The sequence below is a fragment of the Pleurodeles waltl genome, chromosome 2_2, assembly GCF_031143425.1.
Source record: "Pleurodeles waltl isolate 20211129_DDA chromosome 2_2, aPleWal1.hap1.20221129, whole genome shotgun sequence".
Classification (NCBI taxonomy): Eukaryota; Metazoa; Chordata; class Amphibia; order Caudata; family Salamandridae; genus Pleurodeles; species Pleurodeles waltl.
The window spans coordinates 531,798,367-532,375,082 of record NC_090439.1 but is presented as its reverse complement, the minus strand read 5'-3'; the positions used below and the strand labels follow the sequence as shown (position 1 = coordinate 532,375,082).

General features: G+C 44.5%; 1 protein-coding gene across 2 annotated transcripts; it reads left to right on the top strand.

Moving 5' to 3' along the window:
* Positions 1–189,494: 189,494 nt before the first annotated feature.
* On the top strand, positions 189,495–420,474 carry LOC138282460 (aquaporin-4-like). Of its 2 annotated transcripts, none has more exons than XM_069220065.1 (5): positions 189,495–189,723; positions 386,821–387,235; positions 413,054–413,218; positions 417,225–417,305; positions 417,543–420,474. In XM_069220065.1, the coding sequence occupies exons 1-5, from the start codon at positions 189,692–189,694 to the stop codon at positions 417,801–417,803; spliced, it is 954 nt and encodes a 317-aa protein (XP_069076166.1). In that variant the 5' UTR covers positions 189,495–189,691; the 3' UTR covers positions 417,804–420,474. The 2 variants fall into 2 exon arrangements, with proteins under 2 accessions (XP_069076166.1, XP_069076165.1); XM_069220064.1 differs by lacking the exon at positions 189,495–189,723 and adding an exon at positions 189,754–190,125.
* The last annotated feature ends 156,242 nt before the right edge of the window (positions 420,475–576,716 follow it).

Below are 576,716 nucleotides of genomic sequence, written 5' to 3'. Positions count from 1 at the left end.
CTGTACAATGTCTATCTCCAGTTGGTCTTGATTGTCACAAATTCTCAGGATGTTGTTATTGAGCTGCCATTCTGTCAAATTTGCGAGCTAATATGTCGCCTTGAAGGTCCAGCATTAAAGGGAAAGTAGGTGGCCATTGCTATCTGAATGTGCTGTGATTGTATGCATATGGTGGTTTAAGAGAGTATTTAAATTATTTCCACCTATATGTAAGTCCAGGCTGCTGGGTACGTAATGGCTTGGTTCGGAATGACCCGCTGATGTTCATGTGCACATGTAGTCTCATTTTATGGCTTGAGGAGAAATTATGTTCCCTGGCCCTTCTGTTCCTTCGGGCCTGACTGTGATGGGCTCTCAACATTTTCTCTATCTTTTCAATGTTTCCTGCTTATGCTGTTTTGATACACAATGAGCATATTGTGCTCCATCAATGGTATTATGGCCTTTATTATTTGTCCAATTGTGGGGTGTGTTCTCTTACCAGCCTTCTAGTTTTCATAGCCTCGTATTCAAATGTGCATGTGTTGACTATTCACAACCATTTATAATTAGATTTTGCACCCCGTTTGGGGACATAAATTAAGTCCTGGAACTGGTTGGCAGAAATTGTTGGTGGAAATGTGGTGGAAAAGTTCCCCAAACAGCTCACGTTTTCTGGGGTGTAGAGCAAGCTGTTTGTAAACCTGGGAGCATATTTTCAAGATGGATCAAAAAAGTTCCTGGTGGAATAAGAACGTGTTGCCTGAATTTGTTAAGTGTTGATTCGAATAATCCGAACGCGTCCAATAAACTTTTGTGGATCACCAAAAACACTGCAGTCATGTGTTGTCAGTACAAGTGGTATAAAAATGTGCAGTTCTCTTCCGGAGATTTGTACAGCCTTCTTTTGAATTTGTACAAAGTATTTTAAAGAAATTATGCCAAGCCATAAAAGAACATAGTTGAAGCACCCTCTCACTGGGGCTGATTCACAACATCATTTATGAGTACAGGAAGTAGTATAATACGAGACTCTTATGAGCTCTTCCGAGCCTCTGTTTATCGGAGCGAAACTTCCAACTTCGTATAGTGCAAATATGTCACAGTCCTTTCTATCTGTACTAATTTGACATGAATATTGCCTGAATGCGGTCATGTTATTCTTCTTTAGATGCGTTGTTGGCCAATGCACAAAGGCATGCAAAAGTACCCAAAATTATTCGACAAGAGTACTACTTTATGTTATCCAACATGCTTTTGTGACAGTGGCGTAACAAAGGCCCCCGCGGAACAGGTGGGGAGTAGAGCTCCAGAGGGCCCCCTCAGCACAGTAACCTGGCCTGAGATCTCCTGAGAGGGTTGGGAGAGGGCTCCCTTCAAATACTTAGCAGGGGTCCACTGCTTTGTGAATAGGCCCCATGTCTGCAAGATTTCCTGAAATCATGTATTTTGTAAGATGGGCAGTCACTCCTAAATGAGAGCTTCATCTTGTCTCCCGTCTTCGATGTCAGCCAAGCTATGCGGTATTTCCAATGGTATTGAGGGTGTATTTTAGAAAGCATGAACCGTGGCTAATCGAAAAGATGACAGGCAATATAAGTCCGCAACTCGTAGCAAATATTTATGGCATACTGTCAGTGGAAAATATTTGGCAACGAGAGTTGCCTTTTGCTCTGGTGGGGCCACAGAGGTTGGTGCAGCTTGTGTAGGGTTACAGAATCGCGTTCAAAGGATGGTCAGAGTTAAGTTAACTTTTCTGGAGCTCATCCACCAATGTTGAAACATCTTGACTAATTTCCCAGGACATTCCTGGCGAAGTTATCTGAAGAACATACTTTTCAAAGCAACCCAGACTGTTATGAAGGAGAATCCTGCCTGGATTCATTTGACAAGAGCATGTCTCAACTATTTTTTTTCTTAGTCCTGGCAATGCTGGGGTGGAAAAACACGTTGCAGTTGGAGTATGTTCTCGAAGTAAGGCCGATACCCCTGTTGATGTTACCTTGGTAATCTTGTTGACAGCATTAAAATACAAACTAGGCATGGATCTACTTGTGTCATAAAATGCTTTCTCTTACCCAAGGTGGTTTGCCATGAACTGTTCAAGGGCACACATTTTTAAGGCAGACTCACACCTTACATTTTGTATAAATATAATAGCCTTGATAGATGTAAAGGAGCTTTCCACCAGAATATTAGAAGTGGCAGGAATGATATTGGCAATCTAATGGGCACTGAGTAAAAGTCACACCCAACGAGCAAAGAGCAAGCTATTTATATTTGCATGCCAATACAGTCCATGGGAGCACACAGAGGTGCGGTCACTTTTCCAAGGTCGCACACTGGTGTCAGTGGTTCCGCGAGGATTCAAGGGCTTTAACCTTTGCCGCTCAGAACAGCATTTTAATAGTTGTGCAGCACATACTGCGTGTTATACATTATCAAAATCAAAACCTGGGAATGCAAACCAAACGGGCGTAATGCTGCGGCGAATGATAACTAGATGAAATAGTAGCAGAGTTTTTAGGACTTATGGCGATGATGAGAGAACTTTGATTTGTTTTACTTGGTGCATAACAGAGCGTTGTAAAAGTATAATTTAAGATAAGTAAGGCCCATATTTATACTTTTTTATCGCCGCATATGCGTAATTTTTTGACGCAAAAGCGGCGCAAACGTACAAAATACAATTGTATTTTGTAAGTTTGCGCCGCTGTTAAAATGCGGCGCTAAAAAATATAAATATGGGCCTAAATGAGTTATGAAATCCTTTTCGATGAACTCACAGGTTCAAATTTTAACCATTTCCTTGATTTTATTGCTACTAAAGTTCAATCTTGAAGAACAGTTCTAAACAGCTGTTTATTAGGACAAAGCCTACTCTTTTCGAACTTAGAAATATAAACTTAGATATCTAAATTTGCATTAACAGAAACATTTGTTTAACATTTTTAAAAGTAGATTATCTGACAGATCAGCCAGTCGGCCAATCTTGTCAAGCTTGTCACATTTGAAATTACAACTTCAGATTGCAGATGTGTAATCATCTGTTTGGAAATTGCATGATATCATGTTTACCAGCAAAAGAGTGATTGGAGGTATCCTTGAGGAGCAGTAGGAAGGGAGATGAGTGCGGATTGTAAGGGGTACTTCTAACTAAATATTTTGTAAAATAACTGTTAGAAATTGGGTCTCTAGTTGGCAGAGGTAATCACCCTGTACAAGTAGGGACCACAATCCTAATCAGGGTAAGTAACAACACAACCTAAACTGTTCTGTGCTCATCGTCCGGTAGCTTGGCACGGAGCAGGCAGGCTAAACTTAGAAGGCAATGTGTAAAGTATTTGTCCAATAACTCGTACAGTAACACAGCGAAATAGATATTTATCTGAATAAAATAAGACCAAAATAACAAAAATCCAATAAGTAGATCCCGAGAATTGCAATTTAAAAATTTAGGTGGAAATAGCGCATAAAAGTGCAAATCGCCAACTGTGTTTATCTGGTTGTGCTGGACTGGGAAAAAGTCACAAGTTCAGGCCGATTGTGGTGGAGGGTGGGCTGGCTACAGGGACCCTCTTGGGCCCACTGAACACAGTATCTTAAATTCTGTTGCGTGGTCTGCGCGGTGTCGATTTGCGAGGCTTCACGTCATCCAGCGTTGGTTTCGAGAAGCTGTAAGGCAGGGCTTAGCGTCACTTTGCGTTGATCCTGGGGAGCTGTGTGGTGAGGCTTTGTGTGGTTTGGCATGGCTTTGCGTCGATCCTGGGGAGCTGTGCGGCGAGGTTCTGCAGGGTTTGGCACCACTGAGGATCAGTGCTGATGGGCTGGCAACTGCGCAGCAAAACTTTGCAGGGCTTCGTGCCACCCGGAGTTGAGATTGGTGAGGCTGGTAGCTGTGTGGTGAGGCTTTGCGAGGCTTCGCATTGCTTTGCAGCAGTTCTATGAACACCACAGAAGGTAAAGCCCCTTAGGGCAACTTTAAAGGCAGGGCAGACTCAGAGCTTGTAGAGTCTAGGTGCAGCTGGTTCAAGTCTTTGATGTCCCTTAGACTTGGGATCAGGAGGCAAGATCAATCCAAGCCCTTGGAGAGCACTTGTGGAGGAAGGCAGCGTCCTTCCAGGAGAGTTAAGGGCCAGCAGGCAGCAAGGCAACCAGCAGGCCAGCAGTCCATCCAGCAAAGCAGTCCAGATGAGCCCTTTGTTCAGCCAGGCAGTCAGAGTCCAGCTGTAGGTCCAGAAGTGTCTGATTTGGTGGGGGTCAGAGTCCAAGTATACATACATAAAAATGTCTTTGAAGTGGGAGAAACTTCAAAGAGTGGTTTTGAAGTGCACAAGGTCCCTTTTCAACCCAGTCCTGTATCCCAGGATCCCTGTGGAGGGATATTAGTTCTTTGTGTGGGGTCAGACCACTGGCCTTTGAAGTGTAGGTGTGAGCCCCTCCACCCTCCCTGCCCAGGGAGACCCCTTCAATGTGATGATGAATGTAGATGTTGCTGAGTGTCCTGTGATTATAGCTTTTTGGGGGAAATTCACAAGGGGAGTGTCAACCAGCACAGCCCAGATGTGGATTGGAGAAAGGTGGTAAGGCACAGAAGGCAATATCAGTCCCTTGTGTGGGGTCAGGCCCCTGGCCTTTGAAGTGTGAGAGCCCCTCCATGCTTCCTGCTCAGGGAGAGCCATTTAGTATGCAGATGAATGCAGATGTGCTAGAGTGTCCTGTGCTTATGGCTGTCTGGGTGGAATGCACAAGGGGAGCTATCAACCAGCATAGCCCTGACGTGGATTGGAGACAGGGTGTAAGGCACAGAAGGTGGTAAGTGCAGAGAAATGCCCACTTTCTAAACATGGTATTTCTAAAGTAGTAATATGTAATCCAACTTCACCAATAAGCAGGACTTTCTGTTACAATTCTGACCATGCTAAACATGACAGGGTTACTCATTTCAGATCGGAATTTACCACTTAAAAGTATATAAGAGCAGGTCTAAAATACTGGCCTATGTGAGGAGCAGGCCTCACAGTAGTGAAAAATGAATGTGTGAGTTTTCACTACCAGTACAGGTAAACACATAGGAACATGCCCTGCCTTTTACTTACAGTGCACCCTGCCCTATGGGTTACCTAGAGCCTACCTTAATGGCTCACTGTTATGTAGAAAAAGGGGAGTTTTAAGGCTTGGCAAGTAGTTTTAAATGCCAAGTTGAAATGGCAGTAAAACTGCACACCCATGCCTTGCAATGGCAATGACCTGAGACAATGACCTAAAACATGATTAGGAGACTACTTATGTGGGTGGCATAATCAATGCTGCAGACCCACTAGTAGCATTTAATTTACAGGCCCTAAGCATCTAGTGCACTTTCCTAGGGGCTTCTAGGTAAATTAAATATGCCAAACAGGTATGAGCCAATGCTACCATGTTTTAGAAAGAGAGCACATACACTTTAGCACTGGTTAGTAGTGGTAAAGTGCCCTGAGTCCTAAAGCCAACAAAAACGAGGTCCAAAACAGATGAGGAGGAAGGCAAAAAGTTTAGTGTGACCCTTCAGATAGGGCCATTTCCCACCAATAACCATTTAAAGAACTTTAAAATGTAGGCAAGTGAGTGTGTGTTTTTGTTTGCATATGTATGTAAAAATCGGAAGTGAAATCCAACAAATACCTTACCATACAGACTTAAAGCATCTGTACCCAACTCTGTACTACACAATACAATTATTAGGGGGGTGTAGCACCTAACCCCCCCGAATCTATGCCCCTGATCTTTCAGTATGTGTAGTGGTCGATCGCACTAATTCCCTTATTTGTGATGCAGGAGTCAGGCCCATATGTACTGTGTAGTAGTTAAAACACAGCCTTAGTATGAAGAAGTGAAGACTAAGTTTGCAAGATCAGATAAAACCTTTGGGATGTGTGCAACTCAGGATTCTCGAACTGCATGAATTATTGGCACCACATTAGGCACAATAGTACATCATACGTAAGAAAAATATTTTCTGTCCAATAGATGATAGGCCTCGCATTTCGAAGAACCCGTTAGGTGTAGTCCCATATCTGCCTCACAGATCTCAAAAAGAGACAAATTCAAGTTCTTCCCAGTGTCAACTATACCACAGAAAACCTTACAGTGCTGGATCACAAGATCTTAAGAAACAATTTGCACCATCTCAACAAATTGTGGCCCTAGTGACACTCAAAGGAACCCATTGCAGACTCCCCGTATTGGCATCAGTACCTCAGAAGACCTTGTAGCAGAGACGTTTGTGATCCCACCGTCCTGATGACTCCTTGAAGCGGCCTCTTCCACATCTAAGGTATCGTTATCATAAGCTCCACTTGTGTGTCCCATAATCCAGTATCAGGGGACAATATGCACTTTTATGGCTAGTCTTGGTGTTGCAGGATGATTGTGGATCCACCACTTCCTCAGTCACTTACAGCTATCAACACTAACATTGCGGACAATCGACTATGTGAGTTGTCAAAAAGGTATTGGGAAAAGTAGAGACAGAATATGCCTCTTGTGCTGCTTGATCCGCACCTTTAATTTTGCTATGTGTCCACAGTCTGGTCACATTGTATGTGCTGGTGGTCATGCATTGATTGAGAGTAAGTTCACTATAGCAGAAAAGGCAACAGGTTATACAGCAAATATTACTTCCCTGTCACTTGGTCTACATTTACACAATCCATTTTGGAATTCATTATTTGTTTAGATACCTGTGAAAGTATCTTATCCTGTATTTCTGTAACTGTAGAGTACTAGTTCTTTACAGATGTTCAATCATGCTATGAAAGTAACACGAGCAGGGTTAACTCAGGTCTTTTAAAGCTATTACAGAAATAATACTATCAAAGTGTTATGCTGCATCATTTGCCTTTACTAGTACACATTCAAAGTGAATGGTTCTGGAATTTCCTTTGCCTTCATGCAGTACATCATGCATTGCGATGAAACATGAAGAGGGTTAGAGTAATAAAACACTATTTGGTGGAAACACTTAGACTTCTTAGTGGCAGAATATGGGTGAAAGTCCAAATATAATAAGAATCAAAAAGAACAGCCATGGTGCCTAGGCAAGTGGCAACTTTGATGGAGCAAGGTGAATTTTAAATCCTGTGACACTAGGCCACATTTCAGTGATGTATCACAAGCTAAAAGTGTTCAAATGCCAAATTTGCCCCAAAAATAGGATTCAGATGTGAAACTGCAAAGTACACATAAGGCATGCAAACTAAATGCCAGGTTGACCAACTAATTTTAATTGGATCTTGATCTTTCAGCAGACAGAAGAAAGAACTGTGAAACCAGTACCAGAACAGAAACTCTGGAGCTAATGATCACAGTGCCTCATTACTGTAGAACACAATGAAGCATTGCAGAAAGGTAGGTGAGGCACTGGGATCAGTTTGTTTGGCATCCAAAGAGCAGAAGCCTGTATAGGATGTCTCACAGCAAACAGAAAGAATTAGGCTGTGTGTGGCTGTTGGGAACGGCCCTCTTTGCAGGGTCACCCCAAACATGTTGCCTTCCTCCTGCTAGTTTTTGCTGGAATTCTGCTTGTTGGCCTTAGGACTCTATGCACTTTACCACTGCTAACAGTGCTTAAATGCTTGTGCTCACTTCCCTAAAACATGGTTTGATTGGCATATACCTGATTTGCATATTTAATTTACTTGTCAGTCCCTTGTACAGAAGTCTTCCTTATACCCAAAGCCTGCAAATTAAATGCTACTAGTGGTCCTGCAGCGCTTATTGTGCCACCAACCTAGGTGCCACCTTAAAACATGTCCCAGGCCTGCCATTGCAGTCTGAATGCAGCGTGCACTGCCATGTAGACTTGGCATTTAAAACCCCTTACCAAGACTTAAGCTCCCCTTTTATTACATATAAGTCACCCCAAAGGGAGGCCCTAGGCAGTCCATAGGGTAGGGTGCTGTTTAATTAAAAGGCAAGGCATGTATATTTATGTTTTACATGTCCTAGTAGAGAAAATCTCCTCAATTTGTTTTTCACTACTATGAGGCCTACCCCTCCCATAGGATAACATTGGTGAATAATTACTACATTCAGTAATCGGTAATTCCTAAATGAGAGGAGGTAATATAGCATGTTTGGTATCTATACACTGCTAATGATAAACTGCCACTTTTCGAAAGTTAGTATTTTCCTACCCTTCACTCTCTATGTCTTCAGTCTGCCTTAGGTCACATGAAAGTGTGTAACTAACACTTAGGCCTTCATTACAACATTGGCGGGCAGCCACCGCCGCCCGCCAAGTTGTAACCGCTGTGCGGCCGCCAATGAAGCCGCACTCCCGCAGTGGCCATTACGAGATCCCTGCCGGCCCAGTGGGTATGTCGGCTGCAACACAGGAGCCAGCTCCAAATGGAGCCGGCGGTGTTGCGGCAGTGCGACGGGTGCAGTTACACCCATTGCGCTTTTCACTGTCTGCTATGCAGACAGTGAAAAGGTCCATGGGTCTGTGACAGGGGGCACCTGCACTTCCCATGCCAGAGGCATGGGCAGTGCAGGGGCCACCAAGGGTCCCGCAACTCCACTTTCCGCCAGCCTTTTCATGGCGGTTCCTACCGCCATGAAAAGGCTGGGGGGAGGGGGACTTGTAATCCCCTGGGAAGCGCTGCAAGCGGCGCTGCCCTGTGGGATTACAACCGCCGGGACCAACGTGGCGGTAAACCGCTGTTCGCCAGCCTGTTGGCAGTGCAATCTTCAGAACAGCCCTGGCGGTCTTTGACCGCCAGGGTTGTAATGAGGGCCTTAGACTTCTTAGTGGCAGAATATGGGTGAGACTTTATGAATTCACCCCGCACATTCACTCAATAGTGGGGTTAGCAGAGCCTGTAAGGCCCATCAAGTGGCAGGATGACGGGGCAGAGCTGAGCACAGTCCCACTTACACCTGAATAGGCTGTGCTCTGGCTCCTCACAATAGGATTAATGACCCTGCAATGTCAGTGCAGTCAGCTTGGATCCAGGGCATGGGAAGAAGGAAACTCCTAGAACTTCAAATGACCTTTCTGGAAACATCTCCCACCTTCTAGGAGCAGGAATCCAGGGTATAAAAATAGGGACTCAAACTCACTCTTCAGTCACCTACTGGATCTGCCGAAGGACTCTCAGAGGACTGCCTCCTACTGTGACCTGCTATGCACTCCACCAGTCTACTGCTCTACCAGAAAGGACTCTTTGAAAGGAGTCAGCTTTGAACCCTCAGAGGCCAGCCCTGCTATTGAGCCCGGCATCCTCACCTGCACCCAGGACTTCCAGAAGTGACTCCAGGGGCTAGTTTGCTGGCCTCCTGTTGTGAGCTACAGGGATATAGCAGGCTCCCACCATCTTGAACCCATACCTGGACCAGGGAGAGTGAGTCCTGAGCCCCAAAAGGGGTTGCCATACACTTCTGGATCCTTGGGTGTGTTAAAGGTGATCAGATATCCATGGTGGGCGCTTTTATTTTTTATGCGCTATTTTGAACCTTAAATTTTAAAAATTCATCTCTGGTTCTACTGATTGGATTTTTATTGTTTTGGTGTCAAATAATTTATTACATTTCACTCTATTTCTCTAACTTAGTTTGGGATGTTTATTGTATTGTGTTTTGACTTTCTTACTGTTTGTGTGATGCATAATTACTTTACACATTAGTCCTCATTTACAAGGACTGATACATAGCTGTGTTGTGGCAGCGATGTGTCAAAATATCTTGTGCTATGTCAATACTGGTTACGATGCCATGGATGCATCATACTTACAACACAAAACACCATGGCTTAAGGACTCAAGGATGCGTCAGACATTCTAACACATCAGTGGGAACTCTGCTGGAACACATCAGTCTCAAACGTGGCGCATTGCTGAAGTTGGCCTTCAACCCAACACAACTTTAGCAATGCATCAAAAATCAGAGGTAAGGCTTCAGTCCTGATTGACACAAGTAGCCTTTTGTGTGGGGACCAATGTAAAATACTGTAAAATGGTAAAATAGCACCTTGTACACTCTGGCATTGGTCCTGGATGTAATGTATGTAGTATGGCTATGTGTCATATTACAGTGGGCATAGCCTACTTATGTGCATGTAGAGACCTGAGTTTGTGTGACATAGTGAGTGACAGTGTAATGTGAATGCAAGTATATGTTGTAATGTTAAGTGGTAATACATGTGTAGGTAGGTAACCTTATGTGTCTATTTACCTGTTGTCCTTTGGAGTATGCTGGCCTGGACTTGGGGACTCATTCCTCCATGGAGAAGCGACAATCCTGACCTGTCCCTTATAGGGAGTACACGTCACATAGCCTTGCTGCAGTGGATGATTATATCACAGGTGCCATGGGCCCAGGTTGATCAAGAGGTCCTACAACATGACTGTCACATGTGCAGACTCACTACTAGTAGAGGGGATGTGAAATGCAGACATATTCCAAGGCGTAAAGTGACTTCAAATGGTCAGATTCCTGTTACAAAGCCACTGTGTCAGTTTCTACACCAGGGTTTTGGAGGCATAGGAATTCTGACACATTTCAGCTTTGCAGGACAAATTTGGAAGAAGCATCACACAATGAAAAATTGTAAATATCACGGCGTCCGATGTAAGTGAGTTTTTCTGACGGCCCACCCTCACTGCATACATTATAAACTGTGTGACGCAGTCAGATCCTGCACAGGTTTTTTTTACAATGGTCTTGAAAAACTGACATATCGGGCCAAATGCATCACCTTGTAGGGTATGGAGCTAACATTGCACCACTGGAGTTTTTAAAAAAAATATGCAATGGAGGTACAAGGTCCTTGTAAATATGCTCTATTGCTTCTAAGTTAAGCTTGACTGTTGTTTGTGCCAAATTACCCATGGTTAAGCACAAGTTAATTTAGTGGTGTTTTGGGGTTTAAGCTGCAAGGTATTGTGACTGTTACTTGACCAGGGCTCTCACCTCAGTCAGCCAACAACCTAATTTCTCACATTGGTTTTCAGCGGTGTGTATCAGGACTTGTGTTTGTGCAGTACCATACAGTGATTTGTGGCTTTGTTATTTTTAAAAAAATTTAAGTTACCCTACCTTCCCCTACAACCATAGAAATAGAGCTAGTTAACAATGACAGCCTCACTAAAGTTGAGCTGCAAAGGACGGGGGGTTTGAATGAGGGCAGGAAAGCTTCAAAAATGGACCTACAGATAGCTGTTCGATAGCTTGGTCCAAAGAGGCAACTCAAACAAAGCAGGCCTTCCTAGTTTCACAAAAGTGTCCAAAATATCCTTCAACTAAAAGGAGAATGAGTCGGAGGGGGGCCTGAGACCAAATGAGGATGAGAACCAGAACCCAGATAGAAACCCAGAGCTGCAGAGAGAACCCACCTGCCCCAAGAGGAGAATCAGGGTACCCGGGAAGGGGCAGGTAGCAGTGTATCTTCCAACGGTCTATCACAATTGGTGTTAGAGCACAGAAGAGAGGGAAGGAAGCTCAACTTGCAGCTGTCTGGACTAAAGTTGGAGAAGGAGAAAGCTGAGGCTGAGAGGGCCTTGGCTGAAATGAAACTACAGTTGGAGCATGAGATAAACATGAGTGAGCTGGATATTAAAGCCAAGTAAGTGGAGTCCAGCAATAATGGTGGCAGCAATTCAGCAGTGTCTACTGGAGAGGTGGGAGTCCGTACACCCAAAGACCTGGTGCTCGGTTATGTGGTGGGGGATGATATAAATAAATGGTTTCAACCTTTTTATCACAGTGGCTTCTAACCTGAGCCACACCCAAGTACACGGTACACAGGCATCCACAGTAAAGCATGGAAGAGGACAATGGTATCAACAAGTTTGACCCTGTTCAGGTTTGGCTAGAGCTATACATTGTCCCCCTACATCCTGTACTTTGCACAAAACACAATGTTATCCTATCCATTTAACCATGTACCATTCGCTCTGTTGGACTTGGCCCTTTTTACAGGGTCATTCCGAAATGTTTTGGCTTCACTCAACTGTTTTCTGAGCTCCCTTTTGTTGGCTTTTAGGACTCTGCACACTTTACCAGTGCTAAACGGTGCTGTCATGTTTGCAGTCTCTATTTTAAACATGATAAATTTGGCTTACTCCTGATTGCCACATTTGAATTACTAAGTCCCTAATAAAGTGGTGCTGCATGCACCCAGGGCCTGCAAATTAAATGCTCATAGTAGTACAGCAGTACTTATTGTGCCACCCACCTAAGTATCCTTTTAAGTATTTCTCCAGTGTTAGAAATGGTATCTTTGGGTGACAGTCCGGTTAACCCCTGTTCAAGCAAGGACCCTCACTCTAGTCAGGGTAAAAGAGAATCACCCTCAGCTAACCCCTGCTTACCCGCTTGGTAGCTTGGCAGAGCAGTAGGCTTAACTTCAGAGTGCTAGGTGTAAAGTATTTGTACCAACACACACAGTAACTTAATGAAAACCCTACAAAATGACACAACACCAGTTTAGAAAAATAGGAAATATTTATCTAAACAAAACAAGACCAAAACGACAAAAAACCACTATACACAAATCAAGTTATCAATAAAAATGCAAAAATAGTATTTAAGTAGTTTTAAACACACACTAACGCTGTCAGTGTGAAAAAGTACCTTGGGCGCGTCAACAATAACCTCGCACGGGCGAGTGCGCATCAAAAAAGGGCTTGCGAGGCGTTGATTCCACTCACAAGCGGGACCGTGCGTCATTTCTCCTTTCGCCGGGTCGGGCTGCATTGTTTCTTCTCTCCGCAGAAGAGCGAGGCGTCGATCCGGTCAGCACTCTCGGGTCCGGGCAGGCCTTGCGTTGTTTTTCCACACACAGCGGTACTTGAGTTGGAAATCCAGCGCACGATGATCCGAACCCCCCCCCCCCCAGCGTGGGTTGTGATCTCCCAGCCTCCGTCAGCGATGCTGGTAGTTATTTCTCCTGCTGTGTGCGTCGATTCTTCAGTCACGTTTCTGGCGAGTGTCGATTCTCAGCTGCGGAGCAGGCGGCGCGTCGTTTCTTCAGACGCGGATCAGAGTCGCATTGATCTTTATCCCGCACGGCACTCTGTGCGTGGATTTCCCTGTCTTTAGGCTGCCAGCTTCTCCTTTCAGGATCCCAGGAACTGGATGGGCACCACAGGGCAGAGTAGGAGTCTCTCCAGAGACTCCAGGTGCTGGCAGAGAGAAGTCTTTGCTGTCCTGAGACTTCAAACAACAGGAGGCAAGCTCTAAATCAAGCCCTTGGAGATTCCTTCTCAAGATGGAAGGCACACAAAGTCTTGTCTTTGCCCTCTTACTCTGGCAGAAGCAGCAACTGCAGGATAGCTTCACAAAGCACAGTCACAGGCAGGGCAGCTCTTCTTCCTCAGCTCTTCAGTTCTTCTCCAGGCAGAGGTTCCTCTTGTTTCCAGAAGTGTTTCTAAAGTCTGTGGCTTTGGGTGCCCTTCGTATACCCAATTTCTCCTTTGAAGTAGGCCTACTTCAAAGTAAAGTCTTTTTTGAATGTGAAATCCTGCCTTGCCCAGGCCAGGCCCCAGACACTCACCAGGGGGTTGGAGACTGCATTGTGTGAGGGCAGGCACAGCCCTTTCAGGTGTGAGTGACCACTCCTCCCCTCCCTCCTAGCACAGATGGCTCATCAGGATATGCAGGCTACAACCCATCTCCCTTTGTGTCACTGTCTAGTGTGAGGTGCAACCAGCCCAACTGTCAAACTGACCCAGACAGGGAATCCACAAACAGGCAGAGCCACAGAAATGGTATAAACAAGAAAATGTCCACTTTCTAAAAGTGGCATTTTTAAACACACAATCTTAAAAACAAACTTTACTAAAATATGTATTTTTAAATTGTGAGCTCAGAGACCCCAAACTTCACATGTCCATCCACTCCCAAAGGGAATCTACACTTTAATCAGATTTAAAGGTAGCCCCCATGTTAACCTATGAGAGGGACAGGACAGTGAAAAACGAAATTAGCAATATTTCACTGTCAGGATATATAAAAACATTACTATATGTCCTACCGTAACCATACACTGCACCATGCCCTTGGGGCTACCTAGGGCCTACCTTAGGGGTGTCTGACATGTAAGAAAAGGGAAGGGTTAGGCTTGGCAAGTGCATACACTTGCCAAGTCGAATTTACAGTTAAAACTGCACACACAGACACGGCAGTGGCAGGTCTGAGACACAAGTACAGAGCTACTTATGTGGGTGGCACAACCAGTGCTGCAGGCCCACTAGTAGCATTTGATTTACAGGCCCTGGCACCTCTAGTGCACTTTACTAGGAACTTACTAGTAAACCAAATATGCCAATCATGGAGAAACCAATTACATACACATTTTGTAAAGGAGCACTTGCACTTTAGCACTGGTTAGCAGTGGTAAAGTGCCCAGAGTAACAAAACAGTAAAATCAGAGTCCAGCAAACATCAACAAACTGGGGAACAGAGGCAAAAAGTTGAGGGAGACCACGTCAAGGATGACAAGTCTAACATCCGGCCTGCCATTGCAGCCTGTGGGTGCAGTATGAACTAACTTCTAGACCTGGTGAAATAAACCTATTTCCAGGCCTAAACCTTCCTATTTAATATATATGTCACCCCTGGGGTAGGCCCTAAGTGAAGGATGCATTGTATCATTGTAAACAGAGAACACTTGCTGTCAAACCGCACACAGATTCCTTGAACCGGAGGAGCTCGGTTCACCACAGTTCTGGAGCAGATGCTTAAGCTGCCCATCTTGTAACGGGTTCTAATTCAAACGTTTGCATTTGTCCAAAGTGTGTGATCCTGGACAAAGCACTATGGCCCATATCTGTGATTTTTTGGCGCTGCATTTGCATCATTTGTTGAAGCGGGAGCGGCGCAGCCTTTCAAAACACAATTATATTTTGTGGGTTTGCACCCCTTTTGTGTCGGGGAATGGCACAGGTGCGGCGCTAAAGAGGTATAAATATGGGCCTATATCCCCTACTGTCCCAAGTCCCTTATATGCAAACACTGAGAGAGCCGGAGACGAGCAGGAGTGGAGATACCACACCGACTGCATCAAGCACAGCGTAAAGTCAGCCGGACTCACAATAGACATTTGCCACCTTTTTTCTTAACATGCTTGCCTGCCCCCTGAGAAAACACAGGTCGTGCACTGCTGTAGTTGGCCACATGAAAACAAAAAAAACGAGAAGAACTAAACATGAGACATGGTAAAAGGAGAGGATCAGAGGAAGTCAGGAAGACATCACAGTTAAGCTGTACAAATAATCACATGATCGATAAAGTATTAGCAGTGGAAATAATGACTCATTCAGTTATTCAAGTATCGCTATACTATTGCATTTAATGTTTGCAATTGTACTTTCAATACTATCAATTAGACCTTCAATCTAGCGCTTCTGTTGAAATTATGTGCTTGGTAGGGTTGCAAACTTGTTGCGTAAAGCGTACTGCAGAATTCAAAATGCTAAATCTGCAACCAAAGAACTTTATGAAATTCTCAATGAATTTCAAAAACCTAAATGCATGGAAGGAAGTCATCCCACTACTCAAGATTTCACAAACAAACTGGCAACTCATTACACAACTGAGGCAGACACATTGGACTCCTATTTAAAACCAGAAGAAAACCATCAGCACCAACCCCTTTCTTAACATCTCCTCTAAGAATAAACCAACCCAGTCTCTACACTCCTTCAAACAAATATCACAAGGTAAATTTATGGTTTTGGTCAAAGAAAACAGGCCTTCTGGTTGCCCTTCTGACCCTTGTCCACCACACATCATCAAGAATATTCTTTATCTACTTCTGCTGCCACACCTGTAAGAAGAATCATTAACAACTCTTCCACCTTCAAGCTGCTTTGTATCATCCACAAAAGTATACACGGAACAGGACCACTTTTTATCAGTAACAAAATAACCAAATACATTCAACAAAGAAACCTCTACTCAGGATTAGCACCCTGCCTTAAAACACCACCATACAAGAAAACACTATACGTGGTACATCCTTCTCTGTTCAAGAAGTCAAACTATGGTATTCATTACCTCCAAATATAAGATGCACGGATAACTATCTTGTCTTCAGAAGACTACTTAAGAGTTGGTTCTTTCCTTCATAACCACTATATTCAAACAACAATGGGCTGCATATGCCTGTGATGATAAATATTTTTAATCTGACTATGTGTATATTCTAGATATATATAGTTTTTTAGGAAATATCAATTGGTACTATGTCAGAACAATAAATTATACACTACTCTTTAAACCTGTTTAACAAATGTATATTTACTCACAATTAAATATGTAGGTGGATGTGTATAGATTATGTGTGTGTATATCTATGTATATGCATGCATGTGTATGTGTGTGTATATACATATGTGTTTTTCTGTGCTTAACATGTTCATAGATCATTGCATAGCTCCTAGATAAGTTGTTATATTAGATACTTATGAATCCCTGCTCTCATTTCTCTATCACACTGATCAAATGTTTTATTATAAGCATTTCACTATTCAAAAATTGAGGAAAGAAATAAATGTTAGAAAAGTACACTCATTAACTTCAAATATTATAAATCTTGAAAGTCTGTTTATACAATATTACTTTTCTTGTATTTTTATACCTATTACTATATTCCTTGAACATATATTCCCTTACTATGTATATACATATCTATTTATTTATTACTCTAGTCCTACTGTACTAGAGAAAAATTAAATATAAATAAATAAAATAAAATTTATAAATAAAATTCTAATTATGAATAAGTGAATTAGATTTAAAAAATCTATAATGAATAGATAAATGAAATAAAAATAAAAATACTGATTAAAAAGTATATATATATCCATTAAAAAAATCTAAATAAATAATATAAATGTAGTCTCTTGTAAGCTTTACTTTGTCTACCTATCACCATATGTCATGTCTCCATCAATCTATCTTCCATCCCCACTCTGACGCATCCCAAACCTATTCTACTACTTTCATCTCCAAAATAACCCTGCCCAAGCTCTTCCTTCCTCTTCCACATCTAGCTCACCCAAACCTTACTTTACTACATGATCTCCCAAACAACCCTACTAAATTATTTCCCATTTATCTCACATTTGACTCATGCAAAACCCCTCCTGCTACCATGATCTCCCTAACCCTTTCCACAGACTCTTCCCTCGTCTATCATTCCTTTACTCATCCCAAGCTTCATCCTGTTTCTATAAACTCCCAAATAACACTTCAGGATTCTTCACTCCTCTATCCCTCCATTACTCTAGTCAATCCAACTAACAAACTCACATATCCACTGCTCAAATTAACTCATAATAATACTACAACTGTACTTATATTTCCCTATACTAATCCACCACTAATTCCTCTTGGATTCCAGAGTAGCGTGCTACTCCCTAAAAAGCACTTCAACGCCTCGTCAGGGGTAGTAAGAGCTATATAAATACTATTACAATAAAACAATAAAAAATACTTAAAAAGTTGTACATGTACTTTGAGATTTTACATCTCCTGGTAGTGAAAACATTTTAAATTCATTTTTCACCATTGCAGGGCTTACCTCTCCAATAGAATAACAGTGGGCTGCCTTTTTGCAGTTAGTAAGTGCTAACATTTAATTGGGAGCAAGTAGGAATGTTGAGCATGGTGGCTAAAGAACTGTAATTTAAAACTGTCTTTAATGGTGAAGGCAAGCCAAGAAATACTTTAATCGGTCTACATAAGACCATAAAAGTGCAAAAGAATAAAACATGCGGTAAATGAATTACCATGACATAAAGAACAACAATAAACTAATAAAAGACCTAAGAAGAAAAGTAATAACCAGTGTGATCACAAGCAAACATTCCATTATCAACCCAGTGCACTGTATATGCAAGAAATTTGGTTAGACCACATTACTCATAATTGATCAGATAATTAATAATTATTCTTCTGAAAGAACAAAAAACAAGTTAATACACATTCAGATAGGATTTCCCTTGCATTCAGCAATTCCCCTAGCCTTAATGAGGAGGCTAGGAAACATGCAACAGCATCAGATGTATGAAAATCCATTAGTAACTGTAAAAGCATAAGGGCGGGCCTCACATGTACAAAAAGCATGAGTTTCACTAATGGAAATAAGAACAGTCTACGAGGGATCTCAAAAAACCACAAAAGAAAACAAAGTAAAGAAGATCTTGTAGAAATAAATTCTCACACATTCAGGGGCCCAGCTTATTACTCTATAAAACAGGTTTTGGGTATGCCAACGTCAAAAAGTACTGATTAAATCTAAATCTAGACAAAAGAAAGAGATAGTGGGGACTAGAAGAATTAAGCAGATAATATTCAATAGTGGAACCAGTCACAAGCAAGGCGTGACTGCGAACTAGAGTTCTCTTAAGCTCAATTGCCTCCCTCTCAGTTTTTCTCCACAACAAAAACCTTTCCCGGGTCCATGGAATATCTCTCTTCATTATAGAAAGTGGCAACTCAAACAAAGCAGGCCTTCCTAGTTTCTGTCAAAGTCACCAGATCCTCGGGGTCTGTGCATGTTCCCAGCACTTCCACCACAAGTCAGCTCCAATACTCTGATTAGAATTATCACAGAGTCTAAGAGAGTCCAAGTGGGGAAAAGGGGATTAGGAAGGGAACAGCTGGGAAGGAGACCTGTAGGAAGGAAAAGGTTAAAACACACAATATCAAGATTATATCATATGAATCAGTACTAGATTATAACTCTAAGCATTGTCGTTCTGAAATCATAGATAACCTATGAATGGACTTAAACAACTAGGCTTCAAGATTACTGAACACCTGAGAGGAAATCAAGAAATGGTTAAATGCAATGTTCAGATTCAAACATTATCTTTTGCATGATAATCAATGAAAGAAAAACATTATTATATACACACTACATCACATCTAGAACTCTAGCATTTTGTTCTTTCAAAAACTGTAGGAAACATGAATAGTGCACATTGTATACTTTCACAAAGGTTGTAAATACCATACAGTAGAATGATTGTGCAACATGAATAACATAAGCTAGGCTTGAGAAATAAATCACACGTCTTGCTGGCTAGAAAACCACCTCGTAAATGCCATGAAGAGGTAGCACATTATGAATACCATGATATTAAAAACAAGAAAAGAATTGCGCTTCCTGCCAATTCAGATGTCACCAAGAAAATGCCAGAAAAAGTTAACGCACAATGAATAACATGAATTACACACGAGAATGAAATCGCGCGTCTCGCCGATTTAAATGCCACCATGTAAATGCCAGGAAATGGTAGCGCACAATGAACTGCATGAATTACACACGAGAAATTAATCGCGCGTCTCGCTGATTCGAATGCCACCATGTAAATGCCAGAAAATGGTAGCGCACAATGAACAACATGAGTTACACACAAGAAATGAATAGCGCGTTTAGCTGATTCGAATGCCACCGTGTAAATGGCAGAAAATGGTAGTGCACAATGAACAACATGAGTTACACACGAGAAATGAATCGCATGTTTTTCCGATTCGAATGTCACCATATGAATGCCTGGAAATGGTGATGAATATCAAGGGTTAAAGCACGAGGAAAGAATTGCACGTCTTGCCGATTCGAATGTTACCATATGAATGCCTGGAAATGGTAACGCACAATGAATATCAAGGGTTAAAGCACGAGGAAAGAATTGCGTGTCTTGCCGATTCGAATGTTACCATATGAATGCCTGGAAATGGTAACGCACAATGAATAACATGAATTAAACACGAGTAAGGAATCGCGCGTCTTGCCGATTCGAATGTCAGCATGTAAATGCCCAATAAACATCAAGCACACTTTCACACGCACGAGAGTCAAAAGATTTTATCACGATAAGTAAGCCCAAGAACTCAACTCCTTCGAGAACAGGTTTGGGGGCCCAGCCCGGCCTCCGTCTTACCGCCCTGATCAAGAATCACCAAGCGCAATGAAAGGGCGAGGTCTGGAAGATCCAATTAGGCCTCCGGAACAGGAGCTCAGGAAGTTGCTGCTGCTCTGCACCGGGACCTCTGAATAGTGAGCACGTGGAGCTGGGCTGGCTCCCTTTTATAGAGTTTTAGCCTAGCCCACCAACCACACCTAGGCATGCTGCAGGGAAGCTTCTAGAAGGCCCTGGAAAGGGACCACACCCTGACACAGTCTGAAAGTCTGCAGCAGTACATTACATGTGGACAATATTTATATGCATCCTGAACATAAGTCTTCAGGATGAAACTCTGTAATGCAAAAGGTTAAACAACATTATATCAGCACAATGCATAAATTATGTTAGCTGGAAATTATTTGGTTTTTGCATTCTGGTCCCCCGTAGAGCGCGCACTGCCCTGATGTTGACAGTTTCACAAAAGTGTCCTTAATATACTCCAACCATCTAGCCTGCAGAAACCATTTAAGCCATTTGAAGTTCCTTAACGTTAGTGTAGCCCCATACATTGCTGCCATAAGTAGCCACTGAGCCATATTTTGCCTGAAGAGGCTTACTGACTATTCTTGCAGAAAAGGAGAACAGGGCAACAATGTTTTTTAACAAGGCAAACTTCTTTGCTTTATCCAGGGCACCCTAGATGGTTTGACTATCAAAAGAATGCCCAATTAGGATTAAGACTAAACCCTGGGCAGCCTATTACCCTGCACATGGAATGACTTAACCTAATCTTTTTGGGGCCCAACACCATCATCTGAGATTTTCTCTAATTGGTAGAAAGATTTAAGTATTCATTTATTCCACAAAACCATCAAATAATGACTGAAGCACCAGGCCTGTCCTTGCCAACAATAAAGTGTTGTCAGCATACAATAGTGTGGAAATCTGGTCAAAACCTGTTTGCGGACAACCCACTGGTTTGTCCAACAGTCTGGCCTCAAGTTCATTCACATACAATGAAAAAACTGAAAAGGGGCCAGTATACAACCTTGCCTTACTCCACTGTTCAAGTTGAAAGAGCCAGAACAAACCTTGTCTATATTATAACGCAGTACTGCCCTCATGTCTCTATGCAGATCAGCAAGAAAGCCAATAATGGCCGAATCCTTACTCATGACCAGAAGGATCAGCCATAATTCAGACTTATTGACCTTATCAAAGGTGGAGAATAAGTCCATATAGGCAATGAATAATGCAATCTCTTTAGGGCCATGATTTATACTTTTTGGTGCAAAACTGCAGGCTAGTAGGCTACTGTAAAAAAAAATGAAGTTAGTCGGGTGGGGCTGGCGGTATGGAAGAAGGAGGTTTTGCACCAAAAAATGATGTTAGGCGGGTTAGAGTAAAAAATAAGACTCAAACCTGCCTAGAGTCATTTTCTGACGCAAAACCATCCATACCACATGACTCCTATCTTAAAAAAGACAGGAGTCATTCCCACCACCCCAATGGCCAGCACAGGGGACCAGGGTTCCCTGGACGGGACCATTCCACCTGTGCCATGTAAGGAGGCCCATTTCAGATCCCCCTATGGCACTTTAAAAAATAAAATAAAATACTTACCTGTACCTTATCAAAGGCGGAAAATAAGTCCATATCGGCAATGAATAATGACCTCTGTTTGGCTACAGTATACTTGTTGATCAGGATATAGAAATTAAGACACTGATTACATGTGCCTAAGCCTGGCTAAAAACCACACTGACAATCCGATAAAATGGGCCCATCCTCCACCCAAGTCACAGTCCTGTTGAGGATCACCCTCCCCATTACCTTCACAACCGAATCTATCAGTGAAATAGGCCTATAACAACTGGGGGGATCCCTAGAGCCCTTTTTGTAAATGGAATTATGATAATGGACTTGGACCAAGAAAGCAGCAACCCCATCCAAACAGCTACATTAAATAATCTGGTTAAAATTGGAACCTGGGATGGGGTCCCCCATCCTTGACTGTCCCTCTGGTGTGGGTGGGGGTGTCCCTGGGGCGTGGGAGGGCACCTGTGGGTTTATTCCATGGTGTTCCACCATGGAAAGAAGCCCACAGGTCCCCTAATGGCTGTCCTGACCCAGGCGTTAACAAATGGGGCAATGCAATCTTTGCACCATTTTTTGACCCCTCCTCCCTCCCATGCACGATTTTTGCACAGGAGTATAAATATGGCATTAAGGCCATAGTGGCATTTTTTGCACAGGAACGCCTACCTTGCATCTCATTAAGGCAAGGTAGGTTTCCACATCCAAAAAATGACTTTAACTCCATATATTTGGCGCTAGATGCATTTTTGATGCTAATGTGGTGCTTTGGAAGGAGGCCCACAGGTTTCTAAGGGAGCATACTTTTACTGCTTGCTCTGAGCAGGTGTTAAAAATGACTCCAAAAATGGCGCAGTGAAATCTGTTAAATTTCACTGCGCCATTTTTGCGAGTCTCCTAGCGCCTGAATGCCCCCCTTGCTTACACTTTGCCTGGGGCAGGCATAATGTGGAGGAAGGGTTTACGAATTGGCGCAGTGCATGCATTGCGTCACATTGTAAATATGGCGCAGGGAAAAAGCCACTTTAGAGCCACATTAACATAAAAAATTATACTATGGTGGTGCTAAGGTGGAGCTAGGGACTGTTAAATATGCCCCATAATCTAATGTGGAGTTTGCACCATGACCTACAAAAGTGGGAGGACATTTACCCTCTGGATTCAGGGATGACTCTGCCATAACACATTCCAGATTAAACTCAACCAGAATATTGTTTAGACAATCACCCGCCTGACTATGCTCAAGATGCAGAATATTTTCACCATGCATATAATCACATGAAGAAAAAGAGCGTGGGCAAGGGTGTATGTTGAAATCTCCCATCAAGATAAGACCGGCACTATCAACCTCATGATACTCTACATTCAATATATGAGACCTAAGCTCCAGGAGCATGACATTTACATGCCTTTCACAAATCGAATCATGGAATCAATTGATTTTTTTAAAGGCAAGCCCACGAACTAATGAAAGTGACGGGCGTGACGTGAGTGTAGTTAGAAGCCCACAGAGAGATTACAACATGGTCCGGAGCACTTGCACGCACTTGACCCTAAAAAGGACCTATTACTGTTCAGAAATAAAAAGCCGCAGTCTCCCATGTCTCTTGGAGACAAATTATAGAATATATTTTGAGATAAGGAAGCCAATCTGGGTTACATTTTTTACCACTCACCCCAGCCACATTCCAAGATGTTCAGTTAAAAACCCCAGTAGCAAGGCTATTATTCGGTAATGTGAGGTTCTTCAATGGGGTGATAGGCAGAGTTACCCGGTAACTATCCAGAGTGCCCACACTCCCATTACTGTCATCACTAAACACACTTATCCCTAAATAAGGGGTATCACGGGCTTCAGGCAACAAAACCCCAAACTCTTACAAGATGGGTAATAATCTATTAGGTAATGACACAGGCTGTCCCAGGCTCTATATAATTGTGACCAGGGGCGATAGAGTCACCCTCCCCAAAACCTCGAACAAGTTAGTCATTGTTATTGCAAACGTATTGGCCTCAGCTTGCTGCACATTAATATTCTGATGACATTTAGAACTCACATCAGGCCAAGCCAATGTTGGAACAAAAACTGGCCAGTAGATAAAGCCCAATGGTAGGGCCTGAATATGGGATGTACAGACCATCGAATAAACTAGATTTAAAACCACCAGGACAGCACCCCAATAGTCAAAACTAATTAGAACACAATACCCAGCACACTTTTTGGGGAAAGGTCTCACCAAGTCAATCCTCCTATCCATTATGACCCTGTTTACCAGGTAGTAACCTTCCAGGCCCAAACGGGACTACCAATGGGTCACTCTCTTCCTGAAGAACAGGTAATCTTCCCTGATGCCTGCTTTCAGCGCAGGGACTCCAGCGAGTACTATAACATAGGGGTTGAAGCAAGTGCAAAGGTGGAACCATTGCTTCTATTTTACATTTATGCCTCCCCTCCCATCTGAGATAAGAAGGCCTCTCAGCTGCCCTATCCTTTACCTCCCTACCGGATGCTGGCATTTCAGGTTTTTGTGTTTCAGGATGTCTGAAAGTATCAGAACTCATAACTGTATTTCCAGGGTAAACATGGATATCATGAAAGTCATTTGGGTGTGAAGGAGGACCACCATTGGCAGCAAGCTGGTTACCCACCAAAGACAGTGCCAGCTCCCTGACATCCTTTAAAATTTCCCTCCCAGACTTTACAAAAACAGGACTCATAGCTTCCATATGATGACCCCCACTGGGAAGTTAGCTTTACAAAAGAGCAGTACATTGTTGAGACTCATCTCACTTATTAAAAGTTTGCCCATACATTTTTCTATACATTTATCAACTGCCACCTCAATCAGAGATTGCAGCACAGGTGCAAGTTTGGTAAAGGTAGTACTGGGAGAATTGTCATTGAATAGCTTTTGACTACTACCCTTCATGGATGCCTGCAGTACTTGTTCATCCTTTAATTTGGGCCCTGAACAATTAGACACCATAATCACTTGCTTTCCTTTCTTGCGTTTGGATTCCGGAGGACTACAGACTGAGGGTGAATTTCCAACCTCAACCACTGCCGGTGGTTGGTGTCTCTCAGCAGTAGCAGTTGAAACAATGGCTGAATCTGTTATACTAGGGCCCTCTTCAGCTATGCAATGGTTACCATAGAGTTATTGGGGTATATAGATACAGGGCGAATGCCCAACCTCTCCTCGCAGGTATTTATTTAATTGTTAATCGCCCCAGCCACTAATTTTGAATAGGAAAGAATAGATGATCTGGAGAGGCCATTACTAATGGTTTCCTTAGTGGATTCTCTTTGATGCATGCTACCAACATCAGAAGCGGTTGTCTTCCGTTTGCCCATCTTGTAAAAAAGCATTACAGAAAATGGAACCTCAAGGGAGTAACTAAGGATGTGGTGACTCTCACAGTTGTAAACAGTAAACTCCAAACAAGTGCATTAAATTCTACTGGGAGGTGCAGAGGGATGTCTAGAGGCCACAAATTAGCTATCCAAGAGCCCAGCAAACAACATTCATTTCCAATGTGAAAAACTGGGCAAGGAAGGATACAATAGACTGAGCCTCCTACTGGTTTGCAGGGACTTGATTTCCTACTGTCCACAACCTCAGATACTACAACAGAGACTGCTGGAGTCCCCGAAAGATATTGGGTCAAATACCCACAACAATGAGGTGTAATCTGATGGACTTCCAATGCATCAAGACACTTCAGAGAAGCACCAAAACAAAGAACCAAGGGGGGTGGCCCAGCCCAGCCTCCTCCAGTCTCTTACGGGTGTAGACGGGCCAGGATCACCTATGGCCCCTCCTTCTTTTGTACAATGAAGGTTCAGACCATGAGTTCCTCAACAGGAGTCTCCTTAGGCGTCCACACCGCAGGAGGTGGTGGGCACGTATCAAGAGTGAGGCACGGGCTAGGATCACCAATGGCCCTCCTCCATTTGGACAATGGAGGCTGGGACTGCAAGTCCTTTACCAGCAGTTTTCATAGGTGAAGTCAGATTTTAAGTCTAAATTATGAAGTTATCATTTTAGTGTCCTAACCATTTTGTGCCTGCAGCCTGCATCGTGGATCACATGACTAGGCGTCGCTGGTAGTTGGTCTTTGTGTATTACTCCTAGACAGTGAGACCAAGGGGGAATCAATGTTGACAGGTTGGGCCATCTCTGATATGATGAGGGGGATGAGCTGCCACCTACCACAATCACACATTACAAAGGGGGTGATTCTGACCCCGGCGGTCTTAGACCGCCGGGGCCAGGGTCGGCGGGAGCACCGCCGACAGGCCGGCGGTGCCCCGCAGGGCATTCTGACCGCGGCGCTTTGGCCACGGTCAGTGCAGGAAAACCGGCGGTCTCCCGCCGGTTTTCCGCTGCCCCTAAGAATCCTCCAAGGCGGCACAGCTCGCTGCGCCGCCGAGGGGATTCTGACCCCCCCTACCGCCATCCTGTTCATGGCGGGAAAGCCGCCATGAACAGGATGGCGGTAGGGGGGGTCGCGGGGCCCCTGGGGGCCCCTGCCGTGCCCATGCCAATGGCATGGGCACGGCAGGGGCCCCCGTAAGAGGGCCCCGCAAAGTATTTCAGTGTCTGCCTTGCAGACACTGAAATACGCGACGGGTGCCACTGCACCCGTCGCACCTTCCCACTCCGCCGGCTCGATTACGAGCCGGCATCCTCGTGGGAAGGGAGTTTTTCCCTGGGCTGGCGGGCGGTCTTTTGGAGACCGCCCGCCAGCCCAGGGAAAAACTCATAATACCCTCCGCGGTCTTCTGACCGCGGAGCGGTATAATGGAGGGCGGAATTCTGGCGGGCGGCCTCCGCCGCCCGCCAGAATCAGAATCACCCCCAGAGTCTCTTCCTGAGGACACTCACAAAGGGTTTGACAGTAGTCTTTTGTGACCACAGACAAGCTGGGGCCAGGGCAGGGAGGGAGGAACTTCCAAACACCTCTGAGGTGGAGACGTCCAGAACTTTCCTCTACTTCAAAGTAGGTGTCAGGTATAAATAATGGACCCTCAGATCCAACTCTTCAGTACACCTTTGGACCTGTAGGAAACTCAGAACCACTACTGTCCTGCAATGCAAGAAGGACTGCTACTGTATGCCCTGCTACCTTGCTGCCTGAGTGAAGGACCGTACCTGCATCTTTAGCTCAGGGCCTCCCAGGAACTTCAAGGGCTAGTTGGCTGGCCTCGTGATCAGAGCCTCAGGGAAGAAAATGCTCCATCTATCTTGAACCCAGCACCTGAAATCTGTTTCCTGTGAGTTCTGCCCCCCATGTGGTGCCAACCCAGTCCTGTAAACTTGGAAGTGGGTCTGAAGGGGCTCTGCCACTCCAGCTGTGGTCCTGTGAAGCAGAACTGATGCAACATGATGCAACTCCTTGCTACCAGATCTGAACCTTCACAGCATGATGCATCACTGATGCTGAACATCACATTGCAGTTGAAAGTCTTCTTGGAACCATCACTACGTGATGCATCCTTGATGCAGGCCTTTACATAGCAAGCCCCTCATCAACTGCATCATCAATGACGTCGCAGCCCACAGCTCCTCAGGAACTGTCAGTGCCCAATGGTATCTTTGACACAAAACTTCACATCGCAGGCCCCTAATCAACAGCCTCCTCGACAACAATGTAGGATTCTGCATTGCAGCAACGCAGTTCTTTAGAACCGCTGCTGTGTGATGCATCCTCAACGCAGGATCTTGCAATGCCCCACAAACCAGGATTTAAGGTCCTATTTTCAGCGGGCCTACCTCGCTCCCTAAATCCTGCATGTGCGCCATTTCGGTTGGCTTGAACTTGTGAATTTATCCCAGTTTGGTGGGACCAGTTAACCACAGTGCTTCTAGGCACTATTTTTACTTAAAACTTTGAAATTGCATATCTCCTGTTCTACTGATAGGATTTTTGTTGTTTTGGTCTAAATATTTTGTTAATTTATACTCCATTTTTAAATTTGTGTGGGATTTTTCTTTTGTTGTGTTTTCACCTTATTACTGTCTGCAGTGCTGTATGAATACTTTACACATTGCCCCTAAGTTGAGCCTGACTTATTTTGTGCCATGCTCCTAGAGTGTTGAGCAAAGGTTAATTTCGTGTTTGCTTGTGTCTCACCCTGACAGAGATTGTGGTTGATGCTTGGGTTGGGTTTTACCTCCCTCAACCTGTACCCTACACCCATCATTTCATATATGAGCAATGCAACCATGCACTTCACCTACATGCATCCAGCTAAACTCACTCACTTCTCTTTAGATAAATCACGCATCAAACTCATTGAACATCACTCCACTTCTCGCTGGTAAATATTCATGTTAGATTCATGCATGGAGCAGGTAATTCAGAGCTCCTCGTCACACATAAGCTTAAAAGTGTTGTTATTAAGGACACTTTGTTAACCATAACCATTTCTCATGACATTAATGTTTTGGTCCCTTAAGATTTCAGGTTCTATCACATTGGCTAGCAGAATAAATTAAAAAGAGGTGGTGTGATTGTTCAATGAATATCATTGAACTGCACTCCACAGCATTAGCCATTCTTCTGTTCTTTCAAACACTGTTTCTTCCACTTTCCAGTGTCAGCACATTATTTATTTTCTACCTACATCTTATTGATAAACAACTCAGAAGCAACACAAGCTTCAACTATGAGATGCCACAATGCTACTCCTCTAGCTTCATGCACAATTGTCCTCCATGACTTTAACCTCTCTGTTGCTTTATTGACCAATGCCATGAAGAATGCATTTGTAAAATCTGCTAGACATTGTCATCATCCCTCAGCTCATCATTCTTCCAATCCACACCAAAGAGAAAAAAAGTTGACTTCATCTGCTGCTCCTAAGACATCTTAACTGGTCCAATCAAGCAGCATCCACCTTTATACTACACCTCTACTCACCCATCTATTGAGGACAACTGAAGTCAGCAAACTAATTGACCATGTTATGAAGAACAACCGTGCTAGCACAGAATCTGATATGTCTTGCAGCTAATTACGGCCCCACCATCTCTGTCTGTCTCTCTTTAGAACCATTTCCCTGTCCTTGGGTCACTACTGACTGGTACAAGTAGCGTCTGCATGGTTAACAATAGGTTCAGGGAAATGCGAACACTAGCCTCTCTCTTGTTCAATTCAGATTACTAGGTTAGTGATACCCTGTCTAACTGCCTAGCCCACATTATCACTCCAACCAGAGAGATAGTGCCCAGTGCTATTCAAACTAAAATTTTAGATATTGTAATCAAGTTATGATAGGGGGGTTAGTTTGGTAAGGTCTGAGAATAAGGTCTTGTAGGCAGAATTTCAAGATGAAAAAGAAATTGGTATGATGCAATGAGTGTTTAAGTTGGATTTGTACACTTATAGAATAACAACATCTATTATATCTCTAGTATCTCCTAGGATATTTTGAGGATTATTAAATGTATTTGTATTATTTCTTAGTCAGTGTCAGATGTGCTTTTTGCTTAGGCAAATTGCTTTTTCAAATGGCCAAGTTAAAGTGGCATTTCTTTTGTCTTATTTAAAAGGGAATGCTTTTGTGAGACCCCATTTGGGAGCCCATAAACAGAGAGGGGCCACAGGGCACCAGAGTGGATGATTTTGTCTGTCTTTGGTATTCTGGAGCTCTTCCTACTATGGGTCTGTAAACTGAGTTGAGTACATAACCCCTTCTGCACTTGACTTGAAGGGTTGCAAGGGTAAGCAGTTAGGGATTCTTAGGGAAGTAATGAGGGAGGCAAGATGACTCAATGTTATGCTGCCCAGATCAAAAATATTTTAATTTAGAAAAAAGGTAATGCTACACATAGGAATGAGGTTTAGTGACTTTGGTGGTCATTACAACCAATTACTTGGTTATCCACTAAACCTAGTGTTTTTTTTAATTTTCGCAGATGTAATGTATGCTATCTTGCGCTGCACAAGACTTTCAGTTTCGAGTTCAATGGCAGTAAAACATATACAATTCAAGACTTCATTAATTGTAATACCAAATATGTAGTCTATATACTAATATGTGATTGTGGGAAGATATATGTGGGGAGTACAATTAGACCCCTTAAGGAGAGGATTCAAGAGCATGTACGTGCTCTTAGCAATAATGAGCCATTAACACCTATAGTACGCCATGTTAGTAGCGAACATTCTGGAATAGAGGTCCCTAGATTTAAATATATGGGTATTAGTCATACACAGGCACATTCTAGAGGAGGTAACCGTGAGTTACAACTCAGAAGAAATGAGGCTAAATGGATACTTAGATTAAAAAGCATACGAATGGGAATGAACATTGATCACGAATTGCATTATTTTCTATGATTCCATACGGTTTCAAAAATGTATTATATTTGTCTGTGTCATGTTTTATGAATGACCAACATATGTGGCGACATTCAATGGAGTAGACTGTTGTATTTCTGAATTCATATCATATGACCTGTCTGTTATATTGCTCTCTGAACCATGTCGTTCCTATGTATATGATACCTTCTTGTAACACAGTGGGTATGACACCACTTACTAATGGACACCAAGGTATTCTGTTGAATCTCTGACTCCCTCGTAGTCATACTACAGTAAACTATTTCATTGACAAGTATGAATGGATATATTGGATAGGTTACTTGCACCTTCGAATAATTCTCATTATATCTTTCTACGACTTTACTTTGTTTGATATCAGATATACAGACAGCTATATTCACCAACTGTCTGATCATGAATATTTACCAAATGTCTCACTTGGATATCCCTTTGTTACATGGTGAGATATTCCATTATGACTCTAGGAGGCTATTTGGTAATCCTCCTGTCTCTTTGTATTGAAAATATTGGATCCATTTCTGTTTTGATCTGACTTTGTTCGCTGTGTTATTATGATATAACACAGCTGACAATATTCTAAAATGGCAATCTCAAACTAGATGCTACTACATACATGGATTAGCATCACTTTTTTTAGTCGTTTTTTAACTTCAATGAATACAATTATCGACATTCCAAGATGGCGGCCGCAAATCAAACTGATATCGTGGATGCGGACTAGCCTTACTTTTGTATTTTGGAGGTAATTTTCTTATGGGCATATCTGTTTTTTTGTCTGGAGAACGGACTCTATTATGGACACAACTTATCAATTTTTATGGTGGGTAGAAATGGTTTATTACACCTATTTCCATCATTGACCACTCGTAGTTTTTTACTCACGCTCAATGCGCGTTTTACAGCGTCGCGCTAGTGCGGGTGGTGTGTTGACCTTTTAGATTTGCGAGGGCTTCATGCCCTTCACAATTTATGTATTAGGGCAGTTTAATGCCCATTTTTACATCAATAACCCGCCTATTAGGCATCGCTTACCAATGCCGGCTGGTAACTCCAAGATGGCGGCCATCTATTGATGGCTACCATCATGTAGCCTTGCTTTACAAGAAGGAGGAGTCCTTCTTTTACTACACTTTCTCGCATATAAACGATTCTTACAGGCACTCGGCTTTTTGAAGCCGTTACTGAAGGTTCGACCGCCGGAGGACACATAACGCTTAAAGGTATTCAGAGACAGGAGCCAGGGGGATTCCTTCCAGTATTTATTTCATATTTTAAAAGCCAGTCACATTTATTTTTTGTTTTATCACTCTTAACTTCCCAGACAGTGTGGGTTATTTAGAAAATCTATTTCGTTTATTTGGACCATTTTTTTGAACCTTTCTTATTTTGGTTAGTTTCAGGCACCTTATATTGAGGTATTAGATTGACATTGGACTTCCACTGATATGTCTCATAAATGGGGATATTTAATTACAGGTTAGTGAGACTCTGGAGTAATCTGCATATAATACTTTGGTGTATTTTCTGATCAAGGGATACATATGATTCCCCTTTTTACAGATTTTTCGTGATGTTGCGATGAGCTTAGGACTTACATTATCAACTTCAAATAAAGATTAGTAAAAAAGAAATTTTCAAAGGTATACAATCCAATACATCTCTTCAGTTGTCAATATTTACACTTGGGATTGTAGTCACAAACTAAATTATTAACTATTCACAATATCCGACTTTCTGTGATATTTTTCATAAATTCTGGTTCTTTGGAATGGAATACAACAATTATGCATGAGATTACATCATTCATGGTTGTTCTTCTCACACAAGCCTGGGCTAGCACTTTCTTCATCTTTTCTTTTTCCTTCCTTTTCTTCTTTTTCTTTGGCTTATGTAAAAAAAATTGTTTCTAAATGAAGACATCTAGAAGCATGATTTCTGTTTGTTTTTTATCACATTTAATAATTGGTGATATATCTCCGTGGTATCTTGGTGCACTCTATTTTTATGATACTTATATCTTCATTACCATGTCGATATATTGTGAGATATTTTTTAAACAAAAACTCTTTATCAATATTTGGGATTTTGGCAGTACAATAGGTATAAACAAATATTTAATATTTGTCTTGTCAGCCTTGATAAAGTCCCGTTTGGGACGAAACACGTGTCGGCTGAATCTGGATGAACCGGATAACTCTTTTCTCTATTGGATGAAGACAATTCTTTCTGCTTCCATATCACCAGAGTGGATATTTTCTGTCCCTATGATCAATTTGCTGGACTTTGTATGAACTTGCTAAGGGACTAATTACTCTTCTGTTGATTTGAATATATTTTGGTCCTACTCTGGTATAAATAATTGTTTTCATGTATGGACAGGGTATTTGGTATTGAATTACATTTGTATTGTCAAATTTTGTAAACAACTATTTTTCTTTGTACATACCAAATGAAATGACTTTGATTTGTTAATTAAAATTTCTTCTTTAACTTTTTAACTATCAATTTCTGTACTGATACCACTTTTTGTAGGAATTTATATCACAGTTCTCTTACACAACTTATTGACTTATAACCATTCTATAATTGTTAACAGAGTGTCATAACTTTTTATGTGTGCTCCATTCTCATCTTCTCATAAATGTCATTACAACCATGGCGGTTGGTGTTAAAGCGGCGGTAAGACCGGCAACAGGCCGGCGTTAAAAAATTTGCAATTACGACCGTGGCGGAAACCACCAACCAAGACAGCCACTTTAACACTCCGACCGCCACGGCGGTACAAAAAAACAGTGCAGCGGACACCGCCAACAGACAGGCGGAGGACAACGTACCGCCCACAGTATCACAACAGGCCAATCCGCCACCTTTTCCGGGGCAGATTCACCGCGGATAAAAACACGGCAGAAACAGGATTCCAAAGGGAAAATGCTCACCTCTACACACCCCACGAGGAACTAGGACACCATGGAGCCGGAACTCCAAATTCTCCCTGCGATAGTCTTCCTGCTCCTCTACCAGGAGCACGAACGCCGGCGGCGAACACCACGGTGAGTACTGCACCTACGACACAGGTGAGGGGGAGGAAAAAAACAGGGACACACACACGCAACACCCCCACCCCCACCCTCACCCACTACAACACACACACTAATACATATTTATACATGATAGTTACACCCCCCACCCCCCCGGAAGAATGCAAAGACAAAAGGAAATGAGTGTAACCATAGAAATATATTAAAATCAAGTATGCAAAAATATATATATACACCATTAACAAAATATACACCAAGCATAGTAGTCCAGGTAGTGCTTCAATCAAGTCCGTGGAACACTGGGCCCACACGGTATGGGCGAGGCCCACACAAGATCCCCGACCATGACGGAGAGAACACTGCAGGGGCATCAGAGAGCAAGAAAACAGGCACCTCAGGGGAAGGGAAAGGGGGGGCACCTCAGCCGGTTGAGTGCACGACGCCAAATCCACGAGAGGGCCACATGCCCACTGTTCAATCCTGGGGAGTGCAAAGCCACAGTCTCTCAAGTCTCTACAGTGGGTGGGTTGCCCACTGTTCAATCCTGGGGAGTGCAAAGCCACAGTCTCTCAAGTCTCTACAGTGGGTGGGTTGACCACTGCCATATCCTGGGGAGTGCAAAGCCACAGTCTCACAAGTCTCTACAGTGGGTGGGTTGCCCACTGCCATATCCTGGGGAGTGCAAAGCCACAGCCTCACAAGTCTCTACAGTGGGTGGGTTGCCCACTGTTCAATACTGGGGAGTGCAAAGCCACAGTCTCTCAAGTCTCTACAGTGGGTGGGTTGCCCAGTGCCATATCCTGGGGAGTGCAAAGCCACAGTCTCTCAAGTGGATAACAGTCTCCACTGGTTCTGGAGGAGGCATTGTGCCCAGAGTGCTTCATCCTGCTAAGGAAAGAGGTAGTGGATGGATTTCTTCACTGGTTCTGGAGGGGGCATTGTGCCCAGAGTGCTTCATCCTGCTAAGGACAGAGGTAATGGATGTATCTCTCCACTGGTTCTGGAGAAGGCTTTGTGCCCAGAGTGCTTCATCCTGCTAAGGACAGAGGTAGTGGATGTATCTCTCCACTGGTTCTGGAGGGGGCTTTGTGCCCAGAGTGCTTCATCCTGCTAAGGACAGAGGTAGTGGATGTATCTCTCCACTGGTTCTGGAGGAGGCTTTGTGCCCAGAGTGCTTCATCCTGCTAAGGACAGAGGTAGTGGATGCATCTCTCCAGTGGTTCTGGAGAGGGATTTGTGCCGCGAGTGCTTCATTCTGCCCGTGACGGACTCAGTAGCATCAGTGCCCTTGGCGCTCATGGGCCAGCGGTGCTTGGAGCGGTGGTGCCCTGTTTAGCGGTGCTTGGAACGGCGGTGCCCTGTTCAGCGGTGCTTGAGACGGCGGTGCCCTGTTCAGCGGTGCTTGAGACGGCAGTGCCCTGTTCAGCGGTGCTTGAGACGGCGGTGCCCTGTTCAGCGGTGCTTGGAGCGGTGGTGCCCTGTTCAGCAGTGCTTGAGACAGCAGTGCCCTCTTCAGCGGTGCTTGAGATGGCGGTGCCCTGTTCAGCGGTGCTTGAGACAGCGGTGCCCTGTTCAGCGGTGCTTGAGACGGCGGTGCCCTGTTCAGCAGTGCTTGGAGGGGCGGTGCCCTGTTCAGCGGTGCTTGAGACGGCGGTGCCCTGCTCAGCGGTGCTTGAGACGGTGGTGCCCTGTTCAGCGGTGCTTGGAGCGGCGTTGTCCTGTTCAGCGGTGCTTGAGACGGCGGTGCCCTGTTCAGCAGTGCTTGAGACGGCGGTGCCCTGTTCAGCGGTGCTTGAGACGGCGGTGCCCTGTTCAGCGGTGCTTGAGACGGCGGTGCCCTGTTCAGCGGTGCTTGAGACGGCGGTGCCCTGTTCAGCGGTGCTTGAGACGGCGGTGCCCTGTTCAGCGGTGCTTGGAGCGGTGGTGCCCTGTTCAGCAGTGCTTGAGACAGCGGTGCCCTCTTCAGCGGTGCTTGAGATGGCGGTGCCCTGTTCAGCGGTGCTTGAGACAGCGGTGCCCTGTTCAGCGGTGCTTGAGACGGCGGTGCCCTGTTCAGCAGTGCTTGGAGCGGCGGTGCCCTGTTCAGCGGTGCTTGAGACGGCGGTGCCCTGCTCAGCGGTGCTTGAGACGGTGGTGCCCTGTTCAGCGGTGCTTGGAGCGGCGTTGCCCTGTTCAGCGGTGCTTGAGACGGCGGTGCCCTGTTCAGCAGTGCTTGAGACGGCGGTGCCCTGTTCAGCGGTGCTTGGGATTGCGGTGCCCTGTTCAGCGGTGCTTGGAGCGGCGGTGCCCTGTTCAGCGGTGCTTGAGACAGCGGTGCCCTGTTCAGCGGTGCTTGAGACGGCGGTGCCCTGTTCAGCGGTGCTTGAGACGGCGGTTCCCTGTTCAGCGGTGCTTGGAGCGGCGGGCTCCTTTGCAGTGACTCAGCTGCTGGCGGTCCTCTCTAGCCCAGCAGGGCTTGTGCTGGTGGTCCTCTCTGGCCCAGCGGGGCTTGTGCTGGCGGTCCTCTCTGGCCCAGCGGGGCTTGTGCTGGCGGTCCTCTCTAGCCCAGCGGGGCTTGTGCTGGCGGTCCTCTCTGGCTCAGCGGGGCTTGTGCTGGCGGTCCTCTCTGGCCCAGCGGGGCTTGTGCCGGCTGTCCTCTCTAGCCCAGCGGGGCTTGTGCTGGCGGTCCTCTCTGGCCCAGCGGGGCTTGTGCTGGCAGTCCTCTCTGGCCCAGCGGGGATGATGGCTGTGGCCTCCTGGGCAGCATGGATGATGGCTGTGGCCTCCTGGGCAGCGGGGATGATGGCGGTCTCCTCCGTCGTGCTGCTCTTCCCACACTTTCCTGCTTTTTTGTGGCCCTTCCCTACCTTGGAAGGTGTCGCAGCTGACTCCACACTCCCACCGGGACCCCAGGGAGCGGCTTTGGTGGCTGGACTCTTCCCCCTCTACTGCCGGGCACTGGCCAACTTCTGATGCTTCACAGGTGGGGGACTGTCTGTGCTGTGGCTCCGTACCACACTGGCTGCCCTGGTGGCGGGTGCACTCCAGATTCCGGTGACTACAGGCACCACTGGTCCCGGAGATGTTGTGGCTGAGGTGCTAGTTCGGGACCTAGGAGACGGACGGGGTGGGGGAGGTGTGGGAAAGAGGTCAAGGTTGAACAGGAAACATTTTTTGGAGACACTGGGACGGGTAGCTGGAGGGGGTTTGGGAGTGGAGGAAGAGGTTGTGGTGGTAGGAGGTGTTCGTTTGCTGACTTTGGGTGAAGGTGCATGCGCTGGAGGCTGTCATGAGGTGGATGGCTGTTGGGTGGGTGTGTGCCTGCGTTTGTGTATCTTGGGAGGTGGCGTCACAGACACACTGGGAGAAGACACAGGGGACGTGTGCATGGTAGTGGGGGTGGTGACTGCACGTGAGCGGGGTGTGTTGGTGGGTGTGCTGGTAATGGCAGTTGTGGCTGTAGATGTAGTGCATGCAGGTGTGAATGGAGACGAGACTGGGAGGGAGGAGGGAGACGAGGAGGAGGGGGACACAGTGGAGGCAGTGGATGTTGGTGTGTCTGCATGTGTGTGATGCTTGCGTGAGTGCCTGTGGGATGTCTGGTGCTTATGTTTGCCAGAGCTTCCCTTGTGTGTTGACGTTTGTGCATGCTGGTCTGAAGGTGTGCTTGGGATAGGCTGGGGTACAGGGGATTGGGTCTGGGTGGAGGAAGTTGGAGGGGGGAGGCTAGAGACGGGGACAATGGCTGCCATCAGTGCTGAGGCCAGAGTCTGAAAAGCTCGCTGAAGGGCCGCCTGACCAGAATGAATGCCCTCCAGGAATGCATTAGTTTGTTGCAACTGCCTTTCTACACCCTGGATGGCATTCAAAATGGTAGACTGCCCAACAATGAGGGACCTGAGGAGGTCAATGGCCTCCTCACTGAGGTCAGCAGGGGTGACTGGGGCAGGGCCTGAGGTGCCTGGGGCGAAGGTGATGCCCACCCTCCTGGGTGAGAGGGCACAGGTCAAAGGCTGAGGGGCTGCTGGGAGGGGGGTCCTGGTATGGGGGGTGGCAGCTGTACCTGTAGATGCAGGAGGCACAGATGTTGCCGCCACCACAAGGGAGCTCCCATCAGAGGACGAGTCCGTGTCGCTGGTGTCAGCTCCTGTCCCCGCCATGGAGCTCCCCTCGCCCTCCTTCCCACTGGTGAACTCTGAGTCTGTAGTTTCTCCCTCCAGGGCCATGTGGGATGCAGCTCCCTCCTGCTCCGGTGCCACTGCTCCTCCGCCTGATGATGCTAATGCACACAAGAACAGGGAGACCACAAAAAGGAGGGGGACGACAGAAGAAAGACATGTTGAGTGCATGCATTACCGCTACCGCTGGTGGACACGACAGACGCAGAAGCCCCCTGCACTAAGCCGCGCTCTTGGGCTCCACTGTTCAATTCCTGGGAAATGGCCTACTAGGCTATGGACGACATCTGCGCACATGGATGTGACTAGGTGTACTTGGCACTCTACAGAGGTGGGGTGGGGTGCCACATGGCCTGCCTTACGGAGGGACCTTGCCTACTAAAATCACCCTGGCCTAGGGAAACCCACAGCCCACCTCCACCACCCAGACCACTCCACTGCGTACAAAATCAGCAGGATGAGAGTGTACTCACCCCCTTGTGGCTGCTGTGATGCCCTCAAGGGCCCATCCAACTCCGGGTACGCATCGCCAGGATCCTGAACATCAGGGGGGTCATGGTGCGACGAGCACCCCTTCCACGTTGGGAGGCCATCCCCAGCTGAGCCTCGGCCGTCTTCTTGCTTCAGTGGCAAATGTCCTTCCATCTTTTCCTGCAGTGGGTGCTCCGTCTGTGGTAGACCCCCAGAGTCTGGACATCCTTGGCGATGGCACGCCAAATATCTTTTTTCTGGTGGGCGCTGACCTACATGATTTGTACAGAGGGAAGTGAAACTTATTACCAACTGCACCGTCACAGTCATTGGCCCCCATTCCTACCCGTGGCATGTGGCACATGCACTCACCGTCATTTCATGCATGCCGCACTCTTCCCCCTTCCTTCTTACATCCACCCCTCTCCACACAAGCATAGCCCATACAGCATGCTCCCAGTGTACTTACCTGTTTGTCTGGAGGACCGTAGAGTAGCATGTACTGGGGGAGGACCCCATCCACGAGTTTCTCCAACTCCTCCGATGTGAAGGCAGGGGCCCTTTCCCCAGAAACGCAAGCCATTGTCTCTTCCAGACCGAGGTCACAGCAGCACTTGCAGTGTAGGTCCTCTCCTGTCGAAGATCAGGTATCGAGTGATGGAACAGATAGAAAATGGCGGTCACGTCTGCGGCGGTGCGTACCGTCACCGCCGGCGTACATCGTCATTGGCTCCTGGGACCCATAGGGTCCAATGTTAACCAATGCAGCATTGCGCCACGGTCTTCGACCGCCTACCGCGACGGTGTACAACGCCAGCGCAGTTACCTCACATCCAATTGTCCCACTTTACACATCAGGCAGCCGCCATTTCAGGGGCCCACATGGCTTCATTTTTAACTGTGTCACACATACCTACGCCTAGACTCAACACACATACAGGCCACATTTTGGATTAGGAATCGTGTTCTGTGTAAGCTGTGGGTATGTACCTCTGAGTTGTTAGACTCTGTGCTCGCTGTTGTCCTTCATAGGCACCGTCTGCTGGGACATGTGAGGAGATGGCGGCATCCTCCGGTGTACAGACCGTTGTTGGACCTGTCGACAATGGAGGAAAGACATGTGATCATCACCTACAGGCTTGACCGTGCCACAATCCAGGAACTGTGTACCCAGCTGGAGCCAGACCTGATGTCAGCTATCCGCCATCCCACAGGAATCCCCCCTCAAGTGCAGGTGCTGTCAGTGCTCCATTTCCTTGCAAGTGGGTAATTTCAAACAACAGTGGCCATAGTATCAGGGATGTCCCAGCCTATGTTTTCCAACGTGTTGTCCAGAGTGTTGTCTGTCCTGCTGAAACACATGCGGAGCTACATTGTTTTCCCTCAGGTAGAGGATTTGCCTACAGTGAAAGGTGATTTCTATGCCCTGGGACATATCACCAACATCATAGGTGCCATTGATAGGACACATGTGGCTTTGGTCTCCCCCCACAGGAGTGAACAGGTGTACAGAAACCGGAAGAGTTATCATTCGATGAATGTACAGATGGTATGTTTGGCCGACCAGTACATCTCCCATGTGAATGCCAAGTTCCCTGGCTCAGTGCATGACGCCTACATCCTGCGTAATAGCAGCATCCCTGAGGCACCGTGTGTGGCTATTAGGTGAGCACCTAGAAGCAAGACAGTGGGAATGGTTGTCTGGGTCTGGGGATATCCCTACAGGGTAGTGTGTGTCTAACAGTTGTCCCTCGCCATTTGCAGGTGACTCTGCTTACCCCAACCTGTCATGGCTACTGACCCAGTGAGGAATCCCAGGACAAGGGCAGAGGAACTCTACAATGAGGCACATGGGTGATCTAGGAGGGTTATAGAGAGGGCCTTCAACCTCCTGAAGGTTAGGTTCCGGTGCCTCCATATACAGGTGGTTCCCTATACTACTCACCAAAGAAGATGTAGAAGATCATCGTGGCCTGCTGTATGCTTCACAACCTGGCTTTGCGACGACAGGTGCCTTTTCTGCAGGAGGATGGTCCAGATGGTGGTGTTGTTGCAGCTGTGGAGCCTGTGGACAGTGAAGACAAGGAAGCAGAAGAAGAAGACATGGACAACAGGGACTCAGTGATCCAGCAATATTTCCACTGAAACACAGGTAAGAATACAAACCTGCCTACTACATGTACTTAAACACTACTACCTCTCTACTGTCTGTCGTTTTCACTCAGTGTATGGTCACTGAGTTGTCACTTTCCCTTACAATTTCACAGATGTGGGTCCCAATGTGTGACATCTACTTTGATTCCTCATGGACTAGAGCTGTGTGACATAGGTATGTTTACATTACAAATGAAAGAGCTTTTTGCCACAGTAATTGCTAATACAGTATTGCGAAATCACAGACTGACTCCAGATTGTTTTGTGCTTTAAGGGTGTTTATTTTAGTGCTCGATATTGGAGGAGGTAGCAAAATGGTGAGGGGTGATGGCGGAGGAATGTCCATGGCAGAGTCCAGTCTATTAGTCTCACAGGTGCATTGCCCAAATGGGCTACAGGAAGTGGAGCTGGGGCAGTTTAAGGATGGAGAGGGTGATAAAGTGGGACAGTAGGATGACATTCAGGGTGGTCTCATTTCATGGCGGGGGTCTTGGCATCGTTCTCTGTCTTTGTCCTGGATCTTAGGGACTGCTTGCGGGGTGGTTCTCCCTCTGCAGGGGGTAGGTGCTGGTGTGGTGGTCCTGTGGCAGTGCCTTCTGTCCACTAGCGCTGGCAGAGGTGGTGGGCAGTTCATCGTCCAGGCTAGTGTCAGGGGCCCCTTGTAGTGCCACAGTGTCCCTCCTGGTGTTGAGTACTTCCTTCAGCACCCCTATGATGGTGTCCAGGGTGGAACTGATGGCTCTGAGTTCCTTCCTGAAGCCCAAATACTGTTCCTCCTGCAGGCGCTGGGTCTCCTGAAACTTGGCCAGTACCGTTGCCATCGTCTCCTGGGAGTGGTGGTAGGCTCCCATGATGTTGGAGAGGGCCTTGTGGAGAGTGGGTTCCCTAGGCCTGTCCGCCCCCTGTCGCACAGCAGCCCTCCCAGTTCCCCTGTGTTCCTGGGCCTCCGTCCCCTGGACCGTGTGGCCACTACCACTGCCCCCAGGTCCCTGTTGTTGTTGGGGTGGTGGGTTAGCCTGGGTTCTCTGTAGTGGTGTCCTGGGGACGGAGGTATGGGTCTGCTGGGTGGGTGCTGTGCTGGTGTTTCCAGAGGAGGGAAGCTCTGTGGTGCCCTGTGACTGGGTAAGGGGAACCGACTGTCCCGAGGTCCCCGATGGGCCGGGCTGGTCATCTAGATCCAGTTGGACAGAGATGCTGTCATCACTGTGGGCCTCTTCTGTTGGTGGTGTGGACATGTGTGGACCCTCCTGTCCGGTGACATTGGGTAGGGGGTCCTGCAGGGGTATAAAAAGATGTTTATTACATCTGTGTCTGCCATGGTGTGCAATGGGTGGGTGACCGTGTACCCCAGTGCTTGCATTCCTGTGTGGGACCTTGTGTGATGATGGTTTAGGGGGGTGTATGGGTATGTGCAGTGGCCATGCTTTAGTGATGGGTGTCCATGCTTTATTGTTGCATGCAGGGCTTGGTGTTAGGGTGTGTGGTTTGTGATGTTGGGACATTTGTGAGGAGTTAGAGTGATGGGGGTGAGGGTGGGGGTATGTGCTGGCATGCAGGTAGGGTGGAGGATGTAATAGTTAAGATGTAACTTACCAGAGTCCATTCCTCCACCTACTCCTGCGAGGCCCTCAGGATGCAGAATTGCCAAGACCTGCTCCTCCCATGTTGTTAGTTGTGGGGGAGGAGGTGGGAGTCCGCCGCCAGTCCGCTGAACCGCAAGGTGGTGTCTTGAGACCACGGAACGCACCTTCCCCCGTAGGTCGTTCCACCTCTTCCTGATGTCCTCCAGATTTCTTGGGTGCTGTCCCACTGTGTTGACCCTGTCCACTATTCTTCGCCGTAGCTCCATCTTCCTTGCAATGGGGTGTGCTGCACCTGTGCTCAGAATAGCTGTGGCTCTACCTGGACGATTTCCTCCACCATGACCCTGAGCTCCTCCTCCGAGAACCTTGGGTGTCTTTGCCGTGCCATGGGGTGGTGTAGGTGATGTGTGGGGTGGTGTGTGGGGTGATAAGTGTGCTGATATGTAGTGGTGTGTAGTGTGAGGTGCGTAGAAGTTATGTGGGTGATGGTGTTGTGTGCCTGTGGATGCTAGTATTGTTGATGGTGGTGTCTCTCTCTGCCCTTCTCTCAGTAATTGTGGTTGTAGGGGTTTGGGGGTGTGTTTTATATTGTTTTGGGTGTGTGGGAGTGGTGTGTGTATGTGTATCAGGTGTGTGTATTTCGATTTGTCCAATGTGGCTGTGTTTTGTATGTGTGTATGTATTTTGAGCGCAGCGGTGTGTACCGCCAATGGAATACGGCGGTTGAAAGACCGCCGCATGGATTCGTGGTTTGTGATAGTGTGGGCGTATTTCTGTTGGCGTGACGGTGGAGGTTTTGTTTTCGCCAGTTTATCACTGACCTTTGGTGTGGCGGACTTGTGTGGGTGTCTGAATTTTGGCGGATTCCGTGCTGTGGGTCATAATAGCTGTGGCGGATTTCCGCAGCCGCGGCGGTGTATTGGCGGTCTTCTGCACGGCGGTAAGCGGCTTTTACCGCCAATGTTGTAATGACCGCCTTTGTTCTCCAACCATTACAGGTTACAACCAGTCACAAAGCTCCCCATCAACCTGGGGAATTGGACTGGGCTGCTAATTCCCATCACCATACAGGGGGTCCAGCAATAAAGTTGTAGCTTCCACCGGTCTTTGGGGATGTGCTATTGTGGAAAAGCTCAGGAAAGTATTGACTCAGGTGTGAGTACACTATTTGGTTAAGTGGGCAATTACCAATTGGGTGGGACCACTGGGTCGATTCAAAATTGTATCTTGCTAACAAATTGTGTCTGTACTTGTTCTTAATTTGAGTTTGCAGTTTTAACAAAAATAAGTCTCTCAGTCTTTCAAACACTAGCTTGTGTTATCCAGAAGTGGCCCTGTAAAATGTGTGTAGGGGCCCCAACTAACCTATATTTCCTGCCTTTTAAGTCCTTTAAATAAAAAATTCAAATTGTGCTTTTTTACTCTGGCACGAGGGACACTGCTTTTATTCTGGGAGATGTGCTAATGCGTACGTGCCCAATGTTGCAGGCTTTCCAGAGTGCAGCCCTCTTCAGCCCTGGCTTAAGAGACCCTCTCCAATGTACATCCAAACCCGCCAGTGACAAAAGTCAGCCTCTGTCACTGAATGCAACCTGGGCGTGTTAGACTTCAGCCCTTTGCCACCCGAGGTTGCATGTCAGTCACTGAGGATTTCAATGTACCCAAACCTTGCCTAACTCATTACATGGTGAGGTAGGAGCAGCAAGCCTCGTTGACCCCACCTCTCTTGTAACAAGTTAGGAAAGGGGGTGGGGTTCACAGGAGGCTCTCTGTGATGCTGTGGGGACAGTTAAGCCCCTAGACTGTGATTGCTGCATCTGCCATCAGGACTCCGTTATGATGTACCCAGCCCAGCAGTGACTCCAAGCTCTACCTCATTGTGCAGCACGCTCAACAGACAGAAGAGGTGTTTCCCTGAGCCTGGCTTGCAGCTGAGTGTGAGAGAGCATAACAGGTCAGTGCAATGCGTGCAGCCTGCTTATACTGTATATCAGGCATAGGTAGCAATAGTAAAGTCAGTTCAATTAGTGCAAAGAGAGAGGGGGGCCATTGCATCAGCTGTAGCAGATCACTCTAGACTATGAGACTAGCATGGGAAGGGAAGGGTGACTGATGGCCATGCAACTATTAAAAGCTTGGGACTCTGACACAAAGTGCCTTGAAGATATGTGTCCAGCCACTCTTGTGCCTTCATTAATTAGATTCCAAAATAGGCCCAAAGCTCCTGAACTGCTGAGACACTCTTTCTCTCTTGCGCTCTTCAACCAAACTCCCACTTTCTCTCCTCTCTTCCTCCTCCTCCTTGTGCGCCCCTAGCCTGCAGATGAATGAAACCGCAACTAATGCACCTGCTGAAACTGATATTTATGACATTACATCATCTGATCAGCATGTTTTTCGATCTAAGCCTGAGACCTTAAGAAGAGTTTTAGGAGAGGCCAGTCCATACTTGCTAAGGTACCACATGTCGGGGAATAATAATAGTACTATGGCCACACCTCCCCTTTCTAATACATGCCACCTGGAATTTAGAAATAGAAAAGGGAAACAGCTTGAGCCCGAATGCAATATAAAAAGCAGAATGAGATGAGCTACACATTGCTGATATGGTGCAATTTAAAACCTGTGCCAGCCACAATATGGTCAAAATCCTAATTACACATAGAGAAGGAACATTTTAAGACCTGACCTAAAAGAGAAGCTCTGCTCCTGGTATTGGTAGTAAAAACACACAGATTGTCTGCATGCACCCTGCTCCTAACTTTAAAACTGTGATGCCTATAAAACTTGCCTTGCTTTTAATCTTTCGTGATACTTAAATACAGAGGCGGACACATAGGTCTGCCAACGAACCTCATGCCAGAGGCTGAGGAGATTGGACAGAGGCAAGAAGGTGTGTGTGTGGCTCAGTAAATGTGTGTGTGCTTCACAAAATATTTGTGATTCCGTGCGGGTTGCCGTAGTGCCTAAGCCCCTGCTGGAGCAGTTGTGCTCACTTCCACTGGCAAATTCATGTCTTCATTACACGCCCCACCATTTTCAAAGTATGCCAGTCTCCACTGGTGTTAACTGCCCGTGTTGAGCGCTGTTCACTGTTGCCGAGGTCGAGCTTCGCCCTTCACGGTTACATGGTAGTCTCCTCCAGTAGTGGGTGGAGTGCTTCAGCAGCAACCACTGCCTCCAGATCAAGTCAGAGTTGCAGCACAGCAGAAAGGGAGACAGCAGACATCTTTTCCTTTGAGGTGGTAGCCTTGGTCTTCAAGAAGTCCTCGGCTGCAGCAGCGATGTTGTATGGATGCACAGCTTGTCACACCATAGGCAGACAGACTTGTTAGGTTACAGCAGAGATGTCCAACATCATGCTCATGCCTAAAGTTGATATAGTAGTTTGTTACATAAACCAAGAAGAAGAGTGTGTGGTATTCTCAGCTTTGGTTGGCATTGGGCACAGCCCCAAATGCATGTCTGCTTCTTCTGGCTGTTTCATGTTCCAATAACACTGATAGGATTCTCCTCATGGACAGTCTCTCCTTCTACAGGACTTGACCAGGCAGGCAGGCACTTTGACAAGACAGGCAGGCTTCTAAGCTCTAGGCAGACCTACAGCCTTTCCAACAAGTTGCAGTCTTAAGGTGACATGCCCTCACCTATATCTCACAGAAATCAGCCCTGGTGACACAGTAGCCTTTTGAGTACTGTGCAGAGCAAATCCCTTCCTTTTTTTATATATGTTTATTGACTTTTCAGAAAGGCTGGAATAAGACATGATTCACAGAAGCACCATATACAGCATCGCATGGTAGAATTATTAAATCATTTACAAACTATAAGTAAATAGCGGATATCCGAATCACGGAGAGAGGAGAGCCCAAGAACATAGGCAAAGAAAACACAGAGGAAAGAAAGAAAAAAATAACCAAAAAACATTTCCTCAATGATACATACAACATAACATGATATCCGACAAGCATGGACACACTGGCCAGCTAAACAGGACGGGTGCTATAACAGAAGACACATACATGTCCCAGTACAGTTCAACTAAGTGGCCAGAAATATCAATCTCTCCGGAGTATTGCAAGTCTGTCAAACACCTCAGGGTTGTCCTGAGGCTCGTTGTGGGAATGTGCCCAACAATCAGCTAAGAAGTCTATGTTCCACCAGAGTCAGGTTCAGGTGGGCCGTTCGTCGTTTTTGGTCTCCACATTCAACAGAAAAATATTCCAACAGTTCCCTCCTTTGATTGGCACACCCTGTAGTTTCAGTTTCATGTAGTAATCCGCTTCAGCTCGTGTCCATATCAAAAGCAGTTTCGGCAGCCGATGCCTTCCAGTACATTGCTATTTGACGTTTAAAGAGGACAAAAGCTAAGTTGATAAATGTGTGAATGTGTTTGTTCATGTAGTAATTTCGCTTGTAATCATCACTATCTGGGTCCAAGGATGCTGGAGTGTTTCGCAGTCCCAGACCATATGACAAAAGCTTGCTCCCATAGTGGCGCAACAGGGGTATGCTGCGTTCGCCCCCAGGAACATTCAGATTATCCTGTGTGGGGAGAGATATGTTTGATGGAGGTAATTGAACTGTGTATCGGAACCACATATTACCAGACATCTCTCTTATCTGGTGCAATGCTTGGGTCCACTGTCCATCAGTCAGTGGAGCAGCCAACAATATATCCCATCACATCCGTGTTTGTATGAGCTCTTTGAATTCTGTGCATTGCATAGCCAAGTAAATGTTGGTGATGGCATCTCTGGTGTCCTCTTGTGTGAGCAGGCTGAGTAGTATTGGGGAGAAAAGAGGTTCCCCACCTGCCGCCCCGCATATGGCTAGTAGCTGTCGCTGTATCGTATAATACGTAAAATAGTGACCAACTGGGAGATCATATTCATCCCTCAGTTCTTGGCATGACATAAGGGTGCCTCGTTGTACAAAGCCCCAGGGAAGCAAAACCCACTGACTCCCAGGCGGTCATAACCACTCAGCAAGTCACTGTAGTCAAACCCAGTGTCTACCAAAGTGGGGTCAGGGAAGAGAAGGGTATCTCTCTCCCACAGTGCAGTATATAAAGGTGGGCCAACTTCATTTGCTGGCTCTCGACAACGTGCTGGGGCTTAGGTGATGCCAACCACATATATAAGAGAATTCCATTTAGCGCCTTGTAAATCTGCGCTCATTCGGGAAATCAATGGATCCAAGTCACCGCATAATACCATTCATAATTGGGTGCACCCAGACAACCCTCCGATTGCGGTTTCTGTAATATCTGCAAGGCCATCCGTCTTCTGCCCCTACCCCAAATCAGTTCTGTTAGTAGGCTATACACTTCCATAAAAAAGTCTTAGGTAGGTATAATGGAAGTGCTGTGAAGTGATATAACAACCGCAGCAGCACTAGCATCTTCGCTATTAAAACTCGTCCCGCCTGCAACAGTGGGAGGGAAGCCTAAAAAGGGAAAGCCTTAGGAATTACCCTCAAGGCCCTATGTAGATTACCTTCTTTTAAGTAATTTGGATTGTGATAAATTTGAACCCCTAAGTATTTAAAAGTGTCATGACACCACTTTAACCCCTTCGCTACCAGGCCTTTTCCCTCTCAGGTGCCAGGCCTTTTTATCGCAATTTGGGGCAGTTTGCGCTTATGCCCTCATAACTTTCTGTCCACATAAGCTACGCATGCCGAATTTTCGTCCTTTTTTTCAACATCCTAGGGATTCTAGATGTACCCAGAGTTTGTGGGTTCCCCTGAAGTAGAAGAAATTGGGCAAAATACAGCAAAAATTTCGTTTTTTTAAACAAAATGGGACAAAAGGGCTGCAGAAGAAGGCCTGCGGTTTTGTCCCTTACAATGGCATCAACAAAGGGTTTTCAGTGCTAAAATCACCATCTCCCCAGCTTTCAGGAAGGGGCAGACTTGAATCAGAATACCCAATTGTTCAACACAATTTTGGCATTTTACTGGGACATACCCCATTTTTACTATTTTTTGTGCTTTCAGCCTCCTTCCAGTTAGTGACAGAAATGGGTGTGAAACCAATGCTGGATCCCAGATAGCTAAACATTTCTGAAAAGTAGACAAAATTCTGAATTAATCAAGGGGTAAAAAATAACAGCTGAACTGTTTTACTCTGTAACTTTTTCCTGTGATGTCAGATTTTTTAAAGCAATATACTGTTATGTCTGCTGGACTCTTCTGTTTGCGGGGATATATAGGGCTTGTAGGTTCATCAAGAACCGGAGGTATCCCGAGCCAATAAATGAGATGCACCTTGCAATGGGTTTTCATTCCATAACGGGTATACAGCAATTCATTTGGTGAAATATAAAGAGTGAAAAATAGGTATCAAGAAAACCTTTGTATTTCCAAAATGGGCACAAGATAAGGTGTTGAGAAGCAGTGGTTATTTGCACATTTCTGAACTCTGGGGACCCCATACTAGCATGTGAATTACAGGCTCTCTCAAATAGACGTCTTTTTTACACACTGTCTTACATTTTGGAAGGAAAAAATATAGAGGGGCAATAACATTTGTTCTGCTATTCTGTGTTCCCCCAAGTCTCCCGATAAAAATGGTGCCTCACTTGCGTGGTTAGGCCTAGTGCCCATGACAGGAAACACAACATGGACACATCACATTTTCCCAAAGAAAACTGACGTGTTTTTGGGAAAGTGCCTAGTTGTGGATTTTGGCCTCTAGCTCAGCCGGCACCTAGGCAAACCTACCAAACCTGTGTATTTTTGAATACTAGACACCTTGGGAAATCTAAGATGGGGTGATTTGTGGGGCTCTCGTCAGGTTCTGTTACCCAGAATCCTTTGCAAACCTCAAAATGTGGCCAAAAACACAATTTTTCCTTACATTTTGGTGACAGAAAGTTCTGAAATCTGAGAGGAAACACAAATGTTCTTCCACCCAGCATTCCCCCAAGTCTCCCAATAAAAATTGTACCTCACTTGTGTTGGTAGGCCTCGCGCCCGTGACAGGAAATGCCCCAAAACACAACATGGACACATCACATTTTCCTAAAGAAAACAGAGCTGTTTTTTGCAAAATGCCAAGCTGTGGATTTTGGCTTCTAGCTCAGCCTGCCCCTAGGGAAGTAAACCAAACCTGCACATTTTTTAAAACTAGACACCTATGGGAATCCAGGATGGGGTGACTTGTGGGGCTCTTACCAGGTTCTGTCACCAAGAATCCTTTGCAAACCTTGACCAAAAAACACTTTTTCCTCACATTTCATTGACAGAAAGTTCTGGAATCTGAGAGGAGCCACAAATTTCCTTCCACCCAGCGTTCCCCTAAGTCTCCTGATAAAAATGGTACCTCACTTGTGTAGTAGGCCTAGAACCTGTGACAGAAAATGCCCCAAACACAACATGTCACATCACATTTTCCCAAAGAAAACAGAGCTGTTTTTCACAAAGTGCCTAGCTGTGGAATTTGGCTTCTAGCTCAGCTGGCACCTAAGGACACCTACCAAACCTGCACATTTTTTAAAACTAGACACCTAGGGGAATCCAGGATGGGGTGACTTGTGGGTCTCTCACCAGGTTCTGTTACCCAGAATCCTTTGCAAACCTCAAAATATGGCCCAAAAAACACTTTTTCCTCACATTTCGGTGACAGAAAGTTCTGGAATTTGAGAGGAGCCACAAATGTTCTTTTACTTCCGAAGTCGTCCGATAAAAATTGTACCTCACTTGTGTGAGTAGGCCTAGTGCCCGCGAAAGGAAATGACCCAAAACACTATGTAGACATGTCAAAATTATCAAATACTAAACTACCTGTTTTTGCAGGAGGTGGAGACCTGCTTTTTTGGTCCTGGGCTCAGCAGCCATATAGGGAAACCTACCAAACCCAAACATTTCTGAAAACTAGACACCCGAGGGAAACCAGGGAGGTGTGACTTGCACGGATCCCCCAGTGTTTTCTTACCCAGAATCCTCAGCAAACCTCAAATTTAGCTAAAAAATCACATTTGTCCCACATTTCTGTGAGGGATTACCGCACCGGTACAAATTTCCTACCACCCAACGTTCCCCTCAGTCTCCTGGTAAAAATGATAGCTCACTTGTTTAGGTGGGCCAAGTATCTGGACAGGGAAGGGCCAAAAACATGTTGAAATTGAACCAAAGCAGGTGCAAAAGGGCAGTTTTGAAAAAAAACATTTTTAGGCTGACAAGTGCAGCAGAAGTTTTATCGGTATAGATGACACAATGCTGGGTTGTATGAATTTTGTGGATTCCTGCAGATTCCGAAAAGTTTCATCACAAAAATGTGGGGAAAATGTGTGATTTTCAGCAAAGTTGGAGGTTTGCAGGGCATTATGGGTAACAAAATGGTGTGGGTGCATGTGAAGCACACCACCCTGGAATCAGCCAGATGTTTAGTTTTCAGATGTGTCTAGTTCTTGTGGAGTTTTCTACATGGCAGCGTCCCAAAGTCCAAATGGTTCAGTCCTCACCATTCCAAGTGAGACGATTTTGAGAGTTAGCCAAGCTCTCATGGCCCTCCAAAACAAGAGGGTAAAAACCCTCTTATTTTGGAGAAAAAAAATCTTCCCTGGTCTCTGGTGGGCTTTGGATGGGACTTCCAAAGATAGGCCGATCTACCCCCAAAAGGGACAGATATGGCCAACAGTAATGTACCCCCATGGGGAGCGACCCTTTCCCAAGGGGATGCCCCCCCAAACAAAAAACACACACAAATCCCGGGTGCCTAAGTGGTTTCTGTCCCCCCTGGGGCAGATCGGCATAATAGAAATAGGCCGATCTGCCCCCAAGGGGAGCAGAAATGGCCTAAAATAAATTTGCCCCCCCACCCACCAGGAGAGCGACCATTGCCTAAGGGGTCTCTCTCCTTTTGTGAAATTGATGCAAAAAAATAAAAATCCCTAGTGTCTAGTGGTTTCTGCCCCCCTTGGGGGCAGATTGGCCTAATAAAAATGGGCCCATCTGCCCCCAAGGTGGGCATCAATGGCCTAAAGAAAATGTGCCCCCCCAGGGGAGCAACCTTTGCCTTAGGGGTCGCCCCCCCACATATAAAAAAATAAATAAAATAAAAAAATCCCTGGTGTCTAGGGTTTTCTGCCCCCCCCCCGGGGGCAGATCGGCCTAATTACAATAGACCGATCTGCCCCCAAGGGGGAAATGGCCTACAACAAATTTGCCTCCCAATTGGAGCGACCCTTGCCTAAGGGACACTCGCCTCACGTGAAACTGACAAAAAATAACCTGGTGTCTAGGGGTTTCTGCTCCCAAGGGGGGCAGATTGGCCTAAGTACAATTTGCCCCCCAGGGGAGCGAACTTTGCCTAAGGGGTCGCTCCCCATATATAAAAAAATTAAGTACACATAACAAACAAAATATCCCTGGTGTCTTGGGGTTTCGATCGCCCCAATTATAATAGGTCGATCTGCCCCCAGGGGGGGGCTGAAAAGGCCTAAAAATATTTTGCCCCGCTGGGGAGTGGCCCTTGCCCAAGGAGCCGCTCCCCTCATGTGTATATAGAAATAAAAAGTAAAATTCCCTGGTGTCTAGTGGTTTCTGCCCCTTGGGGGCAGATTGGCCTAATAAAAATAGGACGATCTGCCCCCAAGGGGGCAGAAATTACCTAAAAGTAAATTTGCCCCCAAGGGAGCGACCCTTGCCTAAGGGGGCGCTCCCCACATATATATTTAAAAAAAAAGAAAGAAACAAAAACAAAATTATCCCTGGTGTCTAGCTGCAGAAATGGCTGTAAAATAATTTGCCCCACTGGGGAGGGGCCGTTGCCCAAGGGGCCGCTCCCCTTATAGATATAAAATGAACAAAAAAAAACATCCCTGGTGTCTAGTGGGCATTTCTGCTGCCCGATCGCATTACGATCGAGCAGAAGAAATGCAGAGAGAGATATCAAAGGAAAGGAAAGACCTTTCCTTTCCTTTGATGCCTCTCTCGCCCCTCCACGTGATTGGAGGAGGCCTACCCCACCGAATAGCGCTGAGGGGTAGGCCTCTGATGAGGTCAGCGCGCAATCGCATGCTGTGTCATCAGACACCATGGGGGTCTGGGGCACGGGGTAGAAGGGGAAGCAATTCCCCTTCCATCCCTGCCCAGAGGAGGAGGGTGCGAGGCCCCCAGGGGAAGCCCCAGCGCTTCCCCGAGGGCCCCTGTCTGGACATAATGATCACATCCTGGGCACCCGAGTGGTGCTCCCCAGGACATACCCGTTACCTCCAAGGCACCCAAACCAATTAAACAGCAGTCAGGGTGGAGCTCCCTTTCCAGAACAGGGACTGATGCGAGTGGGTATATACAGGATGTTTCCCAATCGACTCACAGGCCAGATAGCTCCCCAAAGTCATCCATTAGAGCCGTCAATCTTGGGCGTCACACAGGAACACCAATGCATTGTCCGCATATATGGAAATCATGTGATATTCACCATGTACCTGCACACCCCATTGTCTTGTATGGAACCTCAGCTTACTTACTAAAAGTTCCATGGCCAGAGCAAACAAAAGAGGAAACAATGGGCAGCCCTGCCTAGTGCCCCTGGGGACAGTAAAGGTGTCTGATATATTAATACCTGTGTGCACTCTCAACATCGGAGTGCCACAGAGTGTCATAATACAGCTCATGAATACAGGTCCAAATCCAATCTGCGTGAGTGTGGCTAAGAAAGTCCCACCACAGGGTATCTAAAGCCTACTCTATGTCCAAGGACACTGAACAAATTCCCTTGCCTTGACCTGGTGCTAAACTCCATTATCAGGAGCAATCGTCGGATATTAATGAATGTATTACGACCAAGAATAAAACCTGACTGATCCCTGTGCACCAGTCTATGAATCATAGGCAGTAGCCTGTTGGCCAGTATTTTCCTCTGGATTTTACAGTACAAATTCAATAGGGATAATGGTTGATATGACAGGACATCTAATGAGTTACAAGCAGGTTTAAGTGGGAACACTTTCAATGCCTCTCTAAGTGTACGGGTTAACTGACCCATCTGCCATGCCTCATTAAACACCTCTAGGAGCTTGCCCGCTAGCATGGTTCCATTTTGTTCTTAGTATTTTAATGGGAAGCCTATCACCCTGTTGTGTGGAGGCCTCTAAGTCTTCCCTGTCCATCGGCGAGAGCGTGGCCATCACCAGCCCGGCAAGATATGCACCATGTGGTCCACCGGTAGGGGAGGAGCAGCCTAATACAAATGATTGATGATATACTTTAAAAGTAGTGTTTGTGGCTGCCTGGGTATTCACAATTGTGTTGTTATGTAAACATATGGCATCTTTTGGATGTCTCTGTGCATCTTCCTTAACTAGCCACACCAGTTATCTGCCATATCGGCCTCCCTTGGCATGCATCATAGCCAACTGTCACCTGTAATTATGTCTCCCCAACCGTGTATGCAACCGCTCCACATGATCAGGTTGGCTTATTGTCTCCCTTTCCAGGGTTCTAATCTCACCCTCCAAACAAAAAAAGGTCAACAGTCAGTGCCCTTCGAGCCTCCAAGTTTCCCCCATGCAGTGTCCCCATACCACAACCTTATGTGCCTCCCACTTCAACACCCTAGATGAAACCGTCTTGTGCTAATGCGCAAAAAATATATCAATGAAATTAGCAAGGCCATCCCTATAAGGAGAGTCTAGCACAGCCTCTGGTTGGAGCCGGCATGGGGGTATCATGGCTCATTCCCAGCCCCAAGCCAGCATGAACATCAGAGGTGAGTGATCAGAGACAGTCTGTGCCAGGTATTCAAGAACCCTGATCCTCCCGCTTAATGATTCGCTGCATAAGAACAGGACTAGCCTTCTGTGAGTATCATGAATAGGTAAGTAATAAGAACATTCTCATGTCATAGAGTTGTGTAAATATCGCATAGGCGGTGTGTGTGATCCATTCCTGCAAATGACGTGTGACTCGGAGATATGCCGCACCCTGAATAACCAGGGTAGACCCATCAAGTTGGATATCAGACACACAGATGTAATCACAGCACGGCAGGACTGATAGTGTCAAAGAACGCTGGTATGCTCGGAGCGATCCATTACTTTAACGTAAGCAGACAAGGTGGTAGCATACACCTGACCCCTCCATTTAGTTTCCATCTCTGTCAGGGTGGACTGCATGATATGGGTTTCTTGTAAAATCGCTACGTATATATGGCGGCGCTTGGGATATGCTTGTATTTTACATCATTTCGGGATGGTGGGCAAACGGCAGACGTTCCACATCAGGAACTTATAGTGAGTGGGGGAAGAGGTCCGCTGGTCACCCATGTAGGTGGTGTGTGATGGAGGAAATAAGTAGTATGTACATAACAAAAATGAGATGAAATAGACAGAAATTAATCATCCCCCCTTGCAATTCAGACTAAGGGTCTCTGGCCTAAACACCCTGCAGAAACATTAACAACAATAAAGTTAAGCTAACAGTTCTTTAGCATATGCTACTACTAAATTGGTTATCCTCTGGAGGCATGGCTCCCCTATATACGCTCAGCAGTAGCTTGTCCGCCTGCCTAAAAATATGACAGTCATGCTAGACTTGTGTGTCTAACTCCGCCCAGCACATTGGGCCGATTATACCTCTAGGTGGGGCAGGACACGACCAAAAGTGCCCAGCATCACTAAAGAAGGATTCAGAATCAAATTATAGGTCATCCACCAGTCTCTGTGTTATCTCCGGTCCCCTGGTCACGATGTTTGATGATGCCTCCGAATTGACAACTACTGAGCTGGCATCATAGGAACAACCCGGATCTAGCTTCCAAATCTCTTCCTTGACCAAGAAGAAATTGGAACCAGAACAATCTGAGGGGGTTTGGTTCACACCTTTACACTCTTTTACTATATAGAGGATCTGGAGCCATTATCTAAGATTCTAGTACTGATTGAGGTAGGTCCATTCAAATGTTATTTTCTGGCTGTAGTGGAGCCACAGCCATTGTGCAAAGTGATGGCTCTCACAGCACATAGTGATAATGCTGGCTCCAAACAGGAATGTCCAGATCGTGGTCATAACGAAGTGTGAAGTCTCTGCACCTGGCTGTCAACACCCCTACTGCAGTAGCAAATCTGGACAAATAAAAGGGCAGTCCCTGAATACAAACTTCCTTATACTTAATTACAGAATCAGCTGGCTCACCCCCCTCTCCTTTACCAAATTCAGCTCAAGAAGGACTAGTCAAAAATCTTCTTCTGAAAGGACCTCACTGAGTTTCTAACTGCAGGACTATCTTCATCCTTCCTCACTTCAGTGACTGGTTCTCAAGAAACTGAAGTGCAGGAAATAAACTTCAGCTGTCTGGGGAAGCTGTATGCACACTCTAAATTGTGGCATGCTAAACTATAGTCAATCTAAAATGGATTATCTTGGTCACATGGTCTCACCAAACATGGAGTCTTGCTTCTACTCATATACTACTCATATACCATGCATATACACACTTAATACATACACAGAAAGTCACAAGTGTGAGCGGCATGCTCCGCTACGCTGGCAGAGCTAACAGAGTTTTTGGAACTCTGTGCTCTACTTGGAGTGCAGAGTTGTCCAAAACCAGCGGAGTGGAGCTAACCTGGTGTGGGCTGCAGTCCAGTTGGGCTGGACAGGACAAGCACAGACAGTCTGCGCACAAACAACAACTGAAACAGAGCTTTCACTGCCTATGGCCCAAGGCCCTCTCCTGAAGGCTTCAGATCTCGGAAGTGCAAAGCAGGGTCTGGCTGACCCTGCTTAGCGCTTCCAAGATCTGGCACATTCAGGACTCCTCAGTTCACGGAACTCTGCCTCTCCTGAATTCCTCTGAGTTTTTTTTAACTCCACTGAATTCTGATGAGTCTGACTCTGTGAACTTCACCCAGGCCTAATCAGCACTAGTGCCTAAGTGTTACTTCACACTTAAACTTTACACAAGTTGGACATGGATGATAGTCCCTTGTCATTACAAACAGTATGCTTTGTACATCCCTCCACGACAAAGACAAGGTTCTTGACCTTGAATTTACCATGTTCAGGTCTACCCTGAGTGTAGGAGCTCAATTATAATGCTAGCTAGAACACAAATAAGCAAGTATACCAGTTTCACATGTAATAGGACCCTCAGGGCAGAGCTACATAACCATATACTTTGTAGAGGGCATTCCGTCCCAACAGCCGTTAATTGGGGCATTTCATTAGTAAAATGAAGTGATCTATTGCTGTGTAATTTTTCTATTTTCTGCATGCAAATGCGGATACTATTTGATAAGAAATCATATGCTCTTTCCTTAGATAGTGAGTTTCTAACTGCAAACCAGAGTCAGCAAGCCAAAATATGTTATATCACAACATTTAATCATCTGGTATTTGAGATTTATTGGACTGAGGAGAAGAGCTCACTATTAATAAAGGTTACATTAAGGATTTGTCGGAAGAAGCCATCAAGCAGGAGTGTATCCCTGCAGTATGTTTCTCCCTGAAAGAACAGTACACAGATTCCACTAAGATATCCCACTAATATAAGGGGTTTCACAGATTAACCACATTTTAACATTTCATGGCTAGGAGGTGGATTGTGGTTTGGCATCTGGGTGGACAAAGTCCAGAGGCATGCACACACTACCACCTAGTTTTATACTTTCACTTTGTCAGGTCACTTCTGGCTCATCTTAGTTAGTGACATGATAGTTACTACGAAAATAAATTTCCCCAATGAACAGGGAATTATTGGTTCCCACTTTCTGATTCACGCACATTTATGTCTCTGCAATCTTTACAGATACTTGTGATCAAGACGTTCCTGTAGGGCCTGGGCAATAGAAGAATCAGCTATGTTTTCTGGGATAATATTGACACAGCAAATCTCAGCCTACAAAATTATTGAGACATTAGTATTGTTAACAAAACATCGGAACACTATAGTTTAATTTGAAAAAGCACAAATATTGTACACAAAAATATTGACCACAAAGATATCTGAACTAACCTATAACGAAAACAAAAATATTGGAAGCAAAAATATTGTGACTTATAACTAACCATAGACTAAGGACCCTTTTATGAGTCTGGCGGGAGTAGACTTTATGACCCAGACAGTCTAACTGCCAAACGGCTGCTTTCACTGCCAGGATCTTTGATCCAGATGGTATGATAACAGTCATGGTTGTAATCAGCCACAGGGGTGATGAAGTCAGCTCTGCTGTGCTGATTACAACCATGTTCTCCGCCAGCCTTTCCATGGTGGTTCAACCACCATGAAAAGGCTGGCAGAGAACAAGTGCTGGAGGCCGCAGGAGGACCCCTGCACTGCCCACAACATTGTCATTTGCCCCCTGTGCAACGGCATTGGACCAATGCACCACAAGTTTTCCACTGGGCTGACTGGTGGTCAGCCAAGTGGAAAACTCATAATAGGGCTGGTGGGGAGCCTGCCAGCACCGTGGTGGTCTCCTCAATGGGAGTTTGGCGGTCTGGTTTTTCGACCACCAAACTCATATTCAGCCCCTATATCAAAAATATCAAAACCAAAAATATCAATTACAAAAATATTAGGAAACCAAGTAATAAATATCAGTTTAACACACAAAAAATATACTATATAAACTGATAAACAACAAGAAAATCCCTCAATAATAAATGTAATTTATAAAAAAATATTTTACTACCCTAAAAAAGTTACATATATTAATTTCAAATATATTAACATAAAACACCTCTAATCTGCATATTACACATGTTTACATTCCACTTACATACAACACAGATTTATTTTTACAAATAAAATATTTATTTACTTTAAATAAATAAATATAACCTAAAATTAAATGTTACATCAAACACAAACATAAAAAACCTTAATTAGCATTTCCCAAACAAAATTAAAAGAATAATTAAAAATTACCTAAAGCAACCAAACATATAAAGTATAAAAATATAATGAATAAAATAGCTACACCAATTAAATAAACAATATAAAACCCACAGTAATTTAACCAAAAAACAGGTCCAAAAATGTCAAACTTTTCAAGAGGAAGAAGCTCTGCAGGACTTTTGCTACAAGAGAGAAATCTACAACATATACATTCATACATCCAATATTCCAAAGTAAGTTAACAATTATACTAAAACTGTCAACTTAATTAAATTAATCTTTAAAATTTAGGGGCCAGATTATGAGTTTGGCGGTCTTGGTACTGCTGTGGCAGTCGTGTCAGAATCACCGGCGCAGCATTGGCAGTCTGACCATCATGTTGCAATGCATGCGATCACATAGATGAAAGACTGCCGCTGTCCCGTCACCTCCTCCAGCCTCTAGCAACCAGCATTGATGGAGGTCTTATTGGGACCACCACGTTGCGTTATGGCAGTGCCAATACCAAACTCATAATCAGTCCCTAATTCTTAGATAGGGAATAGAATTACTACAAAATATTCAACATTATCCTTTTCTACAGTCCTTCAACAAAAACACCTCAAAGACTAGCAAGAAAATAAATATACTTAAAAAACGCTTTAAACGTACTGAAACAACAAAAGCTAAAATGCTAATTAACCTAAACGACCTTAAACACCAAAAATGTCATATAGGCAAAAAATAAAACTACCTTTTATCTTCCAACAGAAATAAACACCTGAAGACAAAACTTCACTCAACAAAAAATACGTTATAAAAACACAATAATGTCTGTTTAAATGTATATTAACAATAAACAATTATTAATAATTATTTTTCTATATTTACATTATTTCAAAAAATAAAGACAAAATGACAGAAGGTGCAACATTTGTAACACCACAGAAAGGGGAACGTTTACCTTGTTACATGGGATGCACATACAGCCAAGAAAATACTTCTTCTGAGCATTTTAATTGGAATATGTATGAAATAATAGTCAAATGCATCCCATGAGAAGGCAACTACCAAAGAAACTGTGGTATCAAATGTTAAAAAGCATAACCACCCACCCAACAGAATTAAAAGTACGAAGAGTATTAGAAAATGTAAGGGATGTAAGCACTAATTCCCAAGAACCAACATCACAAATACTTAATGACATACTAACCCATGTACCAGAACATTATAACAGGCCAGTTACCATCAATATCCACATTAAAGCATTTTATAGCATGAACTAAAAGAGCTACGAGAGAAACACCACCTACTCCAAAAACATTCAAAGAACTATGCATCCCGCCAGAACTAACAATAACCCACAAAAAGGAACAATTCATGCTCCATGATAATAAAAGCCATGACAAAATAATACTTATATTTCCTAAACCCCTTACAAACTGCATAGCAGACAGTGAAAATCGCGACGGGTGCAACTGCACCCGTTGCACCCCTGCAACACCGCCGGCTCCATTCGGAGCCGGCTTCTATGTTGCAGGGCCTTTCCCGCTGGGCCGGCGGGCGCTCCTTTGGCGGGCGCGCGCCGGCCCAGCGGGAAAGCCAGAATGGCCTCTGCGGTCTTTTGACCGCGGAGCGGGCAAATGGCGGTGACCGCATGGCGGGCGGCTACCGCCGCCCGCCGTGGTCAGAATGACCGCCATAATATAGTTCAACAAAACAACATAGTAAATACACGAACATAACATAATTATCAATATTAAACATATCCAACCAACAGTAAGTAAATAAAATTAACTTAAGATTTTGTTGCTGCAGATATCTCTCCAAATTCGTATACTTCCAGAAAGCACCCGACCAACAAGTTCTAAAAAACATACTAAGAAGCTCCCCAAAAAAATGTATTCCAAAAATTAGAATCCCTCAAAGCAATCCACAGTCTGTAGTATCCTCAAAAAACCTGAAAAAAAGCTCTAGGAAACCCCCCAAAAAAGGGAATCTTCTTTCAAAAAAATAGTTTATGATAAACTAGTACAGATTACCTTCCAACAAGCCTTACAAATATCCTGGAAAAATAAACCTGCAGAACAGTGATAAAACACCCTCCTGCACAAAACATTATGGGCCTGATTACGTGTTTGGCGGTTGGACCGCAAAACTACCATGGTAGCAGCCCTCAAAGGACCACCACGCCAGTATTATGAGTTATACAGGCAGGACCACCGTCTGCCAAGCAAAAAAGATAGACCACCAGCGGCATGGCAGCTTGTAACTAGGCAGTCAGACCTCCAGCACTGTCAGTGGCGTGGCCAACCACTGAGCCTATTAAAAACACACAGTCGCCATTGTGGTCTTCTCGTGGAGGTCAGCCAATGGCGGTTGAACATCCCAATCTGTGTCCACCAAAGTAACAGACAATTGCACATTGGATAAAATAAAAAAAACACAGCTGACACGCATTGGCCAAGTGAACACACCAGCAAAGCATGCTATAAAACCTACCCCTCCACTGACGACAATCATTTGCATTTCCACTGCAAGACAGACCACACATTTTGTCATCCACTTTTCGTTATATGGCAGCCCTTGTTTTTCTATCACACTTTCAACACTTTTCACACACATTGTCTATCCCCCCCATATTCACTTGTCTTGTTTAATTAGACACTGTCACCCCCTTTATTTGTCAGGTATGTCACAGTCCAAACATCCACGTTTTTCAAAGGATGAGTTGAGAGTCATGGTGGATAAAATCATTAGAGTAGTTTCACAATTGTTTGGAGCCCAAGTCCAGCATACACCTCTCAGTAGGAAAATGGAAATGTGGGACAGAATAGTCGACAGAGTGAATGCTGTAGGGACCACCCAGCCCACAAATGCGGACATCAGGAAGTGGTGCAATGACCTCAGGGGCAAGGTTTGTTTCCTGATCTCCAGGGGCCAGATACAGGCCAAGAAGACTGGTTTGGTCCTCCCACTGCCCCATTAATACTATTTCCCTGGGAAGAGAAGGTCTTGGCCATCCTGCATCCTGATGGCTTGACAGTAATACCTGAGGGATTCTGGTAAGGGAGAACACAAAAACTGTCACAAGAATCCAATGTCCTGCGTGCTCACAACTCAGCTTTTGCCACTGTCCTAGTCATGTACTTTCCAACATTGGATACCCACACTATCTGTATGACCTGCTCTGTGGCTCACGAGAGGAGCAGGTAAGCACCTCATTGGCACATTTGACTCTGTTCAACCTCATTATTTTCCTCCTCACAGGCTACGATGTACCCCTGTGTGGCAGTTGTACTGCTTGTGTGCCTGTTGTTACAGTCTTTGTGGTATCAGTGGGATGTACTTGGAGCAGGTATTGGTTACCAGTACTATATGTTGTGTTCATTCACATTGTGTTGCGCGATGGCCACATGATATATTGTCATGCATGGAAGCGATGGAAATGTGAGTGTTATGTAGGTTCTGTATGCTCAGTCTGCAGAGACCAGGGCCTATCAAATGTATTTCCCAGTATGGGGACATAGTCCACGCTGCGGGACACACATTGTGGTTATACAACTGTGGCACTGTGCCCACTCCCTGTAGACCTGCAGATCCTGTCAAGTAGTCAATATGAAGCTTTAGTTGCGACACTTGCCCTGAATGCCTCAGTCCATTGACTAGATTAGAAATTGGTACTGAGGCAAATCCCAGAACTAGTCCATATGTGCATTTTGCATCATTTCTGATGTGTGTCTTTGACTGATGACAGGTCCCATACTCACACAGCTCTGCTGTCTCCTTTGCAGAAGTCATATTTGTCCTATGCAGGCTTATTGCACAAATGACAGCCCCTAAATGCAGCCAGTGTGTAGAATCTTGGGAGGCCATAACATGTGACTCAGTAGCTTGGTTACATTGCAGAAACTGTACAATGCATACCTTTGTATTTTTGATGCGAAGTCTGTAGTTCAGACACATGTTTTCAAAGGAGTGTTCTGTGGCACAGGTACATACCACAGAAACCCACCCTGAAGTGGCAGGAGTCTGCATTTGGTAGGCCATATGTCCACACATGCACAGGGAAGACACTTTCCATACCCACCATGCCAGCACTTTTATTGTCAAGTGTAAGGTTGAAGTCTGTCCTACGGCAGTTGCCTGTTGGGACTGTATGCAGTGAGTCAATCTTTCAGAGTATAAATGTGTTGGTCCAGTCAGGGCCAACGAGTCTACCCTTCAGAAGCCATGTTGGTGTGTAGTGTTTCCTTGTGGCTCACAGCACGGTACATGTTGATGGAGCATGGGCTACCTGATGTCAGTATGCTTGCTTCATCATTGTAGGCAATGAACAGGGTAGTGGGTAAGTCTGCAGATGAATACAAAAGAGTGTGGTCATGTCCCTGTACTAAAAAATTTACATGTGTGCTTTACACATGTTGTGTTGACAAACTGACCATTTTTTGCTTGGTCTTTCTGTGTGTGGCCGAACTATTTTGGCAAAAACTTGTGATTGTAATTGCTTGATTCGTCTCAGGCATCCATACAGGTAAGCACCCATCAGAAGAATGAGATTTGGAGAGCCATCACCCAGAAGGTGCAGAACCTGGGGGTCCACAGCCAATGGAGCGGCCACTGTCACAAGAGGTGTGAGAACTTGAGACGCTAGGCCCGGAAGATCGCAGAAGTCAAGTTGGGGCTGTACTTCCATCATGGATGGGGCACACATCAGAACATGATTCCCCTAATGGCCTGCATTCTGGTAGTGCTGTCTCTTGATTGACATTTGAGAGGAGCACAGCAGCCACAAGAGGGTGAGTACAGGGCATATTCCAGGCTTTCACATAGCCAAGTTGATGTGTTAGGTTCTGACAACTCCCTCTGACAATTGGGATGGGCCATGTGTAACACACTAGATAAGAAACTGTTTGTGTAGATATGGATTGTGATGCATACTGATGTGCCTTGCCTATTAGCCCAGGGATCTTGGACACAACTGGGTACAATCCAGAAACAATTTGCTCTTCAGGGACAACACATGGCTGTGTACATTGATCAATCAAGTAATGTTTGTTGTAGTATTGCTGCAGAATTCAATGTGTGGGTCATGATCCCTCGGGGGCCATGAAGTCATGGAAAGGGGGTCTCGAATTCCCCAGTCGCACTTCTGCCTAGAACTGCCAGAACTGGAATCCAAAGCGTTTGCTCTTTGTTTTGGATTCCAGATAGTGGCATCCCAAGGGGCTCTCCGATTGCTGGACATCGGAAAAGAATACAACGTCATTGACGACTGTCCTCCAATCAGAGAGACTGCAGGAAGAATAAGGACCATAAATATGAATCTGTGGAATGCTTTGGAGTGCTTCAATATTCAGTTTTGTTGCCACTGCATTGCACTCTATCCTGCTGCCTTTTCTGGACTTTGTCATTGCTGCTGTTGTGTTTTCACCTGTCCTTTTCGTGCATCTTTGTCGTGGCTACCTCTGCACTGGGATCTCCTCTCTGTTTCCTGGTATCCAAGATAACCAAAGCTTTCCAGAACTAGTAAGTAGATTCCTCTTCCCCGTCTCCTGCCTCATCCACTTTGCCCTGGCTTTTCACCTCACAGACATACAAACAAACATACACGCATGCATTTAACTCCGAACTGCACTAATATTTTCTGAACTTGGTTAGTGTGTAACTGGATCCTCATGGAACAGTGGCTTCAGGGGCCTTCAGGGGATGGAAGCAGAAGTTGGTGGTGCTAAAGGTACGTTGTAAGAAATAATTCCACTGTGAACTTTATTTATTTTAATGTTTAAACTTTGACAGAAGCTTGTCTATAATTATTGTTTCATTCATTGGACTGTCGTTGATGGTGGGACCTAAGGGGATAGGTCGGGGGGAGGGATTAGTGTTACACCACCCTAATAAATGTTTCTTCTGAGAAATAGTTGGATGCAGGTGCTTTCAGTTGGGTATGGTGAGGTCTGTCAGATTTCACCAGGTTCTTTTACATACACAGACAAAAACAAGCACACAATCTCTCCCTTTTTCTGTTTTGAAAGACTTAAAAAATGTTGGTTATTTAAAACAAATGCACTTTTACTCGCTTGGTACACCTACCAATCTACTTTTCTCTCCCTTTCCACTGCCTCTTAAGCCCTCTTGTGATCCTTGCTTGTTGTATAATGTATTTTAACATCATGTGCCAGCGTGATTGTCAGGAAATCTGAAGCTTACACCCCGCCCAATCATACTGTTCAAGTTACTCCCCTGGGTGGGACAGTCAATAGTATTTGTCAAACTGCATTCCATTACTACTGCAGCTCTTGTGGTTGACAACTACATTGTCGGATGGACAAAAGGATAGTGGTGACTTATATGTATACCACACTCAATAGTTTTATATAGTTAGTGACCTTGAGTGTAGTCTGTAACAGATACATATAAATCCTGTGATGGGTTCCCAGTCTGTATGGAGGATGAGTGCTGGCACCCAGAGTTATTGTTGGTTTGCGGTCTGTATTAGTCATATCTTGTTTTGTATTCTCTGCTGAACTTTGTCCAAAATGATTTAAGTAACAATCAGAGCACATGCCCAGAAGCTCATGGATGTGTTTTTTTCGCCCTTGATCATTATGAGAAATTGATGTTTTGTTTGGCATAGATTGTGGACTGCCATAAGCACAATTACAAATTAAATCATTCTTCATAGACCATTGTGTTACCAGCTTCCTGTTCTGTATACCTGCTTCCTGTCAGGACAAGCTGAGTGTGCTTTAGAGGCCATTGTCTATCAGAATGGGCAGTAGTTGTCCTCCAGGGCTAGGCACACCATTTGCAGTGGATTTGGTGGAAGGTTTTTAAAGGGAGGAAGTGTAATCTGTATTTTAAACTGTAAAACAAATGCTCCCACAAACCTAGTTCTTGAAGCATACTAGACTGGGGTGATGTATAACCTCCAACAGCCTAGTATCAGTTACACACAGGCTTGGTAAGAAAAAGCGAAAGGTCCAGGTTGAGTAGTGGTGATAGGCTTTGACTGACCTGGTTATAGGCAGGGAGGGATATTGGAATTATGCAATTCTGCTGGAGCTGTGTTTTCTACATAGTTATAGATTTGTCTCAATTTCCACTTAATCCATAATCTGCTGTACAAAGGTTGGCCAAACATCTATCTGTTGTTTATTGCTGTATTTTGGCGGTAAACTGGTACTAATGACATGAAATCTTTGCCAGTGTTACCGTGCAAATTTGTTTGAAATAATGATGCAATACTATCCCAAAATATGCCACATCATGTAGCATTATTTACATTTTCGTACCACACACCTTAGTCAACCCTCCTACAAAATGTGGTCCTTCCTTGCCTCATAATTCCAGTAGTCGTGCCAATAGGGCAGAATGGCAGTGCCCAAAGGGTACAACACTCAGGTCAGTGGGTGTTTTTTTTTGGCTACTTGCTAGCCTGTTTTATGATCTGGTGGACTGTTTTTATTGTGGATTTCTGTTGACCTTTAAAAGTTTAAAACTGCATGCTTTACAAACGTGGGCCCCTTTGTTTAGATCTCATGTATGCTGCACTTGCATGCAGTAAACTTCATTGTCCACTCCATGTTATATCCCTTATAGCTCAGTGAGCTCCAGTGATAAGTGAGATGGGAGGCAACACTAATCAAAACATCTAAAGAAGACCAGTTATAGGGTACTGCCCTGAATCAGTCACAACACGGGGACTAGTGTTGGGAATAGGTTGGAAGCCACAAGAGACTCTCTGGGTGCTGAAACTTTATAGCCCATATCTCATGAACAGAATGCAGGGAAGTCTTCATGATCACTAAATGTGAACTGTGACCCACACAAGTCAGAAACCCTGGGCAGAGCTAAGCTGTCTTCAAGTAGATCTATACAGGTAGTCAAAACTCTTTAGGTCTGTCTTTTGTCTGTAAACTGAACTCTTCACTGAATGTGAATAAATCGGAATCAGAATACAAAGTTAGAATTGTTAGCCATAGGGGCTGCTACAAGTATTGGGAATCTCAGATGATGCTTCCCCCGCCCATCCCGCACTGAGGAAACAAACATCTTGGTTTGTATGGTATTTTATCTTTTTAAATATTGGAAGCATAATTGATACTGCACACATTCTCCAAGTACACCACAGGTAAATGAAACAGTCAATGCAAACTTTTGAGCAGGGTCTTTTTGAGGCCAGTGGCCACCCTCTGTTATATGTGTGAGTGGCCTCTTGGTGCATCCCTAGTTCAGTAGAGCATGGTGCGCTGCTGGCAAAGCAAAACAAAAACACATAGAGCACCCCTATGGTCTTAAAGTTCTAAATGCATTAGGAGTGATTTTGAGGCAAATAGGATGAGCCAGAAGGTCTCACAAAACGGTGGAATGCCACCAGTATCCACACATGCAAGGACTTTCATTCCTACAAGAGAAAGAGAGATGAGAAAAATAGGCTAAATGCAAGAAAGGAGATAGAATATCAGAGAAAAGACAAGTAAGTCAATAGAGGAATACATTGTATCATTGAGTAACCAAGAGTCTACCACACACCTACACCTGTCTGGCAGGGTTTCTAAGTTAGCACAACAAGACTGACTTTTGCTGGATAGCAGTGGTCTTCCTTCTGAGATCAAGTATGACATGAACAACAATCTTGTAGTCCTTCTGTCTTTTATGAAGATGGTGGCAGGAGATCAGGAGTTGGACTAGCCTCCTTAAAGAGCACGAGAGTGATCAATTTGGGCACTAACAGCAATAGGTAACATGGGTGGATGACATGCTTAGAATCCTTCTCCAAACATCTGCTATCTATGTGTGTGCACTCAAGGAAAGGGGAACGTTGATAACGGCTTACAATGCCTGCTCATACAAGGAAGCCAGGACCCACTGCAATTTCTATTTTAATCATGTGGAAGGAACCTACTGTGCTTTTCGTGTTTTAAATAAGATAAGAAGATTTTTGAAGACATTTTGAGAGCTGCAAAAAGTTTTTTTTTAAAAGATAGCTATACCACATGCAGCAGCAAGTCTGTGGTATTCATTAATATTGAACTTTTGAATTTTGTGTCATAGGTCAAACACACATTTGAAATGGATCGATCCTGCAGCAAAAAGATGGTAGGGCATAAACTAAAGGCTAAAACAGGTGGTGAGAAAATGACTGCAAAAATTAGGAAGTATGATACCTCCTACCTGGACTTTGGATTCATTTGCATCAACATAAATGGTGAAATTAGGCCGCAGTGTGTAGTTTGTGGCATGACCTTGGCTAATGAATGTCTGAAACGAAGCAAATTAAAGCGTCACTTGGAAACTACACATGGGTCACTGGCAGGAAAGAATACAGATTTATTTTCCAGAAAGATGGACAAAATCATCCACCAAAAAGACACTGTGAATAATGTGGTCTCCACGCCAACAAACGCCTTGAAAGCATCTTACCAAGTGGCCTACCACATTGCCAAAAACAATAAGCTTCTTATAGAAAAAGTGATTCTTCCAGCAATTTTTGACGTGGCCAGGATAATGCTTGGTTAAAAAGCAGCGGAGAAGTTTAAAATGGTACCCATCACAGACACAACAGTTTGCTGCCGCATCTCTGACATGTCAGAGGACATCCACAGACAACTCATAGCACACTTGAAATCGAGTTTGTCTGCTTTCCTATTATATAAAGTAACTGACTTATCTAAGAAAGCTCATTTAATTACTTATGTCTGATACAGCCACTAAACTGTAATATTGGAAGATTTATTATTCTGTAAACCAATCAGGGGACAGTCAACATCATCAGCCCTGTTTAATATTCTCAATGACTTCCTGTGCTTCAATTACTTAAAATGGGACAGCTGTGTTGGGAACTGTACTGAGGGTACTCCTTCCATGTGTGAGGCTAGGGTAGGCCTAAAAGCCAAAGTGTTGAAAGAGGTTCCTCATATTCTATGGACCCGCTGAATGATACACCAGGAAACCCTTGTAGTCTGAAACATGGATAGATGACTTGGGTATGTGTTGAGTTCTACTGAGAAAATTGTTAATTTCATAAAGGCGCACCCCACTAGAGCTCGTCTGTTTGCAATTGTATGTGCCAAAATGGCAGCTGAACATGATGGTTTGCTGTTCCATACAGTAGTCAGATGGTTATCCAGAGCGAAGGTTCTGAATCGTATTTTTGAATTGAGAAATGAAGTACAACAGTTCCTTCTGTATATGGACCCCTACAAAGCAGAACAGCTATGTAATCCCCTTTGGCTTGTGCTTTTAGCATACATTCCAGACATCTTTGATAAATGAAATTGCTTGAATTTGTCTTTACAGTGAGCTGAAAGTACATCTTTCACCATGTACAAATAAATGTCTGCCTTCAAGAAGAAGCTGGAGTTGTGGAGAAGACTAATTCAAGATGGCCTGCTTGAGGCATTCCCATGTTTAGCAGAAGCTCTTGAGGACACAGTATATGAACTTGAAAGTGCTACTGAGGTCATAAGAAATCACTTAACTTCTCTCAGGGACAGTTTAGAAAAGTACTTTCTTGAGGACACTGATCATGTCAATGACTGGGTCTTTCAACCTTTTCTAGTGGATGCAGGTTCTCATCTTCCTGTGCACCTTCAAGAATACTTAATTGAGTTCCAGAGTGACCACGTTCTCCAGATGCAGTTCAGCAAAATCTCATTGGGGGAATTTTGGCTGACAATTTCTGAAGAACATTCAGGTTTGTCAAAAATTGCAGTCAAGGCTCTTCTGTCTTTTAGCTCATCATATTAATGTGAGATTGGGTTCTCAGCATTGGGGTTATTAAAGATGAAGTACTATTCAAGACTTGAGGTGGAGCAGAATATGAGGATGGCAGAATACATCCACAAATTGACCATCTCTCTGAGAAAAAATGGTACAACTACCACTTTAGTTCAGAAATGTGTTATCATCTAAATAAGTTTTGTCAAATTATGTTTTGTTTGGGGAAAAATAAAGTACTGTTGCACATTTATGGGCACTTCTTTTGGTGGACATTTTGTTTGAACTGTCATAGCAAGTCTCTGGCTCTGAACCACAGTCACCCACAAACCTTTGATTTGCTAAACACTTTTTAATAATATTTCCTCACCGTAAAAGTGATTTGCCATGGAAATTGGGGGCATTTATGCATGTCGATGATGAGGAGCACCAAGTTCTAAAGATTTGTTGGTCCGGAGGGGCTCCTTAAACCTGAACATTTTGACAGGGGTATCAGCATCCAAAAGTTTGAAGACTACTGCTAGTGAGTGTAATATCTACGCAACTGACCACTACTCCTCAGTGTTACAGACCAAAGAAAAAGAAATGATGGGTCACTGTACTCAGCCATGTGTCTGGTCAAATAAATAAATTGGCATCTGCCTCCCAGAGGCCACTTGACTTCAGTGTGTGACGAGTGCTGGTGCCTCACTACTGTCTGTCATGTGAAGGTGGCCATCATACATGTGGAAGAGCATTCATTGTTCTTTGGGTGCAGCTACAGATCAAAATGTTCCCTTAGTAAGTGGAGAGTGCCCATTGACATGATTTATGTGCCATCACTGTTGCCAACATTCCTTGTGCATACATGTTAGACCTGACAGCCTTAGGGTAGTCACCCCTAACTTTTTGCCTGCCTCCCTCCACTTTGTGGATACTGTTTTTGCTGGTTTTTAGACTCTGCGCACTTTACCACTGCTAACCAGTGCTAAAGTGCATATGCTCTCTCTCTGTAAACATGGTAACTTTGGATCATACCTGATTGAACTATTTAATCTACTTATAAGTCCCCAGTAATGTGCACTCCAGGTGCCTAGGGCCTATAGATTAAATGCTACTAGTGGACCTGCAGCACGGATTGTGCCACCCACTTAAGTAGCCCCTTTTCCTTGTCTCAGGCCTACCATTGCTAGGCCTGTGTGGGCAGTTTCACTGCCACCTCGACTTGGCATTTAAAAGTACCTGCCAAGCATAGAGCTCCCCTTTTTCTACATATAAGTCACCCTTAATGTGTGCCCTGGGTATCCCCTAGAGCAGGGTGCTGTGTAGGTAAAAGGCAGGACATGTACCTGTGTAATTATATGTCCTGGTAGTGTAAAAAACCCTCAATTCGTTTTTGCACTGCTGTGAGACCTGCTCCCTTCATAGGCTAACATTGGGGCTGCCCTCATACACTATTGAAGTGGCAGCTGCTGATCTGAAAGGAGCAGGGAGGTCATATTTAGTATGGCCAGAATGGTAATACAAAATCCTACTGACTGGTGAAATCGGATTTAATATTACTATTCTAGAAATGCCACTTTTAGAAAGTGAGCATTTCTTTGCACTTAAATCCTTCTGTGCCTTACAATCCACGTCTGACTAGGTTTAGTTGACAGCTCCTTGTGCATTCACTCAGACACACCCCAAACACAGGGTACTCAGCCTCACTTGCATACATCTGCATTTTGAATGGGTCTTCCTGGGCTGGGAGGGTGGAGGGCCTACCCTCACACAAAGGACTGCCACACCCCCTACTGGGACCCTGGCAGACAGGATTGAACTGAAAGGGGACCTGGTGCACTTCTTAGCCACTCTTTGAAGTCTCCCCCACTTCAAAGGCACATTTGGGTATAAAACAGGGCCTCTGCCCTACCTCATCAGACACTTGCTGGAGAAGAAACCGGAACCAGAAACTACATCCTGCCAAGAAGAACTGCCTGGCTGCTCAAAGGACTCACCTGTCTGCTTTCTACAAAGGACTGCTGTCTTGCTGTTGCCCTGCTGCCTTGCTGAACTCTTGTCTGGCTGTGAAAGTGCTCTCCAAGGGCTTGGATAGAGCTTGCCTCCTGTTCCTTGAAGTCTCAGGACCAAAAAGACTTCTTCCTTTCACTTGGACGCTCCGTGCGCCGAAAATTTCGACGCACAGCTTGTTTCGCGGCTAGAAAAACGCCGCACACCGACGCTGATCGACGCGACGCCCTCGGGACGATCGAGACTTCGACGCACAACCTCGCAAGGACAAAGCCGCCCGACTTTCCCGGAGAAATTGACGCGACGCCTGCCGTGAGACCAAACTTTCGACGCACGGCCTCGCAAGGACAACGCCGCCCGACTTCCAAGGAGAAATCGACGCGACGCCTACCGTGAGATCGAAACTTCGACGCGCAGCCCCGCAGAACGACGCGCAGCCGGAAAACAAGCAGGAGAATCCACGCACAGACCCGGGACATCTGGTAATCCCCGCGATCCACAAAAAAGAGACTGTCTGCGCGCCGGAAAACGACGCCCGACTTCCCCGCGTGGAAAAGAACGACGCAAGTCTTTGTGTGCTGAGGAGAAATCGACGCACACACCCTTTTTCCACGCATCCCTTTTCCTGTGGCCCTCTGAGGAGATTTCCACCAGAAACCAGGTACTTTGTGCTTGAAAGACACTGTATTGCATTCTAAAGACTTAAGACACTTTATATCACTTTCCTGTGATAGTTCTACAATTTTCCATTGCATCTTTATTCTTTTTGACCTACAATTATCCTGATAAATATTATATATTTTTCTAAACACTGTGTGGTGTATTTTTGTGGTGTTATATGGTGGTATTGTATGACTTATTGCACAAATACTTTACACATTGCCTTCTAAGTTAAGCCTGACTGCTCGTGCCAAGCTACCAGAGGGTGGACACAGGATAATCTTGGATAGTGTGTGACTTACCCTGACTAGAGTGAGGGCTTTTGCTTGGACAGAGGGTAACCTGACTGCCAACCAAAAACCCCATTTCTAACATTGGTGATCAGCGGTGGGATAGGACTTGTATTTGTGCAGTGACATACAGTAGCTAAGTATTTCACTACCTACCCACAGTTGAAGGTCAACTTGGTTTTTATCTCTTTTTGAAAATCCGTTTTTTCCTGACAATTTTCAAAAACTAAATCCTCACTCAACATGTCTCTGACTGGGTCTCAGACAGGGGACTTTGACCTAGTCCAGTTGGATACATACACGGTCAAACAACTAAGAGGATTCTGCAGGGCATTAAGGGTACCCACCCAAGGGGCCTCCAGAAAGGAGGACTTTCAAGTGGCGCTGAGGGCCTGGGCAGAAGCCCATTTAGAGGATGATGAGGAAGAGGAGCCAGAAAATGGCCCCTCAGAAGGATTTTCACTATCTATGGATGGTGTTACCACTGCAATTGTGCACCCTTCCAGACCAGGGAGCAGTGTCTCCATGCAAAGCCTGACCGCAGAGGAAAGGAGAGAGGAAAGGGAGTTCCAATTGCAAATGGCAAAACTGAAAATTGAGGCACAACAGGAGGAGAGGAGGGCAGAAAGAGAAGCCAAACAAGCTGAGGCTGAAAGAGCAGCCAAACAGATTGAAGCTGAAAGGACAGCCAAACAGATTCAAGCAGAAGCTGAAAGGGCAGCCAAACAAGCAGAAGCTGAAAGAGCAGCCAAACAAGTGGAAGCTGAAAGAGCTTTGGCTGAAAAGAAACTATTGTTAGCTCATGAACTGAGTCTCAAGGAGCTGGAGATCAAGGCAAGACAGTCTGAATCCAGCAATAATGGTGGCAGCATACAGACAGGACCTGCTGGAGAAAAGAAGGTTCGTATACCCAAAAATGTGGTGCCCAGTTGTGTGGTGGGAGATGACATAGATAAATGGTTAGCTGCTTATGAAGTTGCACTAAGGGCTCATGAGGTTCCTGAAGGGCAATGGGGGGTAGCTATGTGGGGTTATGTGCCGCCATTGGGGAGGGACACACTTCTCACATTGGATCCACCGGATCAAAACACATACCCACTCCAGAAAGCCACTTTACTTGCCAAGTTTGGGCTGACCCCTGAGGGATACCGTCAGAGGTTCAGGGACAGCACCAAACAAACCACACAAACATGGGTAGATTTCTTTGATTTCTCTAGTAAGGCACTGAATGGATGGGTGCGGGGCAACAAAGTAGCAGATTATAAAGGTTTATATGACTTGATCCTGAGAGAGCATATGCTTAATGTTACTTATACAGATTTGCGCCAGCACCTAGTGGATAGTAAGCTGACTGATCCCAGGAAGCTTGCTGAGGAGGCGGACCTCTGGGTTAGCACCAGAGTGTCCAAAAAGGTACCTGGGGGGGACTCCCACAAGGGTGGTCAGGGTTCCCAACAGAAGAAAGAGGGGGGAGATAAACTTACAGATAAGGAACTCTCTAAAGGCCCCCAAAAGAATTCCCAGGGAGGGGGTGGCAACCCTTCCTTTTCCAAATTTGGGAAAAAGCCAGGGACATTTGACAGGTCAGGAAAATCTAGCCCCAAATGCATGGAGTGTTACCAATATGGTCACTACAAAGGCGATCCACAGTGCCCCAAGAGGGCACCGTCCACTACCGGACAGGCACCTGGGTTGACTAGTGTAGCACTCGGGGGGGAGATGGACCCAACTAGCTTTGGGGAGCAGGTAGAGATTTCCCTAGTGTCCCTGGGAGAAGGAGAGATGGTGCCCAAGGCCCACATGCCCAGAAATACTTCCAAGTACCGGCAGTGGGTCACCATTGATGGGCAGAGGGTGGAGGCTCTGCGTGACACAGGAGCCAGTATGACTACTATCAAGAGTCAGCTGGTGTCAGCAGAGCAGATAGTACCTAATGCATTCCACCAGGTCAGAGTCGCTGACAATCGCGAGAGTCACCTACCGGTGGCTCTGGTTCCCTTTGAGTGGGGGGGGGTCTCTGGTACTCTGAAAGTAGCTGTGAGTCCTGCCATGCCTGTAGATTGTCTGTTAGGCAATGACCTTGAGCACACTGCCTGGAAAGAAGTAGAGCTCAGGTCTCACCTGGAGATGTTAGGGTTACCTGAGTGGGTCTGCATGACCACACGGTCCATGGCTGACCGAGAGGGCAGTCAAGGGCATCTGGAGCCTGGAACGATGGCCCAGAGAGCTGCCAGGAGGAGGGACCAGGGGTGTGGGAAACCGGCCCCCGCTGTTCCCACAGTGGCTGACGGGGCTCCTGAGGAGGAGGCTTCCGAGCCAACTGGGGAAGACATCGCCGCCCTAGGTGACTTACCTGAGCTTGCTGGCTGGCAAGTTGAGGGTGGACCCACCAGGGAGGAATTCTGCAAGGCGCAGAAAGAATGTCCCACTCTAGAAGGTTTGAGGAAACAAGCCTCAAACCAGGCAGCCGGCGACGCCTCTGGCGATCACCACCTATATTGGGAGAATGATCTCCTCTACAGTGAGCCTAAGGTTCCGGGCTTTGGGGCAGCACGTATGCTGGTGGTCCCCCAATGTTACCGAACCTTCCTACTGGGTCTGGCTCACGACATTCCCCTGGCAGGACATTTGGGGCAGGGCAAGACCTTTAACAGGCTTGTCACCCACTTTTATTGGCCCAAAATGAGGACACACTCAGACAAATTCTGCAGATCCTGTCCTACCTGCCAGGCCAGTGGTAAAGCAGGAAAAAGGATTAAAACCCCCCTGATTCCACTTCCTGTCATTGGCACCCCCTTTGAAAGGGTGGGCATCGACATTGTTGGTCCCTTGGACCCCAAAACTGCCTTAGGCAACAGGTTCATCCTGGTTTTGGTGGACCATGCCACCCGTTACCCAGAGGCAATCCCTCTAAGGACAGTAACTGCACCGGTGGTGGCCAGAACCCTGATGGGGATATTTACCCGTGTGGGATTCCCCAAGGAAATAGTGTCTGATAGAGGCACTAACTTCATGTCTGCATACATGAAGTCTCTGTGGGATGCGTGTGGGGTAACTTACAAGTTCACCACACCCTATCACCCCCAGACGAACGGTCTTGTGGAGAGATTCAACAAGACCCTGAAAGGCATGATTGGTGGCCTTCCTGAGGCCATGAGGCGTAAGTGGGACGTCCTCTTACCATGCCTTCTCTTTGCTTACAGAGAGGTCCCCCAGAGAGGGGTAGGGTTCAGTCCCTTTGAACTTCTCTATGGGTACCCTGTCAGGGGACCCTTAAGCATTGTCCAGGAGGGATTGGAGAAAGCTCCAAAGACACCCCCTCAGGATGTGGTCAGCTATATGTTGGCCCTCCGCAACCAGATGACCCGCTTCTGGAAAGAAGCCCAAGATAACCTTGAGGCCAGTCAAGAGGTGATGAAACAATGGTATGACCAGAAGGCCACCCTGGTAGAGTTTCAACCTGGAGACAAAGTGTGGGTAATGGAGCCAGTAGAGCCCAGAGCTCTCCAGGACCGCTGGTCTGGCCCATTTGAAATAAAGGAGCGCAAAGGGGAGGCCACTTACCTAGTGGACCTCAAAACCCCTAGGAATCCCCTAAGGGTGCTCCATGTGAACCGACTAAAAGCTCATTGTGAGAGGTCGGAGATCAACATGCTTCTGGTCACAGATGAAGGAACGGAAGAGGAGAGTGAACCTCTCCCCGACCTCCTCTCTGCCCAAGAAGGTGATGGGTCAGTAAGCGGGGTCATTCTGTCTGACTCCCTGACTCTAAATCAGAAAGGAGACTGTTATGAGCTGTTGGAGCAGTTCTCCCCCCTGTTCTCCCTTACTCCTGGGCTGACCCACCTCTGTGTTCATGATATTGACACCGGTGACAGTCTCCCTGTGAAAAACAAAATTTACAGGTTGTCGGATAAGGTGAAGGCCAGCATCAAGGAGGAAGTCTCCAAGATGTTGACTCTAGGGGTCATTGAGAAATCCAGTAGTCCCTGGGCCAGCCCAGTGGTATTGGTCCCTAAGGCTACTACCCCAGGTGCGAAGCCAGAACTCCGGTTCTGTGTGGACTACCGGGGTCTCAACTCAGTCACACGGACTGATGCTCACCCCATCCCCCGAGCTGATGAGCTCGTGGACAGGCTAGGCGCTGCCAAGTTCCTGAGTACGTTTGATCTTACTTCAGGGTACTGGCAGATCGGCCTAACTGAGGGGGCCAAGGAAAGATCCGCATTTTCAACCCCGGATGGCCATTACCAGTTCCGGGTGATGCCGTTTGGGTTGAAAAATGCCCCCGCTACCTTCCAACGGTTGGTTAACGGGGTCCTAGCTGGCAAGGATGCCTTCTGTGCAGCCTACCTGGATGACATAGCTGTCTACAGTTCCAGCTGGGAGGAACACCTGCTTCACCTCAAGGAGGTGCTTCAGGCCCTGCAACAGGCAGGCCTGACCATCAAGGCCAGTAAGTGCCAGATTGGGCAGGGTTCCGTGGTGTACTTAGGACACCTAGTGGGTGGTGGCAAGGTGCAGCCACTCCAGGCCAAGATTGAAACTATCAAGGCCTGGCAACCACCCCGAACACAGACGGAGGGGAGAGCCTTTCTAGGCCTCACAGGATACTACCGCCGATTTGTCAAGGGCTATGGTACCATTGCAACACCCTTGACAGAACTCACTTCCAAGAAGCAACCTAGGTTGGTGAATTGGACAGAGGCTTGTCAGAAAGCCTTTGACGCCCTGAAGGAAGCCATGTGCACGGCCCCCGTGCTCAAGGCCCCTGACTACTCCCAGGAATTTATCGTGCAGACAGACGCTTCAGAGCATGGCATAGGGGCAGTTCTAGCACAGCTAAATGAGGAGGGCAGAGATCAACCGGTAGTCTTTATTAGCAGAAGACTATTACCACGGGAACAGAGGTGGAGTGCAATTGAAAGAGAAGCTTTTGCTGTGGTCTGGGCACTGAAGAAGCTGAGACCCTACCTGTTTGGGACTCACTTCCTAGTTCAGACAGACCACAGGCCCCTCAGATGGCTCATGCAGATGAGGGGTGAGAATCCAAAACTCTTGAGGTGGTCCATTTCCCTACAGGGGATGGACTTTACGGTGGAACATCGCCCAGGGGTTGACCACGCCAATGCTGATGGTCTCTCCAGGTACTTCCGCCTTAGCGATGAGAGCTCCCAAGAGGTCGGGTAGCTCTCCCCACTTTCAGCTGGGGGGGACACATGTTAGACCTGACAGCCTTAGGGTAGTCACCCCTAACTTTTTGCCTGCCTCCCTCCACTTTGTGGATACTGTTTTTGCTGGTTTTTAGACTCTGCGCACTTTACCACTGCTAACCAGTGCTAAAGTGCATATGCTCTCTCTCTGTAAACATGGTAACTTTGGATCATACCTGATTGAACTATTTAATCTACTTATAAGTCCCCAGTAATGTGCACTCCAGGTGCCTAGGGCCTATAGATTAAATGCTACTAGTGGACCTGCAGCACGGATTGTGCCACCCACTTAAGTAGCCCCTTTTCCTTGTCTCAGGCCTACCATTGCTAGGCCTGTGTGGGCAGTTTCACTGCCACCTCGACTTGGCATTTAAAAGTACCTGCCAAGCATAGAGCTCCCCTTTTTCTACATATAAGTCACCCTTAATGTGTGCCCTGGGTATCCCCTAGAGCAGGGTGCTGTGTAGGTAAAAGGCAGGACATGTACCTGTGTAATTATATGTCCTGGTAGTGTAAAAAACCCTCAATTCGTTTTTGCACTGCTGTGAGACCTGCTCCCTTCATAGGCTAACATTGGGGCTGCCCTCATACACTATTGAAGTGGCAGCTGCTGATCTGAAAGGAGCAGGGAGGTCATATTTAGTATGGCCAGAATGGTAATACAAAATCCTACTGACTGGTGAAGTCGGATTTAATATTACTATTCTAGAAATGGCACTTTTAGAAAGTGAGCATTTCTTTGCACTTAAATCCTTCTGTGCCTTACAATCCACGTCTGACTAGGTTTAGTTGACAGCTCCTTGTGCATTCACTCAGACACACCCCAAACACAGGGTACTCAGCCTCACTTGCATACATCTGCATTTTGAATGGGTCTTCCTGGGCTGGGAGGGTGGAGGGCCTACCCTCACACAAAGGACTGCCACACCCCCTACTGGGACCCTGGCAGACAGGATTGAACTGAAAGGGGACCTGGTGCACTTCTTAGCCACTCTTTGAAGTCTCCCCCACTTCAAAGGCACATTTGGGTATAAAACAGGGCCTCTGCCCTACCTCATCAGACACTTGCTGGAGAAGAAACCGGAACCAGAAACTACATCCTGCCAAGAAGAACTGCCTGGCTGCTCAAAGGACTCACCTGTCTGCTTTCTACAAAGGACTGCTGTCTTGCTGTTGCCCTGCTGCCTTGCTGAACTCTTGTCTGGCTGTGAAAGTGCTCTCCAAGGGCTTGGATAGAGCTTGCCTCCTGTTCCTTGAAGTCTCAGGACCAAAAAGACTTCTTCCTTTCACTTGGACGCTCCGTGCGCCGAAAATTTCGACGCACAGCTTGTTTCGCGGCTAGAAAAACGCCGCACACCGACGCTGATCGACGCGACGCCCTCGGGACGATCGAGACTTCGACGCACAACCTCGCAAGGACAAAGCCGCCCGACTTTCCCGGAGAAATCGACGCGACGCCTACCGTGAGTGCGAAACTTTGACGCACGGCCTCGCAAGGACAACGCCGCCCGACTTCCAAGGAGAAATCGTCGCGACGCCTGCCGTGAGACCAAACTTTCGACGCACGGCCTCGCAAGGACAACGCCGCCCGACTTCCAAGGAGAAATCGACGCGACGCCTACCGTGAGATCGAAACTTCGACGCGCAGCCCCGCAGAACGACGCGCAGCCGGAAAACAAGCAGGAGAATCCACGCACAGACCGGGGACATCTGGTAATCCCCGCGATCCACAAAAAAGAGACTGTCTGCGCGCCGGAAAACGACGCCCGACTTCCCCGCGTGGAAAAGAACGACGCAAGTCTTTGTGTGCTGAGGAGAAATCGACGCACACACCCTTTTTCCACGCATCCCTTTTCCTGTGGCCCTCTGAGGAGATTTCCACCAGAAACCAGGTACTTTGTGCTTGAAAGACACTGTATTGCATTCTAAAGACTTAAGACACTTTATATCACTTTCCTGTGATAGTTCTACAATTTTCCATTGCATCTTTATTCTTTTTGACCTACAATTATCCTGATAAATATTATATATTTTTCTAAACACTGTGTGGTGTATTTTTGTGGTGTTATATGGTGGTATTGTATGACTTATTGCACAAATACTTTACACATTGCCTTCTAAGTTAAGCCTGACTGCTCGTGGCAAGCTACCAGAGGGTGGGCACAGGATAATCTTGGATAGTGTGTGACTTACCCTGACTAGAGTGAGGGCTTTTGCTTGGACAGAGGGTAACCTGACTGCCAACCAAAAACCCCATTTCTAACAATACATATTAGCATGTATCACTTTCTCTTTTGACAAAATGTGTACACTGTGGTTTCATGCATGGTCTACCTGTGTTAATGGGATGATTTCTGTATTTCTCTCATATTCGTGCATGCTAACTTGTGTTTGGAATTGAGCATACGAAGTGGGGCTACATTTCAAGTGGTGCCACAGACAGGAATTTGTCACCATTGATTGTTGGCTCACACATGCCCTCACCAGTCATTGAATTTCATTTGGCATACAAATGCAATAGCTCTGATGGACATAACAGGTAGGATTAGAGTTTTTACACACAATGTGCATTTCTATGCCATTGATGTGGCATCATGTGGAAATGTGCACTTCATATGTGCAATACGGAAGGTTAGCTACCTGACTGTTGGTATGCATTATGGAGTGACTTGCAGTTAAGTTGGAATCACATATAGTTAAGGTACAACCATTTATTCACAGACATCTGGGTTTGGAGGACCAAAATGGAGACAGTGATATAGCTTCCCCTTGGGCAACATGTTGAGGGCCTTTTACAAGTACTTGCAAATCTCTGGGCCTCTCTAATATACAAAGGACTAATGGCTTCTACTGATGCAATCAGAGCCAGACAGTAGTGGTGATTTCCCTGGGGCTTCCTGATTCCTTGCGTTGTGGATTTTAGAGACATATTTCTTAGACAATTTGTGCATTTTGTCAACAGTGTAAATTTCCATGCCAGATGTATAGCATATCAGAGCAACATTAGTACTACTTCTATGACTCCATTAGGACAAATTACACATATTGAAGTGTGCATTGTTGATATGTTTCCAGTGTGACATGAGTATTCCCATGTCACCTTCTTCAGGCTACTGTACTGCCGTCAGCAAAAAGTCAGGTTTTTGGAGTATAATGTCTTATTGTGTTATTGTGTGTGTGACATATAGATGTCTGCATGGCCTTGTGTCAGATCTGTGGGAATGAACATGGTATTGGCCTACTATTGTATGACAACAGGTACCTAATGTATGCTACATGAGGCAAAGCATTAAAGGTGTTGTGGTCTCCTACTTGTTCAATGGTTACTGTGATTGCACAACTTCAGCCATGCAGTTGGAGTTGTCTGAGATCCTGATTTTCCTGTGGGCACCTGTTGACAGTTTGGATGGCATGCATGCATATGGTATGGTACATGTAGACTCTACTTTGATGTAATTTGTTGCTGGGGCCTACTTGACATCATGGTAGTGTTTGCCAATCACAGTTGTTGTTCAAGTGCAATCAGGAACATCTGAATACCCTTTTCCTCTTTGTATTTACCGCATCATCCCAGGCAAGTGAAGAAGACTGGACACAACCAAGTGGGGAAGCATCTTCTTATGGTGTCTCCAGTCATGACACCACATATATGAAGGGACCAAGTGCCCTGGAGGGGGAGGGGAGTGCCATGGAGGAGACAGGATCAACCTCATCATCATCTGATTTTACCTCCATTGGCCACTCCCCAGTGGACTTGCTCCTGTACCATCCATGTCTGCCACCCCGTTCTATTACCACTTTCCCTGTTGCTCCACACCCAGTTGACCCTTCCCACTCACACAAGAGGGCAGGCATCTAGTTTACCACAGGCACCACAGCAGCAGCCTCTGTTAGCCCTGCTGCCCTGAGTGAGGAGGCTATTGAAATCCTGAGGAATATCTATGTGGGGCAGACTGCCATTATGAATGCCAACCAGGGTTTGGTAAGCCAACTTTAGCAGACCAATTCAATTCATAGTGTCATGTCTGGCCTACAGAGGGCTCTAGCCTCCTCACTGATGGCAGCCAGACACCCCCACATTTCTCACTCACCTCACTCTTCCCAACTCAAATTCCTTATTCGTCTACCTATCCCAAGCACACAGACACATCTGCATGCACACACCTCAACACACACAAGCAGCACACATGAACACAAACACCACAAGAGATGCCAGCATGCAGGTACTCAACATTCACCTACAAGTACCACAACAGCCGCCACTTCAACAGACACCCCCACCAACTCACACACCACATCCAGCATGCCCACAGATACCACCACAACTGCCAGGGACAATTCTACTATGCCCATCATGCACCCAGACAACAGCTCACAACCCTCAGATCGCCACACCTCAGACACCATACACCCAGACACCGTCATAACACTTACAGACACATCCGCCATTTGTCAGCCATACCCGCAGACACCACCCCGGCCCACACAAACATATCCACCATACCCACAGACACCACCTCAACACACACAGACACATCCACAACATCCAGCATACCCACAGATACCACCCTAACAGATACACACACATCCACCACTCCCACATCACCCATCACTCCACCTCCCAGCCCCCAACATGCAAAAGCCCACATTCACACACACAACAGACACCACCCAAACAAAAGCATACCTCACACACCCAAGGCATCATATCCACACCCAAGATGACCACTACCACAACCTCCAAATCCTCAACCCCTTCTGATGACCCAACCTGTTTTTCCAAAGACAGTTTACTTTTCAATCTTGCCCTTTCCCCTGTTACCTCCAAACCCTCTCCCAAACCCAAGAGCGCCCCCCACATCCTAACCCATCCCTTTCGCATTCAAATATTCCCCTGTCACACCTGCCTCCATGCAAGCACCCATACCCCACCCCTCCAAAGGAAACGACCCCCTCCCAAAACTAAACGCAAACCCACCCATCCCAAATCTGACCCCACCCAACTCAGGGATGATTCCTGAGGTGACTGCCTTCTCACTTGATGCCCCTTCCTGTGGAGGTTCCCTGGCAGTGATTGCAGTCAGGTGTGGGCACAGTAATATGCATGAACTGATATGGACTGGCCAATGGCCCTTGACCTAAATCATTTAGATTGAATGAACCCAAGCTGTTGTTTTGTTGGGATTTCTCCTGCAATTGCTTTTCTACCTGTTTTTTGTTGCTGAGTAACTTCTGTTGCATGCCTACAGTTGTGTGAGTTCCACCCTGATTGCTGATCCATTTGCTGCTGTTCGCAATATCTTAGTTTGTGGGCAGTCCACGTGTCAGCCAAGACAAAAGTAGATGTTCACTGCATGGAAGTCTGGGTGGGAATCCAATTGGGGTGTCATTGCATTGTGTTATGTTTGGTATGGTAAGTATTCCATCTTGTGTTGGCCAATGTCAGCATGTATATTGTTAGACTTATCCCCCTGATAAGATTGTTAATTTCTCTAAAGTGTGGGAGCTAGAGTTTTGTTTGTCCACATGGAGGGTATTAAATTGTGCTAGCTTCCTTTACATTTGACTGAGCATGTGTTCATTTTGATTTGTGTACCTTGCAGCTACTTCATCTAGATGTATGGCTCATGCTGTTGCTGTTGTATGTGCTTTCTTAACTTGCACTTGCACATTATGTAGATAGGCATGTCACGTGGCTCTATTATTGTTTTTCCCTGAGAAACACGAAGGGCCAGTTAGTGTGCAAATGTTGTTTTAGGGGCGTGTACAAAGTGGAATGTGTCCCAGGGCAGCATCCTTCCATGAGTGCTCCTAATGACCCCATCCCTTTTGTGCAGGTATTGTTTGCATTGTGAGCTTTGAATATTTGTTTCACAAACTATTGTGTATCCCATTGACCTTCCTTTATTTTGCAATGTGGTTGATGTGTAGGTCCATTGCAGGGCTGTTTCATGGGAGGGGTATTTGTGTTACATGACACATCCGTACATATGTGTCTTCAAACTGACGACAGTCCATGGCATGTGTGCAATGTTAGGTGTCATTTGAATTATGTGTGATGGAGCTGTGGTGTTACTGTTGGGTGACACAATGTTCTGTACACTTCACTGTCCCTGTGACTTAGATGAGCATATGTGTGTTTTAGTGGAGTGTTACAGTGCAGTGTCAGTGACCTGCCCAAAGGGGGCATTTAATGGCTGTGGATGTGTCATTCTTTGTGAATGACTGTGACTGTAGACACAATGACAAGTGTACTTGGTGCCCGTAGCGTGAGCCCCATATCATGAGGATGACGGTGCTACAATCTGTTGTTTAGCTCAATGAGACAGGTAGGTGTGTGTTCTTACTATCAGTTGTGTCCACTGTGGTGTGAATTTTGGGCTCCACTGATCAGCAGCAGTGGCAGGATGTATGTGATGGGCTTCATGGTGGCACAGGACGTGATATGCTGCCTGCAAGCAAGTTGCTCCCTTTATACTCTCTGTATTCACCTGCTAGAACGTGGTGATTGGATCGCCACGGTCATGCTGTCGGTGTGCAACATCATAATGTATCCGGGGGAAACAATGGGTCCACCGGCCTGTTTGGCCTGCCTCGCCACAACAGTACTTGGCGTTGCCTGGCGATGTGGGCAGGACCGCAGTGATCTTTGCTCTATGGGACTGCCAACATCATAATATGGTGGTCCGACCACCAAGCCATCGTGGTGCACAGACCACCAAACTCGTAATGAAGCCCTACATTTCCAAATATACACATACCTTACATTATTGTACACAAAACTACTTAAAAGTACATACCCTACACATAACTGAAACTAAAAAGTACTTTAAATACAACAACATATAACATACCTGCGGAACACCACCTAGCATTCAAAAGAACAATAAATAACAAAATAAACACATTAACATCATTACACTTATAATATATGCAACTGCACTACCTTCCCCCTACTTTAAAATTACCTTAATTAAAAATAAACTTACTGTTACCAATGAAGATCAGCACCCAACCGTGACTTCTCTTAACCAACGAATGACTCAACAATAACACTAATAGACTATTAAATTTAGTTCGCTGAAAATAAAATGTACCTCTAATAAAAACAAAAATAAAAGACTATTTCCCCACAGGAATCAATGGGAAAAATATCAACATCATTATTAAAATATCTATGTACATGTTTAACCCCTTCGCTGCCAGGCCTTTCCCCCTCAGGTGCCAAGCCTTTTTTTGGCTATTTGGGGCAGTTGTTAGGCCTTCATAGCTTTTTGTCTACATAAGCTTCCCACGCCAAATTTTTTACTTTTTTAACAACATCGTAGGGATTCTAGAGGTACCCAGAGTTTGTGGGTACCCCTGGAGGAGACCAAGAAATTAGCCAAAATACAGCTAAAATTTTGTTTTTTAAAACAAAATGGGAAAAAAGGGCTGCAGAAGAAAGCTTGTGCTCTTTTTCCTGAAAATGGCATCAACAAATGGTTTATGGTGCTAAAATCGCCATCTTCCCAGTTTTCAGGAACAGGTAGACTTGAATCAGAAAACCACATTTTTCAACACAATTTTGGCATTTTACTGGGGCATACCCCATTTTTACTATTTTTCCCAGTTAGTGACAGAAATAGGTGTGAAGTCAACTCTAGATCCTGGACAGCTAAACATTTCTGAAAGGTAGACAAAATTCTGAATTCAGCAAGGGGTCATTTGTGTAGATCCTTCAAGGCTTTCCCACAGAAAGTTACAGCTAAAATAAAAAAATATTGAAATTGAGGAAAAACAAAAAAAAGAGCCATTTCTGTTCACGTTTTCTTCTATAATGTTTTCTAGCTATGGCATACTTTTGAAAGCAATATACCGTTACGTCTGCTGGACTCTTCTGGTTGCGGGGATATATAGGGCTTGTAGGTTCATCCAGAACCCTAGGTACCCAGAGCCAATAAATGAGCTGCATCTTGCAATGACTTTTCAATTTATACTGGGTATACAGTTATTCATTTTGTGAAATATAAAGAGTGAAAAATAGGTGTTAGAATTTTCATCCTTGGCGTGGTCTCCCTTAACTTTTTGCTTCTGTTTCCCAGGTTGTTGATGTGTGCTGGACTCTGATTCTGCTGTTTTTGTTACTCTGGGCACTTTACCACTGCTAACCAGTGCAAAAGTGCAAGTGTTCCTTTACAAAATGTGTATATAATTGGCTTATCCATGATTGGCATATTTGATGTATTAGTAAGTCCCTACTACAGTGCACTAGAGGTGCCCAGGGCCTGTAAATCAAATGCAGCACTGGTTGTGCCACCCACCTAAGTAGCTCTGTGATCATGTCTCAGACCTGCCACTGCAGTGTCTGTGTGGAGTTTTAAACTGTAAATTTGACCTGGTAAGGGTACCCATTTGCCAGGCCTAAACCTTCCCTTTTCTTACATATAAGGCACCCCTAAGGTAGGCCCTAGGTAGCCCCAAGGTCAGGGTGCAGTGTATGGTTAGGGTAGGACATATAGGTGGTCATTACAACCCTGGCGGACGGTGTTAAAGCGGCGGTAAGACCGCAAACAGTCTGGCGGTAAAAAATTTTGAATTATCACCGTGGCGGAAACCGCCAACAAAGACAGCCACTTTAACACTCCGACCGCCACGGCGTTACAGACAAGCAGCGCGGCGGTCACCGCCAACAGACAGGCGGAAGACAATGTACCGCCCATAGTATCACAACCCGCCAATCCGCCACCTTTTCCAGGGCAGATTCTCCGTGGATAAAAACACGGTGGAAACAGTTTATGCAATGGGAAAACGCTCACCTGAACACATCCCACGAGGAAGGAGGACTCCATGGAGCCTGAACTCCAAATCCTACCAGCCCTTCTCTTCCTACTCATCTACGAAGACCAACGCCTGCGCCGGCGACGACAACGGTGAGTACTGCACCTATGACATAGGGGTGGGGGGAGGCAAAAGTTAGGGGGACACACACGCAACACCCCCACCCCCACCCCACACTCGCATATTACAACACACACACCAAAGCATTTACAAAAATAACATCAACAACCCACAACCCCCCCGGAAGAAAGCAAAGACAAAACAAAATCAGTCCAAACCTTGTAATGTATCAATATACATGTCTCAAAAATATACAGATATATTAGCTAACCATACAAAAGTATATACATTTCGAGAAGTAGTGCAGATATGCACATATAAATGTCCGTGCACCACTAGTCCAAAAATGCATAGGCGAGGCCCACAAAAGATACCTGTCCACACACGGAGAGAACACTGCCGGGGCATCAGATAGAAATACTACAGGCACCTCAGGGGGAAGGGAAGGAGGGGCACCTCAGCCGGAGGAGTGCAAAGCCAGATCCACGACGGGGCTCCATGCCCACTGTTCCATCCTGGGGAGTGCAAAGCCACAGTCTCTCAAGTCTCTACAGTGGGTGGCTTGCCCACTGTTCCATCCTGGGGAGTGCAAAGCCACAGTCTCACAAGTCTCTACAGTGGGTGGCTTGCCCACTGTTCCATCCTGGGGAGTGCAAAGCCACAGTCTCTCAAGTCTCTACAGTTGGTGGCTTGCCCACTGTTCCTTCCTGGGGTGTGCAAAGCCACAGTTTCCAAAGTAGATAACAGCCTCCACTGGTTCAGGAGGGAGACTGGTGGCTAGACTGGATTAGTCTCCCCGTGGAAGTTCCTGTACCGTCCCTGGCCCACCCACACATGGGATAACGATGCTTGATGTGACGGACATTTAATACTTCCCCGGTGCATGCCCTGTTCAGCGGTGCTTTGCCATGGCGGTGTCTGGACTCTTCAGCGGTGCTTTGCCATGGCGGTGTCTGGACTCTTCAGCGGTGCTTTGCCATGGCGGTGTCTGGACTGTTCAGCGGTGCTTTGCCATGGCGGTGTCTGGACTGTTCAGCGGTGCTTTGCCATGCCGGTTCTGGACTGGGCATTGGTGTGTGGCATGACGTTCTCTGGACTGGGCATTGGTGTGTGGCATGACGTTCCCTCATTGCCCAGCGGGGCTGTGGCAGCCGGGCCCCTCCTGGGCACTGACTCTGGCGGTGGTCTCCTGACCAGTGACGATACTTGGGCCCTCCTGGGCAATGACTCTGGCGGTGGTCTCCTGACCAGTGACGACGGTGCTGGCGGTGCCGTCCCGACCGCCGGGAAGGATGCCGCCCTTCTCCGCCGTGCTGCTCACACTAGGCTGTGCAGACTTCCTCTGGCCCTTCCCCACCTTTGGAGGAGTCACAGCTGACTCTGCCATCCACCTGGAACCCCTGTGAGTTGTTTTGCCACCAGGAGTCTTCACAGGGTCCTGTCGGCCACTTTCCAATTTCAGAGCCTTTACAGGGGGCGGGCTGCCAGTGCCTTGGCTCCGGGTCACACTGCCAGTCCTGGTGGCCGGTGCACTCTACACACCTTGAACAGGCACCACTGGTATTGGAGGCTTTTTGGCTGAGGTGCTACGACGGGACTGATGAAGTGGAGGGGGGGCAAAAATTTCAACTTTACACAGGGACAGTTTCTGACGAACACTGGGATGGGTAGTTGGAGGGTTCTGGGAGTGGAGGAAGAGGAGGTGGTTGTAGGAGGTGTCACTTTAGGTGTTTTGGGTGCAGGTACTGGAGGCTGTCGTGAGGTGGATGGATGTTGGGTGTGTGGGTGCCCGCGTTTGTGTACTTTGGGAGGGGGCGTCACAGACACACTGGGAGAGGACACAGGGGACGTGTAAATGGTAGTGGAGGTGGTGAGTGCAGGTGACCGGGGTGTGGTGCTGGGTGTTCTGGTGCGAGTCCTGGTGCCTGTAGATGTAGTGCATGCAGGTGTGAGTGTAGACGAGACTGGGAGGGAGGAGGGAGACGACGACGAGGGGGACACAGTGGAGGCAGTGGATGTTGCTGTGTCTGCACGTGGGTGATGCTTGCGTGTGTGCCTGTGGGTTGCCTGAGCTACTTATGGGTGTAGAGGTGTGTGCATGCTGGTCTGATGGTGTGCTTGGGATAGGCTGGGGTACAGGGGATTGGGTCTGGGTGGAGGAGGTTGGAGGGGGCAGCCTAGACACAGGGACAATGGCTGCCATCAGTGCTGAGGCCAGAGATTGCAGGGTTCGCTGAAGGGTAGCCTGGCCAGAATGAATGCCCTCCAGGAATGCATTAGTGTGTTGCAACTCCCTTTCTACATCCTGGATGGCATTCACAATGGTAGACTGCCCAACAACGAGTGACCTGAGGAGGTCAATGGCCTTCTCACTGAGGGCAGCAGGGGTGACTGGGGCAGGGCTTGAGGTGCCTGGGGCGAAGGTGAGGCCCACCCTCCTGGGTGAGTGGGCACGGAGCGAACGCTGAGGGGCTGCTGGGAGGGTGAAGCTGGTAGGGGAGGTGGCGGCTGTACCTGCAGATGTGGGGCGCACAGGTGGTGCCGCCACCACAAGGAAGCTCCCATCGTCGGACGAGTCTGTGTCGCTGGTTGGTGATCCGGTGGCCGACGTAAAGCTCCCCTCACCCTCTGTCCCACTGGTGCATTCAGAGTCCGTGGTGTGGCCATCCAAGGCCATGTGGGATGCAGCTCCCTCGTGCTCCGGTGCCACTGTACCTCCGCCTGATGATGCTGATGCACAGAAGAACATGGAGAGCACAAAAAGGGGGGGGGGAGACAGAAGAAAGACAGGTTGAGTGCATGGCATACCGCGACCGTTGACGGACAATACAGACACAGCAGCCCCCTGCACTACGCCGTGCTCCTGGCCTCTACAGATGCTATTCCTGGGATCTGGCCTACATGGCTTTGGTGGATCTCTGCACACATGGATGCCACAGGGGCATCTATACCTGTACTTGGCACTCTACTGCGGCGGGGTAGGGAGCCACATGGCCTGCATTACGGAGGGGCCTAGTCTACCTATGTCTGCCTGGCCTAGGTACACCCACAGGACTCCTCCCCCACCCAGACCCCTCCACTGCGCGCCAAGTCCGCAGAATGATGTTGTACTCACCCCCTTGTGTCTGCTGTGATGCCCTCAAGCGCCCATCCAACTCAGGGTAGGCCACCGCCAGGATCCGGAACATCAGGGGGGTCATGGGGCAACGGGCACCCATCCCACGTTGGGAGGCCATCCCCAGCTGAGCCTCCGCTGTCTTCTTGCTCCAGCAGCGAATGTCCTCCCATCGTTTACGGCAGTGGGTGCCCCGTCTCTGGTGGACCCCCAGGGTCCGGACGTCCTTGGCGATGGCACGCCAGATGTCCTTCTTCTGGTGGGCGCTGACCTACATGACATGCACAAGGGAACAAGAGAAGTCATTAACAACCGCACCGTCAATGTGCGTGGCCCCCCTCCCTACCCTAGCCATGTGGCATTCACATGCATTAATGTTCCCTGAACTCTGCCCCCTTCCCTCTTCCAACCAGCCCTCTCCACCCAGGCCTAGCCCATACAACGTGCTCCCAGTGTACTTACCTGTTGGTCTGGAGGACCGTAGAGTAGCGTGTACTGGGGGAGGACCCCGTCTACCAGTTTCTCCAACTCCTGAGCAGTGAAGGCAGGGGCCCTTTCCCCAGACGCAGCAGCCATCGTCGCTTCCAGACCGAGATCACAGCAGCACTTGCAGTGTAGGTCCTCTCCTTTCGAAGATCAGGTATCTAGTGATAGAACAGATAGAAAATGGCGGTGACGCCCGCGGCGGTGCGTATCATCACCGCCGGCGCACTTCCTCATTGGCTCCTGGGACCCATAGGGTCCAATGTAAACCAATTCAGCATTGCGCCGCGGTCTACGACCGCCTACCGCGACAGTGTGCAACGCCAACGCAGTTACCCCACAATCCCATTGTCCCAGTTTAGAGGTCAGGCAGCCGCCATTTCAGGGGCCCACATGGCTCCATTTACTTCTGCGTCACACATAGCTAGGCCTACACTCAACACACATACAGGAAGGGTTTTGTGTTTGGTGTCGTCTTCTGTGTAACTGTGGGTACATACCTGGAAAAAAGTTGACTCGATCCTCGCTGTTATCCTTCCTAGGCGCCGTCAGCTGGGACAATTGAGAAGATGGCGGAATCCTCCGGTGTACCGAACGCTGGTGGACCTGTTGACAATGGAGGAGCGACATTTAATCGTGACCTACAGGTTTGACCGTGCCACTATCCAGGAACTATGTACCCAGTTGGAGCCAGACCTGATGTCACCAATCCGCCATCCGACTGGAATCCCCCCTGACGTGCAGGTGCTGTCAGTGCTCCATTTCCTTGCAAGTGGGTCTTTTCAAACAACTGTGGCCATGGCATCAGGGATGTCCCAGCCTATGTTTTCCAACGTGCTGTCCAGAGTGTTGTCTGCCCTGCTGAAACACGTAAGGAGATACATCATATTCCCTGAGGTGGAAGACTTGCCTACAGTGAAAGGTGACTTCTATGCCCTTGGACATATCCCCAACGTCATAGGTGCTATTGATGGGACCCATGTGGCTTTGGTCCCCCCCACAGGAGTGAACAGGTGTACAGGAACAGGAAGAGTTATCATTCAATGAATGTACAGATGGTCTGTTTGGCAGACCAGTACATCTCGCAGGTAAATGCCATGTTCCCTGGCTCAGTGCATGACGCCTACATCCTGCGGAATAGCAGCATCCCTGATGTGATGGGTCAACTCCAGAGGCACCGTGTGTGGCTATTAGGGGACTCTGGTTACCCCAACCTTTCCTGGCTATTGACCCCAGTGAGGAATCCCAGGACCAGGGCAGAGAAACGCTACAATGAGGCCCATGGGCGGGCTAGGAGGGTGATCGAACGCACCTTCGGCCTCCTGAAGGCCAGGTTCAGGTGCCTCCATGTGACAGGTGGTTCCCTAATCTACTCACCGAAGAAGGTGTGCCAGATCATCATCACCTGCTCGATGCTTCACAATCATGCTTTGCGACGCCAGGTGCCTTTTCTGCAGGAGGATGGTCCAGATGACGGTGTTGTGCCAGCTGTGGAGCCTGTGGACAGTGATGAGGAGGAAGCTGAGGAAGAAGACAATGACAACAGGGAGTCAGTCATACAGCAATATTTCCAGTGACACACAGGTGAGAACATTTTCTTTTTTAACATGACATTCACTGTCACACGTCTTACTCTATCCAGTGTGTAATTGAATGGGATTATTTGGTAACTGAGTTGTTCCTTTCCATTACGGTTTCACAGGTGTGGTTACCAACGTGTGTCATCTGCATGCATCCTTCAAGGACTTGTGATGTGTGACATTGGCATGTTGCCTTAACAATAGAAAAAGCATTTTGACACTGTCATTGATCATACATTTTACTGAATCATAGACTGACTCCAGAATGTTTTGTGGTTCAAGGGTGTTTATTTAAGTGCTCAAAAATGGAGGGGGGTTGTAAAATGGTGATGGGTGATGGTGGAGGAATGTCCATGGCAGAGTCCAGTCTATTAGTCTCACAGGTGCGCTGCCCATCTGGGCATAGGAAGTGGAGCTGGGGCAGTTAAAGTATGGACAGGGTAACAAAGTGGGACGGTGGGGGGACAATCAGGGTGGTGTCATTTCCTGGCGGGGGTCTTGCCATCTTGCTCTGTCCTGTTCCTGGATCTCAGGGACTGCTTGCGTGGTGGTTGTCTGTCTGCAGGGGGTGGGGTGCTGGTGTGGTGGTCCTGTGGCGGTGCCTCCTGTCCACTAGCGCCGGCAGAGGTGGTGGGCAGTTCATCGTCCATGCTAGTGTCAGGGGCCCCTTGGAGTGCCACTGTGTCCCTCAAGGTCTGCTGTATGTCCTTCAGCACCCCTACGATGGTGCCCAAGGCGGAACTGATGGTCCTGAGCTCCTCCCTGAAGCCCAAATACTGTTCCTCCTGCAGGCGCTGGGTCTCCTGAAACTTGACCAGGACCGTCGCCATCGTCTCCTGTGAGTGGTGGTATGCTCCCATGATGGAGGATAGGGCCTCGTGGAGAGTGGGTTCCCTTGGCCTGTCCGCCCCCTGTTGCACAGCAGCCCTCCCAGTTCCCCTGTGTTCCTGTGCCTCCGTCCCCTGGACCGTGTGGCCACTACCACTGCCCCCAGGTCCCTGCTGTTGTTGGGGTGTTGGGTTATCCTGGGTTCCCTGTAGTGGTGGACACACAGCTGATTGACCTGTCCTGGGTCGGGAGGTTTGGGCCCGCTGGGTGGGTGCTGTGCTGGTGTTACCAGAGGGTGGAAGGTCAGTGTTGGGCTGTGCCTGTGCAAGGGGAACCGACTGTCCCGAGGCCCACGATGGTCCGGGCTGGTCATCGGGATCCAGTAGGGCAGAGCTGGTATCGTCACTGTGGGCCTCTTCTGTGGGTGGAGTGGAGATGTCTGGACCCTCCGGTGTGGTGACGGTCCTGTACCGCCGCGGTCAGAATGCCCATGGGAGCACCGCCAGCCTGTTGGCGGTGCTCCCGTCATTTTAGCCCTGGCGGTCGTCGACCGCCAGGGTTAGAATGACCCCCTATGTGTGTTGGTACAAATACTTTACACCTAGCACTCTGAAGTTAAGCCTACTGCTCGTGCCAAGCTACCAAGGGGGTAAGCAGTGGTTAGCTGAGGGTGATTCTCTTTTACCCTGACTAGAGTGAGGGTCCTTGCTTGCACAGGGGTAACCTGACTGCCAACCAAAGACCCCATTTCTAACATTAGTGATCAGCAAATGGGATTGGACTTGTATTTGTACTTGACATACAGTAATTAAATTTACAATACTGTTTGAGTTCAGACCACTACGTGACCACATATTACTTGTCCTGTGATTTTTGCTTTTCTCTTTGGGACTTCGTTTTTGTTCTACTTCTTGCTGATCCCATTTGGGAACTTGTTTTTCTGCCTTTGGAACATTGCACTTGTTTAAATCTAAATCTTCATCAGGTCTCAATCTGGAGATGCATCAGCTGGAGTTGCCTTTGACACAGAGAAAGTGGAGAGCTATACAGTAGCTCAGTTGAAGCAATTCTGCAAGGATTTTGCCTGTCCCATAAAGAGCTCATCCAAGAAGAAGGAGCTGCAAAAGGCGCTGAGGGCCTGGATGACAGCCAAACATGCAGAAGGGCACATAGACGTTGAGCCAGAAGGGTAGGAAGGGGTGCAAGTCACTCACAATGATGTAGTGGTTGGGCCTGGCCTGTCTAGGGAGAGAGTCTCTAAGGCAGGTAGCAGTGTGTCCTCCAATGGTCTGACACCTGACGAGTTGCAGGACAGACAGGCAGAAAGAGAGTACCAATTGGAGCTGAAGAAGCTCAGTCTACAGATGGAAGAGAGAAGGATGGCCATTGAGGAAAGGAAGCTACTGCTGGCTCATGAGCTTAGCTTGAAAGAGTTAGATCATAGGAGCCAGTCCAGTAGAGATGGTGGCAGCAACAGTACAGTGCAGCCTGAAAGAAGGGTACACATCCCAAAAGACCTAGTGAAGGATTACGAGAGGGAGGATGACATATACTTGTGGTTCAAGGGGTATAAGTCTGCTCTCCATATGAATCTGGTCCCTGAAGCTCATTGGGGGGGCGGGTCTGTGGAAGCACTTTGAGGTAGATGGGAGGGATACACTGGCAGCCTTAGGGGATGCTCCGAATCTCACCTACACTATTATGAAGGATCCACTACTCACAAGATATGGTCTCACCCCTGAGCAGTATAAGGATAAGTTTAGGTCCTATAAGAAGAAGGAATCCCAAACATGGTTGGAATGTATTGATTCTTATTGCAGGTCACTGGATAGTTGGGTAAAGGGCAGTAAGGTAACTATGTATGAGGGGCTTTACAATCTGATTGCTTGGGAGCACTTGCACAGTTTATGTTTTCCATAGCTGCGCCAGCACCGGATTGACAGCAAGCTGACTGATCCCAAGAAACTTGCGCAGGACGTGGACTGCTGGGAGAGCACCAGGGTTCAAAAGAGGTATGGGGGAGACCACGCCAAGGGTGGGCAGGAGCCCTCTCAGAAGAAGGGGGTAAGGGTAAACAGGGGGAGTTCTCTAAAGGGCCTCAAACTGATTCCTAGGGTAAGAATCCCCAAAACCCCAGTGAGATTAGCTATGGTTCTCCAAAGGGAAGCCAGTGGCAGGTTGTCCCCCAAGTAAGTGCTATGCAGATACCAAAGTTGTGTGTTTTCCTGTATCACTCTCAACTAGGCCTCTAAATAGTCAAATGGACATGTTGCCTCTCCACTGTGTTGGTATCACTTTTGGTAAGATGTCATTTTCATTCCTTCATCCAAACTGCACATGATCAGTACATCTACTGAACTGCTTGAGTTCAATAGTTTAGGCAAGCTTCACACGTCATGTCAAGTACTCCAATACCATGGTACTATGGCACAATAGGCTAGCCTAAATCTTAAGAAAGTCCAATGTCTCCACTTACTGTGACACAAAACCTCTGTCGGTAGATGGCACACTTCAACCAATAGCAATGTACTCTTTTACTCAACAGGTCGAGCTTGCATAGACTCTGAGCAGACCTTGTCTACTGACCAGACTACTACTCCACCCCACATGAAGCCCTCAGTGATCACAACAGTCCTGGACTTGTGGATGGGTAAGTTTGTCCTGGCACATCTGGACTACCTGGTCATACGGCAGCAGTGAGTCACACTATGTCCACAATTACACCTCCCAGCCATGTTGCATCAACATTACAACAGTGACTGGGTAAGCCCTCATCTACTCACCCAGGAAAGTGTGACAAATCACTGTGACATGCTGCATGCTCCATAACATTGCCCTGAAGGGGAAATATCTCTTACATCCCAGAGGCGGGGGGCAACAGTGTGCCCACACCCTGTGTACTTAGCACATTTTCCACCATCTTGTGCCCCCTAGTCCTGGATCCTCAAGTCCAACCCAACACTCTTGACACGGAGGTTCCAGGACCCAGTTGGAGAGGGCACCCTGTGCCAGGGCCACATGCTTGTGGGGGTAGGGTCCTTGCGAGGAATGCTGTGGGTCAGCAGAGTGATGCCACTGGGGCCGCTAATGACCAGGATACCATCAGCCAAGTCTTGGGGGTCTATCAGGAGTCCCAAGGCATGATGGGCCAGGTAATGACTGAACTCTAGGAAATGAGGCAGCTGCAGAAGGACATGAATAGGGACATGAGTGAACAAATGGAGGCCCACAATTCCAACATGGCCTTCCTAACAGGGGTGCTGATGGACATACATACAGCACTGAGCAGGGTTTTTCCACCCCAATATTCCCCTTCCTTTGTGACAACTACATCAGGCGCAAGTACATCTGCAGCAGCCACAGGAAGGAAGGCCCTGCAAAGGCACAACCACCCACATACACCCCTGCCTCTGTAGTAGCTGATTCACCCCCTTCTCCCCCAAGCAGGGACATCTATGCAAGAATCCACCACTGCCAGCAAGAAACATCTTCCTTAATGCCCTCCTTTGTGTGGCACACACACACTCCGTGGACTGATCATTAACCACATTCCATTCCAATGGGAGGAGTACTCTGTACTTTGGACTTCAAATGGTGTGGCATCTACTCCAATGATTTCATTCACCACAACTGACTCTTTCACTTTACATTTCTGCTTATTTCTGTCACCATTTATTTTTTTATTTAATAGCATTGCCATAAATTCACCTGTCACAAACTAATTGTCTGCTATCTTAAAAGTAACATTTAGCCATGTGGATATGTCAGACTATATGAACCATACAATGAAGATCCAAGGTACTTGTGTAATCAGGAATATTTTGCATGTACACAGTGTCCAGCTCAGGATTACAACCATTCCACAAAAACAGATACATACAAGTGTCTTGTCAAAGAAGACATTTTATTACATTGTTCACCACATAGGCCCTCATTCCAACCCTGGCGGTCTCTGACCGCCAGGGCGGAGGGCAGCGGAAGCACCGCTGGCGGTGCTTCCTGGGCTATTCTGACCGCGGCGGTAAAGCCGCGGTCAGAAAAGGGGAACTGGCGGTTTCCCGCCGGTTTTCCCCTGGCCCAGGGAATCCTCCCAAGCAGCGCCGCCTTGGGGATTCCGACCCCCTTCCCGCCAGCCTGTTTCTGGCGGTTTTCACCGCCAGAACCAGGCTGGTGGGAACGGGTGTCGTGGGGCCCCTGGGGGGCCCTGCACTGCCCATGCCACTGGCATGGGCAGTGCAGGGGCCCCCTAACAGGGCCCCACAAAGATTTTCTCTGTCTGCTTAGCAGACAGTGAAAATCGCGACGGGTGCCACTGCACCGTCGCACCCCTGCAACTCCGCCGGCTCCATTCAGAGCCGGCTTCATTGTTGCAGGGGCTTCCCCGCTGGGCCGGCGGGCGCTCTTTTGGAGGGCGCCCGCCGGCCCAGCGGGAAAGTTGGAATGGCCGCCGCGGTCTTTTGACTGCGGGGCGGTCATTCGGCGGTGACCGCATGTCAGAATGACTGCCATAGGCTGTCAATATGTCTGAAAAATAGCAAATCATACCTGATTTGAATCATTCTGGGTAAATGATCAAATTTACAGGTACAGACCTCCAGACCATGGAAAGAAGGAATTTATCAGACATTGTCCTGTAGAATAGGCAAATATTAAAGTGGTTGATATCATCAGCTGGAGCCATATCGCCTACCACACAAAAGTAATGCAACCTCATATAATGCAAGACTCAGACAGATGGCAGTACAATAGATTCTGATCACAGGGACATTACAACCCAGTACTTGGGCATCTGGTGGTACAACACAAACAAATCTCAGTGATGTGTCACAGGCATTTTGGCCTGCAATGATGGGACACATCAACAGCTACATATGGGTCAGACAAAATAAGTGGTTAGCCAATGTGAAGGGAAACTAAGTTGAAATTTGCCTATAACTAGATATTTTCCGACTACATGATGACACACATGATGTCTCAGGACCACCACACAAAAAATAACAAGTCCAATGAAGTCTTCCAAACTTCCATCCTATCACTGTGCAAGCTGTCTTGGCACAGGTTTTGTACACCCAAAGTCTGTGCCCTTCAGTTCCAGGCACAATCCATGTCCTGTTCGTATGTCCGAACAGCATCATATACTTGCCAATGTCACAACTCTGAAATGCCCTCATGAAGATGTCATGGTGAAGGTGCCTGAACAAATAACAAAACAGGGAGTATAGCAATGAAACCAAACATCTGATACAAGTCACATAGCAAGCATCTGGAGAAAAAAATACATTATAAAAAATCTGACACAAACTAAGCAACATCATAAACATGTGGCTGTGTCAAATGCAACCTCATCAAACACACTTCGGCTGATTTTGCCTCAGCATCAGCTTCCTAACTATTTCTAATGATAAACTCTACATATTATCACAACTACAGTTCATTGTACAGTCAAAGCCATGACATCTTATGACATACTTACACTCATGTGAAGAAGCTGTTAATGAGATCTCCTCCCTTTTCACCACTATCATCTTAATTTGGCATTTCATGACTCTCACATTTCAGCACCGGAGGCTCCCCCGCCTCTGGGATGTAAGAGATATTTCCCCTTCAGGGCAATGTTATGGAGCATGCAGCATGTCACAGTGATTTGTCACACTTTCCTGGGTGTGTAGATGAGGGCTTTCCCAGTCCTGTCCAAACAGCGATATCAGGCCTTCAGGAGCCCAAAAACCTACTCCACTTCCCGCCCTGTTCTTCCATGGGGATCATTGAAGAAGACTTCCCCCAGGCCTAGTTGGGTTCCTGGGTGGTTTCAATAATCTAGGATGGTTTTGATATGCTGAGACTCCTGTTTAGCAATGCAACATCAGTGCCACAATGCTTCACTCACTTCATAACTGTAGCACCTGATATTGCACACACGAAATCAGGACAGATGTGACTTACCAACCAGACAGGCCCTCTCTGGTTGCAGTGGTGATATTAGCTGGGGTATGGTGCTGTTCTACAGTACAAAGGAATCATGGGCTGAACCTCGGAACCGGACACAGACGTTAGAGGTGTAGAGATCCGACAAGCAGAGAACTTGCACGTTGATAGAATGGAAGTGCTTTCTGTTGTGATAGACTTGTTCACTGGCCTTCAGTCACACCAAGGCAACACCTGTGCCATCAATGGCTCCCAGCAAATGTGGGAGGTGAGCAAAACCATAGAAGTCAGCCTTCACATTGGCTAAATCCTCACATCTGGGGAAATAGCTGTCAATGTGTTTCATCATTGCCAACAGAATGTTTCTTAACTCAACAATGAACATAGAGTGGGACATAGCACCAGATATGTCCACTGTATATTGGAAGGACCCTGTGACCAGGAAGTATAATACTGCCATGAGTTGAACAATGGGTGGTATAAATGTTGGAGTAGTGTTTTCAAGCATCAGGTCTGGCTCCAATTAACAACATAAATCCACAATTGTTTGTCTGTTCAGGTGGTACTGTTTGATGATGTGACATTCTTCCATGGGTTGAAGGTCTGACAATGGGTGGGAGACTGGAGGTTGTCGACTTCTCCTTCTCCCAGGGTACCGGTTTGTGAAATTACATGAGTTGGAGCATTAGTCACCGTGTCCACACCCAAATACATGATGTATAGCACCAAAATCAGGTGACAAAGCATTTATGACTGGAAATATATTATACTCATTACACATCATAGCTGTCAACAACACAAGGGCCAATGGTGACCCCCATGGTTGTCTGCACATGTGTCCACAAAATGGATTTTGCCAACACCCAACTATCTGCTCCTCAAATGCCCCTAGAAATGTGACAGTCTGCTCCAACCCCCAAAAACACCGACAGTGCACTTTGGTAATATGCCATCTGTGCCCAGCAAAACACTACACTGGTGACTTTGTAGTAAAACCAACACAACAAGGCTGCTTTAGAATGTTTGTGATGATCAGACACAGAAATCAGTGTTGTGACACATTCATCAGGGCCCAATACTGTATTTCCAACCACCAAAATGACAGATGCCTGACCTTCGTGGCTGCTGGTGAAAGTTGACTACACAGTGGGCGGTTTCAACTGCAGGGGACACAGTCATAGGCTAACGTTGTTTCCTGTGATAATCATTGACCATTGGCTGTGCCCGTTGGCGGTGATGCTTGCATACGTTACCTACACGTACACAGCGTTTTGCAAATTCACTCACTTGACTCCTGACACTGCTGCCATGAACACGTCCACCACATCTGCTGCTGTGTGCCACCTCTGAGAGCAATCACCCCAGGCCAAGAAGGTGAAAGGGTCTCTGTCTACTCTCCTGAGGTACTGGAGAGGCTCATTGAGGAGGTCCTTCCCCTGTATGGTCAGCTCTATGGCCCACCAAAGGAGCAGTTAAGAACCTCATAGGCATATGTGACTCTGTTCAACACCATCCTTTCCTTCCTCATAAGCTACATTGTGCCTCTGTGTGACAGTTAGACTTTTTGGGTGCTTGTTGCCACATTTTGCATGCCATGCATGGGATCCACATGATGGTGGTAGTGGAGACAAGTACTCTATGTATTTCACATTACCATTGTGTTGTGTGATGAGCCCTACATCCTCCTTGTCTTGCCTTCAGATATCTAGGTAAGGAGACATTACAGACATTCAATGACATATCTTTGGATATGATGGCTGTAAATGTCAAACAACATATGTGTGCATCTCAGCATGAGCTGTGTATGTATACTGTTTGAGTCATTTGATAATCTTGTAAGCAATGTGTATAGTGGCACAGATTATGCAGCCTTCATCTGACCTTGCCAAACTGTTGGATGAGAACCATATAAATCTCACTGTGCTCTTCAGAGTGCCACACAAGCCACAACCCACACAAAGGATAGGCACATGATTTACTGTCATGCATGGAAGTGATGGAAATGGGAGGGTAATGTAGGGTCTGTATGCTCAGCCTGCAGAGACCAGGGCCTGTCAAATATATCTTCCATGCCATTGATATAATTAATGTAGACTTGTTTAATAAAGTGTTTAGCACACATTAAATGGTGAAGGCTCATTACCTAGCTGTTGACATGCATCAGGGAATGACTTGCAGTAATGTGGGAATCATAAGTGGTTATTTCCAACCATTCCTCCAAGGGAACCCATGTTTGCATGACTAAAAAGGACAGTGTTGTGCCTTCCCTGTGAGGAACATGTTAAGGGCTTTCTACAGGTACTTGAGTATCCATGGGCCTCTACATCATTCAAATAACTATTGGCTTTTACTCATGCAATCTGAGTAGGCTATTCTCAGGAGTACGAATCAGGATAGATGATTTCCCTGGGGCTAGCTGATTCATTGTGATGTGGAAAGTTGTAAACAAATTTTACTGACATTTTGCCCAACTTGTCTCCGGTGTCCATTTCTGTGCAACATGTGTTATATATCTGAGCAACATTAGTACAACCTCTATTAATCTATTTAAGCAATGTGCATATAGTGAAGTGATCATTTTTTTTTTTGTTTTCTCCAGTGTGACATGGGTGTTTCCATTTCACCTTCTTCTGGCTACTGTACTTCTTTCAGCAGCATGGCTGGATTATTTGGCCATAATTTAATTATTATGTGGTAGTGGGTATATGAAGATTAGCTGGATGCATGACCTTGTGTGGGATTTTGAGCTTGAACTTGGCATTGCCATACTATTTTGTGTCAACAGGTTACTGAGGGATGCTACAAGAGCCAAACCAGTCAAGGTGATGAGGTCTCCTACTTGCTCCATGGGTATTGTGATTGCACAACTTTACTCATGCAATTGGAGTTGTCTGTGATTCTGAATTTCCTGTGAGCAACAGTTCACAGTTCATGTAGCATGCATGCATATGGTGTTGCAAATGTTGGAGCCACTTTGCTGGAGCTTGTGGCTGGGGTATACTGTACATTTTGTAGCAGTTGCTAACCACAGCTGTTGTTCATGAGTGATCAGACACATGTAGTGACCCTATTTGTCTTTGTAATTTCAGCACCAGCACAGGCAAGCAGTGGAGACAAGGCCAAACCAAGTGGGAAAGCAGGTGGCCATGGTGCCTCCAGTTAAGAGATATCTGACACAGAGGGACCCAGTGGCCTGGAGGGTGAGGCGACTGCCACAGAGGGCACAAGATCCACATCATCATCTTCAGATTCTTCCTCCAGATGCCACTCCCTACTTGTGGTGGACCTATCAGGACCTGCTCCTGCTTCATCCTTGTCTGCCACCATTCCTGTTGTTCCTCACCCAGTTGGCTGTACCCACTCACACAAGAGGGTGCGTGTTTCCTTCACCCAAGGTACCTCAACCCCTGCCCGTTACCCCTACTGCCATGAGTGAGGAGGTTATTGATCTCCTGAGGCGTATCTCTGTGGGTCAGACTGACATTCTGAATGCCATCCAGGTGCAAGGCAGCCAGTTCGAGCAGATGGTTGCGTACCTGGAAGGCATTCATAGTGCCATGTCTGGCCCACATAGATGTTTTCAGGCTCTGGTCTCCTCACTGATGGCAGCTTTCTACCACCTACATTCCTCCCCCACCACCTACCTCTTCCCTATCCAATTTTCCTATTATCTTACCTGTTCCAAGTACACAGACACACCCACACACATCTACCTGAACACACACAAGCAGCACATATAAACATAAGCATCACAAGACACATGGGCACACAAGCACTCAACAGTCACACACCACAATATCCACCATTCCCACAGATGCCATCCTCACCCCTACTGACCCACACACCACACCCACCATACCCACAGATACCCCCCAACACCCGCAGATCCACACACCACACCCAACATACACTCAGACACCAGTCCAACACCCACAGACCCAAACATCACAGACACAACACCCCCAGACACCACCCCAACACCCACAGATGCAGCCACCACACCCATCATACCCCTAGACACTACCCCAACACCCACAGACACAGGTACCACTCCCACATTACCTAGCTCCTCCTCCTCACAATCCCCAAGAAATGCAAATGCCCACACTCACACATGCAACATATCACCACCCAAACCCAAGCATGCCTCAGACACACACACATCAGTAGCATCAACAACAACAGCCGACACAACCAGTTTTTCAACCTCCCAACTCCTAATACCTTCTGAAGTCCCTACCCGTTTTCCCCAAGAAAGTTTACTTTTTAACCTTCCCCCCTTGTATTTCCCACCTCCCTCCTAAAACCAAAAGGTTCCCACCCACATCCCGACCCATCCCTTCCACATCTAAGTCTTCCCCTCTCGCATCTGCCCCCCTGAAACCAGCCATACCCCTCCCACCCCAAAGAAGCCCATCCCTGCAAACGTTAAGCCCACCCTTCCCAAAGTTAAGCCTACTCCTCCCAAAGTAAAGTCCACCCCTCCCAAGCCCAAAGTAACCCATCCTAAATCCAACCCCACCCCACCCAAGGATGATCCCTGAGGTGCCTGCATGCCCACTTGATGCCTCTTCCTATGGAGGTTGGCAGTAATTAGAGTGAAGCTGGTGCACAGCACTGTGCAGAGATGCTCTAATGGACTGGCCAATGGCCTTTAATTCTCATTACTCTCGAGTTAATAAACCGAAGGTGTGTTTTCTGGGTACACATTTGCCCTGCCATAACTTTTCTACTTTTTTGCTGTTCTTGCGTAATTTGTAATGTATGCCTACAGTTGTATATGCTTTATCCAAATCGCTGTTTCATTTGCTGTGGTTTGCAAGATCTGACTTTGGGGGCAGTGCTGCTGTCAACCAGGACAAGGGTAGATGTTCACTGGATGGGTATGGGTCTGGTGGACGTGTGGTTGTGGCTGGTTTCTGTCGGTTTTGTGTTTGTGTGTCATAATTTGGCTGCCAATGTCATAATGACCACCTAAATATCTATTGGCCTTTATCCCCTCTCACTGCTAAGGGTTGAGGCTGTGTCTTCCTAAAGCACCATGAAGTATCTGTCTATGAGTGCTCAACACAACATATCATTATAGTGAACTATACTGCAACTGACAAAATACTAGGCCTGAGCGAAGTTTGAGAAATTTTCACAAAGGTCAAATGCCCAAAAACATAAGTAAAATTATGTATTTAAAAAAAAATACTATTCCTTTACTTTGTGCTAGTTTAAGAGAGAATTTAATTTTTGCCTCCATTTTTGATTTAGGGATGCATTCTGCGATAATAAAAAGCATGCAGAATTGCACATCATGTTCTGCTCGCTTGCATTGTTTTCATGCTCTCGCAGTAGCATTTTGACACAAATGACATTTAATTTTAGCCAATGTGGAGTAACGAGATAACCTGGGGTACTTTGCATAACAAGTATAATGTGAAATGCAAGACAATACAGTAGATTATACCAGCGTAAACAACATTTCTCCTGGGTCTACAAAATGCTAAAAAAGATATTTCTTGTGGCTGTCAGAGCCTTTGAGTGGCAGGGTAAGTACAGCAGTAAGAATTGGCACAGTTAAGATTTCAAGTGTCCAGAATTATGAGATTATAGCAATGCTGACAACATAGTCCTGTAGATTTATGGAGACTGCCTTCTTATCGACCATCCTGAGGAAAGGTATGAGGGTGCTATGATAATGTTCGGCAAGATAGTTCAGGTAAAGGGAAGGGTTATTTTCAGCAGGGGTAGACCTATTCTGTTTGAAGGTCCTCTTAGAAGGTTCCTTGGCTAATAGAAGAGTTGATGTTGATATTGAGGTGTGGATTGAGGGTATCTCCATGGAAGACTTTCTCAAGGAAAGATGGAAGAAAGTTGTTTTCATGTGGGTAGCGTGAAAGGGCGTGAGGATAAAGGTGAGCTTAGTGAGCAAGATGAGGTTGGACGTTTGGGATTGAACAATAAAGATAAAAGTGCTGGTGTCTGTGGGTTCTGATAGTATTATGTTTTTTGGTGAAGAAGTAATTGATTGCTTTGTACTTGCTGACTGAATACAAGATTGGTGGCTCACAGAGTGCCTTAAGGCATTGCTAGACAGTCGTAAAGAGTGCCTTGCTATTAATAATTTTTGGTGATGAAGAATATGGCCTTGTGGGGATGAGGGAATTTCTTGCCTAACACAGTGCCTTAAGTTGGATGAAGTCATCAAGGGCATTAGCATGTACTCCAGGTTTGACTACTGTTTTGGTCCATTTTGGCTGTAGTAACTTTAGAAGTGCAATTTATGAATAGTTATGGGCTTATTCTTGTGTGGGTGGGCGAGAGTCTGTCCCTACCTAAATCCCTCCTTAGCCCTCTGTGATCCCTCGCTATCCCTCCCTAAGCCCCTCCTAATTAGTACTTCGTCTTTCCCTTTTTCCAGACACTTTTACTACTATGTACCTCCCACATTTTACTGCTAAGTAGTAAATTTACATGTGTATATCCCCATAAAAAAGATATGCAAGGTGGACGTAAAGGTTTGTGAATTGCATTTTATAGTAATTAAGTAGTACTACTTTATATACTACAAAATGCAGTTTGTGAATCGGGACCAGTGTGTTTACTATTAGGGGACAATAATTCATGGAACAAATACTGTAAATCTCCAGGAGTAAGTACACAAGTGGGTGTTCAGTTTTAGGACTTCAGCAGTGGAAATGTGCAACCTGTGCTGTGGGTCACACACTACATGTATGTGCACCTTCCATTCAAACAATATATTTTTATCTCCTGGTTTGGCATTATTATACCTTATTTATGAGTAGGTTCATTGTAGTAATAGTAAGGAGAGGTCCCTTATATCAACTTGTTCACTGGAGTTTGATTTTAATCAGAACACCTGTATTTTTAATTATTGATACACAGACATGCACAGAACTTGATAAAATTGCCCCAAAGAAGCTGAATAAACCACATCATTCTAAAGCTAAGCAAACCTTGATTTAATGATGATCTGAATTAGCTAAAGATAAGTATGTAAAACAAACTTGAAAATCCTGAAGTGAAAATGTTGGTCCAATTGCAAAGGACTCTTTAAGAACAACTCAAATATTAAGCTGCTATTAAAAAAGAAAGGTCTACTTCCTACGTCCTTGCAATTACTAAAGACCCATTTCCTACTGAAGGACCTTTCAATATAGTAAAATAAATCGCTTCACTGCAAAGTGAATTGTATAATATCCAACCAACTCAAGATTTAATGATCAATTGTCCTGCTCCTTTGAAGCAAAGATTGGGGTAATTAGGGCTAATTATTATTCATATATAGGGAATCTTGACTATTTACTACCTTTAAATACATGTGGAGAATGCACTCTAAACCTGTTTGACCATGCCAATGAGCATGGTACTCAAACAACTAACAACCCGAGCTGGCTTTCCTTTAGATCATTACAGGATAAAACCAATTTATTTAACTAATGCATCGATTAGTTACACTTTAACCACCGTTGATAATCCTCTCCTCAAGTTTGAAAGGGACATCAAGAACTAAAACTTGCCTAAATTGCTCTAATCCTGGAGGAAAAAAAGGAGCCAAAACTCCTACTTCTTCATATTATGTATCAATAACTCGGCATGTAGGGATACATTTGGAACTAGATATAATATGCATAGATTTGATGTGCCAAATGGATATGATAACATTTTATCAAAGTGTCAGCAGGGCAGAGGTCTGCAGCCTCGGAGGGGCCGTGAAAGTAATTTTCAAAAATAAAACGAGTAGTTGGGCCATCTATCTGACAAAGGCTGAGGAACAGTTCAATCTGGCCCCTTCCTACTCTACAGATCCTGCCATCACGAAAGCGGTATTGAAGAAAAAACTGAAAGAGCTTGGTGTGCAAGCTTCTAGAGCCAAAGATATCTTAATAGTTAGGAATATCAGTGGAGCTGATGGCTTGTACGAATCGTATGTAACCACTAAAGGCCAGCCCTATCTAAAAGAACCGCTAGGAGAGCGAGCGTTCCAGAACATCCTGCAGATGCGCCTTTTAACCTTACCTGCCTGGGAATATCAATGGAAATAGAAAACTGCACAAGGGCACGTGCATGAATGCACGCTGTGTAAATACCATACTGAATCTTGTATGCTGTTACCCTTGCTTGGCATCTGAACAACACCTCCTGTTAAAACCTCTGTTCTTGAAACATGGGGTGAGAACATGTAACGAAGCTCTAAGCCTTATTTTTACCGCAGTGGTCCCATTGGAACCAGCCCATTTTGGAAATTTCTTTCATAAGCTGTGTTTAGCCTTACGCAAGGCAAGGAGTCCAACTAGCATGGGTACCCGTGGAGGGAGGGGGGCCCTTAAAGAAATGGCTTTGACGAGATGGCTCCTGCCACCCAAGCAATCCCTTCCTGTCACCCAACGGCCCTGGATGACGAGCTGAGAAAGGCTCTTTATGCACAGCAGTTCCCTGGCTAGTGTGTATCTTGTTGCGCTGGTCCCGGGGAATGTTGGAAGCGGGCCTGGGTCAACAGGCGAACAATTAGTTGGTGCCCGCAGAAGGTTGTATGACGGGTACTTACTTGTGTAACAGCTTGTGTTTAACATCTGGGGACCCCAAGGTGGGGTGATTTTCTGGGTTTTATAGTATTTTACTGTATTTAGATAGAAAGTGATATGATTAGGCATTAGCTTTGGCATTTGAAGGGTATTTCTTGCTGTTTATTTTTATTTTTTTCACTTTTATTATTTTAATATGTTGTAATGATTTTAATTAATCAGGCAATAAAAAGATTCATTCATCCATTCATTCATTCATATTAATAACTTGTTTACCTTTCACAACCAAGATCATGGATAAAACGTGTTAATGATCAGCTCTACCCGTATTTAAAAGCAAATAATCCCCTACACCCTCATCAATCTGGTATTTGGCAAGCACAGTCTGTGAGTCTACATTAGCCTCAATATTGGACTATCTCAATTTATAACATGAGGATGATAAGCCCACTCTCCTATTTGCGCGTTTTGACAATGTCTCCTGTAACATTATCCTACGGTGCCTTTGTGGGTTTGGGAGGCTGGAGCTTGAACTGGTTTATATCTTTTCTGCAGGACAGAAAGCAGTTGGTAATTTTAGAAAACTACAAATTCCCACCAAAAAACATCAAATGTGGTGGCCCTCAATGCTCTTCCATCGGCTTCTCTTTATTTAACGTTTATGTGAAACATCTGGAAGTTGTACCATTCGTTCCTTTGGCTTTATGACCAATAGTTCTGTTGATGTTAAATAAGTGGAGGTTAATTTATTTGGGGCTCTTCATCAAACTCAGAAGCAGTCCAACAGTGCATGAAACCCAGCGCTGTTTGGATGAGGAAAATGAGCTTCAGCTGAATACTGACACAACAAAAACCGCAACATCAATATTTGATCATCATTAAGACATGTAGTCTAAGTTTTGATGGCCCAAACCCATGGGTCAAACTGTGTCACCAGTAAATAAATTACAGAACGTGGGTGTTACTTTCATTCTAAACTCAAAATGGTCACTCAGGGTTACTAAAGTCACCACTTCTTGCTTTGCCGCACTGAAGAGTCAAAGGAAACAGTACACAAGCCACAATAACATCAAAATTAGATTATGGCAACTCCTGACATGTTAGTCCTCCAAAATACCCTCTAACCAGATTTAAAATTACCAAAATACACCAGTCAGACTAATTTTGGGCCTTTTTATGAAACAACCGATGTCCAGTCACACTGCTAGTTTGCTCTGGTGGAGTCTGGTTTCAATGTGAAAGCACTGCACACCAGGCATATTATGGTTTGGGAGAAATTTCCAAAGGAAATTTGAGAACTTTTTCAACAGCTTAAGTCTCAATTTTCCGGCACCCCAAAAGTTCATAAACCTCACGTTGGAGGTAGGTCCTACTCCTTGTGCACAACTCAATGTTGAAATCTATAGCAATAATTTTATAACAAGAGCCAAACCATCTCAAGTTCGGGAACTGCTCAAGACTTAGATGTTGTGAAAATCATTTACTTTTTAGTTTCTGCTTCTCTGTTCTTCCATCATTCTGATCATACTTTTGTTCTGCGGGTGCCCTCGTTGTGCCTTGCTGTAGGAGGCTGGTCTGGCTTGTAGTGGGTATCAGAGGTACTTACACCTTGTGCCAGGTCCAGTTATCCCTTATTAGTGTAGAAGAGGTGTTTCTAGCAGCTTAGGCTGATAGAAGGAAGCTATGGCAAAGCAGCTTAGGCTGAACTAGGAGACATGTAAAGCTCCTACTATACCACTGGTGTCATGTGCACAATATCATAAGAAAACACAATACACAGAGTCACCAAAAATAAAGGCACTTTATTTTTATGACAATATGCCAAAAGTATCTCAGTGAGTACCCTCTGTATGAGGATAAGTTATATACACAAGATATATGTACACAAACCAAAATTAGGTAAGTAATAGCAAGAAAAGTAATGCAAACAGTGTAGAATTACAATAGATTGCAATAGGAGCACATAGATATAGGGGCAACACAAACCATATACTCCAAAAGTGGAATGCGAACCACGAATGGACCCCAAACCTATGTGAGCTTGTAGAGGGTCGCTGGGACTGTAAGAAAACAGTGAGGGTTAGAAAACTAGCCCACCCCAAGACCCTGAAAAGTAGGTGTAAAGTGCACCTACTACCCCAGAGAGCACAGAAGTCGTGCTAGGGGGATTCTGCAGGAAGAACAATCACCAGCAATGCAAAAACAGTGGATTTCCGGACCTGAGTACCTGTAAGACAAGGGGACCAAGTCCAATAGTCGCGACAGTGTCGAGAGTGGGCAGGAGCCCAGGAAATGCCAGCTGAGGGTGCAAGGAAGCTGCCGCCTGTTAGAAGAAGCTTGGAGTTCTGCAAGAAAGAAGAAGACTAGGAACTTCTCCTTTGGAGGATGGATGTCCCACGTCGCGATGAAGCTTGCAGAGGTGTTCCCACACAGAAAGACCGCAAACAAGCCTTGCTAGATGCAAGGGTCACAATAGAGGTTTTTGGGTGCTGCTGTGGCCCAGGAGGGACCAGGATGTCGCCACTTAGAGGAGGAGACAGAAGGGGCACCCAGCAACTCAGCGAGCTCTCACAGAAGCAGGCAGCACCCACAAAAGAACCTGAACAGGCACTTGGAAGGAAAGTGAACCGGAGTCCAGATGAAGTCACAAAAGGGAGTCCCACTATGCCGGAGGACAACTCAGAAGGTTGTGCACTGCAAGAAGGAGTGTCGGGGACCCAGGCTTGACTGTACAAAAAGAAAATCCTGGAAGAGTGCACAGGAGCCGGAACAGCTGCAAAACACATGGTACCCAGCAATGCAGTCTAGCGTGGGGAGGCAAGGACTTACCTCCACCAAACTTGGACTGGAGAGTCACTGGACTGTGGGAGTCACTTGGACAGAGTTGCTGAGTTCCAGGGACCACGCTCGTCAGGATGAGAGGGGACCCAGAGGACCAGTGTTGCAGTCTTTTGGTGCCTGCGTTAGCAGGGGGGAAGATTCAGTCGACCCAAGGGAGATTTCTTTGGAGCTTCTGGTGCAGGGTGAAGGCAGGCTACCCCCAGAGCATGCACCACCTGGAAACAGTCGAGAAAGCTGGCAGGATGAGGCGCTACAATGTTGCTAGTAGCCGTCTGGTCACTTTTTTGCGGTTTTGCAGGCATCCTGAGCAGTCAGCGGTTGATCCTTTGGTAGAAGGTGAAGAGGGAGATGCAGAGGAACTCTGGTGAGCTCTTGCATTCGTTATCTGAAGAATTCCCCAAAGCAGAGACCCTAAATAGCCAGAAAAGGAGGTTTGGCTACCAAGGAAGGAGGATTGGCTACCAAGAGAGGTAAGAGCCTATCAGAGGGAGCCTCTGACGTCACCTGCTGGCACTGGCCACTCAGAGCAGTCCAGTGTGCCCCCAACACCTCTGTTTCCAAGATGGCAGAGGTCTGGGACACACTGGAGTGGCTCTGGGCACCTCCCCTGGGAGGTGCAGGTCAGGGGAGTGGTCACTTCCCTTTCCTTTGTCCAGTTTCGCGCTAGAGCAGGGCTGGGGGATCCCTGAACCGGTGTAGACTGGCTTATGCAGAGATGGGCACCATCTGTGCCCATCAAAGCATTTCCAGAGGCTGGGGGAGGTTACTCCTCTCCAGCCTTCACACCTATTTCCAAAGGGAGAGGGTGTAACACCCTCTCTCAGAGGAAATCCTTTGTTCTGCCTTCCTGGGCCAGGGCTGCCTGGACCCCAGGAGGGCAGAAGCCTGTCTGAGGGGTTGGCAGCAGCAGCAGCTGTAGTGGAGACCCTAGAAAGGCAGTTTGGCAGTACCCGGGTACTGTGCTAGAGACCCGGGGGATCGTGGAATTGTCCCGGTATTGGGGTGACAATTCCATGATCTTAGACATGTTACATGGCCATGTTCGGAGTTACCATTGTGACTCTATACATAGTAGTAACCTATGTATAGTGCACGCGGGTAATGGTGTCCCCGCACTCACAAAGTCCGGGGAATTTGCCCTGAACGATGTGGGGGAACCGTGGCTAGTGCCAGGGTGCCCACACACTGAGTAACTTTGCACCCAACCTTCACCAGGTGAAGGCTAGACATATGGTGACTTATAAGTTACTTAAGTGCAGTGGTAAATGGCTGTGAAATAATGTGGATGTTATTTCACTCAGGCTGCACTGGCAGGCCTGTGTAAGAATTGTCAGAGCTCCCTATGGGTGGCAAAAGAAATGCTGCAGCCCATAGGGATCTCCTGGAACCCCAATACCCTGGGTACCTCAGTACCATATACAAGGGAATTATATGTGTGTACCAGTATGCCAATGTGAATTGGTAAATTTAGTCACTAGCCTGTTAGTGACAAATTTGGAAAGCAGAGAGAGCATAACCACTGAGGTTCTGGTTAGCAGAGCCTCAGTGAGACAGTTAGGCACCACACAGGGAACACATATAGGCCACAAACGTATGAGCACTGGGGTCCTGGCTAGCAGGATCCCAGTGACATATAAAAACATACTGACAACATAGGGTTTTCACTATGAGCACTGGGGCCTGGCTAGCAGGATCCCAGTAAGACAGTGAAAACACCCTGACATATACTCACAAACAGGCCAAAAGTGGGGGTAACAAGGCTAGAAAGAGGCTACTTTCCTACACTTGCAAGCTTAAATCTAATCTAATCAATTACGTTTTAGAAGATCATCAGTAAATGAACTGCACCATTCTCCTCCCATTTACACCCATCATCTGTCTTTCTCAAGAAATTACTGAATTAAGACATGCTTACTCAAGTGTTGTAATTCACAAACTTTTTCTCTTAGAGTAAGATATCTCACTGGGGAAAATACATAAGTAAATAGCATTTCTTACTGCTGGAAATACTCGGGCATGCCCCACATACCTTGGAATATGAGAGGATTACTTACGAAATATGTTCGTGAATCAGGCCTTAAAATGCTGGCGTACTTCACACCTCTACTAGTTTCAAACACAACTTCTCCTGGAAATAGCTTTGTGAATCAGGCCCTACCAACTGAAATGCATCAACCCGACAGAATTTCTATTGACAGCCAGGAACACTAAACAAACAAATCTGAGCAATTATTTCCTGCCTGTGCAGTGGGAGCTCCAACCCTCAAAGAGGCCACGAACCTTTTAAAATGGGCCCATTCAACCCAAGGCCGATGAATATCTGTGAGATATGAGAGACTCAAGGCCATATTAGGACAAGGGGGTCCAGTCATTTTGCATTACGCCACAGGCCTATACTTTTAGAAGAGAGTAGTCTCAGGTGGTCCTGCCACACTGAGGGCCTCTTTTACAAACATTTCACTGTGTCATTCTGCAACTTCACTGCTTCAAAGTCTTACAGCCTGCTCAGAGCATGCGTAAAGTTAAACCAGGGCTTTTTCCTATGGTAGTCTCCTCGCACTGCTGGAGTTGCGTCAGTTTAACATGCTACTCCAGAAATACGTGAATTTAGCACCAACAGATGCATCAGAATTTCTAACACATCTGTGAAAGCATGCACCATGGAGCTCTGTATTGTAAATACAGTGCATCCCGTGGTGTCCTTAAGGGATGTGTGGGAAGTGCAAGAAATCTGACTTCTCAATGGCGATGCGTCAGATTCTTGTAAATGAGGCCCTTAGTTCTGATTAGCAGTCATTACTGCAGAGAGGAGACAGTTTGTCTTACAGCATCTCCATTCCATAACGGTTCACATTTGTGACCAGGTCCTGTATGTACATGGCCAGCCTATGTTGAAAGTCTTAGATATTTTTAGCATGTTCAGCACTAATTCCCTGGCTTGCCAAATGTGTCAGCCATAGACGTTGTTTCGGGGTTGCACCTAGGACCTTCCATGTTACAAGTGTTACTCTGAAAATCAGTAGAGTTATGGCTGTAACACAAAACACATTTTTAGTTCAGTTAGCATGCCCCAAAAACACATGGTTAAAATACACAGAACAAATACCATTTTTCACACATATGGCAGTCCATTAACATAACAAAAACAAGTGCGTTCTTTGTGCCAGTGGATGCAGGTGGGTCCCACTGGCACTCTTTTTTGGAGACCGGGATGTATCTTTCCTCAACAGATTTTGACCTGGAGCAATAGACAACGCAAAAGGGGGAAAGAAAGAGGAAGAGGAAAACTTAAAAATAGTGACAAAGGGAGAAAGAAGGGATGAAAAAGATCTTGCACAGTGAGATAAAGAGGCAGGCTTTGCAGAAAAACCTTGGGTACCAGCACTTAATATTTTACAAATCAAGCAAGGCAAAAGTGCAGTAAACCCACTGATATAGCTGAAATGTTTTTGCGACTTTAACATCAGAATAATCATCTATACGTGACAGAATTTTCATTTTGTTGTTTAAACTTTTAACAAGTTAACTGTAAAGTGGTGCACTGGAAGCCTATGTTCTCCATTATAGCCATTGAAATGTAAGAATAAGGTTATTTCATTTGAAAATTTACTGTAACACGAACATTGACAATATTATTAATGATGAGTTCATAATTTGATTGTTACATGTTCTCTAGTAGACATAAATGAATGTGCCATTTTTAATTGCTCCATTAGCCTATGTGTGTCCTGCAAGGCCCTGTTTCCTTAAAGGTGTGGATAAAATGTTTAGTCATTCTTGTCAAAGTCACATTTCTTTCAGACTTCATTCCCATAGAATGTTAGCTTGGAAACAGATGGTCTATTGTTTTACCCATAGAGAGTCTGAGAAAGTAACCTTGAAACCAGTACATTGAGGAGCTGTGGAAATGGACGATATACAATTGTTTTAACACGAAAAGAAGATAGATGCCTTTCTCATGTTGGTAATGGGAATCTTTCCCGATCTTTCAAATGACAGTCGTGTGATGGACTACGATTGGACAATTAAACCTTCCGATTCATGTGGTGTGATGGATTTACAAATCATTGTGCACTTTGGACTTTTATTCACTGTTCGCCAGTCTTCTTTCAGACCTTATGCACATTCCATCTGAACTTTGTACTGAACTCTCCCGTTGGACTTGAGTTTTACAGACCTCTTTGCCCTTGGCCTGTACCTCCCCTAATGCTTAGATGAGAAGACTTAGATTTTATTTTTGTCAAAGGAGAAGACTCTTGACTGAGCTTCTGACATGCTGACAACTTCTATTTTTACTTACTTTTTGCCAACTTTAGTTAGCTTTACCCTGTCCCAGCAGCTCTTTTTCCAAATTAATGTTGTCCTTTATTTCCTTTTCACTTTTTGTCCCCATGTTTTGTAGCACAGTACTAAGAGATATTGGACTTTCTATTTTAAGGTATCCCCTCCTGAATTGAGAGAATCAATTGGATAACTGAGATTTATTGGAAATGCTTGGAAGACCTTGTCATCGGTTAGTCTCTGAACACCAGGTTCTGGTGCTGAAGTTTTGTATTGCCTCGATAGAGCTAATAGGGCCTGATTTAGATCTTGGTGATTTTACCTCCAATAAGCCGCAGCACTGGACACAAAAAGACTGTCAAGTTGATGGAGTTCCACCCACCGTATACAGATGTATTGCGACTGAGCAGAAGATTGCCACTACAAAGTGCACTTCCTAGCCATTGGGCTGACGGGTTCCCACTGACCATATTTAGATGTTACAGTCCTGCAAGTGGTGTACTGCTAGAGGATTTCTGATGGAGGGAGGCCGTCGCTGGCCTCAATGGACATTGGACACTGGCAGTTCCTTTGAAATAGAGGTAAGTCACACACACAACTTAGGCACAGTACCTTAGGCATATGTGTCCACCTGCACAACACTCTATGCAACACACCATATACATACCATTATCCACTGGCATTCCAATACCACTCAACACGTACATGCCACAAACACGCATTGCCATACATCCATGACACAATACACACACACACACACCATGGACACTGCACCCACACACGATACAACAACCAACACAACTGCACACTCATCTAGACAAACACAATCACACACAAGCACAACTACACACATCACAATGACAACCGCCACACAACAACAACACTCACCTGAATGCTGCACACAGCAACACAACACACAACCAAACATACACAACATCAGACCCATATGCAAGTGGCACACCAAATGGCACAAACACAACAACCACTACAGCTCCCTCCACTTCAACCAGTCAATCGCATCACACACACACATACACATTCTGACTAACATGCACAACTGGAAACGCTACACCACAGGTAACCCCTTGCAATGTGGCACATGGACACAGTTGACAAATGTGATTGTACCATTGTAGTGGTGCCAGCATTCATTTGGCAATTAATACTCACACCAAAATGAGAGGTGTGTATGTGTGCAACATGTGTCTTGTAGTAGTATGTCCACATCCATGTCTGACCCAATCGTCATGCACGCAACATATTCATGTCACAGTCATTTTAAAAAATGACTGCGACATGTATATGATGGCAGTGGTCCGGAACTCATATGCGGTGCCCACACAACGTACACAGCCAATGTGGAGTCCCTACCTTTGAGTCCGGCACGGGGGTTGTGTTTTCTCTGTGGTCCAGTGGCAGTTGCAACAGGAGGTCTTGTCTAGTCCTGTCCAGTTGAAAACAGAAGTGAAATTGGGTAAAAAGGTAAGTGTTTACCTCAACCCCCCAATCCACCAACTCAGGTGTGGAGGTCAGCCCACAACAGCTGGCTTGATAGTAAGGCACATCCAAATCTGCATGGAGATAAAGATGGCTCGAGTCCCGCCACTAGCCACTATTTTCTATGGCGCCATCAACGCAAATGGAGTTTCTTGGTGGAGACGCCAGTACTGATGCAGGCTTTTGCCTATTGGACACCAAACATATAAATCTGGTGGGCAAACTGCCAAGGCGGCAGACATATTTTCAGTTGGAAAACCAACAGCGGAACTTGTACCGCCAAGATCTAAAGTTAGGCCCTTTGTCTGTTGGATATTAGATAAGCTTTGGTTGTTCCCTAGATTTGGACATCCGATAGTAATCATGCGCCTTTATAGTTTTGTCTTGAGAAATATCTATATTAAGCTGAGTCTAAGCTTGTAATAAAACCCTTTATCTTTATTCCTGACTTGGGTTTTCCTTGTGTGACCAAAATGGTCATACTGTAAATTTATATGTTTATTTTGATTGTGCAGGATTACTTTGCCTCCATCCCTTCTGCTAGTGTGAAAAAAACCAGTGACCTCATTTAGAACACATCTCAGATGCTCCAGCACACAATACAGGGAAATTCCTTACGGTATAGCAGTTTTCAAGTTATTAACCAGCCGCATCCTATTAATTTCAGAAGACCTTTTGTTAAAGCGGACATACACCTCAGAAATTAGAGAAATAGGGCATGTATTTCATAAAGCTAGCCCGCCCTCTTTACTCATTCCTGTAGGACTACTTGGTTAAAGATTTTGAATTCTTCTACTATGCTAGTTTGATTTCTAAAGACCTCTATCAATGTGGGATCTTCTGGATGGTTTTCAGATGCTCTAACCATAAAACACATTGCCTGGTCACTCACTCTGCAGTAGTTAGTATAAATATTAATGTTTTTGAATTACATTCTAAATGAAATGTTCAACTAATGTTATGTGGTGCTGTTCTACCTTTGGCAACATGCTCTGTTCCACTCAGGTGAGTGAGCACTGCTACCTTTCTCAGTCTTTGCTGCACTTTAACTGTCATTGAAATCTACTTCATATCCTGATGACCCTGTGGCACCAAGTTTTACAAAACTTTTCTCTTGGTACCTTTAACATCACTTTGGCTTACAGTTAGAAAATAACTGCAACAGGGAATATTTTGCCACTCAGTTTGAAATGGGATGAATTTCTTCTCTTTTGGAAGAGCCATGACCTTCTATTAGTAGAAATCTTCATATTATTACTATCTTAACAGTTCATTGTAAAGTTATTGAAAATACTGTTGCTTCTAAATTGCAGTTCCACATCGAGTAACATAGGGACTGATTATGGCACTGGCGGTAGGAGGATTGCCAGCCTCGTGGTGACAATCGGACTGCCGCAACTGTGGAAATATGACTGTCACATTACAACCCTAGCAGTTGGACCTACCTAAAGATCGCCATCCCCGCCAGGAATATGGTTCCCGACGTGGTGATGGCGGTCTGAGTTGCACTCAGCCAGGACGGCACTGAACTCAGCGCCGCTTGGCTGAGTACATCTCAGCTTTCAGCAAAAAGACATGGCTGGGGCCACAGGGGCCCCTGCAATGCCCATGCTTATGGCATGGGCAGTCCAGGGGCCCCCTTGCCTAGCACCATTGGAATTCCAAGGGTCCTGGAGTGCTACGATATTGGCCTCAGCTCCTTTAAGGGAGCTGAGGCCAATGTAGTAGCACTTTTCCTGCTGGTCAGCCCGGTGGGAACTCATAATACGATGTTCTATGCTTAGAGGGGGATGCCACAGGTTTGACGGTGGTGTCGTCCCCACGGATATGGCGGTGTGCTTTTAGGACTGCCATAATCATAATGAGGCCCTTAGGCCAGATTTAAGAAGCTCTAGTGCCACATTAGCATCATTTTTTTATGCTAATGTGGTGTTAGGCTTAAAAAATCACCCACAATATTTACAAAGTGGTGCAATGCATTCATTGCGCCACTTTGTAACCCCTTGCCCCACATTATGCATGCACCAGGCATAATGTATGCTAGGGGGCATTCCCTCATTAGGGGTAGGAGCGAAATACCTGGCCCAATGAAATCCAAAAGATTTCTTTGCTCCATTTTTAGCGGCATTTTTTAACACCTGCTCTGAGCCGGGATTAGAAAGCACCACACCATTTATTAAAATGGGCCTCTATTTACTTTGCAGGACTAGTGCCAACATTTTTTATGCTGTTCCTGCAAAGTACATCAATAGCGTCAATAATGTTGATACTATTGCCCCTACCCTGCATCATGGTGCGCTGTATTTTAAATTTGTCATACACATGGTGGTGGTAGGGGGCAGTAACGGGTGCTTGAAAAGTGGCACTGCATGGGATGCAGTGTCACATTTCTTAAATCTGCCCCTTATTCTTCTGCGCTCTCCCAATTCTGAATATTGGAACTGGACAGGATACTGATGATGGAAGTATCTGCCTGATTTTGCTGCTGGATGTCTCTGCAGACAGGCGTCTATATATACATTTATTTGTGTCAATTATTTAAAATTGATAGAAGTGCACAAACAAATTGTGAAATATTAATTTATAAAAGTGTCGATCTTAAAAAAAAGCCTTAAAACATCACTTTGTAAAACAAATAATTGACTTTAAAACAGTTAATATTACAGCAATGGTAGTGGTCAGCACAATCATGTCCTTCACTCTTGAATTGCAATAAAAATCTTATTAACAAATTTCCTAAAACGAGCCAAGTGCATGGAAGCGGAGGTTGTCATACAAAATTCCAATGCGTCCTTACAGATGGAAACCCTTTTTGCCCCAAACATCGGCTTTAATAAATTGTGATGGGCAGATAAAAGCTCTGAGTAGCATAAGTGTGACATAGATACTCTTTTGTAATTGCAGAATCTGCAGGCCATGCTCCCCAATGTACCTTTCCAGTCTCAGCAAAATTTAAATATTGGGAGGACCATGAGGCATGCTCTCAAGATGGTGTCTCATTTCTTTAGTTAGAGCAGACAAAGTATAATTGTGGCTTTGCATCCTCATATAATTTGTATACAGGGGCAGCTTAAACAATAGAGTGAATAGTTAACAAGTCAGCTTCTCTGGAGCTTACTATGGCCTGCTTCCTCAAGTCCCTGCAGTTTGGAGGGTGGTCTCCTTATCTTGAGCAGTGTCATGCACACTTTGAAAGTCAGTGTGGGTGTGAAAGAGGATCCCTGCATGTACCCACATACTTTGCAAAGGCACCCTCTCATGTTGTGATATGCCCCTGCCTGCTGCATTTGATATGGTTGACTATGGGCCAATTAGTTGCTTGCATGGGTTTGAGGGTTAAAGCACTCAGCTAGTTTTCTTCTTTTCATTCATACTGCATATAGTGTATCCTGAATCAATAAGAGGTTCAAATTCCTTAGCCTGCACCACGTGCAATGCCTCCATAATCTACTTTGAACCAGTGGCAGTTTTTTTAATTCTTATGGAGCTGATGAAAGAGTTGGTGAGATATGAAGGGTTTCTATTCATAAGCATGACAACAAATTATGTCAAAGGGTGTCAAATGAAATCGATAGCCATTGCTATTTCTGACACATCTGTGAAAACATGCACCATGACGCTCTGTATTGTAAATACAGCACATCCATGGCGTCATTAGGGGATGTGCGGGAAGCGCAAGAAGTCTAAGGCATCTATGGCGATGCGTCAGACTCTTGTAAATGAGGTCCTGAATTGCCTTTCAAAGATGATAGGGTGCTGTGATACCCACCGTCCTGGATAACCTCCTCTGTAGTTGGTATATCTCCTCAGTTATTCAGCAGATGTTATGACTAGCTACAAACAAGCATTGAAAATCCAATAGGTCTTACTGTGACACCAGTTGGATTTGCCAATCCTTGTTCTTTCCTAGATGGTCACCTTACATGCCACTTCGGAGCATCACTATATAATTTGTGACAATTAAAGTTCATAAACATTGTTATGTTGTGTAATCTCTCACAAAAATGAAGTGAAAACTGCAGTTAACAACAAAATATACAATTGCTTTTTCTCAAGTCATTCCTCCTTCTCCCACAGCTAACTAACCCAAGCAGTCAACAAAGCAGTCACATATGTAACATTGATGGAGAGATTTCCTCCAAGAGGTATAAGATAGAAGTAAGCCAAGTAACAAGAGGATAATATTCAAGTAGCAGGTGGACCTCACAAGTCAGAAACAGAGTGTGATCCAAGCATCTGACAAAATTAGACATTCAGATCACTTTATTCCTTCAACTGCATTAGGTGTAGTATCAATCAATCAAAGCATTTTTAAAGCGCACTACTCACCCGTGAGGGTCTCAAGGCACTGATGGTGGGTGCTACTGCTCGAACAACCATGTCTTGAGTTGTCTCCTGAAGGTAAGTAGGTCCTGTGTCTGTCACAGGTGGGTGGAAAGAGTGTTCTACGACTTGGCAGCGAGGTGGGAGAATGATCTGCCACCGGGGGTCATTCTGTAGATGCGTGGGACGGTTCGAGGGCAAGGTGGCGGAGCAAAGCTGTTGGGTCAGGGTGTAGAAGGAGAGCCGTCTGTTAAGGTATTCTGGTCTGGTGTTGTGCAGTCCCTTGTGAGCATGGGTGAGGAGTTTAAACGTGATTCTCTTGTTGACAGGGAGCCAGTGTAGTTCTCTCAGGTGGGCTGTGATGTGGCATTGGCGGGGATACCCAGGATGAGGCGTGCAGAGGCGTTCTGTACGTGTTGCAGTCTTTTCTGAAGCTTGGCCGTGGTTTCTGTGTAGAGGGCATTGCCATAGTCCAGTTTGCTGCTTACGAGGGCTTGGGTGACCGTCCTTTTGGTTTCAGTGGAGATCCATTTGTAGATCTTCTGAAGTTTGCGGAGGGTGTTAAAGCAGGAGGAAGAGATGGTGTTGACTTGCTGGGTCATTGATAGTGATGAGTCCAGGATCAATCCAAGGTTGCGTGTGTGGTCGGTGGGTGTCGGTGCGGTTCCTAGTGTGGCAGGCCACCAGGAGTCGTCACATGCAGAGGGGGTGGAGCCGAGGATGAGGACCTCAGATTTGTCAAATTGAAATCTCCATGGTCCTACACATGTCTAAAGAATACATGGTATCCCAATTATGCCTCAAACTGCATTCTTTTCCCAATTGAGCATCAACTACAAAAGATAAAGGATTAGTAAAACATTGCCTATAAAAACCTTTGAAAATACCCTTACCTTAATTTTCAATTACCATAACACTGGGAGATGAGGAGCCTGCTTTTCAAAATGTTTTTAGAATGTTTTCCTATTACACTGGATTTCCTGTCTCTGGTCTTTTGGGGAACAGAAGCTGTAACTCCCTTGGTTGTTTACCTGAACTTTTCTCCAAACAAGGTGGTCCTTCATCTGCATCCTTCTTTCTTACTAAAGTTCCTTTCAATTTTTATTGCTCACAGGATAGTGCCTTGCAGTTTTCTCTCCCTCTGTTTCTTTGGCTGAAGGGGAACTTCTTATTTCTTTACATGTCCTTATGGCCCTCTCCATCTATTTGGCATGAACAATCTCCTTCTGTAAGGTAGATCGTTTGTTTGAGACCTATGGATTTTCTGGTCAAGGTCTTCAGCCTTCTACAGCAACTCTTACACATTGTATTTGATTGGAAATTTCAATTACTTCGTAAACAGCTGGAATTGGAAACCTTTCACTGATAGAGGGTCTTTCCGCTAGAGGATATTCACCTCCTGGACTGCCTTTAAGGGGCTTCTATGAAAGACATGCTGTGCTGCTACCTGGACATCGACCCACTCTGCCACATCCTATTACCATTTCAAGGGGTGGTTTGCCGACAGATTTTGGTTCTCAAGTTCATTCAGCTGTCGGTTCTTGAAGTTTTAATGACTAGTTTTACTCTCTGGTGCCATAGTATTTGCAGGATATTGTGTATTTGTCTGGTCCATGGCATGCCTACTGTGTTTTACTAAACTCACAATATTTGTATTGAGGCTAGAATGGCAACTGTGTAGATACTGGTGATCTTTATTTGTCTGAGTGCTAATTTTGCTCATCACAGTCTAGGACTCACTACATCTCAGGCCAGTTATATGGCCCTAATTGGTCTGAGAGAGCTTGTTACATCAAGAAGAGATTGTTAATTCCATCTGGCAGCCCATTTGCCACTAAGCCATTTAGTATAGTGCACAACAAGGGTTAACCCTGCATTCATTAGGGACCTGCTGTAAATTGTGTCTATCAAGAAACAAAGGTCCCTAAATAGAAAATATGTAGAAATATGTTAATATACCAAAGTTTTAATAACAACCATAGTACATAAAATTACATATAATAAAAAAATGTTTTACGGAGTCTTTTGGAAAGTGTCAGAGACAAAAACGTGCTTAGTGCTCAAAAATGTGACATACACATATTAATATACATCATATTAGTGCAGCAAATAAAGTTGTTTGGAGTACAACCCAATAAACATAATAGTAACTACTAAGGTCTGTAAGTTAAAGGTTTATGGAGTTTCAACCCCTTAGAAATATGTGATCATCATCAGAACTCAGGATAGACAGAGTCTGAGGATGTACTAGAAGAAATGAAGGCAAAGTAAAAAGTTGATCAGTAAAGATACAAATTGGAAGACACAAAAACATGCATAAGGTGCAAGTACAAGTCATGTTATACTCAGTGGCGTAACAAAACTTGAGGGGAGGGGCCCCCTGCAAAGTGCATGAAAGGGTCCTCCTCTGAACTCATTCAGGATCTTTCAGGCCAGGGTACTGTTGTGAGGGGGGCCACTAGAGCTCAGCCCCCTGCACCGTGGGGCTGAAGGTGCCCTTGTTACACAACTGGCTATACTCATATGGAGCTGAGGGAAACTAAAGATTGTGACTAGAATAGTAGCAGGTCGAATAAAGTGCAAAATTCTGCAGAGAGGTAAGCAAGCCCCAACTCACCGGAGCTGAAAGGGAGTCGAAGAGTAATGTTGTGGACTGTACTCCTGATTAGGGTAGGCCAAAATTGTGGACAGCTTTGGTATGGTAAAATGATAAAGAATTAAGCATAGGAAAAAGATAAGTTTATGGGAAAAAGTAGGCAGAGAATAGGTTTTGGAGCCCAGTTACCTTCAGTTTCTAACAGTGAGGGAATGGGTCGAGGGAGCGGGCTGGTAAAGAGGAGGACTGAATTCAGAGATGGACAGAATGTCCAGAAAAATCCTCAATAAGTTATTATCGGGAGCAGAGAGGCCATGATGAGTGTGACCACAACCTTGCTGGGAGCCCTCAAATCAGTAAATGGATCACCAAAACAGAGAAAAAAGCTCCCAGTGCAAGCCATGTGAATAGTAAAGTAGCTAAGACCATTTGTGTCCGCAGGTGGTAGGGGCTGCGATATAGAAATATGACTCCTTGCCTCTACAGTGGAGGTTCAGCCAGCAGCCATTTTAGGGGATTAAGGAAACCAGTAGGGAAAACAAGGGAGGTGTTCCAGGAATGAATGCAATGTAAACAATGAATAGGTTACCAACCTTCAGTCCAGGAGCCACAATTAGAAAGTGGGATGAAATTACAAAGACTTAAAAAAAAGAAAAAAATATAAAAGTAAAAAGCAGGAAGTTAAAAATAGCGCAAAGTGTGTCAATCATCCATACAGTTGAGGCAGGCATTCACAATATTACATTCAAAAATCCATTTCAGCTTCTTCTTGTTCGGAAGATGTGAGATATCTCCTCCTCTGTTGTGTAGTGAGACCACTGAGATGACTTGACAGCTAAGATCAGCTTTACAATGCTTTTTTATATGTTTAACTGGTGGAACAGAAAGAACCTTGAACCTGAGCCTACTCCTATGCTGGCAAATATGGACCCTAATATTCTGGATGGTCTAGCCAATCTAAAGAGGCTGACAGGGGCAAAAATAGTAAGGTCGCCTGCTGTCAAAACACATCAGTATTTTAATGCCTTTGGTCACAGAATTAGATACAGGACAAAAACTGGTGACACAAACAATTGTAGTCTGTGTTTTCCTTTGATTGGGTGTAGGCATGGAGATTCCACTCAGGCTCATAGGATCTCAAAATATGGCAAGTGGTCATTCTCCAAAGGAATGGAGACCAGAGTCTATGCTGACCTGGCAGGCTGGCAGGCTGCCTGTTACGGTCTAAATTACCTTCTAGGTGATTCAAGCAGGAACAAAATATTAATTTGACATCTGGTCTATGCCTAAAAGCAGGTATAGTCAAGATCCACTTAACTAACTGATATTTGCTATCGAAATTAAAATAGAAACTAATGCATTTTGCAATGTTTTTGTTGAATGGCAATCCCATCATTGCATTAGTGACCGCCTTGTTTCAATCCTATATATGCTCTTCCTAACCCTGTGTGCCACCTTATTCGAATTACTGAAATGTGCACCCTCGGTTGTTGGAAGTTGAGTTATATTTATATTTTTTAAACTTTTTTATATATTGCATAACCTGGACCCAATGGGTGGCATGGTGAGTTACAGAGGATCAATTTCTTACAAGTGATGAAATATAAAAAACAAATATACAATATATAGCCAGGTGATAAATATTGTCTCCGAAAAGAACTCGCAATGTAACTGGTTCAGGCGTTGATTGAAAAAACGATTTTCAGCAATGTTGAGCGGTATCATTCACATGAAGCGAATGTTTAATAATAGAGACAAGTCTTTTTTTAAGGCTTCATAGTAAAGTTTTGACTTAATATCTAGGGGGATGGATTTCCAAACCCAGGAATCCTTCCTCGAGGATGCCTGTTTGGGGGCGTGCTTTCGTAAATTCTGATTTTTCAAGGAGCAGACCACCTTTCCTGCTAAGGAGTACTTATGAGCCATGGTCAGTGTTTGAGCACGGTAGATAAGTACTCCTAAAAATAAAGCTTTATTATTGATGCATGCACGTTTATATGTGCTACTTGCTTAAATGGATAGCCACTTCAGTGAGATCAGAATAAGCGAAATGTAATCAAATTTTTTGGTGTCAGTGCAAACCTTGCAGCTGAACAGAGGGCTGATCTGGTATAAACTAGCTGTGTGTTTGGCAATGGATTGGATTATTACTTTGAAATCTATTTTGGAAATTAAGGCCCATATTTATACTTTTTTAGCGCCGGATTTGCGCCGCTTTTTGACGCAAAAGCGGCGCAAACTTACAAAATACAATTGTATTTTGTAAGTTTGCGCCGTTTTTTTTGCGTGAAAAAATGACGCACACGCTGCGATAAAAAAAAGTATAAATATGGGCCTAAATGTTCATTTACACAGAGGAGTCAGAGTTGCAATTGTGTGTTTTACCATGAAATTGACGTGTGCCTGAAGACTGAGGTTTTTATTTATGTGGAAACCTATTGATTTGGCAGACTCCACAATTCCCACGATGCCATTTAGTCCCATTTGTTCCGTCAGTATTTTAAAGTTGCAATCTCAGTACCGCACCCAGGCCAAAAACGTAACTGCAGCTCATATAATTATGTTTTTTTAGATTCCCTTTTAGTAATTCCCTCTTCTTGCAGGTCTCGAATCATGCTTCAGATTATAGTGCTGTATATATGCCTCCCTTTCCTTCCACACTTTTCATGATGTCACCAGTGCTTAATTTGTAAATAAAGAGGTGCCAGTGCTCAAAGCCCTTCTCTTAAACACGAGGCTGCTGTAATTAAATCTGCCAGCACTGAATAATGAGGCAGCGTAATCCTGAAGCCACCTCGGGCCTCTTCAATCCATTTACAGCCACCCCTGTCCCTTCAGCTCATCCTGCAACTTTTTATTCTCTCCCTTTATGACGCTTTTTTGTTTTTTTCTTCTTCCGTCTTTCCCATATGTGTCTTTTGCTCGCAGCAAATGCTTGAGGCAGAAGAATCAGCCCCGGCCCTCACAAATAAGTGCCAGTGCTCAGCACCGGAAACAACAAGCACAAATTAAGCACTGGATGTCACCCAGAAGGATATGGCACAAGACGTGTGCTGTTTCCACCGTTTTAAAAAGTATAAGACTACCCAGTACTTACAAATTTGGACAATTGGCTCGTAAACCTTTAAAGTAAAATAGAGTTCCTCATGGGGCCTTTATTTTTAATGTAAAAATAAAAAGCGAGGAGGAAAACAGAACAGGTAATTTATGAGTAATCAAGTAACATTGTGACAAACACACTGTGCTAGTCTTGAGGCTTCTAAATGAACAAAAAAAGAAATATTGTTGCTACTAAAACGAAAGAATTGAAGGGACATCAATGTTTACACAAACTGGTATGGTAATCACATACATATTCTTGGAAAAATACGTAAAGGTCTCACTTTCTCTCTCTAAACTCAATCTCCCCTTTCCACTTCCCCTTCTCTTTACTTTTCTGTTTCTCCTTCCTCCCTCTGCTATCACTTTCTTTGCATAATTTTTGTTTTCATTTCCTTCCTCACATCCTTTTCATTTCCTTTCTTCTTGACTCACCCTTTGCTCCCCTATACCTCCTACCCCACACAGCCTTGCTCACCTTCACTTCCTGTGGACACTAGACACAGAAGCTGGCCCCAATAAGTTACTGTAAAAATAAAATATCAAGCAGGCCTCTTTAACAAACTGTAGCCAGTCCAAGACCCCCTAGAATCCCTCACTCCCCTGGGCCCCACTGCCACTGCACCAGTTGCACCACTGATAGCTACACCCCTGGTCTGAGAAGGTGCCATCAGAGAGTGACCTGACAGAACACTGGGAATTGTGCAGTGCTTGGTTGGAGCAGACCTGAAGAGGTTTCCTCTCTTTCAGATTCAGAAGTGGGGATTTTGCACGCATGTTTAACAGAGGCAGAACAGCATGTGACCCAATGGAAAACTGAACACCAGCATCTCATTTTGGCTTAGTCTGCCAGGACAGGGAATGCGGAATCATTCTCCATCAGCTTGGTGTTGGCGTCTTGGTTCACCCCATCCTAACTAGAGTGCTCAGAGATTGCATGGCATTCTGCAGGCCATGGCTAGAAGAGAGGCAGATGGCGACACAGATTGAATCCCAGGAGCTGGGAGGTGGGAATACCTCAGGGATCACTAGCAAACAGAGAGTGAGGTAATCAAAGTCGGTAGGAACCCTCACAGCACACAAGTTGATCTATCACATACTATTACTTCAGAAAAAAACAGAATATTGCAAAAGAGACAATTACAAAAGCACACGAGATAAGGCAGAACCAAGAAGATAAGAAACAAGCCATTAGAGCAGGTAGAATATGGAGTACAGAACCGTGAAGCAATGTTTTATCTCAGGCATGTAGGTACATATTGAATTAAGAATAGTAAATCTCTTCTTACCTTCACTATATAGTTCTCAATGTCTTTGCAGGACAATGTGTTACTTGATATTCTGCCATACAGCCGAAGAGGGACAGATGGAGCATCTGGTTCTACACTGTATGATTACATTTAAGATTACAAGACCGATCTCTACCTCACCTGTAGATGTAAGTGTGAAGCAAGACTGAAATGGGAATAGACCAATTGGATATCAGAAAGAGGGACGACTGAAAAGATAAAAGACTGTAGATTCTACCCAGTTTTTTGCAACTGTGCTCTGTCACTGAGAGGGAGCATTACCTTAGGACATTCATTGTTAGATAATGCTTGATGAAGAGATGACCCTTCAATATAGCATTGATCCACGAATAGTGATTCTGCTGTCCAATACCTTTTTCAAATGCAGCAAACTCACAAGAGCAATAATTTGACACCATAGAAATGCCCTGTAGTCTGCAAGTACCTATTCTGACCCACAAAGAGATTTAAGTATATCAAAGAGACACAGGGGGTCATTCTGACCTTGGCGGTCCATGACCGCCACGGCGGAGGGCGGCGGAAGCACCGCCAACAGGCTGGCGGTGCTTCCTGAGCGATTCTGACCGCGGCGGTAAAGCCGCGGTCAGAAAAGGGGAGCCGGCGGTTTCCCGCCGGTTTCCCGCTGGCCCAGGGAATCCGCCATGGCGGCGCAGCTTGCAGCACCGCCATGGGGATTCCGAGCGCCTTCCCGCCAGCCTGTTTCTGGCGGTGTCCACCGCCGGAACCAGGATGGCGAGACCGGCTGCCGTGGGGCCCCTGGGGGCCCCTGCACTGCCCATGCCACTGGCATGGGCAGTGCAGGGGCCCCCTAACAGGGCCCCACAAAGATTTTCACTGTCTGCTGTGCAGACAGTGAAAATCGCGACGGGTGCCACTGCACCCGTCGCACCCCTTCAACTCCACCGGCTCCATTCCGAGCCGGCTTCATTGTTGAAGGGGCTGTCCCGCTGGGCCGGCCGGCGGTCTTCTGGCGGTCGCCCGCCGGCCCAGCGGGAAATCCGGAATGGCCGCCATGGTCTTTTGACCGCGGAGCGGTCTTTCGGCGGGAACCGCTTGGCGGGCTGCGACCACCGACCGCCGCGGTCAGAATGACTGCCACAGTGCCTTAATTCCTCTCAACCACAATGTCTAGCATTATTAGGCATTTACTGTTCCTTTGGACTGGCTTGTGTAGGCAGGACTGCACAAGAAGTATGACAAATGATTTGTCAGCACCAATCACATATTTCAACAGAACAATGTAAATCGGACATTTCTTAAAAAAAATCTGTGGCGAAACAATGGAGAAAATCCATCGTGGAAATAGATGCAAGTCTGTAAATGAAGGAACATAACTTGAATGAGAGTATGATTGCAACAATTGATTGTACTGTGCTGATCGGTGGTTATTTATTTATTGAAGGGGTAATGAAAACATTTGCAAGACAAACACACAGAATCAAAATACAGACGTACAAAAAGCAAAATAAAGATTTACTTTATGTTAGAAATTGGGTCTTTGGTTGACAGTCAGGTTACCCCCTGTTCAAGCAAGGTCCCTCACTCTAGTCAGGGTAAAAGAGAATCACCCTTGGCTAACCCCTGCTTACCCCCTTGGTAGCTTGGCAGAGCAGTAGGCTTAATCTCAGAGTGCTGGGTGTAAAGTATTTGTACCAACACACACAGTAACTTAATGAAAACACTACCAAATGACACAACACAGGTTTAGAAAAATAGGAAATATTTATCTAAATAAAACAAGACCAAAACGACAAAAATCCAACATTCACAAGTCAAGTTATGAATTTTTAAAGATTAAACTCAAAAATAGCGCTTAGAAACACAAAATACTTCGATGAGGTGTTAACACGGCGTCGTGACGGAGTCGTTACCAACAAGCCGACACCAGCGGCACCGGACACGGAGTCGCATAGACCCCCAAGTACTGTACCTTTGGTGAAGAGTGAGAACAAGTCGATGCGAGAAGTTGGGGTTCGCGGCATCTGTGCGAAACGTTGAATCCGCGCACTTCGAGCGGCATTGGTCACGACGTGGTGCGGCAACTTCCACGGAGTCGTGGACTTCAGCAAGGCTGCAGCGGCGCAGGGCCTACGAAGGTCGTGCGTTCCAGCGAAGGTCTCGGAGCCGGTTGCAGGCGGCGTCACTAGATTCAGCAGCGGCGTCGGTCCGATTTCCTTGGATTTCCACCAGCTTTCCTTTCAAGGGCCCAGGGACTGGATAGGGCACCACTTGTCAGAGCAGGAGTCTCTCCAGAGACTCCAGGTGCTGGCAGAAAGAAGTCTTTGTTGTCCCTGAGACTTCAAACAACAGGAGGCAATCTCTAAATCAAGCCCTTGGAGATTTCTTCACAAGATGGAAGGCACACAAAGTCCAGTCTTTTCCCTCTTATTCTGGCAGAAGCAGCAACTGCAGGATAGCTTCACAAAGCACAGTCACGGGCAGGGGAGCACTTCTCCTCAGCTCTTCATCTCTTCTCCAGGCAGAGGTTCCTCTTGATGTCCAGAAGTGATCTAAAGTCTGTGCTTTTGGGTGCCCTTCTTATTCCCAATTTCTCCTTTGAAGTAGGCCTACTTCAAAGTAAAGTCTGTTGTGAATGTGAAATCCTGCCTTGCCCAGGCCAGGCCCCAGACACTCACTATAGGGTCGGAGACTGCATTGTGTGAGGACAGGCACAGCCCTTTCAGGCGTAAGTGACCACTCCTCCCCTCCCAGCACAGATGGCTCATCAGGATATGCAGGCTACGCCCCAGCTCCCTTTGTGTCACTGTCTAGTGTGAGGTGCAACCAGCCCAACTGTCAAACTGACTCGGACAGGGAATCCACAAACAGGCAGAGTCACAGAAATGGTATAAGGAAGAAAATGCTCACTTTCTAAAAGTGGCATTTTCAAACACACAATCTTAAAATCAACTTTACTAAAAGATGTATTTTTAAATTGTGAGCTCAGAGACCCCAAACTCCACATGTCCATCCACTCCCAAATGGAATCTACACTTTAATCAGATTTAAAGGTAGCCCCCATGTGAACCTATGAGATGGACAAGCCTTGCAACAGTGAAAAACGAATTTAGCAATATTTCACTGTCAGGACATATAAAACATTACTATATGTACTACCTTAAACATACACTGCACCCTGCCTTTGGGGCTACCTAGGGCCTATCTTAGGGGTGTCTGACATGTAGGAAAAGGGAAGATTTAGGCCTGGCAAGTGGGTACACTTGCCAAGTCGAATTTACAGTTAAAACTGCACACACAGACACTGCAATGACAGGTCTGAGACATGATTACAGAGCTACTTATGTGGGTGGCACAACCAGTGCTGCAGGCCCACTAGTAGCATTTGATTTACAGTCCCTAGCACCTCTAGTGCACTTTACTAGGGCCTTACTAGTAAACCAAATATGCCAATCGTGGATAAGCCAATTACATACACATTTTGTAAAGGAGCACTTGCACTTTAGCACTGGTTAGCAGCAGTAAAGTGCCCAGAGTAACAAAAGAGCAAAATCAGAGTCCAGCACACATCAACAACCTGGGGAACAGAGGCAAAACGTTAAGGGAGACCATGCCAGGGATCAAAAGTCTAACACGTGTCCCCCCCAGCTGAAAGTAGGGAGCAACTACCCAACCTCATGGGAGTTCTCATCACTAAGACGGAAAAACCTGGACAGACCATCAGCATTGGCGTGTTCTGTACCAGGACGGTGTTCCACCATAAAGTCCATCCTCTGTAGGGAAATGGACCACCTCAACAGTTTTGGATTCTCCCCACTCATCTGCATTAACCATCTGAGGGGCCTGTGGTCGGTCTGAACTCGGAACTGAGTACCAAACAAGTAGGGTCTTAGCTTCTTCAGTGCCCACACCACAGCAAACGTTTCACGTTCTATGGCACTCACCCACGTTCCCTGGGTAGTAACCTCCTGCTAATGAAGGCTACGGGTTGATCTAGGCCCTCTTCATTGAGCTGTGAGAGTATTGCTCCAATACCATGCTCTGAGGCGTCTGTTTGCACAACAAACTCCTTGGATTAGTCAGGTGCCTTCAGCACAGGTGCTGTGCACATGGCAGCCTTTAGGGCATCAAAAGCGTTCTGGCAAGCCTCAGTCCAGATCACTTTCCTGGGTTGCTTCTTAGAAGTCAACTCAGTTAAGGGGGTAACAATGGTACCGTATCGCTTAACAAACCTCGTGTAGTATCCTGTGAGACCTGAAAAGGCTCTTACTTCAGTGTGGGTCTTGGGAGGCTCCCAAGCCAGAATCGTGTCAATCTTAGGCTGTAGGGGTGCCACCTGGCTACTCCCCACCTGGTGTCCTAAGTACACCACAGAACCCTGCCCTATTTGGCACTTGCTCACCTTAATAGTGAGGCCTGCCTTCTGCAGGGCCTCTAACACTCTCCCGAGGTGTTGCAGGTGCTCCTCCCATGTGGAACTAAACACAGCAATGTCATTAGGTAGGCGGCACTGAACTCATCCAGCCCAGCCAACACCTGGTTGACCAACCTCTGAAAGGTGGCAGGGGCATTCTTCATCCCAAATGGCATCACTTTAAATTGAAAGTGTCCATCTGGCTAAGAGAATGCTGACCTCTCCTTGGCCCCCCAGTTAAGGCAATCTGCCAGTACCCAGATGTTAAATCAAACGTACTGAGGTACTTGGCAGCTCCCAACCGGTCAATGAGCTCATCAGCTCGGGGAATGGGGTGTGCGTCAGTCTTGCTGACCGCATTGAGTCCCCAGTAGTCCACACAGAACCTGAGTTCTGGAGTGGCACCAGGTGCAGCAGCTTTGGGGACCAATGCCACTGGGCTGGCCCAAGGACTGCCGGAGTGCTCAATAACCCCTAGGGTAATCATTTTGGATACCTCATCCTTAAGGCATGCCCTGGCCCTGCCAGTCACCCTGTAAACTTTCTGTTTAATAGGTGTACTGTCCACAGTGTCAACATCATGTGTGCACAAGTGTGTGACTCCTGGGATCAGGGAAAACAGTGAGGAAAACTGCCCCAACACGTGGCAACGGTCACCTTGCTGCTCCTCAGTCAGGGAGGGGGAGAGGATCACTCCCTCCACTGACCCATCTTTTTCTCCTGCAGACAGGAGGTCAGGAAGAGGCTCACTCTCCTCCTCCACCCCATCATCTGTCACAAGGAGCATTGACAGCTCAGTCTGCTCAAAGAGTGGCTTGAGGCGGTTGACATGCAGGACCCTTAAAGGGTTCCTTGGAGACTGCAAGTCCACCAAGTAGGGGACTTTGCTCTTGCGCTCCACCACCTCAAATGACCCAGTCCACTTATCCTGGAGTGCCCCAGGCTCCACTGGCACCATCACCCACACTTTCTGCCCAGGTTGAAACTCGACCATAGTGGCATTCTGGTCATACCACCATTTCATATCCTCCTGGCTTGCTTCCAGGTTCTCCTGAGCGAGACTCCTGAAGTGGGCAATCCCGTTTCTCAAAGCCAGCATGTAACTGAATACATCCTGGGGGGTTTACTAGGAGCTTTCTCTAAATCTTCCTTAACTAGACTCAAGGGTGCCCTTACAGGATTGCCATAAATCCGCTCAAAGGGACTAAACCCATGTCCCTTTTGAGGCACCCCCATGTAGGCGAACAGAAGGCATGGCAAGAGGACGTCCCACTTCCGCCTCAAGGGCTCTGACAGGCCCATGATCATGCCTTTTAAGGTGCGGTTGAATCTCTCAACCAGACCATTACTTTAGGGGTGGCAAGGGGTGGTGAACTTGTAGGTTACCCTACACTCCTTCCACAGAGACTTCATATACATGGATATGAAGTTGGTACCCCTATCAGATACCACTTCCTTGGGGAACCCCATGCGGGTAAAAAAAAAACATCAAAGCACGACCCACCACAGGGGAAGTGATTGATCTCAATAGAATGGCTTCTGGGTACCCGGTGGCATGGTCCACCAAGACCAGGATAAAACTGTTGCCCATGGCTGTCTTGGGATCCAGAGGCCCCACAATGTCAATGCCTACCCTCTCAAAGGGAGTACTGACAACAGGCAAAGGCTGGAGCGGAGCTTTACATTTCCTCCCACTCTTCCCACTTGCCTGACAAGTCTGACAAGACCTGCAATGTGCATCTGAGTGCCTGCACATTAGGGGCCAGTAAAAGTGGGTGACAAGCCTCTCAAAGGTCTTGTCCTGCCCCAAATGTCCAGCTAAAGACACATCATGCGCCAACCCCAGTAGGAAGGCCCTGAAGCACTGGGGTACCACCAGCACACAAGCTGACCCAGGCTCAGGAATCTTAGGCTCGCTATACAGGAGGTCATCCTCCCAATAAATCAGGTGTGATCCTGGCTCCTTGCCAGCCGCCTAGTCTGCAGCCTGCTGCCGCAAACTTTCCAAAGTAGGGCATGTCTTCTGTGCTCCACATAATGCTTCCCTGGTGGGACCCCCTTCCTGCTGCCACTGCGACAGCTCAGGGACCTCCCCCAGTTCAGCCACCTGTTCCCCTGTATGCTCCGGGGCGTCACCCTCAGGCTCTCCCTCCTCCCAGACAGTGGGAACTTCTGGGGACAGTTTCCCACGCCCCCTGCCCTTCCTCTTCTTGGCGGTCCCCTGGGCCACTGTTTCAGGCTCCAAAGGCTCTGGATTACCCTGACAGGCTGCCATTGACCGGGTGGATTCGCATACCCACCTAGGCAGACCCAACATCTCCAAGTGAGAACTGTGTTCCACCTCCTTCCAAGGGGAATCCTCCAGGTCATTGCCTAGCAAACAATCAACAGGCATGGTTGGACTCACAGCTACCTTCAAGGAACCTGAGACACCTACCCATTCAAATGGACCATGCGCCACTCTGCACAGACGCTCTGAGTTGTCCACTGCAACTACTTGGTGAAGTACCCAGGGATCTATCTGCTCTTCAGACACCAGCTGACTCCTCACTGTAGTCGCACTGGCTCCTGTGTCTCTTAGAGCCTCTACCCTCTGTCCATTAATGGTCACCCACGCCTGTACTTCTTAGTGTTTTCAGGCACTAGGGTTCTCTGGGCCATCTCACTGTCCCCTAGTGAGACAAGGGTCATCTCAGCTGGTTCCCACCCACTAGAAACAATCTCCATCCCAAGCGCTATACTGGCCAAACCCTGGGACGTCGCACCAGTGGGTGCCGGTGTACTTTTGGGGCATTTAGGGTCCCCCCTGACATGACCCACCTGGTCACATGCATAGCACTTACGTGGGGGACCACCTGCCACAGGCTTCCCTTTGGAGAACCATGGCTTCTTTTCACTGGGGGGTTGAGAATCCTTACCCTGGGAATCAGTTTGGGGCCCTTTAGAGAACTCCCCCTGCTTACCCGTACCCCCCTTCTTCTGAGAGGGACCCTGCCCACCCTCGGCGTGGTCTCCCCCATACCTCTTTTGGACCCTGGTGCTCTCCCAACGGTCCACTTCCTGCTCAAGCTTCTTGGGGTCAGTCAGCTTGCTGTCAATCAGGTGCTGCCGCAGCTCTGGAAAACATAAACTGTACAAGTGCTCCCAAGCAATCACATTGTAAAGCCCCTCATATGTAGTTACCTTACTGCCTTTCACCCAACCATCCAGTGACCTGCAATAAGAATCAACACATTCCAACCATGTTTGGGATTCCTTCTTCTTGTAGGACCTAAACTTATCCTTGTACTGCTCAGGGGTAAGACCAAACCTTGTAATCAAGGCATCCTTCATGCTAGAGTAGGTGAGATTCTGAGCATCCCCTAAGGCTGTCAGTGTATCCCTTCCCTCTACCTCAAAGTGCTTCCACAGACTCGCCCCCCAATGAGCTTCAGGGACCAGATTCATGTGGAGAGCAGACTCATACCCCTTGAACCACAAGTATATGTCATCCTCCCTCTTGTAATCTTTCACAAGGTCTTTAGAAATGTGCACCCTCCTCTCAGGCTGCACTGTAGGGTTGCTGCCACCATCTCTACTGGACTGGCATCTATTATCCATCTCTCTCAAGCTAAGCTCATGAGCCATTGCTAACTTCCTCTCCTCAAGGGCTAGCCTTCTCTGCTCCAATTGGTACTCCCTTTCTGCCTGTCTGTCCTGTAACTCTTCAGGTGTCAGACCCTTGGATGGGACACTGCTACCTGCCCTGGAGACCTTCTCCTTGAACATAACAGTCCCACCCACAATACCATTGTGTACTGAACACTCTTCCTCCTCCTCCTCATCTCCCTCATACTCTGTGTGCCCTTCAGTGCTCTTGGCTGTCACCCAGGCCCTCAGCACCTTTTGCAGCTCCTCCTTCCTGGATGAGCTCTTAATGGGACAGTCAAAACCTTTACAGAACTGCTTCAACTGAGCCTTGGTATAACTCTCCAATTTCTCAAGGTCAAAGTCAGCTCCAACTGATGCATCTCCAGCTTGGGACATGATGAAGATTAAAAAACAAGTGCATAGTTCCAAAGGCAGAAAAACAAGTTCCCAAATGAAGTTCCGAAGAAAGCCAATCAAGAAATCAGCGAAAAAATGGAAGTAGAAAAAACAGTCCCATAGAGAAAAAATCAAAGATCACCAAACAAGTACTATGTGGTCACGTAGTGGTCTGAACTCAAACAGTAGTGTACACTTAATCACTGTATGTCAAGTACTAATACAAGTCCAAGTCCCAACCGCTGATCACCAATGTTAGAAGTTGGGTCTTTGGTTAACAGTCAGGTTACCCCCTGTTCAAGCAAGGACCCGCACTCTAGTTAGGGTAAAAGAGAATCACGCTCGACTAACCCCTGCTTACCCCCTTGGTAGCTTGGCAGAGCAGTAGGCTTAACTTCAGAGTGCTAGGTGTAAAGTATTTTTACCAACACACACAGTAACTTAATGAAAACACTACCAAATGACACCACACAGGTTTAGAAAAATAGGAAATATGTATCTAAACAAAACAAGACCAAAACAACAAAAATGCAACATTCACAAGTCAAGTTTGAATTTTTAAGGATTAAACTCAAAAATAGCACTTAGAAACACAAAATGCTTCAATGAGGTGTTAACATGGCATCGTGACGGAGTCGTTCCCAACAAGCCGACACCAGCGGCGCCGGACACGGAGTCGCATAGACCCCCAAGTACAGTACCTTTGGTGAAGAGTGAGAACAAGTTGATGCGCAAAGTTGGGGTTCGCGGCGTCTGTGCGAAACGTTGAATCCGCACACTTCGAGTGGCGTCAGTCACGACATGGTGCGGCGACTGCCACAGAGTTGTGGACTTCAGCGGGGCTGCAGCAGCGCCAGGCCTGCGAACGTCGTCGCGTTCCAGCGAAGATCACGGAGTCGGTTGCAGGGGCGTCACTGGATTCAGCAACAACATCAGTCCGAAGTCGCCCGAAGTCGTTTTCCTTGGATTTCCACCATCTTTCCTTTCAAGGGCCCAGGGACTGGATATGGCACCACTTGTCAAAGCAGGAGTCTCTCCAGAGACTCCAGGTGCTGGCAGAAAGAAGTCTTTGCTGTTCCTGAGACTTCAAACAACAGGAGGCAAGCTCTAAATCAAGCCCTTGGAGATTTCTTCACAAGATGGAAGGCACACAAAGTCCAGTCTTTTCCCTCTTATTCTGGCAGAAGCAGCAACTGCAGGATAGCTTCACAAAGCACAGTCACGGGCAGGGGAGCACTTCTCCTCAGCTCTTCATCTCTTCTCCAGGCAGAGGTTCCTCTTGACGTCCAGAAGTGATCTAAAGTCTGTGCTTTTGGGTGCCCTTCTTATACCCAATTTCTCCTTTGAAGTAGGCCTACTTCAAAGCAAAGTCTGTTGTGAATGTGAAATCCTGCCTTGCCCAGGCCAGGCCCCAGACACTCACTATAGGGTCGGAGACTGCATTGTGTGAGGACAGGCACATCCCTTTCAGGCGTAAGTGACCACTCCTCCCCTCCCAGCACAGATGGCTCATCAGGATATGCAGGCTACACCCCAGCTCCCTTTGTGTCACTGTCTAGTGTGAGCTGCAACCAGCCCAACTGTCAAACTGACCCGGACAGGGAATCCACAAACAGGCAGAGTCACAGAAATGGTAGAAGCAAGAAAATGCTCACTTTCTAAAAGTGGCATTTTCAAACACACAATCTTAAAATCAACTTTACTAAAAGATGTATTTTTAAATTGTGAGCTCAGAGACCCCAAACTCCACATGTCCATCCACTCCCAAAGAGAATCTACACTTTAATCAAATTTAAAGGTAGCCCCATGTGAACCTATGAGAGGGACAGGCCTTGCAAGAGTGAAAAACTAATTTAGCAATATTTCACTGTCAGGACATATAAAACACATTACTATATGTCCTACCTTAACCATACACTACACCCTGCCCTTGGGGCTACCTAGGGCCTACCTTAGGGGTGTCTGACATGTAGGAAAAGGGAAGGTTTAGGCCTGGCAAGTGGGTACACTTGCCAAGTCGAATTTACAGTAAAAACTGCACACACAGCCACTGCAATGGCAGGTCTGGGACATGATTACAGAGCTACTTATGTGGGTGGCACAACCAATGCTGCAGGCCCACTAGTAGCATTCGATTTACACTAGTGCACTTTACTAGGGACTTACTAGTAAACCAAATATGCCAATTGTGGATAAGCCAATTACATACGCATTTTGTAAAGGAGCACTTGCACTTTAGCACTGGTTAGCAGCAATAAAGTGCCCAGAGTTACAAAAAAGCAAAATCAGAGTCCAGCACACATCTACAACCTGGGGAACAGAGGCAAAAAGGTGAGGGAGAACATGCCAGGGATGAAAAGTCTAACACTTTAAAACCCTGGATTGCTAAAAAACATAGTTTAGTCTAAAAGTGCTGTGCGCATATCCAGAAAAAGAAAAATGCCATTATGACTAGACAGTACCCGTTTATAAATGTAAATTGTGTTTATCCTATTACAAAATACTTCCAATTCAGGTTGCTGTACATATTTTAGTTAAGAAAAACTAAGCGTAATATAAAATCCATGTAGGAAAGGGAATGCACCTACAGGGGCTTAGCCTTGCCAGTATGATTGTGGGGTTGGTAGTTTCAGATTTTCCGACAATCACAGTGGCACATGATGTTAAAATACATTATACAACTAGCAGGGCATACGAGAGGTGTTAAGGAGCACGGGAAAGGGAGAGGAAAGTGTATTGGTAAATGTACTAATTGGGTGAAAGCGCATTATTTAGTGAAATAATCAAAATGTGTCACTCTTTTCAGAGAGAGAATGTGTGCCTTTTTGTCTGTGAGTAAAATTTCCTGGTGAAATCTGACAGACGCCTCACCATACCCAACTGAAAGCATCTGCACTCAACTACTTATCATAAAATGTATTTGTTAAGGGGGGTGTAACACCCCCACACACACACCTGAAGCTACGCCCCAGCGCACCTGATGTAGTTAATATTGCGAAGTATGCTTCCCATGTGTTAGGCCCTACATGGTTGCGATTGTTCTTGAGAGGAATCTTCCCTCGCCCACTTTTATCCTTAACCAAGTTCCCGTATATAGAAGGTCTATGGCTTTCAAAAGCTCTCACAGGACACCCCAAGATAGTAATTTTCCTCAGAGAAGCTTTCTTGACATCTAGTTAAATTCTGCCTAGAAATCTACAAATCAAACATTCAGAAGCAAGTGCTCTATAAGCATGGAGGTAGCTATCAAGTTTGATAGGCAGAGATGCTTTCAGCTGAATCATGTTTGGTTTACGCAGATTATCCTTCTTTCATTGGGCTACACCTCAAGGTCTCTTAACAGCAAACGTACAAAATATTTGGCCTTGATGTCAATTAATGCCATCAGCCAATAGTTATTAAGTTTTGTGGGATCCCCGCCTACATGAATTGGATGGTTATCGAGCCCCTGCAGGACACTAGGAGATCTTCTGTCTGCAGAATACATCTATACAGTATTGTGCGCCTACCAGCCCACAACATAGGGTTCTTTTTCAACAAAGCCTGTTGTAGCCATATCAGGCCTGGCGCAAAATTGTTCTATGTCTTAATAATACTTTTCTGGATGTTAGCACAGTTATATATAGTTAAACAATTCATTTGTTGGTTGTGGTCAGTTGAAACTTTTGTGAGAGTGCTATGCACAGTCAGTTTCTGACTGTGGCAATGGGGGCTTTCACCCCAGCTGCCACTGAAAGCAATTGTGTAGATTTCATTATTTGTGCTGCTTTCTTTGGAGTGTGGAGGGACCCAGCTGCTGAGAAGTGAGTTTTTATGTAGCTCACTCATGTCTGCTCTCTTGTTGGCTTTGTGTGGCCCATACTTTTTTGTATTAACCATATGCCAGAATTGCACTTTGTCTTTGCTTTTGCTGGCACAGATTACCTTTGCCCAACAGTCATCATAATTTGATTTTTCAAGGATGCGAAGTTTCTTTTACAGTTTGCTCCTGTGAAGGTCGACTGCTGCTTTTAGGTCTGGGCATTGTTGGTTATTTCTTAACTGTTGCAAAAGTTTGTTCAAGGCTTTCTTGGAACGCCTCACTTCAGGAGGCAACCATTGTTTTGTTCGATCCTTCAGTGTATAGCCATTATTATGAGATTTCCTAGAGCATTTTGAAACATTGTATTCTTTAAGGTCAAGCCAACTACTTGTAGGGACCTCAAGGCTCGATTTACTCAGCCAGAAAGTTGTGCAACTGTTGAGGATGTCTGGTGATTTTTCCTAGACCTATCTTATCCTCTTTAGGTTCACAGTATGTCCATCTGACAGAGGATCTTTGACTCCTAGTAGATTGAGATACGTGCTGTACTGTGCTACCATCCTTTTTTGAGCATTTGAGTTTTTTTTTTTTACGATTACTTTATCCGGTGATCACCATAAGCTAAACTTGAAATGTTTGATAAAATCAACAATTTGTCACAAAATATAGGGCCTCATTTACACATTTCTTGCGATTCCCGCACACCAACACAGAGCTCCATGGCGCACATTTTCACAGATTAATCAGAAATTCTGACACATCTGTTTGCTCTAAACTCACGCACTGCTGGAGTGGTGTTAAATTGATGCAACTACAGCAAGGTGAGGAGTCTCCCATAGGAAAAAGCCCTGTGTCAATTTTACACCTGGTCTGAGCAGGTGGGAAAATGTTGATGTAGTGAAGTCGCAGAATGACGCAGGGAAATGTAAATTTCACTGCATCAGTTTTGCTCGGGGAACACCTACCCTGCATACCTTTTACCTGGCGCAGGTATAATGTGATGCAGAGCTTTACAAACTGGGCCCAGTTTGTCAGTTTGTAAATATGGAGCAGTGTAATGCACTGCTAGCTGCACTGCGGCATCAAAAAAATTATGCAGCGGGGGCACAAAGGGCTTATAAGTGAGGCCCATAGTATGTAAATACTAAATAGTGTTTATTCCTTTCAACACTTTTTATAACTCCAAAACGGCTGACCAAAGGTTTCCACCAGTACTTCATCTGCTTTTGATAACCATAAGTAGCTACTCTTTATGCCACTATACTTCCAACACTGATCTCTGCTAGAAGGAAGATGCACTGCTGGCTATCAAGTAAGTTATCTGGCATTCTAATATAGTTAACCTTATCTTTCTTACCTACAAAGTGCCCTGAGGAAGGAACCGGCTTCTGCACCTGAGTCGTTTGTTATTACAGAAAAGGACACTTGTGAGACCACCTCTCTACTATGGATCTCATAATGGAAGAATTTAACCAGTGCAATCACAAAGGCCATTGCCCCATTTGCATAGGGATAGACCCCTATGGAAATGAGGGGAAAATGTATCCTTGCTCCCCGCTGTATTACAGATGCAGGTGCAATGGACAAAAAGCCATCTGATTGAATGTCAAAGAGACGGTGATGCTCATGCAGTGCAAGCCCGAAGGAACTCAGTGGCACAGAGTTGTAGGGGTCCCAGGGTCCCCTGCAGGTCTGTGCTTTCATTCTATCCGGCCACCTGCGAGTGGTCCCTGCCCGAATATGTAAGTGATGCATGCAGTGAAAGACAGACGGGTCTCGGTATGGGCCCCGTGAACCCCTTTTAAATGGGCGGGTACTGTCCGGTACTGAGTACCAGCACTTTTTCATTTTGAGAGGGAGAGTACCTGCACTTCTCAAGAAAAACGCAATACTTTTAATTGGAGAGTACCGGCACTGCTCAGAAACAAGAAGGTTCTCCGGTACACTACCTGCACTCCTATTTTTCCATTTCAAGCACTGGGGTGCACCACGACACAGAGTGGGACAGTGCGCCCTCTCTGTACTACCATCTCAGGTGCATGGTATAAAGTATTTTCTTACACCTGCCCATGACAACTCTCCAGATTAATTGTGCTCGTATAAAAATTGATTAAACTTCAAAAGTAAAGGTCACTTATTTAAGAAATGTACGTTCAGATGATGGGGCAGACATAACTGGCTTTTATTCCACTGAATATCTATTAATTATATGCATATATTGATCTTGAGTGGCCTTTTTAGCATTCTACATCGATTTATTCGACTTTTGTGTAAAGTATGTGCGGTTGCCTCCTTCAAATTCAATGAATGTCATCGGACTAGCAGTTTTTTTGCTACAACTCCCCAACATGAGGTACCTTCTGCGCTTCAGATTGCCATTTACACTGGTGACATTTTGTTTTACTATTTTCCTGTGTTTTATGTATCAAATAGTTGCTGTTATTACATTAAGAAATATTCACATAAGTGTATTTTATGTGTTCTCTATGTTTGTGTCTTCATTTAAGGCTTGCAGTTTTCCTTTCGGTTGTGTTTATGTTGTTACTGTCAGTAGATCTGCTATAAGGTGGGAGCCGCTCTATTTTAAGTGCCGTTGGCAGACAGCCTATGATATTTACTTTGCGAGCGGCTGAGCAGGTGGGCTGTTCGCGCAGTTTTATTTGCATTTCAAGCTTCTAACTGTAAAGCTTGCTCGGATCTGGTAAGACTACTGGCATGGTATGTTGGTTTGTTTTTGCTAAACACTTTTTTCCTCTGCCTTTTTAAAATGAGAAATATAGTTGCAGACCGCACGAAATTCGATAGTTTTGTCTTGCATAATGCACATACATTTCACAAATATTAGACGAATTTCAAGTGAATGCGTTCCGCCCGTCATGTGTTTGATATTTCTCCAAAGGGCATTCATTGGGTACAAGATTCACGAGAAATACTGATAAAGGGACATATTTGAGTCGAAATTGTTGGTTGCAGCACATATCAGTTTTAAAGTTTCCATAAGGCACGTTTTCTTTTCTTTAGACCAGTCTATTGCAGACAAATTTATACGAAGAAGTACACAAAAAGCCGTAAAGACTAAAAGATTAATATGAAATATACAAGCTTTTGCATATGTATTAAACATATTAAAGGGGTGCACTCAATACCTGAAAGAATTAGGTAGACTAGATAAACTAAAATGTTGGTTTGGGTCCTTACCTCTAGTCCTGAGTGGTGTGCACACACCACAGAGTAGTGATTCGTAAGATTCCGAGTACCAGGCAATGAAGTTTTAAGGACAATGCGAAGTTTTATCTCAGATTTGGACTGAGCTCTAACTGTCCTTGGTGATAGCCACTCCCCAATCCCACATACACCGTACCCCAGTAATCTCCTTCCTTTCGGCCCGTAAATGGCTACTACAGCAGCACCAATACAATAAGAGATAAGATATTTAACATATTGGTTACCACAAGGACTTGAATTACCACTTATCGTGTATGAATGTGTTAACGCGTCCCTTTATGTTAATTTATTACACATCAGGACTCGTTTTAGGCCAATGAATCTTTTGACCCAGTTGAGAGACACCTTAGGACGAGATAACTAATCAATATATCAATCAATACGTCAATAATGTCATCAATATTTATCACAACAATACATTTCACTTTAGTCAAAGGCATCGATCAATTCAAGACTCTACCATGACTTTGCAGCCATGAATAACCACACCAGTTTAGTAGAATTTTATAAGTTTTATTCCCTATTAACTACAGTCTAAAAGCAGGTGCGTTAATCTCAACATCAAGAAACATAATAGCATAGTCACGATATGGCAACTTTGGTGAGATTTCATTAGAGCAAGAATCACAAACATCAAAACATAACACGGCGTGAACATAGATCAAATTCAAGAGAGTGTCAATAATGCGTCAGTTCAACAAAGCATAGTCTCGGTTGTTTGTCTATTTGCATCAGTTTAGTGAGCACCTGTCCTAACCACTGATTAGCATTACACCAATTTGGAAAACATCTATCTAAGGTCTCTGTCAAAAGTAAGCAGTTGGTACCTAGAAAGGAAAAGCAAACAGACAAATTACAAATACATTGTCATAATTACCCTCCAAAGTTTAGGTCAACATACAGGTTCAGTCTTCGTCTTCAGGACATCAGTCAAATCGCCATCAGTCAGAACTCAGCTCTGGGGCAAAAAGGACACTTTCCTCATAAGGAGGTAAAGTGTAAAATGGACAATTCTAAGGGCAAGAATGGTTTTAAGTAAACCACCAAGTCACCAAACAGAGTGACAGAGTTTCTGGATAAAATAAATAGCATTCCCTAACCCACCTAAATGACTCCCCGTGACATGGGTTTTTATCCCTTTTCCATTGTACATTCCCCCAAAATTCTATTGGTCATCTGTTATACCCCACTATCTTTAACCCTATCAGAAAATACATTAGGTAACCTAACTCTTCACCCCATATTATTTTAAAAGTCTTTGATTGGTCTTCATAATTGACGTCTTCAGAGGTGGCACATCCGGCATGATTTCATCTTTCTGTAATTCTTTGCACATCTTTTGGTCAGCAGCTCCATTGTCTTCACCGGTTTGAATGACCGTGTACATTACATTAGTCTACACTGTTTCAGTTTATTTTAACATTTATTCCATGAGCAAGCCTGAGAACGGATCTAACATGGTTACATTCGTCTTCTAATTTGAAGAAAAAGAACACACAGGGTCGTGTCCCTTTGTGAGTCAGCATACTGAAAAATAGAAAAATGCATTTAATATGAGAGCCAAGCAGCTAAGCTTCGGCTCAAGCTAACTTAAGGCCTATGAGGATTTCAGCGCAGATTCAATAATGCAAACATTAGTATAAACATATTTAAACGTAATATAAACATTTTGGTCATGGTCATCATTATTAGTCCACGTATACATTGGTGGCCACTCCCCATGGTCACAATTCAAGTGCACGTCTAAGCAAAATTACTATTATTATAGTTTCTATGCAGCATTATCACTCATTGATTCATAAACATTTCATGCTAATATAGATTATAAAAGCTACGCTCTCTCAGTCCCTCCTCTGATGACGTTCGTCATCACACAAACCTTTCCCTTTGACCTTTCACTTTAATTTTTCACTTTACGCATAATGCGCATTTCAACATCTTGTCCCTTGTGTGAACTCTCCCAAATTTCATTAAACATTTTCTCCCTTTCACTTTCTTCATGCTTCTTACTCCTCTTGGTCCATTTTCTTTTAATTTTGTCATTAATTTTGCAAGCTCCCCATAATCCTAATAGACAGGCCAGAACAATTAATAGACCCCCTAATATTTTTGCAAGTACCCCATTCCAAATGTTGCTAAACCAGCTCCCTACTCTGGCAATTCCTTTTCCTAATTTCTCCCACACTCCGGGTTCTTTCAAATCCTTCAAATCTGCACTATCTTTAGTTAGGTTAGTAAGCATACCTCTAATCCTTTTACTATTGTCTGGTATATATGAGCAACAATGACGCTCGTTGAGCATCTTGCAGACTCCGCCACTCTTTGCTAAAAGAATGTCTAAAGCAAGCCGATTTTGAAGAGTCATAGCTCTTTCCGCAGCAAGTTCAGTATCCATCCGGAGTATAGCCCCTGTACAATTTGTCAGCATGTTATCCACAATAGTAGACAACTTTTGAATCTTTATGGAGTTTAAGATAACCCCTACTGAAGGAATTATGGCTCCAAATATGTCACCAACGACAGCAGCCGCTGTCTCTCGTTTTTGTCTAGCATGTTGTAATTCAAACGTTTTAGGTATTTGTTTTAAGTCATCAATCTGGTAAATCTTTGGGAAAACTATTCCCAAATAACATGTCCCATACCATCCCTTAGGAAGACGGTAATAAGCATTAAGTCCACAGATATAATAGATCCCAGGGATCGCTGGGTCCAGTCCATTTAACATGAATGTCCATTTACTCTGAAACAAAAACACATGCCTACATTCACTCATTCCCACAAATAAAGTGTCATGTTCAGATTTCGGCCTATATATACAAAGCCTTCCTACATGTAAAGCATCTATAGCTAGTTTGTCTTGCGTCTTTATTGCAGTGTAAGCATAATCATTTGCATATGTGCGTTTCTCTAACCCTTTTTCTAATCTTTCTTTCAATGCTTTGCGCTTATCATCAGTGTGATCTAAAAAGCTTTTCTCTACAGGTGTCAATAAGCAAGTCAGATTGTTGCGGTGTGCATAAGCTGTCCCAAATGTAAGCGTTGGCTCAAAGAAACCTCTAACTAATTTTATACTATGCTCCTTAACTAGCTTGTTCAGAAACTCAATCACATGCACAAAAGAAAACACTACATCCAAATTAGAATAAAAATATTGCACATGCTCTTGATTATAGAATCTTGTTAATAGCAAGCTACAACTTATCCCGTACGTTAATGGAAGGCTATGATAGGTGACCCCTTCTTGCACTGATGAAGGAATCTTTGTGCACACATAACAGTTTTTCGCATCCATTGTTTCAACATACTCATTCAGCAAACGATAGAAAACATTAGTAAAAAGTTCCCCTTTTGAGTTAGTTCCCTCATGCAAGTGTCTTGCATCCTGCTCAAACTTTTCCCACGGTGTTAGTGTTGTAGTCTCAGATTTTGAAGCATTGTTAATCACTTTCTTATCCAACCACGGCATTCCCACAATCACACATACAATTATTATTGCACACACAATACCTAATATAAGACTCAACCAACCACACACTTTACCCTTGTTGTTACTATCTCTATTATAAGCCATGTCTGTAAAGAATCAGATAGTAGAACAATAATCAACTTGAGGATGATATAAAGAACTTTCCTTTTTTTTTTTCTTGATGCAAAAGTCTCTCTCTCCCTGCGTATACTTACAGCGTTTCACTCACTCCAGGACCCTTTTGTCAAATCAGGTTAGCAGCTTGTCATAATCGGGTTTCCAAAGTCAATTCAGGTTTTCAGTGTCACATCCTGTAATTTATAAGTCTCTTTCTTAGTTCTTCAACTTCAATATTTTAGTTCCAACACAGTCTCTTTCCCTGATTGTTTTCAGGTACCGTAGTACTGGCCTGGTACTTCTCGATCTAAACAGAATGCTAAGAATTCTTGTTGCCATTCAGATGTTGTTGCGTATGCCCATTCAGGACCTGTGTACCTTCTATTTGCGGTTTTCTTTCTTTTCAATCTGTGTTCACCTTGCAATTCTCCTTTACTTAGATCTTCTGTTCTTGTGGTATCGGTTTCTTCTGTTATTGTTTCACCTGGTACAGCCTTTTCTTTCGCAGCCTGTCTCTCTGGCCAGTTATCTCCCTTATGCGTCTTTTTCCTGCTTGTCCTTTCAGTACGCTGAACAGCACCCTCCTCTTGTGCTATGGTGTTTTCTCTTGATGGACCTGCAACTGGCTCAGGGGATGCCGGTGTACTTTGATCTCTTTCTATTATTTCCCCTTCTTCTTCTGGATCTGTAATGGGTTCAAGCTCTAACCCGTATCCGTCTGCTTCTGGGAGAACCTCTCCTTGATTTAGTTCTCCTGCTGCCTCTACTGAGATAGGCACACTGTCACCTCTCTCGAACTCGTTTACCGTTTGAGGGACCAGGCTGTTCTCAGTTGGCTCTCCTGCAGTCTCAGTTCTCTCTTGGCTATTTTCAGGCCCTGAGACTTCCCTCACTGGAACTGTTGAGTCGGAAACTTCAAGTTCCTCATCAGTTGGACATGTTACCTTCTTTGTGTGACTGGCATGTATCCAGTTTGGAACGCCTGCACATTTCACAGCAGTGGTTGTTGGCAGTATTACTTGATATGGCCCCTTCCAGCGCGGCTCCAAACATGACTTCCTCACGTGCTTCTTGACAACCACCCAGTCACCGGCTTGCAGAGTGTGACCTGGATCACTGATTGGTGGCAATGTGTTAGCTTCCACCTGGTGAGAAAAAGAGCGAACCACATCAGCCAAGCCTTTGCAGTAGTCCAACACCATATCATCAGTGATATTCACAAGAGCATTTGCAGGTACCGCGGGCAGCCTCATAGCTCTACCCATAAGGATCTTGTGGGGTGATAGTCATGTCTTCTTATCAGGGGTATTCCTCATTGACATCAGCACTAAGGGCAATACATGTGGCCATTTCATATTGGTAGCTGCGCACATCTTCACCATTCTCGATTTCAAGGTACCATTCATTTGTTCTACTAGTCCTGATGCTTCAGGGCGGTAGCTACAATGCAGCTTCTGTTCAATGTCTAATGCGGCACACAAGAGCTTAATCACCTCATTTTCGAAGTGTCTGCCCCCATCTGATTCTATAGAGACCGGAAACCCGAACCTGGGTATTAGTTCCCTAAGCAGCAGCTTTGCAACTGTGAGACTGTCATTTCTACATGTGGGGTAAGCTTCAATGCAGTGGCTGAAAACACACACAATCACCAACACGTACTTCAATCCTCCGCAAGCAGGCATTTCAATGAAATCCATTTGCATCTTGCTAAATGGACCGCCAGCTCTCCCTATGTGGCAATTTCAAGAGATAAATGAATCACATGTAACAAATCCTTAATTTGTTCACCATTTTTCACAGGCGAACCAGAAGAGGTCATGAAACCTCTCTGTGACAACAATTGGCCAAAATCATGTACAATTCCAAATCCGTATCTACGGTCAGTATAGATAGTGACTCTCAGATTTTCAGCTGCGTGCATGCCTTAGTAAGGGCAATTAATTCTGCAACTTGTGCGGAATACACTCTCTCGAGCCAGGAAGCTTCAATGATACCAGCTATGGTACATACAGCGTAACCAGCTCTCAGCATTCCAACTGAGTCTCTCAAACAGGATCCATCAACAAACATAATGCAGTCATTTTCTTTTAACTGCGTATCTTGAATATCAGGTCGGGGCTTGGTACATAATTCTGTTACCTCAAGACAATCATGCTCCACTTCCTCTTCATTATTAATCTCGGTATTCTCAACAGGAAGCAGAGTTGCCGGGTTTAATACAGTACATCACTTCAGTGAAATATTAGGTGACCCCAATATAATTGTCTCATATCTGGTAAGTCAGGCATTTGTCATGTGCTGAGCTTTGGTCCGAGTCAACAAAATTTCAACTGAATGTGGAACCATTACTGTCAAGGGATGTCCCATCACTATGCCTTCACACTGCGTGAGGCTTTGACCAACTGCTGCAACTGCACGCAAACAACCCGGTAAGGCTGCTGCAACGGGGTCCAGGGTAGCTAAAAAATATGCTACAAGGCGATTTGCACCTCCATGGACCTGTGTTAAGACAGAAAAAGAACAACCATCACGTTCATGACAAAACAGTAGAAAAGGTTTTGTGTAATCAGGCATACCCAAAGCTGGTGCCCTGCACATGCACTCTTTCAATTCCATGAATGACTCAAGCTCTTCTTTTGATAATGCTATGGTATACGGCTCATCCTTAATCTCTTTGCCTGTCAGCTTTATCAAGGGTTTTGAGATAATTGAGAAGTTGGGTATCCACTGGTGACAGTAGCCCACCATTCCCAAAAACATCCTGACATCTCTCTTTGTTGTCGGAGGGTTCATTTGCAAAATAGCTGTCACTCTTTCCTTCGATATTCTTCTGGAAACTCTCTCAATCAAGTGTCCTAAGTATTTCACCTCTTTCTGGCAGTACTGTAGCTTCTTGGGTGACACTTTATGTCCGTTCTTTCCCAAATGATTCAATAAGGCTATTGTATCATATTTACAGTCATCTTTTGTCCTGGACGCAACCAGCAACCAGCAAATCGTCAATGTACTGTACTAGAGTTGAATTGAAAGGCAGTACTAGGGATTCTAAGTCCTTTTTCAATATCTGATTGAAGATGGACGGTGATTCAGAAAACCCTTGAGGAATTCTGCACCAACTGTACACCTTGTCCAGGAATTTGAAACTGAATAAAAACTGGCTGTCCTCATGAAAAGGTATCGAAAAGAAAGCTTGTGACAGGTCTACAACGGTGAACCATTCAGCATCACACGGGACCTGAAACATAATCACTGCTCGATTGGGCAGTATGGGGCAACACTTCACCACAATCTCATTTATTTTCCTCAAGTCCTGCACAATGCGAACCTTCCCACAGGGCTTTTTCAGACCCATTATCGGTGAATTACATGGGCTGCTCAATACTTCCTTCAGGACTCCCTGTTTTACAAAGTCTGCAATTATTTGCGACACCTGAATAAGGACATCTTGTGCCATATGGTACTGCGGCACCTGGGGGAACACTGCGTTTGGCTTTACTTGTACTTTAACTGGATCTACTCCTTTTATCAGTCCCACTTTCTTTCCTGTCAAGTCCCACACTTTCTCCGTCACTGTTCCCTGTAATTCAGCCAGTAAGTCAGTCACTGTAAGCATCGGGAATAATGTTTTCAAAGGATAGTCTTCATTTGCAGTTTCTGTCTCTAACTCTGAGAACTGTCCATCATCCCCTTCATCATCACTGTTTGTCTGCACCTCAATTCCATCATTAGAACAGGTAATCGAACATTTCGTTTTGCACAGTAAGTCTCTTCACAGTAGGGATACCGGACTTGAATCACACACTACAAATGTATGCAGTCCCTGAAAGTTGCCAATCTCAACTTGCACTGGATCTGTAATTGGATTCGTCAAGTACTGGTTAGCTACTCCGACCACTCTTATGGTACGCCCCGAAAGTGGCAATTACGGAACCTCTGCACTTCTAACTGTAGAGCGCGTAGCTCCGGTATCAACCAAAAATGAAACCTTGTGACCGATTACCTTTCCCTCTACATAGGGTCCCCTCTGATCTACCTCTAGAGACGCTGCAAGCCTGCACTCTTCATTGTCTGAACTGTTAAACCGACCATTCCTCATTCATTCCATCTTCACCATGCAATGGGAATTGCTGTACTGTATTATTTTGGCTCATCGCTTGACCTGTGACCTGCTGAGGAAGCATCACCTGTTGCTGTCCTATTGGAGCCATTGGTAGTTGCATTTGCTGTCTAGGTACCATGGGAACCTGCTGTTGTACTTGCTGCATTTGCGCTGGCTGAACACGTGGCACTTGCATTTGCTGCATGGGCTGTAACCCTTGCATCTGAACCATGTTATTTTGAAAGTTCGGGGTTTGATTTCTCAACTTTGGACCTCTCATATTTTGCAATGTACCGACATTAGTGCTTTGTTGAATGACACCATCCTGCACCACATTTGGGCATTCCTGCTTCCAATGCCCCGCTCCCCCGCAGGCGTGACATGGTGACATCTTTTTCATCCCTTGTACATCATTTTGAATTACAACTGTATTCAAGTCTGGACTCCGATTCACGAAACCTCGACCTCTTGGTTGTGCCTGAAACACAACATTCCCTTGCGGTTGCTGTTGTATCATCTGCTGAATCCCATTTCCCTGCATTCCTGCCTGTGCAGCCCTTATCTGCATCACCATCACTTTCTCCTTCAGCTTTTTCCGCTTCAGCTCAATCTCATCACTACAGTATTTCGCATATTCCAACACCTCATCAATCGGCTTCCCTTGCCAACAGATCCAATGATTCTTAATCATCTGACTAACCTCTGGTCTCAGAACTTCAACAAATCTGAACACAAGATGGTTCATGTCTTTCAGCTCAATTGTCTCAGTACCACTGTAATGTTTGAATGCTTTCAACAACCTCTCATAGTAAGCATGTATTGATTCCTTAACCTCCTATGAGGTCCGGTCGATTTTCTGCCAATCAGTCACCTTCGGCAACACTTTCTGCTTCAAAAACTCAATCACTTTATGATAGTACTTCATCACCTCTTCAGAAGGTGCTCGGGTCACCTTATCCCTTGCCAGTTCTTGCGCCGGCCAGTCTACCCCTCTCTTGCACTCAAGCCATAAGTCGGGTGGAACAATGATCTCAAACAAGGTATTCAAGTCTTCCCAGAGACACTTCACAAGCTTCACAAACCTATCTGTTTGTTTGTACCACTCGATCGGTTTCTCCCTCAACCTGGGATAATCATTAGTAAAAGATAGGATGTCTCCTCTGGACCACGGTACATGAATTAGAACCCCACCAGCTGTCTCTCTCATTGGTAGCATTTTTACTGAGTCCGTATCTGATGTAGTTTTAGCTTTACTTGATCCTGGGCAGTCACCTTTCTCCTTGTCTATTTTCTTAGCCCATCTGCCTTCCCACTTTTCTAATGCTCCCCAGATTTGCACACTTTGTAATATTTCCTTTAAATGCGCTTTCATTCCGGCAGATCTCATATGCTCGAATTCTTTTGAATCAAAGTCTAACCTGTAACTTCTTTTCAAATGTTTAGTATTCTCAATATCAATATTGTATTTGTCTGCGAGGTTCGCTAATTTCTGATGTACCTTGCCTACTTCTTTAGTGATCTTAGGGCACAGATATCTCAATTCTGCTTCTGTGTATGACTCTAATCTGTTCACCCCCATTGTTCCGTCCACCAGTTCAGCAGCTTCCATGCCCAGTCTCACAAAGTTCAGGTACTCATCTTTCTCTGACCTTTCCGGTTCCACTGCAGTTACTGTAGCCTTTTGCGTAGTAAAGGTCTTCTTTAACCACTCATTCAACTGTTGTACCGTAAAACCTTTTAATGAAATGTTCCCTGCATGCATCATCGGCGACTGTGAAGCATTCGTACTTATTGTTTGTGGCATTAATACTCCTAGCCCTGCCTGTTTCATTGCTTCCAACGGTGCTTCAACTGGGCTAAGGTCTATCAAAGACCTTGGATTTTCAACCGCTTGCTCTCCTGGGGCCATTAACTGAGGGGTTCCTATGGACCCTCCTCTTATTACATCTTGGGTCATTACTCCCTGATCACATACACCAGGCTTACCTTGTGCATACAATGGTACCGGTGGACCAACAGTAATTGGCAATGATATTGCAGCTGGTGTCTGACCTGGTCCCAAACCTTGTGGAGCAGTAACTCCAAAGGTCTGATCCAGTGAAGCCGGGCAGGTATTAATGGAGGTCCTGCTGCTGGATTATATCCCGGTATCAGTTGTGGCTGCGGCTGAGGCAACAATTGCGGAGTTGACTCAATCTGCACTAACCTCGATTTTGTATATATCGGGTCTGGCGGCACTATCAGGTTTGTAGTAGTCTCTAGTACCGGGACGTCTGGGTAGATTCTCTGTATCTGTGGTGGAGGTTGCAACTGTATCTGCATGTCTGGCGCAGTGGGTACACTGACACCATTCTGTATCGAACCCGTATAACTAGTCTGTACTGTATCAGTAACTCCCTTCTCCTGCGTCTGGTTCCCAGGACCCGCGCTAGTGCTCGGGACATTGTCACTTACCGCATAAGGTGGCGGGCGATCATGTAATATCTGATTTAGGAATTCTTCATCGTCTGAATCATCTTCTTCTTGCCAAAATCTCTTAGTTTCTTTAGGCTTACTAGAGTCTTTGTCTGTTTTACATGTGGCTTTCTTCCCCTGCGTCTCATCTCCCTGTGTTATTGCTGGGAACAATTTTAATCCATCAACTATTCCTCGTCTCCACATTTTGCTCTCATTGTCCCACCTAGCTTCCGCTAAAGTCTTTTCTGCCCTTTTTATTCTTCTTTGGAATTTTTCTTGTCTCTGTTTAATAGCCATTAGATCCCAAATTGCTAAAGCCTCATACTGAGCTGGCCTCGGGGGTGGTTTCTGTACACTTAACATCCACCTTAAATTCTCTAAAATTCTCGTATTGAACGTTCCGTGTTCTGGGAACCCCAAACATCCCTCTTTTTCTGTCAATTTGTGCCACTGTTTCATCCATAAACAAGGCGCAACACCTTTTTCCTCCATAACTATGTAAGCTGGAGTTCCCTCAGGCGGTGTAGGCTCCCCTTCACTTGCCATAATGTATGCATCTCCTTTCAGAGCGCTCTTAAAAGCTTTAACAAAGTTCATCTTTGCGTCTTTTCTTTTGTTGTATTTAATCAGAAAGTGACTTTAATTCCCAGGACACTCTTCACCCACCTTTCTCAACCTATTGCCTCTCACGGACGGCAGCCAATCCGTGCGTGACCCCTCTCGACAACTGACCTATCTCAGCGCGGCACCACTGACGTCACACTCACTCACTGCAGCTGACAAAATCTTGTGGCTTGTCCTCCCCTCACTGGATTCACACCAAACCAATGCAAAAATTACTGCGAGCACCTTAACATCAACAACAACACAAATTTGCCGGTTTACTACAGGAAGGGTATCACATTCGCTTCAGAACTTTACAGAGATTTCACTTGAAGCCTCGGCCGCTACTCTTTCCTTCTCAGTTCCCGCACCCGCAAGCAGAATTCGACCCGCAAATCCTACTCTCGACTTGTCAATGGTGCGTCCTAGTGCACTTTAGAACTTGCCAAATCTCCATCGAAGGTTTCACACATACAATTTGACTCAAACTCGACTTGTCAACCATGCCCGATTGACCTATTTAAACCGCACAAATTACAACGCAAACCCAAGTGTCTCCTACACTTGTCAATATATTCTGGAGTCTTATACCACGACGGGTCCGTACATAAACAACCAACCACGTGGATAATTTTGAGCACAAAGCGCCACACTCATATGAAGTACGCCGACTTCCCTACTCTCATACTGCGGAGTACACCCACTCCTACTAAAACAACATTTACCTGGCCTAAATACACACAAACTTCATAAATCACCTGCAAAAATGCATAAGCTGAGCAAGCGCAAATCCTACACCACACATACTATGACGCCGAGAACATTCCCAACTCACTTAGGCAGGTTCCGAGATCCCAGGAAAGTCATGGTGAATTTAGAAACACATCATACCTCCAATTTGCATTATGTCAGAAAAACAATCTAAACAATGATTTTCCATCCTAGGGCCCCAAAGGGCCAAACCGTCGCTCTACTACCAGAACTGTTAACGCGTCCCTTTATGTTAATTTATTACACATCAGGACACGTTTTAGGCCAATGAATCTTTTGACCCAGTTGAGAGACACCTTAGGACGAGATAGCTAATCAATATATAAATCAATGCGTCAATAATGTCATCAATATTTATCACGACAATACATTTCACTTTAGTCAAAGGCATCAATCAATTCAAGACTCTACCATGACCTTGCAGCCATGAATAACCACACCAGTTTAGTAGAATTTTATAAGTTTTATTCCCTATTAACTACAGTCTAAAAGCAGGTGCGTTAATCTCAACATCAAGAAACATAATAGCATAGTCACGATATGGCAACTTTGGTAAGATTTCATTAGAGCAAGAATCACAAACATCAAAACATAACACGGCGTGAACATAGATCAAATTCAAGAGAGTGTCAATAATGCGTCAGTTCAACAAAGCATAGTCTTGGTCGTTTGTCTATTTGCGTCAGTTTAGTGAGCACCTGACGTAACCACTGATTAGCATTCGCATGTTGGGCTTCATGCAAACAATTTAGAACACCAATTTGGAAAACATCTATCTAAGGTCTCTGTCAAAAGTAAGCAGTTGGTACCTAGAAAGGAAAAGCAAACAGACAAATCACAATTGCATTGTCATAATTACCCTCCAAAGTTTAGGTCAGCATACAGGTTCAGTCTTCGTCTTCAGGACATCAGTCAAATCGCCATCAGTAAGAACTCAGCTCAGGGGCAAAAAGGACACTTTCCTCATAAGGAGGTAAAGTGTAAAATGGACAATTCTAAGGGCAAGAATGGTTTTAAGTAAACCACCAAGTCACCAAACAGAGTGACAGAGTTTCTGGATAAAATCAATAGCATTCCCTAACCCACCTAAATGACTCCCCGTGACATGGGATTTTATCCCTTTTCTATTGTACATTCCCCCAAAATTCTATTGGTCATCTGTTATACCCCACTATCTTTAACCTATCAGAAAATACATTAGGCAACCTAACTCTTCACCACATATTATTTTACAAGTCTTTGATTGGTCTTCATAATTGACGTCTTCAGAGGTGGCACATCCGGTATGATTTTATCTTTCTGTAATTCTTTGCACATCTTTTGGTCAGCAGCTCCATTGTCTTCACCGGTTTGAATTACCTTGTACATTACATTAATCTACACTGTTTCAGGTTATTTTAACATTTATTCCATGAGCAAGGAAAAGTATGCCTGAGAACGGATCTAACATGGTTTCATTCGTCTTCTAATTTGAAGAAAAAGAACACACAGGGTTGTGTCCCTTTGTGAGTCAGCATACTGAAAAATAGAAAAATGCATTTAATATGAGAGCCTAGCAGCTAAGCTTCTGCTCATGCTAACTTAAGGCCTATGAGGATTTCAGCGCAGATTCAATAATGCAAACATTAGTATAAACTTATTTAAACATAATATAAACATTTTGGTCATCATTATTAGTCCACATATACATTGATGGCCACTCCCTGTGGTCACAATTCAAGTGCACGTCTAAGCAAAATTACTATTATTATAGTTTCTATGCAGCATTATCACTCATTGATTCATGAACATTTCATGCTAATATAGATTATATAAGCTACGCTCTCTCATATGTATTACATTACCATATCTGGAATTATTATAGCACAATCCTAGCTAAAAGGTAGGAGTAAGTTATACTTGATCAAAGGAAAAGATACGGGCGGTCATTCTGACTTTGGCGGGCGGCGAAGGCCGCCCGCCAAAGTCCCGCCGTCAGAATACCGCTGCGCGGTCAGAAGAACGCCGCGGTAATTCTGAGTTTCCCGCTGGGCTGGCGGGCGACCGCCAGAAGGCCGCCCGCCAGCCCAGCGGGAAACCCCCTTCCATGAGGATGTCAGCTCCGAATGGAGCCGGCGGAGTGGAAGGGGTGCGACGGGTGCAGTTGCACCCGTCGCGATTTTCAGTGTCTGCTTGGCAGACACTGAAAATCTTGGTGGGGCCCTGTTAGGGGGCCCCTGCAGTGCCCATGCCATTGCCATGGGCACTGCAGGGGCCCCCAGGGGCCCCACGACACCCGTTACCGCCAGCCAGGTTCTGGCGGTCAAAACCGCCAGAACCAGGCTGGCGGTAAGGGGGTCGGAATCCCCATGGCGGCGCTGCCTGCAGCGCCGCCATGGAGGATTCCCTTGTCGGTTTCCCGTTTCTGACCGCTGCTGTACCGCCGCGGTCAGAATGCCCATGGATGCACCGCCAGCCTGTTGGCGGTGTATCCGCGGTCCCCGGCCCTGGCGGTAGGCAACCGCCAGGGTCGGAATGACCCCCACAGTCAATGAGTGACTCGAGGGCAAGCTAAATTCAAAGTGGAGGTGGACTGTTAGTTCATCATGATGTAGCATTCTTTAAAGAAGCATGTTTTCAGCTCTTCCCCAAATACAGCAGGGGTGGCGCTGTCCTAAAGTACAGGGATGTTGTTCCAGATACTGAGGGCATAGATGGTTTAAAGGGGCTAACACACTGTGTTATGTGAATTTGATGATATAAGTAATCAATATTCTGATGTAACAAGAAGACAATATGGGCAGCATGCTGCAAAACCTCCATTGATAAACTGCAGATAGTGATGGGGGTTCTGTTTTTGTGGTTATATCACATTCCCCACGGGACGTGTATTTTTTTAAACCTTGAATAATGTATTCACCATTTGAAGAAATTGCTTAAAATTTCCTCAAGTTTGATTCAACCACACTGGTTGAACGGAAAAAGTTATGTAACCGTCCATCACGTGGTTACAAAACGTATACAGGGTTCCCAAAAAGAGCAAATCCCATGCTAATTCACTTAGGGGAAAACATGTCATTCCTACAGCAAAAACTGCTAAATGGATTTTCCCAAAACTTAGGAATTGGTAAGTGCTTTATCCAACTCTGCTAAAGCTTTTTTGCAATCAGTGGCGGCTGGCTCTTATTTACAACGAGGCCCGATGTGGAAGGGGGTACAATAGTATATATTTTTTTTTTAAAGCACTTACCTCGGGACGTCTTCTCGCCGTCTCTCCTCTCCTGGCTCCAATGCGCAAAGGACCTAGGAAACTGCAAACATGACATTTTACACTGAGTTCCAGGGCGTAGCTTCGGGGGGGAGGAGGGGATAGGGGGGTGGCACCCCTCCCCCAACCCCTTATAAATGCATTTTCTTAAATTGGTGGTTACAGGTGCTTTAAATCAGGTATTCTGAGATGATTGCTCGATATCACTTAGGATTTTCACAGATACACACACAGACAAAAGCACACGCTTTCATCTCTGTTTTAAAGGTTTTGAAATTGTTTATTTGGTTTATTTTACAAAACTATTAGTTAGTAAGTACACCTAACGATCCGCACTCCCCTCCCTTTCAACTGCTCCTTAAGCCCTCCTCGTGCCCTGCATCACCCATAAAATATTTAACCAGCATGATTGTTGTAAAACTGCCCCCTTTCAAACCAGTGCTTAATTTGTAAATGAAAAGGTGCCGTGCCCAAACCCCTTCTCTTAAATACGCGGCTGCTGCAATTAAATGTGCATGGAATACTGAGGCAGCGTAATCCCGATGCCATCTCAGACCTCTTCAATCCATTTGAAACTACTCCCTTCCCCTTCACCTCACTCTTGCTGCTTTCTGCTTTCTCTCATTGTGACGCTTTTTCGTTTTTCTCTTCCTCCGTCTTTCCCAAACGTGTCTTTTGCTCGCTGCAAATGCTTGAAGCAGAAGACTAAGCACCGGCCCTCAAAAATAAGTGCCGATGCGCAGCACCGGAAAAAACAAGCACAAATTAAGCACTGCTTCAAACTTACTTGCCAAGCTACGCCCATGCTAAGTTCAAGGACCTGCCTGCAACTACAGATCCGCATCATCATTTTGTATCATGAGCATTGTGCTTATAAGGACGATTTTTAAACAGAGGGTCAACCCACAGGGCAACTGGGTGATGCACAGTGAACGTTGTGGCCACCTAGCCGGGTACAGTCCCTGCCCGATGACGTCATGTGGGAGGTCTAGCGCAGCCTATTGCGGGCAAGAGTTTTGCATATCTTACCATAACGAGGAATTTCACTTGTTTTACACTGCAGTCTTAAATTCACTTTAACAGCAGTTTAAGGGAATAAGCTAATGTACTCATACATTTACTTTCAGCAATTTGTCAAAACTGCTTTTATGGTTCAAACTAAATAAGTGCATGACAAAATATTATAGAGTAACATTCTGGTCCCATACAAGGTGTTATCTTTGAGGCTTCCGCTGCTGCGGAGCTTCTCTAGCGCATCATGCAGTAATAAACAGTAAAACCGACAACAGATGTCGCCCAGCTAGTATGGCGCATATCAAAATGTGCTAATGCACACTGTTTTAAATAAACATGGCCAATAAAACGCTTCAGCTCACATTGCCCTAAAGAGGAGCAGTAATGCATTTACTTTGCAGAGGGAGAAATACGTGCTCTTCGTGACTTAAAAAAAAAGTGTCACATTTAATCTAATTCAACATTTGCCTTGTCAGGGGTAACTAAGCAACTTCCATCTGCGGCTCACAGATACGACGAACAGACTAGACCAGTGCAATGAGTCTCGGAGGATCATCCGTAAACAGTAGCGTGCACTCAGCCTCAGGGCGGATGTATCACACCAAAACGATTGCTGCTATCCTTTTACAAGGTTCAAAGGGCCTGATTCGCAAACGAAAACACAAACAAGATCAAAAATAACCTAAGGGAGTAGATTTACAGCGTTTGCAGCAAATTCTTTAATTCACTAAAATATACCAGGAGTACTCCTTGTAGGCTGCGACAGTCAGTACTCCACACATGGGGCCAGCAAGCAAAGTGTGAGTCAGAGCGACTCGCACTTTGCGAGTCGCAATTCCGAATGTTGGATGGAGTCCCTGACAGCATCGGTGACTTGCAAGGGGGTCGCAAAGGTCCACCTCATGAATAATCATGAGGTGGGTAGCAATTTGCGACCCCCTTGCCAATGGCGGCCCTCACAGGGATGGTGGCCTGCTGCGGACAGCACAAAAAAACACAAAATGAGGTTTATGCATTGCGAAGTGCTTTTTGCACGTCGCAAACAGGGAAATTTGCTGTTTGCAACGTGCAAAAAGCTTTGTACATCTGGCCCTTAGTTCCCGAATTCTTTTGTGAATTCTAAACCAGTATTTCTACAAGAGTAAGTCTATTTCTGGCATTTCTTAATCGCGTTAAACCTGCAGGGATCAACGAGCAGGAGAGACCAGATAGAAGAGCTGCTAAAATGCTACAATATAAAGAGCCAGGTTTTAAGTTACTTGCGGAATTGTAAATATGAATTAAAACTCCTGATGTCAACTGGAACAGAATTTCATAGCCTGTTCACTGCAGCTGTCACAGCCCAATCACCCCACCTTGCTTTTTTATGGCGCGGTACAGTTACCTTATAGAGACCTGCACGTCTTAAGGGTCGGCTGGGGGTATACCACTTCAAAGCAGACTGCAAATACCTGGCCTTGAAAGATACTCGTTTCTTTATCGGTAACCAGTGAAGATGTCTCAAACCTTCCCTGACTGAAGAATGCTTGGGTAGTTCTAAAAACAGTCATACAGTCATATTTTGGATACGCAGGAGCTTATTCAAGGAAGATTGGTTGATGTTCAAATACAATGCATTGCAATAGTCAAGTCTCGATGTGATAAGGTCTAAGACTACCAGTACCCTGAGCTCTTTAGGTACAAAATGTAGAAACCTTTTAAAAATCCTGACCATCCAGAAGCAGGAAAAAACTGTTCTTTTAACTTAAGTACCAAAAGTCAGAAAATTAGTGAACAACACCCCTAGGTTCTTGGCCACAACTATTGGAGTAGGTAAAGTGCTGCACATCTCTGGCCACCAACGATCCATCAAAATAGACTTGTCCACACCAAATATTGTGATCTCAGTTTTGTCCCTATTCATTTTAAGGCAGTTCCGGCTCATCCACCTACTGACTTCCCTCATAAAGGCATGAAACCTGTCTGCCACCTCTTCTCAGTCATTCAAGATGGAAACGATGATCTGGGTATCATCTGCGTACGAAGAAACCTGGAACCCAAAAATAAAAAACATTTTTTCGAGAGGAGTGACATACAGGTTAAAGAGGGCTGGGCTGAAGGAAGACCCCTGGGAAACACCACAAGAGAACTGAAAGGGGGCTGTTCTATATTCTCCACAACTAACTCTAATAGATCTACTGCACAGAATGGACTCCGGCAACCCAAGCGCGGTATCCCTCAGTCCTGCCTGATGCAGCTGCTGCACCATCAAATGAGGAGACATGGTGTCGAAGGCAGCAGATAGATCCAACAACACCATCATAGCCACTCCCCCGATCCAATTGTCTGTGGATGGTACCCGAAGTGGCAATAAGTGCACATTTGGTGCTATGATACTTCCTGAACCCATTCTGCGAAGGGTCTAGGAATCATGGACAAGGAGGTAGTTGGTTAATTTGCTTTTCAAGGATTTTAGCAGGGGCTGGCAGCAGTGAGATTGCTAGGATCCCCCTCTGGTTTCTTGTTCGGAGGTATAACAATAGCCTTTTTCCAACCCAAAAGGAACACCTCGGACTCCAATAACTTTGCAAAGATCATCTCTAGCGCCCCGGCCATAAGGTCCAGGACCATTTGTAACACCCTCGGTGGACAGGGGTAATTCGGGGAGCCAGAAGTGATGCCAGCAAGGAGGGTCTTAATCTAGCCTGCAGGAAGAGATGGGACGTTGGTTAGAACTGGTCCACTACCTACCCCTCCGCCTGCCAGAATGCCCAAATTGGTGGACTCCTCGGTAGAAGCCGGAAAGTCTGTGAAGATTTTCAGGATTTTATCTTCCAAGAGTAAGTCAATGCACAATATTTAGAAATCTGGCCCATAGTCTACAATTAGGAATGTTTAAATGTGCCTCGGAAGGGTAAGTGCTATTTCTTCCCTGATGGGAAAATAGTTTTCATGATGGAGAATTTCCTTGTTATTCTCCAAATTTTCTTGGCATCACTTTCCTGGAATACCCACTTCCTGTCCCTAGGAGCAGCTTTTCCCAATTAATATTACACTATACTTATAAAATGTTATGTATGACTAAATAGATTTACACATTTAGGACTACAAAGAATGAACTGGTATTCTAAATTATGGCATTTGCAATCCTAAGTTGAACTTCAGTATGCAGATGGTTTTGTTTTTAGGGCTCCTACATAAGTGGTTTTGTTAACTCATGAAATACAAAAGGTCTCGGTTTTGTGCACAGATCAGTTACTTCAAGACAATCATTCTGAATATCTTCCAATTTTTCAATTTCAACATTTTCATTTGGGGGGTAAGGTTCATGGGTTAAGCAATGTACATCTTTTCAATGACACATTTGGGGATCCCAGGATGCTCGTTTCATAACGAGTCAGCCTGGCACCTGTTAAGTACTGCGTCTTCATTCGTGTAAGCAAAACTTCAATGGAGTGAGGGCCCATAATAGTCAGGGGGTGCCCCATCACAATGCCTTCACACTGTGCGAGGCTCTGTCCAACCACAGCGACTCAACGCAAACAGCCTTGTAAAGCTGCTGTAACTGGGTCCAAAGTACCTGAAAAAAAGGCTACTGGGTGGTTTACACCTCCATGGACTTGAGTCAAGACAGACAAAGAACATGCATCAAGCTCATGACAGAACAACATGAAGGGTTTTGTGTAGACAGGCATTCCCTGAGCTGGGACTTTGCACAAACTCTTTCTCAATTCAGAAAATGCTTTCATACAGACAGGGTATCACATACTTCTTTGTGAGTCATCCTCTGCAATGGTTTTGAATTGACTGAAAAGTTGGGAATCCATTGGCGACAGTAGCCTACCAGCCCCAAAAACATCCTAACATCTCTCTGTGTGGCTGCGGGACTCATCTGCAATATGGCTGTGGCTCTCTCTCTGGATATCTTCCTAATCCCCTTCTCAATCTGGTGACCCAAATATTTCACTTCTTTCTGACAGTATTGTAATTTAAGTGGGAACACTTTATTACCATTCTTTCCCAAATGGTTCAGTAAGGCAATCATGTCATACTTGCAATCTTCCCTTGTCCTGGGTGCAATCAACAAATCATCAATGTACTGTACCAATGTCGATTGGAAAGACATTTCTCCGGTCATGGTGAACAGGTAGCGCTTTCACAGATGAGTGCATAGTACAGATGATCCCTATAGTCTGCATCTAGTCAGGGACAATTGTTGTAGATGCACTGCTTTGCAGTGATTGCCTATGTGTCCCCATTAGTAACATTCAGATTCTGCTATGCAGGTTTCATCTATGCTATCCAGCCTACAGTATTAGTAACCAGGTCAAGACTAGCTTACAGGGCAATCTGGCCATGCCAGAAAATCTGGTCTGACAGGTCAGTGTATGCACTTTTCATGTGGTATTGTATGGGCCTGTATTCTATTGTAGTGAGAGGGTTTGTGGCTGTGTGCGGGTTGGTGTTGTGAATATCTTTTTATGATAACTACCAAGCAGCAGCAGGCCCTACCGTGCATGTGAATGAAGGCTGTGCATGATGTGATACTGAGTGCACATCTGCAACTTATGCAACTGGAATTTCAATATAAATTAACTTCCATTATGGCTATTGCACATACATTATCCAAAGTTTCAACTGTTTGGCTCTATTATGCCTCTACTCAAACAGGCATCTAAATGAGCCATTGAATACCTATTGACCAACCCCACCTGTCTGCAAAAAAAGGAGCCTTATTAGCTGATTGTTGATGAATGGGCAAGTGGGCAAATGAGCTTCTGTGATTTTTCTGCAGATTGCGACCTATACAGAGATAGTGATGCAGATATACCAACTACCTAGCTGGTTCTGTAATACAGCACTGTATGGGAATGCCTCACATGGTGGAGGAGTTGTTGAGCTGGGTAGACCAAGAGAGGAGCAAGTGGACCAGGTTGATCAGCCTCACTCAGTCACTAAAACGTGTTCTCTGTGTGAATTAGTCAGGCCGATGTCCATTTGAAAGAGTGCTAAGAGGTTTGCCCAATCACTGTAGGCAGACATGGTGCTATTAAAATCTCTGATCCTCCTCAGTGGAGTTGCAATTTCTGTAATCAGCTTATGCTAAATAGGGTCTTTTCTAGAGGAGATGGAAAGATGAAGGCCCAAGAGCCCTAGAAAACCAGAATCGAATCTTGTGGGCATATTTTGTAACCTCTTTTATACCCCCACATGCAGGAAAACAATATAAGGGCCTGCAGATTAGAAACAATCCATAGCCAATGGATGAAGAAAGTAGTGGTTAATTTGCATCATGACAAAAAATACTGAGTAATTCATAATGCTACAGTCATAAACATTGATGTGCCTAAGTGTACTAATACATGTACTCAGACATGAGTTTGAGTCCCACTAGCTCCACTCAAACCTTCACCCTTCTGAGTTTGACAAAATGAGTACCATTGAGTTAAATAACAATAAACATAAATTATTCAGGTACAAGACAACCCACTCACTGAGCATGGACTTTACAATACACACTTTGTTTTATGCTATAGTATAAGAAAACATGGTGCGTTTAATATATTTTCTTATCACAGGCTAATGGCCAGCTGCCTACAATAAGGCTTGACCCCTGTATCAGGGGCTCTGCACTTCCCCCCATTCCGAAATCCAGTTGACCTCATTTTACTAGTAATACAATTACAATAATGTACAATCTATATAATGGTTCCTGCATATGCAATGGTGCTGGGTGCAACACAAACATAGGTGAGATTATGTGGCAGTAGAATTTCAAACACCAGACACATCCTTTGGGAAAAATGATAGCAACTAACTCTTATGCTGGGGTCATGACCTTCTGAAAAACAATAACTAATGCAACTAAAGCAATGTGTGGTAAAGATTTGTTATTTACAGACAGCATATTTTCTACTGAAATGGCCACTAAATTTACATAGCAGTACAACATTAATAATCAAACTATATTGTGCACAAAGGATAAAGTGCAGAAAATGGGTTTAAGTGAATGTTTAATTTTTTGTGCATCACTGAGTAAAGTGTCTTGATTTGTTCTGATCCTATTAAAATCTTTGAAACAAAAACACACTTTGGAATTCCTACAAAGTGCTTAATTTTTCCTTTCCTAACTGTTCAACGGGTGGAGTTCACTTGCAGTTATTTGTATATTGTTGTATGTTGCGAAAAAAATGACATCCTTTCCTTTCGCATTTCACATAGCCAGCAAGATTCTCACATAATTCACTTTATTTTCTTTTGCTGACTGCAAAGTTAGAGGAGTTTGTAAACATCGGTCCCCATTTAAAAAAAATAAGCAGCAAGAAGCCATAGCTTCACGTTTAGTACCTGTCTTCAAAGCACAGCACATGTAACAGGCAAGGTCGGACTGACATACAGGGCAACCAGGCAATGCCCAAAGGACTGTTCTCACAGATCAGTGTGTGGGCCATTTTTAGGGTCGAGCGCAAAGCGCTCTGTCCCTGGTGTAATCTCTCTGTGAGCTTTTAACAATGCCCATCAGTTTGGTTGGTTCAAGGGCTTGCCTTTTAAAATTCGCTTGATTTAATTAGTGAAAGGCATGCATGCGTCATGCCTTTTCCGGTGTTTAGCCCGCCTCGAGTGCACCAGACAAGTACTGAAAACATAGGAGGCTCGATGTTTTCTGTCTGGTTTCTGGACTTCTTTTTCTCTTTATTTCATAGGCAGCGCAATCTCACTGGGCACTAGTCGAGTGCTTTGCATGACATCGAGCCTGTTACATGGATATTTGCCCCTTTGCCGGTTACATGGATAACTGCACTTTTGCAGGCTACATGGATAATTGCACTTTTGCCGACACTTTTCACTGCAAGCAAACTTCTGTTTCCTTTTGTGTGTCTGCTTTGCACTCATGGCAGCTGTCGGGTCACTTATGTGAAATTCTTTTACTTACCATTTTCAGTATATGTAACTCAAAAACTCTGGTTAGGAGTTTACAAGGCTAATAGCTTTAACTTGAGTAAACGCGAGGCCCATTGCATTGCAAATGCTTGTTTAGCTGTTTGTATTACTGTTTTAGGGCAAGGTGGGTTTGGTTTTACCGTTGAGTTCTCAAATATTAAAAGAAGCATTTCCTGCAGCAAACATAAATGCATGCAGTCTCTCATACCTTGCAAAATACTCAGATAGCTTGTCTTTGAAAGTTCACTTTTATTCCAATGACCAACCTATTTTTTTGTCCCAGTCCACCCTAGTGACAAGATGAATACAGAATTTAAAGTTATTTTTAGTTATTGCTTTGACTTTTGCGACCCAGAAAATATCAACTGCCACAGTTACAGAACACTGTGTTAGTGTATTTTTCTTTTTGCAAGGGAAGGTACATAGTTGTTAGCGCGTCTGACCTTATTTGGTTATTTGTCATTAGTTTATAAGGGGATGCGTTAGAGTAGTTCCCACCATAAACTCAGTTCCAGGATGTTAGAAATGGGGTCTTTGGTTGGCAGTCAGGTTACCCCCTGTCCAAGCAAGGACCCTCACTCTAGTCAGGGTAAGTCACACACAATCCAAATGATCCTGTGCCCACCCTCTGTTAGCTTGGCACTGAGCAGTCAGGTTTAACTTAGAAGGCAATGTGTAAAGTATTTGTGTAATAAATCATACAATAACACAATATAGCACCACAAAAATACACCACACAGTGTTTAGAAAAATATATAATATTTATCTGGATATTTGCAGGTCAAAACGATAAAAGATGCAATATGAAAATGTAAAGATATCACTGGAAAGTGATATAAAGTGTCTTAAGTCTTTAAAAAGAAAACAAAGTATCTTTCAAGCACAAAGTACCTGGTTTGGAGTGAAAAATCTCTGCAAAGGGCCGCAGAGGAGGAGATGCGTGGAAAATGGTGTGTGCGTCGGTTTCGCCCTTTCCCACACGGACTTGCATCATTATTTTTCACGCGAGGAAGACATTGCTTCGATTTCCGGCGCGAGGACAGGTCTCCTCTGTGGGTCGCGGGGTTTTCAGACGCCCCGGGGTCTGTGCGTGGAATCCTGGGCTTGTTGTCCGGCTGCGCGTCATTCCGGTGGGCTGTGTGTGGAATTTTCTCCCTCACAGCAGGCGCTGCCTCGATTTTCCCTCTGGAAGTCGGGCGGCGTTGTCCAGGTGGGCCGTGCGTCAAAGTTCCGGTCACACCGACGGCGCCGCGTCAATCTTTTCCTCGCGAAGTCGAGCGGAGTCTTTCCGGTCCGGCGTGCAGTGAATTTTTCACCACGGAACAAGCTGTGCGTCGAAGTTTTCGCTGCACAAGGAGTCCAGTTGCAATAGAGAAGTCTTTTTGGTCCTGAGACTCCAGGGAACAGGAGGCAAGCTCTATCCAAGCCCTTGGAGAGCACTTCTGCAGCAAAGCAAGGGAGCAGCAAGACAGCAGGGCAACAGCAAGGCAGCAGTCCTTTGTAGAAAGCAGTCAGGTGAGTCCTTTAGGCAGCCAGGCAGTTCTTCTTGTCAGGGTGCAGGTTCTGGTTCAGGTCTCTTCTCCAGGAAGTGTCTGAGGTGGTAGGGCAGAGGCCCTGTTTTATACCCAAATGTGCCTTTGAAGTGGGGGAGACTTCAAAGAGTGGCTTAGAAGTAACCCAGGTCCCCTTTCAGTTCATTCCTGTCTGCCAGGGTCCCAGTAGGGGGTGTGGCAGTCATTTGTGTGAGAGCAGGCCCTCCACCCTCCCAGCCCAGGAAGACCCATTCAAAATGCAGCTGTATGCAAGTGAGGCTGAGTACCCTGTGTTTGGGGTGTGTCTGAGTGAATGCACAAGGAGCTGTCAACTAAACCCAGCCAGACGTGGATTGTAATGCACAGAAAGATTTAAATGCAGGGAAATGCTCACTTTCTAAAAGTGGCATTTCTAAAATAGTAATATTAAATCCAACTTCACCAGTCAGCAGGATTTGGTATTACCATTCTGGCCATACTAAATATGACCTTCCTACTCCTTTCAGATCAGCAGCTACCACTTCATTACTGTATGAGGGCAACCCCAATGTTAGCCTATGAAGGGAGCAGGCCTCACAGTAGTGCAAAAACGAATTTAGGAGTTTTACACTACCAGGACATGTAAACTACACAGGTACATGTCCTGCCTTTCACCCACACAGCACCATGCTCTAGGGGTTACCTAGGGCACATATTAGAGGTGACTTATATGTGGAGAAAGGGGAGGTTTAGGCTTGGCAAGTAGTTTTAAATGCCAAGTCGAAGTGACAGTGAAAACTGCACACACAGGCCTTGCAATGGCAGGCCTGAGACAAGGTAAAGGGGCTACTAAAGTGGGTGGCACAACCAGTGCTGCAGGCCCACTAGTAGCATTTAATCTACAGGCCCTGGGCACATATAGTGCACTCTACTAGGGACTTACAAGTAAATCAAATAGTCCAATTTGGTGTGATCCAAGGTTACCATGTTTAAAGGGAGAGAGCATATGCACTTTAGCACTGGTTAGCAGTGGTAAAGTGCGCAGAGTCTAAAAGCCGGCAAAAACAGTGTCCAAAAAGTGGAGGGAGGCAGGCAAAAAGTTAGGGGTGACCACCCTAAGGCTGTCAGTTCTAACATGTGTCCCCCCAGCTGAAAGTGGGGAGAGCTACCCAACCTCCTGGGAGCTCTCATCACTATGGCGGAAGTATCTGGAGAGACCATCAGCATTGGCGTGGTCAACCCCTGGGCGATGCTCCACGGTAAAGTCCATCCCCTATAGGGAAATGGACCACCTCAAGAGTTTTGGATTCTCACCCCTCATCTGCATGAGCCATCTGAGGGGCCTGTGGTCTGTCTGAACCCGGAAGTGAGTCCCAAACAGGTATGGTCTCAGCTTCTTCAGTGCCCAGACCACAGCAAAGGCTTCTCTTTCAATAGCACTCCACCTCTGTTCCCGTGGTAATAGTCTTCTGCTAATAAAGATTAGTGGTTGGTCTAGGCCCTCCTCATTTTGCTGTGCTAGGACGGCCCCAATGCCATGCTCTGAAGCGTCTGTCTGCACGATAAATTCCTTGGAGTAGTCAGGGGCCTTGAGCACGGGCTGTGCACATGGCTTCCTCCAGGGAGTCAAAGGCTTTCTGACAAGCCTCTGTCCAAGTCACCAACCTAGGTTGCTTTTTGGATCTAAGTTCTGTCAAAGGTGTCACCATTGTTCCATAGCCCTTGACAAATCTGCGGTAATATCCGGTGAGGCCTAAGAAGGCTCTCACCTCTGTTTGGGTTCTAGGTGGTTGCCAGGCCTTGATAGTTTCAATTTTGGCCTGGAGTGGCTGCACCTTGCCACCACCCACTAGATGCCCAATCTGGCACTTACTGGTCTTGATGGTCAGGCCTGCTTGTTCCAGGGCCTGAAGCACCTCCTCGAGGTGGAGCAGGTGTTCCTCCCAGCTGTCACTGTAGACGGCAATGTCGTCCAGGTAGGCTGCGCAGAAGGCATCCGTGCCAGCTAGGATCCCGTTAACCAACCGTTGGAAGGTAGCGGGGGCATTTTTCAACCCAAATGGCATCACCCGGAATTGGTAATGGCCCTCAGGTGTGGAAAATGCTGGTCCCTCTTTAGCCCCCTCAGTCAAGGCGATCTGCCAGTACCCTGATGTGAGATCAAAGGTACTGAGGAATTTGGCAGTGCCTAGCCTGTCCACGAGCTCATCAGCTCAGGGGATGGGGTGAGCGTCAGTCCGTGTGACTGAATTGAGACCCTGGTAGTCCACACAGAACCGAAGTTCTGGCTTGGCACCAGGGGCAGCAGCCTTGGGTACCAGCACCACAGGGCTGGCCCAGGGACTGCTAGACTTCTCAATAACCCCAAGAGCCAACATCTTGGAGACTTCCTCTTTGATGTTGGCCTTCACCTTGTCTGACAACCTGTACATTTTATTCTTTACAGGGGGACTGTCTCCCGTGTCAATATCATGGACACACAAGTGTGTGCGTCCAGGGTTGAGAGAAAACAGGGAAGAGTACTGTTCCAGTAACTGGTAGCAGCCCCCTCTCTGGTCTAGGGTCAGGGAGTCAGAGAGAATGACACCCACCACTGACCCATCACCTTCCTTGGCAGCAAGGAGGTCGGGGAGAGGTTCACTTTCCTCTTCCGCCCCCTCATCTGTCACCAGACGCATGTTGACTTCAGACCTCTCAAAATGAGGCTTCAGTCGGTTGACATGGAGCACCCTTAGGGGGGCCCTAGGGGATTGGAGGTCCACTAGTTAAGTGGCCTCCCCTTTCTGCTCCTTCACTTCGAATGGGCCAGACCAGCGGTCCTGGAGAGCTCTAGGCTCTACTGGCTCCATTACCCACACTTTGTCTTCAGGTTGAAACTCTACCAGGGTGGCCTTCTGGTCATACCAGGGATTCATTACCTCTTGACTGGCCTCAAGATTACTCTTGGCCACTTTCCAGAAGCGGTTCATCTGGTTGCGGAGGGCCAGCATGTAGCTGACCACATCCTGAGGGGCTGCCTTTGGAGCTTTCTCCAACCCCTCCTTGACAATGCTTAAGGGTCCCCTGACAGGGTACCCATAGAGGAGCTTAAAGGGAGTGAACCCAACCCCCTTCTAGGGTACCTCACTGTAAGCAAAGAGAAGGAATGGTAAGAAGACCTCCCACTTACGCCTCAGGGTCTCATGGAGGCCTGCGATCATGCCTTTCAGGGTCTTGTTGAATCTCTCGACAAGACCATTAGATTGGGGGTGATAGGGTGTGGTGAACTTGTAGGTTACACCACACGCATCCCACATAGACTTCATGTATGCAGACATGAAGTTAGTGCCTCTGTCAGACACTATCTCCTTTGGGAATCCCACACGAGTAAATATCCCCATCAGAGTTCTGGTCACCGCCGGTGCAGTTACGGTCCTCAGAGGGATTGCCTCTGGGTAACGGGTGGCATGGTCCACCAAAACCTTGGGTCCAATGGACCAACAATGTCGATGCCCACCCTTTCAAAGGGGGTGCCAATGACAGGAAGTGGAATCAGGGGGGCCTTAACCCTTTTTCCTGTTTTACCACTGGCCTGGCAGGTAGGACAGGATCTACAGAACATATCTGAGTTTGTCCTCATTCTGGGACAATAGAAGTGGGTGACAAGCCTGGCAAAGGTCTTGTCTTGCCCCAAATATCCTGCCAGGGGAATGTCGTGATCCACTCCCAGTAGGAACGTCCGGTAACACTGGGGGACCACCAGCGCACGCGCTGCCCCAGTGGCCGGAACCTTAGGCTCACTGTAGAGGAGATCATTCTCCCAATATATGTGGTGATCGCCAGAGGCTTCACCTGCTGCCTGGGCTGAGGCTTGCTTCCTCATGCCCTCTAGAGTGGGACATTCTTTTTGCGCCTTGCAGAATTCCTCCCTGGTGGGCCCACCCTCAACTTGCCAGCCAGCAAGCTCAGGTAGGTCACCTAGGGTGGCAATGTCTTCCCCAGTTGGCTCAGGGGTCTCCTCCTCAGGAACCCCGTCAACCACTGAAGGAACTTCTGGGACCGGTTTCCCGCACCCCTTGCCCCTCCTCTTGGCAGTTGTCTGGGCCATTGTTCCAGGCTCCAGACGCCCTTGACTTCCCTCTCGGTCAGTCATGGACCGTGTGGTCATGCAGACCCACTCAGGCAATCCTAACATCTCCAAGTGAGACCTTAGCTCTACCTCCTTCCAGGTAGTGTGCTCAAGGTCATTGCATAACAGACAATCTACAGGCATGGCAGGACTCACAGCTACTTTTAGAGTACCAGAGACCCCCCCACACTCAAAGGGAACCAGAGCTACTGGTAGGTGGCTCTCACGATTGTCGGCAACTATGACTTGGTGGAATGTATTTGGGATGACCTGCTCTGCTGAAACCAGCTGACCCTTGACAGTAGTCATGCTGGCTCCTGTGTCACGCAGAGCCTCCACCCTTTGCCCATTGATGGTGACCCACTGCCTATACTTGGAAGTATTGGCAGGCATGTGGGTTTTTGGCACCATCTCTGCATCCCCCAGGGACACTAGGGTGACCTCTGTCTGCTCCCCAAATCTGACTGGGACCATCTCCTCCTCGAGCGCTACGCTAGCCAACCCAGGTGTCTGCCCTCCTTTGGGGGGCTGTAACCTCTTGGGACACTTGGAGTCGCCCTCAGAGTGCCCATACTTATTGCACTCTGCACAGTAGGGTACAAACCTCCCTTTCTTATGGTCAGTAAAACCTCTCTTTTGAGAATCAGACCGGGACTGGTTACCACTACTCCCTTGGGAACTATTTTGGGGGCCTTTTGAGAACTCCTTGTTTTTAAGTTTTTCTCCCTCTTCTTTCTTCTGATGGGAACCCTGACCACCTTTGTGGGTGTCTCCCCCAGATACCTTTTTGGACACTCTGGTACTAGTCCAGAGGTCCGCCTCCTCAGCAAGCTTCCTGGGATCAGTCAGCTTACTGTCTACTAGGTGCTGGCGCAACTCTGTAAAACAAATACTGAGCATATGCTCTCTCAGAATCAAATGATACAATCCTGTGTAACCATCTACTTTGCAGCCCCTCACCCATCCATTCAGTGCCTTACTGGAAAAGTCAAAGAAATCTACCCATGTTTGTGTCGATAGTTTGGTGCTGTCCCTGAACCTCTGACGGTATTTCTCAGGGGTCAGCCCAAACTTGGCAAGTAAAATGGCTTTCTGAAGTGGGTATGTGTTTTGATCTGGTCTGTCCAATGTGAGAAGTGTGTCCCTCCCCAATGGTGGCACATAACTCCACATAGCTGTACCCCATTGCCCTTCAGGAACCTCATGAGCCCTTAGTGCAACTTCATAAGCAGCTAACCATTTATCTATGTCATCTCCCATCACAAAACTGGGCACCACATTTTTGGGTATACAAACCTTCTTTTCTCCAGCAGGTCCTGTCTGTATGCTGCCACCATTACTGCTGGATTCAGACTGCTTTGCCTTGAGATCCAGCTCCTTGAGTCTCAGTTCATGAGCCAACAAAAGTTTATTTTCAGCCAAGGCTCTCTCTGCCCTTCTTTCTTCCTGTTGAGCCTCAATGTTCAGTCTTGCCATTTGCAATTGGAACTCCCTCTCTTCTCTCCTTTCCTCTGCGGTCAGGACTTGATCAGAGACACTGCTCCCTGGTCTGGAAGGGGGCACAATTGCTGTGGTAACATCACCCAGTGATGGCAAAAAATCCTCTTGGGGGGCCATCTTCTGGCTCCTCCTCCTCAGCATCCTCCTCTAAATGGCCTTCTGCCCAGGCCCTCAGCGCACCTTGAAAGTCCTCCTTTCTGGAGGCCTCTTGGGTGGGTACACTCATCTCCCTGCAGAACCCTTTTAGCCGCTGGACAGTATATGTCTCCAACAGGGCTAGGTCAAAATCTCCTGCTTGAGACCCAGCCAGAGACATGTTGAGTGAGGATTTAGGATTAGAAAATTGTCAGGAAAAACGAATTTGCAAAAAGAGAAAAAAATCAAGTTGACCTTCAACTGTGGGTAGGTAGTGAAATACTTAGCTACTGTATGTCACTGTACAAATACAAGTCCTATCCTCACCGCTGATCACCAATGTTAGAAAAGGGGTCTTTGGTTGGCAGTCAGGTTACTCCCTGTCCAAGCAAGGACCCTCATTCTAGTGAGGGTAAGTCCCACACAATCCAAATTATCCTGTGCCCACCCTCTGGTAGCTTGGCACTGAGCAGTCAGGCATAACTTAGAAGGCAATGTGTAAAGTATTTGTGAAATAAATGATACAATAACACAATATAGCACCACAAAAATACACCACACAGTGTTTAGAAAAATACATAATATTTATCTGGATATTTGCAGGTCAAAACGATAAAAGATGCAATATGAAAATGTAAAGATATCACTGGAAAGTGATATAAAGTGTCTTAAGTCTTTAAAAAGCAAACAAAGGGGGTCATTCCGACCCCGGCGGGCGGCGGAAGCCGCCCGCCTGGCGGGAACCGCCAGAAGACCGTACCGCGGTCAAATGACCGCTGCGGTCATTCTGACTTTCCCACTGGGCCAGCGGGCGACCACCAGGAGGCCGCCCGCTGGCCCAGCGGGACAGCCCCTTCAACAATGAAGCCGGCTCCGAATGGAACCGGCGGAGTTGAAGGGGTGCGACGGGTGCAGTGGCACCCGTCGCGATTTTCAGTGTCTGCTAGGCAGACACTGAAAATCTTTATGGGGCCCTGTTAGGGGGCCCCTGCACTGCCCATGCCTGTGGCATGGGCAGTGCAGGGGCCCCCAGGGGCCCCACGACACCCGTTCCCGCCATCCTGTTCCTGGCGGTTTTTACCGCGAGGACCAGGATGGCGGTAAGGGGGTTGGAATCCCCATGGCGGTGCTGCGAGCAGCACCGCCATGGAGGATTCTTTGGGGCAGGGGTAAACCGGCAGGAAACCGCCGGTTGCCCTTTTCTGACCGCGGCTTTACCGCCGCGGTCAGAATTGTGCATGAAGCACCGCCAGCCCGTTGGCGGTGCTTCCTCCGTCCCATGGACCGCCAGGGTCGGAATGAGGCCCAAAGTCTCTTTCAAGCACAAGGTACCTGGTTTGGAGTGTAAAATCTCCGCAAAGGGCCGCAGAGGAGGAGATGCGTGGAAAATGGAGTGGGCGTCGGTTTCGCCCCTTCACACACGGACCTGCGTCGTTATTTTTCACACGGGGAAGACGTTGCATCGTTTTCTGGTGCGCCGACAAGTCTCCTCTGTGGGTCGCGGGGATTTCAGACGCCCCGGGGTCTGTGCGTGAATCCTGGGCATGTTGTCTGGCTGCGCGTCGTTCCGGTGAGCTGTGTGTGAAATTTTCTCCCTCAGGGCAGGCGCTGCGTCGATTTCCCCTCTGGAAGTCGGGTGGCATTGTCCAGGCGGGCCATGCGTCGAAGTTCCAGTCACACCGCAGGCACCGCGTCGATCTTTTCCTCGCGAAGTCGAGCGGCGTCTTTCCAGTCCGGCGTGCGGTGAATTTTTCACAGTGGAACAAACTGTGCGTCAAATTTTTCACCGCACAAGGATTCCAGTTGCAAGAGAGAAGTCTTTTTGGTCCTGAGACTTCAGGGAACAGGATGCAAGCTCTATCCAAGCCCTTGGAGAGCACTTCTGCAGCAAAGCAAGGGAGCAGCAAGACAGCAGGGCAACAGCAAGGCAGCAGTCCTTTGTAGAAAGCAGTCAGGTGAGTCCTTTAGGCAGCCAGGCAGTTCTTCTTGTCAGGGTGCAGGTTCTGGTTCAGGTTTCTTCTCCAGGAAGTGTCTGAGGTGGTAGGGCAGAGGCCCTGTTTTATACCCAAATGTGCCTTTGAAGTGGGGGAGACTTCAAAGAGTGGCTTAGAAGTGCACTAGGTCCCCTTTCAGTTCAATCCTGTCTGCCAGGGTCCCAGTAGGGGGTGTGGCAGTCCTTTGTGTGAGAGGAGGCCCTCCACCCTCCCAGCCCAGGAAGACCCATTCAAAATGCAGATGTATGCAAGTGAGGCTGAGTACCCTGTGTTTGGAGTGTGTCTGAGTGAATGCACAAGGAGCTGTCAACTAAACCCAGCCAGACGTGGATTGTAAGGCACAGAAAGATTTAAGTGCAGATAAATGCTCACTTTCTAAAAGTGGCATTTCTAAAATAGTAATATTAAATCCAAATTCACCAGTCAGCAGGATTTTGTATTACCATTCTGGTCATACTAAATATGACCTTCCTACTCCTTTCAGATCAGCAGCTACCACTTCAACAATGTATGAGGGCAGCCCCAATGTTAGCCTATGAAGGGAGCAGGCCTCACAGTAGTGTAAAAACGAATTTAGGAGTTTTACACTACCAGGACATGTAAACTACACAGGTACATGTCCTGCCTTTTACCCACACAGCACCCTGCTCTAGGGGTTACCCGGGGTACACATTAGGGGTGACTTATATGCAGAAAAAGGGGAGTTTTAGGCTTGGCAAGTACTTTTAAATGCCAAGTCGAAGTGACAGTGAAAACTGCACACACAGGCCTTGCAATGGCAGGCCTGAGACAAGGTAAAGGGGCTACTAAAGTGGGTGGCACAGCAGTGCTGCAGGCCCACTAGTAGCATTTAATCTACAGGCCCTGTGCACATAGAGTGCACTCTACTAGGGACTTACAAGTAAATCAAATATTCCAATTTGGTGTGATCCAAGGTTACCATGTTTAAAGGGAGAGAGCATATGCACTTTAGCACTGGTTAGCAGTGGCAAAGTGTTCAGAGTCTAAAAGCCAGCAAAAACAGTGTCCAAAAAGTGGAAGGAGGCAGGCAAAAAAATAGGGGTGACCACCCTAAGGCTGTCAGGTCTAACACAGGACAAATCATTAGCAATATCAATCAATAACATCAATAATCTTAGGAGTCAGTAATTTCCATGCACCATGACCCCCTTGGCCATGAATAACCACACCTTTATGTAAAAGTTAGAATATTTATTTCCCTATATTAAAAATGCTAATATTACATAACTTAGGGACAGGTGTTCAAAGCTTTTCGCGATGCCCAAAACCCGATTTGCGAGTCGGTAACCTGGTTACCGACTTGCAAAATGGAACTGCGAGTCGCAATTAGGAAGGGGTGCTCCCCTTCCTAATCGCGAGTCACAGCACGATGCGGTATTGTTTTGTGACCGCGAACGCAGTCGCAAAGCAATCGCAGTTACCACCTGCGCCACACTGGTGGTAACCCATACGCAAAACGGAAGGGGTCCCCATGGGACCCCTTCCCCTTTGTGAATGGCATGAAAAACATTTTTTCAGAGCAGGCAGTGGTCCTCTGAAAAAATGAAATGAAAACGTTTCATTTTTTTTTTTTGTAATGCATCTCGTTTTCCTTTAAGGAAAACAGACTGCATTACAAAAAAAAACTGCTTTATTTAAAAGCAGTCACAGACATGGTGGTCTGCTGTCTCCAGCAGGCCACCATCCCTGTAAGTGCCGCCACTCGCAAAGGGGTCGCAAATTGCGACCCACCTCATTAATATTGATGAGGTGGGCCTTTGCAACCCCCTTGCGTGTCGCAGATGGTGTCAGGGACACCATCCTACATTCTGGATTGCGACTCAAAAATTGCGAGTCGGTCTGACTCGCAATTTGCGAGTCGCAATCCAGATTTTTACTACATCTGGCCCTTACTCTCAAAATCAAATGATAAGCATACAGACACAATACTGGTTGACCAAATCCTCTAAAGAATCTCAGTTTAATCAAAGCTTGGATCTCTACCCATTCTAAAGTTACGGAACAAATTAATACCAAGAATAACTGTGCAATAGAAATGACATACATTTAGATTCAGCAAAGAAAAGACATCAACTGTTTTTAATATTTAGCAGGCATCAATCAGTGAGAATCCTAACTAACCTTCAGATTAGAATAGCATATTTGGGCTTCGTGCAAAACAATTTAGTCAACAAAAATTTGGAAAACATCTAACTATGGCTCTATCAAATTTAGCAGTTGGTTCCTAAGGACAAAAGCAAATCTACATAGCAATCAGTAACATCGTCTTATACTTTGCCTCAGTATGCTTCAGCAAGTTATGACTGTCTTCGTCAACTGAACATCTGTTCGGTCAGCAAAGTAGGTGTCTCTTTGTGCAGTTCAGAAAGAATAAAAGCTATCCTCTCGGGACAGTTAAGAAAAAACAGGGCGAATGGCCTATCTCCTCTCCGTGAAGTCTGGCTAAATTAAATTCTCTAAAATGACTTCCCTCGTTTCTATTGGTCAGAGAATCGTATGTTTATATTTAGTCCAATGAAAGTAGAACCTCAAATCTAAGAATTTACTAAACCATTGTTCACATGTCGATTATTGGCTCCTCTTCTCCTGTTCCCGTCGTTGGGCTTATCAGAAAACAAATTTGTTTCAGCTTATACTCCAGTTAGTGCATCCATTTTTTACTCCTGGGAACACTGCCTTTACACACACTAAGTTATACAAAGTATCCTTAGCTAGAACAACATATTCTAGCAAGCAGTTCTCATGGGAAAGAATTCTAGCTACTAACATTCAATCAATGCAATGGAAAATTACAACCTAATTCTATAAGCAGCCATTTTATGATTTGTCTAAGCAATGCAACTTGACATGAGGCCGTGCAACTAGGCCCAAGACCTCGCTAAATTAAGGTCCATTATTTTTAAAGCAAACACATAATACATAACCACTAATCTGACATACTACTACATTAATCCAAACAAAAGCTCAACATTTTACATTAATAAGCTGTTAATATGTACACTTCGTGATTATTGGGGGTCACTCAAGTAGGCACATTTTCAAACTTGTGTATTAATTTTCTATGTTAACTCATTTTAAATGCAGATTTAACATTCAGAATAGATGAATATTCATTAGGAAAATTTCAGCGTTAACAATCCCTCCTCTGATGACTAAACATGTCATTACATTTACATCTGCCCACACAATTTTTTAGCTTTAGCTAAATTTTGTCATCTCTATCCCTTTTAATCTTCATTCCCTCTTTGAATTTTCCCTAAACAATTTTTCCATTTGTATCTCTTCCCTCCTACGATCATTTTTCATTTTCTGTGATCTAATCACATGATACAATTTACATATTCCCCATGCACCTATTATGCAAATCACAATAATCAATATCCCTTGAATTAATTTCAATATTATCCCTTTCCCAGTGTTGCTGAGACAATTTCCCACTGAAACAAATCCTTTGCCAACTTTCTCCCAAACACCTGGATCTTTCAGCTGTTTCAAATCAGCACTATCATTAGTCAGATTAGTAAGTAAGCTTCGGATTTATTTGCTATTATCAGGAGTATATGACCAACAATGCGTTGAATTCAGCATTTTGTAAACTCCACCATCTCTTGCTAAAAGAATGTCCAATGCAAGGCGGTTCAGAAGAGTGATAGATCTTACTACAGCCATTTCTGTATCCATTAGGATCATGGCTCCTGAAAAAATTGTCAACATGTTGTCCACAATAGTAGACAACTTTTGAATCTTTATAGAATTCAGTACAACTCCCACTGAAGGAATCATTGTTCCAAATATATCTACAACTATACTAGAAAGAGGTTCTCTCTTTTGTTTAATGTGATGTGACTCAGTTATTTTTGGTAATCTTTTCAAGTCCTCAAGTTGGAATATCTTTGAGAAAACTATTCCCAAGTAACATGTGCCATAGCATCTTCTTGGAAGACAGTAATAAGCATTTGGCCCACAGATGTAATAAATTCCAGAATCACTGGATCCTTTCCATTCAACATAAACATCCACTTACTCTGAAACAAAAACACGTCTACATTCACTCGTTCCCACAAACAGTGTCAGTACTAGATTTAAGCCTATATATACAAAGCTTTCTTACATGTTGCGCATCTAAAGCTACCCTCCCTTGTGGTTTTATTTCACTAAATGCATAATCATTTCTAAAAGTCCTTTTCACTAAGCCATTTTCTAAATTTTTCTTTAATGCCTTTCTCCTGTCATCTGTCTGATCTAAGACAGTCTTTTCTAATGGTGTAAGCAAGCATGTCAGATTATTCCTGTGCGCATATGCAGTGCCAAAAGTTAATGTAGGCTCAAAGAATCCTCTAATTAGCTCTATAGTGTTCTGCTTAGCTACCTAACTCAGGTACTTAATTATAGGGACAAACAAAAACATGGCATCAAAATTGGAATAGAAATACTGGATGTACTCCTGGTTATATAATCTTGTTAGTAACAGACTACAACTTATCCCATAAGTGAGGGGCAAACTATGATAGGTAACTCCTTCTTCAACTGATGAAGGAATCTACGAGCAAACATAACAACTTTTCACATCCATCGTCTCAACATACTCACTCAATAAGCGATAGAAAACATTAGAAGAAAGTTCTCCTTGTGCATTATCTACGTGCAAACACTTCTCATCTAACCTGAACTTCTCTATTTCTGTGAGTGTGGTAGTTGTTTCTAAAGTTGAAGTATGGTTGGCTTTACTCTTATCAAGGACAGTTATTCCCACAATCAATACCAAGCACAATATCACGTACACAATCACCAAACCAATACTCATGTATTTAAAGCACCTATTCTTCCTACCTTGCTGGCTAAGGTTACTCATGATCTGTAAGAATCATAAAGTAGAAGAGAAAAATAGGAACTATGCAGCAAAAATCAAAAACAAAATCTTCAATCTTCTTTCAGCGATTATTTACAGCTTTCAGTCTTACTTTCAGGATCCTTTTGTCAAAATCAGTAAAGTTGTCAAAATCGGTTTAGCAGCTTATCAAATCAGGTTACTTTATCAAACCAGGTTATCAAAAGCCTTTTTCTGGTTACTTTCAAAAGTCTCTTTTTCTTTATACTTTTTTGCACTTTTCTCAGTTTCTAGCGTCAACAGTTCACTTTATTGGTTTCCTTCAAGTGCCAAAATATTGACCTGGAATGTTTTGATCAAAACAAAAAGACAAAAATTCTCCTTGCCATTCTCTAGTTGATGCATACGCCCATTCAGGACCAGCGTACCTTCGACTAGCAATACTCTTTCTTTTCAGTTTTTGATCTTCATTGAACTCTCCTTCACTCAGATCTTCTCTCCTTTTTGTATCTACTTCCTCCTCAATAGTTGTCCCTGTAACTGCTTCTTTTCTCTTTGCTTGTGAGTCCGGCTACTTATCTCCTTTCACTGGACCTTTTGTCAATGCTCTTTTCAGTTTCAAACTTGTAACTTCTTCTTGCTCGGCAGGAATTTCTCTTGACGGACCTGCAAATGGTTCAGGAGGAGAGAGACCACAGTGGCTTTGATCCGCCTCAACTCCTTCCCCCTTGGGGTCTGTTGTTAGCTCTGCTTACCTCTCAAAATTGTTTACTTCTGGGAGTGCCCTCCTTTGACTAGACTCTCATGCTGCCTCAATTGAGATTCGTTTTCTTTTACCTTCCTGTAGCTCTTCTACTTCGCTCTCACAGGAGTGGCTGAACTGTTCTAATTTGCTCACATCCGATCTCACTTCTTCTTTCTACTCTTTCCGGCTCTGAGGTTTGCCTGGTCATTGTTGGTACTCTGAATCAATCCCCTTCATTGTCCAAAGGACATGACACTTTTCTTGTATGTCTTGCGCGGATCCAGTTCGGAACTCCAGCGAACTTCACAGCTGTGGTAGTAATCAGAGCTACCTGGAAAGGGCCTTTCCACCGAGGCTCCAAACACGTCTTCCTCACGTGTTTCCTCATCACAACCCTCAGGTTGTGTCCTTGATCTTGAGATGGTTGCAGTGTGGTGGCTTCCACCTGATGAGAAAAAAAGAGCGAACCACATCACCCAGACCCTCCCAGTAGTCCAACACCATTTCATCTGTTATGCTGACAAGAGCATTTGCAGGAACCGCTGACAACCTCATTGCTCTGCCCATGAGGATCTCATGCGTTGACAATCCTGTCTTCCTGTCGGGTGTCTTTCTCATTGTCTTCAGAACTAACAGTTGTGCATCGGGCCATTTCAGATTCATGGACTCACACATTTTTGCCATTCTTGATTTCAAGGTACCATTCATCTGTTCCACAAGTCCTGACGCTTCACGGCGGTAACCACAATGCAACTTATGCTCAATGTTTAAGGCTGCACATAGTATTTTAACTACTTCATTGTTGAAGTGACTTCTTCTAGCTGATTCTAAAGAGGTCGGAAACCCAAAACGTCGTATCAGTTGCCTAAGCAGTAATTTTGCTACGGTGAGGATGTCATTTCTTTGTGTAGTATAAGCTTCAATAAAAAGATGAAAAAGGCAGACAATCACCAGCACATATCTCAATCCTCCACACACAGGCATCTCAATAAAATCCATCTGAATTCTGCTTAATGGACCTCCTCCTCTTCCAATGTGGCTCAAATTCACCACTGTCCCTTTAGTCGCGTTCATTTGTTGACAAATGACGCAACAATGGCAAACTGCTGCAGCAACCTGACGAAACTTTGATTTGAACCAATTTTGCTTGAACAAACTAATCATTGCATCCCTCCCAACATGTGCTTGACCATGGTAACATCTAGCCATTTGAGCCAACAAACTGTTCGGCAGTCCTAATTGACCCTCTTCTGAAATCCACAGGTCATCCTGTCATTGTACACATTTCATTTTGACCCATGATCGTTTTTCCTCCCTATCAACATTATTTTGCAATGTTCTCAGCTCTTCCAAGGTATCTATAAAATGTAATTGATAACCTGGACATGTCTCATCTTCCCCAGGTAACAGTTCCCACTTATCCTTGAATGATATACAGTTCAATGTGCAAAACCTTGTGCCTTGATCCACATATCCATTTACCATTGATGCAAAATCTTGAGATTTCAGATGTGCACTGCATTTCACCACGGCAATCATTTCAGCCCTTTGGATAGCCTGCAACAACTCTTGAATTCTCTCACCATTTCTCACTGGTGAACCAGAAGAGTTCAGGCAACCTCTCTGAGACCACAACTGGCCAAAATCAAGCACTATTCCAAACCCATACTGGTTATCCGTATAGATGATAACTTTGAGCTGTGCAGAAACTTGGCATGCTTTTGTAAGGGCTACCAGGTCCGCTACTTGTGCAGAGTATACTCCTCAAAGCCAGGACCCTTCAAGTACCAGAAATTGTGCACATAGCATATCCTGCTCTCCTTATTCCCGTATTGTCCCTTAGACAGGAACCATCAACAAAGATAATTTGGTCATTTTCTTCCAATCACGTGTCTCTCATATCAGGTCTCGGTTTAGTGCACAGATCAGTTACTTCAAGACAATCATTCTCAATATCTTCCAATTTTTCAATTTCAACATTTTCATTTGGGGGGTAAGGTTCATGGGTTAAGCAATGTACATCTTTTCAATGACACATTTGGGGATCCCAGGATGCTCGTTTCATAACGAGTCAGCCTGGCACCTGTTAAGTACTGCGTCTTCGTTCGTGTAAGTAAAACTTCAATGAAGTGAGGGCCCATAATAGTCAGGGGATGCCCCATCACAATGCCTTCACACTGTGCGAGGCTCTGACCAACCGCAGCGACTCAACGCAAACAGCCTTGTAAAGCTGCTGAAACTTGGTCCAAAGTATCTGAATAATAGGCTACTGGGTGGTTTACACCTCCATGGACTTGAGTCAAGACAGACAAAGAACATGCATCACGCTCATGACAGAACAACATGAAGGGTTTTGTGTAGACAGGCATTCCCTGAGCTGGGACTTTGCACAAACTCTTTCTCAATTCAGAAAATGCTTTCATACAGACTTGATCTAACACTAGGGTATTGCATACTTCTTTGTGAGTCATCCTCTGCAATGGTTTCGAAATGACTGAAATGTTGGGAATCCATTGGCGACAGTATCCTACCAGCCCCAAAAACATCCTAACAATTCTCTGTGTGGGGGACTCATCTGCAATGTGGCTCTCTCTCTGGATATTTTCCTAATCCCCTTCTCAATCTGGTGACCCAAATATTTCACTTCTTTCTGACAGTATTATAATTTAAGTGGGGACACTTTATGACCATTCTTTCCCAAATGGTTCAGTAAGGCAATCGTGTCATACTTGCAATCTTCGCTTGTCCTGGATGCAATCAACAAATCATCAATGTACTGAACCAATGTCGATTGGAAAGACATTTCCAATGACTCCAGGTTCTTTTTCAAGATATGGTTGAATATGGAAGGTGATTCTGAAAACCGTTGAGGAATTCTACACCAACAGTAAACTCGATCTAAAAATGTGAAACTGAAGAGAAATTGACTTTCCTCATGAAGAGGCACAGAAAAGAAGGCTTTTGACAAGTCTGTGATGGTGAACCACTCAGGATTCACATGGAATCTGAGACAAAATTACGACTGGATTTGGCACTACAGGACAACATTCAATCACAATGTCATTTATTTTCCTCAAGTTGTGAACAATCAAAAATTTCCTACAGGGCTTTAGCAATCCCATTATTGGTGAATTACATAGGCTGTTCAACACTTCTTTCAAAACTCCTTGGTTTACAAATTCTGCAATTATGGAAGCAACCTTCTCAATAATATCCTGTGTCATGTGCTACTGGGGAATCTGGGGAAAAATTGTGTTCGGCTTTACTGGAACATTAACTGGCTCAACTCCCTTTATCACGCCAATGTCTTTCCCTGTCAAGTCCCACACTCTCTCCCTAACTGTTCCTTGCAAGTCAGAAGGAAGATCCTTTACTGTGAAAACTGGAAAGAAACTAATCAGGGGTACTCCTCATTTGTTGTTTCACCCTCTTTCTCTGAAAATGGGTCATCCTCATCATCGTTGTTCATCTGTATCTCAGTTCCATCATTTGAGGAAGTAATCGAGCATCTGGTTTTACACACCAAGGGCCAGATGTAGGTAAGTTAAAATTTGCGACTTGCAATTTGTGAGTCATACCGACTCGCAAATTGCAACTCGCAAAAGTGCATGCAGACAGGTGTCTAAGACACCTTCTGCGACTCACTATGGGGTCGCAAAGACCCACCTTATGAATATTAATGAGATGGGTCGCATTTTGCGACCCCATAGCGAGTCCATGAACTCACAGGGATGGTGGCCTGCTGGAGACAGCAGACCTCCATGTCTGTGACTGCTTTTTTTAACAAAGCAGTTTTTTAAACTTTTTGTAGCCCGTTTTCCTTAAAGGAAAACGAGTTGCAAAAAGAAAAACTTCCGAAACCATTTGGTTTCGGTTTCTTCAGAGTAGGCAGTGGTCCATAGGACCACTGCCTGCTCTGAATTTTTTTTTTTTTCGTCATTCACAAAGGGGAAGGGATCCCATGGGGACCCCTTCCCTTTTGCGAATGAGTTACCACCCACTTCAAGTGGGTGGTAACTGCGAGTTGGTTCGCGACTGCATTCGCGGTAACAAAGCAACTCAGCATGGCGATGCGGTCGCAAATAGGAAGGGAACACCCCTTCCTATTTGCGAGTCTCAGTCTCAAATTGCGAGTCGGTACCGACTCGCAATTTGAGGTTGTGCATCGCAAATGGCCTTTTGCATGTTGCAAACTGCGTTTTTCGCAGTTTGCGACGTGCAAAAGGCTTCCTACATCTGGCCCCAAGTCCTTTCCCAGTAGGGATACTGGACTTGAATCACCAACTATAAATTTGTGTAATCCTTTAAAGTTGCCAATCTTAACGTGAACTGATTCTGTGATACGGTTGGTCAAATACTGATTTGCTACTCCTACAATCTGGACTGTATTTCTTGAAAGAGGCAAATTTGGAACTTCTGCTGATCTCACTGTAGAGCGGGTGGCTCCTGTGTCAACCAAGAATTAAACTTTGTGACCCATTACTTTTCCCTTCACATATGAACCTTTCTGATCTACTTCTAAGGAAGCTGCAAGCACACATTCCTCTTCATCTGAACTCTGGCTCACCCAATCATTGTTTATTCCATTCTCACTGTGTAACGGGAATTGGTGTACTGTGTTATTACTCTGATTGAACCTTTGACCTGCGACCTGTTGAGGAAGCATCGCCTGCTGCTGATCCATTGGGGATTGAGGTATTTGGATTTGCTGTCTAGGTACCATTTGAACCTGCTGTTGCATTGGCTGTTACTGTGCCATCTGTACACGTGGCATGTGCATCTGCTGCATGGGTTGAAAGTTTTGCAATTGATTCACATTGCTTTGAAAATTTGGGTTCTGACTTCTCATTCTTGGTCCTCACATATTTTGAAACAAATTGATGTCACTTGTTTGCTGAACAACACCTTCCTGTACCATCGTCGGACACTCCTGTTTTGAATGCCCTATTCCTCCGGAAGCATGAAAAGGCAACAATCTCTTAATTCCCTGTACATCACTCTGAACCACTACAATACCCAAATCGGGACTACAGTTCCGTTTCCCATTCCTCTGTGACCTCTACCTCTTGCCTGATTTTGAAATACTACATTTCTATGCTGTTGCTGCTGTTGTGGAAAATGTCCCTGCATCCCTGTTTGTGCCGCTCTAATCTGCATCACCATCGCCTTTTCTTTCAACTTTCTCTGTTTCAACTAAATCTCATCACTACAGTACTTTGCATACTGCAATACCTCATCAATTGTCTACGCTTGCCAGCAAATCAAATGACTCTTAATCATCTGGGTAATTTCAGGTCTCAATTCTTCCACAAATCTGAACCCAAAATTCATCATGTATTTCGGCTCAATTGTTTCTGTACCACTGTAATGCTTAAACGCCTGTAACAATCTCTCATAATAACCATGTATCGATTCTTTAGCTTCCTGTGTGTCCAGTCTATTCTGTGCCACTCAATGTTTTTGTGTGAAATTCTCATTTTCAAAAATTAAATCACTTTATAATAGTATTTCATTACCTCGGGAGATGGTGCAACTGTAATCAGGTCTCTCTCTAGTTCCTTTGTCGGCCGATCTACACTACTCTTGCACACAATTAATAAATCAGCTGGAACTACTATCTCTAATAGGGTGTTCAAATCCTCCCTCAGACATTTTGCAAGTTTCACAAACCTGTTGGTTTGCTGGTACCATTCTACTGGCTTCTCTCTGAACCTGGGATAATCATTTGTAAAGGACAGAATGTCACTTCTGCTCCAAGGGACATGGACAAAATTCCCTCCCGGAATATCTCTCATTGGTAAAATGTTTACCAGATCCTTAACCTGCTGCACATTCGCAGTATGATTTGCAGCATCCCTTTTCCTTTTATCTCTCTTCTTTGCCCATCTGCCTTCCCTCTTGTCTAATGCTCCCCATGTCTGGACACTTTGAAGTAACTCCCTAAGGTGTGCCTTCATTCCTGCAGATCTCATTTGTTTGAAATCCTTTGAGTCAAAATCAAACCTGTAACTCCTTTTCAAGTGTTTTGTTTTCTCTATTTCTATGCCGTAATTTGTTGCCAAGTCTGCTAGCCTTTGATGTACCTCGCTCGGTTCTCTTGTAATCTTCGGGCACAGGTATCCCAATTCTGCTTCGGTGTAGGATTCGAGTCTGTTCACACCCATAGTTCCTTCGATAAGTTCACCCGCTTCCATTGCTAGTTTAGTATAGTTCAAGTACTCCTCTCCCCGAGCTGGGTATTCAGCTTATCTAACCATTCAGCCAATTGTTGGGCAGTCAAACCTTGCAGAAAAATTTTGTTAGGCTGGATATTTGCCAAAGGTCGTACATTTAGTTTTGGACATTGCGGTGTCAGTAACTTCAGGCTATGACTGAGGTTTGATTATGTTCCCGTATTTGGAGGAACTCCGAATGGGCTAAGGTCCAACAATGATCCTGTTCCATCAAAGGTCTGTCCCACAGGAGGGACTACTCTGGCACTCTCATTAAGTCCTCCCCTCCTTGCATTCTGACTCAGGACCCCCTGTCCATTTGTATTTTTATTTCTTTGGGCAAACAAAGGTTGACTGGACCAATGGTGACAAGTACAGATACAGCGCTTGGGCTTGGTCTAACGTTCGGGTTCTGTGAGTGCATAATTCCTGTATTCTGACTCATTAGTACGGACATAACTGTCTGTGTCCCCGTTATAGGAGTGTACTTTGGCTTAGCTTGTAACTGCACTTGAGGCAGTAAGAGTGGAGTTGGCTCTGTCTGAACCAATGTTGGTTTCGGGAAAACCTGTCCTGTTGGCACTATTAGGTTTATTGCAGTTTACACAATAGATGTGTCGGGGTAAATTCTCTGGACATTCGGTTGTGGCATCTGATTTTGAGCTGTCGATGTAGTAGACAGATTGAGACTGCTCTGCATTAGGCTCTGTCATTCTAGGACTAATCTGCACTGGACTCATCATCAGGTTTAACCGGTGTCAGTGTTGAAGGTTTTAGACTAATGCTCGGACCTCTCCCCCCTGGGCTGCATATGGTGGGGGACGATTTCTTAGTAACTGTAAAATGAACTCATCATCATCTGATTCTTCCTCAAGCGTTAAAGATCTCCGAGAGTCTTTTGATCTCCGCTCCCTACTGTTGGAAGAACTTCTGTTTGTCTTTCTGGTAGCTTTCATTTCTTCTCTCTCGCTGTCCTGTGTAATTGCAGGAAACAACTTAACTCCCTTTAAAGTCTTGGTTCTCCAAAGTTTCTGATCACTGTCCCATCCAGCTTCCACTAGTGTCTTTTATGTCTTTCTCATCCTCCTCTCAAACTTCTGTTACTGTTGCTGTCTGGCTACTAATTCTCAGATTGCTAATGCCTCAAACTGTGCTGGTCTTGGAGGAGGTTTCAAATCATACAGTACGCTCCTCAAATTCTCTAAGCTCCTCAAATTAAATTTTACATGGTCAGAGAACACTAAACTCCCATCTTTCTCTGTTACTTTGCACCATTGTTTCAGCCAAAGACATGGTGCAGCGCCCTTTTCTTTGATTACAATGTAAGCTGGTGTACCTTCGGGAGGTGCAATATTTCCTATACTTGTTGTAATATACGTATCTCCCCTTAAAGCACTCTTTAATGCTATGAAAAATGTCATTTCTGTGACCTTTAAGTTATTCTAAATCCAATCAGGAAATTACTTTCAATCCCAGAATCCCTTTTGCCGACCTTCTCAACCAATTGCGCTTCACAGTTGTCCGCCAATCTGTGCGCGACCCTTCTCACTAACCAACCTACCCCAGCACGGCACCAATGACGTCACACTCATGCGGCTGACACCGTTTTGCAGCTTGTCCTTCTAAACTAATATTTGCACTCAACTAATGCAAAATTATTGTGAGCACTAAACAAAATCGAAACCCAATTTGTCCGTTTACTACAGGTAGGGTAAAACAATCGCTTCAGAAATCTTAAGGATTTTTCACTGACGGCATTTCGCTCTAGCAGCTACTTCTTTCTCAGGTTTCCTGATTCGCAAGCAAAATCCGACCTGCAAATTTTACTCTCAACTGATCAGTGGGTCTATCCTGGTACACATAGGACTCACCAGATCTCAATTGAAAGGTTATTTCGCTCACTTTGACTCACACTCTGACTTGTTGACCACGCCTGATCGACCTATTAAACCAGACAAATTACAACAAAAACCAAGTGTCTCATACACTTTTTAATATACTCCAGAGTCTTAAACCTCGCAGGGCCCATATACCAACAACCACGTGGGCAATTTTTAAGCACAATGCGCCACACACATGTGAAGTTTGACGACTTCCCTACTCTCACTCTTCAGAGTACGCAAACTCCTTCAACAACTTAATTTTGGAGTACTCAAACTCTCTAAACCTTCACAAACATCACAACTCACCTGCAAATTGCAAAAGCTGTGCAAGGTCAAAACCTATTTCATTCACCCTGAAACTAGAATGCCGAGAACACCCTCAAACAATCATTGGCAAGCTCCAAGGTTCTGGGAAAGTAATTCTAAGTACTTAGGCATATATTTTCTCTCCACTTTGTATCATTGAATCTGAAAATCCAAACTTTCTGCAAATTATTTTCTCTTTAGGGGACTAATCTTGTACCGGGCCTTTATAATGGACTCTTAAGGAGACAAACCATCATACTGTGCTACCATCACTGTTAGTGCGTCTGACCCTATTTAGTTATTTGTCATTAGTTTAGAAGGGGACACGTTAGAGGTTCAGTGGACCTTTTGACTGCGCTTAGAGTAGTTCCCACCATAAACTCAGCTCTGGTACAAATCAATAACAATATCAATCAATAATCTTAGGAGTCAGTAATTTCCATGCACCATGACCCCCTTGGCCATGAATAACCACACCTGTCTGTATAAGTTAGAAAGTTTATTTCCCTATATTAACAATGCTAATATCACGTAACTTAGGGCCAGATGTAGGTAGGTTTCATTTTGCGAGTTGCAAATTGCGAGTACTAGCGAATCGCAATTTGCAACTCGCAAAATGAAATGCAGAAAGGTGTCTCAGACACCTTCTGCGACTCGCTATGGGGTCGCAAAGACCCACCTCATCAATATTCATGAGGTGGGTCGCAAATTGCGACCCCATAGCGAGTCCCTGCACTCACAGGGATGGTGGCCTGATGGAGACAGCAGACCTCCATGTCTGTGACTGCTTTTTTAATAAAGCAGTTTTTTTTTTTTTAATTGCTGCCCGTTTTCCTCAAAGGAAAACGAGTTGCAATTCAAAAAAATAATGAAACCATTTGGTTTCATTTTTTCAGAGTAGGCAGTGGTCCATTGGACCACTGCCTACTCTGAAAAAAATATTTTCAGCGACATTCACAAAGGGGAAGGGGTCCCATGGGGACCCCTTCCCGTTTGCGAATGAGTTACCACCCACTTCGAGTGGGTGTTAACTGCGAATTGCTTTGCGACCGCTTTCGCGGTCCCAAAGCAATTCTACATCGCGGTGCGAGTCGCAAATAGAAAGGGAAAACCCCTTCCTATTTGCGAGTCGGATTCACATTTTACGAGTCAGTACCGACTCGCAAAATGTGAATCAGCACCGCGATGGCCGTTTTGCATGTCGCAAACTGCGTTTTTTGCAGTTTGCGACATGCAAACCGGTTGCTACATCAGGCCCTTTGTCTCAAAATCAAATGATATGCATACATAAACAATACTGGTTGACCGAATCTTCTAAAGATTCTCAATTTAATCAAAGCTTGGATCTCTACACATTCTAGAGTTATGGTACAAATTAATACAAAGATTAACTGTGCAATATAAATGTCATACATTTAGATTCAGCAAAGAAAAGACATCAACTGTTCTTAATATTTAGCAGGCATCAATCAGTGAGTATCCTAACTAACCTTCAGATTAGAATAGCATGTTTGGGCTTCATGCAAAACAATTTAGTCAACACAAATGGAAAACATCTAACTATAGCTCTATCAAATGTATCACTTGGTACCTAAAGACAAAAGCAAATAGACATAGCAATCAGTAACATTGTCTTATACCTTGCCTCAGTATGGTTCAGCAAGCTACGATTGTCTTCGTCAACTGGGCATCTGTTCGGTCAGCAAAGAATCGGAATTCAGCATTAAAGTTCCAGATAGGAAATGTCTCTTCATGCAGATCAGAAAGAACAGTAGCTATCCTCTCTCGACAGTTAAGAAAAAAACAGGCGAATTGCATCGCTCCTCTCCATGCAGTCTAGCTGTATTAAATTCTCAAAAATTACTTCCCACGTTGCTACTGGTCAGAGAATCATGTGTTTACGTTTAGTGCAATGGAAGTAGAATCTCAAATCTAAGAATTTACTAAACCATTGTTCACATGTCAATGATTGGCTCCTCTTCTCCTGTTCCCGTTGTTGGATTTGTCTGGTAACAAATTTGTATCAGTTTATATTCGAGTCAGTGCATCCACTGTTAAATCCTCTGAACATTGCCTTTACACACACTAAGTTATACAAAGTATCCTTAGCTAGTACAACATATTCTAGCAAGCAGTTCTCATGGGAAAGAATTCTAGCAACTAACATTCGGTCAATGCAATGGAAAATTGCAATTCAATTCTCTAAGCAGCTATTTTATGATTTGTTTAAGCAATGCAACTTGACATGAGGCCGTGCAACTAGGCCCAAGACCTCACTAAATTAAGGTCTATTATTAATAAAGCAAATACATAACCATTACTATGACATACTACTACATTAATCCAAACAGAAGCGCCACATTTTACATTAATAGGCTGTTACACTTCGTAATTATTGGTGGTCACTCAAGTAGGCACATTTTCAAACTTGTGTATTCATTTTCTATGTAAACTCATTTTAAATGCAGATTTAACATTCAGAATACATGAATATTCATTAGTAAAGTGTCAGCGTTAACATAGTCGATTTCACTGCTGCTGTTCCCACAAACATGTCTTGCAGCACGCACAAATATGTTCACTCACCCATACCTCACAGACCATGCAAATGGCATGCATTAAACACTATAGAGTTGCTTTGATTTGAAAATATTGGCGCTTTTTTTTTTACAATTTGCAAACGGTGGTCACTTTGGTTTTGGTGCCAAGGTCAACTTTCTGTCCCTGTACGACCCTGAAGCTGTGCGGGACCTTTACCCCGTATTTGAAAAGAGAAGCAGGTGTGCTTCATAGCCTTGTCATTTAGGGCACTTCTGGTAGTAGGTTCTTGTAGCAGTAAGAAGGTGCATTCACCTGTCACAGGATCCAAAGCTGGGCAACAGGCTTCAGCTGCAATGAAACAGAATGTCCTACATGCAATCACATGAGAAGAAGAGGGGGTATCCTGAGTTCAACTATCACCTGGTGGACTGCCACATGGGTGGCACTCTTTCTGTTCCACTATTCAAAAACCCAATCAGACGCCCAGCTGTAATCTGACTCCCTGTGCCCTTGCCCGATCCACTGGCAGCTCTCTCCACAGCCCGCCAGGAAGGCATGAGTGACAGACCTGCCTCGAGAGTTTGGGGGTAAGCCTGCTCCTTTTCGCTTGCTCTGCTGGCACAGTGAGGAAGGGCACACAGTTTAGGCAAGCGAAGGTCTGCGCTCCGTGAATATGGGCTGTAGGAATGCCTTGCCGCATTCACAACTGACAGCAGGTGCCATGGAGGGATTATAGTAAATAGCGCACAGTGTCTCTGTCTCTTTCTTTCTAGAAAGCTGTCTGCTGTCCAAAGGGTTAAGTGAGGCTCGCGACCTCACTTTGCGACAGAAATTAGCAACGCACGAGGGCACGCCGCGTTAGACCAATACAATGTTTGTTTCAGAGCAGGGGCGCGCGCTTACAAGATTGCAAACACAAGCTGCCTTTAGCATGCAGCGAGTAACTGGAGGATGAGCAGCGCACCGGGGCAGCCTCCGACCCAGCCTGGGTGAGTTCATCCCCGCAACTCTTCTTTACTAAACTGATTCCTCTCATTGCCTGTGTCCATAGTTACACTTTTAAGCGGTGAACCCAATTATTATGACTGGACCAGGACATATCCTGTTACGGTTTCAGTTATGCATATTTTAGAAATAAACTTTACATATTAGAATATGTTAATCCAAAAGAAAGGCGTGTTAAGGATTGCCTATTACAGGCTAAGCCATTTGTGTGTTGTGACCAAGAGTCTGGAACCCGATCTGTCGCATCTGCTGATGTCATAGTTTATTATATTTCAAGAACCTTCTGTCATTACAGATGTGACACCCATCAGAGCAGCATATGTCTATGAAATGGGATGACATTTTTTCTTTAAAATGTTGATTTCCGTGGTAAATTGTTTTTGCAGTAGGCTGGAATTTGTTACACGAGAGATTGCACAAGAAGGCACGGTTCTGCCTTCTTGTGCAATCCTTAGTGTAACACTGTAGACTGCTAGGTACATACTTGTAGCTGGAGTGGTCTTTAGGGTTTACAAGGTTAGATGGCTGTGTTATATGAGAATTATTTTCCAATATAAACTGTGTTATTTCTCCAAAAGTATTAGTTCTTTATCATATTCCTAGTTTGTTCGCTTTATGTCTGTTTGTGATCACACCTGACTTCACTGACTTGGTCCCAGGTGACAACAGGTGATTGGTTCACACAATTAGGGAGATGGGCGTTGTTTTTCACCCTGTATTCTGTTAGAGGTGTATGATTAACTGAGTACAAAATGAATGTGACCACGTTTCAGGCAATACCAATGGTGTGAAGATGTTCCCCAGCCTCGGATTTCAGGCAGAATAAGGAAACCATTGCTTAACCCTCCTTAAGTAAGCAAACGGAATATACTTTAATTCTGGATGGATGCACAGGGAGGGGATGAAATGAGAGATGAGACAATATGATGGTGACACTAAACCTCATTGCCTGCATCAGCCATGAGAGGAAGTGGCAACCCCGTGATCGAGCCCCACTCATCTGTGAAATCAGAAAAGAGTCAAATGCCACACTGTACGTGACGTCGAAGGAATCATAACACGCAACTGGCTGAGAGGTTCAGGACTGTGCAAGACAGAACAAAGACGTTCAGAACAGACATAGGACATGGCAGGACAGAACGAAGTGGTTCAGGAAAGAAAATGTATAGCGCAGTACCGAACAGAACAGAGGTTCAGGAATGACTCAGGACAGTACAGGGCACAGCGAAGAGGTTCAGGACAGACTCAGGGCAGTACAGAAACGAGCAAGAGGTTCAGAACAGACTCAGGACAGTACTGGACACAGCGAAGAGGTTCAGGACAGACTCAGGACAGTATAGGACAGAGCGAAGAGGTTCAGGACATACTCATGACAGTATAGGACAGAGCGAAGAGGTTCAGGACATACTCAGGACAGTACAGGACAGAGCGAAGAGGTTCAGGACAGACTCAGGACAGTATAGGAGAGAGCGAAGAGGTTCAGGACAGACTCAGGACAGTACAGGACAGAGCGAAGAGGTTCGGGACAGACTCAAGACAGTATAGGACAGAGCGAAGAGGTTTAGGACAGACTCAGGACAGGACAGAGAGAACAGTTTCAGTGGCAGCCACACACGCACAGCTGCTGGCTCAGCATCAATCTTCGGCCTCCTTGTTTATTATTGCCTCGGCGTTTGATAGCACTGCCACTGCTCCAGGTCTCTTTATTATGCTCCCCGTGTCCTCATGTGGTCAGAGTCCATTCCGCAGTTCCCAGCACCCTGCTGCTGTTAGCATTTCCACTGAGACAGCTCTGCCTGAACCCCTGCCAATGCCTGGCACCAGGAGTGGCATACAAGAGAAATGAGCTGATTACAAGGGATACAAAGAAACTAACTCAAGAACAAATGCAGGAGGCAGGGAAAGCGGGTTTATTTCTGAGTATCCTGTAGGGTGCTAACACCTTTCCAATGACGTAGTATAAGCCCCTCCAGAAACAGTGCTAATGAAGACCAGTGTATAAGGGTCCGTGATGTTCAACAGCACCCTTACTTTCAATATCACAAAATATTCCAGTTTTCATTTCAACTTTATGGTATAGCTATTTATAACGTTATTAAATGGAGGTGTGGGTTGTTTACATTTCTGGACCAAAACCACGATTGTGTTAGCTGGTGTTCACATTAGAGGTCGGTCTACGGGACAACTTCACAGCCTAATCAATGCAAGAACCTTACTGAATACTTAACTAATCGAAGGACTGATTGAGGATGTCACTGTAATTGCCAGTTTTATTGTAGAGCGTGATATCAGGTAATGATTGAGACCGATTGAAGTTGCACTATACTTACCAGTGTTACTCCAGAGTGTGATACCAGATAATGATTGAACCCGGTTCTGCTTGTCACTATAATTGCCAGTGTTAATCCAGAGAATGATACACAATATTGATTAAACCCAATTGAAGTTGTCTCTAAAATTGCCACTGTTACTCCACAGGGTGATACCAGATAATTATTGAGCGCGACTGAGGTTGTCAATATAATTGCCAGTGTTATTCCAGAGAGAAATACTAGATAATGATTTAACCCGATTAAGGTTGTCACAATAATTGCCAGTGTTAAGCCAGCGATTATTACTAAATAATTATTGACATCGATTGCCGATTGAGGTTGTCACAATATTTCCCTGTGTTATTCCAGAGAGAGATACTAGATGACGATTTAGGCCGATTCAAATTGTCAGAATAATTGCCATTGTTAAACCAGATTGTGATTCCAGATAATGATTGAGCCCGATTGAGGTTTTCACTTTAACTGCCAGCATTATTCCAAGGAGTGATACCAGGTAACGACTGAGCTTGATTGAAGATTTGACTATAATTGCCAGGCTTATTCCAGAGAGTGATACCAGAAAATGATTGAGACCTAATGAGGTGGCCTTTGCATTTTCAAGTGTTAGTCATAAGAGTGATAGAACATAAGTTGTCATAAGATTGCAAGTTTCACGTTCTCCTCTCTCCTTAACCCGCTCACAATATGCTACGTCAATTCAGGCTTGAGTCCTCTTCATTCAAAGTGTCCCTCACTGGCTGAGGCAGGTGGAAGAGACACGGTTTACATTTGTCACTCAATACCTAGAAAATGGTTTAGAAACGCTTCTGTGTTTCATAGGTTGTGCTGCATATTTTTTATGGAGTATGAGAATGCCCGGTTGTCAGAATTAACCTTGCAGTTCATGGCTGGCAGGTAGGTGCATGCAGTAGAGATCTGCATGAACCTGCCTGTTTATTGGCTCTCAGAGTGCGTGGATTCCAGGATAGAAATTACAGCTGATGGTTGAAAGACCCATGCATAAGAGATCTTTATGAACGTGTCTGTCTATGGAAACTCAGAAGGCACAGAGGACAGAATCAACCTTTCAGTTGATGGGTGTTTGGCACGTGTAAATTATATCCTCATAAATTTACCTTTTATTGAGCTTCAGGATACATGGAGTCCAGAATAGAAATTACAGGTGATAGTCGATAGGCACAAGCATGAGAGATCGCCACAAGCTGGCCATCTATGGAGCTTCAGAATGCACAGAGGCCAGAATTGACTTTAAAACTGATGGTAGATAGGCACATGCATAAGAGATCTGCATAAACGTGCTCATCTACATTTGAAACTATTGTGCGTGGTTAGAGAGGTAAGAGTCTGGTGCAAAAAGATGAACGAGTGAATGCTTGTGACCGCCTTCATGAAGGGGGCTCAGCACTGAGTAGGCATTTCAGCTTATTCACAAAAGTTTAGCACACCTTAAAATTTACTTACCTATCTGTAATGGACCCCTATATTTTTATTCTTTGGCATTTTGTTAAGGTTTCCCAGCTGAGACCAAACGTCTGTATTACTCCAAGTTGCAACAAGTCACTTAGCCTAATTTTCGCTCTTCTTATAAAAGAAAAGGGGATTTTCATTATTACAAATCTATACTAAGAGGGAAAAACAAAGAAAAAAAAAAAATCAAGTGTGCAGCGGAAGCCAGTAGCTTGTTTAAGATACGTTATAATTCTGATAGCGTTTACACCAATGATCGGAGCTGTGTACATAGTAAGGACGTGCCCTTTAGACATTGAGATCAGTGCCTCGTAAGGTGTTTATTTCTGGAGAACTGCATGTACGGAGTCACTGAAATGCTGCACTCCCATTGACCCCTCCCTCTGACATTGATTGACGTGGAGTGTGATGGCGAGGAACAGCGGCCAATTTTAAGCACATTTTGATTGAAAGAAGCCCACCTGCTCTCTACTGGGCATAGGTATGAGTGGGAATCAGAGAGCTAAACGTGCAACATGCGCGCAATGTAACAGTTTGTCTCGCACCCACTGCTAAGAGGGAATCTGTGCCCAATTACTGAAGAGTAGCGGCCTGAAGTTGTGTCGTCCGAGTCATACCACTGTGGAAAGAGCATCAAAGGCGCTAATCTTCCGTCAGTGCGGATAATTATGCGTCATAATGTGCATGTGGAGGTCTAGATATACTTTGGATAGAACATCATAAGAAAGCTTCCGCTAATGCACGAGTAGTCCTTGTCACACACAACTCAGCCAAGCGTGAAATATTTCTGGTGGGACCGGAGTCGGGTTCCAACATAAAAAAAAGTATGTCAATTGACAGTCACTGCAAGAAGCCACGAGGGCTTGTTAATGATGGGCTCGTGGAAGGAACATTAATTCACTCCAGTGGGACGGAGGATGTCTCTTACCCAACAAGAGGGATAGATGGATTGGAATCTGAGTAGAACTTTAATTAATCTTTCTTGTTAACAATATAATATTGATAAAACGATCCTCTCAAAATCCTCAACAAATAGAAGGGTGCAAACAGATGCATGCATCAACCAAATTTGTTTTTCTAAAAACAAAAAAGAAGAATAAAAGAAGATTGTCAAGCAATTAACTTACCTCGATTGACTATGTCAAGCAAGTAACTTGTTTCACCTCACAAAAAGGTTTCAATTGTACTCTGCTTTTTAAAATATCGCCCACACTGAAGAAACAAAGGAAAGTGAAAAGGAAAGTGAGATACATTCCTGGTTTACAAACAAACTAGTGTAATATATTACAGAGAAAATGTTGTATTGTACAGTTCCCTAGCATTTTCTTGATTTTGATTACTGTGCAATTAGTTCATTCGCCTACTTATTGCCTGTTTCCAAATCTGTTTGTACTCCTGTGTCTGCTGATTACATCTAGGCAATCTTCATAAAGCCGTTTGCACATGTACATTCAATTTACCTGTGCAAATTACTTGATTTACAAGAGCAAGATACTCACAAACGGTGAACTTCACTCATAAATCGATTTACGTATGAATAATACTATCTTGATACAGTGCAATATAATTCACGGGTGTATCCACCAGCATGCATGCCAAGGAGAGGATGCCCTAGACAATATGGTAACATTTTGTTAATCTTGTTCACAAACCTGTCCGCCCGTTATCATTGGAAACAGTGGAGGATAAGAGTAAATCTGTCTGCATGGGAAGCAACACCCCTAAGCAATTGTGGGTGTATGGGAAGGGGTTTTCCTAGGTGGGGAATATATTCACAGTGCAGAACAAACATTAGAATAAATACAGGTGTAATGCAACTTTATTTTCATAATGCTCGGTTGTGCCCCGTGTGCAATAATGCATGCAAAACTGCCTTCGCATGCACATATTTGGAAATTCACAAAGTTTCCAGTCTATTCATGGACACCTGGTACTGTTGTTGCTTTCACATGAACACTCTAGGGACCGTTTATGAATTACTGATATAATTAATGATGAAGTTAATAGATTCACTAATTACAACATTAATTGATGAAGGAATTGGTATGATATAGTTACCTTGGCGTCGAACTGCTTCGTTTCAACTAAGCACAATTCTTGACTGCCCAGTGCTGAATGGAAAAACTTGGCTTATAGAGGAATCTCTAAAACAGTGGTTTTGCTTTAGCGTTCTCTGTTTTGAGAAACCCCATGGCTGTCCATGATTTGATGGTGAACAGGCAGGTGTCTATGGTGCATACTTCTTGTCTGTGTTAGTGATGCAGTAACAGAGTTGTGTGCAATCAGCTTCGGTTTAGTAGACTATTGTAGTCACTAGTGCTTAACAAAGAGGGAGCAGATGTAGAGTCCAAGTGGTAGGAGGGACTCTTTCTTCATTCTGCATGCTACTTCTAGAAAGCTGGTCAGAACATTAGGGGGCACACCAAGCGAGGGAGTATGCTGTTGCACCTGCTTCTTTGCCAAGGCAACATTCACAATCTTTTGGTTTACAGTGCTAAATGATTCACATAGGCCAGTAGTGCTATGAAGCAAACATTAACTTGTGAGAGCTTGAACTGTATCAACTCGTATTTTGAGCATGGGCTATGTGGATTTCGTGCTTTGAACCTGAGCCACACCACACTATTGGGAGTTCCAAGGTTTGTTTGCTGAAAAGAGAATAAGAGAAATTTATGTGTGTAATGTAAGCAATGTGTATATTCACAAATTGCAAATGTTAATTAGGGCCTCTTTGCAAGTTTGGCAGGCGGACCATTGGCCTGCCAGACCCGTGGAGAGGAGACCACCACGAAGCTGGAGGTCTTCCCCCGCCCGATTACAATATTTCCACTGGGCTGACCGGCACAAACCTCCATATTAGGAGGATTTCACCAGTCAGCCTGGTGGAAACAGTGCAGCAGCATTGGCCTCGGCTCCTCAGGGAGCCAAGGCCAATGCCATTGCACAGAGGGTGCCCCCAGCACCCTCAGAATGTGCACTGTCTGCCGTAGCAGACAGTGAGCATTCCGAGGGTGCTGGGCAGGTGCCCCTCTGTGTCCCCCAGCACTACCTTTCTGCCAGCCTTTTTGTGGTGGGGACCCTGCCATTAAAAGTCTGGCAGAAAGGGAAGTCATAAGCACTATGGTGGTGCTGAACTTAGCACTACCGTGGCTGACCACGACTTCGCCTGCTGCCAATCTGTCAGGATCTGTGATCCTGGAGGCCCAATCCCAGGGTCGTAATGTGGTGGTCATGCCACCAGGAGTGCGGTGGTCCGACCGCCACAGAGGGTTTTGTGGTCTCATTACTGCCAAATTCGTAATGAGGCCCTTAATTCTTTTACATTCTACTGCATGTGTAATGAATGTATTGCATAAAGTGCATTAACAATCTTATGGTGTCCATGCACATTGTTGACAATGTCTATTTTCCTAAAGTTATATTTGCAAAACATATACAATGGGGAATTATGCAAATCTAGGTTACGGAAAACAATATGTTTACCATTTTCTTCAAGTAAATTGTTCTTTTCTTATGTGAAAATATTTATTTCATTTTCTGCAGCCAGCTTCTAGTTAGGACAATTAGGCTCACTTAACACCATATATGTCCTTCGTCCCATAGGCTAGAGCATCCAGCCTGTGGACCACACACAAAAGAATGGACAGGTCCAAACATCATCCATAAGGCTTCCTGGACCTTCACCTTAGGAAAGCAAGCAGCACCTAACTTCATGAAGCTCCTCACATATCACACTCCACTCTCCATGTCTCAAATTGACACCTTTTAACCTCTTCCATAGCATAGTCCTCTTGGACAGAACAGGGACTTAATTGACAAATTCTCAGACTTCCTAACCAAATCATTCATCCAAAAAACTATATCATCATGCTGAGTGAATTCAACCTCCCAGACAACTCATGTGTGAAAAAACAGGAGACACCCTTATTAACCTAACTGATATACTTAATGTATTACAGCATACCATTCAATCAATATCACAAACAATCCAATGCCTGTCATCCTTACACCTAGACTGGACCGATCACCTCACCACAGCATCACCTTGTTCAGCATTCAACCAACCCATGAAAGTTAACCCAAATTAAAACAGACTTTCAGATCCTTCAAAGAATTCCCAAAGAAAGCTTGAACTCATCTCTTGCCTTGCGCCCTCCACATCTGATGTCATAATTTTTCTAGACGGATTAAAGCCATGTATAGAAAATCATATGAACACCAAGTTTCAATTAAATCAGTGCATGTGAACAGAATCATTCAGCACCCAGGTAATCCAAAGACTTCAACAAAACCTCAATCTGCAGACAGGAAATAAAACGGAAAAAAAACAAAACCCAGTTGACCTCAGGCTACTGAATTCTGGCACATAACAATCAGAAAACTCATCAGAGGAGCTAAAGTCAATTACAGTACCAACATAATCAATGAGAATGCTAACAAAAAAGTGAACACTCTTCAAAACAAAGAAGCACTGCCTAACTCTCTTACCTGACTCTCCACATACCAGTGCAATTCCACAAACCACTTTTTAAAAGAAAAAATATAGAATGTTTAACAGCAGATCAACAACATCCACCCCGATTCTCATCTGACACCTTCTGCTCAAGGCTGCAACTCACAGTGGTCATCCTCCAAGCCCTAGTCTCTGAAATACCCTTGCTAAGACCGTCAACTCCTTCTAAACCACCAATTGTGAAGATGATGTCCTACCCTCATCCTTCCTCAAATCCAACATTGGAGAAGCCTTCTCACCACTACTAAACATCACCAATGCCCTCTTGCTCAAGACATGTTTACTGAGGTTCTCAAGACAGGTCAAATCCTCTCACTCCATAAGAAACATACAGTATGCGGAGACAACCTCTACCTGCTGGCCTACCACTGGTCTACCCTTCTACGGCAAGATCACTGAATCACATCTATACACAATATTGTGATCGCATTAATGATAACAATCTGTTGTATGATTGTCAGTATGGCTACAATTCATGCTGCAGCATGGAGACCTCTACCTTACAAATCATAAACAACATCCTCTGGACCACAGATTCTGATTACCACTCTCTGCTAATAAAACTCAACCTCTTAGCTAGTTGCAACACTGTTGACATCCTTGCCCTCATTGAAATCCTGAGGTCTTAAATAGGATTCACTGCAAATGACTTTCACTGGTTTTCCTCCTTCCTTTCCAACTAATACCAGTTTAGCCACATAGGTAACTCCTTGTGGTGTGCCCACTGAATATTAAATCAACAATATCAATTGGACACCATATTGAGGACAGAGTATGGAAAGAAATATTGACAGGTAAGTCTAGATTTTCTTTACCTAACTCAACATATATGTACCTATGCTATACGTATCTTCAAGGTATTTAAATGTGGAGTTAGGAATAGTAAATCTATCCCTCCCTATAAACACTTATCTTTCAACATTTTGTCCATCCATATTCTGCCCTTGATATTAGTATGCACCAATACTGCTGGTGTTGATATGGAGTAGTAAATCCTCTAGGTTCCAAAAGTCTCTGATCACTTGCGAAGTTTCCAAGGGTTTCATCTGTCCTCTGTCGTCTTGAACCGCTACATGAAGGCGCATGGGATTCCACTCACAAATAACGATGTCAAAATTCACCGATATGCTGAGGATGCACAACTATATTTAGAAAGTCTCCTTTGCTACAGACATTCAATGCCTCAAAGACTGCTCCACCTCAATGAGACCTCCATGACAAGCACCTACATCAAGTCCACCAAACCAGCATGTCTGCTATTAGCAAGTACAACAAGCCTACACAACCATCCTCGGCAACAGAAAAGTAGCCCTGACCTGGCTCAACATGATCTTGGACAGATTCAAACCCAACTTTCACACAATGTAATCCAATGTCAAATCACTTGAATATCCCATGAAAACTGATCTTCCCTTAGGGAACACATCACCAAGAAGAACAAATTGACTTAATACCTGCTCTCTCTATTAAAGAACATGAAACTATTCATCCCAGAAAATGACTTCAGAACAGCTGTTCCAGCCCTCATCCTTGCACGTCTGGATGATGCCAGTGACCTGATTTATAGCATGTCAGACTCCACATTTCCTTCTCTTAAAAGCACATTATATGGCACAGCATTAATCATCAAAAGGCCTGGAGAAATATGACCATATTACCTCTCCTTCTGATGAAACTCCCGACTCCCCTTGCCACCTGCACCATCATCAAAACCAGCTGCATTATCTACAAAGCAAAAACGACCGGCATTCCTACCTATCTGGCTGAAAAGAGCACCATTTCCAGTGCACACCCACAGCCCGGACACCACTAGACTGAGGCAACAAATTGCAATGTAGAAAATACCAAGGCAACAGACCTTCTGATCTATGCATCCATGATGCATAACAACATCCCCATGCCCTTTCACCCTGTGTAGTGCTCCCCTGCATTTCAGCTGTTTGTGCTCTAGGGATACTATGTACAGTGTACATACTTCACTACTCTCCACAACTCCCAGCAGGTTCATTGGAGAATATATTTTGATGCTCACATAAGAGTAGTGAGTGCATGTACAATACTTTGCGAATATCCAAAAAGTTAATTCTTTGGTGTGCAAGAAATTTGTGGTTACAAATCTAGGTTTTATTTAATTTATCCACTTTATTCTGCTCTGTTCTTCTACAGCTTTAATTGCAGTGATGAGTTTGGGTCAGCTGCTCCATCTTATTTGTGTCCAAGCACAGCAGCTATGTTAAGCTTAGGCTTCTGCTTTTAGCGGATGAGCACAGAGGGCAGAAGGTATGTTTAAAGCAAGGTCCGAACAGAACCAGGGACCTGACAGGCTATCATAATTTTGAATTCAGTTTGCAGCAACTCATTTCGTTCTCTGCAACCAAAATCACCCTCCTTGCTCACACTTCTTTTTAAGTTTTGCAAAGGTTTTGCCTTTGTCCTGCCCTTATCCAGCCCTAGAAACACAAATGCCTCACAAAAGCTTTACCAGTTTGCAAAGCATGAATCTGATATTACCACTATTATTTTATATAATAAATGTAACATTAGGCTGTCAAAGTTCCACTCTGCTTGTGTGAAACATTTCCATGTTGCAGTGCCCCAATGTGTGACATTTCCCAGTTTCATGTGCGACACTTAGCGTGACACTTAGGCCTGCATTTAAGAAAAGTGGCGCTGCATCCAATGCAACACCATTTTTCTTGTGATCCTTAATGCCCCCTACTGCCACCATGTGTGTGCCATATTTAATATACAGCGCACCATGGCTCAGGGTAGGGCCAAAAGCGTTAACATTTTAGTTGGTTTTGATGTACTGTGCAGGATTAGCACCAAAATGTTGGCGCTAATTCTGCAGAGTACAGAGGGGCCCATTGAAAATATGCCCCCCTAAGCATGGCGCAGTGGAATCTCTTAGATTCCACTGCTCCATTTTGCGGTCCCCGTAATAGGGGAATGCCTCTCTTGTATACATAATGCATGTCGCAGGCATAATGTGGCACAAGGGGCTACAAAGTGGCGCAATGCATGCATTGCATCACCTTGCAAACAAGGCGCAGTGAATTTGGCCTCGTTGGGCCACATTAGCTTCTTAAAAAATTATGCTGATGTGGCCCAAGGAGGCGCTAGGCCCTATTAAATCTGGGCCTTAGAGACAAACTTTACCCTCAACACAAGAAATGTCCCCTGGAGATAAATTCAGTTCTCTGCAGCATCTCGGAGTTATTCCAGCCAACATCAAAAAATTACCTCACTGTGGACTCTCACATGATCAGAAATTCAATATTAGCTTTCTATCCCTGAAGGCCACGGGCCACCATAACCTGCCTTGTAAAATCAAGGGCACAACACACTTCCCCAAGGCCCCTTGACCTTGAATTGCTCTGGTGGATTCTCTTTGATCAACCTAAAAACTAAGGTGGCATATTCCTGTTTTGGTGACCAAACGTGACACAGTTCATTCAGTTCACATTCACCCATTGCATGTTCATACTCGTAGTCCCAAACAATGATAAAAGCAAAACTACTAGTACCAGAATGCAAATGACAAAACAGTATTCTTGCCTCACATTATACAACTTTGGTTTTCTGCCTATGCTTTTTGTGTGAAGGAGGAATATTTAGCTTTGTTCGCTTTCCTTTGTTTTGAAAATACAGATTGCATGAACAAAAGTAAGGAAACCTGATCACGTGTGCATACAGTTTGTCAGTTCTGTTCTTTTCAGCTTTCAGATTTCTCACTTATTTTTCTATACTATTTTCCACTTTCTTACTGTCGGTTCTACCTGTTGAAATCATGATCATCAGATTACAGTGACTTTCCAATACTGTAAAGTAACTTTAAGTCCAAATTATTCCACAGTATCTAATCATGTTCTTGTTGTCTATTTCTTGTCTGCTGTTTCTGACATAAGTATTTCAGAAATACATAATTTTTAGCTACCAATTGGCCCTTTTTATCGCCTGACACAGTTAGTTATTTCTGGCTTTGCCATTTGCACCACATCGCATTCTGGGAGTTGTAGTCTGACTTATGTAACCAGACTTTGAATTTAACTACCCAAAATGCAAAAGCCATGTTTATAACTGGCTGAATGTGTTATACATAGTCAACTACTTGACCGCTATTGGAATGAAAGTCACTCACTTGATATGACTAGAGCGGTCTGCTGAGCTTCTTAACTTGTTGTCAAGGTGCTTCTGCACTCTGCAGTCACCAATGGCATCCCAGTCAGATCAGCTGGTTTGCCCTCTAAGGACTGTGCCAGTGTGTTTAGTATGTGTAGCGTGCTGGCTTGGAACAGTAGTGCTGGAACAATTTTTTGAGTGGGGGTCGTGGAGATTAGCTATATGTTGCGCAAAAAATATCACCCCCACTATATCAAGACAAGTACATCGTTAAGGTATCCAGATGTGGCATTAATAGTAAATCTATTCTTCCCTATATATACTTACCTTGGTGATATGGTGATACTTGATATAGCAAATGAGATATGTTGTGGCTCGTTATTACTGACCTCAATACAGTAATATACAACACTGCTTGAGTAATATAATCTACTCACTAAAATCATAGTGACTCTGTGCAACCGATATGTGTGAATTCATCTAGATTTGGAAATCCCTTTGAAGTGTACACTGTAATAACAAGTCAGTACGTAAGGGGGAAGGTACAGATTTTTAAGGTTACACATAAAATGGTGGATCATGTATTGGGTGAATACTGGCAGGACATTGACAGATGGGGTTAAGTAGTGCTATTGTCAAAGTGCTATCACAGAAAATGTGCTAAATATTTTGAGAGAGGGATTTCAACAGAGAATTTTAAATCATATTTACCCAAAAGTATTACTTTACAGTGGACAAAGAGAGTTTGGAAGAAAGCGAAAGGGACAATTTAGTCCAAGTAATGGACAAAAGACGAACACCGAATGCACGATATTGACAGGGGCTGTAGATAAAAGGTGTGGTACTCTGAATTGACTAATCATTGATAGACTCGTAGCACTGCACTAAAGTAGGTTTACAACATAAACACACATTTTAAGTATCATAAGAGGACAATGTCCCTCTGCTATAGGCTACAGCCATAGACATTCCAAGTTCCATTTTTGATTCAAATAGAGGTTTTCCATTAGCCTGTTTTAACTATCAATTACCACAGTTAGTAGCATCACAGCAAATGAAGCAATATGTCACCCTCCCATGAAGCTATTTATATAACAGCGTAATATAACCCTGACATATAAAGACATTACATGAAATTACAAAATACAGTCTGTGATTTCAAAACATGAATTAGTCTTTGGAGGTAGCTTAACACTGTGGATACCTCAGCACCACTCAGTGTAACCCCGCCTCATCTCTTTGCAAGGCCCAGTCTAACACCGCGATCAAAAAATAATGTTCAGACTGACTCGCTTGTGGCTTGATATTGCTCAGACTCACAGGTGTTGATTAGTCCCAGACTTACCTCACTCACAGGCTTTTCAAAGAGGTAGTATAAGGGGGCTTGAGCTCTGCACTCAACTAACAAGCAACAGATACAATCATATTACTGTCCAGCCCAGTGCTTGTCTTTTCAAGAAAGAAAATACTTTAATTGTAGTTGTACTAAATACTGCATACTGCAAGAAATACACAGGTGAGTGACACTGAGTGTACTCCTTTGTAGGCTACTCACCCTGCAAACTCCTTCTTGCTACCCCCAGGTATTCCCTGTAGATTTGAGTTCCCCATCTCACTGATAATCAGAGTGGTGTGAATTAGGATCCAGCGAAGTCAGTAAATGCCCATATTTCAATTGTACTCTTTCTGTGAAGGTGTCCTACCCCTCCAAGGGTATGGAACATATAATTTAAGTCCCTCAGGCACTGTTTTGTACCTGCAAAGTTCTTGGATGCACATCAGTGGGATCCCTGAGAAGCCAACATGTCTTTTTGCATGCAGCAAAACTGGACATAGGTTGCATTTGGCAGTGCACACCCAGTGTTTCCTTCAGAGATTGAAATGTCGAGCATTGATTAAGTCGTCATGGCCTCAATTGTGGTGTTTCTTCAGTGATGTGGCATCCTTTGTGCAAGTATGGTCTGTGAGTCACGAGGTCAGCACTCAGTCAGTTGTGGTCCCAGGCAGACCAAAAGTCCATAGATCACTTTTAAGTAGTCTGCTTCCTTATGGATGTCTTTCAACCACAAGGATGCACTGGACATCGCTCCTCCTGGGCAGGCTCTCCTCCTACAGGTCTAGGCAGTCCCCATCTCTCTCCCAGCAGGAAGGCAGGCTTCTAGGCACTGCAGGGCAGCTCCACACTTCTGTAGCATAAGGTCCAGACTTCAGGTGACATCCCTTTACCTCTGGGAGACTGGTGGTCAGGCAAACTCCAGCCAAGGTTGCACAGCAGTCCTTTGAGTACTCTTCCCCCTTCGATCGTGATAAAGGACTAGGAACTGGAATAAAGTGGGATGGGTTTGATCCCGCTTTTATACTCAAAATCTTGGTAGGGGATGCTGAGCCACTGTTTCAAAATATGGAACTGCTTTGGGTGGTTCCTCTTTCAAGTGTCCTCCCCAGGCTAGTTTCAGACACAGCCTTTGTTTACAGTGATGCTTGTCACAGCAGGTAGCACTCGGGCTGTCTCTAGCCTGGAATAAGCACAACAGAGGCACAGGGAGGCATGAGGTTTCTCCAATGCCTGTCATCAGCCAAGCTAAAGGAGTAGTCAGGGAATCACTAAAAGGTAGGCTCCACCCAGAATCTTACTCACCTTACACAACACAGTTGACAGCCTTTACCCTTACTATCCACTAAAGGATAGTGTTCATGAAGACTAATCACCAACTCCTTGTTATCCAAAAAGCACATAGAATTTCTGGCATCCTTAGCTTTCTTCCTTCACTATAGTGTTTGAGTCCCCTCTCTGCAGCTACAGGAATGCAAGTAACGCACTTCATTGTCTGGGATCACAATACTCAATCATCTTCTTGTGCTAAGCCATGCAGGAGAAATTCTCTAAGCACTATACCATGACATAAACACTAGTCTACTGTCAGTTATGAGGGCACACTTGTTGAGCCTCTCCAATTCACAGGACAGGTCCAGGGCTTCTCATATTAAAGATCTACCCTTAGCCTCTGTGCAAATGCCTAGATTAGCATGTCCAAAATGAAAAGCCAGAATAACAGATATACATGCAGTTAGGCACTCAGGGCAATACCTGTATGCCATACAGGGAATATTCCCATTCCATCACTTCTAAAAAATCGTAAGCATTTATATTTCTCCACAATTGTTTTAGTACAAAATTACAAAATGTGTTCTATAGAACCATTACAGGATTATCTGGCCCACCACCTTCTACCCAGAGGAAATTACCTCAACTTTGTGTCACTCTAAACTACATTGGTATAGTAGGATCCAACTTAATTGCACATCAATTCAGGAAGAGAATGTACCATTGTATGCCAACAACACTCCTCTTACCTTTAGGAGACAGTGGTTTGCTTTTTTGCAGCATAACTCCAACTTTGCTTGGCACATCTTGGAGTATGTGGACAGTCACTGCCTTAAGTTGATCTCAAACACAATAGAGGTGAGTTTGGTTGAGGGAATATCAGACATCTGATAAAATATTTCCAGATTCCGCTGCCCTGAATGATATTGGAAATGTTGAAATTAAGTTTGACTCTGATCTTTCTCTGACCCCCCTTCACAAACTCTAGCTCTTCATTTTACTTGTTCTTTTCATAATGGTCTCATGGTGCTGTGGGAGGGGGATGGGGACAGTCCTCTGTGCTTCAGTTGAACATCCAGATCTTGAGGTAACAATGGTGACTGCCTGAGGTTGAGAGGTAAAGTGTTCCAGCTGTTTGCCACGAGGTAGGCGAAGGATCTTCCTCCATCCGAGGTCTTCCATATGCACGGTACAGTGGCTAGTGCCTGCTGAGCGGAGCAGAAAGGTCTGGCGGGAAAGTGGATGGTGATGCAGTGGTTGAGGTAGGTGGGTCCTAGGTCGTAGAGAGCCTTGTAAGTGTGGACAAGGAATTTGAAGTTGATCCTTTTCTCGACGGGAAACCAGTGGAGGTCTCTACGATGTATGGTAATGTGTTTGCGATGAGGGACATCCAGGATGAGTCTTCCGGAGGCGTTTTGGATAAGCTGTAGTTTCTTCAGATGCTTATGGGTTGTGTCAGAATAGAGGGCATTGCCATAGTCGAGTCTGCTGGTGACCAGGGCGTGGGTTACGTTTTTGAGGCAGTCTTTTGGGATCCAGTTGAATATCCTACGGAGAAGAAGTCTTAGTGTGTGAAAGCAGGAGGATGCTACTGAGTTAACTTGGCGGGTCATGGTGAGCGATGAATCCAGGATGAAGCCGAGGTTGGGTGCGTGCTTTGTTGGGGTGGGGGAGGATGCAGAGGGTAGCAGACCACCAGAAGTCACCCCAGGCTGATGTGGAGGGTCCCAGGATGAGGATCTGAGTCTTCTCAGAGTTGAGCTTGAGACAGCTCTCCTTCATCCAGTTGAGGATGGCTTCCATCCTGTTATGGAATTTCTTCTGGGCAATTGTAGGGTTTTTGGTCAGTGAGATGATCAGCTGGGTGTCATCAGCATAGGAGATAATGTTCACTCCATGGTTCCTGACAATGGATGCGAGCGGGGCCACGTAAATGTTGAAGAGTGTGGAGCTCAGGGAGGAGCCCTGTGGAACTCCACAGCTGATCTCTGTAGGTTCTGAGAGGTAGGGCAGGAGTCTGACTTTCTGTGTTCTGCCAGTCAGGAAGGAGCGTATCCACTGTAAGGCCTTTCCATGTATGCCAGCTGCGTGGAGTCTAGAGCAGAGGGTGTGATGAGAGACTGTGTCGAAAGCAGTCAATAAGTCCAGTAGGATGAGGGCTGCTGTTTGGCCATGGTCGAGGAGAGCTCGGTTGTCATCTATGGTGGTGAGGGTGGTCTCCATGCTGTGGTTTGCTTCTGAAACCAGATTGGGAGATGTCCAGGATGTTGTTATCCTCAATGTGTTTGCAGAGCTAAGCATTGATGGCCTTTTCAATTACCTTGTCTCAGAAAGGCTGCAGAGAGACTGGGCATTAGTGACTGAGGTCCAGGGGGTCAGCCGTGGGTTTTATCAGGAGTGGGCAGATCTTGGCGTGCTTCCAGTCCTCGGGGAAGGTAACCGTCTCCATGGAGCAGCTGAGGGTGTGGCGGACCTCGGTGCAATGGAGGTGTCAGCCTTGTTAAAAATGTGGTGAGGACAGGGATCGGCAGGGGCTCCAGAGTTGATGCTGCTCATGAGGGAGCGGGTCTCGTCAATGATGAGGATGGTCCAGCAGTGCAGGGTCTATGAATGTTCGGAGGGCCTGAGCTGGAGAGTTGTTGGTGGGCTCGGAGGGTCCTGGGACCGAAGCTATCATGATGTCTTTGATTTTTCAGTGGAAGAAGGTGGCTAGTCTGTCGCAAAGGTCCTGAGATGGAGAGAAGTTTGCCGCTTCTGATTGGGGTTTGGCGAACTCTTTGACTACGGCAAAGAGCTCTTTGGTGTTGTGTGCTGTGGCTCTGATACGGTCCTGCAGGGCAGCTTTCCTGGTGGATCTGATGAGGTAGTAGTGGGATTTGATCGCAGATTTGAAGGTTGTGAGGTCTTCTGGGGACTTGTTGTTTCTCCATCTTCTTTCTAGCAGTCTGCAACTATGACTGGATGTAGGAAGTTGGCTCTGTATGCACTATTTCAAAGTAAGGAATAGTATACACAGAGTCCAAGGGTTCCCCTTAGAGGTAAGATAGTGGCAAAAAGAGATAATACTAATGCTCTATTTTGTGGTAGTGTGGTCGAGCAGTAGGCTTATCAAAGGAGTAGTGCTAAGCATTTGTTGTACATACACACAGGCAATAAATGAGGAACACACACTCAGAGACAAATCCAGCCAATAGGTTTTGTTATAGAAAAATATATTTTCTTAGTTTATTTTAAGAACCACAGGTTCAAATTCTACATGTAATATCTCATTTGAAAGGTATTGCAATTAGTACTTTAGGAACTTTGAATCATTACATTAGCATGTATACTTTTTACATAAAAAACAATAAGCTGTTTTAAAAGTGGACACTGCAATTGTCACAGTTCCTGGGGGTGGTAAGTTTTTGTTAGTTTTGTCAGGTAAGTAAATCACTTACAAGTCTCAGGTTTGGGTCCAAGGTAGCCCACCGTTGGGGGTTCAGAGCAACCCCAAAGTTACCACACCAGCAGCTCAGGGCCGGTCAGGTGCAGAGGTCAAAGAGGTGCCCAAAACGCATAGGCTTCAATGGAGAGAAGGGGGTGCCCCGGTTCCGGTCTGCCAGCAGGTAAGTACCTGCGTCTTCGGAGGGCAGACCAGGGGGGTTTTGTAGGGCACCGGGGGGGACACAAGTCAGCACAAAAAGTACACCCTCAGCAGCGCGGGGGCAGCCGGGTGCAGTGTGCAAACACGCGTCGGGTTTTCAATGGTTTTCAATGAGAGACCAAGGGATCTCTTCAGCGTTGCAGGCAGGCAAGGGGGGGGCTCCTCGGGGTAGCCACCACCTGGGCAAGGGAGAGGGCCTCCTGGGGGTCACTCCTGCACAGGAGTTCCATTCCTTTAGGTGCTGGGGGCTGCGGGTGCAGGGTCTTTTCCAGCCGTCGGGAAATGGAGTTCAGGCAGTCGCGGTCAGGGGGAGCCTCGGGATTCCCTCTGCAGGCGTCGCTGTGGGGGCTCAGGGGGGACAACTTTGGTTACTCACGGTCTCGGAGTCGCCGAAGGGTCCTCCCTTTGGTGTTGGTTCTCCACCAGTCGAGTCGGGGTCGCCGGGTGCAGTGTTGCAAGTCTCACGCTTCTTGCAGGGAGTTGCAGGGGTCTTCAAGTCTGCTCCTTGAAACAAAGTTGCAGTTCTTTTGGAGCAGGGCCGCTGTCCTCGGGAGTTCCTTGTTTTGTTTGAAGCAGGGCAGTCCTCTGAGGATTCAGAGGTCGCTGGTCCTTTGGAAAGCGTCGCTGGAGCAGGGTTCTTTGGAAGGCAGGAGACAGGCCGGTAGGACTGGGGCCAAAGCAGTTGGTGTCTTCTGTTCTTCCTCTGCAGGGGTTTTTCAGCTCAGCAGTCTTCTTCTTCTTGTAGGTTTCAGGAATCTCAATTCTTAGGTTCAGGGAAGCCCTTAAATACTAAATTTAAGGGCGTGTTTAGGTCTGGAGGGTTAGTAGCCAATGGCTACTAGCCCTGAGGGTGGGTACACCCTCTTTGTGCCTCCTCCCAAGGGGAGGGGGTCACATTCCTATCCCTATTGGGGGAATCCTCCTTCTACAAGATGGAGGATTTCTAAAAGTCAGAGTCACCTCAGCTCAGGACACCTTAGGGGCTGTCCTAACTGGCCAGTGACTCCTCCTTGTTTTTCTCATTATCTCTCCTGGACTTGCCGCCAAAAGTGGGGGCTGTGTCCAGGGGGCAGGCATCTCCACTAGCTGGAGTGTCCTGGGGCATTGTAACACGAAGCTTGAGCCTTTGAAGCTCACTGCTAGGTGTTACAGTTCCTGCAGGGGGGAGGTGTGAAGCACCTCCACCCAGAGCAGGCTTTGTTTCTGTCCTCAGAGAGCACAAAGGCTCTCACCGCATGAGGTCAGACACTCGTCTCTCAGCAGCAGGCTGGCACAGACCAGTCAGTCCTGCACTGAACAATTGGGTAAAATACAGGGGGCATCTCTAAGATGCTCTCTGTGTGCATTTTTTAATAAATCCAACACTGGCATCAGTGTGGGTTTATTATTCTGAGAAGTTTGATACTAAACTTCCCAGTATTCAGTGTAGCCATTATGGAGCTGTGGAGTTCGTTTTTGACAGACTCCCAGACCATATACTCTTATGGCTACCCTGCACTTACAATGTCTAAGGTTTTGCTTAGACACTGTAGGGGCATAGTGCTCATGCACTGGTGCCCTCACCTATGGTATAGTGCACCCTGCCTTAGGGCTGTAAGGCCTACTAGAGGGGTGACTTATCTATACTGCATAGGCAGTGTGAGGTTGGCATGGCACCCTGAAGGGAGTGCCATGTCGACTTACTCGTTTTGTTCTCATCAGCACACACAAGCTGGCAAGCAGTGTGTCTGTGCTGAGTGAGGGGTCCCCAGGGTGGCATAAGATATGCTGCAGCCCTTAGAGACCTTCCCTGGCATCAGGGCCCTTGGTACCAGGGGTACCAGTTACAAGGGACTTACCTGGATGCCAGGGTGGGCCAATTGTGGAATCAAAAGTACATTTTAGGTGAAAGAACACTGGTGCTGGGGCCTGGTTAGCAGGGTCCCAGCACACTTCTCAGTCAAGTCAGCATCAGTATCAGGCAAAAAGTGGGGGGTAACTGCAACAGGGAGCCATTTCTTTACACTGGAGTCCTAGAGTATGGGGAGAACGTGCTGGCCTTCTTGAGATTGTGTTTATCTGAGGTCATTTGGAACAGTGCTAGGGTGTTGGCACATTTTGAGATCCATTGGTGGAAGATCCATGTAGAGATATTTGCATCTGTGGCGAGGGGAGGAGGTGACTTGCTGAGGGTGTTGCTGAGTTGTTCCTCAGTGATCTGGTTTGATTTCCTACGTGGGGTGCAGAGTGTGAGGGGGTGGACGGTCGATGTGGTGATGGAGAAATGAATTAATTGGTGGTCGGTCCAGTGAAGCGTGGAGGTGTTGTCGACAGTGATGATGTTGCTGGATGAGAAAATTAGGTTGAGTGTTTGTTCCGCGATGTGTGTTGGTGAGGTGACCAGTTGCTCCAGGCCCTTTGTGGTGAGGTTCTCGAGCGGGGAGGTGGTGTTCAGGTTGCTGCAGTTGTCAATGCAGTAGTTGAGGTTGCCGTGGAGAAAGTAGTTCGAGGAGGCGAGTGCGTGGGGAGATATGATGTCAACGATGGAGTCTTTGTAGGCTGGGCGGGGGCCACGTGGCCTGTAGATGAGGGTCACACAGGAGGTGGACTTAGGGGTGACATGGATCTGGCAATGGAGGTGCTCCATGAGAGGGGAGTTTTCCTTTGTGTTGGTTGTCAGGCGAAGGGTGGATTCGTGTATGAGGGCCAGACCGCTGCCACCTGGCCAAGAGGATCGGTCTTTGTGGAGCAGTTTGTAGTCACTGGGGATGGTAATGACGATGTCCAGTGCTGACGCCGTGTTTGTCCATGTTTTGGTGAGAAAGGCAATGTCTGGGCAGGTGGAATTTATCAGGTCCCAGAGCTCAACAGTGTGCTTGTGGAGGGAGCGCATGTTGAGGACGATGCAGTTGACACACTCAGGTTGGGTGTTCGATGGATGTTCACATGCATAGGCAGAGGAAAATTCTACCTTATCGTAGCGAGGATAGAAAGCATGTGGCCTTTGCATCACAAATTGTCTCTCAATTACACTGTGCCTACTTGGTGTGCCTCAGCCAAGCACCTCATACAGAGACTTGAAGCTGTCAGACCCGGTAGGTCACCTGGTCATGTAAGCTTCTATATTTTATCAGACCTATTCTATTTTCTCCTCCTTGCTGTGGTACCTTGTTAAAGAATGCATCACCTTAAAAGAGAAAAGTCCATTCGTTGTACATCACTTACTTTAATTGCCATTCTCCAGCATTTATATATAGTTGCATACATAGGTTTAGGGACCTGGGTCCAGGTTTGCATGCTATGCTGGGACAGAGGAGACCCACCAAACGCCCAATAGTCCTTCAGGGCTAACAAACTCATATTAGGAATCATGACCCATCCTAATATATTGTGTTAAATAATTCATATTAGTTGTAAAAGTATATGTGAAAAAAATAAATGAAAGGGGCGAAGCCTGCTTAGTCTCCTGTGGTGGTTTGTGTGTAGGGCCTGAACCTGCAGCCATCCCTTTCTGCGCAGCATGGACTGGCTGGCCTCTGCCATAGGACAGGCCCAGGGGCTATCCATGACTTCACTTGGCTTAAAATCATGTGCATTTGGGTTTGGCTGATTCTGATGTGTTGGCTGCACATCTTGGCTGTGGGTCAGACCCCTACACCATGTGTAGTGGCCAACCTGTGCACAAAATGTTTTGAAATCACTTCTTTAACTTTGCCCTTCTTGTTTGATTCTTTGAAACCAGAGATCCTTGCACTGAGGTTAACTTTCTAACGCAACCTTCAAAATTTCATGCAGATTTATTTCTAGGCACCAGAGCTATGAGAAAATGAACATTTCCCCTTCACAAAAACGCATGCAACTCAAAATATCAAGCGCAATCTAAACTTGATAAGTGTCTTTCAAATTTCGTTCAAATCTGTAGAACTGCCAAAAGTTATTACTAATCAGTCCCTCTGTCCCTTCCTTCGTGTTATCACTCCCTTCTCTTCATAGATCGGTATGAAACCTGCATTAGATTGGCCTAAATATCAACCTGCTATATTTCATGCAGATAATGTAAACTTCACCATAGTTATTAGCACCTGAAAACATATTTGTTCTGACCGCATCCTCCCTATTATAGATCTGCATGAAACGTGTTATACGAACAGAAAATGTGTGCATGGAATGTGGATTCATCAAAGCATACCGCAGTTATTACCAAATTAACATCTTTATGCACCCGCCGACTAAACGATGCTACCCTTTTGATGGATCTGCACCAACTTAAAAATGCAGTAATGTTATCAATAATATAATTTGAGATGAAATAACATAGTTTACGGATCATTGTGAAAAAAGGTTTCATCGTCATAATGATAGCCCCCTAACCACTTTGTAGACCTTTGCCGTTGCCAGGACAATTACTACCAAATTATACAGGAGGATTAGCTAAACTATGCACAAGAAGAGGCAAACGATGTGGTAACATTCTGAACATTTAAGTTAGAGACAGCATTTTTCTGTTGATGTATTAAAATTTTGCGGCAAATTATGTCAAGTGGCCTAAATCCATAACGATGCAGTAAACGTCTCTGTCACAGAATCGCATATTTCCACCTGACCTGACCGTTGTCTATTGTTTTATCAACAATCAGTTCAAGAAAGGTCAACGACACTTACACATTCTAATACCAATTAGTGTCCATAGTAAAACCAATCCTTCAGTGCCCCTCACAGGTAACAAGCCCTATATAGAGGCTGCAGTAAGATAGAATAAAAATACATCTTGAGTGCTCGCTGCAAAGGAAGATATTTTTTTCCACCCTTGGCAGTTCAAGCTGAGATGGTCGGTTTTATGGCTGATATTGGTGTCTCTAAGCTGCAGGATGCGCTGGAGCTCGCAGAAGCACACGTGTGTTGAATGGAGAAAGCTGGGAAAGAACCTCGTGGATGGTGATGAGGTGGCGACCTCTGGACAGGCAGGAGACCGATGTTACTCCATACCACAACAGGTGTGGGTCGCTTGTTTAGTCCCTACGTCTCTGAGATGTTTGCAAATGTAGTGATTGGTTCTGGTGAGGACGCCAGTGGAGAAACCTGCCCAGAGATATCTTTGGGCTGAGTGGAGACGGAGGCAACCCGCCTCTAAGATGCAACACTTCCTGGGAGGGAGACCCTATGGAGTGCTGTACAGATGCCCTGCTATTGGCGGTGAGAGCTGACAGGAAGGACGCGGACAACTGTCATGCTTCTCCCGGTGAATCTGTGATCCGGCTGGGAGAGGCGCTTTGTGGCCCTGTGGATGGGAGAGGAGATACTCAACTCTGCAGTGGCTGCAGGCAGAGAGCCACCTTGGGCGCCTCTGGGACAGCAAGCGGAATAAGACAACAGTGAGGATCAGCACCCTGCTCTCTGGCTGGCGCACAGCTGTGGGAGCAGCAGCCACTGTGATTATTACGCAGGCTTGCGAGTTGCTAATGCAAGAAGGGGAGCTGTGAAACTACTGTGCTACTGTGCTGGCCAAATGACTAGCTGGCCAGGGAAGTCAGAGCCCAATCTTGAACAATATGAAGTCAGGAAGAGACCTGGTAGCCTGGGTGATGGTCTGCAGGTCCTGTGAGGGGTCCTTATATTATAAGGGGCTACAGTGCCTGCAAAGAATTAGAAAATGAGAACAGCCCACAGTGATCTCCCACTGAATAAAATACCTATGAGTGCAGTTGGAAGCTGTTCTAAAAGAATGCTGCATGAACTAGCCCAGAATTGATGTGGTGCTGCAGAGGCTGGGGCACCGGGCCCAGGTGGGGTTGTACGACAGAACACCGACTTTCAAAAAACTAGTGCCTTAACAACGAGGTCGGAACACCGACCTCGTTCTTACTACTAATGATTTTACCGCAAATGCCTTAACAACGATATTTTGTTGTAAAGGCATTCCTGATAAAAGCATTACTAATAGGCACCATTCACCCTACATCCCTCACCCCACCCCCCCAACCCCACCCCAAAACTTAAAACCCCCTGACCCCCCACCCCCTCCCCAAAACCAAAAACGCCCCACCCCCCAACCCCACCCCAAAACCTAAAACCCCCTGACCCCCCACCCCCTCACCAAAACCAAAAACGCCCCACCCCCCAACCCCGCCCCAAAACCTAAAACCCCCTGACCCCCACCCCCTCCCCAAAACCAAAAACACCCCACCCCCCCAACCCCAACCCCACCCCAAAACCTAAAACACCCTGACCCCCCACCCCCTCCCCAAAACCAAAAAGGCCCCACCCCCCCAACCCCGCCCCAAAACCTAAAACCCCCTAACCCCCACCCCCTCCCCAAAACCAAAAACCTCCCACCCCCCCAACCCCACCCCAAAACCTAAAACCCCCTGACCCCCCGCCCCCTCCTCAAAACCAAAAACGCCCGTCCCCCCAACCCCACCCCAAAACCTAAAACCCCCTGACCCCCCACCCCTCCCCAAAACCAAAAACGCCCCACCCCCCAACCCCACCCCAAAACCTAAAACACCCTGACCCCCCACCCCCTCCCCAAAACCTAAACCCCCCATTTACCTTAGTCGACCACTTGTCACCTACGTCGTCCTCCTTTGCCAACTCCCTTCTTTGTACCTTAACCACGCATGTTCGTTGTTCAGAACATACGTAGTTAAGGCACAAAATAACGGAGTCGTGGTTAAAAAAAGCGTTGTTGCGCTTTCGTTAACCACGACTTTCGGAAAAAAAACTTCATAATAAAGGATGTTTCCCCCAAGTGGCACTGTTGCCCTGACGTGTCAGGCAGGGCTGGTTGTTAAAGATCTGGTTCGCCTGGAGAGGTTACCTAGATAGAGCAGAGTGGCAGTTCCGGTGTGGCCGCCTTATAGGTTGGGTTGGTCCGGGTGTCTGGGGTGAAGATCTGCAGACCGAGGAGGAAAGCATTATCATCTACCTGACAGCTGCTTGGCAATAGGGTCTGGGCCTCCTGGGTGTTGCCCGCCCACCTATGGATTGGACATACTATGCTTGTCCACAACATAAGGTGTTGATGCATTGGGACTGTATGGAGCTGGGTTCTGGTTGCAGCCCCCCACACCTGTGAGGGGCTTATTGCCACATCACAGCAGGCAACAAACAAGGTACTTGTGGACCACCTGTGAAGGGTAAACACTTCACTACTTGATCTAAATATGAACCAGCTCCCTAATTACTTGGCAAGTCTGTCACTTACGACTCTGACTAATAGGAACAGAGAGGTGCAGGGGACCCCATTGCCTAAACAAGAAATTAAGGAAGTAATAGACTCCATGAAAACCTCTAAATTCTTTGCAGGAGATGGGTTTCCAGTGGAGTTTTATGAGGCTTTCCTGGGAGGTTTAGTGGACATAATTTTAGTAGTGTTCGAAGAGGCCTTTAAAAACAGGGTACTCCCTAACACCATGAGCAAGGACCAGATAGTCATGATCCTAAAACCTGGCAAGGACCCGATGATGGCGGGACTCTATCATCCGTCACCAATGATAAATGTAGATCAGAAAATAGTCAATCACATTTTGGCAGCAAGACTATTGCCGTGCCTTCCATGCCTGTTACCAGTGAATCAATCGGGCTTTGTCCCCCTAGGAACACGTCAAGAACCATCAGACAGTTGACCCATACTCTGCATTGGCCAGGACTGACTGATGACCCATATGCATTAGCCTTTCTAGATATAGAGCAAGCATTTGATTCAGTGTGCTGGGAATGTGTATCGCAAGCACTAGAGGCAGTGGGACTGAACCACACCTACAGAATATGGGTGAAAGTGTTATACGAACATCCAAAAGCGAGGGTTTGTACTGGCTGTTATGAATCCACAGAGATCCTACTTCAGCAGGGCATCAGCCAGTGGTGTCCATTGTCACCCCTGTTGCTTGCCCTTGCAATGAAGCCCCTTGCCTGCCGTGTTCAGCAGGCCCCCTAAGGGTGGGGCAAAAGAGTGGAACATACAGAGCATGTGACCTTGCCAAACTGACCTGTCTGCTCCGATCCTCTTAAATACTCACAAATCTTCAGTTGCCTCAGAGCCATTGATCAGTGGATGACCTGAAGCCATCTCAAACTAAATACCTCCAAAACAGAAATACTCATTTGTGGTGACTGGAAAAATTATGGCCCTCTGTGCGTCTGGCCTGACAATCTCGGACCACCTCCTCAATTATCCAAGGAAGTTAAAAACCTAGGAATCACCATGGATTCCAAGTTAACTATGAATGCCCAAGTGGACAAATTAGCACGAACAAGCTTCATGACCCTGAAGACTTTACAACGCATCTTCCCCCACCTCGGATTTCCACACAAGGTGCAAGCTACTATCTCGCTTGTACTATCCAAACTGTATTATGCCAATGGCCTCTACCATGGATCATCTCTATCTGTTATGAAAAAACTACAACGTATCCAGAATTCCGCAGCCAGGCTACTATTACATGTAAAGCCGCAAGCCCACATCTCCCCTGCCTTGAGAGCACTACACTGGTTACCCGTTGCCAGAAGATGCACTTTCAAGCTGCTTTGTATCACCCACAAAGCTATACATGGAACAGGACCGCTTTTTATCAGAAACAAAATTACCAAATACATCCAACAAAGAAACCTCCGCTCAAGATTGGCACCCCGCCTTAGAACACCACCATACAAGAAAAAGACTATAGGTGGTACATCCTTCTCCGTCCAAGCAGCCAAACTATGGAATTCATTACCCCCAACTATAAGAGCCACAGATAACTTTCTTGTCTTCAGAAAACTACTCAAGAGTTGGCTCTTTCCTTCATAACCACCATATTCAAACAACTATGAACTGCATATGCCTATGTTGATAAATATTTTTTTCAGATTATGTGTATATTTCTAGTTATTTATAGTTTCTTTAGAAAATATGTATTGCTACTATGTCATAACAATAAAATACACACACACTCTTTAAACCTGTTTGACTAAGTATATTTTACACATGGTTCTAATTATGTATTGTATGTGCATATATATGTGTGTATTCATGTGTGTGTGTGTGTGTGTGTGTGTGTGTGTATATATATATATATATATATATATATATATATGTATGTATGTGTATATGTTGTTTCTGTGCTTGGCATGTTCGTGGATCATTGCATGGCTCCTGGGTGGGTTGTTATACTAGATATCTATGAATTCCTGCTCTCATCTTATCACACTTATCTACTCATCATCATATGTCATATCTCTATCAAACTATCCTCCATTCTCACTCTGACTCATCCCAAATCCCTTCTACTACTTTCATCTCCTAAATAACTTTGCCTAAGCTCTTCCCTCCGCTTCCACATCTAACTCACCAAACCTCACTCTACTACTGTGACCTCCCACACAACCCTACTAAATTCTCCCACATTTACCTCACCCTGCTACTATGCTCTCCCTAACCCTTCCACATACTCTTCCCTCCTCCACCCCCCTTTACTCATCCCAAGCCTTAGGGTTGAATAAATGAAGGATATACTCCCAATTAACACTTCTGGATTTCTTCCCTCCTCCACCCCTCCATTACTCCAGTCAATCTAACTAACAAACTCTCATATCCGCAGCTCAAATTAACTCATAATAATACTAAAACTGTACTCATTATTTCCCAATACTAATCCATCACAAATTCTTGTTGGGTTCCAGAGTAGCGTGCTACTCATCGAAAAGCGCTTCAACGCCTCGTCAGGGGTAGTAAGCGCTATATAAATACGATTACAATACAATACAATACAAATATTATGTAGCACTTTGAAGAATTTTTGGGCCTCCAGGTCAATAATGACAAGTCAGCAATGTTCAGATTAGGCTCACTGGAGGAGCTCTCATTAGATTCGCTGCCAGAGGTGGGTATCCCATGAAAATACAGACTCAGTGCAATATTAAAGTGTCCATGTTGCACGTGGGAAGCAAGCACAATATGACCGCAGTTTAGGATGGGTGATCGGTGCCTTGCGCCTAACCATAGCATTCTGGAACACACTGCACCTGTCGTTAATGGGTACGATAGCCCTAATTGAAATCTTTTTTTACCAAAATGTCTCTATGTCCCGCGGGGTGTCATGCATGAAATATGAACTTCCTTGATGAGTATCTAAAGAATTAGATAAACTCTTGCAACAATTATTGTGGGTTGGGGAAAGCTGTAGAGTCAGGCTAGCTTTCTTTAAGAGGGAGTGGGATAGGGGATGATTAGAGGTCCTTGATTTTGAACTTCACTACCTGGTCGCTCACCTCCTGCATGAGGTTCATTGGCTTGATGGAGAGGAAAATTGTGAAGGTTACTCCTTGGGGCTCCAATGATGGCAACCAGCTGGGTGAGCTTCTAATGAGAGGACGGCATGTCCCAGATACACTACCTCATGTAATCTGGCTGACTTGTTTCCTATGGGATCAGACACTACGACGGGAGATACAGCAGGCGCCGTTGTGCAAGACTTGGACTTTTGATAGTATGTCCCTTTTCCCATGTAGCCCAGACGATGTCAATTGACAAGTGGCGCGAGGAGGGCTGCATTATGTTCTCTGACCTATACCCAGGGGAATGTTCTATTACTATACAGGACACTATGGGACCGGGACAACTTTTGCAATATGTGCAAATAGGCGCCGCTGCCAGGCAGCTATGGCTGTCCTTCCCCTAGGCTCCAACACTCACACAAACATTAGTCACTATGCTAGCATTCGTTAGTGGCCATCAGCTTTGAACACACATATATCGGGCACTCCGGGCAGATAGATGTGTGATGCCGCTCTGCGTGGATGAAAAATGGCAGCGTGCTAGTGAGGAGCTGATGACACATAAGGAGTGGGGGAGAGTGCATAGAGGAGCAAAGGAAGCTTCTGTTAGAGAGTGTTTTAAACTGATGCAATACAATTATGTACACATGGGATAACTCTCACCAAAGAGGCAGCATGCCATCTACCCTCACAGGGCTTCTTAGTGTGCACGTTGTGGTGCGGAGGAAGCAGATTTCTTGCACATAGTGTGGTGGTGCCCAGTTTAAACTGTCTTTCGGACGGAGGTTTTAGTTCATATTACAGCCGTGACAGGGCGGACAGGCTCCAGACAGATGAAGCAATGCCTGCTAGTCTTACTTCCAGAAAACACTTAAAAAGTTCAGCAGGAAGTTCACGATGTTGGGAATGATAGTCGCTAAGTGACGCATTGTGGTTCAGAGGCTGGGCATTAGACTCTCACAATGCGGGTTTGGAGGAATGACTCTATAGGATGGGTGGAGCCGAGGAAGCACAATTGAGACGAACTAGGCGAGGTGACAGGTTGGCTGATGACTTGCTTGCATGGGGTTTGATGATGCAGACGTTGGTAATGGTGTTGGATGATTCCATGCAACATTAACTATAAACCCAGTATTGATGACTCAGAAAAAGAAGGTCCGACATATATTCAGACATATCGTGTAATCAAAACATATAATGAAGTGTGATTTTAGTAAAGAAAATAATGTACGAGGGAAATTGTGCCCTCGGGGTAGTTCGCCATCATTGTAAACGAGCTTTATTAATCATGAAGTATTGAAAATGTAGTAATCCGTCATAATTGCAAATGTATGCCATGATTTCTTGTTTGAAAACTGTTTTGCTTAGCTTAAATTTAGTACAGGCTTTGGCCTAGTTGCCTGGTCTCAAATTCTAACTGTGTGGTTTTTCCTTGAACTAATGAAACATATATTCTTGCTTGAAGTTGTATTTTTCCAGTAGAGCTGACTGATACACTTATCTCCAAGGTTTCGTACTAGGCCGGTTTCATCCCCTTTGATACAAGGTCAGTCTGCAGGTGCGGACAATGAAGGTACAGATAGTAAAATAATTGGCAACCCATGTTACAACTTGTGTTCCAAGGCTCCAAGGACAGTGTATGCATAAATGAGGGCTAGTAAAAGACAATTTTCATTGGACAATTTGAAGCCAACCTATGAACCCTCCAATGGAAGACCCTGCAGAATTTGGAATGTTTCTTACTTAAACCCACTGGACAAAGAGAAGTCAGCCATTTTCCTTGATGCCAGTTTGAAGCCAGATGCCAGACTCCATTTTGGATGACACCCTGATGCCCATTTCTCTATCCGAGAGAAAGAGACTTTAAGAATTCTCAACCTAGAGACTTTAACTTTGATTTGCCCCGTATTGCCCATGCAGTAAGTTTGCCCCATTCTCCTTGCCGTTGCAAGGGAGCTTGCCCTTAACTTTGCCCCCTTGAAACTTGCCCCATGCTGATCAACCGGTACCTGAAGGACGAAGACTTTTCTTGAATGCTGATTGTATTTGGTAAATATGAAAGGACAAATGTATTATGCATTGTGTTTTTCCTTTTAGGTACCAACTGCTATTTTAATAGGGTCCTAGCTAGAAGTTTTCCAAATTTGTGTTGACTAAATTCGTTTTGCATGAAGTCCCGCATGCCAATGCTAATTAGAGGTTAGTCGAGGTATTCATTCAATGTACCACGCTAAATTGAAATCTTGTTATGCTGACCAATGTTTGAAATTAGTCAAATACAGTTAGTCATATTAGTGATTTGCATTGCTATAACTGAGTGTACCATCATCCAGATTTTGCGTAGATTGTGTTTCTTCCGCCGTTATGGACAGCTTGCAATGTTCATATACATATATCATTTGGTTTTGAGACTTATATACATCGTGTTAGCTTTGTTAATATAGGGAAATAAATTCACTAACTTTTAATAAACTGGTGTGGTTATTCATGACTGAAAGGTCATGGTGCGCTGAAATACCAACTGTTATTGATTTCTGATGTGCTATATTGATCTATTAATTGAGTATTGATTACCGATTGCAATAGTTATTGAATATTGATCTGGGTGACTCAACTATTTTAGGATGAGGAGAGCCCGACTTGGTTAAAAGATTCACCGACCTCCAACGTGTCCAGATATAGGTAATTTATAAGGGCTGGACACCTTATCAGTAGATGGTAGCAGAGGACGGTTTAGCCCTTTGGGACCCCATCCGAACAATAGACAGAGTCAAGTTAGAATTTTCTTTGATAAAACAAGTTGGAGGGATGATGATGCCCTAAGTCCCCAATGACTTTCCCGGAATCTCGGAGCTTGCGAATGGAGGACATGGAGGTGTGAGAATGGTTTCGGCGGTTCTAGTGACGGTATGAGTGAAGTTAGGGTTTCGCGCTTGCACAGCTTATCGCCGCAGATTAATTGAGAAGTTTGTGAGGATTTTAGGGGGGTTAAAAGATATTAGAAGAGTGTTACTCTAAAAGTGTGAGAGTAGGGAAGTCGTCGAACTTCACGTGTGTGTAGCGCTTTGAGCAGAAAAATTGTCCACGTGGTTGTTGATGTTGAGACGGGCCCTGCGAGGTCAAGAGACTCCGGAGTATGTTGAAAAGTGTATGTGACACTTGTTTGATGTTGTGATCTGGTCAGGTTTAATAGGTTGATCGGGCGTGGTCAACAAGTCGGTATGAATGTTGCGGAGTGAAAAGAAAGTGGGAAACCGAGAAAGATGGAATAACTAGTGAAAAATCCCTAAGGTTTCTGAAGCGATTGTATTACCTTTCCTGTAGTAAACCGACAGATCTGTTTTATTCTTTTGGTTAAGTGCTCGCGTTATATTGCAGAAATTAGTTTATGAGTGAAGCCGAATGAAAAGAGGACAAGCCGCGGGACTTTGTCAGCCTCAGTGTGTGAGTGTGATGTCACTAGGAGCCGCGCTGGGATAGGTCGGTTGGTGAGAAGGGTCGCGCACGGATTGGACGCAGTCCGTGAAGCGCAATTGGAAGGGGAAAGGCAAGCGAAGAGTATTCCGGGAATTAAAGTCGCTTATTGATTACATATTTTTAGAAAAACAAAAGACGGAAAGATGAAATTTTTCAAAGCATTTAAGAGTGCCATGAGGGGAGATGTTTATATTAAAGCAAATGTAGGAGAAGAAACACCGCCTGAGGGTACACCAGCTTACATTGTCATTGAAGAAAAGGGTGTAGCACCATGTCTTTGGTTAAAACAATGGTGCAAATTAACAGAGAAACATGGAAGTGTAGAGTTCCCTATCCACGGGTCGTTTAATCTAAGAGTTTTAGAAAATCTGAGATTTGCGCTATACGACACGAAAGTACCTCCAAGACCAGCACAGTTTGAGGCACTAGCAATTTGGGAGCTAATAGCTAGAAACCAACAACAAAAGAAATTTGAGACAAGAATAAGAAAAGTAGAAAAGACACTAGCGGATGCTAGATGGGACAGCACACAAAAGGTTTGGAGATCAGACGTATTACAGGGGATTAAATTGTTTCCAGCGATTACTGATGAAGCGGAGACGGAAGGAAGGAAAGCCACCTATAAGACAAACAGGAGTCAGTCCAGAGAGAGAGAGAACAATAGAAACTCGAAAAGGGGAGACGAGTCAGATGATGAAGAGTTCATTATACAATTGCTGAATGATCGCCCACCACCATATGTGGAAAGCGAAAAAGGCTCAAGCATTAGTACTGCCCCTCCAGAACCAATACAGGGTAATGTAACACCAAATTTGAGAATATCTCAGAGGCCGAGCAGCTCCGACATGCCTTTCTCACCACAAATACCACAGATTAGGAGAATATACCCAGACGTGCCGACATTGAAACCTGCTGATAACGATCAGCCACAGGTTCAAAGGCACTGTTGTGATGAGCATAACATGGGAATGACTTCTGATTCAATGGCGCAGGGAGGACAAAACTATCAGAGACCGACATTGATTCAAGCTGAATCAACACAGTTCTCGATGCCCCAAAAGCAGACACAAGAAGTGCGAGTAATAGAAAGCCAGTTAGGTATGCCAGCAGTGATGAACCACAATGTGGGGATTAACATGCCACAGAATTCGGGGAACAGACAGAATCCAGACGCAATATCTCTACCTATCACTGTAGGTCTACCAGTACCACTGTACATACAGGCAAATTCAAGCACAAGCGACCAAGGGTTAATGATACAGAACGGGACAGGGAGAAGATGCATAGAAACCACTCCAGAGACAACTCCGATAGCGGCACTGCCAAATGGATCTGGGTCCTTGTCGGAATTTAGTCCAATTCCAATTTGTGCTCCGTCAACCGTGGTAAGGTCACATCCACCACTATTAGTACCGTTAACCTCACAGACTGAAACATTACAGAAACCGTCAGTTGCAGTTGATGTAACTTCTACACTGATGGGACTGAACGCGCAACAGTTAACACAATGGTTCAACAGCCTGAACTCCCCACAGAGTGCATCTAGCGGGAAGGGAGAAGAATACCTGAATAAAATAAGGTTGGGTATGGAGGCAGATGAACTGGTAGAGGGAACAATGGGTTTGAACAGATTAGAATCATACACAGAGGAAGAACTAAGATACATGTGCCCTAGGATTACAAGAGAAGTAAGCAGCATACATAAGAAGTTACAAGAAATTGCAGACAGAAACGAGATCGATATAAGTAAGACTAAACACCTGAGCAGAAGTTACAGGTTAGACTTTGAGATAAAAGATTTTGAACACATGAGATCCGCAGGGATGAAAACACACCTTAAAGAGATACTGCAGAGTGCACAGGTCTGGAGATGTTTAGACAAGTGGGAAAGCAGGTGGGTTAAGAAAAAGGACAAAAAGAAAGAAAATACTCCAGAGCGGAATGAGAAAAAACAACAGAATGACGATCTGATAATATGTTACCAATGAGAGAGACAGCAGGGGGAAAACTTGTACATGTACCATGGCACAGGTGCGATATTCAATCCTTTACGGATGACTTTCCCAAATTGAGAGAGAAGCCGATTGAGTGGTATCAACAAACAGATAGATTTGTGAAACTCACTAAATGTCTCTGGGAAGACCTGAATACTTTGTTTGAAATTGTGGTTCCGGCGGATTTGTGGGAAGATTGTAAAAGGGCTGTAGGTTGGCCGACGAGTGAACCAGAGAGAGACAGGGACACAGGTGCGCCATCACCCACGGTAATGAGCTTATACCATAAGGTGATCGAGCACTTGAAAACCAAGGTTGCGTCGAAAAATGTGGATTGGCAGAGGATTGACAGAACAGCCCAAGAGGTTAAAGAGTCTATACATGCGTATTATGAGAGGTTGTTGAAAGCGTTTAAAAATTACAGTGGCACGGAAACGATTGAGGCAAAGGACATGCTCCATTATGTGTTCAGGTTTGTGGAAGGGTTGAGACCCGAAATCAGCCAGATGATTAAAACGCATTTGATTTGTTGGCAGTCAAAGTCGATCGATGAAGTGTTGAATTATGCGAAATACTGCAGTGATGAGATTGAGACCAAACAGAAAAGATTGAAAGAAAAGGTGATGGTGATGCAGCTCAGGGCAGCTCAGACAGGTTTACAAGGTTTGCAAGGTTTTCAACAACAGATGCCGCAGCAGCAGCAGCCGGGAAATGCTATGTTTCAGCCGCAGATGAGAGGCAGAGGCCGAGGAGGTTTTGTGAATAATGGTCCTGATTTGAATACCGTTATGATTCCAAATGGTATACAGGCAATGAAGAAGGTGATGCCATGTCACACGTGCGGAATCGTCGGGCATTGGAAACGGGAGTGCCCAATGATGGTGCAGGAAGGTGTAGGTCAGCAAAACAATGATGTCAATGCATTCCAGACTATGAGAGGACCGAAACTGAGAGGTCCAAACCCAAATTTCCAAAACAATATGAATCAACTGCAGGGTTTACAACCCATGCAACCGCAACAGGTGCAAATGCCCCATGTGCAAATGGCACAATTGCAGCCAATGCAACAGCAGTTTCCTATGGTACCTAATCAGCAAATGCAAATACCCTTAGCACCAATGAATCAGCAGCAAGCAATGCTTCCTCAACAGGTCACGGGTCAGGGAATGAGTCAAAATGACACAGTACACCAATTCCCACTACACAGCGAGAATGGAATAAACGATGTATGGGAGAGTGAAAGTTCAGATGAGGAGGGAAATTGTGTGCTTGCAGCATCCTTGGAAGTTGATCAAAAGGGTCCGTATGTGGAGGGAAGAGTTATGGGTCATCGCGTTTCATTCTTGGTTGACACAGGAGCTACACGTTCCACTGTCAGGAGCATTGAAGTACCAAATTTGCCACTTTCAGGGAGAACAGTTCAAGTAGTGGGAGTAGCAAACAGGTACCTGACGAACCCAATCACAGATCCAGTACAAGTCAGAATTGGTAACTATCAAGGGACACATAATTTTGTGGTATGTGACTCAAGCCCGATATCACTGTTAGGGAGAGACCTATTGTGCAAATTGGGATGTTCAATTATGTGTTCGAACGATGGAATTAGAATTCAGACGAGCAGTGATGGGGAAGAAGAGGACAGTGTAGAAGGGGATGAGATGGAGACTGTCGATGAAGAGTATCCCCTGATTACCCTTTATCCGATGATCACTGAAGCAGATATTCCTGCTGAGTTACAGAAAACAGTCGGAAAAGAAGTGTGGGATATGACAGGGAAAGAGGTGGGATTGGTGAAAGGAGTGGAACCAGTGAAAGTGACTGTAAAACCCAATGTAACCTTTCCCCAGACCCCACAGTACCATATGGCACAAGACACCCTCATGAAAGTTGCCCAACTCATTGATGAGTTTGTAAAACAGGGAGTACTGAAAGAGGTGTTAAGCAGTCCATGTAATTCACCAATCATGGGACTAATAAAACCGAGTGGAAAGGTCCGAATTGTTCAGGATTTGAGGAAAATAAATGACATAATAATCAAATGTTGTCCCGTAGTACCAAATCCAGCTGTGATAATGTTTCAAGTCCCTTGTGATGCTGAGTGGTTCTCAGTCATCGACTTGTCACAAGCATTCTTTTCGGTGCCTCTTCATGAGGACAGCCAATTTCTCTTTTGTTTCAAATTCTTAGACAGAGTTTACAGTTGGTGTCGAATTCCTCAAGGGTTTTCGGAGTCACCGTCAATTTTCAATCAGATTCTAAAGAAAGATTTGGAAGCGTTGGAATTACCATTCGAGTCAACCCTAGTACAGTACATTGACGACTTACTGATTGCATCCAAGACAGAAAGTGACTGCACAGCCGACACCATTGCCCTATTGAACCATTTGGGAAGGAATGGACACAAGGTGTCTCCTTCGAAATTACAATTCTGCCAGAAGAAAGTGAAGTATTTGGGTCACCAAATAGAGAAAGGGTCACGAAGAATTATGAAGGAAAGAATAACAAGTGTACTTCAAATGAGTCCCCCAAAGACGAGGAGGGAGGTGAGGAAGTTTTTGGGAATGGTGAGCTACTGTCGCCAATGGATTCCCAACTTCTCAACTCTAGCAAAACCTTTACTGAAACTGACCCAGAAGGATGCATTGGATGAAATTGAGCTGAAAGGAGACGAGATGGATGCTTTTATTGAATTGAAAGAATGCATGTGCAGGGCTCCAGCTTTAGGTATGCCTGATTACACAAAGCCTTTCACATTGTTTTGTCATGAACGTGATGCATGTTCCTTGTCTGTCCTGACCCAAGCCCATGGTGGCGTAAACAGACCAGTAGCATATTTTTCAGCTACTTTGGATCCGGTCGCAGCAGCACTGCCAGGGTGCTTGCGTGCCGTAGCCGCAGTTGGTATCAGCCTCACTCAGAGTGAAGGAATAGTGATGGGACACTCTTTAACAGTCATGGTCCCTCACTCAGTCGAGATACTTTTGACACGTTCTCGAACACAACAAATGACTGGTGCTAGGCTCACAAGGTATGAAACAATAATTCTGGGATCACCTAACGTGCAGCTGAAACGGTGCACTACGTTGAATCCAGCAACCTTGTTTCCCAGTGAAAATGCCGAAATTGAAAACGCTGAAGACATCGAGCACGACTGTCTTCAGGTGACTGAATTTTGCACCAAACCAAGACCTGATATCAAAGATACCCGATTGGAAGAAAATGATCAAATTATTTTTGTTGATGGTTCATGTTTAAGAGATGCATTGGGTATATTGAAAGCAGGGTACGCTGTATGTACGGTAACAGGTGTTTTGGAAGCATCTTGGCTTCAAGGAGTTTACTCTGCACAGCTAGCAGAATTGGTAGCCCTTACTAGAGCTTGCCAATTCTCTGCATTAATGAAAGTTACCATTTACACTGACAGCCAGTACGGGTTTGGAATAGTGCATGATTTCGGACAATTGTGGTCACAGAGAGGCTTCATGACCTCTTCAGGATCACCAGTGAAAAATGGTGAAAGAATAAGAGAATTGTTACATGCCATCCAACTACCAGGAGAAGTAGCAGTGGTAAAATGCAGTGCACACTCGAAGGGACAAGACTATGTTTCTCTGGGAAATGGATATGCGGATCAAGTCGCAAGGTTTTGCGCATTGAACTGTATATTGCTTAGGGATGAATGGAATTTGATAAGTGAACCAGAACTCGAACCAAGCAAAATCTTTGCTCTAAAGGTGGTAGATACGATGGACAAATTGAAATCCTTACAGAATGATGTCAGTGAGGATGAGAAACTCTCGTGGACCAACTCACAATGTGTAAAGAGACTAGATGAATTATGGGTTCCAAGTGAAGGGAAATTCGTTCTTCCAAACAGCCTTTTGACACAGATAGCCAGATTTTACCATGGACAAGCTCATCTTGGGAGGGATGCCATGATTAGATTGTTTAAAACTGATTGGTTTAACCCCAAATTCCGCAAAGTTGCTGAAGCAGTTTGCCACCGTTGCGTCATTTGCCAACAAATGAACGCAGGGAAGGGAACCGTAGTAAATTTGAGCCACATAGGAAGAGCAGGGGGTCCATTCAGCAGGATGCAAATGGACTTCATTGAGATGCCTGTGCATGGAGGCTTGAAGTATGTGTTGGTGGTTGTGTGCATTTTTAGTCACTGGATCGAAGCATACCCTACACGCAGGAATGACAGTCTCACAGTTGCAAAACTACTCTTGAGAGAGCTAATACCACGTTTTGGATTCCCGATCTCTTTAGAATCAGATAGGGGAAGTCACTTCAATAACGAAGTAATAAAATTGCTTTGTGCAGCACTGAACATTGAGCAAAAGCTGCATTGTAGCTACCGCCCTGAAGCATCAGGTCTAGTGGAGCAAATGAATGGCACATTGAAATCAAGAATGGCGAAAATATGCGCATCAACAAACTTGAAATGGCCTGACGCATTGCCTTTGGTACTAATGTCAATGAGAAACACCCCTGACAGAAAGACTGGACTGTCCCCACACGAGATTCTCATGGGCAGAGCTATGAGACTTCCAGCAGTTCCTGCAAATGCGCTTTTGAATATTACAGATGATATGGTGTTAGACTACTGCAAAGGTCTAGCTGATGTGGTTCGCTCTTTCTCTCACCAGGTGGAGGCAACCACCTTGCCACCGATCCAAGGTCCAGGACACGCCCTGAAAGCAGGTGACTGGGTCGTGATAAAGAAGCACGTGAGGAAGTCGTGTTTGGAACCCCGTTGGAAAGGACCTTTTCAAGTGATTTTGACAACTACCACTGCTGTGAAGTGTGCGGGAGTTCCCAACTGGATTCACGCCAGTCACACAAAGAGGGTATTGTGTCCCACAGACGAGGAAGTTGAAGCGCTGAAGTTACCAGTACCTGATAACAAAGTGCCAAGCGCTGAGACAGAGCGAAAAAGAACTAGAAGCGAACAGGCAGAAATAGAGGAGGGAGAAATATTCTCTGAGGACGAAGCAACTGATTCACTTGGGGAAGACCAAGGAGAAGCCTCAGAAAGCGACGAAGCAGCTGAAGGTAACAAAGAGCCTGAAGCAGCTGAAAGTGACAAAGAGCCTGAAGAAAGTAACGGTGACAAAGGGCTCGAAACAGGTGAAGAAGCAGGAGAGCCTGATCAGAGGAGGGCTTTCCCAGAAGCAGACGATACAGGAAAAGAAAAGGAAAACCTGATTGACTCCCCAGAAGGAGGGGACAAGGCAGAACAGAACGAAACTGCTCAAACTCCTTCAGAAGAGATTGCATGTCCATCAAGTGGACCCAGTGCAAAAAGGAGACAAAGCATATCGCCAGTAAAATTAAGAACTAGAGAAACGTTGAACGACAGTGAAGGGTCAAGAGTGAAAGAGAAAAGAAAGAAAGTGTCTGTCGTAATACCAACACCAAGTGAAGAAAAGGACTTGGCCAAAGAGGAAAGTACCAGTGAGAAAGAATCAAAAAGAGATGCAAAATTGAAAAGAAAAAGGATACCGAGCAGGAGGTATTCCGGTCCGGAGTGGGCATACGTAGCCAATAACGATTGGTCAGACAAATTCATATCCCTCAGTCTTGAGAACGAAGAGGCAGAACTTCATTTTGGAAATAAAAACTTTATGGACTCTGTTGATTGAAGACATTGATCACCTGATTGACTTTTCAACCGGCTAAGACATTGCTAACTTGATTGACTTTGAAACCGATTTTGAGACAACGCTGCTAACCGATAAGAGACTAAGCTGCTAAAGAAAACTGTGTGAACATTGAACTCGTTCAGCTTTGTAAATACCTGCAAATACGCTTTGATAAAGTGTCTTCAACTTTCTGATTCTATACAGATCATGACGAGCTTCACTACACAGGGGCGTAAAATGAAGTGTTGTAAATACATGTGTATAGGTCTAATAACCGCATGCGTACTAATCATTGTAGCAATAGTTCTTGGAATGCATGGTAAAAATGAGAGTGAGACGAATGATGCTTCTACTTCTAAACCTATTATTGTTACTGAACTAAGAGCTCTGAAGAAGGAACTTTCATCTAACATTTTCTATCGCTTACTGAGTGAGTATGTTGAGACCATGGATGAGAAAGATTGTTAAGTGTGTACACAAATACCTACCTCAGTAGTGGAAGGGGTAACGTATCACAGCATGCCTCTTACGTATGGAATTACATGTAGTATAATAGCTTCCAGATTTTATGGTCAAACGTACATTCATTATTTTTACACTAATTATGATGTTACTTTTGCATATGTCCCCATAATAGGGCACCTAAGTAAAATAGCTAGAGATTATTATGCCAAATTAATGAGGGAATTCTTCGAACCAATGTCACCTTTTCACACAGCTCACGCACATAGAGAGAACCTTACATGCTTGCTTTCACCAGTAGAAATACATTTCTTAGATCGCACTGATGATAGGAGGAAAGAAATGAAGGAGGAATTAGAAAGGGAATTACACAAAAGGACATCTGTAGATAATTATGCTTTTGCCGCAATAAAGACACAAGGAAAAATAGCTGTAGATACATTGCACGTAGGGAAATTTTGTATATATAGAGCTGAATCATATTATGACACAGTTTTTGAGGGAACGAGTGAATGCAAACATATGTATGCATTTAAACCTAAGTGGACATTCATGCTGAATGGACAAGACCCAGTTATTCCTGGAATATATTATATTTGTGGACTCAACGCCTATTATCGTCTTCCTAAAGGATGGTATGGGAGGTGTTATTTGGGAATAGTGTTCCCAAAGATTTACCAACTAGACGACTTAAAGAAATTTCCAAGGCTGTCTGAATCACATCATGTTCAGAAAGGAGAAACAGCTTCTGGTGTGGTAGGAGATATATTTGGAGCATTGATTCCTTCAGTGGGAGTCATATTGAATTCAATCAAAATACGAAAGTTGTCTACTATTTTGGATAACATGCTGACAAAGTTTTCAGGAGCTATAATCCTGATGGATGCTGAACTTGCTGCAGAAAGAGCTATGACTCTTCAAAATCGGCTTGCCTTAGACATTCTTTTAGCAAAGGATGGCGGCGTTTGCAAAATGCTTGGTACACGTCACTGTTGTACATATATACCAGACAGCAGTGGAAAAATTAGAACGATGCTTACAAATTTAACTAAAGAAAGTGTAGATTTAAAGGAATTGAAAGAACCCGGAGTTTGGGAGAAAGTTGGAAAGGGATTTGCTTCTGTGGGAAATTGGCTCAGCAACGTTTGGAACGGATTGTTACTAAAAATAGTAAAGGGAATATTAATAATGTTAATTTGTCTATTAACCCCTTCGCTGCCAGGCCTTTTCCCCCTCCTGTGCCAGGCCTTTTTTTGCCTATTCGGGGCAGTTCGCGCTTAGGCCCTCATAACTTTTTGTCCACATAAGCTAACCAAGCCAAATTTGCGTCCTTTTTTTCCAACATCCTAGGGATTCTAAAGGTACCCAGACTTTGTGGGTTCCCCTGAAGGAGGCCAAGAAATTGGCCAAAATACAGTGAAATTTTCGTTTTTTTCAAAAAAATTGGAAAAAGTGGCTGCAGAAGGAGGCTTGTGGTTTTTCCCCTGAAAATGGCATCAACAAAGGGTTTGTGGTGCTAAACTCAGCAGCTTCCCAGCTTTCAGGAACAGGCAGACTTGAATCAGAAAACCCAATTTTTCAACACAATTGTGGCATTTTACTGGGGCATACCCCATTTGTGCAATTTTTTGTGCTTTCAGCCTCCTTCCAGTCAGTGACAGGAATGGTCATGAAACCAATGCTGGATCCCAGAAACCTAAACATTTCTGAAAAGTAGACAAAATTCTGAATTCAGCAAGGGGTCATTTGTGTAGATCCTACAAGGGTTTCCTACAGAAAATAACAGCTGAAAAAGAAACATATTGAAATTGAGGTGAAAAAAACATAAATTTTTCTCTACGTTTTACTCTGTAACTTTTCCCTGCAATGTCAGATTATCGAAAGCAATATACCGTTACGTCTGCTGGACTCCTCTGGTTGCGGGGATATATAGGGTTTGTAGGTTCATCAAGAACCCGAGGAACCCAGAGCCAATAAATGAGCTGCACCCTGCAGTGCGTTTTCATTCTATACCGGGTATACAGCAATTCATTTGCTGAAATATAAGGAGTAAAAAATTGCTATCAAGAAAACCTTTGCATTTCCAAAAAGGGCACAAGATAAGGTGTTGAGGAGCAGTGGTTATTTGCACATCTCTGAATTCCGGGGTGACCATAGTAGCACGTGAATTACAGGGAATTTCTCAAATAGATGTCTTTTTTACACACACTCCTATATTTGGAAGGAAAAAATGTAGAGAAAGACAAGGGGCAATAGTAATTGTTTTGCTAATCTATGTTCCCCCAAGTCTCCCGATAAAAATGGTACCTCACTTGTGTGGGTAGGCCTAGCGCCCGCGACAGGATATGCCCCAAAACACAACGTGGACACATCGCAGAAAACAGAGCTGTTTTTAGCAAAGTGACTACCTGTAGATTTTGGCCTCTAGCTCAGCCGCCACCTAGGGAAACCTACCAAACCTGTGCATTTCTGAAAACTAGAGACCTAGGGGAATCCAAGGAGGGGTGACTTGTGTAGCTCGGACCAGGTTCTGTTACCCAGAATCCTTTGCAAACCTCAAAATTTAGCTAAAAAAACACATGTTCCACACATTTCTGTGGCAGAAAGTTCTGGAATCTGAGAGGAGCCACAAATTTCCTTCCACCCAGCGTTCCCCCACGTCTCCCGATAAAAACGATACCTCACTTGTGTGGGTAGGCCTAGCGCCCGCGACAGGATATGCCCCAAAACACAACGTGGACATATCACAGAAAACAGAGCTGTTTTTAGCAAAGTGACTACCTGTAGATTTTGGCCTCTAGCTCAGCCGCCACCTAGGGAAACCTACCAAACCTGTACATTTCTGAAAACTAGAGACCTAGGGGAATCCAAGGAGGGGTGACTGGCGGGGCTCGGACCTGGTTCTGTTACCCAGAATCCTTTGCAAACCTCAAAAATTGGCTAAAAAAACACATGTTCCTCACATTTCTGTGGCAGAAAGTTCTGGAATCTGAGAGGAGCCACAAATTTCCTTCCACCCAGCGTTCCCCCACGTCTCCCGATAAAAATGATACCTCACTTGCGTGGGTAGGCCTAGCGCCCGCGACAGGATATGCCCCAAAACACAACGTGGACATATCACAGAAAACAGAGCTGTTTTTAGCAAAGTGACTACCTGTAGATTTTGGCCTCTAGCTCAGCCGCCACCTAGGGAAACCTACCAAACCTGTACATTTCTGAAAACTAGAGACCTAGGGGAATCCAAGGTGGGGTGACTGGCGGGGCTCGGACCTGGTTCTGTTACCCAGAATCCTTTGCAAACCTAAAAAATTGGCTAAAAAAACACATGTTCCTCACATTTCTGTGGCAGAAAGTTCTGGAATCTGAGAGGAGCCACAAATTTCCTTCCACCCAGCGTTCCCCCACGTCTCCCGATAAAAATGATACCTCACTTGCGTGGGTAGGCCTAGCGCCCGCGACAGGATATGCCCCAAAACACAACGTGGACATATCACAGAAAACAGAGCTGTTTTTAGCAAAGTGACTACCTGTAGATTTTGGCCTCTAGCTCAGCCGCCACCTAGGGAAACCTACCAAACCTGTACATTTCTGAAAACTAGAGACCTAGGGGAATCCAAGGAGGGGTGACTGGCGGGGCTCGGACCTGGTTCTGTTACCCAGAATCCTTTGCAAACCTCAAAAATTGGCTAAAAAAACACATGTTCCTCACATTTCTGTGGCAGAAAGTTCTGGAATCTGAGAGGAGCCACAAATTTCCTTCCACCCAGCGTTCCCCCACGTCTCCCGATAAAAATGATACCTCACTTGCATGGGTAGGCCTAGCGCCCGCGACAGGATATGCCCCAAAACACAACGTGGACATATCACAGAAAACAGAGCTGTTTTTAGCAAAGTGACTACCTGTAGATTTTGGCCTCTAGCTCAGCCGCCACCTAGGGAAACCTACCAAACCTGTACATTTCTGAAAACTAGAGACCATGGGGAATCCAAGGTGGGGTGACTGGCGGGGCTCGGACCTGGTTCTGTTACCCAGAATCCTTTGCAAACCTAAAAAATTGGCTAAAAAAACACATGTTCCTCACATTTCTGTTGCAGAAAGTTCTGGAATCTGAGAGGAGCCACAAATTTCCTTCCACCCAGCGTTCCCCCACGTCTCCCGATAAAAATGATACCTCACTTGCGTGGGTAGGCCTAGCGCCCGCGACAAGATATGCCCCAAAACACAACGTGGACATATCACAGAAAACAGAGCTGTTTTTAGCAAAGTGACTACCTGTAGATTTTGGCCTCTAGCTCAGCCGCCACCTAGGGAAACCTACCAAACCTGTACATTTCTGAAAACTAGAGACCTAGGGGAATCCAAGGAGGGGTGACTGGCGGGGCTCGGACCTGGTTCTGTTACCCAGAATCCTTTGCAAACCTAAAAAATTGGCTAAAAAAACACATGTTCCTCACATTTCTGTGGCAGAAAGTTCTGGAATCTGAGAGGAGCCACAAATTTCCTTCCACCCAGCGTTCCCCCACGTCTCCCGATAAAAATGATACCTCACTTGCGTGGGTAGGCCTAGCGCCCGCGACAGGATATGCCCCAAAACACAACGTGGACATATCACAGAAAACAGAGCTGTTTTTAGCAAAGTGACTACCTGTAGATTTTGGCCTCTAGCTCAGCCGCCACCTAGGGAAACCTACCAAACCTGTACATTTCTGAAAACTAGAGACCATGGGGAATCCAAGGTGGGGTGACTGGCGGGGCTCGGACCTGGTTCTGTTACCCAGAATCCTTTGCAAACCTAAAAAATTGGCTAAAAAAACACATGTTCCTCACATTTCTGTTGCAGAAAGTTCTGGAATCTGAGAGGAGCCACAAATTTCCTTCCACCCAGCGTTCCCCCACGTCTCCCGATAAAAATGATACCTCACTTGCGTGGGTAGGCCTAGCGCCCGCGACAAGATATGCCCCAAAACACAACGTGGACATATCACAGAAAACAGAGCTGTTTTTAGCAAAGTGACTACCTGTAGATTTTGGCCTCTAGCTCAGCCGCCACCTAGGGAAACCTACCAAACCTGTACATTTCTGAAAACTAGAGACCTAGGGGAATCCAAGGAGGGGTGACTGGCGGGGCTCGGACCTGGTTCTGTTACCCAGAATCCTTTGCAAACCTAAAAAATTGGCTAAAAAAACACATGTTCCTCACATTTCTGTGGCAGAAAGTTCTGGAATCTGAGAGGAGCCACAAATTTCCTTCCACCCAGCGTTCCCCCACGTCTCCCGATAAAAATGATACCTCACTTGCGTGGGTAGGCCTAGCGCCCGCGACAGGATATGCCCCAAAACACAACGTGGACATATCACAGAAAACAGAGCTGTTTTTAGCAAAGTGACTACCTGTAGATTTTGGCCTCTAGCTCAGCCGCCACCTAGGGAAACCTACCAAACCTGTACATTTCTGAAAACTAGAGACCTAGGGGAATCCAAGGAGGGGTGACTGGCGGGGCTCGGACCTGGTTCTGTTACCCAGAATCCTTTGCAAACCTAAAAAATTGGCTAAAAAAACACATGTTCCTCACATTTCTGTGGCAGAAAGTTCTGGAATCTGAGAGGAGCCACAAATTTCCTTCCACCCAGCGTTCCCCCACGTCTCCCGATAAAAATGATACCTCACTTGCGTGGGTAGGCCTAGCGCCCGCGACAGGATATGCCCCAAAACACAACGTGGACATATCACAGAAAACAGAGCTGTTTTTAGCAAAGTGACTACCTGTAGATTTTGGCCTCTAGCTCAGCCGCCACCTAGGGAAACCTACCAAACCTGTACATTTCTGAAAACTAGAGACCTAGGGGAATCCAAGGAGGGGTGACTGGCGGGGCTCGGACCTGGTTCTGTTACCCAGAATCCTTTGCAAACCTAAAAAATTGGCTAAAAAAACACATGTTCCTCACATTTCTGTGGCAGAAAGTTCTGGAATCTGAGAGGAGCCACAAATTTCCTTCCACCCAGCGTTCCCCCACGTCTCCCGATAAAAATGATACCTCACTTGCGTGGGTAGGCCTAGCGCCCGCGACAGGAAACGCCCCAAAGCGCAACGTGGACACAACCAAAATTTTTGAAGAAAACAGTGCCTACCTGTGGATTTTGGCCTGTAGCTCAGCCGGCACCTAGGGAAACCTACCAAACCTGTGCATTTCTGAAAACTAGAGACCTAGGGGAATCCAAGGAGGGGTGACTTGCGGGGCTCGGACCAGGTTTTGTTACCCAGAATCCTTTGCAAACCTCAAAATTTGGCCAAAAAAACACTTTTTCCTCTCATTTCTGTGGCAGAAAGTTCTGGAATCTGAGAGGAGCCACAAATTTCCTTCCACCCACCATTCCCCCAAGTCTCCCGATAAAAATGATACCTCACTTGTGTGGGTGGGCCAGGTGCCTGCAACAGAATAAGGCCCAAAACCTGAAGAGATAGAAGGGAGAGGTATTTTTGCAATATATCATTTTGATGTGTGCACATACGTCCGTGATGTGCCAAACACTAAAATAGTGAAAAGAAACACACTTAGGTTATGTGAAGAAGACCCCTCACCCACCAACCAAGTTGGTGGCATGCTTCATCATCGGGGTCCCACCCGAGGCACCTAGCGTGTCACAGGTGTGCTGCGACGCCTGATTACAGCGAGCAGGTTTTGTCATTTTTTACAACACATACTGGTTGGATTTGGCACGAGGGTGAGTGATGGTTCAGTGGATCAAATTTTATTAACAAGAGATTTCACAAAAATGAAATGCACTGCTAATAACTGAAAGGCAAAAAAGTGAACCAATGACTCACAGCTCGTGAGCTGTAAAGCCGCGACAAGGCACCAACCGCTTTACAGTCCATTCACACACCTTTCATACATGACACGCACAAGACCATTCACACCGCCAGCCACGGGCCCAGCACATTACAACACTCACATCGACAGACCGCGCCACTCAAGGGCCCATCACTTACATACGCCCACATGCCTGATACAAGAATCACACCAGCTGATGGGAGTGTGGACTGCCGTTTGGCTGGCACCGCCAGCCAAGCGCCACCCCACGCACACCGCCAGCCAAGCGCCACCCCACGCACACCGCAATCACTTTTTTTAATTTATAAACAACAAATAAACTACTAATTATAAAATAGGCACTAAACTACAAACACAAAACCTCAAACTAAATACACGACAGATGCCAACCGTGAAACATATGAAAATATAAAACAGACAGCTTACGCTCACGGTATTTCCCAAAAGTTTTTCCTTGTGTGGTAACTTCTAAAACAGCTGGGCACACACAGCCCAGGCTTTGAAGGGCATTCGGGGCAGTACATCCGGCTCTCCCTCCGGATTGATCTCCGGGCACATACTCTACATTTCTTTGTGGGCATGTCTTTTTTGGGAGTGGGAGGAATGTGATCTGGAAAGTGCCGATCTTTCAATCTAGCCACATCCTCCACCACTTCTACTCTAGGAACTCTTGTCGGTTCCACCACAATAAGGCTTTCTATCACCGACTCCTGAAATTTAACAAAAGTCATCCTTGACTCAGGTGAACAATCCTTGTATACAATAAAGGCATTAAAAGTTGCCAAATGAAATAAATGTAGGGCCAACTTTTTATACCACACATACGACTTACGAAGAGCAGTGTAAGGTTCCAACCTCTGATCTACTCTATCAACACCACCCATGTGCCTATTGTAGTCCAAAATGCACGCAGGTTTGCGCACTTCCGCAACCTGACCCCAAACAGCCACAGGGGAAGTACTCTCATCGTGGATGGTCGATAGCATGTACACATCCCTCCTGTCTGAAAATTTCATAGCTAACAGCTCATTATTCCGCAAGGCACTGCACTGTCCCCTCTCAAGTTTTTTACAGACAAGCTCCCTTGGATAGCCTTTGCGGTTAGAACGGATTGTGCCACAAGCAACAGTGTCCACCCTAAACAACTCCTTGAACAACTGCACTCCAGTGTAGAAATTATCTACGTACAAATGGTGACCTTTGTTAAACAGCCGTCTAGCAAGTTCCCACACAATTTTTCCGCTAACTCCAAAAGTGGCCGGACAACCAGGAGGGTCAATACTGGAATCCCTACCAGTGTAGACCCGGAAATTATAAACATATCCTGTACTGCTTTCTGACAGCAGATACAATTTAATCCCATACCGTGCCCTCTTACTAGGGATGTACTGCTTAAAAACTAAACGCCCCTTGAAAAGGACCAAAGACTCGTCCACACTTATCTCTTTGCCTGGAACATAGACCTCTGAAAACCGATCCACAAAATGATCAAGGACAGGCCTAATCTTAAAAAGGCGGTCACAATCAGGGTGATCTCGTGGCAAGGCTAAAGCATTGTCTACAAAATGCAGCATACGAAGAAGAAGCAAATACCGATTACGTGTCATAGTTGCAGGAAATATAGCAGTTGCCATCAAGGGACTAGTAGACCAATAAGAAGCCAGTGACGGCTTCCTGATCAACCCCATCAAAAAAGTCAAACCTAAAAACCTTTTCATCTCTTCCAGATATGTGGGAACCCAATGAGTAGCTCTAGACTGAGGCTTAAGTCTGGCAGCGTTGTCCCGCAAATATTGCTCTGCATACACATTTGTCTGCTCCACAATCTCTTCCAAAAATACATCGTCCATAAACAAGTGAAAGAATTGGACAGGCAGAAAGTTTTCCGTATTAACTCTACACCCTGGGAGACCAGTAAATGCAGGTAACTGTGGCTGCTCCATGTTTGGGGCAATCCAGGTGTCAGGTCTTCCAATGGGAAACCCTGCAGCCCCAGGCTGCTGCACTCTTGGCACATCAATATCCTCCTCTAACACAGGCCCTTCATCTGCACTGAGAGTAGCTTCCTCATCAGAAGAATGCTCTTGGACAGAAAACTCACTTCCAGAATCTCCTGCTTCCTCCTCTGCCTCAGATGCAGAGTCAGTGTCGTAATCATGGTCTGAAGACGACTCAAAGAGCATGCGAACAACCTGCTGAGCGGTCACTTTGCGGCTAGCCATGATCCTAACAACAAATGGATTGCCAACAACAACTAGCACTAAAATAAGTAATGAACAAAGTGTAGCTTTATCACAAAGAGTTATGTACTACAAAAAACTATACCACACAGTTGCCTGAAATAGCTACTCACCAAGCAACTACTCTGCAATCACCAATGATATCCCACTAAAAAGAAAAAAGAAAAAAGCAATTTAGACATATGACAACACAAACACCACTGTGCTCAAATCTAAGGACAATGTCAAACACACAATACTGCATTTAGTACACCACCTACAAACATGTCAACAATACTCCTTTGGAGTAAATTGCGTTCACTTACCTAAAACATGCAACTATGCAAACCACTGGACAACTACTGCCAAAACCTCAAAGATCCACAGCAAAGGAAGCAAAAGCGTTGAACTAGAAGAAAAAGAAGAAATAAATTGTTATAATCACAAATACAAATACTTTGCCAGTTGACAAACACCCCACCACCAAGAACTTAGAAGTTGTCCCTGGTACCTAAGTGGATCCTGCCCCCCTCGGGGTAGATGGGCGTAAAAGAATTGGCCAATCGGACCCCAAGGGGGGCAGAAATGGGCAACACCTCTGTGCCCCCTTTCAGGGGGCGACCCTTCCCCAAGGGGTCGCCCCCAAAAACACACACAAAAAACGATATCCCTGGTGTCTAGTGGTTTTCGCCCCCCCCTGGGGGCAGATCCGCCGAAAAAACGGCCGATCTGCCCCCAGGGGGGGGCGAAATACAAATAAAAATTGCCCCGGGGGGGGGGGCGACCCTTGCCCAAGGGGTCGCCCCCAAAAACAAACATAAAAAAATATATCCCTGGTGTCTAGTGGTTTTCGCCCCCCCCTGGGGGCAGATCCGCCGAAAAATCGGCGAATCTGCCCCCAGGGGGGGGCGAAATACAAATAAAAATTGCCCCCGGGGGGGGGGGCGACCCTTGCCCAAGGGGTCGCCCCCAAAAACACACACAAAAAACGATATCCCTGGTGTCTAGTGGTTTTCGCCCCCCCCTGGGGGCAGATCCGCCGAAAAAACGGCCGATCTGCCCCCAGGGGGGGGGCGAAATACAAATAAAAATTGCCCCCGGGGGGGGCGACCCTTGCCCAAGGGGTCGCCCCCAAAAACAAACATAAAACAATACATCCCTGGTGTCTAGTGGTTTTCGCCCCCCCCTGGGAGCAGATCCGCCGAAAAAACGGCCGATCTGCCCCCAGGGGGGGGGCGAAATCCAAATAAAAATTGCCCCCGGGGGGGGCGACCCTTGCCCAAGGGGTCGCCCCCAAATTTAGTCAAACAGAAAATCCCTGGTGGCTAGTGGAGATTCCTGCTCCACGATCGCGGGCCCTGCCCGCGATCGTGGAGCAGGAATCTTGAGAAAACAGACACAGGGGGAAAGGAAAAACCCTTTCCTTTCCCCCCATGTCTGTTTTCTCAAACCCCCCGCCCCCCAAAAACGGAGAGGACTCACCTTAGAGCTCCTGCTCCGAAGACGCGCTGGAAGCAAATGGCTTCCAGCGCGCCGGCAACACTCGATGACGTCAGCGCGCTGAGCGCGCGCTGACGTCATCGGATTGCCGTGGGGGGGGGCGGGGGTGGAAGGGGAAGGTCTTCCCCTTCCATCCCCGCCTGGGGGGGGAAGGGGGGTGCACGGGGGGCGCGCTAGCGCGCCCCCAAGTTCCCCTGTGCCATGGACGAGATGATCTCGTCCAAGGCACAGGGGAACTGTAGCCTTGGACGAGATCATCTCGTCCAAGGCACAGAACAGGTTAAGTTCTTGGGGAACATGGAAAGCTTTCAAAATGTTAAAAGCAAGGAACAAAGAAAAAGAGAAGAGAAAATAGAGAACAAAATGGTGGAAATATATAGAGAAAAATCAAAAGGGACTAAAAGAAAAAGGGAATTGACTGAAGTGCCAAATTACTATACAGAATTTTAATGGAATAAAATTTGTGGGTAGATTTGATGTGATGACATAATTAGTCATCAGAGGAGGGATTGATGACGCAGAAAAAGAAGGTCCGACATATATTCATACATATCGTGTAATCAAAACATATAATGAAGTGTGATTTTAGTAAAGAAAATAATGTACGAGGGAAATTGTGCCCTCGGGGTAGTTCGCCATCATTGTAAATGAGCTTTATTAATCATGAAGTATTGAAAATGTAGTAATCCGTCATAATTGCAAATGTATGCCATGATTTCTTGTTTGAAAACTGTTTTGCTTAGCTTAAATTTAGTACAGGTTTTGGCCTAGTTGCCTGGTCTCAAATTCTAACTGCGTGGTTTTTCCTTGAACTAATGAAACATATATTCTTGCTTGAAGTTGTATTTTTCCAGTAGAGCTGACTGATACACTTATCTCCAAGGTTTCGTACTAGGCTGGTTTCATCCCCTTTGATACAAGGTCAGTCTGCAGGTGCGGACAATGAAGGTACAGATAGTAAAATAATTGGCAACCCATGTTACAACTTGTGTTCCAATGCTCCAAGGACAGTGTATGCATAAATGAGCACTAGTAAAAGACAATTTTCATTGGACAATTTGAAGCCAACCTATGAACCCTCCAATGGAAGACCCTGCAGAATTTGGAATGTTTCTTACTTAAACCCACTGGACAAAGAGAAGTCAGCCATTTTCCTTGATGCCAGTTTGAAGCCAGATGCCAGACTCCATTTTGGACGACACCCTGATGCCCTTTTCTCTATCCGAGAGAAAGAGACTTTAAGAATTCTCACCCTAGAGACTTTAACTTTGATTTGCCCCGTCTTGCCCATGCAGTAACTTTGCCCCATTCTCCTTGCCGCTGCAAGGGAGCTTGCCCTTAACTTTGCCCCCTTGAAACTTGCCCCATGCTGATCAACCGGTACCTGAAGGACGAAGACTTTTCTTCAATGCTGATTGTATTTGGTAAATATGAAAGGACAAATGTGTTTTTCCTTTTAGGTACCAACTGCTATTTTAATAGGGTCCTAGCTAGAAGTTTTCCAAATTTGTGTTGACTAAATTCGTTTTGCATGAAGTCCCGCATGCCAATGCTAATTAGAGGTTAGTCGAGGTATTCATTCAATGTACCACGCTAAATTGAAATCTTGTTATGCTGACCAATGTATGAAATTAGTCAAATACTGTTAGTCATATTAGTGATTTGCATTGCTATAACTGAGTGTACCATCATCAAGATATTGCGTAGATTGCGTTTCTTCCGCCGTTATGGACAGCTTGCAATGTTCATATACATATATCATTTGGTTTTGAGACTTATATACATCGTGTTAGGTTTGTTAATATAGGGAAATAAATTCACTAACTTTTAATAAACTGGTGTGGTTATTCATGACTGAAAGGTCATGGTGCGCCGAAATACCAACTGTTATTGATTTCTGATGTGCTATATTGATCTATTAATTGAGTATTGATTACCGATTGCAATAGTTATTGATTATTGATCTGGGTCACTCGACTATTTTAGGATAGGAGAGCCTGACTTGGTTAAAAGATTCACCGACCTCCAACGTGTCCAGATATAGGTAATTTATAAGGGCTGGACGCGTTATCAGTATCTACAGGTTACTATGCCCGACAAATGAAGTGTCCGAAGTTACTCGGGGACACAGTCCACGAGCACCTTATAACCATCATGACAAACGTCAGGTGTTATAATAAGTGCCAAATCGTGTAACAACTCGTTTTTTAACCTATTACTCCAATTATCTAAGGAAGCAAGGGGGAGGGAAGATGTGTGGGGAGTTGTACGCGATTGTTCACTATCTTATTAACATGCTTGGGTTAAGAGCATTGTGGAGCAGCTATTATTATATATGGAAAATGATTGCTCACTTAAGCATAATGGAGGAAATTTTGCTTGTAATGGGGATGTGGAATGGGACGACATTATGTTACGTTATTGACGATACTAATGTGCCACTTTCATTCCTGTAGAATAATGGCTGTGAACCTTGAAATGCCGATAAAAAAATATTTAAAAAAAAGAAACGTTGCCATTCCGGATACCAGAATGACAGCTTCCCTTCAGTAATAGGATGCCACCCAACTCGAGAGAATATCTGGTCAGTGGTTGACAACCACAGTTGTTGTCCAAATCATTGATGCTTTTCATTACGAATCACAGTTAGGAAGGGGATGCCTCTTTCATGCCCTTTACTGAATACAATTTGTAATGAAACACAAATGGCATTTTACAAGCTGGAAAGGCTCTTTATCCCACAAAATGTCTTTGATGCTTTGCATCCTTGCTTTATGTTGCGCAAACGTTTAGTCATTTTGAAAATCATAGGAAGTGTGACTGCAAAATGTAGCAATACATTAGGCGCTTCATCCTGACACACCACAAAGTCTGCTCTGAAGGCCGGTATTTCCAAATTGGTAGAGCAACTAGTCCTTTCACGTTTCTGTCAAATTAGCAGTAAATTGGGTAAAAAACTTAGCAACAAAGGTCTGTAGCGAAATCCAATAGCTAGCCAATGGGTGATTCCTTGATTCATTATCGGTCAACTATCAGGTGCATAATTTGTGCAGTAAAGAAAGTAACACTGAAATCCAACTTCACTAAAAGACCCCTTTATAATATCAATTTATGATTAACTGCAAATTCTTAATTTTGCTTTACTATGTATTTATTTAAAAAGGCAATGCATTACTACTACTGCAGGTACCTTCAGGTGCAGGGAAGAGCGGTAACGAACAGTGCATTATAGAAGTGTCCAAACTTGAAACATCTTGCTACTTTCTTGTTTCCATTGCTTAATTATGCTATTCTGATTTCCCCCCTCATATTTTTCCTCAGTGGACTTGCATTTTACATGGGTTATCTTCTACGTTGGGAGCAAACCTGTAGATGTATGCCACAGGGCATAAGACATATGCAGGTAAATTAGGTTGAGACAAATTATATGTTTTGAAATTTAAAGGAATTGTGGATGCTGATTGCCAGCAATGTTTGGATCAGATAAGTGTAGACAACATATAAAGTTCAAACTATTCACATTAAATCATTTTGAACAACAACAATATAGAAAAGTATAAATTCCCTTATAAAGTAACATAGTAAATCAAATCCAAAAGTTATAGCAATATTCTAATGATGATTGTGGTGAGGTGGTTGTGGAGGTATTTGTTTTACAATCAATACAAATGTTGAGTGTCAAGGGCTGGGCAAACAGAAGGGAAAAAGACCGAGAAGGTCAGAAGAAAAAGAATAGGTACACAGTGATAAGGTAGATATTTATTACAAAACAGGAAGCAGGATCAGTAGGAATGGGTTTAAAGAGGATTTTCTGCTGTTCATTATTCCATGCAAGGGCTTCAAACGAGTAGTACAGGCCTTTCATTTGCCTACATTGGCAATGGCTTTCTGACAGGTCTTCCCAACACCTCTGCTGCCCCATTAAAACTATGCAAGGTATGACAACCACATTAGTAGCAGGTGTCTGAATGAGTGAGTGCAGTTGTGCATGTGTGTGAGAGAGAGGTGGATTTAGAGAGCGAGAGAGTATCTGGGAAAGACGGAGATAATTAGTTCGGAAGGCAGTTTAAGGCAATATGGCAATCAAAGTGTTGAGAGAGATGAACCACTTGATCGTAACAGAATGTAATGCTCTTCAGGACATGAGATAGAATTCTGGCAATGGAGGCTAATCCTTCCAAATTCAATACATTGAGTTCCATACTTGGTAACAGGGACATCTGGTATTTACAGCACTACGGCAGAAGCGCAACGTTTGCATAAATAAGCTTTGCCAAAGCCAATAGGTCTGTGCTTAATGTGGTAACTTATGAAATAGGATATTCGAAAATTTAAATCAAACACTTCTAAGACATGAAATGCAGTCTGCATTGAAGGCTTCCTTCTCTTCAACACAGTCGTCTTTTTGTTTCTATGTGAACTGAAGCTCATATGGCAAAGGGAACTTCTTTAAAGTCCTTTTATCATTTTTATGATAAAGAAAGTAGTGTAGGACGATATTGAAGGGACGTTTGCCGCCCAAGAGTTCACATCGAAACGACAAGAGAACTGTAATGAAGACAAGAGGGCCTTTTACCACCTCTTGTTTCTGAGTGAAACATGTACTGGTAGAAAAGGAGGCTCTCCTGTCGCTCTGTACATGTCGCTGAGAGCCATGCAGCCCAGACAGGATGTTGGGAGGGAACGGACGGACAGGTGGAAGCATTAGCAAGATAGAGATGGAATGAGAGGCAGGGTCCAGGTGAAGCACTGCCAGGGAAGAGAATGGGTGGAGAAGTGAAGCGATATTGTGGGAAAGAGTGGGAAAGATGAGTGGGAGAAGACGGCATCTAGGAGTGAGACACGTAGGAAGGAGTCAAGAAGGAGAAACAAAAAGCAACAGATGGCAGGGATTGGCAGGGAGCAAGGAGCAACATACAGGTGCTGCCTTCCAGATGCATGAAAGAGGGAGGGGCAATGAGCAGAAGCATCCAGTGAATTGGTAGAAATAAGCAGAAAAGAGGGAACAAACATTGACAAACCGAGAAAAAGCAGTAAAACAGTCCTTTGTACAGTTCAATGCAAGCTCTCAATTGGACGAAGAAAGATGCACAAAAACAGACAATAGCATTAGGTGGTAGATAAATATTTCACTTGGCTAAGTCAAGACATAATTGACCAAGTCTCAAAAAGGCTGGTCAATAATATCAGTGGGTGACGGAGGAGCATCCAACTCTCACTGCAATTATATTAGAAACAATAAACCAGTTTGACAGGTGTGCTTTGAAAACCCAAAAATAAATATACATTATTAGCATTTGTTATTTTGTGATTCTGCTTTGTTTGGTGGCAGAATTGTAAACTGTGATTCACCTGCTAAAATGTACTGTGGTGTATCCTGGCCACCCAATGGCAATTAAGAGTCATATGATGGCACTATCAAGGTGCATGATGCTATACCTCAATGTTAGACCTGTCAGTCGTAGGGTGATCTTTCCCCAAATATTTTGCCTGCTTGCCATCAATTTTGCTGAATTCTTTATTATTGACCGTAAATCTCTGTGCACTTTACCACTCCTAACCAGTGCTAAAGTGCTTATGCTGTCTCTCTAAGACCTAAAATTAAAAATAATTTATTAGCAATTGTTATTCTGTGATTTAGTTTTGTTTGGTGGCACACTTGTAAACTGTGATTCTCCTGCCAAAATGAGTTTGTGGTGTATTCTGGTCACCCAATGGCAAGTGACAGACATATGATGGCACTATCATGATGCATGATGCTATACTACCTCAATGTTAGAACTATTAGTCGTAGGGTGGTCTTTCCCAAACATTTTCCCTGCTTGCCTTCAATTTTGCTGAATTCAGTATTGTTGACCCTATGACTGTGCACTTTACCACTCCTAACCTGTGCTAAATTGCTTGTGCTGTCTCCCTAAAACATGGCTTGATTGACATATACCTCACTGGCATATTTAATTTATGAATAAGTTACTAGTAAAGGGCACTACATGTTCCAAGGCCTGTAAATTAAATGCTACTAGTGGCTTGCAGCACTAAATAGGCCACCCACTCAAGTATCACTTTAAAACATGTCCCATGCCTGCCACTAAAGCTTGAATGCACTGTTTCACTGCCATGTTGACTGGGCATTTAAAACCCCTTGTTGAGCTTGAAACTCCCCATTTATTTAATATACGTCACCCCTAAGGTAGACCCTAGGTAGCTCACATGGAAGGCTGCAGTGTAAAAAAAGGCAGGACATATACTTTTAAGTTTTATATGTACTGGTAGTGAAAAACTCTCAAATTCATTTTTAACTACTATGAGGCCTACCCCTCTCATAGGATAACATTGGAGATTCATTATTACATCTACTAAGCTTGAGACGGGGTAGATATTTAATGTTTAGTATCTATGGAACTGTAATAGCAATTCCTCTTTAATGGTAAAATCAGATTTATTGCTATAATTTTGAAAATGCCACATTCAATTTGACCCCAGTTGATGACATAGATGCCCCTGATGCTCAGGATAGAGTAGGGAGAAAGGTGTCTGCCAGATGCCTGTCCCCACAGAAGCTAGAGGACAGGAGGGGGGAGAGAAAGTTTAGGATGGGAGAGAAAAGAATGGCACGTGAGCCTAAACTTAAGGAACTGGACATCTAAGTCAAACAAGTGGAGTGCAGCAACAGTGGTGGCATCATACCTGCAGTGTCCACTGGGGAAGGGAGGCTCTGTGTACTGAAGGATATGGTGCCAAATTATGTGGTGGGAGACAACATTGATAAATGGATCTCAGCTTATGAAGTGGCTGTAAGTGTGCACTGGGTACCTGATGAGTACTGGGTGGGGGGTTTAAGCTTGTGGAGGCACATGGCAACAGTGGGGAGGGACACACTCATAACACTAGAAGAAGAGGACCACACACAGTACACTCCCAGGAAAGCCATTCTTGTCAAGACATTTGGGTTGACCCCTGAGAGGTATAGACTGAATTTCAGGGGAAGCCACACACTTCCCACACAGACCTGGGTGCATTTCCTAGACTACTCCAACAAGCCACTGAAGAGCTGGGTGAGGAGCAGCAAGGTAGAAGATTTTACAGGACTGTACAACCTAATTGTGAGGGAGCACATACTGATATTTGTTTTACAGAGCTGTGCCGGCACCTGGTTGACAGCAAGCTAACTGACCCCAGGAAGATTGCTGAGGAAGAGGACCTCTGGGTCAGCACCAAGTGTCCAAGAAGGTATCTGGCAGGGGACTCCCAAAAGGGTGGCCACAGTCCCACCAGACAAAGGAGGGGGAGATAAAAAGAATAAGTTCTTGCAAGGCCCCCAAAACAACTCTCAAGGAAAAGAGCCCCATTATCAGTCTGGCCACCAGAAAAAGAGCTTCCTGGACAAGAGTCAGAAAAAAAAAAACAAGTGCAATTGGTGTTATGAGTATAGGCATTACTAGGGTGATGCCAAGTGTCCTAAGAGGGCACAGCCTCCCAGTGGGATAAACATTATAAACAAAGAGGTATCCAGAAGGGATGAATATCAATTTAACTATCACAGTGAAAAACTCAATTATTCACTAAAGGATAATTTCTTTTCTTAACAAATTCAGCAATTAAACTATAGTGTCCACATATACCTGTGCACCCAGGGAAATATTATATACAACTACTAGAAATATACAGTATATACATATTGCACATCACAAAAGACAACAACAAAAATTCCATTAAAGCACCGTAAACACATATGATCAGCAAATTCAATCAATGACCCGCCCTCAAAAACAGAGGAGATGACAGTAATCCATGGAGCGTATCTTGTCCCAGTGGAAAGGAGCAATCACTGAGAAAAAAGTCCGATACAGTCCATAATTGCTTAACTCCTAATTCATAAATTCCAAGAGTCACTCCTCGAAGAATACAGTCGATGCGTTTCGGCCTTAACAAATCCGGCCTCCTCAGGACAATAAAAGCAGTGCCTGGATAACAGTGGAAAAATCAATACGGTACACAAAGCCGCTAATTTATCTTTCATCAGTTAATGTCAGGCGGCTGGTATCAGCGTTACCGAGCGGGAGTTCACAGAAATGACAGCTGTCATTTCTGTGAACACCCGCTCGGTAACGCGGATCTGTCCCTGATCCAGTGGGTTAATAGGGAACTCCCCTCCTGTTGCCAGTATTACCAGTGGGATGAAGACACTAGAGGTGGTGAGTGTAGTGCCGGAGGAGAAGTTTGTCCCAGTCAGTGGGGGGAAGTCAGTGAGGTTACCTTAGTATTACTGGATGACATGGTAATGGTGCCTAAAGCACATATGCCTTCCAATACTGCAAAGTATGGACAGTGGGTTACCATCAATGGGTAAGGAGTTGAAGCTCTGATGGATACAGAAGCCAGTATGACTATGGTAAGGAGTCAGTTGGTGGCCCCAGAGTAGGAGATCTTACCCAATAAATTCCCCCTGGCTGCTAACAACCCTTAGGGTCACTACTCAGTGGCCATTATCCCATTTGAGTGTGGGGGAGGTCTCAGGTCATCTGAAAGTTGCTATGAGCCCTGGCGTGCCTTTGGACTGTTTGTTTGGAAATTATCTTGAGCACAGTGCCTGGGAAGATGTGAAGCTGAAATCACAATTAGACATGTTGGGGTTGACTGAGTGGTTTGTGCAACCACCAGGTCCGTCGCCAACCAGGAATAGATTCAAAGCAGTGTGGAGCCTGGAAAATGGCCCAGACAACTGCCAAGCAAGGGAAGGGAAAGGGGCACGGGAAACCAACCCCCATATGTCTCCCAGCTGATGTGGATGGGGCTCCAGAGGAAGTCTCCCTAGAGCTCCCGAGGAGCCTCCTTTGTTGACCTGTCTGAACATACTGAATGGTAAGAAGAAGGAGGACCCACCGGGTAGGAGTTCTGTAAAGCACAGAAATAGTGCCCAACCCAGGAGGGCATGAAGCCATAGGCCAAAGCCCAGGCAGATGGTAATGCTTCAGGGAGTCACTGTATTTATTGGAAGGATGACCTCCTCTACAGTGAGCCTAAGGTATCTGTGCATGGGGCAGCAAGGGCCCTCGTGGTCCCCCAATGCTACAGGGGATGGCTCACTCAATACCCCTAGCAGGACATCTGGGCAAGGACAAGGCTTTTGCCAGGCTAATCCCCTACTTTCACTGGCCGGGATGAATGTTTCCTCAGATACTTTCTGTGGGAATTGCTTAACCTTCCAGGTCAGTGGGAAGATAGAACAGAAGCTGAAAGCTCCCTGAATATCTTACCTGTCATTGGGACTCCCTTTAAAGAGTGGGCATCGACATTGTTGGACCCATAATTCCCACGACAGCCTCTGGCAATAGGTTGGGCTGGATCTGATGGTCCTTGCTGCAAGGTACCCAAAGGCCATCACTCTGAGGACTGCAACTCTACCTGCAGTGACTAAGGCCCTAATGGGCATTTTTACCGGGAGGGGGGTCCCTAAAGTGTCTAATAGGGCACCAACTTTATGTCTGCTTACATGCAGCCAATGTGGAAGGAGTCTGGAGTTACATATTTGATTTTCACACCCTACCATTCACACACCAATGGACTTGTTAAAAGATTCAACAAGACCCTCAATGGCAAGATCAGGGGCCTACCAGAGCCCATGAGGCATAAGTGGGATGACTTCTTACGATGGCCACTATTTGCTTACAGAGCTGTGCCACTGAAGAGGGGGTTGGTTTTAGCCCCTCTGAATAGCTGCATGGGCACCCTGTAAGGGGACCTCTCAGCCTGGTTAGGGGGGCGTGGGACAAGCTCCCAAGAAACCTCCCCAGGATGTGGTTAGCTACATGCTAGCCTTCCAGAGGCAGATGACATTTTGGAAGCAAGCTTCTGAAAACGTGGAGGTAAGTCAGGAAATAGTGAAGCACTGGTATGACCAGACAGCTACTCCTGTGGAATTCCAGTCTTGATAAAAAGTGTGGGTGATGAAGCTAATGGACCCGGTGCCCTCCAAGGCTATTGGACTGAGACCTATGAGGTGGTTGAGAGAAAGGGGGAGGTCACCTACTTGGTGGACCCCAAGAACCACAAACACCCCCTAAGGATCCTCCATATCAACCACCTCAAATCCTACTTTGAGAAGTCTGAGGTCACCATGCTGTGGGTGACAGATGGTGGGGAGGAAGATGAGAGTGGACCTCTTCTTGACCTCCTTGCCTCAAAAGAGAAGTATGGGTCAGTGGACCATGTAAACCTATCCATACCATGACTTCAGAACAGTAGAGGACTGTCACCAACTGCTGGGACAGTTCTCTTCTCTGTTTTCCCTCACTCCTGGGTTACACATCTGTGTACCCATGATATTGATGCAGGAGACAGCCTCCCAGTCAAAAATAAAATATACAGGTTGTCTGACAAAGTGGGACCAGCATCAAGGAGGTCAATTCCAAAATGATGGAGCTAGGGGTAATTGAGCCCTCCAGTAGCCTCTGGTCCAGTCCTATTGTGCTGGAACCAAATGCTGCCTCACCGGGAACCATCCCAGAACATAGGCTCTGTATGGATTAGAGGGGGCTCAAATCAGTAACCAGACTAGATGCTCATCCCATAGCCCAGGCTGTTCATCTTACTGATAGGTTGGGGGCTGCCCAGTTCCTGAGTACCTTTGATCTGTTGTCAGGATACTGGCAGATCACCCTAACTGAAGAAGCCAAGGAGAGGTCAGCCGTCTCCACTCCAGAGGGCCGTTTCAAAGTGATGCCTTTTGGATTCAAAATGCCCCTGCCACATTCCAGCAGCTGCTGAACCATTTCTTGGCTGGTACGGAGGTCTTCAGTTCTGCTTACCTGGATGACATGGCTTTTTTCAGTAGCAGCTGGAAGGACCACCTGTTTCACCTGCCAGTAGTGCTTCAGGCTGGGAAATGCAGGCCTGATTATCAAGGCCAGTAAATGCCAGATAGGGCAGAGGTCCGTGGTGTGCTTGGGATACTTGGTGTCATGGGTGAGGTACAGCCCCTCCCGGCCAAGATAAAGACTATAATGCCTGGGAGCCACCCAAAACTCAAAATGTGGTGAGAGCCTTCCTATGCCTTGCAGGATATGACAGGGAATTGTTCAAAGTACATGGCACTGTTGTTGCCCCCTTATCCGTGCTGACTTCTAAGAAGCATCCAAGAAATGAGATTTGGATTGAGGCATGCCAGAAACATTTTACCTCTAAAACAGGCCATGTGCACAGCCCATGTTTTCAACCCCCCTGCCTTTTTCAGGGAATTCAATGTTCAAACTGATACCTAAGAGCATGCATAGGGGCAGTTCTTTTATAGCTTAATGACGAGACCCTAGACAAACTACTGACATTGGAACTTTTCCTTTTTAAGTCTAAGGAACTCTCTTCACCAATTCTTGGATTTTAATTGGAAGCAGATTCTGTGTGGAACGGGCTTACACCACTTAAATGTTCAAGAATTCACTGACAGGAGGTCCTGTTCCAGAGAACACTCTGCATGCTCCTTTTTGTAGAGAACTGCGAGCATATGAAAACCTGTTTTGCAACATTGCTTTTATTCACTGGCTTTTATTTTTGGACCTCTCATGAGGATTCACAAAATCAAATGTTATTAGTACAAGATAGTTCATTGTCAGAATTTGGTTTATTTCAGGCGATTTGGCAAGTATCCTAGATTCTGTTTGACATGGAAAAGACATGAAATGAGATGGAGGGCAATAAAATGTCATACCCTGGAATGACTCTGAAGACTAAAATAAAAGAAGGAATGAATGAATGTCCCCGGTTAAATTTTGATATCACCTCACTTTGTGAACACCCCAAAAACTCCAGAAGCTGATTATGTCTTGGTATAACTGAGACAGGAAGTTCTGCTAATTGTGCTCAGGTGCAGTTTGGTACTTGAAGGCATACCTTTTCTGCAGATTTGTCCATTATGCTGGTGGTCACTTAGGAGCTGTGGGGTGTGTGACAATAGTTCAACAGGAGTCTCTACTTCTTTTGTGCAGGTAGGACACCTAAAGAGGACAATCAGGAGAACCCCACTTGGCATCTCATGTATCAGATTGTGGATACTCTGAGGATTTACCAAAGAGAACACAATCTCTGCGGGCCACAAGCAAACACAGATTGGCTATCCTTCAGCAACAAGACTGCAGCTTTTAATGAGAGTCTTTGATTCCTGTGTTCTCTCTGCCAGTTCCCCTACTCTAGAGCAATGGTGTCTAGCCTTGATTACTAAGAACACCAGAAAAAAGTGAAGGCAAGGATGGCCCCAGCCCGATCATTTTGCAGTCATTATTATGACACGGGTTAGCTCCAAACAGACACACTCAGACAAGCACATGGTGAAACCAGACTTTTTTCATATCTTGCACAGCATAGTATCAGTCCAGGAATGAAAATCTCAAGTGTTAATTTCATTTTATACCCAGCAGCTTAATGTGCATACTAACTGATGTGATTCCAGTCATACATCATTCAGCTGCCCATTAAACCTTTATGGCCCAACCACTGTGATCGAATCAATGGCCTGATAGCTGGAAGAGAGTAAACTCCTGAAAGTGATTCACTTAATGAAACTTAAATCACTAAGGGCCTCATTACAACATTGGCGGGCGGCTACTGCCGCCTGCCAACCTGTAACCGCAGTGCGGCCGCCAATGCGGCCGCACTCCCCCGGTGCCCATTTGGACATCCCCGCTGGGGCGGCGGGCGGAAACCAAGTTTCCGCCCGCCGGCCCAGCGGGGATGTGGGCCGCAACATGGGAGCCGGCTCCAAATGGAGCCGGCGGTTTTGCGGCCGTGCGACGGTGGCAGTTGCACCCATCGCGCTTTTCACTGTCTGCACCGCCGAGGTCAAAATACGCCGGGAGGCACCACCAGCCTGTTGACGGTTCTCATGTCATTTTGGCCCTGGCATTGTAATACCACCAGGGTCATAATGACCACCTAAGTGTTTTGTCTATGTGGTTGAGCTGTACTTAGTTTGTACTAACCAATGTTGTTAATCTAGAGGCACTGCGAATACATTGTTGTATTATCCTTTCAAGAGACAATTATTGTTTGGTCTCTTTTAACAGGTTATTGCTTGTTTCTTGCCATGTTCAATCTGTATAGTAGTAGGGTGATCCTGTATTGAAGTTCCATATTAGAGGAGGGAAGTTTATACAATATCCCTGGATGTACACTTTGAAGACAGCTAATATTTCCACAATCCATGTCACCATTCTCCACTGAAATTACATAAAAAACAACCGAGCCCTTTGTCAGCTTCTAATTTAGTCTGTTCTCAGCACCCTCTCCTTCTCAGCACAGTCCCTAGTCAAAGACAATTTCCTGTGTCCAGTAAACGTAAAGAATTGAAAGTGCTCTATTACTCAGCAGCATTTTCCACTCAGCACGGTCCTTAGTGCATGGTAGCCATCTGAAATGTCCACAATCAAGGTCATGAGGTTCACAAACATAAGATCACAAAAAAAGGAATCTAGTGTCATTTGCTCACAGAGTGTGGCCGTATACCTGGCTCTGCAACATGACATTTCTGTACATGACTGAAATCAGTGTGCTGCTAAAGCAGGCATGTAGGATGTTGAATACATGGCCAAGTCCTACTACACATGCCTAATGCCATGCTCCGTAGACAATGGAGATGTGGAGGTTGTGTGCAAGAACAGTATACAGGCCAGCCCCTATTGCCAAATTATGCTGTAGATGACTGAATGCTGTGCATATCAAATTGGTTTGTTCTGTGTGAGGGTGAGCACAGGGTGTGGCTGAAAGCCATGCATTCAGGCCAACCCCTGCTGCCTATGGCTGAAGATCATGAGGACCAGGGGTTAGGGCCTAAATGAAGACCAGGCTCTGCAGTCAAGTTCAGTAGCTCACAGCAGAAGACCTTGTGCAGAAGGGTGTTTGTGCTTAAGTGGATATAATATATCAACTAAACATTCACTGAAAGTATCTTAGGCAACTGTCCATAATGGTTTCTTCTGCTCATGACACTTTAATGTTTGTTACAGCTAAGGCATGGTTATGAAATAAAAATGAAAATCCTCTGAAAGTGGCTTACAGTTGGTAGCTACACACATTAAAGTTTGTGTTGGTGCCATAAAAATGATAAATCTTCTCCTAAATGGAGTGTTCATGATCCCACACAACATTGTGAGAGGACATTGTAAATGATGTTTACATCACTGGTACTATTACAGATCAGCATACAATTGACATTATCAATCACATCATATGGATTCTGTATCACAACTTTGAAATATTTGATGATTATATGTTAGATCCTGTTATTTATTGATCTAAATATTCCAAGGCCATTGGCAGTCCATCTGGTAAGTTATGGTTTTTGTGGTGTGGGTGCGAAATATTTAGCTAAACATAACTGACTAATTTAAGAGGTGTACATAACTATTCAATTAGCATACTATATATATATATATGTGTGTGTGTGTATATATTTGTATAATAATATAAAAAATTCAAAGGTTAAAGTAACATTGGAGTTAGGGCTGCTAATAGATCTTAAAAATTCACAGAAAAAAGGCTAAAATACGGTGAATATATCAGTGAATTCATTAACGTTTTAAACATTTTTTACATCACTGATATCATCCACTGAGTGTGTCAGTTTGTTTTGTAGTTTACATAGTGGCGGGTAACAACCATAGTACTTCTCTACCTACTTTTGAACAGCCTGTGCCCAGCTAATGGATGTAAGTCTTTACAAAACACATGTGCTCCTAATATATAATAACTGTGTAGAGGTATTGAACACATTATAAATCTGTGCTGAAGAGTAACCCTGTGTGCAAGTGACACTTGACGATTTGTGTTCAGCATGTTCTATACAGGTTGTTTGGCTCTGCAGAAAAAGTTGCAACAGGGCAAAGATTCTACATCCTACAACTTACGAAGTTAAGCAGCCTTGCGTTATTAGACAGAGTGATCTCTGCATGCCAATTTCAACATAACACAGGGGACTGTGCACACCGGGTATTAACCTATGTCCAAGTTCTTCTTTTGCTTCAGAAGATGCGCTATCTGGACAGTTTTCACCTCAGTGTGAAGGCTGCAGGTAGTATGATCTTTAGCACCTTCACACCCTTGTTATTTTAAGTGAATTGTGTCTTTTTTGCAAAGTGTTGCATAGAGTGCACACTAATCTTAGTAGATACTTGATAATACTCTGTAGTAGTAGTGTATTTCACATGTATTTCACATGAGAGTTTTACTGTCTACAAACAGTGTGGTACAGAGTAAGCTCTCTCACACTACCCACTTTTCAGGTCATATAAACTTAATTTATCAATGTAGACTTGGTAACTGTCAGGGATTTGTTACAGATAAAAGCTGTCTATAATAGGGCATTCATTTTGGAAAAGACATTGAGTATTTTGAGGAACTTGGCTTTCTCAGAACATTTGTATACATATAGAACACTGTGTGTAATGAGGATTTCCCATTTACCTATAGTTGATTGTTAATGTGAACTAGGCTACCCGTGAAGCAAATGGTATAGGGTCAATGTTGCAGATAACACACGCTTGCTGCACCTAAGGGAGTTTTATCTGTGATGGCATTAATGATGCTTCATATTATTCTGAGCTATTTTTCAGTTACTTTCATAGCTCTAATGTCATACCAGTTTATAGAGCAATGTGTACAAAATAAGTTTGGAGGATGTCATCAGTGATGTCATTTGAGATGTTATCAGTGATATCATAAATTATGTCATAGAACAAGTTATAAGTGATTCATTATACAAGCCATAAGCAGGGCATTGCAGGGGTGCAAGTTATTGTTAGCTCTGCTAACTATAACTGGTGAATTTCTGTGATTTATTTAGTTGGAAACTTTAATGTTATCACTGACATATTTACCTAGCTATAACTTTACTTTAACCTTTCTTTTTTCAGTGAATTTTAAGGAAAGTGGTATTTTATCACCATACGTAAAGCCAAGCCCCAATGCACACGTCCTTTGGCCGTGGGTGGCAAGGGATAGGCCACAGAGACTGCATCCAGTCCTTGAAGCAAACCCCACCACAGACAGCCAACCCCATGTTGTGCATTGCCCTTCATCTCACACAGCAACCCCCTGCTCCACACTGCCTTTGGCCTTGTGCAGCAGCGTGTTGGAGATACAGCTTGGCCGGCCCCCAGGCCATGTGGCCAAACCCCCAGCCAGCTACTAGCCCTAAACAGTGCACAGCCATTGAAATGCACAGCATAGGACTGACCTTCGGACCTTGGGATGCCATCCTCTGGATCAAAACACATATATTGAGGGGAGGGAGGATTGCAGCCCCCTTCTGACCCTTAATTGAACCCAGGGACCACATCCATGGGGCCAGTTCTAATAAAAAGGAGAGGTGGCCCTTCCCTAAATCTTATTAGGCCATGGCGCCATACCAATAAAAAAAGAGAGAGGGGGATATGTTCCCCCCTTCCCAAAGCCTCATTAGGAGGAGAAAGAAAGGTGAGTGGGGTCACATGGCCCCACTCCCCAAGCCCCATTAGACCTTGGAGACCCCCTCACTCAAGGCCACATGTTTTCGAGGGGGCGTGTGCTCCCCCTCCCAAAACCTACTTAGGTGCTGGTGACTCCATCCCTCAGGATCTTAAGCATTTTAAAAGGGCTCCAGCTGCCATTTTCTTTGGATCCTACAGGAGTCCTGCATGATTGCAGCAAACTATGTAAATTTTTTTATGTTTTGGCCCCAGAGTGTCGCACTGGGTCCCCCCATAGGGCAAGGGAAGAAGTGTATCTCTACCTTACTCCCTCATATTGCTTTTCTTTTTTCACTTCAGGAAGAGGACTATTTTCTGTCAGAGTCCTCTAATGACTGCTAGCAGTGTTTTTCTCATGTTGCTGGCAGCCAATCCGAGCACTCACGGTGGTCCAAGGAGAGAAAAGATCCTTGGGCCGATGACTACGCTGAATTTTTAAACTGACTCTTCTGCAATGGCCTCTAGAGCCTCTCGCGGGTTCAACCATCCACATATACATATATTTTGGTCCCTTAATTTTGAAAAAACTATTGAACAGATTTACACCAAATTACAAAAAGTACATTCTGGGGAACAAGATCTAACTTCCTGCCAATGTGGTGTAATTCCGTTCAGCAGTTTTTGCTGTAGCCCCTTCTAAAGAAGTCTATGGAAAATGTATGGGGATTTTGCATTTTGGCATCTCCCATTTTCCTCGGCCTCCACTTGATAGCCCACCCCAAAACGTTCCATGCAAATCTAGGCACAAAAGAGCACTTTCAAAAAAAGTTTTGTAGATATTCATCACGCAGTTATTTGCAAGTTATTAGCAACACAAAAAACATTTCCTATGCGAATGCTGACCTAACTATAACTACCCAGCTGCGACCGCCACTGAGTAATACACAGATATCACACACACAAATACGTATGTAAACATGTATGTGTGTATATATATGTATATATATATATGTATATATATATATATATATATATATATATATATATAAATATCTTCACTGAAAAAAACAAAGGTTACAGAGACATTATAGTTAGGTTTTGAATTTACACATACAAAATCATGGAAATTCAGCAGTTTTATTAGTGTTCCTTCAAGTAACAATAACTCATGCCCTAAGGTAACTATAACTCGTCCTCTTGCCATGCAGTTTTTCAGCAATAATTTTATTGCAAATGTTGCAATGATAATGTCAAAGATGCCATACAAGATCTCATCAATTATATTTTATTTGGAGTAGTTATCTGTACATGGCGAAGGCGTGAGTTATAGATACTTGAAGGAACTCTAACTATAACTGCTGAATTGGTTTTGTACGAGTAAATTCAGAACCTAATTATAGCGTCCCTGTAATAAGTTTTTTTCAGGGAATTTCTAGGGTTTTGTAACATAAAGTAATTTTAATTACTATACATTATTATAACGGTTGGTTGCAAGGTCTGACATGCAGCCAGGCCTTACAGTCAAGCCCTTATAACCACCCAACACACGCCACACATGGCCTTTGGCCTTGCACAGCGTAGGTTGGCCACAGAGCGTGTCTCTGTCAGTGGATCTGTGAGTTTGTGTGTGAGTGTCTCAGTGGGTCTGAAAGTGGCTGTGTGAGTCTATGAGTGGGTCTGAGTGGGTGCATGAATGTCTGAGTGGGTATGCAAGTGGGTCCATGAGTCTCTGTGTGCATGTATGAGTGAATGAATTACTGTAGAAATGAGTCTGTGATGTTTCTTTCAATTTTTTTTATATTTGCGCATATTTCATGAATAATCCATGAAAATTCTTAAATGTTCATGAATACCAGATATGGAAATGCTAAATGCTAAATTATTTTAAACCCATAATTTGCGCCTAAAACACACCTATATCGCACCCCTGGGGTCAGGGTGCCTACACCCTGACCTCTTATGCCATTTCAATAAGCATTTTCATCCCTGGGGACTGTGTCCAGAGATTTACAAATTTGGATTTCCGTAATTTTTTTAGAAACTGCTAAAACTGATTTTCACCAAATAAGCATAAGAATAATCTCCATATTGAAAGCTAGCTTTCTTCCAAATTTGGTGTAATTCTGTCGAGTGGTTCAGGCTGTGGATGGGTCTAAAGGTCTTAAGGGAATTAACATGATAAACACAACTTTTTTGACTACCTCTTTTTCTCAGCGGCCGCTTGATGGATCACCCCGAAACCTTCTCTCTCTATACATATTATGTTATATTTTATATATGTATATATATATGTGTGTGTATATATATATATATATATATATATATATATATATATATATGGTGTGTGTGTGTGTGTATATATATATGTGTGAATTATATATATGTGCATATATATATGTATGTATATGTGTGTGTTTGTATATATGTATATATACACTGAAATAAACAAAGGTTACATGGATGTTATAGTTAAGTTCTGGATTTACTCGTACAAAACTGTAGAAATTCAGCAGTTATAGGTACCTCAGCTAACATAACTGGGTCTCCTGTAATGCACAGCTTATGATATCACATATGACATCCTTCATGACATGGTCAGTGACATCACTGATGACATCATTGATTCTAAGTTTTTTTTTAAATTCTATTTCCTAACTATAACAACCCTGTGACCTTTGTTTTTTTCAGTGAATTTTTAAGTTTTTTAAAATTCTATTTCCTAACTATAACATCACTGTAACCTTTGTTTTTTCCAATGATTTTTTTTTTTAACATATAGTATTTTTTATTACTATACGTTAATCCAACCACCACAGCACATGGCCTTTGGCAGTGCATGGCGGTGATTGGCCACAGTGCCTGAGACCAAGCCTCTATAAGCAGACTCTATAAGCAGCCAATCGTGCACGTCCTTCACCCATGTGCAGAGGAGGTTGCCTGCAAGACCTGGCCTGCAGCCAGACCCTGCAGCCAACACTCCCCAACCACCCAAACCCACGCTGTGCCCAGCCCTTTCACCATGCGCAGCAGGAGTTATCCGCAGCTTCTGTGGATGTGAGAATGTGTGGATGAGAGAATAGATGTGAGCGGATGTATCTGGGGGTGAGAGTGGCTGTCAGATTGTCAGTCTGGGTGTGAGAGTGTGCACATCAGTGTTTTAGTGGGTGCATCTGTGCGCGGGTCTCTGAGTGGCTGCATGAGGATGTCAGTTGGTCTGTGAGTGGGTGCATAAGTGTCTAATGGGTGTGTGAGAAATTGATTGAAAGAGAAGGAAAGAGAGAAAGAAAGTGAAAGAGAAAGAGATTTTTTTAGGCTTTAATATCTCATATACTTAGAATGAGATATTTTTGTTAGTTTTAACAAAACAATGTATTAAATATATTAAAAAATTTAAATATTTTAAAAAATTAAAAAAAGGAAAATGAGCCCAGCTTGAACCCCTATAGCTCTGTGTGAAGGTTTGTGACCTTGACACTGAGCTATGGGGGTCTTCTATCTATATTTTGTTTAGCATTTTGTGGGTTTTGCTGTGAAAAATGTGTATATAAAAAAGTAGGGACCGCCGGGGATCCCTTAAGGGCTCTCCCGTGTCCCCTACTTTAAAAACAAATTGTATAAAAAAATGTATATTTAATAATAAGCTCTTTACGGGGTATGTGGGACTGCGAGGGAGCCCTCAAAGGCTCCCCCCGCAGTCTCTACTTTTCTTTTTCTTTTCTTTTTTTAAACAATCCCTTAAGGGCTACCTGGCACTGGCCTTAAGGCTTCCCTGGTAGTGCCAATGCTTCAGCAAGCAGGGAGCTGCTTTGACAGCAGCTCCCTGCTTGTTAAAGCATTTCATCTCTGCCCCCTACAGGCTTGCAGGGGACATAGATGAAGGCTTTGGATTTTGAGATCAGGATCTGCTTTAAAAGTGTTTGCTGTGATTTGGCTGCAACCGCAGCACTGCAGCCAAGCGACACCAAACAGCTATGTCCCGGGGGTGGGAACCCGGGACATAGCAGGAACTGGCCCTGGGGGGGGGGTGGCAGTCCCCAGAACCATCAGAGGCTCCTCAAGGGGGGCCTCCCTCTAACTGGATCTTAGCCCCGGGGTGGTGGTCACTGGGGTGCGGGGGTCCCATAGGGACCCACTTTATTATTTTTTTTTAAATTGCCATGGGGGCGGTTGCCCCTGGGGCATGCGTGGGTCATGCATCTCCCATTCCAAATACAGTCTTGCCCAGGTGGGTGGTGGTCCCCGGGGCAGGGGGGGCCCACAGGGCCCTAGAGTTTAATTACAAGATCACCCCGGGGAGGCGGTGGTCGTCGGTGCAGCGGGGGGGCCCTGTCCCCCCCACATTTATTACAAGATCGCCCCAGGAAGGTGGAGGACCCTGTGGCAGCAGGGGGGCCACAGGGCACCCCCACAATGGGGCTGCGGGGGACCACAGGTCCTCCCTGTGTTTATTACAAGATCGCCCCAGGGAGGTGGTGGTCCCCAGGGCAGTGAGAGGGGGGCCAGGAGGCCCCCTCCCCATATTACAATAATGCCCTGGTGAACTAGCAGTCCCCAGGGCTGCCGGGGGCAACAGGCCACCGCTTAAAAAAAAAAGAGCACCAGGGAGGTTGTCGTCCCCGGGGCAGCGAGAGGGGGCCAGAAGGCCCCCCACACTGGGGCAACTTGGCCCACCCCGGGCCATTACACTAACAAAGCACGGAAGCCCGTGCTTCATTTTTTTTGTAATTTTACAAGCGGTTTCGCAGATCCACTGCATCTCCGATTGTAAAATCGACAAATAAAAATGCTTTTTAGCCCTTGGGGGATCCCTTTGGGACCCCAGCACCAGAGCTAAGGGGTCAGGGTGTTCGTACCTTGGCCCCTTTCGCTTTTTTAAAACCTTTTTTGTGGGACTCTGCTGAAGCTGAGTCTCAAGATGGCTGACAACACTTGAACAGCTTCTGTTTTTTAAGTGTTATCAGCAAATCAGATCTCAGCATGAGATTGTTAGGGGTGGCGAATCCTTCGCTCCCTAGATATACACATTGTGATTTTCTTTCATTTCTCAAAAACTACTGAATGGAATTACATCAAAGCAAAAGAAGCTCTCTTTCTGGAACAGAACCTACCTTCCTACCAAATGTGCTATAATTCCGTTCAGTAGTTTTTGTGCTATCGTTGTTCAAAATCCCTATGGAAAAATGAACGGGGAAAATGTGTTTTGGGAACCCCCTTTTTTCTGGCCCCCCCAGACAGATCACCATGAAATTTTACAGGCAGCAGCTGACTGAACTGGCAAATATTTTTGGAAAGTTTTCTGAAAATTCGTCAGGCGTCGCCAAAGATATAGGCAAGTAAAAAAACGCTTTTTGAATAGAAAAGTAATCCTATCTATAACTACCTAGTGGCGACTGCCACTAGGTAATGTGTATATATATATATATATATATATATATATATATATATATATATATATATATATATATATATATATATATATATATAAGTTCATGAGCGACGTCTTGAACCTAGTGTATAAAAAATACTTCACTGAGCTCACTAATGATATTCCATCAAGACTATAAGGCTTTGGCAAAGTAAAGGACATCTGTTTTCCCCATAAATAATAATGGCTGCTGAGGCTTGCTCGTAAATTAAACAGTGTGGCAACGGGGCTTGTCATTTATCATATCAATATGCTCTATAAATATTTTGCCTACTGAGCAGTGACTGTAGCAAACTGAACTTGACCTGGCTTTCTTCATGAGTCTGTTTGGTATTAAACTCTCGGGTATCAACTCATTTAAACTCTGCAATACAGTTTTCCGATCTGTGTTTTCTGTAAAGCCGATGTGTGTGTCAAGTTCCTTACACGTAGAAAATATGAAATGCCACAAAATCGCCCTACAGGCTCTTGTGTGACGTCTTTAACCACCTGCATAGTTACACTTAAAAACAGAAGTTAAATATTCGCCTATCTTTCACGATAACAAACGAAGCAAAACAAACTTGTCACTGAAAGATAGGCAGAATAGCTGGTAGAGATGTAAACAGCCCATTGTATTTTATTGTTCATGTGACTTTGTGGTGTGGCGCCATAAATGACCCTGGGCAGGATCCCAAAACGTATTTTTCTGGCGCTAATATGTCCTTGGTATTAAGTAAGATGGTGCTTGATGCAAACGTGCGGTTTACCACTAAATAAGAAGCACTGACAAAACCAATAGGTCTGACCTTGAGTGATTTTTCCCCAAAAAATTCTATTGCTGACTTGCCACAAAAACAGAAAAAAACACTAACATCTAAGCATGACTGCCACATATGTTCATTATACATTTTAAATTAAATACACATTCACTCATATGGCAATGTGACTGCTGATATTTATTAAATATCAAGCCTTTCAGCTGCACCTTGCATTTTATTATCATTGTTACTTGTGAAGGAGACAAGAACAATTCACCACATAAGCAAGCACTCAAATTGCAAGCACATAAGCTCCAATGTTACTTATGTTATAACTTTAAAAATAAGATGGACAATCATCATTTAAGTGGGCAACCAACATGCAGGCAAAATAAATAACTGACATTTAAACTTAATACACAAAAGAAATTAACTGAAAAGTACACTCTAAGTCAGTTTTGTCACCCAAGACAAGGGAACTATTTTTAGGTAGAAGTGAACAAAGCACACAGGCTCTGTACAGTCACTCAAAATGAAGGGAGTCAATAAGTAAAGTAGGCTGACCCTCCCCACTATCCCATGCTGGATGGATGGAAGCAAAATGTGATTGATCGTTCAAGAGCCCATTGGATGAAGCCCTCTGCATAATATCCCCTCTACAAGTGTGTGTAGTGTATATATGTATATATATATATATATATATATATATATATATATATATATATATATATATATATATATATATATATTTGTATATATATATATATATATATATATATATATATATATATAAAAATATGTATATATATATATATATATATATATATATATGTGTGTGTGTGTAAAGGTTCATATTTATTCAAGTTATATTTAAGTTTCTTCAGATAACTATAACTGCAAATATAACTACAACTGCAGAATGTCTTTGGTTTTTTCTGTGTAAACCTGAACTTATGTATAACCTTTGTTTTTAAGTGAATTTCCGTGTTTAAAAAAAAAATTTAAGTGACAGCTCCCACCAAGCAAAAGCAAACACTCAGGTTCCAAGGGGTGGGAGCTGTCAAAGTACTCCCGCCCGCTGGAAGTGGATTTTTTATCGCTTTCCCTACCCGCAGACATGTAGGTAGGGAAAAAGACGAAACTATTGTTCTTGCACACAGGGAACTGCATGTTTAGCCGCTCCCTGTGTGTAATAGCAATTCAGCTCCTACAGGAGTCGGGGAGCCGGCTGGGACCATTGGGCCTTTAGGCTACCACCACTGTCCCGTTGCACACTTGGTGCCCTGGGTAGGCTCCATAGCACCCAGGGAGACTTGGCTGATTTCGGCCCCAGGGGAGGGGGCCATGCGGCCCCCCTCCCCATTGCACACAAAGTCACTGGAGACATTTCCTCATGGTCCGTTACGTAGCAGTAGTGTAGAATACATACTGGACATTTAGACAAGAAGAAAGAAAGAACTCCACTTGGGTAGATATTTTGTGCAAACCGGGACTCTTGTTGGCTAAAAGGGCAGGTGAGGTTCCTTTGTGGCTGACTCATTCATACAGCTACTGACACACCCACACAGACACTCACATTCCCACTCACAGATGCACTCAGACACTCATTCACACATCCACCCACTCACAGACCCACTCAGAGAATCATGTACCCACTCACAGACATACTCAAACACTCATGCACCCATTCACAGACTCACTCAGACCCTCAAACACTCATTCACAGACCCACTCAGACACTCATGCATCCAATCACAGATCCACTCAGACAATCATGTACCTACTCACAGACCCACTCAGACAGTCATGCATTCACTCACAGACCTACTCAAAGAGTCAATCATCCACTCAGACATCCACTCACGGACCCGTGCACTGAGGTAACTTTATCTTGCACTCTCACCATGCACTGCTAATTACCCCACAAATTATGCCACTCATGACATCTTTGATAATATTGTCGATATTATCAATGTTATATTTGCAGTAACATTTTTGACAAAAAATCTGTGCATGGAGGGGGTGTGAGTTACAGTTTCTTTAGGGTATGAGTTATAGTTACTTTAGATAACTATAACTATAACAGGTGATTTTCTATGGTTTTGTACATTTAAAATGTGAGCCTAATTATATTGTCCCTGCACACAGTGAACTGCATGTTTAGCCGCTCCCTGTGTGTAATAGCAATTCCAGCACCCACAGGAGTCGGGGAGCCGGCTGGGACCATTGGGGCCTTTAGGCTACCACCACTGTCCCGTTGCACACTTGGTGCCCTGGGTAGGCTCCATAGCACCCAGGGAGACTTGTCTGAATCCGGCCCCAGGGGAGGGGGCCATGCGGCCCCCCTCCCCATTGCACACAAAGTCACTGGAGACATTTCCTCATACCGTTACGTAGCAGTAGTGTAGAATACATACTGGACATTTAGATAAGGAGAAAGAAAGAACTCCACTTGGGTAGATATTTTGTGCAAACCGGGACTCTTGTTGGCTAAAAGGGCAGGTGAGGTTCCTTTGTGGCTGACTCATTCATACAGCTACTGACACACCCACACAGACACTCACATTCCCACTCACAGATGCACTCAGACACTCATTCACTCATCCACCCACTCACAGACCCTCTCAGAGAATCATGCACCCACTCACAGACATTCTCAAACACTCATGCACCCATTCACAGACTCACTCAGACCCTCAAACACTCATTCACAGACCCACTCAGACACTCATGCATCCAATCACAGATCCACTCAGACAATCATGTACCTACTCACAGACTCACTCAGACAGTCATGCATTCACTCACAGACCTACTCAAAGAGTCAATCATCCACTCAGACATCCACTCACGGACCCGTGCACTGAGGTAACTTTAACTTGCACTCTCACCATGCACTGCTAATTACCCCACAAATTATGCCACTCATGACATCTTTGATAATATCGTCGATATCATCAATGTTATATTTGCAGTAACATTTTTGGCAACAAATCTGTGCATGGAGGGGGTGTGAGTTACAGTTTCTTTAGGGCATGAGTTATAGTTACATTAGATAACTATAACTATAACATGTGAATTTCTATGGTTTTGTACATTTAAAATGTGAGCCTAATTATATTGTCCCTTCAACCTATGTTTTTTTCAATGAATATATATATATACATATATAAGACACATACATACACACATATATGCACACACATACACTTATAAATATAAATATGTATATTATAGAGTGAATTTCTATGGTTTTCTTTAATGTGAATTACTGTCAATATATAAAAGTAAAGCCTGGTGGATTAGTCAATGAACGCTTCAATAAAGCATGAATAGCAGAAAAAAAAAAAATGTGTCAGTCTTTTTATGCATTTTCCTCAGGACATATAAGGCAGCCATAAAATCAAACACAAGGAGTCCCTGCATTTCCAAACTGAAGAGCAAAAGCTTCAACTTAAGGAATGCTTTCAAATAGCAATAAATTCCCCTGGGTTCATATTCTATAGACCTTAGAGAACACAGGATTATTTGTTTTATGTATTTGTGGGGGGGGGCTGCTACACTCCCCGCACCCTCACCTGCAATAATTAAAAACATGCTAGTAGTGATGAATAGAATACTTGAATTAACCTCAGCCCCTGGAAATCACTCATAGCCTAATCCCAAGCTATCATTTTTCACCCACCATGGCACCTCAGTTTGGATCCAACTAAATGCAAATCAATTATGATGATGCTTCTCATGAGAACATTCCAGCCAGAATGTCCAGCCAGGTTCTCCCTGAACTGGAATAGAACCCACCAAGGACCAGATTTGTCATCAGAAGTACTCATCAGCCAGGTATAGCTTGATTCCAGTAGTTTAGTGAGCATGGGCCCCACATCTGAGAATGCCCAACACACTTAGGGTATCCACTGCAACAACAACCAACAATGTGATGGGTGGAATACTTGAATTACTCTCAGCCATTGGCAATTGCTCAGGCTGCATCCCAATCCTTCATTATTTACCCACCAAGCAGGACTTTTCCCATTGGAATAGGGTTAAAACTGGTTTGCATAACTGGGTCCAAACTGAGGTGACATGGTGTGCAAAATAATGATGGACTGGGATGCAATCCAAGTAATTACCAGTGGCTGAGATTAGTTCAAGCATTCCATGCATTGCTTTTGTATGTTTTAGTATGTAGCCCTAAGTGGGTGGGTATGCCCAAATGTGGGTCCTGTGCATACGTTGTCACTAGAACAAAGCTGTACCTGGCTGATAAGCCTTTAACAAAGACAAAATCAGTTTTAGGATGCTTGTGTTCCACTTCAAGGTGGACCTGGCTTGGCAGTTCGGGCTGGACAGTTTCTAATTGAAGCAGGGTCAGGGCTGATTTGCGTATAGCTGGTGTACCAAATAATGATGGACTGGGATGTGGCCCAGAGTAATTACTAGTGGTTGGAATTAATGCAAGCATCCCATCCATCAGTATTTGCATACTTTAGCCTGCTCAGATTGGGACACTACCAGCAGTAAACCATATGTAAATTGGCTCATGAAGGGCATTATGGGACACTCCTTGCTAGAAGTGACTCATTAATTTTTCCACTTTTTATTTTATTTAAAAACTGTTTGTGTGTGTCCTAAACCCACTCAGGGCACCTCAGATTTAATTTTTGTTGATGGTCATGGGAGGCGCCCCAGGGCCCCACCATCCTATCAGCTCCCTGCAAGTGGCCCCATTCCACAGGAGCTGGCTATACCTTTATTATTTTCTTTTTAAAAATCTGGGGTGCCGCAGTGCCCATAAGGAGCACCCCCACCACATTTTTATTTTGGGGGCCACAGTCAGAGCCCCTGTGGCCTGCTGTTTCCCAGCAAGTGGCCACATGGGGTGCACAGGAGCTGTCAATTTTTTACATATCTGTGGTGCCCGAGTGTCCACCCAAGGCACCCCACAGCATGTTTGTCATTGGGGCCTGTGGGAAAAGCCCTAGGTCCCTTCAGTCCTGCCAGCCTCCTGCCAGCACCCACCCTGGGTATGGTGGGAGCTAGCATTCCTCCAAACCAGCTGAAGCAGCTGTACTTCCTGCTCCCACCTTGTGGAGCCAATTCTAAGTTTCTCTCCCCACAAGACCGAAGGCAGGGAGACTTTAGTGATACTACCGAGCATCAGCTTTCTGCTCCCGCCAGGTCTGAGAACATAAGACATCCCTGCTCACACAGACAGGGAAACTGCTGTGTTCTGGGGGTTGGGGTCCCATGAACATCATTCAAGAATGCCTTCCCTTTAGACTGAAGGTGCTGCCCCAGGAGATGGTGTTCCAAGGGGCCTGATAAGGGGTCAGGGAGGGGGGCTACATGCCCCTTCCTTCATTTATTTAATCAGACCTGGGGGCTGGAATCCCAAAGGCCACATGGAGGCTCAGGGAGGGGGTGCCCCACACCCACTTACCAAATTAAGAATTCAACCCTGGTTGATGGGGTCCCCGGGCTTCAAGGAGGCTGATGGAAGGGGGGTGCATTCTACCCTCCTCCATAAAATAGAGTGCATGCCCTCCAGGTCACAGCCTACATTAGGTATTTGTTTTGTGCGGGAGCCTGCACATTTTTTTAAATTGTACCTCCGATTTATGGATCCACTATTAATTTGTGGTAACATTTTTGAAGGAATCATTTTTTTCCACTTTGAGGGTCCCAGATGCCTGGTGGGGGCAGAGTATCCCAACCATACCCCTTGTATTTTTTTGTAACTTTTCATCAGGAGAGGTGTCTGAATCCCCAAAGCCTCAAATGGTGCTGCCACATATTTATTTATATAGCGGCAGCCAATCAGAACCTATCTCAAGATTTGTTAACTCCATAGATTATTTATGAATTTTAATTTTCCCACACTACTGAATGGATTTACACCAAACCATAAAAACCACACTTTCTGGACCAAGAACTACCTTTTTGCCAGATTTGAGTAATTCAGATCAGCCATTTTGGCTGTAGCTGTGTCTATTTTTACCTATTGAAAAATGAATGGGGAAAGGACATTTTGGGACCCCCCTACTTTTGTCTGCCCCTGTTTGATGGATCAGCTAAAAACTTTCCAGGAAGGAGCTGAGATCAATGAGACTTTTTAAGAATGTTTTTTGAAGATTTGTCAAATTACACTAAAATTATAAGCAAGCAAAAAATTGCTTTTCCTATGGAAGGCAATTCTAACTGTAACTACCCAGTACGATTCCAGGTGGCTTTCTCATACCTGGAAGGTACTCTATAAGATCAAATATATTATAAAGCCCAAGTGGGTAAACTGAACCAATATGACCTAATACTTGAAAATATATCAATTTTCTCCTTGGTGTCAGGATTAACCAAAGACACCTGCAAAGAGAAGAGAAGAAAATGAACCACATCCTCGAAATTGTGTCATTCTGTCATCTTAACCAATAAAAACTCTCAGAGAAAATATGTTAACAGAATGAGGTGGTCAGTTATTTACTTTAAATGACACACAAATCCTTCTCTAGTGTTAAGACCATTTCGTCCACAAGCCCCCAAACTGATAATGTATTTGCATTCAAACTGTCCTAATAAGAGATCCCTATCACCATCACATGTTTGCTAATTACTATGTTAATGTTAAAGTAAATCAGTTGCCTTCTGTGACTGTTATGTGCCACCGTATTGTGTATCCTTTAAGCAGTCCTGCAAATGGCTAGCACTAGTGTGCAGGGGAGGTTTGATGCTGGCAGAGGGTTGGGTTCATGGCCTTGCAAATAACCTAGGCCCTGAGTCCAAGGGACTGAATTAGATCTTGGCGGTCATAGTCCTGCTGCCAGATTTTCCATCAGAAAACCCCACCTTGGCGGTCCACCTGCCCGATTTAGATGTTGGCAGGACCATATGCGAAAGACTGCTCCAGTCCTACCGACTCACCAAGAATCACCAGCCACCTCAACAGTGGCACTGTGAATAGGGGCTGACGGCGGGACTCCAGACAATTTTGCGGCTTAGCAGATTTGGACGTGCCCTAAAGCCAAGCCAATTGTTTTGGTCCGACCTCCATACCTGAATTGACAGGGAAATGCGGTACAACTTCCCCCTTCCACGTTCAACTGGACATGATTGGACAAGATATTCCATTGATGCTGCCACTGGACCACGGAGAAAACACATCCTCCCCTCATCACCCATCTTAAAGGTAGGGAACCCACATTGGTTGTGTACATTATGTTATAACGGCATATCAGCTCGAGACCATTGCAGTCATAAACGTGTCACAGTATTTTTGGGAATTACTGTGACATGCATATGTCAGGTTCACATTTGTGTGGGACATGGATGGAGGCACACTGGTACACGACACATATCACACACATACACAACTGTCATTTTGGTGTCAGTATTCACTGCCAAATGAATGTTGGTTCCACAGTGATGTTACATTCACACCCGTCGACTATGTCCATGTGTGCACATTGCAAGGGGATCTGTACCACTGATGTTGGGCTTCCAGCTGTGCATGTGAGTCATTACATCTATATGTATGTATGGTTCAATTGGTTGGTTGAGGCAGAGGGAGCTGGAGTAGGTAATGTGGTTGAGTCTGTATGTTTGCCACTTGCATGTGAGTCTGATGTTGAGGTGTATGTTTGGTTGTGTGTTGTGTTGCTGTGTGCAACATTCAGGTGAGTGTTGTTGTATGGTTGTTGCTGTTGTGATGTGTGTAGTTGTTCTTGTGTGTGAGTGTGTTTGTGTACATGAGTGTTTAGTTGTGTCGGTTGTTGTGGTTGTGTTGTGTGCAGGTGCAGTGTCAATAATGTGTGTGTTTTGTTATGGATGTATGGCAATGAGTGTTTTCGGCAAGTACATGTTTTGCGGTGTTGGAATGGCAATGGATTATGATGTGTAAATGATGTGTTGTGTAGTATGTTGTGCAGGAGGACACATATGACGAAGGAACTGTGTGTGTGCATGACATACCTCTATTCCATTGCCACTGCCATTGTTCAATGTCCATTGGGTCCAGCTATGGGCTTTCTCCATCTGCAATCTGCCGCTTGTACACCACCTGCAGAACTGTAACATCTAAATAGGGTCGGAGGGTACCCACCAGCCTGAAGGGTAGGAAAAAACTCCATTGTGGAGATCTGCAGCTCAGCAGCATGACATCTAAATACGGCGGGAGGAACACCGTGAACTTAATGGTGTTTTCAGGTCCGCATCATGGCTGATTGGCAGTAAGAACACCAAGATCTAAATCCGACCCAAGTCTTCATTTGGAAAGAATGCAGGGTCTGGCCATGGGCTATGACTGAAGGGTCATGAGTAACATTATTAATGATGTAATTTTACATGTCATAAGTGATGTAATATGTGTGCTCATAAGAAGTGCTTAATGGAGACACAAGTTACAGTTAGGTCCCTAAACTGTAACTGCTTCATATCAATGGTTTTTTGTATTTGTTAAAATTAGCTTGTGTCTTATTTCAACTGCTAGGTATAAATATAACAAAGTAACTTTAGCTACTGTTTTTTACAGGAACCATCTTTCTTTCTATGTATATAAAAACCTATACAGATATATATATATATATATATATATATATATATATATATATATATATATATATATTCACTTAAAAAACCAAGGGTTACAGGGGCGTTATAGTTAGGTTCTGAATTTACATGCACCAAACCAGAGAAATTCAGCAGTTATAGTTATTTCAAGGAAGTACAACGCATGGCGTGAGGTAACAATAACTCGTGACCCCGCCATGCACATTTATTTCTTCAATAGGTTGACTTCTAATGTTTCATTGATATTTTTATTGATGTTATGAAAGTTGTCATGAGTGCTGTAATACCTTGGGTAATTAGCAGTGCATGGCTAGGGTGCAAGTTATAGTTACCTTAGGCTGCGTGTTATGGTTACTTGAAAAAAATCTATAATTGCTTAATTTTTCTGGTTTTGTGCGAGTAAATTCTGGAACCTAATTATACCATCCATGTAACTCTTGTTTTTTTAAGTGAATGTCTATGTTTTTTTAAATTCTATTTTAACTATAATGTCCGTGTAATCTTTGTTTTTAGTGCATTTCTATGTTTTCTTTTAAAATAGAGTAATTTTCATTACTATACGATAATCCAATGAAGCTGCTCATGGCCTTCAGCTATGCTCAGTGAGGGTTGGCCTTGGGGCCTGGCCTGCAACAAGTCCCTGTGGTAAACCCCCCCAACGACCTGGGAGTTGGCAGCAGGGCCTGTCACTCTAGGTGTGAGAAGAGGTGTGAGAGGGTGTCCTCTAGATGTGATAGTGGATGTGAGAGGGTCTGGGTGTGAGAGTGGGTGTGCGATGTCTACCTAGATGTGAGAGTGGGTGTGAGAGCGTCTGCCTGGGTGTGAGAGTAGGTGTGAGAGTGTCTCTGTGAGTGGGTGTGTGAGTGTCTGTGTGGTCTGTGAGTATATGTGTGAGAGTCTGAGTGGGCCTGTGGGTGGGTGGGTGAATGTCTGAGTGGGCCTGTGAGGTGGCGCATGAGTCTCTGAGTGGGTCTGTGAGTGGGTGTGTGCGTCTTTGAGTGGTGTGAGTGTCTGTGTGGACTGTGAGTATATGTGTGTGTAAGTCTGAGTGGGCCTGTGAGTGGGTGTGTGAATGTCTGAGTGGGTCTGTGAGGGGGTGCATGAGCCTCTGAGTAGGTCTGTGAGCAGGTGCATGAGTCTTTGAGTGGGTCTGTGAAAGGGTGCATGAGTCTCTAAGTGGATCTGTGAGAGGGTGCATGAGTGTGTAAGTGGATCTGTGAGTGGGTGCATGAGTACTTGAGTCAGTCTGTGAGTGGGTGTGTGAGTCTCTGAGTGGGTCTGTGAGTGGGTGAATGAGTGTCTGAGTGAGTATCTGAGTGTGTGTGAGTGTCAGTAGTTGTGTTTGCATGAAATATCTACCCATTGTGAGTTATTTCTGCCTCCTTGGTTAAATGTTCAGTATGTATTCTATGCTACAGCTGTGTAATGAAGCACAAGGAAATGTTGCCAGTGCCCTTGTGTGCACTTGGCAATATAATTGTTCCTTCTGCATCTTTCTCCAGAATTCTGTGATAAGATAAATCCTCCTATATAGAGGCCAGCAAGACTACAAAGAGGTAAATCTCCACCAAACCAGGGTTCTTCATCTTATTTCCATGAAGTAAGTACTTCTTTGTTTTGTGGAGATGTCCTCATATTCCTCGGCATCAAGAACACACCAACAAAAGTGGGAAACTGTCCATCATCCTGGCAAAAGAGGAGAAGACATATGCATACTACTAATGTAGATATTGCAGGGCCAAGCTGGTGCAGCTTCCAGGTGATTTGCACAATTGAATACACTTAGTAATTGAAAGGGAGAACTATGGGTGAGGAGGGCCATGCGGACCCATCCACTGGCCGATTTCGGCCCCGGGGACCCCATCCCCCAGGGTCACCCTTTATTCAATGGAGAAGGGGGGCCATGCAGCCTCCCTTCCGGGCCCAGTCTCAGCCCTTGGGGCCACATCTCCCTGGGGCCCGGCCTTAAAATATTTTTTTATGTGAGTGGGGCAATACAGCCCCCGCCCTGGGTCCATTTTGGCCCAGGGGACCCCATCCCCTGAGGCCCAGCCATCTGTCCTGGGTGCCCCGCTGGACACCCAGTGTGCAGTGGGACTGCCGGGGAATCTTAAAAGCCCGCGGTCTTCTGCTGAAACAGAGGAAACCTCCGCTCCCAGCAAGCGCAAGATGTTTGACAGCTCTCACTTGCTTGAACCAGATTGTTTTCTCTGACTTGGTGGGAGCTGTCAATGCTCCTGCCCAGTCAGAAGAAACAGCTATGTCCTGGGGTGGGCAACTCGGGACATAGCAGGAACTGGCCCTTTGGGTGGTGTTCCCCAGAGCCATTATTCGCTCCTCAGGGGGGCCACGTGACTCCCCCTCCAACCTTAAACTTAGCCCAGGGGTGGTAGTTGCCCCCGGGGTTGTGCCACAATGGACCCTCTTTATCATTTTATATCAGCCCTGGGAAGGTGGCATTCACTGGGACTGTGGGGGGTGGGCTGCGAAGGCCCCCACATACATTTCAGAATTATCCCCGGGATGTGGAGTCCCTGGGATGTGGGGGCTGAGTAGCCCTCCACTCCACACATGTTTCCTTCATAGCCCCAGGAAGGTGGAGGACCCTGGGGATAATAAAAGCACTAGAAGGGGGGTCTCCACTCCTTATTCAATCCCCCAATGCCCCAAGGACAAATAAAAACATTTTATATATATATATATATATTCACTGAAAAAAAAAAAAGGTTAGATGGACGTTATAGGTAGGCTCACATTTCAGGAGTACAAAACCATAGAACTTTAGCAGTTATAGTTAGAGTTATTTCAAGTAACTATAACTTGTGTCCTAAGCACTGTTTTTTCCTAAAACATTTTGCTGCAAATATGCATTATTATCATCAAGCATGTTATCAAAGATGTCATGGGTGCTGTAATTTGTGGGGTAATTAGCAGTGCATGGTGCCGGCGCAAGTTATAGTTACCTTACGGCATGAGTTATAGTTACTTGAGGTAACTGTAACAATAACTGCTGAATTTCTATTGTTTTGTACACTTGAAATGTGAGCCAAACTATAATGTCTCTATTTGTTTTTTTCAGTGAATTTCTATGGTTTTTATAAATCTATTTCCTAACTATACCATCCTTGTAACCTTTGTTTTTTCAGTGAATTTCTGTGTTTTTTTTAACATATAGTAATTGTCATTACTATACGCTAATCTAATCATCACTGGCAGCCAAGCCACAGCAAACAGCTATGTCCCGGGGAGTGGGAACCCCTGGGCATAGCAGGAGCCGGCCCTGGGCAGTTGCGGTCCTCAGGGCCATCAGAGGCTCCAAGAAGAGGGCCCCCCCTACAACCTGAAGATTGCCCCTGGGTGGTGGTCCCCAGGGCCTGGGCTCCAAAACAGACCCCTGCAATTGTTTTCCGTTTTCCCTAGTGGGTTGGTGGTCCCCAGGGCTTGCGGTTCCCACAAGGACCCCCTTTTTTTCTAAAGATTTTCCCCGGGGGTAGTGGTCCGTGGACCGTGGGGTGCCACAGGCCCCCCTCTCTCAAAATTCTGTGTAGCCCTAGGGAGTGGTAGTCCCCATGGCTAATGGGGGTGGTGGTCCCCAGGAAGCAGGGGGGAGGGGGACGTCAGCCCCCGCATATCATAATAGCCCTGGGGAGGTGGCAGTCCCAGGGAAGTGGGGGGGATCATGCAGCCCCACATAATCATTATGAGCCCCAGGGAGGTGGCGGTCTCTGGGACAGCAGGGGGGCCAGGAGGCACCCCCGCATTTCTAAAAACATACCCCAGGGACTTGGCCCACCCAGGGGCTTTATAATAAGGAAGCTCAGGAGACTGTGCTTCATTTTTTTTTCTTTTTTAATCTGCAGATCACCCCAGATCCGACCGTAACATTAAAAAAAAATGCATTTTAGCCCTGTGACCCACCACCAGAGCTAAGGGGTCAGGTTGTTCGTACCCTGGCCCCTTTTGTATTTTTTTCTATTTTTTTCTGGGACTCAGCTTCAACTGAGTCCCAAGATGCCAGACAACAATTATGTGGTTGAAGTGTTATCAGCCGATCAGACCTCTGCACGAGATCGGGAGGGGTTGCGAATCCTTTGTGACCCTATATATACAAATTTGGATTTTCTTGCATTTCTCAAAAACTACTGAACGGATTTACAACAAATAACAAAAATGACTCTTTTTGGACCAAGAGCTACCTTTCTGCCAAATCTGGTGTAATTCCGTCCAGTGGTTTTCACGATATCGCTGTTCAATTAACATTGGAAACGTTCTAAATTTTACCCCTTCTCATCGCGGCCCCTGCTTGACAGATCACCCCGGCATTTTTCAGACAGCAGCTCATGTGACTGTAGAATTTTTTGGGGGAAAAGTTTGTTAAGATTCATCAAGCAACACCAAAGATATAGGCAAGCAAAAACAGCTTTTTCTACAGAAACTAGGGCCTAACTATAACTACCTAGTGGTGACTGCCAGTAGGTAACATATATATATATACATACATATATATATATATACATATATATATATATATATACAAACACACACAAACACACACAATTTTGGCTTCTTCGGTGAGTATTAAAGAAGTTGCAAGCACTTGGGGGGCGATAGCAGTGCAGATATTTATTATTCTCGCAGAGGATTCGCCAACATGTTTCAGTGCTAAACTGAGCCTCTGTCAAGCTGTTCACAACAAAGGCGGAGGCACAATTATCTAGACTGCTATCACTCTCCGAGTGCTGCGACTTCTTTAATACTCACAGAAGAAGCCAAAATTGGTTTTAAAGCAGCGTGGCATAGTGCTGCCTATGGCACCGCCTTTGGTCTGGAGCCCACAGGTAACACGCAGTGCTGTAAATGTGTGTGTGTGTGTGTATATATATAAAACCTACTGGCAGTCGCCCAAGGTAGTTATAGTTAAGACCTAGTTTCTGTAGATAAAGTGCTTTTTACTTTATATATTTGGCGCTGGTTGATTAATTTTCACAAAGATTTCTCAAATAATTTGATGCTTACGTCAGCTGCTGTCTGGAAAGTTTCAGAGTGATCCGTCAAACGGGGGCCAAGAAAAGGGAGGGGGTTCCAAAAAGTTGCTTTTCCCATGTTAATACCAGTAGGGATTTTGAACAGGAATAGCGTCCAAACCACTGGACATAATTACACCAAATTTAGCAGAAAGGTAGCTCTTGTTCAAGAAAGCACCTTTTTTATTATTTGATATAAATCTGTTCAGTAGTTTTTGAAATATTAAAGAAAAAACAAGTTTGTATGTATAGTGACGTGAAGGCTCCCTAACCCTCCCAATCTTGTGCTGAGAGTTGATTGGCTGCCAACACCTCAACTAGGAAAAAGGTTTAAAAAAAAGAAAAGGGGCCAGGGTAGGGACACCCTGACACCTTAGCTCTGGTGCTGGCGTCCCAGAGCCCCCCCCCCCCCACCAAGAGCAAAAAACATTTTTGTTTTAAAATCAGTGGCAGAAATGGTGGATCCACCAAAAATCTTTTTTTTAAAACCATAGTGTTCCCCTGCTTGTTTAAATGCAGCTCCAGGTCCCAGGGGCTTTGAAACCTTGAATGTAGGGGGGCCACCTGGGGAGCTCCAAGTACTGCTACATCCCTGGGGCACAAAGTTTGAGTAAATATGGGGGCACGCCCACCCCCCTGCATACCAGGAACTGCCACGTCCAGGGGCTAATGTTTAAGCGAATGCTGGGGATTACTTGGCTCCCCTGCAGCCTGGGTACTGCCTCCTCTCCAGAGCAGAATGTTTGAGTTAATGAGGGGGGGCTGCCCGGCCCTCCCTCAACCCCAGGGACCACCACCCTCCGGGGCTCTCGGGACCACCACATTCCCAGGGCACAAGGTTTGAGTAAATACAGGGGGCTGCCTGCCCCCCCCACAGCCCTGGGGACCACCATCTCCCCTGGACAGAATGTTTAAGTAAATGTGGGGGGGCTACCTTGTCCCCCCCGAAGCCATGGGGACTTCCACCTCCCCGGGGCACAATGTTTGAGTAAATGTGGGGAGCTACCCTGCACCCATCACAGCCCCAGGGACCGTCACCTCCCTGGAGCTAAATTTAAATAAGATAAGGGTAAATTTTGGACCCCCCGACCCGAGGACCACCACCTCCATGAGGCTGTTTATGTTGGAGGGGGCCATGTGGCCCCCCCGCCCGAGCAGTCAAAGATGGCCCTGGGGATCACCATCTCTCAGGGCCGGCCCCTGCTGTGTCCCGGGGTGCCCACCCTCTGGACCTAGCTGTTTGCTCTGACTCGGCAGAAGCTTTGACTGCTCCCGCCAAGTAAGAGCAACACTCTGGCTCCAGGAAGTTAGAGCTGTCAAACAAATCTCACTTGCTGGAAGCAGAGGTTTCCTCTGTTTCCCTGCCTGCGGAGATGCAGGCAGGGACACAGAGGAAACAATTTCTCACACAGACAGGGAGCTGCATGTTTAGCAGCTCCCTGTCTGTGACAGCAATGCCAGTATCCGCAGGAGCTGGGGAGCCCCTGGTACTGCTGGGCCTTCAGGCTCCTCCTGCTGTCCCCAACATTGTGACTGGGTGGTAGCTAGGTGACATGGCTGGGCCCCAGAGGATGGGGCTCCCAGGGCCAAGATTGGCTTGGGGTGGGGGGGTCATGCAATCCCCCACCCCCAAAGCTAAAATTTAATGTCTACCCTAGGCCCCTGGGGATTGCGTCCCTGGGACTGAGAGTGTCCCAGGAAGGGGACAGCACAGCCCCTCTCCCCATAAAATGTAAATGTTTAGGGTGGGCCCTAGGCGAGATCACCCAAGGGAGAGGAGCATTGCACCCCACCTCCACTGAAAAAATATATATTAACGATGGGCCCTGGGGGACAAAGTTCTGAGGGCCGAAATCACCTGGCACCTCTCGGTTCCCAAAACCATTTTAGAAGGCTGGGCCTAGCAGAAAGGGGCTCTCCAGGGCAAAGATGTGCCCTCGGAGGGTGTCCATGTGGCCCTCTCCCCAAAAAAAGGACGTATATTAATGACAGACCCCAGGAGACTGGGTTCCTTGGCTCAAAATCAGCTGGGAAGGAGGGCAACATGGACCACTTCTGCAACAAAAACAAAGTTTGAGAAGGCCGGGGGATGGGGTCCGGGGTCTAAAATCACCAAGGGGTGGGGGGGCCACGCAGACCTGTGGCCGACTGTAGGAGGCTGGCCTGGCTTATAGTGGGTACCTTGTGGTACTTACACCTTGTGCCAGGTCCAGTTATCCCTTATTAGTACATTAGTAGTGTTCTAGGAGCTTAGGCTGATAGGCGTAGCTGTAGCAGAGCAGCTTAGGCTGAACTAGGAGACATGCAAAGCTCCTAATATACCACTTTTATCACATAGCACTATATCATAAGAAAACACAATACTCAGAGTTACTAAAAATAAAGGTACTTTATTTTAGTGACAATATGCCAAAAGTATCTCAGAGGATATACTCCCTTAGGAGGTAAGTAAAATACACAAAATATACACACAAACTAAAATCAGGTAAGTAAAACACTTGGAAAAGTAGTGCAAACACTGTAGAACCCAATAGAATGCAATAGGAGACAATAAGAATAGGGGCAACACAAATCATATACTCCAAAAGTGGAATGCGAACCACGAATGGACCCCAGGCATAGTGAACTGTGTAGCGGTTTGCTGGGAATGCAAGAAAACACTAAGGGGGTCATTACGACCCTGGCGGTTATGGACCGCCAGGGCCGGGGACCGCGGATGCACCGCCAACAGGCTGGCGGTGCATCCAGGCCAATTCTGACCGCAGCGGTAAAGCCGCGGTCAGAAAAGGGAAACCGGCGGTTTCCCGCCGGTTTTCCCCTGGCCTGAGGAATCCTCCATGGCGGCGCTGCAGGCAGCGCCGCCATGGGGATTCTGACCCCCTTACCGCCAGCCTGGTTCTGGCGGTTTTGACCGCCAGAACCTGGCTGGCGGTAACGGGTGTCGTGGGGCCCCTGGGGGCCCCTGCAGTGCCCATGCCAATGGCACGGGCACTGCAGGGGCCCTCTAACAGGGCCCCACCAAGATTTATGCAGACACTGAAAATCGCGACGGGTGCAACTGCACCCGTCGCACACTTTCCACTCCGCCGGCTCCATTCGGAGCCGGCATCCTCGTGGAAGGGGGTTTCCCGCTGGGCGGGCGGGCGGCCTTCTGGCGGTCGCCCGCCAGCCCAGCGGGAAAGTCAGAATGACCGCCGCGGTCTTTTGACCGCGCAGCGGTATTTTGACCGCGCAGCGGTATTCTGACGGCGGTACTTTGGCGGGCGGCCTCCACCGCCCGCCAAAGTCAGAATGACCCCCTAAGTGTGTCCAAGATACCCCACCCCAAGACCCTGAAAAGTAGGAGTAAAGTTAACCTACTTCCCCAGAAAGACAGTAAAGTCGAGATAGAGGATTCTGCAAAGGCAACAACTGACTGCAAAGCACTGAAGATGGATTCCTGGACCTGAGGACCTGCAAAGGAAAGGGACCAAGTCCAAGAGTCACGCCAGTGTCCAGGGGGGTGGGAGCCCACTAAACCGCGGATGAAGGTGCAAAATGGCTGTCTCTGGGTGGAAGAAGCCAAAGATTCTGCAACAACAGAATGTGCCAGAAACTTCGCCTTTGGTCAGAAGATGCCCCACGGTGTACTGGAAGATGCAGAGTTGTTTTCACACAGAAAGACCTCAAACAAGCCTTGCTAGCTTCAAGAGTTGCCGTTAAGGATTTTGGGTGCTGCCAGGGCCCAGGAAGGACCAGGAGGTCGCCCCTTGGAGGAGGAGACAGAGGGGGCACTCGGCAACAGAGAGAGCCCATACAGAAGCAGGTAGCATCCGCATAAGCACCTGAACAGGAATTCAGAAGATATGAGCATGGTGGTTGTCTCAGCACAACAAGAGAGGGTCCCACGAAGTCGGACGTCATTTCAGTGAGTTGGGCAATGCAGAACGGAGTGCTGGGGACCTGGGCTATGCTGTGCATGAAGGAAGTCTTGCAAAAGTGCACAGAAGCCCTAGCAGCTGCAGTTAATGCAGTAAACAGGATTACTGTCTGGTGTGGGGAGGCAAGGACTTACATCCACCAACTTTGGACAGAAGGACCACTGGACTGTCAGGGTCACTTGGATCCAGCTCCTGTGTTCCAGGGACCACGCTCGTCAAGATGAGAGGGGACCCAGAGGACCGCTGATGCAGAAGATTGATGCCTGCATTGGCAGGAGGAAGATTCTGTCGACTCACAGGAGATTTCTTCTTGGCTTCCAGTGCAGGGTGAAGGCAGACAGCCCTCAAAGCATGCACCACCAGGAAACAGTTGAGAAAGCCGGCAGGATGAGGCGCTACAATGTTGCTGGTAGTCTTCTTGCTACTTTGTTGCGGTTTTGCAGGTGTCCTGGAGCAGTCAGTGGTCGATCCTTGGCAGAAGTCGAAGAGAGAAATGCAGAGGAACTCTAGTGAGCTCTTGTATTCGTTATCTGAAGAGAAACCCACAGGAGAGACCCTAAATAGCCCTCAGAGGAGGATTGGCTACCTAACCAGGTAAGAGCCTATCCGGAGGGGTCTCTGACATCACCTGCTGGCACTGTCCACTTAGAGGTCTCCATTGTGCCCTCACACCTCTGCATTCAAGATGGCAGAGGTCTGGGGCACACTGGAGGAGCTCTGGGCAACACCCATGGGGTGGTGATGGACAGGGGAGTGGTCACTCTTCTTTCCTTTGTCCCGTTTTGCACCAGAGGAGGAGCTGGGGGATCCCTGAACCGGTGTAGACTGGTTTATGCAAGGAGGGCACCATCTGTGCCCTTCAAAGCATTTCCAGAGGCCAGGAGAGGCTACTCCTCTCAGGCCCTTACCACCTATTTCCAAAGAGAGAGGGTCTCTGAGAGGAAATCCTTTGTTCTGTCTTCCTGGGACCGGGCTGCCCAGGCCCCAGTGGGGCAGAAACCTGTGTAGTGAATCCTAGTTTGTTTTAACGGGATAACAGGAGTTAGCTTAGCCGAAGGCTTGTAAACTCATGCCCCCGTCACCTAGTGACTTTTAACCTACTTAGCTTGCTCTGTCTTAGTCCATTTAAATATTTATTTCCTTTAAAATGGCGGCCTTGTTTATAGTTAGGCCACTTGTTATGAGTTTTATTATCAGTGTCACTGCGCCAAGGCGTCAAGATCAAGCACGAAAGACAAACAAACAGTATGTGTTCACACTTAGGGATTTTCCCTCTCTATACTTTCGAGGGATTTTTGATATTAGTTGCTGTCCCAAGCATGCCTGCTATCTATTGTTTTGGAATACACCTACGTCAGGGGACCTTGTAGATCTGTATAAATACATCACACTTCAGACAGATAATCAGAGGGATTCCGACCAGAGGGCATCGCCACCATCGCTGATACCGATGCTGCAGTCGTCTTGACGCTGACCCAGTCTTCGTGTCCCTACGGAGTCTGAGATAGAGACCTCATTCCAAGGTAACGAGGGTTGGGGGCTCCTCTCATGGACATGGCTTTGGCAGATTAGGTTTAGCAAACCCAGCTCTCCTTTAGGTAGGAGGTTAGGCCTATTCTCATTAGGGTATTAGGGCATATTCCATCTCGAACATATACATATATATTTCTATCATATATTGCAAAAATGGTGGGGGTCTTTATAACCATGACTCTCTTCTTCACAATACTGTTGCTTGGTATATTCATTATCCTAATCATTGCAGTTCATGCAATTTATCGCAAATGGCAGTTATGTTAAATAAAAACTATCATAACTTCACTGCATCTGTGTTATTGCCTTTGTTTGTATGAGACATAATACATCTGTGAGAAAAGCGTAATTTCCGTTTAACCACGACAACCCTGAGATATCTTACTTTGAGTCCATGCGTAAGCGACTGCTACAAATCACCTTTTACTATTGTGTTTCTGGTGAGGTACTGCTAGTGAGCCGGTAAGGTTTGGACAACAGTTACAAATAGTTGTAGGAAGAGACTTAGGGGGTCATTCCGACTCCCGGCGGCGGCGGTAACCGCACGCCCGGCGGGAGCCGCCGAATGACCGCACTGCGGTCAAATGACCGCGTCGGTCATTGAGAGTTTCCCGCTGGGCTGGCGGGCGACCGCCAGAAGGCCGCCCGCCCGCCCAGCGGGAAACCCCCTTTCACGAGGATGCCGGCTCCGAATGGAGCCGGCGGAGTGGAAGGGGTGCGACGGGTGCAGTTGCACCCGTCGCGATTTTCAGTGTCTGCCACGCAGACACTGAAAATCTATGTGGAGCCCTGTTAGGGGGCCCCTGCAGTGCCCATGCCAATGGCATGGGCACTGCAGGGGCCCCCAGGGGCCCCACGACACCTGTTCCCGCCAGCCAGGTTCTGGCGGGAAGGGGGTCGGAATCCCCATGGCGGCGCTGCTTGCAGCGCCGCCGTGGAGGATTCCCTGGGGCAGCGGGAAACCGGCGGGACACCGCCGGTTTCCCGTTTCTGACCGCGGCTGTACCGCCGCGGTCAGAATGCCCATGGAAGCACCGCCAGCCTGTTGGCGGTGCTTCCGCAGTCGTTGGCCCTGGCGGTCCATGACCGCCAGGGTCAGAATGACCCCCTTAGTCACCTACAAACGAAAGTACTGTCATCCTGAGACCAGCAGTCTTTCTCAGAGCAAGAGTCCAAACTACGACACCTGTCTGAGGGTTGGCAGCAGCGGTAGCTGCAGAGAAAACCCCAGAGAGCAAGTTTTGCGGTACCCGGTTCAATGCTTGGGCCCCGTGGATGCATGGGATTGTCCCCCAATACCAGAATGGTATTGGGGTGACAATTCCATGATCCTAGACATGCTACATGGCCATGTTCAGAGTTACCATTGTGAAGCTACACATAGGTATTGACCTATATGTAGTTCGCGCATGTAATGGTGTTCCAGCACTCACAAAGTCCGGGGACTTTGCCCTGAACAATGTGGGGTCACCTTGGCTAGTGCCGGGGTGCCCTCACACTAAGTAACTTTGCACCTAACCTTCACTGAGTGAGGGTTAGACATAGGTGACTTAGAAGGTTACTTAAGTGCAGTGTAAAATGGCTGTGAAATAACGTGGACGTTATTTCCCTCAGGCCGCAGTGGCAGTCCTGTGTAAGAATTGTCTGAGCTCCCTATGGGTGGCAAAAGAAATGCTGCAGCCCATAGGGATCTCCTGGAACCACAATACCCTGGGCACCTAGGTACCATATACTAGGAATTGTAAGGGTGTTCCAGTGTGCCAAGCAGAATTGGTCAAATTAGTCACTATCCTGCAGTGAGAATTTTAAAAGCAGAGAGAGCATAAACACTGAGGTTCTGGTTAGCAGAGCCTCAGTGATACAGTTAGGCACCTCACAGGGAACACATACAGGGCACAAACTTCTGAGCACTGGGGTCCTGGCTAGCAGGATCCCAGTGGCACATATCAAACACAGTGACAACATAGGGTTTCCACTATGAGCACTGGGGCCCTAGCTAGCAGGATCCCAGTGAGACAGTAAAAACACCCTGATAGATACTCACAAACAGGCCAAAAGTGGAGTAACAAGGCTAGAAAGAGGCTACCTTCCTACACAACCCCCCCGAAACAAAGGACAATAAGGCTAACCTTGGCCAGTAGAGTTTTTATTGTCAAAGTGGTGATAAGTGGAGAGTAGCTCTGCAATAGATTTATTACTCCCTTTAACATCCACTATATGGTTACTTCCCTGTGGGGATGTGAACCACCCTGTTTGAAGTTTTGTAGCTTGCCAACAATGTGAAGTTATATTCTCAGAGTTCCTATTAGTATGTTTAAGTTTAGAGCAGTGGGAATTGTCCGCTGGACCTATATCAAGTGATGAGAATGCCAGACATGGATGCTGTCTCAATAAAGCCATAGCTGGGCAAAAACTTTGTCCATATGGCTGTAAGAGAGAACAGGGTTGCTGTTTCTCTTGAGTTGGAGCAGGGCAGGGATGCTGTCCTATGAGCCCCACACTAGGGCAGGGCTGGTGTCCTAAGTGTTGCGAGGCAGTGCAGGGTTCCTGCACTAAAGTTTCTCTGGGAAGGTTGGAGGGATGCTCCATGTTAACAAAAATGGTGATATTTTTCTCACCAATATTAGTTGTCCCACAGAGAGGTACTTCCACCTCAGGGAGTACAGCTGTGCTAGCTGATGGTTCCCTTGGTACAGGTGCCGTCCCAGGAGAGGCTTCTCCCACCACAGGAATGGCATCCTGAATGGCAGGGTGGGTAGGGGATTCTTTGATGCCCTTGTTACCTGTTGTTGGAGAAGGATCCTGAGTTTTCAGGCCTTTTTCTCTCCTTTGCTTTTTCATTTCAGCTGAAATGAGAGAAAGCAATTACTCAGGGACACCCAGCATGGCTGCATGGGTATTAAACTCTACCTCAGCCCAACCTGAGGCCTCTAGGTCATTACCTAAGAGACATTCTACAGGTAAGCTAGGTGATACTACCACCTGCTTAGGGCCAGTAACTCTATCCCAACTAAACTTAATTATTGCAAGGGAAGGAACTTAGGGCCAGATGTAGCAACTGACGAATTTGCGAGTTGCAAAGTGCGAGTCCATGCGACTCGCAATTTGCAACTCGCAAATTCGTATGCAGTACGGTGTCTCAGACACCGACTGCAACTCGCTATGGGGTCGCAATGACCCACCTCATGAATATTCATGAGGTGGGTCGCAAATTGCGGCCCCATAGCGAGTATAGGCACTCGCTAACATGGAGGCCTGCTGACGTCAGCAGACCTCCATGTTCGTGACCTGCTTTTAAATAAAGCAGTTTTTTTTTTTAAGTGTAGCCCGTTTTCCTTACAGGAAAACGAGCTGCACTTAAAAAAAAAACGAAACCTTTAGTTTCGGTTTTTTTTCAGGGCAGGGAGTGGTCCCTTGGACCACTCCCTGCCCTGAAAAAATATTTTTGGGTCCAGTCACAAACTGGAAAGGGTCCCATGGGGACCCCTTCCAATTTGCGAGTGGGTTACCATCCACTTGAAGTGGATGGTAACTGCGATGCCATTTGCGACCGCGTATTGCATCCCACTGCGACTCGCAAATAGGAAGGGAACACCCCTTCCTATTTGCGAGTCGGAAATGCATATTGCGAGTCGGTAACGACTCGCAATATGCATTTCTGCATAGCAAAGAGGCTTTTGCGCCTCGCAAACGGCGATTTTCGCTGTTTGCGAGGCGCAAACCCTTTGCTACATCTGGCCCTTAGTGGAGTTATGGACATCAATAATCGTGTACTGTTGTCCAATGATGTGTTGTGCAGGAGACACTAGGTTTTCAGTCACCAAAGTGATAACGCCACCTGTGTCCATGTAGGCCTGAGCCTCAACACCATTTATTGAAACCTTCTGCCTGTACTTATCCATTGTAAGGGGACAAGCAGCCAGTGTGGCAAGGCCAATGCCACCAGGTGTGACAGAAACTGTCTTGGAACTGACTACCCCAGTTTTTATGATGGACCCAAAAGTGAACCCAACTACACCCTTATTTTGACTGTTGCCAGCAGTCCCACCACTATTACCACTACTGCTAGGGGCACTCGAGTTTGATGTATTAGTGGTGGTATGCTCAGGGGGTTTACCCGGGCAGGACTTATGCCCTGGCCTATGGCCTTTATTTTTACACACATAGCACCAAGGCTTTTTAATGTGTGTGGGTTGTGAAGAAGAGGAAGAAGATTATTTATCCCCACCCCATGAAGAGTGTTTAGGATTGGAAGAAGGATCTTTAGTTTTACCTTTATCTCCATGCTTATCCTGAGATTTCTTACCTTCTTTCTTCTTGCCATCCTTGTCACCTCCTGTATGAACTTTTCTGTTCACTCTTGTTCTGACCCATTTGTCTGCCTTCTTTCCCAATTTTTGGGGAGAGGTCAGATCTGAGTCTACCAAGTACTGGTGCAACAAATCAGACACACAGTTGTTCAAAATATGCTCTCTCAGGATTAGAATATACAGGCTTTCATAGTCGGTCACCTTACTGCCATGTAACCAACCTTCCAAGGCCTTCACTGAACAGTCTACAAAGTCTGTCTAGTCTTGAGAGGACTCTTTTCTGGTGTCTCTGAACTTAATCCTGTATTGTTCAGTGGTTAAGCCAAATCCATCCAAGAGTGCATCCTTCAAAACTTTGTAATTGTTAGCATCACTTTCTCTGACAGTAAGGAGCATATCCCTACCCTTACCAGTGAAAGATAGCCACAAGATAGCAGCCCACTGCCTTTGAGGGACCAACTGTACCATTCAGGCCCTCCCAAGTGCAGCAAACCACTTGTTAATGTCATCCCCCTCCTTGTAAGGGGGGACTATCTTATGCAGGTTTCTGGAATCTTGCTCTCTAACAGGATTGCTATCAAAAACACTGCTGCTGCCACCATGGGGAACTAACCCCAACCTCTGCCTTTCCCTTTCCACATCCAGAGATTCCCTGTCTAAGGCCAGCTGAGCTTCAGCCTGGCCTCTTCCAACCTCAGCTTTCTGAGTTCCCTTTCCATTAAGTTATCCTCAGTGTGGGAGGCATGGGAATTGTGAGACACAGAGGAAATGTGGGAATTGGCAGAGAGAGACCTGTCCCTAACTGGCTGGACTCTAGTAACTTGGCCTTCAGGAGTGAAAGGTGCCATACTAGTGTGTGACCCCCTCCCACTACCAGTGTCACTAGATGGCCTGTTAGCTGACAGGTCCTTGGAAGAACCCTCCCCAGCATCCTCAGGGGACTCCTCTGAGTCTGACTGGGTACCCGCCTCCTCTACCTCCTGATCCTGGAATGGGCCAGACTGGTTCTGGTCACTTTCTAGAAGAAGGCTAAGGAGAAGATCTTTTGTAGGATTCTTACCAATTGCTAAACCTCTTTCAATGCAGAGACCCCTCAAACGTTTAAAGTTTAGATTCCCAAATGTTGCCTGGAAAACTGTGGGAGAAAGCTCTACTGCAGACATGACAGAAAAGTTTTAGCACAGAGAGAGAAAAATTGTTTTTGAAACTTTGAAAAGAACAGAAAAAAACTTTTTCAAACTTTTGACAACTTTTGAAAGTTTTCAGAAACTTTTCAGAAACGTTTTTGAAAGTTTTAGAGAAGGAAAGTTAAACTGTTTAGGTTACTGTGTATATTCTGAAGTATTTAGTATATGTTTTTCTTATGAAAAGCACCAATGACAAAGTGGTAAAGCAGTTACAAGTACGTATCCCACCGCTGCACCAACAATGTAGGAGGCTGGCCTGGCTTGTAGTGGGTACCTTGTGGTACTTACACCTTGTGCCAGGTCCAGTTATCCCTTACTAGTAAATTATTAGTGTTCTAGAAGCTTAGGCTGATAGAGGTAGCTATAGCAGAGCAGCTTAGGCTAAACTAGGAGACATGCAAAGCTCCTACTATACCACTTATATCATATAGCACTATGGCCCTCATTCCAACCCTGGCGGTCTATGACCGCCAGGGTGGAGGGCAACCGAAGCACCGCCAACAGGCTGGCGGTGCTTCCAGGGCCATTCTGACCGCGGCGGTAAAGCCGCGGTCAGAAAAGGGGAACCGGTGGTTTTCCCCTGGCCCAGGGAATCCTCCATGGCGGCGCTGCTTGCAGCGCCGCCATGGGGATTCCGACCCCCTTCCCGCCAGCCTGTTTCTGGCGGTTTACACCGCCAGAACCAGGATGGCGGGAACGGGTGTCGTGGGGCCCCTGGGGGCCCCTGCACTTCCCATGCCATTGGCATGGGCAGTGCAGGGCCCCCCTAACAGGGCCCCATTAAGATTTTCAGAAAATCACGACGGGTGCTACTGCACCCGTCGCACCCCTGCAACTCCCATTCGAAGCCGGCTTCATTGTTGAAGGGTCTTTCCCGCTGGGCCGGCGGGCGCCCTTTTGGCGGTCGCCCGCCAGCCCAGCGGGAAAGTCTAAATGACCCCCGCGGTCTTTTGACCGCGGTGCGGTCTTTCGACGGGGTTACTTTGGCGGGCGGCGGAGTTAGAATGACCCCCTATATCATAAGAAAACACAATACTCAGAGTTACTAAAAATAAAGGGACTTTATTTTAGTGACAATATGCCAAACGTATCTCAGAGGATATACTCCCTTAGGAGGTAAGTAAAATACACAAAATATACACACAAACCAAATTCAGGTAAGTAAAACAATTAGAAAAGTAGTGCAAACACTGTAGAACACAATAGAATGCAATAGGAGACAATAGGCCAAGGGCAACACAAACCATATACTCCAAAAGTGGAATGCGAACTGCGAATGGACCCCAGGCCTAGTGTAGTGTGTACAGGGTCGCTGGGAGTGTAAGAAAACACTAAGGGTGTCCAAGATATCCCACCCCAAGACCCTGAAAAGTAGGAGTAAAGTTACCCTACTACCCCAGAATGACAGTAAAGTCAAGATAGGGGATTCTTCAAAGGCAGCAACTGACTGGAAATTACTGAAGACGGATTCCTGGACCTGAGGACCGGCAAAGGAAGGGGATCACAGGATTACTGTCTGGCGTGGGGAGGCAAGGACTTAACTCCACCAAATTTGGACACAAGGACCACTGGACCATCGGAGTCACTTGGATCCAGCTCCTGTGTTCCAGGGACCACTCTCGTCAAGATGAGAGGGGACCCAGAGGACCGGTGATGCAGATGTTTGGTGCCTGCATTGGCAGGGGGAAGATTCTGTCGACTCACAGGAGATTTCTTCTTGGCTTCCAGTGCAGGGTGAAGGCAGACAGCCCTCAAAGCATGCACCACCAGCAAACAGTTGAGTAAGCTGGCAGGAAGAGGCGGTACAATGTTGCTGGTAGCCTTCTTGCTACTTTGTTGCGGTTTTGCAGGCGTCCTGGAGCAGTCAGCGGTCGATCCTTGGTAGAAGTCGAAGAGAAAAGTGTAGAGGAACTCTGGTGAGCTCTTGCATTCGTTATCTGAAGAGAAACCCACAGGAGAGACCCTAAATAGCCCTCAGAAGAGGATTGGCTACCTAACCAGGTAAGAGCCTATCAGGAGGGGTCTCGGACGTCACCTGCTGGCACTGGCCACTCAGAGGTTTCCATTGTGCCCTCACACCTTTGCATTCAAGATGGCAGAGGTCTGGGACACACTGGAGGAGCTCTGGGCACACCCCTGGGGTGGTGATGGACAGGGGAGTGGTCACTCCCCTTTCCTTTGTCCAGTTTCGCACCAGAGCAGGAGCTGGAGGATCCCTGAACCGGTGTAGACTGGTTTATTCAAGGATGGCACAATCTGTGCCCTTCAAAGCATTTACAGAGGCCAGGAGAGGCTACTCCTCTCGGGCCCTTACCACCTATTTCCAAAGGGAGAGGATGTAACACCCTCTCTCAGAGGAATTACTTTGTCCTGCCTTCCTGGGACCGGGCTGCCCAGGCCCCATGGTGGCAGAAACCTGTCTGAGGGCTGGCAGCAGCGGTAGCTGCAGAGAAAACCCCAGAGTGCTAGTTTGGCAGTACCCAGGTTCCATGCTGGAGCCCGGGGATGCATGGGAATGTCTCCCCAATACCAGAATGGTATTGGGGTGACAATTCCATGATCCTAGACATGTTACAAGGCCATGTTCGGAGTTACCATTGTGAAGCTACACATAGATATTGACCTATATGTAGTTCACGCATGTAATGGTGTCCCTGCACTCACAAAGTCCGGGGACTCTGCCCTGAACAATGTGGGGACACCTTGGCTGGTGCCAGGGTGCCCTCACACTAAGTAACTTTGCACCTAACCTTCACTAAGTGAGGGTTAGACATATAGGTGACTTATAAGTTACTTAAGTGCGGTGTAAAATGGCTGTGAAATAACGTGGACGTTATTTCACTCAGGCTGCAGTGGCAGTCCTGTGTAAGAATTGTCTGAGCTCCCTATGGGTGGCAAAAGAAATACTGCAGCCCATAGGGATCTCCTGGAACCCCAGTTCCCTGGGTACCTAGGTACCATATACTAAGGAATTGTAAGGGTGTTCCAGTGTGCCAATCAGAATTGGCAAAATTAGTCACTAGCCCGCAGTAAGAATTTTAAAAGCAGAGAGAGCATAAACACTGAGGTTCTGGTTAGCAGAGCCTCAGTGATACAGTTAGGCACCACACAGGGAACACATACATGGCACAAACCTATGAGCACTGGTGTCCTGGCGAGCACGATCCCAGTGACACATATCAAACACATTGACAACATAGGGTTTCCACTATGAGCACTGGGGCCCTGGCTAGCAGGATCCCAGTAAGACAGTAAAAACACCCTGACATATACTCACAAACAGGCCAAAAGCGTGGGTAACAAGGCTAGAAAGAGGCTACCTTCCTACACCGACTCCCACTTCGCATGGCCAAAGGCCTTGCACAGCATGGGTTTGGGTGGTTAAATGCTTTGGCCTCAGGGACTGGTTGCAGGCCAGGTCCTACAGTCAACCCCACTGTGCACGGCCGAAGACTGTGCACGGCGCATGGTTGTGTGGTTATAAGGGCCCTATAGCCAACCCCTGCTGCAAATGGCTGGGGGGTTATGGGGCTTAGCCACAGACCAGGGTCTGCAGCCAACCCCCACTGGACACAGCCGAAGAATGTGGGACGCGTGGCTTTGGGTGTTAATAGGGGTAGGCAGCAGGGCCTGACCCCAGGCCATGACCTGTGGCCAACACCTGACATGCATGACCGAAGGCCTTGCATGGCATAGGGTTAGGTAGTTATAGGGATTGGCTGCAGGGCCTGGCCGCAGCACGACCGAAGGCCATGTGTAACAGTGGTTAAATTAATGTGAAGTAATTAAAATTACTTTACGTTAAAAAAAATATAGAAATTCAGTGGAAAAACCGAAGGTTACAGGGATGTTATAGATAGGAAATAGAATTTAAAAACCCATACAAATTCACTAAAAAGAACAAAAGTTAGAGGGACATTATAGTTAGGCTCACACTTTAAACTTACAAAACCTCAGAAATTCACCTGTTATTGTTCGAGTTATCACAAGTCACTATAACTCGTGCCCTATGGTAACTATAACTCGCGCCCTCGCCATGCACTGCTAGTTACCCCACAAATTATGGCACTCATGAAATCTTTGATAACATCATTGATAATATCAATGTAACATTTGCAGTAAATTTTTAATGAAAAAACTGTGCATGACGGGGCGTGAGTTATAGTTACCTTAAGGCACAAGTTATAGCTACTTGAGATAACTCTGAGTGTAACAGGTGAATTTCTTTGCTTTTGTATGTTTAAAATTTGACCCTAACTATAATGCCCCAATATCCTTTGTTTTTTTAAGTGAGTATATATGTACACACACACATTTGTCTCAAAGGTCATACCTAGAAATGAATAGCTAGAGGCAGTAATGTCTGACATGAATGTTTTCACATATTTGTAGTGTTGCATTTTCTTGCTGGTCATATGTTGCATAGCTGTTTACGCATTGGAATTGTATGCTACATTACTGAATTGTCTTATTATTGTATTGTCCTGTGATTGTTGCATTGTGTTCTGCTTTGACATGTTTGTTGTGCTGTGCCATTTATGTTTTAAAGTGTGTTGTTATTTTGCTTTGTAAAATATATTTGTGTTAAGTTCTGTTGTTTACTTTAAAGAAAGCAATACATTCTACTACATTTCTAGCCAATATTAGCATATACCTTTACATTGTCTGTGAAAAAAGGCTACCACATTGTAAGGTGATTAAATATCAATGCTTCACCTCTTTAACTATTTAAGACACCAGTCAGTCCAAACCCAAAGATGTCTCAAATTAGCACTACTTTCAGTGTTCACTATGGCCTGTATGACTTAAAGTGAGCAATGGAAGTTCTAATTTAAGACTTGTCTTTCCCACAAGTAAAGAGCTGAAACAGCCATATTTTACCATCATGTAGAGTGGTTAATTGTTGTGTGACACCGAGCTTGAAAAGAATGTGATTCTTTTGGCTGGAAATGAAGCAGCATTTGTCACAACGCTAAGGTAGGTACAGAGCACAACAGGACACAGCTCAATTACTTAAAACAAAGCATATTGATAGCACAACAAAAACAAAATCGGGACCACAGTAAAAAAAACAGCAAAACAGAAATGGACACAAAAACCATAGTGGAAAAAATTAAAAACACAATGAAACATTGCAGCAGAAAAACAAAACAGATCAAAGAAATAACGTTTGACCACCCCCAAAAAATTGCAAGTATGTGCACAAACGTGCGTGTCAGTCATCACCTCTACAGAGCTGTTTTCGTGATAAGGTGTTTGCACCAAGACTTTATTTACCACCAAGGACCTGTGATTGAGCCTTTCAGAAATGTTTTGTGATATGTCCCTTTTTGTGCTATGGCCCAATCTCTGCAGACGAATTTCATTTTCGTTAACTACGCTGGGCGATCCCGAATTGTTGTGCTTGGAAATTAAATTACTTGTGTTTTCCACATACCAAGTGGTTCCATGCGCCCTCTCATGGTCACTGCGCGGTGCTTCGCGACGGTGTCCTGTTACCGAAGTACTCTTGTCTTGGTCCTTAATGGACTGAATACACAAGGAGCAAATGTACTCAGGTGCACTGCCCACTTGTGATTCCTCTTAGCTGAAATATGCTTCGGGAGTGAGAGGTAACTAAGCGTGCTTGTTCGTGGAGGAAATGAAGAATTGGTACTTGAAAGTTATGCTGCTAATATTCTCATTTGCTTACTGTTTTGAGTACTCTGCGGTGCAATTCTTTGAGAAGCAATTGGCTTAGCTACTGATGTGCCAGATGCGCTTTCAACTGAATCGCCTCTTTTTATTCCAGGACGCAGTCTGATCAAACGAAATTAAATACCCATTAGACTGAAGTTTGTTTTGAAATGATGCGTTGCAGAACTTACAGGGACGCTCTCTTTAACTTTGTTCAAAAAACGTTTACGTTACCTCTGAATTCATTTCCTTCGCCATAGGTGTTACTTACTCAGTGAGTCTGTCAGGAGGCCCACAACACGCACGCTTAATTTCATTAGCCCCCCTCCCTTTTCGACGTACCGAGTCACTTTATTATGCCTCTTATACAGTTAAAAAGCTGCACTCACGCCCCTGGCTCTTGCTAAATAACAAATCTCAGCTTGTAGTTGTGGCACCAATTTTATAAGCACCTATTTTGATAAATACATTTTTTTTCAGAAAAATATTTGAATAGGAGGGCGCTGCAAGTGGGCTGTGATTTCTTCAGTTTGAAGCCCCCTTTATGCTTCCTAGGAATATTGCTATTGTTAGCACCAGTCTTGTCATTGAGCCTCTCACACCTTTCTGGCTCATCTAGGACACCGCTGCTTGGTTTTGTTGTGCGCAGGCTCAGATTGTCTGCTTCACACCAGCTTCAGAAGCACCTTTAATTGCAGTCTTGGCAGGAAACTCTTAGGGATTTCGTTTAATATGGTGCCTTTGCAATGTTTCTCGAGATGTAAGTCATCTTTTAGGTTGTATTGTTTAACCAGGCGTGGCTCCTCTGTTAGGGTGGAGGAGCGTCTAGGCACCCAAATCCACCGCCAGGATAATAAATCATGTTTATTATCTTTTAATTAGTTAAACGGGCTGGGCACTGGGGATAACGAGATGAGGGGAGTGCACTGTGCACTTCCCTCACTGCGCATGTATGTTTGGCCGGTCGTCTGGTGCCGGCCAAATGTACATACACACTAGGATCTCTCCAGCCTGGCAACACAGTTGTCGGGCTGGACAGAGCATTCACAGGCTCCCAGTCTGCCTGAGAGCACCGTGGCTGGGCACTCCAGCCAATGCGACAGGATTGGCCACAGGGCAGGCTGGGAGTCTGTACCTGCCAGCAGCGACAAGAGCGGAGTGGCGTGGCGCAGGAACGGAGTAGGTAAATGATTTAAAAAAAAAATTGTTTTATTAATTTGCCTCCGCAACCACCAGCCATGCCCTCCATGCCGCCCTGCCCCCACAAAGTCCCTTGAGCCACTTCTGCGTTTGACCAGAGCTGGTACGTTTGCATGGCCTCGGCTCTCCGTGCAAATCAACACGGTTTAAAATATTCTTCAGTGGGTGGTAAGGGTACAGAGCAGCTTCAGCGCAGTGCCTGTTTCGGGTGGGATCATTTGTATTGTGGACTTGGTTTATTGTGTTTCACACATATAGCTTGATCAGGGCAAGACATTTTACGCTCACAACATGTAAATCGCTAACACCCCTCCCCCACACACACATCAAAGGCCACACCAACTCCCCTCAATCTGCATGTTATATGAAGAATCACATATAGAGGCAGATTTGTTGTGTGTGGGCAACAGGATGTGGATTGGTTTTTCATGAAACAAAGAGTTGAAAGGCAGTACCCAATTCCAAAGCGTTGTAGATATGGATCCATTCAGATGCATGACAAACTCTCAGCATTTAAAATATTCTTCAAAGTAAACACTCAAAACAGAGGCAGTCACATGATTCTACAATATACATTTACCAACGAGGTTAGGTGCATAACGCCATCATCATTTCTATAGTCTCATAGGAAGTGATGAATTGAGAGTAGCAGAATGGTACAGTTAAAAAGGAAACGCACAACATGCCATACCTGAAAAGGCATTAGTAAACAAACTAGCCAGCTAGAAAAACCGTGCCACTACTACACCAGAATCCATTCAAGGATAGAGCTGGAAGGTCTAGGACCACATACTTGTCAGCCACACCCCAGCACCCCCACCCCCGAAAGCCATGTGCCCTGTGAATTGTTCCCCCATGTAAGGGAACATCCAGTAAAATAGTAAGACATATATTGTATCCCCATTACATGACCCATTTTTCCCCCAGAACTATTTCTATAAGAGAAAGAGGCTACTGGTAAAACTTCCCTCGTTGCCCGGGCTTTTCCTGATATAGCACCAATGATTGTTTGAATGAACAATTTGTGACCTTCTTTAAATAGATGCACCCCGTCAATGTCCAGTATCTTTGTGTACCTGAGTTAAAATAAGCCATGCATAATGATACTCATAGATGAATCCTCAAATAGTTTCTATATCGAGTTATTCAGTTTCACTAATTCTTTCAGAACTGTTTGATGGTCATTCAACCATGTGGGCATGGATATGCTCTCTGTTAGAAATTGGGTCTCTGGTTGGCAGTCAGGTTATACTTTATCCAAGCAAGGACCCTCACTCTAGTCAGGGTAAAGGAGAATCACCCTCAGTTAACCCCCGCTCACCCCATTGGTAGCTTGGCACGAGCAGGCAGGCTTAACTTCAGAAGCAATGTGTAAAGTATTTGTACCAACACACACAGTAATTCAGTGAAAATACTACAAAATGACACAATACAGGTTTAGAATAATAGGGAATATTTATCTAAACAAAACAAGACCAAAACGACAAACATCCAACATACACAAGTCAAGTTATGCATTTTCAAAGAATAAGAGTCTTAATCCTTAGAAAGCAGTGAGAATGCTATTATTTCACAAAAGTACCTGGGTAGCGTCAAAATAAAGCCGCACCGGTGAGTGTTCGTCGAAAAAGGCCAGGGATGCATCGATTTCTCATTCGCAAGCGAGACCGTGCGTCTTTCCTCATCCGGTCCAGTCGGCTTGCGTCGTTTCTTATCTCCCGCAAGAAAGTGATGTGTCGATCTGGACAGGCACCTCAGGTTCGGGCAGGCTTTGAGTTGTTTTTCTGCGCCCAGCGATGTTGCGTTGAAAAGCCAGTCACACGGTATCACAAAACCATGCTGCATTGTGTTTGTGTCGTTATCAGCCTCTGTTAGCTGGTGTTGCACGTTATTTCTCCAGCAGCGTTGCATTGATCTTCCAGCCGCCATACAGGTGGAGCATTGATTTTAGCTGCGAAGCTGATGGTGCGGTGTTTATCAGCTGCGCCACGAGAGGTGCGTCAAAAATTTCCCAGCACGGCGGTCTGTGCGTGCATTTTCATTCTTTATCTGCCAGCTTCACCTTTCAAGGGCCCAAGAACTGGAAAGTGCACCACTTGGCAGGGCAGGAGTCTCAACAGAGAGTCCTGGTGCTGGCAGGGGAAGTCTTTGATGGCCCTGAGACTTCAACAGCAGGAGGCAAGATCAGTTCAAGCCCTTGGAGATTTTTCACAAGCAGGAATGCACAACAAAGTCCAGTCTTTGTCCTCTTCCACAGGCAGAAGCAGCAACTGCAGGACAGCTCCACAAAGCACAGTCACAGGCAGGGGCAGCACTCAGCTCTACAGCTTTTCTTCTTGGCAGTGGTTCCTCTTGATTCCAGAAGTGATCTAATTTTCAGGGGTTTTAGGTCCTCTTCTTATACTCCTTTCTGCCTTTGAAGTAGACCTACTTCAAAGGAAAGTCTCTCTTGTTTGTGAAATCCCGCCTTGCGCAGGCAAGGCCCCAGACACGCACCAGGGGCTTGGATACTGCATTGTGGGAGGGCAGGCACAGCCATTTCAGGTCTAAGTGACCGCTCCTCCCCTCCCTCCTATCACAGATGGCTCATCAGGATATGCAGGTTACATCCCAGCTCCCTTTATGTCACTGTCTAGAGAGAGGTGCAAACAGCCCAACTGTCAAACTGACCCAGACAGGGAATCCACATACAGGCAGAGTCATAGAATGGTTTAAGCAAGAAAAGGCCTACTTTCTAGAAGTGTCATTTTCAAACACACAATTCAAAAATAGCATCACTAAAAGATGTATTTTTAAATTGTGAGTTCAGTGACCCCAAACTCCACGTCTATCTGCTCCCAAAGGGAATCTACGTTTAAATCATATTTAAAGGCAGCCCCCAACCTATGAGAGAGATAGGCCTTGCAACAGTGAAAAATTAATTTGGCAGTATTTTCCTGTCACAACATACAAAACACATTAGTATATGTCCTACCTTAAACATACACTGTACCCTGCCCATGGGGATACCTAGGGCCTACCTTCGGGGTGTCTTACATGTAAGAAAAGGGAAGGTTTAGGCCTGGCAAGTGGGTACACTTGCCAAGTCGAATTGGCAGTTAAAACTGCACATACAGACACTGCAGTGGCAGGTCTGAGCCATGTTTACAGAGCTACTAATGTGGGTGGCACAACCTGTGCTGCAGGCCCAATAGTAGCATTTGATTTACAGTCCCTGGACACCTCTAGTGCACTGTACTTGGGACTTACCAGCAAATCAAATATGCCAATCATGGAAAGCCAATTACACATATATTTTACATAGGAACACTTGCACAAAAACTGCAAAAACAGAGTCCCGCACACATCAACAACCTGGGAAACAGAGGCAAAAAGTTAGGAGAGACCACGCCAAAGATGTCAATTCTAACACTCTCAGACAAGAACCTTGCCACTTCAGGGAGTCTCTTTCTCACTTTTGACAGCTTGGCTATAAGCAAGTCCCAGACTTCTCACCGCCCTAAAGGGGACATGTCCTTACCCTCTGTCCAAAAATCAAAGAAGTTAAAGGATGAAGTTCCCCTAGAATCCAGTGCCTGTGAAAATGTACCTTAACAGGTGCTCAACCTTGAGTTCTCCCATGCCTAACAACCAGTGATGTTTGACCCTAGTGGCCATCTAATCAGTTTCAAGACTGGATTTGTTTAACTTCTCACTTGCTGTGCGTACAAATGAATGGTCACACCAGCAAACATTCATTGACCTTTGGGTGGAGGTTGCTGAAGGAAATTGATACTGAAATAATATCAGAATTCCAGGTCCACCTCTGGGGCCGATGGGATGCAGTGAATGGAGGGGACAAGCATCAGAGTAGCAGAATGGCTAGGTAACATAGGCTAAATGGGGTCAGAAATAACATTCAGAGCAATTAGACTTTCACCTCTTAACTCCCTTTATTGCCGTCGATAGTAGACTTAACCCAGCTGCTGTGGTCGCTGCCCCATTCCTAAAAGAATGGTAAATGAAATGCACTTAAACTACTCCCAACTAGTACAGGGCTCATTTACACGCTAAACAAACTGAAAGCGCATCAAGGGCACACAATCCTGATGCACTAGACAAATATGATGCCCACCCTGTAGCCTGAGTTGTGTGTACTGCCTTACAAGGGCCCCAGGCCCCAGGACAGAAAGGAGCCACATGGGCTGCATCAAGATGCACCCATGCACTCTTACCAACTGGATCCATTTTGAATCTCTTGATTCTCAATACCAGGGTGTCAGCGACACCCAGGGATGAGTACTGATCAGACTAGGAGGCATTAATCAGTTCAGATAGTCAATGGGCAAAATAATGCAAGAGAATATGTGAGTATCAGTGTCTCATAAGCATGAAACATGTTTGGGAATATTCCCATCAGGTCAGCATTGACAGATATCTCAAGACCATAGCCATTCTAAGCTGCTCCCTCACCCTCATTACCTGAGACAAAGAACCCATCATACACATGCAATGGTGATTTAAACACTTGCTTGGCCCTTGGGCCATGTAGGTGAAATTAAGTTTGGGACAATGAGGCACCAAGCTTCCAGAAGTCCAGTAGGAATGGTGTCATCTCTTCCTCTGCTTCTTCCAACTGGGCTCTGAACTCTGTCAATTTAAAACAAGCTAGAGCATCAATCACCCCGTACTTAAACCCCAGAACATGCAACATGTGCATTGGAAATAAGGTAACTATGGGCCAGATGTATGAAGAAATGGCCTTGCAAATCGCAAATAGCGATTTTTAAGAAATCGCTAATTCCGAGTTGCAATAGGCCATGTATCATAATTGCAATTCGGAATTAGCGATTTCTTAAAAATCGCTATTTGTGGTTTGTGAGGCCCAATTACTGAATCGCAATTTGCATTTTCGCAAATTGCGATTCGGTAATTGAAAAGCGCAAATTGCGAGAAATTGCGAAAAAGCACACCTGGAGGAGCCTGATGACATCACAAGCAGGAAGTGAGTCATCCCAGGCAGTTTCAGGTGCCACACCTAAACCAGCATTCAGAGAGAGTCAGCCCAGCCACACTGAGCAAGTCTCTGGAGAAGGCAGCACAGCTGAACCAACATAGACACCTCTGTCCAGGGAAAGGAGAAGGGAGAAAGAAAGCGCAAGCTGAAATTTAGCGAGCAAGAGCTGGAGGTGCTGACAGAGGAGGTGGTCAGGAGCCATGACCGGTTATTTGGAAAAAGCTCACTCCAGGTGCCTGAGAGTGAAAAACGAAGACTCTGGGCAGAAATACAGACAAAGATCTGCGCAGTTGGAGTGGCACAGCGCTCGGTAGAAGAAATAAAGAAGAGGTGGTACAACCTGCGGTCCCATGCCAAGGAGAGGGTGGCAAGACGACTGCAGGAGGCCAGGAGCACAGGAGGCGGACCACCCACAGAGACACCCTCCACCCTGATAGAGGACCTAGTGGAGTCCACACTCCTCCCGGAAGCAGTCAGTGGGGTCACAGAGATTGACACATCCGGCACACCAAGTACCAGCAAAGGTAAGTGCAATATTGAATTGTAACCCCATATGTGTATGCACAAAAGCCCCTTAGGAATTAGCAAGTAATGTAAAACATTGTTAGAAGTAGTCCATTCCACATCTTAGAAGCAGCACAGGCCTTATGGGAGTGGTAGTCCACAACCCAGAGTTGAGAGTAGCACATACAAGTAATAGGCAGAGAGACACCCAGAAGAACACAACACCCCCAACACAGTGAAGAGAAGTACCTGTACCTTTATTACCATTGTGTGACCTTAATTGTGACAAACATAACTGACATGCTGCATATTGTCATTGCAGGTGGGCCAGGCCCAGCAGCCACAGCATGTGCCAGTTTAGGGGAGACAGACACCCATCCTGCGTCAGACTCCAATACAAGTGGGTCTCAGAACATTGCTCCACTCCGACACAGGCCTATGGCACTGCCACTGCCAGAATTGAGTCAGGACTCCGATGAGCAGCAGGAAGGCCCACAAACACCATCCCCAACTGGCAGATGCACCCAGATGCAGGAGCCCCGTTCGCAGCAGACCGCAGCACCCCACAGGGTGCCGACATATGCAGGTGCACAGGCGTATGAGGCAGGTGAGGGAACCTCCATCTTTGGTGGCCTGGAATCGGCTATTTTGCAGCAGCAGTGCCTGCAAAATAAAAAGATCACTGCATTACAAAGGCACATGCAGCAACATAATGCCAACATGGGGGGCCTACATCACCAGCTGGAGTGCCTGGATGCAAACATTGAACAGCTGCATGAGGGACAGGTCCAGGCATCGCAGGACACAAGGGAGCTCACTACTGCTGTGAGGGAACTATGTCGGGAGCTGCGCCATGACAGGGCGAGGCACCGCAGGCAGGAGCGACGCTTCATGAGCATGTTTGGGGGATTTTGTTTCTCTGTGACTAGGCTGGCTAATTCCACCTCCCTAATTTCACGTCGTGCAGCGGCTGCACCGGTTGAGGCAGCACACAGCAGCAGGGATGTGGCTCAAGGACTAGTCCAAATCACCAATGTGATTGACAATATCATGGGAAACAGGTCAGCCACACCTAGCGAGCTTGGACTGGGGAACACGGAGGACACATCCAGCCTCAGCAGCCTAGCTGTGCCCGCAATGGACACCAGACAGCGCAGTGCCAGGCACAGCACTGCCACAGAGGCAGGCAGTCGAGGTGCCAGTGAGGCAACTGGGCACTCGAGTGGAGTGCGTGGCCAAAAGAAGTGACTGAAGTGGCCACAGGGGACTGTATGTGTGTCTGTTATGAGTACACTATGAAGGAATAGTGCTTTACTGTGACCCTTTTTTAAATCACTTTTGCTGGTATTCGTTGGACTAACATTACCTGACATTAAGGTAATAAATCTCCTCACCACAGGTACATTTATCAGTGGATTTGTGTTTACATATTTACATCTGAAATGGTAGTGTGTGATGTCAGCACGCCCTTGCCTTCCCTCTGCTGCATTGGTCCTGTCTGCTGGCTGTAGGGGTGGTATGGGATCATCATCCTCATCTGACTCTGGCCCCGATATTTCCACAGGTATGCCCATGGTGGTAGCTATATTGTGCAACTATTCTACATGTTGTCTCTTGGCTGTACAGTAGTGCCCCTCCACTTTTGTGGAGGCACCGGAAGCGACTCTTCAGCAGGCCAAAGGTGCGCTCCACCACGTTGCGGGTCGCCCTGTGAGGCTGCATTGTATCTCTGTTCTGCTGGTGTTGCAGGATTGAGGTAGGGCGTCATCATGTAGGTGCGCACTGCGTAGGCACTGTCTCCTGGAAGGGACAGAGAGTATATTGAGTATCTGAGCCTTCTGACATCAGCACGCCATCAATGCGCCAGTGTACAGAGTGTCAATACCTAGTAGATATCCTTCACCAAACTCCCCAGGTAGCAGTCTTGTGTGAATGCCGCTAGGGCGAAAGATGTATGAATCACGAGTGCTCCCTGGGTACCTGGCCACGAGATCAGTTATGATATAAGAGGCATTGCATATCACCTGTATATTCATGGAATGTTGGTATTTACGGTTGTGGTACACATACTCTGTGGATGATGGTGGACAGATTGCAACATGTGTCCCATCTATGGCACCTAGGATGTGGGGGAACTGTGCTATCTGGTAGAAATCTATTTTTGTCTGCTGTATTTCCTGTGGGGTGTGGGGGAATCTGATGTACTGGTGTATCCTGCTCAGCATGGTGTTAATAAATGCATTGAAAAATCTAGATAGGGTACTCTGTGAGACCCCTCCAGCTGCTGCTATGACCCCTTGATAGCTCCCTGAGGGGAGTAGGTGGAGGGAGCATAATACCTGCACATGGGTGGGGAAGCTATGAGTCCTATGTGTTCTGCGCTGCAGTATGGGTTGTAGCTCAGCTATCAGATCAAGTATCATGGCTGAGTTCAACCTATACCTCTCAAATATTTCCTCCTCTGTCTGGTCAAAAAGTGTAATGCACACTCTGAAAATGTGCTCCTGTCTCCTCCTCCCTCTCCTCAAACCTGCCAAGATCCTCATCCTCCTCGCCATTACGTAGAGTGAAGCTATTGTGGATAAGAGTCTGAGGCCTTCTGGGCCTCTTTATGTAGGTTGCACCTGGTTATCACCTGGTTTCACTTAGTGGTATTTTGCACGTGCAAAATGCCATTCTGCGAAAAATCACAATTTGCGATTTTTTGATGCATCGAATTGCGACTTGGATTTTGCGAATCTTATTTTGTGCCTCGCAATTTCCTACTGGAAATACCGAATCGCAAAATGCGACTCGTAAAAACAGGTCACAACGCAAAAAATCGCAATTTTTTGTGATTTCTTATTTTTGGTCTGCGAATGCCTTTCATGCATCGCAGACCATGTTTTTGCATTCGCAAACGGATGAATTTTGCGATTCGCACAATTTGCAAATGCAAAAACAGTTTCATACATCTGGCCCTATGAATCAAGGCTTTTAGTAATTTCACAACAATGGTCACTTTGACCTCCTTTTATTAATCGCAGTTACAGCCAACACACACCCTGGGTGAAAGATTATCTTTCTATTTGCTAAAAGTAGCCCCAAAACCTCTACAATCTGCATTGTTATCACAATGGGAAAATGCTGTATGAATGCTATCTTTCTAGTGATAACTGTTGCCACCCACTTCCCAGGCCAATGCTGCATGCACTACCTGCTACCTGTTATCGAATATGACTCTGAGCCCCATGCTCCATGTCACATCTGTGTAGATGCCTAGGTCTTTGTTGGACTGCACTGGCTGAAGCCAAAATAAATACGCCATTGAAGTGCTTGAAGGAAATGGATCTAAATGCCTAGGCTGTCAGTACTTTCCAAGGATATGTGCAGTGCTGTGCAGCCGGGAGGCTCAACATGGTCTTTGCATTGTGTTTCGTAAAGGCTTGCTTCACTGGGATCGACATGAATGCAAAGTTATGATGCCCTACCAGCACCTGGTACAGGTGAATTATCCCCTTGTGAGTTACCAGACATGCCTCTAGAGATGCACCGAAAGCAGAGACTTTGACTCTGCTACCCTACAAACTCTAGCCACCAAGACTATTTCAATTCTAGTGAAAGCCTGATTACAGGACCCTCCATCTTTTTTCTCAGCTAGTGGTACTCCCACTGCCTAGGTGAGCATGTGGAACCCCTACATTGTCTATTTACAGATCCGCGACCTTGAAGGTCCAATAAACAGAGAGTTGTCCTTAATATGGACAATGACTTCTGAGGCTACCAGCTCCTTAACCACCCACTCCATGAAGTGAATGAAAGAGGCAAAACTAGCACAACTGAAGGAGCAGCCCATGAGCATGCATGGGTCCAGATAATATTGAGGGCCTGAATTATACTTTTTAGCTCCGCATTTGCATAATGTTTTGATGCAAAAGCAGCGCAAATTAACAAAATATAATTGAATTTTGTAAGTTTGCACCACTTTTGTGTCAAAAAATGACGCAAATGCTGCACTAAAAAAGTATAAATCAGGCCCTAACTCTCAAAAAATGAAGCACAAGTGGCAGGTATCCTATGGGTGGAGTGGGGGAAGGTGAAATGCAGATTTACGCCTAATTTTAAGTTAAGGGCTTAATTCTGATCCCTGCGTAAGCTCGTTTTAGCACGGGGATCAGAATTACCAGTTCTGTGATAATTGTCACACCCTTGCAGTCTTTCCCTTATAAATTCTAGCAGGTCAAATTAGTAGAAATTCGGGGGAGTCATATGCGGAATTTAGTATGTTCAAACTTGATTCTGCATGTTTAATCCCATTGTTCTTTAAAAACATGGAATAGAAAGGATTTACCACAAGTGGGAAATACCTCACTCTGGGGTAATGGTATATAGTATGCATGGTATATAATAACCATAGTCTGACAAACACATAATGAGGGCCTAAATGTCAGATTTTTCCATCAAGGCCAACAGTACCAGCTTTTGAATCATAGGTATAGTCTCATTTAAGAAGTTATACTGCACCCTCCATGAATCTTGCGAGAGACCCTCATTGACTGATAAACCCACTGGGAAGCAGAGATTGAGAATAGACAGAACTTGCCTTGTTCCTTCATTGGTACTAATCCTACAGTTGAATAGACAAATCCCTCTGATGGTGGGTTAGCAAAGGGGCCTCACAATCTACTCCTCCACACTTCCTTAATAATCTTTTCCATGACTATTAGTGTACCCTGCATCACAGATTGATGATTTGTTTTGGAGGGAAAGGTAGGGGAAAGGCATTAGAGAGGATGCAGAAACCATCCCTAAACCATCGTAGATGTGCTGTATGATAGTTTTTATATATTCCAAGCATATGTGCTACCTTCAGTAGCTGAATACTCCTCTGGCTTTCTGTGCATTTTGAAACATTTTATTTTGGGATGGGGTTGTAGGCTGCAAAAGGAGCACACATGTTTAAGTTTAAAGACAGCCTCTTTCTGGTCCTTTTGAGTTGTATTGCCATCAGTCAGTTTTCTCCTGCCCTGTGTGCACAAAATAAATGAGGATATTTTGGAGAAGCAATTCCCATGTTAAATTCTGTGTGATTTGTCTTTGGTCGCAGGTGACCTCAGGCATGAGTGCCTTAATTTGCCTAAATATTAAATTATATTGGAGCCATGCTGAGTCGGAAAACTCAGATGCAGCACTTTTAATCAAGGACATGTAACCAATCAATTGAAGGGGCTTAGATGAAGATTTTCTCAGTCACAATTAATGAATCGATGAAGAAGCCAACTTGTAACCAAGCTCTTTATTCATCACTTGACCTTCACCTTCTTAGTCTTGTTTTTTTCTTCTTTCCCCAGTTTCGTCTTCTCTGCCCCACGCATTAATCAGTTTAACACATCACAGAACTTAAATTCATGCATCTTTAACCTTATATCTGCTGGGTCATGTCTGCTATAGATCAAAAAGGGTCCAATATAGGAGTGCTGCTGCCAAACAGCATCGGGATAGAGCTTTGAGTTGCTGGCCCTGGGCCTTGAGCAGTGGGCTGGGCATTCAGTGAGGAGTGCAACCACACCTTGGTTCCTGAAATGCACCTGTATCCTTCCCTGTGACCCTAGCTAACACACTGGACCTGTGATGTCTGCACCCCCAATCTGTGCTGTTAAGGAGGAGTCCATTAATTCTGAAATACTACTAACTGTAAATGACAGCTGCATCAGCAGTAACAGTTTTGATGATGCATTGCAATACAGAGATTAGTTTATTGTAACTAGTATTGTTGTGATGGTAATACCCCGTGCAATGGGAACAATTGACCCACCACACCCATATTGGCATTATTAATAGAACCATTGGACCTCTGCCCCCACGGGGAGTGTTCACACTTACCAATCACCAACTCACCATTAACAGTAGGTGGAGCTAGAGGCAGAGGTGCTGTCCTAGTCCTAACTCCCCAGAGGCTCTAGAATAGAATCCCTGTCATGTGCTGGTACTTCTCATGCCCTCTTGGGTAAGATCTTAAGTGGCTGTGGTTCTGTCTTTCCTCCTGGTCCCTCAAACAACTGCTGTAGCGCCCATGAAATACAGGTGGTGCAATATTTATGAAATGTTGGCACAGAGCAGCGCAGCAAGTAATCTCGCTGTGCTGCCCTGCATCAAAAAAGAAGGGTGGGAATGCGCTGTATCTATGTCATACGGCGCATTCCTTTTTGGCTGCCTAGTGCCAATATAGGCACTCTTGCACCATGGTGCAAGGGTGTCGGCAGGATTGCTTTTGTGCAGGAATGGGTACCTTACTGCACAAAAACAATCCCAGGAGGCCTTTCCTATTTCTATGTGTGCTGCAGAATGTAGCACACATAAAAATGGGGAGGAAGGAAGATATTTCTCCTCGTTGCACCTTCCCTGGGTTGGCGTAAGGTTTAGGGGCATCCCCAGTTAACAGGCTCTTGTAAATCTAGGCATGTGTCAAAGTCCATGGGTGTACTGTGGAAAAACCCACCGCAAAGCCCATGGAATGCCTCCCTGGCGCAGAGTAAGGCATGCAGCGACTTGCGCTACCTTGTCTTACTTCGTGTCTATGAGGCCATTTAAAGCCATGCAAAGTAGCTTTGCGTGTTCTCATAGATATGGTTAAGAAGGTTTTGCCACTGCTGCATCACTAAAAATGAGGCAACAGCGCACAAGCCTCTCTTAAATATGCCCCGGGGTCTTTACTGCTTCCCAGAGCTCCTTGAAAGAGTGCAACTCTGCTTGCGTGGATGGCCCACTCATGGCTTCTCATGCATCACAATAAGAAGTAGAAGAGCAGAATTACAGAATGCTTAAGCCAGTTATAAAGAGCTCCCTTATCACCATCTGAACTTCCTTCACAGATCTTGAGTTAGCTATGGGACGCTAAAAATACTCTCTCCCTACAAGCTTCAAACTCATACCTTTGTTTTGCATGCATCACCCTTAGGTTGCATTGCACTGACACATGTATTCCATGACCCATTACTAGTGGGCTGACTTTCCTGACATACACATCAGGGATGAAAGTTTACTGAAAAAAAACATAACCACTGAGAGACAGCAGTGATGTTCTTTGCCCTTTGCTTGCTCCTACCCAAGCACTACCTAGTTAAACCCCTTGTCCTGTTCACAAAAGAAAAACTCAGCATAACTTAACCAAGACATGCAGAGTACTAAATTACTAAAACAGAAAGAGAAAACAGATGTTAGGTGGAACAGTGCTGATGGCATATTGCACCAACACACACCTCAGATGCACATGGCTTACACAATTCCCCATATCTCGCTGCATCAGTCATAAGCCAGAGCCAACATCAAACATACCTAATGTAAAAGATTGGAGTACTAATTAAGCAATAGCCATAATCCTTGTTAGAGTGAACCAATATTGCCACTAAATTAATGTGAGCGCAACCCCAGATAGATGTATCAAAGCACAGACAGGCTTAACTTATAGACAATGTGTAAAGTTTATGCAGTACAAAACAGTAATAAAGTCGAAACACAACACAAGAAAAAATCCAAACCAATTAAGATAAATAGACTACATTTTAAATAATAAAATGAGACAAAAATGGCAAAAACACAATTAGGTAAGCCAGAGTTCTGATTTTTTTAAACTTTAAAAACTAGTGCCTAAAAGCTGTAACCGCCAACCACGGTTAGCTGACCACTGTGACCAGGTCATGGGTGAGATTTTAGGCCGACCGGTGATGTGGCCAGGTTCGCTACAGAAACCATTTTTGACCAGATCTGAATCTTCACCTTCAGACTGAGAGTCTGAATTAGAGTTTGGCGGACAGGTTACTCAGTCACAAACGTGATGGATATCCCAACCATAGCATGATTGCCATAGGATTTAATGGTATCATAATACAGCAGATGGGATATCCATCACGTTTGTGACAGAGTAACCCCATCCGCCAAACTCTAAATCAGGCCCTTAGTTCCTCTTTTACACAGGCCCTTAGTTTCAGAACTCCAAGTCTAAAAGATATCAGTTGGATGAGGTCCTGGTGAAGCAATTGGCAAGAAAGCTCTAAGAAGTAGAAATTTTGAGTTTTTAGTCCAGAGATGGCCCTCACTGGTTGGATGCTTTTGGCATCTTCGCCCAATGAAGATTTCTACATTCAGACTTTTTTAGAGCTCGAATTCCCCCAGTGGGGCAAGGATGCAGGCTGTTGCCAAAAAGGCCTCCATGAGCCAGATACCTTCTCCACAAGGCATAGCTTCCTGGGATTTGATACTGCAGAAAAGCTCTGAGTTAAGGAAACCTGAATCTTCAGCTCAGCATCAATCCACTTTCAGCAGATCAGCTTCACAAGATGTCTCGGTCCTCTGGAGGTCTTCAAAGCCGCAACGCTTCTCAGTCCTATGTTTCTCAAGATGGTAGGAGGAGTACACTTTGACACAGCCTACGGTTCCAGAACTTCAGTAACAACACTTGGGGGTCAAGACTCACTCTGGCAGAATTCACCAGCAGGGTCGAGGACAGGTCCAGTTGGATCAGGTCAGCTAGGCAGGGACAGGAAAGGCTTTATGTAGCTTGTTGTGTCACTGTAGTTTGAACAGGAGTTCATCATTATGACCATTGGTGTCCACTTTTTTACTTGGGTTCACTCTTCTAGATTCTTCTCAAGACTCTGACAGCATGTTCAGTCCTCTTTCAATCATCCACAGGTCCAGTGGTGTTCTGAGGGGTTCACCAATAAGATCATGTCCAAAATATTTAGGACCAAAATATTGAAAAGGTAAGCAGAAATAGGTAAATATGAATTTACTATTCTTACTACCACATCTATGTACCTTCAAGATATTTATATTGGCAAGGTACATATATGTTGAGTTAGGTATGGCAAAACTTTGCCTACACATAGAAACTTAGCTTCGGAATATGTTGGTCCTCAATATTTTGGAAATACTTCTCAGAAGCAGTTATCTGACTGTTAGATTTACCAAAATAACAAATGGAACCAGACTTATCAATGGAAAAGAACGTGTACAGCTCTGTTACATGTAATGTGTTGAAGCTGCCTTTCTATTCAAACACCCAGAAGTACTGATATCATTGGTATCATTACTTCTGGGATTAGGAAGCACGACCTGTTACAACATGGCCATTTGAAAGTATGAAAGAATAAAGGAATTAGTTTTTCCACACTGATTCCGCCTTGTTATTTGTTATTTTCAGGCTGTTTTTCCAACACACATTTTGCCTGTATGAGCTGGTAAATACACTGTTTACATGTGAATTTTGTAATTTCCAAAGCGGTTGGCAGCTCCAATTAACTTGCATCAGGAGTAACTGCCCTCTTGTAATCCTATCCTATTATAGTGCTCAAACGTCTTTTTCGTATGTAAAGGAATTATTGAATTCAAACTATTTAAAAAAAAAACAGCAAGCAAGCTTTGGTAGCACAATTCGCTGACTAAACTCTGTGAACAAAATATGCTTCTTGCATTTTTCTTAAAGACAGATAATAGTTATATGTGTTAACTGTGAGGGATAGCTATGAATACCAGCAAACTTGGTGTCTATTTAACATCCTCTGGACCGCCAACAAAGTTTACTTGCTGTTTTAGAAATAAACATTATGACAGTAGGAAAATCAAGCCTCTGTGAAACATCTTCCTTACCTGAAAAGATTTTGCATACCATGATCATTACTTGCCACTCCAGGCAAATATCTTGGTTTGCCAGGTTATAGGGCAGGCAATAATTTATTACATTGGCTCCTAAGCAGAATTACAGACCAGGCTGGGCAGAGGAGTGGGCAACAACATAATATTGACCTAATTTAGAGGTTCACAGATGGGATAGCCTGTCAGAACATGATGGATATGCTGTCCACCATATTACATGTGCCATAGGCTTTAATGCACTTTTAACATAGCCGACAGAGCACCTGCCTTGTTTGTGACTGAGTATTTGTCTGCCAAACTCTAAATTAGTCCCAAAGTCTCTGGGAGTAGTTGACCAAGTGAAGTTACTCAGTCATTCATTGTACACTACCTTCTATGCTTTTTGATTGATAGTACCACGCACTTGTGTGTTTGCAGTAGTCTCAAACATGAAAAGAGGGTACTGAGGTACAGAGTGCAGGTTGCACTGTAAATAATGAAAAATTGTAATATTATCCAGTCATTTTCTTAGAAAAAGAGTGAGCTGTTTGGTGGTTAGATGTACAAACCTACTTTACTGTCACAAATACTCCAATTTGGAGTTTGTGACTGCAAAATAGCCTTTTCCTATGTATTGATCACATTTTAGGAGTTGGTAAATGTTTATCCACTCCTAAAATGGGACCATATATCTACTTGCAATTTTGACAGGATATGTTGCAGGCATCCCTTTGAAATACCAGTTGTCAAGAGATGTAGCACTGTTTTGCAACCAAAACCCAGTTACAAAATGTTGAAAAGTTACTTTTTCCTTAAGTTGGGGAGGTAATTGAAATGCAAAGGAAAGGCATCCCATTACCTTTGTGAATGTTAAAAAAGAAAAAAACTTTGATGAGGTGTAGACAGTGGTCCTTTTAGAAAAAACTGCTGATTTTTTTTTTTTTACAAGAAAGCTCACTTTACCTAAAGTTAAGAATAAACAAGTGTTCTACGAGGATTTACATTTTTTAAAAGAACAGAAGTTTACAAAGTCATTGGTTTTGGAAGGTATAAGAGAATGCATCAAGCATTTGCAATATCAACGTCACATGTACACCAGAAGATACAAGTGTTTCAATTTTGTATTTTGTAGCATAAATTTAAAGAGACTGATCATATGAACAAAATATGCTCCTAATGATGCTGCAGTGAGAAGGGAACATAAGTGAGCCATAACACATAAATGAAAGAAATACAAAGATAAACAAGCATTTGCGTTATGCATAAAAGGCTGATACCCAATAATTTAAAGATTGAAACAATCAGGCACACTATTAGAAACATTTGAGTTTGAGTATCCAGCAATAAATGGTCTGGGTAGGCCCATATGCAGTCTATGTTTTGACCCCTGGGTAGACAAGTCATCTGGAGTCCTCATCAGGACACATATATGGTAGTCACCTATCCCAATAAATCTGGGGCAAGTTCAAAATAAAGACAATCCTAAAAGTCTTCATTTCTGGTCCAAAGGCTGGCTGACCAGCCACTGCATACTCATATAGCTCATCCTTGGCAAAAAAACGTTTCGCACCAGTGATAAGAAGCTGTTATGCTTATGGGCCTACCCAGACCATTTATTGCTGGATACACAAACTCAAATGTTTCTAACATTGTGTTTGTCTTTGTACTTCCTTCATTCATTTGTTATGGCTCACTGATTTTCACTTCTCACAGCATGGTCACTTGGGGCACCTTTTGTTTATATGATCAGTCTCTTGAAACTTAATTACAATAATAATAAGTATAATAATAATAAGCATAATAATAATACTTTTATTGCAGAGTTAATTATAACCATAACAATCTCAATAAGAATGAACAATAAGTTAAAAGATAAAAGTGACAGTCGAATCTCATTAGTCAATCTCATATAAATCAAAAATGACACTAGAACGTGTAATTAAAGCAATCAATCATTTAAAAGGTAGCTTTGATTCCTGTGTACTTCCAATCAGTTTACTCTGTACTATGTTTCTGAATTTACTGAGACAATAGGCATGTCTGTGGAGTTAAAGCATTCCTTTACTGCAGAGGTGCAAGATCTAATCCTTAGTCGAGGGAAGGCTTGAAGCTATAAAACTTTAAATTCTGTTTGGATACTGTAACAGCAGCAAGCATAGGCCAACCTTTCTATACAATGGGAAAATATTCTGCAGCCCACTGATGATCTTTGATTTTTCCAGTTTTGGAATAACTCATTGATGTCTAATCGATCAAGGCAAAGGCTGACGTCAGATTTTTTAAAATTTAATTGAGAACCTTTCTGCCAGATAAGACGGGAGCTAGTTTTTATTGGGGGTAATAATATTTCTTGATACTTTAGCAGGTGGCATGTTTTTTCATCTATTTCGAATGAAAGTGGCCAGATATGCTTTTTAGAATTTCTTTAAACTGTTTCCACAGATGGTCAGCTGTCCAGGCTTCTTACAAATTTATTGAGATGTAGTTGAAGCTTGGTAGAATGGTCAGATTTACTTATTCAGTCCACATTTACAAGATTAAGCCATAAAACTGATTTTAAGGAGCCAGGCTTTGCTATTTTAATCTTATGCCAGAATCTTATTACAGGTGATTCTTGGAAGAGTTGCTATTTAGCAAGCAAGTTTCCAGATGCAATTGTGCTTTAGATGTAGAAGGTGGAAGGGAAAAATGTGCCTGAGTTTAATACATTGGGTCCTATTAAGCCAAGAAATTTGTGATGCTTGAAATATTTCCCAGCCGTAATGTAAAGCAGGAATTAATTTCAATTTGATTGCATCAAACAGAGGCTTAAACAATAACCCTGCCAAGTTGTTGGACAGCCTCATCATAGCAAACATTAGTAACTTAGGGCCAGATAGTACTAACATTAGGAATACCAATTTTTTCCAATTGTGATTCTGTTAGAAATGGGGCTTTTGGTTGGCAGTCAGGTTACTCCATGTCCAAGCAAGGACCTTCACTCTAGTCAGGACAAAGGAGAATCACACTCAGTTAGCCCCCGCTAATCCCCTTGGTAGCTTGGCACGAGCAGGCCGGCTTAACTTCAGAGACCAGGTGTAAAGTATTTGTACCAACACACACAGTAACTCAGTGAAAACACCACAAAATGACACAACACAGGTTTAGAAAAACAGATAATATTTATGTAAACAAAACAAGACCAAAAGGACAAAAATCTGACATACACAAATCTAGTTATTAATTTTTAAAGATTAAACTCAAAAATAGCGCTTAGCAACACAAAATGCTTCGATGAGGTGATAACAAGGTGTCATGATGGAGTCGTTCCCAACAATCCTATGCTAATGGCGCCGGGTATGGAGTCATGCAAACTTCCAGGTACACTACCTTAATAAAATGTGAAAACAAGCCGGTGCACGAAGTCGGGGATCGCAGTGTCGCTGCATCTGAGGCGGCAATGGGTCCTTGCTGCGGAGTAGTGGAGATGAGGCGACGTCAGTGCGAAGCGTTAAATCTGTGCACTTTGGGCCGAGTCAATATCAGGAGCGGTGACCTCCACGGAGTCGCAGACTTCGGCCGGGGTGCAGCTGTGTCTGGCCTGCGAGGGTTGTCGCACACCAGTGAGGACCATGGAGTCAGTTGCAGGTGGCGTCATGGGATTCGGCATCGGTGTCGGTCTGGAGTCGTCTGAATTTGGTTTTCTTGGATTTTCACCAGCTTCTTCTTTCAAGGGCTCAGGGACTGGATAGGGCACCACTTGTCAGGGCAGGAGTCTCAGCAGAGAGTCCAGGTGCTGGTAGAGAGAAGTCTTTGTTGTCCCTGAGACTTCAACAACAGGAGGCAAGCTTAATTCAAGCCCTTGGAGATTCTTCACCAGTGGGAAGTCACACAAAAGTAAGTCTTTTTTCTCTCTCAGGCAGAAGCAGCTACTGCAGGCCAACCGAGCAAAGCACAGGCAAAGGGGCAGTACTCCTCCTCCAGCTTCCAGCTCTTCTACTTGGCAGAGGTTCCTCTTGGTTCCAGAAGTAACCTGATTTCCAGGGGTTTTGGAAGCTCTTCTTATACCCCTTTATGCCTATGAAGTAGGCCTACTTCAAAGAGAAGTCTCTGTTGTTTTCAAGATCCTGCCTTGCCCAGGCCAGGCCCCAGACACACACCAGGGGGTTGGAGACTGCATTGTGTGAGGGCAGGCACAGCCCTTTCAGGTGTAAGTGACCACTCCTCCCCTCCTCTCAGTCCAGATGGCCCATCAGGATATGCAGGCTACACCTCAGCTCCCTTTGTGTCACTGTCTAGAGAGAGGTGCAAACAGTCCAACTGTCAAACTGACCCAGACGGGGAATCCACAAACAAACAGAGTTAAAGAATGGTTTAAGCAAGAAAATGCCTACTTTCTAAAAGTGGCATTTTCAAACACACAATCTAAAAACCAACTTCACTAAAAGATGTATTTTTAAATTGTGAGTTCAGAGTCCCCAAACTCCACATGTCTGGCACTTCTAGTGCACATTACTAGGGACTTACTAGTAAATCAAACATGCCAATCATGGATAAGCCAATGTACACATACAATTCATACAGGAAACAGTTACACTTTATCACTGGTAAGCAGTGGTAAAGTGTCCAGAGCAAACAAAAACAGCAAAAACAGAGTCCAGCACACAGAAGCAACCCGGGAACTAGAGGCAAAAAGTTAGGGGAGACCAGGCCAATGATGCCAAGTCTAACAGATTCCCTCTGAACTGCAATTAGGAAATTGGCATTCCTAATTTTTGAAACTCTTTTGAGTTTAATTAGCAATTCCTAGTGGGTCGCAAATGGACTTACTCCATGCATATTAATTAGGTAGGTTGTAATTTGTAACCCATTAGGATTAGCAGCCACCACAGGGATGGTACCCTACTGAGGACAGCAGACCACCATGTCTGTGGTTGCTTTTTAATAAAGCAATCTTTTTTTTTTAATGCAGCCTGTTTCATTAAAGGAAAGTGGGGTGAGTTTAAAAAGAAAAAATGAAAGTTTACAGTTTCATTTTTTAAGAGTAGGCAGTTGTCCCTGGGACCACTGCCAGCTATTAAAAAATATTTGTTTTCCATTCTCAAGTAGGATGGGGTCCCCTGGGGAGCTCTTACCATTTGCGAGTGGGTTAGTACCTTCTTGAAGCAGTCGGAAAATATGAATGTTTTACAACCATAATTTGTTTGCAAACTACTCATACATACCATTCATATTTGGTATTTGGAAGGGACACCCTAAACACGCCCCTTCCACATATGGAATCACAAACACAAATTGATACTTGGTAACGTGTTACCGAATAGCAATTTGTGTTTTGTACATACCTAAAAGAATTGTTGCAGTCACAAACACCCCAATCACCCATTTCGGACTGCAAAAATGCTTCCTACATGTGGCTCTTAGATTTAAGTTTTAGTTTTTCATGATGTCAGGATAAGCTTCCACCTTCCTGGAACCAAAGTCCAAGATATTTGTAGACCCTGGATCTCTTGATTTGTTTTCTATTGAAATTTCAGTATGATTTTGCTGCTTTCCCACTGCTGATTTTACTCAAGTTGTTTTCACTGTAGTAAGTTCCAAGACATTTTAAGATATGTAGAAGACCCTTGCTTGTTCTGTCTCAAATGACAGCATTGTGTGCATACAAAAGCATGAGAGTGAGTACACATCCTAGTTTCAGTAGGCAGGCTAAATATCTGAAATATATAAAATAAATAAGGTGGGAGCAAGGACGCAGCATTGTGGAAGCCATATATGAGTTTATATTTTCCTAGTTATAGACTTGTCGTTACCTAGTTTTACTTTCATCCATTTGTTAGTACATAAACATTGGATGGCTCTTAACAGTTTTAGATCTATGCCTCATGCATTCAATTTTACCCAAAGCTTTTTATAGAGATGCAATCAAATGCAGATTTGAAATGACTGAACATGCATACAGTTTCATAGATTTCGTTTTTTTATAATAGTTTGAATAATTTGATAGGGTTGTTTGCCATAGACCCTGTCTGAGAGGACAGAATAAAATTATTTGAATCTATCAATTCTTTTAGATCTTACAGCAGTAGGGACACATGCAACTTGGTTTCTACATCAAAGAAGGCTTTCTTTTGATAGTGTGTTAGATCTACCATTGAACCCTTCTTGTGTAGGGGCAGAGGATGGAGCCCTTCATGAAGGGTGGAATAGAGCTGGTTTTGGAAAATCCATTAAAAAGCAGAGTTAACCGTGAGGTACAGTAAGTGCGCTCGAACTTTACACATTGGAATAATACCATTTGGCCCATGGTATCTATCTGATTTTGCTTTCCTGATAGTGTCTGATATAAGTTTCTCTGAGCACCAATCGTGTAAACCCGATTCCACTATGATCGTTTTAACAAATTCCTCCACGCACCTTGTTTGTATTTCATAAAATATATAGAATTTAAGGGTTTAAATGTGTGTTACACATTTGAACATACCTTGAAACACATTGAGTAAAAGTGCAATACAAAATATACAGAGTGTAGCCAAATGCAGATAATCCGATATAAATATTAAATTCAGTTTCTTAAGCAAATATTTAAAAAGTGGCAATAATGGAGCAGACTCAGATTAGCAACAATACATTGATTATACAAATGTTATCTATTTGCTGCAAATAATTATCTTCAGGCTGAATGTACTAAGCTTGTTTGGCATTCAGTCAGGTCGAAAAACGTCAATTTATTTTTCTCCAGAAAAGTGTAAAGAATCTTCTTGATGAACGATCCTTTGATACCACATACCACAAAGGCAAAGTTCGAGGGCCCAAGGGCCCTCAAAAAGCCAACAAAGTTGCAGTTTCATTGCTGATATGCCACTTTCACCCCATAGGACAATTTGTACTTCTTATTGAGAGATGCTTTTAGGGTCTTGCTACAGACAGCACTAGATGTCTGGCAAGAGCCTTATGTCATCACTACGCACAACACACAACAATACACACTACATGCTATTCAACAAAATGTACAACATAGACTATACCGAATGGACCTTTTGGGCATTCCTCTTCATCCATTGGTTATTGCACAACGTTATATATACATATTATATTCTTCATATGTATTATTGCTTGTGTGGGTGTGTATGTGTGCGTGTGTGCGTGTGTGTGCTGCTTTCAGCATTGGCAGCATGATGTTTTTTAAGGTGTTAGTATGTTTATAAGAGTTTAAATTGTGACACTTTTTTTAGAATTTGAAGTCAGCTATCAAGCTTTCAAGTCCTCACAAAATGAGGCACTTTCAACTTAAAGCAGTGATGGAGCAAAGTAGTCACTTTTTATGCGTTTTTCTTTTGTAGCATGATATATTTCATATGTATTATTGCTTGTGTGGGTGTGTATGTGTGCGTGTATGCTGCTTTCAGCATTGGCAGCATGATATTTTTGAAGGGGCTAGTATGTTTATAAGAGTTTAAATTGTGGTACTTTGAAGCTCAGCTCTAAAGCTTTCAAGTCCTCACACAATGAGGCACCAGACAAAAACAAGCAATGGCAAAGCCAGAGCTTTTGAAGTGCTAATGCATCAAATGCACAATTCAGCATTCTATGTTTGCATAAATTAGTACTTTGAGGCTTGTTAAGTGTGTCTTTATGGATTAGCATTGTTGATCAAATTCAAAGTGCAATGATTTCTGCTTATTCTGCTCTTACACCCAGCCTTTGGATTTTCCCAAAAATAATATGAGAAATTATAGAAGTCAGTAACGTACAACTCTGATTGAAGCATTCTTGTTCTGACATCATAAAGTTAGGACTCATGGCTTGTATTTGAAAAATTATTTGTCTCTTTTAATAGATAACCATCCACTAAATCAAGCCAAGCTCCCTTCATCTTTACTCAGATTCAAATTCAATCTATGAAGAATGCAATACCTTTGACACTATATATCATAATCAAAGGCTTCCCCAAATGGTTTCTCAGTAAGAAACTACTAAATTCATACAACCCCCTCTTAAATGATTTTTTCATATTCCATTCCAAACTTAACAAGGTCTTCCACAACAGTCTTTTCTTTCTAATAAGATAAGTATAGTTGCATTCACCAACTACTTCAGGCATAGCTCCCTCATAAAATGAGGTATTGCTGTCATTACATCTACCAAATCCCACTACCTTACACGTTGCATGATTTACACCAAGATAATTAACATCACAATACGCTTCTAATGGGCAGGCTGGCATAGTAGCTAGAAAATATTGTCATTATAAAACTGATCCTTGATACGTCTATTGCCTATCTCTAGAAATAATCCTTTCACCTAATGAAGACTTTCATTCAAGTCCAAAATAAACACATTGAAAGTAAAGAGACCAAGTAAGCAACCTTGTTTAGCTCCGTAAAAGCACGGAGTAATTAAAAATGCCCTGATTCTTCCCCCTGCAGACAAATTCCCAAGTAGAGTCCCAAGTATAATTGTGTAGCAGTATTATCTCTTTCAGAATAATTTAGGGACTGCAATGCTAAGGATCTTGGAGAACAACAATGTGTCAAGTGATGCATTCAACAGCAACTTGGCACAGAGCATTGAGGCTAAACTAAAGAGGCAATGTGTGAAGTATTTGTGCATACTCACAGTAGCACAGAAGAAACATCACAAAATGACACCACACTATTTTAGTAAAATAGCCAATATTTAGCTGATTCATCAAAATGACAAAAAGCCAACACACATAAGGCAAGTTATACATTTCCAAAGATTAAATCAAGATGCAGTGCTTGGAAAACAATAACTCCAACTATCCAGTTGCAATAGACTGGGGCAAATCCAAAAGTGCACTCTGACTGCAATGGAGCGCGGACAGGGTACAAGAGTCACGCAGACCCCCTGACAGTATCTTTGTTGCATCTATGCTCGATGATGATGCATTGATCTAGAGGAGGGGATGCATCATGTTTGCATGCAATGCGCCGTTTCCTGATCGGGCAACATCGGTGATGCACCGATATCCAGAAGTGATGAGTACTGGCCCTGATGCATTGATGCTGCATAGGCCAAGCTGGGGCTATGTTACAGTCGGTTAGCGGTGCCTGTGGCTTTGGTGCAGACAACAGCAAAAGCAGCATTTCTGCAGCAGGATGCATCAATTCTAAGTGATGCACTAGTGCTGATGCGTCAGTTCTTGTGTTGCAGCACCACACTCACCTCCAAGGGCCCAAGACCGGATTTGGCACCACTTGGCAGGGCAGGACTCACAGCAGGGGAGCCCAGGTGCTGGCAGCAAGATGCAGGTGAGGTCTTTGATACCCCTGAGACTTCAGAAACAGGAGGCAAGCTCAGACAGGCCCTTTGAGAAACTTTAGATTGCAGGATGTAGAGAGTTAAGTCCAGTCCTCCGACTCCCAGGCAAGAAGTAGCAGGCAGCAGGCCAACACAGCAGAGTAAACAGCAAAGTGGCAGTCCCTCCTGACAGCCCTGTGGTCCTTCTTCCTGGTAGAATGTCCTCGGTCCAGAAGTGTTCCGAGTATGTGGTGTCAGAGGCCCAGTACTTATACCCAAATGTGCCTTTCAGGGAGACTTCAAAGAATGGTTTCAAAGTGCCAGTCCTGTCTGCCAGGAAATCTGTGGGGGATTATCAGTCCCTTTTGTGGGGTCAGGCCATTACCCTTTGAAGTGTAAGTTAAAACCCCAACACCCTTTCTGCCCGTCAAGACCCATCAGTATGCAGATTGAATGCAGGGGCAGCTGGGTGCCCTGTATTTATGGCTTTCTGGGCGACATGCACAGAGATAGCTGGCACCTAACCTTACACGGACCAGATGTGGATTGGAGGCAGGCTAAGGCACAGGACGGTTAAAGTAAGAAAATGCCCACTTTCTAAAAGTGGCATTTTCAGATCTGCAATTTAAAAACCACCTTTACCAAAAGATGTGATTTTAAATTGTGAGTCCAGATACCCCAATCTCCATTTTTCCATCTTTCCACAGGTCCAGTGGTGTTCTGAGGGGTTCACCAATAAGATCATGTTCAAAATATTTAGGACAAATAGGTAAATATGAATGTACTATTCTTACTACCACATCTATGTACCTTCAAGATATTTATATTGGCAAGGTTCATATATGTTGAGTTAGGTATGGCAAAACCTTGCCTACACATAGAAACTTAGCTTCGGAATATGTTGGTCCTCAATATTTTGGAAATACTTCTCAGAAGCAGTTATCTGACTGTTAGATTTACCAAAATAACAAATGGAACCAGACTTATCAATGGAAAAGAACGTGTACAGCTCTGTTACATGTAATGTGTTGAAGCTGCCTTTCTATTCAAACACCCAGAAGTACTGATATCATTGGTATCATTACTTCTGGGATTAGGAAGCACGACCTGTTACAACATGGCCATTTGAAAGTATGAAAGAATAAACGAATTAGTTTTTCCACACTGATTCCGCCTTGTTATTTGTTATTTTCAGGCTGTTTTTCCAACACACATTTTGCCTGTATGAGCTGGTAAATACACTGTTTACATGTGAATTTTGTAATTTCCAAAGCGGTTGGCAGCTCCAATTAACTTGCATCAGGAGTAACTGCCCTCTTGTAATCCTATCCTATTATAGTTCTCAAACGCCTTTTTCGTATGTAAAGGAATAATTGAATTAAAGCTATTTTTTTTAAAAACAGCAAGCAAGCTTTGGTAGCACAATTCTCTGACTAAACTCTGTGAACAAAATATGCTTCTTGCATTTTTCTTAAAGACAGATAATAGTTATATGTGTTAACTGCGAGGGATAGCTATGAATACCAGCAAACTTGGTGTCTATTTAACATCCTCTGGACCGCCAACAATGTTTACTTGCTGTTTTAGAAATAAACATTATGACAGTAGGAAAATCAAGCCTCTGTGAAACATCTTCCTTACCTGAAAAGATTTTGCATACCATGATCATTACTTGCCACTCCAGGCAAATATCTTGGTGTGCCAGGTTATAGGGCAGGCAATAATTTATTACATTGGCTCCTAAGCAGAATTACAGACCAGGCTGGGCAGAGGAGTGGGCAACAACATAATATTGACCTAATTTAGAGGTTGACAGATGGGATAGCCTGTCAGAACATGATGGATATGCTGTCCACCATATTACATGTGCCATAGGCTTTAATGCACTTTTAACATAGCCGACAGAGCACCTGCCTTGTTTGTGACTGAGTATTTGTCTGCCAAACTCTAAATTAGTCCCAAAGTCTCTGGGAGTAGTTGACCCAGTGAAGTTACTCAGTCATTCATTGTACACTACCTTCTATGCTTTTTGATTGATAGTACCACGCACTTGTGTGTTTGCAGTAGTCTCAAACATGAAAAGAGGGTACTGAGGTACAGAGTGCAGGTTACACTGTAAATAATGCTAAATTGTAATATTATCCAGTCATTTTCTTAGAAAAAGAGTGAGCTGTTTGGTGGTTAGATGTACAAACCTACTTTACTGTCACGAATACTCCAATTTGGAGTTTGTGACTGCAAAATAGCCTTTTCCTATGTATTGATCACATTTTAGGAGTTGGTAAATGTTTATCCACTACTAAAATGGGACCATATATCTACTTGCAATTTTGACAGGATATGTTGCAGGCATCCCTTTGAAATACCAGTTGTCAAGAGATGTAGCACTGTTTTGCAACCAAAACCTAGTTACAAAATGTTGAAAAGTTACTTTTTCCTTAAGTTGGGGAGGTAATTGAAATGCAAAGGAAAGGCATCCCATTACCTTTGTGAATGTTAAAAAAGAAAAAAACTTTGATGAGGTGTAGACAGTGGTCCTTTTAGAAAAAACTGCTGATTTTTTTTTTTTTTACAAGAAAGCTCACTTTACCTAAAGTTAAGAATAAACAAGTGTTCTACGAGGATTTACATTTTTTAAAAGAACAGAAGTTTACAAAGTCATTGGTTTTGGAAGGTATAAGAGAATGCATCAAGCATTTGCAATATCAACGTCACATGTACACCAGAAGATACAAGTGTTTCAATTTTGTATTTTGTAGCATAAATTTAAAGAGACTGATCATATGAACAAAATATGCTCCTAATGATGCTGCAGTGAGAAGGGAACGTAAGTGAGCCATAACACATAAATGAAAGAAATACAAAGATAAACAAGAATTTGCGTTATGCATAAAAGGCTGAAACCCAATAATTTAAAGATTGAAACAATCAGGCACACTATTAGAAACATTTGAGTTTGAGTATCCAGCAATAAATGGTCTGGGTAGGCCCATATGCAGTCTATGTTTTGACCCCTGGGAAGACAAGTCATCTGGAGTCCTCATCAGGACACATATATGGTAGTCACCTATCCCAATAAATCTGGGGCAAGTTCAAAATAAAGACAATCCTAAAAGTCTTCATTTCTGGTCCAAAGGCTGGCTGACCAGCCACTGCATACTCATATAGCTCATCCTTGGCAAAAAAACGTTTCGCACCAGTGATAAGAAGCTGTTATGCTTATGGGCCTACCCAGACCATTTATTGCTGGATACACAAACTCAAATGTTTCTAACATTGTGTTTGTCTTTGTACTTCCTTCATTCATTTGTTATGGCTCACTGATTTTCACTTCTCACTGCATGGTCACTTGGGGCACCTTTTGTTTATATGATCAGTCTCTTGAAACTTAATTACAATAATAATAAGTATAATAATAATAAGCATAATAATAATACTTTTATTGCAGAGTTAATTATAACCATAACAATCTCAATAAGAATGAACAATAAGTTAAAAGATAAAAGTGACAGTCGAATCTCATTAGTCAATCTCATATAAATCAAAAATGACACTAGAACGTGTAATTAAAGCAATCAATCATTTAAAAGGTAGCTTTGATTCCTGTGTACTTCCAATCAGTTTACTCTGTACTATGTTTCTGAATTTACTGAGACAATAGGCATGTCTGTGGAGTTAAAGCATTCCTTTACTGCAGAGGTGCAAGATCTAATCCTCAGTCGAGGGAAGGCTTGAAGCTATAAAACTTTAAATTCTGTTTGGATACTATAACAGCAGCAAGCATAGGCCAACCTTTCTATACAATGGGAAAATATTCTGCAGCACACTGATGATCTTTGATTTTTCCAGTTTTGGAATAACTCATTGATGTCTAATCGATCAAGGCAAAGGCTGACGTCAGATTTTTTAAAATTTAATTGAGAACCTTTCTGCCAGATAAGACGGGAGCTAGTTTTTATAGGGGGTAATAATATTTCTTGATACTTTAGCAGGTGGCATGTTTTATCATCTATTTCGAATGAAAGTGGCCAGATATGCTTTTTAGAATTTCTTTAAACTGTTTCCACAGATGGTCAGCTGTCCAGGCTTCTTACAAATTTATTGAGATGTAGTTGAAGCTTGGTAGAATGGTCAGATTTACTTATTCAGTCCACATTTACAAGATTAAGCCATAAAACTGATTTTAAGGAGCCAGGCTTTGCTATTTTAATCTTATGCCAGAATCTTATTACAGGTGATTCTTGGAAGAGTTGCTATTTAGCAAGCAAGTTTCCAGATGCAATTGTGCTTTAGATGTAGAAGGTGGCAGGGAAAAAATGTGCCTGAGTTTAATACATTGGGTCCTATTAAGCCAAGAAATTTGTGATGCTTGAAATATTTCCCAGCCGTAATGTAAAGCAGGAATTAATTTCAATTTGATTGCATCAAACAGAGGCTTAAACAATAACCCTGCCAAGTTGTTGGACAGCCTCATCATAGCAAACATTAGTAACTTAGGGCCAGATAGTACTAACATTAGGAATACCAATTTTTTCCAATTGTGATTCTGTTAGAAATGGGGCTTTTGGTTGGCAGTCAGGTTACTCCATGTCCAAGCAAGGACCTTCACTCTAGTCAGGACAAAGGAGAATCACACTCAGTTAGCCCCCGCTAATCCCCTTGGTAGCTTGGCACGAGAAGGCCGGCTTAACTTCAGAGACCAGGTGTAAAGTATTTGTACCAACACACACAGTAACTCAGTGAAAACACCACAAAATGACACAACACAGGTTTAGAAAAACAGATAATATTTATGTAAACAAAACAAGACCAAAAGGACAAAAATCTGACATACACAAATCTAGTTATTAATTTTTAAAGATTAAACTCAAAAATAGCGCTTAGCAACACAAAATGCTTCGATGAGGTGATAACAAGGTGTCATGATGGAGTCGTTCCCAACAATCCTATGCTAATGGCGCCGGGTACGGAGTCATGCAAACTCCCAGGTACACTACCTAATAAAATGTGAAAACAAGCCGGTGCACGAAGTCGGGGATCGCAGTGTCGCTGCATCTGAGGCGGCAATAGGTCCTTGCTGCGGAGTAGTGGAGATGAGGCGACGTCAGTGCGAAGCGTTAAATCTGTGCACTTTGGGCCGAGTCAATATCAGGAGCGGTGACCTCCACGGAGTCGCAGACTTCGGCCGAGGTGCAGCTGTATTGGGCCTGCGAGGGTTGTCGCACACCAGTGAGGACCATGGAGTCAGTTGCAGGTGGCGTCATGGGATTCGGCATCGGTGTCGGTCTGGAGTCGTCTGAATTTGGTTTTCTTGGATTTTCACCAGCTTCTTCTTTCAAGGGCCCAGGGACTGGATAGGGCACCACTTGTCAGGGCAGGAGTCTCAGCAGAGAGTCCAGGTGCTGGTAGAGAGAAGTCTTTGTTGTCCCTGAGACTTCAACAACAGGAGGCAAGCTTAATTCAAGCCCTTGGAGATTCTTCACCAGTGGGAAGTCACACAAAAGTAAGTCTTTTTTCTCTCTCAGGCAGAAGCAGCTACTGCAGGCCAACCGAGCAAAGCACAGGCAAAGGGGCAGTACTCCTCCTCCAGCTTCCAGCTCTTCTACTTGGCAGAGGTTCCTCTTGGTTCCAGAAGTAATCTGATTTCCAGGGGTTTTGGAAGCTCTTCTTATACCCCTTTATGCCTATGAAGTAGGCCTACTTCAAAGAGAAGTCTCTGTTGTTTTCAAGATCCTGCCTTGCCCAGGCCAAGTCCCCAGACACACACCAGGGGGTTGGAGACTGCATTGTGTGAGGTCAGGCACAGCCCTTTCAGGTGTAAGTGACCACTCCTCCCCTCCTCTCAGTCCAGATGGCCCATCAGGATATGCAGGCTACACCTCAGCTCCCTTTGTGTCACTGTCTAGAGAGAGGTGCAAACAGTCCAACTTTCAAACTGACCCAGACGGGGAATCCACAAACAAACAGAGTTAAAGAATGGTTTAAGCAAGAAAATGCCTACTTTCTAAAAGTGGCATTTTCAAACACACAATCTAAAAACCAACTTCACTAAAAGATGTATTTTTAAATTGTGAGTTCAGAGTCCCAAAACTCCACATGTCTGGCACTTCTAGTGCACATTACTAGGGACTTACTAGTAAATCAAACATGCCAATCATGGATAAGCCAATGTACACATACAATTCATACAGGGAACAGTTACACTTTATCACTGGTAAGCAGTGGTAAAGTGTCCAGAGCAAACAAAAACAGCAAAAACAGAGTCCAGCACACAGAAGCAACAGGGAACTAGAGGCAAAAAGTTAGGGGAGACCAGGCCAATGATGCCAAGTCTAACAGATTCCCTCTGAATTGCAATTAGGAAATTGGTATTCCTAATTTTTTAAACTCTTTTGAGTTTAATTAGCAATTCCTAGTGGGTCGCAAATGGACTTACTCCATGCATATTAATTAGGGAGGTTGTAATTTGTAACCCATTAGGATTAGCAGCCACCACAGGGATGGTACCCTACTGAGGACAGCAGACCACCATGTCTGTGGTTGCTTTTTAATAAAGCAATCTTTTTTTTTTAATGCAGCCTGTTTCATTAAAGGAAAGTGGGGTGAGTTTAAAAAGAAAAAATGAAAGTTTACAGTTTCATTTTTTAAGAGTAGGCAGTTGTCCCTGGGACCACTGCCAGCTATTAAAAAATATTTGTTTTCCATTCTCAAGCAGGATGGGGTCCCCTGGGGAGCTTTTACCATTTGCGAGTGGGTTAGTACCTTCTTCAAGCAGTCGGAAAATATGAATGTTTTACAACCATAATTTGTTTGCAAACTACTCTTACATACCATTCATATTTGGTATTTGGAAGGGACACCCTAAACACGCCCCTTCCACATATGGAATCACAAACACAAATTGATACTTGGTAACGTGTTACCGAATAGCAATTTGTGTTTTGTACATACCTAAAAGAATTGTTGCAGTCACAAACACCCCAATCACCCATTTCGGACTGCAAAAATGCTTCCTACATGTGGCTCTTAGATTTAAGTTTTAGTTTTTCATGATGTCAGGATAAGCTTCCACCTTCCTGGAACCAAAGTCCAAGATATTTGTAGACCCTGGATCTCTTGATTTGTTTTCTATTGAAATTTCAGTAGGATTTTGCTGCTTTCCCACTGCTGATTTTACTCAAGTTGTTTTCACTGTAGTAAGTTCCAAGACATTTTAAGATATGTAGAAGACCCTTGCTTGTTCTGTCTCAAATGACAGCATTGTGTGCATACAAAAGCAGGAGAGTGAGTACACATCCTAGTTTCAGTAGGCAGGCTAAATATCTGAAATATATAAAATAAATAAGGTGGGAGCAAGGACGCAGCATTGTGGAAGCCATATATGAGTTTATATTTTCCTAGTTATAGACTTGTCGTTACCTAGTTTTACTTTCATCCATGTGTTAGTACATAAACATTGGATGGCTCTTAACAGTTTTAGATCTATGCCTCATGCATTCAATTTTACCCAAAGCTTTTTATAGAGATGCAATCAAATGCAGATTTGAAATGACTGAACATGCATACAGTTTCATAGATTTCGTTTTTGTATAATAGTTTGAATAATTTGATAGGGTTGTTTGCCATAGACCCTGTCTGAGAGGACAGAATAAAATTATTTGAATCCATCAATTCTTTTAGATCTTACAGCAGTAGGGACACATGCAACTTGGTTTCTACATCAAAGAAGGCTTTCTTTTGATAGTGTGTTAGATCTACCATTGAACCCTTCTTGTGTAGGGGCAGAGGATGGAGCCCCTCATGAAGGGTGGAATAGAGCTGGTTTTGGAAAATCCATTAAAAAGCAGAGTTAACCGTGAGGTACAGTAAGTGCGCTCGAACTTTACACATTGGAATAATACCATTTGGCCCATGGTATCAATCTGATTTTGCTTTCCTGATAGTGTCTGATATAAGTTTCTCTGAGCACCAATCGTGTAAACCCGATTCCACTATGATCGTTTTAACAAATTCCTCCACGCACCTTGTTTGTATTTCATAAAATATATAGAATTTAAGGGTTTAAATGTGTGTTACACATTTGAACATACCTTGAAACACATTGAGTAAAAGTGCAATACAAAATATACAGAGTGTAGCCAAATGCAGATAATCCGATATAAATATTAAATTCAGTTTCTTAAGCAAATATTAAAAAAGTGGCAATAATGGAGCAGACTCAGATTAGCAACAATACATTGATTATACAAATGTTATCTATTTGCTGCAAATAATTATCTGCAGGCTGAATGTACTAAGCTTGTTTGGCATTCAGTCAGGTCGAAAAACGTCAATTTATTTTTCTCCAGAAAAGTGTAAAGAATCTTCTTGATGAACGATCCTTTGATACCACATACCACAAAGGCAAAGTTCGAGGGCCCAAGGGCCCTCAAAAAGCCAACAAAGTTGCAGTTTCATTGCTGATATGCCACTTTCACCTCATAGGACAATTTGTACTTCTTATTGAGAGATGCTTTTAGGGTCTTGCTTCAGACAGCACTAGATGTCTGGCAAGAGCCTTATGTCATCACTACGCACAACACACAACAATACACACTACATGCTATTCAACAAAATGTACAACATAGACTATACCGAATGGACCTTTTGGGCATTCCTCTTCATCCATTGGTTATTGCACAACATTATATATACATATTATATTCTTCATATGTATTATTGCTTGTGTGGGTGTGTATGTGTGCGTGTGTGCGTGTGTGTGCTGCTTTCAGCATTGGCAGCATGATGTTTTTTAAGGTGTTAGTATGTTTATAAGAGTTTAAATTGTGACACTTTTTTTAGAATTTGAAGTCAGCTATCAAGCTTTCAAGTCCTCACACAATGAGGCACTTTCAACTTAAAGCAGTGATGGAGCAAAGTAGTCACTTTTTATGCGTTTTTCTTTTGTAGCATGATATATTTCATATGTATTATTGCTTGTGAGGGTGTGTATGTGTGCATGTGCGTGTGTGTGTGTATGCTGCTTTCAGCATTGGCAGCATGATATTTTTGAAGGGGCTAGTATGTTTATAAGAGTTTAAATTGTGGTACTTTGAAGCTCAGCTCTAAAGCTTTCAAGTCCTCACACAATGAGGCACCAGACAAAAACAAGCAATGGCAAAGCCAGAGCTTTTTAAGTGCTAATGCATCAAATGCACAATTCAGCATTCTATGTTTGCATAAATTAGTACTTTGAGGCTTGTTAAGTGTGTCTTAATGGATTAGCATTGTTGATCAAATTCAAAGTGCAATGATTTCTGCTTATTCTGCTCTTACACCCAGCCTTTGGATTTTCCCAAAAATAATATGAGAAATTATAGAAGTCAGTAACGTACAACTCTGATTGAAGCATTCTTGTTCTGACATCATAAAGTTAGGACTCATGGCTTGTATTTGAAAAATTATTTGTCTCTTTTAATAGATAACCATCCACTAAATCAAGCCAAGCTCCCTTCATCTTTACTCAGATTCAAATTCAATCTATGAAGAATGCAATACCTTTGACACTATATATCATAATCAAAGGCTTCCCCAAATGGTTTCTCAGTAAGAAACTACTAAATTCATACAACCCCCTCTTAAATGATTTTTTCATATTCCATTCCAAACTTAACAAGGTCTTCCACAACAGTCTTTTCTTTCTAATAAGATAAGTATAGTTGCATTCACCAACTACTTCAGGCATAGCTCCCTCATAAAATGAGGTATTGCTGTCATTACATCTACCAAATCCCACTACCTTACATGTTGCATGATTTACACCAAGATAATTAACATCACAATACGCTTCTAATGGGCAGGCTGGCATAGTAGCTAGAAAATATTGTCATTATAAAACTGATCCTTGATACGTCTATTGCCTATCTCTAGAAATAATCCTTTCACCTAATGAAGACTTTCATTCAAGTCCAAAATAAACACATTGAAAGTAAAGAGACCAAGTAAGCAACCTTGTTTAGCTCCGTAAAAGCACGGAGTAATTAAAAATGCCCTCATTCTTCCCCCTGCAGACAAATTCCCAAGTAGAGTCCCAAGTATAATTGTGTAGCAGTATTATCTCTTTCAGAATAATTTAGGGACTGCAATGCTAAGGATCTTGGAGAACAACAATGTGTCAAGTGATGCATTCAACAGCAACTTGGCACAGAGCATTGAGGCTAAACTAAAGAGGCAATGTGTGAAGTATTTGTGCATACTCACAGTAGCACAGAAGAAACATCACAAAATGACACCACACTATTTTAGTAAAATAGCCAATATTTAGCTGATTCATCAAAATGACAAAAAGCCAACACACATAAGGCAAGTTATACATTTCCAAAGATTAAATCAAGATGCAGTGCTTGGAAAACAATAACTCCAACTATCCAGTTGCAATAGACTGGGGCAAATCCAAAAGTGCACTCTGACTGCAATGGAGCGCGGACAGGGTACAAGAGTCACGCAGACCCCCTGACAGTATCTTTGTTGCATCTATGCTCGATGATGATGCATTGATCTAGAGGAGGGGATGCATCATGTTTGCATGCAATGCGCCGTTTCCTGATCGGGCAACGTCGGTGATGCACCGATATCCAGAAGTGATGAGTACTGGCCCTGATGCATTGATGCTGCATAGGCCAAGCTGGGGCTATGTTACAGTCGGTTAGCGGTGCCTGTGGCTTTGGTGCAGACAACAGCAAAAGCAGCATTTCTGCAGCAGGATGCATCAATTCTAAGTGATGCACTAGTGCTGATGCGTCAGTTCTTGTGTTGCAGCACCACACTCACCTCCAAGGGCCCAAGACCGGATTTGGCACCACTTGGCAGGGCAGGACTCACAGCAGGGGAGCCCAGGTGCTGGCAGCAAGATGCAGGTGAGGTCTTTGATACCCCTGAGACTTCAGAAACAGGAGGAAAGCTCAGACAGGCCCTTTGAGAAACTTTAGATTGCAGGATGTAGAGAGTTAGGTCCAGTCCTCCGACTCCCAGGCAAGAAGTAGCAGGCAGCAGGCCAACACAGCAGAGTAAACAGCAAAGTGGCAGTCCCTCCTGACAGCCCTGTGGTCCTTCTTCCTGGTAGAATGTCCTCGGTCCAGAAGTGTTCCGAGTATGTGGTGTCAGAGGCCCAGTACTTATACCCAAATGTGCCTTTCAGGGAGACTTCAAAGAATGGTTTCAAAGTGCCAGTCCTGTCTGCCAGGAAATCTGTGGGGGATTATCAGTCCCTTTTGTGGGGTCAGGCCATTACCCTTTGAAGTGTAAGTTAAAACCCCAACACCCTTTCTGCCCGTCAAGACCCATCAGTATGCAGATGGAATGCAGGGGCAGCTGGGTGCCCTGTATTTATGGCTTTCTGGGCGACATGCACAGAGATAGCTGGCACCTAACCTTACACGGACCAGATGTGGATTGGAGGCAGGCTAAGGCACAGGACGGTTAAAGTAAGAAAATGCCCACTTTCTAAAAGTGGCATTTTCAGATCTGCAATTTAAAAACCACCTTTACCAAAATATGTGATTTTAAATTGTGAGTCCAGATACCCCAATCTCCATTTTTCCATCTTTCCACAGGTCCAGTGGTGTTCTGAGGGGTTCACCAATAAGATCATGTCCAAAATATTTAGGACCAAAATATTGAAAAGGTAAGTACAAATAGATAAATATGAATGTACTATTCTTACTACCACATCTATGTACCTTCAAGATATTTATATTGGCAAGGTACATATATGTTGAGTTAGGTATGGCAAAACTTTGCCTACACATAGAAACTTAGCTTCGGAATATGTTGGTCCTCAATATTTTGGAAATACTTCTCAGAAGCAGTTATCTGACTGTTAGATTTACCAAAATAACAAATGGAACCAGACTTATCAATGGAAAAGAATGTGTACAGCTCTGTTACATGTAATGTGTTGAAGCTGCCTTTCTATTCAAACACCCAGAAGTACTGATATCATTGGTATCATTACTTCTGGGATTAGGAAGCACGACCTGTTACAACATGGCCATTTGAAAGTATGAAAGAATAAAGGAATTAGTTTTTCCACACTGATTCCGCCTTGTTATTTGTTATTTTCAGGCTGTTTTTCCAACACACATTTTGCCTTTATGAGCTGGTAAATACACTGTTTACATGTGAATTTTGTAATTTCCAAAGCGGTTGGCAGCTCCAATTAACTTGCATCAGGAGTAACTGCCCTCTTGTAATCCTATCCTATTATAGTTCTCAAACGTCTTTTTCGTATGTAAAGGAATAATTGAATTCAAACTATTTTTAAAAAAAACAGCAAGCAAGCTTTGGTAGCACAATTCGCTGACTAAACTCTGTGAACAAAATATGCTTCTTGCATTTTTCTTAAAGACAGATAATAGTTATATGTGTTAACTGTGAGGGATAGCTATGAATACCAGCAAACTTGGTGTCTATTTAACATCCTCTGGACCGCCAACAATGTTTACTTGCTGTTTTAGAAATAAACATTATGACAGTAGGAAAATCAAGCCTCTGTGAAACATCTTCCTTACCTGAAAAGATGTTGCATACCATGATCATTACTTGCCACTCCAGGCAAATATCTTGGTGTGCCAGGTTATAGGGCAGGCAATAATTTATTACATTGGCTCCTAAGCAGAATTACAGACCAGGCTGGGCAGAGGAGTGGGCAACAACATAATATTGACCTAATTTAGAGGTTGACAGATGGGATAGCCTGTCAGAACATGATGGATATGCTGTCCACCATATTACATGTGCCATAGGCTTTAATGCACTTTTAACATAGCCGACAGAGCACCTGCCTTGTTTGTGACTGAGTATTTGTCTGCCAAACTCTAAATTAGTCCCAAAGTCTCTGGGAGTAGTTGACCCAGTGAAGTTACTCAGTCATTCATTGTACACTACCTTATATGCTTTTAGATTGATAGTACCACGCACTTGTGTGTTTGCAGTAGTCTCAAACATGAAAAGAGGGTACTGAGGTACAGAGTGCAGGTTACACTGTAAATAATGCTAAATTGTAATATTATCCAGTCATTTTCTTAGAAAAAGAGTGAGCTGTTTGGTGGTTAGATGTACAAACCTACTTTACAGTCACAAATACTCCAATTTGGAGTTTGTGACTGCAAAATAGCCTTTTCCTATGTATTGATCACATTTTAGGAGTTGGTAAATGTTTATCCACTGCTAAAATGGGACCATATATCTACTTGCAATTTTGACAGGATATGTTGCAGGCATCCCTTTGAAATACCAGTTGTCAAGAGATGTAGCACTGTTTTGCAACCAAAACCCAGTTACAAAATGTTGAAAAGTTACTTTTTCCTTAAGTTGGGGAGGTAATTGAAATGCAAAGGAAAGGCATCCCATTACCTTTGTGAATGTTAAAAAAGAAAAAAACTTTGATGAGGTGTAGACAGTGGTCCTTTTAGAAAAAACTGCTGAATTTTGTTTTTTTTTACAAGAAAGCTCACTTTACCTAAAGTTAAGAATAAACAAGTGTTCTACGAGGATTTAAATTTTTTAAAAGAACAGAAGTTTACAAAGTCATTGGTTTTGGAAGGTATAAGAGAATGCATCAAGCATTTGCAATATCAACGTCACATGTACACCAGAAGATACAAGTGTTTCAATTTTGTATTTTGTAGCATAAATTTAAAGAGACTGATCATATGAACAAAATATGCTCCTAATGATGCTGCAGTGAGAAGGGAACATAAGTGAGCCATAACACATAAATGAAAGAAATACAAAGATAAACAAGCATTTGCGTTATGCATAAAAGGCTGATACCCAATAATTTAAAGATTGAAACAATCAGGCACACAATTAGAAACATTTGAGTTTGAGTATCCAGCAATAAATGGTCTGGGTAGGCCCATATGCAGTCTATGTTTTGACACCTGGGTAGACAAGTCATCTGGAGTCCTCATCAGGACACATATATGGTAGTCACCTATCCCAATAAATCTGGGGCAAGTTCAAAATAAAGACAATCCTAAAAGTCTTCATTTCTGGTCCAAAGGCTGGCTGACCAGCCACTGCATACTCATATAGCTCATCCTTGGCAAAAAAACGTTTCGCACCAGTGATAAGAAGCTGTTATGCTTATGGGCCTACCCAGACCATTTATTGCTGGATACACAAACTCAAATGTTTCTAACATTGTGTTTGTCTTTGTACTTCCTTCATTCATTTGTTATGGCTCACTGATTTTCACTTCTCACTGCATGGTCACTTGGGGCACCTTTTGTTTATATGATCAGTCTCTTGAAACTTAATTACAATAATAATAAGTATAATAATAATAAGCATAATAATAATACTTTTATTGCAGAGTTAATTATAACCATAACAATCTCAATAAGAATGAACAATAAGTTAAAAGATCAAAGTGACAGTCGAATCTCATTAGTCAATCTCATATAAATCAAAAATGACACTAGAACGTGTAATTAAAGCAATCAATCATTTAAAAGGTAGCTTTGATTCCTGTGTACTTCCAATCAGTTTACTCTGTACTATGTTTCTGAATTTACTGAGACAATAGGCATGTTTGTGGAGTTAAAGCATTCCTTTACTGCAGAGGTGCAAGATCTAATCCTCAGTCGAGGGAAGGCTTGAAGCTATAAAACTTTAAATTCTGTTTGGATACTATAACAGCAGCAAGCATAGGCCAACCTTTCTATACAATGGGAAAGTATTCTGCAGCCCACTGATGATCTTTGATTTTTCCAGTTTTGGAATAACTCATTGATGTCTAATCGATCAAGGCAAAGGCTGACGTCAGATTTTTAAAAATTTAATTGAGAACCTTTCTGCCAGATAAGACGGGAGCTAGTTTTTATTGGGGTAATAATATTTCTTGATACTTTAGCAGGTGGCATGTTTTTTCATCTATTTCGAATGAAAGTGGCCAGATATGCTTTTTAGAATTTCTTTAAACTGTTTCCACAGATGGTCAGCTGTCCAAGCTTCTTATTTATTGAGATGTAGTTGAAGCTTGGTAGAATGGTCAGATTTAATTATTCAGTCCACATTTACAAGATTAAGCCATAAAACTGATTTTAAGGAGCCAGGCTTTGCTATTTTAATCTTATGCCAGAATCTTATTACAGGTGATTCTTGGAAGAGTTGCTATTTAGCAAGCAAGTTTCCAGATGCAATTGTGCTTTAGATGTAGAAGGTGGCAGGGAAAAAATGTGCCTGAGTTTAATACATTGGGTCCTATTAAGCCAAGAAATTTGTGATGCTTAAAATATTTCCCAGCCGTAATGTAAAGCAGGAATTAATTTCAATTTGATTGCATCAAACAGAGGCTTAAACAATAACCCTGCCAAGTTGTTGGACAGCCTCATCATAGCAAACATTAGTAACTTAGGGCCAGATAGTACTAACATTGGGAATACCAATTTTTTCCAATTGTGATTCTGTTAGAAATGGGGCTTTTGGTTGGCAGACAGGTTACTCCATGTCCAAGCAAGGACCTTCACTCTAGTCAGGACAAAGGAGAATCACACTCAGTTAGCCCCCGCTAATCCCCTTGGTAGCTTGGCACGAGCAGGCCGGCTTAACTTCAGAGACCAGGTGTAAAGTATTTGTACCAACACACACAGTAACTCAGTGAAAACACCACAAAATGACACAACACAGGTTTAGAAAAACAGATAATATTTATGTAAACAAAACAAGACCAAAAGGACAAAAATCTGACATACACAAATCTAGTTATTAATTTTTAAAGATTAAACTCAAAAATAGCGCTTAGCAACACAAAATGCTTCGATGAGGTGATAACAAGGTGTCATGATGGAGTAGTTCCCAAGAATCCTATGCTAATGGCGCCGGGTACGGAGTCATGCAAACTCCCAGGTACACTACCTTAATAAAATGTGAAAACAAGCGGGTGCACGAAGTCGGGGATCGCAGTGTCGCTGCATCTGGGGCGGCAATGGGTCCTTGCTGCGGAGTAGTGGAGATGAGGCGACGTCAGTGCGAAGCGTTAAATCTGTGCACTTTGGGCAGAGTCAATATCAGGAGCGGTGACCTCCACGGAGTCGCAGACTTCGGCCGGGGTGCAGCTGTGTCGGGCCTGCGAGGGTTGTCGCACACCAGTGAGGACCATGGAGTCAGTTGCAGGTGGCGTCATGGGATTCGGCATCGGTGTCGGTCTGGAATCGTCTGAATTTGGTTTTCTTGGATTTTCACCAGCTTCTTCTTTCAAGGGCCCAGGGACTGGATAGGGCACCACTTGTCAGGGCAGGAGTCTCAGCAGAGAGTCCAGGTGCTGGTAGAGAGAAGTCTTTGTTGTCCCTGAGACTTCAACAACAGGAGGCAAGCTTAATTCAAGCCCCTGGAGATTCTTCACCAGTGGGAAGTCACACAAAAGTAAGTCTTTTTTCTCTCTCAGGCAGAAGCAGCTACTGCAGGCCAACCGAGCAAAGCACAGGCAAAGGGGCAGTACTTCTCCTCCAGCTTCCAGCTCTTCTACTTGGCACAGGTTCCTCTTGGTTCCAGAAGTAATCTGATTTCCAGGGGTTTTGGAAGCTCTTCTTATACCCCTTTATGCCTATGAAGTAGGCCTATTTCAAAGAGAAGTCTCTGTTGTTTTCAAGATCCTGCCTTGCCCAGGCCAGGCCCCAGACACACACCAGGGGGTTGGAGACTGCATTGTGTGAGGGCAGGCACAGCCCTTTCAGGTGTAAGTGACCACTCCTCCCCTCCTCTCAGTCCAGATGGCCCATCAGGATATGCAGGCTACACCTCAGCTCCCTTTGTGTCACTGTCTAGAGAGAGGTGCAAACAGTCCAACTGTCAAACTGACCCAGACGGGGAATCCACAGCATTTTCAAACACACAATCTAAAAACCAACTTCACTAAAAGATGTATTTTTAAATTGTGAGTTCAGAGTCCCCAAACTCCACATGTCTGGCACTTCTAGTGCACATTACTAGGGACTTACTAGTAAATCAAACATGCCAATCATGGATAAGCCAATGTACACATACAGTTCATACAGGGAACAGTTACACTTTATCACTGGTAAGCAGTGGTAAAGTGTCCAGAGAAAACAAAAACAGCAAAAACAGAGTCCAGCACACAGAAGCAACCCAGGAACTAGAGGCAAAAAGTTAGGGGAGACCAGGCCAATGATGCCAAGTCTAACAGATTCCCTCTGAATTGCAATTAGGAAATTGGCATTCCTAATTTTTGAAACTCTTTTGAGTTTAATTAGCAATTCCTAGTGGGTCGCAAATGGACTTACTCCATGCATATTAATTAGGTAGGTTGTAATTTGTAACCCATTAGGATTAGCAGCCACCACAGGGATGGTACCCTACTGAGGACAGCAGACCACCATGTCTGTGGTTGCTTTTTAATAAAGCAATCTTTTTTTTTTTAATGCAGCCTGTTTCATTAAAGGAAAGTGGGGTGAGTTTAAAAAGAAAAAATGAAAGTTTACAGTTTCATTTTTTAAGAGTAGGCAGTTGTCCCTGGGACCACTGCCAGCTATTAAAAAATATTTGTTTTCCATTCTCAAGTAGGATGGGGTCCCCTGGGGAGCTCTTACCATTTGCGAGTGGGTTAGTACCTTCTTCAAGCAGTCGGAAAATATGAATGTTTTACAACCATAATTTGTTTGCAAACTACTCATACATACCATTCATATTTGGTATTTGGAAGGGACACCCTAAACACGCCCCTTCCACATATGGAATCACAAACACAAATTGATACTTGGTAACGTGTTACCGAATAGCAATTTGTGTTTTGTACATACCTAAAAGAATTGTTGCAGTCACAAACACCCCAATCACCCATTTCGGACTGCAAACATGCTTCCTACATGTGGCTCTTAGATTTAAGTTTTAGTTTTTCATGATGTCAGGATAAGCTTCCACCTTCCTGGAACCAAAGTCCAAGATATTTGTAGACCCTGGATCTCTTGATTTGTTTTCTATTGAAATTTCAGTAGGATTTTGCTGCTTTCCCACTGCTGATTTTACTCAAGTTGTTTTCACTGTAGTAAGTTCCAAGACATTTTAAGATATGTAGAAGACCCTTGCTTGTTCTGTCTCAAATGACAGCATTGTGTGCATACAAAAGCATGAGAGTGAGTACACATCCTAGTTTCAGTAGGCAGGCTAAATATCTGAAATATATAAAATAAATAAGGTGGGAGCAAGGACGCAGCATTGTGGAAGCCATATATGAGTTTATATTTTCCTAGTTATAGACTTGTCGTTACCTAGTTTTACTTTCATCCATTTGTTAGTACATAAACATTGGATGGCTCTTAACAGTTTTAGATCTATGCCTCATGCATTCAATTTTACCCAAAGCTTTTTATAGAGATGCAATCAAATGCAGATTTGAAATGACTGAACATGCATACAGTTTCATAGATTTCGTTTTTTTATAATAGTTTGAATAATTTGATAGGGTTGTTTGCCATAGACCCTGTCTGAGAGGACAGAATAAAATTATTTGAATCCATCAATTCTTTTAGATCTTACAGCAGTAGGGACACATGCAACTTGGTTTCTACATCAAAGAAGGCTTTCTTTTGATAGTGTGTTAGATCTACCATTGAACCCTTCTTGTGTATGGGCAGAGGATGGAGCCCTTCATGAAGGGTGGAATAGAGCTGGTTTTGGAAAATCCATTAAAAAGCAGAGTTAACCGTGAGGTACAGTAAGTGCGCTCGAACTTTACACATTGGAATAATACCATTTGGCCCATGGTATCAATCTGATTTTGCTTTCCTTATAGTGTCTGATATACGTTTCTCTGAGCACCAATCGTGTAAACCCGATTCCACTATGATCGTTTTAACAAATTCCTCCACGCACCTTGTTTGTATTTCATAAAATATATAGAATTTAAGGGTTTAAATGTGTGTTACACATTTGAACATACCTTGAAACACATTGAGTAAAAGTGCAATACAAAATATACAGAGTGTAGCCAAATGCAGATAATCCGATATAAATATTAAATTCAGTTTCTTAAGCAAATATTAAAAAAGTGGCAATAATGGAGCAGACTCAGATTAGCAACAATACATTGATTATACAAATGTTATCTATTTGCTGCAAATAATTATCTGCAGGCTAAATGTACTAAGCTTGTTTGGCATTCAGTCAGGTCGAAAAACGTCAATTTATTTTTCTCCAGAAAAGTGTAAAGAATCTTCTTGATGAACGATCCTTTGATACCACATACCACAAAGGCAAAGTTCGAGGGCCCAAGGGCCCTCAAAAAGCCAACAAAGTTGCAGTTTCATTGCTGATATGCCACTTTCACCCCATAGGACAATTTGTACTTCTTATTGAGAGATGCTTTTAGGGTCTTGCTACAGACAGCACTAGATGTCTGGCAAGAGCCTTATGTCATCACTACGCACAACACACAACAATACACACTACATGCTATTCAACAAAATGTACAACATAGACTATACCGAATGGACCTTTTGGGCATTCCTCTTCATCCATTGGTTATTGCACAACGTTATATATACATATTATATTCTTCAAATGTATTATTGCTTGTGTGGGTGTGTATGTGTGCGTGTGTGCGTGTGTGTGCTGCTTTCAGCATTGGCAGCATGATGTTTTTTAAGGTGTTAGTATGTTTATAAGATTTTAAATTGTGACACTTTTTTTAGAATTTGAAGTCAGCTATCAAGCTTTCAAGTCCTCACACAATGAGGCACTTTCAACTTAAAGCAGTGATGGAGCAAAGTAGTCACTTTTTATGCGTTTTTCTTTTGTAGAATGATATATTTCATTTATATTATTGCTTGTGTGGGTGTGTATGTGTGTATGTGCGTGTGTGTGTGTATGCTGCTTTCAGCATTGGCAGCATGATATTTTTGAAGGGGCTAGTATGTTTATAAGAGTTTAAATTGTGGTACTTTGAAGCTCAGCTCTAAAGCTTTCAAGTCCTCACACAATGAGGCACCAGACAAAAACAAGCAATGGCAAAGCCAGAGCTTTTTAAGTGCTAATGCATCAAATGCACAATTCAGCATTCTATGTTTGCATAAATTAGTACTTTGAGGCTTGTTAAGTGTGTCTTAATGGATTAGCATTGTTGATCAAATTCAAAGTGCAATGATTTCTGCTTATTCTGCTCTTACACCCAGCCTTTGGATTTTCCCCAAAATAATATGAGAAATTATAGAAGTCAGTAACGTACAACTCTGATTGAAGCATTCTTGTTCTGACATCATAAAGTTAGGACTCATGGCTTGTATTGGAAAAATTATTTGTCTCTTTTAATAGATAACCATCCACTAAATCAAGCCAAGCTCCCTTCATCTTTACTCAGATTCAAATTCAATCTATGAAGAATGCAATACCTTTGACACTATATATCATAATCAAAGGCTTCCCCAAATGGTTTCTCAGTAAGAAACTACTAAATTCATACAACCCCCTCTTAAATGATTTTTTCATATTCCATTCCAAACTTAACAAGGTCTTCCACAACAGTCTTTTCTTTCTAATAAGATAAGTATAGTTGCATTCACCAACTACTTCAGGCATAGCTCCCTCATAAAATGAGGTATTGCTGTCATTACATCTACCAAATCCCACTACCTTACACGTTGCATGATTTACACCAAGATAATTAACATCACAATACGCTTCTAATGGGCAGGCTGGCATAGTAGCTAGAAAATATTGTCATTATAAAACTGATCCTTGATACGTCTATTGCCTGTCTCTAGAAATAATCCTTTCACCTAATGAAGACTTTCATTCAAGTCCAAAATAAACACATTGAAAGTAAAGAGACCAAGTAAGCAACCTTGTTTAGCTCCGTAAAAGCACGGAGTAATTAAAAATGCCCTCATTCTTCCCCCTGCAGACAAATTCCCAAGTAGAGTTCCAAGTATAATTGTGTAGCAGTATTATCTCTTTCAGAATATTTTAGGGACTGCAATGCTAAGGATCTTGGAGAAACAACAATGTGTCAAGTGATGCATTCAACAGCAACTTGGCAAGGTACATATAAGTTGAGTTAGGTATGGCAAAACTTTGCCTACACATAGAAACTTAGCTTCGGAATATGTTGGTCCTCAATATTTTGGAAATACTTCTCAGAAGCAGTTATCTGACTGTTAGATTTACCAAAATAACAAATGGAACCAGACTTATCAATGGAAAAGAACGTGTACAGCTCTGTTACATGTAATGTGTTGAAGCTGCCTTTCTATTCAAACACCCAGAAGTACTGATATCATTGGTATCATTACTTCTGGGATTAGGAAGCACGACCTGTTACAACATGGCCATTTGAAAGTATGAAAGAATAAAGGAATTCGTTTTTCCACACTGATTCCGCCTTGTTATTTGTTATTTTCAGGCTGTTTTTCCAACACACATTTTGCCTGTATGAGCTGGTAAATACACTGTTTACATGTGAATTTTGTAATTTCCAAAGCGGTTGGCAGCTCCAATTAACTTGCATCAGGAGTAACTGCCCTCTTGTAATCCTATCCTATTATAGTTCTCAAACGCCTTTTTCGTATGTAAAGGAATAATTGAATTAAAACTATTTTTTTTAAAAACAGCAAGCAAGCTTTGGTAGCACAATTCGCTGACTAAACTCTGTGAACAAAATATGCCTCTTGCATTTTTCTTAAAGACAGATAATAGTTATATGTGTTAACTGTGAGGGATAGCTATGAATACCAGCAAACTTGGTGTCTATTTAACATCCTCTGGACCGCCAACAATGTTTACTTGCTGTTTTAGAAATAAACATTATGACAGTAGGAAAATCAAGCCTCTGTGAAACATCTTCCTTACCTGAAAAGATTTTGCATACCATGATCATTACTTGCCACTCCAGGCAAATATCTTGGTGTGCCAGGTTATAGGGCAGGCAATAATTTATTACATTGGCTCCTAAGCAGAATTACAGACCAGGCTGGGCAGAGGAGTGGGCAACAACATAATATTGACCTAATTTAGAGGTTGACAGATGGGATAGCCTCTCAGAACATGATGGATATGCTGTCCACCATATTACATGTGCCATAGGCTTTAATGCACTTTTAACATAGCCGACAGAGCACCTGCCTTGTTTGTGACTGAGTATTTGTCTGCCAAACTCTAAATTAGTCCCAAAGTCTCTGGGAGTAGTTGACCCAGTGAAGTTACTCAGTCATTCATTGTACACTACCTTATATGCTTTTTGATTGATAGTACCACGCACTTGTGTGTTTGCAGTAGTCTCAAACATGAAAAGAGGGTACTGAGGTACAGAGTGCAGGTTACACTGTAAATAATGCTAAATTGTAATATTATCCAGTCATTTTCTTAGAAAAAGAGTGAGCTGTTTGGTGGTTAGATGTACAAACCTACTTTACTGTCACAAATACTCCAATTTGGAGTTTGTGACTGCAAAATAGCCTTTTCCTATGTATTGATCACATTTTAGGAGTTGGTAAATGTTTATCCACTCCTAAAATGGGACCATATATCTACTTGCAATTTTGACAGGATATGTTGCAGGCATCCCTTTGAAATACCAGTTGTCAAGAGATGTAGCACTGTTTTGCAACCAAAACCCAGTTACAAAATGTTGAAAAGTTACTTTTTCCTTAAGTTGGGGAGGTAATTGAAATGCAAAGGAAAGGCATCCCATTACCTTTGTGAATGTTAAAAAAGAAAAAAACTTTGATGAGGTGTAGACAGTGGTCCTTTTAGAAAAAACTGCTGAATTTTTTTTTTTTTACAAGAAAGCTCACTTTACCTAAAGTTAAGAATAAACAAGTGTTCTACGAGGATTTACATTTTTTTAAAGAACAGAAGTTTACAAAGTCATTGGTTTTGGAAGGTATAAGAGAATGCATCAAGCATTTGCAATATCAACGTCACATGTACACCAGAAGATACAAGTGTTTCAATTTTGTATTTTGTAGCATAAATTTAAAGAGACTGATCATATGAACAAAATATGCTCCTAATGATGCTGCAGTGAGAAGGGAACATAAGTGAGCCATAACACATAAACGAAAGAAATACAAAGATAAACAAGCATTTGCGTTATGCATAAAAGGCTGATACCCAATAATTTAAAGATTGAAACAATCAGGCACACTATTAGAAAAATTTGAGTTTGAGTATCCAGCAATAAATGGTCTGGGTAGGCCCATATGCAGTCTATGTTTTGACCCCTGGGTAGACAAGTCATCTGGAGTCCTCATCAGGACACATATATGGTAGTCACCTATCCCAATAAATCTGGGGCAAGTTCAAAATAAAGACAATCCTAAAAGTCTTCATTTCTGGTCCAAAGGCTGGCAGACCAGCCACTGCATACTCATATAGCTCATCCTTGGCAAAAAAACGTTTCGCACCAGTGATAAGAAGCTGTTATGCTTATGGGCCTACCCAGACCATTTATTGCTGGATACACAAACTCAAATGTTTCTAACATTGTGTTTGTCTTTGTACTTCCTTCATTCATTTGTTATGGCTCACTGATTTTCACTTCTCACTGCATGGTCACTTGGGGCACCTTTTGTTTATATGATCAGTCTCTTGAAACTTAATTACAATAATAATAAGTATAATAATAATAAGCATAATAATAATACTTTTATTGCAGAGTTAATTATAACCATAACAATCTCAATAAGAATGAACAATAAGTTAAAAGATAAAAGTGACAGTCGAATCTCATTAGTCAATCTCATATAAATCAAAAATGACACTAGAACGTGTAATTAAAGCAATCAATCATTTAAAAGGTAGCTTTGATTCCTGTGTACTTCCAATCAGTTTACTCTGTACTATGTTTCTGAATTTACTGAGACAATAGGCATGTCTGTGGAGTTAAAGCATTCCTTTACTGCAGAGGTGCAAGATCTAATCCTCAGTCGAGGGAAGGCTTGAAGCTATAAAACTTTAAATTCTGTTTGGATACTATAACAGCAGCAAGCATAGGCCAACCTTTCTATACAATGGGAAAATATTCTGCAGCCCACTGATGATCTTTGATTTTTCCAGTTTTGGAATAACTCATTGATGTCTAATCAATCAAGGCAAAGGCTGACGTCAGATTTTTAAAAATTTAATTGAGAACCTTTCTGCCAGATAAGACGGGAGCTAGTTTTTATTGGGGGTAATAATATTTCTTGATACTTTAGCAGGTGGCATGTTTTTTCATCTATTTCGAATGAAAGTGGCCAGATATGCTTTTTAGAATTTCTTTAAACTGTTTCCACAGATGGTCAGCTGTCCAGGCTTCTTACAAATTTATTGAGATGTAGTTGAAGCTTGGTAGAATGGTCAGATTTACTTATTCAGTCCACATTTACAAGATTAAGCCATAAAACTGATTTTAAGGAGCCAGGCTTTGCTATTTTAATCTTATGCCAGAATCTTATTACAGGTGATTCTTGGAAGAGTTGCTATTTAGCAAGCAAGTTTCCAGATGCAATTGTGCTTTAGATGTAGAAGGTGGCAGGGAAAAAATGTGCCTGAGTTTAATACATTGGGTCCTATTAAGCCAAGAAATTTGTGATGCTTGAAATATTTCCCAGCCGTAATGTAAAGCAGGAATTAATTTCAATTTGATTGCATCAAACAGAGGCTTAAACAATAACCCTGCCAAGTTGTTGGACAGCCTCATCATAGCAAACATTAGTAACTTAGGGCCAGATAGTACTAACATTAGGAATACCAATTTTTTCCAATTGTGATTCTGTTAGAAATGGGGCTTTTGGTTGGCAGTCAGGTTACTCCATGTCCAAGCAAGGACCTTCACTCTAGTCAGGACAAAGGAGAATCACACTCAGTTAGCCCCCGCTAATCCCCTTGGTAGCTTGGCACGAGCAGGGCGGCTTAACTTCAGAGACCAGGTGTAAAGTATTTGTACCAACACACACAGTAACTCAGTGAAAACACCACAAAATGACACAACACAGGTTTAGAAAAACAGATAATATTTATGTAAACAAAACAAGACCAAAAAGACAAAAATCTGACATACACAAATCTAGTTATTAATTTTTAAAGATTAAACTCAAAAATAGCGCTTAGCAACACAAAATGCTTTGATGAGGTGATAACAAGGTGTCATGATGGAGTCGTTCCCAACAATCCTATGCTAATGGCGCCGGGTACGGAGTCATGCAAACTCCCAGGTACACTACCTTAATAAAATGTGAAAACAAGCCGGTGCACGAAGTCGGGGATCGCAGTGTCGCTGCATCTGAGGCGGCAATGGGTCCTTGCTGCGGAGTAGTGGAGATGAGGCGACGTCAGTGCGAAGCGTTAAATCTGTTCACTTTGGGCAGAGTCAATATCAGGAGCGGTGACCTCCACGGAGTCGCAGACTTCGGCCGGGGTGCAGCTGTGTTGGGCCTGCGAGGGTTGTCGCACACCAGTGAGGACCATGGAGTCAGTTGCAGGTGGCGTCATGGGATTCGGCATCGGTGTCGGTCTGGAGTCGTCTGAATTTGGTTTTCTTGGATTTTCACCAGCTTCTTCTTTCAAGGGTCCAGGGACTGGATAGGGCACCACTTGTCAGGGCAGGAGTCTCAGCAGAGAGTCCAGGTGCTGGTAGAGAGAAGTCTTTGTTGTCCCTGAGACTTCAACAACAGGAGGCAAGCTCAATTCAAGCCCTTGGAGATTCTTCACCAGTGGGAAGTCACACAAAAGTAAGTCTTTTTTCTCTCTCAGGCAGAAGCAGCTACTGCAGGCCAACCGAGCAAAGCACAGGCAAAGGGGCAGTACTTCTCCTCCAGCTTCCAGCTCTTCTACTTGGCAGAGGTTCCTCTTGGTTCCAGAAGTAATCTGATTTCCAGGGGTTTTGGAAGCTCTTCTTATACCCCTTTATGCCTATGAAGTAGGCCTACTTCAAAGAGAAGTCTCTGTTGTTTTCAAGATCCTGCCTTGCCCAGGCCAGGCCCCAGACACACACCAGGGGGTTGGAGACTGCATTGTGTGAGGGCAGGCACAGCCATTTCAGGTGTAAGTGACCACTCCTCCCCTCCTCTCAGTCCAGATGGCCCATCAGAATATGCAGGCTACACCTCAGCTCCCTTTGTGTCACTGTCTAGAGAGAGGTGCAAACAGTCCAACTGTCAAACTGACCCAGACGGGGAATCCACAAACAAACAGAGTTAAAGAATGGTTTAAGCAAGAAAATGCCTACTTTCTAAAAGTGGCATTTTCAAACACACAATCTAAAAACCAACTTCACTAAAAGATGTATTTTTAAATTGTGAGTTCAGAGTCCCCAAACTCCACATGTCTGGCACTTCTAGTGCACATTACTAGGGACTTACTAGTAAATCAAACATGCCAATCATGGATAAGCCAATGTACACATACAGTTCATACAGGGAACAGTTACACTTTATCACTGGTAAGCAGTGGTAAAGTGTCCAGAGAAAACAAAAACAGCAAAAACAGAGTCCAGCACACAGAAGCAACCCAGGAACTAGAGGCAAAAAGTTAGGGGAGACCAGGCCAATGATGCCAAGTCTAACAGATTCCCTCTGAATTGCAATTAGGAAATTGGCATTCCTAATTTTTGAAACTCTTTTGAGTTTAATTAGAAATTCCTAGTGGGTCGCAAATGGACTTACTCCATGCATATTAATTAGGTAGGTTGTAATTTGTAACCCATTAGGATTAGCAGCCACCACAGGGATGGTACCCTACTGAGGACAGCAGACCACCATGTCTGTGGTTGCTTTTTAATAAAGCAATCTTTTTTTTTTTAATGCAGCCTGTTTCATTAAAGGAAAGTGGGGTGAGTTTAAAAAGAAACAATGAAAGTTTACAGTTTCATTTTTTAAGAGTAGGCAGTTGTCCCTGGGACCACTGCCAGCTATTAAAAAATATTTGTTTTCCATTCTCAAGTAGGATGGGGTCCCCTGGGGAGCTCTTACCATTTGCGAGTGGGTTAGTACCTTCTTCAAGCAGTCGGAAAATATGAATGTTTTACAACCATAATTTGTTTGCCAACTACTCATACATACCATTCATATTTGGTATTTGGAAGGGACACCCTAAACACGCCCCTTCCACATATGGAATCACAAACACAAATTGATACTTGGTAACGTGTTACCGAATAGCAATTTGTGTTTTGTACATACCTAAAAGAATTGTTGCAGTCACAAACACCCCAATCACCCATTTCGGACTGCAACCATGCTTCCTACATGTGGCTCTTAGATTTAAGTTTTAGTTTTTCATGATGTCAGGATAAGCTTCCACCTTCCTGGAACCAAAGTCCAAGATATTTGTAGACCCTGGATCTCTTGATTTGTTTTCTATTGAAATTTCAGTAGGATTTTGCTGCTTTCCCACTGCTGATTTTACTCAAGTTGTTTTCACTGTAGTAAGTTCCAAGACATTTTAAGATATGTAGAAGACCCTTGCTTGTTCTGTCTCAAATGACAGCATTGTGTGCATACAAAAGCATGAGAGTAAGTACACATCCTAGTTTCAGTAGGCAGGCTAAATATCTGAAATATATAAAATAAATAAGGTGGGAGCAAGGACGCAGCATTGTGGAAGCCATATATGAGTTTATATTTTCCTAGTTATAGACTTGTCGTTACCTAGTTTTACTTTCATCCATTTGTTAGTACATAAACATTGGATGGCTCTTAACAGTTTTAGATCTATGCCTCATGCATTCAATTTTACCCAAAGCTTTTTATAGAGATGCAATCAAATGCAGATTTGAAATGACTGAACATGCATACAGTTTCATAGATTTCGTTTTTTTATAATAGTTTGAATAATTTGATAGGGTTGTTTGCCATAGACCCTGTCTGAGAGGACAGAATAAAATTATTTGAATCCATCAATTCTTTTAGATCTTACAGCAGTAGGGACACATGCAACTTGGTTTCTACATCAAAGAAGGCTTTCTTTTGATAGTGTGTTAGATCTACCATTGAACCCTTCTTGTGTAGGGGCAGAGGATGGAGCCCTTCATGAAGGGTGGAATAGAGCTGGTTTTGGAAAATCCATTAAAAAGCAGAGTTAACCGTGAGGTACAGTAAGTGCGCTCGAACTTTACACATTGGAATAATACCATTTGGCCCATGGTATCAATCTGATTTTGCTTTCCTTATAGTGTCTGATATAAGTTTCTCTGAGCACCAATCGTGTAAACCCGATTCCACTATGATCGTTTTAACAAATTCCTCCACGCACCTTGTTTGTATTTCATAAAATATATAGAATTTAAGGGTTTAAATGTGTGTTACACATTTGAACATACCTTGAAACACATTGAGTAAAAGTGCAATACAAAATATACAGAGTGTAGCCAAATGCAGATAATCCGATATAAATATTAAATTCAGTTTCTTAAGCAAATATTAAAAAAGTGGCAATAATGGAGCAGACTCAGATTAGCAACAATACATTGATTATACAAATGTTATCTATTTGCTGCAAATAATTATCTGCAAGCTAAATGTACTAAGCTTGTTTGGCATTCAGTCAGGTCGAAAAACGTCAATTTATTTTTCTCCAGAAAAGTGTAAAGAATCTTCTTGATGAACGATCCTTTGATACCACATACCACAAAGGCAAAGTTCGAGGGCCCAAGGGCCCTCAAAAAGCCAACAAAGTTGCAGTTTCATTGCTGATATGCCACTTTCACCCCATAGGACAATTTGTACTTCTTATTGAGAGATGCTTTTAGGGTCTTGCTACAGACAGCACTAGATGTCTGGCAAGAGCCTTATGTCATCACTACGCACAACACACAACAATACACACTACATGCTATTCAACAAAATGTACAACATAGACTATACCGAATGGACCTTTTGGGCATTCCTCTTCATCCATTGGTTATTGCACAACGTTATATATACATATTATATTCTTCAAATGTATTATTGCTTGTGTGGGTGTGTATGTGTGCGTGTGTGCGTGTGTGTGCTGCTTTCAGCATTGGCAGCATGATGTTTTTTAAGGTGTTAGTATGTTTATAAGAGTTTAAATTGTGACACTTTTTTTAGAATTTGAAGTCAGCTATCAAGCTTTCAAGTCCTCACACAATGAGGCACTTTCAACTTAAAGCAGTGATGGAGCAAAGTAGTCACTTTTTATGCGTTTTTCTTTTGTAGAATGATATATTTCATTTATATTATTGCTTGTGTGGGTGTGTATGTGTGTATGTGCGTGTGTGTGTGTATGCTGCTTTCAGCATTCGCAGCATGATATTTTTGAAGGGGCTAGTATGTTTATAAGAGTTTAAATTGTGGTACTTTGAAGCTCAGCTCTAAAGCTTTCAAGTCCTCACACAATGAGGCACCAGACAAAAACAAGCAATGGCAAAGCCAGAGCTTTTTAAGTGCTAATGCATCAAATGCACAATTCAGCATGCTATGTTTGCATAAATTAGTACTTTGAGGCTTGTTAAGTGTGTCTTAATGGATTAGCATTGTTGATCAAATTCAAAGTGCAATGATTTCTGCTTATTCTGCTCTTACACCCAGCCTTTGGATTTTCCCAAAAATAATATGAGAAATTATAGAAGTCAGTAACGTACAACTCTGATTGAAGCATTCTTGTTCTGACATCATAAAGTTAGGACTCATGGCTTGTATTGGAAAAATTATTTGTCTCTTTTAATAGATAACCATCCACTAAATCAAGCCAAGCTCCCTTCATCTTTACTCAGATTCAAATTCAATCTATGAAGAATGCAATACCTTTGACACTATATATCATAATCAAAGGCTTCCCCAAATGGTTTCTCAGTAAGAAACTACTAAATTCATACAACCCCCTCTTAAATGATTTTTTCATATTCCATTCAAAACTTAACAAGGTCTTCCACAACAGTCTTTTCTTTCTAATAAGATAAGTATAGTTGCATTCACCAACTACTTCAGGCATAGCTCCCTCATAAAATGAGGTATTGCTGTCATTACATCTACCAAATCCCACTACCTTACACGTTGCATGATTTACACCAAGATAATTAACATCACAATACGCTTCTAATGGGCAGGCTGGCATAGTAGCTAGAAAATATTGTCATTATAAAACTGATCCTTGATACGTCTATTGCCTGTCTCTAGAAATAATCCTTTCACCTAATGAAGACTTTCATTCAAGTCCAAAATAAACACATTGAAAGTAAAGAGACCAAGTAAGCAACCTTGTTTAGCTCCGTAAAAGCACGGAGTAATTAAAAATGCCCTCATTCTTCCCCCTGCAGACAAATTCCCAAGTAGAGTCCCAAGTATAATTGTGTAGCAGTATTATCTCTTTCAGAATATTTTAGGGACTGCAATGCTAAGGATCTTGGAGAAACAACAATGTGTCAAGTGATGCATTCAACAGCAACTTGGCAAGGTACATATAAGTTGAGTTAGGTATGGCAAAACTTTGCCTACACATAGAAACTTAGCTTCGGAATATGTTGGTCCTCAATATTTTGGAAATACTTCTCAGAAGCAGTTATCTGACTGTTAGATTTACCAAAATAACAAATGGAACCAGACTTATCAATGGAAAAGAACGTGTACAGCTCTGTTACATGTAATGTGTTGAAGCTGCCTTTCTATTCAAACACCCAGAAGTACTGATATCATTGGTATCATTACTTCTGGGATTAGGAAGCACGACCTGTTACAACATGGCCATTTGAAAGTATGAAAGAATAAAGGAATTCGTTTTTCCACACTGATTCCGCCTTGTTATTTGTTATTTTCAGGCTGTTTTTCCAACACACATTTTGCCTGTATGAGCTGGTAAATACACTGTTTACATGTGAATTTTGTAATTTCCAAAGCGGTTGGCAGCTCCAATTAACTTGCATCAGGAGTAACTGCCCTCTTGTAATCCTATCCTATTATAGTTCTCAAACGCCTTTTTCGTATGTAAAGGAATAATTGAATTAAAACTATTTTTTTTAAAAACAGCAAGCAAGCTTTGGTAGCACAATTCGCTGACTAAACTCTGTGAACAAAATATGCCTCTTGCATTTTTCTTAAAGACAGATAATAGTTATATGTGTTAACTGTGAGGGATAGCTATGAATACCAGCAAACTTGGTGTCTATTTAACATCCTCTGGACCGCCAACAATGTTTACTTGCTGTTTTAGAAATAAACATTATGACAGTAGGAAAATCAAGCCTCTGTGAAACATCTTCCTTACCTGAAAAGATTTTGCATACCATGATCATTACTTGCCACTCCAGGCAAATATCTTGGTGTGCCAGGTTATAGGGCAGGCAATAATTTATTACATTGGCTCCTAAGCAGAATTACAGACCAGGCTGGGCAGAGGAGTGGGCAACAACATAATATTGACCTAATTTAGAGGTTGACAGATGGGATAGCCTCTCAGAACATGATGGATATGCTGTCCACCATATTACATGTGCCATAGGCTTTAATGCACTTTTAACATAGCCGACAGAGCACCTGCCTTGTTTGTGACTGAGTATTTGTCTGCCAAACTCTAAATTAGTCCCAAAGTCTCTGGGAGTAGTTGACCCAGTGAAGTTACTCAGTCATTCATTGTACACTACCTTATATGCTTTTTGATTGATAGTACCACGCACTTGTGTGTTTGCAGTAGTCTCAAACGTGAAAAGAGGGTACTGAGGTACAGAGTGCAGGTTACACTGTAAATAATGCTAAATTGTAATATTATCCAGTCATTTTCTTAGAAAAAGAGTGAGCTGTTTGGTGGTTAGATGTACAAACCTACTTTACTGTCACAAATACTCCAATTTGGAGTTTGTGACTGCAAAATAGCCTTTTCCTATGTATTGATCACATTTTAGGAGTTGGTAAATGTTTATCCACTCCTAAAATGGGACCATATATCTACTTGCAATTTTGACAGGATATGTTGCAGGCATCCCTTTGAAATACCAGTTGTCAAGAGATGTAGCACTGTTTTGCAACCAAAACCCAGTTACAAAATGTTGAAAAGTTACTTTTTCCTTAAGTTGGGGAGGTAATTGAAATGCAAAGGAAAGGCATCCCATTACCTTTGTGAATGTTAAAAAAGAAAAAAACTTTGATGAGGTGTAGACAGTGGTCCTTTTAGAAAAAACTGCTGAATTTTTTTTTTTTTACAAGAAAGCTCACTTTACCTAAAGTTAAGAATAAACAAGTGTTCTACGAGGATTTACATTTTTTAAAAGAACAGAAGTTTACAAAGTCATTGGTTTTGGAAGGTATAAGAGAATGCATCAAGCATTTGCAATATCAACGTCACATGTACACCAGAAGATACAAGTGTTTCAATTTTGTATTTTGTAGCATAAATTTAAAGAGACTGATCATATGAACAAAATATGCTCCTAATGATGCTGCAGTGAGAAGGGAACATAAGTGAGCCATAACACATAAATGAAAGAAATACAAAGATAAACAAGCATTTGCGTTATGCATAAAAGGCTGATACCCAATAATTTAAAGATTGAAACAATCAGGCACACTATTAGAAACATTTGAGTTTGAGTATCCAGCAATAAATGGTCTGGGTAGGCCCATATGCAGTCTATGTTTTGACCCCTGGGTAGACAAGTCATCTGGAGTCCTCATCAGGACACATATATGGTAGTCACCTATCCCAATAAATCTGGGTCAAGTTCAAAATAAAGACAATCCTAAAAGTCTTCATTTCTGGTCCAAAGGCTGGCTGACCAGCCACTGCATACTCATATAGCTCATCCTTGGCAAAAAAACGTTTCGCACCAGTGATAAGAAGCTGTTATGCTTATGGGCCTACCCAGACCATTTATTGCTGGATACACAAACTCAAATGTTTCTAACATTGTGTTTGTCTTTGTACTTCCTTCATTCATTTGTTATGGCTCACTGATTTTCACTTCTCACTGCATGGTCACTTGGGGCACCTTTTGTTTATATGATCAGTCTCTTGAAACTTAATTACAATAATAATAAGTATAATAATAATAAGCATAATAATAATACTTTTATTGCAGAGTTAATTATAACCATAACAATCTCAATAAGAATGAACAATAAGTTAAAAGATAAAAGTGACAGTCGAATCTCATTAGTCAATCTCATATAAATCAAAAATGACACTAGAACGTGTAATTAAAGCAATCAATCATTTAAAAGGTAGCTTTGATTCCTGTGTACTTCCAATCAGTTTACTCTGTACTATGTTTCTGAATTTACTGAGACAATAGGCATGTCTGTGGAGTTAAAGCATTCCTTTACTGCAGAGGTGCAAGATCTAATCCTCAGTCGAGGGAAGGCTTGAAGCTATAAAACTTTAAATTCTGTTTGGATACTATAACAGCAGCAAGCATAGGCCAACCTTTCTATACAATGGGAAAATATTCTGCAGCCCACTGATGATCTTTGATTTTTCCAGTTTTGGAATAACTCATTGATGTCTAATCAATCAAGGCAAAGGCTGACGTCAGATTTTTAAAAATTTAATTGAGAACCTTTCTGCCAGATAAGACGGGAGCTAGTTTTTATTGGGGGTAATAATATTTCTTGATACTTTAGCAGGTGGCATGTTTTTTCATCTATTTCGAATGAAAGTGGCCAGATATGCTTTTTAGAATTTCTTTAAACTGTTTCCACAGATGGTCAGCTGTCCAGGCTTCTTACAAATTTATTGAGATGTAGTTGAAGCTTGGTAGAATGGTCAGATTTACTTATTCAGTCCACATTTACAAGATTAAGCCATAAAACTGATTTTAAGGAGCCAGGCTTTGCTATTTTAATCTTATGCCAGAATCTTATAACAGGTGATTCTTGGAAGAGTTGCTATTTAGCAAGCAAGTTTCCAGATGCAATTGTGCTTTAGATGTAGAAGGTGGCAGGGAAAAAATGTGCCTGAGTTTAATACATTGGGTCCTATTAAGCCAAGAAATTTGTGATGCTTGAAATATTTCCCAGCCGTAATGTAAAGCAGGAATTAATTTCAATTTGATTGCATCAAACAGAGGCTTAAACAATAACCCTGCCAAGTTGTTGGACAGCCTCATCATAGCAAACATTAGTAACTTAGGGCCAGATAGTACTAACATTAGGAATACCAATTTTTTCCAATTGTGATTCTGTTAGAAATGGGGCTTTTGGTTGGCAGTCAGGTTACTCCATGTCCAAGCAAGGACCTTCACTCTAGTCAGGACAAAGGAGAATCACACTCAGTTAGCCCCCGCTAATCCCCTTGGTAGCTTGGCACGAGCAGGCCGGCTTAACTTCAGAGACCAGGTGTAAAGTATTTGTACCAACACACACAGTAACTCAGTGAAAACACCACAAAATGACACAACACAGGTTTAGAAAAACAGATAATATTTATGTAAACAAATCAAGACCAAAAAGACAAAAATCTGACATACACAAATCTAGTTATTAATTTTTAAAGATTAAACTCAAAAATAGCACTTAGCAACACAAAATGCTTTGATGAGGTGATAACAAGGTGTCATGATGGAGTCGTTCCCAACAATCCTATGCTAATGGCGCCGGGTACGGAGTCATGCAAACTCCCAGGTACACTACCTTAATAAAATGTGAAAACAAGCCGGTGCACGAAGTCGGGGATCGCAGTGTCGCTGCATCTGAGGCGGCAATGGGTCCTTCCTGCGGAGTAGTGGAGATGAGGCGACGTCAGTGCGAAGCGTTAAATCTGTGCACTTTGGGCAGAGTCAATATCAGGAGCGGTGACCTCCACGGAGTCGCAGACTTCGGCCGGGGTGCAGCTGTGTTGGGCCTGCGAGGGTTGTCGCACACCAGTGAGGACCATGGAGTCAGTTGCAGGTGGCGTCATGGGATTCGGCATCGGTGTCGGTCTGGAGTCGTCTGAATTTGGTTTTCTTGGATTTTCACCAGCTTCTTCTTTCAAGGGCCCAGGGACTGGATAGGGCACCACTTGTCAGGGCAGGAGTCTCAGCAGAGAGTCCAGGTGCTGGTAGAGAGAAGTCTTTGTTGTCCCTGAGACTTCAACAACAGGAGGCAAGCTTAATTCAAGCCCTTGGAGATTCTTCACCAGTGGGAAGTCACACAAAAGTACGTCTTTTTTCTCTCTCAGGCAGAAGCAGCTACTGCAGGCCAACCGAGCAAAGCACTGGCAAAGGGGCAGTACTCCTCCTCCAGCTTCCAGCTCTTCTACTTGGCAGAGGTTCCTCTTGGTTCCAGAAGTAATCTGATTTCCAGGGGTTTTGGAAGCTCTTCTTATACCCCTTTATGCCTATGAAGTAGGCCTACTTCAAAGAGAAGTCTCTGTTGTTTTCAAGATCCTGCCTTGCCCAGGCCAGGCCCCAGACACACACCAGGGGGTTGGAGACTGCATTGTGTGAGGGCAGGCACAGCCCTTTCAGGTGTAAGTGACCACTCCTCTCCTCCTCTCAGTCCAGATGGCCCATCAGGATATGCAGGCTACACCTCAGCTCCCTTTGTGTCACTGTCTAGAGAGAGGTGCAAACAGTCCAACTGTCAAACTGACCCAGACGGGGAATCCACAAACAAACAGAGTTAAAGAATGGTTTAAGCAAGAAAATGCCTACTTTCTAAAAGTGGCATTTTCAAACACACAATCTAAAAACCAACTTCACTAAAAGATGTATTTTTAAATTGTGAGTTCAGAGTCCCCAAACTCCACATGTCTGGCACTTCTAGTGCACATTACTAGGGACTTACTAGTAAATCAAACATGCCAATCATGGATAAGCCAATGTACACATACAATTCATACAGGGAACAGTTACACTTTATCACTGGTAAGCAGTGGTAAAGTGTCCAGAGCAAACAAAAACATCAAAAACAGAATCCAGCACACAGCAGCAACCCGGGAACTAGAGGCAAAAAGTTAGGGGAGACAGGCCAATGATGCCAAGTCTAACAGATTCCCTCTGAATTGCAATTAGGAAATTGGTATTCCTAATTTTTGAAACTCTTTTGAGTTTAATTAGCAATTCCTAGTGGGTCGCAAATGGACTTACTCCATGCATATTAATTAGGTAGGTTGTAATTTGTAACCCATTAGGATTAGCAGCCACCACAGGGATGGTACCCTACTGAGGACAGCAGACCACCATGTCTGTGGTTGCTTTTTAATAAAGCAATCTTTTTTTTTTAATGCAGCCTGTTTCATTAAAGGAAAGTGGGGTGAGTTTAAAAAGAAAAAATGAAAGTTTACAGTTTCATTTTTTAAGAGTAGGCAGTTGTCCCTGGGACCACTGCCAGCTATTAAAAAATATTTGTTTTCCATTCTCAAGTAGGATGGGGTCCCCTGGGGAGCTCTTACCATTTGCGAGTGGGTTAGTACCTTCTTCAAGCAGTCGGAAAATATGAATGTTTTACAACCATAATTTGTTTGCAAACTACTCATACATACCATTCATATTTGGTATTTGGAAGGGACACCCTAAACACGCCCCTTCCACATATGGAATCACAAACACAAATTGATACTTGGTAACGTGTTACCGAATAGCAATTTGTGTTTTGTACATACCTAAAAGAATTGTTGCAGTCACAAACACCCCAATCACCCATTTCGGACTGCAAAAATGCTTCCTACATGTGGCTCTTAGATTTAAGTTTTAGTTTTTCATGATGTCAGGATAAGCTTCCACCTTCCTGGAACCAAAGTCCAAGATATTTGTAGACCCTGGATCTCTTGATTTGTTTTCTATTGAAATTTCAGTAGGATTTTGCTGCTTTCCCACTGCTGATTTTACTCAAGTTGTTTTCACTGTAGTAAGTTCCAAGACATTTTAAGATATGTAGAAGACCCTTGCTTGTTCTGTCTCAAATGACAGCATTGTGTGCATACAAAAGCAGGAGAGTGAGTACACATCCTAGTTTCAGTAGGCAGGCTAAATATCTGAAATATATAAAATAAATAAGGTGGGAGCAAGGACGCAGCATTGTGGAAGCCATATATGAGTTTATATTTTCCTAGTTATAGACTTGTCGTTACCTAGTTTTACTTTCATCCATGTGTTAGTACATAAACATTGGATGGCTCTTAACAGTTTTAGATCTATGCCTCATGCATTCAATTTTACCCAAAGCTTTTTATAGAGATGCAATCAAATGCAGATTTGAAATGACTGAACATGCATACAGTTTCATAGATTTCGTTTTTGTATAATAGTTTGAATAATTTGATAGGGTTGTTTGCCATAGACCCTGTCTGAGAGGACAGAATAAAATTATTTGAATCCATCAATTCTTTTAGATCTTACAGCAGTAGGGACACATGCAACTTGGTTTCTACATCAAAGAAGGCTTTCTTTTGATAGTGTGTTAGATCTACCATTGAACCCTTCTTGTGTAGGGGCAGAGGATGGAGCCCTTCATGAAGGGTGGAATAGAGCTGGTTTTGGAAAATCCATTTAAAAGCAGAGTTAACCGTGAGGTACAGTAAGTGCGCTCGAACTTTACACATTGGAATAATACCATTTGGCCCATGGTATCAATCTGATTTTGCTTTCCTGATAGTGTCTGATATAAGTTTCTCTGAGCACCAATCGTGTAAACCCGATTCCACTATGATCGTTTTAACAAATTCCTCCACGCACCTTGTTTGTATTTCATAAAATATATAGAATTTAAGGGTTTAAATGTGTGTTACACATTTGAACATACCTTGAAACACATTGAGTAAAAGTGCAATACAAAATATACAGAGTGTAGCCAAATGCAGATAATCCAATATAAATATTAAATTCAGTTTCTTAAGCAAATATTAAAAAAGTGGCAATAATGGAGCAGACTCAGATTAGCAACAATACATTGATTATACAAATGTTATCTATTTGCTGCAAATAATTATCTGCAGGCTGAATGTACTAAGCTTGTTTGGCATTCAGTCAGGTCGAAAAACGTCAATTTATTTTTCTCCAGAAAAGTGTAAAGAATCTTCTTGATGAACGATCCTTTGATACCACATACCACAAAGGCAAAGTTCGAGGGCCCAAGGGCCCTCAAAAAGCCAACAAAGTTGCAGTTTCATTGCTGATATGCCACTTTCACCCCATAGGACAATTTGTACTTCTTATTGAGAGATGCTTTTAGGGTCTTGCTACAGACAGCACTAGATGTCTGGCAAGAGCCTTATGTCATCACTACGCACAACACACAACAATACACACTACATGCTATTCAACAAAATGTACAACATAGACTATACCGAATGGACCTTTTGGGCATTCCTCTTCATCCATTGGTTATTGCACAACGTTATATATACATATTATATTCTTCAAATGTATTATTGCTTGTGTGGGTGTGTATGTGTGCGTGTGTGCATGTGTGTGCTGCTTTCAGCATTGGCAGCATGATGTTTTTTAAGGTGTTAGTATGTTTATAAGAGTTTAAATTGTGACACTTTTTTTAGAATTTGAAGTCAGCTATCAAGCTTTCAAGTCCTCACACAATGAGGCACTTTCAACTTAAAGCAGTGATGGAGCAAAGTAGTCACTTTTTATGCGTTTTTCTTTTGTAGCATGATATATTTCATATGTATTATTGCTTGTGTGGGTGTGTATGTGTGCATGTGCGTGTGTGTGTGTATGCTGCTTTCAGCATTGGCAGCATGATATTTTTGAAGGGGCTAGTATGTTTATAAGAGTTTAAATTGTGGTACTTTGAAGCTCAGCTCTAAAGCTTTCAAGTCCTCACACAATGAGGCACCAGACAAAAACAAGCAATGGCAAAGCCAGAGCTTTTTAAGTGCTAATGCATCCAATGCACAATTAAGCATTCTATGTTTGCATAAATTAGTACTTTGAGGCTTGTTAAGTGTGTCTTAATGGATTAGCATTGTTGATCAAATTCAAAGTGCAATGATTTCTGCTTATTCTGCTCTTACACCCAGCCTTTGGATTTTCCCCAAAATAATATGAGAAATTATAGAAGTCAGTAACGTACAACTCTGATTGAAGCATTCTTGTTCTGACATCATAAAGTTAGGACTCATGGCTTGTATTTGAAAAATTATTTGTCTCTTTTAATAGATAACCATCCACTAAATCAAGCCAAGCTCCCTTCATCTTTACTCAGATTCAAATTCAATCTATGAAGAATGCAATACCTTTGACACTATATATCATAATCAAAGGCTTCCCCAAATGGTTTCTCAGTAAGAAACTACTAAATTCATACAACCCCCTCTTAAATGATTTTTTCATATTCCATTCCAAACTTAACAAGGTCTTCCACAACAGTCTTTTCTTTCTAATAAGATAAGTATAGTTGCATTCACCAACTACTTCAGGCATAGCTCCCTCATAAAATGAGGTATTGCTGTCATTACATCTACCAAATCCCACTACCTTACACGTTGCATGATTTACACCAAGATAATTAACATCACAATACGCTTCTAATGGGCAGGCTGGCATAGTAGCTAGAAAATATTGTCATTATAAAACTGATCCTTGATACGTCTATTGCCTGTCTCTAGAAATAATCCTTTCACCTAATGAAGACTTTCATTCAAGTCCAAAATAAACACATTGAAAGTAAAGAGACCAAGTAAGCAACCTTGTTTAGCTCCGTAAAAGCACGGAGTAATTAAAAATGCCCTCATTCTTCCCCCTGCAGACAAATTCCCAAGTAGAGTCCCAAGTATAATTGTGTAGCAGTATTATCTCTTTCAGAATATTTTAGGGACTGCAATGCTAAGGATCTTGGAGAAACAACAATGTGTCAAGTGATGCATTCAACAGCAACTTGGCAAGGTACATATATGTTGAGTTAGGTATGGCAAAACTTTGCCTACACATAGAAACTTAGCTTCGGAATATGTTGGTCCTCAATATTTTGGAAATACTTCTCAGAAGCAGTTATCTGACTGTTAGATTTACCAAAATAACAAATGGAACCAGACTTATCAATGGAAAAGAACGTGTACAGCTCTGTTACATGTAATGTGTTGAAGCTGCCTTTCTATTCAAACACCCAGAAGTACTGATATCATTGGTATCATTACTTCTGGGATTAGGAAGCACGACCTGTTACAACATGGCCATTTGAAAGTATGAAAGAATAAAGGAATTCGTTTTTCCACACTGATTCCGCCTTGTTATTTGTTATTTTCAGGCTGTTTTTCCAACACACATTTTGCCTGTATGAGCTGGTAAATACACTGTTTACATGTGAATTTTGTAATTTCCAAAGCGGTTGGCAGCTCCAATTAACTTGCATCAGGAGTAACTGCCCTCTTGTAATCCTATCCTATTATAGTTCTCAAACGCCTTTTTCGTATGTAAAGGAATAATTGAATTAAAACTATTTTTAAAAAAAACAGCAAGCAAGCTTTGGTAGCACAATTCGCTGACTAAACTCTGTGAAAAAAATATGCTTCTTGCATTTTTCTTAAAGACAGATAATAGTTATATGTGTTAACTGTGAGGGATAGCTATGAATACCAGCAAACTTGCTGTCTATTTAACATCCTCTGGACCGCCAACAATGTTTACTTGCTGTTTTAGAAATAAACATTATGACAGTAGGAAAATCAAGCCTCTGTGAAACATCTTCCTTACCTGATAAGATTTTTGCATACCATGATCATTACTTGCCACTCCAGGCAAATATCTTGGTGTGCGAGGTTATAGGGCAGGCAATAATTTATTACATTGGCTCCTAAGCAGAATTACAGACCAGGCTGGGCAGAGGAGTGGGCAACAACATAATATTGACCTAATTTAGAGGTTGACAGATGGGATAGCCTGTCAGAACATGATGGATATGCTGTCCACCATATTACATGTGCCATAGGCTTTAATGCACTTTTAACATAGCCGACAGAGCACCTGCCTTGTTTGTGACTGAGTATTTGTCTGCCAAACTCTAAATTAGTCCCAAAGTCTCTGGGAGTAGTTGACCCAGTGAAGTTACTCAGTCATTCATTGTACACTACTTTATATGCTTTTTGATTGATAGTACCACGCACTTGTGTGTTTGCAGTAGTCTCAAACATGAAAAGAGGGTACTGAGGTACAGAGTGCAGGTTACACTGTAAATAATGCTAAATTGTAATATTATCCAGTCATTTTCTTAGAAAAAGAGTGAGCTGTTTGGTGGTTAGATGTACAAATCTACTTTACTGTCACAAATACTCCAATTTGGAGTTTGTGACTGCAAAATAGCCTTTTCCTATGTATTGATCACATTTTAGGAGTTGGTAAATGTTTATCCACTCCTAAAATGGGACCATATATCTACTTGCAATTTTGACAGGATATGTTGCAGGCATCCCTTTGAAATACCAGTTGTCAAGAGATGTAGCACTGTTTTGCAACCAAAACCCAGTTACAAAATGTTGAAAAGTTACTTTTTCCTTAAGTTGGGGAGGTAATTGAAATGCAAAGGAAAAGCATCCCATTACCTTTGTGAATGTTAAAAAAGAAAAAAACTTTGATGAGGTGTAGACAGTGGTCCTTTTAGAAAAAACTGCTGAATTTTTTTTTTTTTACAAGAAAGCTCACTTTACCTAAAGTTAAGAATAAACAAGTGTTCTACGAGGATTTACATTTTTTAAAAGAACAGAAGTTTACAAAGTCATTGGTTTTGGAAGGTATAAGAGAATGCATCAAGCATTTGCAATATCAACGTCACATGTACACCAGAAGATACAAGTGTTTCAATTTTGTGTTTTGTAGCATAAATTTAAAGAGACTGATCATATGAACAAAATATGCTCCTAATGATGCTGCAGTGAGAAGGGAACATAAGTGAGCCATAACACATAAATGAAAGAAATACAAAGATAAACAAGCATTTGCGTTATGCATAAAAGGCTGATACCCAATAATTTAAAGATTGAAACAATCAGGCACACTATTAGAAACATTTGAGTTTGAGTATCCAGCAATAAATGGTCTGGGTAGGCCCATATGCAGTCTATGTTTTGACCCCTGGGTAGACAAGTCATCTGGAGTCCTCATCAGGACACATATATGGTAGTCACCTATCCCAATAAATCTGGGGCAAGTTCAAAATAAAGGCAATCCTAAAAGTCTTCATTTCTGGTCCAAAGGCTGGCTGACCAGCCACTGCATACTCATATAGCTCATCCTTGGCAAAAAAACGTTTCGCACCAGTGATAAGAAGCTGTTATGCTTATGGGCCTACCCAGACCATTTATTGCTGGATACACAAACTCAAATGTTTCTAACATTGTGTTTGTCTTTGTACTTCCTTCATTCATTTGTTATGGCTCACTGATTTTCACTTCTCACTGCATGGTCACTTGGGGCACCTTTTGTTTATATGATCAGTCTCTTGAAACTTAATTACAATAATAATAAGTATAATAATAATAAGCATAATAATAATACTTTTATTGCAGAGTTAATTATAACCATAACAATCTCAATAAGAATGAACAATAAGTTAAAAGATAAAAGTGACAGTCGAATCTCATTAGTCAATCTCATATAAATCAAAAATGACACTAGAACGTGTAATTAAAGCAATCAATCATTTAAAAGGTAGCTTTGATTCCTGTGTACTTCCAATCAGTTTACTCTGTACTATGTTTCTGAATTTACTGAGACAATAGGCATGTCTGTGGAGTTAAAGCATTCCTTTACTGCAGAGGTGCAAGATCTAATCCTCAGTCGAGGGAAGGTTTGAAGCTATAAAACTTTAAATTCTGTTTGGATACTATAACAGCAGCAAGCATAGGCCAACCTTTCTATTCAATGGGAAAATATTCTGCAGCCCACTGATGATCTTTGATTTTTCCAGTTTTGGAATAACTCATTGATGTCTAATCAATCAAGGCAAAGGCTGACGTCAGATTTTTTAAAAGTGAATTGAGAACCTTTCTGCCAGATAAGACGGGAGCTAGTTTTTATTGGGGGTAATAATATTTCTTGATACTTTAGCAGGTGGCATATTTTTTCATCTATTTCGAATGAAAGTGGCCAGATATGCTTTTTAGAATTTCTTTAAACTGTTTCCACAGATGGTCAGCTGTCCAGGCTTCTTACAAATTTATTGAGATGTAGTTGAAGCTTGGTAGAATGGTCAGATTTACTTATTCAGTCCACATTTACAAGATTAAGCCATAAAACTGATTTTAAGGAGCCAGGCTTTGCTATTTTAATCTTATGCCAGAATCTTATTACAGGTGATTCTTGGAAGAGTTGCTATTTAGCAAGCAAGTTTCCAGATGCAATTGTGCTTTAGATGTAGAAGGTGGCAGGGAAAAAATGTGCCTGAGTTTAATACATTGGGTCCTATTAAGCCAAGAAATTTGTGATGCTTGAAATATTTCCCAGCCATAATGTAAAGCAGGAATTAATTTCAATTTGATTCCATCAAACAGAGGCTTAAACAATAACCCTGCCAAGTTGTTGGACAGCCTCATCATAGCAAACATTAGTAACTTAGGGCCAGATAGTACTAACATTAGGAATACCAATTTTTTCCAATTGTGATTCTGTTAGAAATGGGGCTTTTGGTTGGCAGTCAGGTTACTCCATGTCCAAGCAAGGACCTTCACTCTAGTCAGGACAAAGGAGAATCACACTCAGTTAGCCCCCGCTAATCCCCTTGGTAGCTTGGCACGAGCAGGCCGGCTTAACTTCAGAGACCAGGTGTAAAGTATTTGTACCAACACACACAGTAACTCAGTGAAAACACCACAAAATGACACAACACAGGTTTAGAAAAACAGATAATATTTATGTAAACAAAACAAGACCAAAAAGACAAAAATCTGACATACACAAATCTAGTTATTAATTTTTAAAGATTAAACTCAAAAATAGCACTTAGCAACACAAAATGTTTTGATGAGGTGATAACAAGGTGTCATGATGGAGTCCTTCCCAACAATCCTATGCTAATGGCGCCGGGTACGGAGTCATACAAACTCCCAGGTACACTACCTTAACAAAATGTGAAAACAAGCCGGTGCACGAAGTCGGGGATCGCAGTGTCGCTGCATCTGAGGCGGCAATGGGTCCTTGTTGCGGAGTAGTGGAGATGAGGCGACATCAGTGCGAAGCGTTAAATCTGTGCACTTTGGGCAGAGTCAATATCAGGAGCGGTGACCTCCACGGAGTCGCAGACTTCGGCCGGGGTGCAGCTGTGTCGGGCCTGCGAGGGTTGTCGCACACCAGTGAGGACCATGGAGTCAGTTGCAGGTGGCGTCATGGGATTCGGCATCGGTGTCAGTCTGGAGTCGTCTGAATTTGGTTTTCTTGGATTTTCACCAGCTTCTTCTTTCAAGGGCCCAGGGACTGGATAGGGCACCACTTGTCAGGGCAGGAGTCTCAGCAGAGAGTCCAGGTGCTGGTAGAGAGAAGTCTTTGTTGTCCCTGAGACTTCAACAACAGGAGGCAAGCTTAATTCAAGCCCTTGGAGATTCTTCACCAGTGGGAAGTCACACAAAAGTAAGTCTTTTTTCTCTCTCAGGCAGAAGCAGCTACTGCAGGCCAACCGAGCAAAGCACAGGCAAAGGGGCAGTACTCCTCCTCCAGCTTCCAGCTCTTCTACTTGGCAGAGGTTCCTCTTGGTTCCAGAAGTAATCTGATTTCCAGGGATTTTGGAAGCTCTTCTTATACCCGTTTATGCCTATGAAGTAGGCCTACTTCAAAGAGAAGTCTCTGTTGTTGTCAAGATCCTGCCTTGCCCAGGCCAGGCCCCAGACACACACCAGGGGGTTGGAGACTGCATTGTGTGAGGGCAGGCACAGCCCTTTCAGGTGTAAGTGACCACTCCTCCCCTCCTCTCAGTCCAGATGGCCCATCAGGATATGCAGGCTACACCTCAGCTCCCTTTGTGTCACTGTCTAGAGAGAGGTGCAAACAGTCCAACTGTCAAACTGACCCAGACGGGGAATCCACAAACAAACAGAGTTAAAGAATGGTTTAAGCAAGAAAATGCCTACTTTCTAAAAGTGGCATTTTCAAACACACAATCTAAAAACCAACTTCACTAAAAGATGTATTTTTAAATTGTGAGTTCAGAGTCCCCAAACTCCACATGTCTGGCACTTCTAGTGCACATTACTAGGGACTTACTAGTAAATCAAACATGCCAATCATGGATAAGCCAATGTACACATACAGTTCATACAGGGAACAGTTACACTTTATCACTGGTAAGCAGTGGTAAAGTGTCCAGAGCAAACAAAAACAGCAAAAACAGAGTCCAGCACACAGAAGCAACCCGGGAACTAGAGGCAAAAAGTTAGGGGAGACCAGGCCAATGATGCCAAGTCTAACAGATTCCCTCTGAATTGCAATTAGGAAATTGGCATTCCTAATTTTTGAAACTCTTTTGAGTTTAATTAGCAATTCCTAGTGGGTCGCAAATGGACTTACTCCATGCATATTAATTAGGTAGGTTGTAATTTGTAACCCATTAGGATTAGCAGTCACCACTGGGATGGTACCCTACAGAGGACAGCAGACCACCATGTCTGTGGTTGCTTTTTAATAAAGCAATCTTTTATTTTTTAATGCAGCCTGTTTCATTAAAGGAAAGTGGGGTGAGTTTAAAAAGAAAAAATGAAAGTTTACAGTTTCATTTTTTAAGAGTAGGCAGTTGTCCCTGGGACCACTGCCAGCTATTAAAAAATATTTGTTTTCCATTCTCAAGTAGGATGGGGTCCCCTGGGGAGCTCTTACCATTTGCGAGTGGGTTAGTACCTTCTTCAAGCAGTCGGAAAATATGAATGTTTTACAACCATAATTTGTTTGCAAACTACTCATACATACCATTCATATTTGGTATTTGGAAGGGACACCCTAAACACGCCCCTTCCACATATGGAATCACAAACACAAATTGATACTTGGTAACGTGTTACCGAATAGCAATTTGTGTTTTGTACATACCTAAAAGAATTGTTGCAGTCACAAACACCCCAATCACCCATTTCGGACTGCAAAAATGCTTCCTACATGTGGCTCTTAGATTTAAGTTTTAGTTTTTCATGATGTCAGGATAAGCTTCCACCTTCCTGGAACCAAAGTCCAAGATATTTGTAGACCCTGGATCTCTTGATTTGTTTTCTATTGAAATTTCAGTAGGATTTTGCTGCTTTCCCACTGCTGATTTTACTCAAGTTATTTTCACTGTAGTAAGTTCCAAGACATTTTAAGATATGTAGAAGACCCTTGCTTGTTCTGTCTCAAATGACAGCATTGTGTGCATACAAAAGCATGAGAGTGAGTACACATCCTAGTTTCAGTAGGCAGGCTAAATATCTGAAATATATAAAATAAATAAGGTGGGAGCAAGGACGCAGCATTGTGGAAGCCATATATGAGTTTATATTTTCCTAGTTATAGACTTGTCGTTACCTAGTTTTACTTTCATCCATGTGTTAGTACATAAACATTGGATGGCTCTTAACAGTTTTAGATCTATGCCTCATGCATTCAATTTTACCCAAAGCTTTTTATAGAGATGCAATCAAATGCAGATTTGAAATGACTGAACATGCATACAGTTTCATAGATTTCGTTTTTGTATAATAGTTTGAATAATTTGATAGGGTTGTTTGCCATAGACCCTGTCTGAGAGGACAGAATAAAATTATTTGAATCCATCAATTCTTTTAGATCTTACAGCAGTAGGGACACATGCAACTTGGTTTCTACATCAAAGAAGGCTTTCTTTTGATAGTGTGTTAGATCTACCATTGAACCCTTCTTGTGTAGGGGCAGAGGATGGAGCCCTTCATGAAGGGTGGAATAGAGCTGGTTTTGGAAAATCCATTAAAAAGCAGAGTTAACCGTGAGGTACAGTAAGTGCGCTCGAACTTTACACATTGGAATAATACCATTTGGCCCATGGTATCAATCTGATTTTGCTTTCCTGATAGTGTCTGATATAAGTTTCTCTGAGCACCAATCGTGTAAACCCGATTCCACTATGATCGTTTTAACAAATTCCTCCACGCACCTTGTTTGTACTTCATAAAATATATAGAATTTAAGGGTTTAAATGTGTGTTACACATTTGAACATACCTTGAAACACATTGAGTAAAAGTGCAATACAAAATATACAGAGTGTAGCCAAATGCAGATAATCCGATATAAATATTAAATTCAGTTTCTTAAGCAAATATTAAAAAAGTGGCAATAATTGAGCAGACTCAGATTAGCAACAATACATTGATTATACAAATTTTATCTATTTGCTGCAAATAATTATCTGCAGGCTGAATGTACTAAGCTTGTTTGGCATTCAGTCAGGTCGAAAAACGTCAATTTATTTTTCTCCAGAAAAGTGTAAAGAATCTTCTTGATGAACGATCCTTTGATACCACATACCACAAAGGCAAAGTTCGAGGGCCCAAGGGCCCTCAAAAAGCCAACAAAGTTGCAGTTTCATTGCTGATATGCCACTTTCACCCCATAGGACAATTTGTACTTCTTATTGAGAGATGCTTTTAGGGTCTTGCTACAGACAGCACTAGATGTCTGGCAAGAGCCTTATGTCATCACTACGCACAACACACAACAATACACACTACATGCTATTCAACAAAATGTACAACATAGACTATACCGAATGGACTTTTTGGGCATTCCTCTTCATCCATTGGTTATTGCACAACGTTATATATACATATTATATTCTTCATATGTATTATTGCTTGTGTGGGTGTGTATGTGTGCGTGTGTGCGTGTGTGTGCTGCTTTCAGCATTGGCAGCATGATGTTTTTTAAGGTGTTAGTATGTTTATAAGAGTTTAAATTGTGACACTTTTTTTAGAATTTGAAGTCAGCTATCAAGCTTTCAAGTCCTCACACAATGAGGCACTTTCAACTTAAAGCAGTGATGGAGCAAATTAGTCACTTTTTATGCGTTTTTCTTTTGTAGCATGATATATTTCATATGTATTATTGCTTGTGTGGGTGTGTATGTGTGCATGTGCGTGTGTGTGTGTATGCTGCTTTCAGCATTGGCAGCATGATATTTTTGAAGGGGCTAGTATGTTTATAAGAGTTTAAATTGTGGTACTTTGAAGCTCAGCTCTAAAGCTTTCAAGTCCTCACACAATGAGGCACCAGACAAAAACAAGCAATGGCAAAGCCAGAGCTTTTTAAGTGCTAATGCATCAAATGCACAATTCAGCATTCTATGTTTGCATAAATTAGTACTTTGATGCTTGTTAAGTGTGTCTTAATGGATTAGCATTGTTGATCAAATTCAAAGTGCAATGATTTCTGCTTATTCTGCTCTTACACCAAGCCTTTGGATTTTCCCAAAAATAATATGAGAAATTATAGATGTCAGTAACGTACAACTCTGATTGAAGCATTCTTGTTCTGACATCATAAAGTTAGGACTCATGGCTTGTATTTGAAAAATTATTTGTCTCTTTTAATAGATAACCATCCACTAAATCAAGCCAAGCTCCCTTCATCTTTACTCAGATTCAAATTCAATCTATGAAGAATGCAATACCTTTGACACTATATATCATAATCAAAGGCTTCCCCAAATGGTTTCTCAGTAAGAAACTACTAAATTCATACAACCCCCTCTTAAATGATTTTTTTATATTCCATTCCAAACTTAACAAGGTCTTCCACAACAGTCTTTTCTTTCTAATAAGATAAGTATAGTTGCATTCACCAACTACTTCAGGCATAGCTCCCTCATAAAATGAGGTATTGCTGTCATTACATCTACCAAATCCCACTACCTTACACGTTGCATGATTTACACCAAGATAATTAACATCACAATACGCTTCTAATGGGCAGGCTGGCATAGTAGCTAGAAAATATTGTCATTATAAAACTGATCCTTGATACGTCTATTGCCTGTCTCTAGAAATAATCCTTTCACCTAATGAAGACTTTCATTCAAGTCCAAAATAAACACATTGAAAGTAAAGAAACCAAGTAAGCAACCTTGTTTAGCTCCGTAAAAGCACGGAGTAATTAAAAATGCCCTCATTCTTCCCCCTGCAGACAAATTCCCAAGTAGAGTCCCAAGTATAATAGCAGTGTTATCTCTTTCAGAATATTTTAGGGACTGTAATGCTAAGGATCTTGGAGAACGACAATGTGTCAAGTGATGCATTCAACAGCAACTTGGCACAGAGCATTGAGGGTAAACTAAAGAGGCAATGTGTGAAGTATTTGTGCATACTCACAGTAGCACAGAAGAAACATCACAAAATGACACCACACTATTTTAGTAAAATAGCCAATATTTAGCTGATTCATCAAAATGACAAAAAGCCAACACACATAAGGCAAGTTATACATTTCCAAAGATTAAATCAAGATGCAGTGCTTGGAAAACAATAACTCCAACTATCCAGTTGCAATAGACTGGGGCAAATCCAAAAGTGCACTCTGACTGCAATGGAGCGCGGACAGTGTACAAGAGTCACGCAGACCCACTGACAGTATCTTTGTTGCATCTATGCTCGATGATGATGCATTGATCTAGAGGAGGGGATGCATCATGTTTGCATGCAATGCGCCGTTTCCTGATCGGGCAACGTCGGTGATGCACCGATATCCAGAAGTGATGAGTACTGGCCCTGATGCATTGATGCTGCATAGGCCAAGCTGGGGCTATGTTACAGTCGGTTAGCGGTGCCTGTGGCTTTGGTGCAGACAACAGCAAAAGCAGCATTTCTGCAGCAGGATGCATCAATTCTAAGTGATGCACTAGTGCTGATGCGTCAGTTCTTGTGTTGCAGCACCACACTCACCTCCAAGGGCCCAAGACCGGATTTGCCACCACTTGGCAGGGCAGGACTCACAGCAGGGGAGCCCAGGTGCTGGCAGCAAGATGCAGGTGAGGTCTTTGATACCCCTGAGACTTCAGAAACAGGAGGCAAGCTCAGACAGGCCCTTTGAGAAACTTTAGATTGCAGGATGTAGAGAGTTAGGTCCAGTCCTCCGACTCCCAGGCAAGAAGTAGCAGGCAGCAGGCCAACACAGCAGAGTAAACAGCAAAGTGGCAGTCCCTCCTGACAGCCCTGTGGTCCTTCTTCCTGGTAGAATGTCCTCGGTCCAGAAGTGTTCCGAGTATGTGGTGTCAGAGGCCCAGTACTTATACCCAAATGTGCCTTTCAGGGAGACTTCAAAGAATGGTTTCAAAGTGCCAGTCCTGTCTGCCAGGAAATCTGTGGGGGATTGTCAGTCCCTTTTGTGGGGTCAGGCCATTACCCTTTGAAGTGTAAGTTAAAACCCCAACACCCTTTCTGCCCGTCAAGACCCATCAGTATGCAGATGGAATGCAAGGGCAGCTGGGTGCCCTGTATTTATGGCTTTCTGGGCGACATGCACAGAGATAGCTGGCACCTAACCTTACACGGACCAGATGTGGATTGGAGGCAGGCTAAGGCACAGGACGGTTAAAGTAAGAAAATGCCCACTTTCTAAAAGTGGCATTTTCAGATCTGCAATTTAAAAACCACCTTTACCAAAAGATGTGATTTTAAATTGTGAGTCCAGATACCCCAATCTCCATTTTTCCATCTTTTACCAATTGGAAATTACACTTAAAATATGTTTTAAGGCAATTCCCATTCTAGCCTTGCAGTAGTGGAAAACGAAGTTAAGCGTTTGTCACTACCTGGACATGTTAATCTTAAAAGTACGTGTCCAACATTTTAAATACACTGCACCCTGCCCTTGGGGCTAAGCAGGGCCTACTTTAGGGGTGCCTTACATTCAATTAAAAGGAAGGTTTAGGCCAGGAAAGTGGATACACTTGCCAGGTCCAAATGGCATTTTAAACTGCACACACTGGATCTGCAATGGCAGGCCTGAGGCATGTTTGAAAGGCTACCGTAGTGAGTGGCACAATCAGTGCTGCTGGTCCACTAGTAGCATTTGACCTGCAGCCCCAGTGCATGCATAATGCACTTAAATAGGGATGCACTAGTAAATAAAATATGCCAATCATGGAAAAACTACTGTTAACATGTTTTAGACACAAAATACACACACTTTAGCACTGGATAGCAGTAGTAAAGTGTGTAGAGTCATGAAACCAACAAAAAACAGGTTCAGAAAAAGAGGTGGAAGAAGGCAAAAAGTCTAGGAATGACCCTGCAGAAAGCACCATTTCCAACAGGTGATCCATTTTAAGGGATTTCTATAGGTAATAGATGAAAATTGTTTTACACAGCCATGAGGAGCTCCTGAGATCTTTTTATCAAAATGCTTTTTCAAAATGTTAATCAAGATTGCCATATGCCTTATCATTGTATCTTATAATAGTATCCCTGGTTTTGCATTATTTCTCACGAATTAGATCATTTATGTGATGCGTGAAATCTTGATGAATAATTAGATTAGAATAATTCTTTTTTAAATGAATATCTCAGCGATGAGGTCGATTTATTTAACTTAGGTTATAAAAATGTTTGTACCTCTCTATCAACACTACGGTCATTTCCCCATGTCGTTCACAAATATATGAAATGCTGCAGGAAGATCTTCTATTCCATCAAGTGTGTTTAGTCTTGTACAAAAGAGTGCAAATATTTACCTTGGGGAACCAGAAAATAACTCAAAATATTGAGTTTTTCTGAGAGGTGCAACTTGTTCGAAAATCGTCTCTCATTTTTGTTGATGTGACCATCAGCATTCCAACCCCTGCGCAGTTCAATGTATTCATCGTCTAATAGTATACTGGGCTCAAAGTCCATATAAATAAGCAACACACCAGTAAATGTAATGCATGAGTACAATGCAATACAAATTAAATGTTAACAAATAAAATACACACATTAAGAAAACATGCTAGAAGTTTAGTTAGAAGCTATTGAATAAAAGCAGGGGTTTTCGTGTCAGTTAACCACTGTAATGCTTATTTTAGAGTGCATAGTCCAAATGCCAGCAAGCGTAGGTACAAATATTTAGAAAGGCACTAGATCGCATGCTCACCCCCTCATTATAAATAGACGTAAAAAAATAGAGGTGGCGAACATCCGAGCAACTCTATATATGTATATTGTATTTCTTTCAGCCTTAATTCATCCTCAGACAATAGAACTGTGTGTCATCTCCATATCTAAGGAACAGCCTAGAAAGCATTGCCAACGTGAGGTTGGACATGGAGATGATTTCTATTGTCTAAGTTCATGAAAATACAGACAAGCTATTGTTAATTGGGGATCGATAGATAATGAACAATGAAAGTTCAGCTCTGAAAGCACACGTAGGCTATTTAATGAATGCAAATCAAGTCCAAAGTGCAAGCCCTCAGTCAGAGATGCCATCAGATGAGACTATGCACGCTTTAAGCCTATCCCTCAAATATTGCCAGATTTACCTTAACCTGAAGCTTTTTAACAGGGAAACTATACTGTGCAATTAGTATTACTGTGCAGCTTCAGTTGTAGGCTTTAAATGAAGGCTCAATCGAGAGGCCACCATAAAGATGTTAAATCAGATGAGCCCCCACACAGCTGTAAGTGCCTTACACCTTACCGTTTCTCGATCACTCCCCATTATTGCCTTTTTTCAAATGTCAGTGACAGCCAGATATATTCAGGAACATCAATAGATGCTCCTTCCAAAGGCACCATAAAGCAGAGGATGTCTTCCTTCCAAACATGTGGACCTGCATTGTTTGGCCAAAGCGTCCATTAAAACATACTAAGGCATTTTACACGTTTGATATAGTTAAGAATATTTTTTAAGCATTCTCTTTTCTTCCATAGTTGAATAACTCTGAATACAGATCCCCATCCTACTGTGCAGAAGTGGTTTGGAACGCCACATTTCTACTAAATCAATCACTTAAATGATGGAAAATGTATGAGCAGTAAGCTCTCCAGATAGGCAATACCCATTTATCATGCTTGAGATCATGCTGCATTATGGATAACAAACTATTGAATTGCAAACAACATAATGCAATCAGGTTCACAACATGGTAATAAATCTTTGAATTGCTTTGTTTACCAGAGATTCCTGCAAATATGAATTCGATTTGCTACATAAAATTAGCTTCAAAGAATGTCAAGGAACGTGTATAATTGGGCCTACTGAGTACTTTTCTGTGCACTCGCAGGATGTGCAAAGTTGTGTTTGTTTTCTGAAGCTCCCTAGGAATGTGGTCGAAGATAAATACAGAACAGCTACGTGACAAAATTATATATTTTGTGAATTACCGTAGTTGCCTTGAAAGCTCATGGAAGGCCTCAGCTGAGAATAAACAAGCAACGGGAATACAAAAATGGCTATTTGGAGTTGGAGTCGTCAAAGCGTACAAGACACCGATTCCTAAATTAAGCTACCGCCAAATGCATCTACCGATTCAATGTTTTCAACACAGCACACCATGTGAAGTGTGTTATTACATCATTTTTTCCTGAGCAGCAGGACCAGCGTTTTCCACTGTGGATTTCATGTGGAAGACACCAGTGGGAAAAATGGTGTAGCATCCCCATACCAGGGAGAAGGTTTGCTTGCTACCTGGAAATTGACTGATTTTCTGTTGCCGGTTACTCTACTTCGGCTAACAAGTTATCAGTGAATATTTTTGAGACAATGTAGAAAAGAGAAATTCACTTACATTCTTCCTTCTCAATCTTGATACCTTTTTAAAAAAGTGGTTGCTAAGTGAACCTAGCCAGCTATATGGTGTAACATTTGAGTGCATGATACAAGAGAAACAAGTATGTTAACCTTTTGGCCACCATGGTGGGTACATCTGCGGCCCCATTAGGGTCTCGAGCGAGGCCACTGAATACGATCTGTCAGTATTTATACTATTGATAGTTGTCAGTAACATTACATCGAAATAGTATTCCCGATCAGAGACTCAAATAGTAATTTCTCTATTCAAAGGGATTTGAGGAGCTATCCATGCACCCACTGGAATAACCATGCCTGGGACAGTTTGCATGGAAACTCTACTTGTGGCCGCTATCAACCAAAACCTCTCGTATTCCTAATTTGAATTAACTCCTCTATCTCGGCAAGACCTTCACCTTCGCAGTCTTTTTATTTCTAGAGCAGATTAGATTTTACACAACCTCTTTTGAATATCAGAGTTCAACAACTTATTATAAGAGGATTCACAGTGATAACTTTTCAATTTCCAATGTAATCTAGGCAGCCAAATTACAGTCTATGTCAAACCAACCCCTCCTACATTTGCCCTATTTCCAGTAGACCATACAAGTCTGGGATCCCACACACACGTTCATAATAGATTTAAGCATCAGAAAGTTGCCTCTGTGTTTAGAATATATTCTCTATTCTGAATAACATTAATATTCATAATAATATTCCCATCATTGTCCAAGGGTTCGACAGTGATGGTCTCATCCCTTTCCAAGAGACTCCAATATTTTGGAGCTTAGTAGAATTACACTTGCATTGGGCTGAATTTGCGCAAGATGTGATAAAACCTACCACACATTTTCAAATGTTACTATTATATTTAGCTCGAGGACAGAAAATATATTTCCTTAATTATACATTTACTAGAATTACCCATATACGTGCTCACACCGCAATTCCAAATTGAATTCCCATTCAAATCAACAACCACCAAGTGCTCCACGAGTTGTTTTGAAGCATGTGAAATGTGAATACCAGTAAATGACATAAAACTGTGAGTACTTGTTGTGTTAGTGAATGGGTATTTAAGAGAAGAATCATTATCTTGTACACAGTATTTTGTGCAACCTGAGACTGAAATAACTAATTCTTCAAATGTACAGTATTCATTATTTGATTTGGTGATTCAGTATAACAGTCAGTCAAAAACTTAGCTTTTCTTTCTTTAGGATCCTTTTAGGCAGGTTAACATCTTGTAAGGCAGATGCACGACCAGGTATGGTTATTTCTCCAGAACTGACGTCATTACGCCAGTTGTGTCCCATTCCTATAACCCTCTTTCATCTTCTGACATTCCTCTACCTCATTCTCAGATCCTTGTTTGACCTCCGTACTATTCCATGCCAGTGTTTTATTTTGCCATGAAACCTTTCATTTTTTCTAATCTTCATGCCAAACAATGTGACTTCCTTTGTGCTTTTCTCGACCTCCTGAGTGATCCTAAAACACTATTTACATTGTTTGGACCTCGATCAATTCACATAGTTGACTAATGTTAACATATTGATAACTACCTATTGTGCTCACTTAAATCTTGTGTCCATTACAACACTGTTTGTCATAATTAACGGATTGTGACCACTAGTGAAATTGGCACACAGTACAATTAAGGTAGGCCTTAGGAACATATATATGAAGTTAAGTATTGTAAACCTATGCTGGCTCATATATACTTATCTTCACAACATTGTGACCTTCCATAATATGGCACAATAATGTGAAAATCGTTGATACAGTACTTATCATAATAACATATATTATTGATAATATATTAATAACAATAGCAAACTTCACACTTAAGGGTTTTCCCACAAGACATGTGCTATTTCTTATATTAGTGTTAGGGTTTCACAGTACTTTCAAAGTTTGGTACATGGTGGCTATCTGCTAGAGATACTCAGCATCTAAAAAGAGAAAATAAGTGACAATGAAGGTGGATCACATGATAATCAGCCATTGGGGGACTTTGGGGTGAAATCCCACATGGCCAAATTATATACAGAATGTGAGAAATTGGGTTAGTGGTTGACTGGGGTGTGAGCCCTGGTAAAGCAGCAACCACAGTCTTAGTTAGGGTAAGGCACAAGCAAACCTCAAATTAACCTGTGCTCATTCTCTTGTAGCTTGGCACAGAGAAGTCAGGCTTAACTTGAAGGCAGTATGTAAAGTACTTGTGCAACATTTGAAACAGTAAAACATTCAAAACACCACAGAAAAAGAATCCCACACCACGTTAGAAAAATATTACTTGATTTAATGAATAAAACAAGCCAGCAATGACCAAAATTCAATCAGTAGAACTTCACTTGATTTAATTAATAAAACAAGACAGCAATGACCAAAATCCAACCAGTAGAACTTGAGTTATGAATTTGTAAAGAATACACTGCAGAATAGCACAAAAAACAAACAAACGCCAACCGGGTATATCTGGTTGCACCGGAAAGGGACTGTAGTCAACAGTTCAGGCTGAATGTGATGGAAGGTGAGCTGGTTACAGGGACTCAGCTAGACCCACTGAACAAAAGTACCTCAAATCCTGATTATGAAGCATTGTGTGGGTCTGAGGTGAGATGCATCATGCAATCGATGTAATGTGTTTTTTATCAAGATGCAACAAGGCTGCGGTCTGAGGATCTGTTGTGTGACATCGAGAATCCCGTTGACAGAGCTTGCAATGCGTAGGCAGGTGTCAGGAATGTGTTGCGCAGCTGAGACTATGTGTTGGTTCAGATGAACAGTGAAGCTGTGATGAATGCCTTTTCTGTTGGGCCATCAAAGGAAATATTCAGTTGAGAAACCAGAAGTAAAAGAATGAAACTATAATTGCATGTAATTTCAATAAGAGTTAATTTTCCCAGTAAATACAAAAAATGCATATAGGCATCATAGAAAGATAGAGAAGAAAAGAAACTCACAGAGATTTTTGTTAATTGATTATTGCAAGTATTGTAAGAAACAAGACACTGAATAAACATACATTTTGTTACTTCCATTCTTGTGACCTACTGACCAACCATTTCACAGTTACACTTTAATACTCATTTTCCAGATTGGGGATGTGGATCCACTATTGAGGTGTCAGAACTGATTTGGGGTGTTTCGCTTTCAAATATAATGTTCTGGCTGTCGCTCAGACAGTCTTTGTGCTGAGTGATGTCTCTCACAGCAGTAGCAATAGTGCTGGCTCCAAGTAGAAATATCTAAAAGAAAGACACAATGAAGCATGAGATTTTAGCCTCTGGCTGTCATCAGCCTTTCTGATTAGTCATCAGGCACAGACAGATTAGCAGCCCTGCTTACAAACTTTGAGACCTTTAACAAGAGAAACCTATGACCTACCCCTTACGTCTACCATCTACCCTATGTCATCACTCAGGAAGAACTAATCAGCAGCCCCTTGCTAAAAAGGACATTACAGATTCTTTCTGGGTAGCCTTTTCTCCATTCTCACTTATTTCAGCTCTGGGTCTCTATCCTCCATGCACAGGTATGCAGTCTATACACACCCAGAGGCTCCTCAGTTAGGGCAGGAGATCTTCGCCCCACTTTTCAGAGCCTGCAGATGCAAACATGAAAAATAAAATGATAATAAAACACTTTATTTGTCATTTTATTTTTCATCGCTGTCACTGAGCCAAGCCTTGGATCCTGGGCCATCCTGATGGACAGGCACAGGGAGGGGGAGTGGTGGACACTGCAAGTGCTCATGCTGGTATGGCCGCCTGTTTTTGGATGGCCCAACCAACATGTGCACTTAGTTTCTCCGGCTCAAGCTGTGTTGAACAGCCAGGTAGACAACAGACGCTTCTCTCATGCTGGGTAATAGTATTACGAGCAGAAGAGCAGCTTCTGGATTGGTGTAGGGGAGTCTAGGACCCTGTGCACCAGACCACGGACTGCCAGGACAGGAGAAGAAGAACAGTGAAGCGGCAGGCGGCAGGTACATTTTGTTTTATTTTTTTCATGCAACTGTCAGTGAGGGGGAGGAAGGGGCTGTGTACGCTGTTTAAGAGAGACAGACTTTGTACAAGATGTCACTGCAATGTTAGGCTAAAACTGTTGTAGGAATTGCTTTTTAATAAAAGGCCATCTTTTCCTCTCCGTAGTTATTCACACTGTACTGAATTGCGTGGTTACTGTTTTAGATTCTGTTTGCCTCAATTGGTGTATTGTTTCGGAGAAAGGTGAGTATGCGCCATGTATATAAATGTAGTCATCCTACTTGAGTGTGAAATTTCTACTTTCATTAAACACTTACAACTTTTTACTTTCTGCCTCACAAAATACTCCTCAGTGGGTTGTATGACACAACCATGCATGCCGGAACCATGCATGCCTTAACAATGGGGTCGGAACCACAACCACGTCTTTTCCACGCATGCCTTTATCACGCATGCCTTTACAACAAATATCATTGTAAAAGCATGCTTAGTAAAGGCATATGTGGATATGGCATGAGTGGTTGTGTCATACAACCCCTCCTTGACCTAAAACCTACCCCAACTCCCCACCTGCCTTGAGGCCCAAAACTACCCCAACCCCTAAAACCCTCTGAAAGAAAAACCCTGACTACTGTTTACATAAAAAGCTAACCTGACCCCCCACTGCCTTGATCCTTAAAACCTCCCCACCGCTAAAAACTAAACTAACCAACACCCCCACCCACCCTGAGCTCTACAACCTTCCCCACCCCTAATAACTAAACTACATGCCTAAGCCCTAAAAAATAAACACCTGACCCCCCACTCCTAAAAAATAAAGTACCCTGACACCACCCACCCTGAGCCCTAAAAACTTCCCCCACCCCTAATAAGTAAACTACTCTGACCTCCCCACCCACCCTACCCTGGACCCCTCACCCACCCTACTTACCTCACCGCATCCTCTGCTGATCCTTTCTCCTCTCCTATCCTCCCTTCTCCCGCCATTCCTTTAACCTTCCCCGCCTCTAAAAAATAAGGTACCCCACTCATAAAAAATAAAGTACCCGCCCCTAAGAAATAAACTACACCGAAACCCCCGCCCACCCTGAGCCCTAAAAAATAAACTTCCCCCACCCCGTCTCTAAAACATAAACGACCCTGACTTCCCACCCATCTTAAGCCCTAATTCCACCCCACCATAAAACTGCCCCCAAACCCTGCCCCAGCCCCATACCCACTTACCTTACTGTGTATTATCCTGATCACTAGACCGTTCTCTGCCTTTTCTCTCACTGAACTACGCATGCATGGTTAAGGCAGAGAAAAAGGCAGTCTTTGTTTAGGCAAACATTGTTCTGCTTGTGTGGGAAATGTCCAAGTTGTTCAGGATACGCTGTTTAGGATGTTTCCACCCTCAGTGTAATGGAAGTCAATTAAAAAATACACTACTATCTCAGCCATTCTACTGCCAACTTGCCTTCTGGAGCATTTCATTTCCCACAGGTAAATTGCCACAAACACCTGTCTGGTGCTGAAGATATCATCAAATATTTGAGCTGGTCACGTGCTGCGGTGTTTATAACACTAAAGCAAGCAGCAGAGAGAACTGTGTCCCATGCCTTTGCTATCCCCTCACCCTCTCTTTTTGTGGAACGGGCTTGGATTCTTGGACGGTACTTTGTATCTGTAGCTCTCGTCATGGGACCACACTCCTCACAGCCAGACAGAAGCCCTCCCCCGGGCCCTTGAGATGTGTGTGTAGTGGGTTACTCAGGTCACTGCTGAACTTCTTAAGGCACTTGTTTCATGGAACCTATACACACATGACCCAGCTTTGGACTTTATCGTCTCTGCTAAGGTGAACAGGCTTTTGTATCTGTCTGTATGAGTTGACTGGATTAAATCAATCCAATCTTTTTGCTATCTTTCCTCCACGTCCCTCTTGTTACTGTTTGATAACAATGCATTTTCAGCTTGGTGCATAACAAAGAATATGCCCTCTTTGATTTTCTTTTATGAAATCTCCTGAGGGAGAAATAACTATTTATGATTGCCAAACACACTTTTGGGGTTTGACTAGGGATCCAATTACTTGGTTTGCTCTTTTTCCAGTAGTATGTGGCAGGGAAATGCAGATGTCAACTATCCGTTGGTCCTCTCAGGGAACTTGAAGTGTTGTATAAGAGGAGTGTCTGTTTACTTCTCACATCTCCATATTATTTAATTATACTTTCTCATCCACACATTTTCGAAAGCTCTATATGACTAAACTACAATTAGCAGTGTCCACGCCTCATCAGGTAATTATTGGTCATAACCTATGCATTCATCTTTCAACAAAGGAAACACTTTTTGGGGGCACAGAATCCTATGTTGTCAACCTGTGTGTCTGTTGTTCACCAGCTGGTTTCTGCTACTGTAGTGTTCTAAACAGCCAGCAACTGGACATCAATTCAATGTCATCTTTGTATGTGTCACACTGTTTATTCACCTCCCAGCTTACAGTCACTTTAGACTCATTTGTGTTTCTCTTGCTTCTGTGATTGGGTGGCAGGTAAATTCTCTTGAACTGTTTTTTTGCTATTCTACCATGCACTGTCCCACCACTTTTCGTTGACAGCAACCACCACTGTACACTCCCACTGTGTAGGCATGTTATATCTACTCTCTATCATGTCATGCAAAAAGCATTCCATTCGTCCGGGCATTAAGACTTTCATCACACAAGGGTCTTACTCTTGCATACTAAGTGGCATATTTACAAAGGACTTGTGTTGTCCTTGCATCACATAAAGCAATGTTAGCTTTTAAAAGAGATTTATGAAGCCACCCAAAGCCACCTTGCATGGCTCTGCATGAGTAAGTAAATCCAGAGTAATGCTAGGCAGAGCAAATCACTGCCTTCTTTTATTCTTTGTTGAGAAAGTGTTCCATGGGTTGAGCATGGACATTCCAAAGCATCCACCCATGGATTTTGACATAATCTCGGATTTACTAAAGTGAATACGCCTGGCATTGCGTCAAAATGGTACACCTTCCCAAGTGAGGCATAACAAGGATAAATATCTGAATTGCTTCTAATTACTTCCTCTTTGTATGCATGAAGCATTATGCAACATACATACGAAGAGGAAAATGCTGCAAAGGATTGTTTTTGTGGAGGGAGGTGCCCCTTCCTTCATAAAAGCAATCCTACTTGTAATGCAAGGACCCATGCACCATGATGCAATGGAACCTGCATTGGCACTTGGCACCCCTCCACAATGTCCTGTTGCCTCTAGGTGCCTATTGCAAAAACAACAAGGTGATGAATGGAATACTTGAATTAATCATAGTCACTTGCAATCACTTTGGCTGCAATCCAATCCATCATTTTTTGGCCCACCACGCGACTCTAGTTTGAACTGAGCCATATGTAAATCAATCTTGACCTTGCTCCCCATGGAAACAGTCTAGCCTAAACTGCTAGGCCAGGTCCTCCTTGGACTGGAAACAAGCATCCTGGGACTGGTTTTGGGGTACCACCCCTCATCAGCCAGACTAGCTTGAATCCAGTGGCACAGTTTGCCTGGGACCCACGTCTGGACATACCCGGTACACCTAGGGCAGCAAATGCTAAAAATAACAAGCTAATAAATGGAATGTTTGAATTAATCTCAGACATTGGCAATCACTTAGACTGCATCTCTTCACCTGTTCTAGTTTTCTTCACTCTCAGTCTAGCTTACCTAGCAATCGTCTTCCTATTCCTGATCATCACAATCTGTGTTCTATTCCTGGTTTTATGAGCACTAGACTTGATTCAATTTTTTCAGGTCCTCTTCATTTAGGTCTTTGTGTACATAATCTTCTTGTTTCTAGTCTTTCAAGCCAGTCTGGTCATTTCAAGGACCCTCTCCTTGCTCTTTCTCTTCTTTCCTGATCATCTTGACCCTCATCGATTAAACCTGGTCTTTCTGATCCTTCTCACCCTGTTCATCTGATTCCCAGTACATCAGTTCCTAGTCCTGATGTTCCCCTCTGCCTTCCTGGCCTCTTGTGTCATCCCCTTCTTAGGCCTTGCTCTTTTAGCTCATCTTTCTGCTTTGGGTCACCCATGTTCTCAAGGTCTTTCTGGCAATGAACCCGATGGGCTGGGCCCTCTTAGTTCTGATTATCTTTGTTTAGGTCCTTCGGAGCCTTGTAATTTGGTCCTGGTCCTCTAGGACACCCAGGTCCAGTCCCTTTGGCATTCCTGGCTCTGGCTGTTCTGGTCCCCACATCATCCTCACCCTGGCCCTGCTATCCTAAGTCCTGGTCTTTCTGCTCCATTTGGTACTTTCAGCCCTGTTTCTATGCTCATGGTCCCACTGGCACTCCTGGAACTTTTCCTGGTCCTGTTGTTGCTGATTCTTCTAATCCTCCTGGCTCTGGTCCTTCTGGTATTCTTGGTACTGACCCCCTCATCTTTCTTGCCTATTCTGGCACTGGTACTATTGGCCTGGGTCTTGTATTCCTGGATCTAGTTCTGATCCTCTTAGCCCTGGTCTTCATACAACTTGTCCTTGTGCTGCTACACAAATCCATCATGGCTCTCTTTTATCTGGTTCTCCTGAGCCAGCACAATATGTTGCTTTTCTTCCTTTCCATCCATTTCCCAGCCCTGTGACCTGAACCTCCAGGCTGTGATCCTGGTCCTGGTTCAGTTGTCCCTGATCCTCATCACCCTGGTTGTCCTGGTTCGGGGATTCAAGGTTCTGATCCTATTTTCCCTGATCTTCCTGGTCCCATTATTCCTTTTGTTCCTGGTCTTCTTAGAACGTTTTCTTCATACTCTGCCTGCCTATGTCACTAGTCTCAGCTACCTGGCACTCCTGGCTGAGGTCATGCCAATCTTGTTTTCCAGAGTCTTTGTCCTTCTTGAGGTTCTGCGCCCATTGTTCCTGATCCTCTTGGTCATGTTCCATACAGTTTTAGTTCTCTTAAACCTAGTTCTCCTGGACCTAACAAACCTACCATCTTAGTGTTGCCCTTCTTGGTCCTGGTTGTCCTGGGTTCTTCTTGTCCTATTTTGCTTGTTGTCTATTTGCCATCATGGCCCTTCCTTGTTGCCCTAGTCTTGGTCCATTTGGCCCTGTTCTTTTGTGGTCCTCTTGGTCCAAGTCTCCTTGTCCCAATTCTCCTCACGATCAAACTCCTAGCCCTCGTGCCGCAGGTCCTGTTTCATTTTGCTTCTCATGTCCTGGCAGTCTAAGTCTTTGATCTCCTCGTTTGAGTTATCCTTGTCTCCTGGATCTGTTCCTTGTTCACTTGGTCCTACTGGTACTGCAGCTATCGATCTAGATCCTCTTGATCCAGGTTCTCCTTGTTCAGGGCCTCCTGAGCCTCATCATTTTGGTCCTGGTCCTCATACCCACCACTGACGATTTCACCTGGTCTTCCAGATGCGGTTGGCCTTCTTACCTAAGTCCTCTTGGTCTGGTCCTCCGGGTGCCTTAGGTACTGACCCCTTGGTCTTCTTAATCCCTTTGCTGCTTATCCTAGTATCCAGGACATACTGGCCATTGCACTTCAGATCCTCACATTTGTAGTCCTCTTCAATCTGGTCCTGATTCTCCTGGCCCTCTTCCTCCTGCTCTTTACCTGCATGGGTCTACAATAACCTATCCTTTCACAGACCTTCCTAGTCTTTCCCAGTTCTGATGTTCTTTGACCTCCAGTTCATGGTAGTTGAAGAACTTCCTGGCCCTTTACTTTGTTGTTCTGGTTTGACTGGTTATCATTCCCATGTACTCCTGCCCCTAGTCGTTTGGGTCCTGGGTCTCCTGTTTCACAGGCTCCCAATCCTTTTTATTTGTCCTGACCCTAATTCTTGTCCATCAGTCCTCCTTGTCATCCTGTACCCTTGGTTTATCTAGTCACCACCTTTTGCATTTTCAAAATCTTTAGTGCTGGTATTAATTCTGGAACTCCTTTGTCTGGTCTTCATGTATCAGGTTTTCTGGTGCTAGGTCCACTGGCCTTGATTTCCCAGTCCTCTTGCCCCACCCAACTTCAACTAGCTCTCCTGGTGTACAAATGTTACCTTGTTCTTGTCCATCAGGCCATGCACCCCTGTATCAGGGTCCTCCTAGTAATTGTCCTATTGGGTCTGGTCTTCCTCATCCCTCTAGCACTAGTCCATCTAGTTCCTATGTAGCGGCCACCCTGGCTCATGTAGTTCTTGTCATTCTGGTTTAGGATCCCCCTGTGTCTGACACTCCTGGATCTTCTGATTCTGGCCATACTGGACCTAGACTTCCTCATCCTTTACAACACCCCTGGTCATTCTAATCTAGGGTCTCTAAGTCCTGCTAGGCCTGGTCCTTTCTGATATGGGTCTCCCTGGTCCTAGTCCTTTTGATTCTGCTCCCTTGTGTCGCTTTGATTTGTGGTCTTGCCCCTCCTGTCTCTGGTCCTTCTTTTCACTGGTCTCCTAGTATTGGTCCTCTTTGGTCTGTCTACTTGGGTCTGCTACTCCTGGCTGTGCTCGTTCCTCTGGTCTTGGTCGGTGCGCACAGGCCTTCACAGCCCTTCATGTTGTTATAATGCAGGGTCTTCTTCTGTTCCTTTAGGCCCTTGTCCACTGGGTCCAGATCCCCCTGATGCACATCCTCCTGGCCCTCCGGATCCTTTTTAGGCTGGTCCATGTATCTTTAGTGCTGTTTTTCATTGTCCCGTTTCTCATTGAATATTTGTTTTTGGACTCCTCTGGCATTGGTAACCTGGTTCTTCTTGTCTGATCCTCGGTGCTCTGTTGCTTTGTTCGTCCTAGTCCTCCTAGTGATCCACCTCTTGGCCCTTTTTCTTCTACTTTTCATCCTCCTCCTCCCACTGTTGCCTTACACAGGCCCCCTCCATAATCACTTTAGTCAGGTATAGCCTACAAGCTTGTCACACAGATTTAAAATGTATACTTTTTTTGAGATTCCTGATTTCTTCGCTGAGACAGCACTGGCAAGTAAAGAAATGAGGACCCACTACCGACAGGACCTTGCCACTTACAATACTGCTGAACAGGTTGCAAATTGAAGCTACCATTCCCAGGACACATTGTGCAGGTGAATAAAATGCCAGTGTGGCTGAAGGTCTAATAAGCATCATTGCCCTAAACCTAATATGATGGGTGAACAGAATGAAAAAGTGTGTTTAGTTATATAGGGAGCAGAGGGAACTCTTCCTGATAATTAACAAGATTCATCACTTACCCGTCTCTTGCTTCCACTTCCCCATTCCAAAGAACACCCATTGTCAGTGTCTCACTCAATTGTTCACCTGCCGGTGCCCCAAAGCCCTATACCCCCGAACACCAATTACCTACTATTCATTTTGGGGCCTAGATACCACCTATCTGCCTGCATTCCTGTTTGCTGCTGCTTGTTGACTGCTGTTGTATTGCCAAATATGAAATACTAAGCAAGCACAAGCCTAAAGATAGAACAAGGCCTTCTATAAGAAACCCAAAAGGAGCTCAGCCCTCAAACGTCATCAAAGGAAGCGTCATGGATATAAAAAAAAAATGTATTTTCATGAGTGAATAAAAGCTTTATCAGACATGCTTTAATACTATACTCAGTATTCTCTGCTGACAGCCACATTCTTCCTGACTGATGCACAGACAATCTGTGTGCCATACATATCCTGAAGCCTTTGTTTCATTTCTACATGTCTTAATTGAGTATTAAAATAACACAAATGTTTTTATTCAAAATGTGTTTTTGTTGTTTTCATCTGTAAACAGCGCAGCTTAATTCAAGCATTTATATTTTTCAAACTATTGTATATTTATATATGCACTTACTTTTAAATGCTCCACACATGCTGTTTCCCCATTACAAGACAGCCACCACATTACCATTGCCTGAAGTCCCCTTGTTCTTTATGGCTAGCTAATAAAGACCAATCTTCACACTATTTATCCGGCATTGGTCAAATTGTACATTATCTATACTTTTTAGCCTGTCTGGCTAGGCAGCAGAGATGATGTACTATTTTGCCAGCTGCTGGGTAAATAGCAGAGATTTTGTACTATTTGACTGGCAGCTGGGTAAGTTGACACTTCCATGCTAATAACATAACATAACATAACACAACACAACAAGGCACTAGTTTTAGTTCTAGTCTGGAAGAAATTGGCGGAGCAAAGCAATGATTTTCTCCTTATTTCTCTCAAGAAAAATCTATTTTAATGAGGCTAACAGAAGGTGAAGACAGCTCTCATGCTGGATTTTGATGCAGCTTGGTTACCCATAGATTTCTTGTGCTTGATTATGACATTTGATCTGGAGAATATCGTAATTATATCAGGAGAAAAACATTACTTTGGATAAGCGACTGTGATCTGTGCTGACCAGCATATGTATATTAGCAGCAATCTTATGTCCTCGATGAAGCAATTTATTTAAATGTACGAGTCTCATAACATGTGTTTCCCTCATTGTATAGATAGGTAGATTTCAATAAAATAACAAACTCGTTGAAACATTTGTCATCAGTCTAATTTGATGATTAATGAATCTTGACTTTGAAATACACAGAATATACCTCAAAATAATGTTTGGTTGACTATTTGGCCTACGTTGAAATGTATTACATTTATTTTTCTGAAGTTTATATTATAAACAAAATTCCACCTAATGTAAAATATATTTTTATTAGGTATTAAAAATGATATGAAGAATTGATCAACTGCAATTTCACTATATTTTATCAAAAATAAAGTAACATTATTTGTTAAAATTTGAGAAAGATAGTTAAAGTATGATAAATGAAAATAGACATTTCTTTTATCTTATGATAATTTAACATTAAATTAAGTTTATTTATATTTTTAACTAGTCTAAATGATGTAATTTAATTTATTTTATCATAATTTCGCGTGGAGTTCATTTTAAATCCCTACCTCATTAATTTTGTTGCAGGTGGTAGAGGGTTTACAGTAATAGTGCTTGCCATGTGTGATGCTAAACTTACTTCAGCTCTGGGCTGGAGTACATTTCCAGCTGTTTTGGGTCATTTTCACTGTAGTACCTTTAGGGATGGAGTTTGTGATTAGGATTGGGCTACTCTTTTTTCCTTGGATGCACATTCCTCTCTAAACCCCTCTCCTTTAGTCCCCCCCCCTTAGCCCATCACATTTTGTAGTAAGTATTCCCTGTTTTCCAGTCACTCCACTCTGTCCTTTCACTTTACTACCAAAACATATATACTTGGCTAGAGACTTTGCAATCCTGGCAGGGATCTCTGCTCAGAAAAAAAATAGGTTTGTGAATACCATTTTGGAATACATTAGTTGTACTATCATAGTACTACACCATCTACTATAAAATGTAGTTTGTGAATAAGGCCCATTATCATTATACTGTACAAGCAACATACAAAATAAGTTCAGATTGAAAAAGAACTTGTCAAATTGTCAGACACTTGCAAGCGGAGAAGGTCCCGGTCATGTCGTATGTCTGTTAGTTAACTTTCTCAACCCTCAGTCACCAGCCATCCAATCAGAAGTCATCTCCCCTTCTCACCACATCATCATTAAAATGTAAAAAGAACCATGAGCAAAAGACCATTCCCAGTTTACATTTTATTTACAAACTATCACATGATCATAGTTTAGCTATCTGGTCTAACCTGGTAAGAAAATGTCAAAAGTCTTGTGGCTCATTCACTGCAATGAAATAAAAAACAAAATAATCACTATTTCAGTTTTCCATTTCTTATTCCTTTTCAGTAAGTGTGGACCTCCGTGTAGATGTGAGAGCATCATGGTGGCTTGCAAAGGCATCTGGACGCAGTCCTTCTGGAAAGCTGTTTCAGGAGAATTCATAGGCATGCTGATTTTTGTACTTCTTAGCCTAGGCTCTACAATCAACTGGAGCAAAGCAGAGAGTCCTGTCCCTGCAGACCTGGTTCTAATCGCACTTTGTTTTGGACTTAGCATCGCAACCATGGTACAGTGTTTTGGACACATCAGTGGAGGGCACATCAACCCTGCGGTGACCATTGCAATGCTCTGCACCAGGAAGATCAGTCTGGCCAAGTCTATCTTCTATGTCATTGCCCAATGCCTGGGGGCCATCGTAGGTGCAGGACTTCTCTACCTTGTCACACCACCAAATGTGGCAGGTAACTTGGGTATTACCACAGTAAGTAGTTTCTTATTTGAAAACCAACTCCTTCCTGTTTACAAAGGATTGATTAGTTCTGTGTTGCCTGCCTACACATTGACATTCATTTAGTTTGTAACTTTAAACATAGAAGAATTTCAGGCCAGATCTTCAGAGCCATTTTTGGTTGCAAACTGTGATTTGTAATATTGCTTTTTGCTATGTACTAAACACATTTTGTGAGTGAGAAAATTATTTAAAGCTCGCAAAATGGGTTTAGTGACCAAATGGAAGTTGAAGTTAGGATGGCCATGAAAGGGTCTCTCTCTCCTAAATCTGACATATTAATGGTATGTTTCAATAGTTTGGGACAAGAATTATGGCCGAAATCCAGTGCAAAGGATTCTGACTCCTCTAAGGAGATGGTAACAGATTTGCAAAGGTGAAGGGGTTTGCCTTGGACAACTTCCCCTCTGAGAATAGAGTTGGGTGACCTGGGGAGGAGAAGGCAATTGTCCACGGGATCTCAGCATACTCCTCAGATGTGTTCCCAAATATAAATGTATTATTAAAACAGCATTGGCTGCTTTAAGTAGAAATGTTTCCAATTTAGTAATTGCAGTACAGGGATGGTGCTCTGATATTCCTTGCAGGCCATTTTTATATTTGTAGCCAATCACAAGGGGTCACATTCACAGGGTTGCTGATTAATATTAGGCAGGTTATTCTGGGTACCCTGTGACTAGACATTTTGTGAAATTGCCAACTAGAGTATAGTTCACTTCAAAATAAGACATCTCAAAAGGTTTGTGCCCAATTTGCAACCACTTTATGGAACCGGTGGCCGGAAGATATGCTAAGTACAAGTTAATTGGATAATAAAATCTGGATTTCAACATTACTGAGATTCTGCAATCTTGCTCATGTCACAAAAAGCACGTGTCACCAATATAAAAATCAGTTATCTTGGTCGCCCTCAAAACCATGAGAGTTATTTAGAGTATTGCAGCTTGACTAAACTGCATTAAATCAGCTATTCTCCTACTCCACAAAATTTACAGTCTATCTGACATATTTACAGGTGGAGGAAAATGTGATTGATTGCAGCTGGCCTCACTGCATCATTTGGCAGTTGCCTAGCAAAGGAATTCTCTGGCTACAACACAGATGTGTTTATTATGCACTGGGAGGTTCACCTCATTAAGGGAAGTCCTCCCAAAAGTTATTTCCTCTTTTGGATCAACTATGTGATCCATGATTAATCTGCTTGGGTGAGCCAATGGTCTCTAATGCACCTGGAGTAAACTCCCTGTGGCAGTCTTCCAGATTAATGTGGTGGTATCACCGCCAACAGGCTGGCGGTGAGGACCGCTACATTATGAGTGTGGCGGGTTGGCTGCTGCAAGCACCTGACCCCCCTACAGTCACATAGCCCTCTCACCCCCAACTCCCCTACAGTCACAGCACCCCCACCCCCTTACAGTCACAGCGCCCCCTCCCCCACACAGTCACATAGAACCCCCAACCCCACTAGAGCCACAGCACTCCCTACTCACATAGCACCCCCACCCCCCTCCTTGCATACATGCACACAGACACCCACACACACCATGCATACACCCACTCACCTACTCTTCCAGACATGCATCCACTCACAGTCATCCATACATGGATTCAGTCACACACCTGCATCCACGCATTCACCTATACATACTCACATGCATTCAGGCACGCATACACACAAACATACAAACACTGATCCCTACACACATACACACTGACATGCAGACATGCACTCACTTCAACATTCATACATGCATTCACTCACACGCATACAACCATGCATACAGCACAACACTCACAGTCGCATTCAGACACGCACACACACAAACACACATGTATAAACACATGCAGACACCACACACTCAAACATGCACACACAACACCTATTACCCTCCCACCCCCTCCCCTGTTGAACGCCCGGCTTACCTTGTCCAGCGAGGAGGTCGTCCAGCAGGGAACGGGAAAGGGCACTGCCACCGCCGGTAACACCCCACCAGCAGGAAACTGCCAGGCTGTATAAATGGTCTTTATATGGCTGGCAGCGTCCTTCTGGTGGGGTTGTGCAGGTGGTAGCAACGCCAGTGCTCCATTGCCCACCAGCATGACTACTGCTGAATATCCACCCAAAGTGTGGTGGAAATCCACCAGTACCCATTATATGGCGGTGGAAGACTACCAGCACTGACGGTCTTCTGGCACACATGGCTTTGGTGGTCTCACTCAGAGACCACCAAAGTCATAATAAGGGCCATTGTGTTTGTTTTTTTTCAAAAGCATATTGTTACTCTAGGCAGTTGTTTCTGAGAAATAAATTGAAGCCAAGTGAGACGCACCAGCTTGGTGGACCGCTTGGCATTCTACTTTGCTCAAAGCGCTGACTGCATCATTTTTAGCGCAAGAGATCCACACCAACTCTGTGGAAATCTCTAAATATGGCATCTGGTTCTCTGCTGAGATTATGCCCTCTCAGACAGGCTTTCCACAAAAGATTACATGCTGCATTCGTTTTTACTAAACTAAATAGTTCGCATAAAGTCTCATCCACAACTGAGTGAGTATTTACTGAGCTATTTATATGACGTATAGCCATTTATTTTATTTTTGTGTATAATTAAAATACAACACACAAGCAAGAGCAAGAGATGAACCAAAATCCTTTCTGAGTTCTCATTACCCCTGCCATTAAATTCGCAGTGTCACTGGCACATAAATATTGTACCGATAGCCTGCTGTGAGTTCACTGATAAGATAACCATTAAGTGAAAAGCAATTTAGCACTTCAGTGCAAGTATTACTTTCTTTTAAATGGATACTATAGTTTGTTCCTCCTACCAGTGCTCTATGCTCAGCAAGGTTTTAGAGGTCTCGTTTTGTCAGAAGATATAATCTACAGTCACCCATGATGCATTTTTTGTGAACGTTTATAGGTGTTTGCAGGCCCCTGCTATCCACAGGAGTTCTCGAAGATTGTATGGTCAAGCAACAAATGCTATTGTAACTTCCATAAAGTATGAAATGCCTTAGATAATAAATTAACATCTTACTGCTAACTCTCCTGGTGTGGTGAATAGGAGTGTAGCCCATATTTCGATAACTGGCTGATCTTCAGGGGAACACGAAATTAATCTCCATATGGAGCAAAATCCTCACTTGGGCTTCTGACACCAATCAGTAGTAATCCCATCTGCCCACCTTGACTGGCAACTGACTTAATAATGGATTAGGTGACCAAGCTGAAGACAGGTAACCCAACAGCAAAGTTGCCTCAGCCGGACCACTCAGTTTGTCATTTGTTAGTGTTGACATTAATGAAAATTATGCCTCACTAACCTGACTAGTTCATTATTATTTTCTGTGTGCCAATAGCGTGAAAGACGTCTATGCAACTCATGATAGTTTTTCAAGATAAAAGACTTGTGTACCCAATACCTTAACTATTGGGAATCGCTTCCACCCTACATAGGTAGGGGCACTTGAAATGTAGGTAGTTGAAAAGTACCTTTTTCAGGGCTACAGCCCTTTACCCATGTCTCCTGACAGCAGATGTGGAAGGACAAAGGAGAATTCCAATTACAGAGGCTTCCCTGCAAGTCACTTCTCACAGGACAACAGCTGCATCTCCCCCCACTGGCATTATCTTAAAATACAACAGACATCCCTTCTTCAGTATGGTGAATGTAGTACCTTTGCAACTCTGGTGATTGGAACTTTTGCATTGTTAACCATCATACAGCCTATAAAAATCCTTCTCCGGCACACACACACGTAAGCATGGAAGTGGCAGCTATTACGTCTAATCACATGGTAAATTTCTTCAGGCTCTCACAGCCATCAGCCATTCAAGTAACAAAGAGGATCAAATATAATTTTTTCTGATCCATATGCTACATGTAGTCAAGTGCCATATCACATCAAATGAATGTTAGAATATTGTAAACAGACATTGTGAAATATTGTGTCCTTAATATCATTTACAAAAATATCTGCCACTTCAGTGTCGATTTTCTATTATGGACTCCGAAGTGGCAAAATTTTTATGGAAGGTATTTAGGGCACAATATGTTTTCACCCAATATTCTGACAATAATAACCTGGTACCACATCCACATCACACTTGGCATCATTCTTACACCCCCCTACAGACCAGTCTGACAATCACAAATCAGCTGTTCTGTTATATTTGTTTGAGAACTGCTGGCTTTTATAAGTCTATGCTCAAGCCCTCTAGAAATCGGACATAACCCCTGCAATTAGGGAAAAATAATGAGTAATCATATCACAATAGAAACGGACACTAAGAATAGTTTTTTTTCTACTCATTTGCTCCTAGTTTAGCAGTGAGCAGAGCTATTAAGTGGGACAGGTTCCTTCAGGTCTGAGACCCGGCAGGAAATGAAAACTGGTCCGACTCAGAGCCTATGTTGATGTCCTTAACTTTACAGGCAAAACACTGATTGACTTCTCAAGAGTGACTTTAGAAACTAAGATTATAATAATAATTGGCAACGATGTAGTTCCTGTGTACATTTCACATGAAAGTGCACAGCGCTAGAAATACTGATTGGGAATGTACAAGGAAATGCAATGCTTACAGGTGAGTTGGTATGTTGTGTTTGTGTCAGAAGCTGGTGAAGGGAAGGATATGCAATAAAGTAAGTGTAGAAGAAAAGAGTGAAAATATGGTGCTGAAGAGGAAAATGATATGCTGTGAGATATATTTCAACACTGGATTTCAGAAAATTATGAGTAGAGAATGGGATTAGAGCCTTATTCAGATCTTGGCTTAGAGGATTCTCCATCACAATGGCAATGGACCCCCCTACCTCTGCCAAGACTATCGTCTGTCCACCCGATCTAAATAAGGGCAGACCATAGTTTGACAACAACAGAGACTTCTCCATTTCCACTATGTTCAAACATGAATGACTGCCCGACAGAGTAAGAGCCATCAGAACACTGGCTATATATTCATCCACCTAGTTTAGATGGGTGGGCATGTAGCCATTTTTCAGTGCCTGTCACCGCCAGAAAAAACCTTAACTTCAGTTCCTGTCAATGTGGCCAGGCCAATGAACATTTCAAAATTTGCCAGTCAGGACCTCCACCTGGGTGAAAGAATGATTTACTCTGTTGCCCTGGTGGAGGGTGGGCTGGCTGCCCAAACTTAAACCAGCCCCTAATGTCTAACAGAGTGAGAGATTTCAGAAGTAAATGGTGTGATTTAGGCACTCCGAAGCCCAAAACACATTCCATGGACCATTGTAATTTGTCTCATATTTTACAAAATAAAAAAACTTTATATTCAAAATATTCATGGCAAACTTGTTGTTACTCAGGTATCTGATACTGCTAACAAGCACTGGCTAATCCAAATGCTCTTACTTGTTCTATGTGCATGTTAGTTATTACGTGATGCAATAAAAGAAAGCAGAAAGAGGCTCCAAAAGACTGGTTGGGTGTCTTATTGGGGAAAAACACAAGATTTTGGTTTACATTTTTTAAACCACATCCTTAATTACATCAATCATACCTCTTGGAATGGATTCCAAATTACATTTCTTTGGCCACACCCCAATTAGAGACTCCTCCCACACCTTTATGATTCCACATAAAGCCTTGAAAGATAGTAAAACATGGTTAACTCAGCGGGTCTAATTTTTGCAGATCTGGCTCTTAAGAACTGAAAGGGAGATTGTGAAAGATAAGAAAACTAAAGAAGAAACAATGTATGGAACAATGTACTCTTTAAAGATCATTAATTGAAGACTCAATGGTAAACTAGATTTAAATTCATCATCTACTCAAGCATGGTTAATAGTTCCAGTGTTTTGAATGACAAGTGTAACAAACAGGCTTGTTGAGAGTGGGGAAGAAAAGAACCTAAACAAACAGAAATTAGATGACGAAGGGCTGCCCAGTCAAACCTGACTTGAAAACTGGTATCAGAATTGAAACAACAAAATTGAGGGAAAATTTAAATGAAAGCCAAGAACCAACTGTGTTTGTTTTAAAACTAGGACAGGTCCAGCAAAACAGTGCATGTGCTTTATTTATAGAGGAATTGAGCGGTAACTAATGGTGGTATGCACAGTTAAGGTTAACATTTCCTAAATTTTGCCATCCAAATATACATGAAAACTGTTTTAATACACAATCTGGAGATCATTCTTCAGAGGAATGATACCTAAAAATGAACACTGTGAGACTGAGAAAGAATGCAGATCGAAAATCTTTGATAAGAAGAAATTGAGGTGTAGCTAATGGTAGTATGCACAGTTAAGATTACCATTTCCTAATTTTAGTTATCCAAATGTACTTAAAAGACTGTTTTAATATACAATTTGGGAATCATTCTTCAGAGAAATTATACCTAAAGATGAACATTGTGAATCTGAGAAAGAATGCAGATCAAACATCTTTGATAAAAAATACAATGTAGGGCTAATGTAGAAACCATATTTAACTACTGCTGGTGTTGCCTGCTAGCGTGTAGAGCAACAATGGAGGGTCTCTGCTTCTGTCTGTCTTGAGCAATTTTTTTATGATGCCTCAGCTGTGGTTCAGGGTCTTCATTTCTGTTTCCACAGTTTGCCTCCAGGTGTTGTTAGGTCTGTCTCTCTTCTTTGCTTTCTGGGGTTAAGAGCAGAGCTAGTCTTCTGACAAAGTTCTGTTCTCTTCTAATGGTGTGTCCTATCCATCTCTATCGTCTTTGGATAAATTATAGTGTTCATGCTCTCTTGCTTGCATCTTCTGAGCATTTCCTATTTGGAGAAGGTTTGTGGCAAAACAATGCACAAGATTTTTCTTAGGTTGCTGGTGTGAAACCCTGACAGTTTGATGATGTTGCTTTTCGTCCTCCAAGAGCATTATGATCCACACAAGAATGTGGCTAGAACACAGCTCTGGTAAAGCCTCATCTTGGTGTTGGTGCTGTATTGAGATGACCTCCATACATTATTCAGCATCCTGAAGGCATCCCTGGCCTTGTTCTTGATGTCACTTCCTGTCCTCCACCATGTCAGATAGTACTGCATAGGTAGATGAATCTTCAGTCATGGCTATGTCTTCTCCATCCACCTTGATTGGTGTAGAGTTTCAGATGTGGAGTGGCATGACTTCTGATTTCTTTGTATTGATCTTTAGGTCCACTTACTGTGCAGAGATGTTGAAGTGAGATGTATTTTCCTGCATTTGTTGGTGTGTGAGAGAGGACAAGGCCCGGTCATTCGCATAGTCAAGGCCCTCAAGTGTAGAGAATGAGTTCCATCTGATACTTCTGCTGTACCTCGCACCACCCAGTTGATGACTAGGTTGAACAGCAACACAGACATCACCATCCCAGTTTTACACCAGTCTTGACTTTGGGGCTATACTCACTGCCTACCACTTGGCATGTTGATTTATCACAGAAGTTCTTGAGGAGAACTATCTGCTGTGGTATGCCAGGCACTCAGTATGAGGCACAGGCTGTCAAAGTGGATACTGTCAAAAGCTTTCTGAAAATAATCATAGAACATTGACCTGCATATTATTGAAACGTTTAGCAGCAGAACTAGCCACCAGTGTAAGAAATTTGATTGTGTTGATTGATTCAGTCAAAATGAGCTTCAAAGTGTTTTGACAAGACAAAAATCTAAGTCAAAGCATCAGTTGTAAAGTGACAGATACATAGAAATGAAAAAAACTAAGGGGCATACTTACACTATGGGGGTCATTCTGACCTCGGCGGTAAAAGGTGCTTACCGCCGGTCAGAAGACCGCCATAACACCGCCGCGGCCGCAGTAAACCGCCACGGTCATTCTGACCCGCAACTGGCAAACCGCCAAAAACCCGACATCCACAAAAGTCCGCCACACCAAAGGTCAGCGCAAAAATGGCGATGAACAAACCTCCACCGTCACGCCAACAGAAATACGCCCATACCATTCCGACCCACAAATCCACGCGGCGGTCTTTCAAACGCGGTATTCCATTGGCGGTACACACCGCCGCGGTCAAAATACACACACACATAGAAAACTCAGCCACATTGGTCAGTTTGAAATACACACACCTGATACACATACTAACACCACTCCCACACACCCAACACAATTTAAAACACACACCCACATCACCCACAAACCCCTACGACCCGAAATTATTGATGAAGGCTAGAGAGAGAGCACAGAATAGACAATCCCACAACACAGAGGCACACAACACCATCACCCACACAGAATCCATGCACCAAACACCATACACCACCACACGCACCACACTCATCACCACAAACGCCACCCCACACCTCAACCACACCACCCCATGGCACCCCAAAGACACCCCAGGTTCAGTGACGCCGAACTCAGGGTCATGGTGGAGGAAATAGTCCGTGTAGAGCCCCAGCTCTTCGGGGCACAGGTGCAGCACACCACAATTGCCAGGAAGATGGAGCTATGGCAAAGGATAGTGGACAGGGTTAACGCGGTGGGACAGCATCCACGCAATCGGGAGGACATCAGGAAGAGATGGAACGACCTACGGGGGAAGGTGCGTTCCATGGTATCAAGGCACAACATTGCGGTGCAGAAGACTGGCGGCGGACCCCCACCTACTCCCCCCGAATTTACCGCATGGGAGGAGGAAGTCTTGCACATCCTGCATCCTGAGGGCCTCGCAGGAGTAGGCGGAGGAATGGACTCTGGTAAGTCAAATCTTCACTACTGCTTCCCACCCCACCCCACCTGCATGCCGAATCATACCCCCACCCTCACCCCCACCCCCATCACACCAACACCTAGCAAAAGGCTCACCATCACAACCCACTCATCCCAACACCAAGCCCTGCATGCGACCACAAAGCATGGACACCCATCACCAAAGCATGCCACTGCACCCCCACAAGCCACCCTCACAAAAGCCCCCACAAGGAAATGCCTGCACTTGGGTACACGGACACCCACCCATCACACGAAATGCCACACACAGAAGCAATAACCATACCTTTATACCCCTGCAGGACCCGAACGCCACCACACCGCCACGGAGGGTCCAGAGATGTCCATCCCACCCCCAGAAGAGGCCCCCAGCGATGACAGCAGCTCTGTCTCCCTGGAGCCAGATGACCAGCCTGGCCCATCGGGGACCTCTGGACAGTCGGTTCCCCACAGACAGCCACAGGCTACACCAGACCCAACCCCCTCTGGGAACACCAGCACAGCTCCCACCCAGCGGGCCCATGCCTCTGTCTCCAGGACACGTAAATCAGCGGTGTGTCCACCACTACAGGGCACCCAGGTTGACCCACCACCCCAACAACAGGGACCTGGGGGCAGTGGTAGTGAGCACACCGTCCAGGGGACAGAGGCCCAGGAACACAGGGGAACTGGGAGGGCTGCTGTGCGACAGGGGGGGGACAGGCCCGGGGAACCGACTCTCCAAGAGGCCCTCTCCTCCATCATGGGAGCATACCACCGCTCCCAGGAGACGATGGCGACGGTACTGGCCCGGTTCCAGGAGATCCAGGAACTGCAGGTGGAACGGTACATGGGGTTCAGGGAGGAACTGAGGAACATCGGTTCCGCAATGGGGACCATCGTCGTGGCCCTTACCCAGATTGTCACCACATTGCGGGACCATGTGGCACCCCAAAGGGCCCCTGTCACTAGCCCAGGCCAGGAACAGCCTACCACCTCCGCCGGCGCTAGTGGACAGGAGGCCCCCACACAACGACAGGCCACCAGAACCTCACCTCCTGCAGAAGAAGAACCAACCTGCAAGCGGAACCTGAGATCTCACAAGAAGACAGAGTAGGATTGCAAGACCCCCGCCAGCCTAAGGTACCCCCTGATGTCATCCCACTGTCCCACATTGTCACCCTGTCCAACCTTGAACTGCCCCTGCTCCACCCTTCCCCAGGCATATGGACAATGCACCTGTGCAACTGAGAACTGGACTCTGCCATGGACATTACTCCACCCCCACCCATCACCGTTTCCCAATCATGTACATATATGTAGCACTTAAAATAAATCACTTATTGCACTTAAAATAACAGGAGTCTGCTTGTATTCTTAACAAATGTATTACACATAACGGTGCAATAATGTCCAGTTACTTTGTGATGACAACATACCAATTTCAATAAGCGTTAGTCCATGGGCAAACAAAGCTGAAATCAGGCAGTGGGTCATTCAGCTCTGAAAAGGGAAGGGAAAGTCACAAATCAATTAACAGGAACTGGGGGGAAACACAGACAGTGGAGACGCATGAGGCCTTAAGTAAATGTAAAATGGCGTGGCTGATTCTTACCTGTGTGCTACTGAAAATATTGTTGTATGACTGTATCCCTGTTGTCCGTGTCGTCCCCGTCATCTTCCTCCTCTTCACTCTCCACAGGCTCCACAGCTGCTACAACACCACCATCTGGACCATCCTCCTGCAGAAAAGGCACCTGGCGTCGCAAAGCAAGATTGTGAAGCATACAGCAGGCCACGATGATCTGGCACACCTTCTTTGGTGAGTACATTAGGGATCCCCCTGTCATATGCAGGCACCTAAACCTGGCCTTTAGGACCCCGAAGGTCCTTTCTATGATCCTCCTAGTTTGCCCATGGGCCTCATTGTACCGTTCCTCTGCCCTGGTCCGGGGATTCCTCACTGGGGTCAGTAGCCACGACAGGTTGGGGTAACCAGAGTCACCAATTAGCCACACACGGTGTCTCTGTAGCTGTTCCATCACATAAGGGATGCTGCTATTTCGCATGACATACGCGTCATGCACTGACCCAGGGAACTTGGCATTTACATGGGAGATGTACTGGTCAGCCAAACAGACCACCTGGACATTCATCGAATGATAACTTTTTCTGTTTCTGTACACCTGCTCACTTTCTTTGGGGGGAACAAAAGCCACATGGGTCCCATCAATGGCACCAATGATGTTGGGGATATGTCCAAGGGCATAGAAATCACCCTTCACTGTAGCCAATTCGCCCACCTCAGGGAAAATAATGTAGCTCCGCATGTATTTCATCAGGGCAGACAACACTCTGGACAAAACCTTAGAAAACATAGGCTGAGACATCCCAGATGATATGGCCACTGTTGTCTGAAAAGACCCACTTGCCAAAAAATGGAGTACTGACAGAACCTGAACCAGAGGGGGAATCCCTGTGGGTTGGCGGATGGGGGACATCAGGTCTGGCTCCAGCTGGGCACATAGTTCATGTATAGTTGCTCTGTCAAGCCTGTATGTAAGTATGATATGTCGTTCTTCCATTGTCGACAGGTCCACCAGCGGTCGGTACACGGGAGGATTCATCCTTCTCCTCGCAAGTCCCAGCGGACGGTGCCTAGGAAGGACAACATGGAGCACAGAGTCAAGCAACCCACAGGTTCGTTCACACAGCTTGCACAGTACACGAATCGCTATGCATTGAAAGGCTTGTATGAGTGGCAATGCAAGGCCTAGGCCTGTGTGACGCAGTAGAAATCATGCCATGTGGGCCCTTGAAATGGCGGCTGCCTGACCTGTGAAGTGTGACAGTGGGATGTGAGGTCACTGCGCTGGCGTGGCACACCGTGGCGGTAGGCGGTCGAAGACCGCGGCGCAAAGCAACATTGAACCCTATGGGTCTCAGGAGCCAATGACGATGTGCGCCGGCGGTCGCGGGACGCACCGCCGCGGTACGCACCGCCGCGGGCGTGACCGCCATTTTCTATCTGATTAATCACTCGAGACCTGATCATCCACAGGAGAGGACCTATACTGCAAGTGCTGCTGTGACCTCGGTCTGGGAGATACAATGGCTGCTGCGACTGGGGAAAGGGCCCCTGCCTTCACTTCCGAAGAATTGGAGAGACTTGTTGATGGGGTCCTCCCCCAGTATGCGATACTCTACGGTCCTCCAGACCAACAGGTTAGTACACAGGGTGCACGTTGAATGGGCTATGCCTGTGTTGAGTGGGGTGTATGTAAGATGGTGGGGAGGGGAGCGAATGAGGAGTGCAACGCACGAAAGATGAGAGCATGTGCCACATGGCAAGGTTGGGGAGGGGGGGGCCACTCACATTGACCAGGCAGAAAACTGATGCGATTTCCTTTACCACCCTGTCCATGTCACATAGGTCAGCGCCCATCAGAAGATCGACATTTGGCGTGCCATCGCCAAGGACGTCCGGGCCCTGGGGGTCCACAACAGACGGGGCACCCACTGCCAAAAGAGGTGGGAGGACATCCGCCGCGGGACCAGAAAGACTGCTGAGTCTCTGCTGGGGATGGCCTCCCAACGTAGGAGGGGTGCCAGCCGCCAATTGACCCCCCTGATGTCCAGGATCCTGGCAGTGGCCTACCCCGATTTGGATGGGCGCGTGAGGACATCACAGCAGACACAAGGGGGTGAGTATCAGCACATTCTGCTATCTTTGCGCGCAGTGAAGGTGTCTGGGTGGGGGAGGAGGGCTGTGGCTATCTCCAGGCCAGGGCGCATTCTGTAGGCTAGGCCCCTCCGTTAGACACGGCCCTGTGCCCCCGCCCCCCACCTCTGTAGGGTGCCAAGTACAGCTATCCATGGTCCGGCCTCACCCATGTGTGCATTTGTCGTCCATAGACCTGTAGGCCTAGTCACAATAACTGAGTAGTGTACCCCGATTGCGCGGCCTAGTTCAAGGGGCTTCTGTGTCTGTCCTCTCCGACAACGGTGTTGCCAATGCATGCACTCAACCTGTCTTCATTTCTCCCCCCCCCCATTTTCTTTGTCTTCCTGTTCATGTGTGCATTAGCATCATCAGGCGGAGGAGAAGTGGCATCGGCGCACGAGGGAGCTGCATCTCACATGGCCCCGGAGGGCCATACAACAGACTCCGAGTACACCAGTGAGACGGAGGGCGAGTGGAGCTCCACAACGGGGACCCGTGGAGACGTCAGCGACACCGACACGTCCTGTCGCGGTTTTCAATGGTCTTACCGTCGAAGCTGAGAGGCGTAGGGGAACGACCCTTGTTTCCGGCAGATTCTGCTCTGGCCGAGGTAGGGGCGACCCCTTCCAGTAGCCACGGTGCTGTTGGGTATGAGCAAACCACTACAGTCCGTGCCCTCCAGAAGGAGTCCCAGAGGAAAAACCCCCGTAGGGTAAAAAACCTCCACAGGAACTCCCTGAAATGAAAGGAGGACACCAGGGCGTTAGGACCAAGGATCAGGAAGACTGGAAAACAAGGCAGGACAGGAACAGACAGGATTCGCAGGAGGAGATCAATCTGAGTGTGACTACCACCAAGGAGTGTTGCAACGCAATGGACAAGCAGTTGGAATCCCCTTATATACCCCTGGACAGGAAATAGAAAACAGGAAGTAGAACACCACCATCTTGGATTGGGAAAAAGAAAACAATAATGAATTAGATATGTGTGTTTAAAAATGCATGCTGGGCAGAGAGGAAGTGGTAAGCATGCTGGGAAGAGAAAAAGGCGAGTATAAAGAACCCCAAGTGTAAGGGTTCGGTTTGTCCTAGGAACATCGGTAAGTGGTGGGCAGGAAATGACATGCAAGAAAATAAATATTAAGCGCATGATGCGCTGTGTGCGGCCATGCCTGAAACCCCCGCAACCTGGGCGTCCGACGCGGCATCTACCGCGACCCGGGCGCCGGCCGTGGCAGATTTAACGTGCCGCACCGCGGCAACCTGAGCCCGCGGCCGCGGCGGGCGCCGCGGCGAGTGCCGCGGCATAACAGTATGCCCCCCCGAGACCCCGGGTTTGTGAGGGAAGAGCCGAAAAAAAGCGGCGGATCAAAAGAGGAGCATGGACTGAAGAGGCATCCTCCCAGGAACACTCACTCAAAGGGTATCCCTTCCAATGAATAAGGTATTGGAGGTGACCATGGAAAAACCGAGAGTCACAGACTTCCTGCACTTCGTACTCAGGCACATTGTCAACCAACAGAGGAGGGGGACAGGGCAACTGCCTATGAAAAAGATCAGGACGGTAAGGTTTCAGTTGCGAGACATGGAATACTGGGTGGATCTTCCATGTCCGAAGTAGGCGAAGACGCATAGACACTGGGTTGATTTTTTTGAGAATGAGAAAGGGACCATAAAAGCGGGGTTTGAATTTGTTTTGGGTGAGTCGGAGAGGTAGGAATCTAGAGGAGAGCCAGACCTTATCATGGACCTGATATAGAGGAGCCGCACAGCGTCTCCTATCTGCTATCTTCTTCATGCGGGACTTGGTGGACACAAGGTTGGAATGGATAATTCGTTGTATACCCCGTAGCTGTCGAACGAAGGAGGAGATGGCGGGAAGATTGGAGTTGTCTCTCAGGGGAGTTGGGAAGGCCCTAGGATAGAAACCATAAGAGCCATAGAAAGGAGAGACTTTAGAGGCACTGTGTAGAGAGTTATTATAGGAGAATTCTGCAAGCGGTAAGTAGGAAGCCCAATTACTTTGTGTAGCGTTACAGAAGCTACGTAAGTACTGTTCGAGACCCTGATTGAGTCGTTCCATTTGTCCATTGGTTTGAGGGTGGAACCCGGATGATAAGGCCACCTGGATCCCCAAGGTCTTACAGAATTTATTCCAGAAACGGGAGATATATTGAGGACCCCTGTCCGATATAATAACTTGGGGTAACCCATGTAGCCTGAAGATTTCTTGAGTAAAGATCTGACTTAACTCCTTTGCCGTAGGTAACTTTCTCAAGGCCGTGAAGTGGGCCATCTTGGTGAAGGAGTCCACAGTTACCATTATGACGTGGTTTCCCATTGAGGAAGGTAATGCGCACATAAAATCGGTGGATATGGTATGCCATGGGCCTGGGGGAACAGGTAATGGGCGGAGTAACCCCACAGGTCTGGTTCGGGGTGTCTTGGCTTGAGCACATGTAGGACAGGATAACACATATGCCTCAGTGTCAGCCTTGAGAGTTGGCCACCAGAAAGAGCGAAGTAAAAGATCTTGAGTCGCTTTCATTCCTCGATGACCAGCAATAGGGGAATCATGGCACATGCGTAAAGCTTCGATTTGCACTGTTTTAGTGGGTAAAAACAGGGCCTTATCACGATAATAGTAGTCATGATCTATGTGCAACTGTGGACGTAACTTTTTTAGTTCTGTTTCGTGTAGACGGGCATATTCGGACTTGACTTGATCTAAAAAAGTCTGTGCTACCCCTATGATTTTATTGTTGTCAAATAAATTTTGAACCGTGGAATCACCGCACCCAGGATAACGTCGGGACAGGGCATCCGCCAGGATGTTCTGAGAACCAGGGATGTAGGTGATATAGAAATCATATTGGCTGAAGAAGAAGGCCCATCGAGCCTGCCGGTTATTTTGGCACTGGAAATTTCTTAAGCACTGTAGATTTCTGTGATCGGTCCGGGCTTCAAAGGGCTCCTTTGATCCCATCAAAAAGTGTCTCCATTCGGTGCACGCGACCTTTAAGGCAAGTAATTCGCGTTCTAGCACGGAATAGTTTCGCTCAGAATCAGATAGAATGTGTGAGAGATAAAATACAGGGTGTTCTAGGTCATCGTCGTCTTGTTTTTGTAACAAGGCAGCCCCAATGGCTCTTTCTGAGGCGTCTGTGAAAACAATGAATTGTTTGCTGGTGTCTGGGTGTCGAAGGATAGGGGCTTGAATAAAGGCTTTCTTTAAGTCCTGAAAAGCTGACTCAGCGCCTGGTGTCCAACAAAAACCTTTCTTTAGGTGTTCCTTTTTGAGGGTTTGAGTAATGAAGCTGGTTCTCTGGGCAAAGTCTGCTATGAACTGTCGGTAGAAGTTGGCTAGTCCCAGAAAACATTGAGTCTCCTTGATGGAAGAAGGAGATGGCCAATTCAATATAGCCTGTACTTTGTCTGAGTCCATGGCAACTCCGGTTTGGTCTATACAGTATCCCAAGTATTTTACTTCTATCTGATCAAAGTCGCATTTTTCAGGCTTACAGAACAAATGATGTTGTCGGAGTCTCTCTAAGACTTGGCGAACGTGCTTGGAATGTTCCTCTGGATGAACCGAATAAATTAGGATATCGTCAACATACACTACCACTGTTTGTTGCAAAAGATCAGAAAAGATAGAATCCATGAATCTTTGGAAGATGGACGGGGCATTAGTGAGTCCGAAGGGCATTACTCTATATTCGTAGTGACCAAAAGGTGTTCTAAAGGCGGTCTTCCACTCATCACCTTCTCTGATTCTTAGTAGATGATAGGCTCCTCGGAGATCCAGCTTGGTGAATCTCTTGGCTCCTCTGACTGCTTCTAAGATGTCCTTGATGAGGGGTAACGGATACCGGTCTTTGATAGTGATCCTGTTTAACCCTCTGAAATCGATACAGGGATGCAGATCTTTGGTTTTCTTTGGTACAAAGAAAAGAGGAGCCCCTGCGGGTGAAGAGGAGGGAGTTATCAACCCACTTTGTAGATTCTCATCTAGGTACTCCTTCAAAACTTGTTTCTCTGGTTCTGTGAGGGAGTACATCCGCCCAAAAGGAACTACGGTGTCTGGTTCTAAAGGAATGGCACAGTCGAATTCTCTGTGGGGTGGCAATTCAGGTCTTTCTGGCTTCTGGAATACATCGATATAGTCCTGATAATGTCTGGGAACTCCCTGTAGGACATTAATGGATCCTCCAACCTGAGAAGGTGCTGTTGAGAGACATTTTTTGGGACCAATAATCCCGGGCCGGATAGCAGTGGTGTTGACAAAAATGGGAGGATAACAAAATGGTTTTTGTTTCCCAGTTGATGTAAGGATTGTGCCGTGTAAGCCATGGAATTCCCAGGATCATGACATGGTGTGGTGATGAGATTAAGTCAAACGAGAGAATTTCCTGATGTTTACCAAACTGTAAACAGAAGGTAGGGGTGGTGTATTGTACAGGTCCAGAGGCCAAGAGTGACCCATCAACGGTATGTACCTGTTCTGGTACTTCTTTGGGTATTTGTGTTATCTGTCATTCTTTGGCCCAGGTTTCATCTAAATAGAGGCCACTGGCTCCGCAGTCCAACAAGGCCAAAGTTCTTGCTTCGCGGCCATCAGTTAAATGAAGGGTAACTGGTAAGAGAAAAAGAGCAGTTCCTTCCTCCCTGGAAGAGCAAATAGAAGGTATATCACGATATCCCGTCCTCACCCTTCTTACTGGGGACGGGAGTTGGCGTTTCCCAAGGGCTTGGTTGGACGAATGGGGCAGGCGCAAATTAGGTGACCAGCTGCACCACAATATATAGGCAAAGCCCCTTCCTTCGTCTATGTTCCCTTTCACTGGCGGATAGAGGCCCGCGAGCTGTGTCAATCTGCATGGGTTCTTCCTCGGTATTCCCTTTGGATTCAGGACGGACTTCCTCGGTACGATGGGCGAAGGGACGAGATGGTACTGAGTGAGAAGGCAAACGACTCTTCTTTTTCTCCATTCTTCGTTCATTCAACCGATATTCTATCGTTAGTGCCTGGTCCATCAATCCTTTGAGGTTTTCTATCCTGGCAGAATGTACTAGTTCATCTTTGATGTCCTCTCTGAGACCTCTAAGGAAGAGTGTCACCAAGGTACGTTCCACCCAGGTTGTTTCTGCAGCTAATTGTCTGAAACGGGTGATGTATTGTAATACATCTTGACTCCCTTGTTGGACTTCGCAAAGAGCCTCTTCTGCTGACGCCTCAAGTCCAGGGCGTTCAAACATCTGTTTAAAAGTAGTGATAAAGGTGAAATAATTAGATAGGCAGGGATCGTTTCTGGTTACTAGAGGTGTGGCCCAGGCCAAGGCTGGTCCTGATAAGGCACTAATCAAATACCCCACCTTGGTCTTATCTTGTACAAATTGCGAGGGGCGAAAGGCTAAGTACACCGTCAAGGCATCCAGGAATTCTTTTAATGTGGTGGGATCCCCGGAAAATCGAGGTGTAGAGGCGGCTACTGCAGGGACATCTGTGGTCCTGGAGGCAAAGGCTTGTCGATAAACAGTATTCTCAGTACGTAATTGCTGGAGTTCTTGAGCCTGTTGTTGTATCGTCGCCAGTAGGTCCTGGTTAGTAGGTTCCGTGTTTGCCACTGGGTTATCCATAGTTCCGGACTGCAACTGGAACTTTTGGCGTGGCAATCTGTCTCGGTTTTCAATGGTCTTACCGTCGAAGCTGAGAGGCGTAGGGGAACGACCCTTGTTCCGGCAGGTTCTGCTCTGGCCGAGGTAGGGGCGACCCCTTCCAGTAGCCACGGTGCTGTTGGGTATGAGCAAACCACTACAGTCCGTGCCCTCCAGAAGGAGTCCCAGAGGAAAAACCCCCGTAGGGTAAAAAACCTCCACAGGAACTCCCTGAAATGAAAGGAGGACACCAGGGCGTTAGGACCAAGGATCAGGAAGACTGGAAAACAAGGCAGGACAGGAACAGACAGGATTCGCAGGAGGAGATCAATTGGAGCGTGACTACCACCAAGGAGTGTTGCAACGCAATGGACAAGCAGTTGGAATCCCCTTATATACCCCTGGACAGGAAATAGAAAACAGGAAGTAGAACACCACCATCTTGGATTGGGAAAAAGAAAACAATAATGAATTAGATATGTGTGTTTAAAAATGCATGCTGGGCAGAGAGGAAGTGGTAAGCATGCTGGGAAGAGAAAAAGGCGAGTATAAAGAACCCCAAGTGTAAGGGTTCGGTTTGTCCTAGGAACATCGGTAAGTGGTGGGCAGGAAATTCTCCGTGCTCCGTGCCCGCTCGGCCAGGAAGGCGGGCATCTCCTTCGCCCCAGGCACCTCAGGCCCTGCCCCAGTTACCCCTGCTGCCCTCAGTGAGGAGGTCATTGACCTCCTCAGGACACTCATTGTTGGGCAGTCTACCCTTTCATTCGGGTCAGGCTGCCCATCAGCGATCGTTCAACGCTCTGGCCTCAGCACTGACGGCAGCCATTGTCCCTGTCTCCAGCCTCCCTCTTCTGACTCCCTCCACCCAGTCCCAGTCTCCTGTTCCTCTGCCTATCCCATCCACACCATCAGACCAGCCTGCACACACCTCTACACCCAAGGGCAGCTCATCCAGACATAAGCACCACAGATCCCACAAGCATTCACCCAAGCAACATCCAGATGCAGACATGCCAACAGTCACTATCACCTCTGTGTCCCCCACCTCCTCATCTCCCTCTTCCCTCCCTGTGACGTCTCCACTCACACCTGCATGCACACCACCATCAGCCAGTACTTCCATCACCAGCACACCCTCCATTACAGTCCGCACACGTGCAGTCACCACCCCCACTGCCATTTACACGTCCCCTGTGTCCTCTCCCAGTGTGTCTGTCACCCCCTCTTCCAAACCACACAAATGCAGGCAGCCACCCACCCAACAGCCATCCACCTCACGACAGCCTCCGTCACAAGCACCTGCACCCAAAGACAGCACACTTGACTCACCTATAACCACATCCTCTTCCTCCACTCCCATACCCACTACACCTACCCGTCCCTGTCCTTCTAAAGTCCTTTTTCTTTCCAACCTTGAGCTCGTTCCAATCACTGACCCACCCCCTCCATCTGGTAAGATTAAAAAAAGCACCTCAGCCACCACCAGCCCTGCATCTACTGTGACCATAGTGCAGGGCTATTGGAGTCCACCAGATCCTAGGGCAGGAACATCGGCCAGCAGCAAGGGGACAGCCAGCCCACCCCCTGGGAAGAGGACAAAAAAAAAAAGGTCCGGCACGACAAGACTGAGACGGCTGCCACCAAGGACAGTAGCCTTGCCCCGTCACCTGCCACATCATCCAAGGGAGGCAAGGGCCACAGAGCTTCAGCGAAGGAGGGCAAGGGCAGCAGGGCGGAGAAGTCAGGCAGCAGGCGAGTTGCCCAGGAGGGCCCCACCAGCCCATTCCGGTTGTGACGGACGACACCCACGGGCCCATGACTCCATCACAGGAGGGCCCCGTGACCGCAAGGTCGGATGGCGAATGAGCGGGAAGTCTTGCCCAGGTCTGGCTCCCTAGACACACAGGACAAGCACCGGTGAACAGGGCCCCGCCGGGACACGAACCGCTGAACAGGGCCCCGCCGGGACAAGAACCGCTCCGCTGGGCCCTTCATCTCAAGCACCGCTCCGCTGGGCCCTTCCTGTCAAGCACCGCTCCGCTGGGCCCCGCCGTTTCTGCACCGCTCCGCTGGGCCCTTCCTGTCAAGCACCGCTCCGCTGGGCCCCACTGTCTCAAGCACCGCTCCGCTGGGCCCTTCCTGTCAAGCACCGCTCCGCTGGGCCCCGCCATCTCTGCACCGCTCCGCTGGGCCCTTCCTGTCAAGCACCGCTCCGCTGGGCCCCGCTGTCTCTGCACCGCTCCGCTGGGCCCTTCATCTCAAGCACCGCTCCGCTGGGCCCTTCCTGTCAAGCACTGCTCCGCTGGGCCCCGCCGTCTCTGCACCGCTCCGCTGGGCCCTTCCTTACAAGCACCGCTCCGCTGGGCCCCGCCGTCTCAAGCACCGCTCCGCTGGGCCCTTCCTGTCAAGCACCGCTCCGCTGGGCCCTTCCTGTCAAGCACCGCTCCGCTGGGCCTCGCCGTCTCTGCTCCGCTCCGCTGGGCCCTTCATCTCAAGCACCGCTCCGCTGGGCCCTTCCTGTCAAGCACCGCTCCGCTGGGCCCCGCCGTCTCTGCACCGCTCTGCTGGGCCCTTCCTGTCAAGCACCGCTCAGCTGGGCCCCGCCGTCTCAAGCACCGCTCCGCTGGGCCCTTCCTGTCAAGCACCGCTCCGCTGGGCCCCACCGTCTCAAGCACCGCTCCGCTGGGCCCTTCCTGTCAAGCACCGCTCCGCTGGGCCCGCTGTCTCTTCACCGCTCTGCTGGGCCCTTCCTGTCAAGCACCGCTCCGCTGGGCCCCGCCGTCTCAAGCACCGCTCCGCTGGGCCCTTCCTGTCAAGCACCGCTCCGCTGGGCCCCGCCGTCTCAAGCACCGCTCCGCTGGGCCCTTCCTGTCAAGCACCGCTCCGCTGGGCCCCGCCGTCTCTGCACCGCGCCGCTGGGCCCTTCCTGTCAAGCACCGCTCCGCTGGGCCCCGCCGTCTCTGCACCGCTCCGCTGGGCCCTTCATCTCAAGCACCGCTCCGCTGGGCCCTTCCTGTCAAGCTCCGCTCCGCTGGGGCCTTCATCTCAAGCACCGCTGGCCCATTGACAGTGCCGGTTCTGTGTCGAGCAGGGCTTCAGGAAGCACTCTGGGCACCATGCCTCCTCCATTAACAGTGGAGTCGGTAATCCATCTGATGGACTGTGGCTTGGCACTTCCCAGGATGGAACAGTGGGCAACCCACCCACTGTAGAGACTTGAGAGACTGTGGCTTTGCACTCCCCAAGATGGAACAGTGGGCAAGCCACCCACTGTAGAGACTTGTGAGACTGTGGCTTTGCACTCCCCAGGATGGGACAGTGGGCAAGCCACCCACTGTAGGGACTTGAGAGACTGTGGCTTTGCACTCCCCAGGATGGGACAGTGGGCAAGCCACCCACTGTAGGGACTTGAGAGACTGTGGCTTTTCACTCCCCAGGATGGTACAGTGGGCAACCCACCCACTGTAGAGACTTGTGAGACTGTGGCTTTGCACTCCCCAGGATGGGACAGTGGGCAACCCACCCACTGTAGAGACTTGTGAGACTGTGGCTTTGCACTCCCCAGGATGGGACAGTGGGCATGGAGGCCCCTCGTGGATCTGGCGTCAAGGACTCATGTGGCTGAGGTGCCCCCTCTTCCCTTCCCCCTGAGGTGCCTGTAGTTTTATCATCTGATGCCCCAGCAGTGTTCTCTCCAATGGTATCTGGTCTCCTGTGTGGGCTTTGCCCATGTGTTTGTGCACATTGGCCCACGGACTATGGAACTTTGACGGAATGTGCAGGACTTATTGCCTCTGTATATATTGTTGACTATGTTCATTCCTTATTTTTGTATCTATTATATAGCATATTTCTCATACCTTTAATGGAGCTATTTATACATATATTTTATAGATCATTTTAATTGTGTCTTTGCATTATTCCGGTGGGTTTGGGTGGTGTCACTCTGACTTGTTGCTCGGCATTGGGGTGTAGGTATTTGTGGTGGGGGGGTGGGTGTATGGCACATGTGTGTGCCCGTAAGCTTTCCTCCTCTCCCCTCCCCTGTGTCGTAGGTGCAGTACTCACCGTTGTCGTCTGCGCCGGCATTCGTACTCCTGGTAGATGAGCAGGTAGACAATAGCTGGTAGGATGTTTAATTCGGGTTCCATGCTGTCCTTGTATAGGTGAGCGTTTTCCCGTTTGTAGTCTGTTTCCGCCGTGTTTTTATCGGCAGGGCTCCCGCCCCGGAAAAGGTGGCGGATTGGTGAGTTGTGATAGGGTGGGCGGTACATTGTCTGCCGCCTGCCTGTTGGCGGTGACCGCCGCGCTGTTTGTCTGTCCCGCCGTGGCGGTCGGAGTGTTAAAGTAGCGGGCTGTGTTGGCGGTTCCCGCCAGGGTCAGAATTCCTTTTTTTTGACCGCCTGCCTGTTGGCGGGTTGGCCGCCGCTTTATCACTGCCCGCCAGGGTCAGAATGACCCCCTATGTTTGCACCGAATTAGCATCAGTTTTTTTTACACAAATTTGGCGCAAACTTAACTCCATATTTATATTTTGATGCTAGACACATCTAGCATCAAAATATTGGAGTTAGCACCATTATTTGGTGCTTGCAGCTACCTTGCATCAGTGAGATGTAAGGTAGGCATTCCCACACAAAAAGCTGGTTCTAACCCCATAGCCCCATATTTATCCCCATGCTAAAATGATGCACGGGTGGGAGGAGGGGCTCAATAGTGAAACACCATGGAATGGGCCACCCTAAGCCCCAGGAACACCCCCACCCACACCAGATGGACACCAGAGGATACGTAGGATATTTAAAGAAAAAAATTAAAGTTCCATTATGGACCCTGACAGGGCCCCTCCCTGCATGGCACTAGGTGCAATGGCCATGCCCACGGGACCCTGGCCTCCTGTGCTGCCCTTTAAGGTGGTAGGCATGATTCCTGTCTTCTGTAAGACAGGAGTCGTGTGGTACAGATGTTTTTTTGTCAGGAAATGACTCTAGGCTGGTGAGAGGCATTATTTTGCTCTTTTTTGAGGCAAAACCCCCTTCCCCCGTATCGCTGCCCCCACCCAGCTAACGTCATTTTTTTCTGATGCTAGCCCACCCTGAGCTCCAGCTTGCGGGATTCCATAAATTTGATGCCCGGCTGGCACTTTGGAATGACGCAAGACAGTGCTATTCTTTTTGGCCCAAAACTGTGTTTCTGCAGTTTTGCCCCAAAAAGTAGAAATATGGGCCTAATTGTCTTATATGGGTTCCCTGGATTTAAATGTGGGTTTAACAAAGAACTAGAATATCCAGTTTTGGTTGGTATTTCCACACCTAAATCCAGGAATAATAAGTTATTTCCCAGAAAATAGGGCAAGCACCTGGACCCTGGAGTGCCAAGTGCAGTAGTGCATGTTTCCATGTGAAATACCTACCTCAGATCTGCACAATTTGGAAAACTTACTTGGTAGATAATCTTGAAGCAATGTAACAACCAATTTTGTTGTACAGGTATCACTATAGTAAAACCTGAATCTACAATAACTGTGATTAAAACATTTGTGTTTACACCAAAAAGATAATTTCTCTCTTTCACCCAGTAGGTGTTTCTCGTGCATGTGTTTTGCATCTTATGTCAGAGAAGGCATGAGAAAAACCCTAGTTTGACTGTACTAATCTTTCTTTCAGAAAAAAATCCCTCATATTTAGTTTTAAGTGAGTTGCTCTTACCACCTGACAGGACATTTCGCATCATAGACAATCTGCAAAGAGCACGCAGAGATATCATATGAAGACATCATAGGAATGTCCAACTATCTTGTATGTTAAGTCCCGAATGCAGCAATTGGGATAACCAATGTTTTGAAACTAAGAACTAAACAAGGTAATGTAAGGGGACCAGAAGTTTCAATGTTATTCATGTAATAATAAATATTTAAGCTTTCCGAGATTTGTCAACTTTGAATTCAATCCACTATTTTATAAGTTATGAAGGTTTAACAGTTACATACCCAGACAACATAATGTAATGATCATTTAGTACCAGTCTGTGATACCTTTATCATCTTTTTAACTATTGTGACTGAAACACCTGATGACCTTCATTGCACGCCAATGTTTGATACTGGGTGCACGTTGCTGTGGGGGGGGTTCAATGGTAGCCAGTAATATGACATGTCCAGACATATTGGAGATGTAGGGTAAGGTCCGTCTATTGTCGCACCTTTCACCATTTATATTGAGTACGGTTGCTTACTCAATGACATATATGTTCCATGATGCATGCTAGTGAAATGAGTTTGTTACAAATTATTTTTTTTCCTCTGGTGTCTGCATACCTCAGTGAGCGTTTGATAGATGAGGCTATGAATCTGAGGAGAATTTGAGAAGTTGTTCTTAGGAGCTGTGAAATCTTTGCAACACTATGGTAGCTTTGGTAGCAGTATCTGGGAACATTAAGGGACCAATTCACAAAATCATTTGTGATTCTGTATAACAGTGTCTTACATGCCTTTGTGCAATCAGCCTGATAATGTCCAATCTCTATTAGTAAAGGTACAACAAGGTCACAGTTACTTCTCTTTATACTATTTGTACATGAACATTCTCAGACTATTTCCAATTTATTTATATTTGAGATATTTTGGGGTAATTTAGAAACCTATTAAAGGGTATGAACAACTTTATGTGTTCTAAAATGCTTTACTGAGTAGGCCACAGTGTCTGTAATTTAAACTACCTGTTTCATACTTGTGAATATACTTGTGTGTATGTGCTCATTAGTGGAACTTCAATTTGATACTGAGAAGATTTTAATGCCAATTGCTCTGTCTGCTTCTTTATTCTATTATGGAGGAATACATTGTCACCAGTCCTTTTGTGTGTCTGCATCCTCCGTAAGCATTGCATTGCATTCTTGTTTCTCCTACGTACTTACAGTAGGGATGAATATATATTATTATCTGGGAGCCTTCTACTCAGTGAGAAAGGATTGGTACCATGGACATTTTTATTGAGATCCCTCAACACAGAATACTGTTAGGTAGCATATTATGTATGTGAGAGAAATTAGGAAGCAGTTTCCTCATTGCAAATGTTTGTGGTTCTGAGACAGCTTTATGTATAGGACACAAAACCCTGGTCTGCGCTACACCACACCTTTAACTGGGAGTACTGAGCGCAGACCAGGTCAATATGCCCTATTAAAATTAGTGCACTGACCCAAGCATATACTCAAACCTGCAACTGCCCTGGCTGACTGTTAAAAGCTGCCAGCCCACATTCTTCTTTGCAGACAGCAAAAAGGACTTTATTACAAAAGGAGGTGTGCTGTGGTCCTAGGGACCCGTTCCCTTTTACCCCTTACAAGAGGTGCCCTCAAGGATGCACCTACTGTGTACCCCTTGTTTGAGGTACACAGTGAGGGCATCTGTTAAAAACTGCTTTGCCTCTTTGCCCTTATCTATGATATGTTGTGGGCAGAGAGGCAAAGAGTTCCTTCATTTGCATTAGGCCTTGCCTCCATGAAAATGAGGGAACACGCCCCTTAGATTCACATGTTTTGAACATTTATATTTTCTGTCCTTTTTAATAATGGAACTAAAGACCTAATAGACACACAGAGGTATCTGTGGACTGCTCCATAGAACAATAAAATCATTAAACTATGTCTCTACAGATCAAAATGTCAATTGTATGACAGCCAAGTACTGGTTGTTAGCCACTGAAAACATATATATGTTTTCTCTTTCTTTTTTAGGTTGATGGACACTTGTCAGCTGGACATGGGCTGCTTATTGAATTGATCATTACATTTCAGTTAGTCTTTACTATCTTTGCCACTTGTGACTCAAAGCGAAAGGATGTCACTGGATCAGTAGCCTTGGCTATTGGATTTTCTGTGACCATTGGTCATTTATTTGCTGTAAGTATAAATTGTTTTTTATTCTGATGAGGCAATCACTTCCATGTCATCTTGACTGCCTCTTGATGAGTATATAAATTAGAGTTCCTGTGTAATTAAGTATATTCATCAGTCTAACATAGGCATGAAAAGACATGCATCACTGTGTCTTCAAGTGGAATCAGACAGACCACATAGGTGAAAATATTTAATTTATTTTTCTCACCAAAGTAATTTAGACAGACACATTTATTTATTTAGAATGTGCACATTATGGTAATATATTTGTCTAATGCAGAATCTGCAAATACACTGAGAGGGATGATGAGGACTGCAAGGACCAGTATCACACACATTAAAAAAAATAAAGAGGTAGAGAACTTTATGTTCTGATAAACCTAATTCAAAAACGTATAACAACGCTTTATCAGAATTGAAAAACTAAACAATATTGCAAGCAGAACTGAACATTTATCATTGATCATTGGAAAATTTAACCCAATCTTTGAAATAAAGTTCAGTTTAGGTAGTCACTAAAAATAAATAGGTAGGTTGGAAATACGGGTCTTTAAGGAAGTCTTTGTAGGGCTGGGGCAGAGTCAGGCAACAAAAATGCCTAGCTCTCTGGCAGTAGAAGTTCTTCCGCCTGAATTAGTGACCTTAAAACTTGTGGGGTGGGTCAGAGTTTGGCAGGAATGAAATTAGAGTGACTACAGCACCACCTCTGCTGTCCTAGCCTCCGCCTACAATCCAAATGCAGAGTTGGCTGTGGGGCTGGTAGCCTTTTCACGAAACTGCTGTGGCTGACATACTAGAAGAAATTTCAACTAACACATGGTGGCATGGGATTCCTGTCATTTGTTTTGTTTATCTAAACCAAGGTTTGCTTTGGAAAATAAAACAATTATTGTATCTAGCATTCTTTCTGGTACCACACAATGGAAGTCACATACAGGAAAAAATTTCTGACATGGATATTTGTTTATGGGCTTACACATTTTAATTATTATAATTTTTTTATGACCAACCTTACCTTGCCAAATTCCCTTCTAAAGGACTCACTAATAAAACATCTTACTGTGAGGCAAGTGAATTTAGTCAAACATTTTCTCTGTTTACTCCCCATTCTGGAACAATAGTTATTCCATTTATTTAATTTATATTTATTTTGCCATCATAACACTTCTAGTTTAGATACTAGATACGCTGGAGTGAAATTGTGTAAGACCATATGAGAAATTACTTAGTAGCTCCAGCTTCCAAAAGAAGCTACTGAAGCGTTAAATTCATAAAAGAAATAAGTTGACTTTTTTGCCCCATGATAAAGTCAGCTGCTGCATGTATTAGTGAAGATGAAGTTTGCAAAAAACAAAAGAGAGTTCCCATAGTGCTCTCCTTCTCATCAATATTGCAAGATATTGTACAAGAGTGCTGAGGTTCTGTTCTGAAAGAAACTAATGAATCTCCCAAAGACGTCTTGGCTAAAGGCGTGCAGTTTTGGCTACTACCCTGGTTTACAATTTCAAATGAAAGCCTTGATTTGGAGTTTAGTGGGTGGGTTACTGCATCGCAAATGTGAATTTTGCCATATCACAAATATATTAGATACCATTGATATTGTGAAAATAGGGGTAAGTGGTAAACTCCACTCCTCTGACGGAGTTTGCAGAGTTTTGCCTACTGTGAGCTCCACTTGGAGGGTGGAGTTTGGCAAAAACTCCTTCAACTGCTACATGGCAGAGTTTATCCCCTATACCTAAATTTATGTCTCTTCTGTTTTACATTTCAGAAATCACAGCTCAATTGGACTAAAGGCTTGTGATTAAAATACCTACATGTGCCATGGAATGTTTTTGATATTGTAATCTAATGATGCAGTAAGGAATTATCCAGCTCTCGGCTTAAAAGTAAAATATGCACAGAAGGCTGGTGTCCAAACTACTCAGTGAATGCATGATAATAGGCAAATTTTGAAAAAGCAGTTGACTTTATATAGCTGTTACTTACTATACCAAAGAGGTGTTCTACAGTAAACACATATATTATTTTCCCTTTTATCTGTACTGAAACATGGAGTATTATACAAAGGAGAAAACAGTTTGAAGGTCTGCGCTTAAATTGGCAAATGAGGCTGCATCTTTACCAATTCACCTACCAGCATGCGCTATCACTGGACAGTTGTACACCAGTCTTCTATGAATGCAGAATGATGCAGTGAAATGTTGTAAATGTTGCTGCATCAGTTCTGCGTGGCTTTTCTTGTGGGAACACCTACCTTGCACACATTATACCTGGTACAGATATAATGTGATGCAAGGCTTTACATACTGACCTATCGGGCCCAATGCATCAGTTTGTAAATGTGGAGCAATGTAGAGCACTGCTTGCCCCACCACAGCATCAAAAAAAAGACACAACAGAGGTGCAAAGGCCTTGTAAATGAAGCCCTCAGTTTTTAAACAATTACGCTTCACGTGGTATTCTGTGTAGCGTCCTCTGGAGTGGTAATCTGATGATAGAATTTTTCATATACTGATGATGTAGGATTTCTGAACTCCTCAGCAGGACAATAAGGGGTCCTAAAATATTGTACAATTTAGGTATCTTAGTTAGGAGAGATTAGTTCACTGCATCAAGTGCTGTTAAAAGATCAAGAAGGACCTGGAGACAGGTGTTCCTGGAGTCAGGAAGATTGTTACCTGAAATATGTCATATAAACTGAATTTTAAAACAATCCTCAAGGTTTCTTGTCAAGTAGGGGAGACCTGAGAAAGCATAAAAATTGGTGAGATCCTCTGCTTCAGCAGGTGATTTATTCAGTAAAGGTGTGACTTGATAAATGTTTGGGCAATAAGGGAACACCCCTTTTGTCAAAGAAAGGTTCACTAACTTAGTCCAATGGGGCTTAGGATGGACATTCAAGCATTTAACATGTCTCCAGAACAAGTGAAGTGATTTAAAGGCTTAACTCTAGCTATCATTTTTGTTGGTAATGTTCCTAATGAGGCTTGTTCGTAAGCCATTAGAATTTAGCCTTCATAAGTGGTCCAAGTTCTTCTAAGAGAAGAGAGGTGAGATAGTGAAACTTTAATGGAGAACTGGTGGTCTTTTAAGATTCAGCTCTGAGATATTAAAATCTGAAGTAAGGCAGATGATTATCGGCCACTTTATATCAAAGAACTGTTTTACCTGGTTTTTGGTGATATCAATCAATAGTTCAAAAATGTAATGTAGATGTGACGAGGGTTATTCAAATATTTCAGATTAAAGGCTCTCTGAATAGTAAATGACTATTAATTAACTGCAAGATAATAATGAGAAGGCTATTCTCCCAACCATAAACAATAAGCATACATTTAATGATAAAAGAAATTAAAATATCTAAACATAATACATTATCAATTAACATAAACTGCTTAGGATGGAAAATAATATTATTGCTTCACATGCTTTAGTAACAATGCTGTTTTGTAGTCTTTCTCTGAAAACAAATGTTTAACAAATATCTAATTCTGAAAGAATTATCTGGTGAGCAATACAATCCTTTTACATATGTCCTGTATATTCTTTTTATTTCTTTGCAATGATTAGACACAATGTAGACCTTGCGACAGATTTATAATGGAACAAAATTGATGTATGTGAAAGACTGGAAGACAAGTAAAGAAAATGTTTGATTCCTTCCACAAATAGTGAAGCTATCCATTGGCAATATTGTCATGGTTTTCATAGTTCCATAGACAAAGAGTCTTCTGAAGGGATGTGATGCCTAAGCACATGCTCAAAATAGGTGTGGCTGTCTTCAAGACAATGTAGAGGAGTTTGCATTTTCTCCAATACAGAAGGGAACCATTCTGGGGTTACCTTCATATACTGCACTCATATACATTTCATAGCAGTGGTTTAATATATGTGCGAGGAAAGTGTTGAAGATTCCTGCAGAAACTAGACCTACAATGCCCTGATTATAAGTTTATAATCCAATTATATTTTTCTCTATCTTTCATATTTATATTTCTTTACACAGATCAATTACACTGGTGCAAGTATGAACCCAGCGAGATCATTTGGGCCTGCTGTCATTAAGGGAAAATGGGATAACCACTGGGTAAATAGTTCACATTTTCCAATCACAGTATCTTTTCCCCATCATCAAGTCATTTGTTTCAACTGTATTGAGTACATGTTGATCAGTTGTGCTATTTTTTGTTAAAGATTTGTAATATGTCTGGGTACAATAAGCTAGTATAGTCATATAGAATCAAGTCTTATGCCATTTAAACAATGAAGATAAAGTATTCATTTTAATTCCACTTCCATTGTTTTGTATTTTGATTCACTGCAGATTTACTGGATAGGACCAATCATTGGAGCCGTCATTGCAGGAGGTCTCTATGAATATGTCTACTGTCCTGATAATGAGATTAAACAACGCTTTAAGGAAGTATTCAGCAAAACAACACAACAGTCCAAAAGGAAATATGAGGAAGTGGAAGAAAGCAGAGGGCAGGTGGAAACTGATGGATTGATCATGAAACCCGGGATTGTTCAAGTCATTGAAAAAACAAAAGTGAAAGATCCAAATGAAGTCTTGTCTTCAGTATGACTAGCGGAAAACACTGAAAACAGAAAAGGGTCATGCCAAGCCTCTATAGACTTAAGTTCCATTAGAGAGACAGACCTGGTATGAAATCCATCATCTAGACAGAGCACTGAATTTAGATAGAGAAGTGACGATTAAAAACAATTGCCTCCCTCTTGACATTTCTTGATGAATTAGGTAGAGATAATAAGGCTAAAAGGGTAACCCATCATTTTATGGTTCTGAATAGTTGTAATTTTTTTAATAGTGCCCTTTAATGTGTAGGTGAAAGTAAAGAACTAAGTATATTAAAGGCAATTGATAATGAGCCTTAAATAGGTATATCTTATGTTGGGCTGAAAAGCACAGAGATCTTCTGACAAGCTGAACATCACCAAGCTTGTTTAAACTCTTCATTGATAGATTTAGCACCAGAAGCAATGTAGAGCCAGAAGCTAGTTACACTGAGATATTAACAAAATCACCTACTTCTCAAAGATGCCATTAAATATTTAGAACAATATCATGCTATAAGTCCAGCACATCTAAAAAACAGTTATAATCTTAAAGATGTTCTAAAATCGAAAATTCTTTGCACTCTAATTCGACTCATGGCCATATAAATACGCTGTGAAGAGGAAGAGGTAGCAGGTACCAAATGTGAATGGGTGAAAGCATCAACCTAAATATGCAATAGAAAAACACAATAAAATCCTTCACACTGTACAGCATGCTCCGTAGGTTTTTATAAACCTAGATTGAAGACAAGAGCAAAAGTTACAAATATGCAAAGATGAACATATACATTTAGCTTCAGCAAGCCTAAACAAAAAGCTCACAGTAATGTCCCAACCTAAAAGGAACTGCTTGATCAATATGATTGACTCCTTTGTTGTAGAGACATGAATACGGGGGGGAGTGTTTGTACATGCATGTCTACATGTGTGAGTGATTGTGTGTGGATGGGGTGAGTGTGTGAGTGGATGGGGAGAGCAGGTGAGTGCATATATGTGGGGCAGGGGGTGTGTGAATGTATGTATGTGCAAGGAGGAGGGAGGGGGGAGTGAATGCGTGTGTAAGTGTGGTGTTTGTGTATGTTTGTCGGTGTGAATGGGTGTGTATGTCACGTTTGCGTAGGTGAGTGGGGGTTGTTTGTGTATAGAAGTGTGTGAGTGTATGTGTGCGGGTATGTGGATGTGTGTGCAAGTGTATCCTGGTGGCAGGAATGCTTATTCCTGTCGCCAGGGTGCAAGACCACCAGCTTTTTGGTTGGCTCATGATACCACTAGCAGTATCACATGGTAATGTGGTGGGACGGTTGGAGGCCAGGAGGTTTGGCTTAGGCCAAGCCGCCAAACTCCTAATTTGGTGGTATTCACCATCGGCCCATCGGCGATGACACCGTCACAGCTGCCCTGGCGGTCTTTGGACCGCCAGGGTCGTGATGAGGACCATTATGTTTGATCAAGCCTCAAGCACACTTTCATGCATTTCACAAAAGCGTTTTATGTCATGAGGGATATAGAAACAGTTTTCAAACAAAGTCTGGAGAACATTGTGTTGTGGTTTGCGTCATCTACCCTTTAATTTCTGTTGAGTTTTAATTATAGGAGGCCATTAATGACTAATAGATTTTTGTCTCATGATCAGAGGTTCTTGTCCATAATCATCACCAGAGGAGATGTGCTCTTAGTTCTAGTCCAAGAGAATGTTTTCTGTTTTCAGTGTATAGTATCAAGTTCAACAAAATGGGTATTTGTTGAGATTCAAATGAATGAAATTATTCCCTTTTTCTGTCCATGGATGGTGCAAGAGGATAACCAAGCAAATCCTTATTTTGGGGATCCTCTCCCTCATCCATAATCAGTAAAATGGTGAGGTGATAAAGGTTGAATCACCCAAAAGGCCAGGGACCATTGTAAGATATCCTTTTTCCAGCTTCACCGCCCAGCCCAGTGGTACCACCTGTACCTTGCTATACCACAAGAATGTCACTGTTTTTTCAATCTGATTTATCTCCCATCAAACAATCAGATTTAGGGCCTGATTTGGAGTTTAGTGGATAGGATTTCATGGAATTGTAATACAGAAGATAAGAAATCCTTCACATTTGTGACAGAGTAACCTCATCCTTCAAACTTTAATTCAGGCTCTTAGTTCTTGTTTTACACCATTATTATTAGCTATTTATCTATGGAAGCCACAACATTCTTGTACTCTCTTGTGGTCCACTAAGGTATGAGCAGGCCAAGCGTAGACAGTTTCCCATGTTCAAGCTTCAAATCCACTGTTATATTTTAGTTTGCCTGCAGAGTGAATTTTTGCAGTGATGTAAATAAGTCAACCTGTAAGAAAACTAATGGGCATTCAACAAATTCCAATTTTCCCAGAAAATGTCACCCACCTAAACTTAACTCCAATTGTTCAATGTAATATATGGTATTTTTTTACTGCTACATGTCAACTAATTAAAGTTTGGCTGCAATGTCAGTTTGTAGAGATTTTCAGCTGCATGTGCATGCATATTTCAACAGCACTAGGTTCTTGATGCCTATTTTAGAGTAACTTTGATTGTATTTTGTTTTCTGGCTGCTCTTCTGCTAGGTTGTCAGAGTTTCAGTTCATAACTATGTTAGCAAGAACGGTAACTACCATTTGAAAGCACTGTAATAAATATTGTATTTAACCTTCCGAATTTGGCTTGAGCAAATATATTACTTATGGTCTGAACCTTCTGGGGTTGTGAACTTCATGGGGTTATGCACTTATTTTGATTAAAGTATTTTGATGAACTATAAAACATGATTGCGTGCAGAAAACATGGTTCAAATACTTATTGCAATGTTCTCCCTGTTGCGTGTGATAATGATAATGATGATGATAATAATGATAATTATAATGCTAAGAATCATAAGCTTAATATATAGAGAACAACATGAAATAATATATCAGTTCTGATTGTGTATGTTTGAACAAAACATTAAAAGCCAAAACACAAAAAATATGGTGAGATATATACCAATGCTAATTTACATTTTAATCATATTGGATTATGTAACAACAGTTTATTCTGCAATATAACCCAATTGATGAATGATATATTAGTGCACATCCATCAAGCTTCATGTGTGTCATTTGCAGGTTTAGTAGCATGTATTCCATTGTTTTACCTAGGGCATGTTACAAATTCGCCTGACTAGCGACCCTCTACCAAGTACTACATATACTGTCATTAAACCTAATACAATTACAAGATACAGTCAAAGACCTTGTTATTCAAACTGTATTTTCTCTTTCTCACATTTATATATTGACTGACTTCAGCACCAAGAACTTTATGCAATCATGCAGTTTTGAAATACACACATAAGATACCATAATAAATGATCTTTGAGTAAAAGAAATACTTCTCTAGTACTTTTTCTTTACAGTATTATAAATAGTGTACATAACATTTCGTTGAGGCCATTTGTTTCCAATCCCTATCCATCTATTCCTGGCTTTAACCCTGCTCTTAATTGCATTTTTTCAAGATGTCAAAGACATTTTATTTCAATAAAAGTTATTCTCAAAGGCCAGCATTACCCTCCTTCATTATATCAATTATCCCTTCATTGTCCTTTGTTACATCTGAACAGCCATTCATTTATTACTCAACATTCTCAAAGACAGAATGTGCATTGAAGGAGTAGTTCTTGCTTGGTTCACTTCCTACTTGTCTGATTGGTCCCAAGTGGTTAAACCCGTGAATTCTATTTCCAGTGTGCTGATGGGTCAACAAGGTGTCCCTCAATGCTCCAACCTTTCACTCACTTTGTTCAGTTTCTAGGTGGAATCTCTGAAGGCCATCCTGAAGAACTTTGGTATCCTTTATCACTAATACAACAGTGACACTCAGCTGTACCTCAAGCCTTCCTCTATAAACAATATCTTCTTCCTATCTACTCAATTTCACTTTCTAGAGTGTCACCATGCCAAACCACTGGGAGTCATTTTTGACAACAGAGCAAATTAATGGATTGTTCAGGTGTTGTCCCTCCAACTCAGGTTATGTTTGGGTATCAGACAATTAATCTTTTAGGGGGATCTGAAGTCCTTTGTTCAAGCTCCTGTCCTCTCCAGGTTAGTTTACTGCAACTCACTTCTCAGATGATTACTCAGAATCCAACCTGTTCATCTCAGAAAAGTGCTGAAAGCATCTGCTTGATTTGTCTCTGAAAGCAAGAAGCTTAACAATATTACTCCTGTGCTTTGAGCACTCCAGCGGCTTTTCATTGATGGTAGGTCTCAGATTATGTTGGTGAGTATCATCCACAAAGCAATCCTGAGCTATGTGGCTGAAAATTCTTTGGTGGGCAGTCTCTCCTGTGCAGCTACAACTCACTGCTCTTTTAACTGCCAGCCTTTAAAAGAAAAAAAACATTGTCCAAGTATTCCGTTGGCAGTGACACAAGACTTTGGAACTCCTATTCTCATACCTTTCCACCATCTAATGCCTACCCTGCACTCAAAAATAAACTGAACGTTATCTTGTTTTAGTGGCATTTCCTTGGCAAGGCCCAAACATACCACTACCTTCAACCTCCACTATATTGGTGCTGTGATTCAACTATCCTGATCCAATTTTCTTATCTGTCTCTGTCCCTCATTTTGGGGGCACAAAGTCCATGTGTTTCTACTTTATTTTCAGTAAGTAAATTAATTTTATATGGCCCCAGAAGGATAGGAACATTGGGCCAGTTGTATGTAGCTTAAGGTTTATGATTTCCTAATAGCGAAGTTTTGTGATTCACTATTAGGAAATCACAAACTGCTATGTACAACAGTGTGTTTAACACTATTTGTGATTACCAAATGGGTCGCAAGAGACCAGCCTCATTAACATTTCAAAATGGCCATACTCACAGGGATGGTGGCCTGCTGGGCTTAGCAGACCACCATGTCTGTGACTGCTTTTTTAATAAAGCAGGTTTTTTAAATGTAGCCTGTTTTCATTAAAGGAAAACAGGATGCATTTCAGAAATAAAAAATGAAGTGTTTCAGTTTCATTTTTTCAGAGTAGACAGTGGTGCATGGAACCACTGTCTGCTCTGAAAAAAGTTTGGCGCCCCCAATTCACAAAGGGGAGGAGTCCCTTAGGGTTCTCTTCCCTTTTACGAATGGGTTACCACCAATTTGAAATTAGTGGTACCTGTGATTGTTTTGCGACTGCATTCATGGTCACAAAACAATCATCCATGGGCCTGTGAGTCACTATTAGGAAGGGCTGCCCTTAGAATGCCCCTTCCTAATAGCAAGTCGCAATCGCTGTTTTGCGAATCAGTAACAGGTTACTAACTCACAAAATAGGCATGGTACATAACAAAAAGCCTTTTACCAGTCACAAAAAAGAGCTTGATACATCTGGCCCACTGTCTCGTGCTGCTTTAAACATTAAGAACTAAGGTTCTGATTCAAAGTATGGCAGTTAAGTACGCCGTCGCAATATTGATGGATATACTGCCTACCTCATTACAAGTGTATTATGTCCTGATGCTTTTGTAATAATGAAAATGGGATATCTTTCCATTTGTGATGAAGTGCTCATCCACCAACTTCTAAGACAGGCCCTATATTTCTAAACTAAGATATTTTATCCATCCTAATCAGGAGAGCAGGTTGGGTCATCTTTAAATAGGTTGAGGACTGTCACCTTATGTAATAAAATCTAGGTACTATTCTCAGCCTTACTTCTTCATGCTAGTTCTTCTCTTCGCATTCATACTCAGTTGCTTAATTTCCCTGCCTCCTTTTCTCTTCATTCTTTCACTACTCTTTTCTAAACTATTTTTCTGCAAATATCTGCACCGATTTCCCAGTTTCTTCCAGTGATTCGGGGCTCTGGAGCATTTCCTTACTTTCCCAAGTCACCAATGGATAGTAAGGTAGTCTGATTGATATGGTGTAAGGTCCAGAATCTCATTCCACTATTGGGAAGAGAGGTGTAAGTTTCTCATGGAGCACCAACCATGAAATTTAACCAACTCTTTTCTGATCTTTTGATGGTGAACATTCAATAAGAAAATAAGGTAAACCGTCATCAAAGGTCAGTGATTCCTGGCAGTGTGATATGGTATCAAACATCACAGCCAACAGTGTAAAACACTTGACTAGCCATGGCAGAATTCAAAACACAGTTCCTGATTTACGAAGGTAAATTTACACTATTGTGTACGTTTACTATATTTTGTAAACACAAGCTGGGAGTTAACAGTAATAGATAGGCCTGGCTTATATTCTCTTGTGCAGCCTTCTCCTTTTTGTGAATACAAAAAAATAGTAAATTTAGTAAATTTATACAAAAGTGTAAGTCTACCTTTGTGAATCAGAGGCATCGGCTATCACCATTTGAGATTTCACAGATGGAGTAAGACCACCTAGGATAGATGATATCTGGCTTTTAGAATTCGAAAACTGTGATTGTTTGGAAAGATTGTCACTTTCTAAACATAGCAGTTGACTTTCTGGAACCAATTCATAAAGGTAAACTTAAACCTTTGTGTAGGTTTATGATTGTTTGCTATTCACAAAGGTATTTTACTAACAGTATTAATATGACTGCGTGTCTCCGCAAATAAAAAGATAGTACTGCCCTCTTGTTTCATATGTGGAGACTCCGCAGTCATAAAGATACTACCTGTAAAGTAAAGTAATGACAAACGACATAAACTTACACAAAAGTTTAAATTTACCTTTGTGAATCAGGCTCTCTGTTTTTTCTCAATATTTAGCAAAATCAATAGAGCATACATTTGATAGGGAGTTGCTCAGAAAGGCGAATACTACTGACAAGCCTGCTAATAGCCCATTTTGTATGCATGCGTTGATTAAACTTTTGTTCAACCATTTCACGTGTGTATGGTATTGAAAATAACAATAGGTGTTATAATTTGTCTGTTGTACCTGTCCCACAGAAACAAAACTGAAAAGCGGGTTAAAATGTTTTTTTTTTTAATATCTGCCTTCTTTTAAATTGTTAGGCCCGTATTTATACTTTTTGACGCTAAACTGCGCTAACGCAGTTTAGCGTCAAAAAATTTTGCGCCGGCTAACGCCATTCTGAAGCGCCATGCGGGCGCCGTATTTATTGAATGGCGTTAGCCGGCGCAAGCAGACCGGCGCTGCCTGGTGTGCGTTGAAAAAAACCACGTACACCAGGCAGCGCCGGCGTAGGGAAAAATGGCGCTAGGGCGTCTTAAAAATGGTGCAAGTCAGGTTGACGCAAAAAATCGCCTCCACCCGATTTGCGCCATTTTTAACGACGCCCAGACGCCATTTACATGACTCCTGTCTTAGTAAAGACAGGAGTCATGCCCCCTTGCCCAATGGCCATGCCCAGGGGACTTATGTCCCCTGGGCATGGTCATTGGGCATTGAGGCATGTAGGGGGGCACAAATCAGGCCCCCCTATGCCACAAAAAAATATTTAAAAAAAAAAAATTTATACTTACCTGAACTTACCTGAATGTCCCTGGGGTGGGTCCCTCCATCCTTGGGTGTCCTCCTGGGGTGGGCAAGGGTGGCAGGGGGGGTCCCTGGGGGCATGGGAGGGCAGCTGTGGGCTCATTTTGAGCCCACAGGTCCCTTAACGCCTGCCCTGACCCAGGCGTTAAAAAGTGGCGCAAATGCGTGGTTTTCTGCCCCGCCAACTCCCGGGCGTGATTTTTACCCGGGAGTATAAATACGACGCATTTGCGTCGCAGTCATTTTTTTGGACGGGAACGCCTACCTTGCATCTCATTAACGCAAGGAAGGCGTTCACGCTAAAAAATGACGCTCTTTACTCATACTTTGGCGCTAGACGCGTCTAGCGCCAAAGTATAAATATGGCGTTAGTTTTGCGCCGAATTTGCGTCGAAAAAAACGACGCTAATTTGGCGCAAATGGAGTATAAATATGCCCCTTAGTGTCGCTTTAGTACACATTCAGCCATGTGGCACGTTTGTGGATTTTCTTTGTAACTGGTAAATAATGATTTGTTAGTGCTGATCACCACTCAGAACCGAGTAAAGAAGCAATGTCCTATTTCTGTTATTTTCAGTAACTGTGGATGCATGATCTTCTAGTTTCCACTTCAAATTATCCACACTCTATTAGCTTTGCTTATTTGTTCCATTTTATAGAAATGCTGGACAATACATTCTTTCCATTGCAATTTGTATAGAAGATTTGTCTTACACTATAATGTATTGCTTTCCAAGTTTCATTAAAAGAGATCTTTTCATTACTTTAATCGAAAATATGTGTACTGTACTTGGAAGTTAGTTGGCAGAATAATAAAGAATATTTAGTATGTTTGTAGCAGTATGTCCGCCACTGAATGAATTACCGAAAATAATAGTACAGTAGGTTAACATTAAGGACCTCAAGACCATTCGTCAGAAGCTTTTACCTCTGAAGCCGGCCCTCTGTGGCTTCATTACTGGTAAATACAATGCATCACAACAGACAACATTCAGAATGTGGTCCTGTGCCAGCTTCACAATAGGCAACCTTTTAAAACTAAATAAAGTGCACCAATCACCTCGATTCTAGGAAATCCGAAGAATATGAGAATGAGAATTCAAATGTCTTTTAAGTGCAAATACACCTATGTCGTCACAGGTTAGATTGGGTACTGTGGTAGAACATGTTGGCGCAAGTTAGTTAAATCCTGGGGAAACGTCTGCATGGACAGTACTTCTGCTCTAGTTTGAGTAGCGTCACAGCACCAGGTGGACATATTGTGAGGTCCATTACTGGAGGAGCATGCTTAGCATGATTAGAGGTTTATCACATAGGGGAGTCAGCAATCCCTGTACAAAAGCCCATTTCTAATGTTCTAATTACTATTAGGTTGTTACGTCCATAGACACATGCATTGAAGAAACAACAATGTTGCTCAAATGTGATAAGTTACTAAAATTGACTTGTGACATCACAACCCTGCTCCCACAGCCATCAGCCAAGGAGAAAGGGGAGGTCAGAGAGCATAATTGCAGCTGTGGTCTCTACAAGAAAAACAAGAACCGACTTTTCGTTATTGTGATGTATTTTTCCATAAAGAAAAAGTGATCAGAAGAAAGATATCTAAATCAGCCTTTAATTTTTCTATGCTAAGGTTCATTGCAGGAAATGTAAAGTATAGAACTTCTGCATGTTTCTACAAAATCTGATCCACTGCACTGTTTATCCTCATTATGTACAACTGACTCCAGTATCATTTTGGAAAAATGGCTAACTCTTGAGTTGGTGTGTCTACTTTTGGTATGCAGGTTCTGCTTTGATTCTTCTTGTGTGTAATGAACTCAAAATAGCTAGACACCAACGGGCATATTTAAGAGCCCCTAGTGCCTCCTTGTGACACATTAATGTCATTCTTTTACACTATCGTGGCCCAACAAGGCCAAAATCCCTGTACCATATTTAGAAAGTGGGGCAATGCATGCATTGCCCCACTTTGTAACCCTTTGCACTACATTATGCTTGCGCCAGGAATAATATATGCAAAGGGGGCATGAATAAATGGCAGAAAGAAATCTAACAGATTTCTTAGCACCATATTTTTTCGGCACTTTCAATGCCTACCCAGAGCAGGCGTTAAAAGGAGGCACACCATTGTTTACAGTGGGCCTCAATGAGCTTTGCAGGATTAGCATTAAAATTGTTGACGCTAATTCTGCAAAGCTCTGGACTGGCATAAGAAACTGTGACGCTAGTCCCTTAACTATAGCCATGGTGTGCTGTATTTTAAAGATGGCTCACACATGGTGGCGTTAGGTGGGCGCTAAGGGGCACAAGAAAAGTGGCACTGCACTGTGTGCAGCATCACTTTTTTTAAATATGCCCCCAAAGACCTAAGTGAATCGAGGATGGGTGATAAAATGTCTATGTGTTATAAATATTAACATATATTCTGTCATATATTTAAAGGTTATTGCAATTCACCTCAGAGTTCAGAGAACTTATAGAGAAACTTTTCCTGCAGGCTCATTCCTTTGTGTGGCCATGGAACTCTTCAGTGACTTGCAATATTCTTATACTGTATGGCACCGGTGCTTTATCCCACGTACCTTAGCCAAGCACACATTCTGAAATTGCATAGACATGGTTTCAGTGAGGGTGATGGGTGCAGGCTTCCTTACAAAGCAACTCACTGTGTAGAAAGTATGAATAAAATTATGTAAAAATAATCAAATGAATTAAATTAGTTAACACACATTATACATAGCCAGTCATATAAAATTAGTTCTGATCTACATGCTTGCCATTAAGAAGGAATGCTCTTTCTTTGATTAAGATCCCAAGTGGCAAGTTCAGCAGGCCTTGCTTTATTATTACCTGACAGATCGAATTATAACCATGACAATTATCTCTTCTTTAAATTACTGTGTGAATATATGTGGTCCATTTGCACAAGTAGGCCTCAACATGGCGGTCGTATACACTTTGGCTGTTATAGAGATGAGCGAGAAATTCACAAAATTCCCATTAGTATGTCATGAAATTTCTTTGCAATTCGCTCATATCCACAAATAAACTATCCCCCCACCCACTATCACCTTCTATCTCTCTCCAGTAACAATGAAAACATTCTGTGAATTGTATGAAAATAAGGAAAAATGTGCAGATGTAGAGTGCAAAAACAGAAAGCAGCCAGTGTGTCACTGGTATAAAGGAACCAAACTAAGCATCTTACTGGGCTTACAAGTGGTAGAGAACGGTAATCAGGTAACAGAAATGAGGTGCAGTAATACACATGCAATGTTCATAATCAGCCTGCATGTGAATATGTGTGAACAATGCTTTCGTGTTCATGTTTAAAAACATATTTCTGCGCTTAGTAGTAGTAGGCATATGGAAATGATAGATAATTTGCAAGTATGATCTCCACTGCAGTTTGTTCATAGGATGAGAGAGTCTAGCTGTGTGAATTTCCAGAAGGTAAAGTTCAACATTTAAGAGCACCTTTTTATGTTTTGGGAGCGTTTCTGGTATAATTTCAGCAAAGGGGGCTGCCAGTCTATTCTTTTTTAGGTCGAGCCTAGACTGCACTTGCAGTGTCTCTTCAAGATGTGCTGTATCTACTTTGTGGGCTTACATCCTGCCTATTATTTTTTATTTGTTATTTCTATTGTCCTTCCATAATGTTTGCTTGCTATTGGTGAATCCTTTCTCTTTGACCCTCCTTTTTGTATTTTGTTTCAATATGAGTATGAAAAGTAGAGATGGCATCTGTTCTTTGGACACCCAATGCCAGGTTTGGGTTAAACGCTGGGCAGGGAGGGAGTGCTGTACAACCTGATGCAACTCCTTGACCAGGCAGCTGCAGGGTGAGTGCTTAGGCGTCCCCCAGCCCTGCAGTGTTCTAACTCACTCCGTGCTCATGGTGGGGCCCCCTGCTTTGTGCTGTTGTTGTGACCCAGAACAGAGCCATGATGTGTCCATCCAGGCTGTCTTCCCGCTCTTGTTGCAGCCTAGCCCATTGCCTGCCCTCACCATGTTAAAGTGCAACATCACCTACCCACAATGCAAGTGAATCCTGCCACTTCTGCTTATCTGCGCTATCGTCTCCAACATCAACTCAGTCTCTGCACGGCAATGGCTGAGTGGAGACCAAGTTGGGACACGAGTACACCTCTCTTTGGAGAAAGTGCACCACCATCCGGACTTGTGTGAGGCCATCATGGACTACGTAAGTGCTGAACCTCAGGCACTGGGAGAATGCTGCAGCCCCTAGAAACCTTGTACTGGTTTCCAATTAAATACAGAGCATAATTCAGTGCATTTTTGTCCAGGCTGCAAGTCAGTTTGGGCCAAAATGTGCACCTCACTACTCAGGCCCATGAAGATCTGCCAGCCCACACAAACATGGGATTAGCCAAAGTCATGCTGATCCCCCCTGGGCTTCATGTTAGTCCCCCTAGGTGCCGGTCAGGTCTCTCAGATCTGGGATTCACCTTTCCAACTCCCCCTCCAAAAAAAAACAAAAAAACGCTACATGCACTTTCAAGCTAGTCCTGCATTTCAGTTTGAAAATATCATCGATGCGCTCTGGCACGAGAAAGAAACCCAGCTTTAGTGTCCGATTCTTGCTGCATGTTCCATACATTCAAACTGTAAGTGAGCTTTAGCATATTTGCTGTACTGCCTATTTTTTATGTGAAGCAACTGGATCGAATTCCCTGTAACATTACATGTAGATATTGTACACACATACTTGTTAAGCCAAGTCAGTGCCCTCACTGCCAGTGCACACTCTTTTCAAGATGCTTGACTGTTTTGTTTATTGTCTCGTTTACAGCAGAGACAATTAGGTTGCTGTTAGTGTAGAGAGTGCCAAATGTACTTTCCTGGTGTGACTGCTGAATGCTGTTGTTGCCCCATACTTTCATGCAGCGATGGCTGAAAAGCTTCTAATTCTGTCGAGTGTACGTCAATAATACGGTGCTTTGTTTTGTAGAGTCAAATATATCTTTTTTGAGGCTTCTTAGTTGTGAAATGCACAAGTATCTTCAAGAGATAATTTTTCCTTCATTTGCTCGTACACATTGTGTTACTTTCTGTCTTCAGGCTTGGCTGCATGCTTTTGTGTCATTGTTCAACTGAGCTGACCAAAAACTGATTCTCATGTTTCCATGTTATAATGTCATTTATTGTGGGTCCAATGAAATGAAATTGGTCAAGCAAACTCTCCAACTAAGAGCTGGTAAAACATTAGAACCATCATAAATGCTGGTTTCGAACAACTTTATTTTATTTCAAAACGGAGCGCATGAATATATTAATGCAATCATATGCTCATGTTTTCCATAGTTTCTTTTGCAGATGCATTTTTGATGTGAAAAACTGAGTCCATGGACTACATTAATCTCGTCGCTCGATGTCATGTGTTGCTACGTCCATGTTGCCATTGTTGTGAAGTGGTCTCTGCTTTAAAGGTTGGGCGATAGTTAGACATTTTAGTTTTTGCTGTATTGCTTCATCTTGGTTATCAGTTACAGTGTGATTACATTTTTGTGTGCGGACATCTACCAGTGGGTGGCAGCATCCTTCTAATTGTACACAGAACGCAGACAAAGGAAAGGTGTTTTTGAACAGGGATTTTAGGTTGCCAAGCATACTATTGTGGCTTTTACGTGTTGGTAATCATTTTTCAGTTGAGCTGAAGATAGCAATAGTGCACGTGTTCTACTCTTATGAATAAGATTCATGTTTCCAGGGTCGGATTGATATTTTTTTGTACCAAGCAAAAACTCTGAGTTTGGCCAAAGAAGGGTATTTAGCTCCATATGATAGTTTTACATGGAGGCCCTCCAATTAATGATCCAATCCTGTTTCTTGGATAATTCTGTGTCTTAATACCTACTTGCATTGCTAGAACTTTAAAGCCTTGAAGCTGTCAACTACTGGCCAATTCCTTTCTTTGTGATTAGAAAATTGCATTGCTTGGTAAGGAGTGCCACTTTGTAGGTTTGCTGGCCACAATTGCAAGCAACTTTGTTTCAGTTCACCACTGGGGCACTATCCATGATCATTGTCTATTCACATTTGAAATGCTCCAGCTTGTTGTTGGGTGGGTTCTAATCGTCCTATATCTGGCCTATCTTACATTTTAGGCATGTTAATAGGTTTCAGAATGTAATACACAATTTTACTTATTGCAGTTTGACATTCCGGAGTGAATAAAAGGCAGACTGGCCATGTGAATTAGGTTCAGGGAAGTATGAAATATGGACTAGATTTCAGAATGCAGTCAGTCAACCAGTGCTTTACATAAAAAGGGCCTGGTTTATGAAAAGTACAGATGCAGCACCACATTTCTTGCACCCCTTAGCACCCCCCTACCGCCACCATGTGTGTGCCATCTTTCATATATGGCTAACAGTGGCGTAGGGTAGGGGCAAGAGTGTCTAAATTTTTTACGCTATTGGTGTACTGTGTAGGATTAGTGCCAAATCCTGGTGCTAATCCTGCATAGTCCATAGGGGCCCATTGAAAGCAATCGGCTGCCCCCTTTTAACGCCTGCTCTGTGCAGGCATTAAAAGTAGCCACAAAAAATGATGCCATGGAAACTCTTAGGTTCCACTGTATCATTTTTGCGGTCCCCCTAACAGGGGAGCACCCCCTTGCATACATTATGCCTGGTGCAGGCATAATGTGGCACAAGGAGTAACAAAGTGGCACAATGCATGCATTGAACCACTTTGTAAATATGGCACAGCGATTTAGGCATTGTTGGGCCACATTAGTTTAAAAAATGATGCTAATGTGGCACAAGGAGGCACTGGGCCCTCCTAAACCTAGGCCAATGGGTCTTAGGATCAGGATAGTTGAGTTCATTAAACGCAAGCACGCTTTGGTGATTAATGAGTACATTCATGAAAGATAAATGTGGCTTTGGAACTCAATTCTGAATGCATGTAATGCATATTAGCCTACAGTGATGCTATGCAAAAACTTCTGCCTTCTGCTAGAAATGGGGTCTCCAGTTGACAGAAGTATACACCTTGTCCAAATAGGGACCACAATCCTAGTCAGGGTAAGTCACACACAATCCAAATTATCCTGTGCCCGCCCTCTGGTAGCTTGGCACTGAGCAATCAGGCTTAACCTAGAAGGCAATGTGTAAAGTATTTGCCAATAAACCATACAGTAACACAGTGAAAACACCCCAAAAATGCACCACACAGGTTTAGAAAAATATAAGATATTTATCTAATTAAATTAAGGTAAAAAACTATAAAGATTCAATAAGCAAAAGTTGAAATATCACCTTTGTAATGTTAAGAAGGGTCTTACGTCTTACAAATTGACAATTGTCTCTTGTGAACACAAAGTATTTGGTTTGAGTCAAAATTACACGCATGAAGACTACAGAGGAGGAGATGCATAGAAAAAGGAAGGTGTGTGTCGGATTACCTGACGCGGCACATATGATAACTCATTTCTTCCCACGATACAAGGGCCTTGCGTCGATTTCCGGCGTGCAGTCTTGGGTCCTCACTGTGATGCACGGTCCTTTAGATGCCCTGGGCCGATGCTTGGAAATCCTGAGTGTGCGAGGCGAGGTCAAAGGCACTGCGTCGATCCGGTGGGCGCTGCAGCAGAATTTCTGTCGCACGGCAGGCACTGCATTGATTCTTTACTCAGGAAGTTGGGCGGCGCAGGTCTGGCTCGGCTGTGCATTGATCTGGTAGGGCTGTGTGTCGAAGTTTCTGGTTGCAATGCAGGCACTGTGTCGATCTTCACTCGGGAAGTCGGGCTGCATCGTTCCGGTTCGGCGGTGCGGTGCGGTGGTGCGCCGATTTTCTCATTGCGGGGCAGGCTGTGTGTCGTTTCTGGCAGGCTGTGCATCAATTTTCAATGCACAAAGAGTTTCCTTGAAGAAAGGAAGTCTTTTTGGCCCTGAGACTTCAGAAACAGGAGGCAATCTCAATCCAAGCCCTTGAAGAGCACTTCTCAGCAAAGTTAGAGGCCAGTAATGCAGGAGGGCAACAGCAAGGTAGCAGTTCTTCACAACAAAGCAGTCCAGGTGAGTCCTTTTGGCAGCTAGCCAGCTCCTCTTCACAGGCTGCAGATTCCGGTCCAGAAGTGTCTAATCCTGTGGGGTCAGGGACCCAGTTTTTATACCCAGAAATGCCTTTGAAGTGGGGGAGACTTCAAAGAGTGGTTTTGAAGTGCACAAGGTCCCCTTTTATTACAGGTCTGTCTGCCAGGGTGGTGCCAGTAGGGGGTTTGGCAGTCCATTATGTGATGGCCCTTAGCCTTTGAAATGTAAGTGTCAGGCTCCCTCCACCCTTCCAGCCCAGGAAGTCCATTCAGTATGCAGATGAGTGCAGGTGTGACTGAGTATCCTGTGTTGGTGGTTGTCTCGGTGAAATGCACAAGGCAGCTCTCAACCAGCCCAACCCAGACATTGATTAGAGACAGGCTGTAAGGCACAGGTGGATTTTAAGTGTAGAGAAATGCTCACTTTCTAAAAGTGGCATTTCTGAAATAGTAACATAAAATCCAACCTCACCAATAAGCAGGATTTTCTATTACCATTCTGGCCATACTAAACATGACCTATTCACCCTTTTTTCAGAATCTACCACTCAAACAGTATATGAGGGTAGCCCTAATGCTAGCCTATGAAAGTAGCAGGCCTCCAAGTAGTGGAAAACTAACTTAGGGGTTTTCCACCCCCAGGACATATAAAACACCCAGCTATATGTACTGCCTTTTACCTCCATAGCACCCTGCCCTATGGGCTACCGAGGGCCTACCTTACAGGTGACATATATGTAAAAAAAGAGGGAGTTCAAGGTTTTACAAGCACTTTTAAATGCCAAGTCAAAGTGGCAGTGAAACTGCACACACAGGGCTTGCAATGGCAGGCCTGAGACATGGTTAAGGGTCTACTTTTGTGGGTGGTACAATCAGTGCTGCAGCCCCACTAGTAGCATTTAATTTACAGGCCCTGAGCACATGTAGTGCAATTTACTAGAGACTTACAAGTAAATTAAATATGCCAATTGGGTAAGAGCCAATGTTACCATGTTTAAGGGAGAGAGCATATGCACTTTAGCACTGGTTAGCAGTGGTAAAGTGTGGCGAGTCCTAAAACCAGCAAAAACAGTGTCAGAAAAGTGGATGAAGGCAGACAAAAAGTTGGAGGATGACCATCCAAAGGCTGTTAGGTCTAACACCTTAGAAGAAAAGTGCAGGATTGTTAAGAATTTCAGGATAAGCTTGGAAGACAGTAATAGCATTATAGCATTTGACATTGTGCCTGGACTAGAGCATTGCAACGGCCAGCTCAGGTATGTGGATGATTCAAATGGCTCTGCTATGGCATGTTGCTGTAAAACGTTTTCATGGAAGAAAGTGCTGGACAAAACTCTTTTTGAGTACCTCACTGTGAAAGTAAATCGAGCAAAATAATGCGTGAACCAAATTACATCAGATAACATGGATGTGGGTCAAATGGGAGGCTCATCCACCCTTGCAAGCAGAATTTAAAGTTTGATGGTCTTTCAAGATTTGAAATGTATTCCATTTAGAAATCTTCCCATTTTTGTTATAGGATATGAGCTGAGAACCTAAGAATTCAAAGTGACAATTTCCTAAAAAGTACATTTAGGATTCTCTGATTCACCTTGTACTCTAAGTACAAAGTCTCAGGGCATTTTTGTAGCTCTTCTAGCAGCTCTTCCGTTTGAACTATGGTAGTGTCTGATGAAATAGTGCATTGTGACTTAAATAGACATTGTACGCTAAAAGTGTGTGTGATTCTAGTTTATCATTTTGAGAGTGAATTACATTGGTGTTTGGCAATAGAGGGAAGATAGTGGCTTGGGAAGGGACGTTTACTTGTGTAAACCCCAGATTAGGGCACCAGTGTGCCTACTATAAAGGTTTCCATCTTACTCCTTATCTATAACCAGCACAATGTTTTCTCACTAACCCCACTTTGCTTTCTTCTTTTAGATTTGGGCACTCCAAGCTTTTTTCTGAAGAGAAGTTTTAAGAGCACCTTTAGAGGTTTTATGCTCCCTATAAGATAGATGAGGGTGTCTTTAAACAACAACATAGAGATTAACAAAGTTGACTGTCATTGGAAGAAGGTGCATTGCAGAAAAAACTAAAAGACCAAGGTACCAGCAGTCTTACCAATAGTACATCATATCACTCAAATTTGAAAATACTTTAATGTGCTCTGACAAGTGCTTCACCGATATTCTAACATCAAGCTCTCTTCAAATATACTGCTTCTCCAGACAGTACATTTTCCAAGCAAGAAGATGTGACAGATGATGCCCTCTTCTGCATCTCACCTTACTCTAGTTCTAATAGCAGTGAGCGGAGTCCCTATCAGAGAGTGTGCCCCCAATTGTATACCATCCTGCTCTGCTGCTACCTGTGTGTGTATGTGTGTGTGTGTGTGTGTGTGGTGTACTGTGGACATCTAAGTTAATACTTTAGCCTTACTATTTCTCTTTCTCTCACATTCACCTTTCTCTTGACACCATCATCAAATTTAGCATGTCCAGTTCTTCTAGCCAACAGTTAGTACTCCACATGCAAGGTATTCAGGCTCATGCTTCGGTAAGCTGAAATTATAGGTACCAAAACCAAAACAAAAATGTTCTTCTAGTAAACCACAGCTGAGCTGTTGCAATTTACAGCCCTATCCACCTCCTCACTGAGCCCTGAGCAGAAAAATATTTTGTGGTACTTTACGCTAAAGAAAAAAATATAACTTTATTTACAGTAAAGGAGAGCGATCTACAACAAAAATACACAATTTCACTGTAGTCAGCCCATGCACTTTTTCCATTCTACATTGTTTTAATTGGCGAGGAAGGACATACGATGACTAAATGAATAACACGCAGTTTTTTTCGCTCATTCAGGACGACTTAAAACAGGTCTAATGATCATCATCTCTTATTTTTATAGTGATTTGCACGGGATATTTTATATGTAATGATTGCTATCTTCTTTTAATTGTAACCCATTCTGTCAACCTCGAAACATGGAGGATTGTTTTGGCCTTGCAGAAGGTGAAAACCCAAATTTCCATGCTAACAAAAGCTTCTGTAGCAAGTCTTGAAATTGCAGGGTTAATGTGAAAATAAACAAATCAAAAGGCATGAGCACCTGAGGGCTGTGAAGGATCCACCTATGTGCAAACTTTCAAAGGAGGGCTGTTCTGTTCATGAAAATCAGGGCAGTCCTACTGAAATGTGTTGATACTGCCCATGAAAAGCAGTGCGGTGCTGTTAAGAAGAGTTGGGAATGTCTATGGAATACAGAATACTCTTCCTGTGAAGTGTTGGTACTTCTGTGAAAAGTAGTGCTGCCCAGCTGAGAAGTATTGTTGCTGTTTTTTTAATGTAGTGCTTCATTGCTGTGAAGTCTTGATTACTTTTCATGATAAATATAGAATCTCTTCTGAGAAGCATTTGTAATGCCCAATACCATTATAAGCACCCTGCTGAGAAGTGTTGGTACTATTTCTTTAAATGAAATTAAAGGAAATTAAATTGAATTAAACGTGTGGTTTCATTACTAAGGAATGGTGATGTTGACCCAAGAACCATAGTAGTGCTACTGTCAATCCAAAGTACAAGATTGTTTATTAGTATTTATACTTTCCCATTGGGTTATGATTGCCCTGCTGATAAGTGCTGGTAATGGAAAATAAAGCAATATTAGCCCTCGGGAAAATTATTTGTTCTGTCCATGAAAAGTAAAGCAAGTCACCTGAGTAGTGTTTGCATTGCTCTGTTAAAGATACAACAATCATCATGCTAACGTTTAGTGTAGTAAACCTTCTGAGAAGTGCATACACGATGAGTCTGAAAGTGCTAGTAATGTCTGGCACAAATATAGTAGCACTGCTGAGAAGTGATGATAGTGTACTTTGATATATGTGGTGGCCCTGTTTGGAAGTGTTGGCTCTGTCACTTACAACTGTAGAGCCCTGGGAACTAGTGTTATTCGTCTCACTTCAAATGATGGCTCTTTTGAGAAGTGTTGGTCCAGTCATTAAAAACTACAGCAATGGTTGTATAGAATCCATATCCCTTTACGTACCCTAGCTTGACATGGGGATACAATCACCCCATCTCATTGCCCTCCCATTGGTTAATACTAATGATTTAATGTATATTTCAGTTGCGTTATTCTCTTCTCATGACTGACACCCTGGAGTGGGACTGTGAATTACCTGACCCCCTCTGTTGATGGGTATAACAGATTTTGAGATGTTATCCTTTACTGAGTTCTGATGCTTTTCTCTATTATCTGTTAACACTCTATTTATTTTGATATACCTGGAGATGTGACATATTTCTATATCCAGTCCGAAAGTAAGTAAACCAATTATTGCAGGAAAAGTATTGCAGCTCTGCAGAGAAATATTGTCCTGGCCATTAAAGTTATAGCAGCTCTGTTTTGCAGTGTTGTTCTTAACATGTAAGAAGTCTGCCCTATTTAGAAGCAGGCTTGCTTAGAACTGCTTCAACCAGAGCCAGTTGTGAAATACATTTCTGAAATAAATTTCACCTATGCAGCCTATCAGTCACCTAATACCGAGGAGCATTAGCCCTTACCCCAATAAACCTTGATGCCTTCCCAATAAGTGAGAGTTTACCAAAGTAAAGAATTTCACATTCAGAAATGGTGGGAGGACTCCATGCTTTCTGCAGTCCTAATATAGGCACATCAAATTCATTGCTTTTTTAAGAAACCTCAGCTGCTACATAGAGGACATCACTCTTACGGAAGACATGCACAAAGCATGGCTTCCAACACATTGGCATCTATAGGACTGAGCAGAGGTTAATATAACCTTGCCATTCTGTTGTCACTTTAATGCCGCTCTCCAGAACCCATACAGTCACAGACAAAGCCCCGGTCAGACAGTCAGAAGGATAATGTTCCTAGCAATGAATGGGACTTCAGCAAGCGTTTAGAGGTTTAATGTTGTGAATTGTTACTTGGAAAGCTTCAGTGCCTTGGAATGAAGTTACTACTCCCACATATGTTCACTAATGGTGTCTGAGTCTTGGTCACACCCACCCCAAACACATACACCAACTGTGTCTGCCTGTTCTGCTTCTAGGTGTCACAGCAAGACTTCCTACTCTGTAGGTCCTTCTGTGCTGCCTGACAGAGGATAAATTAGGACATGCCTGTTTTTTGTGCAATGCCACATTTGTGTGGCATCCCCAGAACCCCTACAATCCTCTCAGGAACATCTATACAGTACTGAACAGTTTTGCTAGTCCCATGTGATTATGATCTGCATGCCAAGATAACGTTGGGTACTGTGTGATAGATCAATTCCCTTTACAAATCAATTAATGTGCGCATTTTGTGCCATTATTTCCAAATGTGCCCACGGGAAAAAAATCTCAAGCATCTGGAATTAAAATTCTGTTCACTTTTCACCAATGTATGTATGCAGTATGTTTATAGATCGAAAAACAACTAGGGCCCTCTACAATGCCTCTGCCCAAACTTATTTTAAATTGCACTACTTTCCACTCATTGAACACTTCTTTTTTCTGGAAAACGCCCCCGACCCTGCAAACTTTTCAGTTTTCCAAACGTACTTAAGAGAAAACATCACAAGCGTCTCTGATTTATATTCTGTTAAATTTTCACCAATGCATGTATGCAGTATGTTCATAGGTCGTACCTAACCAAAAGCTACTGGAACACTCTATGATGCCACTGCCCAAAAGTGTTTTAAACTGCACTATTTTCCACTCATCCAACACACTTTTCTGGAAAGCACCCACGACCCTGTAAAGTTTTTTTTTGTAAATCCAATCTAGGAAATCTACCAGTGTTCTTTGACATGTACAATTTGCAAGACGTTCCTGACATGTCCCTAGGATGAACCTCATGGAAATTACTTTTCAGCTTTGACCAACCTTTTGGGCCAATTGTGTTTCAACATGAACAATAATATTACTACATTAAAACATATTGAATGTGCAGTGTTCTTTTAAATCTCAGTGAATTTTATGTTATTTTCAAAAAAAATTCCGGTGGGAATATTTCGTTTGCCACTTCGAGCAACTATTTTATGTTGCTGTTGTTACTGAGCCATGCCCACAGAAACATTATTCTTGGCTAAGGGCCAGCGTTCTCGTGCCCCAATGTGTGTGTATTTGCCCTTACCAGCCTGGGCACCTGCTTATATGTGTCTCTGGAGGGAGAAACACAATGTAATGGGTCTTTCTATGGTGTGTGGTAAACATTCATAATTATTCTGGTACTTTAATTTTTGGTGTTTAATCAGCACACTAAGCCAATAAGACAAGTATACAACATAAAAGAAATCAAAGCTGATTTATAAGTTTTTGAATTTCAAAGTGATATGTTAGAAATGGTGTCTTTGGTTGGCAGTCAGGTTACCCCCTGTCAAAGACAGGACCCTCACTCTAGTCAGGGTAAGTCACACACGATCCAAATTATCCCGTGCCCACCCTCTGGTAGCTTGGCACTGAGCAGTTAAGCTTATCTTAGAAGGCAATGTGTAAAGTACTTCTGCAATAAATCATGCAATAACACAGTAGAACACCACAAAAATACACCACACAGTGTTTAGAAAAATATATAATATTTATCTGATAAGATGCAGGTCAAAACAATTAAGATGTAATAAGTATATGTTGAAATATCACTGTAAAAATGATATAAAGTGTCTTTAGTCTCTTAAAAACAACAAATGTCCCTTGCAAGCACAAAGTACTTGATTTCCGCAAGGAACCGCAGAGGATGAGATGCGTGAAAAACAGGGAGGTGCGTGACGATTTCTCGGGCCACACACGGCGATGCAATGCTTATTTTTCATGCAGGGAAAGCTTTGCATCGATCTCTGGTGCTCGGACTTGGGTCCTCTTCAGGTTGCTGGGTTTTCGGACGCCCCAGGGACAATGCGTTGAAATTCAGCATTGGCAGGATGAAGTTACAGGGTCTATGTCGATCCGGTGGGCGTTGCATGGAAATTTCTACCGCACGGCAGGCGCAGCGTTGATTCCTCTCAGGAAGTTGAGCTGCGTCATTCCTACTGGGCTTTGTGTTGATCCAGTGGGCCGTTCGTCGAATTTCCGGTCGCATTGCTAGAGCTGCGTTGATCTTTTCCTAGCGCAGTCGGGCTGCATTGTTCCGGCGTGTAGTGATTTTCCCACTGCGAATCAGGCTGTGCATCATTTCTGGCAGGCTGTGCATCAATTTTCGCTGCACAGGGAGTTCTTCTTGCAGGAATGAAGTCTTTTTGGTCCTGAGACTTCAGGGAACAGGAGGCAAGCTCTATCCAAGCCCTTGGAGAGCACTTATTCAGCACAGCAAGAGAGCAGCAAGGCAGCAGGGCAACAGCAAGGCAGCAGTCCTTCTTGGAAAGCAGTCAGGTGAGTAATTTGGGCCGCTAGGTAGTTCTTCTTCGCAGGTTGCAGGTTCTGGTTCAGGTTCTTCTCCAGGAAGTGTCTGTGACAAGAGTGTCTTGTCAAGAAGTGTCTGAGTTGGTAGGGGCAGAGGCCCTGTTTAAATAATCAAATGTGCCTTTGAAGTGGGGAAGACTTCAAAGGTCCCCATTCAGTTCAATCCTGTCTGCCAGGGTCCCAGTAGGGGGTGTGGCAGTCCTTTGTGTGAGGGCAGGCTATTGTCCTTTGACATGTAAGTGTCAGGCCCTCAACTTTATAAAAGTGGCATTTCTAAAATAGTAATATTAAATCCAACTTCACCAGTCAGCAGGATTTTGTATTACTATTCTGGCCATATTAAATATGACCTTCCTACTCCTTTCAGATCAGCAGCTACCACTCAAACAGTGTATGGGGGCAGCCCTGATGTCAGCCTATGAAAGGAGCAGGCCTCACAGCAGTGCAAAACTAATTAAGGAGGTTTACACTACCAGGACATGTAAACTACACAGGTACATGTCCTGCCTTTTGTCTACACAGCACCCTGACCTAGGGTTTACCTAGGGCCTTCCTTAGGGGTGACTTATATGTAGAGAAAGGGGAGTTTTAGGTTTGGCAAGTACTTTTAAATGCCAAGTCGAATTGGCATTAAAACTGCACACAGGCCTTGCAACGGCAGGCCTGAGACATGGTTAAGGAGCTACTTAAGCGGGTGGCACAATCAGTGCTGCAGGCCCACTACTAGCATTTGATCTACAGGCCCTGGGCACATATAGTGCACTTTACTAGGGACTTACAAGTAGATTAAATAATCCAATTGGGTATGTTCCAATGTCATCATGTTTAAAGGGAGAGAGCATATGCACTCTAGCACTGGTTAGCAGTGGTAAAGTGCGCAGAGTCCTAAAACCAGCAAAAACAGTGTCCAAAATGTGGAGGGAGGCAGGCAACAAGTTAGGGTGACCTCCCCAAGCCTGTCGGGTCTAACAAAAGCTGATTTATAAGTTTTTGAATTTCAAAGTAATAGAAGGGAAGAAAAAGGGAGAAAAATAAAGAGATGGGGAAGAACAGCATAAAATAATCAATATAGACCGATAATAAAAAAAATAATAATATGGTGGAGTGGTTAGTCAGATACAGTTTGAAATATAGAAATAATAATACAAAAGTAGGAATTAAGCAGAGAATGGCTTAGACATTGGCACTGCTGTACTTGACCATGACTTGCATCACTGCCAATCTGTCGGGATCTATGATCTAGGAGTTTGGTGGGCCGACCGTCGGACAGCCAATACGGTGGTCTGAAGGCCGCCGCCAAGTCCCCATCAGTCTGGCCCACGGAAACAGTGCAGCAGCATTGGCTTTAGCACTCAGGGAGCGCCGAGGCCAATGCCACCGCACTGTTGGTACCACCATCACACTCGGAATGTGCACTGTCTGCCATGGCAGACAGTGTACATTCCGAGTGTGCTGACAGGGGGGCCTTTGCACTGCCCATGACATGGGAAGTGCAAGGGGCCACCTGCGGTCCTGTCTCTGCCTTTCCGCTGGTCTTTACATGGCAGGGTCCTGGCCATGGAAAGGCCAGCAGAAAGACATGTTGTGATTAGCATGGTGGTGCTGACATCGGCACCGCCATGCTTAACCATGAGTTGCACCGCCTCCAGCCCGTCAGGATCCATGATCCTGGCTGTGGTGTTGTGGTGGTCCGAACGCCAGCATCCTAATCTGGTGGTCGGACTGCCAAGGATGTGACTGTCAGACTACCACCATGGTTACAGCGGTCCATGGACCGCCATATTCGTAATCAGGCCCTAAGTCTTTTACTAGCAGTAGAAGGTGAATGTACTTTCAACAGAGTAACAGTTATGGCCACAGCAAGAGGATTTCCAGAATGGGCCATATCCAATAAGGAACTTGCACCCTCCTCTAAACGCTCCTCCGAGGAGAAAATGCTATTTTCTTAATTATTCCTATAAAAGAAATCAACAGCACACAAATATGAAGTGGGTGCCATAGGCACTACATGGAGTATAGCGTTGCCTTTAGAGTCTGAATAGGAAGAAACACTGTCAATGCTGGTATTTAACACATGAAAATATAATTGTTGCAGCAAAGGTATACTAGTGAAAAATTACAGCTTACATAGCTATGGTAATTGTTAGAAGCCACCGAAATATCTGTAGAATACACCCACTGAGGAAGTTGCATGCTGTATAAAATACTTCAGTTAACCACACGCTGAAAACGTGTCCCTCGACTTGGACAAATTAAAAATGGTGACCACAGCATTCCGAGCGGTGCTCTCCGCATAAATGAGGAGAACAACTCCAAACAATATGTAGGTGGGAAGAAGCTACAGGACCCTGGATGCTTCAGAGGAAATCTCCTTCCCTTTCCCCATTAAAGTGTGGCACAGACTGCAGAAACTGCGGACGGCGGTCCTGGTGAAGAGCGAAGACTCGCTTCAGGTGTCCATCTTGTACGGCACATTAACCTGGTACTCCCATTTTTAATTCAATGACATGAACCATGTACACTAAACACAATTAATTGTTGGCTGAATAGTACCTACAGTGCTTGCACCATCGCACCCAAGCGTTCACAGGTATGTTGAAATAATTACACAGCAGTGGCGTATTTGCTTTCGGTAGTTGCGTTTTGAATCTTAAATGTCAATGTTTAATTTTGTATCGGGAACCTGGTGTGGTAGAGAGGCAAATCCATATCTTGGCTTATTTTGAGGAAAACTATTTGAACATATTAATTGCTCAATAACAGATTAAAACATGCGGGTTGCTTTTTTAGACTGCTGTTCTGCACCTGTGTAATTCTGCTCAGTGCTGAATTAGTGAAAGAAAAACTGCCGGTCCCCAAAGCTCTGCTCAGAGCTTTGCCAGTGCAATTAAATGTCAGCACACCAAATACCCAGGCTGGTAGTCTTGCATCCGCCAATAAACGCCCCTGCCCCTTTTTCTCGCGCTTACAGGTTCATGCTTCCTCTTTTTGTGATGGTTTTGCCGTCTTTCTCTTCCTTCGTCTTTCTTATCTGTATGTTTTGCCCTTTGTTGCTCTTGGTAAACATCTGACGTGGGAAAGAAGAAACGGTCCCCCTTCCAAAAATGTCAGTGTTGCCCACCAGCAACCACCGGCTGAAATTAAGCACTAATTCTACTATTTAAAAACTACTGTTAAAATGCAGTACAATATGATGTAAAATGCATACACAATGTTCTCAAAAGTGATACACTTAAATATATTTTTTTCTTCATCATCTAAGTTAGAACGGTTTCCTATATTTAAACAAATTTCATTGAGGTCACTGTGACTCTAAAGCAAACGCCAATTTCTATTAGGATCGGTGAGGTATATCTCTAACATGGAACCTGTGAAAAGGCGAGTAAGTATGCGAAGGAGCAAAAAATGAATTAAATAGTGGGGCTTAAAGCCGTTTGCCACAATGGAATAAAGGAAATCAATTTTACCATTGAGTAAAATGCAAATATTGCACAGCACATGAAACGTCCATACTAAAAGAGAATGAGGTTGGAGATAAATAGTATAGGGCGTTATTTACAGTTTTGAAGACAGGAAACAGAGTCAAAACATGGCGAATATCCTGATCAATGCATTTCTCTTATCCTCGCACGGTTTGCAGAAGAGTTAGTCTGCCACTACAAGAAATCGATAGATTTGAAACATATATTTCTAGTGTAAACAAAGGACAGTAGTAACATTGAGCTAACCAGCAGCTATGTTTAACAAATAATGTAATATAATAAACAAGGGATAGCTGGCTTCTGAATATAGGGCCAGATGTAGGAAGGAAGCAATTTGCGAGTTGCAAATTGCGAGTCCTTCCGACTCGCAATTTGCAACTCGCAAATTGCTATGCAGTACGGTGTCTCAGACACCGACTGCAACTCGCTATGGGGTCGCAATGACCCACCTCATCAATATTCATGAGGTGGGTCGCAAATTGCGGCCCCATAGCCCTGTAGTCAGCAGGCCTCCATGTTAGCGACCTGCTTTTCAATAAAGCAGTTTTTTTTTTAAATGTAGCCCGTTTTCCCTAAGGGAAAACGAGCTGCATTTAAAAAAATCCGAAACCTTTTGTTTTTTCAGGGCAGGGAGTGGTCCAAAATATTTTGGGGTCCATTCACAAAGGGGAAGGGGTCCCATGGGGACCCCTTCCCGTTTGCGAATGGGTTACCATCCACTTCAAGTGGATGGTAACTGCGACTCCATTTGCGACCGCATAAGCGGCCACAAATGGAATTGCATACCATTGCGAATCGCAAATAGGAGGGGAACACCCCTTCCTATTTGCGATTCGGAAATGCATTTTGCGAGTCGGTAACGACTCGCAAAATGCATTTCTGCATAGGAAACACGCATTTGCGAGTCGCAAACGGCAAATTTTGCCGTTTGCGACTCGCAAAGTGCTTCCTACATCTGGCCCATAGATAGCTACATTTACAAAAACCTCAGATTCATCTATGATTGATACAGGTGATAGGTTGAGGTGCCTCTGTTTGTATTACATGTGTGCCTCAGATAACATGAAAACCGCGAAAAAATAAGATCCTTTGAAAAGAAGGCATGTTTCTATGAAAGTTAATTCAAAGAGGGCATTCATTTACTCCTCTTGCCCTTTGAGAATGGGTGGCTTTTTCTGCTTTTCATTATATTTTTGATGATTGATGGATTTTGGCCTTCTGTGATTCACTATACTGAACAAAAACAATCATGATTTGGAAATCCAAAACAGCGGTTTTGTGAGTTGGCAAGTTCATTTTTCAGGCTGTTTTTGTACAACACAACAATATTTGCTCTTCCTAAAATAGTTGTCAAATAGTTCAGTGTTTCCCAACCTGTAAACTGGGATTCACTGGTGGGTCATGAGCTCAATTTTGGTGGTTAGTGAAAGTCCAAGCAATAAAAAGATGCAGGAATTATTGTGTCATGTTTGCTGGGCTCAAATGCCAGGCTATGTCTTTGGACAAATTGAAGCTTATGTTTTTTACCATGGGGGTTGGTGTTTACAAACTCCTTTCACTTTTTAGTCAGGGGGCCTGATTTAGATCCTGGAGGATAGATTACTCAGTCACAAGCATGATGGATGTGCCACCTGCTGTATTCCGATGCACATAGGCCATAATGGGATTGTAATACGGCAAACAGGATATCCGTTAGGCTTGTGATGGAGTAACTACCTTAAACAAGATCTAAATCAGGCCCAGAGAAAGAAAAGCTAAATTAATTATTTAACAATTTTGCTATGGTACTAAAAGCTTGAAAGGAAAGGCTATATAATTACATTGTTTTGCAATGTACAAAAAACTGTAAATACCTCCAAATGAATTGTAATGAACTGTACACATTCAGCAGTTAGGAAAGCAAAAATGAAGCACATTTTTTGTAATTCTGAAGTGTGATGGAAACAAAGATTTTAATAGAATAAAAACAAATCAAGAAAATTTACTAGATGATGCACAAATGATAAATAGTCACAGAAATTCAATTTCCACACATTATGGTCTGTGTGAAATATAGTTTGATCAGTAAAACTGTATGTCTGTTGACACTTGGGGCCTGATTATGACCTTGGCGGATGGGATACTCCATCACAAGCGTGACGGATATTCTGCCCGCTGTTTTACAAGTTCCATAGGATATATTCGAACTTGTAATACAGCGGGCGAGATATCCGTCATGTTTGTGGCAGAATATCCCATCTGCCAATGGCCTTAGTGGCCATTTCAATAGATGTGCTGTCTGTAAATGGCAGTGAGCTGCCACATGATCACCCACCTTTTTTCCAATTAAGCTAGGTGGGTAATGATAGATAGTCCTTCTAAAAAGTGGGTTATGTTTCTAAAAGATTGGTAAATACTGAAATAGTTGATGTCCTATGAAAGAAGGGAACACATCCGCTGAGCCAGCCACACTTTCTAATGAAAGACACATCTCCATCCTACCATACTGTTAAGCCTGGCATCCTTGGCGTGGATTCCCCCTGACTTTGTGCACCCTGGTATCAAAATTTTAAATTCTTACTTATAGTGAAGTCTGATTTTAAATTGAAATTCTGAAAACCCCACTTTTAGAAAGTTGGTATTTTCTTTGTGTATTCATTTGATGCTTACTGCCTGTCTCTGATCACTGATCTCTAATGACTGGGGTGGGGTAGGGTAACACCTGGGCTTTGTCTATTCCTCCTAGACAGCCACGCACAATGTGACTTGGTGGGCCTTGATGGATCATACTGGGCAGAATTCTAAAGTGCTAGTGCTCTTTCCCTAAAATGTGATAACATTGGTTTAATCCCAGTTGGCATATTTGATTTATGTATAAGTTCCTAGTAAAGTTCACTACATGTGCGCAGGGCCTATAAATTTAATGCTACTAGTGGGCCTGCAGCACTGATTGTGCCACCCACTTAAGTAGCCCTTTAAGAATGTCTCAGGGCTCACGCTGCAGAGCATGTGTGTGCAGTTTTAAACTGCCATGTCAACAAGCAAAGTGAGCCTATTGCTAGGCCCAACCCTTCCTTTTTAATACGTATAAGTCCCCCCTAAGTCAGGCCCTGCACAGTCCTAATGGCAGGGTGCAAGTATTTATAAAGTTGGACATGTACTTTTAAATTTCACATGTCCCAGTATCGAAAAACGTTTATATTTCATATGGGCTTTTCACTACTGCAAGGCCTATCTCCCCTGTAGGATAACATTGGAGTTACCTTTTTACACCTTATAAGTGTAATTTCCAACTGGGAAGAGATGACCCCTACAAGTTTGTTGTCCCTGGAATCACAATTAAAAATCCTAATTAATGATGAAGTTAGATTTGAAATTGTAATTCTGAAACTGTCACTTTTAGAAAGTTGGCATTTCTTACTTTAGCCATTTGGTGCCTACTGCCTTGCTCTGACCACATGCCTGTGGTGAGATGTGTCCTGGGCTTTGTGTATTCCACCTATACAGCTGCACACAATGGGAGCTTAGGTGTGACATGATGGGAGAGAGGAGCGAGGCACAGCCTCACTTACACCTGAATAGACTGTGTCTTATCCACTCAGAGAGGGCTGCATAACTCCCTGTGGTGAGTCTGGAACCAGGGCAGGAAGGGTGGGGAGTCTTCAAAGGCATGTCTTTGAAGTTTACCCCACTTCAGAGGACAAACTGGGTTTAAATACTGAATCTCTTGCACCAACCACTTCAGTACACTTCTGGACCTATAACTACTCTGTCAGGAAGAAAGATGTATGTGCTGCTGAAGGACAGTCTCTTTGCTGGACTGCTGTTTACTGGACTCCTCCTTTGGTTTGCTGACCTGCTGCCCTCTTACCAGGGAGTGAGAAGAACTGGACCTGTATCTTTTCAACCCAGAATGACACCAAGGGCGAGCTGGCTGGCCTCCTGATCTGAAGTCTGAGGGACACAAAAGACTTCCAACCACCCTGCTCCTGCACCTGGAGTCTGCCATCTGTGTGTCTGCCCTGCTAAATAGTGCTACCCCAATCCTAGACCAATAGAAGTGGGCCTAAGGTGTTTTCTCTAGTGTAACTGATGCATCACCACTGTTGCAAGGAGCAGAACTGACGTAACACTACTACTGTTGGGTCAGACTCAACACAACCAGACTCACACCGCTGCTGCACCACATATCCTGGGACCAACAAGTTGCCTTAGAACTGTCACTGCATGACTCTTTCCCTGGTGCAAGCTCCTCATAGCTCTCTTCAATGGCAGCCTCAAAAGTGATGCCAAACCTTTGCATCATAACTACTGTGTGGATAAGCAGTAATGTATCTTCATGACTGCGCAACACATCCTCAACACTGGTCTTTACCTCACAAGCACCTCCAACAGGATCCTGGACCTGGACGTTGACACATCAGGACCTTGCACCACAGCCTCCCTGCATCTTGGAACTGATTTGTTGCCTTGGCTGCAAATCTCTACTTTGGACCCACTCAACACTCCGTAACCAGGATTTAAGGTTCTTTTGTTCTGTGGGCCTAACTGGGTCCCCATAGCCAGCTTGTGCTCCATCACAGTCACTTTGAACTTTTGACTATGTCCCAGTCTTGTGCTATCAGAGATCTCCGGTTGCTGCTTCTTGCTTCTAAGTGTTATTATACAGTGTTATTCATAACTCAAGTTCTATTAATTGGATTTTTGTCATTTTGGTCTTGTTTTATTTATTAAATTATGTTCTATTTTCCTTACCTGGTGAGGGATTCTTTTTGTGTGGTATTTTCACTGTTTTCACTGTTTTACTATTTGAAGTGTTGCACAAATGCTTTACACATTGCCTTCAAGTTAAGCATGACTGATCTGTGCCAAGCTACTAGACAGTGAGCACAGGTTAATTTGGGATCTACTTGTGCCTTACCCTGACAGGAATTTGCCCAATTTCTCACACATACCCAGCAAAGGCCTCAAAGAATGTAATCACTTCATGCCTCACACACCACCTTAGTAACTACCGTGATACACAATCTGGATTCAGGCCCAACCCCAGTAGAGAAACAGTGCTCATTGCCACCACAGATTGCATCTGCATGATGCTTAACAGAGGAGGCACAGCAGCCCTCTTTCACCTGGACCTCCATGCAGCATTTGACAAGGTCTCACATCCCATCCTCATGAGGCACCTGCATGAGATTGGTGACCAATTAAAGAAGGGAGAAGGAAGCTTTAATGCAGAGTGGGAGGTGGTTCCAAACTTGAGGAGCAATTTAAGAGAACATTTGTCCTCCTGATCTGGTTCTGTGTATGCTTGAGATGTGTGCAAGTAAGTGTTCAATAGAGTGGGGGTGTCTGGGTGGTTGTTGGAAGGAGATGCATCTATTCAGGTAGGTGGGGCCTAAGTTGTGTATTGCCTTGAAGGTGTGTGTGAAGAGTTTGAATTAAGCATGTCTGTGTGTCGGGAGCCAGAATAGTTCTCTGAGGTTTGGTGTAGTGTGATGTGAATTCCGTGTGGGAGGCTTAGGATGTGTCTGGCTGCAGAGTTCTGGCTGGTATGTAAATTTATAGTCAGTTGCTTTGTGATCCTAGCGTAGAAGGTGTTCCCATAGTTGAACTTGCTGGTGACTGGGAGTGAGGGACAGTTTCCAGAGCATTGCTTGGAACCCATTTGAAAATCTACTCAGCATCGTCAGGGTTAGGGAGCAGGATGCAGTGACAGTGTTGACTTTTGCTGCCATGTTCAGTTTGCTGTTGATGACTATTCCCAGGTTCTTGGTGTGGGTTCCGGGTGTGAGTTCAAGTTCAACCGGCCACCAGTTGAAGTCCCATAGTGAAGTGTTCTTGCCAAAGATCACTACTTCTGTCTTGTCAGTGTTGAGTTTGAGCCAGCTGGCTTTAATCCAAATACAGACTAGGTAAGGTAGGCAGTGGATTTGTTTCTTGTGTTGGGGGTCTTGTCCCAGCGGAATGACCTCCTACTTCCCAACAGAGCCTCCTAATCTCTTCTTGAATTTTGCAAGAAGCTGAAGACCCTGCTTTTCAATTAACCAAACTACCATAAGCACACTAGGTACACACAATCCTGCTCAGCTCCAGGATACCCTTGCGGGTGATAGTGTGCTTTAAAAATACACTTAACATAAAACAGAGGGGTTAAGGCCAGTTATCGAGAACAACTTTGTTATCCTTATTACATCCACTGCAGAGCACCGGGCTCCTTCCATTCTATTTTGAAGTATCCTTTCAAAAATATGAGAACCTGGTAACCCCTAAACCATTATTGTGTTGGGTTAGGCTGTGGATCTCCCCAGAGCTGGAATCTTACAAGAATTTACTAAGAGAGATTTCAAGGTTGGACAGGGACATTAACCTGGATTGGTTACATCAAATTAAGTCTTGGTTTATTGCTCTGTGGACTGACCCTACTTCTGTTAAATTAGTAGCAAGAAATAATATAAAGAATCCTTTTTGGGATTACGTTGTGGAAAAGTGGTGAATGAATATTCAACCCTGTTGTCTGTCAGATATATGGCTCCATATTTATACTTTTTGGTGCAAACCTGTGCTAATGCAGGTTTGCTTCAAAAAGTATAGTGCAGGCTAGCGCCATTGCTAGAAGCCGGGCAGGTGCCATATTTATGGAATGGTGCTAGCCGGTGCTAAGGCCCTGTTAGCATCCTTGGAAAAGACACTATCAGGGTCGGGAGGCGTAGGGGTAACCGGGGCTTGTGTGCCAAATTATAGTGCTACACTGTTTAGAGGCAAAAACATTGCCTCTAAGCAGTGTATTATCATTTTCTGGCACACAACCCCCATGGTCGCCACCACCCCAATGCCACCCACCACCCCAATTGCCATGCCCAGGGGACAAATGTCACCTGGGCATGGCCATTGGGGCCAGCGCCGTGCAGTGTGCCCCAAGTCAGGGTCAGTGCACTGCTCTGCCTCCCATGGTTCCACCTGGTGAGTAGAGCTCTTTCCCTGGCTCCGCTGAACTCCTGACCCCTGTCAGGAGTTCGAGGCCCTCCTCCACCTGCAGACTTCTGCCTGCACCTCATCCCTGGTGTCTAGTGGGAGAGCTCTGCTTTCCTACTAGGCTACCTTCTGCCTCTCTCCTCCTTTTCTCCTCCTCTCTCTGCTTTGCTCTCTCCTCTTCTGTCCCTATGTGCTCCTGGCTCACGTTCCCCCCACGGCTGCCACGCACGTCTTCAATACAATGCTGCCACCCTCCACTCCCTCAACACTGACTGCTCTACCGCCTGCCTTCAAGCCTCCCTGCAGACCACCCGCGGAGTCTTCTCCTGCTAGAACTGCACCTTCACCAACCTCCACGCCAATGACCCACCCACCAAGGCAGGACGCAACCATCTCAGATGTATCCTCCTCAACACCCGCTCCATCCGCAAGCACGCAGTAGAGCTATGGAATCTACTCGACTCAGCCTCCCCAGATGTAGCCTTCCTGACCGAGACCTAGATGAACCCTGACTCAGCACCTGACATTGCCATAGCCATCCCGGACGTCTACAAGATCACCAGCAGGGGCCGCTCCAACAAACCAGGAGGAGGCATTGCCATCGTCAGCAAGAACACCTTCAGGATCACAACCAGCCCCGAAGACAGCTTCAGCACCGCAGAACACCTGCACATCCAGATCCACACTGACCAAAACACTACCCTCCGAGGGACCCTCATCTACAGGCCCCCCACGTACGCTCTTGCATCCACTGACTGCATATTCCTCGGGAACTTAAACTTCCACCTCGAGAACCCCAACGACAACAACACCGCCACCTTGCTCGACAACCTCTCCAACCTCTGCCTCAAACAGCTCATCACGACACCGACCCTCTCCCCAGGACACATTCTCGACCCTATTTTTTCCATCAGCAATCACGTCACCTTCTGCCACACCACAGAACTCAACTGGACAGACCACCGCTGCACCCACTTCTCCTTCAAGAAACCCACAACACACAACCACCCACAATGGATCCCCCACCGCAGTTGGAACAAGGTCACGAAGGCCAACTTATTGCGACCCTCTCCAGGAACCCACCCATCGACACCACCGACACTGATGCAGCTTCCCGCAACTTCAGGCAATGGGTAGACACCTGTCCCAATACTCTCGCCCCAATCAAGAATCCCTCCAACAGACGCACCGACAGAAAGGCCTTCTGGTTTACCGCCAACCTCCACAAATCTAAGCAAACCTGCCGAAGACACGAAAGAAAGTGGCACCAAGATCAGACTCTGTACAACCACACAGCCTTCAAAAATGCCATCCGCAGACACCACCAACTCATCCGAGCCGCCAAGAGAACCGCCGTCAATGACAGAATCAACAACAATGCACACAGCCACAAGGAGCTCTTTAACATCATGAAGGAACTCTCCAATCCCAGCTCCAATGCCAATGACATCCCACCATCCTAAGACCTCTGCGACTCCCTAGCCTCCTACTTCCACAGCAAGATTGCAGACATCCACAACAGCTTTAGCACCCAGACCCCCCGTCAACCACCAACACCACAGATTCACCTCCGACCAACCTCCTGCTCTCCTGGACCCGCGTCAATGACAACAACACCATCGAAATCATGAACACCATCGACTCCAGCTCTCCATCTGACCCCTGCCCTCACCACATCCTCAACAAAGTAAGCTCTGTCATTGCACCCCAACTACAGAAGATCATCAACAGCTCCTTTGAGTCCGCCACCTTCCCGGAGAGCTGGAAATAAACTGAGATCAACGCCCTCCTCAAAAAACCCAAGGTGGACCCAAAGGACCTCAAGAACTTCTGGCCTATCTCCCTGCTCCCCTTCCAGGTAAAAGTCATTGAGAAGGCTGTCAACAGACAACTAACCTGCTTCCTCAAGGAGAACTGTACCCTTGACCCTTCCAAATCCAGATTCTGCAGTGACCACAGTACCAAAACTGCCTTCATTGCCGCCACCAATGACATTAGAACCATACTGGACAGCGGCGAAACCGCAGCCCTCTTCCTCCTGGACCTCTCAGCAGCATTTGACACCGTCTGCCAACACACCCTACGCTCATGCCTCAGCAATGCAGTAATCCACGACAGAGCCCTGGACTGGGTCACCTTCTATCTCACTGGCAGAACCCAGAGAGTCAACCTCCCCACTTTCTGTTCAGAGGCCACCAAAATCATCTGTGGCGTTCGTCCCTCAGCCCGACCCTCTTCAATGTCTACAGGGCCCTGCTCGCTAACATCACCCGATCCCACAACCTCAACATCATCTCATATGCCGACAACACCCAGCTGATCCTCTCCCTCACCAAGGACTCCACCAAGACCAACCTTCACGAAGATATGAAGGCCACTGCCGAATGGATGAAGAGCAGCTGCCTCAAACTCAATTCCGACAAGATGGAAGTCCTCATCTTCGGCTCCACCCCTTCCGCATGGGATGACTCCTGGTGGCCTGCCATTCTCGGAACCGCTCCGATTCATCAATCACGCACACAACCTAGCATTCTTCTTAGACCCCTCACTATCCATGACCCAGCAAGTCAACTCCATCTCCTCTTCCTGCTTCAACATCCTCCGCATGCCCCGAAAAATCTACAAATGGGTACCCACCGAAAACCAGAAGAACAGTCACCCAAGCCCGCGTAAGGAGCAAACTGGACTGTGGCAATGCCCTCTGTGCAGGAACCACTGCCAAACTCCAGGAGAGGCTGCAACGCATCCAGAACACCTCTGCATGCCTCATCCTGGACATCCCCCGCCACTGCCACATCACAGACCACCTTAGAAATCTGCACTGGCTTCCAGTCAACAAGAGAATCACATTTAAACTCCTCACCCATGCTCACAAAGCACTGCACAACACCGGACCAGAATACCTCAACAGACGGCTCTCCTTCTACACCCCAACCCAACATCTCTGCTCCGCCGACCTCGCCCTTGCAACCGTCCCACGCGTCCGCAGAACTACACCCGGCGGTAGATCATTCTCGAACCTCGTCGACAAAACGTGGAACACTTTTCCCACCCACCTGCGCCAGACCAAAGACCTCCTTACCTTCAAGAAACTTCTCAAGACCTGGCTGTTTGAATAGTAGCATCACCTCCCCCTTCCTCCCCGTCCTCCTCAGCATCTTGAGTAGTGCGCTTTACAAATTCCTGATTGATTGATTGATTGTTGGGGAAAAAAATATATACTCACCCAGACTTACCTGGGATGGGTGTCCTCCTGGTGTGGGTGGGATGTCCCTGGGGCCAGGGAAGGGCACCTGTGGGCACTTTCCAGACCATGGAAATCTGCCTACAGGTCCCCGTACGCCTGCCCAGACCCAGACATTAAATAATGGTGCTAAGCAAGCTTAGCGCCATCATTTAAGGCCACCATCCCCCGTGCTGGATTTTAGCACAGGGGGATAAATATGGCACAAAGGCCATATCATCCTTTTCTGGATGGGAATGCCTACCTTGTATCTCATTGACGCAATGTTGGTTTTCCCCTCCAGAAAATACTTTGGTGCTGTATAAATGTGGAGTTAGGTTTGCGCTGAATTAGCGTAAAAAAAAGACACTAATTCAGCGCAAACCGAGTATAATTATTGGCTATGGTATTATAAAATAAACTATTGCATGTTTCGAAGTACATCTAGCTGAAACTGTTCTCTAGAGCACTAAAACCTTAACATAAAGTTTAAGTTTGGCACATCAATGCTTGTAAGTGGGACAGGAGAAAGATAAAAAATGGCTTGTGCACGGCATGTGGTACTGGGAACGAAACGATTGAATATGTTTTGCTTGTTTTCCCAGTTACTTGTTTGTTGTAATTTGGGGTTTTGATGATATTAGCCAGCCTTACGAGTATTTAGGTCCGATAAGAGTACCGTAATTGTTTCTGGAATAGGTAAATGTCTACTTTCTGCATGGTTTAAATAGAAAGGATTAGGGCTACCCTATTTACTCTGTTAGCGCACCCGGTCCTTAATAAACAAACTTGCAAGGAGACGCGCAATAGGTTGATGAACATTTTGACTCACATGGAGTATCCTAGCTATGATGTGACCAATGCTTCTCATTAATCAATACACAAAATTCAATAACCATGTATCTAATCACTAAACAACAATTAATAATCATCACACCATGACATTTCAGCCATGAATAACCACAACTCAATTTTATTTCCCTATTTGTTACAATACTAAGTCATGAGATTTTTTTCAAAAACTTTATTCAATTCAAGTCTATTTTCTCATTGATTCATTAGTAAATGGCAATAACATAACCTAATCAAAACTTGTATCAGAATATATCCTAAAGCATTACCATAAGTCATCAATTGAATCAAAGGCAAATATGTCAACATAAGTAGCAGAGTTCAGAAAATCAGTCCGTCAATCATTTGTCTCTGAAATTCAGTCAGTGTCACAGAGTAGGAAACCTCACCTAACCCAGCATGTGGGACTTCATGCGAAAACAGTTTAGAACATGAATTTGGAAAATATCTAGCTAAGAGAAAACTATTAGACAGCGCAGTGGGTACCTAGAACGAAAAGACACAAAAGATAATTCTATCACATTGTCATATCTACCTATCCTCGGTATGGATCAGCAACAAAGTCAGTCTTCATCTTCAGGTCATCAGTCAATCAGCATCACATCAGGCTCCCCTCGAGAGAGCATGAGCCCAATGACAGAATTTCGGATCTCCTCTCCCCAATATCGCATCAATTTCGGAGTTGCATCTTCATCTCCAGTCAGTGTCTTCAATGTTCGAGTCCTGGTAAAGTACACTCAGAGGGCTTTACTCGTTTAGTTCATGCAAAGGTTTCAGCTAAACACATTTTATTAATCAGTGAGCAGTTCACAGTTAGTTCAGCTTGTCAGCATTTTCATAGCACGTTAAGGATTCAGCTTCTGCACTAGGCCTGGCAAAACTAGGTCAAGACTTTAATCAAGTTTAGCCCTACAATTCAAAGCAAAACATAGGTTATGTCCCTCAATATGACATATTACTACATGATTTTAATAAATTTTCAATATTTCACATACGTTAGTTGCTCCTTTAGTATAATTCGTGAATTCTGGTGATCGCTCTCCAAGGTCACAATTTCAAACGTGCACATTATTTTTCTACATTAATCATTTTACTTTGTATTTCATTATAACATTTCATTAATAATTTCTAATTCAAATATTTGTGTTAACAATCCCTCCTCTGATGATTAAATATGTCATCACACTACCTTTACCATCAATAGTCTCATAGCTTAGTTTCATCAGCATTTTGTCTTCTTCTCCAATCGTCCCTATAGTTTCTTTCTCTGTTTCATTCTTCCCTCCTCTGATTATTTTTAGACCTTCTCAATTTAATCTTTTGACACAATTTACATGAACCCCTTAGTTCTAATATGCAAACAATTACAATTAATATTCCCTATTCCAAATATAATTATGACATTTCCCACTGAAACAAATCCTTTTCCAACCTTCTCCCAAACACCTGGTTTCATTCATTCTTTCAAATCCTTACTTGAGTTAGTCAGATTAGTAAGTAAATCTCTAATCTCCTTACTATTATTCGGAATATATGAGCAACAATACCTAGAGTTAATCATTTTACAGACTCCGCTGTCCTTCGCTAAAAGGATGTCTAAAGCAAGACGATTTTGAAGAGTCATAGCTCTATTCGCAGTCAGTTCAGTATCTATCAGGAGTATTTCCCCTGTAAAATTTGTCAGCATGTTATCCACAATAGTAGACAACTTTTCTATCTTGATCGAGTTCAGGATGACTCCCAATGAAGGAATCACTGCACCAAATATATCTCCCACTACTGCAGAAGAGGATTCCCTCCTCTGTCGCTTATGATGTAATTCAGTCAATTTCTGAAACTTTTTCAAGTCATCTATCGCGTAAACCTTTGGGAATACTATCCCCAAATAACATGTCCCATACCATCTTCTTGGAAGAAGGTAATAAGCATTAAGTCCACAAATATAATAAATGCCCGGAATTGCAGGGTCCTGACCATTCAACATAAAAGTCCACTTACTCATAAACAAAAACATGCCTACATTCACTCGTACCCACAAATAAAGTGCCAGTGTGTGATTTTGGCCTATATATACATAGCTTCCCTACGTGTAATGCATCTAAAGCTAATTTCCCTTGCGTCTTAATTGCAGTGTAAGCATAATCATTCTTTTAATTCCTTTTCTCTAAGCCTTCTTCTAATTTATCTTTTAATGCCTTTCTCCTGTCATCAGTATGACCTAAGAAGCTCTTCTCTAAAGATGTAAGCAAGCATGTAAGATTGTTTTTATGAGCATACTGTATGTAGATCCAAATGTTAGTGCAGGCTCAAAGAATCCTCTGACCAATACTATATCATGATCCCTAGCTACTCTACTCAAATACCTAATAATAGGAACACTACATCACGGTTAGAATAAAAATACTGGATATACTCCTGATCATAGCACCTTGTTAGTAGCAGACTACAACTTATTCCGTAGGTTAGTGAAAGACTGTGGTACGTAACTCCTTCCTCAACTAATGAAGGAATTTGCATACTCACAAGACAATCCCTTGCATCCATTGTGTCAACATACTCACTCAACAAGCGATAGAAGACATTAGAAGAAAGTTCTCCTTGAGCATTAGTATACACATGCAAATACTTCTCATCTAGATTAAACTTCTCCAAAGCCGTTAGTGTAGTAGTCTCAGAAGTACGATTGGCTCCTTTCATATCAATAACAGACATTCCCACAATCACCACTATAAACAAAATCCCACACATAATTGCAAATCCAACGCTCATATATTTACAGCGCCTAGCATTCCTAACTTGATTATTTAACTCGGCCATGATCTGTAAAGAATCGGAAAGCAGAAGTAACTTTTACAAAAATGCAGCAAAATTCAAAAATAGAAAATTCTTCTTTCAACAGTTTAGTTTTGCATCCAGGACCCCCTTTTCCTTTGTTAAAATCGATTAGGAGCTTGTCACATCCGGTTTTCAATGTCAAATCAGATTATCAATGGCTCTTCCAGTTTATTTTTGATGGTGTATTTTCTCAAAATATTTTCAGATTGATTCAACAGTTCAGCTCCTTAATCTCATTCAGGTTACATCAAAATACTGACTCGGAACTTCCCTATCAAAACAAAAAGACATAAACTTGTGTTGCCATTCATTAGTAGCTGCATACGCCCATTCAGGACCTGCGTATCTTCGACTTGCTATTCTCTTCCTCTTCAACTTTCAATCACCACTTAGTTCTCCTTCACTCAATTTTTCCTTTGTTGTAGTATCTACTTCTTCCTCTATTGTTTCATTTAAAACCACTTCCGTTCTTTTATTTACTTGTGATTCAGGCCAATTATCTCCTCTTCTTGATCCTTCTGTCAATATTCTTTTCAAGATTGGACTGTTCTCCTTCTCCTCCTCATCAAGAGGTATTTTCTCTTGATGAACCTGCAACAGGCTTAGGAGGAGTCAGATCACTTTGACTTTGATCCGTCTCAACTCCTTCCCCTTCTCGGTCTGGCACTTGCTCTGTTTGCTTCTCAGCACCGTCTGCTTCTGGGAGTACCCCTGGTGAGTTAGGCTCTCCTGCTGTATCCGTTGAGATTGATTCTTCCACACCCTCCTGTAATTCTTCACTTTCGTCTCTTACAGGGGTGATAAAACCATCTTCCACAGGCTCTTTTTCGATTTCAGGCTCTTTTGGCTCCTTTTCTGGTTCAGGTGCTGCAACCTGTTTCACAGTTGTTGGTGCTCTCAACAACACTTCTTCATGATCCAGTGGACATGCCTCTTTCTTGATGTGACTCACGTGAATCCAGTTCAGGAGTCCTGCACACTTCACAGCTGTCGTAGTTGTCAGAATCACCTGGTATGGCCCTCTCCAACGTGGCTCCAAACACATCTTGCTAACATGTTTTCAGACAATGACCCAGTTGCCGGCCCTCAGATTGTGCAGGGTAGTGGCCTCCACCTGCTGAGAGAAAGAGCAGACCAGATCAACCAGACCCTTGCAGTAGTCCAACACCATATCATCTGAAATAGTTACAAGTGCATTGGCTGGAACTGTTGGCAGTCTTGTTGCCTGCCCATAAGAATCTCGAGGGGCAACAGTCCTGTCTTCTTGTCAGGTGTATTTCTCATTAATATCATTACCAAAGGCAATGCATCTGGCCATTTCAGATTCATAGCTGCACACATCTTAGCAATTTTTGATTTCAAGGTACCATTCATCAGTTCCACTAGTCCTGATGCTTCACGGTAGTAGCTACAATGCATCTGCTGCTCAATGTTTAGTGCTGCACACAAAAGTTTGATCACCTCATTGTTGAAGTGCGTTCCCCTATCTGATTCTAAAGAGATCGGAAATCCGAAACGTGGTATCAACTCTCTAAGCAACAACCTCACTACTGTGAGGCTATAGTTTCTTCTTGTAGGGTACGCTTCAATCCAGTGACTAAAAATGCACACAATCACCAACACATATTTCCAACCTCCATACGCAGGCATCTCAATGAAATCCAGTTGCATTCTTCTGATTGGACCTCCTGCTCTTCCAATGTGGTTCATATTCACCTCTGTCCAATTCCCCGCATTTAATTGTTGACAGATAATGCAGCTATGGCATACTGCTTATGCTGCCTGCCTAAAGTTGGGATTAAACTAATCAATTTTGAACAACCGAACCATGGCATCCCTCCCAATATGTGCCTGACCATGATAGTATCTCGCCATTTGCGACCTCAAACTATTTGGCAAAACCATTTGACCCTCTTCTGATACCCATAGCTCATCCTGTCTCTGAACACATTTCATCCTTAACCACAATCTCTTTTCTTCATTGTCAACACTGATTTGCAAGGTTTACAATTCTTCCATTGTGCCAATCACCCTCAATGCAAAACCTGTACATGTTGTGTCTTCTTCAGACATCAACTCCCACTTGTCTCTGAACGATATACTGTTCAATGCGCAAAACCTTGCGACTTGATCCACAAATCCATTTCCCAGTGACACGTAGACCTGTGATTTTAGATGTGCACTGCCTTTCACCACAGCAACTTCTTCAGGCAACTGTATTGCATACAGCAATTCCTTTATCCTGTCGCCATTTCTTACTGATGAACCAGTAGAGGTCAAGAAACCTCTTTGAGACTTTGAGACCACGATTGACCAAAATCATGAACAATTCCAAATCCATCTTGGCTACCTGTGTAGATAGTGACTCTCAGTCTAGCAGATACATGGCATGCTCTAGTAAGAGCTACCAATTCTGCTACTTGTGCAGAATATACGCCTCGAAGCCAAGAAGCTTCTAATGTACCTGTAATTGTGCACACGGCATTGCCTGCTATCAGTGTTCCTGTACCATCTCTGAGACATGAACCATCAACAAAGACAATTTGGTCATTTTCTTCCAATTGTGTGTCCTTGATATCTGGTCTTGGTCTTGTGCACAACTTTGTTACCTCAAGACAATCATGCTCAGTGTCTTCTTCTTTTTCAATTTCAACAGTATAACTTGGAAGTAATGTTGCCGGGTTCAGCACTGTACATCTTTTCAATGTTACATTTGGAGCACCTAAAATGCTTGTCTCATACCTTGTCAGTCTGGCACCAGTCAAATATTGTGTTCTCGTCCTTGTCAGTAAAATCTCAACTGAGTGAGGTACCATTACCGTGAGAGGGTATCCCATCACTACTCCCTTATACTGTGAAAGGCTTTGACCAACTGCGGAAACTGCGCACAAACAACCCAGTAAGGCTGCTGCAACTGGGTCCAAGGTAGCTGAAAAATAAGCACCTCCATGGACCTGTGTCAAGACAGACAAAGAACAAGCATCATGTTCATGACAAAACAATGTTAATGGCTTCATGTAATCAGGCATTCCCAAAGCTGGAGCTCTGCACAAACTCCCTCTCAGCTCAGTATACGCTTTCATCTGGTACCGCTCTAATGTAATGGGTTCTGTAACATCCTTCTGTGTCAGCTGCTGCAATGGTTTTGCACTCTCAGCAAAATTTGGAATCCACTGACAACAATAGCCTACCATTCCCAGACACATTCTGGCATTTCCTTGTGAAGTCGGGGGGACTTCTTTGCAATATCATTGTAATCCTTTCTCTGGAAATCCTTCTTGACCCTTTCTCAATTTGGTGTCCCAGATATTTCACTGACTTCTGACAATACTGCAATGTTAAATGTGACACCTTATGTCCAAACTTTCCCAAATGATTCAACAAGGCAATCAAGTCATACTTACACTTGTCCCTTGTTTTGGATGCAATCATTAAGTCATCAATGTATTGCACCAGAGTCGATTGGTACTGCAATTCCAATGACTCCAAGTTCTTTTTCAAAATCTGATTAAACAAGGATGGTGACTCCATGTACTCTTGAGGAAGCCTGCACCAGCTGTAGACTCTGTCTAGGAATTTGAAACTAAAGAGAAACTGACTATCCTCATGAAGGGGCACAGAAAAGAAAGCTTGTGACTAATCAACTACTGTGAACCGTTCTGCATCGCATGGAATTGGGAACATTATTACTGCTGGATTTGGCAACACAGGACAACACTTGACCACCATGTCATTCACTTTTCGCAAATCCTGTACAATTGGTACTTTCCCACAAGGTTTCTTCAACCCCATTATTGGTGAATTACATGGGCTAATCAGCAATTATTTCAAAACCCCCTGTTTCAGGAAATCTCCAATTATGTGTGCCACTTTCATTAGAACATCTTGTGCCATATTGTACTGTGGAAGCTGCGGAAACACTACATTTGGCTTCAAGGTGACCTTAATTGGCTCCACTCCCTCAATCAGACCCACTTCTTTACCTGTCAGGTCTCACACTTTTTCCTGTACTGTTCCCTGCAAATCTGCATGAAGCTCTTTTACTGAAAACACTGGGAAAAACTCAATCAACGGGTGTTCCTCATTGGTAGTTTCTCTCTCAGTTTCTGGAGTTAATTCTTCCTTATTATCACTATTCATCTGAATCTCTATTCCAGTGGTTGAACAAGTATTCAAGCATTTAGTCTTGCACAATAAGTCCCTTCCCAGTAAGGATACTGGACTTGAATTACAGACTACAAACTTATGCAGTCCCTGAAAGTTGCCAATTTCAACCTGTATTGGATCTGTGCTCTGATTTGTCAAATGCTTATTCGCTACCCCCACAACCTGAACTGTTATTCTAGAAAGAGGTAAGTTATGAACTTCTGCACTCCTCACTGTAGAGCGTGTAGCTCTTGTGTCCACTAAAAATGAGACCTTATGACCCATCACCTTCCCTCTCACAATAGGTCCTCTCTGATCTACTTCTAATGAGGCTGCAAGCATACATGGCTCCTCATCCAAACTATCACTCATCCATTCACCATTTATTTTATTCTCACTATGTAATGGGAATTGGTGCACTGTGTCACTACTTCTGTCTTGTCTCTGACCTGTGACCTGCAGTAAGCAGCATCTGTTGCTGTTCCATTGGGGCTTGAGGTATCTGCATTTGCTGCCTAGGTACCATAGGAACCTGCTGCTACGTTGGTTGCAACTGTGTCATTTGCACATGAGGCATTTACACCTGCTGCATGGGTTGAACATTCTGCATCTGATTCATGTTATTCTGAAAATTTGGATTAAGACCTCTCATTCTTGACATCGCCACTTTGCTGAACAACACCTTCCATCATCGGACACTCCTGCTTCCAATGTCCCACGGCTCCACAAATGTGACACGGTAACATCTTCTTCATCCCTTGCACATCATTCTGAACCACTACAGTACTTAAATCTGGTCCACGATTCAGATTGACTCCACGTCCCCTACCTCTCACTTGAGGCTGGAACATAACAGTTCCCTGCTGCTGCTGTATCTGCTGCACAAAAGCTCCCTGCACTCCTGCTTGAGCTGCCTTAATCTGCATCACCATCACCTTCTCCTTCAGCTTCTTCTGCTTCAACTCAATTTCGTCACTACAGTATTTCACATGCTGCAACACCCCATCAATCTGCTTTGCATGCCAACAAATCAAATGACTCTTAATCATCTGACCTATTTCAGGTCTCAGTCCTTCCACAAACCTAAACATAAAATGTAATATGTCTTTTGGCTCGATCGCTTCCTCACCACTGTACTCCTTAAACGCCCTCAACAATCTCTCAACAATCTCTCATAGTTCGCATGTATTGACTTTTTACCTCCTGCACTGTCCGAAATTCTCGTCTTCAGGAACTCAATCACCTTATAATAATGTTTCATTACTTCAGGTGATGGTGCACCTGTAACTCTATCCCTTTCTGGTTCACTTGTTGACCAATCTACTGCCCTCTTGCATTCAACCCACAAATCAGCTGGAACCACTATCTCCAATAGTGTATTCAAGTCTTCACACAGACATTTTGAAAGCTTCAGAAATTTGTCTGTCTGCTGATACCATTCAACCGGTTTCTCCCTCAGCTTCGCATAATCATTTGTGAATGACAGAATATCACTCCTGTGCCAAGGAACATGAACAAACTGCCCTCATGGAATTTCCCTCGTTGGCAACATTTTCACCGGATCCTTTTCTTTCTGAGAACTTTCAGACCCTTCTTGTGAATCTTGTTTCCTTTTATTGTTCTTCTTCACCCATCTGCCTTTCCACTTTTCTAATGCTCCCCAAACCTGAGCACTCAGCAATAGTTCCTTGAGATATGCTTTCATCCCAGCTGATCTCATATGTTCAAAATCCTTCGCTTGAAAATCTAACCTGTAGCTTCTTTTCAGATGCTTCATTTTCCCAATTTCTATGTCATGTTTTTCTGCCAAGTCTGCCAATCTCTGATGTATCTTGCCCACCTCTCTCGTGATTCCCGGACTTGAGTATCTCAGCTCTTCTTCAATATAGGATTCTGACCTATTTACTCCCATTGATCCCTCAACTAGTTCAGTTATTTCTGTAGCCAGCCTTATGCGATCAATCTGCTCTTCACCCTTGGACACAGTCAGCTGATGTGCTGTCAATCCCTGTAATGTAATATTACTTGCACCTGTTGTACCACTGTGCCTGTAGTTTGCGGTGTCAAAAGCTTCAAGCTCTGACTTACACTTGGACCATTTGCGGCATCTGGAAGTGCAACGAGTGGACTAAGATCCATTAATGACCTAGATCCATCATAGGTCTGAATCAGAAACAAAACTACTTGCACATGTTCTCTTACCCCCTCCTCGTGAGGCTCTGTGACATTTCGCCCTGCTCTCCTATGAACGGCTTCTTCTGTGCAAATAATGGTACCGCTGGACCAATGGTAATCAGCAGCGATATTGCATCTGGAGCTGCTCTGACACCTGCATTCTGTGGAAGGTCTACTCCCATGCTCTGATTCATCACTGGAGTCACACCTGACTGTGTCCCTATCATTGGGGTAAGCTTAGGCAAACCCTGTGGCTGTGCCTGAGGCATCAACATCGGAGTCAGCTCAGTCTGGACTAACAATGGTCTCGGAACCACTTGCTCCGTAGGAACCACTAGGTTCGAAGTTGTCTCAAGAATTGGTATCTCAGGATGAATTCTCTGTACTGGTAGTGGATGCATCTGTGCCTGGCCTACCGAAGTAAGCAACACCTTAGGAGTACTCTGCAATACCCCTTGTACCTGTCCATTATCTGCTTGTGCTGGTCCCGCTGTCCCCGACACTTGTGCTGGGGCAGTTGGAGCAGAACTAGTACTCAGACCCCCCTCATGCACTGCATATGGTGGAAGTCGGTCCCTCAACCCCTGAGTAATAAGATCCACAACATCTGAGTCTTCTTCTTTTATGTAGGCCTTTTTATTCTTTGTACTCCCTGACAAACTCTTATCACTTTAGCTAGTCTCCTCTTTCCCTTCTGCCTCATCTTCCTCTGTGATAGCAGGAAATAACTTAACTTCCTGCAATGTCACTGTTCTCCACTTCTTCTGTTCCCAATCCCATCTCGCTTCTGCTAGAGACTTCTCCACCTTTCTTATTCTCCTTTGGAACTTTATCTCTTGCTGCTGTCTCGCTATGAGCTCCCAATCTGCTAATGCCTCAAACTGTGCTGGCCTCGGAAGGGGCCTTGTATCATACCGTGCCATCTGCAATTGATCCAAAATTCTCAAATTAAACGATCCATGCTCGGGAAACGCTAAAACTCCCTGTTTTTCTGTCTATTTGCACCACTGCTTTAACCAAAGACATGGTGCAGCACCTCGCTCCTCCATCACAATATAAGCCGGAGCACCCTCCTGTGGGGTAGGCTTCCCCACTGTTGCCATAATGTATGTGTCTCCCTTCATGGTACTTTTAAACGCTTTGAAAAACTTCATCTTTTCTATCTTTGTATATTCAAATCAAGTCAGGAAATGACTTGTACTCCCAAAATTCCCTTCACCCACTTTCTCAACCAATTGCCTTTCACGGACGGCTGCCAATCCGTGTGCGGCCCTTCTTGCTAACCAACCTATCCCAGTGCGGCTCTAATGACGTCACACTCACACACTGCGGCTGACAAAGTCTTGTGGCTCGGCCTCCTAAACTCCAATTCACACAAAAACTAATGCAAATTATTGCGAGCACTAACCAAAAACCCAAACCTAAAACAAATGTAGTGGTTTACTACAGGATGGTAACACAATCGCTTAAGAGACCTTAGGCATTTTCACTGATGGCCCTTTCGCTCATGCAGCTATTCCTCTTTTTCGGTCTCCAACATTCGCAAGTAAAATTTGACCCTCCAATTTTACTCTCAACTGGTCAAAGGGTCTGTCCTGGTGCACATAGGACTCGCCAAATCTCAGACAAAAAGTTTCTGTTACTCATTTAACTTACACACCGTCTCGTTGACCACGCCTGATCAACCTACTAAACCAGACAAATTACAAAATATAAGCAAGTGTCTCCTACACTTGTCAATATACTCCAGAGTCTTAGACCACCTCAACAACAACCACGTGAACTATTTTTGAGCACAAAGCGCCACACACATGTCAAGTTTGATGACTTCCCTGCTCTCATACTGCGGAGTACACACACTCTCACTAAAACCTCATCTGGAATACGCAGACACCCTATCTTCCCTCACATATGTCACAATTCACCTGCGATTTGCATAAGCTTTGCAAGCGCAACCTATCAGTCTCACCTTATCGCTAGAACACCAAGAACATACTCAACTCTACTAGCAGGAACCAGGATCGGGTAAAGTCATTTCTGGGCTTAAGGGGACATCATTCTTGCTACAATTGCCATTTCGAAAACAAAATCCAAATCACAATAATAATGAACAACTAACCAAACTCAAACTACCACCAAAACATTGGTCACCACAGAACTAGCTCTTCAAGGAAACTAACCATCAAGCTGCTACCAAAAACTGCTAGCGCGCCCGGTCCTTAATAAGTAAACTTACAAGGAGACGCACAATAGGTCGATGAACCTTTTGATTCACATGGAGTATCCTAGCTATGATGTGACCAATGCTTCTCATTAATCAATACAGAAAATTCAATAACCGTTTATCTAGTCATTAATCAACAATTAATAATCATCACACCATAACCTTTCAGCCATGAATAAACACAACTCAGTACAAGTTTAGTAATTTTATTTTCCTATTTGTTACAATACTAAGTCATGCAATTATTTCAAAAACGTTATTCAATTCAAGCCTATTCTCTCATTAATTCAATAGTACATGCCAATGACATAACCTAATCAAAACTTGCATCAGAATATATTCTAGAGCATTAGCATAAGTCATCAATTGAATCAAAGGCAAATATGTCAACATAAGTAGCAGAGTTCAGCAAATCAGTCCTTCAATCATTTGTCTCTGAAATTCGACAGTGTCACAGATTAGGAAACCTCACCTAACCCAGATTAGTATCAGCATGTGAGACTTCATGCGAAAACAGTTTAGGACATGAATTTGGAGAACATATAGCTAAGAGAAAAACTATTAGACAGCGCAATTGTTAGTTGTTACCTAGGAAGAAAAGGCACAAAAGATAATTCAGTCACATTGTCATATCTACCTATCCTCGGTATGGATCAGCAACAAAGTCAGTCTTCGTCTTCAGGTCATCAGTCGATCAGCATCACATCAGGCTCTCCTCGAGAGAGTATGAGCACAATGACAGAATCTCAGATCTCTTCTCCCCAATAGCACATCAATTTCAGAATAAGGACTGAAAACTATCCCTCTGTCATGTTGTTATGTCAAAGTCACCCAGACTATCTCCCAATTCCTAATTGGTCAATTAGTCATACGATTTTATTCTACCCAATAATTTTTGTAACTCAAATCTATGAACTTTAATATTACACAGTTCTCAGGTTGTTGATTGGTTCACTGTACGATGTCCTCATCATTCAGCTCCTCAGGTATCGAAAATGTTGCATCTTCGTCTCCAGTCGTTGTCTTAATTGTTCAAGTCCTGGGAAAGTACACTCAGAGTGCTTTAAACGTTTAGTTGCTACTTTTCCAGTTCATCATCTCCTGTCCATTGGTTCATGCAAAGGTTTCAGCTAAACAAATTGTACTAAACAATGAGCAGTTCACGGTTAGTTCAGCTTGTCAGCATTTTCATTGCGAGTTAAAGATTCAGCTTCTGCATGAGGCCTGGCAAAACTAGGCCAAAACTTTAGTCAAGTTAAGCCCTACAATTCAATGCAAAACATAGGTTATATCCCTCAATATGACATATTACTACATTAATTTAATACATTTCCAATATTTCACATATGTTAGTTGCTCCTTTAGTATAATTCGTGAATTCTGGTGATCACTCTCCTAGGTCACAATTTCAAACGTGCACATTATTTTTCTACGTTAATCATTTTACTTTGTATTTCAATATCACATTTCATTAATAATTTCTAATTCAAATATTTGCGTTAACAACTCCCTTGTTTGTAGTCCTGCTCTCATTAACAATTTTAATCAACACAACAATTTTCAATTGGGTAATTTGCATATAGTATTTAATTGTCTAATGATTTGTGTGTATATTATGAATTGTCTTTTTTAGATTGTTTATGTTTTATGGGGTAGTACCCAGATATAAACATTTTCTATATATTGGACTAAAGAAAGGAAGTAGAGATGGAGGGGAATCAAATAAGAGGACAAGAAGGAAAAATACATTGAGAAAGGAGAAAGGGAAGGGAAAAATGAAGAATGAAAGAGCAAAAGAAAGACGTATTGGGAGAAGAAAGGAAAGAAGGACACGTGAATTAGAAAAAAAGAAAAAATCAGAGAACAAAGAGGGGAAATAAAAAGAACAGAAGGAGAGATAAACAAAAAAGATAGAAGCAATGAAGAAGAAGCAGAAGAAAATGAGAGGCAGAAATGAGAAACAAAGAAAAAAGTTGAGAAAAATAGCAAGAGTAAAATAAAGACAAAAAAGGAGAGAGGAAGAAACTGGAAAACAGTGGACAAGAAAGAAGAAAAGAAACAGGGAAATAAAGAAGTGTAAAGAGATAGGAAGGCAGGGAAAAAATGAGGAAAAGAAAGACGGGATGAAAGATTGAGAAAGGAGAGAAAGACATCAAACAAGGAAAGAGAAAGAAGGGGAGAGATGTGAAAGAAAGAAGAAAAAGAAGTAAATAAATATTTTTTCAGGAAGGTTGTATAATCCTGCACTGCTAGCTTTGAAGCCCTCATGGAAACCTGTTCTGTGTTTCACACAGCTGCCTTATCAAGTGAGCAGCTTTATATTCTCAAGCCTGCTGACAGGCATTTATCATGTGCAACCTACTCAGTGACGGCCAACAAGCTACTAGTAGCTCACTATCAACCTGTTGGAGACCTGTGGTCTAGAAATGTAATGAATGATCTGAAAACCCAAAACGTTTCACTAATACTGTCATTGTAAAATGTTTTTGTTATTTTGCTACAAATGTGTTGGTTAGATTTACTGGAACAACTGCAGTAAGTACTCGTATTCAGTACAATGCTTTGCGGAATTGTCGCTCATCATGTTGAAGGATAGGTATTGGTTAAATTCATGGCTGAGTAACTGTTAGACCCGCCGTTCATGGCGTAGTATTCCACTAGACTAGATACAGAAATGCTTCTTCTACTCTTTTAAATTGTAATTTAAAATCCATTTTTAAGGGCAAAGTCAGATTGGTTACAATTCTGAAAATGACACTTTTAGAAAGTTGCCATTTTATTGCCTAAACCAAATGTGCCTTTCTGCCAGTGTGTAGGGTCACATGACTTTGAATGGCTCTCCTGTGGTGTATTCCTTTCAGAAGTGGGAATAAAAGGGTCTTGGGTGTGAGGCAGGTTATTTCTCTCATGAATGCAATGTCCTCAACATTGTACTCAGCTCTTCCTGAGTTTTAAACCATAGCCTGAGGCTATGCCCATCTCTACCTGATTTTCAAAGGCTGCCTGCCCTGCCACTGACAAATGCAGGTTACACCCAGGCCCACCTCACTTTGTTCCTCTAGACAGATTGGAATTAGACCCTTGGAAAGGAGGAAGATTGGAAAAAGGAGGCATCCCCTAAACACAGGTCAGCACTGGATATAAGAATAGCATCTTCAGAACCTCCCCTCAGAACACTCCTAGACTTGTGACCAGCATCACCTGGACCTGCCGAGCCCTTCTGCTGACCTTTGCTGGAGTGAGTCCTGATGCCCAAAAGATGTCTTCCAAGTCCTGGACTCTAGGCTGGCATCAGAGTGTACACCTCGTGAACTCCAGGTAAAAATCCTCAAGTGTGGACTCCCTGTGACCGCGAGCAGACCCTTTGTGCCAAACAACAACCATCTACATTGACTGCCACGAGCAATGACAAGCTCTTCACATCAGCAACAACTAAAGCATCTTCCACCAGTGTGAAGCTCCAGCAAAGAACTGCTGTTCAAACCAAACAGCAAAAGCCGGTGTCATCCATCAATGGGTAGCTCCAGCAGTGATCTGCTCCTCGCACCAGCAACTGACTCCTCTCGACCCCCGTCAATGCAAAGCTCCAGCGGATTCTCCCTGCATGGATTTGGACTGTGAGAAGGTAACCTCTTCACTGGGACAAATCTGAACCCTGTATCCAACCAGTGCTCTTTCATGGCCAGCCTAAACTTGACTTTGACTCAGTCCAGCACAACCAGTTACTCGTGTGTACCGCTATGTGCCGCACCTAATATTGAACAAAAATATATAACTCTGGTTCTACTTATTGGATGTTTGTCATTCTAGTGCCATTTTCCTTATTATAATTTACTTTATTCTTCCAAATTGGATTCGGATTTTTCTTGTGTTGTGTTGTTACTTTATTACTGTGTGAGTGCTGCTTAATTAATTTACACCTTGCCTTTGAGTTAAGCCTAAATGCTTTGGTATCAAGTTACGAGAGTGTTAAGCACAGGTATATTAAGTGACTTTTGTGGTTCACACTGACAAGGAATGTATTTATTATTTGAGTGGGAATTACTCCCCTCTCAACTGATTGCATTTTCTAATGGTAATGTTTGGGGTCTTTGGCTGGCAGTCAGGTTACCCCCTGTCCAAGCAAGGACCCTTGCTCTAGTCAGGGTGAGGAGAATCACCCTCAGTTAACCCCCACCCACCCCTTTGGTAGCTTGGCATGAGCAGGCAGGCTTAACTTCAGAAGCAATGTGTAAAGTATTTTTTACCAACACACACAGTGACTCAGTAAAAACACTACAAAATTACACAGCACAGGTTTAGAACAATAGGTAATATTTATGTAAACAAAACAAGACCAAAACAACAAAAATCCAACATTCACAACTCAAGATAGGAATTTTTAAAATAATAAGTCCCTCATTACAACAGTGGCGGTAAATGCCGCTTACCGCCGTGCAGAAGACCGCCAACACACCGACGCAGCTGCGGAATTCTGCCACAGCTATTACGACCCACAGCTTGGAATCTGCCAAAATCTAGACACCCACACAAGTCCGCCACACCAAAGGTCAGTGATAAACTGTCGATAACAAAACCAACACCGTCACGCCAACAGGAATACGCCCACAATATCACGACCCGCAAATCCACGTGGCGGTCTTTCAATCATGGTATTCCATTGGCGGTACACACCGCTGTGCTCAAAATACACACACATTTACAAAACACAACCACATTGACAATTCCAAATACACACACCTGATACACATTCACACCACTCCCACACACCCAATACAATATAAAACACCCACCCACATCACCCACAAACCCTTACTAACAAGCATTTAGACCAAGGCCATAGAGACATCACGGCAAAGACAACACCAGCATACAGAGGCACACAACACCATCACACATACACATCCACGCACAAAACACCACACACCCCTAAACATCACCCCACACATCACAACACACACCACCTCACACATCACCCACACCACCCCATGCCACCGGAAAGACACCATAGGTTCTCTGAGGAGGAGCTCAGGGTCATGGTGGAGGAAATCATCCAGGTAGAGCCACAGCTATTCGGATCACAGGTGCAGCACACCACCATAGCTAAGAAGATGGAGGTATGGCGGAGAATCGTGGACAGGGTCAACGCAGTGGGACAGCACCCAAGAACACGGGATGACATCAGGAAGAGGTGGAACGACCTACGGGGGAAGGTGCATTCCGTGGTCTTAAGACACTGCATCGGGGTTCAGAGGACTGGCGGCGGACCCACACCTCCTCCCCCACAACTAACAACATGGGAGGAGCAGGTCTTGGTTATACTGCATCCTGAGGGCCTCTCAGGAGTAGCAGGAGGAATGGACTCTGGTAAGTCAAATCTTAACTATTACATCTCCCATCCTACCTGCATGGTATCACATACCCCTACCCTCACCATCATCACTCCAACTCCTCACATATGTCCCACTAGCACAAACCACCCATCCCAACACCAAGCCCTGCATGTAACAACAAAGCATGGACACCCATCACCAATGCATGGCCACTACACATACCCACACAGACCCCCTAAATAATTAGCACACAAGGTCCTACACAGGAATGCAAGCACTGGGGTACAGGGTCACCCACCCATTGCACACCATGGCACACACAGATGCAATAATCATGCCTTTACACCCCTGCAGGATCCCTACCCAACGTCACCTGACAAGAGGTTCCAGACATGTCCACTCCACCCACAGAAGAGGCCCACAGTGATGACAGCAGCTCTGTCCAACTGGATCTAGATGACCAGCCTGGCCCATCTAGGACCTCAGGACAGTCGGTTCCCCTCACACTGGCACAAGCCACAACAGAGCCTCCACCCTCTGGAAACACCAGCACAGTGGGCCCATACCTCTATCCCCAGGACACGTCAAGCAGCAGTGTGTCCACCACTACAGGGAACCCAGGCTAACCCACCACCCCAAGAACAGCAGGGACCTGGGGGCAGTGGTAGTGGGCACACGGTTCAGGGGACAGAGGCCCAGGAACACAGGGGAACTGGGAGAGCTGCTGTGTGACAGGGGGAGGACAGGCCCAGGGAATCCACTCTCCACGAGGCCCTCTCCAACATCATGAGAGCCTAACATCATTCCCAGGAAACGATGGCAAAGGTACTGGCCAAGTTTCAGGAGTCCCAGCGGCTGCAGGAGGAACAGTATTTGGGGTTCAGGGAGGAACTCAGATCCATCAATACCACCCTGGGCACCATTGTAGGGGTGCTGAAGGAACTTGTGAACACCAGGAGGGACACTGTGGCACAACAGGGGGCCCCTGACACTAGCCTGGACGATGAAGTGCCCACCACCTCTGCCGGCGCTAATGGACAGGAGGCACCGCCACAGGACCACGACACCAGCACCCCACCCCCTGCAGATGGAGAACCACCCCGCAAACGGTCCCTGAGATCCAGGACAAAGACAGAGAACAATGCCAAGACCCCCTCCAAGAAATGAGACCACCCTGATTGTCATCCTTCTGTCCCACTTTGTCACCCTGTCCATCCTTAAACTGCCCCAGCTTCACTTCCTATGCCCCTTTGGACAATGCACCTGTGAGACTAATAGACTGGTCTCTACCATGGACATTCCTCCACCATCACCCCTGACCATTTTACAACCCCCTCCACTATTTAGCACTTAAATAAACACCATTAAATCACAAAACTATCTGGAGTCAGTCTGTCCTTTCACAAATGTGTATTTGCAATAACTGAGGGAAATATCAATGTCCATTCTATTGTCAACATACCTATGTCACACAGCTCTAGTCCATGAGGTTACATACCAGAGGTCAAACAGTGGGACCCACATCGGTGAAATCGAAAGGGAAAGTTGCAAATCAGGTTCCATACATTGGGTGAAAGTGACAGACAGATGAGAGGTAGAACAATTGTATCAGATGTAGGAGGCAGTGATGTCTTCTTACCTGTGTCTCACTGGAAGTATTGATGGATGACAGTGTTTCTGTTGTCTATGTCCTCTTCTTCTGCCTCCTCTTCTTCACTGTCCACAGGCTCCACAGCTGCCACAACACCTCCATCTGGACCATCCTCCTGCAGAAAAGGCACCTGTCATCGCAAAGCCAAGTTGTGCAGCATACAGCAGGCCACGATGATCTGGCACACTTTCTTTGCTCAGTAGTAGAGGAAACCACCTTTCATATGGAGGCACCGGAACCTGGCCTTCAGGAGGCCTAAGGTCCTCTCTATAACCCTCCTAGTTCACCCATGTGCCTCATTGTAGCGTTCCTCTGCCCTTGTCCTGGGATTCCTCACTGGGGTCAGTAGCCATGAGAGGTTGGGGTACCCAGAGTCACCTGCAAATATTGAGGGACAACTGTTAGACATACACTAACCCTTAGGAGCAACCCCAGACCCAGACAACTATTCACATGGTATAGGGTCCTTGTCCTCACCTAATAGCCACACATGGTGCCTCTGGAGTTGGCCCATCACATAAGGGATGCTGCTACTCCTTAGAATGTAAGCACTGAGCCAGGAAACTTGGCGTTCACATGGGAGATGTACTGGTCGGCCAAACACACCATCTGCACATTCATGGAATGGTAACTCTTCCGGTTTCTGTATACCTGTTCACTACTGCAGGGGGGGTACCATGGCCACATGTGTTCCATCAATGGCACCTATGATGTTGGGGGTATGTCCCAGGGCAGAGAAGTCACCTTTCACTGTAGGCAAGTCCTCCACCTGAGGGAAAACGATGTAGCTGCGCATGTGTTTCAGCAGGGCAGACAACACTCTGGACAACACGTTGGAGAACATAGGCTGGGACATCCCTGATGCTATGGCCACTGCAGTTTGAAAAGACCCACTTGCCAGGAAATGGAGTACTGACAGAACCTGCACTAAAGGGGGGATCCATGTGGGTTGGCGGATCGCTGACATCAGGTCTGGCTCCAACTGGGCACACAGTTTCTGGATTGTGGCACGATCAAGTCTGTTGGTGACAATTACATGTCGCTCTTCCATTGTTGACAGGTCCACCAGCGGTCTGTACACTGGAGGATGCCGCCATCTCCTCACCTGCCCCAGCGGACGTGCCCTATGGATGAGAACAGCGAGCAGAGAGTAGCCCAACACTGAGGTATTAAATAGAATATTTATTGCCCACATTTGTCAATCCGCTATGTGCCGTCTTAGTGTGTATGCAAGGCCTAGATATGTGTGACGCATTTACAATTAATGCCATGTGGCCCCCTGAAATGGCGGCTGCCTGACCTGTAAGGTGGGACAAGGGGATATGAGGTAACATCGCTGGCGTTGTACACCGTTGTGGTAGGAGGTCGAAGACCGCGGCACTATCCTGCATTGGTTAACATTGGACCCTATGGATCCCAGGAGCCAATGATGATGTACGCCGGCGGTGACGGTATGCACCGCCACGGACGAGACTGCCATTTTCTCACTGTTCACTCACTTGATACCTGATCTTTGACAGGAGAGGACCTACTCTGCAAGTGCTGCTGTGACCTCAGTCTGGAAGCGACAATGGCTCAAGTGTCTGGGGAAAGGGCCCCTGCCTTCACATCGGAGGAGTTGGACAAACAAGTGGACGGGGTCCTCCCCCAGTACACACTACTTTACGGTCCTCCAGACAAACAGGTGAGTACACTGTGAGCATGTTGTATGGGCAATGCCTGTTTGGAGTGGTGTGGATGGGAAATTGGGGGGGGGGAATGAGGCATGCAAGAAACGACGATGAGTGTATGTGCGTCATGGCAAGGGTAGGAACGTGGGCCAATGACTGTGACGGTCCGGACGGTTATATCTTCTCCTTTTCCCCTGTACTATTCCTGTAGGTCAGCGCCCACCAGAAGAAGGATATTTGGCGTGCCATCGCTAAGGAAGTCCGGACGCTGGGGGTCCACAGACAGAGCACCCACTACCGGAAAAGATGGGAGGACATTCGCCGCTGGAGCAAGAAGACGGCGGAGGCCCAGCTGGGGATGGCCTCACAACGTGGGAGGGGTGCACGTCGCATCATGACCCCCCTGATGTTCCGGATCGTGGTGGTGGCATATCCGGAGTTGGATGGGCACTTGAGGGCATCACAGCAGCCACAAGGGGGTGAGTACAGTCACATTCATCTGATTCAGCGCGCATTGGAGGTGTCTGGGTGGGGGAGGTGGGCTGTGGGTATCCCTAGGCCAGGGCAAGTTTTGTAGGCAAGGTCCCTTCGTAAGGCAGGCCATGTGGTACCCCACCCCACCAGTGTTAAGAGCCATCTACCCCTAGTCAAGCTCCTGTGACTTCCATGTGTGCAGCAGTCGGGTATAGGCCTTGTACCCCATGGTCCTGTGATTAATTAGGGAACTCTAAGTGCATGGCGTAGTGCAGAGGGCTGCTCTGTCTGTAGTGTCTGCCAACGGTAGCGGTATTGCATGAACTGAACATGTCTTTCTATTTTCTTCCCCCCCCCCTTTTTGTGGTCTCCCTGTTCTTGTGTGCATTAGCATAATCACGCGGAGGAGCAGTGCCACCGGAGCAGGAGGGAGCTGAATCCCACATGGCCCTGGAGGGCGAGACTACGGACTCCGAATTCACCAGTGGCACGGACGACAAGGGAAGTTCCACGGTGGGGACAGGAGCTGAGACCAGCGACACCGACTCCTCTTCTGATGGGAGCTCCCTTGCGGTGGCGGGCCCCTCTGTGCCCACTGCATCTACAGGTACAGCCGCCACCCCCCCTACCAGCACCGCCCTCCTAGCAGCCCGTCAGCGTGTGGCCCGTAGCCGCTCACCCAGGAGGGTGGGCATCTCCTTCGCCCCAGGCACCTCAGCCCCTGCCCCTGCCAGCCCTGCTGCCCTCAGTGAGGAGGCCATTGACCTCCTCAGATCCCTCACTGTTGGGCAGTCTACCAATCTGAATGCCATCCAGGGTGTAGAGAGGCAGTTGCAACAGACAAATCCATACCTGGAGGGCATTCATTCTGGTCAGGCAGCCCAACAGCGAGCTTTTCAGACTCTGGCCTCAGCACTGATGGCAGCCATTGTCCCTGCGTCCAGCCTCCCCCCTCCAACTTCCTCCACCCAGCCCCAATCCCCAGTACCTCAGCCTATCCCAAGCACACTATCAGACCAGCATGCACACACCTCAACACACAATGGTAGCTCTGGCAAACATAAGCATCACACATCCCACAGACACTCACACAAGCATCATACCCATGCACACATACCAACATCCACTGCCTCCACTGTGTCCCCCACCTCCTCGTCTCCCTCATCCCTCCCTGTCACGTCTCCACTCACACCTGCATGCACTACATCTTCAGCCACTACGTCCATCACCAGCACGCCCATCACCACACACCGCTCACGTGCACTCACCACCCCCACTACCATTCACACATCCCCTGTGCCCTCTACCAGTGTGTCTGTGAGCCCACCTCCCAAACTACACAAACGCAGTCACACACCCACCCAACAGCCATCCACCTCACGACAGCCTCCAGCCCATACACCTTCAACCAAAGTCAGCAAACGAACACCTCCTACAACCACTACCTCTTCCTCCACTCCCAAACCCCCTCCATCCACCCGTCCCAGTGTGTCTAAAAAACTTTTCCTGTCAAACCTTGACTTCTTCCCTTCACCTCCCCCACCCCTTCCGTCCCCTAGGGCCCGCCGTTCCAGGTCCCAGCCCAGCACCTCAGCCACCACATCACCAGGAACAGTGGTGCCAGCAGAAACCAGCTTCTGGAGTGCGCCAAGCAGCAGGGCAGCCAGTGTGTCAAGGAGCCAGGCCAAGGACAGTCCCCCACCTCAGAAACATAAGAAACTGGCCACAGCCCAGAGGGAGAAGAACAAAACACCTGCCACCAAGGGCTCTCCCAGGACTACAGTTGGGAGTGGCAAGACAGCTGCGCCACCATCCAAGGTGGGGAAGGGGCAGAGAAAGAAAGGGAAGTCGCCGCCAACCTGCACGGCGGACAAGACCGCCACCGGCACCACCACATGCACCGCCGCCACCATCACCGCTTCCCAGGACAACGCCGCCACCAGCACCGCTTCCCAGGACACCGCCGCCATCAGCACTGCTTCCCAGGACACCGCCGCCACCACCACCGCTTCCAAGGACACTGTCGCCACCAGCAGCGCTGCCCAGGACACCGCCGCCACCAGCACTGCTGCCCAGGACACCGCCGCCAGCAGCACGCTCACTGAGCCACCCACCAGCACTGCTGGCCAATGAGCGCCGCAAGCACTGCCGCTACTGAGGCCGCCGCAAGCACCGCCAGTGGCCACGCCACATCATGTGCCAGTGGCACCACCGCAGACATGGCTGCCATCCCCAGTGGTCAGTCGTACGAAGCTGGTGGTCAGTTCCAGGGGCCTGGACAGCTTCCATGTAGGCCCACCGTCAGTGGAGTGTCACATCCACTACCTCAGTCCTTGGCAGGATGAAGCACTCTGGGCACAATGCCCCCTCCAGAACCAGTGGAGAAAGGCATCCACTACCTCAGTCTTTGGCAGGATAAAGCACTCTGGGCACAAAGCCCCCTCCAGAACCAGTGGAGAAAGGCATCCACTACCTCAGTCCTTGGCAGGATGAAGCACTCCGGGCAAAAAGCCCCCTCCAGAACCAGTGGAGAAAGGCATCCACTAACTCTGTCCTTGGCAGGATGAAGCACTCCGGGCACAAAACCCCCTCCAGAACCAGTGGAGAAAGGCATCCACTACCTCTGTCCTTGGCAGGATGAAGCACTCTGGGCACAAAGCCCCCTCCAGAACCAGTGGAGAACTGTTATCCACTTGAGAGACTGTGTTCTTTGCACTCCCCAGGATAAAGCAGTGGGCAAACCACCCACTGGAGAGACTTGTGAGACTGTGGCGTTGCACTCCCCAGGATACATCAATGGGCATGGTGCCACCTCGTGGAGCTGGTGTTGTGCACTCATCCGGCTGAGGTGCCCCCCTTCCTTTCCCCCTGAGGTGCCTGTTTTATTTCGATCTGATGCCCCTGCAGTGTTCTCTCCGTTTTGATCGGGTATCTTGTGTGGGCCTCGTCCATGCATTTTGGGCCCAGTGGTCCACGGACAATGTAGGTGCAGTACATGGACTTGAATTCTTGGTGTATATATTTGTTAATAGTGTATATATATTTTTGAGTAATGGATTTTTATTGATTACATTCGTTCAACTCATTTCCTCTTGTCCTTGCGTACTTCCAGGGAGGTTTGGGGGGTGTAAATGTATTGTCTCAACATGTATTTGTGTGTGTGTTGTAGTGGGTGAGGGTGGGGGTGGGGGTTTTGTGTGTTGCGTGTGTGTGTCACTCTCTTTTCCCTCCCCCCTCCCCTGTGTCATAGGTGCAGTACTCACCGTGGTCGTTGCCGTCGGCATTCGTGCTCCTGGTAGAGGAGTTCCGGCTCCATGGCATCCTGGTTTCTTGTGGGGTGTGTAGAGGTGAGCGTTCCCTTCCAAGTCCTGTTTCTGCCGTGTTTTTGTTTGCTGTGAATCCGCCCCGGAAAAGGTGGCTGATTGGCCTCTCATGATACTGTGGGCGGTACATTGTCTTCCGCCTGTCTGTTGGCGGTGACCGCTGTGCTGTTTGTTTGTACCGCCATGGAGGTCAGAGTGTTAAAGTGTCTGTCTATGCTGGCGGTTTCCGCCACGGTCATGATTCAATTTTTTTAACCGCTGGCCTGTTGGCAGTTTTACCACCACTTTAACACCGACCGCCAGGGTTGTAATGAGGGCCTAAGAGTCTTAAATCCTTTAGAAAACAGTGAGAATGCTGTTAGCATGCAAAAGTACCTGGGTAGCGTAAAAAAGAAGCAGCACGGGTGAGTGTGCGTCGGAAAAGGCCAGCAATGCGTCTATTTCTCACTCGCAAGTGAGACCATGCATCGTTCCTTCTCTGGTCGGGTCAGCATGCGTTGTTTCTTCTCTCCCTCACAAGAGAGCGATGCATCGATCCGGATGGGCACCTCGGGTCTGGGCAGGCTTTGCGTTGATTTTCTGCGCCCAGCGATGATGTGTTGAAATCCGGTCGCATGGTGTCAAGAAAACACACTGTGTGGGGGCTGGCTTCTTAAACAGCAGCCACTGCAGGTGTTGCGCGGCATTTCTCCAGACACGTTGCATCGATCTCCCAGCCGCGATGCAGGTGGAGCTTCGATTTTAGCCGCAAGGCCGGCTGTGTGTCGTTTCTCAGCTGCGAGGTGGGTGGTGCATAAAAAGTTTCCCCGCAATGCGGTCTTTGTGTGGATTTCTGTCCTTTGCCACCAACTGTACCTTTCAAGGTCCCAGAGACAGGTTAGGGCACCACTTGGCAGGCAGGACTCTCAGCTGAAAGCCCAAGTGCTGGCAGAGAGAAGTCTTTGTTGTCCCTGAGACTTCAACAACAGGAGGCAAGCTCAGTTCAAGCCTTTGGAGATTCTTCACCAGTGGGCAGTCACACAAAAGTAGGTCTTTGTCCTCTCTCAGGCAAAAGCAGCTACTGCAGGCCAACCCAGCAAAGCACAGTCACAGGCAAAGGGGCAGTACTCCTCCTCCAGCTTCTCCAGCTCTTCTCCTTAGCAGAGGTTCCTCTTGGTTCCAGAAGTAGTCTGATTTTCAGGGGTTTTGGGTGCTCTTCTTATACCTCTTTCTGCCTTTGAAGTAGGCCTACTTCAAAGAGAAGTCTCTGTTGTTTTCAAGATCCTGCCTTGCCCAGGCCTGGCCCCAGACACACCTAAGGGGGTTGGAGACTGCATTGTTTGAGGGCAGGCTCTGCCCTTTTAGGTGTAAGTGACCACTCCTCTCCTCCCCTCAGCCCAGGTGGCCCATCAGGATTTGCAGGCTACACCCCAGCTCCCTTTGTGTCACTGTCTAGGGAGAGGTGCAAACAGCCCAACTGTCAAACTGGCCCAGACAGGGAATCCACAAACAAGCAGAGTCACAGAATGGTTTAAGCAAGAAAATGCCTACTTTCTAAAAGTGACATTTTCAAACACACAATGTAAAAACCAACTTCACTAAAATATGTATTTTTAAATTGTGAGTTCAGAGACCCCAAACTCCAAATGTCTATCTGCTCCCAAAGGGAATCTCCACTTTAATAATACTGAAAGGCAGCCCCCATGGTAACCTATGAGAAAGATAGGCCTTGCAACAGTGTAAACCGAATTTGGCAGTACTTCACTGTCAGGACATGTAAAACACATCAGTACACGTCCCACCTTTAACATACACTGCACCCTTCCTATGGGGCTACCTAGGACCTACTTTAGGGGTGCCTAACATGTATAAAAAGGGAAGGTTTCAGCCTGGCAAGTGGGTACACTTGCCAAGTCGAATTGGCAGTTTAAAACTGCATTCATAGACACTGCAGTGGTAGGTCTGAGCTATGGTTATAGGGCTACTAATATGGGTGGCACAACCAGTGCTGCAGGCCCACTAGCAGCATTTGATTTACAGGACCTGGGCACTTCTAGTGCACTTTACTAGGGACTTACTAGTACATCAAATATGGCAATTATGGATAAGACAATGTACACATATAGGGGCATATTTATACTCCGTTTGCGCCGAATTTGCGTCGTTTTTTTCGACGCAAAACTAACTCCATATTTATACTTTGGCGTTAGACGCGTCTAGCGCCAAAGTTCATGGAGTTAGCGTCATTTTTGTGCGTGAACACCTTCCTTGCGTTAATGATATGCAAGGTAGGCGTTCCCGTCTTAAAAAATGACTCCGATGCTAATGCGTCGGATTTATACTCCCGGGCAAAAATGACGCCCGGGAGTTGGCGGGACTAAAAAACCCGCATTTGCGCCGGATTTTAGCGCCTGGGTCAGGGCAGGCGTTAAGGGACCTGTGGGCTCAGAATGAGCCCAGAGGTGCCCTCCCAAGCCCCCAGGGACACCCCCTGCCACCCTTGCCCACCCCAGGAGGACACCCAAGGCTGGAGGGACCCATCCCAGGGAAGAAAAGGTAAGTTGTGGTAAGTTTTTTTTTTTTTTTTTTGTGGCATAGGGGGCCTGATTTGTGCCCCCCTACATGCCACTATGCCCAATGACCATGCCCAGGGGACAGAAGTCCCCAGGGCATGGCCATTGGGCAAGGGGGCATGATTCCTGTCTTTGCTAAGACAGGTGTCATGTTAATGGCGTCTGGGCGCCAAAAACAAATGGCGCAAATCGGGTTAAGACGATTTTTTTGCCTCAGCCTGACTTGCCCCATTTTGGGACGCCCAAACGCCATTTTTCCCTACGCCGGCGCTGCCTGGTGTACGTGTTTTTTTTTCACGCACACCAGGCAGCGCCGGTCGACTAACGCCGGCTAACGCCATTCAATAAATACGGCGCCCGCATGGCGCTTCAGAATGGCGTTAGCCGGCGCTAATTTTTTGGGCGCAAAACTGCGTTAGCGCAGTTTTGCGTCAAAAAGTATAAATATGGCCCATAATTTATACAGGGAACACTTACACTTTAGCACTGGTCTGCAGTGGTAAAGTGTCCAGAGCAAACGAAACAGCAAAAATAGAGTCCAGCACTCAGAAACAAACTGGGAAGTAGAGGAAAAATGTTAGGGGAGACCATTCAAATGATGCTAAGTCTAACAGGTAACAAAAAATAGATTGAATTGGTGGGCTTTGCTTCCAGTCATTTCTAGGTAATGACCTTTCTGATCAAGCAATCTAGATAACGTTTCATTGTAACAAACTGTCAGCTAATGTTCTCTTGAAAGGCCAGAGGCAATTTTGCAGCCTTCTCCATGTCCTTATTCTGCACAACCTTAATACAATGCAATGATTATTAGAATCAGAATCCTGAAGTGAACGTGATTGTAGAGGGGGATAGAACTAATGTTGTTATATAACATGCCTCCCTCAGCTATCAATACACTTAATCTAATCACCTTCTATCACCAATCAACATTTGTGTAAACCAAATATGCAAAAATAAAAAAGAATAAAGGAATAATGTGTGTAACCTGCCGGCACTAAATGCAGTTTTATTGCTGGATAGTCTCCAACTCCACACTTAATTTGCCCTTGCTAACAGGAATGAATGCTTTGAACGTTCGTCACCACTACTGGTAGAATCAGCTTGGTATTTTTGTTTTGAATGGGATTAAATACAGACGATAAAAATTTTTAGAAAGTAGTATCATTTGAATCATCTATTTGTTTTCTTTTTGATGAAAGACACTTTAAAAAGATCTGAAGGAGACAAAGTCCATTCTCTTCAGTAAGGCATAGATATGCAGAGCCTCTTCTGGAAACAATCTTTAAAGGATTCTGCTATGGGTATAACATTATATTTTTCCTGAGTTACAGGAAGCAACTGAGTCTTAAGAGTCAGTAGGGGGTTTGAGGTAGGAAAAGAAGACTTGGACGAAGGGCAATCCAACAAAAAACAATGCAATATTTGATATGCATAAAAAGTCAACCTATGGGTTACCATTAAATGATACAACCAAAAATTGCTCTCTTAAAATAGGGGAACTTGAGCTTCTCACATTCAAATAGAAGTATTTGAAATGCTCCACAGCTGAAAGATGGTCATTGATTATAGAAGCCTTTAGATTGGAAGGACATTGGGATAGTCCAATACCAACAGCTAGGTCATTGAGCAACACATTTGAATACAAAATTACCCAAACAACCTGCAAACTGAGTGGCATACACTAGAATATAAGTTTATGAAATAGAACAGGGCAACACAGTATGTATCAGGGAAAATGGGTATAATAGACATCGCAACATCAAATGATTCCAGAAGATTGATCACTAGTACCTATTTGATTATTTAGAATGTAGGGATTTCCCATGTTATGTTGCAATCTATTGTAATCCAGTTTCAAATTTTTCATCACATTCTAAATTGATGGACCTTTGAGAGTCAATTTCTATTGAAGGTGAAGCATAGCATACCAGATGGGGAGGAGATGGAACCTATTTAGAGACTAATAGTAGCAAACAGTAACAGGGAAATGAATGTACCGTGGCTCAGAGGGGGTCCACGTCATTACCTGCACAAGTTCTCCTATGACATTGGTCAAGATCCTAAGGATGACAAAATGTGGATAAGGTGCATTCTGAGGAAATACACACATATAGGGTTTCTGTCTCTGTTAATGTTAGATGATGCAAACATGCAAAAATAGCTGGATAATGCCTATTGCCAAAAAAAACAGACTTGGTCAGCTGAATCTAGTACCACCAATGGACCAGACTTTCACACTCAGGCAGTACCTCTGAGAACAGCCCAAACCAGACAGAGCGATTCAACCATCGCACTGTCCACCCTGTGAATGACTAACATGGGAATAGCTTGGCTTCTCCCTAGCTTCAAATCTGAAAAACAGTGTCCATCTGGGATCTGGGCTGTGTACCTTTTGTTATTGAGTATTGGTTTGAAGCCTGAGATACAAAGAATTACAAGGATTTTAAAACTGCCAGCAGCTCCTCCAAAACGTCTATTATAAAAGACTTGTCAATATTCTACTCCACTAATCTAACAAAGAACAGAGGTTAACACCCCCAAACTATTGGCTTTAATATTCACTGCTTAGAGTCCGTACACCCACATATCAGTGTAGATTAACTGTAATTGATTGGAGAATTGGAATCATGGTCCCAGTGCCTACAAAGATGCCTTTGGAATGACCTGACGTGCAGCCTGGTCCAGAATCAAACAATATGTACATTGATATTTTGCCGTAGTCTTACAACTATCATCTGACCAAAATCCTAAAAGAATGCAGAAGTGAAGGAAAATAAGAGCACTGCCTCTGGCAGCAAAGTCCTCTAGCTGAACCAGTGCTGCTTGGAGGGCAACCTGGGTGTTTAGTGCTTTTTGCTGTAATGGCATTGACTGGATAACAGCGTTGACCAAGGAAAGAACAGCTGTTAAGGCTGTATTATTTTGACAACACACAAGTGAACCCTTGTGTTGAGTGAATATTTTCTAAGCACATTAGATGATGAAAGGAAAGGGTGCATATTAGTAGTGACACCCCAAGAGTGTAAATGAAAGAAAGTGACAATCCTTTCCGTGTGCTGACAGATCTGTTGAAGAGTTTCTAATTTTCAAGCCTATTGTAGAAACTAATGTGTTTAATTGCTTCATGGATTTACTGCTTCCAACTTGTCTTGAAAAGTATCTGAATGCTGATTTTTGTGGCGCCCTTTTGACCCCCCTACCAAGTTGGACAAGGACATGAGTAATTGTGAAAACAACATCTCTGTGATGCAAATGGGATGCTGTTGTTTTGTTTGTGAGAGTGAAAAGATTGGCTGAGGTGCAGAATGCAGTGGATTTCTGAGCATGAAAAGGTTGGTAACACTGTATTTAGGGGGTATTCTAGAAATTGTGCTTGTCTTTCTCAAAAATGGCCTTACTATAATACCAAGTTGAGTCAAACAGAGAACTCCTAATCAAAGAACAAAAGATCTGGGAGTCTATTTTTGTGGACCTTCATCTTCTTTGTCTTCCATTCTCACATGATGAAGAAAAGACCAACGTGTTGTTCTGTGTTATATGTCAGAAAAGCATGCATAGAAACATCATCTGGCATAAATATAGAATTCTAAATTGTTTACAAAAATGTTGTGACAAGATTTTCTATTTTGATCTTTATTGAGATGATATTTTTGTAGACGATGTTTAGGGCATGACATTAACGTCAGTCAGTATTCTTACAATTACATTCCGAGTCCATGCATCAGTGCCAAAACCTCAGATGCCCACAAGCCATACATGTGATTGGAGAGGAACTCAATTTACCAGTGGACAACATTTGTGAAATCTGAACATTGTGATCCATTCAGTTCCACCCTGAAGGTAAGGGGCTTAAGATTGTTAAGGAAGGGTTGAAATGTACACGTGTCATAGGTTTCCACTTTAGAAGCTATCAAAGCAAAGTAAGGGAGCAAATTAATGTGCAGTTGTACTATTGCCTGTATCTTTCTTTCTGTAGACAATCTTCATTGGTATAAAGTGGGCTGGCAGATGTATGCCAGGAAAATCAGAATAGTCATAGTCTCCTCTAGATTATGCCTGGTAGTTCGAGAATTCTCCGAAAACAATCTGTAGCTTTCAAGCCCACCTTTCCAGACATATTGATAAAAAAATGTATAACTGTTTTAAGTGCATGCATTCTAGGCCTAGGCGGAGTGTGTAGAGTCGCACTATGCGGCACTCCGCAAAGTGGCAAAAAACTCTTGTATTAGTGTTTCTTTTTGGGTCTCATTACTTTCACATTGTTTCAATTTTTTTAGTTTTTTGTGACTTTTTGTATTTTGTTTATATTTTTCCCCTTTTCCTTCCTTTTTCTCCTGTTTCTTTTTCTTTTTTCCTGCCCTACCCACCCAGCACAATGGCAGAGCAGCAGCTAGGCAACAGCCACTGCTTGCCTTGTGGGTGGTGCCACCATCAAGGGTGGGCAGCCTCACCCGATCTTCAGTGAGGAGGAGGTGGCAGCACTTGTTTTTTATGTGAAGCGCCACCTCCCCTCCATGCTGGCAGTAGGCGGAAGCAGGTACCCCCTGTGGGAGCGTCAGCAGCGCTGGGCTATGGTGCACCGGTTGGTCAGGGCCACCTCCCAGGTCCAGCACAGCACTCAGCAGCTGACTCACCTCTGGGTGGATATCATCGACTGCGAGCAGGACCTGATTGACCTGCTAGGCGTGGAGATCCAGGGGCTTGGTGAGTATTATATTCTTTTTGTGCTTGTGTTCTACAATGTTAACTTTTTTTTCCAAATAGCACGTGGGTTCCACTCAGAGGTAAGTTACGTTTAGTTTACGTTAGATTATTATTTATTATGTGATCAAGTTAGTGCTAGCCAGAAGCTCTGTGCTATATCATTGATTTTTATACTTGTAGATAGGCACTCACTTTGGCTGATTATTTAGGAAGCCATTGCAATGCAGACTCCTCTGTCCTCCTCCTAACTCCATAGTCAATCAATCAATCAGAGTTTATAAAGTGCAGTACTCACCTGTAAGAGTCTCAAGGCACTACGGGGGTTCAGTCCTCTGAGCTTTAGTTGAAGAGCCAGGTCTTAAGGTCCTTCCTGAATTGAGGTAACAATGGTGACTGCCTGAGGTGAAGAGGCAAGTTATTCCAGCCCTTTGCTGTGAGGTAGGCGAAGGATCTTCCTCCAGCCGAGGACTTCCATATGTGGGGTACAGTGGCAAGTGCCTGTTGAGAGGAGTGGAGAGGTCTGTGGAGAGCCTGGTATGCATCGACGAGGAGTTTGAAGTTCTCTCCTTTTCTCAACAGGGAGCCAGTGGAGGTCTTGCAGGTGTTTGGTGATGTGAGCGCAGCGGGGGATGTTGAGGATAAGTCTGGTGGAGGTGTTGCGGATGTGCTGTCATTTCTTCAAATTCTTCTGGGTGGTGCCGGCAGTGACGGCATTGCCATATTCAAGCCTGCTGGTGTCCAGGGTGTGGGTTGCGGTATGGCGGCAGTCATTTGGGATCCATTTGAAGTTTTTCCGGGCAAGTCGGAGTGTGTGGAAATGGGAGGATGTGACAGAGATGACCTGGTGAGTCATGGTGAGAGCTGAATCCAGGATGAAGCTGAGGTTGCATGTGTGGTTTGTTGGGGTGGGGGATGCCGAGTGTCCCAGGTCACCAGAAGTCATCCCAGGCAGATGTGAATGGATAGTGTCAGGATAAGGATCTCGGTCTTGTCTGACTTGAGCCTGAGGCAGCTCACCTTCTACCAGGCGATGACAGCTTCATCCCATTGTGGGAGTTTTTCTTGGCAGTTGTAGGGTTTTTGGTCAGTGAGATGATCAGCTGGGTGGCATTGGCAAAGAAAATGATGTTCAGTCCGTGACTTCTGACAATGGATGCAGGCTGGGCCATGTAGATGTGAAGAGTGTGGGGCTCAGTGAGGAGCCCTGGGACACTCAGCAGCTGATCTCTGTAGGTTCTAACAGGTAGAACGGGAGTCTGACTTTCTGTGTTCTGCCGGTCAAGAAGGAGCGTATCCACTGTAGGGCCTTGCCATGGATGCCAGCTGCGTGGAGTCTGGAGCAGAGGGTGTGATGGAGACTTTGTCAAAAGTGGCAGAGAGGTCCAGTAGGATGAGAGCTGCTGTTTGGCCTTGGTCGAGGAGCGAGCATATGTAATCTGTAACGGTGAGGAAGGCAGTCTCCGTGCTGTGGTTGCTCCTGAAACCTGATTGGGAGATGTTCAGGATATTATAGCCATCTCCATGGAGCAGTGGAGAGTGTGGTGGAGCTCCGGTGCAATGGAGATGTTGTCTTTATTGAAAATGTGATGGAGACAGTGATCAGTGGGGGCTCCAGATTGGATGCTGCTTAAGATGGAGTGGGTTTTGTCCATGGTGAGGGTGGCCCAGCAGTGCACGATCTACGAAGGTTCAGAGGAACCAGGCTGGGTTGTTGTAGGTGGGCTTGGAGGGTTTTGGGGTCCAAAGCTATTGTAGATGTCCTTGATTTTTCAATGGAAGAAGGTGGCTAGTCTGTCTCAGAGGTCCTGAGATGGAGGGATGTTTGCAGCTTCCGATTGTGGTTTGGCGAACTCTTTAACCATGAAGAGCTGTTTTGTATTATGGGTGGTGGCATTGATACGGTCCCGCAGGGCAGCTTTCCTAGTGAATCTGATGAGGTGGTGGTGAGATTTGATGATGGATTTGAAGGCCGCAAGGTCCTCCAGGGACTTGCTGTTTCTCTATCTTTTTTCAAGATGTCTGCAGGTGTGCCTGGAGTCCTGGACTGTGGGGTAGAACCAGCTAGCCTTCTTGAGGTTGTGTTAGCCTGAGGTCATTCGGAATGGTGCTAGGGTGTTGGTACATTTGGAGATCCATTGGTGGAAGTTCCATGCTGAGATGTTTGCGTTAGTCGGGGGAAGGGGTGGTAACTTGAGGAGGGTGTTGGTGAGATGCTCCTCTGTGATCTGGTTCCATTTCCTATGTGGGGAGCGGAGGGAGTGGAGGTGGACAGTAGGTGTGGTGATGGAGAAATGTATGCAGTGGTGGTCGGTCCAGTGTAGGTTGGAGGTGTCGTTGAAGGTGATGTTGTTGCTGGTGGAGAAGATGGGGTCCAGTGTGTGTCTGGTGATGTGTGTAGGTGAGGTGTCAAGTTGCTTGAGGTTGATTGTGGTGAGGTTCTTGAACAGGGACATGGTGTTGTGGTTGTTGCAGTTGTTGATGTGATAGTTGAGTTCCCTTTGGAGAAAGTACTTCATGGAGGCAAGTGCGTGGGGATCTATTATGTCAATGATGGAGTCACTGAAAGCTGGGTGGGGGGCGGGTGTTCTGTAGATGAGGGTGCCACAGGAGGTGGAATTTGGGTTGATGTGGATCTGGAAATGGAGGTGCTCCACGAGGGGGCAGTGTTCTTCTGCTAATAGCGAATTTGTGATATCAGTGAGTTAGGATTATCTGTGACTTTATGTAGCACATACAGTTTCAAGCAATTTTACATTGATGCAAGTATGCATGCATTGGAAAAAAGGGAGACTGAGTTGGTCCACCAAGAGGCTTGAGAAATGATGCATTAGTTCTAAATGTCGATTTTCTTAAGGAAATTTGTAATAGGGATTTTAGGATTATAGCCAACTCACCGTTTGTTGATCATACTAGTATAATACCATAGGCGATCTGATTTAAGTACAATGTTATTGCATGTTCCTGTTATATAATAGTTTTGTGGAGATTAACAGTACCACTAGTGTATTTTTTTATCTTCTTTCTAATCTTACATCAATACCCAAGGACAAGAACAAGGGCACTGTACCGGCAGGTCCGGCAAGAGCTGGGGAGGCACCCACCATCAGTGCCGATGCTGATGCCTCTGCTCATACCAGTAAGTCATATTATTTAATATTAATATTATTATTTCCCTAACTTTTATCTCTCTCCACTTTTATACAACTTTTAATTTTGCCTTGTTCACTTTCTCTATACTTTCTCCCTTTTTTTCCAACTCCTGATCCAAGTTTTGTTTAATTAATTCTTGTTATCCTTGCATTAACTTTTTTTTCTATCTTTCATTGACCATTTTATATTCTACCCCTTCGTTGCCTTTCAATTATTACGAGTCATCATCAATCATAGGCAATAGCTCTGCCACTCTATTACGTGAAGCTTTTGGTTGGCTTATCTACCTGGCTTTTCTAACATTCCAACAAAATGCCCAGAGTGATATTTTAACAGAAGATACTGCATTGCTAACTGAACTGTAACCATTGTGGCTGCATTTTTTTTTATTTTGAAAATTAAGAATGAGATCTGGTATCTAAAAACTGTATACTGTTTTTTTATAGCCACACCAATCACCAGTGGACTAGGAGGAGCCGGCTCAAGTTCGACCACTGCAGGAGCAGATAGAGCAGGGGGAAACGCAACAGGTACTGGTAAGTGAAGTTGCTTGCTTATTGACAATTACTCTGACTCATTAGCTACAAGGGTGTTTTCATAATCAGATTCATGAACCCCTGCATTATAGCTACAGCAGTGGTTGGGTTAATTATGGCCTCTTCTATCTGTAACTTATCAAAAGCACACATAGGGGGTCATTGCAACCCTGGCGGTCGGTGATAAAGCGGCGGCCAACCCGCCAACAGGCTGGCGGTCCAAAAAATGGAATTCTGACCCTGGCGGGAACCGCCAACACAGCCCGCCACACTCCGACCGCCATGGCGGGACAGACAAAGAGCGCGGCGGTCACCGCCAACAGGCAGGCGGCAGACAATGTACCGCCCACAGTATCACAACTCACCAATCCGCCACCTTTTCCGGGGCGGGAGCCCCGCCGATAAAAACACGGCGGAAACAGACTACGAACGGGAAAACGTACACCTCTATACACTCCACGAGGACGGAGGACAGCATGGAACCCGAATTAAACATCCTACCAGCTCTTGTCTACCTGCTCATCTACCACGAGTACGAACTCCGGCGCAGAAGACAACGGTGAGTACTGCACCTACGACACAGGGGAGGGGGGAGGACGAAAGGTTACGGGCACACACATACGCCCCCCCCCCCAACTATCAACATAGCAATGCAGAGCAACAACTGAGTGACTCCCCCCAACCCCCCCTAAAAAATGCAAAGACATAATAAAATGTTAAATTAAATTTATGTAAAATTAGGTCCATTGAAGTTATGGAAAATTATCGTTATGAAATATCAAAACAAAAATCATGAACAGTGCGAAAGCTATGTACAAAGTCAATAAGTCCTGGTCAGTGTGTCAAATATCCACAGTCCGTGGCCAATGTGTACCAAACACATGGGCAAAGCCCACACAGGAGACCTGAGTCCGTTGGAGAGAACACTGCTGGGGCATCAGATGACAAAACTACAGGCACCTCAGGGGGAAGGGAAGGGGGGGCACCTCAGCCACAGGGGTCCGCGACGCCAGAACCACGAAGGGGCCACCATGCCCACTGTCCCATCCTGGGGAGTGCCAAGCCACAGTCCATCAGGTGGATTACAGATTCCACTGGTCATGGAGGAGGCAGGGTGCCCCGAGTGCAGCGTGAACACTAGCTCGACACAGAACCGGCACTGTCAATGGGCCAGCGGTGCATGACAGGAAGGGCCCAGCGGAGCGGTGCTTGAGACGGTGGGGCCCAGCGGAGCAGTGCTTGACAGGAAGGGCCCAGCGGAGCGGTGCTTGAGACGGCGGGGCCCAGCGGAGCGGTGCTTGACAGGAAGGGCCCAGCAGAGCGGTGCTTGAAACGGCGGGGCCCAGTGGAGCGGTGCTTGACAGGAAGGGCCCAGCGGAGTGGTGCTTGACAGGAAGGGCCCAGCGGAGCGGTGCTTGACAGGAAGGGCCCAGCAGAGCAGTTCAGAGACGGCGGTGCCCAGGGGAGCGGTGCTTGAGATGAAGGGCCCAGCGGAGCGGTGCTTGACAGGAAGGGCCCAGCGGAGCGTTGCTTGACAGGAAGGGCCCAGCGGAGCGGTGCCTTTCTTCACGGCGGGGCCCTCTTCAGCGGTGCCTTTCTGCACGGCGGGGCCCTCTTCAGCGGTGCCTTTCTTCACGACGGGACCCTCTTCAGCGGTGCCTTTCTTCACGGCGGGGCCCTCTTCAGCGGTGCTTGTCCAGTCATTCAAGGGAGCCAGACCTGGCCAGGACTCCCTGCTTAGTCGCCCTCCGACTGTGCATTTGCTGGATCCTTCGGTGACGGAGTCCTGGGCCCGTGGGTGTCCTCCCTCACACCCGGGATGGGGCTTGTGGGGCCCTCCTGGTCCGCGCCCCTGCTGGCTGACTTCTCCGCCCTGCTGCCCTTGCCCTCCTTCGATGAGGCTCTCTGGCCCTTGCCTCCCCTGGATGTTGTGGCAGGTGACGGCCCAGGACTTTGCTCCTTGGGGGCAGTTGTGTCAGTCTTCTCGTGGCGGCCCTTGATTTTACGGGTCCTCTTTCCAGGGGGGTGCTGGCTATCCCCTTGCTGCTGGCCGATGTATCAGTGCTGGGAAAGGGTGGACTTCAAAACCTGTGCACAATGGTGACACTTGAAGCAGGGCTGGTGGTGGCTGAGGGGCTCTTGGGACTCTTAGCAGATGGAGGGGGTGGGTCAGGTGGGGCAAAGAGGTTAAGTTTGGAGAGGTAAAGTTTTTTAGGACCAATGTAAAGGGTAGGTGTAGTGGGTATGGGAGTGGAAGAAGAGGATGTGGTTGTAGGAGAGTCAGGTGTGCTGTCTTTGGGTGCAGGTGCTTGTGACGTAGGCTGTCATAAGGTGGTTGGCTGTTGGGTGGGTGGCTGCCTGCGTTTGTGTGTCTTGGAAGAGGGGGTGACAGACACAGTGGGAGAGGACACAGGGGACGTGTAAATGGCAGTGGGGGTGGTGACTGCACGTGTGCGGACTGTACTGGAGGGTGTGCTGGTGATGGAAGTACTGGCTGATGGTGGTGTGCATGCAGGTGTGAGTGGAGACGTCACAGGGAGGGAGGAGGGAGACGAGGAGGAGGGGGACACAGAGGTGGTAGTGACTGTTGGCATGTCTGCATCTGGGTGTTGCTTGGGTGAATGCTTGTGTGATCTGTGGTGCTTATGTCTGGATGAGCTGCCCTTGGGTGTTGAGGTGTGTGCAGGCTGGTCTGATGGTGTGGATGGGATAGGCTGAGGAACAGGAGACAGAGACAGGGTGGAGGCAGTTAGAAGAGGGAGGCTGGAAACAGGGACAATGGCTGCCGTCAGTGCTGAGGCCAGAGCATTGAACGATAGTTGATGGGCAGCCTGACCCGAATGAATGCCCTCCAGGTATGCATTGCTCCAATGCACCTCCCTCTCTACCCCCTGGATGGCATTCAGAAGGGTAGACTGCCCAACAATGATGGTCTGTAGGAGGTCAATGACCTCCTCACTGAGGGCAGCAGGGGTAACAGGGGCAGGGCCTGAGGTGCCTGGGGCGAAGGAGATGCCCGCCTTCTTGGGCGAGCGGGCACGGAGCGAAGGCTGAGGGGCTGCTGGGAGGGCAGAGCTGGTGTGCTGGGTGGCGGCTGTACCTGTAGAGGCGGGGGGCCCGGATGTTGCCGCCACCGCTAGGGAGCTCCCTTCCGAGGACGTGTCGGTGTCGCTGGTGTCACCACGGGTCCCCGTTGTGGTGCTCCCCTCGCCCTCCGTATCACTGGTGACCTCGGTGTCTGTACCATGGCCCACCGGGGCCTTGTGAGTTGCAGCTCCCTCGTGCTCCGATGCCAATTCTCCTCCGCCTGATGATGCTAATGCACACATGCACAAGAAGATAAAGAAAAAGGGTGGGGGGAGAAATAAAAACAGGTTGAGTGCATGCATTGTCAACACCGTTGGCGGAGAGGACAGACACAGGAGCCTCATGCACTACGCCGCGCAATCGGGGTACACTACTCAGTATTTGTGACTAGGCCAACAGGTCTATGGACAACAAATGCGCACATGGGTGATGCTGGACCATGGATTGCTGTACTTGGCACCCTACAGAGGTGGGGGGCGGGGGCACAGGGCCATGCCTAAAGGAGGGGACTACACTACAGAAAGCGCCCTGGCCTAATGTCACCCACAGCCCTCCTCCCCCACCCAGACGCCTCCACTGCGTGTAAAGATAGCAGAATGTGCTGGTATTCACCCCCTTGTGTCTGCTGTGATGTCCTCACGCGCCCATCCAAATCGGGGTAGGCCACCGCCAGGATCCGAGACATCAGGGGGTCAAGGTACGACTGGCACACCTCCTACGTTGGGAGGACATCCCCAGCAGTGATGTCCTCCCACCTCTTTCGTCAGTGGGTGCCCCGTCTGTTGTGGACCCCCAGGGCCCGGACTTCCTTGGCGATGGCACGCCAAATGTCGACTTTCTGATGGGCGCTGACCTATTTGACATGTACAGGGTGGGAAAGGAATTTTCATCATTTTTCTGCATGTTAGATGTGATTGCCCCCCCCTCCCCAACCCTGCCATGTGGCACATGCTCTCATCTGTCGTGCCTTGCACTCCTCATTCGCTCCCCACCCCACCATCTTACATCCACCATACACAACCCAGGCATAGCACATTCAACGTGCACCCAGTGTACTTACCTGTTGGTCTGGAGGACCGTAGAGTAGCGCATACTGGGGCAGGACCCCATCCACAAGTTTCTCCAACTCTTCTGAAGTGAAGGCAGGGGCCCTTTCCCCAGTCGCAGCAGCCATTGTCTCTTCCAGACCGAGGTCACAGCAGCACTTGCAGTATAGGTCCTCTCCTGTGGATGGTCAGGTCTCGAGTGGTTAAGCAGATAGAAAATGGCGGTCACGCCCGCGGCGGTGCGTACCGCCGCGGTGCGTACCGCGACCGCCGGCGTACATCGTCATTGGCTCCTGAGACCCATAGGGTTCAATGTTAACCAATGCGCCTTCGCACTGCGGTCTTCGACCGCCTACCGCCACGGTGTGCCACACCAGCGCGTTGACCTCATATCCCACTGTCACACTTCTCAGGTCAGGCAGCCGCCATTACAAGGGCCCACATGGCTTAATTGCTACTGCGTCACAAAGGCCTAGGCCTTGCATTGCCACTCATACAAGCCTTTCAATGCATAGCGATTCGTGTACTGTGCAAGCTGGGTGAACGTACCTGTGGGTTGCTTGACTCTGTGCTCCATGTTGTCCTTCCTAGGCACCGTCCGCTGGGACTTGCGAGGAGAAGGATGAATCCTCCCGTGTACCGACCGCTGGTGGACCTGTCGACAATGGAAGAACGACATATTATACTTCGATACCGACTTGACCGAGCCACTATACATGAACTGTGTGCCCAGCTGGAGCCTGACCTGATGTCCCCCATCCGCCAACCCACAGGGATTCCCCCTCTGGTGCAGGTTCTGTCAGTACTCCATTTTTTGGCAAGTGGGTCTTTTCAGACAACAGTGGCCATGTCATCAGGGATGTCTCAGCCTATGTTTTCTAAGGTTTTGTCCAGAGTGTTGTCTGCCCTGATGAAATACATGCGGAGATACATTGTTTTCCCTGAGGAGGGTGATTTGGCCACTGTGAAGGGTGATTTCTATGCCCTTGGACATATCCCCAACATCATTGGTGCCATTGATGGGACCCATGTGGCTTTAGTACCCCCAAAAGACGATGAGCAGGTGTACAGAAATAGAAAAAATTACCATTCGATGAATGTCCAGGTGGTCTGTTTGGCTGACCAGTACATCTCCCATGTAAATGCCAAGTTCCCTGGATCAGTGCATGACGTGTATGTCATGCGAAATAGCAGCATCCCTTATGTGATGGAACAGCTACAGAGACACCGTGGGGGTCATTCTGACCCCGTCGGTCTAAGACCGCCGGGGCCAGGGTCGGCGGGAGCACCGCCGACGGGCCGGCGGTGCCCCGCAGGGCATTCTGACCGCGGCGGTTCGGCCGCGGTCAGAAGAGGCAAACCGGCGGTTTCCCGCCGGTTTACCGCTGCCCTTAGAATCCCCCATGGGGGATTCTGACACCCCCTACCGCCATCCTGTTCCTGGCGGTTCGCCCGCCAGGAACAGGATGGCGGTAGGGGGTGCCGCGGGGCCCCTGGGGGCCCCTGCCGTGCCCATGCCAAAGGGCCCCGCAAAGTATTTCAGTGTCTGCTAAGCAGACACTGAAATACGCGACGGGTGCAACTGCACCCGTCGCACCCCTGCAACTCCGCCGGCTCAATTCTGAGCCGGCGTCCTCGTTGCAGGGGCATTTCCTCTGGGCAGGCGGGCGCTCTTTTGGAGAGCGCCCGCCGGCCCAGAGGAAATGTCTAAATGGCCGCCGCGGTCTTTTGACCGCGGTGCGGTCATTCAGCGGCGGTACCTTGGCGGACGGCCTCCGCCGTCCACCAGGGTCATAATCAGGCCCCGTGTGTGGTTAATAGGTGACTCTGGTTACCCCAACCTGCCTTGGCTATTGACCCCAGTGAGGAATCCCCGGACCAGGGCAGAGGAACGCTACAATGAGGCACATGGGCGAACTAGGAGGATTATAGAACGGACCTTCGGGGTCCTGAAGGCCAGGTTTAGGTGCCTGCATATGACAGGTGGATCCCTAATGTACTCACCAAAGAAGGTGTGTCATATCATCGTGGCCTGCTGTATGCTTCACAATCTTGCATTGCGACGCCAGGTGCCTTTCCTGCAGGAGGATGGTCCAGATGGTGGTGTTGTAGCAGCTGTGGAGCCTGTGGAGAGTGAAGAGGAGGAAGACGACGGGGACGACACGGACAACAGGGACACAGTTATACAACAGTATTTTCAGTAGAACACAGGTAAGAATCACCCACACCTTTTTACATTTACTTCTGCCCTCCTGCATCTCTACTTTCTGTGTTTCCCCCCAGTTCCTTTTAACTGATTTTTGACTTTCCCTTCCCTTTTCAGAGCTGTATGACCCACAGAGTGACTGCTGCTTTGTTTGACCATGGACTAATGCTTATAGACATTGGTATGTTGTCATCACAATGTGACTGAACATTATTGCACCGTTATATGTAATACATTTGTAAAGAATACAAGCAGACTCCTGATTTTTGAAGTGCAATTGTGAATTATTTTAGGTGCTGCATATGGGTCCATGATAGTAAAACGGTGATGGGTGGGGGTGGAGTAATGTCCATGGCAGAGTCCAGTTCTCAGTCGCACAGGTGCATTGTCCATATGCCTGTGGAAGGATGGAGCAGGGGCAGTTCAAGGTTGGACAGGGTGACAATGTGGGACAGTGGGATGACATCAGGGGGTATCTTATGCTGGCGGGGGTCTTGGCATCCTACTCTGTCTTCTTGTGTGATCTCAGGTTCCGCTTGCGGGGTGGTTGATCTTCAGCAGGAGGTGGGGTTCTGGTGGCCTGTCGTTGTGTGGGGGCCTCCTGTCCACTAGCGCCGGCGGAGGTGGTAGGCTGTTCGTGGTCCGGGCTAGTGACAGGGGCCCTTTGGGGTGCCACATGGTCCCGCAATGTGGTGACTATCTGGTTGAGGGCGAGGACGATGGTCCCCATTGCGGAACCGATGTTCCTGAGTTCGTCTCGGAACCCCATGTACCGTTCCTCCTGCTGTGCCTGGATCTCCTGGAACCTGGCCAGTACCGTCGCCATCGTCTCCTGGGAGTGGTGGTATGCTCCCATGATGGTGGTGAGGGCCTCTTGGAGAGTGGGTTCCCTGGGCCGGTCCACCCCCTCTCGCACAGCAGCCCTCCCAGTTCCCCTGTTTCCCCGGGCCTCTGTCTCCTGGACGGTGTGCCCACTACCACTGCCCCCAGGTCCCTGTTGGTGTTGGGGTGGTGGGTCAGCCTGGGGCCCTGTAGTGGCGGACACACCGCTGATTGACGCGTCCTGGAGACAGAGGCATGGGCCCGCTGGGTGGGAGCTGTGCTGGTATTCCCAGAGGGGGTTGGGTCTGCTGTGGCCTGTGTCTGTGTGTGGGGAACCGACTGTCCAGAGGTCCCCGATGGTCCGGGCTGGTCAACAGGTTCTAGGTCGACAGAGCTGCTGTCATCACTGGGGGCCTGTTCTGGGGGCGGGATGGACAAATCTGGACCCTCCTGGCCGGTGTGTTGGCGTTCGGGCCCTGCAGGGGTAAAAGAGTATGGTTATTGCTTCTGTGTGTGCCATGGCGTGCGATTTGGGGGTGCCCTTGTCCCCCAGTGCTGGTATTCCCTTGTGGGAGGAGTTGTGAGGGTGGTTTGTGGGGGGGGATGGGTATGTGCAGTGGTCATGCTTAGGTGATGGGTGTCCATGGTTTGTGTTGGCATTCAGGGATTGGTGTTGTGTTGGGTGGGTTGTGCTGGTGAGACATTGGCAGGGAGGATGTGTGCTGGGGGGTTGGGGGTGAGGGTGGGGGTGTGGGTTGGCATGCTGGTGGTTGGGGGGGGTAAGGTAGTTGAGATTAGACTTACCAGAGTCCATTCCTCCGCCTACTCCAGCGAGGCCCTCAGGATGCAGGATGTTCAAGACGTCTTGCTCCCATGCTGTGAATTCGAGTGGAGTGGGTGGGGGTCCGCCGCCAGTCTTCTGCACAGCGATGTTGTGTCTTGACACCATCGACCGCACCTTCCCCTGTAGGTCGTTCCAGCGCTTTCGGATGTCTTCCCGGTTTCTGGGATGCTGTCCCACAGCGTTGACCCTGTCGACGATCCTTTGCCATAGCTCCGCCTTCCTGGCAATGGTGGTGTGCTGCACCTGTGTGCCGAATAGCTGGGGCTCTACCCTAATTATTTCCTCCACCATGACCCTGAGTTCTTGGTCCGAGAACCTGGGGTGTCTTTGGGGTGCCATGGGGTGGTGTGGGGTGGTGTTTGTGGTGATGAGTGTGGTGTGTGTGGTGGTGTGTGGTGTTTTGTGCGTGGATGTAGTGTGGGTGATGATGTTGTGTTCCTGTGTGTGTTGGGGTTTTCGATAGCTGTGCTCTCTCTCTCTCTCTCTCGCCTTCTCTCCGAATTTCTAGTAGTGGGGGTTTGTGGGTGATGTGGGTGTGTGTTTTATAGTTGATTGGATGTGTGGGAGTGGTGTTTGTATGTGTATCAGGTGTGTGTATTTCAAATTGTCCAATGTGGCTGTGTTTTGGAGCTGGGTGTGTATTTTGAGCGCGGCGGTGTGTACCGCCAATGGAATACCGCGGTTGAAAGACCGCCGCGTGGATTTGTGGGACGTAATGGCATGGGCGTGTTTGTGTTGGCGTGACGGTGGAGGTTTGGTCATCTCCAGTTTATCGCTGACCGCTGATGAGGCGGCCTTCCGTGGATGTCGGGTTTTTGGCGGCTTGGCAGTTGTGGGTCAGAATGACCGTGGCGGTTTACCGTGGCCGCGGCGGTAGAATGGCGGTCTTCTGACCGGCGGTAAGAGCCTTTTACCGCCGAGGTCAGAATGACCCCCATAATGTATGCTAAAAGTGCTGGCTTGATGGAAATGGTAAAGAACGGAAGGTTAAAAGAAAAAAATAGATGAAAAGAGTGAAAGGAAAAGATGCGTGGGTGGATGAAAAAGGATGCAGGTGAGTATTGGTATTGGGTAAATAGATGGATGGGTGAAAGGATGATTGACGAAAGGGTATATATTGTGGGTACTTAATGGATGGGTAAAGGATTATGAATTTGGGTTAAAGACTAGATGAGAGAATGTAAAGCTTAAATCATGTTGGTTATAGGTGTATACTGCACATAAGGGAAGAATGAAATGACGTTTTAATAAGTGCTTGGATGAAAAAAGAAGGTAGCTCTTCTTTTTTTTAGATAGATTTGTGATGCCCCTCTATTTTTCTATAGTAAAAGCTCTACCTACCTGCCTAATCCATCTGCCTTGCTCTGTGGTAGAGTAAGTCAAGTTTCTCTACTTTCCTTACGGCGCAGCAAATCAATTTGTTTTATAAGAATTTGTGATGGAGGGTGAGACCAGTGAGTAAAGTGGGACTAGTAAGTGCCCGATTTGATTTCAAGTTTGACGCAGATGGTACTTTGTGACAAACAGACAAATAGAATCTATATAGCCCATTCCTTTCCCTGTAGTATAGTCCATCATTTCCCACCCATCTACTTATGTCAGATAGGAAAATATATCCACATTTGTTACATGATGTGTGATGTATCTTATATTTATTCATCTGTCTCTTTGGCGTCAGGACAGAAACTAAACTAAGTGAAAGGAATGTGGGTAAGAGCAGGGCCATTGGAATTAAAGATAAATAATTGTCAGCTACAGCTGCCTGAGCTGCAGACAGTAGCAACGTACTTGAAGCTCTGGCAAGCATGCCACCAATATTTTGGCACAACAACTTGTACTCCATAGTGCATAATGCCTTACTTATCATAATGAGATGTACTTCTTTTTTATTTTTCCACAAAATGTGTTAAATTAGTTACTAGAAAAGCCTTTCGAAAGGAAAGAAAATGAAACCACCACTTTTTAATCTGGTCTTAGTCTGTCTTAATTATTTTCTACAAGATAGTTATTGCTTCTTATGTGGGGCATGTGTAGGTAAGCAAATGAAATATTGGCCCTCTAACTCTCCTAATCATAAATAATAATCACATCAAATTCCATCATACCGAGGGGACCAGCAATGTAGTGATACCGTGCTACCCACTATCTCTCATTTGAACAATTGTTTGTTCAGATTATTGTTTACAATTTGTCTTTTGTTATTCTTCTATTTCTCTATGTAGCTAGTCCTGCCTGATGACTACCACCAACTAGGCAGGAGATAGTGGCCCTGGCCGGTCTGCGACAGCAGAGGCTGGTGAACATTCGGGCCAAGTACCAGTGCTTTGTTGGTCCTGGAGGAGGAAGAGGACAAAACAGCTGCCCCGGACCCAGGACCCAGCAGAAAAGCACGCCAGCCCCAAGCCTCCTGGCCACTATATTGCTGGCGCCACCACCAGCAGTCTGGTTCCCTGACAGCATCTGCTGTTGTACCCTCCCGATCCACCAGGGCATTTAAAAAATGCATCCTGCACTGAATGCACCGTTTATAGAGCCAGCTCACTAGGACAGAGCAGAGCATTGACCAGCTCCAGATCCATGAAGACAATGCTCTTTTTTAAGCTTTTTAAAAAAAATATTTGTTTTAGTGGAAGGGGCTTGTTGTGGGTGGAGAGGGTGGGGAGGGAGTTGGGATGGACTTCAAATTTGGACTTTTTGTTTGACTTTTTTGGGACGGGGTTATATTTGTTCTCGGAGAGGGGTGTGACTTTTGTGGGTGGATAGGGAGGGTATTATATTTGTAAAGAATAAAGGGAATATTATTTGTTTTGCTTCATTTCCATCTCAAATCTTTATTTTGGTGTTTTAGACTTTTAGCTTGCACTGCTGTCTTTTAGTGTATCCTGTTATTTTTAATCTGCTAAAAAGCCTGTATATCATTTACTTAGACCCTTGCTCTATTACACTGTCCAACTATTATTGACCACTAGGGGATGACTGACCTTGCCTATTTTACCTACAAAAACCCAGTATACACAGACAACATCTTCTCCAGTAGGAGTTAAATAGTAACTAAATAAGTTCAGTTCAATCCATAGGCCTTCTCTTACCAGAATAGATGAAGTGAGGGAGTTTTCTTCTTACTGCATGGTTTTCCCAAAATAGGATCTTAAGGGGGCGGTAGGAAGGTAGTAGTAGTAGAAGGCTAGCATGCTAACAGGGAAGAGAGAACTTAACAGAAAGTGCCACTCCCACCTATGCGAACTCCAACTACAGGATTAATCAAAGGTTATCCAACACTGTCAACCCAATTGAAAGAAAATAGTTAGTGGGTCATCATCATACATCATAACTGTAGGAAGATTAAGACCAGATGAACACAATGACAGTATTGGCACACGGCAAAGAAGAAGACCTGATATGATAATAAACTATATGAATATCAAGCAATGGTGGGGAGCTGTAGTATAATAAAACTAAACTTAGAAAATGAGATCATGGAGCCAAAAGGAGGCTCAGGATCAAGAGTGTGTACCAGGTTAAGCATTTACAGACCACACACACAAAGGCATGAATGAAAATGTTGATTCAGGTGAGGATGAAGGTGAAGGTGATGAAAGAGATGAAGGTGTCGAATATTGCTCAGGAAATAGAAGGTAGAAGATCATGCAGTCAGTTTGGTCTTGCTTACTTGCTTTCCCCACATCCGCACCAGCAAGTGTATGGGTCATTTATGGTGTAAAATTAGGAAAGAGTCCTTCTGCCCAAGGGAGAGTCCAGATTGTAGATACTGGTGTTATGTCTTCTAGTTTTGAAATAAGGAAGATTGGATGTAACTCACCCAGTTAAAAAAAATTATGATTGTTAGAAGGAAAATGATACTGTATTGCCAAATTGGGTGATGCATCTCCATTCTTCTTAGTATGTCTGGTGCGTTTCTGAACCTGTTCGGGAGGTAAACTGGAGTCTTGCGCTTTGCAAGTTTTGTTTGTGCAGAAGACGACTAGGAGAAGGCCTGTGTATTGAAAGAAACAGTTCCTGCATTATAGAGTAAAGGAAAAGGACAAAAGAAAGCAAGGTAAGCTTCATGAGGAGTCAGGAGGACTCAGGAGTGTACCAAGAAGATTCAGAGGCAGAGCAAGAACATAAGATGAGTTTCATGGTTGAGCTAGCAATGCAGAAACCACATACTCAGCAGCATTTCTAAATCAACTCACCTCTCTCCAGTTCACAGACCTGAGGCCTCAGAGCCTTCGCCATCATCATGGGCTGTCTTTGAAGTTGAAAACTTTCTCTTTCTAGCTGTTGAGGTAGTCCCTCCCTGAGTCTTTCTATCTTCCTCCTCCAGATTCAGAGTAACTCTGTCCAAGTCCCAAACCGAGCAAAGTAGACATGTGAAGTGCACTACTGTTGAAGAACCAATAGAGAAACAGAACTGGAGTATTTTTTTGTGTAGATTTGTGTTTTGTAAGTAAAATGGCAGATTTGTTGGGAATAACCTAAAAAAGGAGTAGATCCTGCAAGTAAATTTCACTACTTTTGAAAGGTCATTCACTTTCAGGAAAACATTATCACCCATCAGCCCCCAAACATAGCAAATCATCAGAAACAAGTTTATATTTTTGTTGAACTCGCTCCCTCACTGACAGCCACCATGTACATCAGTTATCACTCACAAATTTACAATTAAAATCAGTATATCACCACTCTATGGTGCAACAGTTACTTAGTTACCTCTTCCAATCCAAGCACGATGGTTGAACAAAAGACCTCCTCTTTGATGGTATCCACACATTGGAAGTAGACATTGGCAGTCTTTTATTCAATAATCTTCTAGGGCAGCCCTGCTAGGTGATGTATAGGCTAGGCAATGGCATGTGAAAGAGGCAGGAAGCATCTCCAACATCCTGACGGGCATGTGGGGGCGTCTTCACTGCACATGGGTCCAACTCCAATCCGGGCTTGTATGTGACTATAAAATCAATGGTGGGGCAGCATAAATTTGACACAAAGAAAGAGAAAATTAAGCTGAACGAGAAGTAATGAAAAAGTTATGTGGTGTCATTGACATACTCAATCCGAGAAATAGAGTTCATCCTCAAACTCTGGTCATTCACCCCGGTGTGGTCAGCTAACTTGCTTGATTCGGACCAATCAGCCTCTTCCTCCTCCTGTGGTGTTTCAGGAATGGTGCAATGAGGTGGTATGAAATGCTAGTTCATTTTGATCATGATCAACCTCTCCACATTTTGAGGAGAAAGACTGGTCCTTCTCACTGTAACAACTGCACTAGCTGCATTGAAAACATGTTCAGCAGACAAGCTGGCTATGGGACAAGCCAGAAACTTTATTGCCAGTCTGCTGAGCTCTGGCCATTGACGCATCTTCCCAAACAAATAAACCTTTTTTTTTTATCCATAAACACCTCTTTCAGGTCATCCAGATCCTCCTGGAACATTCTCTGAATGGTCCTTGGTGCTGCCACCTACTCCACCGCTTTTTCCTTCGCCTCTGCACTGTACTTAAGACCTGCCACTTGAAACTAAGCCAATGCAGAAGTTGGGCCAAATTCTTCTGTTGCTGCTGTCATTGGTTTGCTTGTTGGTGGGGTTGGTGGGTGTGAGACAAGACTGCCCTCTCTGGAAGTTGAAGGCAGCAGCCTAGAACTGCACAGTGTGACTCTAAGTTCCAGCCATTCTTCATCCAGTTCTTCTGCTTGCTCGACAATCCACCTCTTGTATTGTGAAACATCCTCTTCAGAAAAAGGAAGGATAGGGGGAAGACTTTTCTTTATAGCGTGGATCATGTAGGCTGGCACAGGTGCACTCTTTGGATGAGATGATGTCATTTTGCATCCTTGCATTACAAGTCAAGCGATAGCTTAGGCTAGTAATCAAGGCATGCACTTATGGGTTTTCGTTTGCACCTCCAAATGTGAACCTTTCAGACAACTTCTTTTGCCTCTCCTGTAGCAGATGCAATAACAGGATAGCTCGGCCCATTTTACTGTCCTCCTTGCTAACATGCCATGAGAAAAGCTCAAAAGGGAGCAGCATCTGTGTGAGGCATTTGACTACGTCCCATTTGTCTGCATTCATGGTAATAGCTCTCCCAATTGCATCAGCTCCTCCATCAATGACATAGTCATTGATCTGTTTGTACTGCTCAAACAGACGTTGTAACATATAATAGGTAGAGTTCCATTATGTTCGTACCTCCTGTATCAGGGCTTTAACTGGTACTCTGTTATGATGCTGAATAATCTGCAATTGTCTCCGGGCTTTAAAAGAATGGCTGCAATGAGTTCAGATGTATCTGCAGGTGGTCAGTATGTTGCTGATTATGGCCCTCATTACAACCCTGGCGGACGGTGCAAATAGGGCAGTAAGACCGCAAACAGGCCAGCGATCATTACCCCCCCGTTATGACATTGGTGGTTTGGCATATGCCAAACCGCCAATGTCCCGCACCGTCCCCCATGGCGGCAACAACCACCAGGCTGGAGACAACGGTCTCCAGCCCGACAGCTGTCATTAGTCCGCCGGCCGTATCAGGACCCTGCATACCCCCATGCATTTCGGGGGTTTTCCATGGTGGTATGCATCATCAGTGCCAGGGTATTTGTTCCCTGGCACTGATTGGGGTCTCACCCTCTGCCCACCCCCTCCCCTGAGTACCCCCAAACACTCACGACCCTCCTATCATTCCCCAAAGGTAGTAGGGCCACCCCACCCCATTGAAACCCCCACACATACCCCCCACACTCCCCTACACGCACGCTCACACCACTTACACACATACACGCGCACATACATGCACAAATACATATAAGTTACATTTCCACCACACACATTACACCCCCGCATGCATACACGCACTCACACAACCCCTCTACACACTCACAAGCACACAACACACAACACCCTCCCACCTCGCTCCCCTAACGGACGATCACCTTACCTGTTCCGGTGACCCTCTGCGAGGGAACGGGATCCATGGGGGCTGCTCTGTCGCCAGCACCCCGTCACCAGAACACCGCCACACTGAATACTGAGTCGTATTACGGTGGAAGGTGTTCTGATGATGTAGCGGTGATGGTGGAGCAGCCTCCACTTCACTGCCGACTGCCAGTATGGCTGCTGGCGGCTCTCTATCCAAAAAAGGGTGGAGGGTTGCCAGCAGTCGTAATATGGTTGGCGGAAGACCGCCAACACTGGCGGTCTTCAGCCGGGCGGTACCTCAGCGGTCTCTGGAGGAGACTGCTGAGGTTGAAATGAGGGCCTTCGGCTTTTTTTGCAAAGAAATTGTAAGATGAGCTGCAACTATAAATGACACATTAACTGAATTGGCAAATAAATATGATGTTGATATTACAAGAAGCATCCCATTGCAGAAATGTTTCTGGATACAGGTGGGTGATGAATCAAATTAAATGATTCATTCTTCAGGAATGCGATTACACATCATTGAATTAGTGAAATGTGTTTGTAGATGGAGCAGTTTTGAAAAATTAGAAAGTAAATGGACCATGAAACATGATAACAAAAAGAAACAAACAGAAGAGGCTGAAGTGAAAAGAAAGCCACCTTCAGATAACATGGATGAGGGAGAAATGTTGGTTTATCCATTAATGGAAGTACCAGGTGGAGGGAATGTTCATATGCGTTGGAGTAGGGAATATCTTTCAGCATTTACAAACAACTTTCCTAAATTGAGAGAGAATCTGAAGCAATGGTTGCAAGGTTTGTGAAGATTTCAGAAGTGTTGTGTATTTATTTGAATGCATTCTCTGTTATTGTGGTTCTAAGTGATTTATACCTAGAATATAAGATTGCCATTCATTGGCCATATACAGAACCCCCAAGAGATACTCATACTGGTGCACCGCATCCTACTGCAATGGGGAAATACATATTGAGTTACTTACTTTTCCGCAAGGCAGAGTTCCTCCAAAGGATTTTGATCATGTGAGGTTAAACAGGATTCAGCAGGAGGTTAAAGAGTCTGTGCATGAGTACTATGCGAGGTTGTTGAAAGCATTTCAGCAGCATTCAGGGCAGACGCATTTTGAACCAAATGATATGGGATTTTCATTTCAGAGTTTGTTATCAGAATGAGACCTGAGATTAGTCGGCATATACGGTAGAATGTGATTTGTTGGCAGACAGAGTTGTTGGATGAGATTCAGAAATACACTAAGGCCTTCATTACAACCCTGGCAGTCGGTGATAAAGTGGCGGTAATACCGCCAACAGGCCAGCGGTAAAAAAAATTGAATCACGACCATGGTGGAAACCGCCAACACAGACCGCCACTTTAACACTCCGACCACCATGGCAGTAGCAACAAACACCGCAGCGGTCACCGCCAACAGACAGGCGGAAGTCAATGTACCGTCCACACTATTACAAGGCACCAATCTGCCAGCTTTTCCGGGGCGGTACCAACGCCATCAAAAGCACAGCAGAAACAGTACTTGGGGGGGAAACCACTCACCTCTCGACACCCAACGAGGAACCAGGACGCCATGGAGACCGAGTTACAGGTCCTGCCCATACTGGTTTACCTCCTCATCTACCAGGAACATTAAAGATGGCGGCGACGACGACAGTAAGTACTGCACCTAGCACACAGAGGGGAGGAAGGAAAAGAGAGTGACACATGCTTGCAAAACACCCGCACAGCCCAACCAAAACAACACACATACACACACATCCAATAACATCACAGATACACCCCGTCACTCCCTGGAAGAACGCAAGGACCAAATGAAATGAGTTTAACGGGTGTAATAATCGAACAATCAGATATCCCAAGATAACTTTAAATCATCAGTATATACAAATATTTACAGCAAGTACACAAGTCCGTACACTGTCCCATTAAATCTCCGTGGAACAGTGGTCCCAAAAAGCATGGGCGAAGGCCACACATGACACCTGCCTCAAAACGGAGAGAACACTGCAGGGGCATCAGGTCGAAAGAACAACAGGCACCTCAGGGGAAGGGGAGGGGGGCACTTCAGCCGGATGATGGGACGACGCCACTGCTCCTTGAGGGGGCTCCATGCCCACTGCCTGGTCCTGGGGAGTGCAAAGCCACAGTCTCTCAAGTCACTCAAGTGGGTTCACTGCCCACTGCTTGGTCCTGGGGAGTGCAAAGCCACAGTCTCTCAAGTCTCTCAAGTGAGTTCACTGCCCACTGCTTGGTCCTGGGGAGTGCAAAGCCACAGTCTCTCAAGTCTCTTAAGTGGGGTCACTGCCCAATGCTTGGTCCGGGGAGAGCAAGGCCACAGTCTCTCAAGTGGATGCTGTTCTCCACTGGTTCTGGAGGGGTCTTGGTGCCTAGAGTGATTTATCCTGCCAAGGACTGGGGTAGTGGATGCTGTTCTACACTGGTTCTAGAGGGGGCTTGGTGCCCAGAGTGCTTCATCCTGCCAAGGACTGGGGTAGTTGATGCTGTTTTCCACTGGTTCTGGAGGGGGCTTGGTGCCCAGTGATGCTGCACCAGGGGTGTGGCAGTTCCCAGTCCCTCACCTGGGTGTCTAAGCCACGAGATCTTCCAGTAACAGGTAGCATGATACTCCATGGAGGCAGAGCCACACTCCTCCTTGCGACGACTTAGGCTGCAAACTGCTGGTAGTGCTGGTGGTGGTGCCTCATGTAGTGTGTGCAGGGTCCAGGACGTCTCCTGCAGCATTGGACGGCTGACCACTGGGGATGGTGCTGATGTCCGCTGTAGTGGCACTGCCCGGGCACGTCGTGGGGCAGGTGGCGGTGTCTGCGGCGGACATGCTGCCGGTGGTGCCAGGTGTCTGTAGTTGTGGAGGGAGACACCAGGCCGTCTCCTGCAGCCACGGACGGCTGCCCACTGGGGATGATGCTGATGTCCGCTGTAGTGGCACTGGCTGGGCACATCACGGGGCAGGTGGCGGAGGCTGCGGCGGTGTCTGTGGCGGAGATGCTGCCAGTGGTGCAGGTGTCTGACTTGTGGAGGGAGACACCAGGCCATCTCCTGCAGCCTCGGAAGGCTGCCCACTGGGGATGATGCTGGTGACTGTAGTTAAGGCAGCTGCTGTGCAGGTGGCGGTGCAGATGGCGGTGCAGGAGGCAGTCGTTGCGGCGGTGCTCACCGCGGTACAGGTTGCTGGCCTGTTTTGCGAAAGGGGGGACACCCATGCCCTGAGGTGACTTCCCTTTGCTCTTGTGTCCCTTCCCCACCTTGGAAGCCGCTGCTGGGACCTTGGCACTGTCCTCTTTGGTTCTGGATGAGGCCGTGCTGGGTGGGTGGTGCGGCTTTTCTCTTCTGCATGCTGGCCCCTTCTTTACCTTAGCAGGTGGTGGAAGTCCTTGGCTTCAGTAGGTGGCACACTGGCAGCCCTGATGGGTGCCCCCTTCGATGCTCCCGGACTTGCAGGGATCACACTGGACGAGGTTTTGGTGGCTGAGGTGCTGGTCAGGGCTCTAGACAACCTGGCCCTAGGGGAAGGATGGGGGGAGGTGTAGGGAAGAGGTCAATGGTAGCCAGGAAACATTTTTTAGACACAATGGGACGGGAAGATGGAGGGTGTTTGGGAGTGGAGGAAGAGGTAGTGGTTGTAGGAGGTGTACGTCTGCTGAGTTTGGGTGAGAAGGTGCATGGGTTGAAGGCTGTTGTGAGGTGGATGGCTGTTGAGTGGGTGTGTGGCGACGTTTGTGTACTTTGGGAGGGGGGCTCACAGACACACTGGGAGAGGACACAGGGGCGTGTGAATGGTAGTGGGGTGGTGATTGCACGTGAGGGGTGTGTGGTGATGGGTGTGCTGGTGATGGAGGTAGTGGCTGAGGATGTAGTGCATGCAGGTGTGAGTGGAGACGAGACTGGGAGGGAGGTGCAGGACATAGAGGAGGGGGACACAGTGGAGGCAGTGGATGTTGGTGTGTCTGCATGGGTATGGTGCTTGTTTGAGTGCCCGCGGGATGTGTGGTGCTTATGTTTGCCTGAGCCACTTTTGTGTGTTGATGTGTGTGCATGCTGGTCTGATGGTGTGCTTGGGATAGGCAGAGGTAGGGGGGATTGGGTCTGGGCAGTGGAGATTGGAGGGGGAGGCTGGACACAGTGACAATGGCTGCCATCAGTGCTGAGGCCAGAGCCTGAAATGCTCTCTGTTGGGCTGCCACCCCAGAATGAATGCCCTCCAGTAATGCCTTTGTTTGCTGCAAATGCCTCTTGACACCCTGGATGGCATTCAAAATGGTTGACTGCCCAACAGTGAGGGATCTCAGGAGGTCAATAGCCTCCTCACTGAGGGCAGCAGGGCTGACTGGGGCAGGGCCTGAGGTGCCTGGGGCGAAGGAGATGCCCACTCTCCTGGGTGAGCGGGCACGGGAAACACACTGAGGGGCTGCTGGGAGGGCGGTGCTGGTAGGGGGGGTGGCAGCTGTACCTGTTGTTGCAGTGGGCACAAAGGTGCCCGCCACCGCAAGGGAGCTCCCATCAGAAGAGGAGTCACTGTCGCTGGTGTCCCCTCCTGTCCCCGTCGTGGAGGTCCCCTCGCCCTCCGTCCCACTGGTGCCTTCAGACTCCGTACATTCACCCTCCTGAGACATGTAGGCTGCAGCTCCCTCCTGCTCCGGTGCCACTGCTCCTCCGCCAGATGATGCTAATGCACACAAGGACAGGGTGACAAAACAAAAAGGGGGGAAAAGACAGAGGAGACACATGGTCAATGCCAGCAACACAACTACCGTTGGTGGACACAACACACAGCGAGCAGCCCTATGCACTAGGCCATGCACTACCAGTTCTTTGGAAAATCACCTGCCCATGGGAGACTATGCCTAACCCCATTTGCTGAACACCTGGAACCCACAGGAGCCTGAATGTTTGTAGATGGCCACTTCTACTATTGGGGTTGGAGTGCACAGAGCCTGCCTAATAATGAACCTACCCTAGCAAGTTTGCCCTGGCCTAGGCTAACCCACAGCCCACATTGCCCCACCCAGACACCTCATACAGCACGCAGAGTCAGCTGACTGAGACTGAACTCACCCCCTTAAGGCTGCTGTGATGCCCTCAAGCGCCCATCCATCTCCGGATATGACACCGCCAGGATCCGGAACATCAGGGGGGTCATGGTGCGACGGGCACCCCTGACACGGTGGGAGGCCATCCCCAGCAGGGTCTCCACCGTCTTCTTGCTCCAGCGGCGCAGGTCCTCCCATCTCTTGCGGCAGTGGGTGCTTTGTCTATGATAGACCCCCAGGGTCCGAACTTCCTTCCAATGGACCACTGCCTACACTGAAAAAACGAAACCAAATGGTTTCGGTATTTTTTTCATTTTGCAACTCATTTTCCTTTAAGGAAAACGGGCTACAAATTGAAAAAAAAAACTGCTTTATTTAAAAAGCAGTCACAGACATGGAGGTCTGCTGACTTCAGCAGGCCACCATCCCTATGAGTGCAGGGACTCGCTATGGGGTCGCAAAATGCGACCCACCTCATTAATATTGATGAGGTGGGTCTTTGCGACCCCATAGCGAGTCGCAGACGATGTCTGAGACACTGTTCTGCATCCGAGATTGCGACTCGGAAATTGCAAGTCGGACAGACTCGCAATTTCCGAGTCGCAATCTCGGAGTTTGCTACATGTGGCCCTAACTCCCCCATCTGCTTCTTTATGCTTATTGGACACCAGTTCCCACCCATGCCCTGACACACATACACTCACCATCCTCACATGCAGGCCTCAGCCCCCCCAACATGTATCTTCCATCCACACCACTCATTCATACATTCATTACCCATGCATCATGCTCACAGTTTACTCACCTGTTTGTCTGGAGGACCGTAGAGTAGCATGTAATGGGGGAGGACCACATCCACTAGTCTCTCCAACTCCTCCGAAGTGAAGGCAGGGGCCCTTTCCCCAGACACTCAAGCCATTGTCACTTCCCGACTGAGGTCAGAGCAGCACTTGCAGTGTAGGTCCTCCCCTGTTGAAAGTCAGGTATCAAGTGAGTGAATAGATAGAAAATGGTGGCCATGTCCACAGCGGTGCGTACCGTCACCGCCGGCATACATCGTCATTGGCTCCTGGAACCCATAGGGCCCAATGATAACCATAGCTGAATTGCGGGCGGACTTCGACCGCCTACCGCGACGCTGCACAACACCAGCGCAGTTACCTCATTTCCCCTTGTCCCTCCTTACAGGTCAGGCAGCCACCATTTCAGGGTGGCACATGGCAGGGCACCTAAATGCGTCACAGCACATTTGGGCAGGAATACGGACAGACAATGCCACATCACATTAGTGCAAAAACAACTGTCATACTTTGGTATGTGCAAATGAACATTTACAATGCTATTTGTCAAAGAGGTTCTAATAACAATTTTGTGAAAGTACAGATTGACTCCAGATTGTTTTGTGATTCAAGGGTGTTTATTTAAGTGCTAATAAGTGGAGGGGGATGTGCAATGGGCTGGGTTGATCGTGGAGGAATATCCATGGTAGAGTCCAGTCTCTTTGTATCACAGGTGCATTGTCCAATGGGGCGTAGGAAGTGGAGCAATGGCAGTTCAGGGTGGTCAGGGTGACATAGTGGGACAAAAGGGTGACAATCAGGAGAGTCTTATTTCCTGAAGGGGGTCTTGGCAATGTTATCTGTCTTGTGCCTGGATTACAGGGACCATTTGCGGGGTGGTTCTCCTTCTGCAGGGGGTTGGGTGCTGGTGGCCTGTTGGTCCTGTGGTGGGGCGTCCTGTATACTAGCGCCAGTGGACGTGGAGGGCTGCTCATCGCTTGGGCTCGTGTCAGTGGCCCGGTGGTATGCCACTGTCTCCCTCATGATGCTGGCCATGTCTGCCAGAACCCCTGCCATGGTGACCAGGGTGGTGTTAATGGACTTCAAGTCCTCCCTGATCCCCAGGTACTGTTCCTCCTGCAGCCGCTGGGTCTCCTGGACCTTGGCCAGTACCGTGCCTATGGTCTCCTGGGAATTGTGGTATGCTCCCATGATGTTGGAGAGTGCCTTGTGAAGAGTGGGTTCCCTGGGCCTGTCCTCCCTCTGTCGCACAGCAGTCCTCCCAGCTTCCCTGTTGCCCTGTTCCTCCGTCCCCTGAACCGTGTGCCCACTGCCACTGACCCCAGGTCCCTGATCGTCCTGGGTTAGTGGGGTTGCCAGGGGTCCCTGTAGTGGTGGACACACTGCTGATTGACGTGTTCTGGGGACAGTGGCATGGGCCCGATGGGTGGGTGCTGTGGTGGTGTTTCCTGAGGGGGAGGTTCAGTGGTGGTTTGGTACTGTGGCAGGGAAACCGACTGCCCAGAGGTCCTTGATGGGCCGGGCTTGTCATCTTGATCCAGGCATGCAGAGTTGCTGTCGTCACTGTGGGCCTCTTCTGTGGGGGGACTGGATATGGCTGGCACCTCCTGTCCGGTGAGGTTGGGTAGGGGTCCTGTTGGGGTGTAAATGCATAGTTATTGTATCTGTGTGTGCCATCTTGTGCAATGGGTGAGTTTCCATCTACTCCTGTGCTTGCATTATCGCCTTGGCCCTTGTGTGAGTGGTGATTGTGTGCCCTGGCTGAGTCTCTCTATTGGACATGCTGTGGTGTTGGGTGTCCATGCAGGTCTGGGATGGGTGACCATGCATTGTTGTCACATGCAGGGCTTGGTATTGGGATGAGTGGGTTGTGATAGTGGGGTATCTGTGAGGTGTTGGGGTGATGGGTGTGAGAGTAGGGGTAGAAGTTTGTGATGGCATGCAGGTAGGGTAGGGGGGATATAACAGTAAAGCTATGACTTACCAGAGTCCAGTCCTCCTGCTACTCCTGCCAGGCCCTCAGGATGCATGATCGCCAAGACTTGCTCCTCCCATGTTGTTAGGGGGAGGAGGTGGGGGTCCACCGCCAGTCCTCTGTACAGCAATCTGGTGTCAGGATACCACGGAACGTACCTTCCCCCGTAGGTCGTTCCACCTCTTCCTGATGTCATCCCGTGTTCTTGGATGCTGTTCCACTGTGTTGACCCTGTCGACAATTCTCCGCCGTAGCTCCATCTTCCTTACAATGGATGTCTGCTGCACCTGTGATCTGAATAGCTGTGGCTCTACCCGGATGATTTCCTCCACCATGACCCTGAGCTCCTCCTCAGAAAACCTGCGGTGTCTTTGAGGTGCCATGTGTATCAGGTGTGTGTATTTTGAATTGTTGTGTTTTGTAAGTGTGTGTGTATTTTGAGCGCGGCGGTGTGGGTTTTGCTATTGCCAGTTTATCACTGACCTTTGGTGTGGTGGACTTGTGCGGGTGTCTGTATTGTGGAGGATTTCTAAGTGTAGGTCATAATACCTGTAGCGGATTTCCGCCGTGGGCATGGTATGTTGGCGGCCGTCAGCACGGCGGTCAGGGGACTTTACCACCAGGGTTGTAATGAGTGCCTAAGTACTGTAATGATAAACAAGAGATGAAACAGAGAAAGTTGAAGGAAATATTTATGCTGAGTCAAAAGCAAATGGCTCAGAGAGGATTTCAGAATCAATTATTTGTGGGAAATATTTGTTGGTGCAGTGCAAGGTGTTGGTTTTCAAAATAGTATGCAATGTGTTCAAGAAAGCATAGTTGCCTCACAGGAAAAAGGTTGTGGAGTTCCAATTGACCAGAGTACAAGTGTTGATGTTGCAACGTTAAAGAAAATGACTCCTTATCATTTTTATAACAGGGTGCAACATTGAAAGTACAAGTGTAGGCTCAGTCCTGACAGAATAAACAATAACCAGATGCAGGGAGGAAATTGTAGGCAATTTCAAAATGTGCCTGTACAGCAGATGCGGGTACCAGTACAAAACCAAGTTCAAATGATGCCAGTCCCACAAGCCCCTATGGTGAACAGAATGTGTGTAATTTACAATTCAACCAGAATCAGATTCCCAGAGTAAATAAGAATGTGTTGCAAATTCAGAATAACATTGTAATTCAGCAGTTTCCCATGTTTGATAATGACAGCTTGGATTCAGATGTATCACAATGATGGTGCCTGATATTGGAGTCAGATTGCATACTTGTTACAGTCTTAGAGGTAGACCAGAGTGGATCATTTGTAGAGAGAGAAGTAAATGGCCACCAAGCATCATCTCTTATTAACACCGGAGCTACCCATTCCACTGTTAGAACAACGGAAGTCTCAGACCTGTCACTCTCAGGAAAGAAGATCCAAGTTGTAGGTGCTTCTTTGAAGAAAATCCACAAGTTTTTTTTATGTGTCTAAAATCCTGTTAGCCTGTTAGGACAGACCTATTGTGCAAGTTAAACTCCACATCTTATTGTACTCCCAGTGGAGTAGGGATTCAGACCAATGATGAAGATATTGAGTTTAAATTAGCTCAACAAGATGTAGTAGGGCTTTACCCTATGAGACCTGTGGAGTAATTGTCCCCAGATTTAAAAGTAAAGCTAGAAGCGTGGGACAGGAAAAGATAGTGGATTAATCAAGGGTGTCAAACCAGTCCAAATAACAGCTAAACCTAATGCAATTAAAAAAAAAAGACCACCTTATAACATTACCCCAGAAATAATAACACCAATAACTGAGGATATGTTACAGAATGGAATCCTGAGAGAGACAATCGGTAGTCAATGCAACTTCTCGATTATAGGATTACAAAAACTGAATGGAAAGTTTAGGATTGTTCAGGATTTACAAAAGGTGAATGACATTGTAATCTCATGTTGTCCTGTGGTACCGAATCTAGCCACCATTCTTTACCAAATTCTGTGCAGAGCCGAATGGGTCCCTGTCATAGGTTTTTGTCTAGCTTTCTTCTTGATGCCATTACATGAGGGCAGCCAACTAATTTGTATTTCAGGAGAAATTCTTAGCATTGTGTTGAGTCCCACAAAGGTATATTGAAAATCCTTCCATCTTAAATCAGTTCCTAAAGAAAAATCTGGAGAAATTGAACAAGCCTTGTAATTCAGTCCTTGTGCAGTACATTGATGACCTGCTTATGGCATCAAGTAAAGAGAAGGTTGTAAACAGGGCACCACTGCTCTATTAAATGATCTTTCTGAGAATGGACACAAGGCCCTCATTACAACCCTGGCGATCAGTGATAAAGCGGCAGTAATTCCGCCAACAGGCCGGCAGTAATAAATATGAAATTATGACCATGGAGGAAACCGCTCAGACAGACAGCCACTTTAACACACTGACCCCCAGGGCGAAACCAACAGGCACCACCGCAGTAACCGCCAACAGGCAGGCGGAAGACAATGTACCGCCCACCGTATGATGACAGTACAATCCACCACCTTTTCCGGGGTGGTATCAACATCAAAAGCCTGGTGGAATCACTGCACAGAAGGGAAACGACCCACCTCTGGAGACTCAAGGAAGAACCACGCCGCCATGGAGATCGAGTGTCAACACCAGGACAGTGCGCGCTCTATGGGCATCTAGAATGCAAAAAAACAACACTTGCAAGATAATGTAATTTATGCATTGTGATGATATGTTATTGTTTAACCTTTTGCATTGCAGAATTCCATCCAAAAGATTAATTTTTAAGGTGCTTATAAATACTGTACATTTGCAATGTATTGCTGCAGACATTCAGAGTGTGTTAGGGTGTGGTCCCTTTCCAGGGCCTTCTAGAGACTTTCCCTGCAACATGCCTGGGCGTGGTTCTAGGCTGGGCCAAGACTCTATAAAAGAGAGTCAGCCCAACTTCCAGTGCTCACTATTCAGAGGTCCCGGTGCAGAGCAGCAGCTTCTTCCTGAGCTCCTGTCCCGGCGGCCTATTTGGATTTTCCCGTCTTCTGCACTCATCTCTCATTGGTGATCACTGTTTCCAGGTGGTAAGACGGTGTTTGGACATTTTCCAACACCGTAATTGAGAATTTTCATATTCTTGATTTTAATTCGTAAATGAATAACAGATTACTTGTGCGCTGCCAGTTTTTTTAATTTGTATGGTGGTTTGCAAATAGGGAGGGCGCGCAATTTATTCCATAAAGATTTGACTTCGTTATTACATTGTTGTTCATTGCGCGCTGATATTTCTTGACATTTACATGATGTTTTACGAGTTGGCAAGACGTGCAACTCGTTTCATGAGCATTTAATTTTGTTGTTCATTGCGCGCTACCTTTTCTTGACATTTACATGGTGGCTCCCTTCACGTGTGTAATTCATGCTGTTCATTGTGCGCTACCATTTTCTGGCATTTACATGGTGGCATTCGAATCAGCAACACGCGCGATTCTTCCCTTGAGTGTTTTTTCATGTTATTCATTCTACGCTACCATTTCTTGGCATTTGCAGGGTGGCATTTGAATCGACAAGACGCGCAATTTTTTTCCTGAGTGCTTTTCATGTTGTTCATTGTGCACTACCATTTCTTGGTATTTGTATGGTGGCATTTGATTCTTAAATGACGTTCTTAGAGAGTACCTCAATATCTTTGCCATAGTTTACATTGATGACATTTTGATCTACTCAGACAATGAGAATGAACATGTTCAACATGTCAAGAAAATTTTGGCAGCCATTCGTAAACACCATTTATATTGCAAGCTAACCAAGTGTGAGTTTCATGTTACCACAGTTGAGTTTTTAGGGGTTATCCTTACCCCTCAAGGTATGGTGATGGCAGAAAGACAAGTAAAAGCCGTATCTGAATGGCCTATCCCAAAGACTGTTCGTGATGTACAATGTTTCCTGGGCTTTGCAAATTTTTATCGGAGGTTCATCAATCATTTCTCCCAGACAGTGGCTCCAATTACTAAGTTATTAAGAAAGAAAGAAAAATTTGTATGGTCCCCAGAAGCAGACCAAGCCTTTTCAACTTTGAAAGAAGCTTTTTCCACTGCCCCAGTCTTAACTCATCCAGATGCGGATCGACCTTTCATAGTGGAAGCTGATGCTTCAGATGTGGCGATAGGAGCAGTCTTGTCACAACGAAACAAAGACACTGGTCAGCTTCATCCTGTAGCTTACATGTGTCGGAAGTTGAACGAAGCCGAACAGAACTATGTCATTGCTGAAAAAGAGCTTCTGGCGATTCGTGACGCCTTTAAAGAATGGAGACATCATTTGTTGGGACCTAAATATACTGTCACAGCATATACTGATCATCGCAATCTTCAATTCATGAGTTCTGCCAGACTTTTGACGCCTCTGCAATTACACTGGATGCTGTTTTTTGCCGAGTTTGATTTTGTGGTAACCTTCCGGCCTGGTAAAGATAATCGCAAAGCTGACGCCTTGTCCCACCAAGAGTCTACCACATTGCCTGCAGTTCAAACCTCCAGAGCTATGATTGCTCCTGACAAGGTCCTATGTATCATAAAAACAGAAGATTTCTTTGAAGACATCCGCAATTCATTCACTGTTGAAAAATGGCAGGCGTGGGCCCAAGCAGATCCGAAAAGATCAATCAAGCAAGGATTACCCTTTCACGATGCTCGCTTGTTCGTGCCCACTACCAAACTTCGCAAGATAGTGTTTCATTGGTTGCATGTTATACCTACAGCAGGTCACCCTGGTACTCCTAAAACTCTTGAATTAATCCAACGCTATTTTTGGTGGCCTACCTTAACAAAGGATGTAAAAACAATGGTAAACAACTGCGAAGTCTGTGCTCGCACTAAAACAAGTCATTCAAAACTGAAAGGGTTGTTACACCCACTCCCAACCCCAAGTCGTCTGTGGGAACACATCTCTTTAGACTTTATTACAGGTCTGCCAGTGGTTCAACAGCATTCAGTAATTCTGGTGGTAGTAGATAGTTTCACGAAATATGGACATTTCATTGCCTGTAAGAAATTACCCACTTCTAGTGAACTGGCAACTATCTTACTGAATAGAGTGGTTCGTTATCATGGACTGCCAAAGGTGATTCTTTCCGATCGGGAATCGCAATTTGCCTCCAACTTCTGGAAGACGTGGTGTAAAACACTCCAAGTGACATCTACCCTATCTACTAGCCACCATCCTCAAACAGATGGTCAAACGGAGAGACTAAATCAGACTTTGAAGCAATACCTACGTGCTTACGCTGAAAAAGCACTTAATTCATGGACATCAATGCTCTGGTTAGCTGAATTAGCCTACAACAACTCCTTCCACACTTCTACTGGCGTTACAGCCTTCTTTGGTTTGTTTGGCTATCATCCTGACACCTTGCCCATCACAATTCCTCAAGAAAGTTCTCTCACTCCAGCTGTGTCAGAAATCATTCAACATTTGCATCAAACTCAGAAATCAATTCAACAACATTTAGAAAAAGCCAAACAAAAATACAAAAAGCATTATGACAAGAAACATTGTGAGGGACCGCAGTATCAACCTGGTGACAAAGTGTGGCTTTCCACAAAACATATAGACTTAAAGAAGAAGCACATGTTCAACCCCAAATTTATAGGTCCTTACACTGTTCTTCAGCAAATCAGTCCTGTGACCTATAAACTACAATTGCCAAAATCACTACAGATTCATCCAGTGTTCCATACTTCCCTCTTAAAAAAGGCAGTCCAAAAGGTCCGCCCTCATCCAGCTCCTGTTCTAGTACAGGGGGAAGAAGAATATGAAGTCAAGAAAGTGTTGGATTCTAAACTGAGAGGGCGTAACCTATGGTACTTAAACTCATGGAAAGGTTACGGCCCTGAAAGTAATTCATGGGTTTCCGCATCTGATGTTCATGCTCCAGTACTTGTGAGTCGCTTTCATCGTCTGAATCCAGATAAACCAGGCCCTAGAGCGCGCCTGGGAGAGGGGAGTACTGTCAACACCAGGACAGTGCACGCTCTACGGGCATCTAGAATGCAAAAAAACAACACTTGCAAGATAATGTAATTTATGCATTGTGATGATATGTTATTGTTTAACCTTTTGCATTGCAGAATTCCATCCAAAAGATTCATTTTTAAGGTGCTTATAAATACTGTACATTTGCAATGTATTGCTGCAGATATTCAAAGTGTGTTAGGGTGTGGTCCCTTTCCAGGGCCTTCTAGAGACTTTCCCTGCAACATGCATGGGCGTGGTTCTAGGCTGGGCCAAGACTCTATAAAAGAGAGTCAGCCCAACTTCCAGTGCTCACTATTCAGAGGTCCCGGTGCAGAGCAGCAGCTTCTTCCTGAGCTCCTGTCCCGGCGGCCTATTTGGATTTTCCAGTCTTCTGCACTCATCTCTCATTGGTGATCACTGTTTCCAGGCGGTAAGACGGAGTTTGGACATTTTCCAACACAGTAATTGAGATTTTTCATATTCTTGATTTTAATTTGTAAATGAATAACAGATTACTTGTGCGCTGCCATTTTTTGGAATTTGTATGGTGGTTTGCAAATAGGGAGGACGCACAATTTTTTCCATAAAGATTTGACTTCGTTATTACATTGTTTTTCATTGCGCGCTGATATTTCTTGACATTTACATGATGTTTTACGAGTTGGCAAGACGTGCAACTCATTTCATGAGCATTTAATTTTGTTGTTCATTGCGCGCTACCTTTTCTTGACATTTACATGGTGGCTCACTTCTCGTGTGTAATTCATGCTGTTCATTGTGCGCTACCATTTTCTGGCATTTACATGGTGGCATTCGAATAGGCAACACACGCGATTCTTTCCTTGAGTGTTTTTTCATGTTATTCATTCTACGCTACCACTTCTTGGCATTTGCAGGGTGGCATTTGAATCGACAAGACGCGCGATTTTTTTCCTGAGTGCTTTTCATGTTGTTCATTGTGCGCTACCATTTCTTGGCATTTATATGGTGGCATTTGAATCGGCAAGACACGCAATTCTTTCCTCGTGTATAAATAATGTAAATTACTGTGCGCTACCATTCTAAGACATTTTCTTGGTAGCATTTCAAGTTGACACGTCGCGTGATTTATTCCTTGAATCTACGTTGTGTGATTTCATGGTGCACAATCCTTTACGGTGTTTAATACTCATAGAAAAATCTGCAATGTGCGCAGTTCACTTTCCAATGTTTTTTCTGAGATGAACACAACAATACCAGAGTTCTAGATGTAATGCTGTGTGTTCCTGATATGTATTCTTAAAAGGAGATTCATATGGTTGTTTAGAAATTGCTCAGAGTGTTTCCTGATTCTCATGCTAAAGAAAGTACTTGAAGCTGAAAGTCCTATTTAGCTTTTCCTGTTTCCTCCTCAGGTATTCGGTCATCTAAAGCCTAGTCAGTTTTAGGACTATTCTAGGGTTGTTCATGTATTTTCGGAAAAGACGAAGTTTAGAGTTGTAGCATGGTACTGATTTCATGAGATGTAATTTTGATGTTGTGTTTTAACCTTTTGCTTCCTACAGGTCTCCTTCCCAGCTGTTCCCGTCCTAATCCCCTTTTCCCCACTTGGACTCTCTTAGACTCTGTGATAAATCTAATCAGAGTATTGGAGCTGTCTTGTGGTGGAAGTGTTGGGAACGTGCACAGACCCCGAGGATCTAGTGACTCTGACACCGAGTTGCATGTCTTCCCCATGCTCTTTTACCTTCTGCTCCATTATGAACATCAACGCCGGCAAAGACGACCACGGTGAGTACAGACACCTAGCACACAGGGTAGGGAGGGAGGAAAAAGAGAGTGACACATACACGAAACACGGAACTCCCCCGCCCCCAACACCACACATACAACCAGATACAGTAACATAACATATACACCCCGTACCCCTCAGGAATAATGCAAGGACAACAACTATAGTGTAAAAAGGCTGCAATAAGATAAATATAGGTGAAATTTGTGCATCCAAATCAACAAGTATATACATATTTACAATGCAAGGGACACCGCCCAGTCCTCAATGTCCGTGGACCACAGGGCCACATCACAAAGTCCAAAGCCCAACCTCACTCCTGCAACAACACGGAGAGAACACTGCAGGGGCATCAGGCTGAAAATAGACAGGCACCTCAGGGGGACGAGGAATGGGGGGTACCTCAGCCGGAAGATGGAACACCACCGCTTCTGGAGGGGGCAACATGCCCATAACTGTCCTGGGGAGTGCAAGGCCACAGTCTCTCAAGTGGGTGACTTGCCCACATGCTCTGGAGGGGGCAACATGGCCTGTGCTTGGTCCTGGGGAGTGCAAGGCCACAGTCTCTCAAGTGGGTGATTTGCCCACTGACTTGTCCTGGGGAGTGCAAGGCCACAGTCTCTCATGTGGGTGATTTGCCCACATGCTCTGGAGGGGACAACATGCCCTGTGCTTGGTCCTGGGGAGTGTAAGGCCACAGTCTCTCTAGTGGGTGACTATTTCCACTGGTTCTGGAGGGGCCATCGTGCCCAGTGATCTTCATCCCGTGGAGGATTGGGTGAGTGGCTGGATTCTCCACTGGTTCTGGAGGGGGCATTGTGCCCAGTGAGCTTCATCCTGAGAAGGATGGGGTGAGTGGATGGCTTCTTCCACTGGTTCTGAAGGGGGCATTGTGCCCAGTGATCTTCATCTTGTGGAGGATGGGGTGAGTGGATGGCTTCTCCACTGGTTCTGGAGGGGGCATTGTGCCCAGTGACCTTCATCCTGGGAAGGATGGGGTGAGTGGATGGCATCTCCACTGGTTCTGGAGGGGGCATTGTGCCCAGTGATCTTCATCCTTTTACCAGCTGGGGATGCCTCTTTGCCCTTCTTTGCAGCAGCTGAGGGTGCCACCTTGACCTTCCTTGCAGCAGCTGGGGGTGCCTCCTTGCCCTTCATTTCAGCACTTGGTGCAGGCACCCTATCAGTGTGGCATGCTGTATGTTGCACAACCTTGCCTTACGTTGCCAGGTGCTTTTTCTGCCGGAGGATGAGGCTGGAGATGGCTGTGTGGCACCAGTGGACCCTGTGGACAGTGACGATGAGGAAGCAGAGGATGAGGATGAGGACAACAGAAGTGCAATAATTTGTCAATACTTCCAATGACACACAAGTCAGTTACATGCAGGGCTTTGTATTGGGATGAGTGGGTTGTGAGGGTGGGGTATGTGGGAGGTGGTGAAATGATGGGTGTGGGGGTGAGGGTGGGGGTATGTAATGGCATGCAGGTAGGGGAGTTATAGTAATAGAGATTTGACTTACCAGTGTCCAGTCCTCCTCCTACTTCTACCAGGCCCTCAGGATGCATGATTGCAAAGACTTGCTCCTCCCATGTTGTCAGTTGTGGGGGAGGAGGTGGCGGTCCACCGCCAGTCCTCTGTACAGCTAGTTGGGGTCTTGCTGTTGTAGAATGCACCTTCCCCCGTAGGTTGTTCCACCTCTTCCTGATGTCATCACTTGTTCTAGGGGAAATGTCCCACGGCGTTGACCCTGTCCACGATTCTCTGCCATACCTCCATCTTCCTAGCAATGGATGTCTGCTGCACCAGTGATCCAAATAGCTGTGGCTCTACCCGGATGATTTCCTCCACAATGACCCTCAGCTTCTCCTCAGAGAATCTGGGGTGTTGTTGTGGTGCCATGGGCGTAGTGTGAGTGGTGTGGGTGAGGGTGTGTGGGGTGACGTGTTGGGGTGTGTGATGTAAAGTGCGTGGGTGATGTGTAGGTGATGATGTTATGTGGCTCTGGTTGTGTGGGTGCTCTTGCTGTCTCTCTCTGGTATCAATTCTTTCTAGTCGTAAAGGGTTGTGGGTAATGTGGATGTGTGTTTTATAGTGGTGTGGCTGTGTGGTGTGTGTATGTGGTTCAGGTGTGTGTAGTTTGAAATGTCCAATGTGGTGGTGTGTCATTTGAGTGTATATTTTGAGTGCGGCGGTATGTATCGCCAATAGTTTACCGCCATTGAATGTCCGCCACCGTGATTCGTGGTCATAATGCTGTGGGAGTAGTTCAGTTAGCGTAACGGTGTGGGTTTTGCTATCGCCAGTTTATCACTGACCTTTGGGCTGGCGGACTTGTGTGTGTGGCTGTATAGTGATGGATTGGTATGTGTGTGTCATAATATGCTTGGCAGTTATCCACGGCGTTATGTTGGTGACATGGCAGTAAGCGGGATTTACCGCCAATGTGATGTTGAGGGCCAAAGTGTCCCTCAGCAAATTGCAATACTGTCAAAAAAAAGTCCAATATTTAGGGCATATCATTGAAAAGGGAACGAGAAAAGTATCACAAGAAAGACTTGAGCCTAGTTTACGAATGAGTCCTACTAAAACAAAAAGAGAAATCAGAATGTTTTTTTGGGAATGGTTTGCTGCTGTAGACAGCTGATACCCAACTTTTCCCTGGTGGCAAAGCCTTTACTGAGGCTGAAACACAGAAATGTATCTGACCCGCTTCCACGGAACAATAAATGCATGAAGGCTTTCCTAGAGCTGAGAGAAAACTTCTATTGTACCCCGGCAGTGGGAATGCCTGATTATACCACGAGTTTCACAGTGTTTTGCCGTGAGAGGGGGCTAAACTCTCTCAGTGTTTACCCACTTACACAGAGATTCAGGAAGTCCTGTAGCCTACTTCTCAATCACCCTAGATCCTGTTGTCTAAAATCAGCAGCTGCAGTCAATGTCAGTCTTGGGAGATGTGATAGCATAGTGATGGGACATCTTTTAACTGTTATGGTCCCTCACTTGGTTGAGGTTCTGCTTACCAGAACCAAAACCCAGTACATGACAAATTCAAGGCTCACAAAGTATGAGCAGCAGATATTAGCTTTGGTCTATGTTACGCTTAAAAAATGCCAAGTTTTGAATCGAAGTACATTGCTCCCTTTGCCTAAAAGTGACTCATCGGATAGATTCAAACATGACTCTCTTGATGTCATGGATTTATGCACCAAGGTAAAACCTGACATTAAAGATGAGCCTTTAATATGTCCTGGTTATATCCTTTTTGTGGATGACTCATGTTTGAGAACAAATGATGGTTCCCTGAGAGCAGCTTATGCTGTCTGTACAAATCAAGACATTGTAGAAACTTCATAGCTTCAAGGAGTTTCCTCAGCATAACTTGCAGAATTAAATGCCCTTATCAGAGCTTGCAGCTTACCAGCCCAAATAAAAGTGACTATTTTTACAGATAGTCAATATGGCTTTAGTGTAGTCCATGATTTTGGACAGTTAAGGTTCCAAAGAATTTTCATGACATCTTCCGCTTCCCCGATCAGAAACGGGGAACATGTGAGAAGGCTACTGGATGCCTTGCAGCTTCCAACTGTAATTGCTGTTGTAAATTGTGCAGCACATAGGTGCAACAATAGTTATGTCACAGTCGGCAACAGATATGCAGACGAAGTGGCACGCTACTGTGCAACTGTGGCATTTCATGGAACATTCACAGATGAATCTCAAGAGGACACTGTCTTTTCAATGTTGATGTCTATAGCTGACACTTGGGGAGAACTAAACGTTTTGCAGGAACATTTTACTGAAGCAGAACAACAGGGTTGGATCAGAGCATGATGTGGAAAGGATGCGAATGCTATTTGGATTTCAGCAGATTGAAGACCAGTGTTACCAGATAGCTTGCTGTCACCCATGACACAACATATTCAGAGCCCCATACATTTAGGCAGGAACGCTATGGTAAGGTCATTCAGACAAAACTAATTTAATCTCAGGTTCAGAGCTCAGGAAGAAGAATTGTGTCACCTGTGTGTAACATGCCAACAGAAGAATGTAGGATAAAGAAAATCAGTCACATTAAGTCATGTAGAGAGATCAGATGGTCCCTTCAACAGAATATAGATGGATTTCGTTGAAATGCCTATTTATAATGGGCTGAGATATGTCTTGTTTATAGTGTGAATTTTCTCTAGATGGGTGGACGCCTGGTAAACAAGGAGAAATGACAGTATCACTGTAGCTAAAATGCTCTTAAGGGAACTGGTACCAATGTACGACATACCAGTTTCTCTGGAGTCAGATCGAGGAACTCACCGTAACAATAAGATCATCAAGATGTTGTGTTCAGCACTATAGGTAGAGAAACAATTTAATTGTAGCTATCAACCTGAAGCTTATGGCATTATAGAGCAGATCAATGGTACAATTAAGTCTCTGTTTTGCAAAAGTCTCTGCATCTGCTTCATTGAAAGGGCCTGATGCTTTGCCCTCGGTGTTATTAATTCTTCAAAGCACACCTGAAAGGAAGAAATGTTTTCCCCCACATGATATTCTCATTAGGAGAGCAATCAGACTGCCTGCTGTACCTGCAAATGCACTAGTGAACAGAACAGATGACATGGTACTCGATTACTGCAAAGCATTGGCTAATGTGGTGCATCCTGTCTCTTGATAGGTCGAAGCTGTCACTGCAAAGCCACATCAAGATCAATGTCAAGACCTCCGCCCGATGACTGGGTCATAATAAAGAAGCCTGTAAGAAAGTCTTGTCTGAGCCAAGGTTGAAAGGCCCTTACCAGGTGATTTTAATCATGAACACTGCTGTCAAATGTGCTGGAGTGCCAGAATGGGTGCATGCTTTACATATTCAAAGAACCAGAGATCCGTATGAAGAAATAGTGTTCAATAAGCCAAACCAAGAACACTCATGTATGTACCACCCCAAGTTGTACAAATTACACACATTTGTGATGCACAACAGCAAGAAGAAGAAAGAGGTGAAGAACTACATACAGGTGAAGACATCCGATTGTCGAATATTTCACAGAATGGCACTGGAGTTCTTGATGCATAATGTGAAGAAACGAGTACTCAATCTGGAGTAACATTCGAAACCTCCTCAAAGCAGCAAAAAGTTTCAGGAGAAGGAACAAGTACAGAATTAAGACCTAAAAGAGATGTCACAATGGTAATTGTCCAAAAGCCTACAGACAGAACGAAATTGAAATCAAGTGTGTCAGTTGGATCCATACCACGGACAATTGATCAGGAAACAGAGTCAAATAGTATAAGTGACAATGGAGGAGAATTGTGGGCCTGATTTAGAGTTTTGCAGAGGGGCTACTCCATCACAAACATGAGGGATATCCTGTCTGCCACATTACAAGTTCCATAGGCCATAATGGAATTGTAATACAGCGGACAGGATATCCATCACATGTACTAAACCCTTCTGCCAAACTCTAACTCAGGCCCTCAATCAAACACTCAGAAGATCCAGAACAGCTAGAGTACCTTGTTGAAGATATTCAGCTGATTAGACCTACTACGTGAGCCAAGTGATAACAATTCCAATATCAGGATTGCTTGACTGTAACAAAGAACAAACTGAGCCACCTTAAGGTTGACCTGATTATAGTTGAGATATTTACTGAGAAGTTCATTTCATGAACTGTGCTAACAGATTGAGATTTTGTTAAGAACATTGTCAAAAGGAATTAAGAAGGGTACCTAGGCCTGAGAGAGCAGTAGAAGAGTAGGGGTAACATTTTAGAAGAACACAGAGCAGGGTTAAATAAGACTATACCTCAATTGCTGTAAATAAAGCTGCAAGAAAGTAACTCAAATTGCAAGAAAAATATAACGACACTAACCTTTGCTGTTACATTCATCACCTTTGAAGAATTTGACTCTAGACAAACATGGGTATTCTAAACAGAAATAGGCACAAGATTATTTTACATGTCATGCTTTTATTAGCTGTAGTGATATTATTACTGATACAACTTACACTATTGACATAGAAATCTGTATTTCCATTCACTAACATGACAGCTAGATCAGACATAAATGAGTGTGAGCTTAAGGCTTCATTCATATATTACATGAAGGAAGATTATTCATCAAATATTTGTTCTAACATTAGAGCTACCTTCATATACTGTTTGAGTGGTAGATTCTGACCAGAAAGGGGTAAATAGGTGACGTTTAGTAAGGCCAGAATGTTAATAGAAAATCCTGCTTGTTGGTGAGGTTGGATTGTATATTACTATTTTAGAAATGCCACTTTTATAAAGTGAGCATTTCTCTGCACCTTTAAAATCTATCTGTGCCATTCAGCCTGTCTCCAATACAGTGGGTTGGACTGGTTGGCACCTACCTTGTGCATTTCACCCAGACAACCACAAACACAGGATACTCATTCACACCTGCACTCATCTGCATAGTGAATGGGTCTTACTGGGCTGGAAGGGTGGAGGGCCTAACACTTACATTTCAAAGGCTAGTGGCCTGCCCTCACACAATGGACTGCCAAACCCCCTACTGGGACCCTGGCTGGCAGACAGACCTGTACTGAAAGGGGACCTTGTGCATTTCAAAACCACTCTTTGCAGTCTCCCCCACTTCAAAGGCATTTTGGGTCCCCACCAAATTAGACACTTCGGGACCATATCCTGCAACCTTTCAAAGGACTCACCTGGACTGCTTTGCTGTGAAGGACTTGTTGTTGCCCTGCTGCCTTGCTGGCCTCTGACTTTGCTGAGAAGTGCTCTCCAAGGGCTTGGATTGAGCTTGCCTCCTGTTTCTGAAGTCTCAGGACCAAAAAGACTTACGGAAACTCCGACGCACAGCCAAGCTGGAACCATGCAGCCGACTTCCTGAGTGAAGAATCAACACAGTGCCTGCAGAGCGAATGAAACTCCGACGCATCGCCCACCAGATTGAAACAGTGCCTATGACTTAATCCTGCACACCCAGGATTTCCATGCATCGTCCTTGGGTGCCAAAAGGCCCCGCATTGCAGTGAAGATCCAAGACTGCACGCCATAAATCAACACAAAGCCCTTGCAACTTGGGAAGAAACAACGCATTATCTGTGCCCTGTCAGGAAATTCGACACACACCTTCCTTTTTCTACGCATCTCCTGCTCTGCGGTCTCCGTGAGTGTAATTTGGATGCAAACCAGGTACTTTGTGCACACAAGAGACAATTGTTGATTTTTAAAGACCTAAGACTCTTCTTAACTTCGCCTAAGTGACATTTCAACTTATGCTTCTCAAACCTTGGTTGTTTTGGCCTTAATTTAATCAGATAAATATCTTATATTTTTCTAAACCTGTGTGGTGTATTTTGTGGTGCTTTCAATGTGTTATTGAATAATTTATTGCATAAATACTTTACACATTGCCTTCTGAGTTAAGCCCGATGGCTCCGTGCCAAGCTACCAGAGGGTGACCACTTAATAACTTGGATTGTGTGTGACTTACCCTGACTAGGATTGTGGTCACTCCTTGAACAAGGGTGCATACCTCTGCCAACTAGAGACCCCGTTTCTAACACTCTTGCAGTGTGAATGAAGGAGCACAATTGGTGGGAGATATGTTTGTCGCATTTACACCGGTGGTAGGGGTAACACTAAATGACAAAAAGATTAGAAAGCTTGTAAAAGTAGTGGATAAACTGGCAATTATTGGTTCTGTAGCTCTATTAGTAGGAAACACTGAATTAGTGGCAATCAGATCAATGGTTTTGCAAAACAGATGTGCTTTAGGCATTTTGCTCAGAAAAATAGGGCAGAGTCTGCATGATACCTCAGATAGAGAATCGTTGTACTTACATTCCTGATTGGTGTCCGAAAATTGTAGAATCCGCTAATGATATTTCTGATTTAAAGCTTGGTTTCTAACCTTTAGAAACCACTAGTTTAGCCCAAACCTTCACTAAAGAAATTTCTGCTGTATGTACCTGGATTAAGGCAGCTGGAGGAGGAATCCTTAAAACAATTTTAGTACCCGTATTAACAGAAGTTGTTTGTTTTTTGTCTACACTAGCAGTCTATAAAGCTATAAAGGCATTATTGCAAAAGAAGAAACACAGATAAACGAATAAAAGAATGAAGAAAGATTTAGAATTAAGTAAGCGTATTAACAAGTAATATAATTAACTAAAAGAAAGGGAGAACTTGAAAAGAAAGAGGAAGGACTCAACTGGAAATCAGCGTGAACTTTGAATTCACCTGTTAATGAAAATTTTATGATGATTAGAAACCATCAGACAAGGGAGGTTGCAATAGAGTTTTCTATTGTTAGGTTTGCGAAATCAACTGAAGTTGTCCTGATCCCATGAAAATATTTTTTTCATATTGGTCCAGATGCAGAATTATCACTGAAAGTCAACACAAAATGTTGCCTTCTGCTGATACGTACTCATAGTAAAAGTGCATGTTCCCAGACTAGATAGGACTAGAGAGGACTTGAAAGAACTGAGTCTCAGTCACTGATTCACTCACTCACTCTGAGCTGCTTGTTTATTCTAGACCCATTTGGGAGACCTTCTCAGACTTTCTTGAGGAGCCCTTCGATTCTGATGCATTATGACCCAGACTTTTTGCTGATGCTGGGTTTTCTTGTACCTCTATTTATGGGAAGTTTTTAATATGTTTGCTAAAGACTTTATGCTTCCACGTCTCTACTTTAGAACTCTTCACAGGTTCTGCTGATGCTTTTCTCCACTCTTCTTAGTTAGGAATAGGGCTAAACTTTATGAAATGTGCTTCATGCTTTGTTCTGTATTGTAATGAGGTCCTGCTAGGGCTGTAAGGTACCAGAAAAGCCCTTATCAAGGGACATTCCTCACTGGTTACTTCCCCTATGTACCAGATAAGGTGTCTTCTCCACTAAAAGCCAGTGCAAGGATGCCAGTGCACTTTCTGTTGAGGTGTGTTTGGGTAGCTTGAGATGAGTCCTTGCTGCCACATTTTGGACTAGCTGAAGTCTCTTGACAATATAGTTGGGGGAGCCCATATGCAGGGAGTTCCCATAATCCAAGCAGGAAAGAATCAGTGCTTGGACCACCATTGTCCTAAATTGTGTAGGTAGGAGGTCCATGATTTTCCATTGAGTTCTGATTTTACTTTGAGAGTGATAGCTGCATAAAACAAAACAAAATAAGATATAAAACCAATCATGATATATGAAACATTAGGTGGCAACTGGCTGAAGATTTCCAAATGTTATAGGGGATCATTTTCTATAATATCTCTACATCATATGTTTTGAACACAAATATATCAGCTAAAACAGACATCATACGCAGTCAAATGATGTAACTCTCAGGCTATTATCTTCATAATGATGAACAAATGCAGATATTGCCAATTGTAGACCAGACTACATATTTACGTTTGTGTGGTTGGTGTAGCCTGTCTCCTAGGACAGCATCTCAAATCTTTATTTTACTTTACTGAAAAATAATTTAACATTAATGAATGGTTCCTTACATATATGTATAAAATTGCTTTAAGGTTTTGCTTTAAATTAGTCATTGTATGCAATTTATATAGAATCTAAACTTGTCAGAACTGCTTTTGTTTTCAGAAATAGTTTGTTATTAGTTTACTACATAAGTCACTTTATTATGCCCATGGAGTATAAAATGAATGAAAAATAAACACTGATGGTATCAGTCACAAAAATGTTTGCTCACATACGTTTACCTTAGGTGCTCAAAAAGCCATCTGCACTTGCAAATTCTGAAATTCTCCTTCACAAAATCAGGACCTCTGATTATTTAGTGCTGTAGCGCAGTGGAAAATCCACAAGCAAACACAATTTGTTCTAACATTTAGGGTTAGGCTGGTAAAAAAAAAAAGTGTGATTAGGAATGGAAATTAATGGAACACACACAAATCTGCCTAGTCATAAGCATTTTGATTGGGGATTCCTCTGTGAAAACCAGTCAGTTACCCCTGCAAAATTTGTACATAAATGTGTTTCCAAGGTGGGAAAAAAGGTATTTCATGTTTGCACTGTTTAGTGCTGTATTATTACTTGTCTTTGTTTGTCTTGTTGCCGCTTCGCTGTCTGTACTGTCTTGGATAGCTGCCCATGCTGTATAGTACTGTATAGTGTCCATCTTGTTTGCTGTTGAGCCCAGTTGATTCCAGCCTCTGTCCATTGTTCCTTTGCCGCCTCCCTCTACCCCCGACCCACCACCTCCTTCCTGTAATTTTTGGTCTCCCTCCCATCCATTTCCTCTGCAAGCACGCTATTGAGATCTGGGGCACCACCCTCACAACCAACATAATATTCATCACTGAACCCTGCCTCACCCCCGCTACCACCCCCGATATCGCCACGTGCCCCTCCCCCAGGTACAAGATAATCCACAGTGACCAACAGACAACAGACATGGCGGAGGCATTGCTATCATCCACAAGCACTCCCTCCACTGGTCCGCCTCAGACGATGACACAACACTGATCATGCAACACCTCAACTTCCAGATCAAACCTGACACCAGCACTACTATCAGAAGAACCCTTGCCTACAGACCCCCCGGGCTGCGTCTCAACTTCTACAACCAACCAGACTTAATTGCCCCCTTTGCAATCAACTCCAATAACTACATCTTCCTAGAAGATTTAAGTTTCCATCTAGAAGACCCAAACAATGCCAACTCTATCTCACTCCTTGAAAACATGAGCATCATCTGCCTCTCTCAGTTGGTTACAAACCACACCCACAACGCAGGACACACTCTGGACCCCATATTTTCCACAAACGACTTAGCCAAATTCACATACAAACAAAGTAAGATGGCCTGACCACTACATTGTGCACTTCATCATCAATCGGCTACATGACTCCTCAACAAAGCCTCCCCTTGTTCCCATGCCACAACTGTGCAACTGTGGCAAAGTCACCAAAACCCCCTGGGCCACTGCCCTCAAGGTCACCAGACCTAGTCTCGCTAACACCCTCAAACATATTCTCCAAAACCTCTCCACCTGGCTCTCTTCTCCTACTAACCATGTTGCCCCCAAAAAACTCCAGCAGCAACCGAACCACCCAACAAGCCACATGGTTCACCACAGAAATATGGACCCTCAAACGCCCCTGCAGTAAACTTGAGAGACATTGGGGCTCCAACAAATCCCCCACCAACCTCTACGTGTACAGATCCACCCTTAAAACTTACCACCACTGACTCAGGGAGACCAAGAAAAAAGCACTCACCACCAAGATTGAGGCAAACACCAGCCATGCCAGGGAACTTTTCAGCATCATCAGAGAATTTTCCTGCCCCGCAGCCACTGAGAACACAATCCACCCTTCCCAAGCCCTCTGCGATTAACTATCTGACTACTTCCACCTCAAGATCTCTGACATCTACAGCAACTTCGACCCCCAGCCCACCAACCTCCACCTTCCCCAATCCAAACCATCCCACTCTCCCCCACCGGATCACCAAATGGAAGCAGCTCTCTTCCGAAGACACCATCACTGTAATGACCTCCATCCACTCTGGATCCCCTGCAGACCCCTGCCAGCACCACTCTACAACATAGGAAAAGAAGTAATCAGAGCACCCCTCACAGAAATCCTCAACACATCCATCATCACAGCCACCTTCCCCAACACCCGGAAACATGCTGAGATCAAACCTCTTCTGAAGAAACCCTCAGCAGACGCAAGCAAACTCAAAAGCTACCACTCCATCTCCCTCCTCCCATTTCAGCCAAGGTCCTGGAAAAGGCCATCAAGCTCCAGCTCACGGACTACCTTGAACACAACAACCTGCTTAACCCATCCAAATTCGGCATCCGGCCAAACCACAGCACTGAGACCGCCCTGATCGTAACTACAGATGACATCAGATACATCCTCGACACTGGGGTAATAGCAGCCCTCATTCTCCTCGACCTATCTGCAAGCCTTTGACACCATCTCCCACCACACCCTCATCACCAGACTCCACAACATCAGCATTAAGGGGAACAATCTCAACTGGATCTCCTCCTTCCTCCCTGGCTGAACACAGAGGATCTGCTTCCCACGCTATGTCTCCTCTCCAAAGACATCATCTGTGGCATTACTCAAGGATCCTCCCTCAGCCACATCCTCTTCAATGACTCCTCTAGCCAAAGTCCCATGCACCCACAGACTCAACATAATTTCCTACGTTGACGACACTCAGCTCGCTCACAGGCGATGCCTCCACCACATGGACCAACTTCCAAAACACTATAACTAACATCTCCGCCTGGATATAGACAAACTGCCTCAATCTGAACTCCTACAAGATGGAGATCCTCATCTTCGGCAACAAGCTATTCTCCTGGAACAGTGCATGGTGGCCCACCACCCTCGGACCTCCACCCACGCCCTCCAACAAGGCACGCAACCTCCGGATCATCAATGACACCCAACTGACCATGAAGCAGCAGATCAACACTGTCTCGTCTGCCTGCTTCCAAATCCTCTCCATGCTCCACAGTATCTTCTGATGGATACTCATTTCTGCTAGGAAAACAGTCAGACGGACTCTCATCTCAAGCTGACTCGACTATGGCAGAGCACTCTATGCCAGAACTACGAAGCATCACATGAACCGCCTCCAAACCATTAAGAATACTGCAGCAAGGCTCAACCTCAACCTCCTAAGAAGAACCAGCATCACTCCCCATCTCAAGGCCCTCCACTGGCTCCCTGTCCATAACAGATGCTTCTTTAAACTCCTCAGTCATGCCTACAAGGCCCTCCACCTCACCGGACCTGTCTATATCAACAACTACCTCCTGTTCCACCCACTGACTAGAGAACTACGCTCAGCCACCCTCGCCCAGGCTCCTGTCTCCTGCATCCGCCACAAGCACCTCGGAGGGCTCTCCTTCTTCCACCTCGCCGCCAAAGCCTGGACAACCTCCCCCTCCACCTGGACACCTCCCCTTCCCTGAAGGACTTCAGAAAGCAGCTCAAGACCTGGCTCTTCGACCACCACGGAGAGCAGTTCAAGGACAGCCACACCACACCAGTGTCTGGAGACCCCCCCCGGGTGGAAAGCTCACACTCTACAAGAACTTCCTGATTGATAGAGAGCATAACAGAATGGGTTTTAATCGCTGAGAGAAATATCGTCCGATTTCCTTGGTAATACATAGATCGGCTAAACTACTCATGGAGGAATGACCACTTTCCACGCGTTGAGGCATAGACATCGTGCAAGGGCAGTTACATGCTATTCTAGGTAATGAAAATTTTGCACATAATTATGCTAAGGCAGATTTATTTTATGTAACTTTTCTTTTATATACTAATTTTTATAACTTTGAACTTGTGGATTATGTGAATTTGTATCATTAAAGTAAAAAAATACATTTTACCTAGGCTCCAGCGCAGTCATAGATGCGTGATTAGAATTAAAACAAATAGGAGTGAATGTAGAAATAGATTTCCTAGACGGCACAGGTGCAAGTTCGAATAGTGATGGCGCACGACCGAGAAGGTCTGCCCTACAAAAGTAACAAGGCTTTAGAGCGTGTGCTCAAAAGATATTGACGTTTGATGCGTGGTAATTTTTTCCTCATTGTTAGAGAGGCCTATGCCTAGGTGTAGTCGGGGGGGGAGAGAAAACGTATGCAAGCTTAGTGGAGCCATCCCATCCATCTAGTTATTCACCAGCAGACATGACGGTAGGATGACAGCAGCTCAGCAGTTCATTTCTCATAATAATATGACATGCATTTTATTGGTGTTTCGAGTTCCTTTTAAGTGATTTGCAATCTGTATTTTATTTTAATATTGACTGTTAGCAAAATAGCTCCACGGATATGTTGGTTTATTATTCAACAAAGTAAATGTGTTAGTGAGTACCCTTGAGGAATATTATTAAAGGAAACCTCTGGCATATTTCTAACACTTAAAAACATTTACATTTTGAATATCTGTGTCCATTTTTGAAAGTTCTATAATCTCAGCCTGTTTAGGAATATCTACAAATTGTGTAATTAATTGTTCACTTTAGCAGATAGATGCAGTGCTTAATTTGAAAACAAAAACGTGCCGGTGCCCAAATCTCTCTGAAACACGACGCTGCTGCATTTACCTGTGCGAGCACATAATACTGAGGCAGCGTAATCCTGAAGCCATCTCGGGCCTATTTAATCCATTTCCAGCCACGCCCTGCCCCTTGAGCTCACTCTTGCAGCTTTCTGCCTTTGTGACGCTTTTTCGATTTTCTCTGCCACCGTCTTTTCTGTAGGTGACTTTTGTTTACAGTAAATACTTGAAGCAAAAAATTAAGTGCCAGCCTTCAAAAATAAGTGCCACTGCCAGTGCCCCGCACCGGAAACCACGAGCTCAAATTAAGCACTGGACAAGTGTGACATTATTATAATGGTTCGTGGTACATATCTTTTTAATGATCATATGGGACATCTGTTCATCTTCTTTTTGGCTTTTGTTATTATTGTTAATAAATGTTCTGAGACTGTAAAAAGTAATGACAGAAATACGTTTTCAATATTTAACTCGGGGGTTGAATATAATAACGCGTGCAAAAGCACGTACCCAACTTGCTGGCCCGGCCTTGTATGTATTCCAAGACATATGGCTAATGCTGTCCAGATACAGCAATCAGCACTAATATACTATAAAGCACACTGCCATAAGCTATTACTTTTGTGTACATTTGGCAGGGAAAATATTCATCCTGATTAATCTCTTTGTAATGTTTTGGATGAATTATCTTCTCTGCGTCCCCTTTTCTATATTAGAAGCTCTTAGGACAGCACCGTCATTCTGTATACCGTGCCTGTGCAAAGAACGAGCAGCTCATGTTTATGTGGCCCACACTTTGGGGTAGCATTGTAACAGAGGGATAAAAGGATTTAAGGTAATAGATAGGCAAATGAGCCGAACTTCCTGTAAAGGACCAAAGCTCCCAAGAAGCCCTTGTGTACAAGCTAACATCAGAAAATGTCAGTTGTTGTGTCATCACAATCCAAACACTGTGTCTGATGCCCAGACAGAGAAGTGTATTTTTTAAACTCAGCCCATTTTATTTACAACATTGTTATATCCTTGTAAGTTCCTTCCCTGACATAGGAAAATGTGATTCTACTCAACACTCTCTCCCTAGGAGAGGAAACGTAACATAGCCGACTCCTAGAAATGAATGACATTTGACCAAAAGACATGGGCACTGATCTGCTCTCTGAGCAGCTCTTAGTGAATTGAACTTTCTAAGACATTGGAAACTCAAAAATCTTCAGTTGCCTCCAAACCATTGATCACTGTATGACATTGAGCCATCTCAAACTGAATGCTTCAAAAAGTGAAAGACTCATGTGGCGACTGGAAAAATTATGACCCACCCTGCGCCTGGCCAGATTAACTGGGACCACCTAAGTAGCTAAGGAAGTAAGAAACTTTAGGATTACCATGGACTCCAAGTTATCAAAGAATGCCCAAGTAGACAAATTAGAAAGATCAAGCTTCATTACTATGGAAACTCTTTCACCCATCTTACCCCACCTGTGATTTCCACACAAGGTCCAGCCTACCATCTCTCTTTGTACTGTCTAAACTTGATTACGCCAGTGGCTTCTACCAATGATCATCTTTATCAACCATGAAAAGACTAAAACAAATTCAGAACTCTGCTGCCACACCATTCCTACTTGCAAAGCCACAAATCCATATCTCCCCTGCCTTGAGGGCCCTACATTGGTTACTGGTTGCCAGACGATCCACCATCAAGCTGTTTTATATCACCACAAAGCAATACATGGAACATGACCACTTTTCATTAGGAACAAAAGGCCCAAATGCATTCAACAAAGGAACCTCCTCTCCACATTGGCACTTACTTTCTACTTACTCCGAAAACTCCTTTCAGGCTGCTGAACTGACAATTTTCACTATACATTCAACACCATCCTGCCTTCTCCTTTTTAACTGTTCTTCTTTATAGACCTTATGGAGCTTCCGAAAACCTAGGGTCTCTACTGGCAGATTTTGTGGCTTTCTATGTGTTTAAATACTCCAAATGTGTTATACTGAGAAATATAATATGTGGATGCAGGATTCTACCAATCCAGCAGTCACAGCATGAACTTATTCCTTAGCTTCTCTGGGTCTAACTTACTTTCATATACATGTTACTCATAAAGCCAATCACCTCTTGACCTCATTTTCACTTCTGAACCCTTTTTCTCAGTTGACACTCCCAGTCCCTTAGGCTGGCCAGTTCATTATACTTCTCTGTTTGACATCACTTTTTCTTTTTACAAGCCACATTCTGGAAGTAAATTCAAAAAGCCCTCTCACTTGGTTAGAATCTGGTCCAAGGTCATTTTTTTTAAAACAGATTTTGTTGCATTTTAGTAAGCAATGTATATTACATACAAGTCACGTATAACAATACAATAAAGTTTGAGTGTACAATGCATTCAGCAGTAAGTACAATATGTAATCACTCTTCTGTAGCAGGTATCATAGCAGATATAGCTTAAGCAATATGGTTTTCACATGTGAATGATCTGCAGCAACAAACAAAAGGAAAAGTAAGTGAAAAATTCCCTTAGAAACTTGAACCCTCCACCCAGAACCCCAAACTGTCATCCCTGATCCAAGTCTCTACAAAGTATATAAGTAAGTACAATGTCCCTTGCATAGGAATGCCTAAAAAGAATAATGCTACATTATGTGGTTATGGTCACGGAGGATGGGGATTGACAGCGAATATGTATCATTGTCATTCAAGGGAGGGGCAGTTGCCGCAGGGAGGGGAAGGGGCCTTGTGATGTGCCATGTAGGCAATGGGTATTATTCAGGGTCTTCTTGGGATATAAAGGTTTCCACTAAATCGTTCTAAACCAAAGCTATAGGTCACTCATAGAGACCATGGTATTCTTCCCTGAGTAGGGCAGAACTCTCAATGTGCTCTAGCATAATAGACCTCATCTCTCCAGCCAAAGACTAATGGCACTTTTGGGAATTTCCAGCATCTGGTGATCTGTTACTTTGCCAGAAGAAGCGCCAGATCCACAAACCTAGCTGCAACTTTAAAACTCCTGGGTCTGGCATAGAGGTCCAGTAGGCAGACTTTACAGATATCCACACAATAAGAAGTCAATACTGGACAAGCCAATAGCAAATGTAATTGATCTGTTGCACCTGAGCGACATCTAGGGCATGTAGAGGAGGCTGCAGGGAAGAGCGCATGAAGTTTCAGGAGTGTTAGGTATACTCTGTGTAGAAGTGACAATTGTATGAATTTAAACTACCAGTTGCGAGAGAGCTTGAGTGGGTATTCTAGAATAAAGCCTATTTATTATTACGCAGGGCACGGGTAAGGTCCTCCTCCCGTTTAGTTTGCAGGGATTCCAGGAATGTATTGATATGAGTGCATAGCCCCCTATAGAACCATTTAAGTAAATATGTACCATGCCCCATGCTATAGACTATTTGTACCAGTGTATGGGTACAGTGGGGCATATTTATACTCCGTTTGCGCCGAATTTGCGTCGTTTTTTTCGACGCAAATTCGACGCAAAACTAACTCCATATTTATACTTTGGCGTTAGACGCGTCTAGCGCCAAAGTTCATGGAGTTAGCGTCATTTTTTTGCGTGAACACCTTCCTTGCGTTAATGAGATGCAAGGTAGGCGTTCCCGTCTTAAAAAATGACTCCCAGGCATGTGCGTGGTATTTATACTCCCGGGCAAAAATCACGCCCGGGAGTGGGCGGGGCAAAAAACCCCGCATTTGCGCCTCTTTTTAACGCCTGGGTCAGGGCAGGCGTTAAGGGACCTGTGGGCTCAGAATGAGCCCAGAGGTGCCCTCCCCTGCCCCCAGGGACACCCCCTGCCACCCTTGCCCACCACAGGAGGACACCCAAGGATGGAGGGACCCATCCCAGGGACGAAAAGGTAAGTTGTGGTAAGTATTTTTTTATTTTTTTTTGTGGCATAGGGGGGCCTGATTTGTGCCCCCCTACATGCCACTATGCCCAATGACCATGCCCAGGGGACACAAGTCACCTGGGCATGGCCATTGGGCGAGGGGGCATGACTCCTGTCTTTGCTAAGACAGGAGTCATGTTAATGGTGTCTGGGCGCCCAAAAGAAATGGCGGAAATCGTGTTAAGACGATTCTTTTGCCTCAGCCTGACTTGCCCCATTTTGGGACGCCCAAACGCCATTTTTCCCTACGCCGGCGCTGCCTGGTGTACGTCGTTTTTTTTCAGTCACACCTGGCAGCGCCGGTCGGCTAACGCCGGCTAACGCCATTCAATAAATATGGCGCCCGCATGGCGCTTCAGAATGGCGTTAGCCGGCGCTATTTTTTTTGGCGCAAAACTGCGTTAGCGCAGTTTTGCGTCAAAAAGTATAAATATGGCCCTGTATGTGCTGAGGCACCACATAATGGTGGCATGGGTCAAAAAAAGGGAAGCCGGTAATCCATGGAGTTATGTGAATTCTTTGTGTGACACAGTTGTATCCTCTGTGAACAGGTCTCCCACCACTGTTGTGACCCTTGTGCTCTCTCAGGACAATAGTTTAGTCTCTGTGAGTGTTCCCAGTGGTGAGGGATGAATTTGTATATCAGATGGCACATTTCCAGTGGGTTAGTGCAACCTGGAGCAGTAGTTGGAGGTGAGGGTGCATTGACGTTTGTGGGAGGAGCAATAGATGGAGTTTGCCCACTTTCAACATGTGTTGTGTGTAGCCTATGTAGCCTATTTCGTCAAAATGATAGCCTGCTAACCAGTAGGACAGCCACTGAAGCTGCCTCAGAAAACAATAGGCTTTAAAATCAGAAGCACCCATCCCTCCTATGTCAGGTGGTGGTTACATTTTGGGTAGGCCAGCCCTACATCATCCCATTCTGCACATGAGCTCAATGAATAATGAGTTTAGTGTTTTGAAGATCGTCACAGGTTCAACAAGTAGTTCAACAAATGGGGCAACATCACCATCTTAGCCAGTGTTATCCAGACTGCAACTAACAGTGGCAGTGTGACCCAAAACTTTATGTAGGATTTCAGCAATGCAATGGCACTCATAAGGTTTCTGGCTTTTAAGTCATCATCGCTCCTCTAGATCTGGATGCCCAGGTACCCAGTGCTCAATTTGTAAACAAAAACGTGCCAGTGCCCAATTAAATGTGCAAGCATGGAATACTGAGGCAGAGTAACCCTGAAGTAATCTGGGGCCTTCAGTAGAAGATATGTGCCAGCCCTCAAAAATAAGTGCCGGTGTCCTGCACCAGAAACCACTGACTCAAATTAAGCACTGCAGGTACCGGAATGTGTGGGATGCCATCTGTGTATTATATGTGACTAGGGGCAGCATCTCAAGTACCGTATTATCCTGAAAGGAGAATGCACAGGATTTGGCATGATTGACCTGAAGACTAAATAGCTTGCCAAATGATTTCCTGACCTGATTCAAGGCCAGGAACCACTCTGCGTGACGAGCAGCTCCACCGGACTGCCCTTGTGCCCCTGACCCCACCCTCGCTGCTGCCGCAAGTTCGAGGCCCTTCACCACCCGCAGGCACCCACCTGCGCCTCATCCCTGGTGCCTAGTGGTAGGCGTAGTATTGTTTGTCTTGTTATTTTGTGTATTTCTGTGCCTTTGTGCCGTTGTTTCTACTTTTGCCTTTTTGCTTTTGCCTTTTCCAGAGCCCTTCTGCCCGTTTCTGTTCTCTGCTTCCGCCCGATTCCTGCCGCTGTGTCCCCTGTAACCCCACCCCCTCGTGCCCCCATTCGCCACTCCCTCCCCCCTCCCAGCTGCTCCTCCTCCCACCTCCCCTTCTTAATGGCGGCCACTGCGCACTGCCCAGAGTGACCCCTGACCTGATTCAAGGCCAGGAACGACTGTGTGCGACGAGCAGCTCCACCGGACTGCCCTCTTACCCCTGACCCGCCCTCGCTGCTGCCGTGAGTTCGAGGCCCTCCATTACCCACAGGCCCCCGCCTGCGCCTCATCCCTGGTGCCTAGTGGTAGGCGTAGTATCGTTTGTCTTGTCATTTTGTGTATTTCAGTGCCTTTGTGCCGTTGTTTCTACCTTTGCCTTTTTGCCTTTTTGCTTTAGCCTTTTCCAGTGCTTTTGCCTTTTACAGCGCCCTTCTGCCTGTTTCTGTTCTCTGCTTCCGCCTGATTCCTGCCGCTGCGTCCCCTGCGGCCCCACCCCCCTCATGCCCTCATGCCCCCATTCGCCACTCCCTCCCGCCTCCCAGACGCTCCTCCCTCCCACCTCCCCTTCTTAATGGTGGCCGATGCGCGCTGCCCAGAGTGACCCCTGACCTGATTCTAGGCTAGAAACCACTCTGCGCGACGAGCAGCTCCACCGGACTGCCCTCGTGCCTCTGACCCCGCCCTCGATGCTGCTGCGAGTTTGAGGCCCTCCACCACCAGTAGGCACCCGTCTCCGCCTCATCCCTGGTGCCTAGTGGTAGGCGTAGTATCGTTTTTCTTGTCATTTCGTGTATTTCTGTGCCTTTGTGCCGTTGTTTCTACTTTTGCCTTTTTCCCTTTTTGCTTTTGCCTTTTCCAGTGCTTTTGCCTTTTTCCTGCGCCCTTCTGCCAGTTTCTGTTCTCTGCTTCTGCTCGATTCCCTCCGCTGCATCCCCTGCAGCCCTGCCCCCCTCAAACCCCCATTCGTCGCTCCCGCCTGCCTCCCAGCTGCTCCTTCCTCCCATCTCCCCATCTTAATGGCGCCCGATGGGCGCTGCACGCTGCCCAGAGTGACCCCTGACCTGATTCAAGGCCAGGAACCACTCTGCGTGATTAGCACCTCCACCGGACTGCCCTCGCGCCCCTGACCCTGCCCTCGCTGCTGCCGCGAGTTTGAGGCCCTTCACCACCCGCAGGCACCCGCCTGCGCCTCATCACTGGTGCCTAGTAGTAGTCGTAGTATCATTTGTCTTGTCATTTTGTGTATTTCTGTGAATTTGTGCAGTTGTTTCTACTTTTGCCTTTTTGCCTTTTTGCTTTTGCCTTTTCTAGTGCTTTTGCCTTTTCCAGCACCCTTCTGCCCGTTTCTGTTCTCTGCTTCCACCCGATTCCCGCCGCTGCGTCCCCTGCGGCCCGCCCCCCTTGTGCCCGCATTCGCCACTCCCTCCCGCCTCCCAGCTGCTCCTCCCTCCCACCTCCACTTCTTAATGGCGGCCGCTGCGTGCTGCCCAGAGTGACTCCTGACCTGATTCAAGGCCAGGAACCACTCTGCGCGATGAGGAGCTCCACCGGACTGCCCTCGTGCCCCTGACCCAGCCCTCGCTGCTGCCGTGAGTTCGAGGCCCTCCACCACCCGCAGGCACCCGCCTGCGCCTCATCCCTGGTGCCTAGTGGTAGGCGTAGTATTGTTTGTCTTGTCATTTTGTGTATTTCTGTGCCATTGTGCCGTTGTTTCTACTTTTGCATTTTTGCCTTTTTGCTTTTGCCCATTTCAGTGCTTATGCCTTTTCCAGCGCCCTTCTGCCCGTTTCTGTTCTCTGCTTCCTCCATATTCCAGCCGCTGCATCCCCTGCGGCCCCGCCCCCTGGAGCCTCCATTCGCCACTCCCTCCCGCCTCCAAGCTGCTCCTCCCTCCCGCCTCCCCTTCTTAATTTTGGCAGCTGCTCGGCCGCACAGCAGACACGCATGGCAGGCGCGCCACTGGCGCGACAGAGGTGCACAAGAGGCAAACCCATCTGCGCCCGTCCGCTTATGGACCGCACCGAGCGCCTGTCCCCCTGGCCCGCACACCTCACACATGCCCGACAACTGCACCAACACCCTCGCTCCACTCAAGAAAACCAACAACACCCGCACCTACAAGAAAGCCCCCTGGTTCACCGCAGAACTTCAGGCCTCCAAAAGAGAATGCCGGAAAGCTGAGAAAACCTGGCGCCAAGAACAAACAGAGAGCAACTTCACAGCCCTCAAACTAGCCATGCGCAAACACCACCAGCTCATCCGGACCACCAAAAGATCCTTCTACAGAGAGCGGTTAGACAACAACGCACACAACAGCAAGGAACTATTCAATATCATGAAGAAGCTCACCAACTCCAAATCCTGCTCGATCGACCCTCCCCACTCAAAAGACCTCTCCGACTCCCTCTCCATCTACTTCCACCAGAAGATCGCAGACATACATGAAAGCTTCACAACGCCGTCACCCAGCACCACAACCACGGACATGGTCAACCCCAACGCACCCTACCGCACCAACACCCTGAGCGCCTGGACCCCCACCAACGATGAAGAAACCACCAAAACCATGAGCACCATCCACTCTGGCTCTTCCGCAGACCCCTGCTCTCACCACGTCTTCAACAAGGCCAGCCAAATCATCGCTCCCCAGCTCCGGACCATCATCAACAGCTCCTTCGAGAGCGCCATTTTTCCGGAAAGCTGGAAACACGCCGAAGTTAACGCCTTGCTCAAAAAACCCAAAACCGACCTCGAAGACCTCAAAACTACCGACCCATCTCCCTACTCCCCCTTCCCAGCGATGGTCATAGAAAAGATAGTCAACAACCAACTTTCTCACTTCCTGGAGGACAACAGCCTACTCGACGTCTCCCAGTCTGGATTCCGCAAAAACCACAGCACCGAGACCGCCCTCATCGCATGCATCGACGACATCAGGACCAGGCTTGACAAAGGTGAAACCGTTGCCATCATCCTTCTCAACCTTATGCCACCAAGCCCTTCGCACATGCCTCTTCGACACCGGAATTCACCACAAAGCCCTGGACTGGCTCACCTCCTTCCTCTCCAAAAGAACACCATGGCCACCAAGACCATATGCGGAGTCCCCCAAGGATCCTCACTCAGCCCCACCCTCTTCAATATCTACATGGCTCCACTCGCCAGCATCGTCAGACCCCATGTTCTCAACATCATTTCCTACGCTGACGACACCCAGCTCATCCTCTCCCTCACAAGGAACCCCACCTTCGCCAAGAACAACCTTCACACCAGACTTCTCGCCATCCCTAACTGGATGACAGCAAGCCACCTCAACCTAAACCTGGTAGCTGGCCACCATGGGGCCGCCCAACACCCACCACCCACCCACACATGGAATCTCGGCTTCATACTAGACTCTTCCCTCCCCATGACCCAGCAAGTCAACGCCATATCATCCTCATGCTACAACACCCTTTGTATACTTCGCAAGACCTTCAGGTGGATTCCCGTAGAAACCAGAAGAACAATCACCCACGCCCTTGTCAGCAGCAGACTGGACTACGGCAACACCGTCTACGCAGGTACCACTGCCAAGCTCCAAAGAAAATTCCAGCGCATCCAGAATGCCTCAGCAAGTCTTATCCTAAACCTCCCTCACCACAAACACATCTCCGCCCACCTGAGATCCCTACACTGGCTACCCGTCAACAAAAGGATCATCTTCAAAATCCTAATCCACGCTCACAAAGCCCTCCACGACACCGGACCAGCCTACCTCAACGATCGACTTAACTTCCACATCCCGACACGCCAGCTCGCTCAGCTGACCTCACCCTCGCTACAATCCCTCGCATTCACCGTACCACGTCCGGCGGCAGGTCCTTCTCCCACCTCACCGCCAAAACCTAGAACTCCCTCCCCACCAACCTACGCAAGACCAAGGACCTCCTGTCCTTCAGAAAGTACCTCAAGACCTGGCTCTACGCAGCAGTAGCACCCTCCCTCCCCCACCCTAGCACCTTGAGACCTTACCGGGTGAGTAGCGCGCTCAACAAATGTATTGATTGATTGATTGATTGATGATTTGAGTAACTCAGATACAGGTGTAAGGTCAATGTCACGGTCTTGGATACATAAAATCATATAATCTGCGTACATAGAGCAAGTATGGACCCTTGGCTCTTGTAGGTTTCCACAGGTGAGGGCAACTTGCCAAAGTAACCGTGCCAGGGGGCTCCATGGCCAAAATGAATAATAGCGGTGACAGTGGGAATCGCAGTCTAGTGCCGCAGAACACCACATATTGTGATGATATATGTTCCCCTGTTCATGCTCTGGCTGAGGGATTTCCATATAAAAGCCAAACTGATCTTATGTAGGCCAGGGGATTAGTGAATTTTGCCAGGGCTGAGAACATAGTCCCACCCTAATATGTCAAACACCTGTTGTAAGTCTAAGGAAAACCAGCCCACTGCAGGGTGGTGCTCACGGGCCATTTCTATAACCTGGTACAGGCACCTGATATTCAAGGAGGTGCTGCACTGGGAAATAAAGCCACATAGATCAGCATGAATCAGCTGAGAGAGCAAGGGGAGTAATCTTCCTTCCAACGCTTTACTCAGTATTTTATGTTCTGTGTTCAGAAGTGATAGAGGCCTATGAGAGGATAGGTCCTCCGCATTGTGGCCTGCTTTTACTAAGGATGTAACCAAAGATTGCCATGTTGTAGGTGGCAGGGAGCCCACTTCTGGGGATGCATTAGAAAGGTGCTCCAATTGTGGAATCCAGTGGAAACCAAATTTGGCTTAGAACTCCACGGGCAGTTCATCTAGTCCTGAAGTTTTATTATGCACCAGTTCGTTAACAGCATGTCAGATTTCCCCTGGTGACAGAGAGGATTTCAATCCCTCCCTATTTATAACAGATAACTGTAGATCTCTAAGAAAGGCATCATTGCTGCCAGGGGTCTTGGGGGTGTAAGCATCATATAATACGGTGTAGTACTCGTGGAAGGCGTCATTGATTTCTACTTGTGTGTTATAGAGAATATGTGTGGGTGTGAGCACCGATAGTACAGGTGTGGGCGGTGGTGTGGTCTAATCATGCATTCCAAAGGCGTGCTTGCTTTTACACCTTCTGCGTGTAATTTCTGTGTGTAGGCAGCATAGTCTATAGCCCTGAGGCGCTCAAGGAGTTCTGCATATTTAATTCTAGCCTCTTGTAAGCTGTCTGCATGTGACTCATCCCATATAGATTCATATTTCAGGACTCCCATTTGGGTCTCTGTATGGCTTAGAGCTTGGGTTATGGTCCTCTGTGCGCCTGTGGTATTATTGATCGACACCCCTCTTGTCACAGCTTTAAAAGATTCTCATTCTATCTATCAATGGGGATGTGGTCCAAGACCAATAAGGATAATGTGTATCTTACTTAAACTACAACCAGTTTTCAACACCTAGACAGTCTGTAAATCGTCACTGGACATGATATCATAGCTGCCGTATATAAATAAACTGGCTGCATTATTCTGCCCTTGACTTTATTATACCCTTTAGACAGTTTCAGTCTAGAAAGGCTCCCCCTTCTGCCCCTTTGTTTACGACAAATGTAGCTATATGTAGATGGGGTTGTAAACATTTATAAACAGCTTGGCATCTTAGGTAGGGTCAAGAGGCAAAAGAGGCTACATGTCTGCTGTGAAGCAATACAAACAAGCATTTGCAATGCAATGGGTCTCACGTTTGCTCGAGTTAGAGCTATTAGCATTGTAAATTCCTAACTGGACTTTTCTTGCCACACAAAATGAAAAGTAAAACATTTGACATAAGCGAGCCGATTCAAATCGCCAGGACCACCATGAGCATGGGCGCGAACGTATTGGCAAAAGTGCAATTATCCATGTAGCACAGTCTATGGCCAAGGCGGTAACGAAACTGCCCCAAGGAGGTTCAAACGTAAAGCATTTACTAATGGTAACAAAGGATTTTTTTTTAAAAAGCTCATGAACCAGTGATAGTTATGGGTGTGCGGTGTGCATGGTTAAAAGCCCAGATAGATTACAACACCTAAACGGACTTACACGCTGACCTAAAAATGGTTAAATTGGCCTGCATTTCCTCTTTTTCTAAAAGTAGCTCGTATTCTTATACTTCCTCATATGAAATATTCTCAGCTCTTTGTAACCCCTACACTCCTACTCATACATCAACTACTGTTTCACCATCTCAATCTTTGTTTGGTTAACTCTCTTCTATTTTGTAAGAAAATTCTGAATCATACTTCCAATATTTTCTACAACTACAAGTTCATTGCAAGATCACTTTTCTTTCTTTACGGTGTCCAAGATTCAAAGTAGCATTCTTTCTACTGTTTTTTAGTTGTTAGTTTCATTGTTCAGAAAACATCTTCATATCATATGATCTCAGTACCTTTTGTCTTATTTCCTTGTTTCTTTTGCTGCTAAAACTTTAGACGTCAACAGGCAAATGTCTCAGTTCTTCAATTTCTCAGAGACACTAGATCATACAAATTGGACTTTACACTCCCTCTGGTAGTTTTTCATCATTCCCAAAGCATAATTGGTCGACCTTTTTCCATCTTTTCGTCCAGCTATGGACCAGTTGCCCTGTACATATCAGATCTGAGCCTGATTAGCTCTCTATCTCTAAAACAAATTGAACCCGGCTATTTGTCATCTCTAATTTCTCAGCTATAATATTTTTGCTTTGGCACTGGGAAATCCTATTTTGTTAGGTTTAGCAGTTTTTATTCATTCATTTCATTTTTTGTTGTGTATTAAATCTAACCTTGTTTTAATTCGTGTATTTTGCCAAAGGAAACACAAAGTACAATTTGATACGCTGTATCCCCACATTGAGTCTTGGTCATTGCTTAGCCCTGCTAGTTTACCGTCAAAACTAGACTAATAAAACTTCAACTACTTGAGTCTTCCCAAGTTTCCTAGGAAAACATTTGGAAAGAGTTAAATAGGTTACAGTGAAACATCTCCCTCACAAGTGATAGGGGCATATCTCCACTATCCATATGTTGCCGCCGTTGTTTCTGTACAATAAAAGGTACAATTCACGTTTGTCTTAGTCATGTCAAATTGTCAGGTTCATGCTAATGTCCATTTCCAAGACATTTCGAATTTACTTGGACCCCTGGCACACACCATCATACATGAAGACTGAAATTAACAAGCATTTGCAATGCAATGGGTCTCGCATTTGCTCGAGTTAGAGCTATTAGCGTTGTAAATTCCTAACTGGACTGTTCTTGCCACATAATTGAAAATGAAAAGTAGAACAGTTGACATAAGGGAGCCGACTCAAAGTGCTATTACCGCCATGAGCATGAGCCTGAGGGAGAGACACAAAAAGAAAAAAGTTTGCTCGCAGTCAAATGTATCAGCAATTGTCCAATTATCCATGTAACAAGCGCAGTCTACAAGACGGTAACAAAACCAAACCAAGGAGGGACAAACATAAAGCATTTACTAATGATAAAGGATTTTTGAAAGGTGTGAACAAACGAAAGTGATGGCCATGCGGTGGGCGTGGTTAAAAGCACACAATAATACTTAAAAACTGGTCAAAGCGCTTATGCGCTTGACCTAAGAAGCGCAGAGTCCTCTGACTCACTAAAACAGGTTCAGTAAAAGAAGGCAAAAATTAAAGAGGGCGGTTAGGATGTCACACAAACAATGATAATTACCAACATTATATAAAAGACACTGCCCTCCCCGCTCCCGAAACCTACAAAGGTGCAGATGAGCTTATGCGCTTGTGGGTTGTGTATGCTGACACAATACAACAAGGGAAGAACTTGTGAAAAGAGAGCAGATGAAAGCAGCAGGTATCTTACGAGGCAAAGATGGTGCTACAGGTAGCTTTGAGCGGGTAGAGGTGGTGTTCCCAGCAGCAGGCACCGTTACAGCCGGTAGAGGTGCTGATCCCAGCAGCAGGCACCTTTACAGAGGGTAGAGGCGGTGTTGCCGGCAGCAGGACCCTTCCTATGGAGTGAAAGTGTGCTCCTAGGAGCAGGTGGATTACAGGGTCACTAAAGGACCCAGAGAGGTTTACAGGGGTGGTCACAGCAGGGGCTATTACTAAAATGGACAGCAGGGACCATTTATATTGGGGTAATCCCAGTGCTTAATTTGCGCTTGTTGTTTCCGATGCTGAGCAACGGCACTTATTTCTGAGGGCCGGGGCTTATTCTTATGCCTCAAGCATTTGCTGCGAACAAAAGACACATATGGGAAAGACCAAAGAAGGAAAAATGAAAAAGCGTCATAAAGGGAGAAAGTAGAAAGCTGCAGATGAACTGAAGGGGCAGCGGGTGGCGTAAATGGGTTGAAGTGGCCCGAGATGGCTTCAGGATTACGTTGCCTCCGTATTCAGTGCTGGCAGATTTAATTACAGAAGCCTTGTGTTGAGGAGGACTTTGAGCACCGGCACTTTTTTATTTACAAATTAAGCACTGGGTAATCGCCAGCATGCAGCCATACATGGAGTAGAAGGGGGTGCTCACAGAAGCAGGTAGCTTTACACGGGACGGACAGAGGGACTCTGGGACTGCTGACAAGAGCAAACCGTTTTCTATAGAGTAGAGGGGTGGCACTAGAGGACGCTTTGGGGGAGAGGGGTGGTGACGGCATCAAGGCAGACGTACAGAGGGTGCTCCCTGCAGTAGGCAGGTGTACAAGAGACAGAGAAGCATGTAATACTGCAGATCCCATGCATGCGGAAGAGTGTTGGCGGGTGGGGACTGACTATGAGGCTAATAAATGCAGTGTGACCAGTGAGCGGACCACAGACCTCGGCTGACAGCAGGCGGACAAGAATGACAAATAAGCTGCGACGGGCAGAACATGTCACGATAACAAAACAATGGCAACACTGACATCCAAATCGGGATTCAAACTTGTGGCCTGCAAGTCACCAAAAACCTCAGCCGCCACTCTATAGATCATAGTCTTACTGCTGTAACTGCATCCTCATTGTATATAGCCCATGAGCTGCTGAATACTGTCTTCAGGGCATGGACGCAGTGCACCTACTGGGTCACGCATTTCGAATGACTGTAATGATGCCCACTCTGCTCCCTGAGCAGAACATTCCACTATCAGCGACTTAAACGATGCACCATCACCAGAAGCTCTACCTACAGTGATGCAGACTGTACGCGCTGATCATTGCCGAACCTTCCTCCAGCTCTGCCCATCCTCAACCCTGCCTTCCAACTTTCCTGCCCCAATTTTCCCACCCCAACAGCAATGCTGACCTTCTTAAAAGCCTTCCCGTGGTTTACTCAGACTAACTGCAATGTGTAATCCGATTAATGCAGCATGCTGTTTAATTATGTCCCGAAACTGTCATCTATGTGAAGTAAGCACACTAAAGAGTCAATAATTCATACTGGATTAAATTATTATGTAACAGGCTAAAATACTCGAAACCAGGGTCACTGCAGTTATATGGCAGCTGCAACCGTGTAATCTATTAGCTGCTGTACAATCTGATAGACAACTTTACCACAGCCCAGACTCCTAACATGGGTAGACAGCAAACTTCCCTCCACGCCCTCGGCAGCACACTGGGAATATTCACAGGTTTTTCGCTCAGTGTGGCCAGCATGATCCTCTGGTTGAAGAAGTTGCAGCCTTCATAGCAGAGACAGTGTGCAGCAGTCACGGCAAGGACGAACTGCTGCTGGCCTCCCCAGGCTCCAATCCAGCTGCAGCAGACTTCAAAAGTGTGCCCAGGTGCTGCCTTGTTGACTCCACGAGGAGTGTCGAAATACGAGACAACTCGCCCGTGGTGTGGACGCCATTTGGAATTGTCACTGTACCCGTTACAGCAAAGATATAGCTTGCTAACTTTTATGTGCACATATGGAAATGTGACATAATTCAAAGTCCGAAATTGATGTGAGGATTAGGTAGGAGCGGGCATGCAGCGACATGGGAGGAGGTAGGAAGGGCAAATGCTGCGTTCACCAGTGCAATACAAACCAAGCATTTGGAATGCAATAGTTTTGTGTTTGCTCGAGTTAGTGCTCATAGCGTTGTAAATTACTGACTGGACTTTTATTGCTACACAGATTGAAAACAAAATAAAGAGAGCGAGGGCGAGCTGGCCCTGGAAAAGCCCCTCTCTGCTGTGGGTTTATGTTTACAGAGGGAGCTGGTGGGGAGGAGGGACTGAACAAGCACCCACACTGTTGAGGTGAAACAGGCAAATGCCAAAAAAAAGCCCCTTACAGAAGAGATAAACAGGACATAGCGTAATTACACAGTACTTTGTGCTGCTCCCAAAGAGAAAAAAGGCGGGACAAAGAGGCAAACTGACCACTAGCAAGCAAGGATTTTTTGAAGGACACTGCAACTAACAAATCAGAACGCTGGAACTCACTCTATTGTATACTTTAGTATACAGCAGGCCGAACGCTAACGCTCGATCTAAAAATGGGGAGGTCTTGACATTATTCATGTCTAAAATGCCTTATTGCTACATTATCCGAATGCCCATTAAACACCTTATACCTATATGCCATTTAAAATCTCATTAACTTAAAGTGACTTCAATAGATGCATGACTAAGGTATTCAGGGCCGGTGCAAGCGGTGCAGCTGCACCTGACGCTGACTTTGGTGGGGACGCTGTGTTAATAAATGACTTATGGGTTTATAAGCAAGTGAACTTCCTTGTGTCCACCAGTTTTCAGTCAAGATAGCACTGGTGATAAATGTTTCTGCTTGTGAGCTATCGACATGTTGTTAGCGCAGAGTTAATGTGCCTTCTGCACAGAATGTGTAACATGCAGATCACAGGACTGAGTGAGAGTGAACTGTGAGTAGTCATATAAAAATGATCTGAATGCCAGAGAGCGGTTATGGAGAGATGCAGGTTACTGCTGGAGGGTGGCAGCGAGGGAATTCGTGGAAAAGGAGGTCATGGGGGCTGCTCAAAATGTCTATTGCACTGGGTGCCACTAGCTCTAAAACACGACCCTGAAGGCATTATCTATCTACCTCTATTCAAACACATTCCTCTCCCTGTATGATGGAAACATTTTCAGTTTAGTTACTAAATGCACTGATTGTCTCTCCTGTTTCATAGAAAAAATATTAGAGAAACTATGACATTCAACTAAACTTCCAATAAAATGATACCTTCTAAAGCTAACAATACATGGAATTCTTTCTCCTGCATCGGCAAGGATGAACTCTTCAGCATCTCAAAAACAAATTTTTGCTTCGACTGACTCCTTGCCAGCTGCCTTACAGACATTTTCCCCACTTCAGAAAAGCTTGGTGTGCAAGTATAATGCCTTTGTCGCTCAGAAATATTTTCTGATCTATCTACTACTGCCCAAATAACCCAGATGAGAAACAAAGCCTCGAACAGAAAATACTCTCCAACTTTAGGCATAAATCCAACTTACCCTTGCTTGGTAAAGCAATTAAAACGTGTTACTCCAATCAATGTACGCCTCTTATCATCAAGGAGCACTTTTTAGCAGACTATTAATCCTGCTCTGGTGATAACTGCAGCATTCAAATTGACACTGTGAGAATATTAAACGACGTACATCACAGCCTGGATGAAGGACACTCTTCTCTCTTAGTCCACCTGGACCTCTTAGGAGAGCGAAGATATTCTGCATGGTTGGTCACTTCTGTCTAATACCAACTCTGGAGGGCCACATGATCTCAAGCAGCCAATTAATGAAACATCGCACCTTGTTTTTATCCAATCTGCATCTGGTGGTAAACATTGGAAACTACAAATTTGGAAGAGCATTTACGCCATGTGGTGTTTGTTCCCCAGTTACAGGAATGGAGAATGACTGTTCGCACAATAGCTGCATGCATTGTTTATTATTCACAATGTAAAGGCGAAATGACTATCCATGAAGAACACTGTTACTGGAAACACTTTTCAAAAATTGCATTTTGAACGTCTGTATACATTTTTTCACTTTTTTTAAAATCTCAGCCTGCTTAGCAATATCTACAAGTTGTGTAGTTAATTTTTCACTTTAGCAGACAGGTGTGACATTATTATAATGGTTATCTGCCATGTTCGTTGTGCGTAGCAACATTTATAATGAACATATGGAACGTCTGTTCGCACTTATTTTTTACTTTTTGTATTATTACCAACAAATGTCATGAGACTGTGAAAATTAATGACGCAAATTGGGTGTCTTACTTTAACTCAGTGGTCATTAAAGTAAGATGTGCAAAAGCATGTACCCAACTTTCTGGCCTGGCCTACGATATATATATATATTCCACGATTTATAATATAGCTAATGCTGTCCAGATTCAGAAATTTTACACTATGCAACAAAGCTTACTGTCATGTAGTATCCATGTTGTGTACATTTAGATTGGAAAATATTAATTCTGAGTCCTTTTTGTAGGTCTTGCCTACACAGCGCACATGTTATGCTGCAAGGCATATTGTTTACAGTTCTGTGGTCTTACAAATCACCCACAGCATACAATTAGTTGTTTTCACTGTCACTCTCATTTGTAATCTGTCCGTTGCTTAGCTCCCGTAGGTTTCGCTTTCTTTCTTGTATTAGCTCCTCCCTGGAGTAGGGGCCAAGACCATGTGTTCTTCGTCTTTTTGAAGTGCACAATATTATTATTTTCATAGAATTTCAGTATTATTCCTGGATCTGCAATGTGTTTTCCTACTTTTAACAAAGGCATTAGGGGGCATTTTTACATGCCCCGAGTGCCATTTTTACAAGCCAACGCTAAGCCACTTTTTCTGACTTAAAGCCGCCATGTAAATATGGACCCTTCCAATGCAGTTTTCTGTGTCAGAGTGGCGTGCAATGGCTGTTGCTGCGGGCGTTTCAGTGCAACATCCATTGCTTTTGATGCTGACCCAGATTTACAAGGAATTGTAAACTGAGGCAGAGCCAAAAACTAACACCACCCCAGGGATGGTGTTAGCATGGAGCAACAAGGAGAAATACTTGTATTTCTCCTCATTTCTGCTTTTTCTGCAGCACACATAGAAAGGCAATTAATGATTATGTGCAGGAAGGTGTACCTTCCTGCACATAAACAATCATTCAATAATGACGATTTGCTACTTCTATGTGTGTTGCATTCTGCAACACTGCACCAGTTCCATGTAAATATGCCCCTAGTATTATCATTTATGTTGCTTTCACACTATCTGCCATCTTGATTCAAACTTTAGCTACTTACAACCACCACTGTACAAATCTATCCCATCCTACTCTGAGCTACTCCACTGTACAGCATTACACTCCACTCCACTCCATGCCACTGTACACCACTCCATACTAGCCACTTTACTCTATGCCACTCCACTGTAAGCCACTCTACTCTACACCACTCTAATCTCTGCTACTCTACTCTACTTCACTCCACTCCTTGCCACTCCACTCTGTGCCATGTCACACAATTCCATACTATGCAACTCTACTCTATGCCACTCCACTACACACACTTCACTCAACTCTAGGCCACTCCACTCTACACAATGCCACTCTAGGCCACTCTACTCTATGTCACCACGCTATGCCACTCTGTTCTACTCTACACCCCTCTACTCTACACCACTCCACTCCACACAATGGCACTCCACACCTTTTCATTCCACACCTCTCTACTCTAAGCCACACATCTCCACTCTATTCTATGCCACTCCATTCTACACTATGCCATTCTGTTCCACACAATGCCACTCTACTCCACTCAACTCCACTCTATGCATTCTACTCTACTCTACAACATCCTACTCTATGCTACACTACTTTACTCTATGACACTCCATCTACTCTATGCCATTCTATGCCACTGCACTCTACTCTATGCCACTCTTCGCTGCTCTTCTCCACTCTATAGTAGTCTATGTCACTCTATTCTACTCCAATCCACCCACTATACTCCACTCCACTCTATGCTACTCCACTATACACCACTCCTCTCCATATCATGCCCTTCCACTCAATGCCACTGTGCTCTATGCCACTCTACTCTATCCCACTGCACTCTACGTCACTCCACTCCACACCACTCTACACCACTCTACTCTATGCCACTCCCCTACTCCACTTTATTGTAAGCCATCCTACTATACACCACATGACTCTACATCATTCCACTCTATTCTATGCCACCTCAAACCACTCTCCTCCATGCCACTCTTCTCTACACCACTCCACTCTATGCTAAACCAGTACACTTAACACAGTGCCACTCTATGGCACTGTATGCCACTCTAGTCTACACCACTCTATGTCACTCTACTCTATGCCTCTCTACTCTATACCACTCCAATCTATGCTGTTCTACTCCATGCTATGTTATTCTGGTCCACGCCACTCGACTCTGAACCACTCCACTATGTCTCTCTACTCCATGCAAGTCTACTTTATGTTCACTCTGTGCCATCCTACTTGATGGCACTGTACTCTAAATCACTTTATATCTATGGCACTTGATGGCACTCTATGCCACTCAACTCTCCACCACTCCACTCTACACGACTCTATTTTAGGCCATTCAATCCCACTCACTGCACTTTACTCCACTCTACTCCACTCCAAGACACTCTATGGCACTCTACTCCACTCCACACAACCCCACTCCACTCTACTCTACTTTATGCCACTCTCCTCTACTCTACTCCACTCCACACTACTTCATACAATGCCACTCTAAAGCACTCTATGCCACTGTACTCCACACCACTCTATTCTATGCCACTCCACTCTACGGCATTCCATGTTACTCTACACCATCTTATACCACTCCAGTCTACTCTATGCCACTCTACTCTAATCCTCTCTACTACACTTTGCTCTACGCCACCCCACTTTATTCCATGCCATTCTATTGCACATCATTCTTCTCACCTCACTCTTTGCCACTTTACTCTATGCTAGGTCACTCTACTCTACGCCACTCCATGTCACTCCAGTTTGCTGTACTCTACTCCACTCTGTGCCACTCTTCACTGTTGTACTGCACTCTGCACCACATTATGTGACTACACTCTACTCCAATCCACTCCACTATATGCCACTCTACTCTGTCACTCCACTCTGCTCCACTCCACTTTACACCACTCTAATCTAAGTCACTTCTCTCCACACCATTCTGCTCTATGCCACCTTAGTCAATGCCACTCTACTTTACTATACTCTACTTTATGCCAGTCCATGCAATTCTGCGCCATTCCACACAATGCCAGTCTATGGCACTTTATGTCACTCTACTCTATACCACTGCACTCCATGCCACTCTATCGCATCCTACTATATGCCAGTGTATGCCTCCTCCTACTACTTCACTCTAGTCTATGCCACTCTACTCTACACCACTTAACTCTACACCACTCCACTGTATTCTACACATATCCATACCTCTCTGTGCAACTTTACTTCATACCACTCCTCTCTATTCTATGCCATCCCACACATTGCTACTATATGGCACTCTATGGCACTCTACTCTACACCACTCTATGCCACATCACTCTACTCTGCAACACCTTACTCTGTCACTTGTCTATGTGGCTCTACTCTATGCCAGGTTATGCCACTCCACTCCACTCCACCCCACTCTACTCTATGCCACTCTACTCTACACCACTGGACACTGCACTACTACGGTCTCTTCTACTCCACTCCATTCCATACCACTATATACCACTCTTCTCTACGTCACTTCACTCTACTCTACATCACTTCACTCTACACTATGACACTCTTTGCCACTCTACTCTATGCCACTTTACACCACTCGACTCGACTCTACTCTGTGCCACTCCACTCTGCTCTGTGCCTCTCTACCCTATGCCGGTCTGTTTTATACTACTTTACTCTATGCCACTTCACTCCATATCACTTTACGTCACTGTCCTCCATACCACTTTAGTGGATTACACTCAAGTCCTTGTCACTCTATGACACTCTATGCTACTCCACTCTATGCCACTCCACTGTACACTACTCTACTCCACTTCATTCCACTCTGTGTTACTCTGCACCATTCTACTTTACACCACTCAATTGTACTCTACGCCTCTGCACTCTGTGGCACTCCACTCTTTGCCTACTCTATGCCATTCTACTGTAAGCCACACTACTGTACGTTACTTCACTCTATGCCACACCACTCTACTTTATGCCACTCTACCCTAAGCCACCCCACTCTTCGCTACTGTACTCTATGCCACTCTACTCCATGTTATTCTACTCTGCACCACTCTACTCTACTACACTCCATGCCACTCCATGCTATTCCACTTTTTGCCACTCTACTCCATACAACTGCATTTAATGAAACTCTACTACATTCCACCACACTCTTTACCATTATACTCTAAGCCACTTCACTCTATGCCACTCTACTCTACTCAATGCCACTTTACTGTATGTCACTCCACTCTATGTCACTTCACACCACTCCACTCTGCGCCACTCTATACCACTCTACTCCACTCTATGCCACTCCACTTTACTTTACTGTACTGTTTCCTACTCCACTCTTTTTCATGCCACTCTGTTCTATGCCACGCTACTCCACACCACTCCATTCTACACAATGCCACTCTATGCCATTCCTTTCTATGCCACTCCCATCTACTCCAATCTACTCTATGGCTCTCTACTGCATACAGCTCCACACCACTCAAATCTATGCCACTCCACTATGCTCCACATCACTCTTTAGTACTCTATGCCACTCTACAACCTCCACTTTACTCTATGCCACTCTGCTGTATGCCACTTTACTCACTTCTGTGCCACTCCATGCCATTCCAGTCCACTCCAGTCTATGCCACTCCATGCCTCTCTAGTCTATGCCACTCCACTCTATGTCACTCCAATCTCTGCAATCTCCATGCCACTCTTCATCACTCTAGGCCACTGTACTCCACACCACTCTGCTGTACATCACTCTACTAAATACCACTTCCCTCTTTGCCATTGTACTCTAAGCCACTCCAGTCTATGCCACTCTACTTCATGACACTCTCCTCTATACCACTTTACTGTATACTACTCTACTACATTCCACCACACTCTTTACCATTATACTCTAAGCCACTTCACTCTATGCCACTCTACTCTACTCAATGCCACTTTACTGTATGTCACTCCACTCTATGTCACTTCACACCACTCCACTCTGCGCCACTCTATACCACTCTACTCCACTCTATGCCACTCCACTTTACTTTACTGTACTGTTTCCTACTCCACTCTTTTTCATGCCACTCTGTTCTATGCCACGCTACTCCACACCACTCCATTCTACACAATGCCACTCTATGCCATTCCTTTCTATGCCACTCCCATCTACTCCAATCTACTCTATGGCTCTCTACTGCATACAGCTCCACACCACTCAAATCTATGCCACTCCACTATGCTCCACATCACTCTTTAGTACTCTATGCCACTCTACAACCTCCACTTTACTCTATGCCACTCTGCTGTATGCCACTTTACTCACTTCTGTGCCACTCCATGCCATTCCAGTCCACTCCAGTCTATGCCACTCCATGCCTCTCTAGTCTATGCCACTCCACTATATGTCACTCCAATCTCTGCAATCTCCATGCCACTCTTCATCACTCTAGGCCACTGTACTCCACACCACTCTGCTGTACATCACTCTACTAAATACCACTTCCCTCTTTGCCATTGTACTCTAAGCCACTCCAGTCTATGCCACTCTACTTCATGACACTCTCCTCTATACCACTTTACTGTATACTACTCTACTTTACAGCACTCTATTCGACATCACTTCAATCCACAGCACTAAACTCTAATCCATGCCACTCTAACCTATGCCACTCTACTCTACGTTTCTCCACACCACTCCATTCAACGTCACTCCATGTGTCTCTACATCTACACCACTCTACTCCACTCCTCTCTGCATCACTTTCCTCTATGCCACTGTCCTCTAACCCACACCACTAATGTTAAGCAAGCTGAACAGCAGCCAAGCTTCTGTACAGCATAGTTATAAGAGATTGGCAAAGCCAGTAGCTCTCACATAGGAGAGACATGTTGGATTAGCAATGCTTGTTGTACATTACAGATGGAGAGTTAATTCTTACCCTTCTCCTTTCTACTGTAGAAGCTTCTGAGACAGTGCAATGTAATTCTGTACACAAGGTCTGTGCAAGAACAAACATCTCTAGTTTGTGTGGCCCACGCTTTAGGGCAGCATTGTAGCAGAGAAATGAGGGGACTTAAAATAAGTGAAAAGCAGATGGGTCAACCTCCCTGTAAAGAGCCAAAGCTACCAGGAAACACTGAGTTATAAGCCAACATCAGAAGAAGTCCGCTCTAGTGAAATCACAACTCAAACACTGTGTCTGATGTCCAGACAGAGAAAAGTATTTTCAAAATTGAGCCAGTTTTGTTTACAACATTGGTATATCCATGTAGGTTCCTTCCCCTATGTAGGAAAATGTGATTGTACTCAACAGGTAACCTAGGAGAGGAAAAGTAAGATCTCTGACTCCTCGTAATGAGTGACATTTGACCAAAAGACGGGTACCAATCTGCTCCCCGGGCCACTCTTGGGCCAAGATCGACAAAGGCTCTGCATTTGTTTTGTGTTACATTTTTAACACAGACCTGACGCAAAATCCTGATTTAAAATCAACACCAATCGGGAGAGGGTGTGGCGTAATGGCCCGAGCTGCTGACATTGGAGCTGGGGAAACCATATTCGAGTCTCTGCGTCGGTTCAACATCCTGTGATTCTGGGGAAATCACTTAGGCCCATATTTATACTTTTCTAGCGCTGCATTTGCACCTCTTTTTGACACAAAAGCGGCACAAACTTAACTTAAACAATACAATTGTATTTTGTAAGTTTGCACTGCTTTTGCATAAAAAAAGACACAAAAGCGGCGCTAAAAAAGTATAAATATGGGTCTTAATCTCCCTGTGCATACCAAAAATGAATGTGTCCTTGTGTAACATAATTGGTGCTCATGTAAAGCGCTCCAATACCTTCAGCTTGAGTTTGCTCTTTACAAAACTGCAAAAAAAAGGTGAAATTGTTTGTAAGAAAAAGTAATGTGAAGCACTGCTTTGCATTTCTCTGTGTCAAGGTGGCATCCAATGGATGATACATGGGCATACCTGTACAACCACCCATGGTTCTTGAATCACAAAAATATCTACTAACAATGGTAGACAGGGTTTTGCAGCACAAAATAACACCACTTGACAGGCATTAAAAGATGAAGCATCTCCTTTCTTTTCTGACTTTGCATGCATGTTATACTGAACAGCATACATAAAAACTAGGAAAAGTTGTAACCTTCATCTATGCACAGGGTTTTGTACTGGAATGGTATACTTCCAGTACAAAACCTAGGACAGACGGTGTGATAGTGTGACAGCGGTAAGGAGAGGAGAGCAGAGTGCCACATATCTGTAGATATGACACTCTTCTCCTCTCTCCTTGTTATGCAACGCACTGCAGCAAATTTAGGGGCTAAATTGCATTGCCTGGCACCTTTCTAAATACGGCCTTTAGTGATTTCAACTTATTTATGTATGTCAGTTTCTATCTACTCTTAAAACTACTTCCAGGTTGTTAAATTGATAATGCTCACTATTTAATTTCACTCCATTCTGCTTTTTTCTTTTTGGTCTTCTCTATAGACCTTCCGGTCCTACTACAAACTTTGAGTCTCTGTTGGCAGGGTATGTAGCCTCCTATGTTTTTAAATACTCCAGTTTTATAGTACTAAGAAATACTACTATGTAGATGCAGATACCTGCCATCCAGAGGTCACATCCTGTACTCATTCTTTAGCTACTCTAGGTCTAACATAGTGTGGTATACAAGTGACTCATAGAGGTGATCACCTCATTGACCTCATTTTCACTTCTGAACCATTTTTCTCAGTTAGTTCTCCCAATCCCTTAGAATGATCAGATCATTATGCTGTTGCATTTGGTATACATTTTTATTTTTCCAAACAAATTCTGGAAGTAAATTTGAATAGCTCTTTCACTTGTTTAGGGGTAGCATAAGGAGAATCTGTGCCTCACTTTCATTACAACTAGTTTCAGCACATGTTCAGTCATAACTGTACATCTTGAGTGAACATGATCTCATAGCTTCTGTAGTTAAATAGACTGGATAGATTATAGATGCCCTTAACTTCATTACACCCTTTACACAGATTGATTCTAGATGGACTTCCCCTTTTGCCCCTTGGTGTTCAACAAAGTTATCTATCTGTAGATGGAGTTGTGAACTGTTATAAAGAGTGTGGCATCTTATGCATAGTCTAAAGGCAAAACAGACTGCATATCTACTTTGAGTTGAAGCAATACAAAAAATGTTTCAATTGGATCGTATTTCTTCTTTGCTAATCGTAGTTCGTATGCTTATAACTCCTCATATCAAATTTTCTCAACTATCCATAACCACTGCAACCCTACTCATCCATTGGCTACTAATTTATCAACTTAGGGCCACATTTATGTCTTTGTCATACAGGGTCACTCTGACACAAACGTGATGGATATCCTGTCTGCCGTGTTACGATTCCATTATTTCCTACGGCCGTTGTAATAAGGCGGACTGAATAACGATCACGTTTGTAACAAAATCTGAATCAGGCCCTTAATCCTTGTGTGATGTTTCTTGTTTGTCTAATGTGTCCAAGGATCAAAGTACTAATCTTCCTACTGATTTCGGACCTTTCTGTATTCAGAACTGAATAACGTTTGGCAAAAAAAGTCAGGTTCACCTCTGCATCTCTACCCATCCCATACTTTACATCTAGTTTCTAGCAAAGTGGCCCCTGTTCTGATGTCTACTTGTAATTTATCACTGAGAACTGCCTCTAGTTCTTCCATTTGGAAAAAATGAATTGCTAGTTCAATTGTTCCAAAAAACATCTGCAGACCGATCTTATCTCAGTAGCTCTGCTCTAATTTCTTTATTAGCGTTTTCTTCTAAAATTTTAGAAGAGGAATTCAACACATTTCTCATTTCATCAATTCCGCAAAGTGACTGGCTCATCCAAATTGGGCTTTATGCTCTAGTTTTCCCATCATTCCCAGAGCAAGGGTGGTAGATCTTTTTTTCATCTTTTGGCCCAGCTGTGGAACAATCTTCATTTAAATATCCGATGAGTCTAATTTTATTGCCATCTCAAAAAAATTTACTTGGTTATTTGTCTAATCCTTTCTCAGTTTTATTATTTTCTGCGTTAACGCTTGGAAATCTCAGTTTGTTAGCTGTAGATCTTTTTACATAATTAATTAATTAAATAATTGATGAATTCATTTTGTTTCATTTCCTTCAATCCCTTAAATCTGTTGTCTTTTTTAATCATATATTTTACCTTAGAAATACATTTTGATGCTCAGAATCTACTAATCGAGTCCCTGTCATCGGTTTACAATCAAAACAAGATTAGTGGAACTGCCTCTACTTGTGTCTTTCCAAGCTTCCTAGGAATTTGGAAAGAGTTAAATAGGATATAGTAAAACATTTTTGCAAAGAACATATCTCCCCATTCCTTCTGTTGTCAAAGTGGCTCCCGAACACTAAAAGGCACAATTCAAGGTTGTTTGGCAATATTGAGTTGCCAAGCTCATTCCAATATGCACAGTCACTTGTTCCTTTGGGATAAACCATCAAGACAGATATAAAAATGAGGTAGGTATTGTCCTCATTCATGCCTTAAATTCCTTAATGTTGCATTATCCATTTACAAATACAACACCCTATATCAATATGGCATTTAAAATTTCATGAACTCAAATATACTAATGATGATTTCCCTGAATAACTGCCTCTTTGCCGAATGATATTGTTAAGGACATAGCCAGGGGAAGTTCCACAAGAACATCTTTCATAGCTTTTGAGAGTTTCTTTACATTGACATAAATATCTCAAGTAATCTGTGCTTGCACATACAAGAAACAATGAATCATGGATCTTGTCACTGCAAAATAGAAAACTATCACCATAATTCCTACAAAAAGAATTAACACCATTCCTTTTTCAATAACTATCGCTCTTTTTTCCGTTATCCACGATCCATAGCTCCTGAAGATCTGGACACACCATTATGCTCCCACCATGCTATAGAACTTTCAAAAGAAATTCAGCCTATCCAGCCCAATGCCTCACATTGGCATTACAGTATATATTATACCATCACATATCAACTATGGGAACCTCAATATCTCTCAAAGTAAAAAGACACAAAATAGAAGACAAATGTGCTTTACAACAAAATTTACAAAAAGAAGAGAATTCCCTAAAACAGAAAATATGCAGCACAACTCTAAATGCATTAAACTTCAACATAAGCTAAAATATTGAAAACGACAATACAAAAAATCTGTTTTCACCACGAAAGCCCACGTTATGCAGGAAAAATAGACACTGCTATACGTTTGGCTAATCCATTATTCAGCTATATTCATAAAGATTTTCACCCTTCATGAATAACAAATTTCAGTCACTAAATACACGGATTGTCTCTCCTATTTCAGAGAAAAAAATATTAGAGAAAACATGACATTAAACTAAACTAACAACAAAATACAACCTTCTAAAGCCAACACTACGTAGAATACGTTCTCATGCATCAGCAAGGATGAACACTCTCAAAACACCCAAGCCAACCAATATTTAATGAACAGACTCCCTGCCAACTGCATTATAGACATTTTTCTTCTTCAGAAAGGCTTGATGTGCAAGTAAACATCTTTGCAACCCAGAAACCTTTTCTGACCTCCTCACAGCTGTCCTCATTATCCTCATTGTGAGAGTCAAAACATAGACCCGAATTTACTTTCCAACTCTGGGACCGCATTCAACTTGCCTTGGCTTAGGAAAGCAATTAAAACGGTCATTATACCAATGTATGTCATTATCACTGAGGACCACTTTTTGGCAGATGATTAAACCTGCTCTTGTGACAGTTGTAGCATTAAAACTGACAGTGTGAAAATATTGAAAGACCTACACCAGAGCCTGGATATTCTCTCTTTGTCCTCATAGGCCTCTCAGGAGCGCAGAAGTAGTCTGTATGGTTGGTCGCTTCAGGCTAATCAAAACTCTGGAGGGCCACATAATCTTAAGCAGCCAATTAATGAAACAGTTCACCTGTCCTATTTTATCCAGTCTACCTCAGGTGGTAGACATTGAGAATGTCTAATCATTGATGGCATGTGGTGATCCCCGGTTATAGAGAACAGCATTTAATACCTCAAACCATTCAACCTGGAGAACCAGGGGGGATGGCTTTTCTTTCCATAAACATATGTAGGATATATAATTTTACATAAAAACTTCTCTAATCGATGTTTTATTCCCACTTGCCACCTACTGGACATCATCTTGAATAATTCCTTGATGCTCAACAGAAAACAGAAATACTCCTCACCACAACTAGGCCCAAAGATAAACGTAATCATTTGCTTATTGATAAACTACAGCCTTCTTTTCATTCATCTGTCACATCACAAACACCTGTTTACTCTTTGCTCCCGTCCTTTAAATTGTCCCTCACATTAGCTAGGAAGCCAAATTTGCTACTTATCACCTTCACGTACTTAAAAGGTTTATGCAGTAACTCTTCCATATACATCTTTGTACTGCAGCTCATGACCTCACGGTCTTGTTGTGTGAGATTGGAAACAGCATATTAGTTGTCTTTCCTTAATCTGGGCTGCAACACTGAATTCAAAAGACCAACTACTTTGACCTGCAAACAAATTACAACATTTTATCAATACTAGAGGACTCATAATGACTACCTATTCAAGCCTGAGGTGATTTCAAGGTATGATGACTTGCTGACAATGCCTTTCAACTAAAGAAACCACTCTGTCTGGCTGTCTATCAAATCTCATCACAATTGTGGATGGATTAAAAAGATAAGGAAGCTTAAATTCACTTTGTCTAGAAGCATGAAGATTCTAAATTTCCCAAGAACAAAGCCTTCTAAGTAGCAACAACAATACAATAAAATACTGTACTCACTAGTATAACGATTCAACTTCCCTACCTCCCTCCCATGAAACAATTAAAAACTTTTATTTTCTTGCTTTCCCTGAACAATTTTACATTACATTATTTTTGGACATTTTTTATGCTATTGCAAATGCTAATAAAACATTGTTCTGAAAACAATTATGTTCTTGAACAGTCAGGTCGAATCCTTTCCTGAATTCCAGAAGAGAGACCAGGTCTATTGGTAAAACGGAAAGTCATTCCAAGATTTCGGCGTGAGGTAGGGGAAGGAGTGTCCTCCAGTTTTGCTTTGGTGGATGGGGGGTGTGCGAGTAGAGACAGAGGCAGAGCACAGGTGTCTGGAGGGTTGGTGGAAGTTCAAGCAGTAGTTGATGTATGCTGGTCCTTTGTGTTGAAGGGCCTGTAGGATCAGCACCTTGAATTGACATATTTTCTGAAGGGGTAGCCAGTGGAGGTTCTTGAGGTGAGGAATGGTGTGCATCTGTTTGGAGAGGTTGAGGATGAGTCTGGCCACTGAGTTCTGTAGGGTCTGTATTCTCTGCAGGAGATGTGTGGTGATTCCAACATAGAGTGCATGTCATAGTCTAGCCTGCTAGTGACTACGGTTAAGTGACAGATCACCTGGTGTTGATGGGGAAATATATGAAGATATTACAGAGCATGCGAAGAGTGAGGTATCTGGTTGAAGGTACTGTTGCTATAGTTTTTCATCATGAGTTAGACATCCAGGATGATGCCAAAGTTGTGTGCTTGGTCTGTCAGAAAGGATTCTGGTCCTAGTTCAGAGGGCCACCAGGAGTCGTTCCACAGGGAGGTGTTGTTCACGAAGATCAGCACTTCCTGAGTTTGATGCGCTTGAAGTGCGGTATCAGTTCCAGAGGTGTTGAAGGCTTTGGTCCAGTGTCTCTCTAATACTTTGTTCCAGCTGTGGAGTGGGGTGCTGGGTGGCTGGCAGGGGTGCCGGGAATCTTGTAATGGTGAAGTGGACAATGGGGTGGTCTGTCCAGGTGAGCTTGATGAAATGGCTGTACTTGACTCTGTGGCTGGACATGAAGATTGGGTTGAGCATGTGCCCTGTGTAGTGTATGTGGTCAATGACTAGTTAGGTGATGCAGATGTTGTTCATGCTTTCAAGAAGGTTAGCAGTGCTGGTATTGTTGTAGTGTTTGGAGTCGATGGTGAACAAGGTGATAAATTCTAGAATGGCATCGCAGAAACTGGGGCACAGTCCTGGAGGTCTGTAGGTGAGGGTGTCTCTGATGATAGTTTTGCCATCAATTTGGAGTTGGAAGTGGAAGTGTTCCATGATCAGAGTGGTGTCGTCTTTAGCGGTGGTGCAGGCAGTGGATGGTTTCCTTGTGGATGGTGGTAATTCCACCTCCATGTTGTTGTTGCCATACCAGTGTGGTATCTTGTAGCAGTCTGCTGTTGTCAATGCAATGTAAACAGCAGCTATGGGGTTGAGCCAGGTTTTGGTGATAAAGACGACATAGGCGATGAGGGAGGCGATAGTGTCCCAGAACTTGGTGGCGTGCCTGCAGAGTGATCACACATTGAGTAGGAGGCAGTAGAGTTGTTCCAGAGTGGTTATTGCAGGTGTGGTGAGGACAGTAGTTGTCATTGTTCATGTGGGTGCTCCTGGTGCTGCAGGGAAAGAGACAGTGGCAGCAAGTGAAAGGTCCTACTGTTAATCATGGGGACTTGCAGCAGCAGTTGTTGTTGCAGATTCCATTGTCCAGGGCTCAAAGTTCATTTGTGGTGTATTATTGGGAGCTGGGAGAGCCAGGCTTCCTGGACAGAGTACATTAATAGCGCCATGCGAAATGATGCTATTGCCATGGTGTCATGGCATGGTGCGCCACATTTTAAATAAGGTGCACACATGGTGGCGGTAGGGAGTGCTAAGGGGCACAAGGAAAGTGGTGCTGCACTCAGTGCAACCCTGTTTTCCATAAATCTGCCCCTTGGTTTTTCCCCAACAGGAAGAGACCCACACTAATTGTTATGACAAATAATTTCTAGTTATAGACAAGTGAGCACGAGCGAACTAAGATGGTGGGCATGCTGTGAGCTTGGGTCTCACCTGCTGCAATGATGACATTTTAACACAGGTTTGAGGTGATTTGGCAACTGCAGACAGTGTTTATCCCCAATTAGAACCATAACTGTTGTTGACCATGCAATTATTTTATTGCATTACTAAAGCTAGATGAAATACCTTGCCTTAATAATGTACAATCGTACAACAATTAAATTACTGTCATATATTATAACAAATCACATAAATATAGGCCAGCAATAAGATATAATAAAATCAATCAAAGGCATTTATTCATTAAATACCAATGATAAAAATAGAGTCCAATATTAACTTCTCCTACTCATGCGTATACGCTGAATGCTGTGTGACCAGCATAACAAATTGCACAATGCATATTACACCTTATCAATACTCAACACAGCTAAAAAACATAACGGCCAAGGATCTGCCTGATTTCCCCTCATTATTCAATTTCCCAGTCCTGGACTAAGTTCGACAAATGCACATAGAGCCTGTACAATAGATCACTGGGTGGTTTGTACTATATCTCAGAGCTAAAGTGTCTGCCTTGTTCAATACATTCTAAGCACTGAAGAAGGGAGTAAGCCATTTTATAGGGCCAATCATTGCTTTTGGAAAGGTTAAAATAACATGGATGATGTTTTCTGCACTTCACTAGCACAGTCACATAATGAAAACCAGTATGAACTTTATGCTTTAGAAATCCCAGTACCAATGAACAACTCCTATTATAGTTATAGGCATTTAGAATTGTGTACTGCCAACAGGTCTCTTTAATCCTTGTAAGTGTATCACCTTTACTTACAGAGGGATCTTCATAGATAATATCAAGTTTAGGTGATTTTAGTATGCTTTAGACATGATCCCATCAAGGCACACCAGTCGTTCATGGGTAATAGACTACCTCGCTGATGGATTCCTTCTATAAACCCACATACCGATTCCTGGGTAGGCAAACTCTGTAAAGTGTAGGAGAAAGGGCAATGACGTCCACATGGGTTTAATGCCCAATTCCAGATAAAGGACATCAAGGGGTGTATCTGGCCCCAGGTGCAATATTGATCTTTAAAACTTGTTCTCAAATTTCTGGATTATGGAAACATCTATACAGCCCCACATTTCTAACCAATATATCAACGTAGATACTGCCTTTGTTCTATATACATATTATAGCGTACTCAATTATTGCCCCCACTTTTGCTTACATCTAAGGACTCCCGCAGTGGCTTGATTTAATGTAGCTTCTGCCTTTCCCCTGTGATGTCTGTAAGTCATTTTAATATTGTAACGTAAGGTAAAGTAATTAAATCTGTTCACCATTTCTAGGGTCTTTTTGACAGAAAAGTAGCATCTTGGCACAGTTGTTGCTTTTGCTGAAGCAGGTGTCTTAATTAGAAATTATTAATGAATACTTATGTATTTTGAATAATGAATATGTAGAAAAGTAATAGCTGGCGAAAAATAATGCCCACGTTTGAAATTGTGACCTTGAAGAATGGCCACCAGTCTTCACGAAATGTACTAAATAGTTATTAATACTTATGAAATATGTCAAATGTATTAGATTACTGTAGTAATATGTCATATTGAGGGTTATGAAGTATGTTCTAGCTGATTAATTATAGGCCTTAACTTAGCGAGTGTCCTGGCCTAGTTTTGACAGGTCTCATGCAGAAGCTGTATTTCTGAGCGTTTAATAAAAATGCTGACAGAGTGAACTAACTGTGAAATGTTCATTGTCTTGTTAAAAGTGCTTGGCAGAAGCTTTCCATGAGAACCGACTAACAGGAGACAGCGTCCTTAAAACTGTAACAAGTTATGTGTAATGTGTGCGAGAGGTTCATTCCCAGGACGTGAACAATGAGGTCACTGACTGGAGACGAAGATGAAACAAATTCGATGCCTGACGAGCCGGATGATGAGGACATCGGAAAGTGGACCAGTCAATGCTGTGTGAAGAACTAAATATTAGAATTCATAGATTTGGTATAGAAAAAATATTGGGTAGAGCAATAACGTACAATCAAATGACCAATAGGGAATTAGGAGATAGTTTGGGTGACTTTGATACAACAACATGACAGAGGAGAAAGATTCAGATTAGATTTATGCAGATTTTGAGAGAAGAAGAGACATTAGAAAAGATTTGATATTCCAACATTGGGCTCATACTTTCTGACTGAGAGCCTGATGTTCTGCTGATCGACTGATGACCTGAGGAAGAAGACTGATTCTGCTTGCTGACCCATACCGTGGATAGGTAAATGTGACAATGTGACCGTAATGTATTTTTATGCCTTTTCTTTCTAGGTACCAACTGTGCTGTTTTAATTGTTTTCTTAGCTAGATGTTTTTCCAAAATTTGTGTTCTAAATTGTTTTGCATGAAGCCCCACATGCTGATGCTAATCAGGTTTAGATGAGGCCATTCACATGATGGCTGACAAATTGTAGGGATAAATGTTTGACAAACAATCTTGCTGAATTGTATGCATTATATATCGCTATTGCAGCTGACTTTGCTATTGATCTATACCGTTGCCTTAGAATGTGTTGTGATTGCAAGCCTTGATTAGGTTCCGTCTCTTTCGTCGCTTTGGTCAACCAGTATTGTTTTTATATGTGTTTCATTTGATTTTAAGATTAATCTACATGATTTTAACATTGTTAATATAAGGAAAATAAACTTACTAAACTTTACTAAATGTGTGGTTATTCATGGCTGAAAAGATATGGTGCGTGACAATTAATGACTCCATTGATTATTGATTGACTAATGATTATTGATTATTGTGCATTGATTATTGTTCCTGTTCTGGAACTATGGTAAGAACATCTTAAACAAGTCAAAAGTTTCATCAACCTGTACGCGTCCCCTTGTAAGTTTACTTATTAAGGACCGACGCACTAACAGTTTCAATATCATGAATTTGGTTTTGGATACAGTAATAATCAAATATGTTTCAAACAAATTATCAGCAAAGCCCTTGATCAGCTTATAAGTCACACTGACTTCTTATAAAGAGAAAGGGTAACCCAACAATCCCTTGCAAACATGTGAAAACACTATGAGGAAATGCAAGGGTCTGGCATGGGAATCATTTGCAAAAGAATTTTCAATAGAGTTATTTAGCACAAATAATTGTCCAAGCAGTGACACTAAGAAATAAATATCAAGTGTTAACAGATATGGTAATCCAATTAATCCTAAATAAAAAAGGGCACACAGAAAAATTGTGTTAACCATTAAAATTATATGTTTGTGGTTAAAGAGTACAAATCTGATTTCTTACTGTCACTGCTTGGACAGTTAATTGGGTTGACCTTTCTCTTTACTAGCTGCCCTCTTATCACTGACTGAGCATCTGCAAATAGTAATACAGATATCCTTGAGTTACCCAGCCTTGGGCTATCTAACTTTAAGCTATCTAAGTATGAGCCTAAAACATTTAAAAATAGTGAAAAGAGCGGATAGCCCATACACACCCTTTGCGCACACCTGTGGTGATTGAGAAACTCTCTGTACTTTCCACCTTGGGCTCATAACTTACCTGAGCTATTGTATCCTTATGTAGTCTTTGCAAGACTATTAACCGGTACTGACTCAATCCCTGTTGTTGCAGCACAAGCCATAACAGATCTCTATCTACTAAGTCAAAGACTGAATTTAAAGCAACAGATCCCCTCCTTTGCCTAACAAGGTTAACACAAATTGCATAGAGGTGCATGGTCTGGTCAATCTTTCCAATAACCTTACTAAACACTGTTTTGTTGTCGGCTAGTGTTTCCTTAGTTTCAGCCCAATATTGCATGTGGCTAGAAAGCCTCCTTCCATAGATCCTACCACACCATTCAATATTGATATCAGGTGATGGATCCATTCTGGTACTTTTCCTAAATAGTAGAAAAGAAAATGCTGGACTGTAATTATCTGGAGGTGTTTCAGATTTTAAAATTGCATTAAAGACCCTGGGAAAAATTGGGACCCATAGTGAAAGATCAGCCTTGTAGTGGTCTATAGGTACAAAATCAGGGCCCAGGGTTTCATATGTCTTTTGTTGTAAAATGGCCTCTTGTACCACTGCATTTGAAAAGTCCCATCTGCCCTTTAATGTAGATGGTTGAGTAGGCATAGTTGTGGTCTGTTGGACCATGTCAGTGGTATAAAACCTAGTGAAATGTGAAACCGAGTCCTGTGCCCCCATGCATGTAACCAGCTGACCCCTGCATTGATTATACCCCCATGTAATAAGTGATCAAAAATTCATGTAGTCTTTGTCACTAACCGCTTGATTACCTCTTCCCAAGTTGAAAGGCACATCTCAAGCTCTTTTTGTTGAATCAACTCTTTTTAACTTCAGTTTAGTCTACTAAAGATCTCATTAAAATCAATAATATCATGACATCTCACCAAGGCATATGATAGCTCCTTCGTTCTAATTCAGCATTCGAGGTCAAACCAATTACCAATACGGTTATTATAGCTCATATGATCCATGCTGTCAAAAAGAGGGCTATTTTCGTAATAGTTTGTTCAAATAGGACTAAACCCCTATTATCATCAACCTCTTCAGGCCCTGTCATCAATAATTGCACTATACTAGGCTAGATTACGTTCCTCAGATCTGGGGCAAAATGCTTGTATTTTTCACGATGCTACTTGACAGCCCTTCTAGTTCCTTACTGGTATATTAAGGTGCCACTTTTTCTGACACCATCATCAAAAACTGAAGGTTTCAAACTTTTCCCATCAGAACGAAATGCAAGTCATGGGTTATGGTAACTTCCTGGGCAACATACTACCCTAATCTCCTTCACCATTGCCCAGGATTCAATGTTTTCTAGAATAAATTTAATGAGAGATGAACCCCTCTTACTGCAATATTTTGTATTTGTTGGAATATGAACATTGCATCGGTGCTGGCCCGGGTGGACCCCTGCACCCGTTCTCCTCCAGCCTTTTCATGACGGTGCTACTGCCATAAAATCCTAGCGGGATTGAAGTCATAATTACCAGACTACCAGGATGACCGCTGTGGTCGCATTATGGCGCTTAGACTACCGCATTGACAGTGTTCGGACATGCCACATTGGCAGTGTTCCAACCTCCACCACCAAAGTGGCAATCATGAGAGCACCAGGTTCGTAAAGAGGGCCATTGTATTTAGGATTAGTTCCTTAAGGGCATCCAATACAGCTTTCCTGCTTTCTTTCCTCCCCAGAGGGACATAGACATTCAATATGTCCATGACCCCTCCAAAGAACAATTTCCACCCAATCTAACATGCACTAAATTAGTAGACATGCTTAATAAAGCCATGGGGCTCACAATGTTTGACAATTTGAGGACACTCAAATCACTAGGCCACCCGATGCTCAGCCAATTTTTTGCTTAGTTGCTTGAGTATAAAACATGCTCTAGTCCACCATGTTAGTTACACGTCTTTTGAAAACAAAAAACATAATTCTTCCTGATGAGTGCTTGCTACTCTTGGTCATCTAATTTGGCAGACCAGATACGTTCCACCTAACAATTCTCAGCATGTTTAGCTCCAATACCCATCCAGGCTCACTCTGAAATAGAGGTGTCATGCTAAAACCTCACTCTGTTCTCTGGAATGGTAATTACCCCAAATATTATTTTCAGAAATATTGGACATATTTAGTCCATCATTTGCTTGCTTCTGGATCGAATGTACACCACTATCTCATCATCTGTCATTGTGACCATTACCTGTTTTGCATCACTCCTAATTATTTGCAGTGACAAATGCTGGGCTGCTGGTCGGGCCAGCAGAGTAATTTCTTGTCACTGGATAAACCATACTACATCAATCCCCATTTTCCACAACCCTCTACATTACCCATAATCATTTTTGCTGCTTGTGTGGATCTAAATTAGGCCTGGGCAGAGTTCATGGAGTTATGCTATGTGGAATTCCACAAAGTACTGAAAAACTCCACCTCACTACGCGGATTTCTGAAAGTGGTGGAATTTTGGTAAGTCGGAGTTTCTCCTGCACTGTAAAATCAGGGCAAACTGCATCACATGAACCACCAGAGGGGGCTAACTTTTTTCTGCCACTCAAGTAGATTTTTTACTCGAGCAGCAGCTTCCTCAAAGTGAGTGGCAGCTATCTCAGTGTGGACAGTAGTGACCTGCCGTGAATGCCCACTTTCAGAAATCTAGTTTGTGCCTACCAACATAGAAATTTCTCCCACTCCCCTCCTCAACATTGGTGAGCCACGTGAGAGTAAAAACTCTGTTCTGCATCATTTCAAGGAGTCTTTCTGAACTCCGTGCAGAGTGGCAAACTCTGCAAACTCCGCCGCCGGAGCACAATTCTTTGCCCACCCCAATTCCACAGGGGTAAAGTTGTTATCATATTTTTCATCCTGTATCACAGGGTTCACGAAAATCAAGTCACTGAAACCAAGCAATCGTAATGGTAGAATCAGGTAGAAGATCTCCAGTATAAGTGATCTGTTTGAAGGAACCGTAGTAGATACATCAGAAAATATTTCAATGGAATTAAAGAGGGAAATTTATGGGTTGATTTTTTCCCTAAGAGAGTAATGGAATACGCTAGTCTTATGTACTTTGGTAATTATTTTTTAAAATACAATAAAACATACAATTGATTTACTCTGTAAAAAAATATTAACTGAAATTACAGAAAAAATGGATAAATGTTATTCCCTGAACTTATCATGCTTGTGGGGAATTGAAGTATTTAGAATGTGAATAGGTCCAAAATTGTCATATGTATTATCTATGTTACCTGTTACTTGTCCTACATCTTTCTTTACTAACATTATTACAATCCTTACTACATTCATTTTGAATAATTAGATTCAACAATATAGAATTTCATAAACTTCAAGAATGAAAGGGGGATTAGGTATTCCTGATTTTAAGAAAGATATATGTTTAACCAACTGTGTAAAGTATTTATTAGTTACTAATACAGAACCTTGCCTAACACTCTCATGGGTTTTAATTGAGGGAAATATTGTGGCACCATTTCCTTTACAAGAAATCCTCATTATGGATCTCTGAAAAAACTAATTGTTATTGGACTCCTGTTAAGTTATACCATGCAAAACGAATTGACAAACTAGATTACTGACATTGTAATATAGAATCTAGCATGTTAAAAGATATGTTATTTGATTTTCTACATATCTGTAAATTCTGGTATGATGCTTGCTGTAAAATCTAACATATTTTTCATTTTGATATTACTATTTCCTATGAAGTTGTTATTGGTTAATGATCACTTTTTATGTTTCCACTAGCATATATGGATACTAAATTGTTTGATTTAACACTCTTCTCTCCTCACTACCAAATCAATTACTATGAATTGGAAATCTGCCAGTGCTTTATCTTAAATTTCTGGTGGGACTGTTTATTAAATATGAGAAATGGAATTGAATTCTCTTTAAATAGGAATAATAAGTCACTGTGAGAAACTGGATTGTTGGTTGACTGGGGTGTGAGCACTGGTCAAGCAAAACCACAATCCATGGCTGGCAGACCATCGCAAACCTTGCCATAAGCCTATGGGGAGGCCTTGCACAAATGATGTGACCCAACTTCATAGTCCCTTACCTCTTACTTGTATGTAAGCAAGGCAAGGAAGAAAAGCTGGGGCATTGGGGGGAAAGTCCCAGGTGTTTGGAAATTGAGTCCTCTGTATAGACAGCTGATGCACCTTAAGAATGGAGAGACCACACCAGTAATGATAGGTGCAAGTATTCCTCCCAGTGTTAACCCACCAGTCATAGCTCTTGATGTCTACCTGAAAATAAATGGGTGTGCATACAGGCTCATCTGCTGGTTCGGTGTGAGTGGATAGCAGTGATGGAGAAACAGCTGGTCTCAAAATGACGGAGGACAGATCATTCTACAACACAACACAGATTCACAGGATAAGTACCAAACACTCATCAACATGCAGCTTCTATGGGTAAGAAACAAACACATAAACAATGACCTTGGAATATAGAGGCTCAGTAGTGGGCTATACACGTGTCCAAGAATGTCAATATCAGTTATTGTATCATTGATATTAATTTTCTCATCGTAACTCACTTCATGTGCATTTTGTAGTGAGAACAAAATAGGAAACACCTCTGCCATGCCCTAAAAAAATGACAACATCAGTTATGCCCTCATTGATGATTACTTTCTCAATGTGGTGCCCTTCGTGCACGTTCACAGCCGATTGTCAAAACATGTGCTAAGAGACAATTAGGGAGATATGTCTTGCATGTGCTATGCAACGATAACATCAGTACAAATCTAACTGATGCAATGCACTCTGTGTGCGTTATGTGGTCAAATGTCATGCATGTGCACATGAGCAAGCAGCAGGTTAGCAAGTGATGAAAATGGAAGTCATGCTCCATGCGTGTGAATGACAGGCTGATCCAGAGGTACTTGTACTCATGCTAGTAGTCCCGAATCCAGCCACAAGCCGACTCCACCAAATCCAGAAGGAAAGAATCCTCTTTTTTCCGTCAAGGGAAAAGGAGCTGCTCCTGCAGGGAAGAACCAAAGCAAAATGGCACTAGGACTCTGGGAGTGGATTAAGTATGCTTTTCCAAGTGTCACAACCCGACAGGCCAACGTGGCCTGCCGAGACTTTGCAGTATCTTAGTCATTCAATGAATGTACTGCTAACCTCATAGCGGATTGTATGCATAATGTTCCTCCTGTATTAGCATCGTAGCTAGACTATGGACAATCAAAGGAAATGCAGGAAATGCCCCAAAACACAACATGGACACATCACATTTTCCCAAAGAAAACAGAGCTGTTTTTTGCAAAGTGCCTAGCTGTGGATTCTGGCCTCTAGCTCAGCCGGCATCTATGGAAAACTACCAAACCTGTGAATTTTTTAAAACTAGACACCTAGGGGAATCCAAGATGGGGTGACTTGTGGGGCTCTGACCAGGTTCTGTTACCCAGAATCCTTTGCAAACCTCAACATTTGGCCAAAAAAACACTTTTTCCTCACGTTTCAGTGACAGAAAGTTCTAGAATCTGAGAGGAGCCACAAATGTCCTTCCACCCTGTGTTCCTCCAATTCTCCCGATAAAAATGGTACCTCACTTGTGTGGGTAGGCCTAGTGCCCGCGAAAGGAAATAGGAAATGCCTCAAAACACTATCTGGACACATTAAAATTATCAAAGATAAAACCACCTGCTTTTGGGGGGGCACATGCGTTTTTGGTCCTGGGCTCACCAGTCATAAATCAAATTTTTCCCAAATTTCTGTGTGGGCTGACCGCACTGGGACAAATTTCCGACCAGCCAACATTCTACTCAGTCTCCCGGTAAAAATGATACCTCGCTTGTGTATGTGGGCCAAGTGCCTGTGACAGGGAACATGTTGAAATTGAGGGGGGAAACAAAGCTGGTCCAAAAAGGCAGTTTGAAAAAAAAAAATTTGGGCTGACAAGTGGGGCAGAATTTTTATTGGTATATATAAGACAATGCTGGCTGGTAGGAATTTTGTGGATTCCTGCAGATTCCGGAAGGTTCCATCACAAAAATGTGGAAAAAATGTGTGATTTCCAGCAAAGTTGCAGGTTTGCAGGGCATTGTGGGTAAGAAAGTGGTGTGGGGTACATGTGAAGCACACCACCCTGGACTCACCCAAATGTTTAGTTTTCCGATGTGTCTAGGTCTTGTGGATTTTTCTTCATGGCAGCGTCCCAAAGTCCAAAAAGTGCAGCCCTCACCATTCGAAGTGGGACAATTTTGAGAGTTAGCCAAGCTCTCACACCTTAAATGTAAAACCAAAATCCAAAATAATCAAATGTCCTCTTGCTTGCCGTGGGATAAGATGTTTTACTGTGTGGGGGAGAGCTGAAATACTGTTACCCCCTTCAGTTGGGGTGGGGGAATAACCAGGCCCATACTGGTTGGTAGCCACCACCCCACTATTTTTGTTTTTTCAATTCCCTTGCATCTAGTAGGCTTTCTGCCTCCCTGGGGTGTGGATCGGGGGTAATTGCCCCATCTGCCCTCCGGTGGCCAGAAAAACTTTGGCCCCATTTATTTAGGGTGGGGGTATGACCATAATAAATTTGCCCCTCTACAGGGGAGCAGTCCTTGCCTAAGGGGTCGCTCCCCTTGCGTTATATTGATGCAAAAAAATAATCCCTGGTGTCTATTGCGATCGGACAGCAGAAATGCAGAGAGAGACATGAAAGGAGAGGAAAGGCCTTTCCTTTCCTTTCATGCCTCTCTCACCCCCTCCACGTAATCATTCGTATCCTTATAACACGGTTTGTTCAAACAAAGCATGATTTCTGGTTGCTAGAAAGCCTTCCTGTGACATTTTCTAATG

Coding starts and splice junctions, on each gene's coding strand:
- LOC138282460 (XM_069220064.1), top strand. CDS start 190,088: ATGAGCAGCGCACCGGGGCAGCCTCCGACCCAGCCTGG. Junction 387,236..413,053: donor GTAACTTGGGTATTACCACA/GTAAGTAGTTTC, acceptor TTTCTTTTTTAG/GTTGATGGACACTTGTCAGC. Junction 417,306..417,542: donor GAAAATGGGATAACCACTGG/GTAAATAGTTCA, acceptor GATTCACTGCAG/ATTTACTGGATAGGACCAAT.